We start from the raw sequence: 576,716 nt of genomic DNA, 5'->3' as shown, positions 1-576,716 counted from the left end.
TACGGGTGAGCAACATGGGCGACCACCTAGGGCACCATGGTTGGTGGGGGAAAAGGGTGCCATGACTGAGAGGCAAGGAGCAGGGTGAGCCTGGGGTGTGAGGCTGTGGAAGGAAGCTCGGAGCAGTGTTGGGGAGACAAGGGAGGCAGCCGGGCCAGGGACACCAAAATACAAGTTCGCCCAGCGCGCCATTTTCTTTAAGCAAACTAGCCCACTGGGCTACAAAAGCCATAGAACAACCCTTAAAACAAATTATGACATTGGTCTAGTCAGGCTAAGGATTAAGGTGAGTCTTTGTAAGTTAGTGTCTGCGGTGTCCCCTTCCTTTCCATCTTCAGGCAGACCATCTGCTTCAACAAACATTTATGCTATTGCAAAAGAAATTAATCTAAAAAAATTAATCCAGCTCTGAACTAGATTAACCAAGAGACAGTTCCTTCTGATCACAGTTGGGTGGCTGAATCCAGCTGGCAAAAATCAATGTAATTCTGTTTAATCATGATTAATGCTTCATTTTATTTATACTTTTGCATGTAATTTCCTTTTTAAGGCTCTCCCAGAATAATCCAGAAATTGCTGTTAATAAGGCTGAGATAGCCTGGTTCCCCATCAACCAATACAGATGCCATTTGACTTACTGAACAACAGTTAGCCAGTAAGAAGTGTGTGGGAAGATGGGAAATGCTACCAAAAGTCAAAGGGTTTGAGTTCCCTGGTACTAGTGCCACAAGAGTTTGGAAGCTAGAATCATCATCATTATTATGTTATGAATTATTTATTTACTGAGTACCTGATTCTGTCATCCTGACTTATGTACCTTGAGTAGTAACTTACTGTGCAGTCAAAATCAGTGGAACTACTTGCCAAATAAAGTTCCAGTTCTTCAATGGCATTCATGTGGGCACAGGTGTTCACCCATGCGGATGTCATTGTAGGTTCAGGGTCTAGGTTGTTAATTGGTTTAAGTAAGGGTAGCAGAATTGGATCCTGAGCACCCAACAGTGTGCTACTTCCCATCCAGAAGAATAAGATACATGTGGCCCCTGCACCAAAGAGCTTACAATGTAAGTAGAGCTACCACAAGATGAAAAAAGAGAAGATAGAGAGAGTAAAGAGTGGAAATGAACACTGAAGTTTACAAATGCAAGATCATGAATCAATTTAGTGGCACTGCACTAATCTTGATAGTTCTCTCTTTATATACATCTGTGTTACAATAATTTGTTGATTATTGTGCTCATATCTTGGTTCAATTTGTGTGTGTATGAACATCTGTCTATTTGTACACAAATTACATACATTTAAAGAATGTTAGGTTGCAAAGTTAAACCCTCTAAAGTTAGGAAATGCCAGAATTAAAGTTATCTGTGCAACATTAGTTCGTCCCTGCTGTGTCCATGCATGATGATACAGTCTTTGATTTCACTGATCCCATACATTCTTACACAGTACCCCTCCCTCATTCAGTGTACAGGAAACATAATGAGCATCTGATCAATATTTTGTTTTCAGTGTGTGGCCTCATTCCTTATTTACTACACACTATTTAAACCCTGCTCTGAAGACAGAATTATTACTTTCTGCATGGGCAAATGTTACTAAATTTATTTTCACAGTACCCCGGTGAGGTGAGGTGGTATTGTTATTCTCATGTTGCATGTGCGGGACTGAGGCATAGGGAGATCAAGGTCAGATGTCCACTAATTTTGGTGCCCAATTTGATATGCTTCAAATCAATATAAATATTTTTATGAATAGTTTGCCAAATGCCCATATCATGATGCCTCCAAGAACATTTCAGAAGTATCCTATGTGATTGCAATAATACATGCTGTGATGGGGTGCTAATGAGGCTCAGGAGGGCTAATGAGGCTCAGCAGGGGCCAATTAACCTGAGAGGCCAGACCTGAGGGAGGCTTAGGCATGATAAGCAGGGAGGGTAGAAGAAGGCTGCAGGTAGTCTCTGGGTACAGAGAGGTGGGTAGGAATAAATCCTGTGGGAATCAAAAGCCCTGGGATCCTATCCCCGCTAGAAAGGGCCACCCAGAGGAGTTGTGGGGAAAGAAAGCCTGAGGAAACTGTGTAGACCTTGGTTGCTTGTTATAGAGTCCCTGGGCTGGAACCCAGCATAGTGGGTGGGTCTGGGTTTCCCTGGCAGCCAAAATGAAGTGGCACAGGATTGCTGGAGACACCAACTGGACTGCTGGTCCAGAGGGACCTGACTGCCCTTGAAGGGGAAAAGTACAGTGAGCTGGCCTGAGGGCCAAGCCACGAAGAGGGAGCACCCTGACTTCCAAAGAGGAAGCACCGCAACTCCTGGAGCATGAGAGGGGCTGCAGCATGAGCAAGGGACATAAGGAGGTATCAGACCAGGTGCAGTTATTCCCCCAGACGTAGCCCGAAGGGGTCCTCAGCAGTCAGTGTACCCCATTGCATATGCTTTTGAAAAAGAACTTCTCAGGTTTTTTTAATTTCCTCTCCAGACCCATAAAAGCCACTACTCACCTGGAACAACATATTCCCCTAGCTCATGCCACCAAGACTCAGATTGTTTTCTTCAGAACAAAAGCACCATTCCAACAAATTGGAACAGCAGCTCACAGAGAAAAGCTGATGGGGAAAATAAAGAAAAAAGTACCGCAAACATGCAATTCATTAGGGCGCATGCATGCTATTTCTCCCCTAAGCTTGCTTCACTGAAGGCTGTAACAAAGCCTCCTCAGATTGAAACTGCAAATATATACTATGTGTGCAACTGCACTTATTGAATTTATAGCCTGCCGTTTCTTTCCCTATATCTAATATCAGATGAAAAATGAGTTGAAAGCACATTTTAAAATGTAAGGAACCATTATTTATAGATTATTTATAGATTGGCTGTTAATTCATTACACTGGGAGCAGCAGTGATTACAATACTATAGTTAAAGCAGATTGAGTTAGATTATGCAGTCCGCTATCTAGCTAGGTACTTGCAGATAGCGCCCTTGCTATCGCATCTGTGGTGTTTCCATTGTACTCCTCTTTCAATCACCCATATCTTTCTAAACGTTTCCCCTTTGGAGCTGAAATTTTCCCTTCAGTCTCTGCCCAAAAGTTTTTTTTTTTTTAAAGTCTGAAGGGGAAAAAAGTTCAGTCATTTTTGAGTATAAGGGAGATGGTTGCATTGTTAGCTCCTTTGGGCGGGGATCATCTTATTAACAGGTGTGTATAGCGCCTACACAATAAGACATGTTCTTATTGCATCTTTGGGCACTGCTACAGTACAAATAATAATCCTCATTCTAAAGAAAAAATTAAAATCCAGACTTTTTTTTAAACAGGTCTAATATTGAAACAGTGAAAAGCACAAAGTTGAAGTTTGGTGCAGAAATAGCCCTTGTTGAGGAGATATGCCTTTGAATGTTCCAAAGAAAATTGGTTTTGACTTGCTCAAGTTATGAGTCTTTGACAATCACGTTTTAAATGTAGAATAGATTTTGCGTGTGTATTTGTGATTAAATTTGTGAAGTGCACAGCTATTGAAAGGCACATTAATTGTATGTCATTATATGATTAAAGATTTCATCATAAATGGATGCAGATAATGAGACAGAGATAAGGTTGCACTTGTAACCTTTAATTTTGGTATTTCTTGAATTTTGAGTCTCAAATGTGGAAACTTAGGGCTTAGTTGTGTTGTTTTGGCACTGCTCCTAGGGAAACCTGGAAGAAATTTTACACCTGAAGAAAAGTTCCCTTTTGTACAAACAGAATATGCCCACTGCTACATACTTGTATGCAGAAGCAGCTTATCGCCTCACAGCATCCTGCTTTTCCCTTCCCTCTCCCTTTGGAGCATTTCCAGAGGGAGCTGTCCATGGGCTCTGCCAACCACAGGTCCTTAATGGAGGGGGAAGTCTCCTTTCATCTTCTCCCCCAGTGCATGAATGCATGAGGACCAGGCACAATCTGCTGCTGTTTCACTTTAAGTCATTTGTTGTATGTATTGTAAGGCATATACTGAAAAACCACTCACTCTAACTAACTTTATTCTTGTCCGTCTAAGCTGATTTTTTTTGGAAAGTCCAAAGTCAATGTCCTTTTGGCTGTCTTCCTAATTTCTTTTTTACCCAAATCCTTCCTAAAATGTGTAAAGATCTATTGAATACACTTTCCATCTTTCTCAGTCAAAATCAGGAAAGGAGACTCTTCATCTTTAAGGGTTATGGGCACTTACAGGGTGAAATCCTGCCTTTACTAAAGTCAGTGAAGGGGAGGGAGGTCAAAGAATTTCACCCGCCCCATAATCGGTGCATTAGTAAAGAAAATGTCCATAAATATGCAACATAGTTTCTTTCATCTGTCTCTTTTGACTTGATGCTTTGCTATTTGTTGTATATGCCCACAGGGTTGTTAATGTGTTTGTAATTATACTCACCAGTTGGAGGTGTACTTGACTCAAGTGACCCAAATCTTAGATAAGTAATTCTGATAATTATCCCGCACGTTGAAAATGAGACCTTAACTATAAATATTTATAGCAGGCATACTGCAAAAAGTGTTTGTATGGTGTTAGATAAGGCAGATCACCAGCATGATATGTTTTTAATGTCCATACTAAGTGCTAGGTCTTTTAAGATGCTAATATAGATGTGCCTGTTAATATGTCTGAGGAAGAAAAATCTTGAACAGAAAACATACCCCATACCTATACTTTGGCAGTAATCAAGCATTTGTCTTTATCTGGCCATTTACCCAAGAGTAGCAGTCCATCTCAGCAATATAGTAAAAATGTTCTTTAAGTCCCTTTATAGTTTTGAGGGGACTCCAAGGGGAACAGCAGATAGTCAACACCTATAAAGCAGGACCCCAAGGGGAACAGCAGATAGCACCTATAAAAGCATTTTAAAGAGCTGCAGATATGTCTTGGTGTCAATTATGTTAATGACGCTGCAAAGGGACTGCACATTTAGAAATCCCCATAATGCCCAGCACTGATTTAGCAATGCAGAAGTCCCTTAACAGCACATTAAATCAGACTCTTTAATCTATCTAATTAGTGCCTTTTCATCTTAGAAGAAAACGTAACCCCTGCTGTGGACCTTGGGATCCAAAAGCAGCAGATCAAGTATCTGAGCTAAAGGAATACCTTCCAGTAGCTGGCCTGGGAGTAATACTAGAAAAGATACACCTGTAGACTTGCAGACTTCTGTTCGTAACATAAGTCTAAGTCTATGTCTACACCACGTACCTTATAGCAGCACAGCTGTGTTGCTCTAAGGTCTCCCGTTTAGCCGCTGTCTTCTTGGCAAAATAAAACCACCCGCAACAAGCAGTGATAGCTTTGTTGGTGGGAGAGCGTCTCCTGCTGACAAAGTGCTGTCCAGACTGGCGCTTTCTGTCGGTAAAACTTTTTTCACACTCTGACCGACAAAAGTTTTACCGACAAAAGTGCAGTGTAGCCATCACCTAAGCAACACAATATAAGTCCACTAAAATTTGCTTTGCTTTGCTTTGCTATTAAGAACAGCCCAGCAGCAGCTCTTCACCAAGCCCAGAGCTGATCGTGTTCTGACAGCAATTTAGCAAGTCGTTGTCAGCTTCTTCGTGGTCCAACATATTTAAATCAGGCCCACGGAAGTCCTAGGAACTGGCAGATTTTGCTGAACCTTTGAAGTTACCATTACAAGAAAGGAAGGAGGCTGTTTTTATTTCCTTAGCAGTTTTTTTTTCTTAAATAGCAGGACACTTCAGGGCAGCACAGACTTGTTTTGAGTAAAATATGGATCTGACAATGTCTTAAATGAAAAAGGTTTTGAATGGAATTCTTACGGAAGAGTTTAGATTTTTCTCTATTCACGTGACTTTTGTATTTTAAAAGAGAGAATTGTCATATGAATCAGCCCAAACATTTAGGGCTTTCTTTTGTATTTGGGACACAATCCTGTGCTGAAGACCATGCAGAGCAGCAGCAGCACACAATTCAGGGGAGATATTATCTCCCATTAACTTATAATGTTGTGCTTTCAGGAGGCGCAGCATGGGTTCTTACCTGTGTCCAGCCAGCCTTGCTGGACAGCATGGAGAAGGAGGGTTATGGACTTGCCTCCTCTTTATCTTTTCTACCCCATTTGGTTTTAATCCCTGGGGGTGATAGAAACGAGCAATCCTGATGGCCAAGAAGGTACAATGAGTGCAACGGTGGCTGTCTCCAGGCTGGTGCCTCACTGATGCAGACCACTATGTTATTTCCCAGCCTGAGGGGGTAGTTGAAAACCAGCAGCAGTGAGAGGTGGAGCACAGTGGGAGAGCAAGATGAATGAAGAAAGTAGGACAGTCATGACACTAGTATAGGCAAGTTCTGGTTCTACTAAAACCCTTCTCACTAATCTCAGCAAAGCACACACCAACTGACATTTTGAGAACCTTCTAATTTTAACCAACAAAACTTACCTTGTAATGCAGAAACTTTGGGCCAGATCCTTTGCCCCTCCTAAGTTGCCTTTACACTGCTCCAGGGGTACAAGGAGACTTAAAGCTGCCTTATGGCAGTAGCTGGGGAATCCTCAGCTGGTATAGGGTGGTGTAGCCACCCTTACACCAACTGTTCTGGATGCATGCATGTCACAGGTGCAAGGGTCATGAGCAGAGAACTATGTTCTCTGAAGATCATGGCTGGAGAAGCAGCTCCCAGGGAGCCATTGGCACAAATTAGAACAGTTCTGAGGCTCTAACTTGCACCGGGGCCAGTTTGGTCCCCAAGGAGTCAGAAAAGTGGTGGCTGAGCAATGATCTGGCACAAATTCATAAGCAAATCATAACAGGAGCTGAAACAGAAACTGTGCCAAAACGAGTAAGTGGGGCAGCCCATTAAAGCTGTTATTGGGGGATGGGGATTAATTCTGCCAACTCCCCAAAATAAATTTAAACCATATTTTATGAACTATTTGGTGAATGAGGCATTCATAACATTGAAACCTTCATAAAATTGAACATCTCAAAATTACAGTAGGTACAGTATAGCATACACTGCAGTATGGTGCACTGCATCACTTTCCTGAATTTCAACCAGCTGCAAAGCAATTTCCAGTGCACTGAAGGCATCTGATATGAAAGACTGTAGATTCATCCTAGTTATTTGTAAGATCAGTGTTTATAAAATCAGAGTTCTACTGTACTCTAAAATAACACCTTTGTGTTTCAGTGTTCACTGACTACACTGCCTGCCCCTTTCTGGAATTAGGAAGTGCTCTTGTGACTTGCTCGGGCCATAGCAAGTACTCTGAGTTGCAACTGTGCAGTTGGAAATGAGAAACACGAGAGAACACATTATAATCTTAGAAAGAGACAGGCTAAGGAGCCCTTCCAAATACAGTATGTTTTTGAAAAGTACACTAATTTCTACCAGACTCTGACTAGATCCCCAGTGATACCAGAGTTTCAAGCCACTTTTTCACCCCCAAAACTGGCCACAGCACATATCAGAGCAGCCTCACACCTCCAGACCAGGACAAGTATGTGCCCAGCCCACCCTGCAATGTCCCCTATGCTTGTAAGGGAAAGAGGTGTGTGGTGTAGGGCTGACAGTCCTGCGCCTGCTGAGCCTTCCCCTATGACAGAGAGAAGTAGTCACTTATTTCCCCCTCAGGATAACCCCAGTAGGGGGACACAATTTGTGTGAGGCAGGACTCTATCCCTCGCACCTCCCAGAAGCTGGGGTTATGTCCAGCTGGAGCCAGGAGCATCATGTGGAGTCTGGGGAAGCCAGGTGGGAGCAGAGTATAGCACTGAGTTGGGGAAGACTGCGGAGGAAGGCGAATGAGAGCTTGTTTACAGAGAAGGGTAAGAGAGCTTTGTGGGGGTTTGTTGGGGACCGGGCAAAGCCTGAAGCAGCTTTCACCATCCTAGTCCTTCTTCCCAGTAATCACTCCTATGTCTTCCCCAGTCCAGTTGCACAGCCTGTTCCCCTTCTCCTCCTAACCCCTAGTCTTCCCTCAGCTTCTAAGCCTCCATCCTGCCCCTGAATTGCAGCCATCCCACTTCTGCTCCCAAGCCCCCTTCACCGCCACCAATGAATCACTAATTAGTGCAAGTGGCTGTGCTAGGTATACTTAGTGCAGGGGGGTGGACTAGATGATCTCTCAAGGTCCCTGTTTGTTGGCTGTGTGAGTGTCACCTTCCGCGGTGCAATCCAGACCAGTGAGGGGCTGTGTCACCTTCTCCTGCAACCTTGATTGCCCCACAATGCTGCTGTAACTCCCAACCTGGTCCACTCACAAACAGCCAAATAATATGCAGTTCACATCCTGCGTGTCTGTGTATAGCTACAGCCCAGTAACTCTGGGCTTGGCTACACTTGAGAGTTGCAGCGCTGGTGGAGGCTTTCCAGCGCTGCAACTTAGTAACTGTCCACACCTGCAAGGCACATCCAGCGCTGCAACTCCCTGGCTGCAGCGCTGGCTGTACACCTGGTCTGCTTGAGGTGTAACGAGTGCAGCGCTGGTGATGCAGCGCTGCTCGTCAGGTGTGGCCACACACCACCGCTGTTATTGGCCTCCAGGGTATTAGGAGATATCCCAGAATGCTTTTAACTAAATTACTCTCTTTGTTTTGTTATGCAGCCTCTCTTTGTTTTGTTGTGAACTGGGGGCTCCGGGAGCTGCTTATCTAAAAAACAAACACAGCTCCTGTTTGCTGTGATCAATCTGTAACTGACTGTGAACAATCAAATGAGATAACCCCTGTGAATGAGGCAGGCAGGGGGATGAGTGTTTGCTTTTGACGAGAGAAACAGTGGGGGCGGGGCGGAGAAAGGGAGTCCGTTGGAGCAGCTGCTTATCTGGTCTGCAGGCTGTTTGCAGTAAGGGGTCGGGAAAATTTTCTGATTTTGCAAGGCAGGGAGCTGATACACAGTGTCGGCTCCAAAAATCCACTCTCTCTCTCTTCCCCGCTCCCTGTCACACTACACCCACCCCCCTCTTTTGAAAAGCACATTGCTGCCACTTGAACGCTGGGATAGCTGCCCATAATGCATCACTCCCAACAGCGCTGCAAATGCTGCAAATGTGGCCACACTGCAGCGCTGGTAGCTGTGAGTGTGGCCAAACACCAGCGCTTTCCCTACACAGCTGTACAACCAGCGCTGTAACTTCCAGCGCTGCCACTCTCAAGTGTAGCCAAGCCCTCTGACATCAGCAGCCTGTCAGCAACACACCAGCCACACTCTGGCTTCCAGCTGCCGGGGTTACTACCTGCAAGGTAACCCTGACACCCTCCCACTCCCAATTTTACCTTCAAAACACATGTTCTGCACTGTCCAGCCCTCTCTGGGCAGTTCAGATGATATAGGTCCATTACCCCTGTAAGGGCTTGACATCCAACAGCCTGCTAAATGGGGTTACCAAACTGCTCAATTTAAACACAACACTGGATTCGTTATGATTAAAAATATAAAACAAGTTTATTTAGTTACAAAGAGAGATGTAAAGTGAGTACAAGTATAAGGCATTAAAGTCAGAAATGGTTATAAGACAAATAAAGATAAAATGCTTTCTGGCAGCGAAACTTAAATTAGATTTGGTTCATGGTAAAATCCTTACGGCATGTTCCCAGCAACAGGGCTGACCAAATTCTCAGGTCAGAACCCCTCCTGAACTCCAAAGGCTGATTCCTTTGTCTTTTTGGGTGGAAGAGAGAGAGAGAAAGAGAGAGAGAGAATACTGGAGTGTTTTTACCCCGCTTTTATAGCCCAGTCACCCTTTAAAATGCATTTTCCTGAGGGTTACCCCTAGATAGAGTTCCTTCCCCTTGTGAAGATAGAAACATGAAGTCTTCTGGTGAAAGAGGTTCCATGTTTGCAAAAATGCAGTTCTACCTGTTCCTGCCCCACCCCTTCATTGCCAAAGAATGGCCACTTGACAGGTGATTGCCAATCAACTTTGATGACACCTGGCTAGAGTATTAGCTTGTCCTTAGTCTTTGAGGAACAGGTTCGTCCCCTTCCCAGGCTTGTCTGGTAAACACATTTCAGTCATAATTTCATCAGTCATAATTTCATCTTATGTTCATAACCTTACACATAATGTTCATCAATATCACCATGATATTATTGACCAGTGAGTTGTTAGTTTTCAGCTGATACCTCACAAGGCATATTTTGTAAAAAGACTATTACAATAATCTGTAGGATGTGAATACAGGGGTGAATTTAGTCACCGAGGGTACATCCAGACTACCCGCCGGATCGGCGGGTAGCAATCGATTTATCGGGGATCGATATATCGCGTCTCATCTAAACGCGATATATTGATCCCCGAACGCACTCCCGTCAGCTCTGGAACTCCACCAGAGCGAGTGGCGGTAGCGTAGTTGACGGGGGAACTGCGGCCGTTGATCCCATGCCATGAGGACGGGAGGTAAGTTGAAATAAGATGTTGACTTCAGCTACGGTATTCCCGTAGCTGAAGTTGCGTATCTTACATCGAACCCCCCAGCGTAGACCAGGCCCAAGAAATCGCAGCAGGCCTGCCAAATGTGTGATTATTTTGCCCAATGCATTGTGTGACATGGCACAGTTCCTACAGGACTCATGCTACAACATTGCCAACCCGAAATATTCAAAAATCACAAGTCAGACCTCCCCAAAAGCATGAGGTTAGCTTAAAAACCATGAGATTTTCAAAAGTGATATATTTTAGGTCATTTTCATTTATCTTCTGGTCTTTGAGTCTTTAGGATACTTTGGGAGTCATGTTTTCAAATTTTTCACTGCACCATGACTCCAGGAGCTGGAACTTTAAAGAAAACAAGTTATCATGACAGCTGTGAAATCAGAAGAGCTGGAGCAATAGTGGGAGAATTTCAGTAAGTACTCGGTGGTAGCAAATCCCCACTCACTGCTAGCAATAACTTGACTCCATCTCCTGTCCTGCTCCTTCTTGTGCACTGCTTAAGCAGTTGGTGAAGGAGAGTACAGGTGGGTCATTTGCAACAGCTCCCACCATCACACAGCAAGAGTTGGAACACTCAGGTTGGCTGAAAATGTGAAGTAGCAGAGATGACCAGCATTTTGGGGTAGGTTACTAAACATTTTTCCCTCCTTTTCTCCCCTAATGTAACCAAGATTCTGCCCAAGTAATCACACAGGGTTGTTTTAAGGATTTTGAGGAAGTTTGTGAGACTTTGGGAGATATGCAAGCTTAATGGACTTATCTGACATACAAAAGTAGAATGTGTGTGTTTGTGTGAGCAACTTTGATCTTCTCTCCCATCATTCTCTTGCTGCAGAATTGGAGCCCAGCTTCTTGTTCCTTTTAGTCTTAGCAATTGGGTTTGGTTTATATTGGTTTACAATTGCCAGAATACCTTTCATAAGCTTACATAAGCCATGTCCAGCTCATCAGTGTTTACCAGTCTCTTGCTGTAAACCTGTCTCTTGTTATTTGAGTACTGTTTTTACTGTTTTATAACAATTCCCTGAAAAAAAGAACAAACCTTCATTGTGCTCTGATTCTGCAAAACACTGAAGCAAATGCTTAATTTTAAGCACCTGCTTATGTCCAATTTATTGCTGTAGAATTACTCACATGCTTAAATTTACACATGCGTATGTACTTTGCTGAACAGGGATGGGATTTCACATATGCTTAAAATTAAGCACGTGGATAAGTGCTGTGCTGAATCAGGGCATCAACCGTTCCTGTTCCATAAAAAAACAAACAAATTAGACCCTTCCAAATAGCCTAGAGAAATCTTAACTATCGCCTTCTACAGAGAGTGCCATAAAATGGAGAGACTCACAAAAAAAGAAATTACATTTTAAAATTACTATAATTACAATACAGTAGAATTTCACCTAAATAGAATGTACCAACCTCTTGCCCTTTTCTTCAGTCATAGCCAAAAATACTCTGATTAGATAGCAATTCAGTCAATCCAGCTGCAGAGGAAAAACATTTTTTCTTCCATCTCTTCTGAACTTTCCTCTGTTGCTGCACTCACACCAGCTCCAATCACAAGAAATGCCTCTCTGCCTACCATCCCATGAGAATGGAGACAAACCCTAAAACACAATGTAACCCATCTGCTTCCCAAATTAATTCAATGAGGTCCAAACCTAGCATGTTTACAAATTAAAGTATTTTAAAGGGTATTACCATATTTGACTCAATTCACTTAAACTATTATAATACTGCTGAACATACCAGGCTTCTGATACTTCACCTTTGAAGTGCTGGTATTCCAGAGAATGCTGCCACCTTACACACAAAGGTCTAGCAAGAATCAGTCGTAGAAGTGCTAAAGTCTTTTCTCTTTAGCCTGATGTTCAAAACATTCATCATCCACGCTGTATGAATGGTAATACTCTGCTCCTCTTACTCCCTCATATTTTTTGGATGTTAAGAACTGTTGCTCTCTTGCTAGTTTCACTTTGTTCTGGGTAAGATTTTCTTTATTTTGTTTACTTTTATTCATTGAAATTGGTGAGGTTTTTGAAAAGTGACCCACGTTTCTGGATTTTTGTATGAATGAAGTTGCCCCATTGTCTCATTCTGCAATAGTTTAGAATATTGGAATTGCTATGGGAAAATACAAATAAACCCTATGAGATTTGCAGTGAATGCTTTAGAATTGGCCTGGTTTATACTTCTGTTGTCAGAATATTCATCAGTCACTTTGATGACTGTTCATAACATTCTCTTTATTTAAATGAGGGGGAGAATGAATGCGTACAACAAAGGTCATTCAGAACTACTGTGTAAAGCTATGTATGCACATACATAGAGATTGGTACAGATGAATCAGAATAAGAGCAAAGCTTGAGTGATTTGTGATCAGAAACTCTGAGATTTTTTTTTACAGCCTTACTCAGTTTTCTTGTGTTTTGTACATTTTGAACAGTAATGTGCATCTTTAAGAAAACATGTTTCTAAACACCATATTAAAAATGCCCTCTGTTGTTCAACATACTTATATTTTATAAGATTCTTTTTTGTGACAAAACATAGGAAATAGGAGAAACATTTTCATCTGGGAAAAAAATGTAGTCTGATTTCAAACCAGCCAAGACTAGACTTTCTCCAACTGTTAGACATGAAATACCCTTCTCCAGCTGTCTCAGTGAGATAGACACTTCTCACCACTTGCTATTCTTTAAGGGCCAGATCTACAGGCTGTTGAAGTCAATGAGAGACTTTCCATTGACTTCTGTGAGCTTTGAATCAGGCCCTAGAAGAACTGTGAGGATCTGCAAATCCTGTAGAATTATACACAGATTAGTATCAATGGTATCTTCCCCAGAATTATATACATTCTTTAGGTTTCAGAGTAGCAGCCGCGTTAGTCTGTATCCACAAAAAGAACAGGAGTACTTGTGGGACCTTAGGCCTTGTCTACACTACAAGACTATTTCGAATCAACTTAGTTCGAATTTGTGGATTCGACCTTATGAAGTCGAATTTGTGTATCCATACTAAATACACTAATTCGAATTTCTGAGTCCACATTCACGGGGCCAGCGTCGACTTTGGAAGCGGTGCACTGTGGGAAGTTATCCCACAGTTCCCGCAGTCCCCGCTGCCCATTGGAATGCTGGGTAGAGCCCCCAATGCCTGCTGGGGGGAGAAATGTGTCGAGGGTGGTTTTGGGTAAGTGTCGTCATTGAACCGTCAATCACAACCTCCCTCCCTCCCTCCGTGAAAGTGCCTGCGGGCAATCTGTTTGTGCACTTTTCTGGTCAGTGACAGCGCGGACGCCACAGCACTGCAAGCACGGAGCCCGCTGCGATCATCGCCGTTTTCTCCTCCTCGCACTTTATCGTCCACCTCTTCCACAGTCAGCTGCTGAGAAATTGGGCTACTTTTCAATGGTGCTGCAAGCACTGGGGGACCATAGGGGACGTTTTACAAACATCAACGTCGGGTGGCCGGGCAAGGTTCATGATGCGTGTGTTTTCAGGAACTGTGGGCTGCTCAGACGCCTGCAGGAAGGTAGTTTCTTCCCGGACCACGAAATAACTGTTGTGGATGTGCAGATGCCTATAGTCATCCTCGGGGACCCAGCCTGCCCGCTAATGCACTTGCTCATGAAGCCCTATACAGGCGCCTGGGACAGCGACAAGGAACTCTTCAAATACCAGCAAGCAGCAAGCAGCGTGACCTGTGACTGTTCAGTTTCTTTACAGAGAAGCTGAACCTGCCCCTGTTTCTTTACCCAGTTACTGTTGACTCTCCTCTTCGGTTACATACCCCGTTCACCCCGTTACCCCCACTTCCAGCACACGTGTAAAAATAAAATACATGTCCCATTATTACTTAACAAAGGTTTCTTTATTCATGACTTTTCATGAAAGGGTTGAAACTGGGACGCAGGCTGTGCTGGCTAGGGTGTGCGGTGATATAAAGACCGCCTCTAAACTCAAGGAATGACAGGCTCCTGCTCCTAGAGCGGTCCGCAGTGCCGGAAGGCTTCTTTCAACGGAGCCTGCCATCCCTCTTTATGGAATTCTGTGTGCGGGCGGATATGTGACCTTGTGGTGGAGGAGGACGGATACAGATTCCTCAGCTGCGTGACTCAGCGGTCCAGGACAAGGACCGCTGTATAAGATCTGTAACCGCCCTCCCCCGCTGCAAAGTCACATCTCCCCCGCCCACACAGATCCTGGAAACCACCTCCTAAAACCGACCAGGTTGCCTACTGACTGCACCGTGTGTGTGACCCGCTGCTGATCCTGCCCCCGTGTCTGTACCCTGGGAAAGGTGACTGTCCTATGCAATTAACCACCACCTTCCCCACGCCCCCCATTCGAACACAGTCTTCTTTGAAAAAACATAACGGAAACAGTAATTAACAGCAAAGCATTTTTATTAATTAAGTAGACAGTTAGGGGATGGGACTGGGATTGGGACTACTGTGAGTCTGGAAGTGAAGGACTTCGGCAACTGTAGGGTATGAGAGCTTTTGGGTACTTGAGCACTGTGCTGTGGTGCAGTGACAGTATTCACGTCCCCGGCCGCCCCTCCTCCTGATTATTTTCGGTGAGGGGGGTATGGGACTTTGTGGCGGGGGAGGGCGGTTGCAGATACACTGCAGGGGGGCTCTGTCCTCCTGCGGTCCTGCAGAACATCCACCAGGCGCCTGAGCGTGTCCGTTTGCTCCCTCACTAGTCCAAGCATTGTTTCAGTCGCCTGCTTGTCTTCCTCACGCCACCTCTCCTCCCGTTCGCTGTGTGAGCGCTGGCACAGAGAGACGGTCTCCCTCCACTGGCTCTGCTGGTCCGCCTCTGCTAGGTAGCAGCCCATACGTTCCTCGAACATCTTGTCCCTTGTCTTTTTCTTTCGCCGCCTAATCTTCGCCAGCCTCTGCGAGGGGGATGCTGTGGCAGGTCTGGAGACAGTGGAAGCTGTGAGATGGGAAACAGGGAGTGAATTCCTTGCAAAGATACATTTTTGTGAACAATTAACTGAGTCTAGGCTGTCTCTGTGAATTCTGGGTTGAGACCCCTGTGCCTGCTGGGGCAGAAATCATTTTCGCGGTGGATTCTGGGTAAATGTCGCCAGTCATTCCTTCCTCCGGGAAAGCAACGGCAGACAATCATTTCAAGCCCGTTTTCCCAGAATTGCCCTGGCATACGCCATAGCGTGGCAACCATGGACACTGTTTTGCCTTTTGTGTATGTCACCGTATGTGTACTAGATGCCGCTGACAGAGGCGGGCCAGCAGCGCTACACAGCAGCATGCTTTTGCTTTTGCATGACAGCAGAGATGGTTACCAGCCATATTGTACCATCTACCATACCATAAATTGGTAATAAGATGGTAATAAGATGGGCATGGTTACCTGTCCTTTTGCACTGCCCCATTTGGTGCTGTCATAAGTGCCCCTGGCCGAGCAGCCAGGGGCGCAAAAGCAAAAATTGGGAATGACTCCCTGAGTCAATCCCTCCTTTTTGGTATCTAAAAATAGAATCAGTCCTGCCTAGATTATGGGCAAGTGTACTAGAGAACCACTGTATCATAGAACCAGAGAGCACAGCTGCTCTGTGTCAGATCCTGCAGAAATTATGATCTGTATGCTATTCACAGGGGGTGCTCCTGCAACAACACCACCTGTTCATTCCGTTCTTACCCCAGCCTTCCTGGGCTACCATACCATTGTCCCAACACTTGTGTGATGAAGTAATAAAGAATGCAGGAATAAGACACAGTGACTTGTTTGTGAGAAATGAGTGGAAGGAAGCCTCCAGCTGCAATGATAGTCCAGGCAGGACATTAAGGAGTGTGGATGAAGGAGCCCATCATCCCTCTGCTAGTCCAGGAGCAATTGAATCTTTTATTTACAATGAAGGGTGGGGGCTGATGGAGCTCAGCCCCCTGTTGCAATGATGAGGACGGTTACCAGCCATATTGCACCATCTGCCATCAAAAATTAGGGACAGGCGCCCTTGATCGACCTTACTGATGCTAGTCGGCATGGTTACCAGCCCTTTTGCACTGCCCCATGTGCCAATAGGCTGATGATGAGGATGGATTTCCATCATTTTGTACCATCAGCCATCCATAGCGTGGGGGGAGCAAGGATGTTGGTGTTGAGTGCTGCACCATCGCGTCTATCTGCAGCATTCAGTAAAGATAGGGTGACATGTAAAAGAGTCAACAGAGGATTGTTTTCACTTCTGGTGATGGGTGGGGTGTGTGCGCAAATTGCCGAACTATGCCCTGACCCACCGCAGACACTGTGTTTGACCCTGGAAGCATTTGGAGCTCATCCAAGAATGCAAATACTTTTCGGAGACAGCAGGAACTGTGGGATACCTTGCGTCCTCATTCCCCCCTCCCTCCATGAGCTTCCATTATATTCTTTGGCTTTCCGTTACGCTCGTCACGCAGCTGCGTGCTGAGTCTGTGCTATGCCGTCTGTCCGTAGATTTTTTAAAAATACTTTGGACCAGGCGTAAAATTACAGTAATTAACCTAATTAGATGCAGGATTCTCCGAGCGAAATCACCCTGAGGAGGGTCACTGAAGGAGATAGAGAGCGCATGCTGCGTGAAAGCTAGCACGAACCAGGGCCCGATGCAGCCGTGCTCGGGGAGGCAGTGCTCCCTGAGTACCTCATGAAAGCCTCGCGCGGAAAACTGTGCTACCACGGAGCACCCAATAAGGCAGCTCTCCTCAGGAACCTCCTGCTGATGCTTTTCAATTAACGCAAGGAGAGCTTCGTGGAGATCTCCAAGGATGATTTCTGTTCTATCCCCATATATAGAGTCCTCCTTTTCACACAGTTAAGATTCCTGTTATATTAAGAATAAAAGTTAACATGGTTAAAGCACTTACCGACTGCTCCTTCCCCTGATTCAGGGTCCGGGTTAATGGCCGGGGAGGGTTGTTGGGGGATCTCCGTGACGGTGATGAATAGATCCTGGCTGTCGGGGAAACCAGCGTTGTAAGCGCTCTCGCCTGCCTCGTCCTCCACAAACCCTTCCTCATCTTCCCCGTCCGCGAACATCACCGAGGAACTGGCCGTCGACACTGTCCCATCGTCAGAGTCCACGGTCACTGGTGGGGCAGTGGTGGCAGGCTCCGTAGAGTCCGTTTGCCACTTTGATTTTTTGGTAGCCTTGTCTGGGGTCCTTGGTTTTCACGCGGCGATGCGTTGCATGACGGCTGTATCCTCTGTCTCTCATGGCTTTGGAGACCTTCTCGTAGGTCTTTGCATTCCGTTTGTTGGAGCGCAGCTCCGAAAGCACAGACTCCTCGCCCCACACACCGATCAGATCCAAGAGTTCCCGGTCAGTCTATGCCGGGTCCCTCTTTCTATTCAGAGATTACATGAACTCCTCTGCTGGAGAGCTCTGCATTGCTGCCGGTGCTGCTGAGCTCGCCCCGATGTCCAACCACGAAATGAGATTCTAACTGTCCAGACAGGAAAAGGAATTCAAATTTTCCCGGGTCGTTTCCTGTGTGGCTGCTCAGAGCATCGAAGCTCGGACTGCTGTCCAGAGCGTCAACAGAGTGGTGCAGTGTGGGATAGCTCCCGGAGCTACTAAGTTCGATTTGCATCCACACCTAGCCTAATTCGAGCTAGCCATGTCGAATTTAGCGTTACTCCACCTGTCGGGGTGGAGTACCAAATTTGAACTAAAGAGCCCTCTAGTTCGAATTAAATGGCTTCCTAGTGTAGACGGTTGAGCGGTTAGTTCGAATTAACGCTGCTAAATTCGAATTAAAGTCCTAGTGTAGACCAGGCCTTAGAGACTAACAAATTTATTTGAGCATAAGCTTTCGTGGGCCACATCCCACTTCACTGGATGCATGTAGTAGAAAATACAGTAGGAAGATTATATATATATATATATATATATATATATATATATATATATATATATATATATATATACACACACACACACAGAGAACATGAAACATTGGGTGTTACCATACACAGTATAAGGAGAGGTATCCTGCTGACGATAGCTCATCTCAATTGATTAGACTCTGCCTGTTGGTATGCATACTTCCACCTTTTCATGTTCTCTGTATGTATAAATATCCCCTGTCTGTGTGTTCCATTCTATGCATCCGAAGAAGTGAGCTGCAGCTCACGAAAGCTCATGCTAAAATAAATTTGTTAGTCTTTAAGGTGCCACAAGTACTCCTGTTCTTTTTAGTATAAGGAGAGTGGTCAGTTAAGGTGGGCTATTATCAGCAGGAGAGAAAAAGAACTGTTTGTAGTGGTAATGAAAATGGTGCATTTCCAGCAATTGACAAGGAGATGTAAGAAACTGTGTGTGTGTGTGTTGGGGGTAGGGGGGAAAATAAGCACAGGGAAATAGTTTTACTATAGAATCTGTTTCTACAATCAGTCCAAGATGGTGTAGCCAGATGGAAGGTACTGATTTTTTTTTCTGTGGGGAAGGGTTATCTCCCTTAAATTGATCATAACTCCCATAATCATTTATCTTTCAGTGTGATTCTTCTTTAGATCTCAGAAACCATCTTCAAGTTCTTTGATCAAGTATTTAAAAATTTGTTGTGAGATAGGAAAAAGTCAAGAATAACTTTATTGAAACTGCAGACACATGTCACCAAGGGAGGAAATGCTGATTGCTAACTCTATATCAAACTAGACCTTCCTATTGATGAAATAATGAATAGGATAAAAGTGAACGCTCTTGAGGGAGCACCTGCAAATCCAAAATCTATCCTGACCACTTCAGTAACCAATACATCTAAGGACAGCCCAACAATCCATACAATTTGAATGACAGGAACGGAGGAAACCTGTGTCCTTCTCTTTCCTTTCCCCCAGCCCGACCTCCCTTTCTGCTCTTTTCCACATTCCTTTCTCAAATCAGAACCTTCCCTTCTTCTTTCAGGCTAAAATAAACCCTGGATGAATCTTTCTCTATTCCCAGGAGATATAAGACTCATGCTCCATGCCAGATAGTTCTTCGCATGGAACCAGTTTTGCTTTCATGACAGGAAAATCCCATCCCAGGTACTGCTGTTAGTCAGAGAATCCTTCTCCTTTTTACTTCATTTCCTGAAGTGGGGAATGAAACCTGGTAGCTGTTGGAGGCAGAGCAGGAGGTCTGGCCAGGGGAGTAGGTGTTTCCACACAGAAAGTGTTTCAGAACCAAGTTTAACTTCTCAGCAGCCACAGAATCTCTCCTCCACCAAGCAGAGTGTTCCCTACTGGCTCCTCCTTAACTCAGGAAATTAGCCAGTCCTGAAACTGTAAAACATCTCAGGAGCGGCCAGCCTCTTAAGAGTTAATGGCAATTTGGGAGAAGACATCTAAGCTCATGCAGACAGTTTTCCCTGGTTCTCCCAAGGGAAGAGTTTTCCCTGGTTCTCTCTCAAATGTATGAGTTTTATGAGTGATCGTTATTTCAAAACACTCAAAACCAGCTCCTCAGCTGGTATAAATCAATGTTGCTCCACTAGAGCTAATGGAGTTATAATGCTTTTTACCAGCTCAGGACCTGGTCATTTAATTAAAAGAAAACATTTAATTAAAGTAAACATTTAATTTAAAGAAAATGTGTAATGCACACGACCACATCTTGCAGCCCCATCTCACATTTCTGTAGCTTCTATGTGCAGGACAGGAGAGCTCCCACATGCAAATTCATTCACATGATTTCAGCACATATTCCAAAAAACAGACACTTATTCACTGAGTTTCAGCCTCATTTGTCTCTGATTACTCATGCTTCAAGCTCTTGGACAAAGTCTCAGAGAGCTCTTAGTCCCAGCTTCATTTCCTCCCATCACTTACATTCTTTTGCAATTATTGACTAGCTACCACTATTACCTCTCTACTTTCTGAAGCATGTTTGCTATGGCGACCCATATGATTTGCATAAGGACAGCACAATGCTAGAAGTAGACATTTGGTCTGGCTTTGGCCCTGGTACTATGTGATTTACAATAGCCCTTCTCTTTCTCACTTTATTTCTCTTACAACAGGAATGGACTATCCCTGGGGTCCGTATCCTTTCTTCAACCTTGTTATGCTCTTTAAGTCTTCTCTTCCTGTAAGTTAATTTCCTAGTTAGAGGAAAAGCTTATTTTTCTTTTGAACTTTTGTTGTTACTTCATAAGATACTTTTCTGACAGAAATATTAACTTTTCAGTGAAAGTAAACTGGTTGCACAGGTATATATTGACATACCCTGAGCCCCCTGTCCTGACCCCTGCACTCCCCTCACACTTCCCCAGCCCTGGCCCCCTCTACCTCCACCTCCCCAGCCCCCAGCCCTGACTCCTGCATCCTCCTCACACCCCCCCAACCCCTGCCCTGAAACCTGCACCCCCCTCACACACACCCTACCCTGACTCTTGCACACACACACCCACATCCCCACCCCCATCCTGAGAACCAAATAGGAGCTGCCCCACATAAGCGTTCCACACTCCAACCTCCTCCCCCAACCCTGAGCCCCCTCCCTCGCCCTAGCTCCTGGCCAGACCCCGCACCTGAACATTTTTTTTACAACATTTGGAAAGATCATTAAGTGGTCCATCGAGACCCTCCGTGATTTTCAAGTGGTATGTGGAAAAATAAGTTAGACTACAAGAACAATCAAGGTACCTCACTTTATTTTCATTTACTTGCTATTACTTACAGGAGGAGGATGAAAGAAAAAAAATGAAAAACAGGGGCAGGGGAGATAAGAGAGAATGGTCTTTTTCTTGGCTGGGTCCCAAGGAGGAGCCCCAAAAATGAAGCTGAGCACAGGGCTGGGGGGGCCCACTAACTGTAAATCCAACACTGGCTGTCACATCACCTGGGCTGGGGATACTGTCAGGGCCAGTGTAACCACTAGGCGACTGCCTAGGGCGCCAAGATTTGGGGGTGCCAAAAAGCGGTGGCCAAAAATTTTTTTTTACACTACAGTGGAGTCACCTCTTACATGGGGGTTAGGTTCTAAAGTCACCGCGTAAGAAGAAAATCTCATATAGTGAAAATTACCATAAAGTACAGTATACACAGTATACACTAGAACAGGGGTCCTCAACCTACGGCACACATGCCAAAGGTGGCATGCAAGCCGATTATTTTTAATGGCAGGCTGCGGGTCCCGGCCACCGCTGAGCCTGCTGCCAGCCTGGGGTTGTGTTCACTCAGCCAGCAGCGGGCTGATCAGGGACAGCAGTGGGCCGGCTCCTGCCAGCCGGGGTCCTGGCAGCCGGCCCTGCTCAGCCCACTGACGATCTGGGGTTCCGGCTGCCGGCCCCTTGCCAGCCAGGGTCTCGGCCACCGGCCCCGCTCAGCCTCCTGCCGGCCTGGGTGAACGGCAGGAGGCTGAGCGGAGTCGCCAGCTGGGACCCCGGCTGGCAGCCGAGTGAACGGAACCCCAGGTTGGCAGCAGGCTCAGCGGCGGCCGGGACCCATGGCCTGACATTCAAAAAAAAAATTAGCTTGCGTGCCACCTTTGGCACGCGTGCCGTAGGTTGAGGACCCCTGTTCTAGTGTATACAGTGTATACTGTAGTTTATGGTAATTTTCACTATACGCGATTTTCCTCTTACCTTAGAACCTAACCCCCACGTCAGATGTGACTCCACTGTATTCATTTTTGAAAATTTATAACAAGCGATGCTCGGGGGGGGGGGGGGGGAGAGGGAGGAGCAAGGTGGAAGTTTCGCCTAGGGTGCAAAATATCCTTGCACCGGCCCTGGATACTGTGTCAGCTGATCCCCACCGTCTCCAACCTACCTGGGCAGTACAGCAGACATGGCCCTGCCCACTAGCTCCTCTCCACTCCCTAGCCCACCCATCACTTCCCCCCACCCCCAAGGCATAGCCCTCTTACTTTTAAAAATGATTGCTTGCCCCTCTTCCCCCCTCAGGCGTTTCTGGCAGCCCTGTTGCCAGGTATCCAGTTTTAGACTGGAAACTCCAGTAGAAAATGGGACCTGAGTGTCTGGTTAGCAGTGCTGACTGGAAACTAAATGTCCGGTTATAGGAGGAACCAAATTAGCCTCCACTCCTCCCACTCCCAACACCCACCTCAGAGGGCTGGGAGAGAACCTGTCCTGCTGCTGTGGGAGGAGGGGCAGCTCAGTGCAGAGAGAGACAAAGAGAATGGGCTAGAACCAGGTAGGTACCCGCTCTACGTGGGCAGGGGCGAGGGGGGGATCCTGTTTACCCCCTCCCGAGCCCTGCTGCGCTTGCAGTTTACCCCTGACACCTCCCTTGCTCCAGAGACCAACCCTAGCTCCTGCCCCAATGTGCTTTTACCCCCGCCCCTTTTACAATCATTCCCCAGGGGCCCCACAAATATGTTTGGCGCTGGGCGCACAAAAAGTTAATCCAGCCCTGCAAACAACTGAACTTGACCCTCTAATCCCCCCCGCTCCTCTCAGGACTCCAAGGGTTGTCTTTCCCCTATTGGTCTGATCAAACATTGCCCCCTGAGACAGGGGACCTTTCAGGAAAGTGTATTTAAATTGTTTGTACAAAATCATTAGTTTTGCAGAAGACAAATTTACAAATATTTTACTTTTTATAGTTTACCATAATCACAACAGAATTTAAAAATATTCTGCTAAAGGCATTTGAAAATTTGACATGGCTAAATCCTCATTCAGTTTTTTCTCAAGCAAACTTTAATGAAATTGACTCTACAAGAGTTTGCCTGAGTAGAAACTGAGTTAGAAACTCAGGAGATGGCCCACAAGTAGTAAAAGTGTATTGAGAAGATTTTGGGAATAGGAGAAATAAACAAACTGCATGGCTTATATATTCTCTCCCATGGAAAAACATCTGGAAGGTGAAAATTTACTTGGAAAGAGCTGTGAAAAGACGTGCACTGGGCTGCCTGTTGAAGAGCAGTAGATATGACCTAAAATCTTTGTAGTCTGAGATTCTGTAATGTCTGAAGCCACCTTCTAAATCACAGGGTGTCCTAGGGTGACCAGATGTCCTGATTTTATAGGGACAGTCCCGATTTTTGGGTTTTTTTCTTATATAGGCTCCTATTACCACCCGCCCCCTGTCCCGATTTTTCACATTTGCTGTCTGGTCACCCTAGGGTGTCCACAGCAGCTCCATGCTTCCCACCTCTAGAGGAAATCCAGGCTCCATTGAAGTCAATGAGAGTTTTGCCATTGACTTGAATGGAACCAGGATTTCAACTCAGATGTATGGCTTGCTCCCTTACTGTGTTGCCTATAGTTCCCTATCAGTGGTTTGGCACTTCAACATGGTCCACAGGCTACTTCCATCCATCAAAGTTCTTATAAGGCCACCTGTCACCATAGTACCTGCCTTTCATGCAGCAATCTAATTACACTTGAAAAGGATTTCTCACATTTCATGAGCATAGTTTGAGGTAGTGAAAGACATATATGATATACAACTTTGGATGGGAGACTCCTCCAACCTACATACAATCACAGCCCCATGTTTGGGCAATGTACTGTACTCCTGGAGATATCCTGTGCCGCTACTCCTGCAGGATAGTTTCGTGGTGGGAGTATGCTGCTTAAACATTTGTAATTATTGCAGGAAACTGGCTACTTGTTCTACTTGTAAATTACTCCAAGTGGTCCCCACTATTGCATAGCAGAGGGGAATGTGTGGATCAGTGCTTGTAGAAATAGATAGTTTTGAACACTGTATTTGGGTTTCCCTACACAGAGATTTTTGCACATTCACTGTGACAAATATCTTCCTAAACTAAAATGATTACAGTCTGAATATTTCACAATTGTTTTAGAAAAAGTAGATGTAAAAAATAGTCAAAAGATAGATTTTATAAAGTGCTTTTTTATTATGCATTGTCAACAGTTAAATGATGTGTTGCTGTTTCATGCAAGCTAGAATGATGTTAAGATAGCAAAAACATACTATGCCATAAAAGTGTTAAGGATAAAAAGTGCTAAATCTGAATAAGATTGTACAATTTTAAATCTAAAACTGAGAAGCTGGTTTATCTAAAATTATTTTTGAAAAAAAAAATAGTAAAATAACCTCTGTTTTACTCCTGTTTTCCTGCATCTTGAATATTGTCCCAATTCTACATGTGTTGTTCATCTTCATGTCATTTCCTACATTTTTACACACCGTACTCTTTGCTGTCATGCACAGTAAACATCTCAGTGCTCCAAAGGGACATGATAATTTCAGAGAGACAGCAAAATGATATAATATCCGTTATTATTTGCTCACTGGTTGTAGCCCCTATTTTATTATTATTCCATTTCAAACCAAGTATTTCATGATGTTGCTAGAAAAATACTTTTCTAATAAAAGCTAACAAGAAAAATTTACATAATTTATCATGGAGAAACAGCTTATTTACCTATTGAAATAACAATACATGAAAAAAAATTGTAGAAATATTTTTCCTTATTCTTCTGCACACCAGGTGCATTACTTCTTAGTTCATTACAAATGATAAAGAACAATGTTGAATTAATGCATGTATCAGCAGGATAGTCATATTTTAAAATATTGCCTGCAGCATAAAGAATTGTAGAAATACAAATCATTTGCATCCTGAACTGAAAAAAAACACATCATATTTTTGCCTCTCCATTGACTGAAAGATAATGTAAGCAAAAATAAAATATGAATAATTGGTGATATATAATACAAATACACATTCATATATAATCTCTGTATATTAAGTTCCTTAAGAAGTGCCATAGAATAACTGGATTACATAAATGCCTAACCCACTAATTGTAGACATAATATTTTATTTGTGACAATTTTAGCTGATCATTTGTGTTATTCATAATCATCATAGCATCTATTTCTTTTGATTTGCTCTTCAACAGTGAGATAATCAGACTTGACTTTATCTCCTTGAGATGATGGAACAGCTATATATCTTGAGCTCAGTAAATCTAAACTTGTGCTTGTGCCATTTGCTGACACTTCCGTTATTTCACCTTCTTGACAGATATTGATATCATGTAGTTCCATATCAGAATTCCCATGTTCTTTTGAATATGGACTGGAAGCATTTTTAGTTATGTCTACAGAATCTAACAGACCTAAATCTAAGAACATGTCATCTTTTTCAGGAAAGGAAGGTGTTTTCACATTATCACCTAAAGTAGTATTTAAGCTATTGTCATTTTTTGATTTTTCCTCAACGCTTAGCAACTTGGTATCAAAAGGAAAAGCTGTATTAGTGGTTTCCTTTAAAACTAATATGTTGCTGGTACAAGATTTTTGACAAGTGGCATTTGTATTAATCTGAACAAGACTATATGAGGTAACTTTATCTTTGGAGTTTTGTTTTTCAAGTGTAATGTTTACAACATCTCTAGAAGAGCTCTCTTGAAATTCAGGTATACCAAGTAGTTCTGCATTTCTTGGTTGATTTTCTAGCTTTTCAAAAGCATATTCAAACATGGTGTGATTTGCATGGCTTAATTTTGTTACTGGATTAGGTATAACTGAGAGAGAGGTTTCCTGTCTACAAATGTTCAAGTGTGAAAAAGTTGTATAATTATTATTATTATTGTTATTCATATTAAACTCTTTATGATTATCTAGTACTGTCTCCTTATCAATGTTAGTAACCTGTAAAACTTCTACACCATCTGATTCATTAATTTTTTCATCTCGCTCCTTCTCAGCACTCTGCACAACTACATTATGTTCCTTTCCACTATCCTCTCTATTCTCTGATCCTTCTGTTTCATTCATCTTATCTTCCACATTCTCATTTTTTTCATCCATTTCCTTACTGCCTACTTCAGTTATCTTTGCTACATTGAAATTTATAACTTCTTCTCTCTTAGACACAGAACTAAAAGATGACTGTTGATTTTGTTGTGAGTCAACAATGTCATCTTTCTTTTGTTCTTCTTTCTCTCTGAGATCACTATGGGTATTTTCTAGCTGAGGTTCATTTTTATTGCCCAGAGGTGTATTTGTGTATGTTCTGGAGGCTTCTTGTGCAAAACCTTCCGGGGGCCACTTTGGCTTATTCATTTTAACCTCCTCTTCAACAGAAAATGTTTTTTGGGGTATAACATGATCTGTAGAAGGAGGCCATGTAATCTTTAATTTGCCTCTTTCTGTAGATCTTTTCAAATTGTCATCCAGAGTTTCAGAATGCACATATTGAATATCTGAATGCAAGTCTGGTTCAATTTCTGTATTAAGCTTAGATTCGATAGGTGTCTCGTAACTTGGATTTACCTCTTCAGCATGAACATTGCCAACTGAGCTTGTTTGGTCTTTGGAACTCCATAATTCTTTGTGTTGCTTGTGTCCAAAACCTTCATCATAATTTCCTTTAGACTTGAAAAGTTGCTTAAAATGGGGTTTACAGTATGATTGTCCATGGAGAGAGGCATAATTTCCCAAGCTGTCAAATGGAAGAAAATTTGTTTGATAGCATCTATAGATCTACCAAGAATAAATACACCAAGAATATTCAATTTTAGTTGACCGGATAAGTACTCAAAAATTGCAGTATCTATAGATATCTTTATGTATATTTTAGCAAAGAAACGATAACATTTATTTTTAATTTTAATGCATGGGTCTCATCAAAAAAAGGATCTTTAGTATTTGAAACCTTATGTATTGTAAATTCCTATAAAATCTAAAAATGTTGGTAACAACAACCTCACTTTTATATAATAAAAATAATAATTAAACTATATAAATGGATGATTATTTCCTACAGCTATAGAAACACTTTACAGTAAATGGACTAAACTTAATGAAAGTATAGGCTGCCAAGAGGAATAATCCCTCGCACTTTGTTTATGCTTTTTTAAAGTTCATGACAGTTGCTAGTGTATATGACAACCACTGAAGTCCTCTTTATTTTCCTACAGAAGAAGTGGAAAACATGCAGTACCGTCCAAGCTTCTCTACACTTCTCTATTAGCACACCTCAGTCCTTTTCTTGGACGACAGGATTTATTCATATGCATGTTTACTTAGGCCTGACTCCTGCTCCCAGTGAAGTAAAGGGAAAAATTCCTATTGACTTTAGAAGTACAGGGTCAGATCTATAATCCTTGCCTGGAAGAGCTCCCAGGTCTTTTGACCTGTGATCCAAAGCTCTATCTGCTGGTTAGCGTTGATAGGAACACGGTTGCCAGTTACAGCAGTACTTGCACCTGAGAAGCAGATTTTCTGTGAATGAATTGGTAGTTCCTCCTTACCTTAACTTACTGCCGCAGTGGTGACATCGGAAACATGATTTATGAAAGATTTGCTTGTCGACAACTAGACATTCCATTGGATAAACTTTCTTTTGACAAAGTATGCATGTTTCCTTTTCCTGAAGTTGCAGTTTCTAGAAACAATATTTTATAAAGGTCATATATCGGTCCTCAGCCATGTGTTAGAATTTATTTCTAAAAGATGTCACTTTATCAGTCCATGCACAAAATGAATGGTTTATATGGAAAGCTGCAATGCTGATTTTTGTCAGTTGATCCACGAATTGATAAGTAATCTACAAATTTTAGGGATAAACTATAATTCAACTAATTGTAATACTTTGAAAGCAAAAACCTGTTCACTTTTTCAGGTGAGTAGTTTCATGAATTTTAATAGGACTTCACTTCAGGAAGCCAAGCAGAATTTTGCCCTTTGCATGTAATAAACATTTTTTTCTTAAAGTGAGATGGTACCATAAAAAGAAATGTTAAATTGGATTGAGTATGTTTATATAGAACCCACCTCTTTGAATCGGCAATGTCATTTAAAGATATATACACAGAGGATGAATGTTTGAAACTGTGATTTGAAAGCTCTGCTTAATTATGCCAGAAGCAAATCAAGGAACTCCATTACTGCATTAACCTGAAAACTACATGCACATATGTTGCAAATATGATAGGATATAATTATTTGAGCTTTTTACAGTTTTCATTTTCATGGCTGGTATTTTGTTCAGTTAATTTGCAAGAGAGAATTAGCTACAATACTGATATTAGCTAATTATAACAAATCCCTTCTTTTATGAAGCATAATTGATTGTAAAGGAAACTAGCTATACTTCAAAGTACAAAACACCAGTAGAAAGTTTATTTCAGGAAGGTGAGGGGCAGGAAGAGAGGAAGATAACAGACAAGCTGCTGGGCTTGAGAAAGCTACAGTGCTATTCTGTCTTGATTTATGAATTGCTATAGCATGCATGAAATCCATCTTAACAGGCAAATACAAATAATACAGCATTAGAATGGGCTAAATTCTCTGCTGATGTAAATGGTGCTGCTCCATTATCATCCGAGTTCTGCATCCATTTACACCAGCAGAGAATGTGGCCCGCTCTAATGTTATATTATTTGTATTTGCCTGCTAGTACTGATTTTATAGCAATTCATAAATCAAGACAGAACAGCAGTGTAGACTATACAACTGTGCCTGTATCGCCTAGAGCTGTGCAAAACATCCAAGGAGAAATTAAAAATCTTCAAAATTTGCTTAGAAATTACCTGAATGCAAAATTTTCCCCATAAGTGAATAGACTAATCAAAGTTGATTGTGAAGTTATCTTTGTACTCAAGTCCCTGAAAATTTCAAGGCACTCTTTGTAGTACAGTCTGGATTTCGTTTCCTGTTGTTAGCCTGAGGGGAAGGCAGGTGGTTGAACTCACACAGTATTTTGATAGGTTCCCTGACTGTCTGAGGGATGTACACACCTGGATCTGGGGTGTGCAATTCCCAGCTCAGGAGACATTTCCATGCTAGCTGTGAGCTAGCAGGTTAAAAATAGAGCTTAGCCATGGCAGCATGAGTGGTGGGAGGGGATAGCTGCCCCAAGCATGTACTGGTCCAAGATGCCCCTCCCACCACTCACACTGCTGTAGCTATACTCTGTTTTCAGCACACTAGCTCAATCAGAGCTAGCCTGGGTATGCCTCCTCGAGCTGGGAATCACACCAAGTGTAGATATACCCTATGCCTTAGAAATATATACCTAAGCTAGAGACAGTGAGTGTACTAAGGCTATGTCTTCATTGTGCAGTTAACCCAGGAGGCAGGTATCCTGTCTGAGCACCATGGGTAGCCTTGCGTGGGTGTGAGCAACTACACTGCAATATAATATAATTAACTTAAAGCAGCTCCAAATTTGGGTCAGTGGTTTTTCTGTGTGGGTGGTAGAGAAGGTTGGGCTAAAATACAAGTAAGACCCAAATTAACTGTGCAGTGAAGACATTTTTTATTCATTTTCCCAGGCCTGGATGGAGCACTGAAGCCATGGGGACCCAGGCCTCTGTGAGAGAAGGAAGTGTCTCTCAGTGGCAGGGTCCTTAGAGAGGAGAGAGGAAGGGGATATTTCCCTCAGAACAATGGACAGTAGCGTGAAAGTGACATTTTGCATTTTTGTATATTTCAATGCAAGATAAAATTTCAGGGTATGAATTCATCCAACATGAAATGGCAAAAGTTTTCACATTAAATTTTGTAAACAACTTCTTTACTTTTGCACACATTTAATTAAAACCTACCCTAAACAAAACTCATTTTGTTCAAATTCAAGTTTTGTGATTTAGCAAACTTAGAACAGATGCATATAAAACATGCAGATTGTTATACCATTATTGCTATGTTGGATTGCATGCAAACACAGCAGTCACTTAACTATTTATCTCAGTTAAAAGCACAATGCCAGCTATTTGCTGCTGTAAGTAATGAAATGCATTCTATACGTATTTTTGTTCCAATACTAATTCAAATGCAATATTTACCTTGGCAAGAAAGTCCACAAAACTCAACATATCAGTATTTGTTAGTCACACACTCAGCACATCACTTAAAGCGTTTGGAAAGGGAAAATGATTAAAGATTGCTGAGAGAAAAAGAGAGAGAGCAAAAGTGAGGAAAAGTTTGTTAGTTTTATGTTACTTTGTTCTTTGATTATAAACACACTTTTCATTAATTGCACAATACTGAGGTTGAATCTTTTTTTTTTAACAGTTGTTAAGGTTTCTTCACCCTTCGCATGCTTATTTACCACTGATAAATGCTGATTCCTGGTGGACGCTACTTCTCACTTCAGCTTCAGAAGTATCTGAGACTGTGTAGCCAAGACTATTAAACACTCTTTCACTTTCCTGCCACGTGTTCTGAAAATTCCTTAGTAGTTCTTCTGGTGAATCAGCAGCAGAAATATCCAAAATGTGTCCTGAGATTACATCTTCATATGTTGGAGGTGCACGCTTGAAGCCAAATCCTGACTGCCTCCCATCAGCACTTTGTAATGTGGAGGTGGCAATCCCTGATTCAGTGACTGTGTTGGCAAATCTATCCAGACCAGAAGCATGGTCGCTATGATACTTTGCTTCCAAGCAAACCAGGGGTTCAAATGAGTGCTCTTTATCTTCACATTGCTTTTGTTTATAAGATATACCTTCCTTTGGGTCTCCTGGCTGCCTATAAGGAGATTTTCGGAAGGTATCTTTTCCCTTTTGATTCTCCAGAGATGTCAGTCCAAATTCATCCTTGCTAAATGTGTGTCTGTCTTGTTTTATTTTGCTATTCATTCCACCTCTTTCAAAAACTCTTTTCTTTGATTTCACATCAAATCCTGGATTGTCCTCTGATTTCCCTAATAACAAATCCATTTCATCTACACTCTCATAGTCTACTCTTTCAACTACTGTGACTGGTTCCTTTTTTGTATGTCTTATTTGCTCAGATGCTTCAAATCTACAAGTAAGCCCTGACTGGTCAATCTTAGGGACCCTAAAACTTACTGTATGTGGCTTTAAGCGTTCTGGAATGTTTACTGGATCTTGGTGCGCTTTGTTGTTATTTTTCTCTGCTCTTCTATTTTCTTCACGTGTTTCTTTTATGTCCTTTACTGTACCAGCAGTTACTTGAGATTCATTTATAGTTGCTGAGGATGAAGGCTCCATCATAGCATGTGTTTCAATTTTAATTTGTCTACGAAGAGTTGCAGGAGATTTAACAACCTCTGATCTTTTTTCTACAACTGGAACTGATGTTACTGACCAGTGTTGTGTTACTCCTTGAGATAGCTTTGCTGTCGTGCCTTTCAATTTGGCCAGTTGTTCAGAACGGCTCCTTGGAGGAGAGGGGGAAGAGGCTGGCCTTCGAATTGTAGATGTTGGTGTTGCAGATCTGCGTGGTGGGGGAGGAATAGGAGTACTTTTTCTTTGGATGGCAGGTGAAGAGAGTGCTTCCTTCAGAGGAGATTCTGTCCGTTTAGATTCAATTGTTATATAAGTAGGTGATGGCGATCGCATTCTTAATGCTGGAGAAGAAGTTCTGAATTCTGTTTGTTTGATTCCACTGGACTGCTGTATAATTTCACGGTGCACTGATTCTTCTTTTATAACCTCTTTCGTTTGGTGTGAATCTCTGCTGATTTTTGATATTTTCTGTGACAAGCCTCTAGAACTAACAGAGTCATTTCTGGATTTCACTGTTTTTGTGGACATCATAGCTGTCTGGATCATGTCTTCACATGAGGCTAGTATTTTGACTGCTTGATCTTTAATATCTGATAGCTCTTCTTTCATCCTTTCTAAATTATTTTCTGTTGCAATATGAACTATATTTTTCTTTCTTTCTTGGTCTACAAGCCATACCGGGATATTATTTAAAAATGTCTGAAATGCTTTCATACCATTTTTATTTGGCTCAGCTTCAAACTGTTTCACTCTAGACAAAACTTGCTGCAGTTCCTCCCGTTTCCTTAAGAATTCTAATATATCGACTGCAAATTTTTCATCATTCAGCTGTGATCCTTTTGATGGAGGAGAAAATAAAGGTTTGTTCTGTGTAATCTCTTGTTTTGGATCTGTTTTCTTTGGAAGGACTTGTTTTAGTTGTATGCCCTTGTCTGTGGCACATTTGCTTTCTTGCAAACTATTATATTGCTGGGATAACTTTTTATTTTGAACTTTATTTTCAGAAACACACACATTCTTTTGCTCAACAATTTGAGTCTGTGAGTCATGACGTGTATCAATTACCTTTTGCTTGACTACTTTCTCTGTTGATTTATTCTTAAACTGATCTTGTTTTTCTGGAATTGTTACTTTTGCTTCTTTTGGACAAACTAATACCAGGCCCTCATTTACTACTTTAGCCACTGAGACTTTCTCATGCTTGAATTCTCCTTTTTCTGTTTCTTTCTCATTAACTAATTTTTGTTTCACTTGACTGGCATCTTTTTGGCTTACTTCTTGCATATTCTCTATGTGTTCTAAAGGTGGTTTTTCCCTCAGCACCTTTCTATCAACATGCTTCTGGTGATATTCTTTTGCAACACTTTGTTTTTTCCTAGTGTTAGTACTTATATCTTCTCTCTGTTTTTCCTGATTTTGTTGTTTGACAACATTTTGAACATTAGTTCCCTGTTGTTTTTTGTGTGTCTCAGAATCTTTGTGTGTTTCATGTAAGCTTTGATCTACAATTGGAAGCTTGATAGTTTTAACTTTGAAATGAGGGGAGATAATTTTATTTTTGGACACGTGCAACTGCTCCACAGTCTTCAGCTGCTCTGCCTTATGCAAAGTATGTTCTTGATGGATTTGTTCCATTTGACAAGTTAAATTATGTTTTGGAAGATCCTTTGAACCTTCCAGTAATTTTTTTCTAATGTGATCTTCTGCTGAGGTTTCTAAAATGTTCTGAAGCTGCTCAGTAGCTGATGATACTACTAATGATGCAGACAGTTGTTTACCTCGAGATCCTGTTGCTTGTAAACTGACTTGAAAGTCAGAATCAGAGGGTGTCATTTTTTGTGGAGTTACAGAGGGAACTGAACCTTGTAAAGGAGTTTGATCCTGCTTGCTTGATTTTTTAAATGGTACACAATTTTCTGACTCTGTTTGAACTGGACTTCCCCGAGTCTCGCTGTTTATTCTGACAGTCTCGTGACAAAAACTTTTGACTTGCACTTTCTCCATCTCCTCCCTTTGCTGTCTGTATTTTTCTTCAGCAATCATTAAAGGGGTTTTAAATTTTCTGACATAAGGTTTAGGTTTTATTTGTGTTGGCTCTGCTGGAAGGGAAGGAGATCTTGTAAGAGGAAAGACCACTCTTTTCTTGGCCAGTGGTGTCTCTTGCAGAGCTTTGGGTGGAGGATTAATCACTTCTGAAACAGAGGATGGCCTTTTTATCCCTTCTATTTTTGTATGAGTTGTCTCCTGTTTCTGTTCATGGCTAACCACATTCACTAGAGCTGTGGAATTTTTGCTTTCTCCCGCTGCTGTGGTAATATCCATTTCTCTGTGTGTCTGAAGAACAGTTGGTTCAATTTTTGGAGGTGTTTTAGACTTGTTAATGTCTAGCCCCTTAGAAGGATCCATTTTGAGGAATTTCTTTGAAGATGGAACTCCAGCTGGTTTACGTGATGATGTTTTAGCCCTGGCATTAAATTGCAGTGGCTCAGGCACAAACTGTTCTGGATATTTTGGAAAATGTTCTTTCTTTTGCTTTGGCTGAGAAACAGGAAAAATCACCAGGGGAGGGGGTGGGGGTGGTAGAGGGAGAGCAGGCAGAAACTCACTTTCAGATTTGTCATCTATTGGTGGTGGGGGAGGAGGAAAAAAATCAAACTCAGCTTTGGTCTTGTCGATAGGTGATGGAGGTGAAGGAAACATATGTCTATCAGATGGCATCATTAATGGAGGTGGAGGAGGCGGCAGAGGAAATTCAATTTCAGATGATGCTACTGATGGTGGTGGTGGTGGAGAAGGAGGGGGTGATGGTGGTGGAGTAGATGAGGAATCTATTTCTGACTTAGCTTTCCCCACAGCATTCTTGGCTGGATTTAGAGGATTTTTCACTGCAAATTGGAAGTCTGACTTAGCAGGTTCCACTTTAGTCTTTTCTATAAACTGTCCTACAGATTTCTTATTTTGCTGATGAACATCTCTCTTTTGCTTCCTTTCAGTTTCTTTAAATTTATTGAGTGCTTCCTGTGCGACTTTTACTTCTTGTTTGTTGTTTATATTCTGTTCTGCTGTCATGGAAACTACAGCTTGCCCCAGCTGAACGTTTATTTCATTCTCTGCAATAACCTCTCTAGAATGCTGCGCTTGTTTTGTTTCTTGCTTTATCACTTGCTTTTGAAAATGGCCAGTCACCTTAGAAATCCCACTAGACGGCATTTTAACTGGTTGTCGTGTAGTTCTGGATTTGGAGCTATCAACATCAGTTGACATTTTTGCCTTTTGTCTTGTCTCCTTCTGACAGCGTAGGTTGGAATATTCATTGTCTTTATGCTCATGAAGTAGATTCTGCCTCTTTTCAGCTATTTTTTCTATGGACTGCACACTACTGGTGGTGCTATCCTTTTTCAGAGCTCTACATGTCTCTGATTTCTCTGTTCTCACATCTCTCTTAACTTTACCACGGAGAGAAGACTGGCTGGTCACATGTTTTGCTTCTTTTTTTACATTGCCTTGGACTCTGCTTTTATCCATTGATTCATCCACTTTTTTGATGACCATGTGTTGAGAATTAGATAAGCTCTTTATATGTTTTTTATCTACATCAAGAGACTCAGTGCTCTGTTCTTGTTCTAAATGGATCTTTCTGGTACCTTGTCCACCTTCTTTGAGGAAAGTCTCATTTTCAGCATGTGTTTCCTCATGATGTTCATGGACAGATTTAACATTCTTTTGCAGATTATGTGACCTGTTATTTTGGTGCTGGGCTATATGCTGTGTCTGGTTGGTGCTTTTTATATCTTCATGACCATTTACTTGATGTTGTACAATTTTCTTTTCCGCAGAGGCTTCTAGGATGTTTTGTCCAGCAGTCTGAATATCTCCTCTGATTACATCTTCTGTGTCTACATTCTTGAAAGACTGCAGAGCTTCTTTTAAAGATCTTAATGTTGACTCAAGGTCACCTCGAACAACCTCTTGTTTCAGGACTTCAATTTTTGTGGTTATTTCTTTTTCAAGGGACTCAATGGCCTGCTTAATATCACCAGGTATGACATCAGGCTTCTCTGTTTCTTTCAGTTGATGGGCTGATTCTTTAAGAGACTTCAGTATTGTGAGAATGTCGGCTTTTATAATTTCTTCCTTTTCTATAAATGTTCTCTGATTTATGGCCTGACTGAGGGAATTTAAAGTTGCTTTCAAATCACCTTTTATAATATCTTGTTTGTTTACATTACAAGATGTATTTTGTGGTTCTGTCATAAAAATTTTAACTGCATTAGCCACATCTCCAGGGATGATGTCAGTTTCATTAACTGTACGTTGAGTCTGAAACTTCTGTTTCTTTAGTAACAGTTTTGTGCCTTCTACATCACCACCAATTATTTCCTCCTCCTCCTCCTCTTGTTTCCTTGTTGTAATTGTTTCAGTTGACCCTGTCTGGAGTAGTTTCAGATAATCCAAAGCTCCAGATTCTATGCATGTTGTGAAAAACTGAACGTTTCCCCTCTCTGAATCATCTATTTTAGCTCTTTGGGATAGTTCATTATTCATTGTGGAAGACAGAAGGTTGTGAATAGTATGTTTCACATCACCACCTATCACTTCATCACGCTGGATTTTATTGTCAGCTCTTTTGTGAAGGAGAGAATAGAGTGTCATGTTAATATCACCTCTCTCATTTTCCTGAATTAAAATTCCTCGTTTTACAGAACTATCCTGACTAAACAGGTTTTTTATAGCTTGCTGTATATCACCTCTCACTATCTCTTCTTTTTCAACATGAACATCTGTTGATTTGTTCAATAATTGAGCTTTGGTCAAATCGACATTGCCCTTTTCATCTTCATTTACTGTAATTTCTCTTTTGGTAATGCTTCTTTTGGACAACAGGTTCCTCATTATGTTTCCTAGATCCCCTCTAATAATCTCTTCCTTTTGTATTTCAGGAGTCTCTTGATTCATTAGTTTATATTTTGCCATTCTGACATCTCCAATTTCATTTGCCTCAAGGATAATTCCATGATACTCAATGACTTTGTGAGAGTAAAGTTCTTTTAAAGTTTCTTTGATACTTTTCCCTATAATTTCTTGCTTTTCAACCTTATTTTCATTAAATTCATGGAAAGGTGTCGTTTCAAAAAGCCAGGTTGTTGTCTTTACATCTGACTGAGGAATTTTTTCCCTGGTTATTTTGATTTCACTTTCATCAGTTTCCTTAATGGAATCTAAAGGCTGGTTTTCAAAAAGCCACACAGCATGCTGAACATCACCTTCTTGCACATCTTCCTTTGTGACTGTCTTGACATCTTTATACTCTGACCCCTCTCCTCTAATCTCATCTAGAGTGTGTGTTTCAAATAACCAAGTGGAAGTTTTAACATTGCCCCATTGGATTTCACTGACACTTACTGTTCTTACATACATGCCTTTATTGAATCCCTCAGACTCAAATAATTGTTTGTTGGCCTTCACATCACCACCCTGGACACTGTCAATAGTTGGCACAATTAATTTTTCATCATCTGAAATTCTGTCCAGTGGTCGTGTTTCAAATCTGTATCTGACAGAACTCACATCTCCTTTCTGAATATCTTCCTGGGTGACAGCTCTAATAACATACACATTATCTGATTCATTAATAGATCCTAAAGGTTTTGTTTCAAACAACCACCTAGTCCCACGTACATCTCCATGAATCACTTCTTTCTTCTTAACTGTTGTCACTTCATGATAATACCCTTCTTTGTCTTGAATTGCATAAAGTGGCTGGGTTTCAAACAGCATTCTGTAGTTTTTCACATTTCCCTTTGTTATTTCTTCACTAACAGTTTTCTTGGTGGTGGTATCTGCAGATCCATCTTTAATCTGGTCTAAAGAAAATGTCTCAAATATAAACCAGCCTTTTTTTACATTCCCACCGTATATATCTGTAACAGTTCTGACTAATGTAGCATCTTCTTGGTTTTCTTTTATTGCATCAATAGAGTGGTTTTCAAAAAGCCATCGACAATGTAGAACATTTCCTTTCTGTATATCTTCACTTTGCACAGTTTTAATTTTTTCCAAAACGTCCTCTGAACTGAAATGTATGGAATCTAGTGACTGATTTTCAAATTTATATTTCATGGTGGAAACATCCCCAGGCTGGATATCAATTTCCACTACTCGTTTGAATTCCTTTTCTTCTTCTCCTTGTATATTTTCTAGATTTTCTGTCTCAAAAAGGAAACATGCTGTGCGGACATCACTTCCTTGAATATCCTCCTGATTCACAGTGCGTAATTTCACTCTTGTTTCCGATTCATCTTTTATTGTATCAAGCGGCTGGGTTTCAAAGAGCCAAGTACAGGTTTTGACATCTCCTTTATGTACTTCTTCACTGTCAGTCACTATCTCAACCTTGTCATACAGTGATTCCATTGGCTGAGTTTCAAACAGCCATCTACACATTTTGACATCTCCTTTAATGATGTCTGTAGTCTGTTCTGTTTTACTTTCTTCACTTTCCATATTGCTAAAATGTTTAATAGAATCAAGAGGCTGAGTTTCAAACAACCATTTAGCTGTTTTCACGTCACCTGATTCTACTTCTTGTGAAGATATTCCTTTGATAATCTGGATTTTTTTAATGCTCTCATCAAATTGGTCAACAGGCCTTGTTTCAAACAGCCACCTGCAGCTTCTTACATCACCTCTTAAAACTTCTTCTTGTCGGATTGTTTTAACTTCATGATATTTCCCAAGACTATCTTGAATTGCATATAATGGAGTTGTTTCAAAAAGAGCTTTATTCAACTCTACAGTTCCTCTCCTTATTTCTTCCACATGGATTTTATGTGATTCATCATATTTACTTAAATTGCTTGATTCAAATATATGTTTGCAGCTACTCACATCTCCTCTGTCAACTTCTTCAAGTTTCACTGTTGTTATAAATTCCTTTCTTTCTTCTCTAATCTGTTCAAGAGGTTTAGTCTCAAAAATCCATTTTTGATGTCTCACATCACCTTTTTCTTCCTCAGTGGCAACCACCTTTTGAAGCTTACCAACATCTGGGCTATCTTTTAAAGCATCTATTGGTAGTGTTTCAAATAAATGTTTAGTAGTGCTTACATCACCTCCTATTATTTCTTCAGGTGGCAGATGAGTTGTGTCATCATTATCTTTTAGGGTATCAAGAGGCTGAGTCTCAAAAATCCAGCATTTTCTGCAGACATCAGCCCCTAGAATAGCTTCCTTCTCAATGACAGATACTTCTGAATCCTCCTTGATAGTATCCAAAGGTTGCGTTTCAAACACCCACTTTGCCTTGTGCACACCACCTTTGATGCTTTCCTCCACAGAGATTCCACGAACAACATTAATTTCCACAGAATCTTTGTTAATCATATCTAGGGGCCGTGTTTCAAACATCCAACGTGCTGTTCTAACATCTCCTTTTTCAATGTCTTCTCGGTGAACAGTTTTAATCTCCAATATTTGACCTAAGCTGTCTTTAATAACATACATTGGTTGAGTTTCAAAATGCTTTATGCTTCTCTTCACATCTCCTTTAATCTCTTTAAGCTCAGATTTGAGCTGCAGCAAGTTAACTTCATCCACTGAGTATAGCTGCCCAAGTTTATCCAGATGCTGGGTTTCAAACATGTACCTCACAGTTTTGACATCACCTCCAGTAATTTCTTTAATGAAAGTTTCATCTTGTTCATTGTCATGATGAATTTTATTCATTGAATCTAATGGCTGTGTTTCAAACATCCACGTGGCTGTGCGGACATCTCCTCTAGCTAAATCTGGAATTTTGTCTGTATTTTCTGCAGAGTTTGAAGAATGTGTACCCAGTGCATTGATAGGTTGTGTTTCAAACATCCAGGTAGTATATTTTACGTCTCCACCTGTAATGATTTCTTGATCTGCAATACTTTTAATGTTGCTCAGTTCAGGAGATTCATCTTTGATTGAATCCAAAGGCTGGTTCTCAAAGACCCATCTCATAGACTGAACCTCTCCTTTTAGGATTTCGTCCCATTCTAAGTATTCTCTCTCAGGGCTCATACACTTCTGAGAGCTATTATCAGTGTTTTCAAAGACATATCTAGTTTGCTGTACATCTCCTAACACAGAGCTGCCTATTTCAACCTTACTAGATACAATATCAGAAACTTCATTAAAATATTCTTTTTCTAAATTCTTTCTTAATTCTGGGTGAATATGTTTGTATAAACGTTTTAATTCATATAAATTTCTTTGCTTTGAATATAAATCTTTGGGGACTATGGGCTTTGCTGGAGAGGTGGATGGTTCAGGGGACTGGGAAAACTCTTTCATTTCTGATGGCGCTTGTAGTATGTTTGGTGGTGGAGGAGGGGAAAACTCTTCTGTGCTTCCATATTTAGGGGAGTTGGTGTAAGCTGTAACAGCAGCAGCAGTTCCATATTCTGTTTTTCGTGTTACAGAAGTTTCATGTACTCTACTTTCTGAAGCAGTGGCAGCAGAAGAGAAGCTCACTGCAGAAGGCCATACAATGTCTTGGAACTCATTTTCAATCTTTAGGGGACAAAATTAGTAGTTTAAAAAAATCATTTCTAAGATCCCAGCTTTTATTCATTCTATTCAAAGGGCTTAGTCCTGCAAGATGCTGAGCAATGGGATTGCAATGGGAGTTGAAGAGCCCAGCACCTCCAGAAGTTGCTCAGAGCCTTGTAGAATTGAGCGTAAAGGGAACATGCTATTTTAACACAGCCTACATAAGGAAGGTAATGTACTTCTTTCAAAGAGGTGCACAGTGATTTTGCAGCTTTGCTTTCTCTGCTGCAACCAATGCACATTGTATCATTTATCAGCAGTTTATATTTGTTCCATTCATTGATTAAATTGATATTCTCTGCATTTACCTCTGATGAACCAAGGTGTCTACCAAACATTTTGAAGAAAAATAATAATTTTTTTTTACATGAGTCAAAGGAGAGAGAGAGAAGATTGCATGCAGCAGAGGAAGACAATGGAAAAAACAAAGATTTTTTGTAAAAGCTTTACTTTATAATATAATATAAATATATTTGTTAGATTTACTTAATATAATTTTCATTACTTCTTACTTAATCTGTAAACAGTTTCCAAACCCACCCATGTTCCCACCATTTCCACAATGTAGTATTTATTTTAAAAATCAACTAAACAATCAAAATATGAATATGCTGAGATTTGAGCAATTGCACAAAGGGCAATGTTTCAACATTCTGGCTAACCTGAACACTGCTAGTCTACATATACAGAAATTCCACTTATTAAAAGCACAGACCTTAGTATGCTTTGCAGGTATTGCAATCTCCCTGTCTGAGAGAAGAGCCTTTTCCTGGGCTGTCTGTTCAAAGTGCTGTTTTAAAAACTGTGTTGAAATCTTTGGGATCTCTTCATTCATAGTTTCATTGACTACTGCAATAAGAAAAGAAGAACAAAAGGGTTTTTCTAAGCCTGGTATTTTATTATAATTGTCTAACAGTGAGTTATTAAAAAAAAAGAGTTATTAAACCAATTGTACTCAACCTTGCAGAACTGTAGAGTCACTCGGATGAAGACACAGAAAACCATAGAATAATTGCAAAGTGACATATCACATATTGTTTTGCAATGTGTAACTTGTGTTAATGTCAGGACTAGAGCTGGTTGAATACTGAAAAATCAGCTTTCATGAACATTATTCATATTGTGCAGAGCTGTTATTTCAACCATAATTTTACCCATTATTATTATTAAATGGGTTTTTGTTTTAACAAATGTTAGGAGAATGGATTTTCTTCATGGCCCCAAGTTAATAGATCTTTTAACATGTGCTTAAAGTCCAGCTCATTTACAAAGCGCTTCAGCAGGTACTTAAATTAGCATGTGCTCCTTAAATCCCATCAAAGTCAATGGGTGTGTTTTGCTGAATAGAAATGGATTACTGGGCCCATATATTCACCTGTGAACAATGGTATTTTTGTGCGAACAAGTGTATATGCTGTTTGTCATTTCTTAGTCTTTATTCTCCTGCTTAAAATCTTCCTGATTTTCTTACCTGTTTCATCAATATGTTGAGTGAAATTAGAAGCCTTGCTTGTCTGATGGGTAGATTGTTCAACATGAGAAACCTGTGGACAAAATTTTTATTTTAATATAGGATTTAGTGTAATATGTCTAAGTTTTCTATTTGCATGCAGACACACAGAACAAATGCTTTATGAAGGTAAAGTCTGAATGAAAACCCAACTAATTAACACATTGAAGCAACACTTATAAAACACCTATTTTAAAATGATTGCCTACCACAAAATCAGGGAAGTTTCCACTAGCACATCAAAATCTTGTTATACTAAGTGGTAACAGAGTTAAAAAGCAAAGCAAATAAGCAGTCTCAATATCAGCATCTCTGTACAGTGGCCTGGTGACATAATTATTAATTGATACACTTAACCTCTTCTGTTTGAAAGGCTTCCAACTGAGTTCCTTTGGAGGTCACTTTCTTCTGTTCAGCTTCTCTGCTGCTGCTTGATACCGTGAGCTGACTACTACTTGTCACCTCCTAAAGACAAAGTAATTACACATTAACAGTTTAAGGTTAAATTGAAAAACTTAATGTTTGCCTATGAATGTCTTTTCACTAACGTTATCACTTAAACAGCATGGTTTGAGAAATATATTTTTAGCAGGTTACATTATTAATGTAGTTTGTATGGATAAGAACTATAAACAACCAAAGACAGGCCTTGTTATATAATAGAACATATGTTGTCATTTCATTACTGCAGTCTGAGTTTGAGATGCAGGTACTGAAGTTCCATGGATAAGCATAAGGTGCAAAGTGATAAGCACATGACGTTTGTATGTGCACAAATGGAGGGTGCATAGACACATTCAAACTCATACTGCCTTCTGTCTTAACAGAAGATCCAATGTAATATATGTGCTGCTTTTATATTTGAAAAGAAAGGCAATTGTGGTCTAATAGACTGAGCAAAGGGCTAAAAGTTTTGAGATATAGTTTTATATCTGTGTAAACTAAATTAATGTATATGATGCCTATCATGGTGACAGTTGCATTCAGTTTCATTCCAGATTCTGCCACTGACTTGCTTTCTGACCTAGTGCAAGTCAATTAACTGTGCCTCATTTACCTATCTGGTAAACATTCTTTCCATTTTACAATCTTCATAAAGTGCTTTGAGACTCCCTGATGAAAAGCATTCTATAAGTACAAACTATTATTATTTATATCCATTTGCACAAGTTTTTTGAATATTTTGCAATCTATGCTTGACAAGTCCACTCACCTATTTGTCTATATCGATTAGGAAACTCCTTTGTAAAAGAGGGACTCACCCATTAGTTTCTGCTGAATCTAAGCTCCCAATTTAAAGAAAAAAAAGGTGTCTAGTCCTTCTTCAGAAGAAATTCCCAAATGCTTGTGAGAAAACAAATCGAGGCTGTGATGTGTAACTGAGGCTGCAGATATGCAATCTGAAGAATAGAGAGCTATTGACTTCCTAAATCTCCAACCTTGGCACCTGCTTTCAGCCAAATAAGCCATGAATGTAACAATTCCCTCCCCCGCCCCATGCACTCAGTCACTTTATGGCAATAGAGTCATTCCATGGCTATTACTCCTGCCTTGGGACCAAGGCACCTCCATGGAGCTTGCACCTACATGAGGGAATGTTGGGGGAATCTATGTAGTGGAAAATCCATTGATTGGCCCCCAAATCCCTGCTGCACAGTGGGCTGCCAGGAAACTTAGGCTTCATGGATCCTCATGGTAGGCTTTATGACCTCCATCCACCAGGCAGTAACATTCTCTGATTAGGCTACAAGAGGAATTAAAATATTGGTACAGGTAGAATAAATCTTCTGGCTAGTGACCCACTGGATGATTTAGTGGGTCACTAATCTCGTTTTCTTAGTCACTGCCATGCTTGCATTGTAAAACTGCATTTAGGGTTTGGGGTGGGCAAGATGGAGACATGATTGACATTACAGACTGTAGTGGGGCAGCTCCCCCACTCCAGCGGAAAAAGGGTTAAAGTCAGCCCTGGGAGAAGGTTGTGGCTGAGAGCTGCTAAGCTGGGCTGCTTGGGGAAGCAGCTGCAGCTGGGCCACGCCCCATTCAGGCCACAGCTGGCCTGTATAAAAAGCTGTGAGCCAGAGGCCCAAGTGAAGTCACTCTCCAGGCTGGGAGAGAGCAGGGCCTGGCTGCCTGCAGAAAGGGTACTGGGAGTGAAGCAGGGCTGGGGAGAGCCAGGGGAGCTCCAGGCTGGCAACTCCCCGGACTGCAAGACCTGGTCCAAGGCTCATAGAGGTACTGGGAGGCAAAGGAAGGCAGCAGGTCCGAACCCCCTTGCCTCAGTCTGGGCTACTGCCAGTCATCACTATGCCCCCACTCCCTGGGGCAGACTGCAGTGTAAAAGCCACTCATCATAGGCAAGGGGGTTCAGACCTGCTGCCTTCCTTTGCCTCTCAGCCACAACCTTCTCCCAGGGCTGACTTTAACCCTTTTTCCGCTGGAGTGGGGGAGCCGCCCCACTACACAGACATGCAGCAGTTCTGAGAGTTAGCTCCCCAGAAAGACAAAAAGGCTTCAGTGTTAACTCCCCACAAAGCTGAAGGGAGGCAACTTGCAAAGATTTAGGGATCAATCCTACCCTCCACTCAAAGTTATATTTTACATATATGTATGTATTCGCACTTAGACATGGGTGTTTTAGATCTGTAAGTCAAGATCTCATTATTGAAAAAACTCATCATAAGTTGCAAAATATATTGATGTTTGTCATTATATGTTGTTTGAATTGTATAAAGGTATTAAAAAGGAATATAATTAAGCTTAATGTAGTCAGAAACCAAACCTAATCACAGCATCATTGCTGCAACTTTTATATCTGCTTATGAAGTAGCTACTATGTTGCTAAAAGCCACAATGGCATAAAATAATAGCCATAGCTATCTAAAGCTATAATTAACAGTACCTGAGGCAGCCTAAACATTAAGGACCAAATTTTGACCCTGAACTTATATGGCTATGGGTGGTGGAAGACGAGGAGGGGCCTTCCTACCTTTATATGGCTTGCTTAAAAGCTGGTTGAAATTCCACTTGGGGAAGCATATGGGCTGCTACAGACATGCTGCTCCTCAGAACAATCAGTCAAAAGGAGCAGGGAATAGATAGAGCCCTGGTTCCACCCATCCCTCTGTATTGGCCACCAATATGTTGTCAGGGAGAGTATAATTCACCCCAAAGAGGCTGTGCTACACACACACACACACACACACACACACACACACACACACTCTCTCTCTCTCTCTCTCTCTCTCTCTCTCTCCAGAATGCCATTCTGTGCTCCCCACTGTCCCCAGCGTACAGCTGCAGCTAAATCTAGTCCTAATATTAACACTGTCCCATTAGCCTGATTAGAGTTATGCCTGCAAAGAGAAGATGACTTCTTTGTCTGTCTTTCTGTGATGTACATTATTAATTTTTTAAATTTCATTCACAGTGGCTAAATCAGGGGTGGGCAAACTACGGCCTGTGGGCCAGATTTGGCCTGTCAGGGCTTTGGATCCCGCCCGCGGGATTGCCCCCCGTGGTGCTGTGGGCCCCACACCGCTCTCAGAAGAGGACGGCATCATGTCCCTGCGGCCCCCAGGCGGGGAGGCCGAGGGCTCCATGCATTGCCCTTGCCTCCAGGCCCCGCTCCCCACAGCTCCCATTGGCTGGGAACAGGGAACCGCGGCCAATGGGAGCTTCGGGGGCAGTACCTGGAGGCGTGGCAAGGGCAGCGCACACGGAGCCCTCCGCCCCTTCCCTCCAGGGGCTGCAGCGCTTCCTAGAGCGGTGCGGGGCTGGGGCCAGGGCAGGTAGGCAGGGAGCCTGCCCTGGCCCCGGTGCGCGCCGCTGCCACCCTGGAGCCGCTTTAGATAAGCGGCACTGGGCTGGAGCCCAAACCCCTCCTGCATCCCACCCCCCAACTCCCTGCCCTAAGCCCCCTGCCTCCACCTCACACCCCTTTTGCACTCCAACCCCCTGCCCTGAGCCCCCTCGTACACCTCACACCCTCCTGCACCCCAACCTCCTGCCCTGAGCCCCCTCCCGCAGTCCACACCCCTCCTGCACCCTTGCTCTAAGCCACCTGCCTGCACCTCGCACCCCTCCTGCACTCCAACTCCCTGCCCTGAGCCCTCTCATACACCTCACACCCCTGTGCACCCCAACCCCCTGCCCTGAGCCCCCCTGCACCCCGCACCCCTCCTCTTTCCTAATCTCTTGCCCTGAGCCCCTTCCTGCACACCACATCCCCTCCCACACCCCAACCCCCTGCCCCGGCCCCGCATACAATTTCCCCACCCAGATGTGGACTTCAGCCCAAAAAGTTTGCCCACCCCTGGGCTAAATACTTCTTAATTTCAAGGATGCAATAATTTGAATTGCATAGCACAGGATCAATAGTTTGTGTATGTAAACAATTCATGATTGTGGGATGTTCACAAGTCATTACGACTTTGGGAACTCACACCTGGTGAATGGTGTGCAGATCTCCGTGATTCTTTATGCATGAATGTGCTATGTGCACTTAACTTCCAAAATCCAAGTTTCAGCCAGGCCTACACTGCTGATCAGAGGTAAAACTTGTGGCATGAGTAAAATTAGAGTAGATGAGAAAATGGTTATCTTTTTCTTTGCCTTATGGGATACAATAATATTGTCTAAAATATATAACTGACATGACATCTAAGAACACCTAAAGAAGCTGAAAAGCGCTAGAGATCAATAATATGCATTGAAAGTAGCTGGTAGAGAAAGGCATAGAACGTTAATGACATTATGATACCAAATTCATCCAATATTGAGACAAAGGAATAACACAAGTAACTGTGATTCACCCATACACATCTCCACAAGAATATTAGAACTCTTTACGGATTTGTGAAATGGGGCACTACAGCAAGAGGAAGAATGCTGTGGCCAAGATGCTGAAAGTTTTACAAAGATGGCGGGTGAATTTGTATAATTCTATCAGGAGAGAACAGTTGCAGGAATCCATCTGTGCAGGGATACAGAAGACAACAGTAGAGAAAAATGTCAGTATTTTTTGAGCTAGGTGTGAAGACACCTTCTACTATGATGATTTTCCTTGTGATCTGGGGCCCTCTTTAACACACTGCCAACTAGACAATGGTTAGTCATGTGGCAAGTTGGGACAGCTGTTCATTATGCACAATGTTCACTTCACTGTTACTTCATCCTCTTATTCTCCTCCACCCTTCTCTTTTGTTGGTTCCTTCCACCTGTCAAGTCTTATTATTATCGTAGACTGTGGGCTGTATGGGGCAGATACTGTGTTATTTAAGTGTATGTACAACATCTACCACAATGCAACCTAGATCAGGATCTCTAGAGGCTCCTGTTGTATAAATATTAAAAATTGTTTAAAAAATTAAAATAATCTTTAGAAAGGAGAAAGCAAACATGGGCATAAGTCTGTTTATATGTGCAGTAGGGGACTGAATTTTTATTCGGGCATTCAGATGCTATTACTGAATAGAACTGTAATTGCTATACTAGTTTTATATGTTAGTGGCGAATGCATCAATTTTAGAGCCCCCGGGCTGCCATAACTTACACAGAATCTTGTTGTAAAAAGTTCCAAAATTTGTTTTTCAGTAATTGTCTGTGTTATACACTTTGGACCTAGGTTTGCATTTTCCTTTTATCTGACATTTTTTGGAGTTTCTCATCTCTGTGTTGTAGCAAAAAAGGAAAGAGGATTACTTTATAGAGTAAAATTATTTGTATGGAAAAACAGAAAATCTGTCAAAAGAAAATAGGACTGGATAGCTTGATGATCCACACTAGGAAATATAGCCTTTCACCAATTCCTATTTGAATCATGTTGGTATTTATCTTAATTTGTATGTTGTGCCCACCACTCGGTCTCTGTTCAGGTACCTAAATCAACATTTTATACATATCTTATTAAAATAAAAATGTATTCCAGGATACAGCTCTGTACAAATCTATTGCCCCGTACAGGTAAAAGCATAAGTAAATTCATGAGACTTAAGATTTAGTTACCTAAATTTGTAACCATATGATGGCTGCTCAGTAGCCTATTTGGAATGGGTCTCAATCTGATATAAAGAAAGATAAACTGAAAGATCATAACACATCCAGTGGACCTTTCACAGTATTTATCTAAGTGCCAAATACAGAAGATTTACACAGAGATTTCCTAGTGGACTCCACAGTATATTCTTCTCTTCACCTCTCCTAGATTTGGTTGTTTTGCTTATATTGTTAGTCTGTCTGTGTGTGCACGTGTGCGTGCATGTGTGTGTTTTCATTGCCTTCAGTCATTGTGTGGAAGACTTTTACAAAAAGGCGAGTCTTGGACCATTCTTTGAAATATGTCAAGTTAGGGCTCATGCTTATCTTCTCTGATAGCTCATTCCTCAATTGGCAGTCATTTATCCAAGAATCTTATCCTGATCAAGGCATCTGTTGCTACCTTTTTGTTCAGGGTTGATGATGAGTCCTGTAAGATCCTGAAAATCCATTTTACTTTGTTGAATGGAGGGCAGATGCCTTCAATGGAAGATGAGATAATGCTTTGGCTACCCCTTTGAAGTGATTTCTTCTTTCCACCAACATTATGTCAATTTGAGCAAGATTCTCCTTATCTTGGGTCTGCTCTCATTCAGGCACTGGAATATTTTCGCAACTAAGTTCATGTCTGCTGAGTAGAAGATATACTGCTTTGCAGCTTCTAAGGCACAATCGAAGAGGTTCTCTTCATTTCCAGCATGGCAATAGTGTATTCCTGAAGAAGTCTTTGTGTCTTTGTTGAATGGATTCTGATTAGATTTCCTGTCACCAGTGAGTTAGTGTTCTGCTTTCACTGTTCATATAATGTGGTTTGTCAATGAAAGAAAGTGATCTATGGGGTTGATGTAGGGGATTTAAGGACAAAAACATGAATGGTTGTGGCTACCGTACAGTTATATTGTTCTACCTACTCATCAGCACTTTGGTCATTCAGTTGGAAAGCTAGAGTTTCTAGAGCATTTTTAGAGTACACTGTGTACAAGAACCTTTAAGATAAAATCACTGTGGCTGGTTCAACTACTCAAGTGGGAGTAGTGGGGAAAGCAAGATCTCTTATTGGATTAGTTGGTGGATGGACCAGGAAAGCACTGTGTTTATTATGTTCCCAAAGTCCACTCCCAGGCTAAAGATAAGGTTCCACGTGTGACTGACAGAGTGTGTAGCCATATCACATGACCACCACCAAACCTTGCACCATCTCAGCCATTTCAGCAGAAAAGGGAAAGAATGACTAGCCACATAGAGTGAAAAGTAGTGTTACCCCATGAAGGTCTCCCCAAAACAGGAATGAAGATGTACGGGCAGTGTGGGGCACAGGCACCGCTGTTCCCCATTTTGTAGGTAAAACACAGATTTTAGTTTTCAGTGTCATTAATATGGCAACTTTCACAAGCACTAAATTAATTGTGACAGAGTGCAAGGTATGAAAGCCTGAGTCAGCACTCTGGTCGCAGCAACTCCAGTCAGGCAAAGCAGATTGAAGCTGACTAAGCAGAGCTGTGCCTAATTTGTGGGTGGGACAGGGCAGGGCAGAAAGGCTAATTCAGGGGTAGGCAACCTATGGCATGTGTGCCGAAGGTGCCGCGTGAGCTGATTTTCAGTGGCACTCACACTGCTCGGGTCCTGGCCACTGGTCCGGGGGGCTCTGCATTTTAATTTAATTTTAAATGAAGCTTCTTAAACATTTTAAAAACCTTCTTTATTTTACATACAACAATAGTTTAGTTATATATTATAGACTTATAGAAAGAGACCATCTAAAATGTTAAAATGCATTACTGGCACGCAGAACCTTAAATTAGAGTGAATAAATGAAGACTTGGCACACCACTTCTGAAAGGTTGCCGATCCCTGGGCTAATTAATCCATTAGCCAAAGCCCACAAATAGGCACAAGAAGGAAGTGAAAAGAGAGAAGCAGGCAGGAAGAAGGGGAGAGAGATTGTTATCCCTTGCTTGATAAAGGAGCTATATATGTTATGAAAGTGATGGGACTCCTTTATAAATAAACTGCTGTTGGACCAGCACAAGGGTCTCTGTGTAGTTTGTCAACTGAGACAGAAGCAGGACCAAGGAGGCCCTTTTACACTCACATTAAAAAAGAGAACCAGGAGGATACTTGTAGCACAAGAAAAAAAAGACAACTATTTGACTATTATTTGGATATTTCACTTACATATTTTGAATAAAAAGCCACACCGTTTATCATAACAATATTTTAATATCTATATGTAATAGTACCTTCAGTACAACTGTTTAAATAAGTGAAATGGGTTGTTTTCCATCTTGGATAAAAATTTTGGATTCATCTATACTTTGAGATCTGTATCCAAATTGAAAAATTTTGTCCCAAGTTTGAGTCAATGATCTTGAGTAAATTTTCCGCTACTAAAGTATATAATCACGTTTTCCATGAAAGTGCAGTTCCATTACGAATAAATAGGATTTAATGGTCTTGCACTAGCTATTTAATCTAAATTTAAAGACTATTCCACATAGTCCGAGTGATTTTATTTCCTGTGACTTTGACTATTTCTGCTGATTATTTGAGAGAGAATCCTCAACAGGGTATAAAGGGCAAAAATGCTGAGGCTGATATGCTAAGAAATGCCACCTTTATCAAAGATAAAAGGGAGCCATCTGAGTGGCTTGGTAGAGAACTAGATTTTAAAATTACTCAACCTTAGGCCAGACAAAACCAGACTTATCATAGAAACATCATTGTTCAACTCTGGAGGAGAGAACCAATCACATTACAGTAACTCCTCATTTAAAGTTGTCCCGGTTAACGCTGTATCGTTGCTGATCAATTAGGGAACATACTTGTTTAAAGTTGTGCAATGCTCTCTTATAACGTTGTATGGCAGCCGCCTGCTTTGTCTACTTCTTGCAGAAAGAGCAGCCCATTGGAGCTAGCTCGGGGGGAGGGGCTTGGAACCTGGGTGGACTGACAGCCCCACTATCAACTCCCCTAAATTCCCTGTGTGGCAGCCGCCCAGCAGGCTATCAATTGTTGGGCAGTGCAGCTGTCTCTCCCCCCACTGCCATGTGCTGCTCCTGCCCTCTGCCTTGGAGCTGCTCCCGGGAGCCTCCTGCTTGCTGTGCAAGGAGGTGGGGGGCAAGGAGTGCTAATGTCAGGGTGTCCCCCTCCCTTCCTGCTCCTTTACCCCATCCACAGAGTGGGGGAAGGGGGGACACGATAGGGCTCAGGACGGAGGGAGCTTGCTGGCAGCAAGTGCTGTTTCAACTTGCTGATCTACTTAACAAGGCAGTGTACTTAGAGTGGGGTCAGCCTACTTAAAGGGGCAATGAATGTCTCTCTCTCACACACACAAAATGTGTGTCTCTGTCTCTCTCTGCCATGCTGTCTCCCCTCCCTTCATTCATGCTGCCCTGTAGAGTATGAGGCTACCATAACAACGTGTTAACCCTTGAGAGCTCAGCTGAGTACCAGTTCATCATTTAGCAGTAAGGCATTCCCCGAGAAATATCCCACCCTTTTCCACCCTCTGACTCCACCACCTCAACCAAGCATCATGATCATCATTAAATTGTTTAAAACTTATACTGTGTATATGTGTGTATATATATAATATAGTCTTTTGTCTGGTGAACATTTTTTCCCTGGAACTTAACCCCCGTATTTATATTACTTTGTATGGGGAAATTGAATTCGCTTAACATCGTTTCGCTTAAAGTAGCATTTTTCAGGAACATAACTACAACGTTAAGCGAGGAGTTACTGTATTTCTTGGCATAGCCTACCTCATTGCCCCTTGCAGATAAATGGCAGTAAAAGATAGCCCTTGTCAGTCTAAAAATGGGGGCAAGAGCTGACCTTATGTGACATGAGTAAAACAGCTGCAGAGGGAAAAGGCAGAGTGAAACACCGAATTCACAAAAAATGAAGCCTCACTTTTCATATATATTTTTCTAATCTGGATCCAGATCCTCCCTGGCTCCTTATTCAGTGAAGTCAATGAATAAGTTAGGCAGATTTTTGCCCTATTCAATGGTAATATAGAGCTCCTATATTGTATAGCGCTTTTGATCTGTAGATCTGACAGCAATTCACAAAAGAAGGAAAGTATCATTAGCCCCATATTAAAGATAAGGAAACTGGCCTAACTCTAGGCACTCAAGTTTGAAAATGTTGTCCTAACGTTTTGCATTAGCTCTAAATCATTTCTCTATTCAATCCATAAAACTTGAACTAGATTATCTGGTTTCTCCCTTTTCCCAAAAAGGATCTCATTGTCCTGAGGATCATCTAGGTTCCATATGGTCCCTAGCTCACCTCCCTTAGGCCCTCTGATCTTCAATGCCCTGTTGGTACTAAGCTTCCTGACTATTCATCACAGATCTCATTGTCTTGTGGAGCTGCTAAGTTTTCTAACTTATCTTCCCCCTCTCCCACCCCAGCTGTCATTGCTCTGTGAAGGACTTTTGGGTTCATTGACTCATCCTTTATAGTGCTGGGCAGAGCTCCTAGCCTCTGGCTTTGCTAGACTCTTGCCTTCTTAGGTATTACCAGCACTGTAATCTACTTATAGTGAAAAAATATGAGTTTATTAACAAAGGTTAAAATTTAAGAGCTAGTGAGCAAATACAATAAGAACTGGTTACAAGTAAAACAAAAGGTATAACACACTTCTTATAGCCTAAACTTAACTTTAACAGGCTAAGGCCTTGTCTAAGGACGTCTCTTACCCAGATGTCCTTTACAGTGCTTTTCAACCAAGCCCTGGTTGAGATCCCACTTTAATTAATGTAATCACATTGCCCTCTGTGCAGGATCAAACAGGGGCCCTTTTGTTTTCCTCTTATACCCCAAAGTTCATAATCTTTCCACTCCTCCCTCCCCCAAAGACAGGACAACACTGTGGGTTTTAGTTTCCAGTGTCTTCCCATGTTGACTTCACATCCCCACACTGACTTGGAATGCAAACATAGCTCTCATTGTGTTTGCCTTACAATGCGTAATTTACATCAGAGACTGGGATAGGTGAATAGACATGCTTTGTCTGACAGAAACTCTGTTTGTCACCAATAACTGGTGACATAGTTTAAAACATATTTTTAGCATGTACATATCTGCATCACAAACAGGAACGAGGAGAAATATTGAGATGAGAACGATGGGGAAAATATTGGCAGGCTGGTCAACATACAACTCTCACACCACTTTAGTTCCAAATAAAGACGCAAATGCACCTTGTCCAGGCAGGATTTATTGTATGGTGAATCAAATGTGAAAGCATGGAATTTATCTGACAATCCGAGTGAGTGCACACCACGTAAGATGCAATCTTCAGTGTAATAAGAAACTTGAGCTTGCAAAATCTAAAGGCTTTCATCCAATTAGTAATATCTCAAGAATTATACCTCTTAATTGGATTTTCAAATACATCATATCCCTAATAAAGACTAAGCAGAAATCAGCTTACCTTCTACAGGTTTGTGAAAAGCTGAAAACACAGTTAAGAAGACATTTAGGCATCTATTCTCTCATCTTTGTGTGTGGAGCTTACACAATAAATCCTATTAACACTAATGTAAGTTACAGGCATAAATCCTCTGTACATCAGTGGGGAGAATAGATCCCTTGCTGTTAAAAAAGATCAGACTCTGATCAACAGAGAAGACATTCAAGCAGTTTTTATGTGAGGTAGGTGAAAGTATCTGTTTGGTACTGGATTTATGGCACAATAGTCAGATGGCCTAACTAAAACTTTTAATAGCCTATCTGTAAACTTTGGTAGCCAGCATAATTATCAGTAAAAAATGTTTGTGGGAAGGCATTGATAGATTCACTGCACCATCCCTTCCCAATTGTTCCTCCACACACGGCTCTTTCCTTCCTTGTTTTTCTGTACATTTGTGTCTCCTCTTTCTATCTCTCCTCTAGTCTATCTCATCATTGTGTTTGTCTTATTGCTTTCTCTTCCTTTATGGAAGCATCTCCAAAATTTTGAAAGCTCAGCCCCACCACTTCAGGAAAAATGAATCCAACAGTGTCACATTAAAGGCATAGCCATATTTTAGAATTTCAACTTAATACAATTAAATAGTATTTTAAAATGCTTCCTTTGTAGGCCTTCATAATGTGACACTTCCACTTCCTTCTTATAAGCTTTGAAGAGCAGTGAAATAGTTAATAATTACACTTGATAAGATTATTTAAATTTCTTATTTGTTGGAACCAAAACTCTTTTTTTTAAATAGGGCTGTTTTTGGCAAATCTCCTGACTCAAAAAAGTTTTGGAAACAAATTAACAAATGAAAAGGAAAGTTTGTTTTTTGAGTTGAAATGACTTTGTTTTAAAATTTTAGTAAATTTAGACAAAGGTTTTAATTAAAAATTAAAATTCTGACTTTTTGTGTCAATTTGAGATGGGGAAAATTTTTTGGTATCTCAATTTTTTACGGGACAGGAAAAAATCACTTCCCACCCAGCTCTATTAATGATGTTGACATTTAGCATATCACATTGACATCTGAGTTAGCATCCTTCTGAAATAAAGGGAATGGTTCACATTTGAGATTAATAGCTTGAGGTTCTCTGAAACTCAGGTAGACACCACTGCATACATTACACTTGATTCATATTTGGTATTCTTCACAACCATAATATTTGTTTAAAGTGAAAACCAGTATCCAAGGTATAGCTATCACCACATAGCATAACAGTCCCTACGGTGGTGTTATAAACCAGTACAACTTGAAGGAACCTAGAAGTTGTTCTAAATTATGTTAAGGACTGAACTGGCCTTGGCCAGACCCAGGATCAGGGAGAAGCAAAAAAGGAGATGTAAATCTCTAGTTTGGTGCACTTAGGGACTCAACCCAGTATCAATAAAAATGTTTAAAGCTCTATAAAACTGTGGTATAAAGATTTTATTGGTTGGGATGACTTCCATAATTCACTCTCAGCTTTGCCACTCATGAGTAATGTGGCCATCCTAAACTCATTCTGATAAAACCTTTGTACCACACCTTTTTGTATTTTCTACATAGTATATCATGTCATTTGTGGTGATTTCTTTTGTGATATTAGAGAGCTGTTTTCAGAGGAAAATGCTGATAGCTTCCCTTTAAATACATTCCACAAATATTTCCTTTAAAAATTATTTACATAGATTTTTAAATGCTGAAGGCTCCAAATAGCAAGGGTGAGATGACAATTCACCTAATAATTTACTTATTAATTTTCTGTATTAGCCCTTAGATTCTAACAATAGCTAGGAAAAATCTAGGATAGATGGATCATTCCTAATATTGGTGTGTATGGAACTGTACTTGAAGGAGGAAGACGACAAGGATTTCCCCGAGGATTTTCCAATCTAGGGATTGCTCCTTCTAGACTAAGTGCATAGTAAGCACTGTGCCCTTCCAGGCCCAGCCATAGTATGTCATAGTTCAGCTTTTTGTTCCAGTGCAACCAGCTAGCTCTGCTGGCTTATGTGTTGGTGCATCCCTCTCTGCCCTTTCAGGGCACTGTGCTCCTGGAGAAGTAGGGACAGAATAACCCCAGCATCCCCCACATAGCAGGAGCTGCAAACCTCCCTGAAGCTTATGCAGGCAGTGCTAAAGTGGGGAAAGTCTTCTTATTACTTACCCTATGACACACCCATGCACCTACATCAAGGGCCAGGCAGAGTTCAGCCCTTTATATGATTGACAACATTATGAGAAATGACAACATTCTATGAGTGGGAAAGGTTGAGGGATATATGAGAATGAAAGGAAAACTGCCCTTTCAAGTCCATCACATTGTCTGCTGGCACTACAACCACCCCATAAGAGGGTGCACATCATGCTGTACTAAGGAATCCAAGTGAAGGTGGACCATAGGGAGTTATATATGTGGCAATTATTTTAGTATAATAGGATTTATTTCAACATTTTCTATCAATACATTTTTTTAAATAAAAAAAATAACTATGAAAACCCTTTACAGTACTCCACTGATCTGATTCTATATGGTTCAGCTCCATGCTCTGGGAGGATGTGGGGGGAGGTTGGTAGCTTTGATGTCAATAGCATGGTGCATGCAGAGATGTCTCAGTGGAATGAGAGCCACCAATCTGCAATTTCAGGGAACTAAAATGAAAAAATCATAATTATCCCTCTTATCCTTGTTATTTGGGGCATTCAGCTCATAAAATACATATTTTAGTTCCTTTTTCAAAATAAGTCTTTGAAAAGAATGAACACATTGGAGCCAGATTATATCTGTCAGAAGCGATCAAAATAATTTTTTTATTGTACCAAATCCACATAATCTTCCTGAGTGCTACCATTTGCATTGGGATCTTTATGGAAGTAGATATATGTATTAAAAACAAGTACTGCCAGAGTTCCCTATTGGCTCCACATCTGAGATGACTGCAGAAAGTTATTCTAACAAAGGTCAGGAACAACTAATGCTTCTGACACAAAAATCAGTTAAGCAATTTATCATGTGATACAGATTGAAAAAGTGGGGAATTCTACAGACAATTCCCCCTTTTCCAAACCTCTCTCTCTTGTAGCTCCATCTATCATTTTATATATTTCCCACTCAGTTTTTATTCTCTTCTTTAAAAATAAATAACTAAAAAGTAATTCTGCTCTAAATATAGGAAAGCATGTGAAGGCCTTGTTAGGATGGAAAGTAACTCAGGGAAAAAGCTAATTTTTTAAAAAGTGTGAACCCCTGAGCGTCAAACAACTGTGATGATGAGATTGTAAGAGCTGTGATGAGTTGTTGTGTCCCAATACTACAGGGATTCCAAAGGTGTACTCTTTTCCCTCCCACTTGTAATCTTTAAGAGCAGGATTATTTCTCTTCCCAAATACACACAGAATAGTAAAGGAATTTCAGTCCCCTCTTTACTCCCAGTGCAAGCTCCCTGCATCGTGGGTCACAGTACGGTGGGGAGAGCAGCCTCCACAGGGCCACTACTCTCCATCCCATGCAGCTGGGTGAGGAGTGGGGCAGAGGGGGAATAATCAGAACTCAGCAACATGCTGACATGACCCTTAGTGGGGAAGAAACCTGTAACTGGCATGGATGTTGAGCAAATTCCTTTCCCTCTGGAGCAGGAGGGAAGGAAAGCATTAAATAAACTGTGATTCTCAGTGTGACTCCCCTGGTACAAAATATAGCTCCCCCTCAGTACAGCTATGTTCTCCCCTTATTTAGGGCAGGTCTTTCTGTTACAGTCTAGCCCTAAGAGAGTGGAACTGATGATCGTTGACTCAGTAAGGGCCATGTTTTGATACCCTTGTTCAGGAATAGTTTCTTACTCCAAAAGCAGTAGGGTATCAAAACATGGCCTTAAGTCTGGACCAATTAGATTGGCAGAATAAGAATAGGCCTGACCCTCCCCCTGACTTGAATTTAACCCAGCACTTAATTTTATTTTACTTTTAAAGGTTCAGTTCACTTTCAAAGTGTGCATAAGATTTTCTCTTGCCTTGGCACTTCTCGTTTCATACTGAAACTAGAAGTGGAAATAGTGAGATACTGTGAGAGACTTTTTGTGGTATTTCTGGGCTGACTGGAAACAAAAATGTTCATTCTCTTGAGATTTCTAGCCCTGTTTTTCAGACTCAGGAGGTTGGATAGTTCAGATAATCCAGACTTTTGGGATCTCGTGTGAACTGAACTGTATTTCTAAATCTGTTGAAGCTGATAGAGAAAATAGTAAAAGTGGGACCTGCTCAGAGCGAGGCAAGCCCCCAGCCCCACTCCCTGGCTGGAGCACCAAAGCGGGGCAAACCCCCAACCCCGCTCCCAGCCTGGAGCCCCCTCCTGCACCCCAGAGCCCCCACCCTCCCTCATCCCAACCCGGAGTCCCCTCTCACACCCTGAACTCCTAATTTCTGGCCCCATCCCAGAGCCCGCACCTCCAACCAGAGCCCTCACCCCCTCCTGCATCCATACCCCCAATTTCATGAGCATTCATGGCCCGTCATACAATTTCCATACCCCGATGTGGCTCTCAGGCCAAAAAGTTTGCCCACCGATGATGTAGACTGCCTATGCATACTTAATTCTGCCCCCTTTTGCATGAGCATTATATAAGTAAATTTAGGAGCCTAAATCTCACTGAAAGTCAGTGGGATTTAGGTTCTGAAGTCAGGTAATTTGGAAATTTTAATCACAATTCAGTTCTATGATCACATACTAGTTTTGCCATAGGACCCTGCCTCATTCAGTGGAGAGGATGCACAGTGCTTAAGGAATGAGACAGATGTTCAATATTTTTATCTTCTTCATTCAGCTAGTGATCCCTGCCTTATTTACTGAGTACTGTGGAATGAATGCAGAATTATTCATGTCCTCATAGTGTTTTCCAGGGAGATCCTCACTATAATATCTCCATGCCTCAAAATTAATGAATTTATCTTGTACTGAAAGATGAGAGATTTATTATTCTAATTTTACAGGTGGGGAAACTGAAACAAAAAGACGTGCCTGAGGCCACACAGTAAAAAAGTGACAAAGCTGGGATTAGAATTCAGGAATACCTGACTCCTAACCCAGTGTTCATTCCTCCAGACCACTGCTAGAGAAGATGATAGCAGCTACAGTTCCCATGAGACAGGGGTTCTGTGGGGAAAAAATATTATCTGATTGTATAAATAAAGGCTGTATCATAATGTTTACACACAAGGGGGCTGAATTAAGATCTCACAGGCAATTGTAGAGCTGGCATTTCCTAACTTTTGAGTGCTTGACCGTCCAACCTTAACATTATTTTAACATTTTTTTAAATGTAATGTCCTTGATTTTTTTTTATTTTAATGGAAAAAGGTACAAACAAACAAATTCTATCATGGTTAACTGTAACTCCCCCCGCATCAGGTTTGGCTGCATTCTAAACTTTTGAAATTCCTTCCAGACGTATGATTTCCATTTCTATGATCATGTATCGTCAACACGGTTTGAGCCCTGACCCTTCAGCAGTGCAGTAGTGCTTGAGCTAACTACATTGGTTATCAGCATGATAAGACTGATACTCAGGGGCAGGGAGCGAGTGATTGTGTGGACTGCTCGGGTTATTTTGCTGGGTCTGGGAGGCTGTCTGTTTCCAGAGTTTCCACTGCATTGTGGGCTGCTGCTGCTGCTGCTTTGGTGGTGATATGGATGCAGCCTTTTAGAATGTTTATGTTCAGTTATTATTTTGGCAGGCTGCCAAAATTTACCTGAGGAACACAAGTAAGAGATGGGAAATAACAATTTAAGAATTTTATAACTCAGCAAAACCTAGAGAGAATGTCATGGGACAAAGAAAAGGCATGTCTAAGGTCTTATGGATTTCTCTTTGCTGACTTGAGAAGCCCTGCTGCAAATATTAGAAATGCTGGAGCACCTAAAAAAAGTTGCAAGAATCTGTAATGGGAAGTGTTAAGCAATTGAAATATAGGGGTAATTACTAACTCCCTGTAATGGGTCGGACTCACCCCTGCGGCGCCTCCTGCTGGTGATTCCAGGGAATCAGCTCGGTTTCCAGCACGGAGCGCCCTCTGCAGCCCAGTGATCCGCCTGTTCTCTGGCCCCGAGTCCCTCCCTGGACCCCGGTGCCCTTTTACATGGGGTGCTGCCCCCCCCCGGCAGTAACTCCTTTCTCTCAGGATCTCCTCTCTCAGGGAACCCCCATCCTCTATCCCCACCTTGCCTCAGTGTATGGCTACTGCCAGTCATTGTCTAGCTCCACGTCCTGGGGCAGACTGCAGTATCAGCCTATTCACCACTGGCAAGGAGGGTTTGGACCTGCTGCTTTGGCCTACCCCTGGGCTGCCTCTGCAACCCCCAATACCTGTTAGCCCAATGCTAGGCCGCAGCCTGGGGCTTTCCAGGCTGGAGCTCCCCAGCTCCTCAGCCTTTCCCCAGCCCTGCTCCACTCAGGTACCCAGTCTAGCTCCCTGCAGCCAGGCCCTTCTTTCTCTGAAGGCAGAGAGAGAGACTCTCTTGGCTTCTGGCTTCCCTGGCCTTCTTATAAGGCCCTGTTGCTCAGCTTGGGGCATGGCCCCAGCTGCAGCCACTTTCCCAATCAGCCCAGCCTAAAGGCTGCTTTCTCCAGCCACAGCCCCTTCCCAGGGCTGTTTTTAACCCCTTCAGGGCAGGAGCAGGGGACCACTCTGCTACACTCCCCTATAATAAAATGGATTTGGTGCTTTCCTAAAGGTTAAGAAATGTATCTCTTTGCATTCCTCCTCCCTGTTGCTTTTCAATCAGTGTTTTTCAACAGCAGAATGAAGTTTGGAAAGTAGTCTAATGATTGGTCATTGGAAGGTAACTACACATTCAAAACAAACAAACAAACAACAACAAACGAGTCCTTGTGGCACCTTAGAGACTGACCTCACACTTGGTAAGGCAACTCCTGTCTTTTCATGAATTTATACCTGCTCCTGTATTTTCCACTCCATGCATCTGATGAAGTGGGTTCTAGCCCACAAAGGCTTATACTCAAATAAATGTGTTAATCTCTAAGGTGCCACAAGGACTCCTCGTTCTTTTTGCTGATACAGACTAAGATGGCTACCACTCTGAAACCTGTCCACATTCAAAGTTATTCTAGTTTTCAAAACTTGCTGAGCCAATCTGATCTTAAAATGGTGATGTAACTCATCTGAAACATCTATTTCAATATATTAGAAATGAAAGCTAATTGTTACTGTAATTATTGCTAACTGTATTTAAATATTATCAGATATCTAATATTTCTCTTGCTTTTACGTCTCGTTAAACTGACTAGCTAATATTAGTTATTATTGGGCCAGAATGTCACTTGGTGTAAACTGGCATATTCCACTGACTGGAAACTACATCAATTTACATCAACCAGGGATCTGCTCCTTTATGTCAATAAAAAGTTAATGTAGGTCTGATTTCCCTCTCCACTACACCGATTTCCAACAGTGTACTTTTGTTAAAATTAATGGTGTGAGACTGGTGTAACAGAATATTGAATCAGGCCATATTTCCTACTGCTGCTATTGCAAAAGAAATGGGTCCCAATTCTGCACCTGGAATTATTCACATGCAGGAGTGGCTCTTACTGATATAGAAAGTCCAAATTCTGACATTGCATTTAGATATGAAGAAAAGTTGTATTAGTCACAGAATGCACAAAAGTCAGACTGGATTACTTCAAGGGGAGAAATGACTCTGACTTTAAAAAAGTCAGGCCTCAGAAGAAATACAAAGAAATGTGAGTGAGAACATATCCTCTAACCACCTCTATCGGAAGGAGGTCCTTTCACTGGACAGCGGGGAATAAGCAGCAAAAACATGTGTTGCAGGGAAGGGAGCTGCCCCCCCATCTGTTCTCTCCTTAGCCATTGAGTGGGCAAAGAGGGTGAGGCCAGCATATTTAAGCTAAGTCCAGACTTTTCAAGAGAATCTCGCTCTCTGGCTAGCTGCCCCAGCCTCCCAGCTCTTAATGCTTAGATTAGGAACTGTGCCGTTTCTGATGCCATGGGTCTGACTGATCACCTGTTTTTAGGAATCAGGCAGGATTTTTTCCCATGGGCTTGTGGTCTTGTAGGGTTTTCACCTGCCTTGCAGACTCCCAGAGGCACATTTGGGTTAGAAATAAATAGGATCTGAGGTTTATATAATGTTGCTAAGATTACCGACTTGTCGCAGCTTACAACTGGTGTCCAGTGCAGGTAAAGGCTAAAAGGGCCAGCTCCCAGAAGTAAATGAATCCTGGCATTGTGCAGTTGGATTATGTGCTTATGGCGGGAGGAGCCTGAAGTCTTTGTGGACTGAGGTTCTCCTGCCATCCCAGCTTTGTGGCCTTTTTTACTCCACCCCCACTTACTCAGGAAGGGAAGAGGTTTCACAACTGACCTGAGTCTGTGGGGTAGCTCAGAGAGGCCCTACCCCAAATTACTGTTTGGTTTGTGGTTAAATCTCTGTAACCTGGACTGGAACCAGTCAAATGCCTGGCATGTGAGAGCAGAGGGCAGGCAGCATACTGCTCCTCCCCAAGGAATAATTAATAAAACTGCGGTCTGCCATGGAAACTCATCCCGGGAGCATCAATAAGAGTGTCTGTGTGGGAAGGGAGAAAATGGGTGAGTTATCTAGGTAGGTCTAGTTGTTGGTGACAGGTTCACATATGTGCCAGCAACAACAGCCTATTTCATAGGATGCCATCCTCAGACATCACAGAAACACAAAGAAAAGAAAAAGTAATAGCTCTCCCTAAACCTTATGCAAACACATTCAAATGCATTTTACAGCATTAAATAGGCCATACAAGAAGACTACAAATAAGAAAAGCCTCAGTAGACACCTAGATAATCATAGTGTCCCATAAGATATTTTAATTATTTTTAAAGAATCACAATTTCAATTTAAAGACATCTGAGATAATAAATTCTTTATTTTACCACATTCTCCCCATAAAAAATGTAAATGCCTTTTCATATTTCTGCATTTGCAAATCCATGATTTCCACTGAAATGTACCCCCAGCCTTAGACATAACCCACCATTTACTCTTACTTATATTTCATTTATTTAATCTTCAGATTCTGCCTTTGAATACACAAGTTTCCCATTGACTTCAATGGGAACTGCACAAACATACCCCCAAGGTAGAATCTGGCTTACAGTGTGTAAATGCTGTGGGTTCTAACGTTCATGAGTAATAAAATGAAAAACAGTGGCCTTGTGTAAAGTTGCCCTAATTTAACACACTAAGTATGAGTATGTTCAAACTGTAGCTTTATCTTGCGGTACAAAGTTTTACACTTACATTATTTGAATATCTCTCAAACAAATTCAGTTAATGCTGCTGTTCACTATCCATTGTTATTTTTCAGAGTGCACAGTATAGATGTGTAATAAAATTCATTGCACTAAGCCTTCATATATTCCAAAATCATTATCTTCAGCAACCATTTTTCATGATATATGATAATGAAGTAATAAAATGCAAAAACCCTTTATCTAAAACACTTGGAATATGGTTTTATGTAGCATCTGGGTTCTTCCATGCAATTTTTGATCTGTTTAGAGAAGCTGATTAAATTTAAACACGAAGGAAATAGCAAACTCCTTCTCAAGTAAAATGGCTTAACAATGCTTCAAGTAAAATATATGCAAAGTAATAGCAGATACTTTTATAATGAATTACAACCCCAAAGACAAGGTTCTTACAATACTTATCTGTTTTCCTGTAGATCAGCTATAAGTCTAGATCTCTTTTCCACATTGAGGGTTTATCTACCTAAAGAGTATATGATTACAGTAGCAAATATCAAAGAGAAAGTTACACTCTCTATGTACATTACAAAAACACTGTCTGTCAGTCATCATGAAATTAATCAGCACATTCAGCATGCCAAGTAACAGTATTTCTGCTCAAAGTTATATAGTAGGTCATCTCTCTTATACTATTATTATTACCTGTACAGATTTGTGCTCGTACTGGTGTTGACCAGTTTCCCATTTCTCAAATTGTTTCTTCACACTTGCTAAGCCACCAGGTACTGTACAGGTCTCTGATTCCTCCATAGCCTAGTGTAATAGATAAAATAAGTGTTATTTACCTGATACAGTAAGAACAGATGTTCATGGAAATAATTTTTTTCATTAGAGAATAGAAATAATTTGTATTTACCACTTAAATAACTATTGATTTCCAAAATTTATGTAGCCACTTAGTGATACCTTCCATCAGCATATTCTACAAGCTCTGCTATCTCATTGTACAGTAGATTCTATATTTAACTAGTTCATACAGAATTTTGAATTTTTTTCTTGCTTCTCTGTAAGATACATTTTGATATCGCATATCTCCCTATTGTTAGAACATATTGCAACTGTAGCTAGCACACAGAACCCATGAATATTAGTATATGTCATAATAATAATAATCAATAATAGTATATGTCATAATAAAACAAACCCAAAATAAGGCGGTCAAAAATACTAAATATATAAACATTTAAGACTAGTTGTTAAAACATCACTGAGTCCCTGTGGAATTACTATCTCATTGATTTATAGAGAATAAAAACACACAAATAATAGACGGTCTATGGAATTCCCTTAACCAGAGCTTCTTCAACACCATTAACTGGTGGTGTACAAGAGGTGCTGAGAGACAAGCAATAGATCCTGTTATATCTATAAATCCTCTCTTCCAAAACTGATATCCAAGGTCCCAAAGGCCTCCTGCATAATGCTAAGGATTAGTCATGTGTATCCAGCAATGTATAATATTGTTTGTATTTGCAAGGACTACTCAGGCATCAACACAGACAGGCTCAAACCTGCAGGAGGTGATAAACTTGGAGAACGGAGCAGTCATAAATTGAGATGCTGGTAGAACTAGAGGGCTAGTTATTAAAAACCAAACAGTTTGGCTTGCCCTGGAACAGTGCAGACAATGGGTTCCATCTCCTCACTCACTCTGACCGATGGGATGATGACCAATTACCATCCAGGTTTTTCCAGCTGTCCAGGGGGAATGTAAGCCTAGGGTTCAAACTACGGGTCAAGCCTAACTCCCCCTTCAGTCTACATGCAAATCATGCTACCCCTAGGGTTGGTCCCATGATCCCATGGGGATAGGGGGTCCAAGCCAGAATCAAGCGGGGACCCAGGGTTCAAGCCCTATTACTTTGCAGTGTAGCCCAGCCCTACTGGACTTTTGCACTTTGAGAGTCCACCAGAAGTATTCCACAATTCCATGGACCTACTTTCTTTGCCCTCTGGATAGTCAAGTTTTCCCACCCTGAACTATGTAGTGCTAGAGCAGCCACATTTTGGGAGGGCACTAGGAAGTCTGGGATGTGTGTGGTTGGACTTGGGCCCCCTTAATGCAGTGTAAATACTGGAGCCCCAGGTGAGGACCCAGGGTTCAACACCTCCTAACCTGGGTTACAAATGAGTGTAGACACTCAAGCCCTAGGTTAACAAACCCAGGATCTGCTAACTCGAGGTCCACTAACCCTGGGCTTACACTGCAGCATAAGCATTCTAGAAGTTGGAGACCATAATTCCCTACTTTCAGCTGCAAGAAGGGAGTGCACTTGGAAGCTGTATGATGGTGCCATGCCACTGAACCATTCATTTCCTTGCTGTGCCACATACACCCTCTGATCTTGAACAAATTACTCAGGCCTTGCCTACGCTGGGGGGAAGGAGGGAATGTGTTTTAACATGTGTTAACAAGGCAGTTGTTTTCACATGTGGTCAGAGGGTGGAGTCTACGGTTTTCTTTGACCAGCTACCACATGTGAAAACTACAACTGCCTTTTCCACAAGGATTTTAACTCCTGTTAAAAATACATCTTTCTTTCCTAGTGTAGGCAGGGTCTTGTCTCTTGGTACCTGAGTTCCCCATCCGTAAGATAGAAATATTTCCCTATCTCACAGGGATTTTGTGAGATGCAGTAATGGGAGGGGTGTACATAAGTATCTTAGAGTGAGCGGTGCAAAGTTACTTCTGTGTTCTCTAAGGATCTGGACACGCTCTCAACTCTTTTTGTTTGTGTTTTTAGGAACTGTTTCATATTGTGAATTTTGTGATTTGTATATTATCTCATTAATGTTTCATTTTGGACCATATTGTTTCCACACACACAAGGTATTTCTAATCACATATTCCATTCATTTTAAGGAAAAATATTTTTCACCTCTCACCATGGTTATCACTTCAATGCTAAACCTGTTATTTATATAGGGTCACTCTATAGCTGGTACTACTGATAGACTATCATGACCTTTTATGAAAATCATGCAAGAGTTTATCTTAACTATATATCAGAAAAGAACAAATCCAGTAGTAAGACAGTTTCTCAAATTAAAATGTGAGTGGATGTTGTACTCAAAGAGCCCGTTGCTTAAAAATTCATAAATGATGTGTTATTTTCTATTATGCATAATCTAGGGTTCCTGTATGTTTTACTTCTCATTTCTTACTACAATCAAGCAAGTGCTGTTTGTTACATGTTGATCTAAAATATTTTCTTCTGAAGAGTCCAGAAAGTAATAGCTACCTTTTCCCTACATATTATCTTTCTCTAAACCATGTCTGAGCTTTGCTCTTTCTAAGCTATACTCAAAGGTATTTTAATAGCTATCGTGATAGACTGTATAATAGCTACAGGTATTTCTAGTTTGGGGAAACAATTTTTTCCACAAAAATTTCAAGGCCAGAAGGAACCATTGTCATCCTTTAGTCTGACCTCCTGTATAACACAGGCCATAGAAATTCCCCAAAATAATTTCTAGAGCAGATCTTTTAGAAAAACATCCAAGCTTGATTTAAAAATTGTCACTGATGGAGAACCCACCATAACCCTTCATAAATTATTCCAATGATTAATTTTCTCACCATTATAAGTGTATGCCTTAGTTTGTAGCAATGGGATTCACTCATCCAAAGTTCTCCCTCAATTTCACAAGGTGCTGAGATAACTGTGTGACACTGTATATACAGATTAGTGCTGTGACATTACAGCTCAGCAGAACATAGGACACATTTATGTCTAGACTAGTTTGTGACACCACTGTAATTTGGGTTACATGACTGCCAATTAACTTGAGTTAACTCACACCTTTTTCAATGCTCATCTAGACACTCCACAAGCATTTGTACTAGGACTCCATGAACCTTGTATAAACCACAAATATTTGTGTCCTATCAATTCTTTTAATGTTAGCATATTCTTCTGGGTCTGGTTGTTACATCAGTGAGACCTCTGTAAAGTGTTTAAGTGACCTTCTCAGGAAGCCTGGCAAGATAAAAATGGTAAAAAGTAGTTTGCCATTTTCTCTGGTTTTTAGTAGGAGGAAATAATTTAGTAAATTTAAAAAAAATACTCAGAGCTGTTAATTCCTTCCAGATATTTTTAAGGATCATGCAAATAGAGTGCAATATTTAGCATCTCAAGCCCAAAGTATCACAATTCACTTCTATTAAGTAATTTTTGATCATCTTTCTGTCTGTGCCCTTCTGCAAGGTTTCTGAGCTATTAATGATAAAGAAACAGGCCACTGAACCAAACATCATATGCCTGAGCTCCCACCAGCCTCATGTTTCAATTCTGTTGTTTCTCTTTCTGCTGTCCAGCATTTTACTACATTTTATAAATATATATAAATTGATGTGTGTGTATGCACTAGTTCTCCTGTTCATTATTCCGGGATCTAGGCTTTTTAACACTATTCCTTTTTAGTCTCCTACCTTACATGCTGAAGAGAACTCTGGGTGTATTCTACAGTACTTAATTGAATAAAAAAATAATACAGTGGCTCTTCATTGTTGAAATAATGTTCCTTCAGTCACTTCAATGGTCTGTCCTTCCCTTCATACCAACAGAAAACTTCTACTGATGTCAAAAAGAGTAACACACTGAAATCAACAGGAGACTAGACTCATTAATGGATTCCTATACTTACCTCTCACGTTTCTGTTTTTACAATAATTTCTAACTTCATCTCTTTCTTAAAAGAGAAATTCTAAGTATCTATTTTCTGGTCCATTAAAGAATGCTGTGTTTTACTACCCTTACATTTTCTAATATAATCTAGAAGAAAACCACATAACAGAAATACTGTTTCTAAGTATGTTTTCTATTGTCAGCATGTGCTTAAGATAAATCTTTAGGTCCATGCTGCACTCCTTTAGTTTTGAAGTTGTTAGAGTACCTTAATTATTTACTGTATACATGCTACTGTCACCTGATAAGGGGTGTTCCCTAAACGTGGTAACCAAGTTCAAGCCTACTGTCATTTCATTCATGGTTTTAGGAGACCCTGGTACAATTATTACTTAATTATTTCAGTTCCATAAATGTTTTTTTCAGAAATTACTGATAATGTACAGTGTTTTGGTACGCTGTACACGGAGCTGCAGTTTATTTTTTTAGCAACAAATGTGAATGATATTTAAAAATATAAACCACATTTTTAAGTACATTAGACTGTTAGGCATGTACTGTATTAATAATTTTTCGCATCTATATTAAGTATTTCTGTAAAATAAATTCCTATTGAATAGAGAGGCACACAATAGTAAAACAAAATTAGTCATCGAATTTTTTTTATTATTACATAATAGATGACTAGTTGTTTTGATAATCTTATTATTAAACAATGCTCTTTCATTTTTCATTATATGGGAGGTTTTTAAGAACTGGTTAGATGAACATCTGTCAAGGACAGGCTAGGCATACTTGGTCCTGCCTCAGCGCAAGGGGCTGGACTAGATGACGTCTCATGGTCTCTCCCAGTCCTACTTTTTATGATTTTGTATCATTGTCCAGTTTAACACTGCAGTCATTTCAAATTCCATAGTTTGAGCAGCCAGAGTTAGGCATTGTTTTGAATACAATTTCATTACTTGCTGACTATAAAAATTGATAATAGTACAGAAACCTGTATTCTTCTATAATCATAATTGGTTTAGCAGAGTGGCTATGTTGCTAATCTCTCATTTCTATGTTGATTTAAATATTCCTAATAGATTTAGTGCATACAAAAGGAAAAAGAAAAACTGTACAACCAGTGAATTAAAATGAGCCTTCCAAAAGATCAGTGGTATGCAAACTCATAAGAGACTGAAATGAATTGGTAACTTTGCTGTGTAGGTGTTTGTAATTCAGGTTTTTAATTTTGTTCTACATAAAGATAATGTGGGCAAAACGGTGCGACCACTTTTGTGATTAAGCGAGCAGAATATGGCCCTGTGTAAACAGAAATAGCAAATTATGAAGACAATTGTGATGTTAAATAGAAGGCAATATCTTACATTAGCAGAGGAGCTGCTGCGCTCTACTTTGGACACAGCTGCTTGATACATAGCCATTCTTTCCTTCAGTGAGACAGAATCTTGGAAATCCAATGGCACACTATCACTCCAGTTCGTGTTTTCTTCTGAAAATCCACTTACAGGCTTGTGACAGCCAGCAATAGCTAAAAGCAAACATAATATTTTATATTAGAGGTTTATTTTTATTACTGAATACCTGCTTTTTAAGGCTGAAAGAAAAGAAAAATTGTCTTCAAAAACAGATTGCAAGAGTTAACAATGTTATCCAATATCTATAGCAATATTACATCAATTCCAACTTATAATGTACAAACTGCAGATAGTAAATTAGATCTCTGAATCAGGTCCAAAGTGCCCAAGCCTTCTCCCAGTGAAGTCAACAGGCATTTCAATGGAAACAATGATATTTCTTATTGAAATAAATATCACTTTTTAAAAAACTCTACTAAAATAAAGACTTTTCAACAAAAAAACATTTTTCTTGATAACCTAGCAAAAATATACGGTCACCAGAAAACTTGAATATATATCCTTTTACACTATAAGCAAAACCACTATAAATCAATGTATAAGTTATAATGGGGCAAATTCTATTCTAATCAATTGGGTTGCAAGGGAGTAACTCAGAGCAGAATTTGTCTCCAGTTTATTCATTTACTATTAATTATTTTGTCTGCACTAGAGTATTAAAACCTCACTGATAATTAACTACTTTGACCTCACTCATACCAAGTGAGTGTACAGCAGCTGAGCACTGTAGAGGTTTTCACTTAGACTATTACTTTTACTCTGAAAAACTGCATATAAAATGCAACACCTAAATTGCTGTGACTTCCTCAGTTTACATTGCACCCACAAAGTTGACTCATTTCCATTAAAAATGTGAATTGTCTCATCATAGCCTACTTATTAGCTCTTTCAAGATCTTCACTTGATATTTCGTCCATATTATCTAAATCTCTACATTAGGTGAAGAAGATACATTCCCTTCAGTAGAAGACAGCTTACTTTGAAATTTTCACCTTCATAATTTTGCAGCTGACCAAAAAAGTTACTTTGAGATGTTCATATATTAGAACACCCTACAGTAACTGGTTCTTCAAAATGATGTCATCAGTGGCCTCATCTTCACTGGTTAAAAAAGGTGCATTCTTTACCTTAGGGGTAACTAACATGCCTGAGCTATTCTGAGGTAAAAACAGAGTAAAGATAAGGCACTTTCATTTTACCATGAGGTAAACTAGGCAAAGTCAGCACTATATGTACACCTTCACCTGGGTTGACCTCACCTAGTTTCTCTTGCAGTAAAACTAAAGTGCCTTGTCTTAACTGTGTACTTTTACCTTGGGGTAGCTCACACTTGTTAGTTACCCTAAGATAAAGACTGCTCCTTTTTCAGTAGTGAAGACAAGGCAAGTGTGGATCACACTGTAGATAAGTGAGCAGTGAGTCATTTGCGTGATAGAATGACACTGATCAAAACTAAAAGCTAAAAACAATAAGGGCCTGTGCCTGTTGGAAGTTTCTACTTTCTGTATATTCAGTATGCGCCTCTTAGTATTTAAAATGGTTGGATATAGACTAAGGTTTTACAGCTTCTCTTCAACTTTATTAGGAATTTGTGCCTGCAGTATCTTACTGACTCTCATTTCTTCCTGTAGTATATCACCAGGGAAGATCTCCTGTTCAAAGGAAAATTCCAGGATGTAGAGAATACTGCTTGATAGTACATAGTGCTGCTTTGCTATTGCTTCTGTGAACACACTGCAACCTGACTGCATAAAATAAGCCCAATGGTTCATGTTTCATTTCTCTGGCACGTGTAAAGTAGTAATATTTTTCTCAGTGTAAAATCATTGCAATCCTACCCTAGAAACTGTCATGTCATATTGGCAGGTGAAATGTAGAGAACAATTAATTTAATTCAAGAGCAAGTACCAGTACATCTATCTCTTTTATTATTTCTAATTCCACATTTCCATTATACAAAAACTGCTTTTTGAGAGTCTGTACAAATTAATAGTAAGAGACTCATTTTAATAATAAATAGACTTCTTAACATGCTAGCTGAAAATGGCAGTACCTTTGTGCAAGCCAGCACATTAAAATCCAAAATTTTAACTAGTTTAAAAACTATAGTTAAATTAATCCATGCACATTTCTGCTCATGTTCTGAAATTTCAAAACCCCATGAGGGTCAAATTTGGTATCGGATACATTACCATAGATTAGTGGGAACTGCATGTGTGAATATTAGGGCCGAATTTGCCCTTGAGTTTAAGATAATTTTTAAGCAAAAATATTGAAGAAGAGTAGCCTCTAAGCTTGTGAAATATCCAACCTAAATGTAGGTGAAATAAATGATTAAAGGAGCTTAGTGAGTCAAGTCAATTTTTTCCAAAATAAATAAATAAATGAATTGTTTTTAAATACAAAACCACCCATTTGAAAACTAGACATAGTATCTAGATTTGGTTATGACACAATACCTTAATGAAGGCAGAATATTCCTGTAAATGGCAAATAAAACTGAAAGTTGCTGTGGAACAAAGTTTTGCTTTTACTATGCAGCTCAGGTACTGAATGTCAAGTCAGAGACAGATAATATAATTAACTGAAGTGACATTTGCACTCATAATGAAATTTAGGAAATCTAGCCACAGCAGCAGCAAAACAGCTGCAGAAATGGGCTTACAGTAAAGAAAGCGAGCGAACATATGGCTTTGTTTACTTTTATCTGGATGAAGGTGCAGTTCAAGGAAAATCTGGGAAGGTGAAGACCTTCATATATGAACATGGAGCATGTATGATACATTCTAGAGCGAGAAAAGAGGATAAAGGACTTGTAGGAAGCTTTGCTTTGCCACTTAATACTCTCATTTCACTTCCTGCAATGATTTTCATTTAATAAAATCATTTGATGTGCTGTTTATAGGATTTTTTTACAGTCTGAATGTGATAATGGTTTTGTTTTTTCTAAATGATATTAGAACACTAAAACCCAGGTGCCAATCACAGAGATAATCCACAAATTAGTGCTATATAGTCATGGTGATTTCCCTATTTGTCATCCCATTTACCTAGTAGTAGGGCAGAACCCTAAACAAACAAGCCCTGTGACATGTATAGTTGCTTTGGAGATGCTCACTGTAAAGGAAAATATTTCACATTTTCATATTCTGCAAAAGATGAAAATAGCGTTAGGGCATACAATTCTAAAGAAAGAACCTAGTCCTTCAAATGCAAGTAATCAGCAGTTTTGAGCGGGACAAGAAGTCTCCCTGTAACAAAGGATTTGTCCTTGGTTTTTCAAAAGGTGTATGAATGCAATCTATTCCCTTAATTGTTGAAGGAGAAGCAATTTTATGTTATATATAGAAGAAATGTGTATATCTGAATAGCTTATTTTGTATGGCACACAATAGGAAACATGTCCTCCTTCTGAGTGAAGTCTTGGGAAAACACACCAGCATGGGGAGACTTTTCTATACCTATCAGAGCAAGATTCTGTGTAAATGGCCGATAAGGACATTTCATATTCAATTACATTTTCTGGGATTTCCTTTTATTAATTGAAAGTTACTGACACACTTCTTCAGTTATTAAGGAGAGAGAGGGATTCTTTTCTGCTAGTCTTTTTAGTATTTATCAGAATATAGAAGAAGAAACACACCTGAGATACACATTTACACAAAGGGCCTTCATCTTAAAATTAAATCATTGTTTCAGTCCACAAAAGCAAGAACATCTGCTGGACATGGTTATTTTTATTATGATTATTTAAGCCCTATGTTATCTCACTGGCAGCTAGGCATGGTCACAATTATTTTTTTTAAATGCATACAAATACAGAAAGCCATCCTCAAAGGTCACCTAAAAGCTACTGCTACTACTGTGGCAAGGGATGCACCTGAAACTGGAATGTGTAATCCAGGGCCAAGAAAGTTAAACCAAAAACTTAAACAAAATAAATATCTTATATTGTACCCTGAAGACCAGAAAAGCCAGGGGCTGGTGGGACCTCTTTAGGGGTAGAGTCTTAAAAAGACCCTTCACTTAGAAAGTTCTGACACTATTTCTACAACATTCACTCCTAGGAACTGACAAGACAGATAATGTTAAAGACCATGGGCTGAATCCTGAAGTCCTTACTCTGTTCTGACTCAGGCAAAATTCCCATTGAAGTTAGTGGAAGTTTTACCTCAATAATAACTTAAGAATTGGGCCATATGTTCTTAAGCAAAACCAATTATTCTGTATAGCGCTAGTGTTTGAATTTGTACTTCTGCAAATAAAGCAGACATGAATACACAACAGGCAAGGAAAAGTCATACTTACCACATATATAGCACTTTACAATTTCAAAGCGCTGTACAAACATTAATCTAATATATGACAAAAGTAGTATATTGTCATGTGTTAGCCATAACAATATGGTTGTAGTATGAGTTTAGTGCTCACATAATGCTGACTGTGTCAGTTTCTGCATGGGTTGTCCGCTATCACTCAAGTGAAAGCATCTGTCTTTTTCAAAATGCAGGACCTAGTAATCTTCCTCATTTGTTCTATTTCTGCATGTTTTACATCTTCCTTCCAGATTTTCCATCTGACCTTCACTGAATAGCTGAGTTACATGAACACCAATTTTATGTGAGAAATTAAAAAATGGGACGTAGAGCAATTTGTGTAATTTTCATGAAGTCTGGCCTTGCATTGGTTATCATTCTGTGTGGATACCGCTCTTAATGTGGTAGCTCATGTTAACTACCTCCCACCTATGCTCAGGAATTCATAAGTCATCCATAGGGATGTGCTGGGGGTGGGATTTAGCCCCAAACGTATTTCACTCGAGTTGGCATATGAAGCGAATGCATGTTCCTTGCTCCATTGCCCGCATATATGTAGCTCAGTAACAGAGAGCGTGGAAGCATGAATTTGGAGCACCTCAGAAAAAGCAGCATAAGCGTATTAGCACCAAAAATACTTTTGTTGACGTTTTTCCTGTTCCCATCAGTTCTTTAAAGGAATTGCATATACCTGACAAGATGCCTTAAAAATGCATCTTCATGACAGTTTTCCTTCTTGTAGATAAAGATAAAGAAAATATGATCTGAGCACCTATATTTAACAGTTCAGATCTAATACAATCTCAGTGCCTGGACATTTCACTTGTTCTGCTAGGGTTTTTCTGCACTGCACTGGAAAATTTGATTGAATAATGTTGAGTCCCTGTAAATAGGGCACTCCATTCCTTCAGGAAAGGGGGAATTGTAAGGGTTCAAGAAAAAATATATATATATTTTATATATATTTATAAATACTGAGCTAGCTAGGGAATTTCTATGCAAGCTGTAATCACACCAAGTAAATGCATAGAGACATACCTTGAGTGACTTGCCTACGGTCACATAGAAGCCTGTGGCAGATCAGTGAACTCAACCCATGTCTCCCAAGTCCCAGGCAAATGCCCTAACCACTGGACCAACCTTCCATCATCTCCGTACATGTATGTACACTCATAATCACATTTTCAGTAAAAGTCCCTGGAATCTAGCTATCAATCCCGATACTTGTACTGCACATAATATCAGAGCATCCCTGAATCCTTCCACGTCTCCTTTTTGCTGTACATCAAACCTGCCTTACTTTAAGAAATGCATTGTCTGAGGTTACAGAAACAGGTTTCATATGAGATAAATTTGGGTTCAAAGTGATGCTCAGTGGCCGGAGACAACAAGTTGTGTTTTTAAAATTCCCTTGTATTTCTTTTGAACTTCTCAAAGATGGCGAGGTAATTGACTTGACCAAATCTCTTTCCCTTTTCTGGGTCTCTGCTGAATTTACTTAGAAAACTTTAGTAGAGTACAAGAAAAGTTTGTCCCTGAGAAAAATGTAAATATACACATAAGTTACCTCAGAAAAGATTACAGTGGCACAAAAGCCTTTAGAACAGATTCCCATAACAATACACTGTCTGAAATGGTACAAAGCTTCCTTTTCACTGATTTGAACTATTATGGACTTGTTTAGGGTTTCGGTTACTATATCTCAAGGATGTGAAAGGATGTGAAAAGGTGATACTGTAAATGTTTAGAGTCTTCACCATTAATGTATAACCAATATGCTTATAATCTTCACCGAAAGAAACTGAGTATGTTGAGTGTGATGGTGGTAAGTCAAGCAGGCGCTAAAATGATTTTAGTACTTCTCATCCTTATCCCCAGTAGTTTGACCAAAATACCTCTTCATCGGAAACATACTGCACCTTTACATAGCTAAGAGAAATGATAATCATAACAATACATTGAAATTAGGAGCAGAATACACAGATTATTCTCTCCTGTAACAATCAGCCAACTTTATCTAGGGTTGATCTAGTTTTCTTAAAGTTGGTGTTATAATTTCCTCCTTTTCTTTCACTCACATAAATTAACCCTGCAAAAGTAACATAATCAGATAGAGGAACTGCAGGGTAAGGATTTATACTGGTTGAAGCACTCACATGACAAATAGAGAGGGGACAGATTGAAGTATTCAACCCAGGATTAATCCAATCCGAAAGGTATCAGAACCTAATGCCATAAAATGCAATACAAGGTGGGGGAGAGAGAAAAGAAGGGGCAGTGTGTGTTCTGCTAGCTATTAAAGCTTACTAGTCCAGTCATATACTCTTACACTGCTCACATCCTGTCTTACTCATTGTGAACATGCTTTGTCGCTCAACTTTGTTGTATCAGAACATTTTCTCGCTATTTCGCCTTCTAAGGGCTTAAGAGAGAAGACAGCCTTGCATAAATCTCAGGAAGTACAAATAACAATACATAAGAACTTTCCATGTACTTTGGGATGGATGAAATTAGGTGATATATCATTCCATCAATTTTTAAGCAAAGCTGCCTATTCATTTCTATTTACCTCAGAACTGTTGGAATGACACAGTCCATGAAATTACTATAACTTAGGGTACTTATATGGCTCTCTTTACCATATTATATGAGCACCTGAAGATTTTTTACAGTATTTATCCTCATAACACCCCTGTCAGGTAGGGAAGTATTTTTATCCCCATTTCTACAGCTGAGGAATTGAGGCACAGAGACGGGGAGTGATTACAGTTCATGCAGACATACCCAAGCTAGCTTTAATCTAGCAAGCTAACTACCAGAACAATGAAGCTGTGGTATCACAAGCTGTACAAGTCAGCCCCGAACCAGGGGTAATTACACAGGTGTTAGCCCATGTTGAAGCTCATGCTACCAAGGCTTCACTGCTCTCGTATCTGAGCTAGCTAGATTAAAGCTAGCTTGGGTATTTCTATGCAAGCTGTAATCACACCAAGTAAATGCATAGAGACATACCTTGAATGACTTGCCTACAGTCACATAGCAGCCTATGGCAGATCAGTGAACTCAACCCATGTCTCCCAAGTCCCAGGCAAATGCCCTAACCACTGGACCAACCTTCCATCATCTCCATACATGTGTGTACACTCATAATCACATTTTCTATCTCCTCCTGTGATGTGCAAATAGAGGAGAGACTTTTACATTCAGATTTTCAAATCTTATCATGCAACCTTGGTAAAACAAGTCCCAGTTAGTGGGGCAGTATTATCAGATACTGAAAGACCAAGAAACCTACAGCCAGGTCATCCTTCCATGCCAGCCCAACATGTTTACAGTATACAAACACAGCACATATGTGGGAGTGCAAATGTGATGATCTTCGAACATTTATTCTGACTATTGTTGGAATTACAGAACATATTACTGTGCCCATTTACATATCAAATGCATACATGCCACTTGTTTCTGTGTTTGTATTTAGCATATTTAAAAATAGGAGAAACCAAGTTTCAAAGACGTGACTCAAGTAATTATAACAGCAGTAGTCAGAAAGACTTGGAATAAAACTCCCATAACAGAATAAAAATAGAAGACAAGCTTTGAACCTGTGAGCCTCCCACAATGCAACCAAGTGCATTGCCAAAAGCCTCAGAAAGACACCACGTGAGCAGGTGAAAATTAAAACTGCGAAACTGTTTGCATGAAAAGCAAAACAAGCACATTTTGGGCTTTTGGCCAGTTCTGATTTCTGCCAGAAATGGTGCCATTACTGCAGAGCACTGAAAAGCAGTATTTGTGGATGAAAACCAAATTTTCCCAACTGTAAATAGTGTTTTCTGCCTGGAGACAAACCATACAACACTTGCGCCTTGTAGGCCTCAAAATAAAGTAAAATCCTCACCAATGGAGCTCTGTGGAACACCTCCTCAGATTCTACTTTGCGGTTCACAGCTTCCCAATGGGATTGTTGATTATCCGCTGGACTCCAGAAGTGGAATTGGATCATATTATGCTACTACATCTTCAGCCACCAGCACAACAATCTCAGCCTCTTTATTTAATAAGTTAAACCCTTACAACTCTTCTGAGGTAAGAGTGCTCTTCTCTGTTATACAGATGGCGAAGAGATGGCAGAGGTGATGAGTGATTGTTCAAAGCCACATAGCCTTCTCTGAGCACTGAAGCTGACTCTAAGTTGGGGCCACTAGACATATATTTCATCTTAGGTCCCTGATTCCTTTGTGAGCTGGTGGCTTGTCCAGCAATGTGTTCTCAGCCAATGAGCTTAACAGCAGTGATTACTACAGCCATGAGCTACTATTGCTACGTACTTAGTAAACTTGTAATTCTGATGATAGTTATAATGCACTACAATTGTGTCTCAGGCAACACAGTGGCTGGCAAGCAATGTTGCCAACTCTCATGATATTTGGTGTTTTCCTGATAGCTCCTGTTCCTTCTTCTTCTCCTCCTCCTTGTGTTTCTTCCACCACAATCATAGGTTTTTCAAGCGTTGGGCACATGATATGGCCAGTCTGTAGCCCTGGAAAGATCTTCCTTGGTTCATGGCTCCCCTACGAGCCAGCAGACCGACAGATTTTCCATGGTTTGTGTTTCACCATAGTCACATGTATCTGGGTTGCTGCAATAGCTCCACTTCTGCATATTGACTTTTGATCTGCCAACCCTTGTTCAGAGAGGATTTAAACTTCTCCAGCTGGACCAATCCTGTTCTGCGCCTATGGGAAGGCATTCTTCAATGTCAATGTGCATTTTGATGTCCTTGTCAAGTATTTTGAGCCATGTGCATCACATTTACAGTCATGTACCCATTGATGACACAGTTGCCAATGTTCACATGGTAAATAAGCATCCCGACTTTCACAATAAGCCAAAAATCAAGCTAATCCCATTTCAAAACAAACCAATCCCTAAGAACCCCAACACTCTATGTGACTAGATCCCCCCGGCATGCAGTCTGGGACTGTGGTGGGCCCCCTGTGCATCCCTGACTCTCTTACCCCTTTGCCTCTGCTTGCCAGGAGCTGATCAAAAAAAGAAGCAACAAGCTACAAGCCAAAAAACTAGCCAACAAGCTACTCACAAGACAATTAAGCCAAAAACAAGCCCAATTTCTGCATTTGTTCAATGGATTTGGCATGTCTGGTGATTTTTTTAAGTGGCTCTGTTGAGTTAGGAAGCTTTTCTGCAATTTCAAGAGGCCAACTTTCACTGTGTGGCCATGTAGCAGATGTGTGGTATCTTCACCCTGTCATAATTAAGGCAACGATTTAGTTACAGGTATTTTTAGTAAAAGTCAAGGACAGGTCCTGGGCAATAAACAAAAATTCATGGCCCAGGACCTGCCCATGACATATTAAAAATACCTGTAATTAAATGTTGGAGGGGGGCCCACCTGGGATGTTGCTGGGGGGGTCACCTGAGGGGCTGCTGGGGGGAGGGGCACCCGTGGCCAGCGGCACCAGCTGCCCAGGGCTGCCAGAGCAGGGGCTGCTCCAGCCGGCCGGGGGCCGCTGCACAGAGCCCAGCCGGCTGGGGACCACTACCGGGGGCTGCTGGAGAAGTGGTTGGTGTGGCTTTCCCCCGAGCTGCTCCAGCAGTGGTTGGTGTGGCTGTCCTGGGGGCCACCTGAGCAGCTGTCCCCGGAGATCAGCCCCTGCAGAAGTCATGGAAGTCGCGGAATGTCATGGAATCCGTGACTTCTGCGACCTCCGTGACGGACATGGAGCCCTACTCAATTATTCCACTTTGCTTGAGACCGCCCTCCTGACAGCCAGTGGAGCCAGTCCAGCAAGCACATCAAGGCTGTTCATGTTTGTTGGTTTTAGACATCCTGCGATCAGTGGCAGCTGTTACTCAGCACCGGGTCCAGCTTTTTTGCATGAGCCAAACTTTCCCACATCAGACATGCCTATTTGGCCATCGAAGTGCTTGTGTGGGGGCTCTTAGTATTGCTGGGATGGTTTCCCCGTTTTGAATTTGCAAGCTTCCTAAGCATGTTGCTCTGGGTGCTACCTTTGCGTCTTGTCTTCTCCACGTGTGCTCTGAAGGAGAGTGTGTGGCTAGGATTACAGCAGTGGGCAAGTGATACTCCATTCCAAATTATGTTAAGTTGTCTATTGGCCTCACAATTCTGAAGATGGAAGAGACTCACTTGTGTTTTGACAGGGTTAGGGCACAACTGGTTCTTGATGTAACCAACTGAGAGCCCAGACAGCACCAATGTTACTGTAGCTTCAATCTAGGCTATATCCTTGGCTTGGGCAGAAATGCATGGGTCATTGAAATAGACCAAACTTCTTGAGCTGAGATGGATCAGTTGATCATTCATGTAGACCTTGAAGAATACTGCCAAGAGTACATTCTCCTGTGGTAGGCCATTTTTCTGTTGCTGCCATCAGCTCCGCCTCCCACTACAATATAGCCCCAGTTCCTTCAGTTATGTGACTAAGTGAAAAGGTCCAGGTTGGGAGCAGTGGAGAGGGAAGTAGGCAGCTGCATGGCATAGGAGTTGCTTTGGGAGGCATTGTGTGATTTACAGCATCTCCTGGATCTCCCCAACACACAGATTTGTGTGATTTACTGCATCTCTTAGTAGGGGGCAGCAACACCTCATTCCTGCCTCCCCAGTTTGCACCCTATAACAGGGGATGCTAGCAGAGATTGGTCCTTGCACTCAGATAAGGCCAGGCACCAGGACTGCAGCTGGTCCCTGCACAGGAGAGTGTGAGTAGGCAAATGGTTCCATCTACCTTCCTCCCATTTTATTAGCAGAGATCTTTAAGCAAGTGAACCTTTATAATTTATATGCTGTACGGAGGTAACTACAGTGACACAAGAGGTGTGTTGAAGTGCACCAATTATAGGCCAAATCCAGCTCACCTAATACATGATTCAACCCACTCACTCATTCAATGGAATGAAACTCATGAGTCAGATGAGCAGGATAAGGCCAGTAAAGCTAATGTAGTGAGAGACAGAAGAGGCACATAAATAGATTGGAAAGGGATTTTTAAACATTAGTAGTAGCCTCATCCTCTAGTCTTCACTTAGGATCTGTGGGCTCATTTCCTAGGCTACATCTACACTGCATCTGGGAGTAAGCTTCCCAACCCAGGTCCGCTGAATTGTATTAACAGAGGTTGAGCTAATGCACTAAAATAGCTGTGTAGACATAGAATCATAGAATTCAAGATCAGAAGGGACCATTATGATCATCTAGTCTGACCTCCTGCAAGATGCAGGCCACATAAGCTGATCCCCCCCACTCCTTTAGCAAGCGACCCCTGCCCCATGCTTCGGAGGAAGGCGAAAAACCTCCAGGGCCACAGCCAATCTACCCTGGAGGAAAATTCCTTCCCGACCCCAAATATGGCAGTCAGCTGAACCCCGAGCATGCGGGCAAGACTCTCCAGCCATACCCTCTGGAAAAAGGTTAAGAATATCATATCATTGACCCATTGTACTATTTACCAGTGTGGCACTTAATTAACCTATTGACTAAGCCCGGTATCCTATCATACCATCTCCTCCATAAACTTATCTAGCTTAATCTTAAAGTCATGGAGGTCCTTCGCCCCCACTGTTTCCCTCGGTAGGCTGTTCCAGTATTGCACTCCCCTGATAGTTAGAAGGCTCAGGCTTTCACACCTAGAGTGGTAGGGTGGGTTTGAGAGCCCAAACTGCAGTGTCTACTACCAGTTACTTTTAGTGCACTAGCATGAGTAGGGCCCTGCCAAATTCACAGTCCATTTTGGTCAATTTCACGGTCATAAGATTTAAAAAACCATAAATTCCATGATTTCAGCTATTTAAATGTGAAATTTCCCAGTTTTGTAATTGTAGGGGTGCTGACCCAAAATGGAGTTGTGGGAGGGATTGCAAGGTTATTGTGTGTGTGGTGGGGGGGTTGTGGTACTGCTATCCTTACTTTTGCGCAGTGCTGCCTTCAGAGCAGGTCAGCTGGAGAGTGGCAGCTGCTGGCTGGGAGCCCAGCTCTGAAGGCAGCGTCACCACCAGCAGCAGCGCAGAAGGAAGGGTGGCATGTCATGGTATTGCCACCTTTCCTTCTGTGCTGCTGCTGGCAGTGGCGCTGCCTTCAGAGCTGGGCACCTAGCCAATATCCGCTCCTCTCTGACCACCCAGCTCTGAAGGCAGCGCAGAAGTAAAGGGGGCAATACCGCGGCTCACCTAAAACAACACTGTGACCCCCTGCAACTTCCTTTTGGGTCAGGACCCGCAATTTGAGAAACTCTGGTCTCCCCCGTGAAATCTGTATAGACTAGGGAAAAATCACAAAAAAGACCAGACTTCACCGGGGAAGAGGGGGGACCAGGAGCAGATTTCATGGTGTGTGACGCATTTTTCATGGCCATGAATTTGGTAGGGCCCTAAGCATGAGCTCTTCCCCTACAAGTGTGTGGCCCCAGCCTGGGGGGCTCACTACCAGATGCACAGTAAACACTGCCCTAGAGGCTTACTGATGAGAAGGGCTGAGCACTCACAAGTGCATCTGCAGTCAATGGGAATTGCTGGTGCTCGACAACTCCCAGAATCAAACTCATTTCCCCACTTTATGTCCCACCCCATTTTGTCTTGTTGGATTTGTGTGCATGAGGGTTAAAAAGCAATCTCAACAATACAGTGACATGTAGAACAGGATGATCCCCTACATTTGGAGGCAACTGAACTTTCCTTAGTCAGTTTGGTCTATCTCCAATTACAACATCTGTATTTAAAGCTAGGACTTCCATGCTGTTTATCCTTCTTAAACTTGTAACCACCAATTTTAGATCAATCCTCACAGACAGCCTGAACATGTGCATAATCCTATCATGGTGATGCCACCACGTCTGTGACTAGCACAGCAATCTCCAAAAATAGCCCCTTTAAGGATTATTTTTATTGCAGGTCACATTTTCATCTTGAGCAATTTGGTAATTGTTTTTATGTTCGAGCAATTTGACATATCTGAGCTTGCAATTCAACAGGCAATTGCAATAGTTCCTGCATAAAATTAGCAAAAAAAACTTGTCACCAAGAGTCCTTTAAGCTACTTCCAAAAACATTGCATTTAAAATTATATCTATCCAGTGACAAGACATTGTAAAAGAAGAACTTGTGTAATATGGAAGATGAACAGATAGCAGTGCATAGCAGAATTAAAAAATAAGTCCCCCCTTTTATTTCGAGATTTAATTATTTCCTTTTCTCTGAACAGTTATATTTTTAAAAGCTGTGAGAAACAAAATTTAAAAAGGGTTTTTTTGGGAGGGGGGAAGGTTAGAGGGGAGAAGTTATTTCTGTAGGGATAAACAACGGCCTGTATGAAGGTGACTCAGTGAAAGCCCTGCAGTAATATTTGGTTGTTCTATTCCAGTGGTTATCAACTTGCGGTCCGTGGATCCCTAGGGGTCCACACCTCCATTTGAAATTTTTTAGGGGTCGGTAAATGAAAAAAAAAGTTTGAGTACCACTATTGTATTCCAAATGTAAAGATAAGAACAAAATTAAGTGTTTTTTCTATACTGTATTTAGTGGAGTGCAGTTACTGACATCACCAGACTCAGAGCATGTGACCTCTGACAGTGAGACTGCTTCAGGCTGCATATTCTTATTCTAACAAGTAATCCTTACTCTAACACCAATCCATAGTTTTCCCACTAGGTACTGAAATAAAGCAATATTTTTCTTTGTCGTCTTATTTTTGTTTCCTCCAAATTTCTGGAAGTTCTTCAATCGAATTTACTGACCAGTCTTAGCTTTTTCAGAGGTGTATTCATATAGCATCTCGATTTACATTTAATTTAATTGGCGGTGAAGAGGTTATTAGGAAAGCAAATTGCATAAATTATAAACCAATTCAGTGTCAGATGTTACATGCAGATGGGTTAAATGGCACCACTGATTTGGAAGAAATGTGAAAACATACAGGCTTAAACATTCTGACCTGGATGCCTAAAGTTAGGCTCCCCAGCCCAGGTTTAAACAGCTGAATAAGTGACCTGATTTTTATAGGTGCTGAGCACCCAGCTCCCATTGATGTAAGCAACCAAGTTTGTAAAATTTTGGTCCCAGTGTAGAGGCATTCAGTACATCTTGAGGGCATTGAAGGAGTTAAGTGAGTATTAAAAATAAATTCCTGGATTAGGTATAAGGGCAAAATGCAATTATTTACTCTGGAATTCTGCGGAGAAATTATTTGCTTTGGGTCTAGGAGAAGACAAATTACAATTTAATTAAACTTCAAAGTACAACTTGAATGCTCTCATGAGGAAAAGAAAAAACAAAAAAGAAAAGCAACACAGTCACAATTAAGTTCTGTTCCCCTGCAGATTGTTCAGTCTTAAATCACAGCATAATACTATTAATAAATATCCTCCTAGACTATATAAATTATATCTGAACATACGTCTTAACTATCAGCATGTCTATTTTTACACACAGACAGCCATGGTAATGCTCTTTAAATACTTGATGTAGTAAAGCACCTGCATGTGTGCATGTCACTTCTGAATGCCCCTGCGGAGTCTATTACTAAATGCAGCACGATTCGGGGCAATGATCTAACTGAAATAGCAAGTCCTGACTAATATGAACAGCTCTTCACCTTAGAATGGTGTAAATAAACTGTTAGAAGAAAACAGCTACTTAATATGAAAGACTAAGGGAAAATATAAACCTAGATATGCCACAGTGAAAAAGGGATTAGTTTCAATATTTGATATCAATGATATTGAAACAATGTTTCAAAAAGTTGTTATAATTATGATGCACAAAGTATTACACGTGCTATTTAAGCACTGATATTAATCCTAACTAAATCACATTGGCCCTCTGAAAAGTATTAAGCAATACTTGGAAAAGTTATTGATTTTATATTCAAATTTGCATGCCAAAACCCACTGTAATGTTTCGATTGTCTCATGCTTGGGGATGGTTTCAAACACATATATTGTATGTACACTTTGTCACTTAGCAAAAGCAATACTAGCAAAGAAAATATTTTTTTCATTCAACCTTGCAAAATAAATTGTGTGTTCCCATTGTGTGATTTTAAAGTAATGAATCATGACTCATTTTTTGTTTGCAATGTTGGTCCCAGGAATATTAGAGAGACAAGGTGACTTGAAGAAGAGCTCTATGTAGCATGAAAACTTGCTTCTTTCACCAACAGAAGTTGGTCCAATATAAAATATTACTTCACTCACCTTGTTTCTCTCACTTTACATTTGTGACTTAAGCATTCCAGTTATAAATCTTAAAACATTCTAACCTCCAATATCTAAATACCCAGATCATAGTGTCCTTAATTAAATCATATGCCAACATCTCAGAAGATTTGTTTTACAAATGTATGTATAAAATAGTAAATTATATCTATAAATGTAAATCTATTCTTTTAGATAAAAGAATATGTCCCCATTGTTAAGGTTATTACAGTTGCTATAGTTAGACCTAACATAGCCAACTGACAACAATTATCTTAGAGTGTTAAACATATATCTTTAAGCAACTTGGAGATCCCACCACATTTTAGCTATTTATTCAAGATATAGCTATTCTTTATGTGCTTCTAGCTATGAAATCTAATTTTATTTGTTATATAAGTAATACAATACATGTACATGCAAAATACATGAAGTCCAGGTCCCGAAACACATTTTTGCTTGTCCCCATAGGGACGTACCATACACTCTAACACAAGTGTTAGGACCTGAATTGCTTTCATTGTGCTGTGCATTTCTCATTCAAAATAAACTTTATTTATAAGTTATAGACTTACTATATTTTAGGTACGTGTTAGAGAGCAGCAATGAATCAGATCACATTTTGCATGCAATTCATTTGTGCTTTTTCATCCTTTGCTAATGAAATATACCCAGTTTGCCATCATTATCCTGAGAAATTAGCTCTTTCTTTTCACTGGTTACATGGGGTTGAAGTTATATCACACTATACATATAATACTATCTACATACTAGACTGCACTTACCTTTGCCACCATCCAGAGTGCATCAACACGATTTACAGAGCTGCAGTTCTCTTTATAAAGGAAGTCTTTACGTCTCTCCTAGACAATTTTTTTCTTGATTTTTGTAAGACAAAATTCCCAGTCCCCTGAAATATAAAGTCTAGTGGAGACCAGCTCCACTGAAGCACACACCTCTCTCTTCTGTCAAACAAGTAGGTGGGGACAGCTGATTTTATTTTAGCCCCACATGTAAAAGATGGAACTTGGTGCCTATTTTTAGGGGCTGAGGCCTGTATAGCCTGTGCCTGAGTCAACTACTTGTTGTAGAAACCTGTTTGTAAAGGCACTATTACAGTGTGCTTTTGTCATACGTATGGATAGCGTAAACACTTGTTCAATCAATCAAGCTTTCTCCTACCTAAGTTACCATCACAGGCTAACTTCTGATTCTTGAGTTGTTTTCAATAAGACACGGGATGCGTTTGGTAGCTTTAGACTGCAAGTGCTGTTTATAAGCTCTTTGTATAGCATAACTTGAAACTCTTGGTGTTATTTTAAGACCTTAAATGCTCTAACTTTGTTTGTCCCTTTCTTTCAATCACAAACTGTAGAGAAAAGAAACATTGCTCGCCGGATAGTAGCTGCTGATTCTTTCTGGATTAATTGTATATTTCTTCAGCAATATTTTGTCAGAAAAGCCTAGACATGTATCAACTGAAGCGTGCTACTTCTGCCAGGAAGAAGCTGTGAAATCTTTGCTCTTTCCAGTGCGATTTACATGGGGCTCACCTCACATAATGAAATACTGCATATGTTTTATGCATCTTATTTTTACATAGGCCTTAGTGGCCCTCTCAGAGAATTCATTATTTTCTTGTTAATCAGAACTATATACTGTAAATTGTACAGAATAGACAAACAGAGGTTGGCAAAGTGTATCACACATAAAAGGGGAGTGGAGACAGGGGCGGCTCTAGGTATTTTACCGCCCCAAGCACGGCAGGCAGGCTGCCTTCGGTGGCTTGCCTGCGGGAGGTCCCCGGTCCCACGGATTCGGCGGCATGCCTGCGGGAGGTCGGACGAAGCTGCGGGACCAGCGGACCCTCCACAGGCATGCCGCCAAAGGCAACCTGCCCGCCACCCTCGCGGCAACTGGCAGAATGCCCCCTGTGGCTTGCCGCCCCAGGCACACGCTTGGCGTGCTGGTGCCTGGAGCCGCCCCTGAGTGGAGAATTCTGGCTTTCTCCCATTTTTCCAAAGAACTAACTAAATTAGTTACTGCTGATTTAGAGCCACATGTTTTCATTACAGGCCACATGAGCATCAGTTCAACTGCTGCTCACTGACAACGACAGCTGAAAATGCCCAGCTATCGATTGTTTGTAAATGTTTACCAACACTTTTTTCTCTTAGGGGGAAATTTTTTTTTCAAATATGAAGTGCAGAAAATTTACAATGGAATCTGAAGACATCAGGGAAAAAAAATCCATGGCTGGCAGGAGTAAGAAAAAAAGAGTTTCATTGTTTTTTCCCCGAGTGCATTAGGAACAAAAGAAATCCTAGCAACAGCATAAACTCATTATTAGATGGAAAAGGTAAAATTGTTCATAATGACGCAGAAGTGTAGTGTTCAATCAATATTTTTGTTCTGTATTTGGAAAGAAGTAGGATGATGTACTAATTTCATGAGGATGATGAAGTACTTACAGTCTATTATTAATTAAGGAGTATGTTAGACAACTTATATGAGGGATAAACATTTTAAAATAAGCTGCACCCAAGAGTCCTAAGAGAGTTGGTTAAGGATATCTTGGTCTCAACCATCTGTTACAGTGCACACTCACCATTCGATAACACCCTTTCATCAGAGCATGACAGACCTTGCAGAGGTCTCCAGCATCCCCTGTAAACTTTCTGCCTCTGTTCACAATTCAGCCCTCTGGCTGAGAAGTGTCTGGCTCAGGTCCCTATTAGTATAACTAACGGTCAAACTAATATTCAAAGCATTTAAACAAATCAGTTCTTCCTCTAAGCTGTCTTCAATCTTCTTTCTCAGCTACTCTGGACTCTTCTTCCTCAGCTTACCTCAGACTGAAACATCTGTTCTCCTACAGACTCTCAGTCAGGTCCCTTCACAGGAATCTCTCTGCTCCCTGTGGTTCCTCTGTTCAGGATGAGCTCTCTCCCTTTTATGAGGCCAATGGTTTCATTAAGTTACCACCTGATGCCTCTTAGCCCTGCTCCTCTGAGAAGCAGCTAATTATGACACAGGTGTAATGGATGTAAGAAAATGACTCTTAAAACTTTCTATCCTGTGATGGGGTCTCATTCAATCTCACCATCCTGAAAGAATTGCCAAAACTGATTTATGGCATGCTGATGTTAATTTTTAATAAATCTTGCAATATCAAGGAAATTCCAGAACACTGGAGGAGTGCCAATAATGCACCAATGGTCAAAAAGGGCAAGCAATTATAGGCCAGTTAGTCTATATCCATCCCAGGAAAAATAATGAAAAACTGATTAAATTAATAAAAAATTATAGAATAGGAATATGATTAATCACATGGTTTTATGGAAATAGGTTTTATCGAACAACCATGATTTCACTCTTTGAGATAAAGGCAATTGTGTAGATGTAATTAACTTAGATTTTTATAATGCATGTGGCTTAATACCACACAACATTCTGCTTAAAAAACAGCATTATACAATATCAATAAAGCACTCATTAAACGGATTAAGAACTGACTAAATGACAGATCTGAAAAACAGTTGTTAATGGGGACTCATTGAATGGGGGGTGTTTTCTAGTGGGGTTCTATAGGTATTGGTACTATTCCTAATCAACATTTTCATTAGAGATCTGGAAGCAAATATAAATTCACTGCTAATAAAATTTGTAGAGGACACAAAGATTGGCAGAGTGATAAATAATTATGAGGACAGGGCAGTAGTATAGAGCTTAGTAAGCTGGGCCCATTCAAACAAAATACATTTTGTCATTTTACTAAGCTGGTCCAATTAAAAAATACAAACATTTTAATTCAGCCAAATGCAAAGCTATACAGCTAAAAATAAGGAATGAAGGCCATACCCCCAGAATGGGGAACTGTGTCCTGGAAAGCAGTGACTCTGAAAAGGATTTAGGGGTTATGGTGGAAAAGTAACTGAACATGAGCTCCCAGTGCGATGCTGTGGCAAAAAGAGCCAAAGAGATGCTTGCATATATAAACAGGGAAGTAATGAGTAGAAGTAAGGAGATGATTTACTACATCCAATTCTGATGTCCACCTTTTAAAAAGGATGTTGAAACATTGGAGAGGGTTTGAGAAAATTCCAGGGCTAGAGAAAATGATTTACACGAGAGACTTCAACAGCTCAATCTGTTTATCTTATTGAAAAGAAGATGGGAACTCTGGGACTTGGAGTCAAACTAAAAAACTTCCCATAATTCCTCTCCTTTATCCCATCATTCATTTCACTTTTGCAATCTAGCACCATTTTGAAAGCACTCTCAGGCCACATGGAGGAAACTGGGAAAGGCTGTGATCCTCACGGTGATGAATATAAACAGACTGCTGCAAGCATATCTAAAGTCATGCAGTGACTTCAGAACCAGAGTAATAAAAGCACCTGAGAAAGAGGAGGCTGAAACGTCTAGATCTTTTCCTGAAGCAGCTTTACCAAGGGGATTGCCATTTTGGGGCTCAGTCAACTAGCAGTGACAGTTGGGACAGGATAGTGCTGCAGACCTGGATTTCAGCACAGGGCCATGCTGAAGCACAAGGCATGTCTGCTTAATAATGAGGAGTATCACACAGGTATATGAACTTCCCAGGAATCGCAAAGAACAACACCTGACTGCACACCAGCATTTAAACAAGGAGGTATCATCCAGACAGGATAATCCTGAAGAAGTAGAGGGAACACAAGTAAACAAACAGGCTGACTCTGGTACAAACAAAATAGTGTGAATAAGAGGATTTGGCAGGCGTGCAACAGTATTTTGAGATGGGGATGCACCCTCACCTATTTTGATGCAGGTAAACGTATCCCGTATCTCAGTAAACCCACTTCTGTGTGTTTAATAAATGTGTGTTTAATAAATGTTAAAGTGTCAGATGATTCACAACAAAAAGTTTTCTTTGTACATGCAAGGTACCTTATAGTGACATAACTGATGTTAACTCACAACAAATTTCAAGAGTCTCTAGATTTGAAGGGTTTATCTGTGCTGAACATACAAATCTTTGGAGGCCCACTCATCATTGGAAATGAGACTGCCACATTTCCAAAGGAACTTCTGAATCGTTCCTGCAAAATTTGCAAGTGCAACTGATTTCACACATGGGGTGCTAATTTTCATGTATAAATGTGTGTACAAATTAGCACTTGTACATTTTGTGTGTGCAATATAAACTAATTAATTTCACATGAACAGTTCAGGAAGATCTCAAAAAGCAAGAAAAGATGACATCTACATGAGTCTGAGAGGAAGAGATAAAGATATTGAGTAAAGTCAGCAAATTACAGATTATCATAGATCTCTGATAAGGGATAGACCACAGGCCTCAGCCTAACATCATTTTTCTCAAGAAAGCTCACACCAAGCAGTAGACTGCAGCACAGTATGGAGAAACAGAACAAAGTCAGACAAACAGAAGAAGCTTTAGTGATAAATTTGACAAATGTAGAATTTAAGCTTGGCAAGATAAAAGTACTAAAGGATACAAACAGGATTAATTTAAATATAATTCAGAGTTTACTTGCAAACATGACAACAAGCAAGTACTGACTCCATTCTGACATCAACTCTCCAAATGCTTGGCAGATTAAAATACAGACAGTTTAGAATGTATCCCTATGTACTGAACTCAAATATCCCAAATACAGATATTAAGCCTGATTCTTCTCTCACTTACACCTGTATAAATCAGGAACAACTCCACTGAAATTAAATGGTGTGAAACCAGCGTAAGTGAGATGAGAATCCGGCCCACTGACAATAAAACTACATTCACCAAATTATTTTAATCCAAAAGATTACAACATTGTAAACAAATCTGTCAGACAAAGGATCACATTCTTTATTAAAGAGCAAAACTTAGCCCTATCTCTTCCTTTCTTGCAGACCATCAGGCTATTTTGCTTACCATTTTAAGTCATTTTAAGGTTCTGAATCAGTTTGCTATTTATCCTGTTGCAAAACAAGTCCCCCTCACACAGATACAGCCCACTGGTTAACAATTAACCAAGTTTGTTTCAACTAATTAACAAATCTCAGTAACATTTAAGTTGTCTGAATCAGTGTGTATTATGAGCCATTTGAAATGCAAATCACTAATGCAAAATCCTGGAAACCTGGAGACTGTCCAGAATACCTGCAAGGAAAGTGAGCATTCCTTTCCAAGCTTTTCAGGGCCAGATTTTCAAACAAGCTAGTTTTAATACATGTGCAACTGTGTACACCTCTTTTAAATAATCAAAAAACATTGTTGCACTCACAGATCAAAAAGAAAACTTACATTACTATGAACTTCATAAATATGGTTCACTAACAAGCTGCAACATAATTACAGGTTGCATTCTTATGCCATCTCCTTATGTTCAAGGCTCATCTAACGTTTGGGAGTAGCAGAAATGTAAACTCTGAATCTTGTTTAGCATTGTTTTGTCATACCAACTGGTTTAGTATACATGCTTTAAGATCTACAGTGACACCCAATAAAAACAGTGTTCTTACCAAGCACTGCAGTGGTGGCATGACAACCTACTTTAATTAATTTAATGTATTCTACTTCTAATTACTTAAGGAAAACACTTAGTGTTATTTTACTTGTTTCTTTTATTAATTTTCCTTAATGCAAAAACCCACTTAAATTCACATTGTACTAAATGTTTTCCATTTTCTGTGAGGTAGAAAATAAATGGAACACGTAGGTTTCTTTCAGTGACATAGTAAGAAAACAACGTTTTGCTGTGGGTTCTGCAGAGTATTGCTGTATTATCTGATATACAACCTGATCCTGAAGTCTTTACACAGTCAAAACTAATCCCTAGAGTTAGTTCAATGGGAGTCTGGGCTGCATTTAGACTGAACAATCAGACCCTAAGTATAAGGTAGTATATGATGCTACATTTATTCTGTTAATAACTGGTCAAATCTTATCGCACTGTTAAACAACAGAATTTATTAACCAATTTAAATTTATTAACTATTTTTTGATGTTTTTCTACATTTTTAAATATAGTGATTTCAATTACAACACAGTCTACAAAGTGTACAGTGCTCGCTTTATGTTTATTTTTATTACAAATATTTGCACTGTAAAAAACAAAAGAAATACTATTTTTCAATTCACCAAATACAAGTACTGTAGTGCAATCTCTTTATCATGAAAGTTGAACTTACAAATATAGATTTATGTACAAAAAAACCTTCATTAAAAAATAAAACAATGTAAAATTTTAGAGGCTGCCAGTCCACTCAGTCCTACTTCTTGCTCAGACAGACAAACAAGTTTGTTTACATTTGCAGAAAATAATGCTGCCTGCTTCTTGTTTACACTTTGTTCACACCTTCAACCACCATTCCAGAGCACGTGTTCATGCTGATGACAGGTTCTGCTCAATAACAACCCAAAGCAGAGCAGACTGAGGCATGTTCATTTTCATCATCTGAGTCAGAAGCCACCAGCAGAAGGTGGATTTTCTTTTTCAGTGGTTTGGGTTCTGTAGTTTCTGCATCAGAGTGTTGCTCTTTTAAGACTTCAGAAAGCATGTTCCTCACCTTGTCCCTCTCAGATTTTGGAAGGCACTTCAGATTCTTAAATTCTGGGTCTTTACAAATTTCACATTGGTATCATCTTTGCATTTTGTCAAATTTGCAGTGAAAGTGTTCTTAAAACGAACATGTGCTGGGTCATCATCCGAGACTGTGATAACATGAAACATATGGCAAATGCGGGTAAAACACAGAGCAGAAGACATACAATTCTCTCACAAGGAGTTCAGTCACAAATTTAATTAATGCATTATTTTCTTAACAAGTGTCATCAGCATGAAAGCATGTCCTCAGCACTGATGGCTGAAGCATGAAGAGGCATATGAATCTTTAGCGCATCTGGCTAACTGGCACTGGCATCTGGCACATAAATATCTTGCAATACCAGCTACTACTACAGTGCCATGCAAATGCCTGTTCTCAGTTTCAGGTGCCACTGTAATTAAGAAATGGGCAGCATTATCTCCCATAAATATAAACAAACTTGTTTCTCTTAGCGATTGACTGAACAAGAAGTAGGACTGAGCAGATTAATTTTTTTAATCATGCGATTAATCATGATTTTTTTAAATCACTTGACAGCTATAATTATAAGTAATGATGGCCAACAAAGAAAAAAATCTTGACACTCAACCCAGGCTAAATTTGCAAGACTTACCACTTAAAGAAAATAGTTTCCATTTGTTAAACAAACTACAAATGGAGCAAACTTGTTTTGGAATCACTGAGAGACAGTAAATATGGAATTTCACTATACTGTGTTTACAGTGCCATTTTTCAGAATCAACCTCACTTTAAGGTATTGGCTTTACCTTATAAAGCTGTAAATGGCTTGAATCCTGATTATCAGAGGGTATGTCTTCACTACCAACATTAAACTACTAAACGTTTAATGTAGCTGTGTAGTCATGGCACCAACTCACCCCCACGAGGGGAGTAGCCCACGAGAGGAGTAACTCTCAGCGCTGGTGCACTGTCTACACTGCCAGTTTAGGGCACACTAGGAGGCTCATCTGGGGATTTTGGGAAGGGAGTGGGTTTAATGCTAGAGAGCTGTGAAAAATATCATGGTTTTAATTGTGATGGTTGGCAAGTATTTTTATGCTGTTCAATGGCTAGCCAATTCATTATATATGCAAGGTGAAATTCTGGGTCCACTGAAGTCAAATAGGAGCTTTGCCACAGACTTCAGTGGACCCAGAATTTCATCCCTTCTGTCTTGTCTGAATTCTGTTTTCATGTTCTACAATCTAAATTTGTGAAAGCACCTGGAAGACTGACAAACTGAGTCAAAAGAAAGAAATAGGTCCACAGTGAGGATTTAATACATCAAAGGTGTCATTAAAAAAAATCAATCCTTTCTTACTATAATGTGGAGAACAAAACTATATGAAACTAAGTAAATGGATTCTTTTGAGTCACTAAAACTAAAAAAGTCAATTATTTTTTTAACAGAAAAAAAGTTTTAGCTTTATGATATAATGGCTGGGTAATAAATTCCTGAAATATAGGCATATAATGTCATAACACTCTTAACGATATGATTTAAATGTTCAAGTCCATCTAAGACCAAGTGAAAGAATTGATTTTTAGCAGATAGCGTCTCATTTTTTATATTATCCTATGATGTCATTTTATTTAATAATCTGCATTACAACTTAACTGGGCTCAAACTGGGTTAACAAACTAACCATTATAAATGTTAGAGTACTGCTTACATCATTCTAGGGTGCAGACTTATGAGCTGTCTTGGGGAAAACATAATGAGTAACTCTTTAATAGCATATTTCTCAGAATAGTAATCTTCCGTCAGCTAGAGATTCCAGCTAGCCTCCAAATACAGCTTTGGAATCTGTTCTGACTCAGTGACTATAATGGTTAGTTGATGTGCACATAGGCTCAAGTTCACACAAGTATCAGATTTTGTTCCTTTTGTTCTTAATTCAAGATGCTTCGTTTCATCATGATTTGCTTAAATATAGTTCTTCTCTTAAGGGAAATTGATCAAAATTGATCTCACCACTGGATATTTAATTGAGGGGGATACATAGAACCAGCCACATGAACTCCAGTTCATCTGTTCTTTTGTATTTTCAGTACTACTGACAATGCTTTTGGTAGAATTCTTCTTTCATTCCTGAGGCTGGTTCCAGTTGTTTGTTTAAACATCACATTCAACCGCAGTATTAGAGTTCTACAATAATAATACAAAGCACTCAAACAGTACTATTCACCCACAGTGTCACTGGTCAGGGCAACTGCAACTATATTTCCTGTTTATGGTCCACCAAGGGCATTTATTCTTATGTCTCCAGCTCTCCAGCTATCATCTCTTTTGGACAGAGACAAATGTCTCTCTCCCTCCTTACCTGAATTTTTCCAGGCTGCACAGCTCCCTGTCTACTCTGTGAATTTCCCAGCAAAGTCAGACTGCTTGAGCAGGCCTACTTTTTCTCCTCAGTGTAACTGCTACAGTGAAGTTATCACACAGATCTTTCTCAGCAAGCACATTTATACTCCAGGTGAAAGCATTACTGAGAAAACATATTAAAACAATAAAAGAACCTACACACATGCTAATAAGCTTACCAGACATCACCCCAACTCCACTAAGGGCTCTGGCTGGTTAACAGTCCTTCACACCCCCAACAAGGGGTTTTTCTCTGGTTACCAGTTCAGAACTGCTTCGACTCCGAACAAGCACCCTCATGAATCTGAGAGTCACTCCTTTATCCAGCTTGGGTCGTTGAAGACACGGTAAATAGGTAATCAGCCAGAAAATGGGTCTCTCTCTGAGGATGGATCCAGAGATGGGTAATTTGCATTCTCCTCCTCCCAAGTATTTCTAGGAATCCCACTTAATTTTCTTTGTCTGGCACATTGTCTCAAAGAGTCCTTTAAAGCTCATAACTCATGCCGGGGTTTACATTAGCTATGCCTTCTCCTTAAAAAAGTTATATACCATTCCACAATAATACATAAACATTTGCAATCTTTGTACAATCAACTCCTCAAATACATAAACTTAATTCAGTATGGTTTATTGCAGAAAATTGCCATATCTGTCACACAAAGATCACAGTATTTTAGGTTGAATATGGATTCCTATTCCCACTTTACTGAAGTGGAAACTGAGGAAGTGAGGTTAAGGGACTTGCCCAAGATCACACAGCAAGTCAATGGCAAATGTCCTAATTCACTGAACCACAGTGCAGGTTGTATTTAGGAAAATCAGATTGACAACGATGTTAGGGCATTAGTTAATTGACAGAACAGAGGAAAATGATATGGCCACACTACAGTGTCCAAATATCTCTAGCGTGGATTAACAAGAACAAGCTGAGAGATAAAAAGGTGTTGACACAACCTCCACTTATTTAACAACTCTTAACATTCCCTTCTTCTTTACAGAAGCTGAATCTAATTTTATTTATGCTGACATTTAAGGTGCTTTGTTCTTCATCCACCCACATGCATTATAACGTAGGTAGTTGCTCAGGGTGACACTGGCTTAAATGCTTCAGTGTTTCTGTAAGTGGAGATGGCCCCCAGTTGTCTGATTATCAAAAGGAACAAATACTGTTCAAAAAGATTCAGACCAAGTTTTCACCAGCCTTTGCCTCTGTACGTTTTGTGTACACAGGCCTCTAGTGGCAGAAAACCTACCAGTAGTAGGTTTTCCGAACCAAGATCCTGGATTTGACCCGCCTCAAGAACCAAGCTTCCCAGCTCTGGTTTATCTCTATCATGAACCCAAACCAAAATCTGAGTATGAATTACCCTGAATTTGGGAAAAGTTTGAATACAAATCTTGATCTCAATCCAAATTTAACACCTCAGGCCCATCTCCATTTTCAATTATATAGATGTATTTTATGCTCCTGATAGTATGGAATTAATAGCAGCAGTGTAATATAACTATGACCTGCAAGTCAAAACCACTTTGCTGTTCTAGTACTGGACCTCTCTCTTTAGCAAACATGTGGCCAAATTGTGTAGTATTGTCATGATATCATGTGAAAATCTGGGGATGAGGTTGAGACTATCAAAGTAATTTTAAGATGCGTTCTGAACCAGGATTTGCTTTGGACTCTCCAGAACTGATGCATTAACATACTTTATCATCTAATTCCTGATCCAAAGGTTCTTATCCCATTTGATAATCGCTCTGATTGTCTCATTACTATTGTAAGTGTGGAACAGAGAGCTGAATTTGGTTCCTGGGTGTCATGTGGAATTGGTCTCTTCTGTACTGAATACGCATTACACTAAACTGTGGTTAAAGATGTATCATTGCAGGGAGCGAGGAGATGAGATTGTTTTTCTTCATTTCTAATTTTTTAAAAAATTTCTTTATTGTTAGGGTCAACTTGAGTAGCAAGCTGAAGGTGTGGGCAATTTACACACAGAGAGAAGTGCAATGGGGCTTAATTATTATTATCATTATTAAGTATTATTTTTAACAAACACATTGCTAACTCCAAATTACCACAATGTACAATCCAGTTATTGCCTCTTCAGAAATGATTAACTAAGTCTATATTTTTAACAAAGTACTGTATTTTGTGGCGCTATCATTATTGAAAATTATGGTAACAGTGCAATCTCAGGCATATGAGCTATTAACATTTGAATGACATTTACAAAACATTAATAAATCAAAATTATATAACATATTCCTAAAAACTGACACACGATTCTGTCATATTTTATCCTAAAATCATTAAACACATTTAGGGTAATCATCTGAAAAAGAAAAGATGGAAAGCTTTTTTTTTTTTTTTTTGCAGTTGATAAAAACAGCTAATTCTTTTCTTATGTGCAGCTTTGATTATACAACTATGATTCTCCTTTGTCACTTTGATGATAAAGTGCATTGTTCTAAAAATGTCTGTACTTTTTGTATGAAGAAATGAATGCACTGTTTTTTCTGTTGTAACAGCACTATCTTTGGGGGGAAAACAGAGATAGTTATGTGTGTTGAGGTCTTTTTTGCAATAGTGCCAATAACCTCATATTGCGCACAGCTACTTTACAAATAAAATCCCAACTTGAAAAATTTAGATGTCAACTAAATTTATGTTTTAGTGCACCCCATGCCGTTTTTTTTAAAAAACAGAACCATATACTGTATCATCAGTTTTGTTTTACTTTTAAAACACACACACACACACACACACACACATTCACTCTTTATCTTACTTGTTCTGTACAAGGTACAAAAGCAAGAAATCAGATCAAAGTGTTATGCTAACCTTCAGAGCTGTTGTTCTGACCATTTTCAGATGACATCTTGTCAGAAAATGTTTTCCCACCTTTCGCATCTGAATCTTTCACAGAAATGATGGAATGGCTCCCAGGCTGATTCTTAAATGTTGGTGAATGCAAACTTCTCTCAATTTCTACTTCCTGTTAGAAGACATTATGGGGATGTGTGTTAAAAGCTATCAGTAGGAAACAGATGTGGGTTTCTGGGGGAGGAGGGTGTGAGGAGGCGGAGTGTGGGGGGTGGGGGCAAAGGGATTCCATTACATGAGTGATGTTTTCCAATATGCTACAGGGTAAATCTCTTATAACTTTGCAGAGAGCTACAAATGCATGGCTGCTGCTTAGTTTACATTTCAACGATGATGCCTGGCAATAGCTTGCCGTTCTCATTTGGCATTTCTTTCATGGTTCCCCCACACCCCCTCCTCCCCAAGAAAGAGAAACTGCGGTTATAAGTGTCACAATAAAAGACATCACTTGCTCACATAAGATGTATATTTGTTCAAAGTAAAGTGGACAAAGAGAATTTCATTAACTGGTATATAACTTATATAAACATTAAAAGATGATTCAGAGCAGACTTACAGAGTGTGTGTATTAGTCAACAATTTGATTTTTAATATAATATTAACCGTTATGATATTTCAATTGGATTTTATTAATCACAATGGACCACGGTTCCATCTTTTTAGTTAATACAGTTATCACCACAAAAAAAGTCTACAGTACTTTGAAACAAAATGAGTAAATAGTTTCTAAACCAAAACTACAGTGTCACCAGTTTGGATGCTTTGGCATACTGTTTGTTCCCCCACGTGATGTGCCATTTAGTACAAACCCGTTCCCTATCTTGGACACAGTGGATCTAAAGCTTTGGACAAAGCCTTTAAATTAAATGAGTAAAAATTTACTTCATATTTCAAGGGAATCGGCTGAAAGATCCCTGTAAACTGAGAGCATTTTCCTAGTCTGTGTATAAAGAGGGTACATTTTCCAAACAACTATAAAGCAGAGACATGACAAACAAGTCACTTGTGACATTTATTGCTTTTTAAATATACTGTAACTCGAGCTATGTGAAAATGGAATATAACAGCTCATATCTTTTCAAACACACTTACGATAGTATATAACTTTTCCATATTATATTTTCTCATATCTGTCATCTTAAAAGACAAAGCTCTTTTGATAAATGGCTATTTGGCAAATTTTGTGACAAGAATGTAAATTAGAGCAAGAATTACTCAACATTTTTTCAGTGTTGTGAAATATTTGAATATATTTAATCACAACATATACAGAAATAAAATTTGTTTCTGGTACCTTCTACTCTTTGCAGTATTACTTTATTATCCAAGAATGTTTACAGAACAATAAATGACAAATTATAGGGTGAAACATATACACATATAAAACCTTGTATATTGCAAAGCGGGGTTCAAAAGATGTGGTGCCTGATTTTCAGACAGAGCCTCCATTTTTGTATCCGGAACGAACTCTAGGTACAAAATTATGGACACAGTTGTCAACAGAAACAAAATTGCTCCTCTGAAAATGCAGGCCTGGTTGAGACCTATCTTAGAACCAACCCATTAAGACCTAATAAAGTGGAAATGTTGGAGGAGGGGAGGAGTAAGGTGGCCAGATGTCCCGATTTTATAGGGACAGTCCCAATATTCGGGGATTTGTCTTATATTGGCGCCTATTACCCCCCATCCCGATTTTTCACACTTGCTGTCTGGTCATGCTGGGGGATGAGAAGCACTTAACAATCATATGAATTTTGGCATCTATGAGGGTCATGCTAACTAATCTGCTAGGAGGGTGGGTAGCAATGGAGCAGGAACTCTACTAACCAAGTTCACATAAGAATTTTGAGCTTACCCATACAATTATTTTCTTAAGCAAAAAGCCAAGTTCGTGAAGAATCCATCCACTGGTGGTATTTAGGTCCTTAGCAAACTCCTGTTGGTAGCTTTGGAAGTCCTAGTGGTTTTATCAAGTCAGGTTAGTCTATCAATATGCCTTGCTGTCCCTTGTTCTTTTAGGGCCTGATTCTCAAGTATGCCAAGATTGCTTCACAACCCTTCAGCAATGCAAAGGAGACTTAAAATGGGTGTAAATTACATTTATACACACACCTTAAGGACCCTTTAATTGCCAAAGTGAGGTACTGTGGCTTTAGTGTAAATGAGAATCAGGCCCTTAGACTCTATTTTCATTTGATTCACCTTTGAACCTAAAAGAGAACTGGAGTTGATTGATCTGAAAACCTGCAATGTAATCCCTGATGAGATGAAGGTATTTACTGCTACTGTATGTCGTACATTTGCACAGTTGATTTTCCTTATTTGGAAAGAAAATACTGTACATCTTTCAAGAACAGAATAAGATCCTGTAATTTGCTAAAGACTTGTTCATTTTCTTCAACAGGGCCCTGAAGTATTTCATTGTTATATTATTAGTAGCAGACTAAATCCACTCTTAAAACAATTGTAATGAAAAGAAGACTTGTATTAAAATATTTCAACCAGTTTGAACTGACCCTATAAGTAGCAATGGAGAATCCCTAATGGCCATACCTTTTAAACTTCATTAACTTATAAAGTAGCTTGTTTCCAAGAATTTGTTCCAATTTTCATCTGTGTGCCACCTAATTTTGTTTTGTTGTTCCTAGATGTTCAGAAAAGCACCTTTGTCAAATAAGGCTGAAAATCCGAGGTTTCTACCTAGAATCCATTTATCCTATTGTAACATTTCCTTGTCCCCATGTGTAAGCTTCTTTGAATCTCAGACTTTGCTTTGCAGTGAGCTTCAGTCTTTATTTTTCAAGATTGCAATATTCTTGGATTCAGTGTTTTTTACTTTTAAAGACTTCAATAACTAGTCCCCTGTATTAATAGTTTTAGTTCTTTTCCTATTTTATACCATGACAGGAATTTGCTATCCTAGCTCCACAGAGTATTTAGTTATGGCAGATTGAATGCAATTTAGTACAATTTCAACCTAAGTAGTTTGAGACCTGTGTTTACTGTTGCAAATTGTTTTGTTAATTTCAATCTTGTGATTTGTGTGTGTGTGTGTAGGGAGCAGGGAATGTTGCCGAATAAATGCAGATATGTTTTCTCTACTGTTGCACAGACATTTTGGGGGATTATTAATGGAACCGTTTGTAAAATATAATTAAACTGTGGTGCAGTATTATTTCTCCATCAGATGTTCAAACTGACTTCTCCTCATCTTCATAGTTGATTTTATATTTTGTCATTACATTGCACAATTAATTATCCACAGCCATATTTTCTGTAAGGCCCCTACCAGGCAAACCAAGTTCCCACCTCTTCCTCAATGGAGGGACACTGTGCAGTGAAATTGGTATGATTCCAGTGTACAGTGAGGACCAGATTTCAGGCAGAGGAAGTGCTTTAGAGAAGCCTCTTATGTAGCAGTATGCCAGTTATCTGACAATGCCCAGCTCCTCTTATTCCCTCTACCTTCCACAGAGAGGCCACATAAGGGCACTCTCTTAAGTCCAATTTCGCAAGTTGCCTCTGTAAAACAGCTGCAGTGCCGCTTCTTAGCTGGGGAGGATTCCTCCCTCTTCCCCATTGCACATTTCTCCAGAAAGTAGCTGAGGTGCTGGAACCTGGCTATGACCCTGAGAGAACACATTATTTACTGTTGTGTGGAAAGTTACTGAAATATATTACAGTTACCATAAACTCCTTTTAATCGGGACAATCTTAACCAGGAGGGCTGCTTTATTGGGATGTCTCCCCAGATAACTCATTAGTCTAATGACAGTGACTAGTAAAGACAGCTGCTTAATTAGGATAGAATTAGCATAAATTCCCCTTAATGAGAGAGCACTGGGCTAGTGCCAAGTGGTGCTTAATTAAGTGCTAAATAGGTATGTAATTCTTACAAAAGTTCCCAAGTAAAAATTAAAAGTGAAAGAAATAAAGATAAAATTCAGGGAGTATCATTTTTTATTCTTTGTTATTTAGTGTGTTGCTTTATTTTATGTTAAGCTAATTGTAATTCTGTGTATGTGTCTGTGCAAAATGTTATCTTTTAATGGGGCAGCTGCTTACGTGGAACAATGACTGTGCAAATAAGCTGACTCTGTTCCACTTTTTGGACCACAATTTGTTGAGAGCTAGCTCGCTAGCTAGGACAGAACACCGAGGTGCAGATGTACAGAGCAGCCATGATATCACAGTTACTTTCTGATAACTAGACTTGGCAGAATTTGATTTTTTTAAAAATAATTTTGATGGATAATATCAATGTTTATTTTTAAGCATTTTTTTCAATTTTCACTGATTTAGATTTTCACAGTTGTGGGAAATTATGTCTGACCCTCTCCAAAAATTATTTAATGACAGTAGATATTGAGAACAAAAAGTTAAAAGTACCTCAATGGAGCTCCTGCTCCAGCTCCACTAACACCAGCATTACAAACTGTAGCGGGCCGGTGTGGCTCCCCTCCTCCCCGGGGAGGGTTGAGCCCCGGACACAGGAAGGGGCGGGGCTACGGAGTAGTAAGCCCGCCCCTCAGCGGGTCAGGCGGCGACCCGGAAGAATAAAAGCCAGCCCAGCCAGCTCAGTCAGGCCCCAACCACCCCAGGGAGCAGACCTGCCTGAGGGAGCTCCTGACGGGGAAGTCGCTGGAGCCTCGGGCCCTTGCCTGGACTGGCCGGAGACACCCCAGACCCGCTACTGGGAAGACCCGCCGGAGCTTCCCCGTGCTACCTATGATGAGGAGCCGCTAGGAAACTCCCCATCGCCGTGCTGCTATCCGGAGGAACCCCCGGATCCGAGTTGGCCAGCTTTCCCCGAGGACCTACCCGATCTACCCCCCAGCCCGGGGGTTGAGCAACCAATGCAGTGGGACTTCCCGGAACCCGACGCCGTGGGTCAGGTAGGACCAGAGGGGGATAGTGGAAGTGGCCCGGGGGCAGCCGACCTCAGTCAGGCTGCTGACCAGACCGAGCCTATGTCAGTGTGTTGCGGTCAGGATCCCCACTGACCGTCAGCGGTGACGACCGCTGTCTAGGGCCCCGGGCTGGGACACAGTGGAGTGGGTGGGCCTGTGTCCCCCCTGCCACCCCACTCACGGGTGGCAGCCGTCCCCCTCTACCTACTGGCTCGGCCTGCTACAAGAGGCCTGAGCCCCTGTACTGTTTGCTACTGGCTCAGCCTGCCACAAGAGGCCTGAGCCCTTATACTGTTTGCTACTAGCTCAGCCTGCTACAAGAGGCCTGAGCCCCTGTACTGTTTGCTACTAGTTCGGCCTGCTACAAGAGGCCTGAGCCCTTATACTGTTTGCTACTAGCTCAGCCTGCTACAAGAGGCCTGAGCCCCTGTACTGTTTGCTACTGGCTCGGCCTGCTACAAGAGGCCTGAGCCCTTATACTGTTTGCTACTAGCTCAGCCTGCTACAAGAGGCCTGAGCCCCTATACTGTTTGCTACTGGCTCAGCCTGCCACAAGAGGCCTGAGCCCTTATACTGTTTGCTACTAGCTCAGCCTGCTACAAGAGGCCTGAGCCCCTGTGCTGTTTGCTACTGGCTCGGCCTGCTACAAGAGGCCTGAGCCCTTATACTGTTTGCTACTAGCTCAGCCTGCTACAAGAGGCCTGAGCCCCTATACTGTTTGCTACTGGCTCAGCCTGCTACAAGAGGCCTGAACCCCTGTATTGTTTGCTACTGGCAGCCTGCCACAAGAGGCCTGCCCTTATACTGTTTGTCGCCCAGCCCCTGATCCAGAGGGCCTGGGCCTTTGCCAGACCGTTAGTACTGCTTATAGCTCAGCCTGACAGCAAAAGGACTGAGCCCCAACTGACTCTGTCTTCATTTACCTCGCCTTAAAGGGACAGGACAGAGCACCCCCTGTGAGACCAGCGGGCCGGTGTGGCTCCCCTCCTCCCCTCAGAGGGTTGAGCCCCGGACCCGCCTGTTACAAGTGGCACCTGACCAGGGACCTTTAGATCCCTTGCCCCTGTGAGAAGGGGCCGGTGAGAGGGCGGCGGACCGCCCCTCTTAGCCAGGAAGATGGAGACTGACCGGCTGTTCCAGCTGCTGGTGGAAAGCCAGGAGCGGCAACAGGCAGCTCAGCTCCTGCAGCAGCAGCAGCAGCATGCCGCCCAGCTGGAACAGCAGCGGGAGCGAGACGCGGCCCAGCTGCAGCAGCAGCAACAGCAACAGGTAGCTCAGCTAGAGCAGCAACAGCAGCTGGTGCAGCAGCTTGGGACCCAGCTGCAGCACCTCCTCGGGCCCGCCCCCCGCCCCGCTGAATGGCCCGCGGGGGAGGGCACGGGGGGGGGTCCGCGTCTGGCGACCCCCCTGCGTCTGACCAAGATGGGCCCAGAGGACGACCCGGAGGCCTTCTTGGTCACTTTTGAGCGGGTGGCCCTCGTGGCGGGATGGGCAAGAGACCAGTGGGCCACCTTGCTGGCCCCCTATTTGACCGGGACGGCCCAAGCAGCCTACCGGGGGCTGGCGACCGAAGAAGCCCGCGACTACGACCGCGTGAAGGCTGCAGTCCTCGACGCTTTGGACATTAGCCCGGAGACGTTTAGGCAGCGGTTCAGGCGACATACCTACCCGGCGGGAGCCCGTCCCCGGATGGTGGCCCAGACCCTGAAGGAGGCCTGCCGTAGGTGGCTGCAGCCAGACGTCAGGACGGCAGAGGAGGTCACCGAGCAGGTGGTGTTGGAGCAGTTTGTTCACACCCTGCCGGCCAAAGGCCGGGCCTGGGTACTCCGCCACCGACCGACGACCTTAGCAGACGCCGTCGCGCTCATGGAGGGTTTCCTGGCGGCTGAAGCCTCGATAGGGCCCACCTTCCGGCCACCTACCTCGGGTCCCGAACGACCCCGGGATGAGAAAAGGGCGTCGAACATGCCCCACCCACGAGGCCCAGACCACGGGCCGGGACCCCGACAGGAAACCCCGACTCCACGCTGGGAAGCAGCTCCCCGGCTGACTACCCCAGCCTTCCCCAGGGAGTGCCCAAGGTCCGGCGGAGCCCCCCCCGAAGTACCAGAACAAGCCTTCCCCGGAGTGGACGCCCTGAGCTCGGTCCATGCTTTAGATGTGGGAAAGCAGGCCACGTACAACGAGACTGTCCCGAGATGGATTGCAGTTTCGGGCAGGTTTACGTAGGGGCCGGCCGGGCCCGCCGGGCGGAGGCCCCCAAGCTGATAATCCCGGTGACGGTTGAGAACCAGACCACACAGGCCCTGATCGATTCAGGGTGCGGCCAGACCTTGGTCCGCCAAACTCTGGGACCACCGGCCGACCCCCGTCTGACGCCGATACAATTGCAGTGCATCCATGGGGATGTCCGACCTTACCCGAGTGCCTGGGCCCAGCTAACGGTGGGAGGCATTACCCGGCGGGTAGTCGTCGGCCTGGCACCCGGCCTGGCCTATCCGGTGATTCTGGGGCGAGATTGGCCCTCATTTGAAGAGGTCCTCCGGGCAACGCCGGGGTTGGCTGCTGAACCCCGGGGACCTCCGCCTGAGGCGGGGCAGACTGATGAGGAGAGTGAGGGAGAAGACCAAGAAGGTCAGGGGCCGCCGGGGCCAGCTCCCACAGAACCTCGCTTCGATACGGACTTTTGCCGCGACCAACGGTCGGACCCGACACTTAGCCGGGCCTACGACCAACTTGCGGCCGTCGACGGCTCCATAGTGGACTCTCGTCGGGCCACGCAGTGGCCCCATTTCGAGTTGCGACGGGATCGGCTCTACCGCATCGACCGAGACCCGCGCACCCGGGAACCTGTGACGCAATTGCTGGTACCCCGTTGTCACCGCAGGGCCGTGATGCAGTTGGCCCACGATGTGCCCGCTGCCGGGCATCTGGGGCAAGAAAAGACCCTTGCCCGAATCCTGGCACGGTTTTTTTGGCCCGGTATCCATCAAGAGGTGAAGCAATATTGTACCTCCTGCCCCGAGTGTCAGCTGGCCGCACCGCCTCGGGTACCCAAGGCCCCCTTAGTCCCTATGCCAGTCGTTGAGACCCCCTTTGAGCGGGTCGCCATGGACCTGATAGGTCCGCTTCCCCGAAGCACGGCCGGCTTCCAGTATGTCCTCGTCCTCGTGGACTACGCTTCCCGCTTCCCCGAGGCCGTTCCCCTGCGGAGCATCACTGCCCGGACCATTGCGGGGGAACTGATGAAGATATTTTCCCGGGTAGGGTTGCCTAGGGAGATCCTAACGGATCAGGGCACTAACTTCACGTCCCGGCTGCTCCAACAGGTCTGCAAACTCCTGGGGGTGAAACAGCTGCATACGTCTGTATACCACCCGCAGACCGACGGGTTGGTAGAGCGGTTTAACCGCACCCTTAAGGACATGCTAAAAAAATTCCCCCCCGGGGAACTGCGACACTGGGACCAGTTCCTACCGCCCCTGCTGTTGGCCATCCGGGAGGTGCCGCAAGCGTCGACCAAGTTCTCCCCTTTTGAATTGTTGTACGGGCGGAGGCCCCGCGGACTGCTGGATTTGATGCGGGAAACATGGGAGGAGTCGGCCTCCCCAACTCAGGGCCTCCTCCAGTACGTCCTCCAGTTACGGGGGTACTTAACGCAGGCCGGGACGTTAGCACGGGAGAATTTGCGGGCAGCCCAGGCGAAACAGGAGAGGAACTATAACCAAGAGACACGGGCCCGGAGGTTCGCTCCTGGGGACCGGGTCCTACTGCTTCTACCCTCCAGCGAGTCGAAGCTGTTGGCCCGCTGGCAGGGGCCCTATGAGGTGGTGCGGCAAGTGGGACCCGTGACATACGAAATCCGCCAACCCGACCGACGGAAGAAGCTCCAGGTCTACCACATCAACCTGCTGAAGCCATGGTGTGACCGAGAGGGCCTACTGATCGACCCTTGCCCGCCTGAGCCCGAACTGGGCCCCGACACGGCCGAGACAAGGGGTGTGGAGGAACCCCCGATAGGCCCCTCGCTCACGGCAGAGCAGCGTAAGCAGGCTACATGTCTCCTGCAGGCTTTCCAAAAAACCTTCACGGCAGTCCCGGGGTATACAACCCAGGCCTGTCACACGATTCTGACCGAGCCAGGGAAAACGATCAGGGAACCCACCCGGCCTTTGCCATACCGGATGCGGCAGGAGGTAGAAGAAGAGGTCCAAACCATGTTGGCCTTGGGGGTCATCGAGCCTTCCTGCAGTGAATGGCGCAGTCCGGTGGTGCTGGTCCCCAAACCGGACGGTACGCGCCGATTTTGTATAGACTTCCGTCGGGTAAACGCCATCTCGCGGTTTGACGCCTATCCGATGCCCAGGGTGGACGAACTCCTGGGCCGCCTGGGGGAAGCCCAATTTATTACCACCCTGGACCTGAGCAAAGGATATTGGCAGATCCCACTCGACGAAGCGTCCAAAGAGAAAACGGCCTTTGCTACCCCCTCAGGCCTTTATCAATTTAATCGAATGCCGTTCGGCCTCCATGGGGCCCCTGCTACCTTCCAGCGGTTGATGGACCACCTCTTGCGGCCCCACCAGGAGTATGCGGCCGCCTACTTGGATGACGTGGTAATCTACAGCCGCCACTGGGAAGATCACCTCAACCGGGTCGCCACGGTCCTACGGACCTTGCGAGAGGCAGGGTTGACCGCCAACCCTAAGAAATGTAGGATCGCATGGCAGGAGACCACCTATCTTGGCTACACGGTGGGAGGAGGTCGAATCAGACCCCTGGTAGGCAAGGTACAGGCCCTTGCGGACTGTCCCACACCCACGACGAAACGCCAAGTGCGGCAGTTCCTGGGGCTCGCCGGGTATTATCGGAGGTTTATTCCGCAATTCGCATCAATTGCCGCACCCCTAACTGAGCTCCTCACGAAAAATAGCCCCCGACAGGTGCGCTGGACGGCCGAGTGTGAGGTGGCCTTCCAGACCCTGAAGGACCGCCTTTGCCAGGAACCAGTCCTGTACAGCCCGGACTTCGACAAGCCGTTTATTTTACAGACAGACGCGTCTAAGACCGGCGTAGGGGCGGTCCTGTCGCAAGAAGCGGAGGGGGGGGGACCATCCAGTAATATACCTCAGCCGGAAACTATTCCCCCGCGAGCGAAACTATTCCGTGATCGAGAAAGAAGCCCTAGCGGTGAAGTGGGCCTGTGATGCCCTCCGATTCTTCCTCCTAGGTGCCCCCTTCACCCTCGTCACGGACCATGCACCCCTCCAATGGTTGATGAGGATGAAGGATAACAACCCCCGGATCATGCGGTGGTACCTAGCCCTACAGCCCTATGCCTTTACCATCCGGCATCGGGCGGGCAAGGACCACGCGAATGCTGACTTCCTGTCCCGCCTTGAGGAGATGGAAGGACCTGGCCCCAAGGTATGGGAGCCAGGCTTGAGGGGGGGGGAATGTAGCGGGCCGGTGTGGCTCCCCTCCTCCCCGGGGAGGGTTGAGCCCCGGACACAGGAAGGGGCGGGGCTACGGAGTAGTAAGCCCGCCCCTCAGCGGGTCAGGCGGCGACCCGGAAGAATAAAAGCCAGCCCAGCCAGCTCAGTCAGGCCCCAACCACCCCAGGGAGCAGACCTGCCTGAGGGAGCTCCTGACGGGGAAGTCGCTGGAGCCTCGGGCCCTTGCCTGGACTGGCCGGAGACACCCCAGACCCGCTACTGGGAAGACCCGCCGGAGCTTCCCCGTGCTACCTATGATGAGGAGCCGCTAGGAAACTCCCCATCGCCGTGCTGCTATCCGGAGGAACCCCCGGATCCGAGTTGGCCAGCTTTCCCCGAGGACCTACCCGATCTACCCCCCAGCCCGGGGGTTGAGCAACCAATGCAGTGGGACTTCCCGGAACCCGACGCCGTGGGTCAGGTAGGACCAGAGGGGGATAGTGGAAGTGGCCCGGGGGCAGCCGACCTCAGTCAGGCTGCTGACCAGACCGAGCCTATGTCAGTGTGTTGCGGTCAGGATCCCCACTGACCGTCAGCGGTGACGACCGCTGTCTAGGGCCCCGGGCTGGGACACAGTGGAGTGGGTGGGCCTGTGTCCCCCCTGCCACCCCACTCACGGGTGGCAGCCGTCCCCCTCTACCTACTGGCTCGGCCTGCTACAAGAGGCCTGAGCCCCTGTACTGTTTGCTACTGGCTCAGCCTGCCACAAGAGGCCTGAGCCCTTATACTGTTTGCTACTAGCTCAGCCTGCTACAAGAGGCCTGAGCCCCTGTACTGTTTGCTACTAGCTCGGCCTGCCACAAGAGGCCTGAGCCCTTATACTGTTTGCTACTAGCTCAGCCTGCTACAAGAGGCCTGAGCCCCTGTACTGTTTGCTACTAGCTCGGCCTGCTACAAGAGGCCTGAGCCCTTATACTGTTTGCTACTAGCTCAGCCTGCTACAAGAGGCCTGAGCCCCTGTACTGTTTGCTACTGGCTCGGCCTGCTACAAGAGGCCTGAGCCCTTATACTGTTTGCTACTAGCTCAGCCTGCTACAAGAGGCCTGAGCCCCTATACTGTTTGCTACTGGCTCAGCCTGCCACAAGAGGCCTGAGCCCTTATACTGTTTGCTACTAGCTCAGCCTGCTACAAGAGGCCTGAGCCCCTGTGCTGTTTGCTACTGGCTCGGCCTGCTACAAGAGGCCTGAGCCCTTATACTGTTTGCTACTAGCTCAGCCTGCTACAAGAGGCCTGAGCCCCTGTACTGTTTGCTACTGGCTCGGCCTGCTACAAGAGGCCTGAGCCCCTATACTGTTTGCTACTAGCTCAGCCTGCTACAAGAGGCCTGAGCCCCTATACTGTTTGCTACTGGCTCAGCCTGCTACAAGAGGCCTGAACCCCTGTATTGTTTGCTACTGGCAGCCTGCCACAAGAGGCCTGCCCTTATACTGTTTGTCGCCCAGCCCCTGATCCAGAGGGCCTGGGCCTTTGCCAGACCCTTAGTACTGCTTATAGCTCAGCCTGACAGCAAAAGGACTGAGCCCCAACTGACTCTGTCTTCATTTACCTCGCCTTAAAGGGACAGGACAGAGCACCCCCTGTGAGACCAGCGGGCCGGTGTGGCTCCCCTCCTCCCCTCAGAGGGTTGAGCCCCGGACCCGCCTGTTACACAAACCCTTTCATATACATTATGGTGGGACGCTAATAAGTTCTCAAGCAGCATTTTTCTTACTTTGCCTATCTGTAAATTTTGGATTATTATTGATGGAACTACTTTTCATCAGTTAGTGCATGTACAGTGAAATAAATGTTCACCAGCATTTACCAATTAATAATCTAATCCTTCCAAGGCTACTGCTAACATATATTCAGTATCCTCTGACTGCTTTAAAGAATAAAGCATCTGAATGCCAAATTTCAAAGATATATAGTCATCATATTCAGAATATTTAAAAGATAACGTTTCCCATTTTATTAGCCTACTCAGTGACTACATTTTCATTTATATAGTGGATTTTTTGTTGACTATCTAGTCTTGTGCTAATCTAAAGGTCAGTAAACCAGAATACAAGAAGCTTTAAATAGAACAGAACTATTTACCAAATTACTACTGTCTTTCCTGAATACACTGAATTATCTTAGATCAGGAGAGAAGGGAAGATGTGATGTCACCATATTGATTAGACTGTAAGGTACAGTTCTTAATGTACAAAACATTTAATCTTTTTAATTGACTTTGAAGATACTGTTGAAGATACTTCTGAAAAAGTCTACAGACCTGCCCTACTGCCCTCAGGATTTAGAGCTTAAACCAAAAAGACATCTCCAGAGATGACCATCAGCAGTGACACTAATAAATAGAAGCATTAGAGGCCTTTCCAGCACAAATAAATATGTAAATTTTAAAAAAATCCTAGTTAGATATGCCTTATCCTGTTTGATATCCTAGTTAGATATGCCTTATCCTATGCATTCTGTTCTGTATAGGAAGACCATTATTTTGAGTTGCATTGTAGCACTGGAGTGGTTACAAGCTCACAAAAGGGTTTCTGTAAAACTTTGGAAATGCAAAATGTGGGGATTTCATTCTAAATACAATTAAGAAAGCCTACGGTAGTTTATATAATGCTCAAAGCACACAACTGTGTCATGGTACCCTTCATTTACAGCTACAAAATCCAAGAACTTTTCGCTCTGTAGCTTCTTCACTGTAACAATAAAGAACCTCACTCCCCTGACACCCTTGTGCAGGGACAATGAACAACTATAACGCTTTTACTCCCTGAGTGTTAATAATTGCTCCTGCCTAACACATTGGTAATACTAGGATCCTGTGGTGGGAGGACCATGGCACACCCCACCATGCTGCACCCTTTCCAAAAGTGATACATTGGGATATATAATTGGCTGTCCCCAGTATTGCCCACCCCAAGCATTCAAAAATCAGGAGTCTGGCCCCCCAAAATCATGACACTGACTTGAAAATCATGGGATTTAAAAATAATAAATGTGGTGGTCTTTTTATTTGTTTTCTGGTATTGGAATTTTTAGGGTTCACATTTTCAGGCTTTTCTCCATAGTCACAAGGCTAGAAACTTTTTTTTTTTTAAAGAAAGGTGAGATTCTCAGGTACTAAATGGATTCCAGCAGCTGGTGTTATAAGAAAAACACCAAATGTCCACAAAGTTTGCAACACTGTCTCCCTGCCCTGCAGGAGTTCTTGTGCTTGCATGAAACTTAATAGCTTCTGGAGTTCCCATTCTGGAGATTGGACTGCTTCCACTCCCACAGTGAGGTGTGGCTTAATGTGTCAATAAGAGTATGTATGAGCATATATTCAATGAGAGAGCAAAAAAGACTAATCAAAAAGGGGGAATAATAGATGGATAAATGAGGAAGGAAGGAGATGCAAAAACAAGAAGGAGACAGTATGGTTGAATGTTTGAAAATCTGATTGGTTGCTTAAACAAATATGCAAGGCCTTGATCCAGCAAGCTCTTAATTGTGTGTGTAATTTTAAGCACACAAGGAGTATTACTGAAGTGAATGTGATGTGAACATACTTAAAGTTATGTACATGCTTAAAGTACTTTTCTGGACTGTTACCTCCTAAATTCACTAATATCACACATGTTAAGTCCATTTTAAGAAATCTAGATTAGAAATCCCTACACTAATTAAGTGTATACATTGAACTATATAATAGGCTTTCAAATATCCCTGGGGGTAGAAATAGGACCATAACATAGAGTGAAAGTTTTCCTGGTCGTAACATTTCACTGCCTCACTCTTTATTTACAAGATATTTTCAGTACATTCTTAACCTTACTTCAGTTATGACACTGCCTCTTCTTGTCCTTCTGTCATCCTTCTGGATGTTTAAATAAGGATTGATGGGTCTCAATATATTTGGGGCATGTCAGGTTAAGAGTTGGGTTTATGTCATACCTTTAGGTTTTGCTGATAGAAAGCATTCTGCAGTCATTTCATTTTTGAGTAAGGAGGCTTTCTACAACCACCACTGATCAGGCTGGCTCTGGCACTTCACATTTTAATTCAAAGCAACAGAATGCTGAATTGAAGAATGTATAAGAGTGATTTGAAGTTAACTCTGGAGCTGGACAACCTGAAAATACCACCAACCTTAGTGAAATGTGTAAAAACAAAACAAAAAACCAGCAGAAAGACATTAACACTGGCCTGTTTGAAAAAACATACCTGAAGCCTGGAAATGTCAACATGATAAAAGCCAGCTTCTGATGTGTTTCACGTTCGTTAATAAAAATATGATGGAAATTCATCCCAGTGCAATTTATAAAGCAGTGACTGCACAGAATCATGTCAACCATCTGCTGGAATGCTGAGGGCATTATTAAGACTGACTGCAAGCCCCCTAAACGGTCTATTACAGAGGAGTGCTAATAACACCTGCTGCATAAACTCTGAATCTAATAAGGAAAAACAGAGGCAAACCCCAGCATTTGCAGTTGATTTTCTGCAATGCACCATTTCATTGAGCCAAAATTGCTCAGGAGGCTTTTTTAAAACACAGTGGCTTCTTGGAGCTTGTCCTCAGACCTGGTTCCCAGAGACATCTACCTTTTCAGCAATTAATGATTGCCTATATGGTAATTTAGAGGTTGTGAGAAGTTGATGGATGCAGACAGCAACAGTCTGGGGCCCCTGAAAAATACCATCCAAATTAGTCTAGAGAGTCACTTTGAGAAAAATGAGAGCAATTGCCAAGTCAGAATGGGGCTGTTCATTGTAAAGACACATTGGGGCCAAATTCTGCCTTCAAACACACACTAAACCTATTGATTTCAATGTAACTCAGGTAGGTACCTGCCCTTAATTGGCAAAACTCCCATTTATTTACCATACCCCACTGCCATATGGAACTTCACTGTGACATTAAGGATGGGCCCCAGGTCTTGCTGTTTCAAATGCAAAGACCCCAACTACCTGAGCTAAAGGAGAATTCTCCTTTGTTAGCAGTATGGGGCCAATGACATAGTTTGACAATTTAGATTCCATTCAGTATAAATGCATAACCTCTGTAGCCAGCTGATTACAACATGCTAATCTCCAACAGCACAGCAGTTAGATGCTGTTGGATAATGAGTTTTGTGCTGCTGCTGGATCAACAACTTTGGACAGTGCATTCCTCTTTTTATACACAAAACATGTAGCACGTGCAGCATCAGTGCAAACTCCCTCACACTATATGGAAATGAGCCTAAACCATGACCTGGAGGGATCATCTCTAGAGATAAATTTTGATGGGCAAAAAGAATGTGTTGTTCAATCATATTGGAGAGAAGCCAAGCAACAATACAGCTAAGGCCTTGTCTACACTATGAAGTTTTGTCAACAAAAGTTATGTTGAGACTCAAAAGCGCTATAATAAAAATCGGTATTGCGTGTTCACACTCACTCCCTCTGTCAGCAATGTGTGTCCACACTTGGAGCACTTGCATCGACAGTGTGAGCAGTGCACTGTGGGTACCTATTGCACAGTCCAGCTTGACACCTTCTGACGCTAGGTTTTGTGGGAAGGCGGAGCAGATCACGGCGCATCTTGGGACAGGATTCAATGTTCCATGATGCATTGATTTCTGTCCCAGCATTCCATGGGCTTCCAGCTTTCTTTCGTGGCATTTTTCAACATCCCTTGTTTGCTGTGCACCCCAGCATCTTCGTTAGAAGGGATGGATCCTGCACTGCTCTCCTATGCTCTGATAACTGTCATCATGGATGGCAGTGCAGTTAATTGCAAAGTTCCTAACTGAAGAAACCTCCCAGTTGCTTGACATGCTGTATGATATGGATAGGAGCAACTTTAGATTGCTTTTGGCATTCACAGAACAGCTGCCGAGGGTGGGACCATCGCTTTTTGGCTCAGGAAACAAGCACTGAATGGTAGGATCATATTGTCATGGAGGCGTGATGAGCAGTGGCTACAGAACTTTTGGATGCGGAAAGCCAGCTTCCTGGAACTGTGTGCGGAGCTCGCCCCAGCACTGTGGCACAAGGATAGCAGAATGAGAGCTGCCCTATCAGTAGTGTGGAAGCTGGTGACTCCGGACTGCTACTGGTCGTTCGGGAATCAATTTGGAGTCAGGAAGTCGACCACTGTGGCTGCATTAATGCAAGCGTGCAGGGCAGTTAATCACATCCTGCTACGAAGGACCGTGACTCTGGGAAATGTGCGTGAAGTAGTGGATGACTTTGCAGAAAGAGTTTCCCTAACTGTGGAGGGGTGATAGATGGCACACGTGTTCCAATGTTGGCACTGGACCCCCTTGATGGAGTACATCAATAGGAAGGGGTACTTCTCCATGGTGTTGCAGGCGCTTGTGGATCACCATGGGCATTTCACGCACATCAACGCGAGGTGGTCTGGGAAGGTGCATGACACATGCATCTTCAGGTACATCAGCTTGTATAGAAAGCTACAAGTGGGGACTTTCTTTCCAGACCAGAAGATTACAGTGGGGGATGTTGAAATGCCCATAGTGATCCTAGGAGACCCGGTTTACCCCTTACCTTACACAGGACACTTGGACAGCAGTAAGGAGCGATTCAACAGGCTGAGCAGGTGCCAGATGACAGTGGAATGTGCCTTTGGCAGATTAAAGGTGCGCTGGTGATGCCTTTATTGCAGGTTAGACCTCAGTGAGGATAATATTCCCATTATGTACATTGCATAATCTTTGTGAAGCTAAGGGTGAAAGATTTGCTCAAGGCTGGAGTGTTGAGGCAGACCGCTTGGCTGCTGATTTTGAGCAGCCAGATACCAGAGCTATCAGAGGGGCTCAGAGGGGGGCAATTCAAATCAGGGAGGCTTTGAGGCAACACTTTGAAAATGAGAACCAGTAACGTATATTTCTGTGATTGGTGCTGCAATGTTACATTAAATGTAGTTTTCCAAGGAAGCAATGGCCACATTTGGGGCCTTACATTCCAGTAAGCAAATGATTAAACTGCCTGTATATGTCCTGGTAGTTCCTGCTATCTCAATTTGTAGGAAACAAATAAAGATGAGTTACTATTCAAAAACGTTGCTTTTATTGCACAAGAAACAACATACACACAAAGATGTTTGGTGGGAAAGGTGGTACCAGGAAGGGCAGACTTTCAAAGCTGTGCGTAGGTCCAGCTATCATTCTGAAAGTTGTCTGAGGGGGTGGAGTGAACGGGAAACAGAGAAATCCCAGAAAGTGGAAAGGACAGTGCAGGTAGAGTTTGGGGGCATGGAAAAGAGTTCTGAATGTGCTGCAGGGGAAGGCGTGCACTGATCTGCTCAGTCTGCAGCATTAATAAGGACTTCAGCATCTGCGTTTGCTTCTCCATGACTTTAATCATCCACTCAGTAGCGTCCTTAACAAACTCCTGATTTTCTTTTCTGTCCTGCCTTTCGGCTTCCATCTACTCCTTACGTTCCCTTTTCTCCGCATTGGAGAAGTGCATTACCTCCCGGAACCTGTCTTCTTTGCTCCATCTTGGGCACTTTCTTATTTGGCACAGACACTTGGCCAGTGTGTGGCGGGTGTTCCTGAAGGCCACATCTGTCGAAGCAGAAGGAACCATACATGATTGTTAAGTTCATGCACAGCATTGAAACATTTCAGTCAAATACAGCTTTTGTAACATAACCATTACTTTTTCATTGATCATTGGCAAGCACACATCTCTGCGAACACCCAGAGTATGATGAGTGTTGGCATCTCCTCTCCTGCTTCTTGATCGCCAGAAAGCAACTGCTGAGACTGGCTCAACACCTCCAGAGTGCTGAACAGTTCCTGGCTGCCTGCCCCTCATGCGACCCCGCCAGGAGCTCCACATCATCATTTAACTGCACCTCTTCATCAATGACTTTGTCCTCTGGGTTAGGTCCTCTTTCCTAAGTATCCACAGGGCTCTTGGCAGTAGGTGGGGTCACTACTGAGGGTAGCATCCAGCTCCTTATAGAACCAGCAGATCTTAGGTGCAGCACTGGAGCAACAGTTTGCCTCCTTTGCCTTATGGTATGATCATGTCCTGATCATAGCTCTTTTCGCACAAGCCTCGAGAAATCTGCCCGTAGGTATCAAAATGCCTATGGCTGAAGTGCAGCTGGGACTGCACAGCCTCTTCTCCCCCATATACTGAGCAGCTCCAACAGCTCCACGGTGGTCCAAGCAGGAAAGCGTTTGCTGTGATAACCTGCCCTGGTCACCTGGGAAGATGTGATGAGACCTCTCCATGCCTAGCAAACTGGAAATGGAATTTTAAAAATTCCCTGGGCTTCTCAGGGGGAGGGGCGGATGGTTGTTTACCTGGCTGCAGGGCAGTGGAGTTCAAAGTGCTGACCAGAAGGGTCAGGGTGGGCATTGTGGGACACCTCCTGGAGGCCAATTAAAGCGATAAAATCAAGCATGGTGTCTACACTGGACTTTGTTGACAAAAAATTTTGCACAAAGAACCTTCTCTCTCTCACTGGGGTTGTTTTATTTTGTTGCCAAAACAGGGCATTTTTGCCACCAAAAGTTGCAACACAGTGTGTATGCATCCACTGTTTTGTTGACAAAATCTGCCTTTTGTCGAGAAAACTTTGCAGTGTAGACAAAGCCTAACTCACCCAGCTTCAGAGGTGTTAGCATGCGTCTTAACAAGGTTTTTCAATCACGTGAAGCTAACTCGAGTGAGCTAACATAATTGAAAAACAGGGCCCAGGGATGGGAAAGTTGCTCTTTTTTTTTTAATTGAACCACCTCATCAACTATAATGCCCAGTTAAGATAAAATTTAAATGGCATCCCAAAATGGAAGAATCTCTAGAAGTAAATACTACTCCACTGTTTTAAATCAAATATAAACCAAACAATATATAATTCTAACAAAATTCATACTAAGTCAGTATTAAAAGTCCAAATAAAAGCTCTGCCAGTATGTAACAGCAGAAACTTTCAAAAAAAGTCCAAAGTAGAAACAGCTATACTCTCAGCTCTGGTCTATACTACAAACTTACATTGGTATAACTGTGTCACTCAGGGGTGTGGAAAATGCACACCCAAGCAATGTAATTACACCAACCTAACACTCAGTGTAGACAGTGCTATGTCAAAGGAAGGAGCAGCTCTCCCATCAGCACAGCTAGTGTCTTCACTAAGCACTACAGCAGCACCGGTGTACCCAATGCAGCACTATAACAAAAAAAGGTGTATTTGAACTTTCGGGATCAGTTCCAGAAGTAGTAGAAATGGTAGAAACCAGTGCGTCTGGTAGTGCAGAATGATGTCAGAGACGCTCTTTCCAAAATTACAGCCTAAGGCAGTGTGACAAGCATTGAAAGCCAGAATAAAGGCTTTGAAATATGATGACAATCACCAGGAATATCAGTGACTATTTTCTTTTTTTCTTTTTCTTTTATTCATAGATAATATGCCTGACATTTCAACCAAACAAGTTTTGTCATCTTTTCTTTTTACATTTTAATGTTAATAAATTAATAAACATTTTCACTACAAAGATTTAAACAGCACTATTGCAAATATATTGCCCTGTTCTAGCACTATGCAGTGTTGTTGTAGCCATGTTGGTTCCAGGATATTAGAGAGACATTTTAAGGATATAATTTTACAATCCACACTTTCACCTTTACAGTAGAAATTTAAGGACTGTTATTTTACTGTCTGTGCTGCTTACAAATAACAGTGGTATTGTTAATTGCTGGTACTGGGTTGAAAAAAGTTGCTAGCTTGTATTTTGTTGGTTTTCTTTTTTTTTTAAAAAACTGTAAATTCACAGACATTTCTAACAGCATATGTATTTCTCTGCACACTCTGGCTGAAATTCTTTTCAATGCAGAGGCCCTCTGAACCACTTAAGGCCCTTTTAAGACCTTAAAATGTATTGGCCTCTTCCTCCTGTTATTTTTCCAATGTCGTCCACTGTCTAGTTCCATAATTATGGAGTTTTTTGAAGGCATTTGCATTCTTGCTTTTTTGTTGTATTATAACATTTTTATCATCTCTAAAATATGTTTTGGAGTAAAGTTACCCAAGCACATTGGCAGAGAATGGGTGGGACAGATTGTTAAGCATGTAGAAGACCTCTTAAAATGAGGCAGGATATGAACACCTCTGCAGTCTTAGGACAGTGGAGGTTAGTAGTCCTACCACTGCAGAGGTGTTAACTGCCCACTGCATTTTAATGGTCACCTACAACTTGTGTTGAATCCCTCATACAAGTTTGTCCAATAAAATATATTACCTCACTCCCCTGTGTCTTCCATATCTTGGGACCAAGATGGCTACAACACTCCAAACAATCATTTTCCAATATCCTTTTACTCTTTTTCTCTTTCTTTACTTTTTCTCTCTCAGAAGATGTTAGGGTAGGATCTGACCCACAAACAACAGTTTCGCATTCTCTTAGATCCGATCTTAATATACAGTTTATCTGGGCTAGGCCAGTTCTTTCAGGCATGCTATTTCTTTATCTATCCATCATCATGCAAACAATGACCTGTTCTATGAAAGCTTTTTTTAAAGAAGCTCATTTTACAGTATTGCTAACTGTGAAAACTAATACAACTGCATGTCATCACATTTTTTCTCATTTTAAAACTATAAGCTTTTGCTTAACTAAAAAAATATGACCTGTACTTCCAAAAAGAATAACAGAGACATTCTGCAACAGATTATTATTAATGAGAATTTTTAAAAAGATGAGCATTATGGATTTAAGTGTACACATACAGGGAAGATGGGAAATGTGTAGGATGAGCTAAAACACATACTAAATTATGGAAAACAAGAGTCAGTGGGCGTATCTGGGATGATTCTCAAAACTGAAATTAATAGGATGAAAAGTCAGTAATGGTGTATAACATCTGTTTAGAGCTCCATGTAAATAGCAGCACACAGGAACCATTTGAATTGCACAAATTTTATTAGTCTCACAAAACCCTGGAACTGTGCTACATAATCCTGAGCATCATATCCATTAACTAACTACTATTATCTATAGACACAGAGCATTCCTGTAACAAGATCCATACTAGAGAGAGAGACGGAGAGTGGTTGAAGGTGTCACAGTTGTTTTTATTTAAGTGCCAACCGTACACTCAGCTCTTTATAAGACATAATAAGCTATGATTTTTTATCCATAAGGTATTATAAACTAAACATAAAACACAGAGAAAGTGGTGCCTCTTTAGAACATTTGCTTTCTGAATGGCTGGGTGTCAACATTAACACTGGCTAATTTTTGAGGGCTTAGCAGAAGACACAAGTTTTGAAATTTTGTGAAGAAGGACTCGGAAGGATAAAGCAACTCCCTAGCCGTGCAGTGCAGCTATGAGCCGGAATGATGGGGAGGATTTGTGATCATGTCAATAACAGGAAGAGGAGAGGAATTAGGGGGAAAGGTGAGGAGACAGTTTTTCTGAGTGACGTTTGAGGCAATGATGGGATCTCCATGATGGCCATTAATTACTGTAAGAGGTTTGTTTGTTTGTTTTCCAAATGGAGTGGAACCTCCAAAGGGAGCAGTGGAAGGGAAGGATAAAATGAGGAAGCCAGAGGATATAGAGATCAAGAGAATGAGAATGGAGGGGAGGGTCAGCATGGGTTGAGAGCTATGTTGCCAGAGATAAAGAGGAGTCAGCAGAGGAAAAGGCCAAGTTGAGGTAAGTATGTATGTAGGTAGGTAGAAGTGGGACCAAAGGGGATAGCAAGAAACGTGTTTCTGCTAGAGCTCATGCTTGCAGAAGGGAGTATGGCGTCATAGCATGAGTAGCAACATCAAGGTGAAAAACAGAGGGAAGAGTGGAGAAGATAAAATGTAAGAAGTTAGAGGTGCTAAGAATGAGGGGGAAACGGGAGTTTGAAGAAGGACTGATTGATAGTAAGGAAGGCAAGTGCAGAACAGCAAATTGGTATAATGGCAAATAACCACTTAATGCTGAAAATCAATATGGTGGTAACTAACCAGTCAAAAATAACAAGCTGTGTGGCTATGATGGGGTGTATATCCCCTGCCCATTCTCAACTGAACTATGAAAGGGCAAACCCCTTCGCTGAATGGAGAACAAGCCATCCCATTGTCACTACTTCTGGTGTCAGGCCTGGAGAGAAGGGCTGACAGCTGTGGCCCATTAAGCAGCTGAAGTGTGGAGCTGACAGCTAAGACTCATGAAAAAGTTAGCCATAAAAAGGTAGGGCTTACAATGAGATGAGGAGGAGCTCTTTGGACGGAGGAGTGGTGCAGAATGGAAAAGAGTCTTTATTCCTTCTATCCCTCAACAGCAAGGACTGAGATTATTTGGCCACCTTGCCAAGAGGGAAATCTTTCTTTTTTGGTTGGTTGTTGTAGCTAGGCCAAGCTAGTCAAAAGGGATTTATGAAAGACTAATTGTCTTCTAGAAAGAAGGAAGGGCATAGTTTGCTTTTCTACTCTTCTTTTAAAGGCTTGGTGACCTAAATCCAGCTTGGGCAGAGACCCTAATTTCGCTCTATGTTGTGATATATACAAATGCATAGTATTTACTGGTGACAGTAAATGAAGAAAGTTATAGCAAAATATTTTGGGTAAGGCTCCAAGTAATGAAAACCAAAGGAGAGACTATAAGGGGTACTTGCCAAGAAACCAATGTCTACAGACCGGGTGACAGTGAGAATGAAAAGTTTGTGAGTTAACTATTCAGAAATATAAAACCGATGGATATTGTATTCCAAAAAAGTTTTAACTACCCAGACAACTGCTGGATACAGCAAAACAAAGATCACCCAAGTGATTCTTAAGTTTTGTAGGAAAGAAAGTCCTGATGTATACAGGACAGAATGAAATGAGAGAATCCATCTTGATAGACTTCTGATCAGTGAGGAGGAATTGATTTAAAACATGCAAACACTGTGAAACAAATTCTTAGACTTTGGAAGTAACCTAATGACACCCAAGGGCCCACTTCTCTTCCTGCATGTTATAAGTAACTCCTATCATATGTTACCAATAACAAGCAGAAGGAAAATAGGGCCTCTGTAGTGTGCATCTATAACCAGAACATCCTTACAATGGGTTCTTATAACTTATGCCAGCCATGCCAATCTCCTGCTCCATAAATTCCTTCCAAAGAAGACTTGTTCAGGAAACATAAGTAGTTTATACTTATTAAAATATTCAATGTATCATTTAACTAATATAATGTGCATTTGAAAGGTTGAAATACGTAAATAAAAGACAAACAATGATCTAAAGTGTATTTCTTATAAAATGTGTGATGTAAAGAATATATTGACAAATGATAAATAATTTAGTTCTGCCCTAATCTTGTGTTGATGCATTTTCCTAGGAATTTACAAAATGTAATGCCAATTTTGGTAATGACAAAACCTTCCAATAATCCACTTCTGCAGAGACTGTCTAGTTCTACAGTGTACATGAAACCATGTAGTATTTCTACATGCAGTATTCTTAGAATATTGTAGGAGGGAAATAGAGTGTCAATGAAAAGAAGTCACAGATTTTCTTTGTTCGTATCATTTGCATTCCAAAAAAAGAAAAAACCCACTAGTAAGCAAAATTATTCAAGTTTTTTTAAGATTGTGATTGTAAGATTTGTTGGCCAAAAAGTCTAAATCGGTTTCAGAACTTGGATTTCTGGGCTACTTTTAGCTTACCACCATACAAGAAATAAGAAGTTTGAACTTTTTATCATTGTGCTACAAATAGAAGCACTCAGACTTACTGTGAAAATGACTGCTATAACACATATCTGTGTTTTTAATGCATTAATAAAATGTGGTATTCTTTATAGATGCAGAGCAAGTAATATACTTTAGAAATTCACAGTCTATGAAATATGTAACTCATTTCCAGATATTTTTGTCCTGTGTGTCATTAAGAACTCTTGAGGTTATGAACATCTTTATATAGCTTAACTCTTTTTCTACCAATGGAAAATCCCTTACTTTCTTTATATATGAACAAAAACGTATAAGAATGGGTTAGAATTTGAAATGAATTGTAACCCTCATGAACTAATTCTGAAAATATAACAACATTCTTTCTATCCATGTCATGTTATGAGATCTTAGTTGCTGAAACCCCATGACCAAATTCAAGTCATCTAACAATTCATGAGAAAATCATGCAAATTAGAGAAAGTACTGTCTCAAATCTATTTATATTTTAAGTGCTTGCCACTTTTACTCATGATGACCATATTTCAGCAGCACTTGTGCCCCCTGACAGACCACTGGTTAACTCTTTCATGTTATCATCTAGTATGAAGTAAATGCTCAGTGGACTAAATGTCTCAAAGCACTCGTACTCGACACCTATTTATGGAGATATAATAGTCTCTCCATAGTTACTGTAAAGATGAAATGAAGGTCCATTGTAATCCTTTATGTTAACCCTCCTGCTCCCATATCACTGAAGTGTTAACAACTCCCATGATTTGAGCCTCATGTTTGGTGTGGAATCCTGGCCCCATTGAAGTCTCTGGGGTTGTGTGCAGGGGCGGCTCTACGAATTCCGCCGCCCCAAGCAGGGTGGCGCGCTGCGCCGCTCGCGCAGCGGGCGCCGGTACCGCACCTTCGGGGGACCTCCTGCAGACGTGCCACTGGTCCCGCGCCTACGGTGGAGCTTCCGCAGTCATGCCTGCGGGAGGTCCACACGAGCCGTGGGACCAGCGTCCAGCGGCTCCGTTGGACCTCCCGCAGGCATGACTGCGGAAGGTCCGCCGGACCTGCCTGCCGCCCTCCAGTTAAAATGCCGCCCCACACACGCGCTTGGCGCGCTGGGGTCTGGAGCCGGTCCTGGTTGTGTGATAACATGAGATTCTTGGCTCTCTCTTTCTTGTCTTGGCGCCGGTGGTTATGGAAGAAAGCTTAAAAATGTGAAAACAACAGACTCAAAAACAAAAGAATCAAATAAAAGAACACAAAACACATATTTTTAAAATCACACATTTTTAAGCCAATCCCATGATTTTTTGAACACTTCGGATTGGCAATACCATCTTTGGCTAGCAAAACTAAGTCGATCTGAAGTCTAAAGAGGCTTTTTCTGCCAAGTTTGGATTAAATGGTTTTTGAGTTCCATTTTATTAAAATGTTACTCTGATATTAAATTTGACGTGTCTAATTTTTTTTGTCCCTCTACCTCAAAATCTGGTTGTTACTATCCCATCCAACTTTTCACACAATTTACTCCCCTTGAAAACTCATGCAGGAGCTATATTTGAAGAAAAAAGATTTAAATAAAGCAAAATTATCAGTGATCATGATAGCTAATCAAAATGGTTACAAAATGTGTATGAGCAATTTGCATACAGATAGTTGGTTGTAACTGAGATGTAACATTAAGAGCCCTTCTGTACTTTAGCCCGAGTTCAGGAAAGTAACCCTATTCAGGGCAGTGCTAAGACTGTGCTTAAGATCTAGTGGATGGACTTAAGCACATGTATAAATGCTTTTCTAAATTGGAACCTTTATCATTATAAGAGGTTTTCCTATAGATCTAGGACTAGAGCCCTGTCTCTGCAGGAAGATGTGTTGTTTACACGTAATTATATTGCTTGTTTTTGTTGAAGAATGCCATGCAAATAGGGTTGCCAACTTTCTAATTGCACAAAACCGAACACCCTTGCCCTACCCCCTGCCTCGCCCATTCCCTGAGGCCTGGCCCCTGCCCCGCCCCTTCTCTGAGGCCCCGCTCTCTCCCACTCTCACTCACTTTCACTGGGGTGGGGCAGGAGGTTGAGGTGCAGGAGGGAGTGAGGGCTCCAGGAGAGGGCGGGCTCCAGGCTGAGGCAGGGAGTTGGGGTGTGGGAGAGGGTGCAGGCTCTGGGGTGGAGCTGGGGATGAGGGGGTTGGAGTGCAGGAGGGGGCTCTGAGCTGGAGCCAAGGGGTTAAGAGTGGGCTAAGGGCTGAGGCAGGGGGCTGGGGGCTCTGGGAGGGAGTTTGGGTGCAGGAAGACATTCCAACCTGCAGCAGCAGGTTGGGGTGCGGGTCAAGGTGCAGAGTCTAGGAGGGAGTTTGGGTACAGGAGGAGGTTCTGACATGGGGCAGTGGGTTGGGGTGCAGGTGGGGGTCTGGAGGGAGTTAGAGTGTAGGAGGGGTTCCAACCTGTGGCAGGAGGTTCGGGGTGTGGGCTCTGGCTGGACAGCGCTTACCTCAGGTGGCTCCCAGTCGGAGGTGCAACATGGCTCGACGCCACTCCTGGAAGCAACCGGCAGGTCCAGCCCCTAGGGAGAGGTGCAGCCAGGTGGGTCTGTGCAGTGCGCGCTGCCCGCACCCTCAGGCACCACCTCCACAGCTCCCATTGGCCACAGTTCCTGGCCAATGGGAGCTGCAAAGCCAGCGGTCAGGGTGGGGGCAGCATGCAGAGCTTCCTGGGCCACAGGGACATGTTGGCTGCTTCTGGGGAGCCAACCGGACTTTTAATGGCTTGGTCAGCAGTGCTGAATGGAGCCGCCAATGTCCCTGTTTACCTGGGTGATCCAGTCGAAAACTGGATGCCTGGCGACCCTACACCCAAAAGTTACCTTTTTCTGCAAAATTAGCCAATTGATCAAGCTGTTAAGTTAGTTTATATATGGAATTATTCAGCTGAAAGACAATAGTTAAGATTACAACCAGTTTCACAAGCAGTCCTGTATTTGTAACTTTGCACAGGAAAAGGATTTTTCTTTGTTTTATTGGGATTTTTATGACTTTCAGAGTATCTAGAATCTTTTTTTTGAAGGTGTGAAAGTAAATGGTGAAATCATTTTTAATATGTGAATGCTTGAAAATGACTTTGCAATGTTACTATAGGAGCTGTACTATGGCTTTTACCTACAGCCCTGTGTTGCAGACAGCATGGAGGCCATCAGTCAAGTGAAAGCACCTGGAGGCATTGTGCAATCTCTACAGTGCAAAAGGAGCTAGCAGGAGCACTGTGGATCTCCTAAGCTCCACATAGCTGGGAGAGACAATTTTATGAAGTATGAATGGTTTTGAATATTTATGTTCTTCCCCTCAATGCTTATTTCCAAACTTATAAATACCTAGGTGTTTTCTTTAAGTGTAGTGTTCCTCAGTATGTTTACATACCAGCAATCTTAAATTAAAGTTCATGGGCAAATTCTCAGCATTTTCAGCTCTGCAGAGACACTGATTTACACCAGCTGAGCATCTGGCCTAAAGATATAGATCAGTTAGATGCTATGTACAAGGTGTACGTTGCAGTGAATGCATTATACACAATTAAGTACCTTGAAGTGAATGCATTATACACAATTAATTGTAATCACATTTTATTAAACTGAGCAGGCCCTCTACATTTGATTATGGAAAGGAAAAACAATTTGAATGGAGTCATTACACGGGAGATCAAAATTAAAATTCTCAACTAAAATAAAATGGGCTGCAGTTAAGGTTGAGAATGCATATCAGTATAAGGGTAAAGTAAACTTTCAAGGGTTTTATAGTTAATTTTTTAAAAACCCAAGACAATCACATTAAGTTTAAAAGAAAGACAAACATTTGAAAATCTGGGCCTGATTCTCTTCTCACACCTATGTTTATCATGCAAAAACATCATTGACACTAACAGAGCTAAACTGGTGCAAAAGTAATTTTATAGTACAATCAGGCCCACGGACTTCAACGGAGTACTTCTGATTTATACCAGTATTACTGAGATTTAGAGTTGGGTCCTTTGTTCAAAAAAAGTAAGAGAGATTCCTGTGCTACCATAAAAAAAAAATCACATGCTATTACACAATTTCCACTATATCTTCCCAAGTAACATCCTGTATTCAGCTATTTACAGAGAAGCAGCAAACACTTTATCTGTGAATCCTGCTTTCTTTGAACACCCTAAGGACTTTGCATCTTCCACTTCTGCTCTGAATAATACAACACCGTTTACCTTTTTATGAGGAAATGCCTTTCCAGCTACTCTGCACAACGCCACCATTCAATAAAAAAGCAATATAACTCATACACATAAGTGACATTAATGTAATAAAGAGAAGAGGTCTTCAGAAACACATTTCTTCTCATCATTAGCTTGGTAGGTAATTTACTCATATTTGTTTTAATAAAACAAAACTAGTGGGGGTGCAGGAGAAAGGGAAGATCTTCAAGAAGTGATGCATCCTCCTAATTATAATACCATTTTAGGGGTTCTTTCAATATTATGCCTGCTTCCCACAGAAAAGTCCTTTCAGTATGATTACTCATATTCCAGAGTAAGTTGTTTCCCCTATGAAATTATTATTGCTACTATCTATTTATGTGGCAGTGCCCACGGTATGCTAGGCCCTTTTCACTCACAATGCAAAACATGGTCTCTGCCCTAAAGAGTGCAGATTATGGGCTGTATCCTGCACTCGTCTTTCATTACTTGTGCACATTTTTGCCTCCTGAATTATGATATTTCAGCTGCAAGTACTGCTACGCATTAATGTGGGGGGGGGGGGGGAGAACAGCTATCCATGCTTTCTCACATAAAAAGTAATATTCTATTATTTAAATACAGTTGATTACAAGTAAAAGATATTATTTTATTTTTAAATAAAATAGCTGGGTGATTGAGATCAGCACATATTCCTCCTGAATGTTTCAATATGAGTACAATGATAAAGTCAAAAAGTTAAATTGAATAATAACTAACATTCCAAGTACTCCATGAAGCATGCAATGTACCCATTATCTCATTTGCCATCCTTGTTCATTATAGGTACCTTAGGAGAATTCTGAGGGATTTAAGTGGATGACATTAGTGAGACACTCACACGCGTGTCTAAAAGGAGGTAGAGCAAGACAGACATGCAGTGTAAATGGATTTCTGACAATTCAAAAACTAGTTACATTTTTGTTGCAGAGCTTTGTACAATTCACAAAGTACTGCTGGCCATTTTTACTTAATGTGGTTTTTCTTTTTCAAGCCCTAAGTTCTATAAATAAAACAAGCGGCAGTATTTCTGATCCGCCAGACCCCATTTTCTTGCAGTATTTGGTTGATGCAAAAGGTTAAAAGCCAACAGTCTAATGAGCTTAGTTCAATTACAATTCTATTTTTTTTTTGGGCCTCTGATCAATTCAAGTAGTTGCTGAACCGACGAGGGGGGATACCATTTTAGACTTGGTTTTGGTGAGTAGTGAGGACCTTGTTGAGGAAATGGTTGTAGGGGACAACCTTGGCTCGAGTGATCATGAGCTAATCCGGTTCAAAATAAATGGAAGGATAAACAAAATTGCATCTGAGACTAAGGTTTATGATTTCAAAAGGGCTAACTTTACTAAATTAAGGCGACTAGTTAGGGAAGTGGATTGGACTAACATATTTAGGGATCTAAAGGCGGAAGACGCCTGGGATTATTTCAGGTTGAAGTTGCAGGAGCTGTCAGAGGTCAGTATCCCGAGAAAGAGAAAACGGTTCGTAGGTAGCAGTTTTAGACCGAGCTGGATGAGCAAGAGTCTCAGAGGGGTGATTAAGAAAAAACAGAAAGCGTAAAGGAGTGGAAGATGGGAGGGATCAGCAAAGAAACCTACCTTATTGAGGTCAGAGGGTGTAGGGATGCAGTGAGAAAGGCCAAAAGCCGGGTAGAGATGGACCTTGCGAAGGGAATTAAAAGCAATAGTAAAAGGTTTTTTAGCCATATAAATAGGAAGAAAACCAAGAAAGAAGAAGTGGGACCGCTTAAAACTGTAAACGGAGTGGAGATTAAGGATAATCTAGGCATGGCACAATATCTAAATGAATATTTTGCCTCGGTCTTTAATGAGGCTAAGGAAGGGCTTAGGAATAGTGGCAGAGTGACTGCTGGGAATGAAGGTGCGGGGGTAGACATTACAGTATCCGAGGTAGAAGCCAAACTTGAACAGCTTAACGGTAGTAAATCAGGAGGCCCGGATAATCTTCACCCTAGAATATTAAAGGAATAGGCGAGTGAAATTGCAAGCCCGTTAGCGATGATTTTTAATGAATCTCTAAACTCGGGGGTTGTACCGTTTGACTGGAGATTAGCTAATATAGTTCCTATTTTCAAGAAGGGGAAAAAAAGTGATCCGGGTAACTACAGGCCTGTTAGTTTAACATCTGTAGTATGCAAAGTCATGGAAAAAATATTAAAGGAGAGAGTAGTTACGGACCTTGAGGTCAATGGCAATTGGGACAAATTACAACATGGTTTTACGAAAGGTAGATCGTGTCAAACCAACCTGATCTCCTTCTTTGAGAAAGTAACAGATTTTTTAGACAAGGGAAATGGGGTGGATCTAATATATCTTGATTTCAGTAAGGCGTTTGATACGGTACCGCATGAAGAATTACTGGTTAAATTGGAAAAGATGGGGATCGAAATGAAAATCCAGAGGTGGATAAGGAACTGGTTAAAGGGGAGACTGCAGCGGGTTGTATTGAAAGGTGATCTGTCGGGTTGGAGGGAGGTTACCAGTGGAGTTCCTCAAGGTTCGGTTTTGGGTCCGATTTTATTCAATCTATTTATCACTGACCTTGGAACCAAAAGTAGGAGTGGGCTGATAAAGTTTGCGGATGACACAAAGTTGGGAGGTATTGCCAATTCGGAGAAGGATCGGGATATCCTCCAGGGAGATTTGGATGACCTTGTAAACTGGAGTATTAGTAATAGGATGAAATTCAATAGTGAGAAGTGCAAGGTTATGCATTTAGGGATGACTAACAGGAATTTTAGTTATAAGCTGGGGACGCACCAGTTGGAAGTAACGGAAGAGGAGAAGGACCTCGGAGTCCTGGTTGATCGCAGGATGACTATGAGTCGGCATTGTGATGTGGCCGTTAAAAAAGCTAATGCAGTCTTGGGATGCATTAGGCGAGGTATTTCTAGTAGAGATAAGGAGGTGCTAGTCCCGTTATACAAGGCGTTGGTGAGACCTCATTTGGAGTACTGTGTGCAGTTTTGGTCTCCCATGTTTAAGAAGGACGAATTCAAACTGGAACGGGTACAAAGAAGGGCCACTAGAATGATCCGAGGAATGGAAAGCCTGTCGTATGAAAGGAGACTTGAGGAGCTCGGTTTGTTTTCCTTAACCAAAAGAAGGTTGAGAGGAGATATGATTGCATTCTTTAAATATATCAGAGGGATAAATACCAGGGAGGGAGAGGAATTATTTCAGCTCAGTACTAGTGTGGACACGAGAACAAATGGATATAAATTGGCACTCAGGAAGTTTAGGCTTGAAATTAGACAAAGGTTTCTAACCATCAGCGGAGTGAAATTCTGGAACAGCCTACCGAGGGAAACAGTGGGGGCGAAGGACCTCTCTGGCTTTAAGATTAAGCTTGATAAGTTTATGGAGGGAATGGTTTGATAGGATAACGTGATTTAGTCAATAGGTCAATAAGATGCCACCACTGGTAATTAGTACCGAGGGTCAATGCTGGGATATTGAGAGTCTTTTTCCTGAGTGTCTGGCTGGAGAGTCTTGCCCGCATGCTCGGGGTTCAGTTGATCGCCATATTTGGGGCCGGGAAGGAATTTTCCTCCAGGGTAGATTGGCAGTGGCCCTGGGGGTTTTTCGCCTTCCTCCGCAGCATGGGGCAGGGGTCACTTGCTGGAGAATTATCTGCTACTTGAAGTCTTTAAATCAGGATTTGGGGACTTCAACAGCTCAGTCAAGGGAGAGAATTATTTCAGGAGTGGGTGGGTCAGCTTTTGTGGCCTGCATCTTGCGGGAGGTCAGACTAGATGATCATAATGGTCCCTTCTGATCTTAAGTTCTATGAATTCACGTATTTACTGAAATTCGCTACATTTCTTATGAATCACTGACTTTATGAGATTCATTAGAAATATGGGGTCAAATTCATCTCTGGTGTAACTCTATTAATTTAATACTAGGGGTGGATTGTGACTGAGTAATGACTGATTGACTCTAGCCTAATGGTTCACCTACTACATGAATGCAGATCTCCAGGGATTGTTTTTTTAAACTGTCAGTCACACCTGACATCTAAGCCATGCTGAGAGGGAGTTCAGAAGCAAGATGAGAAGAACTGGGGATGGAATGTGAAGGCTTTTGTAATAAGACAATTCTTAAATCAGCATTGACTCATATGTTTAAATACTGCATGTGTCTTTAAAAACTCTTTATATCCCTCTGGGAGTGTAACATGGCACTCCGTATGCGTCATGGACTGAACTGTCCCTGTTATCTGTAAAGGAAGTTCCAACCCTCTCCCCTCAACCAAGATTGAGGGCTTGTCTACACTTATAGCACTGCAGCGGCTCAACTGCACCAGAGTAGCTGTGGCACTGCCAACAGGAGAGCTTCTTCCATCGGCATAGATACTCCACTACCCCAAGAGGCAGTAGCTATGTTGACAGCAGAAGCCCACCTATCAACATAGCACTGTCTGCACTGGGGTATAACTACGTCGCTCGGGGTGAACTTTCCACACCCCAAGGGACGTAGTTATACCAACATAAGTTGGTAGGATAGACCAAGCCTAAGATATACAGACAGGGCCCCGTGTTTTGGGAAGCTTGCCCTGCCACTGTCCTTTAGATAACCAGAAAATTTCAATCAGCAGGACTGTCAGGCCAATACATTTCACAAGCACTAAATCCTCACAGTTTTTTTTTAAACTGAAGTATATGGTTATATGCAAATTATCTACATATATGTAAATCAGGTTATTAAATAATTAAATATCTTCCTTGACAGTAACAAAACATCTCTAATTTTTCTTTTTCAAAATTTTACCAGTGATTGAAGAGGGACCAGGGAAAATGTGACTGACTTTAGAATAAGAGTGTTTGAGAGCTTATCGAATAGCAAAAAAGAAAAAAAGCTCTTTAATGCAAATACCTAAAAACTCTTCCCATAGTTTTTTTTTGGGGTGGGGGGGTGGGGGGGGGAGGTTTTTTGTGTGTCTTTGTTTGTGAAAATAAATAGTATGTTCTGTGCTTCTCTCCTGTGCCTGAGAAATGAGTTCATGCCATTGTAGTTGTCATTCCTGATAGGTGTTATTGCCATTCATACAGTACAGAAGCACTAGAAAATAAACTGTAAAGTACAGTGCTACACTGGAAAGAGGTGTTATAGATGACCCCAATAGGTCACTTCTATCTCCAACTTCTGTGGAGCCTGACTACACCTCTGTCCTACAATAGTAATTGCTTTCAGTATGAATTACTCTGATCCTTAACACACTTTAGTCCCTCCAGATCTTGGCTATTGGTGGAATATATAATTCTGCTACAGGTTGTGTGCTTCTTGGCAGAGTGCACCCTTCAAGCATCCCATTCCAAATACTAGTTAAAAGTATTTAGTGATCTTTCACATCGCACCTATTGTGCTGTGAAATTGGGTGAGGAGGAATGCAGACTGCTGGCCTCATGATGCTGAGTAGAGGCAAGAACAGCAGCAACATGATACTATGGTAATTTTTTGGTCATCATTCTGAATTTGAACACTGGCTGTAAAATTGCTCTGACACATTGGCTAAATATTAGCCATGTGTCACAACATGTATTTGCATAAAACAGGATTTGTTTCAGGTTTGGGTCTGCTTTAAAAGTTAACCACAGGTACATAATTCATTTATTTTATGAGAGGAGCCCTCAAAATTGAGATCATGAATGCATGCTGTATGTGAATACAACAGCATAGAAAGAGCAAATTTACACCTTTAATAGGAGTCTTTGGTCAGATATTTCTGTACAACTGCAGTACAACCGTGGCCCAATAGACAAATGTTAATAATAATTGTTTTGCACAGACATGTTCTTTAACAGGCCTGTGGGGGACGGGAGTGGGTGTACTAAAGATAGTTCCTCATTATGGAAGTTCTAGAACAATAGATTTTGGCCGTATAGTGAGATGCTATGCCCATCACTGCAGAAGCTAGCAGCAGCAATAGGCATCATATGAAGTATTCTCACAAGTTCTTCACACTGTTACAATGATATTTACCAAAAAAAAAAAAAAGAGCAAAGGAATAAAAAGCACTTTCACTTTTTAGAGACCAAAGTGAGAAGCTTCCTGATATTCTTTTCTTCTGCCCCTCATTCTTGATTCTTTTTGCATCAGTATAAAAATAAAGTACATCCAATGGACCATCAGATATTTATTTTACTAAATGTGGGTTATACTTTAATTCTGTAATATCTAATACTACTGTGACCCAAACTGGCATAAAACACGGAGAGGGTGTGTGTATCCTGTTTATGAATAAAGACAAATTATTGAACTGATATAACTTGGAGTGCAATGAGACACACTGAATTCTTCACCTAGGAGGCAAACTGACAGCATGCACATCTCATGAAGGAAGAGTCACAGACTGCCTGGCTGTAAAGCTCTGTAGGGATTTTGGGTGAGCAAATACTTGGTTTAACATGAGAGTATCTTCTTAACTCCAGGCTCTAGAATGCATGTTGTGATTTTATTTTATATGTAACCATTTATTTCCAATATTTCTATGTGGTACTTCTTAAATCTCTATGATTTGTTAACTAAACCTACGTGCTGTGGGTTGAATGGAGTAGTGATCTGAGGTGCAACAGGTAACCTGGAGTGCACCGCTTCTTTGGAAGAAGTGGACTGGTGAATACTGAGTTTGGACACTTCAGGAAGACACTAGGTGGGCCCAACGGTTGGAGTTTGCCTATTGCCAACCTGTAGAGTGATAATGGGGCCTGGTGGCCTAGAGCAGAGTGCTAGTGTTGCCTGTGGCTGGTGGAGTTGGGGAGTTGACCCAAGGCAGGCACACACACTACTTCCTCATGCTAACAGAAGGTGGTAGTGAGGGGCCTCAAAACCCTAGGTATCCTCTGGAAGCATCACACTTAGCACTTAACTAGCACTTTTCTTTGGTAGATTTCAAAGCATGTTAATGATAATGATAGTGATAATTTCAGAAATTTAGATTTTTTTATAAGTGTTCTGTAATTTATTTGAGAGAATTTACCAGTCTATTTAGTGTAGTGGTCCCCAAACTTTTCACAGTCATGCCCCTCCCGCACTGGAGCCAGGACCAGGGCTGCGCTCGCATGGGGCGGGGGTGTGTGGGGTGGCAGGACATGGACAGGGGTAAGGGAGCTAGGGCTGAGGCTGGGGGCAGGTCTGGGGCCAGGAACTGAGGCTAGGGGCAGGGCTGTATAAAAAGGGGCCAAGGCTGGGGTCAGGGCTGGGGTCAGGAGCCAGGGATGTGGCTGGAGGCAGGCCTGGAGCAGAAGTATTCACAAGAGTTCAAGCCAGACCCATTTTAAGGATCTATCTACATCAGTGTTTCTCCAAGTGGGGTCGCCGCTTGTTTAGGGAAAGCCCCTGGCGAGCCAGGCCAGTTTGTTTACCTGCCCCGTCCACAGGTCCAGCCGATTGCAGCTCCCACTGGCCGCGGTTCGCTGCTCCAGGCCAATGGGAGCTGCTGGAAGCAGTGTGGGCCGAGGGACTTACTGGACGCCGCTTCCAGCAGCTCCCATTGGCCTGCAGCAGAGAACTGCGGCCAGTGGGAGCCACAATCGGCCAGACCTGTGAACGGGGCAGGTAAACAAACTGGCCCGGCCCGCCAGCGGCTTTCCCTACACAAGCGGCGACCCCAGTTTGAGAAACACTGATCTACATAGAGTATGTGGTTTCAGTGATATACAGACTGAAGAACTCATAAAGAACAACTCACTATAGTGGATAATTAATACAGCATAACTCAAATTTTAGTGTGTTAATGAGTTTTCGCTTATACTCCATAACTCATTATTTGCAAAAGAGCGAATGCAACAAACTGGTTAGGATAATAGAAAGACGACTTTAGTGAAGGGACACTGTCAAGGCTGTTGGCAGCTTTACTTGTTAAATAGCTCAGTAGTTTGGAAAGCACAGTCATCCTCTGAAGTGAGGGTTATAATTGTGACTAAAAGAACTCTCACCTAGGAATCTGAATTTCTAATACACATAATACAACCCTTGATTTTAGATAACTGGAGACATTATCCCTTTAATCTTTTTACTCGATTACATATTCACTCACCAAAATTTCAAATAGTAACTTTAATATATGTTAATCCTCCCTTCTCTATTTACTTATTTATTGGTCAAGGACTGAGATTTTAAAGATGCACTCAACAATTTCAGAGCTATGTACAATATAATTTAGCAAGCTGCAGTGTTTACATTAACAACACTATGGGCAACTCCTGATGGTCTAAAGCACATGAATATCTGAATAGTGAAAGAATTATTAGGCCAAACACTGTGTTTAAATGTCATCCTCTAATTTGTCCTCATTAGCAAGCAGGGACTTGACAAAGACAGGCAAAAGGTACCTTGTATCAAATCCAAAACCAACTTCACACTTTAGTTTCCAACCATACCGAGCTAAGAAGTTTGGTTTCCAGAGGAGTCCAGACCAGGACTACCCTATCCCTGAGTTCACACCATATTAAATATGTACCTTTCAACAACTATCAAGGGAAAGAGGTGCCAGTACTTGGGGCTAAAATGGAGGGCAGGGAGTTGAACTGTTGGTTTGTTGCATAAGTTAGATTGCTCTAGATTGGCATTGTGTTTAACACCATAATAATTTTCTGCTATTGGCCATCTTTCTACAAGCATATATGAGGACTCCTTCAGTGGTTAACTATAAGTATGTGGCATACGTAACTATCGTTCAGTATTCTCTTCACTGCCTGCCTAACTACTGGGGGCTAGAGCTATGAGAAAAATTCAGGTTGGATACTCTTTCAGAGAGAGAAAAAGAGAGAGAACCTGTTTTCTATCTCCTGAAATTTGTTTTTTGTTTCCCTTAAACTAAAATAAATAAACTACCCTGAAATTATGTGTTTTGCCCTTCTTGCACAGAAAACATACATAACCTCCCAACTTGTCATCATGTACCTGTCCTTTGCAGTACTAGTGTATTTCACCCCTCACTAGAACCAGCCAGCAGGAGGGTTGTTCTTGCCCCCAAAGCATTTAGAAAACAGATCAGACTTAATGGGCTATTTGGAACTCGTGCTGTGTAACACATTTAAGAGGGACATTGTGCTATCCACACAGTGATGGAATCACTTATTACCTATAGCAACTAAGTGTAGCGTGTCTCTGGTTCTCTTGGGAAACTGAAGTGCTCTTTTCAAATAGCTTTCCCAGTCCCTACGTGGTTGACAACAGAAATGTGAAATTCCTGAGGGAAGTGATTCTGATCTAGTGAGTTTCATGCTCGTGCCAGCTACAGAAGGAATAGTGATCTGAGTCTTTCCTTTTGCAACTATTGGTGTCAAAAAATAACTCGGAAAGCAGGGAAGACAATGGGAGAGAAGCAAGAGAAAAAGGATGGAGAGCAACGCTGGTCAAAACTTTTTAAAACTTTGACTAGCTTTGATAGTCTGTATGACTGTGTGTTCAGTTTTATTTTATTTATTTATTTCCCAATTATGCTCACTGGCAGCTTGCAAGTGTGTCAGGCAGTAGTTTTATCCTTATATTCTGTTTCTTTGAAAGGAAGCATTTTTACATCTCCCACTCCTGTGCTTGCCTCTGCCCACAGTAACTTTAAAAAAAAACTGTTCTGGCTTTGTGTCAACAACTTTAAAATATTTCAGAAGTGCTGAGCACCCACAACTCCCATTAGGAGTGTCCTGCCAAAAATTCTCTCTCACTCTAGCTCATGTTTCCTTTGAAAGTGAGAGCAAATCATTACACTTTTTTTTTAAGCCACTATCTAATTTAAGTTGTAGGCCTTTCAAATACTTCTCTTTCACTTTACTAAAATACCTGACAGACTAGGCCCAAGACTTTCTTAAATGACTGGTGATTTTGAGAACCCAACTTAAGACACTTTAAATGATCCAATTTTCAAAGAATGGGTGCTGAGTATTTTCTGAAAAAATTAAGCTATTTCAAGGTGGGTATCCCAAAATCACCAGTCAGGTGAGGAACCCAAAATCACTTTTAAAAATCTTGTCCTGAAGCAACATAATGATAATGTGAAAGTAAAAAATGTAAAGGAGCTACAACTGATCAAGTGTACAAATTCTATTAGGATAAATTCTGCAGGATAACTAAAAACAACAGAGGAAAAAAGAATAGGAATAGACATTTTGTGCAGTTTATTTTCCCTGGTGATTTGTAGCCTGATGGCAAGGCTTGAAAGTAGTATCAATCAGTAAAGGTGGGTAGATGCTGGAGCAGGCACATGAAATTTTGATCATTAGACTGAGTGTGCCCACCTAATTTATTTCCCTCTGCCTTCCATTGTTAGCTGTTTTGCCTCTTTCACCCCTGTTAAGTCCATGGATTTGCCCTGCCCCCTACAATTCTAGCGCTTTCAAATCACAGACCTATTTCCTTCCTATTCAACTTTCCTTTGCTTCATACAAGTATATATTTCCATTTCACTGCTGATTTCACACTCTCGCCTGAGTAATGGACCTCTTTACCTCCTGCCTCCTTCCCACTTCACTACCCTGCTCTGCAAGAATTGCATCTAGGTCTCCTGGACTGGTCAATTGTTCCAGACACCAGCCCTGCAAACACTTGTGGAGAGACAAGACAATGCCTATTTTCCACCTACCAATTAAATGGCTTTATTTAAAATTGCCAGAAAAACTTGTCAACCAATTACATGATCTTGTTAAATTTACCAATTACATTCATGCAAAATCACAAACTTCCTCCCAATACCCCCAACACAAACAAGATGAAAACAGCATGAAAGAGAAAGTATTTGGAAAATAATGCTTTTATTTCTCTCAGTCACAAGTGCCAAAATATCCTAGAAAGAAATACTTCAGATGTAGAATACGCTGAAAATTAAAGTTAAATTAACTGGACACTTGTATTAAAGCTGTCTATGTTACAAGTAAAAGCTTAGAATATTTTCAAAATCTAATTTACTTGACACTGAGCTTAGACAATGAAAATTACATGATTTTTTAATAACCACTTTGTAGTCAGTTTCACATACAGGTCATCATGCCCTAGTGCAGTGGTACAATGGGTTGGAAACACTACTGGGGGGATGCTAAACAATAGGCTCCACTAAAACAGGACATGTAGTTCCACACAGTAAATAATGGGGAAGGGTGAAAGGAACTCTCAGGATCCATGGTTCCTTCTATGGGGAGGTAACCCTGCCCCTGTGATGGAATAATATTGTGGAAATGCCTCTAAAAGGACCTCAGTGAGAATTCTTCCCACTTAGTTCCCTCCCATGAGAGAGGATGTTACTCTGACCCAGTTTTTAGTACTACTGATCACATAGTTTAAAATCTAAATATGCTGGATTTTTTTTACATTACTTATATCAGTCTTAGATTTTGCAGAAATAAGCTTTTACAAAGACTAACTTCTCAGCCGTCTCTGACTGGCAATGGCATTTCATGTTCTGAAAGGAGAGGAGCTAGGTGATTAGGAACCCGACTCAGAATCACTGAGAGACATCTACTTTCTTAGCTCTGCATTATCTTAAACCAGTTTGATAGCACACAGTCTGATTGCAGAATGCCACAGCATCAGCTTCAGATCTCAGTCAGGAAGACAAAAGCCCCTGCCTTCCTCATATCCAGAAGCCCCTCTGGAAGGTCATGCAAAAGAGTTAGTACAATAGAGGTCAGCCTGTTACAACTGTGGATTCTCAAGAAGAGAATTTCTGCTGGATCAGATCCTAAATCAAGTACTAAAAATATCTCTGACAGGAATAAAATTAATTATTTTAAAAAAGAGAAAAAATGTCAGCTTCCTGGAAAAGCCTGTCTCCTTCTGCAACCACAGCAGCTTCCAACACTCTGTCAGCAGTAAAAACACAACAGCAAAAAGAGAAACAAAATCATATTTTCCTCATATATTTGTGTGTCTTTTGTGGAGGTATGGATATGGTTAAGCAGCTTAAAACTATGCAGCCATGAAGAGTTATAGGCATGGCCCAGAAACTGCCATCAATAAATTCAGTCACTTTCTTAGTCTATAGCATCACACAGCTGCGGGGGGGAGTGGGAAGGGGGTGTTATTTCCCTCAATACATTATTCTAAAGTACAGGAATATTTATAGTAAAAACTGGATTACTGGAGGGGGGTTCATTGCTCCTTTAACAATTTATTTTTAGATTGTTCTATATTTTCTCTCTTCGTCACAGCATTGCCTTCCATTTCCTGAAAAGGTCAAGGGTCCAGTGAGAGTCAATCCGCTGGGAATTTGGGTACCAGAAGCAGAGAATATAGGTGGTGCCCCATTTGCTGGGCAGAGGCTCTGCAGCAAGGCAGGGGAAGGAGAAGGGAGGGACAAAAGCCATCTAATTTTGGATAGGTGTTTAGGTACTGAGTGGGATTCTTGAATGTGCACTGGGAGAGCAGTGGGGCCACATTTCAAAACTAGTAGGGAGCTAGGGAAAGCTTTTAAGTTTCTGGCCTGGGACAGCTGCCAAAAGCTGGTGACTATCCACAGAGGCAGATGGAACATGCTCCCTGGCTTGCTCTTGTTTTATAGCTGCCAAGAGACTTGTATTGAGGACAGGGAAGTCATCAGTGGAAAAGGAAGGTGAGAAAAAATAATATATGGAGACAGTTCCCAACTCACAATGGTGCTGTTGTCATTTACAGTCCAAACGGAAATAGGGCTGTAGTGTTTTGTGGGCACAAAAGTTTCCTGTGCATTTTTGTGGGAAAACCTATTGTATCCTGCTTTGAAAATAGAAGTTTTTGTTAGCAGATTACTCTGCTTCTGGACATGCTTCTATCTCTAGTGTTGGAAGTTTCACACAATTTTTCAAATAGTCTGCTATTATTTTATTAGCCAGTTGCTTTTTTTTTTTTTTTAAGGTCTGATGTTTTCCATCACTTCCCCTTTCCTGTGGCAATATCAGCCACATCAACCCTCCCACCCCAAGTTATGGTGAAAAAAGTGCAGATGGAGAAATACTTGATGACGTCTGAGTGGCGCAGAATACAATGATAATTCAGATCAGCTCAACTTATGACTTTTGAAAGAGCTACTGGAAAAACATAAGTAAAATGTTCAGTGAAACAGATGAGCTGTGTTACCACCATTCAAAAGATGATTAGTAAGTTTAAAAAAAATGCAGATATAGTCCGCTTTCTTGAGCAGCCGGCACACATTAGTAAACTGTTTTCTCTAGCCATGTGATTTTCTCACTTGACCTTGACAATACCATGAAACTGGTATTTGGATATTCCCTGTCCAATGACACTTCATGCACAATTTATCAGGGATAGAAGGGGAAAGAGAGAGATCATGCTGAGATGTTTGGGGACCCAAACAACAAAAACAGAGATTAACAAAAAAAAGATCATTTAAGATTTTAGATAAACCCACAAAATCAAGTATTTTCATAGTTAAGAATTAATCCTCTAATACTCACAATGAGGATTTGTACTGGGTTATGGGGTTTTTTTAATGTTCTTCCAGCTTTTTCCTTGCAACCTTAATATTCCTTGAATGTAGTTCTTGTGTGTGAGTTATACCTTGGTGATAGGAAGGGGATGATGATTGGTTATTTTATTGTTGTGGGGCTGCGTATTTACTTAATTATTATAAGTGCTGGAGGTTTTGTAGTTCCTTAATTAAAGCATAAATCTGCAGCATGTAATGAATGGGACAGTTTTCATGTGCAATAGGATCACGGACCCCCATGCTTAACCTTGTGAAGTGAATTCACTGTCTAAGCCACTGCAACACGTTACAAGCAGTTGGTGGTGGTGTTCCAAAGCACCAAAGGTCATTATTCCACATTATGATCTAATAGTCTGAAATGTCTTGCTTTAAAAAACAGAAGTTTTGTAGTAGAACTGTGAAAAATAATAACAGTTTTTCTCCTGCAATTCTGTCCCTCAGAAAAAGTTTATCGATTTTTAATTTTCTGGAAACATTAGTTTACAAATATACTCCATATTCTACCCTGATTGCACGCATGGATCTGCCACTGATATCAAAGAGTTTTGCCAAATGATTGAAGGTGTAGTATGGCACAACTGAGACATTATGGACTATATTAAAACAAAGAAACGGTCACACATAATGTACAAGCAACTGCATGCACAGATCAAGTAACCGTATGTGTATATGGCCAATTCTGGTTATTTTCCTATACTCAGCTAGTATATTTGCACACAAAGTTGTGCCAAATAGGCATGAAATTTTGCACACATTTTGCATGAGAAATTGTATAACCAAAGCTTTAATAAAATTGGTCCTATGATATTAATTATTTTCAAAGTTACATGCATGCCCCCTCTGACTTGCAAACTCATTGTTGAGTGTAAAGTGGTCCAGTTCTTCCCTGAGATACACAGACACTACTGTATGGCGACTAGCAACTGTGTATATGGAGGGAGAACAAGACTAAGTTAAATTTTAAAAGGTGATCCTTTTTGTGCACACACAACCATTTATGCATGCAAAAATCTCTGTTTCATTGTGTAGAGCAGGTACTTTTGCATGGAATAACTGAGTTTACAAATACAAATCATCTGCATGTGCAAATGACAGAACTTGCATACTTAAGCAAGCATCAGTGCTCAAACGAATATCCCTTTAAAACTGTGACCTTCACTATATGCAAAATTTATCCCAGGGAAATGTTTACCGTAACATGCTCATATATACACATCCTTAACTATTAGGTCACTAATATTCACTATAATATGAGGCTTTAAGAGAAGTACTTAGGTTACTGTTGTGTTACAACCATGACACAGATATGATATAGCAGGAACTGGTTCAGATGGTGAGCAACATATTCAGAATAATGCTTAACACCAATTTTGGTTGGATGTATTCCTGGAGATTTCATCACATGACATAATCTTTAATTAAAGATTAATCTTTAATTCCTGGAGACTACAGGCAAATTCTGGAGGGCGGGCAACCCTAAAATGGGGAGGGCTGATGTTGGCAACAGTAGAAGATGTGTGTGGGAGTGAGAAAATATGCTAACAAACTGACTCACTCAGGAGGGAAAACAAAGCTGACGTAAGTAACAGGAAATTAGGGAACATTCGGAAGCTGAAGGTGATTTAGTTGATATGTTGACATTTCAATGGAGAAAGCTTCTTTGACAGGAGATGGCAATTACAGTCTTGTCCATTTTTGCTAGATTAATGTAACCACATTTTCAAAATGCAGTATGTTACTTGTACGTGTGCATATGATGTGCATTCTTGTTTACCATTATATATTTTCAGACAGGAGCGGCGCCAGGGTTTTTGGCGCCCTAGGCGGGGGCCCTTCCACGCTCCCGGTCATTGGCGGCAATTCTGCGGCGGGGGGGGGTCCTTCCGTGCTCCCAGTCTTCGGGGCACTTCGGCGGCGGGTCCCGAAGTGAGTGAAAGACCCGCCGCAGAATTACCGCCGAAGACCTGGAGCGCGGAAGGACCCCCCCGCAGCCGAATTGCCGCCCCCCCCAAATCCTGGTGTCCTAGACGACCGCCTAGGTTGCCTAAATGGAAGCGCCGGCCTATATTCAGACAAGACATTTTGCACATTTGAAGGCACAGCTTACTCTACCATATACAGGTAGGCCTCCGTTACGAGTGGGACCTCTGAACTTAATTGGGAATGTTCAAGTTGGGAAGATCCTGAGCGGTGCAATCTAGCCTTAGAGACTGCAACTCCCATGATGTCTTGGGGAAAGAGGAGAGACTACCTCTTCCAGGGAGAACAGACGGTGGATCCATTTTGGGAGAGGAATAAGATTGCTGTATATTATATTTGTTAATTGATTTTTTTCAACAGCTCCCTGTGGATTTAAATTACTAGTGACATTTAATCTTGGTCTGTTATATCTTGTTTAAGTGGTTAAGTAAAGGTGTGTTAATGCTAATTTAAGTAGATTGGATGTATATTAATTATAATTGGTATTTTTGAGTTAGACCCGTGGCCGCCACAGGTTATTATTAGAATAGGTTTATTCCTGGAGGTTCCCAAAGCACACCATTGAGTGTGTACAAGGGCCAGCCAGATAGAAGCACCACCAATTATAGTTTACTTTAGGAGAAAAGGGACTACAGCAGAGGTGGATAAAGGATTCCCACCTATCCAATATCATCACTGGGATACTCAGGATCTCCTTTAATGTAAACAACATTAGGCATCCAGGCACACAGGTGAGTGTTGCCTGCCCCTGAGTAACCCAGGGAGGACGGGGGGGTTACATACAGAACCAGAGACATACAACATTTTAAAGTGAGGTGCAAAAACATGCATTCATGCTTAATTAATGACCTGTTTTGTACCATCCAAATTAGTTTAAAAAGTGACACACATTGTCACACAAATATAACTTTCACAGAGAAATAGTATATACAAGTATACTAGCCCAGAGAAGGTCACATAAATGAAAACCTCAGATAAGAACAGTTAGATTTCATTAAAGCCTATTTATTACAGTAGGAATGACTCTAATCACTCATTCTTACTTAAATATTGCCTCTAGGACAGGGATAGCAAATGTCCTGCCCCTGAGCCAAACACATATCTTACCACAATTTTACCCATCTCAAACACAGCAGCACTGATGCTTAGGAAAGTGGACAATTCAAAAGCGGCTGTGGGGACTCAGCTTTTTTAAAGTTTGATGAGGTCACTAGTGACACTGGAACAATGGAGAGGGAGGGCCTGTGCTGCTGAGAAGAGAGTTGGGTCTGGGAATCTTGTATATTGTGAGTACCACCATTTTCCACTTCCCTTTGTCAGGAACTACCCACTCTCCTTTAGGTAGGCTTGTCAGTGATATCTGCTGTTCATTCCGCCCAGGAAGTAGCAGGGGTGTGAACCATGTGTCTAGCAGAGATTAGAGTGGTGATGGGAACATGCTTTTGCAGAGTCTATGGTAGAAGCAACTGTTGACAACACTTAAAAGACAACCTCTTGAAACTGCCATAGCAGGAGCTAAGAAAACAGAGGACAGTTCACGTCAAAAAGAGAAGGGAGAGGGAACTGTGGTAGGACATGGAGACAGACAACATGTTGGGAGAAACTGGAACTAAAGGCAGCCATTTTAACTGTACCTGACCTCAGTGCAATTTATTGAGGACAAATACAGCAATCCCAAGGACAAGCCACCTCATCTGAAGACACATACACTCAGTGAATCTTGAAGTGCAGTAGGGGAAATCTGGAGAGTCAGCAGGAGCCAGATAAAGTTTTAAGCAGTAGGCTTAACTGAACAAAGTATCAGTTTAAAGGTGACATCCTAAAGAGAGCTTAGTTGATCTTGTATGATTATTTTCCTGTTGCTATCTATCTTCATAATAATAATATAAAATAAGGGTAAAAACAAATTTCACTTTTCATAAATAGTGAGTGACACAAAAAAATTTCATTTTTTCAGACTGATTTGCAGTTATTTTCACTAAACAAGCAAACTTCCGTCATTGTCATAATAATCTGGACAACAGATGCTCCCTCTCTGAGAGGTACAAATCTGTTTTTTAATGAGCACGGATAACTTGGACTCCATTCTTTTAAAACATAAGGCAGGGGTGGCCAACCTGAGCCTGAGAAGGAGCCAGACTTTACCAATGTACATTGTCAAAGAGCCACAGTAATACATCAGCAGCCCTCCATCAACTCCATCCCCACACTCCCAGCGCCTCATGCCCCCTGGCAACCCTGCCAATCAGCATCTCCCCCTCCCTCCCTGTACCTCCTGATCAGCTGTTTCATGGCGTGCAGGAGGCTCGGGGTGGGGGGGGGAGAGGAGCAAGGGCATGGCAGGCTCAGAGGAGGGGGTGGGAAGGGGTGTAGTTGAGGGCAGGGCCTGTGGCAGAGCCAGGGGTTGAGCAGTGAGCACCCCCAGGCACCTGTAGCTCCAGCCCCGGAGTCGGTTCCTATACAAGGAGCCGCATATTAACTTCTGAAGAGCCGCATGTGGCTCCAGAGCCACAGGTTGGCCACCTCTGACATAAGGTGAGATTTTATTGAAACTTATTCCCTCTGCCATATGCATCTCCAAATCAGGAAAGCAGAAAATAACATATATGAATTGTATGATCATTTTGAGTGGAATAATAAAGTTGTCTCTGTTATATTAAAAGTAATTAAACAATACAAAACTAAACAAACTCCAAATTATTTGGAAAACGTTCACATATTTTGAATGAACAGAGCTCCTTACAGTATTATGGGAAGGAATGAGGAAATTGAATTAGGGAGGCCATAATGAGGAGTAATATTGGAAATGATGAGTTGTCATTACATTTGTATCATTTGTGGCAAGTTCACATTAAGTTCTGCAGAACATTGTGATGGACTGGTACAGTTATTGGTGAAAAGTATAATCTCTATTTATAAACATATATGAATGTTTCAAAAATAACAGCATAAACTATTAAAACAAACAAGACATGGGAAGTAGACATTACAGAATAACCATTGAGTACAACTGATATATTTGTGTTACTCAATAAAAATTGGTAAAAGAGGTGAGAGGAAAAGAAGATTAATTGTTGACAGTAATTGATGTATAAGAAAAATAAATATGCAAGTTGTATTGCCATGGAAAGTGTGAAGATCTGGCACAGCTTGTGAGTGAAGGAATTTTGAAAAATCTCCAATAGACAGAAGGAGATTTCAGACAGACGGGGGAAAAATAAAGATTATGGGGCAGACTTCAATGAAACTATGACAATATGCAACAAATGACAATCTGTCCCTTCACTTTTTAAAGAGAATGAAAGGCTGTAGAAGTCAGACAATAAACTAGCAAATCATTTCTGGATGTCTGGCGTCCAATAGCTCAGCTATTTAGTGCACCATGCTACATTTTGACAGGGCAGAACACTACAAAGATGAATTAAATAAGAATAAGCAAAACAGACCTGTGTTTCTTTAGGTGATTTCTGTTATTTCAAGTTATATGTAATTATCCAGTACATTTACCATGAAGTTACAAGCACAGAACAGAAGTACTCCCATTAAGTGAAAAATTAACACCAAATTTAATAAAAGCTACTCTTCAGAAGCTAAAACTGAAGTAACATAGATAATTGGGCATTTCCTTGTAAAGGGCCCTTTCAGCGTCAGGAAAAAAATTATGGAAACCAAAGGAAGACAATGAAAAGCCTTGCAATATAAATTGCACACAGAGACAATGAATGTTTATACCAAAATCCAAAGTTAGGCTGTACGGAGTCCCCTCGAGATCAGACTTTGTGCTGGGGTAATCATTTTGTTTGGGTTATATGTGTACAGTGCCCACACACTTTATTGTTCAATAATTATGTACCCTTTATTCGTCCTTAACAGAAATACAAAGAATAAATGATGCAAGTGCTAAAGGGCTATGAAACTAACTTACAGTGATGGTGGGCTTTCCCCCCTCCCCCTCTGCTAACACGCCTTTGTTAAATTAATATAAGCATTTCACAGAAGTGTTAGGGGAGAAAAGTTGATGGTTGTTTAAACAATTTTAATGAAGGTCTAACCTTTTTACATTAAACATCTGTTCCCTTCATTTACTTTCTGGCAGCAGTTCATAAATTTTCTGCAGCGGACACAGCTTAATGAATATATACCAGATTATTTAAATGAATGGTGGTGTTAATGTGTTCTTTGAATAGATTTCTCTAAAAAGCAAGCATAAAATTACTTTCCCAATTGGGATGCTTTAACATATTTTAAGAAAAACATACATAATCGCTGTCTCACAAGCACAAGCCTTAGTTGCCTTAAAATTCCAACATTTTTAAACGCTAGTATAATTTATAGTAATTATAATTTAAATAGTTGTCATTTTGTAGGAATGTAATGTCAGCACAGTGGATTGATTTCTCCTCCCCCTCCCCCCAACTGAATGTATTATCGGTTTATCACAAGTAGTTCTTCTTCATACAGGAAAGGGTCAATTGTTCTGCTTCTCAGCCTTATTGTAGGGAGGAAGGAAGGGATATAAATAATAATACAAGATATTCAAATAGCCTTTTATAACACCTTTTTTTCCCAAAGGATCCCAAAGGGCTTATCAAACATGTAATTAACCCACTTATTCCCCTTTGAGGTAGGAATTTAAATCCATTTTACAACTGGGTAAAACAAGACAGGATAAGTGACTTGCCTAATATGATTCAGTACCAAAAGCTGGCTATAGGATTATGAATCTTTCATCATAGTCCTCTGTTCTAACCACTCAATTATACATATAATTTTATTTCTAACTGTGATAAGGATGCTGATTCTATTCAAAGAGGTAAACTTGCTACAGGAATGTTATGCTTTAGAAGTCAGTCTATATTTTATTTAATGGCTCTTATTTGTCTTCATGTATTGGTTCCAATATAGATAATAGCACACTCTGGACTTGTCAATACAAATCCTATGTGAAGTATTATTATTTTAGAACTTATATTCAGTTTATTCTCCAGCACTGAATATCTTACTTATTAAAGTAAAAAAAAAAATCCTTCAGTTGTTGTATGTTTTAAATCTAAACATAAGCCCCAATTCTGCAAACACTTATGCATGTGCTTAACTTTAAGCTCATGAACAGATATTTGCAGGATCAGGGGCTCAAAAACCAGCTATCTTATTTAATATTTTTAAAAACTGCCACTGGCATTTCTATGGTCTTTGTTATTTGTAACCGTTTTAACTTTATGTTCTTTGCAAAATCTCTTCTGTTGCTTTGTCTGAAGGCACTTCAGAGATGCAAGATAGTATTGAATTGCACTGTAGTATTAGCAGGCTGTAATATCAGTGATTATTTCTGTTTTAATATATAAATTACCAATCAAAATACAGCTCTGATCCAAAAACGTTATTTCTGGTGTACAAACTAAGTATAAGATTCCAAATTATGTGTCTCTTCCTCAACCACATTCAGACTGATTTGCCTGAGTAAAGATATGGTTTAATTAAATGTGGTTTACCACAACTGGCAGTCTCGTTTTGAGGGAAAAGGCTAAGGCCATAATAATATGTGTATTCACTTATATGAGGAAATTCAGCAACACGCTGAAATGGGTTTTCCAAGGCTTACAAGAGTCTCTTGATAAAAATCTGGCTCTAAAGTGAAGGATGAGTTCAGATGATCTCCCTTGCTCTGTTGGTGCTTCCCCCTCACTCCTGAATGCTGCTAAATCATCCCTAATGGAAATGACTTACTCCTGCAGCTCTTAAAATTACTTCTGCTGTTTCATGTACCACATGCTGGTTAATAAGATGACAGAACTCCATGTTTGGAAAACTAACCTGGCTCTTTATTAAAAGAATTATTTACAGGGAACTGCCGCCAGCATTCTAGTCATGTGCACACAGACTGAATTCCTGGTGGCTCCTCCAAATTTTTCCCTATGCTCCTTCCTCTGAGTTCCATGCAGGTTGCTACATGTTTCCTTTTAACAATTTTTGTTGTCGTGGCTTTTGTACAAGCAGTTGCTTACTTGGTCGGGCCAGAGATTAATAGCACATACCCCATCCAAGGGAAATGTCATTTACTGCCACACTATTGTGGGCTATTAGACCTCAAAGTCCTTCAAGTGTGCTGGTCTTCAAAGCAGTCTCCCAATTCTTGTTATTCTTGTTAGTGGGGACTTGTTTCCACGCTGTCACTGCCTTCATTCTGTTGTGTGGCATCTTGTTGGTGCTCTGTACTGCTCATATACTCACATGATTCTCCTATGTCAGGTCACCTGATAACTAAGATTCTTTTTATGTCTTCCTGGCCTGAGCCCTGTCCCTCTGGGCATGCCTGCTGTCTGCCACTACACCACAGCTGTCTTTGTTTTTGTCTACACTGCTGTCCTGAGTCTGTAGCTACCTCACATGACCTGTGTCCCACTGAAGCTTGGACTGTTGCCTTTTGCCATTGCTTTGTGTGGCTATTTGTTGACTGAACCCAGACCTTCTCACCTGTGTGTAGCGGCTTCATGTCCCTGCCCTCTTTCTTATAGTGAGCTGCCTGCTTAGTTTGACGTCTTTTAACTGTTTCTGTATCCTCTGCTGGACTACAGCAGACTACCTTTCATGGGAAGCTAAGTCTTGGTTCTCCAACCTATCAGTCCCTGTGCTGGGCTATTATCTAGTCCCGGGGCTGGCAACCTTTCAGCAGTGGTGTGCCGAGTCTTCATTTATTCACTCTAATTTAAGGTTTCGCGTGCCGGTAATACATTTTAACATTTTTAGAAGGTCTCTTTCTATAAGTCTATAATATATAACTAAACTATTGTTGTATGTAAAGTAAATAAGGTTTTTAAAATGTTTAAGGAACTTCATTTAAAATTAAATTAAAATGCAGAGCCCCCGGACCAGTGGCCAGGACCCAGGCAGTGTGAGTGCCACTGAAAATCAGCTCGCATGCCGCCTTCGGAACCCATGCCATAGGTTGCCTACCCCTGATCTAGTCCCTGGAAGGCTGTATAGTGATGGTCTAACATTGCTATGTAAGGATCCCTTCCTGTCTGATTTGCCTTTGGCATCGGTCTCGACTGTCTTTACTGACAACTCCACCATCCCATTGTTTTGCGGTTACATGGGGAAGACATCCATTGCTCAAATTCCCATTTGGTTCTGAATCATTTGAATTCCACTGCAGTGTACTGTGAATCATTGTCTGAGCACAGAGTGTCAGGTATTCCAGACCTTGCAAAATTTTCTGTCAGTTTACTGATCACAGTTCTTGTCTGAGCGTACTCCAGATAGTTGCCTCTCCCAGAAATTTGAGTAGTAATCTACTGTGACCATTTAGTTCCTATCACTAAAAGTAAATCCAACTGTTTTTTTTACCTTTTCCCAGGGTTGGGTTGTGATTTCATAATGCCATAGAGTCTCCTGTTGTTGATTACTATATTCTTTGCACATCTCACACTGTTCTATGAACATTCTCAATTGGGTCTGGTCAGTATATATGGCCCCAGCTTGTCTCAGCCTTATAAATCACTGGACTCTCTTCACATCCTTTGCTCTGTGCATTTCCTTAAAAGCTCTGTTTCCAGAGTTCGGGCCAGAGTCCTTCAGAAGTCAACACACATTTGATGAAGGGGACCTCAGTTCTCCTCAGCTTCAGCTAGTTTGCATTCAGCCTAATATTCCACTCCTGTCATGTGTTTAGGAGTTACGACAGCTTAGTATCATGGTACTAGATTTCCTCTTTCTTGACATCTCCTCCTGCAATAAGAATGTCATCAGGTACAATCTTGATCCCTTGGTGTCGCTCTAGTGCCTGGTTTACACTGGAGCATCTCTGATGCCATCTATAGATATTTGTGACAGAGTGGGGGTAACCTAGAGCTATCTCACCACTCTGTGCACCTTGTAAGCATCCCCATATGGGACAAATTGATAGAGAACTGAATATGACTGGGTGATTAACCAGTTAACAAAAGGATTCAGCTCATCAGCTGGGAACTGTTTTATGGGAGACAGGAAGGGAGGTGAGAAGGCTGAAAGGAAAGGCAAAGAAGCTCAGGATCTTAGGGAGGTGAGACCTCTCTCCCCACCTCTCACCCTGTGCCAAGGGGATATGCTGAAGCTTGGGAAAAGCCGTATGGTGATGGGACAGAGCGTTGCATAAGACATTGTAAATAAAGTAGGTGAACTTATGTAAGAGTGTGAGGACTGCTTGCAAAGAGAAATCCAGGGTGGGGAGCATGCCCTGTGATGTATTCATACCCAAGAGTACCTGCCAAAAGGTGTGGCAAAAGTTGTCAGATGGCAGGATGGCTTATTTAGCTCAATATGCCACAACCCATTCTTGACGTCATAAACTGTGAATACTTTTGCCCTGGATAAACTGGATAGGCTGTCCTCAGACTCTGCTAATGAATAGTGACTTGCTTTCAATGCCTTAAATGGTTTTGAGTCAATGCAGGTCCTCAGTCTACTTGTAGGTTGTCTCTCCACTATTAGGCTGCTGATACATTCTGGGTAGTTTCAATTGGATGTAATAATGCCTCCTCTTTGCAGGTTTGCCATTTCCTCCTTCAGTGGCTCCATCAGGGCTAATGGAACTCTACATTTCTGTAGTCTCACAGGCTGCATGTGGAAATCCATTTATACCTTAAAGTTGCCCTTCAGGTGTCCTTCTCCTTGAAATATGTCTTTATATTCAGGGGCGGCTCTAGGAATTCCGCCGCCCCAAGCAGGGCGGCACGCCGCGGGGCACGCTCTGGCGGTCGCCGGTCCCGCAGCTCTGGGGGACCTCCTGCAGACGTGCCTGCGGAGGGTCCGCTGGTCCCAAGGCATGACTGCGGAAGGTCCGCCAGAGCCGCCTGCCGCCCTGCCGGCAAAATGCCGCCCCAAGCGCACGCTTGGCGCGCTGGGGTCTAGAGCCGGCCCTGTTTATATTCTATTGGGATGCTGGACAGGTCAAAAAATACTGGTATCACGTCACACAGAATGTGGAATGGAGGAAACTTTCCCTGAAGGTCAGAATGGAATCTATGATGTTGCAGAATGGGATCTGATTGTATTTTGGGTGGCTTCACCTCACCTCATACTTTCCTCAAATTGAAAAGTCATAACAAAATTAGTCTGCTACTTTACATGCATAATTAGCCAATACCTACTCTATTAATTAGTTTTATGATTATGTTTGAACAGATACCAAAACAAAATCTGTAAAAGAGTGTCAAATATGATCAAATGTATCCATTTTAGCCTATCTAATGAATGCTACTAATTCAGATTTTGCTATTTCCAAAAATCATTGTTCCCATGGTCACTACTAGATGCTTTACATCTCGGATTCTCTTTGTAAAGTATGTTACATACTACGCCTTTCCTTTCAACTACTTGTTTTAGGAGAATTTGAAGCTTTGTCTATACTACCCAGCTTTTAGTGACAGGCCGTGTCGACACAGCCATGTCACCAAAAGTCGGGCACTGTAGCCGCTGTTTGTCAACTCTTTTGTCGTCAAAATACTTCCATCCCCAACAAGCGGCATTTGCGTTGTTGTCAAGAGAGGGCTCCTGCCAACAATGTGGTGTTCAGACTGGCACTTGCTGTGGCGAAACTTTTTTGTCTTTCAGGGTTTTGGTTTTTTTAAACACCTCTGAATGACAAAAGTTTTATCGTTTAATTGCCAGTGTAGACATAGACTTTGATTGGCCTGTGAGTAAAGAAGAAAGAAAAAGACAATAGTCTTGAGGATGGTGTTCTTTAAACTGTTCATCTGACATAATACTACATGCAGCTAAAATCCTCATTAATGACAATGGAAGTAAACATTGAAACAGGATCATAATAATTAGCTATTATATAGCCCACAGTCAGAAAATCAGACAGCTCTTAGAAAACTCATAAGATTAACTCATTGCAACTTATTTTCCATTTAAGTTTTTAGAAATGTGGGTACTATATATTAGATTATATGGATAAGAGAACTGACAGCAAACTCTACATTCTGAAATCTTTTGGAACTTAATCTTAAAGTTACTAGTGCTCCAGAAGTGTTTGGGGGGCTTTGTTTGGCAAAATTTAAGTTTTTTTCATGGAATAAAGTAAGAAACTGTGTATCGTATATTGTTCTACTTTGCTTTTATGCTGGAGGTTACCTTATTTATCAAAATAAGACCAAATACAACTCCTTCCTGATGAAAAATAAACATAAAAGTTATTTATTTTTCTTTTATCCAATTATGTTTTTGACATTAGTAAACTCTCCCCACAATTTACTCCCATTTTCCTAAGTGAAATCATGTTTTCTCAGCTTGATTAGCTCTTTTTTTTTAAATGGACTCTCTTGGCATTGCAAAGAAAATTACAGGAACATGTCCTTTCCAGTAGATGTTTAACCCCTTAGTCTGATGCTCTTTAATCCTCTAATGTATATTTCAGACTCTGAGAGGGTTTCAAAACCTCTGCTATCTATGCTCAGCAAGATAAAGGGGGAGGTTAGAGAAAACACTTCAAGGATTTATTTTCATAGCAGTAAAATTTTTCTATCCAAAGCATATATTTTGTTTTTTTAAAAGGGATTTGTTTCCAGACTCCCAAACAACTTTTAGACTACTTCTCATTTCCCATCTAAAACAAGGGAAACATTTCAAGGGTGCACCTCTGGCAGATCTCTCTCTCTCACTTCTCCCTCCATGCCACAAACGCACACATGTTCGCTGCTGTTTGAAAAGGAATCTCGGTCAGTGGGATTGCAAATCTTGCCAGACTACCACTCTTCGCTCAAAGACATTTTAAGGTATGGGACAATTCTGTAATGGAATAGCTCATAGCTATGAACACATTATGCTACCTTGGCTCCTTTTTTCAAAATTTCCAAAGGAGGCAACCATGGTAGCTCAGAGAACACCCCAGAAATCATATATTTTGTATAAAAGTTGTCAGGATAAATTGCCTATAATTATCTCTATTGAGCTAGAGAGTGCAGAACTGCTGCAGATCCACTCTGCAGATAAGGGCATGTTGCAGCGATTTCATCAGACCCTGTCTGATTCTTGGGTTGGCTGTGGAGGCATAGTCAATTGGTGCATACCTATACAGATCTACTAGCCACATAAAACAGATGATTTAAGCCTATGAATTTGAGAGTTATTTAAGCAACTGATTTGACTTGCAGAACTTCAGTTAAGTGAGATAAAGATCTGGGTCTTTGTTCTGCTGTTACAATGGTGTAAATCTGCACTAACACCATTTGCACCAGAAGAAAAGTCAGCTCATTTTCTCTGTGATGCCAATACGAATATTTATTTGAATTCTCAAGTTAAACAGGCAATGGTTAGGGCTAACGAGATCCCACATCAAAGTGAAGATTACCTAAATTATTGGGGGACCAAAATTATCCTAAATACATCTTTTAATCTGACCTTTAAACAGCTAATCCTTATATCAGTGGTTCTCAACCAGGGGTACGCTTATCCCTGGGGGTACACAGAGGTTGATATTTGCCTACTTTTACAACAGGCAACATAAAAAGCACTAGCGAAGTCAGTACAAACCAAAATTTCATACAATGACTTGTTTATACTGCTCTATATACTATATATTGAAATTTAAGTACAATATTCATATTCAAATTATTTTATTTTATAATTATATGGTAAAAATGAGAATGTCAGCAATTTTTCAGTAACAGTGTGCTGTGACACTTTTGTATTTTTATGTCTGATTTTGTAAGCAAGTAGTTTTTAAGTGGAGTGAAACTTGAGATACATGAGAGAAATCAGACTCCTGAAAGGGTTACAGCAGTCTGGAAAGGTTGAGAGCCACTGTAGCCCACGAAAGCTTATGGTCAAATAAATTTGTTAATCTCTAACGTTCCACAAGTACTCCTGTTCTTTTTGCGGATACAGACTAACATGGCTGCTACTCTGAAACCTGTCATTATGCAAGGCACTGCATTTAGCCGTATAGAGTGGAAATGCATCAACTTCATGAAAAAACTTGTACAGATACAGACAGACATCATCTTCCTTTCCAAATGCAAACAGATGGACATCATACCAAAATGACTAAAGGTAAAAAAATCCATTACAATCTACATATCACACAGACTGTGCTGAGAGATTGTGACACACACTCTCAAAGAAACTGCGAAACTACCTGATCAACATCCTATAGAGCAAACAGGGAAAGATTAAGACTAAGTTCTCAAAACTGGATACTCTCATGAAAAACCAACCTTCCACACAAACTTCCTCATGGACACTTTACAAAAACTAGACGCGCCATTTACAACACAAACTTTGCTTCTCTAAAAAGAAAAAGGACACTAAACTGTCTAAACTGCTACATCCTTGAGGGGGCCATTTGGGGAACTGGGGTAAAAATCTGGGGATTGGTCCTGCTTTGAGCAGGGGGTTGGACTAGATGACCGCCTGAGGTCCCTTCCAATCCTAATATTCTATGATTCTATATCACAAGGAGCCACAACAGTAGCTCCCTTAACCCACCCAACAATATTTTTAATCTTTCCAGCTATCCTCTTAGCCCAGCAGAAGAATCTGTCCTATCTCGGGGCTTCTCCTTTTGTCCCCCCAGGCCCACGAACATGATACAGTTCTGTAGTCACCTAGAATCCTACTTTCGCCGTCTCCGACTCAAAGAATATTTCCAACACACCTCTGAACAACATACTAACCCACAGATTCCTTCCTACCAACACTACAAAAAGAAGGATCCTGCGTGGTCTCCTCCTGAAGGTCGAAATAACAGACTGGACTTCTACATAGATTGCTTCCGTCGACATGCACGGGCTGAAATTGTGGAAAAGCAGCATCACGTGCCCCATAACCTCAGCTGGGCTGAACACAATGCCATAAACAGCCTCAGGAACAACTCTGACATCATAATAAAAAAGGCTGACAAAGGAGGTGCTGTCGTCATCATGAATAAGTTGGAATATGAACAAGAGGCTGCTAGGCAGCTCTCTAACTCCACATTCTACAGGCCATTATCCTCTGATCCCACTGAGGAGTACCAAAAGAAACTACACTATCTGCTCAAGAAACTCCCTGAAAAAGCACAGGAACAGATCTGTACAGACACATGCCTAGAACCCCGACCAAGGGTATTCTATTTGCTACCCAAGATCCATAAACCTGGAAATCCTGGACACCCCATCATCTCAAGCATTGGCACCCTAACAGCAGGATTGTCTGGCTATGTGGACTCCCTCCTCAGGCCCTACACTACCAGCTCTCCCAGCTATCTTCAAAACACCACTGACTCCCTGAGGAAACTACAATCCATTGGTGATCTTCCAGAAAACACCATCCTGGCCACCATGGATGCAGAAGCCCTCTACATCAACATTCCACACAAAGATGGACTATGAGGCGTCAGGAATAGTATCCCCAATAATGTCACGGCAAACCTGGTGGCTGAACTTTGTGACTTTGTCCTCACCCATAACTATTTCACATTTGGGGACAATATATACCTTCAAGTCAGCGCACTGCTATGGGTACCCGCATGGCCCCACAGTGTGCCAACGTTTTTATGGCTGACTTAGAACAACGCTTCCTTAGCTCTCGTCCCCTAATACCCCTACTCTACTTGCGCTACACTGATGACATCTTCATCATCTGGACTCATGGAAAAGAAGCCCTCGAAGAATTCCACCATGATTTTAACAATTTCCATTCCACCATCAACCTCAGCCTAGACCAATCCACACAAGCAGTCCATTTCCTAGACACTACTGTGCTAATAAGCGATGGTCACATAAACACCACCCTATTTCAGAAACCTACTGAAACTGCCACTGAAAGCAAGAAAAATGGTAACAACAAATAATGCATACAGGTTTTTAATTTGATATTACATTTTAATTTAGGAATTTTTCAAGGACTAGCAGTAATATAGCGAAAATTGCTTATAGCATAAAACACTTATTTTCAAACTTACTAATCAGTTGAAAAATGTTTTAATACAATTTAGCCTTTATTAATCAGTAGTTCCCTGTAATTATGCTTCCACTAATTAAGGCTTTCATAGTTTTGGTTTCCTATCAAGCTCAACCTATTCTCCATCAATATATTTAACCGTGAGCTGTCGGAACTAACAACTCTACCCTCAGCCTTATATAAAAGGGCATCAACTACTCCTCAGATCTCACTACAATTAAATATAGTAATGGGAAAGCTAGATATTATAATGTGAAGCAAATTAGTTTTTGCTTTAGTGACAACATGTACTTGTGAATTCTGTACAGATTTTTCAAACTGCAAAACACAATTTCAAGTCTGAAGCATTTGGAGTTTACCAATGGTGTTTTATCTGTATCTCCAATAAGGTCAATCAATGAGAATAAAATATTATTATTTAAAGGAATTGTTAATAGTTTTATTAGTGTGCATATAATTAAGTGTGCATATAATTAAGCATCACTTCACTCTGATGGAACTTCCTTTAATTCCTAGATATGGCAGCTGTTATTCCCCTTCTGCATTTAATAAGATAGCAAGTTCAAAAGGGTGAAAAGGACAGTCTGGAGATGTAATCATCAGGGATTTTTGTATGTGCTTATTTTTGAAATCCAAATTTCAATCCAGAAAAAGCAATTTTATTACTATTAAGTTAACAAAGGAGCTATAGACAGAAATCTCAGTCATATCACAAATTAGCTTTAAGAATAAATGTGGCACAAAGCAAAGAAAAGCAGCAGCATTTCTAGAGGAGTTGAAAGGAGTCATGCTGTCCTTATATATATTGTACGCAGTATACATAATTCTTTAACTTGACATGCTGAAATGTAATTTATTTTTTGACTAAGGACTTATCCATTCTAGTGAAAAGAGCATTTCTAGTTATACAATATTTCATGTGCTGAATTATTCTTATTATGTTTTCAGTACACCAACAGTATATAACTAGTTTCAAAAACACTCTGTATTCTAAAGGCAGAATATTATTGACCCAGTTCTGCTTTCAGAAGACAACAGTTTAGTCTAAGAGCTTATTATTCTATTTTGATCTTTTTGGTATTATCTGAGTATATGAGAATCTTGAACAGGCCACATACCTATTCCCCTGCTCAAACAGGAAGCTCTATAAAAGATGACTATTTCCCATCTTTCTCAGATAAACAAAGTAATACCGTGCGTCACTCTAAGGCTCATCTATACTTGGAGTGGGGGAGTGATTTGCAGCTTGAGTAGACATAGTCACGCTAGCTTTCATCGAGCTAGCACACTAAAAAAGTAATGTAACGACAGTAGCACAGGCAGTGGCAAGTGGCACAGGCTAGTCACCCTGCATATGTATATAGAGGATCCAGGAGGGTTTGTACGCATGGCGGCTAGCCCCTGTTACCCCTCAATGCTGCCTGTGCTACCATGGCTACACTACTATTTTTATCAAGCTAGCTCAGTGAGAGCTAGCGCGAGAATGTCTACTCCAGCTGGGAATCATACCTGCTATCATAGATGTAGCTTAGGAGGCTATGACACAAATTTTTCCATGCTTCTCCCCAATCCTACAGCTGCAGAAGGCTCTGGATAAAGAGGAATTGGTGTGGTTTTGCTGCATACGGGGGAAGGATTTAGGGAGTTTGGGAAGTCCGCACCCCCCCCCCCCCCCAACAAACATCCCATTTACAATAGACCTGTGGTCTTCAAGGGTTCCTTCCCTCAACCCCAGTATACGGATTTGGGCAAGAGATAGTTTGTGGACGGACAAGGAATCCAGCTCAAGATCTGTAACTCTTTAGATCTGTTGGCCATTCCCACACTCCAGGTGAGTAAAGCATCACAAACATAAGGGCAACAGATGTAGTAATGTAGTAGCCTCGCTTCCGCTCCTCTGGTTCTCCTCAGCACAGAGCTGGTTTACTCAGGCTGTATGCTAGAAGAGTTTGGCCTCGGTGCTCTAGAAATTCATTACATACCAATATATGAAAATAAGTAACAATTGCTACTAAAAGGGATGACTTAAACCTGGTCACAAGTCAGCCTGCGGTTGCTTACATCCACTCTGACCACTGGAGCCAAAAATCTGGAGAAATGTAGGAAAAACTCTTAAGTGAGGGGCATTGTGGGGAGAACAGGATGGACTCAGTGCTAATCAGATCCTCACAAAGAAATAAGATAGTTTTGTATATGCAGGAATGTGTATCTATTATCATGCAAATATGTGTTATCAAGGACTGTAGGATCTAATAAAGTTTAATGTTCACATTATTAAAACTAGCTACACCCTAAGAGCTACAGTTAATCTGGTGGGGACTTACAGGTATTACCTGCCCAGAGATCCCCAAAGCAGCATAACAGCAAGACAAAATGAAAGACTCTGCCAAATGTTTGTTAAAAAGACAATGCCTGGTATTTTCTTAGCCCTGTTTTATAAAAAGGCATGAGAGAATTTCATAGCTTAAGCCAATGAAACAGATTCAACATGGGAAAAGTCTGAGATAGCACAGCTAGAGGCACAGGATTTCATAGAAATAGGCTGCAAGAAAAGTCATCCAAGAATGACAAGAGAAAGAGTGGAAGGACTCAGAATGTGCACGCAGGAGTGACTGGAAAAGATTGGGTAGCAGAAGTGCAACAGGAAAATCCCTCTCTCTCTGCTTCAGCTCTCTAGGGGCTGAAGATATCCTGTTTCAATTAGTAAGACCTAACCAGGAGGGTATTTCCAAAATGAGAGAGATTCTAAACCTCTAGGGAGAATATTTAGGAGGGAAATGAGGTCATGAGAATAGGGGGTAAAATTACTATGTTAATTAAAAAAATAGAAATGTAACTAGAATGGGGTTAGTTAAAGTTGGAACAGGCAACAGAAGGCAACTTTCATGACCTCCAGGTTTGATGATTGCAACTCATTATATCTGGGAGTAAAGCCAAACAGACTCAGAGAGCTCCAACAGGAAGCAAAATGCACCAGTCCACTTGCTCAATAATACAGTCTCCTGAGAACTCCACTCTCTCCACTGCCTCCCTCCCCTTTTGAACACAGGTTCCAGTTCGTGGTCTGTCCAGAAATACAAAACTCTCAATGGGATTGGTCCTAGCTGCCTGAGAGATTCTCTGTGTCTTAGGGTACGTCTACACTACAAGACTATTTCGAATCTACTTAATTCGAATTTGTGGAATCGACCTTATGAAGTCGAAGTTGTGTATCCACACTAAATACACTAGTTCGACTGTGTGAGTCCACAGTAACGGGGCCAGTGTCGACTTTGGAAGCGGTGCACTGTGGGAACCTATCCCACAGTTCCCGCACTCCCCGCTGCCCATTGGAATCCTGGGAATCCCAGGAATCCCAATGCCTGCTGGGGGAAAAAATGTGTCGAGGGTGGTTTTGGGTAACTGTCATCATTGAACCGTCAATCACGCCCTCCCTCCCTCCCTCCCTCCCTGAAAGCGCCTGCGGGCAATCTGTTCGTGCACTTTTCTGCTCAGTGACAGCGCGGGCGCCACAGCACTTTGAGCACGGATCCCGCTGCAGTTATGGCCGTTATCAACTCCTCACACCTTATCGTCCACCTCTTCCACAGTCAGCTGCTGAGAAATCGGGCTACTTTTCAATGGTGCTGCGAGCACTGGTTGGACCATGGGGGACGTTTTACCAACAATAACGTCGGGTGGCCAGGCAAAGTTCATGACGTGTGTGTTTTCAGGAACTCTGGTCTGTTTAGACGCCTGCAGGAAGGTAGTTTCTTCCCGGACCACAAAATAAGTCTTGGGGATGTACAGATGCCTATAGTGATCGTCGGGGACCCAGCCTACCCGCTAATGCCCTGGCTCGTGAAGCTCTGTGCAGGCGCCTTGCACAGCGACAAGGAACTCTTCAAGTCCCAGCGAGCAGTGACTGTTGACTAGCATCTGCAGTTACATACTCCGCCCACCCCGCTTCCCCAACTTCCAACACACATTTAAAAATAAAATACATGTTCCACTTAACTTTACAAAGGTTTCTTTATTGATGACTTTGCGTTACAGGGTTGAAACTGGGACACGGACTGTGCTGGGTAGGGTGTGCGGTGATGTAAAGACCGCCTGTAAACTCGAGGAATGACAGGCTCCTGCTCCCAGAGCGGTCTGCAGTGCCGGACTGGATGTTTCAACGGAGCCTGCCATCCCTCCTTTTTGGCACTCTGTGTGCGGGGGCTATGTGGCCTTTTGGCGGGGAAGGACGGATACAGATTCCTCTGCTGCGTGGCTCTGTGGTCCAGGACAGGGACCGTTGCATGAGGTCTGTAACTCCCCTCCCCCGCTACAAAGTCACGTACCCCCCCACCCACACAGAACCTGCAAACCACCTCCCATACCGACCAGGGTGCGTACTGACTGCAGTGTGTGTGTGACCTGCTGCTGATCCTGCCCCCATGTCTGTACCCTGGTAAAGGTGATTGTCCTGTCAAATTACCAACCCCCTTCCCCCCCTTCAAACACAGTCTCCCCTAAAAGAACATGACGGAAAAAGTAATTAACAGAAAAGTATTTTTTATTATCAACTAGACAGTTAGGGGATGAAACTGGGATGGGGGCTTGGGTGAGGCGGGAAGGAAAGGACTTCTCAAAATTTAGGCTATGAGAGCTTTTCGGTACTTGAGCACTCTGCTGGGGTGCAGTGACAGTTTACATGGCCTCTGGCGCCCCTCCTTCTGGTTATTTTGGGTGAGGGGGGTATGGGACTTTGTGGCGGGGGAGGGCGGTTGCAGATACACTGCAGGGGGGCTCTGTCCTCCTGCCTGAGGTCCTGCAGAACATGCACAAGGCGCAGGAGCATGTCCGTTTGCTCCCTCAGTAGTCCAAGCAGCGTTTGAGTCGACTGCTTGTCTTCCTCACGCCACCTCTACTCCCGTTCGCTGTGTGAGTGCTGGTACAGAGAGAGGGTCTCCCTCCACTGGCTCTGCTGGTCCGCCTCGTCTCGGGAGCACCCCATAACTTCAGCGAACATCTCGTCCCGTCTTTTTCTTTCGCCGCCTAATCTTTGCCAGCCTCTGTGAGGGGGATGCTGTGGCAGGTCTGGAGACAGTCGAAGCTGTGTGATGTGAAAAAGGGAGTGAATTCCTTGCAAAGATAAATTTTTGCGAAGAATGAACACAGTGTAGTCTGTCTCTGTGAATTCTGGGTTGAGATCCCAGTGCCCGATGGGGCAAAAACCATTTTCGCGGGTGGTTCTGGGTAAATGTCGTCAGTCATCCCTTCCTCCGGGAAAGCTACAGCAGACAATCATTTCAAGCCCGTTTTCCCTGGATTGCCCTGGCAGACGCCACAGCGTGGAAACCATGGAGCCTATTTTGCCTTTTGTGCCTGTCACCGTATGTGTACTAGATGCCGCTGACAGAGGCGGTCCAGCAGCGCTACACAGCAGCATGCTTTTGCTTTTGCATGACAGCAGAGATGGTTACCAGCCATACTGTACCATCTACCATACCATAAATTGCTAATAAGATGGGCATGGTTACCAGTCCTTTTGCACTGCACCATTTGCTGCTGTCATAAGTGCCCCTGGCTGCTCTTAGCCAGGGGCGCAAAAGCCAAAATTGGGAATGACTCCCTGAGTCAATCCCTCCTTTTTGGTATCTAAAAATAGAATCAGTCCTGCCTAGAATATGGGCAAGTGTACTAGAGAACCACTGTATCAGAGAACCAAGCTGCTCTGTGTCAGATCCTGCATAGATTATGAGCTGTATGCTATTCACAGGGGGTGCTCCTGCAACAACCCCACCAGTTCATTCCATTCTTCCCCAGCCTTCCTGGGCTACCATAGCATTGTCCCTCCACTTCTGTGATGAAGTAATAAAGAATGCAGGAATAAGACACAGTGACTTGTTAGTGAGAAATGAGTGGAAGGCAGCCTCCAGTTGCTATGATAGTCCAGATAGGACATTAAGGAGCGTGGAGGAGAGGAGCACAGCATCCTGCTGCTAGTCCAGGGGCAATTGAATCTTTTCTTTACACATGAAGGGTGGGGGCTGATGAAGCTCAGCCCCCTGTTGCTATGATGAGGACGGTTACCAGCCATACTGCACCATCTACCAGGAAAAATTAGGGCCAGGCGCCCTTGATCAACCTCACAGATGCTAGTACGCATGGTTACCAGTCCTTTTGCACTGCCCCATGTGCCAATAGGCTGATGATGACGATGGGTATCAGTCTTACTGCACCATCAGCCACCCATGGCGGGGGGGGACGGAGCAAGGATGTCGGTGTTCAGTGCTGCACCATCGCGTCTATCTGCAGCATTCAGTAAAGATAGGGTGACATGTAAAAGAGTCAAGAGAGGATTGTTTTCCCTTTCACTTCTGGGGGTGGTTGGGGGGCTGCGTAAATTGGCGAGCTATGCCCTGACCCACCGCGGACACTGTTTTTGACCCTAGAAGCATTTGGAGCTCAGCCAAGAATGCAAATGCTTTTCGGAGACAGCAGGAACTGTGGGATACCTTGCGTCCTCAGTCCCCCCTCCCTCCATGAGCGTCCATTTGATTCTTTGGCTTTCCGTTACGCTCGTCACGCAGCAGCGTGCTGAGTCTGTGCTATGCCGTCTGTCCGGAGATTTTTTAAAAATACTTTGGACCAGGCGTAACATTACAGTAATTCCCCTAATTACATGCAGGAGTCTCCGAGCGAGATCGCCCTGAGGAGGGTCACTGAAGGAGATAGAGAGTGTATGCTGCGTGAAAGCCAGCACAAACCAGGGCCCTACGCAGCCGTGCTCGGGGAGGCAATGCTCCCTGAGTACCTCATGAAAGCCTGGCGCGGAAAAGTGTGCTACCACGGAGCACCCAATAAGGCAGCTCTCCCCAGGAACCTCCTGTGGAGGCTTTTCGATTCCCTCCAGGAGAGGTTCGTGGAGATCTCCCAGGAGGATTTCTGTTCTATCCCCATATATAGAGAGACCTCCTTTTCACATACTTCAGATTCCTGTTATATTAAGAATAAAAGTTTACATGGTTAAAGCACTTACCGACTGCTCCTTCCCCTGATTCAGGATCCGGGTTAATGGCCGGGGAGGGTTGGTAGGGGATCTCCGTGACGGTAATGAAGAGATCCTGGCTGTCGGGGAAACCAGCATTGTAAGCGCTGTCGCCTGCCTTGTCCTCCAGAAACCCTTCCTCATCTTCCCCGTCCGCGAACATCGCTGAGGAACTGTCCGTCGACACTGTCCCATCGTCAGAGTCCATGGTCACTTGTGGGGCAGTGGTGGCAGGCTCCGTAGCGTCCGTTTGCCGCTTTGATTTTTTGGTAGCCTTGTCTGGGGTCCTTGATTTTCACGCGGCGCTGCATTGCATCCCGGCTGTATCCTCTGTCTCTCATGGCTATGGAGACCTTCTCGTAGGTCTTTGCATTCCGTTATTTGGAGCGCAGCTCCGAAAGCACAGACTCCTCGCCCCTCACTCCGATCAGATCCAAGAGTTCCCGGTCAGTCTATGCTGGGTCCCTCTTTCTATTCAGAGATTACATGAACTCCTCTGCTGGAGAGCTCTGCATCGCTGCCGGTGCTGCTGAGCTCGCCCCGATGTCCAACCACGAAATGAGATTCTAACTGTCCAGACAGGAAAAGGAATTCAAATTTTCCCGGGACTTTTCCTGTGTGGCTGGTCAGAGCATCCGAGCTCAGACTGCTGTCCAGAGCGTCAACAGAGTGGTGCAGTGTGGGATAGCTCCCGGAGCTAGTAAGTTCGATTTGCATCCACACCTAGCCTAATTCGACATAGCCATGTCGAATTTAGCGCTACTCCCCTCGTCGGGGTGGAGTACCGAATTCGAACTAAAGAGCCCTCTAGGTCGAACTAAATGGCTTCCTGGTGTGGACGGGTGCACGGTTAATTCGAATTAACGCTGCTAAATTCGAATTAAAGTCCTAGTGTAGACCAGGCCTTAGTGACTTTAATCTCCCAAGGCAGCTACGTTCAACGAGGAGTTCAGGAGACAGAACCTCTAGAAGAGCTGCACATACACTAGGGAACGTACTCTTGCAGGAGTTAAGGATGACCAAGGCCCTCACAGCTTTTAGAATTTCATTCCAACAATTCTCTTTGATCTACCCTTACCATACTAGCTCTGTTCATAGTTTGCACACACATAGGAGGGGCTTGGGGACAGAAAGGGCAAAAATCTGCCACCTTTCAGGTCACTCCTGTAGAAGGGAGAAGAGTTTTCTTTGTTGGTGTTGTTTTATTAATTTGGAGGGTGCTCAGATGGTACAAATACAAGGGCTACATAAGTAGATAAACAAATGAACTCCTATCTAATTAGATCCAATTAGATCATTTTAAATGTGATCTAATTGTGTTCTTAAATGGCCCAATCCTGCAGTACATAGCAAGTCCCAGGCTGTCTTAGGCAATGCTTCTATTGGTGTCAATGGGAGTGCAAGTGTTGCCTGACAAACAGGTACAGACTAGTGATATGACAGGTGGCAGAGGCCCAACTCTATCCTGGTGAGCAACTCAGGCTCACACAGGTGCTATAGGTACAGCCCATAAAAGCAGGTCCTCCAGGGAAAAAAGGGGGAGAGACTGCCTTGAGGAGGACTGTTCTCTGAGTTAGGTTGTGAGTCTCAGTAAGAAACCCCAAACTGAGAATATTATTACGTTACATTTTTGTATTTCTTTTTTGTTTCTCTGTGATTAACAGAAACTCTTTTTCCTGGGAAAGTGGCTTGCTCTGTTGTGTTTTTTGGTATTTTATGTCCTATTTTATTACAAATGAATACTGGCTACTTTAAGCATTTAACAGGTTTGTCCTTCTCATATTTTACATGTGCTTGTGGTGTTTTAGCCAAAGTTGGAGCTTTTTAGACAAGGTTAAAGAACTTTGACAAGTCTAAATGGTTTACATGGACATTAAAGTACTTTATGGATGAATAATCCTATTTGCTAAAAAGATTACAAAAGGTTATTATTACCAACTATTGCATATGTGGCCTGCTTGTTTATTTGTGAGAGTTCACACTCTCAATGTACAGGTTAAAAGATTTTAATTATAGAGGCTGATGTGAACTGAAGCAGCTTCTTGCAGAAATATGCTAGAGTGGATGATATTAATGGCATTTATCATAATACTGTGGGGTTTTTTGTCGTAATAATATGTCAATTGAATAAAAATACACAATAAATATCTGTTGTTTAAATATGTGAGTGGAGTTTTGGGGGTATAATTCCTATAGCTAACATGCATTCAACCTGCTTTTATTACAAGAACAATGCAAATGCTCCCGTGATGGGCCTGTTTCATAGGATTGCTGAATCAAGTCTTGCGTAATTTGTCTACCTTGGTTATAGTCACTGGTCCACCAATATACCCCTCTACCCCGATATACTGCGGTCCTCAGGAGACAAAAAATCTCACCGCATAATATCGAACTTGCTTTGCCCCCCCTGTTCCTTGTTCCCTGACCGCCCCCTCCAGAGACCCCTGTACCTAATCACCCCCAGGACTCCACCCCCTATCCAACCCCCTGCTCCCTGTCCGCTGACTGCTCCGACCCCTATCCACACACCCCGCCCCTGACAGGCACTCACCAGCAGCAGGGAAAAGCGGAGCAATGTGGCCCCAGCCCGCTCCACTCCGCCACCTCCCAGCCGCGGCACTTCGCTTCCCGCCGCCAGTGAGTGCGGGGAGGTTGGGGAAAGGACTCCCCCCGTGCTCACCTGCAGCGGGAAGTGGAGCGCCATGGCTGGGAGCTGGCAGAGTGGAGCTGGCTGGGGCCAGGCCGCTTCGCTTCCCACCGTCGATGAGTGCAAGGAGGTTGGGGAAAGGACGCTCTCCGCACTCACCGGTGGCAGGAAGTGGAGCTGTGTGGCCCCAGCCCGCTCCGCTTTCCTTGCCCCAGCCCCAGCCGTGTCGCTGGGTGGGGAGGGGCATTGGGGAAAGGTCCCGCACTCACCTGCGGTGGGAAGCGGAGCACCGCAGCTGGGAGCTGGTAAAGTGGAGTGGAGTGGGCTGGGGCTGGGCTGCTCCACTTCCGCCGCTGCCGGTGAGTGTGGGGGGGAATCCCTTCCCCCAAGCCCCCTCCCCCGAATGACATGCCTGGGGTTGGGGCGAGGGAAGCAGAGCGGGCTACTCCCAGCCCCCCGCTAATCCCCTGGGCCACTCTGGGACTGCGGGACCCACAAAATTCCCCCCCCCACAGCTCCTGCCTTCTAGACCCTGGGGGGGGATCCCCTGACCACCCCTGAGACCCTCTGCCCCTTATCCAATCCCTCGGTCCCGGCCCAGCCCCCTTAACACGCTGCTCAGAACAGCGTGTCGGAGCTTTACCGCATTGTATGTGAATCCGTGTTATATTGGGGTAGATGTATAGCTGCTCTGGCATTGTACTGATGCAAATCCCTACTGTAGACCCATTTCGTCACAGTACAAAGTGACTTGCATCACTGCCACTTACCCAAATTTGAAACCAGAGCAAGCAGCACCAGGAAAAGTTACTTTTTATAATGCCACCTCAGTAAGAATACAAGTCATAAGCCCAAAGCCTGGCTAGCTAACTTTTTCAGTGACTAAACTAACTATGTTTATTCTGTGTTGTTTCTCTTTAATTTATAAAATAGCTAAATACTTTAACTTTACATAACATGAAATTTGATGTGATAGCCACAGACTTCCCGCTATTGAATGCCTGGGAGAAAAGGAAAATGAACCCTGACCTCAGTTCAGCTTAAATCACAAGTACAGGTAGTAGCTAAAGACAAAAGAGGTTGGAATCCCCTCTCTAAATAGTGCTGTCAGGAAGCTGGGCCCATTTGAAATGAGTCCCTCTGGATGTGAGGAGTTTTATGCAGCATATGTTTTTTAACTACCAAAATACTAATTGTACATTTTCAATAGCTGGATGACACTTTGCAGGCAATTTTCAAATTAAAATGTTGCCATCTATTACATTTGGTGCTGCTATCATTGCTGATTGATGGACAACTGGGTAGACTGCCCAGTTTTAAATAATGCAGTGTTGTTGTATCCATGTTGGTCCCAGGATATTAGAGAGACAAAATGAGTGAGGTAGTATTTTCTGTTGGACCAATTTCTGTTGGTGAGAGAGGCACAATTCTGTGTAAACTCAAAAGCGTGTCTCTCTTACCAACAGAAGTTGGTCCAATAAAAGATATTACCTCACCCACCTTGTCTCAGTTTTGAATACTTTTAATAATATATTAGATTAATATTTTGCATAGAATCCAGGTTACATGTAAAGCCTGAAAATGTCATGGATCAAACTCAGCTTATGTACTTTTTTTTAGTTTTTCCATGTATTCTTGCTTTTCCCAAAGGTAGAATTTGTAATGTGCTGTGTGGCTTTGGTTGGTGTGTTATGTTTCAGTTTGGCTTGGTTTTTTGGATTTGAACAAGGTCTAGCCTTTCACTGAAAAAGATCTTCCCCAACAAAATGGAAATTCCCTGAGACACAAGGGATTTTTTGATGACACACTGTCAATATCAGGTACATTATGAGTCCACTGTTGGTTAAGATCTTTATTGAAAGAGCAGGGTACCATCATCCCTCTAAGAGGTAGATTTTAGATCCTTGCTTTAGATGTTGACAGTAATGCTTGCAGCACAGGTATCACTCTGCCTCTCACAATCTTGTTTTGGGTGATATTACTTAGAAAATTGTTTTGAGACAGCTGTGGTGTCATTTGGAGTCTATAGACTTTCTGGAGCCTTTGCGGTCTGGCTTTTGTCATATGTATGGCTCAGAGATTATGCTAGTTTTGTGGGTGGATGAGCTCATTCTGATAATGGACACAATTTAAGAGTCCATGCTGACTTTTTCTGCATTAGCAGAAGAAGCCTTTGATACTGTTGGCTGTAAGTTTTTGTTGACTCACTTGCTGACATGTCTTGTTCTTTCCTAACTGAAATCCAAGAAGGGGCATTGGACAATTGCTCATATATCCCAATGATTCTCTTATGGAGGATTCCATTCTGCCACTCTTTCTGTTCCATGTGCATGTGAGGGCTCTAGCTCTTTCAGAACCCTGGGGAAGTAAATTCCAGAGTGTCACTTCAAGGCTACAACATAAGCCTATTTTCTAAGACATTTGCCAGGGTGGGATAATTGTGGATAGAATATTTCAGCCAAATGCTGGAAGAGTCCTCTTTGAAATGGAAGTAAATGTCAGGTCCGCATGGACAATTAGACTGTGGCAGGCTAGTGTGGGAGATTCACACCCCAGCTTGCCACAGACTAAACATTTGTATGGACCAGGGGTCGGCAACCTTTCAGAAGTGGTGTGCCGAATATTCATTTATTCACTCTAATGTAAGGTTTCACGTGCCAATAATACATTTTAACATTTTTAGAAGGTCTCCTTCTATAAGTCTATAATATATAACTAAACTATTGTTGTATGTAAAGTAAATAAGGCTTTTAAAATGTTTAAGAAGCTTCATTTAAAATTAAATTAAAATGCAGAGTTCCCCGGACAGATGGCCAGGACCCGGGCAGTGTGAGTGCCACTGAAAATCAGCTCGCATGCCGCCTTCGGCACCAGTGCCATAGGTTGCCTACCCCTGGTATAGACAAACCCTAAGCAGTGTGGTGGGTGGTAAAGCAACTTAATACCACTTTTTTTCTGAATTTTTTTTTATTTTCTATAACAATTTCACTTTCACTTTTTGCATAAAATGACTGACTGCATTATTTGGTGCTTTGGTGCTGTACCAAGGCTATAATTTAAACAAAATCTACAGAAATAAAAGTGGTTTTAAAAAGGTGGGGGCATAAACTAATGGTGTTATTTGACATTTTTTATGAAAGAGCAATCTTTCATGGGAGCTCTGCCTATTTTCCATTATTTTTTATATCCACTGATTCCATGGCACAGGTTGAGAAACATAAAAGAGACCAATCCTCCAAACAGGGCTGGCTCCAGCTTTTCTGCCACCCCAAGCATAAAAAAAAATAAAAAGAAAAAAAAAAGACAAGCAGCGGCACTTCGGTGGCAGCTCAGTCATGCCACTTCTTCGACAGCAGTTCGGCAATGGGTTCTCCCTCTCTTCCTCTTCAGTGGCAATTCCGCGGCAGCTCAAAGAGGAAAAGAGGGAAAGAGGGACCCGCCACTGAATTGCCACCGAAGACCCGGACATACTGCCCCGGTACCGGACGCAGTGCTGCCCCTTTGAATCGGCCGCCCCAAGCACCTGCTCTCTACGCTGGTGCCTGGAGCCGGCCCTGCCTCCAAAGCAACAAAAGAGAGTTTGGGGGCTCAATCTTACCCACATTGAGGTCACAGTTTTTTTGATGTCCACTTCAGTGACTCAATGCTGGAAGTCCCAGCTTGCATGTTAAAAATAAATATAATTACTGAAAAGAAGGGGGGCTTATTCTGTGGGATCTATGGCTCTGGAATGGCATGCTCCAAACTTTGTGTTACAGGTTAATGGAGAGAGTTGCAGAACAGGCAATGGACATGCCCTAGCTATCATACAGTCACTGAGGATCTGTGTGAAGAACAGGGGCATTTCCTGCATATCTTGTCATCTGCAAAACTGCTATTTCCCACGCTGACTTTTGCCATTTTTCAATTCTTGTGCACTCTTTGCCTTCTACTAGTCTGTGCAAGCTGCAGAAGGCAAGTGATTACTGCTGGGCAGTCTCCTTGCAGTTATTAAATGAGTTTCATTGGTTCAGCAAAGGGCTGTGTAGAGAATATGCTCTCCACCTTACATTGTCCAGACAAAGAGATTCTTTTGGCTATCAAGCAGGGCTTACATGGAGTTAGTGTGGAGGGGCTGCTGGAAAACAAACAGCAGGGGATGGGGAGGGGTTGTGCAGTGGAGCATCCTACATAGTTGTGTTTCTCCTCTACAATGCCTCCCCAGCTCTGTTTTCACAACTTTGCTATGCTTTTGCTCCCATCTGTACCATACTACAGAGGATGAGATACTCAATTCTGAGAACATCTAGCACAGAGGCATACACCCACAGTGTGAAATCATAACACTTAGGGCCAGATTCTACAGGCTCCAAGTGAAGTCAGTGCATTAGCAGGCAGTGACTAGAACTAACAAAATTTGGCACTAGAACTAACAAAATTCACTATATATTTTTACTGACGCAGCAAAGGAGACCAACTCACCCCCTCCACCACCACCACCAAAAAAAAAAAAAAAAGGCATGAGACTAGGAGTCAGGAGACCTGAGTTCTATTCCCATCCTTGAAAATGACTTGCAGTGTGACCTTGGTAATCATGCTTTGAGTAAAGTGCTTTGAGATCTATGGAAGAGGAGTGCTATATAAAGTGCTGAGAATTATTATTTCCCACTTAAAAAGAAGCTCTCCATTCCAATTAGATGTTAAAAGTAAAAAGAAACTGTTTACTCCTGCAAGAATTGTAGAACTTGCAATACTGAGTTTTACTGTCTTACAGCAAAGCAAACCTTTTCCTGTTCCTACTAAAAGTGACGCTGCTAGGGCTACTACTGATAACCAAAAAACCTCCACCTTAAAATAACTTGAGAATCCGAGTTAAACATAGTCTGTGGGATATTTTATGTGTTCTTTAAAGTGCTAAATAACACCATCAAGTTTTACATCTTATTTTACTGATACTTGCTACTTAATGTATCGAGTATCTAGTGCCAATGAAGGAGCTTTATTCAGATGGATTTTCACTTTAGTATGCAGATAAAAAGGCTTTCTAGCATTTTTGATTATAAGGAACTGGTATATGAATTATATGGGGATCAGCATACATTATTTTGAACTCTAGTTTCTGGGCCAGAAAACTCAGTTTAAGTCACTCTGGATGCTGCACATTAGACATGTCATCTCAAATAAGATATCAAACTGGCATCTCTTCTGTCCTCCTCAAGAGAATACTGAGGTATAAACTAAAGTTCCTGTGTCACTTTTTAAAAAATGTCCGGCTAGTAAGCAGCACACTATAGCACACTTACCTTTAACTATCAGAAAGGGAGCCAAGTCAAAGCTGACCCCAAATCCAAATGCTACCGAAGCGTGAGGGCTCTCAAGTTTGAGGCAAAAGATTCTAACTGCTCCAGGTATTTTTGAATCCAACCCTGATTCAATCTTTTGGGGAAGGTGAGCATTTCCCCTTTCAGGTTGCTCTTCCCTCTAGGATGGATGGTAACAACAGCCAATGCCAGTAGGCCCCCTGACCCACTGCATAAACCTTTCCTCAGAACAGCTACCCCTTTCTGCCCCATCTCTTCCATTGGCTGTTCTTTAGTGCCTCCTTCATTCTTCCCCTAGGCTCTAGGAATAGAAGATGGGCTAATGGGGGGAAGTGCATGGATGCATTGGTGGGTGAAACAAAATGACCACATGTCCTGGTTTTGCGTATGATGGTACAGTGCACCAGGAACTTCTTTCAGAATGCCTGAAATGTCCTGGTTTTTCATTTCAACAATCCAAATTTGAGGGAGGAGGGATTAAAATACAAATGTTGGTTCAAGACATGTGGCTACATCAAGTAAATTTGCTCTTTATTTATCAAAAACAAACAGTGCAGTGGAAAGAGTGTTCAGTGTGCTGAATGATATTTGGAGTAAAGAGAAAAGTTAGGTGAGCTGTAAACGCTATCAAAGCTGTTCTTTTGCTCAAACCTGATGTTAGCCCTTGTTCAGCATTTCCTGATAAACTCATTCAGAACACTAAGTACTGGGAAAAAATCCTCCACCCTGAGAAATATGCACATGTCACTGTTGAGTCAGTAACTGGCAGTAATGAGACAAGCATATGTTTGCTCAGAAAAAAATGGTATGAGTATTGCACAACTCTAAAAAATGCTGCCATAAAATTGTCCACGTTCTTGGCTTTGAAAATACAATGAGTGAGTGAGTGTGGGAGTGGGGGGTGGATGTGTAGACTGAGGGGTCTCTTGTGGTAGCCAATACATAACAGATGTGTGCAGGCAGTAGATACAGGCAATACTGAAGAAAACAGAAGCAATGAAAGGGAAAAAAGAGAGGGAGGAGTACTTTAGAAAAGAGAAAAAGTGAGAAATTGGGGATGAGGAAAGAGAGAGAAGAGGAAGAGGGGAGAAACTTATAGGGATGGGTAAGGTGAGAAAGAAGAAAGCAAAGACTGACAGCGGGACTCTTGTGAAAGAACTTGGCACAAGGGCGGGAGAACACAACACAAGCAAAAAAGGGGGAGACAGGAAGAGGAAAAATTGGACTGAATGTAAATGCACTGGAAGAGATGGAGGGGAGAAAGAGGAGTCTAGAGAGTGAAAGGAAAAAAAGGAAAGAGAAGAAACGAAACCAAAGGTGTAAAAGTCGGTTATGTTTTTATTTGTAATAATTATTAATATTTTAACATTTATAATAAATGTGCATGCATATTTGATTGTATATGCAATATCTCCATGAAATTCAACCATAAATCCCCTCAATTTAAAATATACTTGAGCACAGTATATGAATAAAGAATACTGGTGAACTGAGAGGACCTTAGGTCAAATGTTCTTGTCCCTGGCAATCTTACCACATGCTTCTACATGCATGAAGTCATGGTAATGCTAGCAGCTGGCTAAACGCATGCTCCTATATAAATCGTAACTATGCTGAAAGCTAGAGTTATTGCACACTCCTAAATAGCTTATCAACTTGTTAAAGTTGGCATTTCTTCATCTCATATTCCTAAAGGGAGGGCAAAAAACATTCAAAGAGGAAAATGAGATGTATTTTTTTAACTTGATAATGTCAGAAATGAGCAGTAATGATGTGGAATGAGTAAAACACGCCATATTCCTATAAGCCTTGAATCTGCAACCAAAACCAAAAGGAAGTTTTTGTTATGTCACTGGAAAGGCAAAATATAATGAATTATTCTTTCCCAAAACATGGCTGCCCAAACCCATCTCTAGAAATCGTTGTCTCAGTATCCTCTACCTTTCTTTTTGGAAAGCATTTTTATATGAATAGTAAAGTGAAAGTCCATCTGATTAAAGCTCTCTCACTGCCATTAAATAGTTTGTATTAAGTAGTAGATACTAATAAAAGAAGGCCGTTGGGAAACTAACTCAAAGACTCTTGACAATAAAAATGGATAATCTCCATGTAAGAGTGATCATAAAATGCAGGTGCTGTTTGCCTACCATGTGTCTGGATTACCAAGATGTAATTTTGTTACTTTACTGGATCACATAGTAATTTAGTCTACTGGAGAACTGGATTTGAGAATGATTTTGGTGCTTTCCTTTCCAGTTAGGTGCATTACATTGGGAAGGCAGAGAGGCCAGTGGCCTGATTTCCAGAAATGGTGCCAACACATGGGGTAGGAGGAAGAAATCAGAGTAAGATACTTCGAGATGTGTACAGCTATGCTCTATCCATGACTACTTGCCCACTGCCATGCAAGTGTAGAGCACAACTATGAGGGGCTTACCCCTCTGTCTCTCTCCCACCACTTGTACAGCATAATCACCCTGGTTCTGCTGCCAGGGGGACCTCCTTGGACCCAAAGGTGGGGTTTGGGTTTGTTCGTAAGTGCAGACAGGTCATTATCTCTGTGAATCATGTAGTTTCGTGTAGAACAACATTCTAAACCAAAAATGGATAAATCTATAAATTTAGGAATAAATAAAACACACACTTAGTGCAAAACAACCACCAGACAAAAACAACCACCATCCAAACACTGAGAGAAAAATGTTAGTTTTCATTATCCACAACAATTCAGACAGAAATCTCCATTACAATATAAGAGAATCCTCCTCTCTCTCTTTATTGCCTTTATATACACCACAAATAAGAACCTTCAAATTGTTAAAGAAAAACCTTTGGTGGGTGTGGACCCTAAGAGCATCCCAAGTGCCAGAGGGAGAGGGGCTCATCGAAGTTTCAGCTGCCCTGACCAGTTCAGTGTATCCCAATTCACTTATGTTATAATCTGTATCTAATAGGTGTTTTGTAAAGTATGGCAAGGTGTACAAACCACACCCTGGAACTGAAGGGGTTAAGGAGCAATTCTGGGCCCAAGCAACCCTGCTCCGCCACATCTGCAGAGCATGAGGTAGAGCAGGAGTGAATGTTCCGGGAGAGAGTTGGACATTTCAGGGCAGATGGTTTGGGGACATTCAGGACTGGAAGTGTGTTGGGTTCACTTGACTAGTAGTAACCATGGCTGGTGCAGACCACAGTGTGGATGTGATATAACAAGCAGGCTGCTGGAGTCAGAGTTGCTGAATCAGGGTGCTCAACACACAGACACTCAGTCCATGCCAGTATGCTAGCTGGGAGCACCCAGAAAGGGAGCTAGAGCAGCAGAGCATGTTAAGGTAGTCAGGATCACTGGACAAGCAGTGACACAGCCTCTCACTTGTCTGGATTGCACCCCCAAAATGTGACAATAGGACTGTGACAGCTGCATTTTAGTTTATTAGTAGCATTTCTGTGACTGCTCCATTCCTGGTATTATGAGGCAGAACAATAGACAGTTGCTGTTACCCCAATACCTGAAACTAGAGTCATAGCTCCAGTTAATTCAATTTATACCAGCTGAGACTTTGGCCCTTGGTCCTTTCTGACTCCTTACAAGAATGGAGCAGACATGTAGCAGGAGTACTGTGCTGCATTCAGTTACAAAAATGTATGTAGTGGCTGTGTTTTAAATCTAATAATCTTCCACTGATACACTAAATACTTAATTAAGAAACAGACACTATTTGATCTTCATTTGATTTGAACCGTAGTGTAACCTAGCAACAATATAGTCCATAGTATGATAGAGAAGTTTCTAAATGTTCAGGCTTATTAACATGTAAAAAAAAAGATCTAAATTCTTTTTATCGAAATAAATCTTTCAATATGTAAACTGAGCTTTACTGTGTTTGTTTGGTTACCTTTAGCTTGGAAATAGATCTGCTTTTTAAAAACCAGTGCAATCTCAGGAATATTTTGTGAGTATTTTTACACTGGAATTGTTCATTTCTGATGTAAGTGTATCTATTGTTAAAAATTTAGTTTATTTCAAAACAGTTGCATGGGTTGGGACTCTAGAAGTGTTCCTCTGAAATCCATGCAGCATTGGTAATTAGTCTCTCACGCTGCTCAACTGAGAAATCCAGGTGGGATACAAGGTTATGGCAAATGACTTGCAGTAAGTAGTCTTTAATCATATAGTTCTCATTTCCTTTAAACCTCTTGGGTGCCTCTTGGAAAACTTTGAAAAGCATTCTATCTGAAAGCCAGTCTCCTTAGATACCATATTTTCTACACCAGTCTCCCCTCATTCTTTATTATTAATAGTATCTTTTTGGTGTCTTTTTTTCTTAAATGTTTATCTGATCTGCTTATTCCTCACTTGAAGACGACAGTCTTAAAAATATCAAAAAACTTAGGGCTTGTCTACACTTACATTTTATAGCACTCTAACTTGCTGGCTTGGGGGGTTAAAAATCACCACCACCACCCCTGAGCGCAGCAAGTCTGAGCGCTTTAAAGTGCTAGTGTAGATTGGCTCCGAATGCTGGGAGCCGCGCTCCCAGCACTCGGAGCTAATCCCCTCATGGAGGTGGATTGCCAGGAGCACTGGCTCTCTCCCAGCACTTGCGCATGACCACACTCGCACTTCAAAGTGTTCACGCGGCAGTGCTTTGAAGTTTCCAGTGTAGACATACCCTTATTGTGATGTCACAAACAGAATTAAGACTACAGGTGGAAAGTAACGGGCCGATAAACAAAGAATGCAGTCTCGTACAAATTTTACTGCTGGGGGAATTCTGTGCCAAAAAATTGAAAATTCTGCGCACAGCATTCTAAAATTCTGCAAAATTCTATGTATTTTATTTGTCAAAATAACATAATATAATCACACTGGTTTCAATTATTTTGGTAATTTATTTAAACTATAATATAGTGGATGAAGAATGGGAGTGGGATGCATTGGAAGAAATCTCCAAACCCCCTTGCCTAAAAGTAATGTAGCCAGGTTTGACCCTTTATTTCTAATTATTAGTCAACAAATATATGCAGCCATATGCTCAGTATTACATCGTAGGTAAGGCTACATTTTAGTCACAGGTATTTTTAGTAAAAGTCATAGACAGGACACGGGCAGTAAACAAAAATTCACGGCCCATGACCTGTCTATGACTTTTACTATATACCCCTGACTAAAACTTGGTGGGGAGCGGCTCGGGGGGTGGCCAGGAGGATACTGCAGATGCTTGGGGGGGGTGGCAGGGCTGGGGCAGACTCCGGCTCCTGGGAAGCAGTGACCTACAGCTCCTAGCTCCAGGTGCTGCCTCCGCTCCACCCCAATCCCTGGTTTCACCATCCACACAGGCTGCTGCAGAAGTCATGGAGGTGACGGAACATCACGGAATCCATGACTTCAGGGACCTCTGTGACAAACACGGAGCCTTAATCATAGGCAACTGAAAAGCAAGTGAAGGCTGGGGAATCAAATTCACAATTTATATTGGCTACTGACCATCTCTAGAAAGGTCAGGCACAAACAGTTCATGGAGCACATTTTGATAGGAATTTTTTTCAGTTAAAAAATTTACATCAGTTCTAATCACTAAATCAATGTAAAGGACCAATAAAACTTTTATACCTGTTTTATACTCCTGGGGGAATTCACAAAAACAATGGGAACAATTCATTAAGCAGACAGGCTGCTACACTCTGCTCTGCCTGAGGGGACAGAGCCTGCCCCATGCTTATCTCCTCAGAAACACCCCGAAGCTCTGCCCCTCCACGCCAAGTATGCTGCAGAGTGAGAGGGACAGAGTGTCTCTCTCTTTCTCTCACACATTCATGACTACCCATTCCCTCTCCTCCCCCCAAGTGGTGATTTACGTCTCTACAGGCTGCTCCAGGCACCTGAACCGATCTGCTTGCACTGCCAGGGAGCATGCATGACGGCTCATGCAGCTTCCCTTTGCTTCCCCATCAGAAGTCATTTTTCTGCACGGAAGCAAAGAAATTTGCAGGGGACATGAATTCTGCGCCTGTGCAGTGACGCAGAATTCCCCCAGGAATAAAATTTCCTTGGTAAGAAAGAATGAAGGAAGTTAGAGAATTACAAAAATGACATGATATGTCAGCATAAATTCTTCTGAAAATGTTGTCCATGGGGCATAGATAGTCTATTAATGTAAAGAGTAATTGTCAACTCCCTGAAGGTGTCTTTTGTTACCTGTATCAAATACTAAAAGAAGTCTCCAAAAGTAATTTGAGAGTAGTTTATTGCTACCTGTTCAAATCCTGCCTGCCTGATGATTGTTGTAAATATTCAGGAAAAAATAAGAACATCCACAATATAGTGATCACTTCTAAAGAGCAGATTCGGGTTTAAATATATAAGCTGGGGAAAAGTTGGGGGAATTACAGTGAATTTTCTTTTTGGACCAACCCATGAATAACATGTAGCAGGGTGGTTACCCCGCTCCTGCCCTGACGGGCTTAAAACTTCCCTGGGGAAAGGTTGTGGCTGGGAGCTACTAAGCTGGGCTGATTGGGAAGTGGCTACTGCTGAGCCATGCCCCAATCAGGCCCCAGCTGGCCTGTATAAAAAGGCTGTGAGCCAGGAGCCCAAACAGTCTCTCACTGTTTGTAGAGGGAGAAGGGCCTGGCTGCAGGGAGCTGGAGATAGGGTACCTGAGTGGAGCAGGGCTGGGGACAGGCTGAGTTGCTGGGGAGCTCCAGCCTAGAAAGCCCCAGATTGTGGCCTAGCAGAAGGCCAACAGGTACTGGGAGGTTGCAGAGGGCAGCCCAGGGGTAGGCCAAGGCAGCAGATCCAAACCCAACCTTGCCAGTGATGAGTAGGCTGATACTGAAGTCTGCCCCAGGGTGTGGGGGCTAGACAATGACTGGCAGTAGCCTGATATTGAGGTGAGGTGGGGATAGTGGGTTGGGGGTTACCCTGAGCGGGAGACCCAGAACTGTCCAGGGAGGGAAATGGGGGCTAGAGGACAGGTGGATCACCAGCCTGCAGAGGGTGCTCCTGGCTGGTAAAAGAGCTAATTCCCTGAGAGACCAGCAGGAGGCGCTGCAGGGGTGAGTCCGCACCCCTACAAACATGAACTATAAAAACCTGAAAATATTTAAATGGAATGTCACACAGCCTTAATTATGCAGCTTGTTGTATGAGTTGTTTTTTCTTCTTATTGCCTTTGCCGGTATGAAAGTGCTCATACATACCTAGGTTTAGTGCAGAGTAGGCATTTGATTAAATTACACTCAAACTTGCATTCTTAAACTGTTTTCTACCTCCTAAAAAATATGCATGATGCATTGCCACACTTCACAGCAATTGATCTCATGACATACCCTAAATGACTTACATTGACATAAAACAAGTTAGCACACTATTAAGTGTCATAAATCATTGATATTCAGTAACTTCCAGAGAGAAGAAACATTAATGGAGCTTGAATGAGTTTCAGGTGTCTGAAACCCAGTGAGTTCTATCCATTAAACATGAAGAAAGGACTACATAGGAGAATCCTTTTTGGTTTAAGTAGAAAAATGTATCAGTCATTTACATATTTTAAAGGTATTGCATTAGGACAAACAAATATCAATAGGGCCATAATAACAAAGTTAAGACTAGATGTTCATAAAGGTTCATTCTGCCCTTAAAATCATGAATCACTACTGCACAAATATTTAGGCATATATTTTCCCTTTGATGCAAGTACCTAACTATGATGGGTGTTCATTGAAAGGTGATAGATCCACTTTTTTTGTTTGTTTGTTTTTAAATTTAGGATGTGACACTTCAGATCTGTGCACAAATGGAGTGACAGCATTTGATATTTTCTGAAGAAACTTGCGTCTTCATAAAGCATTTAAAATTAATCCTAACTTCTTTCTCAATATGTTCACACCTAGTCCATGAATGGAAATGGGGAGGAAATGTGCTTGCAAAGAAAGTTTGATTTGTTCCAGCCTGCCTTGTTATGTCAGTGAAAGCCAATGCCTGGAATGACAGCAGCTTTCTCAGGTGAAAGAGAGTCAGTATTGCTTTATATCTTTGTCTGGTGGCTGGCATTTCATTTCAAATTCTTGTACATCAATGTGACATGCCTAAATGAGATGGGATTGCAGTTGCCTTTCAAAGTTTTAAAGAGTATGTAAATATTTTTGCTTGGGAATTCTGCCATCAGTCCATAATGTCTTGTCCAACAAAAATAAAGCACTAGACAGAAACTCTTGCAAACTATATAACAGAGTTGTCAGGCTGGCAAATGGTGCCACTTATTCGCCATTCAACTTAGCAGTCTGCTCAGGCCTAATTAAAGCCCGATCTGGACACAAATCTAACCTCAGCACAGGTAACCCAAGAATGTCTAGACCTTTTCAGACCTGATCCAGACATGATGCTTCCCCCTAAACCTCTGTGAGTGACACTGCCACCATCTCATCATTGGGGCTCAACCTAGTAGAGGCTTCCCACGCTCGGTGCCTTCAGGATTGGTGCAGTGGTGGCTGTGTGCCCCGCTTCTGCCAGCCACAAGCACCTCTCTTCACTGTGTGTGCTGCAGAACGAAAGGTGCTGTAACTTGTTGGCACAATCCCTATGCAACACACACACTGCACAGCAAGGTAGGTGCAACCAGCACAAGTGGGGCACACAGCCATACCCATTTGAACCACATGGGCAGGAGGAGGAGGAGCTACAACTACTTGACCTGAGCCCAAGAGGGTCAGATTGTTTTCTGACTCAACCAAAGCAGCCACTTATAGTTTGGGTCCCACTGAGTTCAGGTCAGGTTGCAAGGCTCTAATTCAAAATGGTCCAAACCCAAATAACTCCAATGGAAAAAATTAAAGTATATGAAATATATCTTGAAGATATTGGTCAAAATTTTCAGGCATGGGGATCTATCTGCCTCAGTGCACCATTTAAGCACTTCCCAAGTCAATTAGGTCTGCTTGGTGAGGTACCTAGTGGACTTCATGAGTCTTCTGTTCTTCTCTCTTCCCTGGTAGATCACTATATTTTTAGGCCCTACACATATGTGGGTCTTTTTTCTCTTTTGCCCTTCCCCCATTATTTTGACTATGGTAGAAAAGTTTTGTCAAAGAGGGAGAGTTTTGCAGTATTCCTAGAAAGTGGTCAGACTCCAGATTAGTCTGACGTCCTCTGGAAGTATGTTTCAAAGACTAACCCCACCCAAGCCAAAAACAACTCGTCTCCAGCTCCTACGTGCTTTGCCCTGACTTTTGATGGCTGGCTGTATTGTCCTAGAGAAGCATAGCATCTTGCTGGCTCATGAATGGAGATGTGGTTGCTGATGTCACTGAGTGCTGACCCAATGATGACCTTGAAAAGTATGATGCCCAAAGTTAGTCACCTAGATCCAGATTTAGGTACCTAATTTGATGTGGCCTGATTTTCAGACATTCTAATTACTTGCCACTCCTACTGAAATCAGTAAGAGTTGTGGGTGGTCATTACTTTGAAAAACAGACCGATCTGGTCTATGTGCCAAAATATTGATCTAGGTTCCTAACTTCAAGCAACCACGTCTGAAAATTTGTCCATTACTTATATTAATGTGCCTAAAACTCCCTCTTTTACCAGATCAGTTCCTTCGTTCTTCCTTAACATTGTGACTGCTGCTTTTTGTAACTCTTTACCTGCAATAATGCCTCAACTTTTATTTTTTATTATTTTAGAAAATCGAGAATATCAAATACTCACCCCAGCTTTTTCAAGATACTCTGACTAAACCACTGTCACTATGCAAGTGGTTTGAGCCAACACCTTTCACTTTCCTGGATATTTTTGCTGGTTTTCTTTACATGTAGATTTCACAGTGCTTTTATATTTCCTTTAAGTGACTGACGTTTAGATGACCATTCAAACAGTATAAAATCTGTACATGGATTTGTTCTAAGTGGCATTGGTGTCTCCTACTCCCTTTTTATGTAAGCCATTTAGACCTGTTGCTTGTATAAAAGGAAATAAATGAACTTTGTACAGTAAACTCCTATCTGCTGGTTTAAGGACCCTAACTAGAAACAGATTTGTATTAGAGCCAAATCCTACAGCCATTAACCGGGGTCACATGCTTCCTATTCACAAACAAAAGAGTACATAAGGGAAACACATGCCTTCTAAGATGCACAGTGCATCAAGAACTACTAATTTATGATATCTTCCCATCATGAATGGCTTGACATCAGATAGGCTCTCTGGTATCAGCCTGCAATCAGGGAAACAGGGAAGACCAGAGCAAATCTCAAACCAAACAAATACTCTCTCTAACCCTACATACCTCTGCACCCTCCAGCCCACCCTCTTTCCTCAGCAATAGGAGCACAATATATAGCGTATATTCCCACTGGCATAACAGCCCTGTACCACTCATCTCTCCATGGTCTCTGAAAACTATAAGGTAGTTATTGCTGTTTGGGACAGCACTGTAAGAAGAAGAGCATGCTATCGGCAGAGATTTTGAACATCTTCCCCTTTGAACATGCCTTCCTCTGCCAAGTGAAGCAGAATATCACATTCTTGCAGCAGAGGGAACGGGGAACATATATTAGCCATTTTTCTCCTCCTTGATTGTCCAACAGTGGGATAAGGGCCTTTCTGATCCTTTCTACTCTGTGATAATTGAAGGAAGCATATGTTTCACAGACAAAACTTCCACTGACTTCAGCAATAACAGAAGTATTCCCTATTCTGATAAATTATTAAATACAAGTAAACATAACTATTTGGAAAATCTAGTTTTTATCCCTAATTACAGAGGATGGCTTATAATATGTCTTCTACATTATGCTGACTGTATAGATTTATTCTTCCTTTGGGTGAAACTCACCACAGAAGAGCAACATAAGAGTTTCTGCACTAGTCTAGGCACAATCTGATTAAAAAAAAAAGGTATCACTGGAGTACAAGCAGGGATGGATCTCAGACCAGTCATCATGTGGCTTTAGTAAACCTAACACCCCAGGGACTGCAGCATATACTTCACCTAAGATCCATATAGGCAGAGGTAGTAGTGATGGGGTGGATTTTAGCCCCCAGCCCCAAACATCTGCACACTTAATCTCCACAAAGCCTGGTTGCTCAGACTTGATGTTTAAGTAGCATACACACATCAAGAAGGCAACTAGCCAGGATGGGCAGGGATGGTGTCCCTAGCCTCTGTTTGCCAGAAACTGGGAATGAGCGACAGGGGATGGATCACTTGATGATTATCTGTTCTGTTTATTCCCTCTGGGGCACCTGCACTGGCCACTGTCTGTAGACAGGATACTGGGCTAGATGGACCTTTGGTCTGGCCCAGTAGGGCCGTTCTTAACTAAACATATTAGTTTTTAATTTTTTTTTATTTTAAAACTGATATATGAAACCTCTATGGGAGGGAAACTGTGATTCATGTTTGCCATATGCTTGGACAATTTCCATTAATAGTTCTGTTAAGTTACCTTTATTTCATGTCTGTAGTGATGGTAACCACAAATATATGGCACATACTTTCTCCAACTTTCCAAACACAGACCCAACCTTCTCTCCCCCTTAACCTTAAGTCTCTTTTAATTCAACTTTATTAAAACACATTCACTCTATCACCGAGTGACTTTATTTTCTGTTCTTGTTGGAAAAGCTGAAATTCTTTTTCTGATTCCAGAAATTTGTCCATAACCTTGGGAAAGGCACTTCACTTCTCTGTTAAATGGGACTAATGATACCAACTTTTGTAAAGCACTTTGAGATCTACGGATGAGAGCCAGGTATTACTAAAAAGAATTCATTGGGTCCAGGTGGGAAATAAAGATCTCATGGAACTACTTGGGGGGAAAAAAAACCCTCTCAAACAGCCCATATTCTTTCTTTCAGTAAAAGTCTTTAAAGCAAGGTAGTGTGTGAACTATTGTTGAATGCACAGTGCCTACCTCATTTGCTACACAGTCCCCGTACTGCCTATCTAACTTATTATTGTAAAGCACCAAGGGACACCTAGAGTAGCAAAGGAGCTAATTAAGACAAATTCTATTCTATAAATAAAATTGCCAAGCTAACAATGTAACTGAGCATCCTTAGTAACTTTTCCCCATAACTTTTCATACTGTAGACGACAGAGCATTAACATTGCTTCACACAATGAATTCACATAATACATCAGAAATCCTAACCATGTACTCTATCAATGCTTTAGTGTACTCATTGATCTTACCTCCATTTCATAAAATGCTTCGTGTTCTAGCACCTCATTTTCCCCCCTTTCCCTTGCTGAGTTTTTGGCCACCGCTCCATCTCCCTCTGACACACAGACAATACTAATGTTCAGGTTTGGACTTAACATGGCAGAATCAATTAGAGTCAGAGCTGGAGCTCTTCCTCCATCCCTGTGCTATGCATAGAGGCAAGGCAGAGGTCTGAGACCTTAGGTACCTACAGCCACAAGGGGGAAAGGTCACATAAAAGACGGAAGAGGAACCGCCTCTGTGATTTCCTTTACCCTAGTCCCTGGGGCCCAGGTCCACAAAGGTGTTCAGTCAGTGCCCGGCTCCTTCCATTACTTGGACCGTGGGGCCGATCAAGCAGCTGGGAAGAAGCAGGCTTGGACTAGCGTGTGCAGCCCTCGCTTGAGTTCAGCGGCAGGCGCTGGTCTGGCCCAGGGGAAGTTTCCCGGGGGCTGCCGATGGCTGGGGGAGACGCGTGTCTGGCACCTGCCCGCGGCTCTTACCTGCCCGCTGGGGGCCTCGAACTTGCTCCTCAGCTCCTCCCAGGGGATGGGGAAGCGCTCCAGCCTGCGGCGGCCGTCCCGGGGCTCCTCCTTGGCCACTTCAGCCCCCACGCTGGCCCGCGGCGCTTTCTCCATGGTGCTGCCGCCGCCGCCGCCGCGGCTCTTATCCGGCGGCCGGCTCTGAACTCGCCCCTCTTGGCCGCCAGCGGCAGCTGCTCGGGTCTCCTCCTCCCGCAGGGCGGCGGCCGCTGCTGCTGCTGGCGCGGGACACGCTCTCCTCCCCTCCGGGGTTTGCGAGCGCCTGCGGCGGCGGCCTCCCGCGGAGCCCCCCCCGGGACCGGCTCTCAGCGCATCGCCCGACTCCCACTGCTGCTTGAGGCGCTCCAGGGAGCCCTTCTGGATCGGGAACTTCGCCAGCTCCAGGGCGCCCTGCAAAAGCACCACGCGGCGGGGTCAAAACACGTGGCACCCACGCGCGAAGGACCCAGCCGCCCGCCCCAGGTCCGCGCCTAGCCCGGGAGCCCACAGGCGCAGCCAGACATGGCCCAGCCCAGGCTGCTCTGCGCCCCGAAGGTCAGGTCAGCCCAGCCCAGAACGCACTGGGACCTCTTATTTGCAGGAGGGCAGGCGCTGGAAGCGCAGCGTCAGATTGTCAATGACATAAGCAACTTCCCAAGGGAAAGAAAGGTTCCCCAGCCTGCAGGAAACAGGCGCAGGAAAAGCCTATTGCCCCTCATTTCCTTAGATGCAGCACAGAGCCACCGAAGAACTGTTATGTGGAAACTCCTTATTGTTAAGTGCTGGGAAAAGCATCACTAATAACCTCAACTCTAAAAACAAACATTGCTCAAGTTCATGGTCTGGAGCACTTCCAAGATTTCCTGGTCTAGAACAAAGCCCTATCATAAACACATCACTTGAAATTAAGTAACATTTCTCACTTTCACTATTTTTCACTGTGGTGCAACCATTCTGAATGGAGCCCATCCGCAAACAAGTCTTTCAGAGTCAGACCCACATCCACAAAGGTATCGAGGGTCCTCACTTCCATTAACCAAAGCCACCTGTGCTTTCATAAATACCCTAGATGCAGAGATATCAGCCATTAAATATTAGAAAGCAGTTATTGCGCATTGGATTTGGATAACTATTCAGGACTGTTTAAGATACAGTAAATTAAAATCTCAAATGTATATAGCTGAACTAGCTAGAAGAATGGGGTGCGCACAAGTGCCTGGAGATGACTGGACACCAGTAGTGGGGGTTTTGCAATCAAACAGATCTAGTGCCTTAAAAGTCTCCCTCTCCTGTGGAGGATTTCCTACCCAGCACTGTGAATTCCACTGAATAACAGGCAGTTCCTTTAAAAAAAGGCATTACTTTCACACAGAACAGAAGGAATTGTCCAGCTCCAATGGATTTGGGAAAAGAAGGACCATTTATGTTCATGCAAGGCCTGACTCGTCAGTTGCTGGAATTTAGCTTGAACACAAGAAGTACAAAGTCTTTGTACACAACTTCATTAAAAATGTAGCACTAGAGACCTGCTAAAATAACTGCAGTCCTCAATATTTTAATGAGTAAGAGAGCTACTCTGGGCTTCTGCACAATCCAGGCTGAAAAACTGCAATAGTAAATTCATCTGGAGCTGTCTCTCTCTTTGGCAGACATCACTGGCAAGACTTGGATAGAGTCCTACTACACACTTTAAAAGAGGGCCTTCTGCTCTTTGGAACATCTGCCCCTATAGCCATAGTTGCATGCAAGGTGCATTAATTTGGACCCATAAAGGTGAAGATGTGCCTTTTATATTTCAGTAGTTTTGTTATGGTGTAGGAGGGATGTAAAAGGTGTCTTATTAACTGTCACAACTGATGATTGGTGATCTCATCAGGATGGTTAATAAGAGATTTGATTCAAGGCCACACACTGGCCATGTTAATATAGGATGCATCTGCACTAATGACACAGTTGCATTGTTATATCTTTATTCTAGAGAACTTTTACTTTTCACTGTATGTACAGTTAGAACTTCCAGAGACACAGACCACTAAGAACTTTCAATTTGCCGGTTACTGCATCTGTGACTGGGAGGGTGTTACTTGAACAGAGAAAGGTAGTTGAAAAAATATGTACAACTTCATGTCTGCTCTGCAGATTGAAAGGAGGAAAGGAGAAATTTAAAAGATTATACCTATCTGTTCCATCTGTCTAATAATTTCCTGTTGAACTCATTGCTGTTGGAATATCTGAAGTTCTATAAGTTTACTTATAGGGGTGGGCAAGCAGTGTGTAATTAAATATATCTCAGATAGTGATACTGTTACTACAAACTTAGCTCAAAGACCCTATGAGAAATGGACATGAGTCACTAAACACTATCTTTCTAAATTAGTGCAACCAATGAATGATCAACACATACATTTTACTAAATATATCAACGAATTCATATTCAGCCATGAAGTCACTATGTACTATAAATAAATAAAAAGAAAGTTATATCTTTTCTTTTTAAAGAGTAAAGATCAAAAGATCAAGTAAAGATAAAAAAGGGACTGTCCTATATTTTAGAGGATTGAGTTAAGAGGAGCAAGTGACAACTGACAGTATAAAACAGCTGAGTCTAAGAGAGCAGCATCTCCTTCATGAGAGCAGTAATGCAGTATTGTCAATTTAATCATCTTTCCTGTGCATCTAAGCTGATAGGATAGCATACTAGATCTTTACAGGACACTGAGTATTGCTGTTACATTTTAACATCTTTTTGTCTATTTGGAAAAGATTAAAGTGGTGGAGGTAGTTATTTAATTTTGGAAAATACTGTCTGAGGTTTTCTAAAAAAGTATTAGCTAGTCCTGCTGGACACAGGCGGAAGTAGTTTGAGGATTAGCCTGATTCCTAGTCATGGCTAGGACAAGGGCTATGGTTTCTGTTCCAAATAGATATGTCTAAGAAACATGTGGGTGAAGTGTGGGCAAGGACCGGGCAAAGGTTGGGCCTGCTCCTGCACCAATCAAAGTCAATGTCAACATGCCTGTGACCTTTAATGGGCTCAGTATTTGGCCTCATGGCAAGTTCCATCACAGTAGTAATGTTTGGAGAGGTTATTTTTATGCATTGCTTACAGAGATGTAGTATGTATTAAATGCAGTGGAATTATTTGTGATTTTTTTAAAATAAAACTGCAAGTTTTTCAGACCCAGAAGAAAAATAGTTTTGTTTTATTTTGTTTTTTTGTTTTGTTGTGGGAAACCAGGTAGGTGGTAAAGTCATGTTACAAAATGTATGTTCCTCCATATGCAAGAGAAGAATTGGGAAAGCAGCTCATAACTTTTCATGGATCAGATTCTAAAGTATGATTCCAGCCAAAATTAGTTTATCTTTAATGCAGTGATGGCCAGCAGGTGTATTATGGGCTACAAGGTGGGCCTGATTCAAAGTCCATAGAAGTTAATGGAAAGACTTCTATTGATTTCATGGGTCTATATAGTTTTCTGTGGTCTGTGATAGGTTCTTGGATCTGCGGTAGCCCCACTTCCAAACCCTCTTCCATGCAGTATCTTAAGTTTAGTTAAACTGTGATTTTTTTTTACAGCCTAAGTATTGCGGGGAGGGGGGAACTATTCTCACTCATGGTTCCATCAGTATTTTAGTTTCCCATATCCATTAAGAAAATCAGGGATCAGATTTACCATTGTATAACTCCAACTTTATACCAGTGTAATTCCATTGAGATTAATGAAGTTACGAATGGCATAAAAATGGAATAATGCAATGGTGACTCAGATACCCAGGGTGCTTTCATTATCCTTGCATCTTGGTAGGGAATTTATTGCCACACAGCAGAATATCAGTTGACTATACGAAGAGAAAGGCAATGGGGGTGAGAAAGCTAGGAGGGCAGAAATAGTTAATTTCAACACAGATGGGCTTGTGTAAATCCACCTCCATGCATAAAAAGAAAATAAATTAAACAGGAGGTGGATTGGGGAACAGATTTACTTAAAAACATATGCACCAAATTCTACTTTTGATAATGCCTGTGTAAATCTGGACCACTGGTCTGACTGATAACAGATTTTGGCACATCTGTTTAAAGGTAAAGCAATGTTTAATTAGGTATCTTGTTCTTGGACCACTGCTGATACCAGACAACTGAACACTGGCGGTCCCATCTGTGAAAGTGATTTATAGATTCCTTCTCTGTAGCTCACTATGTTTGGCTCCTTGTAACCGCCTTGTAAAAATAGAAGGAGGACATTATTTTGCCATTTGTTTCCCACAGCTATAAACATCATTTAACAAAAACCACTGCATTTTTACACTACATTGTCTGTGATATATAGGATCATAGCAATTAGAGACAGAAAAGGCCCATTAGATCATAGAGTCCTCCTCCACCTCCAGCAAGAGCAACAATAATCCCCTGGAGAGGAAGTATCTGACATTAAGCTGATATTACAGTAGAGAGAAAAGACTTATTAAATCTTAGCTAAAAGGCCAAGAAGAAGTGATGCAGTTTTTCAAAGCCCTAAAAATATAAACCTTTAAATGCAACATATACATGCTGAACTTTTTAAACCAGATCCATTATAATATAGCTAATGGAGTCAGTGAAAGGCTCAATGTGTTGATACTGTATAAATATGTTAATTGGCTAGTGAGTTAAGTGTGTTATTCAGATATTTTATTTTTGATATTGCCAGCAGCATTGCTGTCTATCATGAATGCAAGTGCACAATTAGGGAGAATTTCCAAATAGGGTGGGGGCTAATGAATGAATGCTGGATAATCAGTGTGTGCTGCAATGAAGGTTGTTATGACAGGTGCATGCTGTGTTTTCTCAGATTTGATACAACTGTCAGTACTGTAGGGAAAGATACTGCATTTTAATGCAAATATGAGTTACAGGTCATGTATGGCTGTGACAAAAAAACCTGCTTGCTTCTTCATATAGCCAGAGAGCACATGCCAGTCAACATATTACCTATGGCTAATTCTTCCACCACGAAAAATATTAAGGCCGGATCAACAAAGGAGCTTAGGCAGTGCAATGCTCAGTATTATGGCACATCACTTTTAGGTGCCTAGAAAATCAGAGGAACAACACTGCAACCAACAAAGCCGCAGGGCATGTCTACACTTAATTTAAAATGACATCCAGCCACTGCAGAAATTAAGTCAGTCGGGCACATCCACACCACACTCATTGTGTTGGTGGAGTGCATCCTCATTAGCAGCACTTGCATCGATGCACAGAGCAGTGCATCATGGGTATGTATCCCACAGTGCAACTAGCTGTAGGCGTTTTTGGGAAGGGCTTGCAATGCCTCATGGAACTAAAACATTGTTGCGGGAGGAATGGGAATATGGCTTCGACCTTCCATGATGCAGTTTTCTCCCTCCCTCCCTCCTCTGGTATCAATGGCAAACAACCCATGCTTTTTCGTGCCTTTTTTCAAAAGCCTGGCTTAGCCACGCGTATGCCATAGCCCAAGAAGCATGGACCCCATTTAGCTGTGCACTCTTGTTGTGAGTTTTACAAACACCTCACGCCTTATCCTGCAGTATTTCCAGAGCCGAGACAGGAGCTACCACGTGGAACATTGCTATGCCATTCAAGCAGCCAGGCTGCAAGTCATAGAATGAAACAATTCACAGTTGCTGCTGGCAGTTGCACAGCAGCTGAACACAGCGTAGCACCGTTTCTGGTCCTGGGAAACAAGCAGGAGCGGCGCCAGAGTTTCTGGCACCCTAGGCAGAATTCGGGGGGCGGCATTTTGTGCGCTCCCCACGGGGCGCGCAGGAGCTTCCGGTTCCACTCCCATCACGCCGCCGAAGAAGGACCCTCTGCCAAAATGCCGCAGGCGACAGCAGCAGTCATTGAGCTGCTCAATTGCCTGCCGCTGCTTTCCGCGGCACATCAGCAGAAGGTCCTTCTTCAGCAGCGCGACGGGAGCGGAACCGGAAGCTCCCGTGCACCCCGTGGGGAGCGCACAAAATGCCGCCCCCCGAATCCTGGCGCCTTAGGTGACCACCTAGGGTCGCCTAATGGAAGCGCCGGCCCTGGAAACAAGCACTGACTAATGGGATTGCATCATTAGCCAGCTATGGGATGACGAGCAGAGGCTGCAGAACCTTCAAATGCAGAAGGCCATTTTCCACTTTTTGTGAAGAGCTTTCCCAAGGTCTGAAGCACAGCAACACTAAAATAAGACCTACTCTGACAGTGGAGAAGCAAGTGGCAATTGCTCTGTGGAATCCTGCAACACCAGACTGCTACTGGTCAGTGGGGTATCAATTTGGGGTTGGTAAATCTACTGTGGGAGTTCTTGTGATCCAAGTTTCCAGGGCCATTAATCAACTTCTGCTAAGAAGAGTAGTGACTCTGGGCAATGTGCAGGACATAGTGGATGGTTTTGCCGCAATGGGGTTTCCTAACTGCGGTGGGGCGATAGACAGAACACATATGCTATCTCGGCACTGGATCACCTTGCCAAAGAATACATAGACTGAAAGGTTTCAGAGTAGCAGCCGTGTGAGTCTGTATCCGCAAAAAGAACAGGAGTACTTGTGGCACCTTAGAGACTAACAAATTTATTTCAGCATAAGCTTTTGTGAACTACAGCTCACTTCTTCGGATGCATAGAATGGAACACACAGACAGGAGATATTTATACATACAGAGAACATGAAAAGGTGGAAGTATGCATACCAACAGGAAGAGTCTAATCAATTGAGATGAGCTATCATCAGCAGGAGAAAAAAAAAAGACTGAAAGGGATACTTTTCAGTGGTGTTGCAAGCACTGGTGGATCACAGGGGACATTTCACCGACATCAACATGGGATGGTCAGGAAAGGTGCATGACACATGCATCTTTAGGAACACAGGTCTATTCAGAAAGTTACAATCAGGGACTTTCTTTCCAGATCACAAAATAACCACTGATAATGTTGAAATGCCATTATTGATCCTGGGAAACCCAGCCTACCTCTTGCTCCCATGGCTCATGAAGCCATAAACCGGCCATCTGGATAGCAGTAGGAGCAGTTCAACAATAGGCTGAGCCAGTGCAGAATGGTGGAGGAATGTGCCTTTGGATGTTTAAAAAGTCACTGGCGCAATTTGCTTACTAAATTAGACCTTAGTGAGAGCAATATTCCCATTGCTATTGCTGCCTGAGGCGTGCTCCATAATATCTGTGAGGAAAAGGGAGAGATGTTTCTGCAGGGGCGGGCTGTGGAGGCAGATAGGCTGGCAGCTAATATTGAGCAGCCTGATACCAGGGCTATAAGAAGAGCCAGTGAGGAGCTCTGCATCTCTCGGAGGCTTTGAAAAGCCATTACCGTAATGAGCAACAGTAATGTGTGCTGCTTATCTGCTTTGTGGCTTCCCATACCATCCCCTCTGTTGCATCAGTTTCTCTGTACCTCCCCTTCCCCTCCCCAAGACCCCATGCTTGGAATAAATAAAGAGTATTGCATTCTTGAAATGTTGACTTTTATTGCACAAACAAAAAGAAAAGGAAAATAATTTAACCTCAGGCAAACGGTGTGAAAAAATTGGAAGGGGAAAATCTAAGTTAGCTTGTCCATGAAAGCACAGAAGTCTTGCCCATCAAAGGTCTTCAAATGGCCGCCTTTTCTTCTTAGTAACCTCCCCCGGTATTGAGTGGAAGAGATACTTCACCTCCCACCCCCCAACCACACACACACACACCTCCTGGAATGTTTGGGGGAGGGGGATTGGGAACAAGGCAATGTTTGCAGGTCCTTGTGCAGGGGCTGCAGAGGGAGTCTAACCTCAAGCTGTTTTTCTTGAAGCTCAACCAGACACCTCAACATGTCTGATTGGTCCTTAATAATCTGCAGCACCTCATCCTGCGTGGCACATTCATATTCCTGGGATGCCCTCCTGCTCTCCATGTACATGTTCAGTTTTTCAGACAATTAAATCCTCCAGGCTCTGAGCTTTGTGTCAGCTGTTCCAGAGGTGTTCATTATCTCATTGAACATGTCATCACACGTTCTTTCCATCTTCCAATCTGTGAAAGACTCTCCGCTGGTGTGGAGGATGTGCTGAAGGCCAAGCTTTCCACTGTAGGGCATGCATAGCACCAGACAACCATTGTCATTGCATTACCTGGGTCCAGGGGTGAAAGTAACTTAAAGGACTTACCAGTATGCCAGAGTCCTGACCAGGGGGGCAGAGCCTCAGCCAGAAGGGGCGGGGCCTCAATCAGAAGAGGCAGGGCCTTTAAATCCCCGGGCCCTTTAAATCCAGATTTAAAGGGTCCGGGGCTCCGGCTGCGGTAGCAGTGGCTGGGAGCCCCTGGCCCTTTAAATCACCATCAGAGCCCCATGGTAGCAGTAGCTGCGGCCACTGCCAGGAGCCCCAGAGCATTTAAATTACCATCTGAGCCCCGAGGCTCCCAGACACCACTGTGACACTGGGACTATGGCAGCAGGGCTCTGGCGGCGATTTAAAGGGCCTGGGGCTCCAGCCGCCGCAGGGCTCTGGCAGCGGGGCCTTGTCAATGATTTAAAGGGCCCCAGGCTCTGGCCACTGTAGGGAGCCCCGGGCCCTTTAAATCACCGCCAGAGCCCCAGGGCTCTCAGCTGCTCTCGCTACCCCAGGGCTCCAGCAGCAGGGCTCTGGCAGTGATTTAAAGGGCCCCAGGCTCCGGCTGCTGCCAGGATCCCCAGGCCCCTTAAATCGGTGGCCAGGGAAGCTGCCCCCCTGCCAGTATGATTGGCGGTGTACCGGCTCTTGCCGGTACACCATACCATACCTTACCAGCTTACTTTCACCTCTGCCTGGGTCTGGTACAAGGTTGCTATTTAAAAGTCACTCCCCTTATTATACTTTAATGCAAGCCAGAACGTAATCTCTAGCTATTCAATGAACCGGTTTACTATTCCACCCATGGTGAGTATGGTCCAGCGGCATGGTGATGGGTCTTGTGCTGCAACTTATGGGAAACCCATGTCGGGAGCACAGGTGGGCAGGTAGACATTGCCCTCTCCCCTTAGCAACATGGATGTTGCTTTGAGACCAGGGACCAGCATTAAGCCTCCCAAATTGCAGTCTTTGTCCAAGGCAGCTCTGGGGGGAGGGAGGGGTTTGTGGCCATGAGAGAACACTGGAAGCCCTCCCCCATTCCCTTAATGCTGCTGGTAGCAGTCGCCCTGGGCTTACAGATTCTGAAGTCAACGCCAATCCCTGCCACTCAAACTATGATTGAGGGACCCAGAAATCACCATGGGTGGGGGATCACATGCTTTATTGTTTGTGGTATGAGCACTTGTAATGAAAACTTCCACCGTCTCCCCTAGGTGACCCTATGTGATATCAGTCCTCCTGAAGGTAACATAGGTGGCACGGGAGCAGATGCTGCAAGCATCTTGGTACAGACCTGGTCCTTTTGCTGGTATGCTGTGTACCACAGTGATGCCAGCAGAGTTAGTACTGGAGTGGCATGAGAAAGTGTCCTATCATGGCGGAAAAAATAAGGCAGCCCTCCCCAGAAACCTTCTGCAATGTACGAAAGTTTCCTGGAGATCTCCATGGAGGATTCCCAGGCCATCCCTGTGGACATAACCAATCTTTTCCAGTGGGCACCCTTTGTACAGCTGGAGAGGCCAGTGGGAAGCAGACATCCACTTCACCTCACTTTTTCTTCATATTAAACATAAAATATAAGATCATGCAACCCCTACAGTTTGACTGAAATTGCTTACTCACCAGAGGTGCCTTCCCCAGCCTCATGCTCAGCCACGATGCTGTCCTGCTGGACTGCTTTAGGATTAAAAATAGCTCCTGGCTATTAGGGAGAATGGATCCCCCCGCTCACCTGTCTCCCATTCTTCTCTTCCTCATCCAGAATGTTCTCCTTGTTGTTGCCTGAGGTAGCCTGGAATTCAGACTCCTGGGAGGTATCGACACTGTGTTTGGGGGTAGCCACCAAGAATCACATCCAGCTCATTGTAGAAGTGGCATGTCTATGGTGCAGAACCAGAATGACTTTTCGCCTCCCTTGTCTTCTGGTATGCCTGCCAAAATTCTTTGATTTTCACGCAGCACTGCTGAGTGTCCCTGGTGTAGCCATTCTCCCCCATGCCTCACACAATCTTTTCGTAGGTGTCTATGTTTCTTTGGCTGGATCGGAGCTGTGCCTGCATTTCCTTTTCTCCTCACAGACCAATAAGGCCCACCATCTCCTCTGTACTCCAGGCTGGAGCGCATTTGGGGCATTGAGTCACCATAGTCATCTGGGCAGGCGAGCTCTCCACATTGATCAAACAGGAAACGAGAATGCAAAAGATCCCAGGGCTTGTTCAAAACAATCTTCAGAGTGGTCACAGCGGAGCACTGTGGGACACCTCCTGGAGGCCAATTCAGTCAACTTACACAACGCCGCATCTACACTGCCTCTCTGTCGACCCATCAACATCGAATTAAGCGCTACGCCTCTTGTGGAGGTGGAGTAATTAAGTCAACGTTTCAGGCAAGTCAGGTCGGTGGAAGGGACCTGGGAGTGTAGACGCATACATTATTAGGTCGACGTATGGCGGCTTCCCTCAACCTAAGTTTGTAGTGTAGACCAGGCCTGAGTTAGCTGCCTAGGCTCCCTATACAATGAATGGGGGAGAGATAAATGCCTTGGAATGCAATCCAAAGGCCAGTATGCTAGGCAGGAAACCACCTAAGCTATCCAATGGGAGATGGCAATGAGAGACGTGTGTTAAGTCCCACCCCTTCATGGAGATAGGTGCGTACGTTGAAGCTACAAGGAGGCAACTATCTCCACTAGCAATCCACGAATGGGACCATGTGTCCTGGAATCAGGTCGGGTTAAGCACCTAAGCTGTTTCTTTCAGCACTGAGTTAGGTGCCTGCTTCTCACCACACAAAAACAGCTGGAGGAGGAGCTGCTGCCCACTTTATAATTTTAACCCAGTGGTTAGAGCACTCACCTAAGTTGACTAGCATGTGGGAGACCCATGTTCAATACCCCCCTCCCTGCCAGCAGGGGAGAATGGATTTGAACAGGAGTCTTCCACTGCTCAGATGAGTTCTCTAATCACTGAATTCTGGGACATTCTGATGTGGGCTTTCCTCAGTCTCCCCTGTTGAAGCTGTTCCATTGCAGATAAATAATGAAGAACTGATTAGAACAGGGGGACTAGACCCTGAGTCTCCACCTAACTTCCCTGTAAGCTCTGTGGCCACACAGCAGCCTATTTAGCACTGTGCAGGCACTCAGGGAACCCCACCCCGGGGACCTGCTGTGGCCCAGTCCCCACCTAACCTGGCCCCAACTCAGCCTGTGGCCCGGACCTGCTGCAGCCAGGGCAGCACAGCTGGATTGGACTCAGGCACAGCCGGGGTGGTGCGGTCCGAACCCGGAGTGACCTGGACCCAAGCACAGCTGGGGTGGTGTGGCCCAATCCTGGAGTGGCCCGGATGAGGCGCAGCCGGGGCAGCTCTCCCCTGGCACGAACCTGCTGGGGCTGGGGGAGGGGCACCTATCCTGCAGTCCCACCCCCAGAGCTCCTGCGGCAGGGAGAGAGGTCTCTCCCTTCCAGCCCAGGTGCTGCGGCAGGGAGAGAGCACTGGGGGGAGTCCTCTCTCCTTCCATAGCCCCAGAGCATCCCCCTGCACTCCAAACCCCTCATCCCCGGCCCCACATCAGAGTCCACACCCCCAGCTGGAGCCCTCACCCTCTGCACCCAAACCTCAGCCCCAAGCCCCCTCCCAAATTCCAAACCCCTCAGCCCCACCCTCACCACATGAATTTTATGTGCACCAATATTATATTATATATTATTATTATTATTATTTATTTATTATTTAATATAAAGGTGATGTGTCACACATCAGCTCCGTATTGGTGCACATAACAAAATTAATTCCGCACATGGGTGGGAAAATTTACAGGGAACACTGGTCTCCACTGCCCAGGTGGGTGGGTGCCTTAACCACTCACTGGACTACAGACTCCTTCTCTCACTCTCTCTGGCCCAAAGACCGTTCTACTGTGGATAGCTTCTTAAATAGCCTGCTCTGGGGCTTAGGTGGGAGATAGGGCACCTGACACCTACAAAGAGGCATCAGTGCACATGCCCAGAGGCAGAAATGTAGGTGCTAATAGAACTTTTCTGAAAACTTAGAAGCACACAGGGTTTGACAGGAGTTTTCTGGATCACTGTGGAGCCTAAAATGAGGACTTAGATGCCTAAGTACCTTTGTGGATCCTACCCTAAGAACCCAGACCCAAGCCAATAATCCCTAAAATCAAGTGACCTTCTCTGTAATTGCATTGTTTGGAGAGGAGAATCACAGCCCCCTCACTTTTGAGCAGGTGCTGAAATCTGTTACCATACTCCTGAATCAGTCTCCCCTAAGTTTTGAATTCATGTTCCTTCTGTGTAAAGTGATTCAACAATGAATATTTCAACTCAACAGAATTCATATACAATTTAAATTACTCTAAATAAAAGGGAAATGTAGTTGGCAGAGAATGAGGTAGTGTGATCTGATAGATAGAGCACTGGCCTGGGACTCAGAAGGCCAGGGTTCTATGCCCTGTTTTGCCATTGGCCTACTAGTTTCCTCATCTGTAAAATGCTTCCTTTGTACTTTGAGATCCACTGATGAAAAGCACTATCTAAGAGGTAGGTTTTAGTAGTAGAAAATCACAAACAAATGTTGATCAGAATTCAAACATAACTAGTGTCTAACCATTGTGAAAATGATAGGCAGCTGAGCTTCTTGTTAGGCCCTGATTCAGCAGTCCATTCCTATTCAGCAAAGCACTTAAGCACATGATCAGCTTTAGGTACAAGCTTGAATGTGATTGACTTCACTGAATAGGGATGGACTTAAGCATATGCTTAAATGCTTTGCTAAATTGGGATCTTTAGTACAGAAAACATTAGGCAAGCAAGGTAGAAAGCATGTTGCTATCCCTTTTTGACCCAAGAGCTTTGATAAAATTCAGGATCCTGTGGGTTGTTTCAGTTAGGAGGAGAATTTGATGATGGAGGCTGGGTATCTGATGCAGTCCTATTTATTTATTTACCAATCCTATTTATGTGCACAGTCTTGTTTCCCTGAACACAGCAGGAATCAAACAGCAGGAGACAGATTCTTCTTACTTACAGCTACAAGTACCTTTTTAGCCAGCACTCAGCCCGAAAGCTCTGTCTCAGGGCTTGTTCTCGTGGCAATGCTACAGGTCACTTGGGATGACGTGATCATAGGCAGTATATTATAGATGCCCAGGAAATCCTCTTTTGTCATGACAAGGAGGTATTTTTTTCCGAGGTTGATAAACAGCTGGTATCTTCCCAATACTTAATGAATATCCATATCACTACTTTTTTTAATAGAAAAGCATTGAAAAGAGCTAGTAGAGAAAGAAGTTTCCAATCCAATCAGGAAGAAAAAGATTAGAACAAAATCAATGGTTTGCTGTGTTTTGACATTCATATAATGTCAATCTGCTGCAGGGCAGGGAAACTTGTCTGAAAAAATAGATCTTTTAAACATGAAGAGCCACACGTTGGCTCTTCTGAATTGAGCTTAAAGTTCCATGTGGAAAAGGGCGAGAAAGCTCAGAACCCTCAGCACGTTATGACCTGAAGCTGTAACTATGACAGAAAACAAAATGTTTTCTTAGCTTAGCCAAACTTCTCTTGAGTCATTTGGCTAGGTGTGAAGCCAAGAAGATTCACAATCCCATGGGCAGGTGCAACAATCAAATTTTAGCAGAGTGAGCATATGAGGGAGTAACATTATTTAGCTTGTATGAGACATAAGCCCACATATTGGGCCAGATTTCCACCTCTCATGGTAAAACCTGTGGAGAACATGAATTGAGGGGAGAAATCTCTGTTAGATTCCCCACACTGTTCCCTCAAGGGGATGGAGTTTTCTTATGTGAAATAGGCTATCAGGTCCCACCTCCTATACCCACACATCCTGGGACATCAGTATCAGGCCAGGGCCACCCACACAGAGGCCTTGTAGCAGCTTTTGCCCTCAGCAGCAATATCCCTGTCCCTCCCTGAGAGCATATTTCCAATGGAACTGTACTGTCATAGACTCCTCTGGCCACAGCTGCCATTAAAGACCCTCTCCGCACCATTGAGCAGGTTTTGTGAGAAGATAATACAGTCCCAATCCCAATATGCACCGTCCACCCTACCCCCCCCAAACACCCCAAATCCTCCCCCAACCCATCCAGTTACCGCCTCTTTCCCAATATGGATATTCAGGCCAGGGAACAACCATCCACAAGGTCCACAAGGAGCCATGAGGACACAGAGGCAGCTGATCTCTTTCTTCATAGTGGAGATTTTCAGCTGCTGCTGTGTCATCATGGAGTCTTCTCTTGGACCCCACATAGGGTTCTTCACTGAGCAATGTATTTTCTTTTTTGTCTATACACACTCTTCTGAGGTGCCTCTGAGCTTTTGGTTTGAAAAGCTGCAGTTCTTTAGCAGGTAAATAAACCTTCAAGTATTTATAACCTTTCTCCACTTAAAATTCAGATATTTCTTACCTGAAGGAGATTAAACAAGTGTCTGAAATGAGCAAAAAAAAAAAAGATTTTCTAATTTAAAAACAAAAGATTAAATAATCATAGCCATATGTTGAGACAATAGATTAATTTGAGCTCACATTTTATATGCTAAACCGTAGGCTGATGCAAATATAGGTGGCTAAATTATAAACCTTGAAAAAACAGAATTTAAAATGAACATGGCAAGTGACTTAACTGCAGCAGTGCTCACAGGTGCCACTATTCTGATGTAATTCACACAGGAGCACTAATTCTCAATTAACGGTCTGCACATTTCGTATCCAAAATTGGCGTATTGTTTCATTTAATAGGAAAGGAGTAGAAACCATGCATTATTAATATTTATGAAGAGTAAACCAAAGGCAATGCATTTGTTTTATTTTTCTTCCTTTTATCTCCTCATTCTCATGTATTACATGAACGTTACCAGGCACCACACGAGATAACCTATTTTAAACAATCCATTAAGTTGCATATTTGTAATGAGCTTATCTTACCCTAGTATTTTTTTCAGTCAAGTTTCCTTCTTGTGAGTCTGCTACAGCAGTCATGTACCTGTTAAAGGAAAAGACAAATGTAAAATTTCTTTAACTTGCTGATCTCATCTAACTAATGACCATCAGGCATGATAGAAATACATCTGATAGCAGTTACAAGACACCATATCTCTTATATGTGCCTCTTGCCAATGTATTATTTAGTGAGCCAGGGAAGAAAGCAGCATACTTTCAGCCATACCTATGACTGTATTGTGTGCTCACCTTTCACTGCTTAGCAGTGGTAAAAGCTGGAAGCGACAGCTTTTGTTTCAAAACTCTATAGATGAGAACAAAGCATACACTGTAGTAATGAACATTTGTTCTTAAGGACATAGAAAAGGTTTGGAGGGGACTTATACTTGGTATCATACAAGAGATATAAATAAGGAAGAATTAAGTACTTTAATAATTATTCAGCCCAGGTTATGGTACTGTATTTAAGCAATGTTGGTGTTAAATAGACATTGCTACTTCTAAGTCGTTTCATTTTTATCAAAGGGTTGCTTCCTAAGTCAGAATCTACGTGGATAAGGAATGTGAATGTTTTCAAAGAGATCCCCATCCCTTTCATTTTATTTTCTTCTTTCCTGTACTGGGGTAGTTGCTTCCTATTTATTGGCATTCCCTTTGTCATAAACTTTAGATTATCCATGTGAAGCTTATTTGACCTCTCTGACCCATTTTTTCCAGCCAAGTGAGTCTCCAAGCACTGATGTTCTAATGATGTACCATTCCAAATGATGTTACTTGTTGCCTGTGACAAATGAATTCAAAAGAGGCAATACATTTTAATTTACTGTTCTAAATCTTAAAATGTGAAATGGATGAAATGTATCCACTGAAGAAGATGTAATACTGCTAATAGAAAGCACTGGGAAAATCTGAAGGGCTAGTCATCCTACTTACCAAATATGATTTCCATAAATTTAATTCTGTTTTGTAATGGGGAGGGGACAATAACTGACTATCCAAAAAGTGTTGAGAAGCATCACTTTCCTATCACTAATTTCCTCTGACAAATAAGCAGTAGACTGTAAATTTGCTTAAGCTTTTATGTATTTGCATAAATTCAAGCACAAACCATTGGAAATACATGACTTCCCATTTTAAAGTTATATTGTCACAAATCCTCTATGCAGGGAAATAATGGCATATATTTTGGGGATGTCTAGTATGTTTATGATAGACACCAACATATAAGACAAATACATTAAAATATGTTTCCAATATAAGGCCAGATTCTAGGCCTCTCCTAAGTCACCTTTGCAACTTAAAGCAACATCCAAGGATTCCCCTAGGATAGGCAAATCTTCAGCTGGAGTAGGGCTGGCTATGCCAGCTACTCCTGGCCCTCTCCCCAATGCACTGGTGATAGTCTATGGCAGGCTGAGGGCAGAGAGGGGGAGTATGAGAGGTGGGAGGGACCTGTCCCCAGGGGCGGCTCTAGGAATCCGGCCGCCCCAAGCACACCGGCATGCCGCAGGGGGCGCGCTGCCGGGGGACTCTTGCAGACGTGCCTGCGGAGGGTCCGCTGGTCCCGCAGCTCCGGTGGAGCTTCCGCAGGCATGCCTGCGGGAGGTCCACCCGAGCCATGGGACCAGCGGACCCTCTGCAGTCATGCCTGCGGGAGGTCCACCCGAGCCATGGGACCAGCGGACCCTCCGCAGTCATGCCTGCGGGAGGTCCGCTGATCCTGCGGCTCCGGTGAACCTCCCGCAGGCATGACTGCGGAAGGTCCGCCGGAGCCGCCTGCTGCCCTGCCGGCAAAATGCCGCCCCAAGCGTGCGCTTGGCACGCTGGGGTCTGGAGCCGGCCCTGCCTGTCCCTGGCCAGCAGTATAGTTCCTTGAGGACTGCTTCAGCCAGCATAATTTAGAGCAACTTTTAGATGCCGTGGCCATTTTGTACTGAGGCCAGGGCCATTTTATATAAAATATACCAGGGCCATTTTGTACTGAGGCTGAGTGCAGGATCAGGGAAGTGGAAAGTTGGTACAGTTTTTCTCGTCAGAGTTCATGTGTCAAGCCTAGAGTCAGAGTTCATGTGTCAAGCCTAGATTGTCCAGATCCTACTAGTTGACCTACTGTACTCAGTTGTCCTTGCAGATCAGCAAAGAGTCCTGTGGCACCTTATAGACTAACAGACGTATTGGAGCATGAGCTTTCATGGGTGAATACCCACTTCTTCGGATGCATCCAGACTAACACGGCTACCCCTCTGATAATTGCAGATCAGTTTCCCATTGGAGGTGAAATCAGGATATATACTTAGTGCACTGCTCACATGCTGAGAAAAATAACTTCTCAGACTATGTGTAACAGTTCCATTTACTGATTCCTATAATAACACAATATATTGTTTCATACATCACAACACTCCACAAGATCTGATCCATTCATACTACTAATGAGGGAGGCTCAGTATAATAACATCTTAAAAATTAATGATTTAGGCCCAAATTCAGGAAAGCATCCCTATTCAGGACAGTTTTTAAGCACATTCATATAGTTAAGTATGTGCTAAGTAAGTAAATCCATTTATTAATTTTGAGTACTGGTGACATCATAGTGGAATTTTCAGAGGTCTTCGCGATCCATCTCTAACGCGGATCACTCAGCATCTGATCTTTCAGTGATCTGCCACACACCATCCATCAATCTTCTCGCTGGTCCTCTCCTACTATGATGATCCTCCACCATTCCTTCCATAATAACTTTCTTAAGGTTATTTCCATCTTTACACCTAATGTAACCAAAGTACAAAAGTTTGTGTGGCAAATTGTCTTTAAGACAGTAGGTGTTTTGCTCATTTGGGGGAAAAAAATCAGTCACACTGTCTGCTTCTACTCTTCATTTCATCACCCACTCCTTTCTGTGCTCTTCCTCTCAACTGGGAACAATTAGATCCAGAACCATGTGACCAGCCAGCTCTCATTGAAACATCAGTGAGTGATTTCTGGACTACAGTTTGGGACCCTCTGCAGTATTAATGGAGTTGTGTATCCTAATCTAGTCCAGACTACAATGTAATTTGAAATTAACATAAGAAGCATGTCAAGACCACTTGGATGTCTTTGATTGCAAAGTTAGGAGAGCAGCATAAACATCTTTTTATAATTATCTTGATCTTTCTCCAGTATTATATATGCTTTGTATTTGGACCCTTAATTTTGCTATTTTTACTCTTGTCAAAATATTAACATAATGAGAAGACATGAAAAACCATTATGACTTAGCCAAAAACTGGGAAAAATAAGTGACTTGTATGTGAAAGGAAGAATGGAAAAGAAAAATACACAGATTTAAGAGTCTAAATGTAATGTGAACATATATACCATAGGGAGTGAGTAAAGCAGTCAATATATAACCGGTATCAAAGTTGGAAGAATTCTCTTCTGATGTGTGATAGGAAAACATACAAGAGCAGTATATCAAACTTTGACTAAAATATATGTGAGCAGAGTCAGAACGGGCTCTATCCTGACATCTGGTGGTAAACTGTGGAAAAGGACTTCAGGGGCTGATCTTGTTTGCACGGGCACAACCACCCTGCCTAGCATAATGGGACTGCTGGCCCAAATGGTCACTTTGGCTGCTGTGGGATCCCCAGTCTCTTCATTATTGGGGCAGGAGTAATAAAGGGTTGTTATCCTGGTTATGTGAATCAAGGACAGTAGAACTGTACTTGGCATTTTATGTCAGAGAGACTCACCCTCAACTAAGTGGCACTCACTAGGCAAGGGACATGGGTTCCAAAAAATCCAGTGAATTGAGAGAGAGAGAGAGGTGTTGTGGATAAGTATTTGTACCTGGTAGTGTGGGTACCTTCTGAGAGCCCTAAATGCTATTTTGAGTTCTCTCTCCACTATGTAATATCAGAACTAAGTTTGACTCTATTAGGAGTCTTGTTATATGCTGCAGAGCTGAAATCACAATACCCAGGTCTAAGCATTAAACCTACTTTGGGCTAGTGGTGCACCAGCACTGAGGTTCCCCTATTACCAGCTGCAATCACTAAAGACCTAAAGTTACCAAGAGCTGAAATCACTGAGAGCTGTGTTAAGTAGCGGGGGAGCCTGAAGATATATTGGTGAGCGGTTAGCAGGACGGCTGGTGGAGAGGGGCGGCTGGCGGAGAGGAGCGGCTAGTGGGATGGCTGGCAATGAGGACTGGCAAGTGGGAGGGCTGGCGGAGAGGGGCAGCTGGCAGTGAGGAGTGGCTAACGGGATGGCTGGCGGAGAGAAACGGCTAGCGGGACGGCTGGTGGAGAGGAGTGGCTAGCGGGACGGCTGGCAGAGAGGGGCGGCTGGCAGAGAGGGGTGGCTAGCAGGATGGCTGGCGGTGAGGAGTCAACTTGGCCTGGCAGAAGTGTTACATATTGAACAGAGATATATTCTCAATGACTGAAAATGTTCTAATGACTGTAATGTTTTAATAAGGATTTTGTCTGACTATACTTAATGGGCCTGATCTTGAATCCATTGAATTTGATGGGAGTTTTACTATTAACTTCAGTGGGAGCAGGTCTAACCTAATATAAGAACAGTCACTTTAAAAATTCTTTCTTAAGCTCCAAACGTACTTCTTTCATTTTAATAATTTATTAGTATCACAGTTTTTACATAAATACAGCTGGTTGTTCACCTGAGAGATTGACATCTGAAATCTGTTTGAAGCAGGCTTTATCAATCATTAGGAAAACCTACTTATTCTTCCACTGCCAATTTATTTAAGGGTTTTAGTGTTTTGTATCTGAGCGTCTTAAAGCTTTTGAGCAACTACAATTACAACTTTTTAAAGTTCAGTTTCTTTCTTTACATCTATTCCTTTTCATTCTACAGTCCAGGCATCCATGCCTGGATTCCTGTAGCTATTATGAGTCATTTGTTGTCAGAGACCCTGTTTCAATTGTAGCTCCATTCTGGAGTCATCTTATGTTGTGTTTTGTGATGCTCTTGAGGTTTAACTTTAAAAAGATACAAGCAGGGAATGGGAAATAAACGTGACATTATTATCAGTACAGATCAGTACAAGGACGTAGCTTTCTGTTGTACACTTGTTTTCAAAGAGGAATAACATGTACTCCATACATCCACATAGACAGAGTACTATATCTGCCAAAATAGCACGTTGCTAAAACATGTCTCTTCAGTCCTAACTTGGAGGTGTCAGTTTTATAAGGTGGATCTAAGGAACTACAGTAGCTGTTAATTTTGAGTGTACAGTATTGGGACAATGGTTCACACCCAGTTCACTTCACTCACATTAGTACTGTTGTGGTCACTGGGAGTTTTGCCTGAAGTTTCTGTAGGTATGGACTGCACGAGCTTGGCTTTTAGTCATAAATGTGGACCAACGCACTATTTTAAAAAGACAACATATTTAAATTTGCAAATTAGCAAGTGGGCCTGTACAGCAGATCATTTTCATATTTTTATTGTATTTTGGAATTTAATTATACATTAAAACTATTTTCCATTTTTAATTATACCTGTGCTCCTAAGTGCCACTATAGTTAAGTTTGTCTGTGTGTTTTCTTTATAATTACCATCCTTGAGAGCTAATATCTTTAGGCCAAATTCTGTCGCCCTTAATTGAGTAAAACTCCTATTGGAGTCAGAGAGTTTTGCTTTACTAACACTGAAGATTTTGGGCCTTTGCAGACCTGAACTTCTTCCTATTGAAGTAAATGGGAGTTTTTCCATTATTTGATTGGTGACATAGGCTAGAGCTAATGGTGTGAAATCTCTGCAAGATTCTATTCATGTAGATTTGTCCCTGGTTGTTCAATCTATATTTGTCTCTCCCTGCCCACCCAGGAAAAAAGGTTACGTGGCTGATCCCAGGCTATTGGTGGCAGGCCATGGGCCATCTATGCAACCCTTGTCCCCACCCATACCTCTGCATCCGCTCTGTGTGCCTGGCACCTCACCCACCTGCTCTCCAGCAGCATGACTCTGCACAGTCCAGGGAGAGAAGGGGAAGCTGCAAAATAGGCAGCCATTTCCCCAGTGCCTTCTACCCAGTAGTGGTATGCTCAGCACAGAGAGGGTTGCTTTCATGCATATAGATCAGGGGTATGATTAAAATTTGGTATGTAGCTTACAAGCTGTCAGGAGGAAAATGGTTTATTTTTAAACATAATTTTTCAAGCCATAAGCCTCTTTTGAGGTACAGCTCAGCATAAAGTACTTGGAGTTAGTGATTTAAGGAAGGAACAGGTGGCCCTGTTCTATTACACCTGTGAGATATCAGAATTTCAAGGAAGAGATTAAGAGGGAGAAACCCAGCGCATTTGATGGCTGAACAGAGAGGAGAGTAGATTTTTAGTTCTCTGATCCTGAAGTGAGGACTGCCTGAAGTCAGGAGCTTCTGGGACAACTGAAGTAAAGTAAAAGAGGGCCTGATCCTGACTTGTGTCGAGAGGGGACTATTCCTATCTATTGTTGTAAGTCAGGTAGGGGCTACAGCCCAATGAGTGCTCTCTGAAGGAAGTGAACATTAAGCCAGTGTTGGGATGATTCCTTTGTGTAATCTTCCTCCTTTCTGTGCTTTGACTGCTTTGGAAGGGGTCTGGACTATCTGGGAGTCAGCTGAGGGCTGAGCCTCTTAGGCCTGGAACTGGAGTGGGAAGCTCTCCTGGCCCTTGGAGAGCTGTGGCCTAGGTGAGTGCCAGGACTCTGCCGGAAGCCTCTGGGGCACCCTGGGGAAGGAGTTTTGTTGACAATACTGTATACTCTTATCGTAACTTCAGTATCTCCTTTATTTGTCAAACTCTTAAAAATGGCTTTGTTAAAATCATGAAATTCTATAGATTTATTTTTACTTTGAAAAAGTCTCAATTGTTTAAAAGTTACTGACTGCATTTGCAATACATCTGATGCAAAGAGCAGTATAGCTGCTGAATCTGTGAAATAAGCACACAGCATGTCTCTGACCTTCCAAATTTCCAGTTAATTGAAGGGCATTTCTGTTCCTTTGACAGCAATGTGCATTATGCATTATTGTCTTGCTTGTATCCATAGGTTTTAGGTACATTTGAAGCCTTTAAAAGCTGGTGTTAGGGGTGTGTTTGAACCAGTGTGTAGTAAGAATAAAGTACTTGTTGATCTTCCTTGAAATCAGACAGTGTTCTTTGCACAGACACTATAGGGATGGGGATCACAGAAGTAGCTAGTGGAACAGCTCTCTGTTTCACTAAGCATTAGCTTTATTATATATTTGTGTGTGCATACACCTCCCCCCCCATTTATATCATGCCTAATGATTTAGGATCTATCAAAGTCCTACTGAAGTCAGTGAAATCTTTCCATTGAAGTCACTGGAATCAGGTTCTTAACTTTAACTGTTGGATTCCTTTATTCATTTTAAACTGACAGCAAAGTGAAATGAAGTCATGAGTAGGTAAAACAACCAGACCAAAGGTGTGGGAATCCTTCTAATTCCTAGAAGCTTATATTGTGGCCTTGGTATTTGATGTCCCTAGCCTCTGTTTGTCAGAGGGTGGAGATGGATGGCAGGAGAGAGATCACTAGATCATTACCTGTTAGGGTCACACCCTGTGCGGCACCTGGCATTGGTCACTGTTGGTAGACAGGATACTGGGCTGGATGGACCTTTGGTCTGATCCAGTATGGCCGTTCTTATGTATGTGCTGTTTTTGTTTTAAACACACCCTATTCAGTAACTAGTCAGATAGGTGTCTGCCTTTTACTTGTTTAGTTTAATCATTAAATTACTTTTTAAGGTGTTATTGTGCATCTAAAGCTTAAGGAAAATCACAGAACTGCTTCCCCACACAACCAAATGATACAACAGGAACAAGTAGGCCAGGATTCAGAAACTCTGTGTTTCATTGTCTACCTCTGGCAGAAAGCCAGGATTCCCAATATACTGGCTTTGCAGAGGCTCTCAGATTTGTTTGAATTAGTCTTGGTGTGTGGATTTCAGACTCTAATTCTGGACCTGGAACTGAATTTTGCTGTTAGCCCCACACGCTGTACTGGTCTAAATAAAAATCAAAACACTGCAACCCTTATTATAAAGCACGGTACTAAAAGACAAGTGCTAAAACAACAAATATGCTTTCTGGTCTTAATGTGATATGTATCCTAGTTCACAGTCCATAAAGCTGGATTCCACTAGCCGGTGATAGCGTTTATAGTACAATAGATTGGAAGGTGGTACAAGCTGGGGGCTGGTTTCTGTGCTGGGGTAGAACTAGACCTTTTGTTATCTTTGCAGGCTTGAAATAGTTGTTGTTGTTTGTAACCTCTAAATCCGTTAATACAATTGTGATTACAAATACGGATAAACATCCTAATTCTCAGGTTGCGGGAGAGCAGAGCATGATCTCATTAAATGTGTGGGAAAACAAATCCCAGAGACTGTGCAGCTGAAATTAAGTGATGTGCCTCATTGCACGAGCCCACTCCCGAAGGACAGACTTCACTTCGAGTACAAAAAGAAGGCAGTGTTTCCAATCCATTTAATATCTGAGATGCCAAATTAGCAGAGGGGTCTACTGAGGGAGGGTGTAACGGTTTTTGCCATCCAAGAGGCTGGATGCTTGAAGGAAGATGTCAGTAGTTCTACTAATGACAATGAATAGGCTACTTTAGTTCAAGTGCTACCATTCATAGGAAGCTAGACATGTTCTGTCCTCTCTGTGCTTTTGCACTTATTATAAATGTGAGTTTATTCCTATAGCTGCACTGTTTTGCTAGGAATAAAAAGTATATGGTAAATAGATATTCTGTAAGCAGAACTGAACATAACCCTGCAGCAGGCTCATGACTCCCCTCCTGCAGATGAGGTCTGAGGGTGGGGGAGAGGGGATCTCACAAGGTCTCTAAGTTCTTCAGTAGGTTGTGGAAGGTGGGAGAAGAGATTAGCTCTAGTCTTCTCTCCCACTCCCCGTTCCCCACCCCCGAGTAGTAAAAGGTTTGATTCCCTCATCTGCCAATTTTCATGACTTTATTGTGAATGATGCAAACTGTGCCCCTGTGCCGAAGTAAAGGGATTACTTGAAAATCTCGGCTTTCCTTTAAAAAATGAAGTTTCTAGCCTCATGGCCATGTAGTAAAAGCTCGAAAATGTGACCCAAGTGCACCCTAGCAACTTAAATCTGAAGGCAAATAAACTAATACTTTTAAAAATATAGGATTTAAAGCCAATATCTTGACTTTTGAGGGCCTGACTGACAAAATGCCGGGGGCTGGCAGTACTGCATCTGGGCAGATCTCCTTGAAGAGGCCCTAGGACCGCACAAACCAGGGACTTGTGGTGCTGCTCTTGACTCCCTTAGAGAGGACTGAGGTTCTGCAGGAAAACTTATATAGGCTTAAATTTTAACAACTTTCCTGTGGATTCCCTACAGGGTTGTTGAGGACTGATGTCTACACTCCTCCTGGTTCCCTTTCCCCAGGTAATTCACAGAAGTTCTATAGCTTGTCACGCAGGAGGTCGGACTACAAAATCGTAGTGGTCCCTTCCAGCCTTATCTATTAATCAAGTAACATGGATGCCTGGACTAATTAAAGGGTCTCCACAGGACCTTGGGTGTGCTGAAGGTGCCACACAAGTATTTAAATTCCCCCAGCTCTAGTTCAGACAGAACCCACATGTAGTCCATCCTTCCACACATGAATCAACAGGGCACAAGCTGGTCCTAGCTATCCACTGTACTGATAGCTTATAAATTCATGATAAACCAAGCACTCATTCAAATAATCTGAATATACACATTCTGTCCCCGCAAGCAGTAGGAGAGCCAGAAATGTGTTAGCTGTGAGCATTGCACTTTAGCCTTTCCTTATGTATGGGAAAGTATAGTTATTAATCTAAAAGTATTAATGCAACAGAGCACATTGTAGTGACCAGAGGTGTATGAATATTACTGTGTGTTTTGTTATTGCAGTCCTGTTGTATTTGTTAGCCTGCTTGTGCTAGATGGTGGCTTTTATGGCACATGCTGGTCAGGGGGGTTGGTTCAGAGCTGCACTGCATCATGACAAGCACCAGTGAGTTTGTGTCTCAGGCAAGTATGTTATCTCTCCAGGGCTGCTCTGTGTGCATGGGGGTAAGTGGCAGCAAATGGTGCACCAGGGTTTAAGTGGGTGGGACAAGGCCTTGAATTCTTCTGTCATTCCTGGCATCCTTCTCTATCTTCTGCTCCCCAGAGCTCAGGGACTGTCATTGTGGGAAGTCTTGCACAACTACACAGGGTAAGGAGGCTTCTTGCTTGTCCTTTGGCCCCTGTGCATCTGAGTAAGCCTTAACAAAATTCGTAAAAGCACTTTTCTTTACAGAAGGCAGCATTAGTGCTTGGGGGTTGGAAGACACCGGCTTTGGTAACAAGGTGCCTTGTAAGGAAGTGAACTGAAGAAATATCACATTTAAAAAAAAAAATCCTTCATTTGACACTTACTCCATTATCTTGCTGAACTGTACCGTCCTGTGCTACTCTGGCTTATTACATCCATTCTCTGTATGATTACAGCACAACTCCCACTTCCCGTTACCTTAGTGTATTTTTAATATAGCTTTCAGATTTGTGAATGGCTGACAAGATGACCAGCCTGGGATGTTGGTTTGGAACCAGGGTGTGTGAGGAGACACATTTTTCTTCCCACAGTGCTATGTAGCATGTTTTGCACTGGTTACACCCGATAGGCAGCCACCTCAAAGGTGAGGGTTGCCAATCAGTGGTGAGTGAAATTCTCCTCTACCTAAAGAGGAACAAATCCTGGGCAAGGGTTGCATGGTAATATGTGCAGAGTAAGCCCAGCCAGGCTGTGTAATTTGCCTGGGTGCTGGGTGGACTGACCCTGACGTTTTTTAGGCTTATTATGTAAGGCGGTGACAGAAGACGCTCCCGGAGTGGACAGCAAGTTCACATAGATGGACTTCCTGCCTTCCCTCTGCATGCGTCACAGCAGTCCTGTGTTGATCTCTCTTCCCAACCTATGTGCCTGCTAAAGCTTTGGATGTTACTGCACCCCTTGTGCATTTCTTTATTCTTTAGATTTTTATAACCTCAGGTTGGTGGAATTCTGTTCAGACCATGGAGGTAACATGATCCATCCCCAAGGAGCTTGCACAAGACAAGGATTCAGATGTGTTCAAGACTAGGAGTTGGAAATATCCCCTTGCAGCACTGCCGGTGCTGGTGGGGAGTCAGTGATGGTTGCTTTTTTGGGCTGCACAGGTTTTTTGTGGGGGCAGTTAAATGGGAAAATTTAACTTCTTCAGGTGGTGGAGAGGCTGCACAGAAGAAATGTGTCTTAAATGGATTTGAAATAGTAGAGATTGTCTTATTGCAGCACCAGAACAGGGGGCAATTCCTGGCATAAAAGCCAGTAGAGGGGAAAGCAAAGTAATGGTCATGGGAGACAGATATAAAGAGAATGGTTAGGAATGAGTGGCAGGTGGGGAGAAGTTAGCATGGGAAGAGTGGAGTGCACTGGTAAGTTGGAGCAGAGCTGTCCACAGCCATGAAGTAGGAAATTGAAGCCTTTTGTCCCCTATGGATGTGGGGAGAGAGCCAGTGAATGGATTTGGGGAGAGAAGTGACATTATCAGAGTGGTAGAAAAGAAAGATGAACATAGTGGCTTTATGTTGGGTTGGGTTGACTGGACTGGTGAATCTAAAGAGGCGATCTTGCCATTTATTTATGTATTTGTCTAAGGTGTTGATGAGCGCCTCATCTTAATTTAAGGAAGTATTTGCATTTCATGTGGGGAAACTGAGGCATACAGAGGCAAAAGACAAACATTTTAAAAATAATCTATTCTGGGTACCCAACCTGAGATAACTAGGGGCTGTATCTCTCAGGTACTGAGTACCCAAAAGTCCACTTGAAGCCAGTGGGCGCTGTGGATGTTCAGCACCTCCTGAAAATCAAATTCTATATGTCTCAAGTTGGGTATGTAAATAGCAAGGCACCCAAAAGGTTGGCCCAGGTGACTTGTCCACAGTCAGACAGGAAATCCATGGCACAGCCAGGAATAGAATGCAAGTCTCTTGTGTGTCAGTTCTGTGCCTTACCCCTTTATCCACAAGATCATCCCTTTTCTCTCTTGCTTCCTCAGATTGTACAAGTTACATGTTGCAATGGCCAAGGCATAGAATCTTGGTGGTGGATCTGAATAGGAAAAGACAAACTTCTAAAGATGCTGGAGTGAAACTACTTGGAGCAGTTTTGTCTGGTCAGTCTACCTGACAACATTCCACTTGCCCCACATTCTGCCTTTGCTGTAGTATATTAGTAATGATGGAGGCAGGTTTTAAGTTCTTGTAGTTAAATAAGTTAAGAAGCAAGCACAGTGCTGCTGCTGATGTAATCTACCCTGTGTTGCTCTCTCTTGGTCTGTACAACTGGTTCCTGTCCCTGTATGTGAGTGTGTAAGAGCTCTGCAGGTTGTATTGTAATTTAAAACTTCCTGATGCTTATCCTCTTGCCATATGGCTTTTAGGGGTGGAGTAACTTTTTCCATACCTCTCATGTATTCAGCTTTAGCATACCTGACTGAATAAAATCTGAGACACAAATAATTCAGAAATAGTCATTTTAGGCTTTAAAAAAGTGGTGGTGGTCCTGTGTACATTTTCATGGCATTTCTTGGGGATGACTCTCAAAGGAAAAACACATTCTGATACCCAAACATTTTTATTCTCCATCTTTACCACTAGCTCACATCACTTTCTTTTTTATAGCTAACTTGGCAGATTCTGCTCCACCAACTGACTTACAATTTTTTGAGTCTAGAAGAAGCCATAGTGTCAAGTGATTTAGCCTCACTAGTATTTGCACCCTTTTTTAGTACCATGGAGACTTTTCGAACCTTCAAGCTGAGCCTCTTGTCCAACCAATGGTTTAAAGGATCTTGTAGCTAGGTATGGACAGCTACATCTCAATTATTGTGTTTCATACTACAACTCCCCGAGCATCTGCCTTGACTGCTTTTGTAATTGTCAGCAGAAATGCTTGTGTTTTTTTTTTTTAAGTACATATTTAATTCTGTACTGATTGCTCAGTAACTCATAAATGCAGCAGAAGTCTTGTCTTGGAAAATGCCCTTTTAAAAAAAGAAATGCACATCATACAAATCTACAAAATAAAACAATCCCTTTGAGTATTTCTAAAATGGTATCTCTTACTGTATACTTTTTTTTTGGTAGTACTTAATTTAAAATTGTAACAAGGCTTATTATGGTGCAAGATGATTATGATGGATACATTTGTGTCTGTGTGTTCTTGCCTAGACATAAGGAAGCAATGCAAGTCCACATCTGTGGCTGAAATAAGTGCACAAAATGCTACTTAAGGCCTGTTCTCCGCTGACTTGCACTCATGTGGTCACTTAACACTTGTACAACAGGAATGCCAAGGTATAAAATATTGCCATATCACAATGGTATAGTTTTAGACCCTCTTTGTGATTGCTTTGCCCGTGTGTAACTGACTACAAAAGAGGCAAGGCAATGGAGAATTAGGCCCTCTACCTCAGAGTATTTTTCTAAGTGTTCGGAGACCTCATGAAGAATATTGCTGAGAATTAAATCCCTATCCTGGAGCTCATACATCTCATTTCTATACTTCCATAATTCTTCTCACTAACTTCCATAGTCTCTCTCCCCATGCACTAGTATAATGCTTAACGAAGCTCATGTACTATTTCTTTTATAACTAAACAGTCTGACTGATATAACTACAGATACATTTATTGGATTTAGTTTTTTGGTTTAGAAAATCCACTTTTGTCTCCTCTAAAAAAAGTTTTCATTAAAGGATGTCTGTTTAAAAAGGAAATGCACTGGATCACTATTTGATAGAGTTATTGGCAATGACAGCAAATTTAAAGCACAGTCGTTAAGGCTATTTGGCATAAAGTGCAATCCTTTGAAAGTAGCTTTTTCCTAACCTTTTTCCCTTCTGAAATAGGAAATTCAGAGGAGAGAACCAAAACCCTGTTCAGGCTTCTTTGTACTTACAGAGAGAGAATCAGCAAGAAGAGTTAGAAATTGACAATTATGCTGACATTACTTGAATTAATAAAGCAATTCAATGCTCTGGGATATGTTAAAAGGTGATCTAGAGTCATGCACCACCTGTCCACATTAGGGTACCATCTGCTCTATATTTGTCTGCTACTAACACTTAATAAATGTCTATGGGAATATATTGCAGGAAAAAACAGGTCTCCTTGTAGAGTTTAAACGAAAGTCCTGCTGATTGGTTTTAAATAATTATGACTGTCACTATAATGATGCATTTAAAATATAGGATGCAAATATTTTCTACACAACTGGAGAAGCAAATGCAACTGAATTTTTTTTTTAGAAATGTGCCATTTTATCCAATGTTCTGGAGATATGAATTGCAGCCATATATAGCCATTAATTCTCTGTTTTGGCAGGATTATATTAATTGGAAGAGAAAGCAATATCATCATTTTGTGAATGTGTGAATAGAGTAATCAGCAGCAATACCTATTAAATATCTGGGTGAAATTTTCAGGATTGAGCCATGATTCACACAGACTCGTTAATTGGCCAGTTATTTGCAAATGGAAAAATTGCAGCTGGCTGGCTTATGAGTAAGAATGTGTTACAAGTATGTTAATTGTGTTGTAATTTAAAATGTTCCTTTATCACCTAAAGTAACCCTGATTTGATTTCAGGGGACAGTGCTGTGCCCATTAAAAACACAGCTGTTGGTAAGGGTTAGTCACTTCTCTAACTCCAGAGAGCAAAGATAGCTGTGCTTAATCAGTCACACTCTGTTATTGAGGCAAACATTTAGGATGCTGAAATCCTTGTTCTTTGTCTCTCAAAAATGACTGGTGAAATGTTCTGACATCCCTTCAGCATGATGGATTTTTCCAAAATACTGCTGTATCTAACCCATGAAGAGCTTTACCATGCAGGATAATGAAACACACATGTTTCAGTAGGGTCCATTTTCTTGACCCTAGTGTGAAGAGTGCTTCTAGGAGAGTTTATCTCCTACAAGGCAGTGTTACAGTGATTCCTGCTATTTTTCTTATACCCAATAATTGTATTTGCAGTATGAACTGTAGAAATAGCTTGGGACTCAGTGGGGAACACTTGTGTATTCTTTACTTCTCTTAAATTCTCTGTGAGCTTACCTGCCTTTTTATTCAGGTCTTTGCCTGCTTCAGGGGAACACCCTATCTATTCTATCTGCTCTTGAGCCAGGATCTTCCCTACCCTCCACAGGCAGGAGTGGGGCTAATGGTCATTCTGCTCTTCACTCTAGGGAAATATAACTCCCTTTCCCTGTGCCCTCTCTAAGTTTGTGTGACAGCGTGTATACTGGGACAGGCAACTGTAACACATAGGGAAAGAAGCACATTAAAGGAGTTGAATCCATAGAGTCCTGGAATGCTGCAATCAGTTCCAAGGTAGCTGACCCAACAAACATGGGTGTGATATTGTAGCAGGGTGCGAAGATGCTGAGCTGACTTCATTCCTGCTTCATGCCATACTTGCAATGAAGGGGAGGGGGGAGTACCACCATGTCAAGGGAAGCACAAAGACAAATCGACGGCTGAGACAGGCAGTGAACTGAGTTAAGCAAGTGAGCCACAAGGTGCCTCGGCTCAGGCATTGGTACACCAAGAACATTATGGGAATCGGAAAAACTTGTCAAAATACTGCAACAACTGAGATGCTGGCTAGCCCCAGGTGTATGGTGGAGGGGGCAGCCAGTATCATAAAAGACAGAACAGAGGCACAAAAGACTAGTAGTGCTGGAATGCCAGGGCACATCTTAGAGCCCTGGGGGAAAGCAACCCTTGAGACAAGAGCTCAAGAAATGCCCTGTGCAAAGAGCTAAAAAGTAAACAAAAGTTGTGGACCTTAGTGAGAGACAGCATCTATAGGAAAAGGTTGCCCAATAACTAGGGCCCAGCTCTACCAAATTCACGGTCATGAAAAACATGTCAGACTATAAAATCTCATCTCCTCCTGTGAAATCTGGGGTCTTGTCCTTTTACCCTATACTATACAGATTTTACAGGGGAGACCAACATTTCTCAAATTGGGGGTCCTGACCCAAAAGGGAGTTGCAGGGGGGTCACAAGGTTATTTTAGGGGGGTTGTAGAATTGCCACCCTTACTTCTGTGCTGTCTTCAGAGCTTGGGTGGGGGCGGGGGGGTGGAAAGCAGCATCTGTTAGCCAGCCACCCAGCTCTGCAGGCAGCAGCACAGAAAGCAAGGATGGTATGGTATTGCCACCCTACTTCTCTGTTACTGCTGGCGGCAGCAGCTCTGCCTTCAGAGCTGGGCAGCTGAAGAGCAGTGGCTGATGGCTGGGAGCCCAGCTCTGAAGGCAGTGCCACCGCCAGCAGCGGCACTGCAACTCCCCCCTAAATAACCATGAGACCCTCCCCCTAGCTCCTTTTTGAGTCAGGACCCTTACAATTACAACATAACATTTCAGATTTAAATAGCTGAAATCATGAGATCTATATGGCTTTTAAAATCTTATAACCATGACATTGACTGAAATGGACTGTGAATTTGGTAGGGCCCTATCAATAAGCCATGGTCCCGATCCTGTGAAGACCTGGATCAACAATTTCAAGGCAGTCTCCTAGTGGGGGGCTGCACTGTCAGTCTAGCTATGATTACAATGTTGTAGCACATTATTTCTATGTGAGAGTGGATGCTGCAGGACAATTAGTAAGGCTCTGACTCATGATCTCCTCTGCTGCTGCCCCCAAGGGTAAAAATCCTTAAGAATAGGGGGGGAGAGAAAGGGTATTGCCAGTCTTGTGCTGGGAAACTAAAATGCTGGAGTGAGAATCCTGCAACATCGTCTTCAGAGAAGCAGAATTTCAAGGCAATTTTCTCTTCAGATAGTGTCAGATTTCAATAATCCATCCATCAGAATAGCAACAGCAGATGATAGTTAACCCTCACATAAATGCATTTAGCAGGGGCATGGGGATGCATAAGGAGTTTTCCTTTGCTCCTGCACCCGTGTGCAAAGATTGGCCACAGTTGCAGTCCCTGAATTATTTTAAGTACAGGATTGTTCCTTGGGACACACCTGAACCCAAAAGGAGTGAGAAAGAGAGGGAGAGTGGGTAGGGCCTTTTCCTGCAAGCCCGTGGAACTGGGTGGCCATGTAGGATGCACTCCCTCGAGCTCCTAAGAGGGTTTTATGGCTCAGTTGTTTCAGTGCAGGCCCATCCCTCATATGCACAAGCTAGTTCTCTAACATTGTGACAAGGTGGACAACCCTATGCAAAATTTAAGAAATATAGGGCCTGCACCTGCTGTGTTTGAAGTCAGCAGTAAAATTTCTATAGGTGTACAGTAGGGCTTTGTTGAAGGCACTGCTCTACTCATTTCCCAAGCAGTCTGAAAAGCATGAGGAGGGAAGGGAGTTGATGAAGATCAAGATAACAGAAGTTCCCTTTTTCCTGGAAGTGTGTTTCTTGTACCCTTCAACCCTTTCCTGTTCATCCACCACAGAGAGAGCTAGACAATAGTAACAATTTAAAATATAGGCCCCCAAGATTTACTAACTTTACTAATCTATTAAATCTACACTGCAAATGCATCTCTGTGGGGTGAGATCTTCTTAGGCTGTGCCATAAACCTGTGGTTATGTACACAGAGATGACTTGTCTCTGGACTGGTGCCCTCAGCCCACTCTGGCCAATAAATCTTCAGTCTTCATGTTGATTGAACCTATGACTTGGAGTATTGTGTGAGCTAGTAAACTCTTTCACCCATCTAATCAAAGCAGCATGAAAAGGATCCATATTCTTGTTCTATGGGTTCAAAATAAACAGTTTATTAGAGTTGAAAACATTGTTTGTTCCATATAAATTGAAGACAGTCTAGGCAATATCTGAGATACAGAGACAATTTCTTCTGGAACTGCTAGTTTAGGGGGAAAAGAACAGTTGTGAACAGTATAAAAACCTTGCACTCCTTACTCAGGTAAAACTCCCAACAAAAATTGGTGTTCTGCCTTTAGTAAGGGCCAAGAACTGCAGGATTTCTTTTCCCTTTGCAAGGTGTTATAGAACTGCTATCTTTTCCACCCTGCACTCTTAAAAATTGATGAAAAAAGGAAAAGGAAGCAGGCTCTGAAATAAAAGGAGCCAGCTCTTATACAGGCTCCTGAACACAGCAACTTCTTCATTTCTTGCCCACTCGAATCTCCCATCAACATCAGTGAGCATTTAGGGTGTGCAAGGAATTCAGAATCAGACCCAACTGAGGGTGTGTGTGTGTTGCATCATCAAGGAAAATGAGATACACCCAACTGCTATGATCAGAGAGAAATATGCCAGAGGGTGCTGGGGGAAGGTAAGAACACTGAAAAATATGTTGATCTTTTAACTTTTGCACACAAGGCCCAAATGAGGTGTGATAAGTACCATCTTACTCCCTTCCCTCTGCTAGTACAGATGGCCTATACACACATATGCACTGGACTTTTAGAATAGGCTATATTTAATGAGAATGACCCTGTAAGCCATACACCAGGGTGCTGGTTTTTTTAATTAGCAGTGGATTTTTATGTGAAATTGATATTAAAAGATTATATTAAGGAGCATCTGGAAACAGTAAACAATACTGACCAAGTGCAGGTAACTCTTCCCCCTCATTTGACAGGTCTGTCGGTTCAGCACACAGCCATTCCTCCTCTCTCCTACCTGGAGGAGGGAGCTGGAGCAATCTACAAAACTAATAGGCTTGTGAAAGGAGTGGTGTGGGTTGCAAGCTTATAAGAGATACTCAGATTGAAAACTGAGATACAGGACAAATAGCCTGACCCTGCACCACTACCATTATTTAAAGAAACAGTGCTGAAACCTGAAAATCTTTGATACTTTAACTAGGTTGGGGAACAGTCAAGCCTAAATCAAGCTCTGTCCTTCAATCCCTTCTCCTCCAAATGAATGAACTGCTCTGCACCAGACTGTACTGCGGCAACTGTTATATCCACTCCCTGGGGGCTGCATGCTCACAGCAGGCAGGTTCTGCAGAGAACAGCAACCTCTGCTCTGTGAGTATGTTTGCTTGGAGAGGCAGGGTGTGAGTCCCAGCTCATGTAGACACACTCGTACTAGCTCTTATTGCACGAGCACGCTGAAAATAGTAGTGTGGGGTAGGAGGAGCTAGCCACACCCAGTACAAACAGTTGGAGCCTGTGGGTACTACTCAAGTGGCTAGTATGAGGGGTTGCAAGTGCACCTATGCTATGCTACCATCTTCAGTGTTTTAGCTCAATGAGAGCTAGGGTACGTCTCCTTGAGCTGGGAATCACCCTCCCAGCTGCAAGTGTAGACATGTCCTTTGTTCCCAGCAGCTCTCCCACTGCTACAAGATATTAAACACCTTCAACTCCCAATGGAGTTATGAGTATGCAAAGTCAATGTGAAGGCATTTAGTAGCTCATGAGTCTGGGCCACTTTCCTTTGTCTCATAGAACTGGTCTTATCTCCAGCTTCCACCCCAGACTTATTTATTTTGTCAAACTTCTCATCTCCAACAGGGAGAGAGGTTTTTTTACTTTTAGAAGAGAAGTTGTTTCTTTACTATCAGGGGCACTGAGAACTAGAATATGGTCTTCCAAAGAAAAGCAATGGTGCCTTCTAGTACAACAAATAGCATGACAACACCTGTGGTCACACTTCCGTCTGCCCTCTTTGAAGATACCCGCCTCACTTCTCTCTGCTCTCATGCAGAGCACTCAGTTCCGTGAATGAATTCTTTACAGACTGCATGGTGCATACCTGTTTGGTGAGGATAACTCCACGTTGCAGCTCAGGAGATGGTGTGATTCCTTAAGGTTTATCTCAAAATTGTATATGATCTGGTGGAATTTGAACAAAGAGAGGAGTCAATGTTTGCTCTTTATATTTAGGAATGAAATCCCATCCCCTGATAAAACTCCAACTGATACAAAATGCAGCAACCGTCAGCTTAAGAACACAGGTTGCTGTGTGTACATCATCCTATTTCTGTATTGTACGCTGGCTCCCCATTGAATACAGAGTTCAGCTGAAGACTTCCTGATATTCAAAATCCTCTATAGGATTAGGCACTGATACTGCTCCATCTATGATCATGACCGCACAACTTCTCCATTCCACTGGGAACATGACACTGTTGATCAATGTAAGGAAGGAAACTAATAGGCAGAAGATACAAAACTTTCACAGGGACTGGACCTAGAGTGTAGTCTAAATTGGAAGATGTCTACTCCACAGCTATATAGATAAACTCTACACTAGTGCTTCCTTTGTGTCTGCAGTTTATGTCCCCTCCCACCACACATACATATACTGATAAAAAAATCAAAATGCAACTCTCACTAAATATTAAATATAAAATCAGTAAGGCATTGATTCAAACAGCTCCAACAATCCATTGTAATAAGAGCAAAAGCAAAACTGTGATTGTGGTTGATGCTTACAATTAAATGTACACACCACATCAGAGCAAACGGATTAATGTACAGATGGCAACAACTTTGTATAATGCTATTGAAGCTTAATAGAAATCTGTCAAAATGCACAGTGCCATCTGAGGACCTGATATGTTTGGAGAATTACCAGTAGCTTTCCTAGTTGTCCATTGCTGTGGGTAAAATGTGTGCAGGGAGATTTTTTTTCCCCCTAAAGCTTCTCTCACACACACCAGAATACATTCCATGCCCCCACTCAGGGGAGCCCCCCTCACCCCCTGAGAATCTCTGCTCTATGTTGAATGCCTGAATACCACAGAATATTTGTCACATGCCTTAATATCCTAAAGAGAATAGTGATCCTGACTTGCAATAGACTTGTACTTGTGACAATGCATTTAACGTACGTAGATACAGGGCCGCCCAGAGGGGGGGGCAAAGGGGGCAATTTGCCCCGGGCCCCAGGCTCCGCAGGGGCCCCCAAGAGAACACCTGAGGCTCCCGCCTCCGCCCCTCTCCTGAAGCCCTAGCGCATCAAGCGCTGTCCTCAGACAGCGCTGCAGCGTGTCTCCGCCGGGGCCCCTGAGCCCCGCCCCGCCCCGCTCGCCGCGTGGTGAGGGGACGGGGTTGGGAGCTCCGGGCTGAGCTCAGCTCCCTCCGCTAGGCGTGGAGCTCGCAGCCCCGCCCCCTCACCACGCGGCTCGGAGCGGGACGGAGCTCAGGCCCTGCCGGAGACACGCTGCGGCTGTCGGGCGAGGCGCTGAGGCTCCGGGTGAGGAGGGAGCCGGGGGTAAGAGGCTGGGGCCAGGGGGTTGGCTAAGGGGCAGGGAGTCCTGGGGACGGTCAGGGCACAGGGAGGGGGCAGAGGTTGGGGGAGCGGTCAGGGGGCAGGGAATGGGGGGGGTTGGATTGTGGGTGTTCTGGGGGGGGAGATAGGGTCAGGGCCGCCCAGAGGGGGCGGGGCAAGAGGGCGCAGGAGCTTCTTCGCTCCCGGTCTTCGCCGGCGGAGCGGAAGGACCACCCAGTGGCGAATTACCGCCGAAGCGGGAGCCGCGCCGACGTGCAGCCCGGTCTTCGGCGGTAATTCAGTGGCGGGGGGGCCCTTTCTTTCCGGGACTCGCCGCCAAAGTGCCCCGAAGACCCGCGGCGGGGACCCCCCCCCCGCCGCCGAATTACCACCGAAGACCGGGCTGCACTTTGGCGGCGGGTCCCGCTTTGGCGGTAATTCGGCGGCGGGGGGCTCACGCCGCGGGTCTTTGGGGCACTTCGGCGGTGGGTCCCGGAACGGAAGGGTCCCCCACCACCGAAGACCCTGGGCCCCGGAATCCTCTGGGCGGCCCTGCGTAGATATACTCTTTATACTCACATCAAACACTAGATTGCCCCCCCCCCGTATGCGGCAAATATATAAATTATGCTTAGATTATTCCTGTTTGTGTGTAACCAATCTTAATGAATTGTTAAACTTTAAAAAATAATTAAATGGTGAATAAGAAAACCCAGAGAAAGGAGTGAATTTGCCTACTCATTCTGTGGAAGAGCTAGCGAGAAGGAACAAAACTTCCAAATTAGAACCTCAGAGAACATTGAGATAGTGATACAAACAAGGGGCTTTAAAAAATATTGCAAACTAAAGATGTTAAACTAAGAAAATGTCTCCAGTTTTGGAAGCTACACAAAAAGGGATCATCCTGACTGTCTGAGATCTTACTAGAAGAAAAGTCAACCTAGCCTCTTGTAGCAGACAGTGCAGAGGCTGGAATTCTCAAGGAAGAGATAACAAAACATTTCTTGTTACTTTGCAATTTCTTTGAGGAAGTAAGTAAAAAACCAATAGGAGACATCAACTTCCCTGGCAGAATATTTATGAAATGCCTAAAGTCAAAATTAGGCTAGAAATATATACAATGACAACTTCATAGGATACTCAGATGCCTCCTGACTGGACTATTCAGTTTTCAATCATGTGCAGAGAGAACCAGGTAGGCTGTGGGAAAATTAGTGCACTACGTGAAAGAAATTTGAGGACGCTGTCAGGGAAAGATCATCAAAAGTTTCACAAGATCAGAGTAACAAGGATATGGAGCTGCAAAAAGAAATAAAAAAACCCTCACCACAACACTAAACTCAGACTTTTGGAGAAGGGGCCCTCAGGAGAGGGGGAGAAGGAAAGAGGACTTGGCATAATGTAAATAACAGTCCATCACTAGCCAACTTCTGAACAATTTTTGGTAAGGCAGAACGCTAGAGACCCCATAATAAACAGCTGGGGACACAGTTCAAACCTTTAATTTCAGAAGAGGTGAAAAGCACACACCAAATAACACTAAAGAAATCACATATATACTGAAAAGTATCATTAATCATGTGACTTATTAGCTAGCTCTCCTCTTCCCTCACCACAGAAGCAATCCATTTAAGCTTGTTTTGGTGAAATACTAGTTTAAGCTTTGGAGAGTAGCTGCTGAAGATAAAGTATAGCTTACACTCTTATTTATATTGCTTGTTTCAGGTACATTGTGACCAGAAAGCATAAACTTACACTGCTTAAATACAGACAGGAAATAAAAAACCATCAGCCCTTCTTGGATCTATTTATAATGCTTTTGTAACTGTTCCCTTTGCTGCTCTTTTATTATTATTGGGATCACATGAGGTCGTTACCCCTCCCCCCAATGGGCATTGAATTTGTTTCTGAGAATGGGGAGCTACTGATTTGAGGGGCTGTCTTTTGCATTGGCTTATGCTGGTTGTTAAATGCAACTATTGGACTGGCAGTACCAATAAACTGCATTCATTTTATATTTGTTCTGGAACAAACTATGGCTTGTTTTATTTAGACCTTGTACAGTTTGTCACCCTACTGTGGCTTGGGAAGCACTGGCTGTAGACTCAGGCTGATTCAATGTGAAGAAACAACGTGGTTACTAGCCAAGATGCTATTTTATATGATTTAATGCCTTTTGTTTAAAGTTCCCTAAAAAGCAGACTGAATCTTCATACACAGCTTTGGGTATTAATATGAGCAATAACCCTTTAACAAGAAAGCTGGTTTTGTTTGAAAACTCTGCCCCTGTTGATTCTGAAACTAGATCTTGAAGACCCAATTTATGGCCACTGATGATTCCTCCCTTGGGCTTCAGCCCTCCTTCATTCTATGCTATTTTTCCTATAGCTATCCCCCCTCCTTATCCCATTAAAACAATGTGATTTTACATTTCTGAGGCCAGCAGGAACCAAAGAAATACCAACACCCTCCAGCTCTAGCGAAAAGAAAAATAAATAGGAAAAAACCTTAATATGGTATTTCCAGATTCCCATTCTCACTGGAAGAGTGCAATGCTGCTTTCCTGCCACCATGTGGCGCTGTGTGAGACTATATGTTAGCCACACTATCAACCCTACCTGTGAGATTCAAGATGGCATCTCACAGCAATGAGTATATACAGCTGCTGGTTTTTCCTGTGCCCCAGAACCAGAAGCACAAGAAGGTTAGTCATTCCCATTTTAGGGGAATATTTCCTAAGGCATGTGTGTTTAGTCTAAATTTGCTAGTTTAGTGAGTTGTTTGAATGGAGGGGACAAGCTTTGCAGTGTGTACCCTGCAACTGGTACCTCCTTTAGCTCTGCCCTAGATTTCCATGTTAGATTTCTTTAAGGCAGGAGACTGATATAATTAGGATGCCATTGTAGATTCACTCCCTCTGTGGCTTCCTTCCACCCCATGGCTCTGCTCCCTCGGTGGTGGACTGCTTCATCACAGTATATTTGTGCAGTGATGGTGCTATTTATTAAGCCATGTCTATGCTAATAGTCAACAGCAGTTAATGTGGTTGGACAATAATGGGGAACTGTGTCAATGATCAGTCATTTTTTCTGGGGTGGGCAGGGATGATATGTGTTGCTGTGAGACGTGTTTCTGAAAGGGTTTTAGTTAAGCCCACAACCGCTCCTCATACTCCACTCTCTCAATTAAGCTTGCCTTTTCAGTAAGTCTGTGACATGCTTTCCTTATTATTAAGTGGGAGGACTAGAGGTAAACAAAACTTCTGAGATTTTCAGCACAGAAACATTGAGATTTCTATCCCAAGGTTTAAAATGAAAAATTCTATCATGATTAGTAATGTAGACAATAGCATATCTGTTTAGTATTAACACACTGAACAAACATACATAAATTCGAACAAAGAAATAGAAGATTAAAAGTATCCTGCTAAGAGTTATGAAATATTACTAGATGTTAAGGAAGGTACTATGAAGAGGAAGAGAGGCTCCACATATACAGTATGTGCCCTCAGAACCTGTCCCAACAAACTGGTCTCCCCAATCACTATAGCAGATAATAGCCTCTTGAGACAAAGAGGGATATAGATTCAGAGTTACTTTGTGCCTTGGGTTTTATCATGTAAGTTCCTGCCCTGCAGTAGAAAATGCACCATACTCTCCATGGCGTGTTCTTGAGGGGTTTGTCCAGTCTAGTTGTTAGTCGTGCTAGCAACAGGTTTTTTACCACTTGAGACTGTCCCTTTGACTTTCAGCTTACTGTTTTGAAAGATTTCCTGATACCCAATTTAAGTTGTAATTTCTTTAATTGTATTTCATTACTACTCTTTATAGTCTATAAATAAACCTACTCCTTCCTTGGTGTTTATATCTTTCCAGTGCTTGTAGACAGTTATGTCCCTTCATACATCCTTTAGTCAAACTATATATAGTTAGAAATTTTACACTTTCCTCCTAAATCAATCCCTCTAAGCTTTTAATCACGTTTCTTGTTCTTTTGAATTCCCTCCAACTTGTGTCTTCTGGCAACCACAATTGTGGCTGACATGCTAGATGCTCTTAACTTTTCTATGCAATACTGATCTATCTGGTACATGACTTGTGCCACTGCCTATTTAGCCCTAAATCATATAGAGGCTACAATGTGAACCCTTAGGCATGTTGGTGAACATAAGAATGGCCATACTGGGTCAGATCAATGGTCTGTTGAGCCCGGTATTTTGCCTTCCAACAGCAGTCAGTACCAGGTGCTTCAGAGGGAATGAAGAGAACAGGCAATCATTTACTTATCCATCCCCTGTCATCCACTCCCAGCTTCTGGCAGTCAGAGGCTAGGAACATCCAGAGCATGGGGCTGCATCCCTGACCACCTTGGCTAATTGCCATTGCTGACCTATCATTCATGAATTTATCTAGCTGTTTTTTGAACTCCATTGTAGTTTTGGCCTGCATAACATCCCCTGACAATGAGTTCCACAAGTTGACTGTGTGTTGTGTGAAGTAGTACTTCCTTTTGTTTGTTTTAAACCTGCTGCTTATTAATTTCATTGGGTGACCTCTAGTTCTTGTGTTATGTCAAGGGATAAATAACACTTTTTTCCATGCCATTTATGATTTTATAGACCTTTATCATATCCCCCTTAGTCAATTCTTTTCCAAGCTGAACAGTCTCTGTCTTTATAATCTCTCCTTATTTGGAAGCTGTTTCTTTAATAATTTTTCTTGCCCTTCTCTGTACCTTTTCCATTTCTAATGTATGTTTTTTGAGATGGGGTGACCAGAACTGAACACAGTATTCAAACTGTGGGCGTACCATGGATTACTTACATAATGGCATTATGATAGTTACTCTCTTACTATCTATCCCTTTCCTAATGATTCCTAACATTGTTAGCTTTTTTTTTTTTTGACTGCTGGTGCACATTGAGTGGATGTTTTCAGAGAACTATTCACAATGAGTCAAAGATCTCTTTCCTGAGTGGTAACATCTAATTTAGATACCATTTTGTATGTATAGTTGGGATTATGTTTTCCAGTGTGCATTACTTTGCATTTATCAACATTGAATTTCGTCTGCCATTTTGTTGCCCAGTCACTCAGTTTTGTGAGATCCCTTTGTAACTTTTTGTAGCATGCCTTGGACTTAACTATCTTGAGTAATTTTGTATCATTTGCAAATGTCCACCCCTTTTCCCAGATCATTTGAGTGTGTTGAACATCACTGATACCAATACAGATCCCTAGGGGACACCACTATTTATCTCTCTCCATTTTGAAAACTCACCACTGATTTCTACCTTTTGTTTTCTGTCTTTTAACCACTTACTGATCCATGAGAGAACCTTCCCTCTTATCCCATGACTGCCTACTTTTGCTTAAGAGTCATTGGTGAGGAATCTTGTCAAAGGCTTTCTGAAAGTCCAAGTACACTATATCCACTGGATCACCCTGGTCCACAATTGTTGTCCTCAAAGAATTCTAATAGATTGGCAAGGCACGATTTCCCTTTACAGAAGCCATGTTGACTCTTCCCCAATAAATTATGTTCATCTATGTGTCTGATAATTTGGTTCTTTACTATAGTTTCAAACCAATTTGCCTGGTACTGAAGTTAGATTTACCATCCTGTAATTGCCACAATTGCCTCTAGAGCCTTCTTAAAAAAATTGGTATCACATAAGCTATCCTCCAGTCAACTGACAGAGAAGGAGATTTAAGTGATTGGTTACACACTACAGTTAGTAGTTCTGCAATTTCATGTTTGAGTTCCTTCAGAACTTTTGGGTGAACACCATCTGGTCTTGGAGACTCATTACTGTTATATTTATCAAACATGAGCAGGGTTTTGCAATCTGACCTATTGTCATTTTTTCCCTGGCATATTGCACTGCAAGTTCATTTCTAATTTTCTCTCCACTATCATTTCTAGGTATTTCTGCTTCTAAAGTCCTTTCCTGGATTTTCTATTTCAGAATATTGCATTTGAAGGGGCAAAAAGAAAATGACAAGTACCTTTTGAAATTCGTTATGTACATTTTATCATGAAAGATTCGCAACCCAAAATAGACCCAGTAGTTCTACGAGTCATAAATTCTCAATAAAATTCTAGGGTTGTTAATCAGTGTGTTGCTGTATTTGCATATGTGATGCAAATATGAGTCACCAATGCTGCCTGTAATGAGGGGGAATCCCACAGGGGCTGGATCAGGGTTTCCTATGAATCTCTGAGCTATTTATTACAAGGCCCTTGCTCCTGGCCCTTCCATATGTTCAACAGCCCTGCATGCAAAAACTGCTGGGTTTATTTTGCAGTGTGAGCTTTTAAAAATCAAAATGATGTGGTGGTGATATTGCTCTGCAAAAGCCACGTGGCTAGCATATCTGATGCACCTGTTGACAACTTTTGTGGACAATTACACCTCTCTGCTACTTTTCTGTTGAAAATTAAAAATGTTGTTGAGATTCATGAAGTTATTGTAGGCTTATTATGAGTGGCTTTTTTGGTTTCTGTATGTTTATGTTCAAGCTGCCATTATATTTCTGCAAAATGTAATGGAAGCCTTCATAATAATCCGGCCAGTCTCTCCTAATTTAAAAGAACCCAAGATTGTGAAAGCACTGTTTTAGAAGTGGAGTTCAGTGACTTCTCAATAACTTGTACACATCAGACAAGGTTCTTCCCCCCAAGTCCTCTGATTTTGTCTCAGAACATTGTTCTGATTAATGCTTGTAATGGACTCTTTACTTGCAGATAAGAGAAAACATTTCTTACTTTATCTATTCCTTCCCTCCCCCCCCCCCCCAAAATAGATTTACCTAATCACTGATATTTGGCTTGATTTTTCTTGAGACTTTCTTCTGCTATCTCTCTCCGTGGTGGAGATTAAATCTTTTCCTGATTTACTAGCTGCTCTATGGCCATCTTGCCTTCATTTTTAGAGACTGTTCACTGTTTGGCAGTGTTCTCACTACCCTTACCTTTTGCATATGAAATTGCACATGTAAAATTGTCAGGAAAAAAACTTTCATATTTGCAATACATTTCAACTTTTTTTAAAAAGGCATAATGTATAGCTTCTCACACTTCTGGAAGCAGAATTAAATAACACATGATTTAAACTGTTTCCGAAACTACAGAGTGATATTTTGTATCAACTAAATTATGTATCTCAATTACTTTCTTGGCAATGATAATTGCTAACATAAACCCCAGTGCAAATCAGAAGGTACTGGGAGAAATCAACAGATCCTAGTGTCAGGGGTTACCTTTTGGAAATATACAAATTAAAAATCATTTTTGTGTGGAAATAACTATGAATGGGAAATGTATCACTAGTTTTGCCCTTAATTTACAATTTTTCATCCATAAAGTCTCTAGTCTCAATTGCAGTCATATAATATTATTTCCACTGACTGCACTACTTAAGAAATTAATTAAAAATGCTAGTGGTGTTTTCATATCATCTTATGTATGTTTGTAATGTAGTCAGATGTTTCACTCTTATCTCAATCTAAGCTTCACAGGAAAGATCAAAATGAGTGTATTATGAGGTGGTAGGCAATGCAATGAAACTTTAAATATGTGATATAAACCAGTGCTAGAAGCAATGGAAAATGGTTACTCTGGTATCAAGATCATACAAGCAAGGTAAATTATTAGATAATATCTCTAATACAGAAATCTTTGGGATATGACCTTGGCTTACACTGTGTGATTCTGAGAATCACAAAAAGATATTTTCCTCTTATTTGTAATGTTAAAAAGTACTCCCCTCAAGCCAAGCAGGCCCACTGATACACTGACAAAGTATTCATGGGATTTAACACATCTTTACTTGAGGCCTATTCCAGTGCCCACTGAAGTCAACAAAAGACTCCCATGGACTTTAATGTGCATTGCATTGGACCCCCAAACAACTGGTCTTCAGCTTGTGCTGACAACGCTGCATTGTGTAAGGGTCTATCTGCATGCTTCTTTCAGGGTCGTGGAGTGTACATACTCACGTAGCGCTCCACCATGGGTATAAATAGCAGTGTATACTAGGGTGACCAGACAGCAAATGTGAAAAATCAGAACAGGGGGTGAGGGGTAATAGGAGCCTCTATAAGAAAAAGACCCAAAAATCAGGACTATCCCTATAAAATTGGAACGTCTGGTCACCCTAGTGTATACTGTGAGAGACAGCTTGGGTGAAAAGACCTGCCTGAAGGGTATGTATGGGAGTACACACCCTACACAGATTTCTACTCACCCAAGCCATGCCTCCCCATCTACTCTGATGTTTTTAGCTGTGTAATGTCCTGCTACTGGAGCCTTTAATCACGCAGGAAAGGACTCTAGGACCTGGGAAAGGCTTTGGCAGGGGGGTGATCTACAGAAGCCTTCCCCTGCTGCCTCCCTTCTGCCAGAGCTTTTCACTGGCACATGTAGATGTGGGCTGCATCCATATAGGGTGTTTTCATTATGGCATGTAGCTACATTCACTGCATGCCAGTGGTGTGTAGTGTAGATGTAGCCTCCTACTGATGACAAAATAAAATAAACTGCTTATCTAAACACAGGATTTTTTTCTTTCTTTCTTCTTTAATAGAAGTTCTCAAACTATGGTTCAAGCACCACCAGTGATCCATAGCACCCAACCTGGTGGTTCACACAATGAAACATTTAGATGTCTGAGAATTATGGGATGGGAAGAGGAGCAAATGTATTACAGAATCTCTTTCTGCAAGGTCTACAGAATGGAGAAAAAGCTGACCTGTTGAGAGGTTGAAAAGGGCTGTAGGAAGGCCAGAGCTTGATGTACAGAGGTTCTAGAGGAATTTATGTTTTGAAGTCTGAATGCTCTATCTGTGGGGCCCAACTTGCCTTTGGGGTAAAGATGGGGATAAGGCTAATTGAAAATCAGTGGGACTTAGGCTCTTGAATGCCTGCATCACTTTTGAAAATGGGATCTAGGCTCTTAAGTCACTTAAGTACTTCTGAAAATTTTATCTTTTGTCTATTCCATTAGTTATCACGTTGGTTTTGGAGTCACTTCCTCTAAAATTCTCAGGGGGCCCATGAGTTCAAAGGCTGCAGAGGAGCAGGTCTTAATACCACTGCCTCCAACAGCAGGGCTCCATGCTTGGCAATATTGAATTTTAAAGAAGGAACAATTTTGTTTTGATTACTTCCCCAGTCCCTCAGGCTTCACCTTTTCTCTTCCTTCCCAGCAGGTCTTCTCATCTTGCGCCCTGTGGAAGATCCTGCTGGTATGGCCACTGCCCAGCTGATACTGCCCCTCTTGAGAGGTTAAGTCAGGCCCCTGCCCAGTTAACTTTAGGCAAAAAGAAATTTATAATAAAGAGTTAGTGCTGTCCAAATGTAAATGGTGGTAAGACCAAAGGGCTCACTTCTTTCAACCAAGGCCACGCTAGATCCATTTACTGTCAGGGAACTCATCTCCTTTGGCAGGCAGCAAGACTGGGAAACTGCTCCAAAGGCCTGCCTGACTGCTCAGGTCAGTGCGCTTTCTCGCAAGAAGAATATCATTCCCTCAGCTGGGCATCTCCCAACTCAGCTCCACCTAGGGCAAGTCCTGCTTCCAAGTGCCTGCTTCAACACCTTCCTTTTTTGTCTTGGGTGCATAAACTCAGTCACAGTCCCCAGTATCTCTTCCACTCATCCTTCTGGCTGTCTTGTATAGTGCCTATCACAGTATAGCTAAGACTTCTTCTCCACTCCTAGTAGGCCCCATTCCTGTTTCCCTCCTCTACGGGAACATACACATTACTATTTTCTTCTTATGCTTCTCCTCATCTGTTTTGCTTCCACTCTGTTTGAAACTGGAGCAAACTGGGAACAAAGTGTGATTGTCACTCCCCCGAGACATCAGGGCTGCTGGGCAATCTACATGTCCCCAAGCCAGGCTGTGTCGTCTTAATGCAAGAAACAGTGCTCGATCTAATGAACATCTTATACTGTTTCCAGGGAGGAATGAGGACGTATGATTTAGCGGTTAAACCACAGGACTGGACCTAAGGGTACTCTTCCTGGACCTGTTAAAGACTCCCTATGTTACCTCAAACAAATCACTTAATTTCTTTGTCTGAGATTCCTTTTCCAGAAATACTAACTTAGTTCATAAGAGTATTGTGCACTAATGCGTGAAATGTCACTAATAGCTGAAAAGTGATCTCAGACCCTTGAATGGAAGGTGTCATAGAAGTTCAAAGTAGCATAGTATTCTTTCCCACTTCCCTTGCCTGCTGCACCCCTATACACAGTACGTGCTGTATGCATTAATATTTTGGGCAGTTCAGAAACATACCTCTTAATCATCCACATTTTAACCTTTATTCCACACAGACATGGTATTCTCTCATTTTTTTTATTATATATTATTTAAATGAGGGCAGATGAAGCATGGAAATAAGATGATAGGAAAACCTTATTTATGACAAACAAAAGAATCTCACATCATGTTAAGCTTCTCTGCTTGTGTGTGCGTGGGTGATTCTTGGGCCTTGGCAGGCTGACAGGTATGTATGACAATCTTTTTTATTTATTCATTTGTTTTCTGAAACTTTCAGTAATACAACAAACAGAGAAAAGAGGATGTTTTATACACTGCAATAACTAAGTGAGAGAAGTAGTGTTACAACGGGGTAAAATGGTTAATGGGAAATTGCAAACAAATTGTATAATTGTGCTGTATGAAGAATTATTAATACATGCAGCATTTTAATATTTTATATGGGTCAAAGTTATCCTTGTAATTTTGATAAGGGCAATAGAAATCAGAGTTAACCATCAAAGATGGTACTTCTTTAGTATGAAAGATGTATGTGAATTGTATTCCATAACTTCAACAATGTACTGTCAGACTCCTATAAACTGAACATTATTCTCTTTAGATGTGTAATCGGCTCTTTTTAGAGGAATTATGTTTTTGACATACTTGGTCCAATCAGACTTAGAAGGAGACTGATTTGACATTTGGCTAAGAGTTTTGGTACGAATGATATCTTGTGTTATCTGTGAGGGTATGAAATATGCAGGCTTTGTGAGCAAATCAAATATTCAGTCTCATACTTCTGTATGCATGATTCACTATCTTGTGCCAAAAGTGTATTACTGAGCAGTCCCAAAACATATGTATCTGTGAAGCTATTGTTACTTGGCACTAGTAATAATACAAGACCCCTTTGCTCTCATATGCAAATAATTTGGATGGTTTAAGCAAATATATTTTACATTTGTATGTTCTCCCTTTGCAGTTGAACGAGTCCTTTGTTTGCCAAACATGACATCAACAGGACTACTCGCACTGTATAAAAATCATGCTTAAGTCTTTACAGGAGTAGAGTCTTTGATTATAAGCTCTTTGGAATCGGGACTATGTTTTGGTTCATGTTTGTAAGGAGTCTGTTGCAATAGCACTTCGATCCTTACTGGAGCCCTTGGGAACGACCATGAGAAAAACATTAAATAGTTATCATGAAAAAATTGGTAATTACTTGGCGCACAGCCTTTGTGCAGAGTAGGTTACTCACCCTATTTCTCAATATAGAAACAGCCACTGTTATATGTGATCGATAATCAAAAAGAATGTGCTAAGTGTCACAAAGGAAATACCTTGATAAAATAGTGAATCTGTGCCTGCAGTATATCATATATTTGCCACTTTAGAAGAACACAGATCTCACCCACCTAACAGTAAATAGTGTTGTGCAGAATTGTACTCATGCTACACAATTTCACTCTTCTGACAAAGCAGAATTCTGAATTCCATACTCCACAACCAGCCCCATTTCCCCGATTCGTCTGGAATAGCACAGGGGGAATGGTATCGAAAGTGGAAAGTTATACTGTCATTGAATTTAACATAAACCATATATTTTAAAGGAAAGCATACCGAGAAAAAGAGAAGCCTGATGTTAAATAAAATAACTAGGAGAATAAATTCCAGGTTAGTGATAGCACATTATCACAAAAAACGGCCAATGTTATTGAAATTAGCAATTGCCATGCAATGGACACTGGAAATTATACCCTTGTCGTGTAATCTGGTTGTGGAAATTATACCTTTTGCACTGTATGTGATCCCAGTTCCCTTTTCTATCTGCAGAGTCTCATGGCCCTTGAGTGTATACAGGACTAGTCCCCAAGTAGCATCTGTAGACAGCTGATTTAAGTTACACAGAAGAGGTATATCAAGTGTTTTCTCCAGTAAAACTATATGAAGCAGAGTTCTACACATTACAGTATTGTTTCCTGCCCTGCAGGGAGATATTTCACTTTTCAGAGATTTTGGGAGTTCTCTGAAATAACTCAGCTATGGCTTTGAAGCGCTAAGTGTAGTCAAAGCGCCAGCGCTGGGAGAGAGCTCTCCCAGCGCTGTCCGTACTCCACCTCCCTGTGGGGAATAACGTACAGCGCTTTGACCACACTGGCGCTTTGCAGCGCCGCAATTTGCAGCGCTGGAGAGGGTGTGTTTTCACACCCTGCTGCAGCGCTGCAAATTTGCAAGTGTATAGGCAATAATATTGGAATGCCGATTTACTGCAGAGTCCCTCAGCTATGCAAGAACAGCAGAACACTTAAGTTGTCAATGACATCTATGTCTTTTGTGCATGAGGCTCCAAACTATCAGCACTGTTGGGATCCCAAGTACTCAGAACTTGACCTCATTAGTGAAGTGTTGACCCAACTAGAGACGCCAGCAAGGGAACCACAATCCTGAGACACTAACAGTCTCTACAGCACACTGTGCCGGTGGCATACTCCATTTCAGACTTAGCAGTGCGATACAGACTTCCTTGCTAAAGAACACCATTGTTTCAATTTGATTAAAATGTTTAAAATACTTAACTTTTCATGGAAGAGCTCCAAAAATGTTGCTGACACAGTTTTTAGAAGAACTAAGTGCACTGAGGCACAGACTTGAATTGCATGTGACTGTTGTGGTAGAAAAAAGCCACCTGGAGACTTTCTTTTTCTGGGCTCAAAGACAACTTTTATGTCCATCTGCACTTCAATCCTACAAGAGCATAAATATCAAACTATGTTAAGTTGCACCCAGCTGGAAAATATATACTTTACGAGGAGGATGACATTATTTAACAGTACTGTATTCACATGGTTATGAATCTCATGTGGATAATGAACTTGAACCCTACACCACATCCAGCATTACATTATTGCGAAACTTGTCTTCTAAGAAAGTTTTGAAACTGTATCTTTGATTTATGAAGAACTCAATAAGAGATCACCATTAAAAATCAATTCAGCTCAGAAATTGCAGGTTTACAATGACTATTTAAAAATAGTTTGATTATGTAACTAAGGATATCAACAAAGAGTGTGATTTAACTTCAGAGGGGCAGATCTTCAATTGGTGTAAATGATTCTACCTCCCTTGGAGCCCCTGAAGGAATAAGGAAAAAGTTTCTTTGTAAAACAGAAATGAGTACGAATGACCTTTATTGTGAACCATCCAGTTTAACAAATGTAATCTTGGTTGGGGGAAAATCAGCCACCAAAGAAAATAGACATTACTTTAAAAAGAAAGTGATGGCAATTAATGTATAACAGAGGTGGGCAAACTATGGCCCGCAGGCCACATCTGGCCCGCAGCCACACTGCTGCACAGGCAGTGCTCTGGGCCGCGGGGTTGCGCGCTTCTGCCGAGCAGCATGGTGGCGTGGCTGGCTCCAGCCGGGCGGCACAGCTGCCAGACATGCTGCTCTGAGCGGCATGGTAAGGGGGCCAGGCCTGGGGGTTGGATAAGGGGTGAGGTGTCCCGGGGGGCAGTTGGGACAGGGAGCAGGGGGCGGTTGGATGGGGCGGTCAGGGGATGGGGGGGCTGTCAAGGGGTGTGGGTGTGGATAGAGGTCAGAGCAGTCAGGGGACTGGGAACACGGGGGCTTGAATGGGGGTGGGGTCCCGGAGGCAGTTAGGGGCGGGCGGTCCTGGGAGGGGGCGGTTAGGGGACAAGGAGCAGAGGGGGTTGGATGGGTCAGGAGTTCTGAGGGGGGCGGGAAGTGGGAGGGGTCGGATAGGGGTCGGGGGCCAGGCTGTTTGGGGAGGCACAATCTTCCCTACTTGGCCCTCCATACAGTTTTGCAACCCCAATGTGGCCCTCGGGTAATCACACTTTTCCTAACTCCTTATTATGCTTTATTTTTCTGAAATCAGTAGAAGGCGGCCAAGCTGTCAGCAATCTTTGAAGTGCCGTTCTGTTCTAAAAAGTGACTATGTAAAAATAGTACTTTCTTACTCAACAGATTGCTCCCTGTGTGTATTCAGAGTCATAGCTGTTTACTATAAATAAGTTATTACTGCTGTTTACTCGCATTAGCACTGCAGAACCATTACAGCTAAGACAGAATAAGCTGTAGATTCCTTTCCATTTTGTGTATCATCAAGATAATTTTGTTTACTAAATTCCTGTCAGTTATACCTGTGCAAGCCCAGTGAAGGGACAGGGAATTAAGGAACTAGGCAGAGAGGGTGCTGGAGCTACCCTAGGAACAGCCGAGCTCAGAGAGGAAGTTGGGCTGAAGTCTGTTGTGGTGGTGGTCTGGAGTTACCAATAAAAAGCCCCAAGGGTGAATTTAGACACTAACTCGGGATCTGTGTATTCAGTTGAACACTGAGAGAATTGTTGGTGTTCAGCAATGCAACAAAATACAGAAAATGTCTGTCTTTCTCATAGCATATGCAATTCTATGATGCTGAGTAGCATTTGGTGAAGTGAGCAGGGTGTCTTCATAATGACATTTATTACGCTATTCTTTTAAATCTAAAAATGAAAGAATAAATAGATGATCACTGGGGGCCAAGAGGAGACACCGTTAATTAGCTACAGATTAACATATAGGCAGATTTTAGTGCTGCAGGTGGTCCCATGGCTTTTAATGAAATCTGTTAGTTTGCCTTTTGGCAGCAAAGAACAGTAGGAAAATAAAGCATGAAAAGTTGTTGCAAGCTGAATACATTTTAATACAGTTATAGAATCAAAGGTCATTTCTTAGTTTGTCTCACCAAAGCAAAGCAGCCAGTGAGTTTCATAGATGTCTCTGGCTCTTACTGTGAACATTCTTGTCCTCTCTGGTCTGCTCTGTACAACACCTACTCCTGCTCTAGCCAACGGTCATACTTCCTACCTAACACAGCCTGCCGGTTCCTTCTCTCTTGTGTAAGGGCTTGTCTACACTGGCAAGTTTTTTTGTTATGAAACTAATGTTGCCAAGGAAAAATCAACAAAAACAAAGTTGCCAAAGCGTGTCTACATTTGCTCCCTCTGTCAACAGATCATGTCCACATTTCAGGGCACCTTTTGTTGACAGCGAGAGCAATGGATTGTGGGTATGTATCCCACAGTGCCTGGTGACACCATCTGTCACTAGGTGTTGTGGGAATGTGGAAACGGGGCGTGGCACATCCTGGGATATGCAAAATGTACTGTCATGCACCACTTTGTGTCCCACCCCTCCAAAGGTCTCTGGCTTCCTTTCACACCGCTTTTCCAACTGTCATTCTTTTGTAGTGCGTGCCAGCATCTGTAGTGATCTAGGATGGATCCCACATTTCTCTCTTATGAGCTGTTAGCTGTAGTGAGGACATCGCAAATGGCAGCACAATTATTCGCAAAGTTAGCAGAGAATGAATCGCAGGCACTCTAGTGTGATATGGATGGCAGCAACTTATCAGTGCTTTGTGCATTCACAGAGCAGCTGCATATGGGAGACCATCGCTTTTTGCTAGGGAAACGAGCACTGATTGGTGGGATTGCATTGTCATGCAGGTGTGGGATGATGACCAGTGGGTACAGAACTTTAGGATGCATAAAGCAACTGTCCTGGAGCTATGTGCTGAGCTATCCCCCAAACTGTGGCACAAGGACACCAGATTGAGAGCTGCCCTTCCAGTAGAGAAGTGTGTTGCAATCTCTGTGTGGAAGACGGTGAATCCAGACTGCTACCGGTCAGTCGCAAATCAATTTGGAGTAGGAAAGTCCACTATTGGGGCTGTATTACTCCAAGTGTGCAGGGCAATAAATCACATCCTGCTGCATAGGACCGCGACTCTGGGAAATGTGCATGAAATAGTGGATGGCATTGCAGAGATGGGTTTCCCTAACTGTGGCAGGGCGATTGATGGCACACACATTCCAATTTTAGCACCAGACCACCTTGCCTCTGAATACATCAATAGGAAGGGATACTTCTCCGTGGTGTTGCAGACACTTGTGGATCACTGGGGGCATTTCACAGACATCAATGCAGGCTGGTCTGGAAAGGTGCATGACACATGCATCTTCAGGAACGGTGGCCTGTACAGAAAGCTGCAGGCGGGGACTTTCTTTCCAGACCACAAGTTCACAGTGGGGGATGTGGAAATGCCCATAGTAATCCTGGGAGACCCGGTGTACCCCTTACAGCCCTGGCTCATGAAACCTTACACAGGGCACCTGGACAGCAGCAAGGAGCATTTTAACAACAGGCTGAGCAAGTGCCACATGGTAGTCAAATGTGCCTTTGGCCATTTGAAAGCTCTCTGGAAGTGTTTAAATGTCAGGCTAGACATTACCGAGGATAATATTCCCCTGGTCATATCCACGTGCTGCACTTTGCATAATCTGTGTGAATCTAAGGGTGAAATATTTTGCTCAGATGTAGAGCACTGAGGCAGAGCACTTGGTTGCACAGTTTGAACAGCCGGATGCTAGGGCTGTCAGAGGAGCCCAGAGGGCTGCTATTAACATCAGAGAGGCTTTGAGGAACCACTTTGACAATGAGGGGCAGCAACACATCTTCTTTGGAGTTGCTTCCCTGTTTCATCTATGTACAATTTCGGGGCCCAAGATTCATGCAACACAGTGCGTTAGAAGCCTGTTCCCGAGAGTGAATTGATTGCTATATGCTTTTGTAGAACACAGAATAAAAACGTTGTACCATTAAATAGCTTAGCCTTTATTTATTGTTAAAAAGTGTAAAATCTCACAACTGTGTGTAGCTCCAGCTATCATTGTCCAAGTTGTGAGAAGGGGTGGAGTGATGGGGAAACTCAGAAGTGCTGTGAAGTGAAAAGGAATGTGTGGGCATAGAGTAGGGTGGGACTGGCAAAGAATTGTGCATCTGCATATGCTTCAGTGGTGCTCAACCATGGATCTGCTCAGTCTGCAGCTGTATCAAAGACCTGAGCATCTGTCTGATCCTCCATAACTTTTATCGTTTGCTGTGTTGCTTGCCTAGCAAAAGCAGCATTCCCTTTTCTGTCCTGTCTTTTGGCTTCCCAGCACTCGTTCTATTCCCTGGTCTGTCTCTCATCGCGCTGCAGCACTTCTTGGAACATCTCTTCTTTGCTGCACCTAGGTTTTTTTCTTATCTGCCGAAGCTGGTCTGAGGGGTGCGTGATGTGTTCTTCAAGGTCTGTGCTGAACAGAAGAGGGATTGTTACATTCCAGCAAATGATTGAAACATTTTAGTAAAAAGGGCATTTTGCTAGTAGAAATCACTTTCTCTCTGAGACTTTAGGCAGGCACACAGCTCCACAAGCACCCCAGTCCTGGTGAGTTTCGGGAGTGGGGGAAAGGCGGTTCTGCATACGGACAAAAAGGTCACGGCTTGCAGGGCAGCTTTGCAGGGAACTCATTCTAAAATTATCCCGTCACTTTTTCACAGGCGGCCAACCTGCTGGCTGACATCTCACTGCTACAGGTGACCAGAGAAACCAGGACTCAGATGCTGAATGCTTGTGGCTTTTACCCCAGTCTGTATGCAGCTCAGCTATGTGCTGCTTTGGTCCCAGTTCCAGTGATTGCTAAATGGCATGGTACAGTTTCCTACAATAGGGGAACTAACAAGGCTGCAATCCCTTGGAATCTGCGGCCGAGGGTTAAAAAGTACCTCTTTGAAACTTTCCAGAGCCTGTCTCTGGAGGATTCCCTGCAGGTCTCGATGTCCATCGACACCCTGGTTGGCTATTAGCTACATAGGGCAATATCCAGCTCACAGAAAACGCTACCTGCCTCCCACTTTTCTATTCCCTACACAAGCCACAACAACTTGCCCAGAGTCTCATCTGCTTCCCGCTCCCTGTTGAGCACTTTTGGAGTGAAGAAAAGTTCCTGGCTGCCTGCCACACCGGGTGACCCCACTGGGAGCACCGCATCCTCTTCTAGCTCGACTTCTTCATCCACAATTTCAGCCTCTGGGTTACCCCCTCTTTCTGCTGCATGCGAAGTATCCAGGGGGCAATCGGTGATGGAGGTGGGGTCACCACTGAGGTCAGCTCCTTACAGAAGTGGCAGGTCTTACGTGCACCACCGGAGTGATGGTTCACCTCCCATGCCTTATCTTCGCTCTGCACTGCCGCGTGTCCTGATCGTAGCCCTTTTCACACAAGCCTTGAGAAATTTGCCCATATGTGTCCCAATTCCTATGGGTCACTCGCTGCTGCAACTGAACAGATTCCTCTCCTCATAAACTGATCAGATCCAACAACTCAGCAGTGGTCCAAGCGGGAGCACATTTGGTGCGATAGCCATCCATGCTCACCTGGGAAGCTCCTCTAGGAAGCCAGCAAGCAGGAAATGAGATGTAAAATTCCTGGGGCTTGCAAGAGGCAGGAGCGGATTGGCTGCAGGGCAGCGGCATTCAAACCGCTGACCAGAGCAGCAGCATGGGAATTGTGGGATACTTTCTGGAGGCCAATAAAATTGGGAAAAAAAACCCTCTGCTGTCTACACTGGCTGTTTGTCGACAATAAATGGAGAGGAAAAGACAAAAGTCTCTCGCAGGGGTGGAAGTTTTTTGTCACCAAAATTAGATGTTTTTTTCAAAAAAAGTCTCAGTGCATTGTGTATGCTATCGCTGTTTTGTCACCAAAAGCCAGTTTTTGGCAACAAAACTTGCCAGCATAGACCAGCCCTAAGAAAAACAACCTGACTGCCTGATGCATTGTCTTTTCTCCTTCCATATTTTCCATGTCCCTATGCGTTCAAACTGGGATCCTCCAGGTGTCTGCAAAAGTAAATAAATGCAATGTAAGAAATGCCTGAATCGAACTGTGTGGCTCCTTAGAGCCTTCTCTCCTCTGTAATGACTCCCCTCTCAGAGTTCATGTTGGGTATTAACTTTTCTCCCATTTACACTCTCCATTAGAAACAAAGTTAGAGAATGTAAAAACCTAGCTAAAAAGCTGAATAGCTTCCTCCCAAGCCACGTGCTCTCTTCAAGCTCAGGTCAAGATGTCCTCTTTCAGCCTGATATAAAGTAGATGATGATTAAATGGGTTGGGGAGGTTATTAATGCATGTCCACTGTTAAATTTGAAAAGTGAGGAGATGCAAAAGTTGTGGTTCCTGGAATAACATTAACTTGACTATGTTGCCTGAAGACAGTATTTTATGGCACATCAAATAAATAAATAAATGTCAGAGGAACATTTGAGCATAGAGTGCACTGCTATTACTGACTGACTTTTAACTGTGTAGCCTTGATATATTAATAGAGATTTTTGCATTTGATGTTCCTGACTTTTAATAAGATAGGAAAGGGCTAAAAGCCCTCATTTAGGGCTTATGGCAATATATGTGCCTAAGCATTTATGGAAGATACACACCTCTATCTGTCCTTCTTAGGTATTCATCAATCACTTCAGTATCCAAGTTCCCATATAATTTAGGTAGTGTTAATAATAGCCAAAAGAGAAATCACTTTTCTCCTGCTCTGGGATTTCAGACTTTTCTTCACAACCGTTCTTAATTTTTGAAACCTTTCTGCTACTCCTTTTTCTTCCTTTTGAATTATCCTTTTCTTATTTGCCCCTCATCTGCATCTAAAATGAGCCATATTAGAGGTGATGCTATTGAAGAAAGGCTTTATCCAAAAATGTCTTGCATTTTGATCTGTACACAGTAAGAATGGGGCTCAATCACATCTCTGGTAAGGGGGTTCAAAGATGGGGGTCTCACCATCAAGATGTCTTTATCAGAAGCTTCTTCATCTACAGCATCCCTTTGGAGCATAATTGTCTACATAGGTTTTGGAGCAGTCACTGAAAGAACCTGGTTCTAACCAATTAAGAGTCTCGTACAATAAAGTCTTGAGATTGGTGCAAAAGTGGAGACTGGACTTTGTGGAGAGTGGGTATGGTGTGCACATGTCATTTGCTTGGTATGTGCTCTATGCAGTGTTTGCTTTCATCCCCATGCAGTATGGGTTGCAGTAGTCTGAGCTGAAAGCGGTGATGGCATGGATTACAGTGGCAAAGTCCTTGTCTGAAAGCAACGGGTTGAATTTTCTGGTCAGCTGACAAAGGGAAAGGCTGTTCCCTGTCCTATTGCAATCTGAATATCTGGATGTAGCAATGATTCTAGTGTGACTCCAAAGCTGTGTGCTACATTGACGACTGTAGCTTGGTGCATTTAGTAAATGATGCGGTTGATGTACTAACAAGTTCCTTTTCTGAGACAGTCACTGATTATTACAGTCTCATGATAAGCAGATGTTCTTCACCATCCATGATGGACAGGGGTTTGTCTCACCAGTTGTGGGCCTGATATATTTCAAGGACACTAAGTTGTTTTCTGTTTGTCTGATTGGTCCAAACTCCATAAAAGCAGATGGATCAAGTGATGGTCTTGATTCTGGTTTGGTTCATCAATCCCCATGAAACCCTATCTGATTTTGTTACTCTTTTCTCAGAAATAAGATGAACTTTTTATGTCAGATGACCCTTGGGCCTGAGGGTTAGTGGATGCACTGAGTTGATTATTCAGTTTATCATACACTTTATTCACAATTTTTGCAGTTGTGATTTGGTGGATACAATTTCAGCTAAGAAGGCTATAGTAGCTTCTTTCCCTGGGGTGGTTTGTGTCTTGAAAATCTCCCCCTTAATGTGTAAAAACTCAAGGCCAACAGCTGTCTACGTCCCTAGTCTTTCTAAATTTAGAGTCAACTTGACAGTGTTTTTGTTTTATTTTCTTTCTCTCTCCAAGGAATTTTCCAGCCTGACAAAGCTGCCAACTACTCTCTGATGTATTTCTCCTGCACACATTAATGAACACAAACTCCTCTCTGTGTTGTAGCCTCACTACCAGCCTGGCTTGCAAAGTGATAGAGCCCTGATACATGTGATTTTTGTTAGATGTATTTTTGATTTTCTCTTTCTTTTATGGAGATCCAGTTGTTTGGGTAATTTATTTTGATAAGACATATTGAGATGATGTAGCAGCTCCTCCTGGGCTTGAGCCAATGACAGGGCTCATCTCCCTCTAGCCCCCACTGGGGCAAGGAAAAAGCCAGAGCAGAGGAGAGTTTAATTAGTTGGTGGATTACAAAATGCATGGTATTCAACATTAAAAATGCTGCTCCATACTGGATCTAAAGCAGGGGTTCTCAAACTTGGGGTCGGGACCCCTCGGGGTCACAAGGTTATTGCATGGTGAGTCGCGAGCTGTCAGCCTCCACCCCAAACCCCGCTTTGCCTCCAGCATTTATAATGGTGTTAAATATATTTAAAAGCGTTTTTAATTTATTGGGGGGGAGGGGAGAGTCACACTCAGAGGCTTGCTATGTGAAAGGGGTCACCAGTACAAAAGTTTGAGAACCACTGATCTAAATGAACAAGGATATTGATTCATAGACAAAACCAGAACTTCAGTGTGGAGATAGGAGTTAGTTGTAGTAAATTATTTTCCCCATTGGAACTTGTACACATAAAAGTATTTTTCTTTTCTATCTTGTAATGCCCACACCCAACTAAAGAAGCAGTACCGCACTGAGGCATAGATATAGATGTTTTCAAGATGGGTCTATATCTTACAAGGTAATGACATCATCTTACAGGGACCTTGGATAATGTAACTTCATTCTACTTCTCTATAAACATAGACCTACGCTGCTGGAGTGCATTTCAATGTGTAAACTGCAATTCCAGTTATGGTATCTTATATTTTGGGGGGAAATGACACTGTCATATGAGAATGGTAGCATTTTATATCCACTTTGCACACATGTAAATGACTACAATAGGTGAGAGGCTGTGGAGAATCAGGCCCTGTGCACACATGGTCAGTATGTGTTAGGAGCGCTGATTGCAGGCACATGAGTAGTCTTGTTCTGGATAGGCTAAAGAGCAGATCTGTGTTCTCTATTAACTGGAGCTAAAGTATCTTAGAATGGGTCCGCTTCCTCCGTGAGTCCAAGTGTGAGTCTTTTAAGCTTCAAATATTGTAGCCTATTTTCTAAGAGATCAGTAGAGAGAATCCTGGTGTCAGCTGTAGATCACACTTTCCAGCAAATGAAAGAGGAGATGCATACATATCTTTGCTCTTTCCCCTAGTTTCCTCTGATTGCTGCTATTACCCTACGTACCAGAGGACTCTGAGCTCTCTTTTTGAGGGAATCTGTTGGTGGAAGAGGAGTACTTGGAGCAGCTACACGTGACCTACGTCAGCAGGGGGTTCGACACCTTATGAAGAAGCAGCAGGCAGCCAGGTGTGTTGGCTATATCTTCCATCTTCAATCCATGCTTTAGCAGTGGCAATGGTGCAGAACTAGTATATACCTCCCTAAACACTGTCATTCACGGTTGTATCCCTCTCAACCCATTCCCTTCAGCATATGTCTGCTCTTCATAGCAAACCCAGGCTCAGACTCAGGTTTAAGCCCAAACTACCCGACTACGCACACAGGCTTCTGACTTGCATCACGGGACTGAGGTTCATGGACGTGCCCAGGTATATGGATCTGAGCCCGAGTCCTACTGGGATGTGAGTCCAAGCCCATTCATTCCACAGTGTGGACGTAGCTGAAACCAGCATTGCCAGGCTTTTATCCAGAAATTCTGCCCACACTATCCCACAATCCCCTAGGTCTGTGTGTCCCGGCCTTCCATCCCCATTTTTTCCACTTAGTTCTCAGAAACCCTTCTGGTTAAAGCACAGCTAGCTGGAAACAGTTAACCCTATATCATGTTAGCTATGGCCAGCCCAGCACTAAGAAAAAGGCCTACCTCAAACATTGTTAGTTGGCCAGAGGAACACAGCTGGATTCTGGTAAAACTGTAGTGTGAGAAGAGCAAGAGATTGGACTTGAGCAAGAGTGCAAGAAAAGTGTCACAATTCAACTGCACCTGTATTCCCACTCTCACCTTGTGGGCCACCAGGAGCACCCACTCCAGGTTCTCAGAGCCTAAGCTGTCACCTGTTTTGGGCAGAGATGTCTGTCTGTCTGACACACACACACACACACACTCACTCTCTCTCTCTCTCTCTCTCTCTCTCTCTCTCAGAAAGCTGGGTTAGGGATATTAGACTTGTGGACCTTACACCCCTTTCTTGCAAGTACTGCACAATTAGAAATCAGCCACACTGATGAACCATGGAAAACAGGCAGGTCCTACTCGCAGTATTTTGGTCAATACTGAGCATTTAAAAAGTCTGGAAGAAAAAATTAACTCATATTTTCCTTCAACCTGTATAGAAGATTTTGATTGGGTCTGGGATCCTTGGATCTGAAACTCCAATCCATCTGATTCATGTCTGCATAGAGCAGTGTAGATGCATTGGCATGGGTATGAGGGTCATATGGCAATGCAGTGGGATACTCAAATGTAGGCGTGGATCCCACAGATATGGGTTAATTATGCATAGATATACCCCAGGCCCCGGGCCAAACAGAGAAACAAGGAATGTGGCAGAATGACAGCATCCAGAATCTAGTAAGTTTGTAAATGCACCTAGCACTTGGAAAAAACAGAGCTTTTCCATGGTAACTCTTTCTGGCAGGTGCTATCTCTTCACATATGTTTATAAATTATTTTGTCACATTGGAGTTTTAATCCTGACTGGAGCCTCTGGATGCTATTGCAATACAATATTAAATAATAGTAAGATGAATAAGTACATTCAAAGAGTATGTGGGACTGGGATATCCTTAACTCAACCTCCTGGTCTTTCCCCCCTCTGAAACTGACTTATCTTGTAGCCTTAGGTAAGTCACTTAGGGCAATTATTCAGAAATGGAGAATTCAGTCCATGTGCAAAAAAGTCCAAGCATAATGATTGCATATGTAAACTGCCAGGCAAATAAATAGCTATGTACATCACTCCATTTGCATGTGCAAACATGGTAATTGTGGGTATATTTTTGCTTGCACATTTTTTTAAAACCAGGCATCTTCCTTTTGGTAAACATAGACCTTTCTGCCTCAGTTTCCCCACCTGTGAAATACAATAGTAAAGCTTCCTTGTCTCACAGGGATGCTGTGATGACCAACTAGGCAATGTCTGAAGTGCTTTGAAGCTGAGGTTAATGGAGCGGTATGGTAATTATTTGCACATTGACATTGGGGAAGAAAATATTCTTGTAACGTGTCCTCCAGACACAGGGATTTTTCAAAATCTCATCTCCTAATTTACATAGTTGGCTGACATTTCATTGACAAACTTTTTTGGAACACTGAGAATTTTGAGGAAAAATGAGCTTGGTGCAAGAGAGAATTCTATATGTGAATTATATTGAATTGCTAGCTACTAGTTTCAAAACTGCAGGTTAGAAAACAAAATGACTAATTTGAAGACTGAAATACAGACCACAAACAAGTTTTTAGCAGTCTCCAAGTTACGAATGTTCATTGGGGAGAGCAAGCATGCTTCAGCAGAGACAAGATGTGTTCAAAAAGGGAAGTTGAGACGGAAGAAAGAGCTGGTAAGAGTGTCAGGTGATGAGTAAGTTTGTGAAAGGAAATATTCTCCAAGCTTTCCAGGCTTGATTGATGCTGAGCCTGAATGAAGTCTAAAGTGTTTTTTTTCCCATTGATTTTTAACATGCTGGTTTGTGGACTACTCCCAGCCCCTTCTTTTAACTAGTATGTGTACTGTGGTTAAAGATTATTTAAAAAATCCATAGTGGTAAATAAAATTCTTATTAATCCAGTATTAAATTACTGTACTCTTCCAAAGGTTTGGAGGAGTGTGGAAGTTGAAACCAAAAGAGATGTTCATGACTTAAAAAAACAAAAACAATAGAAGATGAGCAAAAGGTGGAATAGATTATAGTTCATACCAGAGAAACATTTGTAATGATTAAAGAAATGGGCCAAGACTCGGCAAAAAATGAACATTTAAGTCTAGCAGTCTCTGCTAGATGCATCTGATTCTCAAGCCAGTTTTATGCCAGCCTCCGATATAGTTTGGAGCAGTTTTAGGGTTCTAATTGCTGCTAAGCAGCTGTTTGCCAGCTGAGAAGAGATGTAGCATAGTAGTGCTCCCTTCTACCTCCAGTGCTGAGGCTTGAGGAAAAGGATTGAAGGAACCAGCTACCGAAGCTTTATGATTGCTAGACAGGTTCTATAGTGAGGATTCCTGCATGCTGGGGAATTGTCAGCTAGTGAAATCCATCCGGTTTCTGTCCTCTGTCCAAGGTGGCACAAAGGGTTTCAGAGTACACCAGAGAATCTAGGCCTTTGATTCTTGTAGATTTATTTGTGATACATGTTGTACTGTCTTGCTGAAAGTAAATCCAGGCATGTACAGTCCAGAGCAGGTCCAACACTATTTTATTGCCGGAACGCCGGAAGCTTGCTTAGTACTCTGTGTAACAGTTTATGGCTTACTGACTGATTCTACTAGTAATGATGGGGTTCTCCAGTTATAGCCATATGGTTTCCTTTAAAGTGATGTCTTGTTGCACTTGTTTTCATTGGTTAATATATTGTCATTTTAATAGAGCTTTATTAGCCCAGAAGATAGTGCTCATCAGTGTCCTTCATGTGTTGGGGTGATGAGGAAGAGCTTCCCTTGATCAGAATCAAGTTTCAGTCCAGGGAATTAAAATTACAATTATTAGGTGAAACAGCTTTCTTGGGTCACTGCTGTGATCTCGCTTGGCACTCAAATGAAGACATTAGCCAGGGCTGTGTCAGGTTACAATACATTAGAGATACAGTGGCCTGGTTTCAGGTTCCATACAGTTCTCTTTATCATTATATAGTAAGTGTAATGCATGTGATTTATGCAACAAGAGTCAACACGTGCCAGGTTTAGTCTGACTGTTTTGAATGAGACTTCTCTAGTTCCCAGCCACTGGAATCCTGATTGTCTACTTCAGCCCTCATCCTAGGAAAGGAGGGGAAGAGATTGCCCTAGTTAGAATTTCTTTTCTTCCTCTTCTGCACCATAGGCTTGCTTCTCAGTTACTCCATTCTGACACTCAAGCCGTAGGCAGAAAGGGGAGCCAAGGTTACTGTAAGAAATCTTTGCACCCCTCATGCTCTGGGGCCATTTGGAGACCTCCCCATCCCCTGGTGTACGCTAGAGCAGTCCTGAGACTTCTATAACTTACACTTTATCATAGCTCTGTATGAGCCCTGGGAAGCAGAGAAGAGCCATGATGCGGTACACTCTGTACAGCGTATTCTCAGGGGGCCATTTCTGCCCACTGTAAGGCCCCTTTACTGTGTCAGAGCATTGTAAAGGGCCTTAGCATATCCGAGAATCAGGCCTCTTGTCTCTAGCTGGACACTTCTTTTTCTCCTGAGGGACAAGGATTTTCACGAGGTCTATGGCTTTTCAATGAATGACACTACTTTGTAAGCTGATTGTCTTGATACCATCTCAGAAAATGTGAAGACAGTGTTGTAATTTAATTCCTTCACTTCATGGTTGCTCTTGGCTCCAAAGTTACTTGGTATTAAAGTAATGATTTACTTATTATAAGGGACCAAAATGAAAAGGGGAAGGCATAATACAATAGTTTTACAAGATGTATCAGAAGTTATATTGTATGGCTGGAGTATACTAGCACAAAAGGGGTATGAGCAGGGCTTTTGAGGAAATGCTATAATATTGCATTAAAGAACCTAGGCATGAAAATATATTATTTATATAACTCATATACAGCCTAGGTTTGGCAATGCAAAATATCAGTGAACTGCATATTGTGAAGTTATGCTATGTAACTTTCAGGTGAAAATATTTAGAAATCTGCTGAGTTGTTAAAATATTGTCTGCAGCTGCTTACATGAACAATTGCCTACCCTCCCTGAATCCCTAATAATCTTTTGGGAATTAATACTCTATCGTTACTCATGCTAATCAAAGCCTAGTGTAGAAAATATTCTTTCTGCTGCCAGGTTAGCTGTAGCAAGCAAGGAAGAGTGAACGTGATGACCTATCTCTGAATCAGCTGCTCTATGCTATCCTAATATTTTCCTTCTCTCTCTCTCTCCTCTTCTTCCATCTCTTCTCTATATCTGTTGTCTGCACTTCCTTAGCTAAGCTGTCATCTTCTGACTGAAGGAAGAAATAAGCACACACCCCAAATCCTCTTACCAAAAAGGGCAAGAAACACCCTCTCTCTATAACCATTCATCCTAAATTTTGATGCTTTTCCAATTCAGTTATGTTTTTAGAGCCAGATAACAGGCTGCAGTTAATTCTGTGTACATAGACTTCAATGTTAATCCCCAGCTCCACGATGCTGATTATTTAAACCTGAGTACTGCACTTCTAGCATATTTATATTAAGTATATGTACTGTTTATCCCCCAATGAATGTCCAAACTTTGGAGCTGCTTTGGACAATTTAAATCCCTCATGGGTCGCTGGGTCAGGGTGATTAAAAACATACTACTTTTTGAGATTTTTTTTGAAGAATGAGTAGCTCTGTCTCATTGTGAGGAATGTGAACCATTAGTTTTCTCCAGTGGGTTGTCAACACCTCTCTTTACAAGTTGGTGTCCCATGAGAAATAAAAAATCCTTCACACTGAAAAATGTGAATCTGCTCTTCAAATATAAGGGAGTTTTCCTCAACCAATTAGTGATCTTTCAACCAGGCACGTACATAAACAGAAAAGATGAAGGCACTTCTAAGAACTCAAGTGATTTAATTCCCTGGATAAATGAAACAGGCCAATGTGAATTGCAAAAATGTTAAAAATTAACTCCAGTTTCTACTTCAGCAGTAGAAAAATGAAAAAAAAATCTCTTTTCAATAGCACCACCACCACCATGTAAACATGCTTCCCAAGAAAGCTAAAGCTAAAATTAAAGTTTAAAAACCTTCACGTCAGACCCGAAATCTATGGAGGAGAGATCCAGTAAAGAAACTCTCTGTTCTCCTTAGGTTTCTGGCCTGGGAAAATGCCCTTTCTGAAGTAATTCTCTCCCTGCAGGAAAGAAAAAGACAGATGGAAGCTTACCATCTCCTAGGAAAGAACAAAATATATGTGTAAAGAATTGATTGAAAGTAAGTATGTGTGTGTGTGTGTGTGTGTGTGTGAGAGAGAGAGAGAGACGAGAGACAGAGACCTATCTATCCCACACAAACAGAATATCTATATGTAATAAAATAGATAGAATCTTTAGTGTGTGTGCGTTTGTATTTCTGTGTGCACATTTGTATTTATTCCTACATAAATAACGTTGTTAACTTAGAGCTAAGGCTATTAAAGGCATATCCCACCCAAACAAATGGTAAAAAGAAAGGGAATAAACAGTTAAGTCAACATAACCAGTTTTAAGATGGAGCATGAGAAGTTTATGAATGGGATTGTATGATAAAGTTGCCTGCAAAAGCAGCGGACTGGAAGAGTGACCCAGTCTTATGTCCTGTGTTGAACAGCCATACTTATCTTTAAACGTTTATCCTTGCTGATACATATTAACACTGACAGATCTAAGGTTGATGTTTCAAAAACTGAATGTGACAGGGGAGTGAGGAGCACAAACAAAATGTGGTCTGGGAGCATGATGGGGTCTGTGTGGGAAATTCATGCAAGGAGAAGTGGGGTGCCGTGGCAGTCTACTCCAGATGACCTACTAGGTTTCACCAGGGTGTTGCCTGACAAGCTGGATCTGCTCTTTTGAGCTATAGGTTCATTACAATGGAGCTGATCTCCAGGCTGCTTCTCCTCTTCTGAAGCCAGGAGATTTGAAAAGGATTGGAGGCAGGGAAGACTGGGGTGGCAGGAGTGGTAAATGGGAAGAGAAGTGAGGGATGGTGTCCATGACTCCACCTCCCTGTAAGGATTTAACCAGGGCTGGTTCTAGATCAAATTGTGCCCCAGGTGAGGATAGGGTGACCAAACAGCAAGTGTGAAAAATCGGGACAGGGTGTGAGGGGTAATAGGAGCCTATATAAGAAAAAGACCCAAAAATCGGGACTGTCCCTATAAAATCGGGATGGCTGGTCACCCTAGGCGAGGAACATCTTTCGCACCCCTCCCCCTCCATTTGTTAAACTTTTGAATATCTTTTGAAGGTTCCACGAGATTCTACAAAGGTCCAGAACATTCTAGGAGGTTAGGGAAAAATGAATCCGCATATGGAATACCTCAAACATTCTATTTTCCCTTTTGTCGCTGACAACAAAAACAGCACCCCGAGCCCAGTGCCCCCCAAGCCTGGCACCCCAGCCAGTTGCCTGGCTCACTTGCCCCTAAATCTGGCCCTGGACTTAACACTCCTCTGCAGGCGTTCCAGGCTGTGGGGCACAGCTCAGGCTTCAAGTCTCCCTGGTCTATGTTAATGGTAGAGGCTGGGAAGAAGAATCGGGAAATGAGAGACTTGGACCTGACGGTCCCTGAGGAAAGTAGCTTCCTGACTATTCTGTTGTTTCTCATACGCCTGAGAAAATGGAATGTGCAAAACTATTTGCATACACTTTTTCAGCCTAAACCTGTGGTTTCATCTGCAAATGTGCATGCCCACCCTCTCTCTCTCTCTCTGTTTCTCAACCTTAATATATGTTTGTCTAATTTCTTATATTAGATCAGATGTTCATCTAGTTCCTGAGAGCAAACAATGAACATCTATGTATAATTTGTGCTAGGCAGCAGACAAACATATAAGTGTTTGACTCTGTCTTGTGATCACCTTTAATATGATCAAATACATGATTAAATGTATTTAGTTATTTTATTTTTGTTGTTTGAAAAGGGGGCAAACCCTAAACAAGGACTTTGATTTGAACTCTGTAATAATTTGGAGTGATGTCCAGACCAACCTTAGAAATGAGAAGACTATATTTAACTGAAAATCAAAATGTTAGACAGCAGAGAGCCTCTGGACACTTTTTTTATTCTCATAGTTAAGATTTAGGAATAGAATTTGACAATGGAGATAAAAAAGCCAACTATGGAAACCTGTCGTAGTTTCATACTTGTTTCAACTTCGTGTTTATTGAAATAATTAATGTACAGATGTTAAAGTAATTTTTCCCTTTATATTTTGCATCATTCAAGCAGGCAGGTTATTGGTGTCTGGCATGCAGTAAATTTGTCAGGCATGAATACAGGAAAGAGGGCTGAAGGCATTTCTAAACATCACATGTATCAATGACCTATACCTTGAAAGCAGGCTGATTTCTTTAAATGAAGTATTGACAGGCACTCTCATCAGAGTAACTTTGAAAAATAGAAAGCCGAGGGTTATCTATGACCCACATGTCTGACTAAATCTTCTCCTACCAGCAATGCTACTTCAGTGATGTATTTAAGGTACAACAAGCTTACTGTACACTATGACCCAGGGGCCCCTTGATGCCAACTGGCAGAGGGCCCAGGGAATACCTAGGGTTGTACAGTGATCCCAAGTCAGATATCTGCATAATTAGGGTTGCCAACTTTCTACTCACACAAAACCTAACACCCTTGCCCCGCCCCTTCTCCGAGGGTTCACCCCTGCCAGGGACGGCTCTAGACATTTCGCCGCCCCAAGCACGGCGGCATGCCGCGGGGGGCGTTCTGCTGGGCGCCGGTCCCGCGGGACCAGCAGACCCTCCGCAGGCATGCCTGTGTGAGGTCCACTGGAGCCGTGGGACCAGGGGACCCTCCACCCGCAAGCCGCCAAAGGCGGCCTGCCTGCCGCCCTCCCGGCGACCAGCAGAGCGCCCCCCGCGGCATGCCGCCCCAAACACGCACTTGGCGTGCTGGGGCCTGGAGCCGCCCCTGACCCCTGCTCACTCCATTCGCCACTCCCTCTGTTGCTCACTCTCCCCAACGTCAATCACTTGCTTATTGTTACCGGGCTGGGAGGTGGGAGGGGGTGAGGCTCCAGCTGAGGGTGTGGGCTCTGGCCTGGGGCTGAGGAGTTTGGCGTGTGGGAGGGGGCTCTGGGCTAGGGGAAGGGGTTGGGGTGCAGGGCGGTGTGAGGGCTCTGGTTGGAGGTGCAGACTCTGGGGTGGGGCTGGGGATGAGGGTTTTAGGGTGCAGGAGGGTGCTCTGAGCTGGGACTGAGGGGTTCAGAGGATGGGAGGGGGATTGGGGCTGGGGCAGGGGGTTGGGGTTGGGGTACGGGAGGAGATCAGGGGTGCAGGCTCTGGGTGGCGCTTACCTCAAACAGTTCCAGGAAGCAGTGGCATGTCCCCACTCTGGCTCCTACACGGAGGCACAGCCAGGTGGCTCTGTGCACTCCCCCGTCCGCAGGCTCTACCCCCACAGCTCCCATTGTCCGTGGTTCGCTTGGGGTGAGAGAAATGCACACCCTACGCATAGGAGCCGGAGGGGGGGACATGCTGGCTGCTTCCTGGGACCCGCACAGTGCAGAGGCTCGCAGGGAGTCTGCCAGCCCCGCTGCATGGCGCTGCCAACTGGACAGTCAACGGCCCAGTCAGCGGTGCTGACCAGAGCTACCAGATCCTTTTTCAACCGGGTGTTTTGGTTGAAAATCAAACACCTGGTCATCCTATGCATAATAGTTCACCAAAGGGTAGCATATGAGTTTTCTGGTGAGAGCCAGTAACCCATTAATTAGCATAATCATTGCAAAATATATGTTTGAATAATATTTAGGGAGTGTATGTATCTATACAGCGAAATTATGTTCTTAAGGTCTCAGAGTTAAGGCAAGGCTGCAAGAGGGGACATACCTCTGAGATGTTCCTTTCAAGCAGAAGGTAACTAATACTTATCTGGCCATTTATGTACAGTGCCTCACGCTGTATGCCTGTTTGCGGACTGAGCTGGGGCAAATTTAGAGATTGCAAAATCTACAAGGGAGCAAATTGACAGGATGAAACAGACAGCAGGGGTTGTCCTGTTTATGAATAAAGACAAACACTTGGTCTGGTATATCTTGAAGTGAAAAGAGAGACACTGAATTCTTCACCTAGGAGGCAAACTGACAGCGTGCATGTCTCATGAAGGAAGAGTCCCAGGCTGCTTGGTTGTAAAGCACTGTAGGGATTTTGGGTGAGCAAATACTTGGTTCAGCATGAGACTATCATGTTAATTAAGTCTAGACTCTAGAATGCCTGTTGTATTTGAAACAAATGGTTTCTATATATAAAATAAAAACACATCTAGTTCAGTGTTTCTCAAACTTTTGTACTGATAACCCCTTTAACATGGCAAGCCTCTGAGTGTGACCCCTCCTTATCAATTAAAAAACACTTTTTAACGTATTTAACACCATTATTAATGCTGGAAGCAAAGCAGGGTTTGGGATAGAGGCTCATGACCCCCCATGTAATAACCTCGCAACCCCCTGAGGGGTCCTGACCCCCAGTTTGAGAACCCCTGATCTAGTTGCTACTACTTAAATATGCTTTGTTAAATAAACTTAGATTTGTTTATAGTGAAATGAAGTATAAGTGCATGTGTTAAACAGAACAGTGATCTGAGGTGCAATTGGTAAGCTGGATTGTCCTGGTTCTTTGGGAGCAGAGGATCGGTTAATACTGTGAGAGTCCAGTGGACCAGGGGTTAGGCACTTCAGGGAGATGCTTGAAGGGCTTGAGGTTTGCTTGGAGGGCTCACTAACATGTAGGGCGACAGTGGGGCCTGCAAGGCCTAGCGGGGAGTGTTTGTGTGGCTTGTAGATTTGGGGAGCTGACCTCTGGCAGGCACAGACACTGCTTCCTGATGCTAAGGGCAGGTGGTAGCAAGGTGCCTCACAACCCTGGGTACCCTGGGTACCCATGGAAAGTGTCACATACAACATGACCCACACCTTCTCCAAGCTGTCTAAGTTTATTTGCTCTTACAAGAGCGATGGGGGCATATCTTTAGCTGGTATAAATCTAAGCTGATGAACTCAGTGTAGCTATGCCAATTTACAACAGCGAAATATCAGTCTCATAGTTTTTACCAGATATAAAGCACCAGTGCCTGAACTTAGATTTTAACATTTATTTCTAATTAAACATTCCTTCTGAAATATATTATAGTGTAGTTAAATGCTTCATACTGGCTCTATAATACTGTATATATTTTAGTATGTAATATGTTATTTATTTTTATTATTGGAGCACTTAGACGCTATAGTGATGGATCAAAAACATGCCAATATATTACATTTGCTCTTCATAAGTGTGGAAGCATGAAGGAGCTTTGTTTCTACCGAAAGTTTCTGTGAATTGTGTAGTCTGAATTTCTCATGTGGGCAACATTTTGGACAGCTAGGCCTCAGCTATTCCTGTCAAATTAGCTAAGAACTGCAGCATGAGTGTGCCACAGACATGGCACTCAAGGGGCTAAAACGGGTTAGATTGTCAGATTTTATCTAAATCAATTCAGAGACAAACCTCTAGGATTCCAGACGGATTTTTCTCTCTGACACCAGAAAATATGAGAGAAAATAGTCCAGTGTGTTTGCTTATTGCTTTTTAAACTGGTAACCTTAAAAGTAACCACAGCCTTCAGTCATTCAGGAAGCAAATGCCATAAGTTATATAATAAATATTAAAGTCAAATTGTGGAAATTTACAAACCTATGTGCCTGCTCTTAAACAGAGGACAGTAAAATCACATTCATTTACATGCAAGGCCCTAAATAAATTATAAATTCATAACCAGATGTTGTAGGTATTGATGGCATCAGACCCAAAAAAACAAATAACCAGCTAATTAAGAATGGATTCACCTTCTGCTTCCCTAATAGTTATACTGTAAACAAAAAGGAAGATGTATCAAATCCAGGAAGAAGCTGCTTTTGAAAATACTCAAATTATTTTTTAAAAACATACAGGACATATCAGAATGCAAGTCCTTCAGTTCTCTCACTGTGTGCCAGGTTCATCCTAGCTGGTTCAGGGTATACAAGGGGAAGAGAGGGTGCAAGAAGCTCCCATTCCCTGTGTTATGTCCTAGGGGCAGCCGGTGTAGGAAGCAATCACTTGAGGCCAGAGAGCAGACAGCTAACCAAAACCTCCATTTTATTTACAGAAACAGAGAGCTCACTCAGCCGGTTTCAACCGGCTGAGCTATCCCTTAATAGTCTAACTCAGTTGCCATAGTAACAAAACCCATGACAACCAAATACACAACATATTCCTCCCCCCCAATAAGAACATCCCCTAAATAAAACACACACTAAACTAGAGAAGGAGGGTAGACTGCCTCCATTCCCTGCTAAACCCTGGGGATTATTTTGCCCCATAACCGTGGGTTCGCCCTAACTAAAGATCCAGCCGATGAGGAGGCCTTCTGTCTCTAGGTGGATTACGGCGAACTTCTGGTGTTGTTGTACCCGAAAGTATTAGGGGCTCAGGGTCCGCAGCACGAATAGGTGAGGAGGTGGTATCAGCTCATGCTGGGCAAAGGGGTATCTCAGCTGCCGGCAGTAATGGAGGAGAACAGTCAGGAACAGGTGACTCATGATTCGGTGTCTCACCAGGAGGGGTGAAGTCAGACCCCTCAACTGCAGATGGGTCCTGAAGACTGGCATGATGTGGCAACAGCTGATCTACATGTCGCCGCCAGGTAAGATTCTCTGCAGTCCGGACTGTATAGGAAACAGGTCCTGTTTGAGTGATGACTGTGGCCGGGACCCATTTAGCTCTTGAAGTATAATTCCGAGCCAAAACTGGCTGCCCTGGGCTAAAGGTTCGGTCTTTTGCTCTGGGTGCCCGTCTGATTACTTGATATTGCTGCTGATGTTGCACAGTTTGTCTGGGTTCAGAAGGTTTCAGCAGATCAAAGCAAGTGCGCAGCTGTCGTCCCATCATTAGAAAGGCTGGGGAAGCCTGGGTCGTAGCATGAGGTGTGTTTCTATAGGAAAGTAAGAAGGTATCCAGACGCTTTTGAATGGAGTGTTGTCCCTTTGCTGATTTCAAAGCGTTTTTCATTGTCTGCACAAATCTTTCAGCTAATCCGTTGGTGGACGGATGATATGGTGCTGACGTGATGTGGTGTATCCATTTGCCTTCATAAAATTTTGAAACTCCTGAGAGACGAACTGCGGTCCGTTGTCGCTCACAAGTTGTTCTGGCAGACCAAAATGACTAAAGAGTCCTCGTAGTTTTTGGATAGTACTCTCTGCAGTAGTGGACTGCATTATAGAGACTTCTGGCCATTTAGAATGGGCATCTACTGCCACCAAGAACATGCTTCCTTCAAGGGGGCCAGCAAAGTCAACGTGAATACGTTGCCACGGGTTTTCAGGCCAGTCCCATGGGTGTAGGGGTGCCCACTGGGGTGCATTTCTTACACTCTGACATGACATACAAGCTTTTGCCTTCTCTTCAATAGCACTGTCCAATCTAGGCCACCAAAAATAGCTTAGTGCAATTTCCTTCATGCGCACTATTCCACAGTGACCGGAATGTAGCTATTCTAACATCTGTGATCTCAGGGGTGGTGGAATAATGACACGCCTCCCCCACAACAAACAGCCAGATTGGACCGATAACTCCGTCCGCCTGGACATGTAGGGAACAAGGTCGGGTGAGACCGGAGAGGTTTGTCGAGATTTTCCATGCATCACCAGGTCCATAACTTGGGATAATACTGGGTCAACGCGGGTTGCCTTCTTTATCTGAGTAGCAGTGATGGGTGTATTCTCTACCTGTTCAAAGTAGAAGATTTCCTTTTGGGCACTATCTTGATGTTTGACCGGTAAAGGCAACCTTGAGAGGCCATCTGCATTGCCGTGCAGAGTGGATTTCCGATATTTGATTTCATATGTGTGTGCAGAAAGTATCAATGCCCAACGTTGCATACGACTAGCAGCTAATGGGGGAATGCCTGTGTAGGGTCCAAAAATTGATGTCAGAGGTCGATGGTCTGTAAGAAGAGTAAACTTTCGCCCAAACAGGTACTGACGAAACTTCCTAATTCCAAAAACAATTCCTAATGCCTCACGTTCGATTTGGGCGTAGTTAGTTTCTGCTTTGCTTAGAGTGCGTGAAGCAAAAGCAATAGGTCTTTCTTCTCCCGAAGGCATAATGTGTGACACGACCGCTCCCACTCCATAAGGGGAAGCATCGCAGGCCAATTGCAGGGGTAAGGATGGATCAAAGTGCGTTAGAACTTCAGAATTTAACAATGCATCCTTAGCTTTGTTAAATGCAACATCACAGGCTTCAGTCCACTTCCAGGCCTTGTTCTGCCCAAGGAGCTCATGAAGTGGTTTTAGCAGTGTGGCTAACTGTGAGATGAACTTTCCATAATAGTTCAGTAGTCCTAGAAATGAGCGTAGCTGGCTTACATTTCGAGGTGGGGGAGCCTCCACAATAGCTTTAACTTTTGCAGGGGCCTTATGAAGACCTGCAGAATCGATGATGTGTCCCAAATATTCAACAGAGGGCTTGAAGAATTCACACTTGTCTTTGCGAACTCATAGGCCATACTCTTCCAGTCTTTGTAGGGTAGCCTCTAAATTCTTTAAGTGATCCTCTTCATTTCTTCCAGTGACCAGGATATCATCCAGATAGCACTGAACTCCTGACAAGCCACACAAGATCTGGTCCATAGCCCTCTGGAAAAGGGCGGGAGCCGATGTGATTCCGAAGGGTAGGCGACAGTATCGATAAAGCCCCTTATGAGTCACAATAGTCAACAGCTCTTGGGACTTTTCATCGACGTGCATCTGTAAATATGCTTGACTCAGATCAATCTTACTGAACTTTTGTCCCCCAGCCAGGGCTGCGAAGAGGTCATCGATGCGGGGAAGCGGGTATTGCTCTGCACACAACACTGTGTGACTTTAAAATCACCGCAAATCCGGAGAGAGCCATCTTTCTTCACTATTGGAACGATAGGAGTGGCCCATGAGCTATGGGTAACTGGTATTAGGACTCCATTGGTGACCAGGCGCTCCAGGTCTGCTTCAACTTTTGGCCTGATGGCATATGGCACAGTTCGGGCTTTCAGATATTTTGGTGGACTGTCAGGTTTAATGTTCAATGTCACAGTGATTCCCTTCATACTTATCATAGAATCATAGAATCATAGAATTCAAGATCAGAAGGGACCAATATGATCATCTAGTCTGACCTCCTGCAAGATGCAGGCCACATAAGCCGATCCCCCCACTCCTTTAGCAAGCGACCCCTGCCCCATGCTTCGGAGGAAGGCGAAAAACCTCCAGGGCCACAGCCAATCTACCCTGGAGGAAAATTCCTTCCCGACCCCAAATATGGTGGTCAGCTGAACCCCGAGCATGCGGGCAAGACTCTCCAGCCATACCCTCTGGAAGAAGGTTAAGAATATCATATCATTGACCCATGTACTATTTACGAGTGCGGCACTTAATTAACCTATTGACTAAGCCCGGTATCCTATCATACCATCTCCTCCATAAACTTATCTAGCTTAATCTTAAAGTCATGGAGGTCCTTCGCCCCCACTGTTTCCCTCAGTAGGCTGTTCCAGTATTGCACTCCCCTGATAGTTAGAAACCTTTGTCTAATTTCAAGCCTAAATTTCCTGACTGACAATTTATATCCGTTTGTCCTCGTGTCCACATTAGCACTGAGCTGAAATAATTCCTCTCCTTCCCTGGTATTTATCCCTCTGATATATTTAAAGAGTGCAATCATATCTCCTCTTATCCTTCTTTTGGTTAGGGAAAACAAACCGAGCTCCTCAAGTCTCCTTTCATACGACAGGCCTTCCATTCCTCGGACCATTCTAGTGGCCCTTCTTTGTACCCATTCCAGTTTGAATTCATCCTTCTTAAACATGGGAGACCAAAACTGCACACAATACTCCAGATGAGGTCTCACCAACGCCTTATATAACGGGACTAGCACCTCCTTATCCCTACTAGAAATACCTCGCCTAATGCATCCCAAGACCGCATTTGCTTTTTTAACGGCCACATCACATTGCCTGCTCATAGTCATCCTACGATCAACCAGGACTCCTAGGTCCTTCTCCTCCTCCTCCGTTACTTGCAACTGGTGCGTCCCTAGCTTATAACTAAAATTCTTGTTAGTCATCCCTAAATGCATAACCTTACACTTCTCACTATTGAATTTCATCCTGTTACTAATACTCCAGTTTACAAGGTCATCCAAATCTCCCTGGAGGATATCCCGATCCTTTTCCGAATTGGCAATACCTCCCAACTTGGTGTCGTCCGCAAACTTTATCAGCCCACTCCTACTCTTGGTTCCCAGGTCAGCAATAAATAGATTGAATAAAATCGGACCCAAAACCGAACCTTGAGGAACTCCACTGGTAACCCCCCTCCAACCCGACAGTTCCCCCTTCAATACGACCCTCTGCAGTCTCTCCTTTAACCAGCTCCTTATCCACCTCTGGATTTTCATTTCAATCCCCATCTTTTCCAATTTAACCAGTAATTCCTCATGCGGTACCGTATCAAACGCCTTACTGAAATCCAGATATATTAGATCCACCGCATTTCCCTTGTCTAAAAAATCTGTTACTTTCTCAAAGAAGGAGATCAGGTTGGTTTGGCACGATCTACCTTTCGTAAATCCATGCTGTAAACTATCCCAGTTGCCATCGGCCTCCTGCTCCGTAACCACTCTCTCTTTTAAAATTTTTTCCATGACTTTGCATACTACAGATGTTAAACTAACAGGCCTGTAGTTACCTGGGTCACTTTTTTTCCCCTTCTTGAATATAGGAACTACATTAGCTAATCTCCAGTCTAACGGTACAATCCCCGAATTTAGAGATTTATTAAAAATCATCGCTAACGGGCTAGCAATATCACTCGCTAATTCCCTTAATATTCTAGGGTGAAGATTATCCGGACTCCCCGATTTACTTCCGTTAAGCTGTTCAAGTTTGGTTTCCACCTCCGATACCGTAATGTCTACCCCCATATCCTCATTCCCATCGGTCCCTCTATCACTATTCCTTAGCCCTTCATTAGCCTCATTGAAGACCGAGGCAAAATATTCGTTCAGATATTGTGCCATTCCAAGATTATCCCTAATCTCCACTCCGTTCAAAGTTTTAAGCGGTCCCACTTCTTCTTTCTTGGTTTTCTTCCTATTTATATGGCTAAAAAACCTTTTGCTATTGGTTTTAATCCCCTTCACTAGGTCCATCTCCACCCGTCGCTTTGCCTTTCTCACTGCTTCCCTACACCCTCTGACCTCAATAAGGTAGGTTTCTTTGCTGATCCCTCCCATTTTCCACTCCTGGTACGCTTTCTGTTTTTTCTTAATGACCCCTCTGAGACGCTTGCTCATCCAGCTCGGTCTAAAACTGCTACCTACGAGCCGTTTTCCCTTTCTCGGGATACTTCCCAAATCATCTCCAAAAACAGCAGCATGTTTCCTTAGTATAGGGGTTAGACTGGTTTCTTCTTTAGTCATCCGGTGCACTTCTGCCCAGTTCAGCTGAATCTTCCCAAGCCAAGACCTACCCATTAAGGCTGGGTAGTCACCTCTCACCACAAACAGTGGCAATTTAGCCGCCTGTCCATTGAGCTCCACCTTAACATCAATAGTGCCCAACATGGGCACAGCTTCACCTGTATACGTCTTCAGAACAGTTTTTGTTGCCTTAAGCGGAAGATGCTGTAGCTTTTCCTTATACACAGTCTCAGGAACCAGCGAGACAGCTGCACCGGTGTCTAGTTCCATGCGTATAGGTTTGCCCTCCAATAAGGGGGTTACCCAGTATTCATGTGAGCCCGCTGCCAAAGACAAAAAAAGCAGTGGCACTTCCTCTTGTGAGGAGGTGTCACCTTGATCATCCTGGGTCTGCTCTAGGGTATGCAAGGTTCCTCTTTTTGTCGGCCAGACCACAGGCCTCTTTTTCTTTTGTTTACAGGCACACTCAATGTGTCCCTTTTTGCCACAGTGTCGACACACCAGGTCCTTACACCAGCCTTCTGATGCCTGGTGACCCAGCTTACCACAGCGGTAACATTCTTGACTCTGCACCGTTTTGTGGGTCAGTTCTTGTGACACTTTTTGCACCCTAGGGGATGCACCGATGTATTGTGCCTCCCTTGTAGCCAGTTCCATAGAGACAGCAATATCAACAGCCTTCTGTAATGTAAGCTGAGCCTCTGTCAGTAGGCACTTCCGTATAGCTTCACTGCAGAGGCCACACACTAACCTGTCACGCAGGGCATCATTTAACATCTCTTTAAATTCACAGTGTTCTGCTAGCTTTTTTAAAATGGCTACAAATTGTACAACTGTTTCATCTTCCTTTTGGTCTCTTTTGTGGAACCTATATCTTTCAACAATTACCAGTGGTTTTGGGGAGAAATGAGACCCCAGGATTTCCACAATGTCACTGTAAGATTTAGTCTGAGGCTTAACAGGGTGTAGTAAGCTGCGTAGCAGAGAGTAGGTTTTAGCCCCTACAACAGTTAAGAATATTGGCACCTTCTTCGCTTCTGTAATGTCATTTGCAATACCAAAAAGCTCAAAACGCTCAGTATACACATGCCACTGCTCTGTATTCTCATCAAAAGGCTCCAGGGGCCTGGTCAGAGTAGCCATGATTTTTAGTTTCACTTAAACAGTCAGTGCAAACAAGCAGCTTTTTTTCTTTGTTTGGTCTTTACCTTGACTTCTACTTCCTTCTGTTACTGGAGCAGCACCAGGATCCCACCCTCGTCGCCAGTGTTATGTCCTAGGGGCAGCCGGTGTAGGAAGCAATCACTTGAGGCCAGAGAGCAGACAGCTAACCAAAACCTCCATTTTATTTACAGAAACAGAGAGCTCACTCAGCCGGTTGAAACCGGCTGAGCTATCCCTTAATAGTCTAACTCAGTTGCCATAGTAACAAAACCCATGACAACCAAATACACAACACCCTGCATGCTCATTCAACTGCAAGGCATAACTACAGTCCCTGCACTCCCTGGAGCATAGGGATCTCTCCTGCCATGCAAGACATCTAGGACCTAAATGCTGTATGTCCTGGGGGGCCTGGAGGGTGTAGCAGCAGGCATTCTCCCAAGCACACTGGGGAGGTCTGGAAGGAATTCTACCTCTGCGAAGAAGTTCCTCCTAGAGAATTGCAGTCCTGCACTTCCCTCCATACAGACCACTGTCTAAGTGGCTTGCCTGAGGCCTAGATAAGCCAGATGTAGCCATGAAGCTCAAGAAGGACGTACAGTCAGTTTGTCCAATTATATTTTTCAAGTTTGCAGACTCTTGAGAAGATATTGCTCTCTGAAATTTGTTGGTTGTGGTCATCTTCACAGTACCCTGACACCTTTTCAAGGAAATGAGTCCTTAATCTGAAAAATATTGAGTCAGCAATATTTTTGTTCTAGGGGTGGATGTGGATTAATCAAGCCTCCTTTTTCATGGTTTTCATGATCTCTACTACCCTTAGTCACTTTGAATTTCCCTCATTCACCTGAGGTGAAATTCACTCCTCATGTATTGCAAGTCTGCACACAGTAACAAGCTTGGTGCATAAATTCAGTTATCTAACTTGCTCTTTGTTGTCTATTTTAGCATCTCCCTAAATATACGATTGCAGTTTGCCTTCATGCACTCTGGTACAGATACTCCAGTATCTGAAGAGATGGCATTGGTCCTTGAAATTTAAAGAACATGACAACTGCTACTAACCGCAAGCAAAGGAAAATTTCAAAGCAACTCTCAGTATCAGTGACATGATCTTTTTGCTAAAAACTTCAGAGTATGGAGCAACATAAAGATGTTTATTGACTCCTTTAATGCTGTCAGCTGACTTGGTTTGTGGAAGTAGTTGTCTGGGTTTGGATGCCTAACAAATCTGTATGTCAGCTGAAGGAATACTCACTAGAGCAGAATGAATGATACACTATCTGAGCCCTTTCCCATCATCAAGGAAGTCAAATGAATAGTTATTGACACCAAATTGCGCTGGGTTCTATTTTTAGGAACAATACATGAGGGTTTTCCATCATTTAAGCACAAATTGGAAATTCATTGTCTTGATTTATGAGCCCTCACAAACACCATGAAGAAGACGGGTTAGATTTTTATAGTCTAGAGGGGCATACTTATCCTCAGACTCTCAACTAGCTTCTGACTAGTTCACAACTTCATCCAATAACTATTGCCTTACAGTCAGTCTGAAAAAGACAAGTTCACCTCATGGCCACACCCAGAATTAACTACATCCTGTCAGTTATCACCATTGAGATCATTCTAAATTTATTCTCCATTTATCTGTGTGAGCAGGTAATGCACAAGCTGTGAAATACCTCCTAATATCAGGAGTGACATCTCTACAGTAGATTTGTATAACTTTCTACAGTCTAAGGATTTTATAAAGTGCTAAATAACCACTGTTTTGTGGAGAGATTTTTTCTTTCCATCTTTCAGGACAGATGGGAAGGCATGCAGTATATTTTTTAATCTGTTTATTGGTGCCAAAGGCTTTATCATAAACCTTCATTTTACTCCTTAATCTGAACACTGTGCAACTTGGGCTCAGTATGACTTTGTTGTTGTTGTTTTTGCCAAGTAATATGCACCCAGAGTTCCTGGGTGTAGACAGTGCTCTGTCCCAGTGTCTGACAGCTGGAGCCTGGGTCTGTTCAGAAGTCCAGGAGGAATCATAGAAGTGTAAAGTATTCTCTGAAGTAGTTAGACCTTAACCCATTAAGTACCTTATAGTTTAAGTTGGCCCATGTCTTTGAACTCTTATTTGAACAAATGGGAGGCCAGTAACGTTTGTACAACATATGTGGTCTGTGTCTAGAAAGGTGTGCTGCTGCATACTGTACTAGCTTCCACCACCTATTAATGATTGTATCCAATACCTAGCAAAATGAGTTACAGCAGTTCAAATGAAGATTACAAAACCATGATTTAACATAGTTATGTTCTCAACGGATCTTTCTGCCCAACAAAGATGAAAGAAGTTGGCTCTTCCAGATGTGGCAATATGCAGGTCTAGGAGTAGTGAGGCATCCAGCAAAACACCATGGCTTTGATCCACATTGACAGTCTCTGGTTTGATGCCCTTGATTGTCAATGATGTTAGCATATTGGCAAATTCTATAAAATGTTTTATCTTTTCAACCAACATATCTACTTTAAATGGGCTAACATCTTCTGATGCATTTTGTTGATGGTGGGGGCTACTTCCATGGACAAAGAAATAATGCAGGAGTTAAGAGTATTGAACCATGTGGGACTCCATATGGTAGGGATCTGGGTGACAAGGAGTGGGTACTCATAGAAATGAGAAAATCCAGCATTGTGCTTTCCTATTTAAAGATTTTGTACATTTGTCATCAGCACCAGTGGTGTTGAAGGCTGCAGAAAGATCTAGCAGTATCAGAGGTTGGTCAACTTATCCCTACTAGGAGAAGGCTGTCCATGGTGTTGATAGAAGATATATGCTGTTAGTGATAAGGTTGCTGACATTAAGCGCAGATTTCTTCAAGATAAGCTAGACTATTGCATTTTTAAGGATATCTGGTAGCTCACCTTCTTTGAAAAGGGCATCAACGATCTCCCTTATCAAGGAGAGGGATAAGATCCTCATTATACTTAACAGAGCTATGGAGGACAGGGATCATGTTTGCAGGTGGTGAGTCAGACGTCCCTTAGAGTCTCCTGGGCTTTTGATTGTGTGACTAGGCCAAACTCCATCAAATAAGGTGGGCTGGAAGTCATTCCAAGTTTGAGTCTAGTTTCTTTTGTCTCTAAGTCTTGCTCTGATTTTGTGGGAGATTGTAGTGGGAATTTTTTACACAGAACATGACTTGCCTCTTAGGGCAGATGGTGGGATTCTAGATCAATTACTCAGTCTACTGCATAAAATAATTCTTCTGGTCTAGGTTGATCTGATTCAGTTGTGTTGGAGTGGAAGTTTCTTCTGGATTCCTTTATAGCTGCTATGTATGCCTGTAGTTTTTCATGGGTTATGACTGGGAGGGTCTTGCATAGAAGCGTGCTCCATTTGCCTGCCTTCCTGTTTTGTTTTTTGTAAATCAATGAGGGCCATGGTTATTAGGGTTGCCAATTTAGTCTGGATGTATTCCTAGAGGTTTCATCACATAACATAATCTTTAATGAAAGATTAATTTGTTAATTCCTGGAGGCTCCAGGGCAACCCTGGAGGGTTTCCAACCCTCATTGCATGGGTCATGTTAGAGTAGAAATCATTGTGGGGCTCTCTCATCAGTATTTTCAGAATAAAGCTAAAACATGATCTTGTCATCATGAACTGTGTAGATAGATGAGTGATTCCTGAATATTTTATCACATCTATATTCAGCAGATTAGGAAGCTCTGTCTTCAGCAATTTAGATGCTTAATAATTTTATATTTATGCCACCCAAAGTGTGCTACTTGTCTTCCAGAACAGATATTGCCACTGCCCCAAAATGTAATAATCTAATAATAGATGTACATGTAATGAAGCTCATTGCACTGGCCTCCAGCTGAAGAACCAACCCCAGGAAGAATGATAGAATATCACTTTGTGAAAGGGGCATGTCATATGTGAAATATTAGGGTCACATCTAGCTGTAATAGTCACCAAAGTACTAATTAAGTGATAATCTAACATCCTTCTATCCTTGGGCACACAAGGCAGTGATAAAATGTATTTACATGAGCAATTCATTCATCTTTAGTGTCATTAACTGTCCCACACTCATATGTCTTGTTGGTACTTCTCCTACAGATGAGCTGATGCATCATATACTAATATCAATTAAAATAAATTGTTTATTATTAAGGAATAAAATATTACATTGAAATGCTTAGTGTAAAGGCTGCAATTATATATTTAGTGTGTAACATTCAGTATAATATTAAAAATAAGTTTTGTACAATAAAATAGCCAAAAGAGCCAAAGCGTTAAATATATTAATTTGGTAGGTAGTTTAGCCCATTTCTCTGTTGAATAGATTTAACTTAATATGGATCCCATCTTTGTAAAATAAAGAAGAAGAATGATTGATACTACTATAACCTCTCCTTGATGCCATTGGACAATACACTTTTTTCTAGCATAATTTGAGGGGGTATATGGAAGGCTAAAAAGTTTGTAACTTGGTACAATTATGATTTATATAAAAATTACTCTTTTTAATGGATTGGACACTTTTGTGTGTCTTATCGTACTACAAAATAATGGAGACCCTTTGTTAAATGATTTGAAGAATTTTAATTAAACTAACTGGAAAAGAAAATGTGTTTATAATCTGAATTGTCTGGAACCTGAAATCTCAGATCATTACTTAGAAGTAGATTTAAAAAAATATATAACCAGTTTAAGAACTTGGAAAACTATGCTAATAATTTTCCTTTCAGGTTTTATTGTTTATAGATTGGTACCAGCCATCTTTTGAAACACCAGCTATCTAGGCTTTACCTGCATCACTTGACTAGAATTTCCCAGTACAACTGGGTTTCTTGTATCCAAGATGGAGGTTGTTCTCTGATTCCTTATTTTATTACCTCTGACTCGAGAGCTGTAGGTACAAAATGATTTCACTCCACAGTTTATCATTTGAATATGTTTTTACTTAAGTAGAGTGTCATATATCCAGTTTGCAATAGTTTCTTTAGAGATTGACTTCTATATCTTTAAAGATTGTTTCCTCTTTTTCAGGGGACTACACTGGAGTTTCCTGTATTTGTTAATAGTGGGTGAGTAATTTTCTTTTGCACAAGAAGTCACACCACAGCCAAGTGTACTGGTCCCTGGAGAGGTGGTTAGATCTGAAAATCTACTGTCAAATTTTCACCCTGCAATGCATCCTCAAATAAGTATAGCTTGGCTAGAGCTGAGAACTGAGTCCAGAGAGAAGCTAGGAAGGAGCCAGTCAGTTAAGAAAGCATGTAATCATATAATAGCAGACAGACAGAGAGAGAGAGCCCGCTAAGACAGAAATAACTGTACAACACTTGGATTCTTCACAACCTATAGTTAACATATCAAAGAAAAAATAAAGAACTAGAACTAAAAGACCAAATGTGATGCTGTATGATTGAAATATGACCATTTATATCATTGATATTAGATGTTAGACAGTTGCAACAAATCTTGTACAAAGTATGTCATGTCAGGTGTCAATGGTAAAGATATGATTGGCTAAATAAGATTATCCCGTGTAAAGCCATGTATCATCACTGTATCAGAAGTTATAAATATTGCCTTTGTATTTATATCTCAAATGTGTTTGTTCCTGGGGTAACACCCCTGAGGTAGTTTACATTCAGTCTAGCCAGCCTATTGGGAATGGACTATTTAAGCTTGATGGCCTATTAAGGGCACTTTGCTCTAAAAATGGGCCATAGAAAAAACTTGTTCCGCCCAGATAGCCTTTCTGTGGATGCTTCAGCACAGATATGGGCAATGGCTGCCTCTGAGAGTCATCAAAGCATGTAAGGACATGCAATATGCTCATGTGACCCTGTACTCCATCTTAGAGCAGTAGCTTTCCACAAACAGAGGTTGTGAGCTGTGTTTGAGCTAGTAAATTTCCAGGCACCTGGCAAAGAGTATAAAAGACCTCTGAGATATCTCCATTTGGGCTCTTTCCTGCCCTTTCCTGATTCTCTGAACTGTGGATTGACATCTAAAAGGAGCGTATTGAGCTATGGATCTTCCAATCTTTTGGAAGTTACCAGAGAGACTTTACAAGCCAACAGTCTATAACATCACTGCTACAGACCTGATATAAGGACTTTGCAATTATTGTATGTATATGATCTATTAACCATTTTAAACTCTCTTCTTCCTTTCTTTTATTAATAAACCTTTAAATTTTAGTTACTAAAGGATTGGCAGCAACATGATTATTGGGTAAAATCTGAGTTATGTATTGACTGGCTAAGTGGCTGATCTCTTGATTAGCAGGACCATATATGTGATGAAATTTGGTTTTCAATAACTATTCATCATAGAATCCAGTGTCTGGGTGGTGAGATAAGGGCTGGAATGCCAAAGGAGACTGCATCCCTGACTTCTTGTTAACTAGTGAGGCGAGACAGAAGTTTACTTTTGTTACTGACTTGGTATAATTTAATGATTGAATAACCACCAGTTTGTGGTGAGTCTGCCCCATTTCTCAGCAGCTTCTTCTGAATCTGGTACTCTCAGCTGTGACCTACTGAGACATGGTGACACCAAGGAAAAAGTAACAAGGGATTGAGAAGTGGATAGGTTAGAAGTTTATAAGCAAGTGAACCACTGGAGAACAGATTCTGGACTGCGAGATAACCATATTACAGAAAATCCAGCCAATGTCGCAGCTGCACAGGCAGTATCAATGGTATAAAAAATGATGTCATTTTACCCCTGGAAATCCTGCCCTGAACTGTCCAAGAAAGCACACTTTTTTAATTGCTCCCAAAGCCTCCTGCTAAAGTTAGTTCTATAGGAAAAAATCACTTTGAAACACTGAGAGACTCCACTGTTTCAGGCTTTTCTAATGTTAACACAGTGTTTTGGAGACACTGTTCATGCAAATCATTTCTGGGATGCAGTTCCACACAGAAAACAGTGAAGCCTCAAGTAGCGAATAAAGTGGTGGAGTAGCATGGTGGCTCCCTGCACAGTACTTGCTGGTGGGCTGCAGATAGTCGGCTGTTCTCTTACTGCTGATTTTCCCTTTGTTTCTTCCTTCTGCATTACACCTGTGTAGAATTTCATGACATACTGGTAAAAAAAGCCTGAGTTTGTCTAGAGCCGTGGTTCTCAACAAGGGGTACATGTATCTCTAGGGTAGGCAGAGGTCTTCCAGGAGGTACATCAACTTATCTAGATATTTGCCTAGGCTATGGCTACACTTGCACTTCAAAGCACTGCCGCGGCAGCGCTTGAAGCGCTAAGTGTAGTCAAAGCGCCAGCGCTGGGAGAGAGCTCTCCCAGCGCTGTCCGTACTCCACCTCCCTGTGGGGAATAACGTACAGCGCTGCGCTCCCAGCGCTGGGGCTTTGACCACACTGGCGCTTTGCAGCGCTGCGCTTTGCAGCGCTGCAATTTGCAGCGCTGGAGAGGGTGTGTTTTCACACCCTGCTGCAGCGCTGCAAATTTGCAAGTGTAGCCATAGCCCTAGTCTTACAACAGGCTACATAAAAAGCACTAGTGAAATCAGTAGAAAATAAAATTTCATACAGACAATGCTTGTTTATACTGCTCTCTATTCGCCACACTGAAATGTAAGTAGAATATTTATATTCCAATTGATTTATTTTATAATTATATGGTAAAAATAAGAAAATAAGCAATTTTTCAGTCATAGTATGCTGTGACACTTCGTATTTTTATGTCTGATTTTTGTAAGCAAGTAGTTTTTAAGTGAGGTGAAACTTGGGGATATGCAAGACAAATTGGACTCCTGCAAGGGGTCCAGTAGTCTGGAAAGGTTGAGAGCCACTGGCCTACACTAATGGCTCAGCATCGGTGTAAATGCACTGCTATGTAGGCACTAGTTTTTCTAGTGTAGACACATACTAAGTGAATTCATTGCTGTTAGCCCCCGAGGCAGAAGTCGTCATCAACTTATTCATATATAGCAGTAGTACAAGCTTCCTCATATTGCCCCATTACTCTACCACAATCTTTGCCCTGGGATGAATGCCTCAGTAGCTTTCTTACTTATTTAAGCCCCAGTTCTGCAAGGTACTTCAGCACTTGCCTAACTACAAGCATGTAAGTTGTTCCATTGACTTCAGTGATTATTTCTCCCCTGAGAACTCCAACAAAGGAGTCAATATGTTCAATGGTTTGTGATGTAAGACACATGTCCAGTAGGAGCTGGTTTGAGACTAACAAGTTATTTCACATTGATCAGAAATAGCCGTTATATGATAAGTTTTGTCACTAGGAATCTACACTGGATTTTAGCTAACTATAGAGGTGAAAAATTCTATAGCCTTTTGCTTCTACAGCCTGGAGTTCACCATTATAAGATGTCTATAAGATGGTGTATGAAAGTATTTCAGAAGCGGTGCCTATTGATAGGTAATCCAAATTCTGCCATGTTTTTACATCGCTCCTGCAGTTCTATCTAGAAAAGGAAGAAAGTACTTTTCTAACAATAAAATGATGGTGCTTACTCCATCACAATTAAAAATAGATCCCTATGGCTGGGAAAGAATAAGAAATTAAGGAAAATTCCACTGATAGTTAACTAGTCCTGTCCAGGAAGATGGAGAGAAACAAAGGAAAAATAGCTGATGATAACCAGCAACAGCTGCAAACAACCAAATGTTTTTGTGTCTGATTCTTACTTTATTAAGGCCCCTTTTATATCACTTTGGCAGTATAAGAAGCTCTTAAAATAGGGATAAATTACAGTCATGACACTGTCAGTTTGCACTGCCAGAATGGTGTAAAGTGGCATTAGTGTAAATGAGAATCAAGCCCTTTACACACACACTCTCTCTCTCTCTCTCTCTCTCTCACCATCAAGTATAATCCCTGAAATATGTGATATTATCTGCAGAGTTCCATCAGCTGAACTTCTTATACTTCCCTTATTCCCTTTGCTATAACTGGTAAATGAGCACATCCACAGTGCTTCATTTTCTCCCATATGGCATTACCAATTAAGAACTTCTGAGGAATTGCCTATTTAAATTTCAGTCAATACATTGTTACATGGAAACTTTACCTCCTTTTTTTGTGGCTGTGCCTATGCTAGTGATATTTGCCCTAAACTTTCCCCTTTTTCTAGAACTGGTGCAGCTACATCCATGCAGCTGCAACAATGAGATAGATTAGAGGGAAATGTCTATTGTAGATGTAAGCTGTCATCAAAGTACCCAGGAGATGGGGATGGTATGGAACTTACTTCCCCCAACCTACGGCCAAAATATGGTGGCTGCAACGTAACCCCTCCATGCCTGTTACTCCATTTTGAAGGCTGGAGAAGTGACTGTAGTCCCATGCTACTTGCAAGGGGCTTCAGGGGCAGTTTCCTCTACCCTAACCATCTGCACCAGCCTATTCTGGGCTGACAGCATGTTCCTCGGTGTCATGCCAGGGGTGCAGAAACCCCACCTCATGGATTTTCTATTCACACTCCTCAGGAAGTGTGGAGCTTAAGGGGCAGGAAAGGTCTGTTCAGCTCTCTGCTCAAAGGGGAATTTCCAATGTGATTCAGGAATCATTTCTACCCTTCTAGCAAGCAGGTATTAAATACAGGAATATAAACTGTTTCTGAATTAAAATCTATTTACAAGTTTCACTTCATTTAATTCAGCAGATTAATTGATGAAACTATTTATATTCTGATTTGTTCATGTAATGTAATTCTAATGTATTTAATTATTGGGTGCATACTAATTGAATAAAGTTAGCTGATGAAGGTGGATACTTAGGTTCAGTGAATTAAACAGTAGTTCCATGTCTTTGGTTTCAAGACTTTTACAACCATTTTTTTGTGTAATATGAAACAGGCTATCTGCTAAAAATCAATCACTTCAGTGAATAAGAATGGTAGTAATAAATGGTTAGTGTTTGCTTATAATGTAGCTTCCTTATTAAAATGCATGCATCCTTTAATTAAGCCTTTCCCAGTTTATTCTTATTTCTTCTAAATCTGTAAGTATGTACTGTAACAAAAGAAAAAAAACCATGATTTATCAGAATGCCACAGGGATTGTCAGGAGTGGATCCATTTAAAATGTATACACAGAGTTGTACACGGACGATCAAAAATAGTCAACACAAGCAACTGTTGTATACTATAATGATAAAGTGTTATGTGAAGTACAGAAAACATGCTATAAGGTTTCCGCTAAAGGCTGCTGTTAAATATAGAAGACTATCATTCTGTTTGACTTTTCATAAAGCAATGAAAACCAAAATAGCTTAATTGGGCACAATCATGAAAAATTAAATGTTTAAAGCCAGAAATGGTTTGGAGAAGGCTAAATTTTTAAGAGGGAAATACTGTAACTGAGTTATAATAGATAGGTAAACAGTATTTGAAAGTCTAAGCATAAAGATTTATTAGACACAAAAATGGAACGTTTGATTTCCATGTTTATTTATAGACTCATTTGTACTAACCTGCAAACAGCATGCAAATCTGCAAATATTACAGTTTAAAAACTCAAAAAGTGGAATTATAGTAATTGTAAATATTTAAGCAATCTCATTTTCTAATAAAATTTTCTAAGTACACGTTAAATCTTGACATGACAGTAACATTAAATGAAATTCAGAACCAATTTGTGTTGCCATTGCAGAAAGATAAGCTGATTAGATTTTGAAGTGCAGGAGATATGGTTACATATTACATGTGTTTCAGTTAGGGCTGCCAAGCAATTTAAAAAATTAATCATGATTAATCGTGCTGTTAAACAATAATAGAATACCATTTATTTAAATATTTTTGGCTGTTTTCTACATTTTCAAATATATTGATTTCAATTCCAGCACAGAATACAAAGTGTACAGTGCTCACTGTATATTTATTTTTTATTTAAAATATTTGCACTGTAAAAAATAGTATTTCAGTTCACCCAATACAAATACTGCAGTGCAATCTCTATCATGAAAGTTGAACTTACAAATGTAGAATTATGTACAAAAAATAACTGCATTCAAAAATAAAACAATGTAAAACTTCAGAGCCTATAAGTCCACTCAGTCCTACATCAGCCAATCACTCAGACAAACAAGTTTGGTTACAATTTGCAGGAGATAATGCTCCCTGCTTCTTGTTTAAAATGTCACCTGAGAGTGAGAACAGGCATTCGCAAGGCACTGTTGTAGTTATTTACATGCCAGATGCACTGTAGATTCATATGTCCCTTTATGCTTCAACCACTATTCCAGAGGACATGCGTCCATGCTAATGACGGGTTGTGCTTGATAACGATCCAAATCAGAGCAGACCGCTGCATGTTCATTTTCATCATTTGAGTCAGATGCCATCAGCAGGAGGTTGATTTTCTTTTTTGGTGGTTCAGGTTCTGTAGTTTCCGCATTGGAGTGTTGCTCTTTTAAGACTTCTGAAGGCATGTTCCACACTTCATCTCTCTCCAGTTTTGGACTTCAGATTCTTATACCTTCTTATACCGAGTGCTGTAGCTATTTTTAGAAATTTCACATTGGTACCTTCTTTGTGTTTTGTCAAATCTGCTGTGAAAGTGTTTTTAAAACAAATATGTGCTGGGTCATCATCCGAGACTGCTATAACATGAAATATATGGCAGAATGTGGGTAAAACAGAACAGGAGATATTCAAATAAAAAACAACAACAAGCACTGTACACTTTGTATTCTGTGTTGTAATAGAAATCAATATATTTAAAAATGTAGAAAAACATTCAAAATATTTAATAAATTTAAATTGATATTCTATTGTTTAACAGTACGATTAATCACGATTACTCTTTTTGAGTTAATAGTGTGAGTTAACTGCGATTGAAACTAGGGCTGTAGATTAATGTTCTACTAATAAGGAATGAATAGATATTTGTAACTACATTTGGGGTCACTTCTTAGTTAGAGATCCAGTAGAGGAGCATATGCTCTTGATTCAGCTAAAATACTTGGAATGTAATGAAAGTATTTGAAAAGATCAAAATGTAGAATGTTTTTAATTAAGTAATTTATTTCCAATGTCACTTTCAGTTTAAGAACCACCAATGTTCACTTAGCAGAACGGGTGGTCCTTTTTGAATGTCATGAAAATTCAATGGATAATGTTTCTTCTTTGAGAAGATACATCCATGCTAGATGTTAGGTGTCTACTACAATTGGGTCAATTCTGTTTTATCCCACTTGACACTTTTCTTAAGGATCTGTGGTCAGCAGCATTGTATTTATCAAATGGAGGTGGTATTAATGGATTTTAGCAGTCTCTGAGAGAACAGGTTATCCTGTTTAAACTACAGTAACATAAGCCTGCTTTTTTCCCCAAAGAGCAATATCTAAAATGCTTATTTTCTTCAGACATAGCTTTCTAATAATAATATAATATTACAAGAACTGTGCTGAATTCTCATTTATGTCAGTCTTGCACTTTGAAGCTCTGAGGCTGTTTGTAAACAGTGAAAATTTAGTTTCCATTATCATTTGATTTACAACCTTCTTCAGAATGCATATTCCATACAGAAAATGTAATGAAACTACAATTTTACAGCTTTCAAGTCTATATATTTTAGTCCTAGTGCCAGGATTTTTGGAACATACTGCTGATGTGGAATACTGTAAAATAATCACCAATGATTTATAGTGTGGCTTGAATATGTAAATATAAAGCTAACATTGTTTAATTGATTTAAATCAAGTTTTGCAAAATAAAATAACCCCATCCTATAACTCATTGTATTGCTCAACATATTTATGTAAATTAGGAAAAGTGAGGGGAATGAGCAAAGAATTTAGAATACACAACATTTTACATTTTCTTTATTAATATCCTGCAAAATGTATGTATCCCCAAATCTGGATGACATTTGATTGCTAGTTTGTAATTATAAATACACATGAAGCATGGACAGAAGATCATCCAATGTAAATATGAATCACATGTGACTGGTCTTTGCAGCCAAGACTGTGTTTATGCCTTCATATTGATATACCCGGTTCAAATAATGGCATACTTAAAGTCAACTTTATATCAGATAATAAATCTAAATTCTTTACGTGTGTCTTGTGTGAAGCAAAACATTTTGCTTGCCTTCATCTCTTCTATCTACTTGTGGCCTGGGCCAACACCTCCTGAAGTAGTGGAAGAGCTACTTGTAGCTTCAGTGGGCAAGGGATGAGGTCATTATACCTCTTCAAAACACTATGTAAACATTAACTAATTCTCATAATTAATCATAAGGGTGATGACTCCTTTGGTACTGATCCAGCAAAGCACTAAAGCATGTACTTATCTTTCAGCCTATGAGCAGTCCCTTTGTGGCACTACTCATGCTAAGTTAAGCATATGCTGAAATGGTTTGTTAGATTGGAGCTAAACTGCTTGAGCACCTTGCAGGATCAAGTCCCTGATGAGGCAAGACACAACATGCAGATTCCATAGGGAGTTTGGAACCTTTTGGCCAACATGTGGATGTTAATGACTAAAATGATTGTGTACGGTTATACTGGCTACCTGACAACAACTTGCAACCTCAGTGCACGTTCTTCAAGGACTTAAGAGAAAGGAAAATATAATCTGAGAAACCAAAACCTCACATCTAAACAAAAATAACCTTCCTTTAGCAAGAAGAATCAGAAGGCAGAAGATATCCCCATTAGCACAAGATGAACACTAACATAATTTAAATGGCTGCATCACAAATAATGAAATATTATTTACATTTATGGCACAATTAGGGGCAGGATTCATCTTAGAGTACATCCATCATCTACTGTACTGAAATCATGTACATTATAATAAAACCTGCATTAAGTAATTAAATGTTTTAAAGTATAATCAAATATAGTTTGCAGGGTGCAATGCACAAAACTTGATCATAATTGTCTCTGAAGAATTTACAATGTTTTCTAATACAGAAATCATTAAGAATTTTGTCCACATTGAGATGCCTGTAGCTTTCCTTATAATTAAACTAGAAAACAGGAAGGGGGAGCTTTCAAGCTAATTTTTTTAATCAGTATGTGTTGCTTGTACACAGAAATATTGCCTGTGCAGAGTCAGTGGAGGATGCAGTATGCATAGCAAGTTGTGGGCATTCCATAAGAATCTTTGAAAGTCAAGAGATTGTGTGCTCCTAAATCTCCTAGGCACTTTGTACATACTTAACTGTAGTATTTTCAATCATAAATAATATATTCAGTGCACGACAGCTGTATAGAACTGCTCTATTTAGCTTCTATACCTAATCAAGGTATTTGCATTTGGAGATCACTTAGTTCAGCTGGAAAGTGCTAACTCCAAGTGTTAGAACAATTAGGGCTTTAAGCATGCAGAAGCACATCAGCAAAAACTTAAATCATTATTGGCATTTGCATTAGGTGCTTCGGTTGAACCTATGGGAATAATTTAAAGCTTTGCATGCACACTTCTGTATGCCTAGTTCCCTGATTTTGTGCTTATATTGTATTTTGTCCAAATAGATTTCAATAAGTACCCATTCCTGCTTTGTGCATTATTACCAGATTATTTGTTGGGTGTTTCAGTTTGTAATTACATTGAATGACCCCAAATAAAACATTAAAAGCCCCTACTTTGAAACCCCAAATCTGTCCTCCTCTGAGTCTCCAAATGTTGTGAGAGTGATGGTAATGAAATATCACATATTAGAAACATTACATTGAGAAACGTTTTTTTTCCCCACACACATAGTGGGCCTAATTCTCCTCTGCCTTACACTTTATATAGTCACATACACCTGTGCGAAGTGGATTAAATTGTGATTAAATGAAAATGGTAGTGTTCTATACCCACTTTGTACTGATATAATATAGACTTAGAATTAGGTAGGGGGACAATTGAGAATTAGGTTTCAGAGTAGTAGCTGTGTTAGTCTGTATCAACAAAAACATCAAGGAGTCCTTGTGGCACCTTAGAGACTTACAAATTTATTTGGGCATAAGTTTTCGTGGGCTAAAACCCACTTCATCAGATGCATGGAGTGAAAAATACAGTAAGCAGTATATATATATTACAGCACATGAAAAGATAGGAGTTGCCTTACCATGTGAGGGGTCAGTGCTAACAAGGCCAATGCAATCAAGGTGGACGTCGCCCATTCCCAACAGTTGACGAGAAGGTGTGAGTATCAGCAGAGGGAAAATTACTTTTTGTAACAACCCATCCACTCCCAGTCTTTATTGAGGCCTAATTTGATGGTGTCCCGTTTGCAAATTAATTCCAATTCTCCAGTTTCTCATTGAAGTCTGTTTTTGAAGATTTTTGTTGAAGAATTGCCACTTTTAAGTCTGTTATTGAGTGTCCAAGGAGACTGAAGTGCTCTCCTACTGGTTTTTGAATGTTATAATTCTTGATGTCTGATTTGTGTCCATTTATTCTTTTGTGTAGAGACTCTCTGGTTTGGCCAATGTACATGGCAAAGGGGCACTGCTGGCACATGATGGCATATATCACATTGGTAGATGTGCAGGTGAACGAGCTCCAGATGGTGTGGCTGATGCGGTTAGATCCTATGATGGTGTTCCTTGAATAGATATGCAGAGTGGGTTTTAGCCCACGAAAGCTTATGCCCAAATAAATTTGTTAGTCTCTAAGGTGCCACAAGGACCCCTTCTTGTTTTTTTTAAATTGAGAATTAGTGGCGTCATCCAAAAACACAGAAATCAATGGAAAGATTCCTATTGACTTCAGTGGGCTTTGGATCATGTCCTAGGTTGATGATATATGCTAAACCATCTGTGATACACTGAAAATGAAAGCATATTAAAATATAGGTTTCATGGAGGTAACTAAGTGAAGAATTTGCAAACGAAAATGTGCATATTATATCCTAAAAGATACATACTATATTGGAAAGCGAACTCCATTCTGTAATCCCTCTTCCTGAGTAACACCCCATTCTTTCCCATCTGGGTAATATTCTGTAGGAAACCAACTTTCATTTCACTGTAATTTATATTCATAACAAGGTATTCAAGTTTCATTTTCTGTCAGTAAGAGCATCATCATTTTTATTTAAAGTTCTTCATTTTTCATAGAGCTTTGAGACATTATAAAATAGAAATATCTTCTAATGGTGCTGTAATGCCTTGAGGCTTCCAGACTGTGCAAGTCAATGTTTTATTCATAGAGATTTCAATAATTATACTTATTTATTGATCGTCACACAATTCTTTTCAATATTGCTTTGAATTTAAAGATTATGGTATGAAAATGTTTTCTGGAGAGTCAAGATCAGTTTCCAGTCATAAAATGAGATATCCATATGCAGTTCACAGTAAGTATGTTTTTGCAAAGTGTTCAGTTTTATGAATAATTTAACACTTTGCTTCTTTTGTTTTTGTTTGCAAGGATTTTCTTTCCTATCGACACAATAATGACCTTGTTTTGCTTTTCATACATCCTTGATTGAACTTGGAGACTGTTTTTATGGACTGCCTTAAGTAGAATAATAAAATAATTGTGGAATTGCCCTTTGTGGTTTGTCCTGGTCTGCTGTCTTTCATTTCCATTGCTCTTTCCTTTGGCCAAATCAATTAGATTTTTTTTTTAATTCTAGCACGTATAATAAGCCAGTACCATCTCATATCCTAATAAACTCTATTTCTGTTTGTGCAACTGCTTAGTCCTCATATGCTGCTTTTTTCTGTTTTATTCTTTCCAGAAGGGCTCACAAGTCTTAGTCAAGTGAATTATCAAAGTCTCTTGAGTCTGGGGAAATGTCTCTGTTTCTGGTAATGGATCACAACACAAAAATCTGGTCACTGAATTTGACTGCTTAATATACCCCAGCACTATGATGATCTCTGAACACTTTCTCTGATAACTGTCTCCTCTCTGACTGCTGGTGTTAGTCTGTTTCATGTGGATGTTGTGTATATTTCTCCCTGGCTGTAAAATACCCTTTTTGTACTTTATTTTCTACAACTGCTTTTCTTTTCTGCTATGTATCTTATTTTTTGTCCCTGATGTAATTAAGTTCACAGTATGTCCGGGTGTTCCTAAATTATTTGTTGAAAGTTTCAGTTTGTAACTACAATCTGGTAATGCATGAAGCGGGTATGGCTACTTAATGGACAAAGAGCAGGGTTACAGTGAAACACTGAAGTGAGAAGCCTGGTTAAGCTAACGGGGATAAATCTGATTGAGAAACTACATTGCAAACTTAGGGAATGAGTAAAATAAGCTGTCATAGAAATGAAAATATCAGGTTAATGAGTGGAAGATACAGCATAGTGGAAAAGAAAATACCATCATTACCAGGGAGCAGTTCTGTACTGAAGGCCATGGGCCTGATCCTTCACCCATAGAAACCAATAGCAGTGCTCTCACTGACTTCAATGGCTGCAGGTCCAAGCCCCACATAAGTGGGTATCTGGCTAAATTAACAGAGCAACTAAAGATTGTATATTTTAATATGAGAAATTGACATAAAGGGCAAAAAATGAAGTTTTATGCTAGTCACATTAATGTTAATGATGAGGGTGATGCATTGGTGGAAGATGTGAAAATAAGAAACAATTGGCCTTTAGACGTGCGGACTCACCCCTGCGGCACCTCCTGCTGGTGACTCCTGGGAATTAGCTCATTCCAGCTCTGGAGCGCCCTCTGCAGGCCAGTGATCTGCCTGTGCTGTGGCCCCCGTGTCCCTCCCAGGACCTGGTGCCCCTTTATCTGGGGTGCTGCCCCCTGGCAGTAACCCCTTTCTCTTAGGGTCTCCCCTCCCCAGGGACCCCCCACCCATTATTCCCACCTCACCTCAGTATAAGGCTACTGCCAGTCATTGTCTAGCCCCATGCCCCATGGCAGATTGCAGTATCAGCCTACTCATCACTGGCAAGGAGGGTTTGGACCTGCTGCCTTGGCCTACCCCTGGGCTGCCCTCTGCAACCCCCAGTACCTTTTAGCCCAATGCTAGGCTGCAGCCTGGGGCTTTCCAAGCTGGAGCTCCTCAGCCTCTTCCCAGCCCTGCTCCACTCAGGTACTTTGTTTCTAGCGCCCTGTAGTCAGGCCCTTCTCCCTCTATGGGCAGAGGGAGACTCCCTGTCTGTCCCTGGCTTCTCTGCCTTTATAAGGCCAGCTGAGTCTGTTTGGGCCGTGGAAGGAGCTGCAGCCACTTCCCCCAATCAGCCCAGCCTAAAAGTTGCTTTCTCCAGCCACAGCCCGCTCCCAGAGCTGTTTTAAGCCCTTCAGGGCAGGAGCAGGGTAACCACCCTGCTACAGAGCCAGAAATATCTGCTCTCACAGTAATTTTATAGTTCAGCTTTTGGTCCCACTGACTAGGAAGCATCAGGCTACATGATTTTAAAAAAATGTAATTAAACCTTTTAAACCTTAAAAAAGGTTCAGATAAAGTTTGAATTGAGTTTGGGCTCAACTAGCCAAACTGATTTGCTCATTGCAGATTGTACGTGTCTCACTGAAGAGCCGTCAAAGATTTATATAAAAACATCTGTTGACTTTCAAAATTTAAAAAGAACACAAAAATAAATTATTACTGCCAGTTTAAAGAATTAACGGTTATTCTTCAAGACAAACAGTCCTTTATTCTTCTGGTTTTGAGCCTACTGCTAGAACTAGGCTTTTCTCTGCTCTGTTTTCACTCTCAGGCACTACCTGAGCTCTACCACAAGAGGCAGTTTTGGCTGTTCATTTCTGCTCTTCTCATGAGGAAATTACTCCAACTACCACCTCAAGCAAGTTAAAATCTTTCTTTCCATTTAACTCACATAAGCTGCAAACAGACCAGGTAACAAATCCATTCTATTTAACATTCCCTTATGGTCAGATCATGCCAGCCTTATGTTGATGGGAGTAATTGAGTGAGTAACTTCTCACCAATGTGCCTAAGGCCCTTACTGTGACCAACACACACACACACAACATTTCCTAATCCCATACCAAGTAATATAAAGCCCCAGCTTCTGCCCAGGCTTCTAAAACATGGAGCTCCAAACTGCAGGGCAGGGCCGCCTGGGGTGGGGGCAAGTGGGGCAATTTGCCCCAGGCCCCACAGGGGCCCCTGGAGCGGGGTCCTTCATTAGCTCTGGGGGCCCCGGAAAACACTCACGGGGCCCGGGCCCCCGGAGCTTATTGCGCTCCGGGTCTTTGGTGATCATTCGCAGGCGGGGGGGTCCTTCCACTCCAGGACCCACCACCGAAGTGCCCAGAAGACCCGCGGCGGGAGGTCCTTCAGCCCTAGGACCCGCCGCCGAAGAGCTGGATCTTTGGTGGCAGGGGCCCCCCACCGCGGGTCTTCGGGGCACTTCAGCGGCGGGTCCTGGAGTGGAAGGAGCCCCCGCCGCCGAATTACCACCGAAGTGGGGGCCCCCCGCTGCCGAGGACCTCAGACCCCCTGAATCCTCTGGGTGGCCCTGCTGCAGGGAAGGCATCCAGTGTAAGAAGTAGATTACCAGTTCTTATTGTTCCTAAGAAAATCTACCCACTAACTTATTATAAATGCAACATGAGGTACTTTCAAACTAGATAAATCAATATATCATACACTAATCACTTCTGGGTTGAATAATATAATAATTATTTATAACTAGACTCTCTCAATTATTTAATCTTGCCCAGAGAACCCAATCTACTCTTTCTTAAACTCAAAAGTATCCAGCAAGATACAAAACCTTTTGAATAGCCCCATGCCATACTTATGGCTCAGTTTAGATGCATGCATGTCTTGTCAGTTGTGCATTGAGGGCCTGATCCAAAGCCCATTTAAGTCAATGGGAGACATTCAGTTGACTTCAATAGCTTTGATTCAGGCCCCGAGTGAGTAGTTACTCAGTCCTTTAATAATTAGGTAACACATCCAGTCCCATTTCTTTAAAATGTAGAAAACTGTGACTTTACTTACTGAAAAGGAAAAAGAAAAGATGTTAAACAAAACCAAAACTGTGAAATTCCGAAAACAAAAAACAGCTCTGGTTGCTAAGTGACAACAATGTAGTCACCTATCGCATCATTTAATCCAAGTACTTAAAAGCAAGAAAATGAATAGAGACATCATAGAATGTACACCGCCCACATAAACAAACAATTATTCTTATCAAGTATAAATTCATATTTTATCACAACACAACCTACTTAGCTCTTACCCTAAATAAATATATTTTCTTCACATATAACAATTTTCTTCACATATAACAATACAAACAAAATGCCTTTGACTAAGGAAAATAAAGATGATCTCCATATACAGAGGACATACTGGTCAGTTTCAAGGGCAAGTCCACTAAGCTTGTGATCACCCCTGGTCTGACCACTACTAATGTAGAGAGACAAGGTGAGTGAAGTAATACCTTTTATTGGACCACCGTTTGTTGGTGAGAGAGCTGTACCTGAGGAAGAGCTTTGTGTGGCTCGAAAGCTGGTCTCTCTCACCAACAGAAGTTGATCCAATAAAAGATATTACCTCACCCACCTTGTCTCTCTCATATCCTGGGACTGACATGGCTTCAACTGTACTGCCTACTGCTAATGTATGTGAATAGACTCATCTTTACAGGTATCTGTTCTCCAGCCCATCCCCATTTGTCTGTTTATCCATCTGCTGCACCTTGCCTAGCTTAGGGAGACAAGGTGGGTGAGGTAAAATCTTTCATTGGACCAACTTCTGTTGGTGAGAGAGACAAGTTTTCGAGCTTACAAAGAGAAGAGCTCATGTTTTACCTCAAAGAAGAAGAGAAGAGCTCTGTGTAAGTGCAAAAGCTTGTCTCTTTCACCAACAGAACTTGGTCCAATAAAAGATATGATCTCACCCAGTTTGTCTCTCTCTAACATCCTGGGACCAACACGGCTACAACAACACTACAAACAATAAACACAGATTGTGAGCTCAGTGGGGCACTGTCTATCTGTGTTCAACTCAGTTGTACAGTGCCTAGCACACTGGAACCCAGAAACCTGACTGGGATTGGTAAGTGCTCCTGTAAAATAAATAATAACATGCTATAGACAAGAACTTCACACAGTAATTTCTGCATCAAACCCAATAATTTGTGGTTGAATAAAAATATATATTTTAGAAAAACATCTAGTCCTGACTTAAAAACTTCAAGCAATGAGAATTTACAAAATCCCTTGGTAAACTGCTCCAATAGCTAAGTATCCTTGCTAATTTAAAAATTGGCCCCTTACATCCAGTTTAAAATTTTGCAGCTTCAACGTCTAGCCACTGGATTCCTGTTATGCGTTTGTCTACCAAGTTAAAAAGCCCTATGGTGTCAGAAATCTTCTCTCTGTTGTAGGTACTTACAGATTGTGATCAAATCGTTTTTTAACCATTTATTTGATAATCTTAACAGAATGAGCTCCTTAAGTATCGCATTGTAAGCATGTCTTCCAAACCTCAAATGAATCTCATAGCTCTTTTCTGAACCATCTCAAATTTTTCAATGTATTTTAAAACATGGATACCAAATCTGGATACAGATATTCTTTGTTCCTAGAATTATGACTTTCCCTTTGGCTGAATTAAAATGCATGAATCTGATTGTGCTCATTTAGTTCAGACTGAGGTGTGCAAGACATGTCTTCCTCATTACTTACCTCTCCACCAGTCTTTGTCATGTGCAAGTTTTATTGGGAATAATTTTTACATTTGCTTCCAGACCATTGTTAAAAATATGGAGTAGCATTGGGCATAGAACCACTCTATGATGTTGGTTTTCCATTGAGATCTATCCATTTTAATCAATTTAATATTGATTTTTAATTAGAATATCGGGGGTACTAAGTTGAGGGCCAAAATCTTGGCTCCATTTGAGAGTTTTGCCATTGACTTCCATGAGAGCAGGATTTCAGCATAGGTATGTTATACTAACACAATTACCTTTATTAAACAAACATAATATTGTCAAAGAGCTCTATCAAGATCATGTGACAAGAACTATTTTTCATGAAACTGTGATGATTGGCTTTAATTATATTTCCTTCTTTCCTTTATTGATTTTAGTCCTGTAATACCCTTTCCATATTTTGCCTGAGAAAGTGTCAGGCAAACCAGTCCATATTTATTCAGGTCATCCCATTTACCCTGACAAATACAGGCATAGTGCTGGCCAACTTCCCCAGTTTTCAAGATGCTTTAAAAATTAACAGCAAAGGCTCAGAGAACTCTCCAGACAACTCCTTTTAAACTCTTGGGTGACATTTGTCTAGAAAGGCTAATTTATCTGGACCTGATTTAGGGCCCAACTGGAGTGGCCCAAAACAGAATAGTGGGACTGAGGATCTGGCCCAGTTTGTCTATTTGGTATGTCATTCTTCATCTTGTCCATGTGAGTCCTAAAAGTAACATGCGGTTAGGTCGGTTGCACGGCAAAGTCCCTCCATGATATAATGAAATTGCTCCCTGCTGTGGTGTTGGGGCTTCCAAGGCTGAGAGGGTTCAGGGAATTTAACATTCATATAGATGATAATTCCTCTGAGTTGACTCAGAATTTTATGACCATCATGACCTTGGGATTATCCCAAGTGATTGTAGTTCTAACTCATGAAGCTAGCCACACTGTAGATCTGTTTATTTGAGTTTGGATTGGTGAGTTGGATATTGTATCTTTATCATGGACCAATAATAAATGCTGGCCCTTGTAACATGAGGTCAGAACTGTGGGGCAAGGAACTATTTCAGTGATCTGCCTTAAGAGGGAGAAGGCCTGGACAATCTAATGAGCCTTTCCCATGTCTAAATTCTCTTGCAGTACAATAGTAGTCATAAAATCTAGTAGGGTCACAGTCTTACTGTGCAACAAATACACAAGGTGCAAAAATAAACTAAAAACAATCTGTGATCTATTATTTCCACAGGAAAGTAATAATTAATATGTAACACTTACTTCTTGGATTAGACAGTCCTCTGTAATTGACCACTTTTCAAAGTAACTTTAACCACCATGTAATACCAAGCATACGGTAAAAAGATATATTAACCATAACAAAAGTAATTACTGAGAATATAGACTAGCAGATATTTTTAAAATGTAAATAATATGGCAGTCCTAACCAAAACAACAAAATGTATCTTAAAGCATCAACAAAAAGAATTCAGTGAATGCAAAATATCATTTGTTCCACTTTCCCTAGAGTGTCATAAAATGCAAAATGACTTCATTAAAATCCAGCAGATCCAATACAAACTAAATGTGGGGGATAGGGGGAGAATCACTGACAGTTTGTATGTGAAATTTTATCTTAAATCATATTTTAACAGAGTTGTAAACAATTACTAACAGTGACAGGCTCTTCACTTGACTAGCACAACTTCTAAAATGGACCAAACATGGAAAATGTCTTTTACAGTGTATTCCATGGGTCTTTCTACTCCCTTAACCACAAATATATTCAGAAAATGTCACCAAGATTTTTTTCTTGTCTGTATGCTAGCTGACTTTATAGGTTAAAAACACCTTTCTCTCTTCCTCTCACATGTGGATTTGTTTTGTAATTATTTTACATTTTTCAAACTATGATTTTCCAAGTCCTTAAACAAATCTCTTTTCTTTATCAGAATTGCAATTTTTTTACCTGTAAAATTTTAAAACAAAGCAGTGGTAGTTACCCTCAACAGAAAAGTCAGAGGTGGTCTGGGGATGTGTATACTATATGCAATCTAACTCTCTCCTCAGCCTGTGTTCTGTGGGTCTCCCCATTGCTAGCACTAAATTTTTGAAGGATATTTTTGTCACTCTTCTGCTCTTATATTCGTAGTTTACGTGCATTCAGTTTCTATGGGATGTCACGATACAGCATGATTTTTATGGGGGATGGGGAGTTATATCGTACTGTACCTATAATGCAAGATAATCCTTTTATCTTCTCACGCCAGAGATGAACTTTCACTGCCCATTTGAAGCTACTGTTGCCCAGACAGCTTTTTTCAGCAGTCTTGGCAAAAATCAGTAAGATCTCAGAGCTTCAGTAGAAGTGGAGACTGGTAAACACCAGGTGTTCTAACATTCTGGTTGGTTCAAACTCCCAAAACATAACATTTTTCTCAGAATGGATCCCATTCCATATCTTCCAAGATAAACATTTTGCATGTTCTGGGGTGGGTTTAGGGGTTGTATTACAGCTGAGAAAACAAGTACTTTTTGCTGGCTTGTTTCTTGACATTGTTATGTTTGCCTATGCTGGAATAAGTTTGTCTAATTGCTACGCCTCAGGACCATTATGAAAATGAGATGTGTATCATGAAGCAACTAGTGGGCCCTATTTTAAAATGCACAAAAATAAATAGTTGATTGCTTGCAGAATTTTTATAGAGCAAGTTCTATTTAACAGTCTGGATAATAGACTCATTTTAATTGAAGGCTTTTTTCAGTTTAAGTATTCATTCTGTATTGCCCCTTTTTAGGCAGTAATTTGCAATGTACTTCTAACATGCAAATTCTTTGTCTCAAAACACAAATATATATATATTTGGATATTATAAGGATATTATAAGGATATAATATTTTATGTAGACCAGTGTTTCTCAACCTTTTCATGCTGGTCACTCCCTTTGGACTTAAAAATAATAATAATAAAAATAAATCATGACCATCTTCCCCCACCCCAACTAGGAAAAATGGTAAGCCCCTACCTTCAACCCTGCTCAGGTTGCGGGGCTCGGTGTTGGGGCTGAAACATGTAAATTAGCTTCACTGGGCCCCCTGTGATGTGGGGCCCTAGGCAATTGCCCTGTTACCTACCCCCTAACACCAGCCCTTCATTACTGGGAGGCTTTGAAGCCGAATGATCATGGACAATAACCTGCCATATTCATAAGGAACGTGAATAGAATAATAGACTCTGACTGCCTGAGCAGCAGAATTTAAATTAGCCACTTTGGGAAAAAAGATAGATAATCCTGTAACCCTCTTTCTTGATACTTTCCCAAATCTGATTCAATTCTTAATCTTCCCTTTACTTCTGTTACATCTCTCCTAAATCCCTAACTCTATTGCTTTCCTTTGGCAGCAGGAAGGGGAAATAAGGAATCCCATATACTCTTACAGCATCTGTACAGGTTATACAAATAACTTGTTTTGTAGAATCATAGACATGTAGGACTTCAAGGGACCTCGATAGATCATCTAGTCTAGTCCCCTGCATTGAGGCAGAGCAAAGTATTATCTAGACCATTCCTGAAAGGTATTTATCTAACCCGTTCTTATAAAACCTCCAGTGATGGAGATTCCACAGCCTCCCTGGGAAATTTGTTCCAACATTCAACTAGCTTATTGTTAGGAAGTTTTTCCTAATGTCCAGCCTAAATCTCTCTTGCTGCAATTTAAGCCTAGTACTTCGTGTCCTGTCCTCAGTGGATAGGGAGAGCAATTGATCACCCTCCTGTTTATAACAACCTGTTATGTTCTTGCAGACTGTTACCATGTCCCATCTCAGTCTTCTGTTCTCCAGTTTAAACTTTTTTCAATCTTTCCTTGTAGGTCATGTTTTCTAGAACTTTAATCATTTTTGTTGCTCTCCTCTGGACTGTCATCAGTTTGTCCACATCTTTCCTAAGGTCTGGTGCCCAGAACTGTACTAAGTGCTACACCAGAGACCTTATGAGTGCTGAGTAGAGTAGAAAAAGTACTTCTTGTATCCTATTTACATCACTCCTGTTAGTACATCCCAGAATGTTTGCTTGTTTTGCAACAGTATTATATTGTTGACTCATATTTAGTTTGCGATCCACTATAACCCCAGAGTTCCTTTTCTGCTGTACTCCTTCCTAGGCATTCACTTCCCATTTTGTATTTGTGCAATTGATTACTCCTTCCTAAGTGTAGTACTTTGCATTCGGCCTGACTGAATTTCACTTTATTTATTTCGGACCATTTTTCCAGTTTCTCAAGACCATTTTGAATCATAATCCTATCCTCCAAAGGACTTGCAACTCCTGCCAGCTTAGTATTGTCCATAAACTTTATAAGTGTGCTCTCTATACCATTATCTAAATCATTTATGAAGATATTGAATAGAACCAGATGCAAGACAGATCCCTGTGGAACTCCAAACAATATGCTCTTCCAGATTGACTGATAACCATTGATAACTACTTTCTGAATATGTTTTTTCAACCAGTTGTGCACCCACCTTATAGCAGGTTCATCTGGGCTATATTTCCCTAGTTTGTCACATTAGATAGTATCAGAAACCTTACTAAAGTCGAGAAGAATCACTTCTATTTTTACCCTGTCAAAGAAGGATATTAGGTTGATTTTGACATGATTTGTTCTTGACAAATCCACACTGACAGTTATTTATCATGCTGTTATCTTCTAGGTGCTTACAAACTGATTGTTTGATTATTTGCTCCATTATCATTCCAGGTACCCAAGTTAAGCTGGCTGGTCTATAATTCTGTGGGTTGTCCTTATTCCCCTTTTTATAGATGAGAACTATATTTGCCCCTTTCCAGTGATCTGGGATCCCTCCCGTCCTCCACGAGTTCTCAAAGATAATTGCTATTGGTTCAGATGTGATAATCCCATAACTAAAGGGTTATTTAATAGGGTATACACACAAACCTGAAGTCCATGTATGTTGTTTTGATCCTATGGGCTGGCAGTGGTAATGGTCAAAAGGTAAAAGTTATTTATCTAGCTTGCACTTGTGTCTAATTAAGTCTGTTGTAGAGAACTGTTTCTGAGCTAGACAGCTATAGTTGTGTTGCTAAAATAGAGCTAGAAGGAGCTGCTAGTATCTAAACTGGTGAGTTGTCTAAACCCCTTGTAAATTATCCTCTGCATTTAATAAGGGTTAAGGATTTTGTTAAGGAAATCTAAGGATGCTTGTGATTCATTACTACACAACAGATCTTCTCCCTTTTTGTCTCTTTTCATTCAGACATAAAGATCCTAGGATAAATTCTGCTTTCTTTTATAACCACAGCTTAAACCAGATGCTTTAAAAAAAAGAAAAACAAGAGCTCTAAGAGGGACTGGTTGCTGGTGAGGGGGGCAGGGTAGGTCTGAAGCTATGCCTTCCAACTGATAGAGTAAGACAAGTATCATCAGGAGGCTGGGCGGGGGTAGGGGAGTTACTACGTGTTTGCTGCTGTTCTTGAAGATGCAATGAATGGTATTTGCAGTGGTGCTATAATATATGTGCAGTTGCAACAGGGATTATCTGCATTTCAGGCTGGAAATTCTCACTGGTATATTTTGGTTTGGATATTTGAACTTTGGCAGGTAGGAAGATTGCCAGACCCAAGTCAGGGGTAGTGCCATGTCATGCTCTACTGTTCCATCACTTTGGGCCCAGTATTGGGCTGCCTTTGATCAGGCAGATGGTCTCATTGACTGGCAAATTCAAACCTTTTCATCTTTGTATCCATGTGACTTTTCCTATTGATACTGAAGCACCCTTTGAAGAAACTAATAGCATTCTACATGCATTTAAACAGACATCACAAGACCTAAACTTCTGTTGTGAAATTCAATCTTATACAGAAGGCCTCTGCACTACTTAGGTCGTATTTAATACCTCAAGACAGGATTTAAATGGGTCTTAAGTGAAGCAGAAGTTTTGTGCTGGGCTTGTGAACAGGGAATTTCACCTCATCGGTTTGTGAATGAAAATGAGCCAAGAAAGGGGTAATTGGACCCATATAATGTTGAAGCTAGAGTGTAGCATCCAAGGCCAAATGAGGGCTATGATTTCAGTTCAGATTTGATGGCAGCAAAACAGTTGAAATCACATGAGATTTCAGCTCAGCCCAGACTACTGCAGAAAAATATGACCCTTCCAATTTTGGATCCAAGCTGGACCCTAAATAGATGGGGCAGGTTGGATTTGGGGATTCAAACTTGGACACTTATCCTTCATTTATAATCTCTCTTCCCTCTGCTGAAATTCCAAGCATCTCGGATGTGAGTTTGTAGTTTTGTATATAGTTATAGTTTTGGCCAGTCACTAGTATTGACCCAATGAAGTCGCCTTGTCACGTAATGACAGATACAGCGCTTCCATGACACCAAAGACATACAATGCCAGTGATGTCAGTGCAGTGGGTTAGCACAGCTGTAACAGAAAGCAGAATGTAGCCCATTACTTGTTAAGAATAAACGCAACTATGCAGCACCCATCTCATTTCTTCAAGGCAGTATTTGACACTTTCATTCAGTGTAAATCATTGTCCCTGAACCTAAATAAAGACTTGAAATTAGAATATAACTACATTTAAATGTCAAATGGGAAAGCATACCCCCTAAAGCCCCATCAAGATTATATGAAAGGACATACATGGCAGTAGCAATCTGCCAGTTTTCTGTTAAAGGAAACGTTTCCAAGAAACCAAACATCTCACCCCAGATGATGAGCACCCAGCACAGGTTGGGGAGGCAAGAGTTCAGAAGTGGCCTAAAGTTCATCTTTGCACTACCCCAGTTCTGGGCTGGCTGCCTCATTCCAGTCCACAGCATAAAATGAGAGCAACTGTGAAGGTTGCTTTAAATTACACAGGATGCCAACTGAACAAAGGGCCCTAAGTCACAGCTGGAGATCAGCAAGTCTTAATGAAGCCCTAACCACACCCACTTTGCACCAGCAGTGAGGTAGGAAGTCAGTACTACATAGGCTCTACACCACCAAAGGATTACCATTTCACTGGGGTGATCCCCCTAGAATGGAAAACACCTACTCTATGGCCAGATTCCACCTGCAATGAAAACCAAATGGCTGCAATGCTCCTGCAAATCTGGCTCAGATTTTCTCTTAAACAATTTCAGCTATTTAATGAATCGGGCTCATTGATAGGAATCTATATAGGCCTATTAAAGGGTTTAGTAACAATTTTTAAATAGATTCATATATCTTACAAATCTAGGAAACAATAAAAAATTACTAAACTGAGCTGTAAGATTTCACCCAAGAGATAAGTGTTAGAAAACATTTTCTATTACATTTTGCTTGCAAAGAAAGTGCTTTTGAAATCTGACAGATTTGTACTGGATGCTGAGCTGCAGTAATGACTCGAGTATGTATTTGTTTGTCCATGGTTTATCAAATCCATAACATAACTTTAAATGGAAATAAGGATCTCTCATTCATTTCACTAGCAGGTAATACATAATTATCTCTGACAACCCATGTCAGAATAATTATTAAAAATTCAATGTGTTCAGCTTGATACACAACCAAAGATGCACAGTTTGAAAGCTGCTGGGTTGTTCCATTTAAAATTATGGTATAATGCTTGAGGCTGTCTCAAATGCACATTTTTCCATATTTGTGCAAAATACAAATAGTATTTTGTATTTAGGCTTTACAGTGTCAAACTTAATAGTACAATTAATGTCTCTTTCTTCACGATATAACCGGATAGTTGCAATGTAGAAGGCCAAAGCTGCTGTTGCTTTTGAAGTTGTTAAAGCCTCATCCTGGAGTATTTCAACAAACCTGCATTTGACATTCAGCACGATTCTTAATTTAAAAAAAAATAAAACTATATATACCTAAAATACACACTTTTTCAGGTATATATAAATAGAAATATCATTAGAATAATGTGTTGATACAACTGCAGCTGTGAGCATTAATCAGCACTTGCAAAAGGATGATGCTCTGGGGAACCCAGGAGCACAGCTTAGTAAACAGTCTCCATTTCCAAAGGCAAGATATTTTTTAATTTAAGAATGAAGTTAAGACTTCCCCTCTTATTACATAGCACACAGATTAATTATTATGACAGCTGCAGCTTGCATGACAAATAAGTCTGACTGTTCTTTCTTGTTACTTGTTCAAAAGAACTGAACAAGGTAATTAAAAAGCTGTGTTACCTGGTAATTCTTTAGCTAAGAACTTCGTTGTTTGAAAATATGGTGAAAGTGAGGGGTTCCCCCACCCCCCCAGCTTGTGATGGAGGGAGGCAGCCTTCAGACCACATGTGACTTGTTCTCCTTGCTCTGGTAAGCATGAGAAGGAACTGATCTGCATTGTAACTAATCAAGATGCTTTGTTTTGCCTCTCTTTTGCCAGCATACAAAAGCTTATTTCAGCAAAGCTTTCCGAGGTAATCCAGCCAGAACAAAAGATCAGCAGTAGGCAAACAATAAGAATAAACATTAAGCTTGTTGTTTTTAAATATTATCAAAACAAAGTATCCTGTTCTTTTTCCTAATTTATTTTAATTATTTGTTTACTTTTTTTATATACAGAATATGTATGTATTTTAGACTGAGTTATCTGATATATCAACTCAAGGAGTACTATAATGCATACCAGGCCTGCCATTGTCTTCAATGTGCAAGTTAAGTCTGTAGGGACTACAGTTCCCAGAATACAATGCAGCCAGTTCACTTGAATCAAGAGCATTGTATGCTTTTACTTGTTCTCCCTTTGGACCATATCTCTGTGTTAAGGTGGCTGCAGGAAACTGTTCCACATTATTCAAATGTGGCCCCTAGGCTGGGGTAAGATTGGATTCTCCTGGAACGAGCTGAGGTATTACTGTAGAGAACATAACAGAGACATTTGAAACAGTGAGGGTAGGGAGTTCCCATTATTTGTTTTTATATAGATGATGCTCTTAAATCAGGAACAAGTTTCTGGTAGCTTAACAAATGGTAATTTCAATCAGGGACAGCAAGATGGTGAAAAAATGTTGGCTTTTTTAAAAGTCCCAAATGGATGTTTCCTGTGTCCAGTGATGGATTATCATGAGAGAGCTAAATTAATCATAAATTTCCCAGGAAATTAAAAGCAAAATGTCATGCAAGATAAAAGCATGCGAAATGACCTCAAAGCAGCATAATCTTACATGTCAGTAGCAATTCTAGAGTGTTAGGCATTAATGTCTTTGGGACTGTGTCTTGTGTTGGCCAGCTGGCTATGCAATGATAGGGATATCTGATTTGTTCTGAACTGAGTTATTTTTGCTCTCGTGGCTCCGGTGGGGAATATCAGGCACTTACACATGTCCCATATCTTGAGCATTAAACCAAAATTTCTCCAGTTTTTACTATGCTTGTGTTAGTAATCCTTTGGGCATAAGCAGAGCAGCCCTAGTAACTTCTGGATTTTGCACCGTGGATTAGAGATAGGAAGAATCAAGAGCCAACAGCCCCATCCTTTTCACTATGGTGTCAGAACCCCTCAAAGGGTTTCACTGGGGTTAAAGGAAAAGTAAAGCATGACATGATGCACAGGGAGGAAGGAGCATCATAAGGGGTGTATCCTGGCTGGAGAGCTTGGCCCAAAGGTAAATGAAAGCAAAACACCTGAACTACAACTTCCACGAGGCACCAAGAATCATTCTGAACTGAGATATTTCAGTTTTCATCCAAAGTATTTTGGTTTTTGATGTTTTGCCAAAAAGTTGACATTTCCCATGGAAAATTTTGATTTGAAAAACAAATTAGGTTTTTTTTCTGTAGGAAAAATTTGACAATTTTCTTACCAGTTGCACTTACTGTATTTCCCTGGTTGTCATGGGGGTTTACTGAGCAGTTCTTTGCAAGTATTTACATTTAGGGATCTGCTTCCACCAGATACCTTTTTTCACCATTTTTCAGCCTCTTGTAGACTCTGGAGGATTATTATTGAATGACGGGAAGATGATGCTTTTCCTCTCAATTTTCTTCTTTGGGAAAGAAAAAGATTTAATCATTCCAACTTTCTGTCTCCCTGCTCTTTTCTGATTTCTTTTGATCAAGCTTAAACCCTAGGTATAATACTCAGTAACTCTAGACAGGCCAAACATATGTGCAAATTCCTTTGAACTTCAAAAGTGACTCCAACTATACATGTTTAAGAGATGCATAAATTAGAGACAGACAGCTTTTCAGGAGATACATTTCCAGGAATTTTACCTTATTGAGTACCCTCCTGTGGAATTTCTGTTCCCTGGTCAAGTGAGAACAGCTATTATACAGAAGTTCCTTTGGAGACCATTAAAAGTCATTAAAGTAATGAAGAAAAACTCTGTATAAGCTTGTATCTCTCACCAACAGAAGTTTCTTCAATAAAAGATACTCCTCTCCCATCTTATCTCTCTAATGACTTTGAGAGTTTGTTTAACTTCAGCTCTGGTAAAGATACTTCTGATTGAAAGGGGGGAAATGAATACAAATTTTCTACTCTAATTTCACACTCTTCTGTTAATTAGATAGAAGAAATACTAAACGTGACCAAATGGCCTCTTAAGCAGTTCATGCTTCAAATGACAAATCTCATGTATTGGTTACAGTAAGGTAAGATATTGGTAGAAATTTGGTAGAAATGTCTGTGGTAGAAATTTCAAAGCCAACTATTCGAAGCTGTTGAAATTAGTGGACATTTTGTGGTTGAATTCCCTCATTGGCTTTGAAAATCTCTACCTTCCTCCTCTCCCTGCCCCTACCCATTAAGGTTGTTAGCATGGATTTTATTGATAAATCCATGCATTGCGTCAAGACCTGTGATAAGATTTCCCACAGTTCATTAACTAGGACACCAGACAGTTGAAATATTTTCTTTTTCTTTGTTTATTACCTGATTATCAGATACAACATTTTTGTTATAATGTCACCAAAAGAAATACAAATTACCCTATCCTACAATGGAAATACAGTTCTATATTTCAATTGGATGTTGTTTATTCACTATCATATTCCATAAACAAAAAATCCTTATTTCAGCGACCAGTTAAGGTTTCAAAGAGACAACAGTATCCTCAACCATGACACCAATTGAAAAATCCAGCTACTTAATGAAAAGTAATAATAATTTCTGTTACAGAGGTCATACATCTTATTCTATCAAGATAAAAAATAAACACACATTCTTCACAAATATAAAGAAAGAAATGCATATTTCATCACAACACAACAGCTGTAACTCTGATCCAAATATGTACTTTATTTTGGTTACCTTGATTTTTACTATTTCGATACTATGGCTGAAATCCTGACCTTATTATATTCAATGAGAGTTTTGCCACTGGCATCAAGGAGGCCAGGATTTCACCCCTGAAATAATACATAAATTATTCCTATTTTTATGTTATATTTATTCATTTTGAAATTACTGATGAAAGAATAGTACGTACTTTGGGTGACCAAGGAATTACGTTGTGTTTACAGCACTGATATGTGTGCTTATTGTTGAAAACCCTTACCTTTTCTAAATTCTACCTTTTATGTCATGTATTAGATTTTCTTGCTGTTTATATGTTAATGAATGGAGTGGCCTCTACCACCTCATTGTGACCTACTTGTATGTCTTTTAATCCATTTGGGGACTGCTTTCTCCTTCTTGTTGAATGTGCAAAAGCAGTATTTTTATAGTCATTTGTAGAGCTCTTCATTTGTTTTAAGCTCCATTTGACTCAGTCTTCCAGGAGATTATTAAACCTACATCCAGTTCCACAATGTTATATTTTCTGGGCTGATCCCCTTTCAGCTTACTAATTCTGGTTGTATTATTGTTAGTATTGGATTCTAATACTTTGTTTACTGTGAACTGGATGACTTCTTGCATAAAGAAATTAAGGAGCTAGGTACAATTTGAGTCCTTGACAAGGGCATGATTATAGCAACAGTCAACAGATTCTGCTTGAGCAGAAAGCATCAGAGGACACAGCAGATGAAATGAAAGTAAGAGCTGCTTCCACTGAGATGTAGCAATCTAATTACAATATTCATGACTGCCACTTCTCTTCCTAACTCTGTAGTGGTTTACAACAGGTGATAGGTTTTAACAATAGTGTAAATTGAAGAACCAAACTGAAGGACTATTTTGCATTCTGCTTTTAGCATGAATTTTTTTTAAATTATACTGTTTTATGCTGAAGGATCCAAAAGGATAGAAAAATCAGTACTTTTTCTCCCAGAGCTTTTACATGTGAAGTTTCCATCATCTTACCCCTCTTCACAATATGAGACCTTTTGGCATACAATGTAATTTGAGGTGGGCAGTTAAATCTGCGCAGGGTTCCATCAAACCTGGAAATGTGATCTGTGCTTTTCTGATATCTAAGGCAGGTATGGACTTGAATGTGAACAGAATGGTATGAGATTAACGTGGGTATGACAGAAGTGGTATACTGAGAGCTGGAGGGGAATTTGGGGAAATACGTAGAGACTGTGAGTGGACCTTCTCCTGTCAGCCCCAATTCTTCACATTCTTATAGTCCTTCTCATAGTTTCTATGAGACCCTGTGCCTCGATTCTTAGCTGATTCGGTTGCTCGTTGTGTCTGATAGCTGTGACCGTTGCTTTCTGATGTGAATCTTGGCAGTAACCCAGGTCTTTTTAATTTCAAAGCTGGATTGTTCCAGTGAACTCTACTAGATTCAACTGTTGCAGAATATAGTGGCTCATTTCTTGAGTGGGGTGATCCATTTGGAGTATATATCTTGAGTATTCCATAGTTTGTGTTGCCTCCCTGTACTTGCAGGTGTAGCTCAATGTGTTCATTATATGGGCACTCTTCCTGTGTCCTATTGCAGCAGCTAAGATTTGTGGTGCCATGCTTGCCTACCTGTTCTTGTGGTTAAACTTGCAATATGATATTTCCATCTGGAACGCCTCAAGTAGAGTTTGGCAAGATTCAGGATACAGTGTAAGTCCTATCTATATAGTGATGTGGATTTACTTTAAATCATCTAACCAGCAGGAGGCTTGGGACTCTAAGGCATGGTCTACATTACATAGTTAGGTCGATATGAGGCAGCTTATCTCGACCTAATTTATGTCAGTGTACACACTACAGCCTTGTTCCACCGATGTAAGGCTATGTCTACACTACCGTGGTAAGTTGGCCTATGCTACGCAACCCCAGCTACATGAATAATGTAGCTGGAGTCGATGTACCCTAGGTCATGTTACTGCGGGGTCTACACTGCAGGTGCTCGATGGGAGAAAATCTCCTGTTGACTTACCTTACTCTTCTCGGTGGGGGTAGAGTACAGGGGTCAATTGGAGTGCGATCTGCAGTTGGTTTGGTGAGTCTTTACTAGACCTGCTAAATCGACCGCTGGTGGATCGATCACAGAGCATTGATCCTAGCTGTAGTGTAGACCTGCCCTAAGTGCCCTACTACACCGACATAATAACTCCACCTCCACGAGAGGCATAAGGCTTATGTTGGTGTCGTTAGGATGACAGAGTGTTTGTGTAGACATTGCATTGCTTACATGAACTGTTGGCTGTCTTGTCAATTTCCTGGCTGCCCCCAGCTCCCCGCCCCCAGCTCCCCACTCCCAGCTGTGAGCAGGGAGCTGAGAGCCGGGGGGAGGAGGACAGCTGTGCTCCCAGCAGGGAGCTGTGCAGAGCTGAGAGTCCGGATCTCAGTCCCTCACACTGTCCCTCTTCAATCAGTAGAAGCGATCCTGATGAGGACATGCACCACCGACAGAGGAGGGTAGTGTGGACATCAGCCACTGCAGAAATTACTTAGGTTGACTTAGGGCTGTAGTGTACACATGCCCTAGTCTCTTCTGGTGAAGGATTTTTTCAATGGCTGTTTCAGCCAAAGACAGACAACTATGGGCCTAAGCGATGTGCGCTGATAGTAATTTTTAAATGAGTAAATCATAAAATTAAGAAACGACTACAGTCTTAGGGCATGTCTACCCTACTGCCCTAAGTCAACCGGGCTTCTCGCCCCCTAAGTGGGGAGCCTCTGGGTAGCAGCCAGAGCCATGAAATAGACAAGACAGGCACCAGCGGATGTAAGTAATGCAGTGTCTACGCAGACACTGCCTCACCCTAACTACACCAACATAAGCCCTATGCCTACATTGGTGGGACAAAGCTGTAGTGTGTACACTAACATCATGAGGTCACGGTAAGATGCCTTATGTCAACCTAACTTACTAGTGTAGGCCAGGCCACAATTATTCACTCATACAGCTATGGGTGCTGCAACTAGGGGTGCTACCGCACTTCTTGGTTTGAAGTGATTTCAATTATATACAGGGTTTACAGCTTGGTTCAACGGCTCTCAGCACCTCCACTATAAAATTGTTCCAGCACCTCTGCATACGGAAACAAAAATCACAATCTCCATTTTTGTCAATATATTTTTTATCTTAAAATGACAAATGAACCTTATAGCTTTTTCTCGCTGCACATGAATACATTTTTCCTCCAGCAATCAATGTAGAAACCTGAACCGTGAACTAACAATCATGGTTAAGTGATGATATTTATTCTAGTAGCCTTAGGGTATATATCCATATAGAATTCCCCCATTTCCATAACCAGTGGAGGATACCCTTTCAATAAGCCTATGGGTGTACAGCTATGCCTTAAGTCATAATGACTCAGCTTCTGTCAGTAACCGAAACCAATTTGTCCCCATTAGAAAGATGTTGATTTGGCTACTTGATTCAGATGTTAAGGCACAATGTCTGGGTTTAGGAGTTAGAGCAGGGAGCTATTTGAGTCTGGACTCATTATTTATCTTTGGTGTTACAATAGTGCCCAGAGGCCATGACCAAAACTGGAGCCTGCTTCAAAGTCAACTGGAGTTAGGTACCTAACTCACTCAGGTGCTAGTGGGATTTTCAAAAGGGCCTATCTGTTTCTTTAGGTGCCTAAGTAAAGACACCTTTGTAAATTTGGACCAAAGAGATTAGGTGATTTGCCACTTATAAAGTCAGTGGCAGAGCTGGGAACTGAACCAGTATCTTGTAAGTCCCTGTCCAGTGCTTTACCACAAATCATCTTTCCTCCTGAATCCTATCCCAGCTCTGATGTTTCCATGTGCTCAGTTTACTCCTTTCTAAGGTGGAAATAATACTGCCTGCCTCACAGGAATTTTTGAAGCTTAATTTCTTAATATTTATAAATCACTTTGAGATTTTCGTACAAAAGATACTCCATGGCCCTGATGCTGCTCTCACACTGATTTTAAAACCAGTATAATTCTATACATCTCAAATGAGATGCTTCTGATTTACCCTAGTGAGAGAGCAAAAGCATGCCCTACAAGTGTAAAGCATTGGACAAACAGCTCTGTGCTCCATTGACTGTGTTTGTGCACAAGGAAGACAAGATAGTACAACCCTTCAAACAAAATAGATTAACAGTACCTATGCTAACTGTCAACAGCGGCACACTGCGAAGCAATGAACTAGCTTTCGCAAAGGACATCCAAAGCTTTTAAAAATCTGATTGCACCTTTTTTACTAAAGGTAGTTCAAACATGCTTTATCGCTACAGTGACTTTTTCAGAGTTAATTAGAATGCCCGCCAGTAGTCCTTTAAATAGTTCAACTGCATACAAAAAATATAATAGGGTAAAGGAATACACTCCAAATTACTGCTGTGCTCTCAGGAAAGGGTTTCTGTTGAAAGGAAATTAAGCACAATAAGGTGCTTATTGTAAGCAATCTATAATAAATGTTGTTAAAACGGCAATGTGCATTGCAAATTCAGTCATTGTGCTCACTTCAAATTGAAAACAACATACAGAATGGAAACAGTTCTATTGTCAGAGTCAGGAGACAGTCCCTCACTTTTTTCATTAATTATTTTCCTAGATTATTTTCAGCAGGACATTGTAAAAATCTGACTCTCTTCTTGTTTTATTGATATTCACCAGATAGAAAAGTTTTATTAATGAAGTGGGTTCCCTTCCAAATAAACAATTAACAGAAATCAGCATAGCTTTGTCAGTTCAACCCTCCAACTACACTAGGAGGTGAAGCTTTCAGGACCAGAAGCTGGGATTGTTTAAAGTGCTATATCCTCAGCGAGAAGTGTAAATACTTTTTGATAAACCAAATTGTATGATAGCCGTAATTCAAAATGGTATCAACTGAGGAAACATGTTTGAAACCATAGTATGCATCCTAAAGTCCAGTGTGCATGATAAAAATCAAATACTTTAAAAAATCCTTAAAAGCTACATTTAATGATGCTTAAAAACAGTTTTAAAGATTTATGAGATCATTTTATTTCATTAAATTTATTTAATTGGCAGGAAGATGTCAGAAACTGACTTCTCTGTTTTATTAATTTCCATTACATTTAAGAGTAGTGAAAAATAAAAAAGTCTTCATGGAGACAGCGGAAAAGTGGTAAAGGAATAATGTGGAACTGAAAGGAAAACACTGTCTAGAATGTTTTGGAAAAAAATGCACCTTGCACTGTACAGAATCAGAAGGCAATACTTAATCCCATTACAATGCTATGAATTTGGGGATTTACTGTGTCCTCTGATGGTTGTCTGTATTCCATACCAAGGCCCTTGATTCAGCAGGGTATTTAAATATGTCCTTGAGAACATGAGTAATCCCATTGACTCATGCTTAAAATTGGTCATCTGCTTAAAAATCTTGCTGAATTGAGGCAGAGTTCAGATATTCCTACCTATTATGAACTTCTCTTATGAGGACCTCCCTATTATCTCTGTTGAGGCCACCAATCTCAGGCCAAGGATGACTAGGAGAATCCTCAGAATCTGGAAGAGGTGCTATGTACATTTCCAGTAGAGGTTGCCTTTGAGTTATGTGAAGCTCATGCTCAGACCTCTTCCCTTTCCAGCCCAGGTACTGGAAAGCTGAGTCCTACATTCAATTTCCTAGTTTTTGCCACATTCAAAAAGAAGTTCAAACTACAGCAAATTTAAGGCAGACTTATTACAATTCACTGATGTACTATTGGTGTACCATTATACTATTCTGTCCAGAAATCTGCCACACTGATTGAATATTGATTGCAACCACTAGCAACTGATCTGTCTAATATTTAAAGAGGGACTTCAGAATTAGTGTCCCTTTGGCCCAGGCGGTTAGCCAGTAATCAGGGTCTTGCAGGTTTGTTTCCATTGGAAGGAGAAATTGATGATACAAGTCAAGTATATTTTTGGTCAAATTCTGTGTATTTACAACAAATGTACACAAAGTCCTGTTTCCCTGAATACAGAAGAAACAACTGGCAGTTTCCCTGCTCAGAAATCCCCAAGCCTGCCTTTTGCATACCCAAGGAGCAATATCTATATTCTCCCTCTCAGGGCCACACTCACAACTGTGTCTCTTGTTGGCTTTCTTCCCTCTCCTACACCCACAGCTTGCCAAACATTCCCTTAGCCCCTGTATTTGCATTCAGGAAACCCCTCAGTCCACACAGGTTCTGATCAGGCTTTGCCATTGTCTTAGACAGTGGCTTCTATTATTTCTAGCCATTATTACATAAAAGGGGCGTAATTGCTCTTTGCATTTAGCCTGAAAAAAGAGTGCTTAGCACACCCATTGGCTTTATCCAGGTCTGTGATATTCTATTTATCAAAGGACCTGTTGATTAACTCCTTCTAGCATATGGAGCATTCTTTGGCCTTGATGATTCTGTGTCCCTGCAATGATCTGTAGAGATGATTGAACTCTTCTGCAGCTCTCTGCTTCTAGGAAGTTTTCTGTTAAAACAGCTGTCACTGGTTGGCACTCAGCCACATCAGACCAGTTCCTGTGAAGCCATGTATTCAGTGAATTAGAGGCTGAGTTGGGATGACCAGAGGTCACCAGAACCAATGATCCCAGATAAAGTCCACAAGGAGTTGCTTTAAAGTATTCTGTTCCCTCCCATACCCAGAGCCCTGCCTGCGAGTGTTTTCATGATGATCCAGATGAAGTTATATTCCATGTGTTAAGGGAAGCAGATATGGAATTTCAGCATGAACTCAGTATTGGCAGAGGCAGAGATTAGCTAATGTTCAATGAAAATTCCAAGTGCATTGCATCATGATCAAAACAGATCAATTAAAAAATTCCATTAAAAATGCATGCAGAAGTATTGTTGAAGATAATATTCATCTAGACAGCAAATGCCTTACAGCGTAAGCACAGTGATAGCTGAATAGAAAGCTTATGGGTAGAGAGGCAGGTCTAGGCAGGGCCGGCTCCAGGCACCAGCACAAGAAGCAGGTGCTTGGGGCGGCCAATGGAAAGGGGCGGCGTGTACTGGTCTTCAGCAACAATTTGGCGGCGGGTCCCTCAGTCCCTCTTGGAGGGAAGGACCGGCCACTGAATTGCCGCCGAAGAATGAAGCGGCGCGGAAGACCTGCCTCTGAATTGCCGCCAATCGCGGCTTTATCTTTTTTTTTCCCTTCGGCGCTTGGGGCGGCAAAAAAGCTGGAGCCGGCCCTGGGTCTAGGTATACTTGATCCTGCCTCACTGCAGGGAGATGCACTAGAAGACTAGATGACTTACTGAGGTCCCTTCCAGCCTACACTTCTGATTCTATATAGTTCTAAGCAGCCATGGTGTGCATCACAGTGATATCTGTGGAGCCCCAAGACGGTTACATATCTGTTACTATGCTGCCGTGTTTTGCTTCTGTATATCCCCAAGTACATTACAAAAGTGGGTATTATCTCCGTTTTACTGTAAGGCATGGGGATCATAAGAGATTTCCACAAGGTCACCCCACTCTCAGTAGAATAACTGGAATGTATTTTCCTACAAAACAGTCTTTCTTAATGTTGATACCAAGCAGTTCACAGGTGAGAGACAAGTTTAGTATAAAACCATTTAACATGCAAAAAATAAATAATTAGGGTGTCTAATTGCCTGTAACTCTGCAGCTAGTGCCATGTATTTAACTGGAAAAGTGAGCTAAACTAATGGTAATTCTGAGCTGTGTCACTGCTTCCCCTTCTACTTCCCACCTTATACATCCGTTCATGGGGAGGTTTAGTTCAGGTTACATCTTGCTATAATATTTTTTCCAGATACGTAGGGAGCAAGTATTAATGCACATGTACTTCTAGCACTTATTCCGACCCCTCCGGCAGAAGAGATTAGCGCGAACAGGGCAAGAGCAGCACCGATGGCCATGTTTCCCTCACTGCTCTGTACTTCATGTGTTTTGCAGTGTGGATAAGAGGGATCATTTTACACTGAACGGAAGGGCCAATATGAAAGATGAAGTTACACCTGCTATTAATAGGTTTAATTTGCATGGATAATTTTTCTCCTTAAATAGTATATTTGGAGACATATGGTACCCACAATCCTAGAGATCAATGGAAGTTGGATGGCAGATTATGGGTACAATAAAAACTTGCACAAATTCCTACCTGCTTTCCTAAAATCTCTGTCTTTTTCTCATTCTATCTCAAGAGTGGCCAACCTGTGGCTCTGGAGCCACATGCGGCTCTTCAGAAGTTAATATGTGACTCCTTTTATAGGCACCAACTCCAGGGCTGGAGCTACAGGTGCCTGGGGGTGCTCACTGCTCAACCCCTGGCTCTGCCACAGGCCCTGCCCCCACTCCACCCCTTCCCGCTCCCTCCCCTGAGCCTGGAATGCCCTCACTCTTCTCCCCATCCCCCCACATCCTCCTGCACATCACGAAACAGCTGATTGGGAGGCGCAGGGGAGGGATGGGGAGGTGCTGATCAGTGGGACTGCCGGTGAGTTGGAGGTGCTGGGAGCAGGTGGGGGGGCTGACGGTGGGCTGCTGACATATTACTGTGGCTCTTTGGCAATGTACATTGGTAAATTCTGGCTCCTTCTCAGGCTCAGGTTGGCCACCCCGCTCTAGCTAGTCCTTTTTGTTCTCTCCATCTCCCCCTTGTGTTGGATCTGCAGATTTCTTCCCTGTCCATCTCAGTGTGTTCTGACTGGCAGCGTTTATTTAGCTAGGCTTTAATTTTAAGTAAAAGATATTGCTGAACAATTCTCCCTCTGTGAAATTTCTGATTATCTAGAAATACACACACCACGTATGGGGGGGGGGGTTGGGCATGAAGTGTTGAAAGCAGGAGTGCCAAACATATGGCTCACAAACCAGATCTAGTTCACTAGTTGTATTTATGTGGGCCCCATGGTATATTCAGATTGTGCACAATCTGAGCTTTGATTTTTTTTTTTATTTTTTTTTTTAAAGAGGAAGTTTCTGGTTTTCATGGTCAAGGAGAGAGCCGTCGAAATGGGAGCCACGTGCAGTAGATGCAGTGCGGCTGCCTGAGTATGCAGCCTTCTGGAAACAATGATTTTGAACGGTGTGAACCCTCACCCCCTACTCTGTATTAACTTCAATGGAGTGTCAACATCAGCGTCAACACTTACTGTGGCATCACTGATCATTTTCGTAGAAGGAAGACTGTGGAAGCAGGGGAAGTTAGGAATAGCTACAGGGAAGGAAATGGAAATGGAAAAATAGAGGAGACAAATATAGGGAAGAGGGAGAGAAACAGAAAGGAGGATGGGGAAGGAAGAGGAGCAAAGGGCAAAAATAGCAGTGATCCTAAGGGTGGGAATATTTTCTGTCAAAGTGATACTGAATGCAGCAATAAGATACTCAGTAAGTAACAATAATAACTAAAAGGTTACCGCATAAAAGCCATATTTTATCCCTGATCTTTGTGCAATGTCCCCTTCCTCCTGACTCTGATGGTGATTTCCTATGTGGATTAAGGGGTGTATTTAGTCCTCTATTTATACACAGCCCACTGATTTATAATGGAATTTGGCCATCTCCACCCAATGTGTTTGACATCTGATTTAGAGCAAAATTGAATCACAAGAAATTCCACAGAACCCAGTGAGTCATCACCAGGTTTATTTAAACTTACTTAATTAACATAAAATAGCTGTATGTATAATGATGTGACAATCCAAAAGCTTTATTTTCAGATAGGCATCTGAGTGTTTTTCCAGATAGCACAACAGACTTCTTTTTTCAAACACCTGTTTGGTGTAAGTAAAATTAATATAATAGAGATCAAAGAATGACTTAGATTCAGAGATTGAAATAACAATTTAACAGAGGAAAAAACCCTCATAAAGGGGGAGATGTTCTCATGTGGTATTCTGCAATGCTACAGAATTGCTGAGAGAGGACACCTAGTGGTGATTAGTGGTTCAGTATATGCACATGCCTATAAAAAAGAGTTTGTGTAGCTGCTGAAAATATGTAATAAACTTAATAATTGCCCTAAGGGGCTAACTGTTACAGCAGGCAGCTCTTTACCAAAATATTCTGCTTAGAATTTACTAAAATCCAATTGACTTTTTCATGACCACCACTTAATGATTTAAGTAGAAGGTCTAGAAATTAAGGCAAAACTTGTCTTCCTTTTCCCCTTAAGACTTGTTTTGCTAAAGGAACTAGCTTGTCAATAGAGGGTCCTTTAAAATAAGACCCTTGTATGAAAATGCTTTTAATTACCTGTCTGTAAGATCAGGAATTATTTCTTTTAGAGAGAGAGATCATAGGAAAGATTTTGATGATTTTTGTTTGTATTGGTAACTTTGTAATCAGTCATTAAATAAATTAAAATGCAAAATAAAAACAAACCCTCCATTGTTTTTCCTTCCTAGATTCATTTTGTTCAGTTCAGCCAGAGAAATTCTTACTGTTAGGATAGTGACAACTGAAATAGCAAAACTTCTTTCAAGAGATCGACTGATTGGGGCTGCTTAACACTCATATTTATTTTAGATTGGGGAGAGGTCAGTTCTCTAAAAAGATGTCAGATCTCACCATCAGGAATTCTGGGGATTTTAAGATTAAGGAGAGAGTTGTTCCTCTAGACCCAGATAGGATCCAGTAACTCTAAGCCTCTCATAGAACTTTGTGAAGGACCTGAGGCTTGTGTAACCTGAGATTTGAGCTTCATGTATGTTTTTTGGTGGACAGGTGTAAGAATGCCCATTTTATTTGGCTTTATTTTCAGATTCAGCTTGTATGCCCTTCAAATCAAACCCAATAATTCATGGGGAGAATTTATTCCATGTTCAGTTCTATTCATACTCCTTGCCCAAATACACAGCACAGCTGTAGTCTTGACATAATTTATGATGCAGATGTAAGCAAGAAAATCCAGGCAGCAAAGTCATGTTGTCTTGTGTTCCAAAAGAAATACAGGAGAGAGAATCTGTAAAAAAAAAAAAAAAAACCTCACTTAGACTTCTATAAATGTTCCTTTTCTGTCGTTTCACTAACAGCAGAAAATACAAATTTAAGACTGCGTATTATAATAGTATTCTTTTAAGAATTGGCTCATGGTAGGAATGTTTGCTGTGAGGCTGTAAATCATACTCTTACTCATCAGCTTATGAAAAATGATGGTATTAAAAAGCCTAACTGGTTTTTATAGATATGTAAGGCCAGAAAATCAATTTGTGAATCATGATAAGTAATGGTAAGTACCAGCAGCCTGGCACTTTGTTGGAACTTCAGTCTCTTTTTACCTATGTTAATAGCAGTGAGAGTAATCTCAAATTCACTCTTAGAATTCAGAAATTGATTTCCTGAACTTGCATATCTATAAAAGCCAGAAAGTGCACTTAACTTCTGCCCAGCTAGTTCAACTGTGGGGAAAATAATCCAAACAAACAGATTAGTCCTGCACTCTCAGTGCAGTGGCTGCAGTTCATAAATGACAGTAAACTGAATCACTTCTAATCCATTTTTTAAAAATAAAATAATAATTATTAAATAGTGTGCATCACCAATTCTTTTATGGAGCTGACGTCAAATATTATTTAACATAAACTGTAAACAATCTTTTCTTAGAGCGAGGATAAGTGTGAAGGTTTCTGTTTCATTATTCACTCCTGCAAGAAGAGGGTCAACACGAGACCACCCCATTGTTTCATTGCTAGCCAGCAGCCCTTTAGCCCTGGGGAAGTTAGAGTGGAGATGAAACGTGTTAGCTTTTTATCTTTCTGTTCATACTTTTTGCATATAATAGGATTCTGCAAACCTCCTTAGATGTCTCTTGTAAGAGCTATGTCAGGGCTTTAGTGTGTCCCTTTTTCATGTGATATTTCATGTGTTAAACTATATTCATGTGATATTTACATATTATGTCTTCCTATTCCTGATCATTCTTGCTATTTTTAACCCAATCTTGTGAGGTGATTAGTGCCTTTATGTCCTAAAAACATCAACTCCTTAATGGAAATATAGGGCACCCAACACCTGACAGGATCAAGCTCATTGGTGAGAGCCTAACCTTGCTCAGGCCCTTGTATACTGAATAAAAGAGCTGGAGTGGTGTACAGGGCCCTAAATGCCCCAGTTCCTGCTGGGGGAGGGTCCTCCAGCATAGACACACTTGAAGAAAACCATGCCTTCCAATGACTTCATTACAAGCCCTGACATTGGGGTGTATTGTGAGTAGGCAATGTATGTCAGGCACAGGGCCACAGCATACAGCACTGCAGAGATTCTGAGTAGTGCTGCAGCCTACAGGACAGCCCAAGGAGACTGCCGTAGCTTAGATTTGTAATATCCTTAATGCAATGTAAAGTCAAGAGTTTTACAACATGCTATAATTTTGTTATAGATCAGTCAATCCTTTTTCTGTGGGGTGAGGGTCTTACGTGATTGCTTGTATACATTTTTTCCCCCCAGTGATGAAAAACACACCGTAGTATAACATTATGGTTTAGGCCTTACAAATGTACTACATAATGCCTTGCACCTTTAGAATGATACTAACCAGGGCAGGGGTGCTGAAACATTTTTTTATAGTGGGGATGCTGAGAGCTACTGAACCAAACTATAAACCCTGTCTATGATAGTTCCAGCTCTTATGCACCAGTTTCCATCCAAGGATTCTAAATGCTTTACAAACAATGAAGTGAACCTCACAATACCTTTGTAAAGTAGGTATGTATGTACTATCCCCTTTTTACCTACTTCACTCTATACCTTCACCGAGGTACAGAGATGTCAAGTGAATTTTCCAAGGACATATAGGAAGTCAGGGTCAGAGCCAGGAATTGAACTAGTTTCTCTAGATACCTAGTGTTTTTTGATATTGCTGAATATTGTGTTAACTTTCATTCTTTTAGCATGTAAGCAAAATGTAGCTGAATTATGATTATACTATGATTACTAACCATTTCCTGATTTCAGCCACAATCCAGCAATGAGTTACTCAGATCCCACTAAAGTTAGTGGGAGCTTGCATGAGCATGCATATAGAACCCATTACAGGATAGGGGCTTTAGAGCAGCAGTTCTCAAATGTTAGCAACCCAAGAACCCCCATTTTTCATGGACCCCCAAGCTTCCCGCTCAGCCCCAGGCCCCACCCTGACTCCACCCCTGCCCCCAAGGCCCCAACCTGCCCCACCTCTTCCTGCCCCACTGCACCCCTACCCCTCCTCTTCCCTGCCTCTTTCCACCCCCTCCCCTGAGTGCACCCCATCCTTGCTCCTCCCTCTCCCTCCCAGTGCCTCCTGCATGCTGCTGAACAGCTGTTCCATGGCATGCAGGAGGCACTGGGAGGGAGGGGGAGGTGTTGATCAGCGGGGCTGGTGACCCTGGACATGATTCCATGCCCTCCCCCAAGTGCGCCCCATTCCCTCTTCTCCCCCTCCTGCCCAGTTGAGTTGATCAGTGGGGCTTGTGCACCCCCTGGAGTACCCTACCAGACCTCCAGGGGTCTGTGGACCTGAGTTTGAGAAACACTGCTTTAGAGCATTTAAAATGTCAATAGGAATGTTACACTGACTTAGGTTTTGCATTACATCTGCATTACATTACAAACTCCTAGAGTGAACAAGTAAAGGAGTAGAACAGAACTACCAAGTGCAGCTACTCCATTGATCTCCAAGGGCTCCTGACTCTCTAGCCCTGCCCCTCTGATGTACCTGCAGAGGATCTTCCACTGGATCAAAGGAAGGAATATGCTTCAAATCTCTTGCGTACACCCTTTACACCTCTCACCCCCTTTGGACCTAATGTGAGTCTCATTTGCAAGCAGAAGTGGAGAGAATGATTGGGCTCCTAAGAACTTGGATTGTCGTTCTAGCTATTTATAAAATGCTACTCACTCGAGTCTCTAACAGAGCATTTAATAGAATGTACAGTCACAGAATAAATTAAATGTGTTGAAATCTTTAGGTCACAGCATAATTCAATAGAATTCCTTCTCCTATGTCTATGTATTTGAATATGCAATCACTGAAATATACAGCTGTATTTATTTCCTTGTGCCTGCGTCACTGCAGGAAAATTAAATAGCTCAATATGCTGATTTCAAATGGTTGTGACTTTATTTGAAAACCATATTTCTTCATGCATGATAAAGGCATTGGTGTTTAATAAATAAATATAAAGAGAACAGAAGTTGTTTGGGATTTAGCTGCAATAAGTAAAAAATGAAATGTGCATCGTTACATTCTCTTCTCCTCCCTGTTCAAGTATGTGAATAACTAAGACCAAGTTGAACTCAAAGGACAGTGGCTGAAATCTTGGCCCCATTAAAATCAATGGCAATTGCCACAGACTCTAAAGGGTCCAGGATTTCACAGCATATGCTCAGGAAATTATAAGCCCTGTAGTGGAGGGTATGTAGTGGAGGGTAACTACATAGAGTTACGAGAGCACAAAGCTGTATTTTACATTCTGGTATGCAGAGGTATTGTCTACCCTGCACTGGGGCATTCAGTGACAGAACTTGGAATGGTAGCATCTCACTCAAGATGGGGAATGTATGCTGCCTGCAGCAGTCAGAAGTGGTTGTCTTAGCCTTTTCCAAAGAAAATATGATTATATGACTACAGTCTGAGCTTGAGAGTAAAAACATCCTGCTGAAGACAATAAGTTTGCTTCAGAAAACCTATAGCACTTTTATTAGAAACCATTATTCTAAAGGTTAAGACACCCCTGTACAGGAGTTGAAATTTAGCATGAATGTCTCAGACTCTGGAGATTTTTTAAATTGTTCAAAAATATATTAGAACCTTTAAAGTATCAGGAGTACACTTTCAAAAGAGACCTAGAGGATGTGCTCAGTAATTTGAAGGCTTTTGCTACTTATTAACAACATTTTACAAGTAAGTAATAAATGCCTTTGCAAATGATGCAAAATTACTCCAGATAGTTAAGTCCAAAGCTGACAGTGAAAAGTTACAATGGGGTCTCACAAAACTGGGTGACGGGGCAACAAAATGGCAAATGAAATTCAGAGTTGATAAATGCAAAGTAATGCACATTGTAAAACATAATCCTAACTATAGATACAAAAAGATGGGGTGTAAATTAGCTGTTACCACACACACAAAAAAGAGATTTTGGAGTCATCATGGATAGTTCTTTGAAAACATCTGCTCAATGTGCAGCAGCAGTCAAAGAAGCTGACAGAATGTTAGGAACCATTACAAAAGGGTTCGAAAATAAGAGAAAAAAATATAATGCTACTATGTACATGCATAAATGCCCCCACTATGAATACTGCATACAGTTCTGGTTGCCCCATCTCAAAAAAGATGCATTTGAATTGGAAAAAGCACAGAGACAGGTAACAAAAATGATTAGGGGTATGGAACAGCTTCCATATGAAGAGATTAAAAAACGGGAACTGTACAGCTTAGAAAAGAGACTGAGGGGGACATGATAGAGATCTATAAAATTATGAATGGTGTGGAGCAAGTGAATAAGGAAGTGTTATTTACCCCTTCATATAACACAAGAACCAGGAGTCACCCAATGAAATGTATAGGCAGCAGGTTTAAAATAAACACAAGGAAATACTTCTTCATACAGCCAGGGGATGTTATGAAGATCAAAAGTATAAATGGGATCAAAAAAGTTAGATAAATTCAGGGAGAATAGGTCCATCAATGGCTATTAGTCAAGATGATCGGGTTGCAACCCCATGCTCTGGGTGTCTCTGAACCTCTGACTGCCAGATGCTAGGACTGGACAACAAGATGGATCACTCAGTTAATTGCCCTATTCTGTTCATTCTCTCTGAAGTATCTGGTACCAGCCCCTGTGGGAAGACGGAATACATGGACCATTGGTCTGGCCCAATATGGACATTCTTATGCCTTCAGAATTACTGAGTACATTCCCTAGCCACCTATACTTTTTTTTTTTAAAGTACAGGCTCTATGCTTCAAAAATTACATGTAACTACTTTTTACTGGGACATTGACACTAATTGAAAATAGTTTATCTCAGTAAGACTTTTGGGCTTTGAAACTACCAAAATATAAATATCAGAGAAACAGATATCCATTGGAAATTAACTGGAGTCATAGCCTGCCAGTTTTTCAAATGCAAATGATTTGAGTATTATGTTTTTCAAGTGATTAGTCTATACATTGATTTTTACTATTAAATGGATGCTTAGATGCTCTGGTGATGAGGCCTATGTAAGTACTGTACCTAGCTTGATAGATTGCACTTTGAAATATGAGGCTCGTTCATGTTCATGTAGGGTTATTTATTGGCAAACTATCTTCTGACTTTGGTGGGGGTGTTAAATATTTTATTTAAATATTTTGAGATTCAGCTATGGAAATGGGATGGAAAAACTATAAATCAAATAATGGGAAGTGAAAAGAAAATGCCCCTGTACTCTAGTGTAACCATTTAAAAATATTTTATGTACATAGATTTAGTATTTCAATCTTTAATAATGGTATTGACTGAAAGGCATGGAGGAAATTCACAGAAAGAAATTAAATGTGAATTGCAATTTGTCTTGAAAAAGTTCTCAGATCACTTTGGATCATTTCCAGAAATACAAGGAAACTGCATCTAACTACTCCAAGAACACAGCCAAACAGGAAAGTACAAGCCAAGCTGGCTATAAGATACTTTTCAAGTGGATATAAAGTAAAATACTATTGGATATTACAGGTGACTAGTCAGTTAGGGAGAACGGATTCTGCAGTTAGGTTGTCTTCAGATCGATCTACAATCTTCATCACTCAACATCTCCTCACTTAAACATGTTGCAAAAATAGCTTTCAAGTCATCACAGTTGAAAAACCCAAACTTCTTACTGTATTCAAACACTTGGAGCTTAGCAGAAAAAGCCACAGATGCAGTTATACCAATAAATGTGAATGAACTCTAATGTAGGCATCAGAAATTTTTTCTTGTGGATTTTGTTCTAGCAGCACTGGGAATATTTTAAGGGTTTGAGGTTTTTGTTAAAGGGGGGTATCACTTAGTTATAACAGTTAGCTTTACTTCTCCATACGTAACACTCTTTACTCATAACTGAAGTGAAAATCCCTATCAGAGTGTATCACAGAGCAGTAGCAATCAGCAAAGAGGGGCTGGGATGTATCACGGAAGAGCCAGGCATGGCATATATAAAACTCCCCTTTAGTTGAAAAGAGAGAAATGATAGTTTACAAATGGAACTACCAAATTATGGAATTACATACTAACTTGTGTTATGAAGAAGCAGGAGAACTTATAGCCTCAGTCTCACTACTGGAGCCAGACTTAGGTCCCAATGAGCTCCCTGTGACTGGACCTGTTGGAGCCTGAGGTCCTGATCCTACAAACACTTATCACATGATTAACTTTAAACCTGTGAGTGTTTGCAGGGTAAGAGCCTTAGTCTTAGGGCTTGGCTACACTTGTGAGTTACAGCGCAATAAAGGAGCCCCGGGCACACTAGCTCACTCCCCATCCACACTGGCAAGGCACGTAGAGCACTCTGACTCCACAGCTACAGCGCTGCTGGTACTCCACCTCAGCGAGAGGAATAACATTTTCTGTGCCCCGGCTGGAGTGCCGCAGCACCAGTGTGGACGAGGTGTTGCATTACTGCACTCTGATCAGCCTCCAGAAATGTCCCATAATCCCCTTAAGTCAAGCGGCCACTCTTCTCGTTGTTTTGAACTTGCTGTAGGAATGCAGATATGCCGTTTGAAAGCTCCGTTTCTGACAGACGGCTCCTTATCTGCTCCGAGACAGATTAGTGTAGAGTGCTGTGTGTGAGAGAGAGAGGGGTGGGGGAGGTGGGGTCTGTTGCTGTCTGAACTTACAAGACAACATGCTGACATGCTCTCAGCCCCCCAACCCCTCGCTCTCTCTCCCCCCACATATACACAACACACCCCACCCCACCCATTTGAAAAGCACGTTGCAGTCATGTGCATGCTGGGATAGCTGCCCATAATGCACCGCTCCCAATGCCACTGCAAGTGCCGCAAATGTGGCCACCCCAGTGTGCAAGCAGCTGTCAGTGTTGACAGACTGCAGCGCTTTCCCTACTGCGCTCTCCTAAGGCGGGTTTAAGTCACAGCGCTCTACATCTGCAAGTGTAGCCATGCCCTAAGTAAACCCTACAGGGAAGGCTCCCAACAGTTCAATTCAACCTCTTCATAGAAACATTACCTATAATCCTCTATCTTAAAATATGTTTTATTCCCTATCCTTAGTTTAGTAACATGTGATGCAACTAATTAGACAACTCAGCACCATGTTCTAGTTTTAAAATAATTAAGTCCCTCTCTTTTAATTTATATTATCACAAACATCCCAGAACTACAGACCATAAGCCTCAGGGTAAGAGTCCCAACTATAAAGAGCCCTGGCCATGATTCCACTATAGGAAGATCTTACAGCAAGAAGAATATCAAAGGTAAGTAGGAGTGTTTCCTCTCTTGCTGGCCATCCTGTTAGATGACAACACACAATTATCTTAGAACAGCAACAAACAAGACATTTTTAAAGGTTTGATCATTCCTGGTGGGATGTCCAATGGGAGAAAAAGAAAAAAAAATCACAGATAAAATAGAGAGGATTGAAGGAGGCTGGTAGTAGGATTCACCCTGAGAGATCATGGCCACAGATGACAGAGGAAATTTAAGGAAAAAGTAAAATGCAGACTGTCACAGTGATGACTGTAGGGACAAAACCAGACAGAAAGGACTGTTTGAACTTTCATGCATATGGTCCAGCTCCTCTGGGATACAACTCTGTTCTACTCCAGTATGACTAGCTCTTTGTCATGCTCACCAGTCAGCTTGTGCATCCCAGAAGCCTTTGCAGTCATGCCCATCAATCAACACCCACAGCAAAGGCTGCGGAGACATAAAAGCCTGGTGGCTACCATGCAAGGTCAAATTTTGGGACCCGTGAAACCTGCAGCAATAGGACTCTGTGTTATGTTCGTTTGTTATGACGCACGTGCAAAAGTAGTTATTGAAAGGGTTATTTTTAGCCTGTTTCCATGGATAAATATAAGACATTAAGCAAAGCAAGTTTATCATCATTGTTCTGAGATATGGTGTTACCCTTCTAGGAGAATTAGGAGAGCTCTCATGAAAAAGCAGCAGAGTCCTGTGGCACCTTATAGACTAACAGAAGTTTTGGAGCATGAGCTTTCGTGGGTGAATACCCACTTCGTCGGATGCATGTAATGGAAATTTCCAGGGGCAGGTATATATATGACAAAGCATATAGAGGCTGCTTCAGTTTTCAATTCATGTCAGAATTACAGTATGAGAGAATTTTCTTTTGTATTTTTCAATAATATGTTTCAAAATAGTCTCCTGTGAAATGTTCTTTTCTGAGCTCTTGCATCCTAGATGGTTCTGTTTTTGGATTGCTCTCTTAAACACAAAATAGGCATCTGTGCAATTAAAATGAGGACTTAAATGGGGATTAATTTAAATGAGGATTATGAATAGGGATTCTAAATCTAACTACATAAATAAGGATTACAAATGTAACCCACTGCATTCATTATTGTGATTGGCAGAAATAATTTAGCAGCCAGTACAGAAATGCCACTGGAATTCTTATATTATGTGCCTTATAAGATGTCTGCTAAAGAATTCAGCTCTATCTAAAATGTCACCTTGACAAATTCAATCTCCCCATCTCAGAAAAACTACAGTCCTATTCCCCAGTCCTGCAATTACATCTGCTATGCAGGTGGGACCCCCATAATAGGACTCTGTGAAAGTCCTCCCACGTAGATAAAGTTGGAGATCATAACTCTAAACTTGTTTTAGAAAAGAACTTTTCATGACTATCTTCTTCCTATCCCATTTTCATGTTGATATGCTGATAGAAATGGACATTAGCACTACATATGATTAATTTCCATGGTTAAGGCATTTAAGGGGTTCCAGTTAAACTAAAGATCTTATAACACTGGATTTCTTTCTGTCCTGTAACACAATCTTATGACTGCTTGTGCTTAAGCCTTCCATCTGCAACACTGGAGAACAAGGCTAGCTTCCTGGTACCTCTCCACCTCATCTACTTTCCCTCTTTTTCCAAATACAATTCTATAACCCCATTTTGGCTACTTTTCCTATACCTCTTAATTTCTCCCTCAGTCATTGTCTTTGTAAGGGAAAGCGGCTGTTTTAATACCTAACCTATTGTGTCTGTGCAGCACTCACTGTTCTGCAACATATGCTACATGGTCATATTATTTAACCCAGTAAAAAACATTTTGGGGTCAGACTGTAAAGATTAGATGTAGGTGCCTAGCTGCCAATTTAGGTGCCTAAATTCAAATTTTAGATCCTTGACCTGCATAATACTGTAGATGCCTAAATGACCTAAGTGCCTAAAATTATTGCTGCTCAAGTCCTCATGGTGCCTACACTTCTGCCAGTGGGCATGTCCACAGCCATCTAAATCTTGCTGCTACCAACCACCTTGGCACCTAAGCCCCAGCAGCATCTTCAAACTAGGAATTCACCCACCTATCTTGCCTGGTCTGGAATGTAAGCCACCTACCAGATTGGACCCCACACAAAACAGGCATAGTAATGCCCACCCCACCCAATAACCCAGTGGTTAGAGCACTCAGCTGGAATGTGGAAGTCATGGGTTCCAATTCCCACCCTGCTGGATTTGTATGAAATATTTATTGGAGAAGGGACTGGAACCTGGATCTCCCAGGTGAATGCTCTAACCACTAGGCTATAAAGTCATTCTCTCTCTCAGGGCCAATGAACATTTAATTATTTCATAGAAAGTGGGACAGCTTCTACAGGAGAGACTGAGAGAACCCCACTTCCAAATACTCTGTAACAGCCCAGTGATTAGCACAACACCTGGAAGTTGTGGGAAACACATTCAAGTCCTTGCTCCAAATGAAGCAGAGCAGGGATTGAACCAGGGCCTCCTATATTCCAGGTGATTGCACTAAGCTCTGTGCTGTTGAGTATAAGGGGACACTACCTCCTCCTCTGTTTTTGGCAAAAAAGGGATGGCCTGTTTTAGCCCTACCCTTCTCTGCATTTCCTACTGGCTAGCTTAGGTGGCTCCCTGCTCAGCTTGCTGGCTTTTGTGAATCCATTTCTAAGGGTAGGTCTACACTTACCTGCCGGGTCGACGGGCAGCGTTCGACTTCTCGGAGTTCGAACTATCGCGTCTAATCTAGACGCGATAGTTCAAACTCCGGACGCGCTCCCGTCGACTCCGGAACTCCACCGGAGCGAGTGGCGGTGGCGGAGTCGACGGGGGAGCCGCAGACTTCGTTCCCGCGGCGTCTGGACGGGTGAGTAGCCCGAACTAAGGTACTTCGACTTCAGCTACGCTATTCGCGTAGCTGAAGTCGCGTACCTTAGTTCGACCCCCCCCCTTAGTGTAGACCAGGCCTTAGGCATCTAACTCTCCTCATGCATTGTACAGATCTCTTATACGTAAATCAACTGAAGCAGATTTCCTACTTCACACAGTGCCAGCAGTAACTAATTTTTAATACAAAAACATTTTCCCCTACAACCCGCCCCAACCTTTTTAAAGAACAATAATAAATTAATTACCTGAGGTGTGGTGACCATGAGAGAATCATAGCATTCAGAGATTAGTGATTAGATATTTAATCTCTTGCCTCATAACTCCCCATTGATGTGATTATCTGATAGCCCTCACTAAATCTCCAGTTATTTTTTAATACAGATGGACACAGATAACATCAATCCAAGCATTTTGAACATATTGCTGCTAAGGATCAAAAAGCCTACAAATTTAACCTGGAGCCAACCAGAATGAATTAACAGAATTTCCCACCCAACTCATTTTACCATCCATTTCTTCACAATTTGCACGTACTGTAGCCCAAAGTGCATTTCTTTTTAATGGGTATAGGAAGGGATCAAAAGTGCATTGATTTCAGTGGCTTAACTGAATTGTCCGGTTCCAAGCCTGAAATAGGTACAGAGACTGAACTACCTACTCCTTCTAGAAGTGGTCCCTGCAATATAAAGTATGCATAGTAAAGACACGCTAGCTGGGCAGTCTGGAAAATATCGCATTGCTGCCACTAGCGCTCTGTCTACCTTGAAAGAGGATTTCATTTTCCAGCATGGAAAATCCAGCACATTTCATTACTGCTAAATTCACTTGTTTGCTTAAGTTGCACTGTGATGGTTGATTAACCCGCACTCACCTATCCTCTCACCCACCCCCACCTGCAGCTCCAGAGGAGGCAAATGCCAAAAGTGGCAGAGATGAATCAGATTGCTGATTGCGATTCCAACATCTACAAACATTAAATAGGCTAATCTGGTGTCAGACTGTCTTCTAAAATTCTAAGATAGGGCAACGCAAAACACCCTTACCTGTTAATTAAGGGCTGAATCCTGTCCTATTCTTATCTGGTGCATCAGTTCATAGGGACTCCCCTTCCTCATCCTGCTTCTGCAGTACAGAATATCTTCCTCATGCTGAGCTAAAGTAGTGCTAGGACAGACAGACAGCCTGCTAACAAGCCATCAGACCAGGTTCAGAGGAGACATATTTAACTCTCAGGCATACTAGTGCAAAATGCCGTCCCCCTGCCCTGTCATGAGGAACCATATGCTGTACATTAGAGGTCTTTTTGCAGCAAACATGGTATCTTTGTACCATCCAAGGCAGGATTTAATCCTAATTTATATATAGCTGTTGCTATAATTACATTTCTATTAACAGTAACTATGACAGTCACAAGAAGGGAATCAGAACTGCGGGAAGTCAAGAGTAAAGAATATTTTTTGGTGTCTTTCTTTTCTCAGGCTTCCTCTCAATCTCCCATATTGTCCCTTTGTTCCATCTTGCACCATATGTTTGTGTCTGATGTATCACTGATTTACTGAAGTATTGTCCAGGAGTTGATCAGATATCAGTTTTATCTGAGCATGACCTGTTGTTCTGTCTGTTGTTTATACCTGAAATGTGGAAATGGTCTTTGACATAAAAAGGCCAGTGCTAAAAACCAAAAATGATGACAACCTTTCTTCATCCATCTCTCCAGATTCTACCTCTTTAATGTGGTAATAGACGCATGCACTCACCTCTTAAACATCCTAATGGAAATTTTGCTCTTGGTGCCTTTCAGATCTTTTCAGATTTTAGACATGTCTGCAGGTCACTCTTCAGATCACCTCCCTTTCAGCTACCTGCCACTTAGAATTCACTGCACATTCTTCACAATCTAAGGACACATGCACTGTTCCCCAATGACTTGGCTGTAACGAAGGCACATATGTTCTACCTCCCCACTGTCTTTTTCTTTTCAAGAGAGGAAGCCATACTGAGAGAGTGCTGGTTTTTTGGTTGTGATGAAAGTTACCTCTTTTCCTCGCCCGTCTTTCAGGGGCTGGAGTGAAGAAGGGAAATTAGTCACTGGTTTTTAATAATATCATGCACCTTAACTGCTCCATCTTCTGCTATCTTGGTGATAATGAGGCCCTTTTGCTGTAGGACTTTCTTGCAGTCATATACCCATTTTAAAATCTGACTTTGTCAAATTGTCCAGTCTAATTTGTAAAACTATTAACTACGGTGGTAGAGAAATAATGTCAAATGTTTGCTGGACTTCAGAGTTGTAGAAAAGAAGCACAGAACGGCCCCTGTCACCTGTCCTCATTGGAGACAAAGAAACAGCAGATGGAGGTGAAATATTTTCCACTTTATTCCTTGTCCTACCACTCTCCACACACAAACACCTGCAACTACAGAGTTATATAGAGATGGGATCCTCAAACTAGGGTCACAACTTCTAGGAGAGATTGCAAACGAGTGTCAGGGGAGGGCTCACAACCATCCTGCCCTAATCATATTGTTGAACGGGAGGAGGACCTGGCGTGGGAGGTGGCAGCATGGAAAAAGTTGAGAATTATTGATATAGGTGAAACAACTCATTCATGGACTTGCATTATCACAGAAGTTGCATCTGTCTCTGTAACTTGTGGAACATTTTCATACAGTAGCTTGAAATTATATCCCTGGGGATGGAATTCTTCCCCTCTGAACCCGAAAGCCAAATAATCTGTCTCTGTTCAGGGAACTGTCTGGGGCTGAGGAAGGGATGGAATTCATCCCTGTAGTGAGGCAGCGTGGCCTCCCTCTGAGTCTGATGTAGAGAAACCATTCTCCACCCCCTGGTGGGTGGAGCCAGGTAAGCCATGTCCCCATGCTGGAAGCAGTGGGGCAGGACAAGAAGTTTAAAAGGTGGGCCCTGCAGTTCAGTTGTGTGAGAGCCAGGGAAGGAAGTAAACGTCTCTTGCCTGCTACCAAGCCTTGCACACGAGACTGATCTCTACAGCACCAAGGACCCAGAGGAAGTACTGGATCCAGAGGAAGGGATTGCCAACTAACCAATACCCAGTGGAGCTACTGGAACTGCCACTGGCTGGGGAGACAGAAGAACCCCAGGAGACAGCGGTACACTCAAGGGTAGTAGGAAATAGCCCAGGGTCACTGGACATTAGTCTGGTTCTGTTGCCAGAGTCTAGGTCAGCGTATTTTGGTGTGATCTCTGCTGCGCAAGTGGTGGAGCCCTCCTCCACTGTCAGGAACCTGGGCTGGGACCTGGTGGAATAGGGTGGGCCTGGGTCCTCCTACCCCCTGCTGCCAGCCCCACCCCTGGGGTCAGCAGCCTACCCAACTTAAGCTGAACAACCTGCATTGGCTTCGACCCCTGTCCTGATGGCCAGGGCCCTGAGACTGCTAATTCCCCTGTGGAGCATTGTACTTCTAGGCACAATGTAGTGCGAGGTCATGGCCTCCTGCCGAGGCTGATTGGGAGGGACAGCCACAGACTACTACAATCCCCAACCCCTGGACCAACCACAGGACTATACACCGCCTATCCACACCCTCTGCATAGACTTTCGGTCACTGGATATGTGTAGCTGCACTTAGACTCTTAGGGTATGTCTATACTACCTGCCGGATCGACGGGTAGTGTTCGATGGATCGGGGATCGATTTATCACGTCTCGTCTGGACGCGATAAATCGATCTGCTAATTGACGCCCGTAGTCCACCTCAGCAGGAGGAGTAAGCGCAGTCGACGGGGCGCCGCGGCAGTCGACTTGCCACCTTGAGGACAGCCAGGTAAGTCGAACTAAGATACTTCGACTTCAGCTATCCAAATAGTATAGGTGAAGTTGTGTATCTTGGTTCAAACTCCCCCCCGCCCTCTTCCACTAGTGTAGCCCAGGCCATAGATTTTAAGGCCAGATGGGACCATCAAGATCATTGTCTGACCTCCTGCACATTCTAGGGCACAGAACCAGCCCCACGCATTTGTTCTCATCCCCAATACTCCCCCTCCTCCAGTGGTCTATTCAGAACAAGTGCAGAGTACTTCCTTCTTGACCTGAAGGGAATGTGGGCCTCTACCCTCCCCTTCCATCTACCCCCTCCTCCACACATATACACATTGCTGTTTCATCTGAGGAAACCCCACTACAGAGAGCCTTGACTGCCTGATAGCACCAGTATGAGTTTTGCCTCGAGGCAGGTGCTGTCATGATTTCTTCATGCCAGAGGCATAGCATTCCTTAGAAATACTTAGCACTGGATCCTGAATTTTGTTATTTCTGTTTGTGCTATAACATCTAAAATTCAACAGATTCATATCCTGGCCCTCATGTGTATTGAAGTAATTTCTAAACAATGTGTGTTCTTTTGGCATAGTGAAATGCAGTTTTTTTGCCATAAACTATTGTTTCTGCCCATTTGGGAGTTATCATTGGCTTCTGTTGCAAACTCTTTACAAAAATTGTACTGAGGACTGACATTCAGTCTCTTGAAATGTTCCTAAACACAATTGCATATGCCGTATTTATTTGGAACTGCACCAGATAAATGTAATTCTTCCCTCAGATGTATTGCTGCAGCTCCCACTGAAGTCACTGGGAATTGTGCGTGTGTCAGCCCTAATAGATTACAAATAAAAGAAGCCATACGTATGTTAAATCAAACTGAAATAGCAATATGCTAGTGCACATTTGTACCTATTCTGCATAAAGACTTAAAAAACAATATTGTATGCAGTGTTATTGTAGCTGTTTTAGTCCCAGGATATTAGAGGCAAGTTGAGTGAGGTAATATCTTTTATTGGACCAACTTCTGTTGGTGAGAGAGACAAACCTTCAAGTTACGCAGAGATCTGGACCTGAAGAAGAGCTCTTTATAAGGTTGAAAGCTTCTCTCTCACCAACAGAAGTTGGTCCAATAAAAGATATTACCTCACCCACCTTGTCTCTCTAAAAACAATAACCAGAGCGGTGTACTAATTTTTTTATAGAAGATCTTTGTGTCTTATCCTTGCAGTATCCTATGCAGAATGTCTGCTTCCCTCTGGCAAGTTTCTGTGTCATATCTGTGCTCTGTCCTCCACTTTCCTACTCTTTGTACTCTAGAAGGGTTGAAGTAGAGAGATTTTTATTTTTAAGCAGCATATAGGCCATGGAGCCTTGGTGAGATACTCTGTCAAACTCGTACCTAATTCCTGTGTGCCAGTGGGATTCTAGTTCAGAGGGTCAGAGTTTTTAAATCCTACTTCATTTCACAAATGTATGGCCATCTGCTGCCATCTGTTCACTTTGTAGCAGTGAGTCAATAGTGCACCATTAGTTTTGTTTTGTGCACCCAACTGCAGTTGCTTGGTTTCTTCCTGGAAAGCTGCTAAACTTCTGCTTGCACTTTTTACTGCATTTCAAATGTTCAGGTACAATTTTCATAGCCTCCTGACATTACCCTTTGGCTTGTTACTAGGAAATTAGACTGCAAGGGAGAAATGTTTGGCTCTGCACTCATATAAATTCCAGCAACTATAAACAAAGGATTCCAAAATGACAAATCACTATGAACAAAAATACCGTTAGAATGGTTATAGCTTCTAGGATCACAGTTTAATTCTACCTACTGCAAATTACACAGCCCTAATTTATCACTATTCCTCCCTCACCCCCCATTAGCACTATTCCTCCCCCAAACCCCAAACAATAAGGTAATTATTATCCTCTTCATGGCTGTATGTCTGTATTTTTCTCATTCTCACAACAATTTTTGTGAAAATGGAGCCGTATTGTACCATGTACTAAATGAGACCTTCAAACACTAATGTATGCCAGTTTTTGAACTGCTCCTTATTCCATTCTTTCCCTCAAAAGCCTTTGAGATTCTAAATAAGGGAACTGGAAATGACTACCGATCCATGTGTAGAGACTTGTAAAGGTCAGAGTAGTACAGTACACTACTAATACAGCATATTACAAATTCTGATATCTCATTATTGTGACACAGATTATAAGAGGAGGAGGAAATGGCACCATGTTCATTTATTCCTCTCTCTATTTATGAGAGGACAGGTACGGTAAGTGGTATAAGTGCATTCCATTTTCATTACCAATCTTAATAGTTCAGCCTCTATAGGGGTCATACTGTACTTTTCAAGTTATGCACATGACCAACAAAAGATGAATACCAAGTACTTTATATACCTCCCAGCATTTCCATATGACTGCCATAGAAACAACTTTAAATTATAATATAAAAATACTCACTTTAACACTGAGGACTTACTACTGTAGCATGTATATGTGTGCAGAAATGCAGCCTCCGAGACAATTCAATGAAATGAGGACATATATTATGTAAACAAGGACATTATTTTGTGCCAGTGCCAGATTAAGAAGCATTTGTTCATCTCAACCAAGACTTGTTAAAATAATGAATCCATCCCAATCCCCTCCAAAAAGTTGTCCCCACCCACCCACTGCATACCCAGCTACATAGATGCTATCATATAACACCTGCCACTTAAAAGTTAAGTAGAAAATATTAGTTATTGCAACAATTGGACTAAAAATCAGAAACTCTTTGAACTTGGAAAGGTTATAGTCAGGTGAATATTCTTTTTGTAGTCAACAATTCCAGGATACTTAACAAATCGAGAGAATATCTCTCTTTTTAAATAACATTTCATTATTATTTAAAATGTATTGTTATCATCAGAAGCAGTATGCAACCTGTTATCCTGCAAGCACATTTACAAAGATGTATTAGTGACAGGAGGTCATTTATATCGGTGGGAATGTGTTCTGCATAGGCTATGGAAGAGTAGAATAATAAAGAGTGCTAATTTTGAGTCCTCCTTTGGGAAAATGTGCCAATAGTATTAATATACCTAACACACACACTGTGTAGGTAAGCAGCTGAGTAAAATAAACAGCATGAGCTAGGACCTGGAATTTCAGGGCAGGTAAAAGTATTGAGAAATTTGTATTTAAAGATCTCTTATTGTTTTAGAGGCAAGGTATATATCTTTATGCCCTAAACATCTTTTAATTCACATTTCATATAGAAATGCAACATACACAGAAAATCCCATTACTCATACTGTGAATTAAAATCTAAACTCAGATAATAAAACACTACAACAAAGAAAATGAATAGTTACTTAATTCTTAACAACCATCATCTGATCCAATGTGACCTGCCTATGACAACAGGTGAGTTACTGTGGCTATGATCTCTACCACAGTGAGTCACACATAAAAAAAGCTAAGTAATTTTGCAGAAAATTTTCAAAAGAAATTAAATGTTTTTATTTTAGTTTTGTATTAAAAAATTAAAGTATATGATTTGTTTTAATTTTCTTTCATTTTATGGGTAAGAAATACACCTTCTTTTTATTTTTTTCCTCCTTTCTTTAACCTTTTTCCAATGGAAAAAAGTAAAACATGAGACTGCTATTTTCCCCAGCTGAAATTAAGCAAAATTTTACATTTTGAAATTTTAAATTTATTGGAATACCACCAGGGGTGAAAGCAACAGCGAAGACTAACCAGTACGGGGGCCGGCTCTGGCCCCCGGAAAGGGCGGGGCCTCGTGTGGAAGGGGCGGGGCTGGGGGGTGTCAGAATTCCCCAGCCAGCCCATATGCATGCTGCCTGGCCTGCGCCAGCTGGGGCTCCAGCAGTGATTTAAAGGTCTCGGGGCTCCCGCTGCTGCTGCGGTAGCAGCGGCCGGAGCCCCAGGCCCTTTTAAATTGCCGGCCTAGGGCAGCTGCTCCTTTTGCCCCCGCCCGTCCCCATTGGCAGCCGGGGCGGAGGCAAAAAGCGCAACGACATTAAAGCGGCAGTGCTTTAACATCACTGCCCCTTTCGTGCCCCTCCCCCCCATTGGCGGCCCTGCTGGTAGGGACTCGGCAGGGCCGCCGACAGGGGGCGCAAAAGGGGCAAGATCCTTAAAGCTCTGCCATGGCAGCGCTTGAAAGTCAGCTGGGTTTGGGCCAGTACCAGCAGCCTCTTTTTACCAGTACGCCGTACCAGCCTGTACCGCCTTACTTTTACCCCTGAATACTACAGCAGCCCTCCCCCATGATAAGCCCCTAAATCCAGGCTGCAGGAAAGCACCCATCTCTGCTAATGATTCACAAATGGGAATCCCTCTCCTGGAGTCAGATGGCTTAGGCACCTAAGCCATTTCTTGTGAGAATGAGGTAGGCACCTGTCTCAATCCACACAGAATGGCCAGAGGAGGAGGTGCTGCTGCTGGTACCACTGCCCAGCCATAGTAACGTTTAGGTCAGTGGTTAGAGTTCTCTCCTGAGAGTGGAAGACCTCTGTTCAAATCTTTTTTTTTTCCTCTCAGGCAGAAGGGGAAATTGACTCTGGGTCTCTCATATCCCAGGAGAGTGCCCTAACCACACAGCTAAAAGTTATAAGATGGGAACTGGCACCACCACCACTGCCCAAATTTTGAATGGGTCCCAATCCACTAGGCTGTCTCCTAGCCTGCCTACTGGATTTGGTCCCACATATACATTAGGCAGACAACACCTATCTTCTCCCAGTTTGTGGATCGCTTTGGGGCTTAGGTGGGAGATAGGCAGCAGTGCACATGCTCAGGGGCAGAAACTTGGGCACCAGGAGAACTTTTACCCTGAAAATGTAGGCACAGAGCAAGTTTAGGTGCCTACAGGGTTCAGTGGGAGTTTTGTGGATTGCACTGGAGCCTAAAACTGGGATTTAGGTGCCCAAACCCCAGACTTAGGGGCCTAAGTACCTTTGTGGTTCTGGGCCACTGTCACTACGGTAACCCTTATTGTCCTGTAGCCTCTGACCCTACTCTTCATTTATATTTCTAAGCTCCTCTGAGCTGGACTCTGCCATTTATTTCTGAAGCACATGACTAGAGCTGGTCGGAAATTAAAAATGCAATTTTTGTCAAAATATAAATGTTTAGAAAAAATTTGTTTTCATTTAGGAAAAAAACAAAATGAAGCATTTCAATAATAGCAAAAAAGTCCCATTTCTACATATTCAGAATGGAACACTTCAATTTTTGATTTTAAAACAATTTTTGAAACAAAAATGCATGGTTTCTATATAAAATTTTAGAGAAAATTTTTAAAAAGTCAAAACTGGAACAAAATGTTTTGCTCAGTCTGAAATGGGATTTTTCCCCCCTGGTGTTTTATTTCCTGGGAAATTTCTGATTTTGTTTCATTTTGGAATGGAAACATTTTCAGAATTAGAGAATTTCTCCAAATAAGGAAAATCCAGGTCTCAACTAGCTCTAACTGACACCCTATGATGTTGTATAAATAATAATTTAACTTCATTTAGTTTTTTTACATTCTTCTGTTCAATGCTTGTTACAGGTTAAGTAAATGTAAATAAGAAAACCCTCCCCCCACAAAAAAATAACAGAAAAACATTCTGCTCTGGACTAGTCTGTACTCCTAAATAGCCTTTACATCCTCATACTACAATACATGTGAAAAAAGGATTTGCTCTCAGTTCCAATGGAAGAGTAAATTAATATACCTTTAAATCTTACCTTAGTCTGATAGTAGTCTTAATAATAACAAGGGGAGGGAGGAGAAGAGAAAGGAAGATAAACAGAAAAGAACTGATCATGAAAAAACTAAGGAACAAAAAACAAAGCAGATCCTTTCCACAATCAGTGTTTTAAGATGTTACTTACTGATTGAACAAATTAAAAACACTCATAGGTACAAAAACCAGAAAAATCCCCAAAGCATATGATCCAAATTTGCTAGCTTTAATGAGGTTAAATTAATCAAAGGAATCTTTAGAATATCAAGAAATATTTCAGTAACAGTGGGAGCAATTAGATTCTCAAAGGATGAGGTGGGAGCCCCGTTACCTGATTAATTTAAAACTGGCCTGGACAAAGCTTTGGAAAATGTATTATAGAGTATGATTCTGCACTGGCAAGGTGATGGATGACATAGTAGATCTGTTCTATCACAGATTTCTATGCGCCTGTGACTTCTGATCAATATTGTCAGAAGAGGCAACAAGGAATAGAACATTCCTTTTTATGGGTTTCTTATTAGGCAAATTAACAGAATTTTCCTGTACAGTCTAATACGCAAACCTCTGTCTTCAAAATAATGATGCCTCATCCGCAGACTTTAGTTCTCTTTTAAATAAATGACAAACTTGTATAGTAATAAAAGCCATATCCTAAAGGTGCATAGCAACCACAACTCCCTCTGAAATCCATAGGAATTGTGGGTGCTCAGGAACTGGCCCATTGTCGGTTACAAAAGCAAAATTCTGGCAACAGTGTTTTTTCTCTCTGGCAGCTGTTGTAAACAGCACAGTTTTATTTGCATTTTGTTAGGAGTAGTCAACAGTTATAAATGAAAAGAAGATTTTTCTAAGTTTTAAAATGGAACTCTTTGATAGAGAATAAATATGAAAGATTACACCAGGATGTTGTCGTAAAGCCACTCTTCTGAAATATAACCCCATTTTAATGTGTTTATTGTCTGTTATGCTTTTGTCTTGTCACTATCCAATATGTAATATTTATGTGTACAATACTTCTAAAATTATTATAAATATGCAGATGGTGTATTAAATAGGGATAGATATAACTGTCACATTGTGCTGTTTTTGTGTGCTCTGTGGCATAACAGTCCATAGCAAGGGCAAAAAGGGAATATCAAGTTCTTAGCAAAAACTGAAATATACTTGGATATTTTGTGCATTTCCAAGAACAAGAAAGGTCAGGGTCAGAATGGGTGCTATAGGCCCCAATTCAGCAAAGCAGTGAAGCATTTGCTTAATTTCAAGTATCTGAATACTCCTTTGACTTAAAGAGATCTTCCTTCTGCTCTTGACATCAGTGGGACCACTGAAGGTGCTTAAGTGCTTTGCCAGATCTGGGTCGCGGTGTTCAGCACCCTGCAGGATTGAGTCCTTAATGATCAGTAGTTTGTTTGAATGTGACTTTAGAAGCATGAAAACAGAATGCTCTCTAGGTGACTGACTTGGCAAAAACACTTTTAAGTATTATATATATATATACAGGATCTGTGGATATAGCAGAAATTTCTCTAGGCTGTATTCCATAATAATTCTCTTTCCCAGATGTATGGGCTCAGAACCTCAGCTAGTTTAAATCAGCATAAATGAGCTCCACTCATTTCAAGGGAACATTGTTTTCTCCAGCAGAGGTTGGAGGATCTAGTCCATTGTATCTTAGCTGTGGCTAAGTTTCCCATATTTATTAAGAACATTTTAATGTTTACTACTCACTTTGCATCATAAGTTGAAATTAAAATGCATTCTTTCAGTCATCTCAAAATGCCAGTGGTATTGCTGACTTTCCTTAACCTGATTACATAGGATTAACTGAAATACCAGTACTTCTAATTTTACTGCAAACCTTTCACTTCTTTTCAGCTATCAGGCTGAAGTGTTTATTATTTCAACTCCCTGCAGGTTAGGAGAGCCTTATCCATTTCTGGGACTTGATAATGGGATACTAAACTCATCATCACTAGTCAGTCGTTCAAATTTGGCCCAGGTCAATTTTAACTAAAAGTTGTTGGTTGGTTTAGTTTGTGTTTTATTATTCACATTTATTTGACACCCTTTGCTGTAGTATCTCTGTGCCTTATAAGGCATAAATTGAAACATTCAAGATACCATTAAGAGAGAACAGGAGTACTTGTGGCACCTTAGAAACTGCTACTCTGAAACCTGTCATTAAGAGAAACTAATCACTGTGCTAATCTATCCACCCATATGATGACCTATGTGAAATGACTGTGGCTACATCCAGAGTGCAGGCTAGGTCCCTTTGGACAATAACGACATCACAAAAACATCAGTACTATTAGCATTCCTGATATCTGTCTAGCAGCTAAGGAATGACTGAGTGTGGATTGAGGCCCTTTAAAGGTGCTTGAGGTGCTGGAGATAGAGGATTCCAGGCTGTAGGCCTATCAGTTCAGCATTGCCACAAGTGCTAACTGCACATCAGAAATAAAGCAAACAATTGGAGAAGACTGTCAGTTACAAATTATTCAGAAAAGCAAGAAATGGTAACTGTTTCTCTGGCTCTCAATTTTTCTCAGACAAAAACAAAATAAAGATGCCATAACTATTCAAATATAATTTAACAAGTAGTATGGCTTTGTGCTTAAAAAGAAAATGGAAAGCTGGGGAGAAAAAAGCCCAAATCTATACTACAGCATACATCTGCAGAGCAGAAGAATCCTGGTTTTCCTCCTTAAGGCTTCCCAGCTACATCCTGCCACCAGCAATGGGAATTAGTTTTTTTTTAAATGAGCTGTAAAACTGTTGTAATTCCCAGGACTTACATGGTGTATGCTTCAGTAAATAGGCTTATTACTTTTAATATGCTGCTACTGCTATTTTTAAATATAATCTATTGGAGCATTCAGTCAGTTATCAATATTGTAATACTTTTTACTGGCTTATTTTGTTACCTTTACCTTAAAAGAAAATACAAATCATGAAATGCTGGAGTTTGTAAGTAAATACTTCGAGGAGGCCCACGTATCTCAGATATGTCAATCTTCCTCCCACAACCCTAAATATCCTTAAATTACATTTTTTGCATCATAACTGAATATCGTCTAGCTAGTCTCTCCCATCTTCCTTAAAGTTCTTCCATTCTGGATGCTGAAAGGTCTGTCTTAAATCCTAAAAAGCTGCCCTCCACTCCCAAAAATAAAACAATTGATGTGCTTCTTGGTCCAATGAAAACTGTCCTAGAATGTGAAAGAGAAATGAGGGCACCCCGTGTTTGAGGCAGAAAAAGGAAAGGAAGCTGACAGTACTCAACACCAAAAACAAGCAAGCAGACAAAAACCCAAACAAAAAGGTGAGATGGGCAGCTAGAGAAACTATTACTCAGCTCAATACAATTGGGACTTGAAGTCCTGCTTCAGTTGACAGATTTCCTGGCAATAAGTTGCAGCTATTGGAGTTTAGTCCTTGACTAGGATATTACCCAGAATGAAAAATATTTTCCTTAGACTATAACTGCTTTGTATATTTATTAAGTTCAGCAGATACAGCCTGCGTCTTCTGAAAACAAATAGCAAATAGTTGTGGATGCTTTAAAAATTATTATAAAAATACTTTACAATTCAAGGTCAAGTCATCCAGCTTTTTATTTCAATCTGATTAAAAAATAACTTCTGAATCCACTTGCCATTCTATTTACATAAGTCATTTAAAGTTTTATCTCTGGTGAATTATGTCTGTGACCTCAGGCATGGGAAAAACTGTCATTTTCTCATTACATTTTTTCTTTAAACCAGTGTTGTTTTTCCTTTGAAGTGCTGGCTGTTCAGCTAAGAGTCTCCCAATGATTCAGAATAGCTTCTGTTGGCATTTCAATAGTAGGGCTAAAGTGAATCACTTTTTACAAATTAGTTACACCACATAACTTTGGAGTCATGCTGTTGGCTTCAATGGGGTTACCAGTGTAATTGAGATCAGAATATGGCCTAAGTGGAAGAAGCACAAAACGCTAGGGAAGGTAGATGACAGTTAGGAAGAAGAGAGATAACAAGAGGAAAAGAGGATTCAGTGGACAAGGCCTGAAGCTACAGTTTTCCAGAGAAACCTGATTATGAAAAACATTAAAAATACATTGATTAAAATATCACAAATATAAACATCACTAGGAAGCATATTGTTTGAAACTGCCCAATCGGCAATATGTGAGAAGGCAAGATTTGTACTGGTTTGGTAACAAAGGAGAAGTGAAACTTGCCCCTGTCTTCAGCAGTATTTTCAGAAGTGCTGGTAAGCCCTTGCAGTGCATCAATACCTTTCCCCTGTCAGAATAATAATTGGAGACTTACACCCTGGTAATGTACAGAGCCTATTACTTAACCTTCCTCCCTTTCCTCTTTAAGGTTTGCCAACCTCTCTCTCTTTTTCCTGGTGGTTTTTGGCTGAGGTTCTCAAGGTCTTACACTCAGCTCAACAGCATTTCTTTGTGTGCATGTCTGTCTATATATAACATGATACATTTTGAATGCCATAGCTGATCAATTCTGAAATTTCAGGGAATGTTCTAGATGTCAGTGGCCAGAAATCTAATTGATTTGGTGGAAAATCAGAAAACCAAATGGAGTGGAAATGGAGGATATATGAAGCCAGCTCCTGCAATCTGTTTAGCAGAGTCAGGGAGGTTCTGCAAGTGTCTGAAGATCAGATAATGGTTTGATGTGACCCATTAACATAATACCCCTAATTCACCTCTGTCCATACTCCCAACAGTTAACATGTTGACATTCTGAATGACTTGTCACCCAGCTAGAAAGATGAGAAATAATAATGGGGGAGGGGGAATATGCATTAAGGGAAGTATGGGAGGAGCCTAAAGGGAATTGGTGTGTGCAGATAGCCAAATGGGGGATCCTTCTATGGGAGCCAGGGGTAATGAGGGCACACAGATGCCTTAGTGTGAGGGGGATAGTGGGGAGTACACAGCGCTCCTGGTATAGGGGGAAGGAGGGATTCAGTGAAAGGAAGTGCACAAAGAGACCATGGCAGGGAGGAGAGAATGGGAGTCCCTGGTATGGGGAGGCATGGGAGGCACACAGAATGAATGGGGAAGAGATATGGGGAATCCCTGATATGAGGGAAGGAGGTAAGAGGTTCACCAAGCCTGTGGCATGGTGAGAAGGAGGGACTGGTGGGTGGTGATGGAGTAGACTCCCCACACTAACCCTGTAAGAGCTAAATTAGGCCAGTTGGGTCCAATCAGCTAATTAGGCTGCAAGCAGGGGAGATTTAGGCTGGAGGCAGCTAATTAAGGACTGGCTCACCTGTGCAGGAAGAGGCAGGGCCTGTTTAAAGCCAAGTAGCTAGCTCTGGAGAAGGGTGTTGTGGTGAAAGGCTATATTCATTTCCCGAGAAGATGGAGTTGGCAAACCCAGAGAGGGGGAAAGCCAGACATGTAGGAAGAAGCCCAGAGAAACAGTAGCAAGAGGTAGGACTGCACAGGTACTGTGGTTGCTTGTTATAGGGTCCCTGGGCTGGAATGCAGTGTAGAGGGTGGGCCTAGATTCCTATACCAGCCACTATGAAGTGACAAAGATGTTGGAAGTGCTAGCTGGACAGCATGTCTGGAAAGATTGAATTTCCTGGAAGAGGAGGACTTTAGTAACCTGGCCAGAAGACCAAGCCATACAGAGGAAGCTGCAGACCCAGGAGGAACCAAGGCAGAAGTGTGCAGTAAGACTTGAGAAGGCTGCATTGGAGAGAGAGTGCAAGCTGGTAGAGCTAGTCCCCAGAATGGCCGGAAGGCAGTTCTTGTGACAGGGACACACAGAATCCTGCCAAGTGGGAATTATGGAATCATGGTATGGGGGTGGGACACTAGGGGCACAGACTTCCTGGGAGAGGAGACTGAAGGTCTCTGGTTTAGGGTAAGGGAGTAAGGGGCACACAATACCTATCATTGGGGAGGGGGCGGAGAAGGGGGCAATGGATGGGAGTGAGCAAACATGGAACCATTGGCATGATGCAAGAATGACACTCTAGTATGGAAAGTGTGTGTGTGGATTATATCTAAGGCCTGGTCTACACTGTGGGTGGGGGGTGTGTAGTGATCTAAGTTAAGCAACTTAACTTACATGAGTGACATAGCTGAAGTTGATGTACTTAGATCTACTTATCGCGGAGTCTTCACTGCAGTAGGTCAACTGCTGACACTCCCCTGTCAACTCTGCCTACACGTCTCACTCCGGTGGAGTACCAGAGTCAATCGGAGAGTGCTCAGTGCTTGATTTATCGCATCTTCACTAGACGTGATAAATTGACCCCTGCTGGATCGATCGCTCTGGAGGTAAGTGTAGACACGCCCAGAGTAATGCCAAGTTTGTAGGACTGCCCTGCTTTGACACCCCCTCCTCTCCCCCAGCCATCTGGTCTGACTGAAGTGACTACTTCCTTCACTCAGGGCTGCCTGGGGAGAAGCAGGGCAAAAGGGGAAGCTTACCCTGGGCCCCCAGATGAAGTGGCCTTGCAACCTGGCATACAAGGTCATAGTGCCACTCAGGTTGGCCTGCCCACCTACCGCAGTCTCCATCTCCATAGGGGTGGCCAGGCCAAATTTGAGTGGCATTGCAACTCCATGCAGTAGGTTACCATACCAACCAAATTTGGCCTATCCGTCCCTCCATCCCCATTTATGAAGGGGCAGATAGGACACAGCGCCTCTCAGGTTTGGCCTGATTTACCACTGGAAATGTTGGAGGTGTGCATTTTGACAAGGTGAAGGTACATGGGAATATGCCCTTACATTACAGAAACCATTTTGTTGCTTGAAATAGCCTCACCAAATGTGAGAGGGTGGAAAATATTTTTCCTTTAAGGGAACAAAGAACAGCAATCTTGAGACAGGACAAAGTGGGAAACTTCTCCAGCCAAACTTTTCTCTTTTGCATGCTCAGAACAACAGCAACACACCATTTCCTTTTCTCTGATGCGTGCACTGAAATCCACTCACCTCCATTCTGTGTAACAATAGGCTTCAGCACTATCACTTAATCGTACCTTCATGCACAGCGCTATTTGAATAGGGTGTTCAAGTACACTTCATTTTATTGTACTAGCTGTCCTAGGGACAGGTCTCTGTCTTGAGGATCACTGTCTATGCTGCTGTGTTTAGTGCCCCTTCCCAAATATAACTGTCTGTGACAGACTTATTATCAATTCAAATTTTGTTTGCCTACCTAGACTGTGTGATGACTGGAAAACTGGTGAAACAATGAATTGAAGAGTTTGAAAGCTCAGCAGTTCAGAAAGAAAGGGGTTTCTAATCCAACTGTTTAAAACTTTTTTTAATAACACCTGATTAACTTCAATGGCTAGTTGGCACTTCAGATAAAGGGCATCTTTGTTAAAAACTCAGTTCAGCTAACCTTTCGACTGTGAGGTATGAGAGCTCATACTAAACATACTCTAAGACAGTATTTCTCAACTTTTGTTGACCACTTATTTCAGGTCAAAATTTCATGACCTTATATTTCCTATTAAAGTAAGAGTAAAAAATGTGTAAATGAAAACAAGCATGTACCTATATAATGTTTTGTGCCTCTTATGTCTCAAGAGGCCCTAGGATTTCCGCCGTCCCAAGCAGGGAGCTCTGGCGGTCGCCGGTCCCGCGGCTCCAGTGGACCTCCTGCAGACGTGCCTGCGGAGGGCCCGCTGGACCCGTGGCTCCGGTGGACCTCCCGCAGGCATGCCTGCGGATGCTCCACCAGAGCCACGGAACCAGCGGACCCGCCGCAGGCATGCCTGCGGGAGGTCCACCGGAGCCGCCTGCTGCCCTCCCCACGGGACGCCACCCCAAGCGCGCGCTTGGTGCGCTGGGGTCTGGAGCTGGCCCTGGATGGAGAATACTTACCCTTATCCTTCAAGGTCATGTAAAGGTGTGTGGAGGGTGAGATTTTCTTTCTCTTATACTGTAACAAAATTTTCAATGCCTTGCAATCTTCCTGACAGGTCCCACCAGTTGAGAACCACTGCTCTAAGGACTCCAGGAGGTTCTCCAGCAAAACCAGAGAAGAGCAGACTTAGTTTTTCTGATATTTCTAAGTTAAAAAGTAAGCAGGAATAAGTACTTATTTTTCCAATAAAACCTTTCAGACTTTCACTATGCATCATTAAGAAGCAAAAGATGAATAATCCCAATTTAAAAAAAAATTCTCTGTGGTACAACTTATGCTGTTCTGCTTAACCTTACCATGCTAAGCAAATCCAAGCTCAACAACTATTTCAAAAGCAGCTGTAGTTATTAGAGTTTGGATGGGCATTAATACCAGTCATGATGGTCAGAGACTCAGTTTAACTGATATTCTTAATGAATTCTCTGTTTTGCTACCTCTCTAGTATAGCTAACTCAGACAAGAACTTGTTAATAACATGTTAACAGCAAAGCAATTGCATTTTCAATTGATTTTAATAAAACTAATGTTAAAATTACATAATACCCAGGTTAAGGAAAGAGTGTCTGTACATCTGAGTACAATGCTTAAATTATCCAAAAGTATAAAGGTTGGTTTGAAAGTTATAAAATAAAAATAGTACATAATCTGCAGTATCCCAAATTAAGGTTAATAAATTCAGTGATACAATTAAAGTATTGGCATCCAATTATCTGGGTACATCACTCATGAAAAGTGTCCCTCAGTAATTGAGAATTTAGGATAGGCTGTCCCTTAGAAAATACAATCCATCAGGGAAGTATTCCAGTTACTTTCCTGACCTTGCTTCTCATCGGCACTCCAGCTCATCTCTCCTGGTATTGCTGATGTCCGGTGATGTGTTCTAGATGGATGTCCGTCAACCACCTGATGGAATCCAACACCATGATTTGCCGCATCAGCCGAGTGTAGCACTGACCAATTCTGCATTCTCACAACACTCGCTCGAGGGCTCCGACGATCAGTGCGTGACTTTGAACTTCATAACCCCTAGCTCTCAAGGTATCAGACAGAGGGGTGTATTTCTCCAGCCTTCGAGATCAGGTGTTGCGGAAGGCCAGGGTTCTCTTTTCAAAGAGAACTGTGATGTCCACCGTGACTATTTGATGAAATTACTTTAACTTTTAAATCAGGAGAAAATGTTTATGATCTATAGAGTTTTAAGGCAAATTATGATACCCCAGTTTGTGCTGACATTCTCCAACAGACTGACAAGCAGACTTGCTTTATCAGTACTAATATGACTACACTATTTTAACCTCATTTTTTCCCCTAAACCTTTCAGAAAGGTATTTGGGATTTTTGTTTGTTTTTTAAATTCAGCTGTTATGTAAGAGTGCCCTCTTGTGGTGGTTCCTTTGTCACAGTCTCAAGGTAATTTGGTTTGTGTAAGGTTCTATCAGAGGTAAAGTTTTGCTCAGATTTAACTAGGGTTGCCAGTTTTGGTTGGATGTATTCCTGGAGCTTTCATCACATGACATAATCCTTAAAGAATAATCTTTAATTCCTGGAGACTCCAGGACAATCCTGGAGGGTTGGAAACCATAGAGTTAACACAATGGGCTTTTAATATATTTTAGTGTATTTGACAGTAAACACTTAAAAGTTGTTGCTGCTTTAAATTATTTAAATATTCAGTCAATCCTTTAGCGTATTCAGCTGCAATTCTGGCCCCTTTTGAAGTCAATAGCAGTTTTGTCATTGACATAAATGGGGGCAGGATTTCTCCCTTCAGCTCCATCCAGTGCAAACAGGGCAAAGAATGTGGCAGTACAACTGAAAATTGGTTGGAGGCTAAATTTTGTCAAAAGTTCATAAAATAGTATGTTGTTGAAAAATAGGACCTGCTGATGGAAAGATGAGGCCCACACGCCCAAACATTTGAGGCAAGTCTAACTTGGGCTGCATTTATTTCTGCAGCATTATTTAGTATCACTACTTAAGTACTGATTTTTTTTCCAGTCAAACTTCACACTTACACAAGTGCATACAACTGTGGGCTCATAAATCTGAGAGTGAAACTTACACACACACCCTGCTAGATAGGTGCCTGTCTGTAAATGGTTGAGTGTAAAGTAGTTACAAATTTCAATGTATGTAAATCTTTCTTTTTTTCTTACTGAAAAAGATCACTTTTTTTTTCATTCCTGCCTTAAAATTCAGTGAATTTAATGCTTTTGAAAAGTTCAGGTTTGGCAGTCCTCCCTGAAATCTCCCAATTATCTGTAAAACAGATATAAGGTCATGAACTATGGCAATGCGGGCTTCCTTATACTGATCCTACAACATGCCATAATGCTGGGGGAGAAGGCTCCGAAGTTTTTTTGCTTTTTGCTCTGGGATGATGCCATGCCCAAATGTTAATTTGAAACCAGGGCGGCTTGAGTTAAATCAGTGATTTAAATCCTGATTTTAGCAAGAAACTTTGATTTAAATGTTTGATTTTAAATCTTTTTTTGTCATTTGTACTTTTTAATTATTGTCCTAAAGAAAAGTTGATTTTCATTGGTTAGTAACCATTAAAACATGTTGATTTGCAACTAAATATAACTGTTACACAAATTTGGTACTTACTTTTGCTACCAGGAGGATACACTGTCTATGCACATTTAATAAATTATATAGCTTAACATAAATATATTCAGATTAATTTTTATGATAGAAAATGATGCACTGCATTCTCACTTAATAGATTTTTTTTTATATACATTGAATTCGGTCAAGCTCCATTTAGATTTGGTATTGGAGTTCAATTAAAAATTTGAAAAAACAGTACTTTAATGTTTTTATTAAATAAACTACATTAAATATACTGGATATTCAAGAAAAGTTTATCAAAATATGTTATGGTTTTAAAACCATAACCAGTTTATTAAACAAAGATAGTGAATTGGGCTGGTAGCTTCTCGTCAGCAAGTCCTTCCAGATTTTAGCACCTAGTTCTCATTCTCACATCTAGTCTTTATTCTAGACTGGAGAAGGAAAAGAAGCTTTCCTCCTCTTTCAACTGCCAATTGGTTTCTTAACTTTGAATGAACAGATGAATAAACTGAAATAAAGAAAAGATTCCCTCTGAATCTGCGGAACAGGCTACTGGTGTCAAAAGCTGGTTTAGCACTTCAACAAAGTGTGGTTTTAGGTACTTAGCCAGTGATTTTTCACCAATTCAGTGGTTTGACTTTCTTTAAAACTTTAGCAGCAAACACATACTGCTAATATTTTTGTTTGAATTTAAATGATTGTAATAGATTACAACTTATGTTCAGGCCTACATTTCAAATTTAATTTTAAATAGGTTTTAGTTTAAAACAGAAATGTATTAAACTTTTTTTATTTAGATTAATTAAATCATTGATTTTTATCCACTGTGTTTGAAACTGGATTTAAAACCAATCCAGAGGATGGGTGGTGCCTAACAGTTACAGCAGGGGTCTCAAACACGTGGCCCGCCAAGCTCCCCGCCCCACCCCGCCCCTCTGTCTACCTCCAGGCCAGGGGTGGGCAAACTACAGCCCACAGGCCGGATTCAGCCCAGGGGATTGGCCCCCAGGGCACCGCAAGCCCTGTGCCACTCCCTTAAGCAGCTGTCAGCATGTCCGTTTGGGCCAGAGGGGACGAGGGAGGAGGCAGAGGGCTCCTGCGTTACCTCACTTCAAGGTACCGCCCCCCTGCAGCTCCCATTGGCCAGAAACAGGGAACCGCAGCTAATGGGAGCTTCTTGGGAGGTACCTGGAGGAGCAGCAGCGGAGCCCTGTGTCCACCCCTGCTTCCTGGAGTGGCGTGGGGCCAGGAGCCTGCCCTGGCCCTGATGCACGCTGCTGCCACCCCAGAGCCGCTCTAGGTAAGCGGAGCTGGGCTAGAGCTTGCACCCCAACTCCCTGCCCTGTGCCCCCTGCTGCACCCCACACCCCTCCTGCACCCAACTCCCTGCCCTGAGCCCCCTCCTGCACTCCCTGCTCTGAGCTACCTGCTGCACCCTGCACCCCAACCCCCTGCCACACCCCTCTTGCATCCCACAGACCATCTCCCTGCCCTGAGCCCCCTGCCACACCCTGCACCCCTCCTGCACCCCCTGATGACAGGGAAGGGGCAGCGTTGGGGTGGAGACTTTGGGGAAGGGGGTGGAAAGGGGCAGGGAAGGCGTAGGAAGAGGCAGGGCAAGGGTGGGACCTCATGAAAGGGTTGGAGTGGGGGTGGGGTTGGGGGCAGTGAGGGTGGGGGTGACAATGATGCGGCCCTTGGGCCAATGCACTAGACCTCATGTGGCCCTTGCGGTCATTTGAGTTTGAGACCCCTGAGTTACAGCAAAAAATTCTTGTATATCTGTATTCAGACACACTGGGCTTGTGACCTAACACAAGAGAGGAAATGGAGACATTGAGTTCTGAGGGATAGAAATAACTTTGGAGCTAGCCTGAAGGAATGCTCCATAGACAGTATACATGGCTTTCTTCTGTCTCAGCACAAACTTGCCTCAGACTAATAGCGTCAACTATCTTTTTATTATTATGATTTCCCTATTTTTCTTTCAATAGTCTTGCTTCCCCTTCTTTCCTTCCCTCCTTCCCCTCCCAATTCAGGAAAGCTAGAGTGGGCAGTAGTGGAGTCAGCATGGCATAGGGTGACCAGACATCCCGATTAAAATTGGGACTGTCCCAATTTTTTGGCGTTTGTCCCATGTCCCGATCGATGTTTGGTCAGGACACAATTTGTCCCAATATTTTGCACTCCTGGTTTTTTGTTTTGTTTTTTCCTACTGAGAACAAATAGGAGCAAAACTGACAGTAAAGAAAATATTGTGGAAAGAAATAATTAAACATAAAAATGTGAATAATGGAGAATCTTTTATGAATGCTTTCTTAGATACCCAAGAAAATAAAATTCTATAGGCATGAAAGATAGCTTCTTAAGGTTTAAGAAAAACATCCTGGGACTTACAGGTACCTACATGTGAGAGATTTCTAATAAAAGGCCACAATAATTTTTTTAAAAACAAATGGAAAAATGAGGACGCTTATAGCATTGAGTAAAATCAGCAGTTAGGAAATGCAGACAACTGCTGAGGGAAGCTAAGGGTATCAATAAAAACTCTATGGCTGGTAGAGTTAAGGACAATAAGAAATTCTTTATCATGAATAAACAAAATCCTAGTAATGATTGAGGTCTGATAAAAGCCAAAAATGGTAAAATTATCAATTATGATGCAGAAAAGGCAGAAAGTTTACAATTGAACATTGACTTAATACAGATTTGAAACTTTACTATGCAGAAGAAAAATGCTGCTTTCCCTTTTGTTAGTTTACATTTAACACTGTACTGTACTGTATTTGCTTTATTTGTTTGTTTGCTCTCTGCTGCTGCGTGACGGCATACTTCCAGTTCCAAATGAGTGGCTGACTTCGTAACTCTGGTGCTCGTAACTCTGAGGTTCTACTGTAGTTAAATCCAATGGTTACCTTTTAAGAATATATTTTCCTTCCACTTTATCTGTTGAATTCTTCATAATTAAGGGGCAAAAGGAATCATTTGATATAGAAAAGTGATCTTCAACTAGAGCAAATATTAAAAGATCCTTTGTTCTAGTTTTAACTTGATTTTTTTTGTCCGTGACTATGAATTTTTTTAAACTGCCTCACATAGAGACAAGCTGTTGAAATTGTGCTCTAAAGTTATATAATCACTGCATTGTCTCTAAAACGATGTTTCTGTAACATAGTCTGTTTGTGTCAGACAACATGCTTGCTGCACAGAAGTCCCACTGGAATGAAAGACACACCTGTCTGCAGCAGAGGCTGAGCAAAGAACAAGAGATCAGTGTTCCCAGGCTGCAGAGCTGCTCAATGTCCTATCCTGATCCTGTCCCTCTGTACAGCCCAACAGCCCACTGACACCTTGCAGATCACTGAGACCACTTGGACACTGCAGTCCTTGAAACAGAGTAACCCAGTTTGTAGAGGCAACATGTCTTCCAGTAAAAGCTTGAATTGGCTCATTTTTCATACTGCTTCTTGCTTTTTTTTGTTGGATATTTCATTGGTTTTTTTTCTTGTTCATTGTTTGGCAGATAATGGCACCAAATTTTGAAAGGTCTGAATGCTTCAGGGAACTGAACGCAGGTCTGCCATGTTCTAAGCCAGTGCCTTCCTCTTCAGCTGTAATTCATGATGCTGATGAAAAGGAGAATGATGTGTGCACTTTTTGTGGTTACTTAACAATGTTGTTCACTTTCTTATCAGCACAAGTAAAAACATCTCACTGGTCCATGAAGCGAGCACTTGAATCATCTGGCTCTTTTAAATGTATAGAAAAGTTAGTGTTTGGCTTTCACTTTTGGTTCAGGTGCGGGATAGTTAGGCCATTCAACCCTAGGCCTAGGTCCCTCAGGAAGACATGAATCCTGGGGTGAGCTTCACCTGCTCTGATATGGTTGGAGATGTCCTCTAGGGTACATTTGGCACAGGCAGTTAAATTGCCTATCAGTGAGACATGGCAGTATGATTGAGGCAACCAGCAGAATGACAAAACCAAACTCTCTCACTAACATACAGAAAGATTGCACCTTATTGATAATATTTCAGGAACAAAGGAATTTGTCCAAAAATATGATTCATGACATGTTGCATTTGGAAATATGTAGCTAGAATTTCAGAGTATTAATTTAGTACTAATCACTTGCTGAATTTTTTGTGTAACTTTTGCTTTGTTAGTACTGTATCTATTATTGAAAACTACCCAGCATGGCTAGATACACTGAACTTGATGTAACATGCGTGTTTTTTTTTTTTTTTTTAGCAATCAACTTTGCACTGTCCTTGTGAGCCTTTATAGTGCAATGTTAGTAATTGCCACTCCAAAAACTCTCACCTTCAGAGACACTCCTTGTGGGTGCACCTGTACAATGGGGGGATGCATTATCGCTATAGTAAATAGTCAAATCTACATGCACCCTTTGGGTACACCTGCATGGTATATGGTAGGTCTCCTACACCCTTCATATCACAACTCCACAAACCCTTTTTATAGGCCCATACAATGCTTCATTGTATGTATTTGGGGTTTTATAATTTAGTGCTTCCGCTATTTAGTGAAACTGAGATTATGGTTATGTCTTCACTGCAGATTCTTGTTAACTCATTTTTGAGTTAACCTTGCTCAAGTGAGAACAGTCACACTGCAAAATAACATTAGAGCTGCAAAGTGTGGTTGTGTTAGCAACTGAGGATTTAAGGTAACTTGACCTTTAGCCTACCTGCCCTGTCAGGCCAGCCAGCTCAACCTAGAAGCCTCACTACACGCTGTTTGTGTACATGGATGGGGCTCGAGTTACAGGCAAAGCATGAATTAACTTCTGCAATGAAGACAAGCCTTCTATCTTTTCTCCACATATCCTAGTCTGATATAAGGCATGTTTAAAAAATTGGATAGTGTTTTAGAATATGGAACTTCATATTTTTATGCAGCATTTTAAAACAATCTTTAAAATTGGTGGCCATTTTCCTGTGCCCCGCCTCCCTAGGTTTTAATCTGTGGTTTTTGTCTATACTCATATGGGTAAGGACTCGTATGGGCACAGGCAATAAGGGTGAAGTCTTTATGCAGTAGAGAAACTATGTGTTTTACCATTTTTCTCTTCTAAAGTGAGTTCCACTTTGGTTTTTTTTTTTTTTTTAGTCAGTTTGGTCAGACATCCATGCATTACTGTTAGTTTATGTAGACATAAAGGATTTAAATCCCTGCAAACCCTTGTTTAATTTAGTTTTCATGACATTGTATTATTGGTAAGAGTTTTTTAAAATAGTGCATTTTGGTACTAACGTACTACACTTGATGATGCCCCTTTTTAAAAGGCCACTATCAACTCAAATTTACTAGTTTTAGAATCCTTGTAATAGCAGTCTCTTTATTTTATTTTATTTTTTTGCTTCAAAGTGTGCCTTTTCAGCAGGCAAACATGCCAAAATGATGTTCTGAAGGTTGTGGTGAACTCCAGTCTGAGTGTGCATGTAGGTTATGGCCCATGTGAGGGCTCCAGGCCTGGCTTGTTGTCACCTGGATGGCTTCCCCTACAGGACAAGAGGAACCACTCCCAGCTAAACCAAGGAAGAGGAGGAGAACTTCATGGCTGAAGAAACACCTAAATCCTGGTTTTTCTTCACCTCCCCCAAATCCTCAGTTTGAGGAAACTTGGGCAGACTGGTGAAGAGAGAAAACAGTATACCTTTTAAAGGAAGGTGACAGCTGCTGGATGGTGGGGGTGGGGAGAAGATCTGTGGGGTACAAATAATTTAAAAAGCTGAAGAAAAACAGTAGTGCCAGAACTAAACTCCATAAAACGCTGCATATCAGAGGTGTTGGGGAAGATGCCTACCTTGGCTTTTTTGGACCTGTTGGACAGAAATTAGCATAGCTATCTTAATATGTGTCTATCATTTCCTGTGAAAACACATAGGCAGTTCAACAATAACTCCTGATCGACAGTATCAAAGGTGGCTGAAGGATGAAGTAGTATCATTGTGTCACCTCTATGAGGAGGCCATCCATTAGTAAAAGTGATTTCGCCCACAGGCACCACTCCGAATTCCCATTAGCCACAGTTCCCAGCCAATGGGAGTGTGGAGCCAGTGCTTGGTGTGGGGGCAGCCTAAGAGCTCCATAGCCTAAGAGCTGGATGTGCTGGCCACTTCCGGGGCACAGCGCAGTGCCAGGACAGGTGGGAGGGGCTAGCTTGCCTTAGCCCTGCTGCACCCCGACTGGACTTTTAATGCCCTGGTTGGTGGTGCTGACTGGAGTCGCCAGGGTCCCTTTTCGACCAAGAATTCTGGTTGAAAATTGGACACCTGGCAACCCTACTTCTCAAACGTGCACTTCCAGCCCAAGACATCTGTGCTCCAGCCGTAAGATTTCATGTTTCACATATCAGACAGACATTATACCATAATGTAAAGTTCATCACTTTCAAAGTTAATCCTTTGGCTTTGTACTAATGAGGGTGTAAATCGGGGGTGGGCAAACTATGGCCCACGGGCCAGATCTGATCCCTCAGGGCTTTGGATACGGCCCACGGGATTGCTCCCCGCAGCTCCCATTAGCCAGGAATGGGGAACTGCAGCCAATGGGAGCTTTGGGGGAGGTACCTGGAAGTGCAGCAAGGGCAGCGCATGCAGAGCCCTCCGCCCCACCTCTCCCAGGGGCTGCAGCCAGAGCAGGCATGTAGGGAGCCTGCCCTGGCCCCAGTTTGCACTGATGCCACCCCGGAGCCACTTTAGGTAAGTGGCGCCAGGCCGGAGCTCGAGCCCCTCCTGCACCCCAACTCCCTCCCTTGAGCCCCCTGCCTGCACCTTGCATCCCTCCTGCACTCCAACCCCCTGCCCTGAGCCCCCTTGTACACCCTGCACCCCAACCCCCTGCCATGAGCTCCCTGCTGCACTCTGCACCCCTGTGCACCCCAACCCCCTGCCCTGAGCCCCCTTGTACACCCTGCACCCCTCCTGCACCCCAACCCCACCCTGAGCTGCCTGCTACACCCTGCACCCCTGCCCTGAGCACCCTCCTGCACCCCAACCCTCTTCCCTGAGCCCCCTCATACACTCCGCACCTCTCCTCTGCCCCAATCCCTTGTCCTGAGCCCCTTCCTGCACCCCAACCCCCTGCCCCTGCCTACAATTTCCCCACCCAGATATGGCTCTTGGCCCAAAAAGTTTGCCCACCCCTGGTGTAAGTAGTGCAATCATTTGGTGTGACTTCAGATGCCAACATAATTACAAGAATTAAAAATATATCAAGCTATACCAGGTTTGAACACTGAGTGGCACTAGGATAGTACCTTTTGAAATTTACACTATTCCTGTTTTACATTTTTTTACATTGAACCAAGAGATTAATTTTTAGACTGTCTTACTCAAAACTCATCTCTCTTAGCTTGTTCATTAACTATTAAATTATCTGATTTCTTGTATTCATTATCAATGGTTATCAAACTGGCATGATCTCCAAAGGTAATTTATGGAATATGACTAAAGCCTTGTCTTCACACAAGCTGGAACTGAAATAACTAAATTGTAATTCACCCCTTTAGTTATTTCAGTGCAAATCTCTGTGTGGACGCTTACTCCAGAGTAAGTATGTCCCATTTAAATGTAATTTGTTGGAAAAAACAATTTAAATGAAACTGAAATAAGACATTTTTAAAATCTGAAAGAAATGTCCAAAAAGAGACTTTCATTGAAATAACTAAAGGTGTGAATTTTGTGTGCGGACAGCCCTTAAATTTTATAGAGCAAATGAAATTTCTCTCTCTCCTCGTGCCACTCGAGAGAGAGAGAGAGAATAGCAGCAGTAAGTGTGCAATTTGTTACATTAATCCTACATTAATCCTACATTAATCCTACTGAATACTTCCTATACAAAGATAAAGCTATTTAAAAATGTTTATATTTGTGTGTGAGAGATAAAAGAAACAAGTATATAAAAAATCAAGCCATTGCACAGAATTATTTTCTACTATGTAGAAATAGTTTGTAGGGCTGACTAATGCTAACTACCCAACTACGAAAACAAACTCTAATCCAGTCTACTATGATGGCAAACAAAGTTAAAATTTAATAACTTTTCTATCATAGAGAAGTCAGTGCATCATATGATCAATACTTTTTAAAGAACTATCATCATTACTCAAATATCTAATCGCCATTATCTTAAACATTATAAATATGATTGTCTCATTTAACCAGAAAACTTATTCCTGTTTTGCCCAATGTGAATTTGTTGATCTCATTCTTTGTCATTGCTTGGTTGACCCATTACCACAATTCTTTTCCCAGAACAATTATAAACCATGTTTACCCAATTAGAAAAAGAGAATGCACTGCTCTGAAAGTCTCAGAGGATCCTCCAGTAAAATTAACCAGCAACTGTACTACCACATGTGCCAAAAGCTATAGCTAGGTAGAGGTTGTTTAACCAAGATATATATAGTTACCTGATCTTCTGAATGCTGCTAAGTCTAGAGAATTATTTAGAAGTAAAAGTGTACTTCAGTTGCTAGAAAGTATGTTATTGTCTTGTGCCCCAAAACAACCATAATTCACATTTATAGCAGTGGGTTATGAGATACTACAAAGCTGAACACTGCATAAATGCTTGCTTAGCAAGTGTATCTATCAATACTGGCAACCTGAAGAGTTCAAAGAGTTCTGAACTGAAAAAAAATCATGAGACTGGTTTATAAATCCTGATATTTAAAAATGTATGCTTTTGGTCTCTTCTGATAAATATATTGATTTATTTTTTAGGAGTACTCCCAATTTGTGAGTTTTTTTTTTTTTAGGTTGAAAAGTCAACCTTAAATGCATACAGAAAACTGTAGTCCTCCATTGCTGGCTACTCAGGGGGAGATTAGACTTACCATCTCCTAATACCTCGTGGGAAAAGCTGTCATTCTGTCCCTGTTCTCCATCACACCCCATCCTTTTAGTCACTCTCCTCAGTTTTTTGCACACGTCTTTCGGTAAGTCTCTCCCCTTGTCCTGTCTACTCTTCTGCTCCCATCTCTCCTTCCCTCCCCCTGATCTTCACATTTATCCTTCTTTACCTTCAATCTGCTTCATCCCAAAGATGCCCTTCCTGCCCTCCTCTCATTCCTCTTTCCCTACAGTCAAGCTCCCTATCCCCCAGTTTCCCTGCTAGTTCTGTTTCAGTCATATTGTGCTTGAGATGTCAGCTCGACATCTACAAGGAGGTCAGAGACAAGCCAACAGTTTAGTTTAGATGGGAGACAGGTCTGGAGCAGAGAGGTAGATCTGTGAATCATCCACACGGAGACAGCAGTTAAATTTGTGTTTGTAGATGAGATTATCCAGAGGTAAGGTGTAGAAGGAGAAGAGATGGGGCAGTCTCACTTCCACTTGCAAAAAAGGCTGCTGTATCGTCATCATGATTACAAATGATGAGAGGTAATGGCCATCTTTTTATAAAGGCAGGAATTGTAAGGCTGTCTCCTGCCATGAAATATTGCAATCTGGCCTTTTAGGGCTAAGAGAAGCTTCTCAATAGCACTCTTGTTCATGTATTGCAGGGTAGCCAAATTATGGCAACAGAATTCTACACAAATTCGACAGTTAAAGAAATTCAGAATTCTATACATAAAGGGAATTCTATACCTACAGAAGTGTACTCTGTAGGGAGTACTGGTCACAGCATACAGTGCAGGTTTTTTAAATCCATGGGAAGGTTGTTGTGATCTAGAAGCCAGTTTCTGCAGAGTGCAATGCCTTATGTTAAATGAAGAAAGCTGAAATGTGCTGTATTTTGTACAATTTGCATGTGGTCCTAGAGCTCTGGTCAAGCAACTGGTACAACGTAGAGTGCCAAGACATGATATTAATGATGAAAACTATACTAATATACTACTAAGCAGAAAGAGGGAGACTACATTTGAAAAAAGTGAAGGTACACTTTACGCTGTTAGGGCCCATTATTCAAATTATTCTTTAGGTGTGGAATATCCTGATGAGAAAGTTTGAGGTAAATGTCAGCAAGAAAACCTAAAGGAAAGTGGCTCACCCTGAGTTCTGTAGGCTGAACCCCCACTCAGTTTGCAGTTGCTTATGTGGAAATTACCCATGTTTGGGATGTACTACTACTATTGTTCTGAGAAACCACCTTCCACTCCTATATGTACCCTGAAGTCACTTGAGGGCTTGTCCTGGCACTATAAAGGAGATTACTGTACAATATATTAGCATGTCTTACCATGAATATGAATATTGATATTAGCTCCACCAACTCTTAGAAGTATTATTGTAAAAAAATCCAATATGAACAGTGAGTGAGTCCAGGAAGGAAGGCTGTACACACCACTCTGAAATCTGCTTTAGATAGTACTTCCCAGTTATAAGGAAGTATTTTAAATATTCTCTCCCCCCCTACCCCTGACAAAGTGCTGCCTCTATTTTTACTGTATTTTCCAATCCCCACCCACCCACCCACCCGCCACATTTTTTAAAATATCCCCTTGCTTTTTGTGTGTGTTTGCATACTGGGATGCTAATATTTTTATTTACATTTTTATTCCATTGTACCTCACCCCAGATGCTTTGGCAGGAATCCTGTATAAAATATATATGTAAACAAAATATTGATATGTATTCAGTAGCTGTTTATCTGTTCTTGTTCAATGTAGACATTACTGAAATATATCTAGTAACTGCCAAAAATTTACTGGAAGATAAGGCAGCATGGGGTGGTTTTCCTGGACTCACTCACTGTTCATATTGGATTTTTTTACAATAATACTTCTAAGAGTTGGTGGAGCTAATATCAATATTCATATTCATGGTAAGACATGCTAATATATTGTACAGTAATCTCCTTTATAGTGCCAGGACAAGCCCTCAAGTGACTTCAGGGTACATATAGGAGTGGAAGGTGGTTTCTCAGAACAATATAGTAGTACATCCCAAACATGGGTAATTTCCACATAAGCAACTGCAAACTGAGTGGGGGTTCAGCCTACAGAACTCAGGGTGAGCCACTTTCCTTTAGGTTTTCTTGCTGACATTTACCTCAAACTTTCTCATCAGGATATTTCAGAGAACAGAGGGGTAGAGCATGTAAGTAAATGTAGTAAGTGTCTCTATCAATGTATACAATGAATAGCATATAGCCTCAGGGCTGGATTAAGACAGAGGTACTACAGCAGGGGTCGGCAACCTTTCAGAAGTGGTGTGCCGAGTCTTCATTTATTCCCTCTAATTTAAGGTTTCGCGTGCCAGTAATACATTTTAACGTTTTAGAAGGTCTCTTTCTATAAGTCTATAATATATCATTAAACTATTGTTGTATGTAAAGTAAATAAGGTTTTTAAAATGTTTAAGAAGCTTCATTTTAAACTTAAATTAAAATGCAGAGCCCCCCCAGACCAACCAGGACCTGGGCAGTGTGAATGCCACTGAAAATAGGCTGGTGTGCCGCAGGTTGCCTACCCCTGTACTATAGGCCTGTGCCCAGGTGCATAACTGCTGGAGTCATGTGATTATATTAGAATATCAGCTTCTATTTTAAAAAAAAGTAAGTTTCTACTCATCACCATTGCAAAGAAAAGCCTAAAAACCTGAGTAACCAAAGCAGTGAAGTCTGTCTGAGTCTGTAGAAAGCCTGAAACAAAACCTCTGAGGTGCCCAATTTAGCTCTGAGATGTTTACTCCAAGACCCAGTGCTCAGGGGTGACGTAAACCTTTCCCTGGCAGAGGACTCAGTATGTGAGGTAGGAGGAAAAGAGTGCAATGGGCCTAGTCCATTAACCCAAGTTGCTTCAGGTCAGCTCCTTGGGTAACACTACAGAGTCCCTCTACAGCCACCCTGGAAGAATTGGTCCCCATTCCACTGCTGCTCTGTTGAGGAGTGTAGCCCGCATAGGCCCAATTTTATGATCTACCTCGGGTCCCCAGATTGTCTTAATCTGGCTGTATATAACCAATAGAAAGTAGTGATGGAAAAGACCTATTAGGTAACTTAGTCCATCCCTCCAGCAATGCAGGATTGTTTTCTACAGTATATTCTTAATAAGCTCTAAATTACTCTCATGATGTGGCTTTAGCCAATACTCTAAATAGACTGTTCCAAAGTCTAAGAAGCCTCCCTATTGGGAACATTTTCCTGATATTCAACCTATATTTATCCTTACCTGCTTTCATCTTGTTTATATTCTCTTCCACTAAACAAACAGGGTGTGTGTGTGTTTGTTTGTTTGTTTAAGTGCTTGGGGCCACACTGCATTTTTTTAAAGGAAAAATCTGTTACAGGGAAATTGTGAGGTACTGTACTCCTTGCAGAATAGCCCCTAGGCTCATTGTGGGCAGGGGAGGCTATTTGCCGCAGTGGAATTAGCAGTTGGTTCTGCAGATCCTGGAGCATCCACCAGAGGCACAAATCCAACACCACCAGTTCTGCAGCTCCCTCACAGAACCTGCAGAGGTAGGATTCTGCAGTGGAGAAACTAAAGGCTCCATGCTAGTGCAGCTACAGTATTACCGGTGGGGTGGGGTGGGGTGAGGTGACCATTGTCCTGCCTAGCATCCACTGGCATGTCCATTCATGTATATTATCCAAATATATTTTTATATTGAATTGGAAATCTCTCTATATATCATGTGTTATCTACCTGTTTTCTCCTGTTCCATCCTGTCTCGTTGATCTTTACCTCACTGGCCTATCAGGGAGACTAACTGCATAACAGTGAAGCATGAAAATATTTATACATGAAGTACAAATGTATAAAGCAAAACTAAAAGAAGAAATGATCTTTTCCTATTACCTTGCTAATGTAGTAACTTTAAGTGTTATTTGTAACAATAGTATGTAAAATCTTTTTAACAAATTGTTTTAATTTATCTGCTTCAGAAAAAAAATTACAACTTTGTTCCTTGGAACTTTCCCAGTAGCACAGCAGAAAGTATATGCGATATTAGTGTGAAAACGCAGCAGATAACAATGTCTATGGGACTTAATAATGCATTTATGCTACACTGTAGTCCTGTAAACTTAGTTGAAATTTTGTTCTCCACATGCACAAAACTGAATTTTACAATTATTACAGTTTAAAATAATGCTTTTAAATTGAGTTCACAATGATGGTTTTATTCCGTAAAGCACTTAAACTGATGAGTAATTTTAACTTGGGACCACTCACGCTCACAGTTAGGCACATTCCTAAATACTTTGCTGGATTAGGGCCTGAATTACTAGCTACGTGAGGTTTCAGGTTGCAAAGTTAAACATTTTGGAGTTCTATGTGCATGCAAAGTGTCGAGGAAGTTGTTCCCAAGAATGGCACTTTTTACCCCTCACTGGGGTAAGGACTGTATAAAAAAAATTCACCTTCTAAATCAAAATTAGCTAAATTGAAGAGACCAATCTAGAAAAATGAAGTGAAAATACATATTTTATACTTTTAAAAACTGGATGTGAAAACAAGAATATGGGTATTAAGAACCAAAAATGTTAACAAATGTGAGGTTAACAACAGATGAGGGAAGTGGGAGAAGAGGTACAGACCTGGGAGAGGAGAGAAGAATCGGTTGGTTTTATTAAGTCACATTTTGTAATTTACTTGCGGTAGACAGGTGTATAATTTTCTTTAGCCCTTCAACACAGATTCTTTAGTTGTATAAACCACGAAACCAGCTCTATACTTGTAACATTGAGTATAGCTGCTATCTTTTTGTCTTCTAATTAGATCTTTCTCTAGGTTTTAGATGGCTCCGGTTTCTCTCTAGCTGCACTCCATACCCTTTAACTCTGTCTCCACCTCCTGCTTGACTCGCTAGTGCGTTTAACCCCCCATTCCCTGGCACTAGGTTTCCCTTACATCATCCCCTCCCTCCTCGGCAGGGAGACAAAGCCAGAACTCTGCCGTCCTTGCTCGTCCTTTTCTAGTCCTGCCTCCCCAAATCCTAGCAACTCCCCACAGCGATCGGCTGCAAACAGAGGAGTAGCCACCATAATCTCAAAGGCGGATCGTCTGCTCAAGAGTGGAAACTCCCCCGGCTTTGCTGCATGAGTGGCCAACGCCCAGCCAAGGGCGGCTCCCGAATCGCAGCTCCTCGCGCGGCAAGTGCGCCCTCTCCAGAGCCGTACATCCCCCACCCCCGTAACTGGGGGGAGGGGGGGGGTACGAGCGGCTTTTTTTTGCGCCATGGCCCCCTTTGGCCCCATAAACTGCCTGGCGTGACACCCACGTTTCTCCCGCGACTGGTGCAGACTGAACTCCCTGCTCTCTCCTGTGCAGCCTGCACCGTCCTCACCCTCAGCTCCAGCCACACTTCTGGCCTTTCCACGCCATCTGCATCTCCCTTTCCAACGTGCCCGACCCGCGCCCTCCGCTACTCACTCCGGAGCGCCAGCCTTTAGCGGGCTGGCTCAGCATAAGCACTAGGGGCAATTACACAGGCAGGAGGGGGCATTCCCAGCCAGCCCCCCACAGCTCTCGCTCGAAGTACAGCCTGCGGCTTCCCCCCCCCGGGTACCGCCCGAGCACTGCGCCCAGGTGTCCCGCTGCCACCAGCCAGCCCCCCTCTCGGGGGCGCCCCGCCTGGGGACTCTCCTCCCCACGCCACGGGTATCGCTGGACTCCTGCCTCCCCCCTCGCAGGAAAACTGTTCTCGCCACCCGGCCGCCGCTCTCCTCCCCCGTCACCTTCTTTGTCCCCCGCGGCGCGCCTCGCCGAGCCCCTGCCGCGCCGACTCCCCCTCCACCTCCGCAGCCTCCTGTTCCCGGACAGCCCCACCCCGACACCCGCACAAGCGCCGCACCCAGACCCACGTGCCCGAGGGGTGCCGGGGTAGCGGCACAAACTGCTCCCGGCTCCCGGCTGCCGCACCCTTAGCGCTGGGGTCCGGCTCCTGCGCCCGCCGCCCGCCCCAGCGCAGCCTGCGGCACCGCCTTGCCTCGCCCCGGGCACTAGCCCAGCCTGGCGCGCGGCTTTCCCGGTGGCTCGGGCGGGGCCGCGGCTCACGTGGGGGCGCAGCTGGTGCTGCTGAGACGGGCGCGGTTGTTTTCATTCCCTGGAGCCCGCTCTGTCGCGTGTGGCGGGGGCTGGCAGCCCCTGCTCGCAGCAGCGCGGGAGGGAGGAAGAGGGACTCCGAAAAGGGGAAGAGACACCAGCAGCCGGGAGAAGGCGGCGGCACCTGCGCTTCAGTCTGAAACCAGTTCTTGGGCATGGCCGCAAGTAAGTGCTTTTTGCTCTTGGGAGTTTGGGGGGTGGTCGGGGCTTAGCTCTCAGCCGCCCCTCGCGTTTGCCGAGAGAGCGCTCCAGGTAGGAACAAACACGCGCCCTGTATTCTTTTTAGTGCGCCTTCATTTTCGCGTCTGTAGTCGCGCCCATCACCGCGGTGTCTGGCTGCTCTCTACACGCGTAAAGGTTCGACGGTTTTTCCCCCTGCCTCATATCCCATCAGTTTCTCCCACCCCTGCGCCTCAAACCCCCTGTGCAGTTACTTCCCGCACCTGAAACGCCCCATGGCTACTCCTAACGTGTTGCCTAGGAGTTGTTGTGAAATGATAGTTTGCAACCCTGGAGAGGGAACTGGGGTGAGCTTTAGGAGGAGAATTCGCCCCTCTCCCCATCAGTTTCCTCTTATTGCTACCCTGTAATGACCATGTTTATTGGAAGAGCCAGGGCATTGGAGAGAAATGACAGAGAAGTATCTGAGCAAAAGATGGGGAGAAGGAGAGGATATGGTCTCCAGTGGCCTTCTCTGCTAAGGAGTTGCAGGAGTAGCTCTCCTGTAAATAACCTTTATTGTGCAAGGTTCACTTCCTACCTCAGTCTCAAAAGTTTATTTTCTGCCCTATCCTGTGGATTTCAACAGGTTTGACTTATGTACCTAGGTTTGTTTGTAATGATTTCTGCACAAATAAGAAACAAACATGTTTAGTTTGTGCAAACAATCCCTGTGAGATAGACGAGAGGCATCCTGAACAGCTGTAGCAGGAAAGCACGACTGATTTATGAGAAGCCATCCATTGGAAAGCCTTTCATCAGCAGAATACGTTTCATTGCATATTCTTTCATATATATAGGTCCAAAACTAGTTTTTTCGTTTTAGTTTAAGAACTTTCTGCATTACATTTCTTCCCATTAAAATATCTCACTTGAGATGGAATGATTATAAGATGATTTTTAACTGGAGTGGGAGAGAGAAAACCAAGTAGAGAAACTAAGTATGACTATAAGGATTATTTTACCCAAAGCTTTCTTGTGATAGAGTAAAAATATTATAGATAATATGCCCATGAGGTAATGATAAAGGGCTTAGTACTTTATAAAATGAATTACTGTAATAATATGCATTTACCATATAAGGTGCCCATCACTGTACTATCTGGGTGTTCTTCTCTTTCCTGCTTCCTCAGTCACGCGTCACAGGTAAGAAAGGTGAAGTTGATTTTTCTAATCCCAGCTCAGTAAATATTGGAATATCTTCTGTCAGCTAAAGAAGTTGGTGGGAGACAAACCTGAAACACATTATTTTCTGGTCATTAAAGTCCAATAAAATATTTTTCTTGCCCTTTTCAAAAACAAGAGTTGGATAATTTTCCCCAAAGTATTCATCTTTGGCTTTCATTTAAATTTTGGCAAAGTGATTTTCCACCCTGCTTCAAATCCTAGCTGTGTCTGTACCAGTGCAGTTGGGCTCTAGAAGTGCTTCAAGAGGCCCCTTCAAAATCCCTGGCTGAAAAGGTGTGTCAGGGGTGAGAAAGAGACCTCTGTAGCATATATCAGTAGAGAGATTCTGGGAAGCCACAGAAGAAGCAATTGTTGACATAATCACATTTCTCTTTGCCTGGTGTTTGTCAGTGTGTGTGTGTGTGGGGGGGGTTTGACTGCCCGACATTCAGCTACCAGGAGGTTACCGTCCCCCTACAGTGCTGGCAGCTACAACGCATAAGTAGCTGGTATATTTCCATGGTCACCCACTCTGATGGTGCAAAGATAGTTTAAAGCCTCTGGAATGCACCTGTACATGAGTGCATTCAGGAGGACAAACTCACACCTACATTCTTCTTCTTTTGCCTTTGTTCCTGTATCTTTTTTTCCATAAAATTTCCCATTAATTTTCCCCTTTAGATTTTGTAAAAACAAGCTTTTTCTTAAGCTAAGACAAATAGAAATGTGTCCATGAATGTCTTAAAAATACAACAAAAAAGGCTTTAAAAAGATCTAATACTTCTCTTCAGCGTTTGCAGCTGAAATCTTCCAGGGCGGAGTACCGGACAGTGAAATGATCTGCATCGATTTTCATCTGTACAAGCTGAGAGAAATGCAAAAAGTAAATAAACAACATAAGTAGTAAACAGGACACTGGATTTTAAAAAATTCAGTTTTGGTAATCTAAAGTGTTGTTAGCAACAGTGGCCAGGACATTTGGTTTGTTTTAAAATATATTTGTCAGTGCCCTTTGTAAAGGAAGGAGGTGTTGACTGATTTGTCGAGTGGTTATTGATTATTGGTTATTGATTATATTGAATTGTAAGGTTTTCCAGTTAGTCACAGATTAAAATTTCTGAGGGTTTAAAAGGTTCCAGTCCCAGAATCAGGTATAACAGAATTAAGTTCAGTATCTGGTTTGGAACCTCAGTGTGCACAGCAATGACGACACTCACACTGAGGGCAAAGCAAAGCTTTAGTAAAAGTTTTATTAGCTTAATTAATAAAAGCACACGCTTTTCAACCCAAATGAAGGCATAGTATAGTGCAGTATTAAGGTAATAATGGTGACATGCACCATTCCTTACGCATATTCACAGCTTTCTCATGGAGACCTAGTAGTGGGAGACAGGCAGTGTTCCATGGGTCCTACCCTTCCTGTGGTATGTCAAATAAGTCTGATGGTTAAGATCTGAAAGCTTACGTGGTGGTTTGGCCTGTTACAGGGCCTTGCGACTACCATGAATATTCATATAAACACCCAGACTCCTTTGTCCATAACTAACTTCCTCACCCTAATAATGTTGGGGTATCCTTATCCTGTAGGGTTGTTGTATATTAATGATCTCAACTCATTATCATATACATCACATTGTTGCCAAAGCAAGTTTGTGGTTCCTATGCTAAAATATCCACAAGCTGGTACCAGTTCATATTCTTGCAGTTACCCGGTATTGTTTTTTACAAAAATCCCCTAGACAAAATATTCCCAACTCCCTAGTAATTTAGGGTCACTGTTGAGTAACACACTTATGCTGAGGTTCATAGGCCTCGAAGTCTTATGATAACTACTTAAGCTAACTATCTTACAGGATGGAGGTCTGTAGGGTTCTTGCATTAACTCTAAATAAAATACCTTTAAGCAAGCTCTATGGGCTATAGAGGAAAGTCTTCTTGGTAATGTTTAGTAAAAGATGCTCCTTGTATTTGCAAACTGTTTTGTTCATTTTTTTGAATTTGTTCTTCCATTATTCAAGCACTGATAGTAAGCTTGATACTGTAAGACACAGAAGATTGCCCCTTACTCCGCTTCCAAGGAAGCTTACCACCCATGGCCTCAATCCTGCCGACACTTACACAGGTATTTAACTTTACACACGTGAGTAGTCCCTTGGGACTTTATGTGAGTATCTTATATGATAATGCCATTGGGCCTACTTATGTGTGTAAAATTCAGCACATGCATAAGTGTTTGCAGAGTCAGGGACTACAAAATTTCAATTAATTTTTTTAAAAGCTGGGTTAAGTGAGAGTAAACACAGTTTAGGTGAAAGAGGACTCCTTGTTACCTTCTGAAACAAGTTGGTAGACATGGTCCAATTGTGCAGGACAAGGATTCACATATCACAAATAACCACAATACTAATCACTGTCAATAGAGGGTTAAAATCTTTATTTTCTTTCCTGTGGCTCAGAGTTGAGGCAGTTTGGCATAGCAGTATCTGTTGATAGTGTTGTATCTTCCTGGAACTCCACCACCACCATTAACTTACTGATAATACATAAAAAAAATCAAACATGTTTTCCCAAATTTCGGAACTTTGTGTTTTGTGCATTTTCACAGGCTGCTTGATGTGTGAGCAACTTCCTTAAACTTGGAAGAAACCCTCTACAGAAGTGCAATAGAGAAAAAGGAAATGAAAGTAATAGAGATAAAGATAAAACATTAAAAGAAAAAGTATATTCATTTGTATGTAGCTGTGATCACTGCTGTGTATTGGGGGAGAAACAGAAGTTGGAATGGAACTCCAAGTCACCTCACCTAATTTTGATACAGTTACTTTGGTAACACTTCTGGCTAGATCTCTAGCAGAGTTTAATGTTTAAAACCTCCCCATCACATTTTCTGCTCTTGCTCTGGAGGAAGGACACCAGCCTAAATAAAACAACACAAAAGGAAGACTCTACAGTCCCCCTTTTAGTAAATATAGGAAGTCTCACTTTGACATATACTGGATGTCGTTACTCTACATGCAAGTCTTTATTAACTGATTAGTTTGTGGTGATTTTCCTACGAACAAGAGTGTCCAAGTGTAAAACCCAGCAGAGACAAAGAGAACTCAGTTCACAGCTGGATTTATTTTTTAAAAAGTTTGTTCTGTGTATGTCAGTGGTAGTATGAAGCTTGGACGGGTACTGAAGAGTGTGCTGGCATACAGTTTTCTAAACTCTGGGAAAAATATTAGCCTGGCAAGCACAGGAACAGCATAGGGTATGGGTAGGAGGGGATGTAGGCTCTACAGAGGTATTCTGTCCTCATCCTTGCACAGAGGGAAGGAGAAGGTAGAATGGGTTGATAATTGACTTTACTGTTCAACATGCTGGCCAGCATAAACTGTGTGGGCTGTAGACCTGGTGCTGTTTACTCCCTCCCCAGAGCAGCAGAAGAGCCAGGAGGGAGATGTAGCTGAGTCACAGTCTTCCTGCCCGGGTTATTCCTGGGACAGTGCAAATACAGATTGCCCATTACTCTGGATTCCTAGCAAAGGCTTAATTGAGCCCTCCATGCTTTTAGCCACTAGTTGGCTCAGTCCTGGCAAACATCCATTTTACTGTACTTAATGTAACCTGTACCCATCTGTACCCATGTCACTGTAGTGACCACCTGGAAAATATTTTTAAAAACCTGTAATTTAAAAATCAGTTTAAACTAATTTGGAAACACAAACACTAAACTGTATAAATCGTAGTTGTATAGTAAATGCATTACATTGGTACAGGATAAAGTTAATGTTGTTTGGGATACCTTAACTGTACATTTCCTTATCTTATCAGCTTTGGATGACTTATAAGTCGAAACTTAACTCTGAATTTCCTGTGTTTTATAATGCTTCTTTGGGGATATTTACAACATCCTCTGAGTTTTACCCCATGCTATTGATCTATACTCAACTCCAGTTTAACATAGATTTTTTCTGGAATTTCCTTGGATTTTATTAATTATTAAAAAATTCATACAAGCACTAAACTAGAAACTCAGAAAGAAGGCTACCGTACAATCAAAGAAACGTAGGGCAAGAAGGGAGCTGAAGAGGTCATCTACTCCATCCCCTGTGCTGAGTCAAGATTAAGTATATATAGATGATCCCTGAAAGGTGTTTATATAACCTGTTCTTACAAACCTCTAAAGATGGAGATTCCATAACCTCTCTAGACAACCTGTTCCAGTACTTAACTATGCTTATAGTTAGAAAGTTTTCTGATATCTAACAAATCTCCCTTGCTGCAAACTAAGCTGATTGCTTCTTGTCCTACTCTTGGTGGATATGGAGAGCAATTGATCACCAACCTTTTTATAACAATATATCTGAAGATTTTTGTGTCCCTCCTTCTTCAGATTAAACATGCCCAATTTTTTCAAGCTTTCCTGATAAGTCATCTTTTCTAAACCTCTTATCCTTTTTGTTGCTCTCTTCTGAACTGTTTAAGTAGTCCATATCTTTCTCAAAGTTTGGTGCCCAAAGCGGGAACAGTATTCCAGCTGACACCCCACCAGTGGCAGGTAGAGCAGAACAATTACCTCCTATATCTTAAATATGATTGTCTTGTTAATATGTCCCAGAATATTTGCCTTTTTTTGCCTTGGTATTGTATTGTTGACTCTCATTCAGTTTGTGATCCACTATGCCTTCCAGATCCTTTTCTGCAGTACAGCTGCCTAGCTAGTTATTCCTCATTTTGTATTTGTGCATTTGATTTTTTTTCCTAAGTGTAATACTTTGCACTTAGCATTACTGAATTTCAGATTATTGGCATCAGATAAATTTTCCAATTTATCAAGATCAGATCAGGTGGTATGTCTAATGATTTGAAGTTATGTAGTATCAACCTGAAAGGTTTTTTTGTGGGGAGAGGTGGCAGGGGTTAATTAACTTTCAGGGCCAGATTCATGAGTACATTCAGCAGCCCGGAAAAGTAGCCGGAACATCCTGAGCAGTTAAGTGGTTAACAGTTGCTTTGCATCTCTAGAGAAGCATAGAAGGTACTGGTGAATCTGCCTCTTAATTTGCAATTGATTTATTGGTTTAGTGATCTGGGATACAGGATAACTTTATTTATTTGGTATATATTTTCCTTTTTTTTTAAATTACAACAAGTAAACTTCCAGGATATGAAACTGTGCAAGATGATGGTCATAGTTGAAAGAAAACTAATAGATAGATAATATTCACTTTTTAAAATATTGGTTATGAAACCCTGGAGGCCAACTGGATAGCAGGAGCTGAGAGGTAGTGAGTGGGGCTGTGCAGGGTCTATTGACGGGGGTAACTTGGAAGATGGAGGTGGAGAGGAAAGAGGGTTCTGTGATGTAGGGAGGCAGTGGTAATGTTGAGTGGAGTGGGGGAGGAGGAGGATTATATGCAGATGGGTCCTGTGTTGAGGTGACTTGCGCTGTGCCCACTCTCTCTGTGCCAAGGCATCAGTGCTTGAAAGGCTCCTGATGGCACTGTTGCCTCAGCTCCATTCTGTACAAAGGCTGCACTGCCAGGGGGGAGCTGGGGAAGGACCACAACCTTTAAAGATAGAGATATTGGCATTCAGGGACTGGTCTCCTTCACTCCACTTCTTCTCCTATCCTAACTCCAGCCACCACCCTGTTTTCAAATAAGTGGTCTCCCTAACACATCCCAGCTTTCCTTCAGGCCCATATATATACCTGCTTCACACTACCCCGCCCTACATTCTCCCACTCTCCCCCTGCACCCACGCAGCCCCTTCACTGTGTACCCAAGCTGCCTTAACACCAGAAACCCTCACTGTGAGGACCCAAAGGAAGGGAAAACTGACCACATGTGAGGAGGGTGAGGGAATCACAAGTAAATCATGGGGATGTGTCGTGGGATGGGGTGGACAGTATGAAGCAGGAATGTGCATGGGTCTGGGGAGGGAAAAGGGCTGTGTTTGGAATAGGGGGCTGTGTGAGGGAGCCTTAGTCTTCCTCATACCAATGACTCATTTCAGCCAAGAATTGACATGGAAATTAGCTATGGAATAAAGGTCATGGTTGGTGGAGTTACTGCTTATGGCATAATAACTCCACTTAGGTGATCTGAGCTGTTGTTCTGGCCCTGTCTATATAACCATAATAATTGGACACAACAGTTATAAATAATTTAGCTTAATTACAACATAATTTCTTCCAGTGCAGTTTATGCATGAGATTTCGAAGATTTAACTAGTTCAGGGGTCCCCAAATTTGGTTTGCGGCTTGTTCAGGGTAAGCCCCTGGCAGGCTGTGAGACTCTTTGTTTACCTGAGCATCCGCAGGTACGGCTGTTCGCAGCTCCGAGTGCTGCAGTTTGCCTTTCCCGGCCAATGGGAGCTGCGGGAAGCAGTGGCCCAGCCCGCGCCATGGGGAGCTGCGAGTGGCCATATCTGCGGACACTCAGGTAAACAAAGCATCTCGCAGCCCGCCAGGGGCTTACCCTGAATAAGCCGCGAACCAAGTTTGGGAACCACTGAACTAGGTGGAAAGCTTGAGGAGTCTGTGCTACATCATTTCTGAGTTGACTTGGGACATAAGTTCTATGCTGAATAGTACATTTTGTAAAAGACTCATTTTAATTAATGTTAATTGAAAAGGTACTGGATTTAGTTGAAAATTCCCAGAAAAGTCATTCAATACTCAAAGAGTAAGTGATGTAATTTTTGGGAGGATCTGCTCTATTTTTTTTATACATAACAAAAAGGTCTAAACTCTTCTCTAAGCGTAAAAAACTCAACTCAGTCTTAACTGTGGCGCAGCAACAGCACATCCATAATGTCATTTGAAGATTCATAGATTCTAGGACTGGAAAGGACTTCGAGAGGTCATCGAGTCCAGTCCCCTGCCCTCATGGCAGAACCAAATACTGTCTAGACCATCCCAGACACAATACTCCAGTTGAGGCCTAACCAGTGCAGAGTAGAGCGGAAGAATGACTTCTCGTGTCTTGCTTACAACACACCTGGTAATGCATCCCAGAATCACGTTGTTTTTTTTTGCAACAGCATCACACTGTTTACTCATATTTAGCTTGTGGTCCACTATAACCCCTAGATCCCTTTCTGCCGTACTCCTTCCGAGACAGTCTCTTCCCATTTTGTATGTGTGAAACTGATTTTTCCTTCCTGAGCGGAGCACTTTGCATTTGTCTTTGTTAAACTTCATCCTGTTTACCTCAGACCATTTCCCCTCAATCTCACTCTAAATCTGTAGCACCTTTGCTAACGTTTTGGACTCTGTTTGCTTGTTTGTTTAATGAAAAATGCTGGTCTTCTCTGTAGGATGAGAATCCATCATGTTTAATGAAACTTTAGAAAGGCCAAGAGTTATTTGTGGTTTCTGTGATGTAGAGAAGATGATTTTGTTGATTAACCAAACATAATGATTTAACATAAATTAATTTCAGAAAAATGAAACATGATTTGTCTGGAGTATGAAGTATCCATTATTACTTATTTTTCTTTCCTTACATTGCCCAGTCTCTTGAGGTATATTTTCTTCCCTTCTTACTGCTTCCTTTTTTGTCACTAGTCAAGCAGTGTTCTTTCCTTCTCTCTAGTGTTGTTGTTACTGTTAGACATTGAAAAGGAATGCTCTGAAGAGGTTTGCTGCACTGAGTAGACAGACATCATATTTGTGAAGTTCATACATTGTTATATTTTAGCAGAAAAAATGTTTTTTTTTCAGTTAGGAGACTGCATGCAACTAGTTACCTATTTTTATGAAATATAGCAAAGGGCCACCTAGATATGGTGTTAAAGAACTGAAGTGTTGGAGCTTGGGGGTTGATTGAATACTTCAAGCTTCAAGTTGCAGAAATGAAAACATTTCTAGTAGGGCTGTCAATTAATTGCAGTTAATTCAAGCGATTAATGCAAAGCTAAATTAACTGGATTAAAAAATTGTGATTAATCACAGTTTTAATCACAGTTAAACAACAATAGAATACCAAATAGAATACCCTTCTAATTCTAGCCACTTCCAGCACATGCTTTCCAAGGACTTCAATCTTGTATCAAAGCAGAATACACTAACTGTTCCATTCAATTACCGAGAAGGCAAGAGGTAAAATAGGTCTTTGTCTCTTAATACATTTAAAAGGAATTGCTTTGACAGCTTCCTAAAGAAGGTGGATTATAAAAGTCACCTCAGTCTGAACTAGTACTATAAGAAGATACTAAATAGTAATGTATCTAATAATTTCATTCTGAGTCACAGATATAGAAAATATGAAAATCCAGATTTTTACAAAAGAGATACTGCTATAGAGGAATCCCAGTTTTCCAAATCTTATGATTTTATTGCAAGTCTTGAGATTCTTAGTATTTTTCTTAAAGCCCCAGCTTCTGTAACTTTATATTGAATGAGAATTACAGCTTTTATTTGAAATAAAAAATAAGATTATAGTACTCATGGTTGCAGAGAAAAGCCTGAAAATGACAGGCAAGTGCATCCTGAAGGCAAATAATAGTCCAACATTTATTATTTATAAAAAAAACTCATGATTTTTAATTCAGTCTCATGATTTTTGAACATGGGGTTGGCAATACTAAAATCCACTATTTGATGAGGATTTTATTTATTAGTATTTTAAAAATTAAATAAATAAATAAACCCAAACCTGAATTACTAGATATTTGGTGATCCAATCTATTGTTTTAATTGATTACTTGGTTTCTAGTATAACTGTAATGGCAATGAAAGTGATGAGTAAGGAGGACTTGAAAGGCTTTGCCTTAAGTACCTACCATCAGTCAGTCAGGCTAGCAGTTATACTGAATACCCAGCTTTGGAGGAGTAAATTATTTGAAATTAGCCTTGCACATCATAAATAATTTAAAAAATGTAGAAGTTGTGCTTACAGGCAGATGAAATTAGCCACAATGATCATTCCTTATTAATGGCAATACCACCTTTTTGTGATTTTTTTTTTTTAAATCACTGGAGTGTGTGTACATGTGTGTTTTAGAGAGGGCTGGGTGTTTACATTGTGCCCTCAAAAATATCTTGGTGGTTGATTCTATTAAGATTCATACATTTTTGAGTGCCATGCTTTTAGTTTCTTATGCTAAGTAATGTTCCTCATCCTGTTTCCATTTAAAAAAAACAACAACAAAAAACGGCATCCTGTTTCTGCTCTTTATTTAATTTTAATTTGATCTTTTAAGGAGTTGAGTATCCAGGAGAGATGTATTTATTTACTGGTTCCAAGTATGGGCGTGTATAAAGAGCTGATGCTTGCTTTTTCTGTTTTTTTCCTTAAACTGTTATGGTGCTCTATCAGATTGTATGGGAGTTGATATAATTTTCACATCCAGGACAAATTTGTAGGTTAGTGTTAATAAAGCCACAAACAATGTGGATATTTGCATTAGTTTACATTGATGAATTAAGGTGGGTATGGCAGCACTGAGCTGCAGGCTGGCAGGTATTTTTCTTATGTTGGTTTGAACAGAGCTGCCCGGGGGTGGGGGGGCAAATGGGGCAATTTGCCCCGGGCCCTGCAGGGGCCTCCGGCCCCACCTCTGCCTTCCCCCATCCTCCAGTGCCTCAGTGCGCCGCGTCAGGAGTGGCCCTGGACAGCGCTGCAGTGGAGGGACCTGAGCTCCTCCCATTGAGTCAGAGCTGCGTGGTAAGGGGGCAGGGCTGCGAGCTCCGGTCCCGCCAGAACCACACCGCTGCAGCGCTGTCCAGGGGCCAGGGCAGCTCCTGGATGCGGGAGAGGCAGCAGTAACCTGGGAGCGGCCCTGGACAGCGCTGCTGGGGGGCGGTCAGGGGACAGGGAACGGGGGATTGGATCATGGGCGTTTCAGGGGTCTGTCAGGACTCGGCGGGGGGGGTGGATAGGGGTCGGGGCAGTCAGGGGATGGGGGGGCTTGTTGGGGGTGGGGTCCCGGGGGGGGCGGTGAGGGGACAAGGAGCAGGATGGGTTGGGGATTCTGAGGAGGGCAGTCGGGGGGCAAAAGTGGGTGGGAGTCAGATGGGGGCAGGGCCAAGCTGTTTGGGGAGGCACAGCCTTCCCTATCCTAAAGCTCATTCAGCAGTTTGAGGCTTGCAGAAAGCTATTTAACACAAAGAGCCAAGATGTTATCTTTTCCCTTAGGGCTACCATGCCTTTCACTTCTCAAATGCCAAATTATAGTCTACATTTAATTTCAGTGCCATAGGGAGATTCATGTCAGGGGAGGGTAGCTTCATTTAAAATTAGCAACTTTAGATTAACAGTGATAGAGCCAAGAGAGCCATGGGGGTGGGATCACATGAGAAGAGCAATATCAGACATCACCTACCTCCTTCCCAACCCTACCAAGGGAGACGCCACTCCCCTGCATTCCCCGAGGCTCCAGAGGGGTTAATTCAGTGGTTCTCAAACTTTTGTCCTGGTGACCCCTTTCACATAGCAAACCTCTGAGTGCAAACCCCCTTATAAATTAAAAACACTTTTTTTATATATTTAACACTATTATAAATGCTGGAGGCAAAGTGGGGTTTGAGTTGGAGGCTGACAGCTCGCGACCCCCAGTAATAACCTTGTGACCCCCTGAGGGGTCCCCACTTTGAGAACCCCTGGGTTAATTTAATTTTAGCACCCTGTGTCCATTCACATGCATGTGCTATTTTGTGCATTTCAGTTTTCACAACATAGGCTCATCCCAGATTCTGGAACAAGCTCAAATGCTCAGTTCGTGGAGTATGTACATAGTCTATACTAAAGACAAACCTACAGTAACCGTCTCCAGTTTGTGAGGGATCCCATGGAGCCAGTCTCTAGGAAACAGATAAATTCATTCAGGTTAAGTCGATTAATGGCTATTAACTAGGATGGGTAAGGAATGGTGTCCCTAGCCTCTGTTTGTCAGAGCGTGGAGATGGATGGCAGGAGAGGGATCACTTGATCATTACCTGTTAGGTTCGCTCCCTCTGGAGCACTTGGCATTGGCCACTGTCGGTAGACAGGATACTGGGCTGGATGGACCTTTGGTCTGACCTAGTATGGCCATTCTTATGTTCTAACCTAAATGAACCCAAAGTTATGGAGACAGATATGAGTCAAGGAAGCCAGCAGAGTATCAGAAACCTGGAAAAATCTCTGACTAGATGGGCTCAAGTGTTTGGTCACAAGCTGAGGTGGTTCAAAAGTTTTGGATTTTTGTAAGCAGAATTTTTTTGTTGTTTCTTTAAACAATCAAACACAGCAAGTAGCAAATATTTGGCCACACACTTCTGAAACCCCAAACCATGTTCAGGTTTTGGCAGACTAATTTCAACTTTTCAATTAAAAAAACCACAACAAATTTTGAAGGAAAGCAGACGTTGTCCATGATTTTTTCTGCTTTTAAAAAACCCCTAGTTTTCGATCCAAAAAAAGTTTTGACGGAAAATATTTGTCCAACCCCTTTAATGAGCTTTAGTGCCTTTTAGCACTAGCTGATGCTGAGAACCAGTGATACCTTGTAAAGGTGACTTGAAAAGAAGTTTTTTCAAAACTGGGTTTGTGCCGAGACGTGGAAGGTTTTTAAATGTTTATTTTTCCCAGAGCTGCCTGGGGGATGGGGGTGTGGGGCAATTTGCCCCGGGGCGACAGGGGCCCCCACGAGAATATAGTATTCTATAGTATTGTAACTTTTTTTTATGGAAGGGGCCCCCAAAATTGCTTTGCCCCAGGCCCCCTGAATCCTCTGAGCGGCCCTGGTCTTTCTGGTGTGGCCTTTTTCTGTAGGACACAACTAACTACCAATAAGCCTAACTATCAGTGCCTTAGGTTCATTTTAAAATTTAATCTACGGTTTGTCTACAGTAGAGAAATTTGATTTGCTAATCACCAGTTGGTTCCCATAGCACAATTACACACCTCTTATCTACACACACAATTGCTTCCAGTGGTGCACAGGCATTCACACCAGCGTTTGGATTAGGTTGTCTTTCAAGGCTAATGACTGTGTGGTCTTCTAACATGCTAGTTTCCAGCGGGATAGTGCCAGTGAGGATAGATCACAGGCATAATAGCTTTTACAGTGTAAATAGTCCTCTTGCAGCGCATTTAGCAGTGCTTAGAGTGCCTATCTGGTTTCCTCTTGAACTTCACTGCACAGTGATCAAGTTTATGTAATGCCGACAAACCCCCAGTTTGAAAATACTCAGAAGTGTCTGTGCTGTATAATCCCGTGGATCTTCATTTCTCATCGTGCCATGAAATATATATTTAAAAAAAAATAGCCTGAAAGAAATGTTCATGTTGCATTGAGATCCAAAGGACTCAAGCAGGTGAAAGGAGGAGAAGGCAGTGCTTAGGCTAATAGGCTATCTTTCCCTTCCATAATTAGTGTTCCAGTAAATTATTTATTCCTTCTGCATGGATGATAAGTACATGTTTTTTGTGCAGAGTGTTATTCCATAGTGACTGTAGAGTACAGGGAATCTTGGTAGCCCAGTCTGAAACAGCCCTTTATTTTTTAACTAGGGTAAAAAGGCCTTCTGCCATAAGGGAATTTCCCCTTATTAAATTGAGGGCTCGATTTTTGTTTACTCCCTTGGGCTATTTAATTTTCTTTTATAATTGTCTTCAGTTAATGGCTACCCAACATTCTGCCCTTGAATTGTATTGCAGCTGTACAGATTTATAATGCAGCTTTTGTCTAAAACTGTAGCACTTACGGGGCAAGGAATCTCTTGTTTGCCTAGCACAGTGAGTTTTCTTACTGTACAGCACTATTACATAAATAAAAAATAATAATGGGAGGTCAGCGGACAAGTACCTTACTGTGTGTAAAAGATCCAACGTTGTGTTCTGTTTTCATACACTGCATTAATCTTTTAGCAGTATAGCCTTTCTGAAAAAAGAGATGATTTCACTTGTAGAGTCCAGGCACATGTGTCTCATAGGAGGAGTTATGTACATGTATCAAGAGAAAGATAAACTCATTGATATTTGAGGTAATATGGTTCAGTCTCTCCCTAGAACAGTTAGCAGACAATTACAATACAAAAAAAATTGGTAACTCTTGTGTGCGTTCATATTTTAAGGACATTTAGACATGTTTCTTATGGAACTATTTTAGTGTATTTATAAAATATTTGTTGCAAACCAAATTTGTTTCACTACATATATGATGGTTTTGGGTTTTTTTGTTTTTGTAGAGGAAAAATATTACCATAAGAAATGGTCTGAAGTTCTGCCCTCCCCCCCAAACACCTTGCTTGAGTTGGAGAAATTACATCTGAGAATATTAAATCCATGTAGCAGTGATTTTATTTTTCTCCCCTTCAGGGCAATTGGACATTAATCTCAGGAATTACGCAACTGATTTAATATAACATTTTTGTGATATGTATTTTCTTTCCAGTTAGCCACAAAAGTTACATAAACATTTATTAAACTCATCAATAAGATTCAATTGAGCAGTGTTCCTTAATACACCCTTAAAAGTAGAGAAGCATGATGGTAAATGCTAAGTGACTGGAACCATTTGAGATGTGTGTTACTAATCTTGTAAAGCATTTCATGCATGGTTTTTTTTTTATTGCTGCTCATAACACAGACTTATTTTTTAAAAATTTCTTAAATGTTGAAAACATTTTTCTGCAATTTCTAATGGTATATTTCATTTCTGGTTCTAGTCACAAGTTTCTGTGTATACCCAATTCCTGCTATCACCTCTCCAAACTACACTTCATAAAACCTGGGAGACAGTTATTAGGCTGAGGAGGACTCCCTCAGAAACTGTCATTGCAACTGCTTAAATTGGCTGTTGACTGGCATAGCTGTTAAGAAAATAAGGTTCAGCTTCCCACCTGGAGATGTGAACATTGCAGTTCAGAAACTGAGGGGCTGATTTAAGGAATCAAAATCAGTTTCTTCACACTGCAGAGCTTGGCTTATAGGTAGGCCCTTTGGTTTCATTATTTTCACCCCTAAGGATATAGTGGTCCAAATTCTTCCAAGTGGAACTCCACTGAAAATGATGGAATTGCATGACACATGAATTTGGCCCAAAGTGCTTATTTAATTATTTCTACCATGGTGGGATGGCTAATTGAAGTGCTTTCTGTCTCCTTGCCAGTTATTCTTTATGTGGAAGATAATTTTATGTCCCACTATGTGACATAACATTTAAAGGGATGCTGTCTTATAGTTTGTCCTTTGATTCATATGAACCAAGGGGCAAGTTTTTTCTGGTTCTAAACATTTGGTAGTTTGTTTGTTCACCATTGCTGAAGAAATAGACACTATTTTCTTAGGGTCTACACTCAATTCACTGTTTTACTTTCTGCTGTTCTCTGCTACAGCTATTAACTAGCCCATGCTATTTCCGGAGCTGTATACATTCCTAATGACATTACTGCTGATGGTGAGCAAACGCAGAAATAAATGAATCCAGACATTGCTAGCAAAAGAACAGTTCAGATGTTTATTATACTGTCTGATCTACAGAAAATACTAACCTCAGTGGAACTCCATGAGAATGAGGGGGGTTTATGCTAATGGATAGGATGTAAATACTTTAATTCTCATTTAAAAGCAATATAATTTTGTGATTCTCTTTGGGTATTTTAGGTGAAGTAAAAACCATTAAATAGTAGCACTGGCTTGATGTGGTAAACACTCTACCATGTGGATATCTACTGTATGAAACTTTTTGATAGAAGCCCCCTATTCTTATTTTCTAGGCACTATGTCATATGCCATGTTTGGCATGGTATATGTTAAAACTACAAAATATACAGTTGTTTGAGACATAAAAGTAATACTGACTTTACATTGTCACCTGTAATATGAAGGACATTCTGTATTTTAAGTATTTAATGCACTGCAAAAGTCTTCTTTTAGACTAGGTAGCTGTTGCATTAATTAATATGCAGAACTAAGTGTGTCATAATAAACATACAAGCGCCATAAATACTGCCGTGACACACAGTAGTCCACTACAGAGATTGAAAACAAAACAAAGCAAAGTAATTGAGTAGTCCATTGTGGACATGTATTTTTGGCCCAGAGTGGCTTTGTAAGTAAGATGTTCTTAGTGTATTTACCTCCTTAGTATATATTATTTTCCTTTTTAAAAAAATTGGTTCACTGCCACACAGAATTTTGATTGTACTATGTGTCCTCTGCTTTCTGCAGACGTTAATTGTACAAAAGGTTTTAACTCTTAGAATGGTCACTAAGGAATGCCTAGTCCAAAGTCTTCATATTATTTAATGTAGGTTTGTAGAGATAAAAAAACTCAACGTTTCTTTTCTAAAATAATATATTTTGACACTTCATTAAAATGCATAATTTCTTGATTGTCCCAGGCATCTAAAATTCAACTCCCTTCCTCTGCTTGTGTATTGGGCAGCAACTGAACAAAAAACTCAATTTCAGCAAACAACAAACTAAATTACCAACATCTTTGTTCCACATCTAGTTGTTCTCCAAATGTTGTATATGTCTCTCATCTTTCTTGCTAGTCTTGTTTATGCTACAGACAGACATCTCTTCATATGGATACTAATTACTACATGTTTTCCTAGCTTCAGTCATTAACTGATTTTGTTAATCCTCAAATTTAAACAAGGCAGATGAACAATTAAGATATTTCAGAAAGATATTTGTATTTATGGACTGACATATCATTCTCATTTGATCATGAATCAGCCACAGCCCCTGAGAAAAGCAGTGAAAACTATGGCAGATCCATCAATGTGATAAAGAATCAATCTTTTTGTCTAAACTGGAAGAACTGCCATAATTTTTACTGCTTTTTCCCAAGGCAGACTTCCTACTGGCTTCATTTTTGTCACCTCCTGCTGCCAGACAGAAATAGCTCATTTTCTAGATATCCATCTGCTTATTCTTATGCTAATATATCAAGGAACCTTGGGGGGGACATGCAAGGCAAAGGAAGAGTCGTAACATTATTAGATCTCAGCTAATGCCCAGAGTCAGTAGAAATATGTTGCACCTCTCAAACGGCTTTGGTTCATATCAAAGGAAGACGTAAATTACATGCCAGTGCTCTTTTGAGAAATTCTGATGGGTTGGTACCCTCGTATGCAGAAACAGAGTACACTGTTTGCTTTTTACTGAAAGATACGCCAGTTGACTTAGGGTGGACTGCTGGCACCACTCTTCAACATGGTGAACTGTACGAGGTGATACGTGCTGTACAAGCAGGTTGGATGGACTCAGTCCTTAAGAACAGTTCCTCATTCTACAAAATTCGTTCTGAGCTTACAGTGAAGATATGTGTTACTCGGCATATCTTATAGAGAGGAGCCTGGGTGATCGTCCAAGCAGTGTTGCAACAAGCAGCCCTGAATATGGCTCATAAAGGATATTTGGGAGTTACAAAGATGAAACGTAGTTATGCTTGGTGGGACTACGATGGCCAACTTTCTAATTTGTGAAAACTGGACACTTAGTGTAATTGCCCCTGCTCTGCCTCTTCCCCCGAGGGCCCCCCCTTGATCCACCTCATTCCCTTGAGGCCCCACCCCCTGCTCCTCTTCTCCACTCACCCCCACTGTTGCTAGCTGCTTTCTCCACTCTGCATGCCCTGCCAGCTCTAGGGTTGGAGGCATAGGTGCTGACTCTGTGGGTGCTCCAGGGCTGGTGGGTGCTGAGCACTCACCGGCAGCCCCGCTACCAGAACCACCTCCTCCTCCCAGCACCTCCTTCCTGCTGGCAGGCCCCGCCAATCAGCGCCTCCCCCTCCCTCCCAGCGCCTACTGCCTGCTGTTTTGTGGTGACTGGAGGCACTGGGGTGGAAGAGCAAGGGCACAGCATGCTCAGGGGCAGGAAGAGGCGGGGCGGGTGGAGTGGGGTGGGAAGAAGCAGGGTAGGGGTGGGGTCATAGGGGAAAGGGTGGAGTGGGGGCAGGGCCTGGGCAGAGCAGTTGGGGAGCACCCCCCAGCAAATTAGAAACTCGAAGCCTATGGGTGGAGGGGTGATTGGGGCAGGACGGGGCATGGAGAGCCGTGCTCGGGGGACAATGGGGGAGCCGTCAGTACCTCTCTCCACCAGAGCCGCTGCTGAGTGCTCCACTGCTCCTCCAGGCTGCAGCAGCTGCTCTTCCCGCCTCCTGGTGGTGGAGGCCAGTTACTGCAGATCAGACACTGCCAGGTTCCCTTTTCAAATGGACTTTCCGGTCAAAAACTGGACAGCTGGCAACCCTAGGTGGGAGACCTTTTGTATGAAGAGTGAAGATTTTCTGATGAATATTTGTACAGTGCATTTTAAATCTGCTGGATACCATCCCCAAGGAAATGGGATAGTGGGGAGACTGCATAGGATCCTGAAGACGTGTGTAACTTGCATAGAAATGTAGGACTGGAAGGGAACTCATTAGGTCAGCTAGATCAGTCTGCTGCACTGAGGCAGGACCAAGTATTATCTAGACCAGTGTTTCCCAAACTTGGGACGCCGCTTGTTTAGGGAAAGCCCCTGGCGGGCCAGGCCAGTTTGTTTATGTGCTCCGTTGGCAGGTCCGGCCGATCGCAGCTCCCACTGGCCGCAGTTCGCTGCCCCAGGCCAATGGGAGCTGCTGGAAGCGGCATGGGCTGAGGGATGTGCTGGTCGCCCTTCCCACAGCTCCCATTGGCCTGGAGCAGTGAACTGCGGCCAGTGGGAGCCGCGATCGGCTGAACCTGTGGATTCAGCAGGTAAACAAACCAGCACAGCCTGCCAGGGGCTTTCCATGAACAAGCAGCGTCCCAAGTTTGGGAAACACTGACCATCCCTGACATGTGTTTATCTAACCTGCTCTTAAAAATCTCCAGTGATGGAGATTTCACAGCCTCCCTAGGTAATTTGTTCCAGTGCTTAACTACCCTGACAGTTAGGAACTTTATCCTAGTGTCCAATCTAAATCTTCCTTGCTTCAATTTAAGCTCATTACTTTTTGTCCTGTCCTCAGTGGATAAGGAGAACAATTTTATCACCATTCTCTTTATAACAACCTGCTGTGTTCTTGCAGACTGTTATCATGTCCCTCCTCAGTCTTCTCCAGATTAAATAAATCCACCTTTCCCCCATCTTTCCTGGTAGGTCAAGTTTTCTAGACATTTAATCATTTTTTGTTGCTCTCCTTTTGACTTTTTTCCAATTTGTCCACATCTTTCCCAAACTTGAGGCCCAGAACTGGACACAGTATTCCAGCTGAGGTCTTATCAGTAATAAGTAGAGCAGAAGAATTACTTCTTGTGTCTTACTTACAGTGCTATTGTAATACATCCCAGAATGATGTTTGCTTTTTTTTTTTGCAACTATTACACTGTTGACTCATGTTTAGTTTGTGATTCACTATAATGCTCAGATTTTTTTTCTGTAGTATTCCTCCAATGCAGTCATTTCCAATTTTGTATTTGTGCAATTGATTATTCCTTTCGAAGTGCAGTACTTTGCATTTGTCCTATTGAATATTATCCTATTTATTTTAGATGATTTCACCAGTTTGTCAAGATCATTTTGAATTCTAATCCTATCCTCCAAAGTACTGGCAAACCCTTCCAGATTGGTGTCATATGCATACTTTGTAAGTGCACTCTCTATGCCATTATCCAAACCTTTATGAAGATATTGAATAGAACTGGACCCAGAACAGATTCTTGTGGGACCATGCTCGATAAGCTCTTCTGGCTTGACTGTGAACCATTGATAAATGCTCTGGGAGTATGTTTTTTCCAATCTGTGCATCCGCTTACAGCAGGTTCATCTAGGCTACATTTCCCTACGTTGTTTGCGAGATGGTCACGTAAGACAGTATCAAAAGTAACAGACAACATTGATTTCAAAACCTTCTTTCCCAGGGTAACAAGCCTTGTGGATGGGAGGAAAGCAGTAGATGGGAAATTTCTTGACTTTATAAAGGTTACTTACCACCTTATCTTCTAGGAGGTTATAAATTGGTTGATTATTTGCACCACTATCTTTCCAGGTACCAAGTTAAGCTGATTAGTCTGTAATTCCCAGGGTTGTCCTTATTGCGCTTTTTATAGATAGGTGCTATATTTGCACTTTTCCCAGATCCGTGGGATCTGTCCATCCTCCTTGAGTCCTCAAAGATCGTTTCGGCCAGTTCCTTAAGTATTCTAGGGTGTATTTTTGTGAGGCCCTGAAGACATTTAACTTGTCTAAATATTTCTTAATTTGTTCTTTCTCTGTCTATGAAATTGAAGCAGTGACTAGGTGAAATTACATCATGTAAGATGGTAAGGGCTTAAGTGTATTTAATAGATCCATATATTGGCTAGTAATATATAAGTTAATGCATAAGTAATATGTAAGCAATATAAATACTCGCCTATTTTAGTGTGATCAATATGACTTCTGAAAAACTCTTTTGCAAAGGAGTACAAACAAAGCCTTCATGACTTACTAAATATCCTGTTGTTCAATTTTTGGAATGTCCCTGACTTGGGTACTGGACAAAGAGTAAATCATTGTGACCTCCCAAACATAATCAGAGAAAACAAGTGGAAAGTTTGTCTTAAATAAGATTCAGAACGTTGTTATTGTTAATAAGTAGATAAACTTGTTATATAATCTGGTGTTGAATTTTATATATGGTCATAAATACTAATTTTTAAAAAATAATGAATCAGAGAAGGGGCTATTGCTAAAAGTAGGGTGTCATTTTGGGCATAAAAATTGCATACTGATATTTGTCTTTGCCTTTGTGTACCTGCAGCCAATTCATTCACCTGTTACATCACCGCTGATCACTGGGGTATGATATTCTGTACCTATGCTGAAATAAATCTTCTCATTGGATTTGAACTTGAAGTTAGCAGTGATTTTTATCTGCTAGCAGCAATGGCTGTATGCTTTACTAAGTTTGCAAGGTAACCTGTGGGCCTGGCTGGTGGCCCTGAAATATGCTTGTACCCTATTTTAGCCTCAGATCCTACCCCTTTAACACTGATATTCACTATGTTAGTCATCCGATCACTGCTAATGTTTTTGGTGAAAAGTGAAACAACATTTTGGCCATTGCTGCATTCTTTGTTGTTGGCTTTCCCTCCTCATTCAGTAATGAGCCGACTGTGTCCCTGGTCCCTCTTTTGCTTCTAAAGTGTTTTGTAAAATGCTTTATTGTTACCCTTTGTGTCCCTACCTAGTTTGATCTCATTTTGTGCCTTGACCCTTCTAATTTTGTTCCCACATAATTGTGTTTGTTTTTTTATATCCATCCTTTGTAATTCAACCTAGTTTCCACTTTTTGTATGGCTCTCTTTTTTTGAATTTCAGATCTCCTGGTTAAGCCAGGGTGGTTTCTTATACTTCTGATCTTTCCTATGCCTTGAGATAGTTTGCGCTTGTGTCCTCAGTGTCTCTCTAAAAAACTGCCAATTCCCCTGAACTCTTTTTTCCATTAGATTTGTTTCCTAACCTGTTCCTCCCTATTTGTCAGAATCAAATATAGAACAGCCTCTTCCCTAGTCGCTTTCTCCACCTTCACTGTCAAAAAGTTGTCTCTAGTGCATTCCAAGAATATACTGGATAATCTGTGTCCTGCTGTATTATTTTCCAAGCAGATGTCTGGGGTAGTTGGAATCCCCCATCACCATCAAGTCCTGTGCTTTGGATGATTTTGTTGGTGTCTTTTTAACCAAAAAAAAAAAAGCCTCATTCACCTCTTCTTCCTGGTTTGGTGGTCTATGGTGGACCTCTACCATGAAATCACTTTTTTTTACCCCTTTTATCCATACTGGAAGAAGGTCAAGATACCCCTTCCTATTGCATTAAGTTGTGCTTTATATGATATTTTGAATAGACCTAATGGATGTGTTGGAGAAACCCCATTCTATCAGCTCTTCAGTCGACTTATGAGGACCAACTTGTCTATGCTGATGGAAAGGAGTCATCTCACCCCTTCGCTATCCTGAAAGCCGACTGATGTGACCAGGATGTATGCAAATTTCAACAAGCATATCCATGCAAGACTCCATGCCTTCTATCCTGGACAAGCAGTCTATGTTATTCGAAGGTCTGTAAGTGTTTTCAATACTCATGGTATGATCTTTCAGACTGCAAGGTATGGAGCGTAGCAAGTGCATTTACCACAGGGCGAGCATGTTGTTAACCAGCAAAGTATACTGCTTACTGAAAGGGGAACAGATACAGAAGACATGCTCTTGATGCACATGATGAAATTATGTGGTCAACTGGGAAAGTTGCACCACATCAACATTATACCTCTGATTCAGCAATCTTGTGGCAGGGTGGACTAGGCCCCCCTGCTGGAGGTCTCACAGCCCTGCATCACCCTGCCCCAGAATAGAGCAGCAAGAAGTGCTTCAGGCAGCCTAGAGTGACTGCAGAGGAGCAGCCAATCAGAGGGGCTGGTGGAGTGACCAATAAGGGGCCAGAAGGGCCAGATAAAAGGCAAGCAGCAGAGCCATGTGGAGCTTGATGAGAGAGGAACAGGTGCCTGGCTGGCTAGACAAACAGCAGGACCTCAGACAGCTCACCGCAGAGAGCTCACCTGAGAGACCTGAGCCCAGGGAAGGCTTCCAAAGACCAGGTACTCGGCTGGCTGGATAGAAGAGCGGCAGGACCATCGAAAGGTCAGTGCAGGCAGGCTGAGCCCAGGGGACTGAGCACAGAACCTGGCCAGACCAGATGAGGGTACCGAGATGAGCCCTGTTGGTCTGGTTGCAGATGGAGCCCAGGGAGGGCTGCTGAAAAGGACACTAGCTGAGGTACCGAGATGGGCCCCGGCTGCATGGTTGAAGAAGGCAGTGCCGCTGGGAAGAAGCCTAAGAACTACGGCCCCATACCAGCGCTGTGATAATAACTTGGGACCAGTCACTGGAGATCCGCCGAGAGAACCATTGGCTGTGGGGCAGTCATGAGAGGCGGGTGCCACCCTGAGATAAGAACTAAAACCAAAAGCAGGCTCAGACCCAACCAACGAAAGGGGGTGACTGCGAGAGTTGGGTGCTGCCCCGTGAAAAGAAGGCATATCAGCCAGAGAAAGGGGGAGCTCGCTAGAGGTGGGTGCCAACCCCGTTACAAACCTCTGGTCCCAGAATCACTTGGTGCCTCTGGCCTGGTATTAATGAACTTTTTGGGAGAAGGGAAGATTTTTTTTTTCCTGATACCTCCTGGGAGTTCCAGTTCAAGATGGAGGTAGCAGTGCCAAAGTGAAGACACAACACAGTTTTACAGTCAAAACGGTGTACTCAAAACACAATGGGACTTGCAGACCGATTATAGACATATACTATTGTCGGGGACTCGAACCCCAACAGCGAAGTTCGTTGTCTGACCGCAGAGAGACAGGCAACACCAGCAAGGTCCGATCAAAAGTTCTTTATTGACAAGTGCACGTGTCAGTAAAAGAACAGCTCGTATCCGAAGAGAACCAGCCGCCTCTTTACAGCTTAGTATTAGCTTATATAGACAGTTTTATTACGTCATAGATCATTTACTAGAACAATCCACCCCCTTTGTCTAACAACTAGAAATTAGACACCTTTTAATATATACGCATGCCTAGTCTCTACAATATTGAATTGTTAATATCTCAACAAGCGCCAAAGGTTAGGAATGCGAGGGAGTTAAAACACACCGAACACTAAACCAAGGAGTTAGAGTCAGAACTGTGAGATGCTTGTATGTCTTATCAGTTCCTCAGACAGTTTGTTTCTCAATATAACACAGCTGGTCCCAGCCCCTTCGCTGACCTCACTGTTTCCCAGGGCTTTGTGAGACAATGCTGCTTCTCAGTATTTTCCACTCTGAGATTACCCAGAAACCTCTAGATGCTTGACTCCAGTCAGGTTGGCACAACTGGTTTTGTGCTACATCTTTATTCAGGCCTAACACTATCTGTCACACTATCATACTAAATTTGTCAGGCAGGAAGACATAGACCTAACATGAAAATGGCAAGATTGACATGTTTATGTTGATGATATTTTTGTTCATAGTTCATGGTACATTTTGACAGTGGAATTAAACTAGATTTTACTGTTTCTGATCTTTATATGGATGTCTTATAATACTGTAATTGGCTTGCAGATCTGTCCTGGTGCAAATCCCTGGCTGAAAGATATCCGTTCCAATTTCTGTACAATCTGTGAACATCTTTTTCTCTGACTCCGAGAAAAATGGAACAGCGCCTCCATTTTTCTTGTGTTGCTCAGTTACTAACTAGATGCAGTCACTTATGTGAAGAGAGTCACATTTATCTTGAGTTTAATCATCTAAGTACATTGCCCAGGCAAGCAATATTAGTCAAAAATATTCCTTTCAGATACTGCTTATCATTTTCATAATGATGCTGAAACTTTACAGCTGTGTAAGTCTTAAAAGTGAACTAAAAATCTTTGTACTAAAACCAAATAAATATCCATTTTATTAACATGTGTCCATATAGATGTTACTGTATTTAGCACCTTTCATCTGAGGCTCTCAAAGTGTTTTATAAGACTAGAAAAGTGGTAGAATTTCTGTTTTTACAGATGGAAGAACAGAGGCTGGGATTTAAGCAATTTGTCCAAGGCCACAAATAAGTAGGCACACTTGTAACTAGAACCCAGTCAAGGTTGTAGATATACAGACTTCAAAATACCTTTTAAAATCAATGTATTTGACAGATAACAGAACAGAAAATCTGTTCCTCCTTTTATTGGGGCCTAATCCTCTCTTCTAAAATGTAATCAATAGGAGTCTTTCCATTGAGTTCAAAGAGCTTTGGATCAGACCCCTCAACTGCCAACTCCCGAGTTCAGTATTTTTATCTATTTATCAAATAGGAGTAACTATAACTTTCTATTTACCAATAAATATGAAATTGAACAGTATACCTGGGTGCACAAGCCCTTTGGGACCTGACAGGTGAATCTTCTTGTAACAGAGACCCCCCCCCATACCTCTCTGCATGCTGGTGGAACTCCCTCGAGTCAATGCACAAGATCACAGGATGTCTATGTGCTGCCTTTGGTTTGTAAAAGGTATTTAGTCCCATAATCCTAGCCAGGCTTTCCAGATCCTCTCCAGCCTATAAAGATGTGCAGAGAGGCAGCTGAGCCTTGCTAGAAAAATTAGCCAGGCAGAACAAGTAGATTCAGATTACATTAATGAGTCCATTAAGAGGAAGTATAGGGAGCCTATCTGGTGAGTGTGAGGGACAGAAAGCAGTAGCCTTGGCTGCACTAAGAGAGACAAGGTAGTCTGGATTAGTTGTCAAGATGTTTTTTTCTTCTGTATTTCATAGTTTTAAATCTCAGTCAATCTCTGCCAGGCAAAACCTTATACAGCTGTCCAGCCCCGTGGGTCTCAAACCCTGGTATGTGGGGGTCCTGGGAGTCATCGTATGCCAATCCTGCACCCACAGACAACAGCTGGGATTGGGGTCCCTGAAGCCCAACTGGTCCACAAGCCCCTTCCTCTGTGCTCTGATTGGGACAGCTCTAAGGCTCCTCACTGGGCTGCAGCCCCTATTTAAGACAGAAGAGGAAACAGGAAGTAGTCTGTACAGCTGGGTTTCACTTCCTGTAGAATGTTGGTCTGGTGCTGACCTGTTCCTGCCTTCTTATCCTGACTCTTGGTAACTGACTCTTGATCTCGCCTTCCCGTTTGTCTCTTGATTCTGGTTTCCTGGTATTCCAACCAAGCCTGATTCCTGGTAACTAGCTCCTGGACCCTTTGCCAATGCTGGATGTGAACCTGTAGACCAGACCGCCCGCACACCGGCCCTGACAATGGATAATGTTTGCAAGCTGTAACGCTAACTTGATTCCACAAAAGTCTATAAATGAACACCAGCCCTGAGGAAAGTATATGTGTTTATCAAAAACCTTCATGCAGTATGTCTATTCAGGTGTGCCAACTCTTCCTCAGATCTTTTATGTGTTAAATGTTAATGCACTGATAACTGAAATATAACAAGATACTAGTTTTAAAACAGTCTTATTAAATATTGCTAAAAAAACCCTTAGTTCTATTGTAATGTATGTAACAGCAGATAATCTGTGACATTATTTCAGTAAGTGGGGAAAATCTATTTAAATGTAATATTTATAGCAGGGAGAGGTGTTAAATACTTTTGGCTTCTGTCGAAACCAGGAAAGGATATTCCTAAATCCATTAAGCCATGGGTTTGGAGTTGTTGTGAGGAGGTGTACACACAAGTAACTAATTATATTTTGTCAAGTATTTAGTATATTTTTAAGTATTGAATATTTTTTGAGGGTCTAAAAATCCTTTTTATCCAGTCCAAGATTTTAAAAGGGTATTTTGTAGTGGTACAAGGTATTTCATTGTAATCTGCATAGATGGAGAGCATATGCTAGTTTTGGAGAACCACTGGTTTTGCTTCTCAGATATTCTTTGAGATGCTATTGCATTTTAATGATGAGTAATATAGATGATAGCAATTAGTGTTAAGCATGACATCTGAAAATAGTCAAAGACAATGGGACCTGGAAGAGAGACCAGTAACAGTTGGAGGAGGCTGAGAGGGAGAGTTGTAAAATTCTACAGAATAAAGTCAGCAACCTGGAGTAGAAGAGGGCATCGAGCAACAATGGAAGATGTGCAAATGAAGACTCTGTTGGCTAAGGAGTAAGTCAGGACGGGGAGGACTGAAATTTTACTGAGGAGCAGCGTTCCCTCTAATTTTTTCCCACCCACGTGTGGAATGAACTTTATGTGCACCTATATGGAGGTGATGTGTGACACATCACTTCCATTTTGGTGCACATAACAAAATTCATGTGGTGGGGGCGGGGCCGAGAGGTTTGGAGTGTGGGAGGGAGCTCAGGGCTGGGGTTGGGTGTGTGGGGGTGAGGGCTCCGGCTGGAGGTGCGGGCTTGGGGGTGGGGCTGCGGATGATGGGTTTGGGGGTGCAGGCTGCCCCAGGGCTATAGCAGGGAGAGAGGCCTCCCCCCAGCTCTCTTTCCCTGCAGCAGCATGTGGGCTGGAGGGGGAGAGGCACCTCTCCCATGGCCCCGGCAGATCCAGGCTGGGTTGGGGCCAGGAAAGGGGTGCCTCTGCCACAGCCCCAGCCCGTCCTGGCATGGAGCTGCCGTGGCCGTGGGAGAGGCGGCCAGCCCAAATCCGCTGACCTGCTGCGGCCCAGAGTGCGCACATCTCTCGCTCCACATTAGGTGACTCCCAGGCTATTACCTGGGTGAGCCAGGGGCAGGGCCGGCTCCAGAGCTTTTGCCGCCTCAAGCAGCACCCAAAAAAAAAAAAAAAGTCGCGATCAGCTCTACCGACGTTTCAGTCTTCGGCAGCAATTCAGCAGCTGGTCCTTCCCTCCGACAGGGAGTGAGGGACCCGCCACCGAAGAGCCGGACGTTCCGTCCCTCTCTATTGGCCGCCCCAAGCACCTGCATGCTGGGCTGGTGCCTGGAGCTGGCCCTGGCCAGGGAAGCATGCTTAGCTGCCGCATGGGGCACAATGGCAAAGAGCTGCTCCTCCTGTTTCATGCATGGCACATTTGAGTTGCATTGCTGCCGCTGTGCCAGAGCCTTGGGGTGAGCGATGCTTGGAGACGTGCGTTTTGGCTGAATGTGTTCCGCGGCAGATCCGGGCCAGACTGGGTTGGGGCTGCGGGAGAGATGCCTCTCCCCCAGCCGTGGCAGGTCCAGGCCAGGCTGGGTTGGGTCCAGGGAATCTCTCCCCACCAGAGCCCTGAGTGCCTGCGTGGTACTTAATAGTCTTTTGTGTGGCTGTGCAGCTTAGAGGGAACTTAGCTGGGGAGCCTATGAAGAAATGGTGAAAATGGGTGTTCCTGGGGAGACTTGAGCAGATCAATTGCACCTAGCCAACTCTTAGTCTTTAACAAATAGGTGGTACACAGTGATATACATCTTTATTTTTCATAAGGAAAGGGATTTTTTTGTAGACAACATATATAACTGAAAAGAACATTAATTTCGTTGTCTTGCCGTGGCTCATTTAATATGAGTCTATGATACAAGGCATACCAGAATTGTCTCCTAAAACCCCTTCATTGACTGACACTTACATACCACATTTTTACTATAACTTGTATTTCAGGAAATGGGAGGCAGATGATGTTAATTTTATAGAGGATCTTTTAAAATTTAATTATTTTAGATCCTCTCTGCAATTCACAACCATTTCTCTTCCTAATACAAGTTTTCATCAATACAAATACAGTGTTGAATCACTTCCATTCACAGAAATCTGAATACGTCAGCCTTAATTAATGGAACGGAATACTTTTATGTTAAATGCATTCAGAATAACTAAGTTCGTTCATTCTTATAATGTAGTTATTGATGTCACGACTAAAATAAGAGAACCACAAAAAAATCTGGGGTACTTGGACAGATTTGTACCCCATTGAGATCGTAGACAGCCATGCAGAAACTCCTCCTCAGCACCGGGATGCTGCATGCTGACTCTGATTAGGCCAGTGTGTAAGAGTCTGTTGGCGGTGGACCAACGTAGGGGTTACTGGCTGCATGTCTACGAAGATTCATAAGAAAGTAATTTATCTGCAGGACCATTGATTGGAATATCAGTCCTGCCATGCACAAAGCCAATTTACTTGAAGTGAATTTTGTGGTGTTTTGCATGGGGTGTTTTTGTTTTGTGTTTAGTTTATCTCTCTCCCATTAAGTGCTGAACGGGGGCTGGACCAGGCAGGAGTCCATGTAACAGCTCTGGTTTTCATCAGAGGCAACCCCTCTTGAAAAGTGAATGAAGTTTGGGTGATTCTGTTTGTTGGGTTCATCCTCTGAGATTGGATTCATAGTCAAGGGGCTAGGCCTCAGGTGCTGTGATAGCTCCAGTTCTTGGCTGGCACGTAATACGTATTCCCTTCCTGTACAGTGATTAATCGTCATTTTAAAGGGGTTTCTTTTTTTCCCATCTCTGAGTTTCCAAGTGGGTTGGGGCCAGATCTGCAATTGAATGGCAGCTCCTTAGGATCAGGCAAATTTTTTCCCCATATTGGTTATGCCCCATTTTTGTATTACATTATGCAAAGGTTTGTTGTGGCTTATATGTTGTATTTCTAGGTCAGATTCTGAAGAAAGCTATTTTCCTTACTTGCCAGTGGTAGATGGTTTAATGCAAAGATATCTATGTTCTAAAACAGGTGCTTCATCGTTATACTGGTAGGCCCCCAAAGGCTTCCAAGAATCTCATTCTCAAATAACTGTAATGGAAGAATTGGTACTAGTGTGGCCTTTTCATCTAGTTCAACATAAGAATAACCATACTGGGTCAGACCAGTGACCCATCTAGCCCAGTACCCTGTCATCTGGCAGTGGCCAGTGCCTGATGCTTCAGAGGGAGTGAATGGAACAGGACAATTTCGAGAGATCCATCTCTTGTTGTTCAATCCCACCTTCTGGAAGTTGAGGAGGTTAGGAACACCCAGAGCATGGAGTTGCATCTCTGACCGTCTTGGCTAATAGCCACTGATAGACATATCTTCCATGAACCCTGTTCTAGTTTCGGCCTTCACAACATCCCTGGCAATGAGTTCCACAGGTTGACTGTGTGTTGCATGTAGAAGTACTTCCTTATGTTTGTTTTAAACCTGCTGCCTATTAATTTCATTGAGTGACCTCTTGTTCTTGTGTTACGTTAAGAGGTAAGTAAGACTTCCGTGTTCACTTTCTTCATACTACTTGCGATTTTACAGACCTCTATCATATGCCCCCTTAGGCATCTCTTTTTCTAATCTGAACAGTCCCAGTCTTCTTAATCTCTCCTCATTTGAAAGCTGTTCCATACTCCTAATCATTTTTTACCTAATGCCTTTTTGTCTAATAACTGGGAACAATTTGAGATTGCATTCCACGGTCACAATTGGGTCTCTATAGAATTCAGTGTGCTAAAATATTTTAGCAGTACAAACAGGCATAATCTTTATTCTTTTATGCATCTTCCTCATACTGACCTATTAGTACATGTTGGAAAAGACTCATGTTTAGATTTCCATAGCTACCCTCCCCATTTAGAATTTTGAATTGGAGGCTAGTATAGTAGACCTTATCTCACTTTACACGTACCAGTTTATAAAGCGATTTTTAAAGTTTTGTCAAGTGAAATAAGTATTTGAGTTTCTGGCACACTTTTCTCAATGGAGAATCAGTGAATGATACAAAGTTTGCATGTTCAAGCAATACAAAGATCTGTAATACAAAAAAGATTTTTCCAAATTTCTGGGTACCCCATTCTTGTCAGCATGTTAAATTAAGAGAATTTCAGACTGGGTAAATATGTGAAGATGGGGTCAGAGAAACAAATATTTAGCACTGGACTAAACTTTCTCACTGAGATAGCGCAAATATAAATAGTGATGCATCCGAGGTAGCATAGGTAGCAGCAGCGGAGGCATAACTTAGCCTGAAACCAGTGGGTATGTACTCAGCACAGCTAAGTTGTGTCTCCACTACCACTGTCCATGGTTTCACAGCTACAATGCTACTTATATTCATGCTAGCTTGAAGAGAGCTAGAGTGAGTATGTGTTATGTGAGCAGGGGAGTTGCAGCCCTAGCTCACAGTGTAGATATGACCTTAGATACAATTCCTTGGCCAGTGTTTACTTCATCTCAGTACATCATGTATGTGTCAAATGAAACATCTGATTTAGGACTGAATATGGACATTTGATATATAGTAAGATGTTCCCCTTCATATTTCAGCCTTTGTCATGCTATCTTGCAGACATGATGTCATGGTGGTATGACATAACTCGTCTTCCTAACAGGAGTTTACTTAAGGTTCCTTCACAACCAGGATTATAAATCAGTTAGGATTTTATGTATATAATTTAATTTTCAGAGACTCATTCATTATCTGCATATCTTTATGTCAAATATTAAGTGTAGAGTGTTCAGGTTTTTTCAGGGTTTTTTCTCATTGCAGCAAGGCTATTTAAAATTAAAAGAGCAAAAGTAATCTATTTTGGATGACATTATAACCTCCTCTGGGGAAAACAATGTTTCTTTATGAAGCAGTCTTGTAGATGCAGAGATAATTAGCTTTACTTTTTAAAACACTATAGCTTTTTATATGAGAACACACAATTCTCATGTATAGAAACATATTCTGACACTTATTCTAAGTGTAATATTTATTATTCTGAACATAATTTACAATAGCACAATTACTTGATTACAAAGTAATGAAATATCTGAAGGCTTTTTGTTTTAAATATGTCAATTTTTAAATTTCTTTTATAGAAACAATTATATTTTTTAAAAATATATTATTTGATGAGCTATATGTGACATCATATTTTCGAACAATTCATCAATTACCTCAAAACGGAAGTTCCTTGTATCAGTGTAAAACATTCTATTATTGGACTGAAATGTTTCTATTTCAAATGTGCTATGGCTGGAATTTTTTAAAGTGCTCAGCATTGGCCTGACTGCTCCCACTGAAGTCAATAGTAGTTTCATCAGTGAGAGCAGATTAGGCCAGCATTGAGAACGCTTTTGAAAATCCTATCTTGCATGTTGACAGAGGGAGGAAGGGATGGTCTTGTGGATATAGTTTGTGGACATAGTTCAGAGCTGAGATTTTTTGGTTGTATTCAAAGCTGTCCCAGGCTTTGTATGTGAGTAACCTTGACTAAATCATTTAACCATTCTGTGCCATGGTTTGCCCATCTGCAAAAATGAGGATAATGATACTTGGTAATTAAACTTGCTTTCCTCAGGGGGTATAAAGCTTAAATATGTAACTGTCTGTAAAGTGTTTTGAGGTTCTCTGACAGAACAAATTTGAAGTACAGTAACGCCTCACTTAAAGTCGTCCTGTTTAACATTGTTTTGTTGTTACTTTGCTGATCAGTTAGGGAACATGCTCATTTAAAGTTGTGCAATGCTCCCTTCTAGTCATTTAGCAGCCGCCTGCTTTGTCCACCGCTTGCAGGAAGAGCAGCCTATTGCAGCCAGCTGGTGGGGGCTTGTAACAGGGTGGACCCGCAGCCCCCCATCAGCTCTCCGCTCCCTAAGTTCCCTGTGTTACAGCAACCCAGCAGACTATCAATTGCCGGGAGGTCAGCTGTCCCTCCCCACACTGCCATGTGCTGCTCCCAGAGACTCCTGCTTGCTGTGCAGGAGGGAAGGAGAGGACTAGTGTCAGGGTGTCCCCCTCTTCCCTGCTCCTGCACCCTGCTTACCCCTTCTCCATATAGAGGAGGGAGAGAGACAGAAAGAGCTTGGGGCAGCAGCTGCTGTCTTAGGGCTTGGCTACACTTACAAATTTGCAGTGCTGCAGCAGGGTGTGAAAACACACCCTTTCCAGCGCTGCAAATTGCGGCGCTGCAAAGCGCCAGTGTGGTCAAAGCCCCAGCGCTGGGAGCCGCGGAGGTGGAAGTGGAGTACGGACAGCGCTGGGAGAGCTTTCTCCCAGCGCTGGTGCTTTGACTACACTTAACGCTTCAAAGCGCTGCCGCGGCAGCGCTTTGAAGTGCTAAGTGTAGCCACAGCCTCAGTTTCCTGATCCACTTAAAAAGACAATGCATTTAAGAGTGGGTCAGGTTACTTAAAGGGGCAGTGTGCATCTCTCTCTCTCTCCCACACAGACAGTGTGTGCCTGTCTCTGTCTGCTATGCTGTCTCCCCTCCCTCATGTTCGTGCTGCATTGTGTGAGAGGCTACATTAACTACAATGTGTTAACTCTTGAGGGCTCAGCCGAGTGCTAGTTCATCATTTAGCAGCAACGCATTCAGCTCTCTTCCACCCTCTTACTTCACCACCTCAACCAAGCTTCACAATCGTCATAACTATGAACAGTATTAAATTGTTTGTTTAAAACCTATACTGTGTCTATGTGTATATCTATATAATATATAGTTTTTTGACTGGTGAAAAAAATTTCCCTGGAACCTAACCACCCCATTTACAGTAATTCTTATGGTGAAATTGGATTCGCTTAACATTGTTTCGCTTAAAGTCACATTTTTCAGGAACATAACTACAACATTAAGTGAGGAGTTACTGTATTAATAATAGATTCCATATCTCAGTCACATTAGTATATACGTTATCCCATTGATACTAAAGGCTGAGTATTGTAACACATCAGCACTAATGGGACTCTTTATTTCACTTGCTGGTAGGAACTCACAGAAACCATGTACTTAAATAAAAGTAATCTGTGCAAGTCAAATTGCTGGATGGCTGCCAATTGTTCATTGATGCAAGTTACAAAAAATTAAAGCTCCCAACAGAAGCCAGCATTTTCAGTACATTAAATAATTTGTCTTATGACTAAGCTGTTTCTGGCTGGTGTACATCATTGCCCTTATGTGTGTGCCACTTAGAATTCTATTATCAGAGGGGTAGCCATGTTAGTCTGGATCTGTAAAAGCAGCCAAGAGTCCAGTGGCACCTTATAGACTAACAGACGTATTGGAGCATGAGCTTTCGTGGGTGAATACCCACTTCGTGAATGAAAAGCTCATGCTCCAATACGTCTGTTAGTCTATAAAGTGCCACAGGACTCTTGGCTGCTTTTACTTAGAATTCTGTAGATCAGTAATCATTAAAGATGGGTGTCTGTTGTAGGGTTCTTGGATGTCACGTGATTTGCAGTATTCAGATTTTCAAGTTAGAAATAGCTTCCCCTCTCCATCAGTGTTAGACTCTCAAAATTTGCATTGTGCATCAAGTCCCCTGTTGCCAGAAGACTAAATTTGGGAAATCTAACTGGAATGATCTCCCATAATAGAGCCTCAGGCATAATACTGCTAATGTAGCTAACCAATTTTACCTCCATATTCATTAGACAAAATTATAAAACTACATTTTACATTGGGAATTAAATTAATAAATGCATTTCTAATAGAATATTGTCATAAACTTTTATTTTCACATTACTATTTTAAAATGTGGCATTCAGTAATCTGCTCTCTTCATGAATGATGCCTATATTGCCATATATTTTTTTTTAAATAGCTGAACGTGCGTGGGTGGGTGGATGTGTAAGGTGGGCACATGGTGTGTCTATAAAGCTTTTTAAATTTAAACAGTGTACATTAATTAGATGTATCCCAGAAGGCCAGAGTCTCTGAAACTGATGCTTGTTGAGTGGTCCTTTAGCATCAAAAGACCCAATACTTCTGACTGATGTACGTTCTGGTAACTGATGGCTTTCAGTATATATCAAATGTGTTTCTGCTCTGTATTTTTTTCCCAAACAAACCATTCAGATTAAATGAAGATGAAAATCCTGATTATAATTGGCAGGATTTAAATCTGGTCTAAACAAGTCCAAGGTCAAATTAATTATTATTGTCATAAAAGTGTCCTGTGGCATCTTATAGACTAACAGACGTTTTGGAGCATGAGCTTTCGTGGGTGAATACCCACTTCGTCGGATGCTGCTTTTACAGATCCAGACTAACACGGCTACCCCTCTGATACTTGTCATAAAAGTGAGTATGATCTCTAGTTACTGACAGCAACAAAGCATTCTTGAACACACTATATGCTTACAGATAGTTTAAAAACACACATGAGGTACTGACCACAATAGATGTTTTGGGATTACCTACAAAAATACAAAATATAAATGGTTTTTAAAATAAGAGATATGGCAGGGCTTTGTCTTTGCAACAAGATTACTTGTGGCAGAACAAAAGTGTCATACCAATTTTGTCAACATGAAAATGCATCTCCCACATCATTTTACATTCAGAGGTACTTTAAAATTATATTTGCTAGACTATAACCCCTCTTCACCTACTAAAACCTGCTCCAAACAAAATGTTAAAACCCATCACTCCTGGTTGACTGATTAAATATACCTGTGACATGTACCATGATTGCGGACTTTCACAGTTCAGTTTTTGTACAGATTATCATACTTCCATTAATTAAAAGGGAAAATAAAATTCATCACTTTGAGTGACACTTCCTTCCCTAAGGGTAGAGGTGATCTTTATGCACCTTACATTAATATTTAATTACTTGCTACTTGTATTATATACTGTATTGAATAGCCTAACCATTTTTTAAAATGTTGACTTTTCTTTCCATTATCTACTGGTGAAAGACTTAATTGGCTGAGACAAGCCTAGTTTGTAAATGCTCTGAAGCTGCTTAGCAATGATTTTATTCTATATACATTCTTCTACTGCACTCATCATAATACCTCAGCATCTTCCAGTAGTGTATTAAGTGATGATAAACTGCATAGATATTGTTGCTTTGTACCCAGCTCATAACTAGGGCTCTGTGTTTGTCACGGAGGTTGTGGAAGTCACGCACTCCACGACTTTCTGCGACCTCCGTGACTTCAACGGTCAGTTTGGCTGACCCCAGGGCCACCCAAGGAGCTGGCCCCAGAGCCAGCTGCTCAGGCAGGCCTGGGGACAGCCACACTGGCCGCTGCTAGAGCAGCCCTGCAGCCAGCCACTCAGGCAGCCCTGCAGCCAACCGCTGCTCTGGCGGCCCCAGGCAACTGGCCCCAGGGTCCGCCTGAGCAGTGGCTGATGCAGCTGGCCCTGGAGACTGTCTAAGCAGCGGTCCCAGGGGCGGCCAGAGCAGCCGCAATTTGGCAGCTCCTGGCTGCAGTCCCAAGGCAGCTGGAGCAGGGTCTGGCCTCAGGATTTTCCTCCCCTCTGGCGGTGGCTGGAGCAATGTCTGGACCTGGGGCTCCCTTCCCCTCACCCTGGCAGCAGCCGGAGCAGCCGCTGACCCCTTGGGGCTCTCTCTTCCCCACGGCCTGGCGTTAAGGGAGCCTGCCTTAGCCTGCTGCACCGCTGATTGGGAGCCACCTGAGGTGAGCATTGCCTGGCCAGAGCCTGCACCCCAAACCCCCTCCCACATCCCAGCTCTCTTCCAGACCCCACACCTGCACCCCAACTCCCTCCCAGAACCTGCACCCCTGCCCCAGCCCTGAGTCCCCTCCCGGAGCCCACATCCGACACCCCCTTTTGCACCCTTACCCCCGCCCCAGCCTGGAGCCCCTCCCATACCCTGAACCTCTCATTTCTGGCCCCACCTGGGAGCCTGCACCCCCAGCTGGAGCCCTCATCCCTTCCCAACTCCCATGGAAAGGGCGGGGCAAGGGTGTTTGGTTTTGTGCCATTAGAAAATTGGCAACCCTAATTCAGCAGTCTGCTGTTAGTCACCTGACCCTGATGAGTCAGTAGGTGTAGCTTCTGGTGGTGGAGTATTAGCAGCAGTTCCCTCATCAGCCCTTACAGCTCAGTGACACAGAGGATAAGGTTCCTGCTCGGCAGTCCTGCAGGCTAGTGTTCAAGAGCTGTGGCACCTGACAGGTATATGAAGGAATGAGACAAGATCACATTGTGATGTGTTTTTTTGTTTGTTTTTAATGTAGCAAAAGTCCTTGCCCACCAGTGTCTGCCTGCTCTATAGCAGGAGCCAGGCAGCTCCCACCACCCCAAAAACACTTTGTTTGCCCAGTCTTGCTCTTAAACCATACCCACTGGGTGAAGGAGGGGAAACCCATTACAATATACATACTACACTATATAGTACAGCAACTCCTCATTTAACATTGTCCCACTTAATGTTGTTTCAGTGTTACGTCCCTGCTCAATTAGGGAACATGCTCGTTTAAAGTTGTACAGTGCTCCCTTATAATGTCGTTTGGCTGCCTGCTTGTAAGATTCTGTGGAAGAGCAGCGACTTTACAAGGGAGCATTGCCCAAGTTCCGCTTCTCGCCCACCTCCCCCTCCCTCCTAGCACTTCCCCCACCACCAAACAGCTGTTTGGTGGGGCTTAGGACTTTGCGGAGTGGGGGGGAGAGGGGATGTGGTGTGCTCTGGAGAGGAGGCGGAGTGGGGGTGGGAAGAGGTGGAGCAGGGACAGGAAGAGGCAGGCCTGGAGCATTCCCAGCAAAATCTGAGCCTGTTCTCCGGGGAAGCTGCTGCTGCAAAGGTGCTTCCTAGGTACAGCCCGCTGCAGGCAAGGACGCTGTGTGGGGTAAGCCAGGGGCACTTCCCAACCGCAGTACAGTACAGTATATAATACCTTTTGTCTCCCCCCCCCCCCCCAAATTCCTTGGAACCTAACCCCCCTCTGCATTTACATTAAATCTTACGGAACATTGGATTAGTTTAACATTGTTTCACTTAAAGTTGCATTTTTTTGGAACATAACTACAACGTTAAGTGAGGAGTTACTGTATAGATGCTGTCACCAGCTGTCACTGAGTACTTCTCAGTGAGATGGTTCGTCTCATGTATCCATTATCGCAGAACTGGATCATCTACTGGGACTTGAGTACAGCCCAAGTAGTGGCCTTGATCCGACGTTACTCATGAGTTCAGCACTTATATATCTTAGTCACTGTTCAAGCCTTTCACTCCCCAAGTTTTGTAGCACCAGCCTGCAGAAATCTTTAGGCAATGAACTGCTTCTATTGCTAACATGTAGAGATCACATCCTACAGTATCTGCAGAGTGCTAGGACCCTGTATTTAAAGTTGGATCAATTAAACTGGCTCACAAAGTTGCCTGATGTGAATATACAAAGGACGTACTCCTTGCAAGATAATGAATTTGGGCTCTCTTGTCCTTAACCCTAGAAGCCTGAGCAGGGCCTGAATTTTCAAATCAAAAGTAAAGGGGGAACCAGAATAAAGGGCATGATGCTGTCAGGCAGGATATCAGGCTTTGGTACATTTTAAAGGATTTAGTTAACTAAGTGCTGGCATCCATCCAGCTGAATTTTCTTCTACAATAAGTGAGAGACAGCTTTACTTTCCGATCACAGGCCCTTTTGTTACGTATTTTTATATGTGAGGCTGGTGAGTGAATGGATTATGTGACTGCAATGTTGAATAAACAAGACTGATGGTGTTATCATCCACCAGTATGAGACAGACTTGTAGCCAAACTGTGGCTACACAATTTTGTCATACTGATTTTGTATTTGTGATATGAGCTATATGAATACGCATGACAAGTACATGACACTGTCTAAAGCTTAAGGAGTAAGTGCTGAAACTATTGATTTTGTGAGGGTAGAACATTTTTTTTAAAAGTCATCAAATATTCTGTCAAGTATCAGAGAGGTAGCCGTGTTCTTTGCTGCTTTAACAAATATTCTATTCCTCATAATTTCATTTTTAGGATATGTGCCATTTTTTCAGCTTGCATTCATTCAATGAAAATGAAATCTGAGCCCAAAAGCTTTTAAAATTTAATACAAAGGTAGAGTAGTTCTTCATTGTTCTTTTATGTAAGCAATATGTATTGACTTCTTGGAATCACTGCAACAAATCTTTGATGTAGGAAAAATCCCAGGTGGAACAGAGTTTGCCATAGTATTACTGCTAATCTTACTGTGTGCTGTGTGTTAACCACACAACACTCAGTTCAGGTTCTGTAAGAGAAGCCTACATCAGAATAGTTTTTATTTTTTGTTTTAGTATTTTTTTCCCTTGCTTAAGTCCCTTTTTATTCCTTCCCCTAAATCTTCAGCTCCAAAAAACCCTGGAAAACTTTTCTCTATCCCTCAGTCCCCAAAAACTCACCCTCTTCTTTGCCTTCCAGAACTTGATTTTCTTTATGTAATATTACAACACTAATTGCTTCCACCCTACCTTATCACCAGCTGATAATGCTGTGATAACTGTTTTTTAATTAAAATTTACAGGAGGATCAATTTCATGTTCTTTCTGGACCCCTTCACAAAATGAATGAAGGAAATTTGTATTAGGCACCTTTAACTCCTGTGGAGTTCACATAACTAAAGCAAGTATAGTCAGTTCATTATGTTCTGAAATTAAGTAGTCACTACATCATTATTCTACTCTAAGAAAAAAGAAGTTAATGCCATCATATGGTATATGATACTTGCCTGGCCTTCAAACTGTCATACAGCAGCTAATACAAGAATACAAGAAAATAAAGCAGTTTTGTTACAGGAGGCAGACAATATACTAGCCAGTAATTACAAAAACTAAAACTATTCTAAAACACACACGGACAGCAGATTTATCCATAGATTAATCTTCAAATAGCTACAATGTACAATTATCACATACACATGGATATACTTAAACTAACCTTGCTTTGCAAGTTTAAAAAAGATATCACTATATTCTTATTCAAGTGTACTGGCAGAAATGGTACTACTTTACTTTTCTCAAAATGGCAGCTGGCTATCTGCATTTTAAAAATTGCATCTTTATCATGAAGTCACTCAAAAACTTACCCAAAAGTAATGAGGCAGAAGATCAGAAACATAATTATCTTGATGCCATCCTCTTTGGTTTCATAAAAGACAAAAATGTTTTGTTGGGCAACTTTTAGCCTAGACCATTATCATTGTTTTATGTTGAAAATAGTCTCAAATCCTTGTATCCATAAATCATTTTAATGGCCCTTTGTAATTATACAAGCAGACTAAATAGAACGTGGGATAGTTTAGAAAAAACATTAAAATGAATCTTTGAATAGCAGTTATAAGAACCAATGCATACAAAAATGCATCTGACTCATAAAACAGTGTTAGTTAATATACATGAACTGCATATATAGATTTAACTAACTGATGCTACATAAAGCATTTCCAGAAAGTCAATACACCTGGACTATTCTCTAACAAGGAGAAAGCCTGTTTCAAAGCTGAGGGTAAATATAAGATAGGATTCTTGATACAAATGAACAGAATTCTAGTAAAGGAGACAGGTGCCCAGCTGGACTGCAAATTTCCAGATGGCACTTGGAACTGGTGTAAACTGGCCTTTTGCTCTCTGGTATGAGAGGAGATGAAGGTCTCATCGGGAACAAGAAATAGAGCATAGAATAGTACAGAAAAGAGCAACATAAGAGGCACTAAAGGCTTTCAAATAGAGATTGAAAAGACTAGGACTAATTTAGAGAAGGAGCAAGTAAAGTAATATGATTGATAGAGGTCAGGGATTGAAAAACATATTTGATGGCTTCTAGCCTGAAGACAGCCACTAGCCCAGGAGGAAAAATATTTCTGCAGCCATACCGCTGACTGGATTAAAATATTAATTGCATACTGCACTTAATTGTATCGTCGTCATTCTACTTGTCTTTTATAAAAAAAAAATTAAAATGTGCTTTTTCTCCTGCACTTTTGTTGCATCTTTCACCTTACTTCACTGCAATTTTTCTTATTTTCCTTTCTATTACAGATAATGTTTCTTTTTCTGTTATGGTGTTCCCTCTTCTTTGTATTCTTTCCTCTTTTTCCTATACTTTGTGTTTCCTACTTTCTCTCCTGTACTTTTTCCCCCTCCTTTTTGGGTTTCTCTCTTTCCTATATTTATTAGAATATTTATTTCTCAGTCTTTTTCTTTCTCCTTCCTGCACACCTCCATTTCCCCACTCATACACACACATTTTCTCTCTCTGACACACAGACACATGCAGTCTTGATTCCGATCTTCCATCCATTTAAAACAGCAGCAGTGCCAGGGCCACTCTACTTCCTGACTCATTCTTCTATCTTGAAAAAGTAGTGGCACCTAGACATCAACTCTTTTTCCTCCCCTCCTCCTCTTTCTCTTTGAATAAACAATAGTAACACCTGTGCTGTTCTGCTACCTGATCCTCTGCTTTTAACAGAATAGCAATCCCTGGACTGCTTGGCCCTGAGTACTGCCCCTTCCCTCAGAGGCAGGAGCCAGTTATTCTGGGTCCTCTGCTCCTTAATTCCAATCCATTTACCCAATCCAAATTCCCATTTGCCCTGGTGAGCAGGTCACTCATTTTTGCAAATCCTGATACAGGCATATAAAACAAAACATTTTATATAGAGAAGGTGTTTTTATTTCCTGTTTCTCAGTGGGGTGGGGTGGGATGTATAAATTCCACAGTAGAACTAAAGGGGTAAAAGAGTTGTTCTGGGGCCAAGTGACTCCACGGCCTCCCCTGTCCCCATCCCCCGAACCTGCTGAGGGTATTCCAGCTGGAGGAAAGAGCTTAAAAGGGAACCAGACAACTCAGATAGGGGCAGATGGCGGAACAGGTCAGATCTACCTTGAGAGCTCCTAACCAAAGCTGTTGCAGAAGCCTCTCTTGGGGAGGAAGAGACTGCCAGCTGAGCCCAGCTGGGATCACAGTTCAGTTACCCTTTTTGTTTCCCCACCCCGTCATTTACTATCTTAAGTTGGACTTTGAGACTGTGGAAGGGGATGGATGGTGGGAAGTGGCCCAGGGAAGGAAATCTTGAGACACGCCCTAGTGCCTGACACGGTTTGCCTCTCCTAGGGCCCTGGGTTGGAGCCCAGTGGAGTGGGAGGGCCTAGGCTCCCCTATCAAACACACTTTCCATATAGGGACATAAACCTCATTTCCACCCCTCCCAGGAGTAAAGAGAAATGCTGAAAGCCTTGGGGCAAGGATGAACTATCTACAGGGGCCAGGAGAGAGACCGAGGGTCCTTCCCTGTCATAAGGGCGCAGAGCACACTACAGTTCTTTGGACATAGCTAAACGTCCCTTTTGGGCAGCAATATTGGTGACCCAGCCACCCACCAAAAAGTGGGCCATCCCAGTACTGAAGTAGTTGCTGATGGGAGGCACCAGAGACCAAAACGGGGGGAATTGTGGGCCCAATGACCTAATCAGTGGGTAATGCCACCGGTAAGCCTCGCCTCCCGTCTCAGACACCTAATAAAATTAAACCCATTTAAAACTGATGCAAGAGTTTTCTACAGTGTCTAGTTTTTCCATAGACCTCACTGTCACTAGCTTTTATTAAAGGAAAGAGCTTATCCAAAAACTATTAGAAATTCATAGATTCCAAGGCCAGAAGGGACCATTGTGATAATGTTCTGTCTTTCTGTATAACATAGGCTAGAGAACGTCCCCAAAATAATTCCTAGAGGATAACTTTTAGAAAAACATTGCCTTCATTTAAAAATTGATAATGAGGAAGAATACACTATGACCATTGGTAAATTGTTTCAGTGGTTAATTACCCTCACTATTAAAAATTTACACCTTATTTTCCATTGTGAATTTATCTAGCTTCAGCATCCAGACTTTGGCACATGTTATACCTTTCTTTGCTAGATTCATATGAATTATAAGAATATTCTCCATAATTATGTTTATAGGATAAAAATCTATAAATGATATAATCCTTCATGCTGTGTCACAAATTGTTCCTAACCCTAGGCAGTGAATAAACTCTGTCCCTCTCCACCCAGCTAGAATCCTGAGTAGTTGTTCATTACAGTGGTTTTACAGCATCTGCGAGAGAATAACCGACAGGTTGACCATTGGTCTGATTCATAATGGCATTTTGTATGTTCCTAGAATACAACACAAGCATTGGGAATCCAGAAAACATTTACAGTGGTAATAATAATAATAATAAATAATAATAAAAATGGTAAATGAATGATTACTTCAGTCTGTGGAAAGAGGAAGGAAATTAAAATTATTTGCATTAGCTTGATTTGATTAATAAAGGCAATGAAATGTCTTTCTGTTTTCTCTGGACTTTCAGTTTCATGTGTTACATCAGTTTCTAACCCAGATCTGTGCCATGCTAGAATCAGGACCAACAAATAACATTTTCAGACACAATTTAGGTATATTTAAGAGAGACTGGGTGAGCCACATCTACATGAAAGCCAAATCCTAATAGGTGTTTTCCTTTGCAGGGAATGAATGACAAAACAAGGTGACAACTATACTTATACTAGGTACTAAACTGGATCTTTCTGCAAGAATTACTTGCATGAGTATGTTATAGTGAACAGGTGACTCAGTGCATGGCCCACAGCATAGGATTGGTAGTAAGAACTGCTCCCAGCCCTGTCTCTGACACACTGTGTCCTTGGGTAAGTTATTTAAACTGTTTGTTTCTCAGTTTACACATCTGCAAAATAGATATACTGTTGCAGGATTGTAAAGCTTAATTGTGTTTTCAAAACTCTTTGCAATTCTAGAATGTAAGTTGACATAACAAAGGCACAACATTATTTTGTTTATTATTATTATTATTACTACTAATAAAAACTCACAGGTATGCATACTACAATATGTATTATCTCTGTTCAGGTTTTCCTCAATTTGACATGTCAGTGATTGGTTTGCGGGTTTGGTCAGGACTGGACTTCCTGGATTAGTACTCACCTATTAGATTTGCTAACATTAAGGAAACAGACAGAGCCGTCAGCCTTGGTTAGTCACAGTTTCTTTTCCCAAAAATGGAGTATGTAAAAGGAGTCTATTAATTTTAAGATAGATATAATTAGAAAGTGATTTAAATATAGTATCACATCCCTAAGCTTTTTAACATCTTTCTGTCCTGCAACATAGGAGTACAGGGGGCAACCTTCATAAATAATTTAAACAATCTTACCACAAGTTGAAATTTTTTTACTCTGAAACACCAAATATTTTGTCACAATGTTGAATTACCCAGTCAATTCAGGAGAGTCCATGTATGGGGGAGTTACATGGCTGGAATAGATTTGCAATGTGGGGAAGCTTTTCTTCTCTCTGTCAGGGAGTACTAAACGGGTCTAGCAAGTCTTCATAAGAATTTACAAAAATGACTCAAACTATAAAGAAAAGAACCACTAGTAAGCAAATAGGCAGACAAAATCCTTCACTTTAAAACAATTGATCTAGTTAATCCCTGTGCATCACTACTCGCTTCTGTGGAGATGCACCAAGGGTGAAGTGTGCCCATAATGTCTAATTTATGTTCTGGTTAATTAATAATTCAGAAATGTTTTAGTTCTTATTGATGTGTAGGATTATATCTAGGCAAATACTGTACATGATATAAGCATCTATAAAGGAAATACATAAAAAAATTAGAGTACCATATATACTCATTCATAAGCTGATTTTTTTTTTTAGTAAAAAAGAGAAGCACCAGAGAAGGGGGTCGGCTTATGAACGGGTATAGAGAGGGAGAGGTGGGTCTCAGCCCATCCCTCCAACAGAGGGAGCAAGGAGAGGCAGCAGAGCCAGAAGGGAAGAGGCAGGGCCAGAGCGTCTCTGCTTCTGGCCACGCTGCTCTCCCCCCAGCCTCTGAAGCAGTTGCAGGGGCTGGCAGGCTGCAGACGTGCTGCTCAGCCCTGCCCCGCAGAGCAGGCTGTGGCCACACTGCCTGGCCTGCCGGAGCAGGCTGCAGCTGTGTCACCCGGCCAAGCCCGCTGGAACATGCTGCGGCCACGCTGCCCGGTCTGGCCCACTGGAGCAGGCTGCGGCTGCACTGCCCGGCCTGCCGGAGCAGCTCCAACCAGGCCAGAGAGATGCTCCCTGGCCCTCCCCAGATAAGGTGGAAAGGGCTGGGATGGGGAGAGTGTGGGGGTCCCGGGCTAGGGGCAGGGTCATGTGGGGGGTGGTCTGACTCTCAGCTTCTCCCTCACCCTTCCCTTCCCCCACAAATTTCCCCACCAGTTGCTGTCCCAGCCCATCAGGGTAAGCAGCTGGTGCGCCGGGACACTTTGTTTACTTAGCTTTACCTCCGTGCTTGTGAACGCTCGAGGTAAACAAAACATCTCGACCCACCAGCGGCTTATCCTGATGGCCCAGAAGCCAAAGTTTGCTGACCCCTGAATTATAGGTTCAGCTTATGAATGGGTCATAAAAATTTTCAATTTTTACTTATCCATCTTGGGAGGGGGGTCGGCTTATAAACGAACGGCTTATGATTGAGTATATATGGTACTATATTTTTTATTATTGATCATCAACAAATGTTTTCTGTGTCAGCCTAATTTATTAAACTGTTCCTTGATTTATGTTAAGTATCAGAGGGGTAGCCGTGTTAGTCTGGATCTGTAAAAGCAGCAAAGAGTCCTGTGGCACCTTATAGACTAACAGACATACTGGAGCATGAGCTTTTGTGGGTGAATACCCACTTTGTCGGATGTAAGCGACGTTGCACCCGACAAAGTGGGTATTCACCCACGAAAACTCATGCTCCAGTATGTCTGTTGATTTATGTTGAAGCTTCTCTTGTGCTGTGAGTATTCATAGCTTAATGATATACCTTCTTTTCAGTCAGAAGCTTTGATTGCGTAAATATTGCAAGATTGGGTCCCAATGAACAGTAAACAACATATGTTTTCAAGTATAAATATTGCCAGACAAAACTTCTTATATTTTTTTTAACAAAGGGCCATATTCCGACACTGTCTCATGCTTAGTGCCTTACTCAAACTTTTACTAATTTTAGTGGACCTACTTGTGTTACAAGGTGCTGCTCAGTGTGAATAAGAATGGCAGAAACTGACATAACATTTATGGATGAAAGGAGCACAGTAGATAAAAGTATATTTGAGTTTTAGTAAAGCATTTGATACTGTTTCATGAGTTTGCTGCTAATTCACCAAACTTGACCATCTGTTTGTAAATAAGTTAAAATTTCATAATGCAGCTTGGAATAAACGAGAGAGCATAGACACAGAGGGGTCAGAGAATTTCTAATTGCTTAAAATGGTTATTTGTAAAATATAATTTACCACAGATTTGAATTTCTGAACCTTCTTCAAACTGAATTTCAGGTCTTAACCTATATCATCTGTCTGACAAGATAACGGCTTTGTTTTCTTTTAATTAATTTTGCATATTTGACAAGCCTTACTTTTTCTTCTTGCTGTTTGAATGTTCTAATTTAGCTTTTATTTGTCTGTTTTTCATTAATTCAGAACTATTAGATGTAGCTCTAACAGCAAAATGCATTATAATAGAGCAAATTCATCTTTCTATTAAAGAACCTTGAGTACTAGGAGCATATAATCTGTTCCTAACCTTTGAAAAGTTATAATGTAAATAAAATGACAAAAAACATAAAATAGACATTTGCATTTGGACCTATTGAGCTTGAGGCCTGCTTTGCTGATGCAGTTTAGTACAGACTGCAGGTTATTGTCATGCTCCTCAGTAGTATTTCCAAACACGATAGTATCATCCAAATAGCACTGAACTCCATGTTGATTCTTCAGAATCAATTACATCATTTTTTGGAAGGCACTTGGGACTGATGCAAGACTGTATGGAACACGTTTAAAATGAAATAGTCCCTCATGTGTAATAAATGCTGTGAGGTCTCTGCTGTCTTCATGCAACATAACCTGGTGGTATGCGCTCTGCAAATCAAGAGTAGAAAACATCTTTGCTCCAGGGAGTTCTGCAAATACTTCTTCTATGTGAGGAAGAGGATGGCTGTCAATCACAATAGCTTTATTTGGCTCCCTTAAGTCCACACAAAGGCGAATGTCTCCACCCTTCTTCTGCATCGCTACTATAGGTGAAACCCATTCCGAGGAGTTAATCTCTTCAATAATGTCATTTTGAACAAGTTTTCTAAGTTCCTCTGAAACAGCTTTCTGACTGAAAATGGTAAGCGCTGTAATTTCTGTTGTACAGGCATCACATTATTCCGCATTTTAACTTTATGCAGAAACCCATAAGCACAGCCAAGTTTCTCCTCAACCTGGTGTTGGGTCCGAGCTGAAACTGGTGTGTGTACCGCAAGCGTGCTTTGCTGAGGAAGATCAATTTGTCCATTAACTACCCTGAGATTTAAAGCAGCCAATAAATCTCTGCCAAGGATAGGAGTGCCTTTGTGGACAATGTAGAACTCTGCAGTTACACAGCAATCACCAAAATTAACTGTTGCTGGCAGGCAGCCATGTACTGGAATATGTTTTTTCAAATTGCACACCAACTGAAGTTTGGGTTCAGTAAGAGGCACATCTTTAAAGTAATGCAAATAGATGGTATCAGGTAGTATAGATACTACTGAGCCAGTGTCCAACATTAGCTGACTAGAGTGTGATTTGCCTGAGGTTATGGCGGAAATGTTTACAGTGCACTTTATCTGTTCTGGGATATGTGCAGTAGTGATTTTATCCACACTCAGCACAGTAACATCTGGTATTGTAACTGCAAGCACCTGTTGATTGAACTGGCTACTGCGACATACTTTAGCAAAATGCCCAATCTTTTTGCAATGATTGCACTGAGCTACTTTTGCTGGACATCCTGTGTAGCTTGCAAAACGTTGTGGGGATCCACAGTGAAAGCATGCTTTTACTGTATTTTGAATTTGCTGATTCAGTGGCTTTTTATTAGTTTTCCTCCTGCAATTGTTTGTCTGCAGCGATAGTGAACTTTTCTGCAAAGGAGTCACAGCCTGGACCATGCCGTCTGTATGGGCTTGGCTACACTTGAGAGTTGCAGCGCTGGTGGAGGCTTTCCAGCGCTGCAACTTAGTAACTGTCCGCACCTGCAAGGCACATCCAGCGCTGCAACTCCCTGGCTGCAGCGCTGGCTGAACACCTGGTCTGCTTGGGGTGTAGCGAGTGCAGCGCTGGTGATTCAGCGCTGCTCATCAAGTATGTGTTGCCGGCACAGAGGGCTGAGGACAGCAACAGGGGTTCGTTGCCCGGTGTGCTTCGCTCCAATAAACACACCAAGGTGGAGAAGCAGACAAAGTTTATTTGAGCCCAAATAAGGTGCAAGGGAGACATAGCAATCTCAAATCCTGCACACAGATACAAGCCGTTTTTCCCTTCTTATACATGATTTCAGCTAACCATTCCCATTACCCCCCACACTCCCCCTTACCGCCCCTTCTTCCCCCTCCCGTCTATTTTTCTATAGCAAATACATCATGCAAATAGCAATTACACTAAGCAGGTTAAATCATACTTGGCAAAAACCACTTTAGCTCGTTAGTAACTCTTCTGTGAACAGTTATCTTGTCTCACTGTTATTCTGCCCCCCATCCCCCCAGCCAGGTGCAAGCAGGCCTCATTATTTCCTCCTGGTATCAATGTTGCACTGATAACTAGCTGCTATACATTCCATTCTCGGTTACTGGCCTGCTAGATCGATTAGAGTTTAACATGGCGGCACTTGGGTCAGATATGGAGTGACTTTAGTTCATTCAGGCCTAAAACAGATGCCTGATGACACCAACATGTAGACACACACCAGCGCTGTTATTGGCCTCCAGGGTATTAGCAGATATCCCAGAATGCTTTTAACTAAATTACTCTCTTTGTTTTGTTATGCAGCCTCTCTTTGTTTTGTTGTGAACTCGGAGCTCCGGTGCTCCGGGAGCTGCTTATCTAAAAAACAAACACAGCTCCTGTTTGCTGTGATCAATCTGTACCTGACTGTGAACAATCAAATGAGATAACCCCTGTGAATGAGGCAGGCAGGGAGTGAGTGTTTGCTTGACAGACAGCAGGGGCAGAGGGGAGAAAGGGAGTCCGTTGGATGCAGGCTGTTTGCAGTTAAGAGTAAGGGGTCGGGAACATTTTCTGATTTTGCAAGGGAGGAAGCTAACACACAGTGTTGGCTCCAAAAATCCACTCTCTCTCTCTCCCCCACTCCCTGTCACACTACACCCCACCCCACCCCCCTCTTTTAAAAAGCACATTGCTGCCACTTGAACGCTGGGATAGCTGCCCATAATGCATCACTCCCAACAGCGCTGCAAATGCGGCCACACACCAGCGCGCTGGTAGCTGTGAGTGTGGCCACACACCAGCGCTGTTCCTACACAGCTGGATGACCAGCGCTGTAAACTCCCAGCACTGCAACTCTCAAGTGTAGCCAAGCCCTATCTTAGTTCATTATTTTGGCTTCAGCTGTAGCTGACTCAATCTGAGTAGCAATGGTTATTGCTTTTTCTAGTGTAAGTTGTGGTTCTAGAAGTAAGTGTTTTCTTACACGAAGCATAGTTGTTTTCTCAACGAGCTGGTCTCTAATCATCTCATCTGCCATATTCCCAAAGTCACAAGTTACAATCAGACTCCTCAGAGAAGGAATATACTGCATTATAGTCTCTCCTGGTTTCTGCTCATGCTGGCAAAATCTGTAGCGATTAGCTACTACATTCACTTCTGGCACAAAAAAGTTCTTTAATGCAGTGAGTGCAGTCTCATATTTATCATCTGCAAGGGGAAAAGTGTAAAATATACGCTGCCCTTCTGCTTCAAGGCAGTGGATTAGCAGAGCACACTTTCTTCAGAAATCTCTGTAGCACTGATTGCAAGCAGGTAAGTCTCACACATGTGGATCTAGACAGTAAAAGCAATTGGAGGCTCACCTGGGCTTTGCAGAAAGGGTGCAGGTGGGTTCAGAGACAGAAGATCCATCCTCATCGCCAAAATGTTGTATCAAGCAGGAAAGGTACTAACAAGCTTCAACAGGACTTTATTTTTACAGTGGAAACCTCTTTACCAAGCTGCAACTTCATCCTCTGTAACTCTCACTCAGCCTCCTCAACTCCTCCCCTCCCCTTCCTGTTTCCTGTCCTTTCAGATTCCCACAGACAGTGCTCTCAGTTCTAATAATACAAGCAGCATCTAAACACCACATCTCCCCACAGGCCTTAGCTGATTAATGGAATTGACACTTGATGAGCAAGGGTGGCATCCCTCTCTGAGGAGCTGAGAGCTCTCCCTTTTGGCTGGAGTAGGTCTTCGGTTGTTTCAAGCCCTCACTCCCAATGCAGGGACATGGTACTGTGTACAGCTTGCAGTCAGTCTTCACAACACGAAGCAGTCTCTGTTTCTCCTGTGTGGAGCTGAGGGCTTCAGGTCAGTCACCAGCCCTCTGGCCAAGAGAGACAAAATGTCACCTTCCCTTCTGTTGCAGGGAGCAATTCCTGGGCTGTTGCCCCTCTGGCTGCAGTAACCTTGAGACTCCCTGTAGCCAGCTGTCTCCCAAAACACTGTCCCTGACTGGAGTCAGCACATACACACAAGCTTTTTAGTGCCTGCAATTGGTTGCCCAGGCATATTAATCTGGGCCTTTAACTCTTTCTCCTCTCAAACATAGTGCCTGTCCAGGCTCAGTTCGTGTGTCTGAGCAATCTCAACCCTGGGCAGGCTCTTTGGAGTCTGCAATTGGTTGTGCAGCTCGTCAGTCAGCCTCCTGGTCCATGCTGCACAAGTTGTTTGTGTGTCTGAAGCACAGGCAAGACAGAGAGCCTCCGTTTCAATTCCAGTCTCTCCCTCTATATTGCTATCTGTGGGAATTTCTGGGAGCTCTTCTTGCGAGCCCCCGAAGTGGCAAGGGTTTTTTCTTTTTCTGTGTTTTTACTTCATCTAGCACCATGATCCGTGACTAGGGCTCTTAGGTGTACATAGTAGAAATATATAATAAAGTTGTAGAGACCTGTAGCAATAGCTTTAGTGCAAGTTCCATAGGGAAAAATATGTGATGTGTTTAATAATTGTCTTTTTCTTGCAGCACATAGACTTTTTAGAGACTGGCATTCATTTGTTGAATTTGAACTTCTGTACATATTAGATGCTCAAGATCAGCTTTGTCTACAACAAGGGCGCATACACTGGATTTGCGTATGTGATGATCGCTGTATAGTAGCTGACTCACAAAGAGGATATGGGACTTAATACTACTCACCCTTATAGAATCATAGAAATGTAGGGCTGGAAGGGGCCTCGAGAGTCTAGATGCCTGTGCAGGATCAAATAAATTTAGACCATCTCTGACAGGTGTTTGGCTAACACACTCTTAAAAACCTCCAATGATGGGGATTCTGCAACTTCCCTTGGTAATCTCTTCTAGGACTTAATTGTCCTTTAGAGTTGGAAAGCCCTGAGATTTCCTAATATCTAACCTAAATCTCTTTTGTTGCAGATTATGCCCATTACTTCTTGTCCTATCTTCAGTGGACATAGAGAACAATTGATCACCATCCTCTGAATGACAGCCTTTAGCATATTTGAAGACAGTTGTCAGGTGCCCCCTCAGACTTCTTTTATCAAGACTAAACATGACCAGGTTATTTTTAATCTTTCCTCATAAGTCAGGTTTTCTAACCCATTTATTGTTTTTGTTGTTCTCCTCAGGTCTCTCTCCAGTTAATCCACATCTTTTCTAAAGTGTGGCACTCAGTTGTCCTGTGGTACTTGGCCCTATCTCCCATGTTTTACATTCGAGACTCCTGTAATACATCCCAGAATATTAACCTTTTTTGCAACTGCATCATGTTGTTGACTCGCATTCAATTTGTGATCCACTATAACCCCCAGATACCTTTGGAGGGCTTTACTTTTAGTTCAAGTGATAGAGGCCTTTATTTATAAAACTGAAGGCTCTAGGTTCTAATCACTATGAATTATCTCGTAACTGTGTCTGTAGCACAAGGGTTTGTTACAACTGTCCTTTTCACTTCACTGGAACTGAGCTTTTCACTTGTAATTCTCTAGAATGCTGCGATACCAAACTTTGCCTTGATACCACAGATGCTTCAACTACTAGGGCTTTAACACCCAATGCTATTTCCCAACTACCTTCAAAAGCTGTACTCCACCCAGGGTTCCAAACATCCCATCTCTTTAATGCACTCCCCCTAAGTGCCATGCAATCTGACCCTGCCAAAGGAAAACAGCAGCGGCAGAATGACCATAAGCAGATGGATCACACTGCACTCTGTTGATCCATCATAGTTCAGCTGATTCATCACATTGTTAATATCTCCCCAAAAGAGAGAACGTGCTGTTGATTCCTCACAGTAAACGACATTAAGATTTGGAGTAACTATTGTCTATATGTAGGATTTTTAACAGAAGGAGCTCCCTGGCCCCTATATGGATTATAAAGCATTTCTAATCCTAGGTAGTTGGTCTCTGAGGATACTATGTTGATGCCTCAGTCAGAATGGAATACGTAAAATTCTCATCTTTTAAAAGGGTTGTTGCACCTTTAAGAAATGAGAGCTGCATCCTAGTTCTGCTTGCTTGTTGCTCAGCAACAGATTTTCAGAGGCTTGAACAGAGCTTGTGGTGTTTGGGAGAAAAGATTACAAGAGAAAGCACAGAGAGAGTGAAGGGAAGATGCTCAGAGGGAGACACGAGCCAGAGTTAAAATGATTAGGACATTACCACTGGGAACTGAAGTAAAAATCAGGGCGCGTCTTGATGAAAAAGAGTTTTGAGTGGAAGTCTGGCAAATAAGAAGCCTAAAATAACAGGCAAACAGTGAGTAGGAGAATACATTTTATTGTATGGACTTGTAATTGGGAACAGGTGTGAGGGAGGAAATTTTATTTAATTATATTAATTTCTGATGTATTAAGACACTTGGAAAATAATTTATAAAATTAGAATATTTGTAAAATTATTTTTAGAAAAGTAGAATAAGACTTTAGGCTCAGATTCAGGCTTTTGATGTAAGCAGGTGTTAATCCACTTCACTTTCTTGCACCTATCCTTTATGATTTGTAGTAAGGGGAACAAATCACTTCCTCTTATTGTGTAAACATGATTGCCACGTGTTACTGTTTCTACTGCACTGGATCCATGTTGAGTACAGGAAAGCCAAGAAAAATGTGCAAAGAGCAACTGGGAGTTGAGACAGCTTTAGTGCAGCTCCTACTAGATTTGCTAGTGGAATGTCCCTTTAGGATTATCTAGAAGAGCTGTGCCTTTCTGCAGCGGTAATGTGCAGGGCACACCCACAATAGATTCAGACACTGGAGGGAGTATCCCATTATTTGAGTCTGCGCTAGTGTTTACCACCAGTTGGCAGACATGACATAAGCTGCATTTGCAGACTTGCCACACTTTTTCCTCTCATTAAAGGACTGATTCTGTAAGGTACTGAACTCTTTCAACTCCCATCGAAGTGACTGTGAGAGCTTTCAGCAGGCATTCAGCTCCAGACAGTGTTGGACCATGTGAGCATTAGAGAACTGCATGTGGCTCGGTGCTACATTTTTTGTCACTGAAACAGAAAAGAATCAGATTTCTTCATGTTGGTTTGTAGGGTCTGTTTAGGAAAAAAAGAGAAAAGTTTGAATGTAATAGTGTGTACTGTGTAACTTATTGAAGTTAAATGGAGTGCTGATTCTTCTGTGCATATTATACGAATGTGAGGTTACTTGGTTCAGTCCTAGGTTTTAACATAAGAAACTCAAGGATAAAGTGGTCCTGTCTTCAAGTCTGGATTAGAAATACAATGGCATTATGTATTAGATCGAGGACTTTAAAAAACGAGATGCATTACATTCAGTTTTGATGTTGCACTACTGTGGCGTGCTTGGTATGGGGCAACACCTTAAGACAACTCAGAAATGTAAGGCAGTGCAGAATTTGGCTTCTGGTTGGCAGGGCCAGCTCCAGGCACCAGCAAAGAAGCAGGTGCTTGGGGCAGCCAATGGAAAGGGGTGGAACGTCCAGGTCTCTGGCAGCAATTCAGCGGCAGGTCCCTCTCTTCCTCTTTGAGTGGCCACTGAAGAGGAAGAGAGGGAGTGAAGGACCCGCCACCGAAGTGCTGCCGATTGGCTTTATCTTCTTACTTTTTTTTTTCTTCCCCCTACTGGAGCTGGCCCTGCCAGTTGATTAAACAATGTTTTGCACTTGAAGGTACATGATATTCTATAATTTTGCATTGCCTGCCTGTCAGCTTCTAAATGGAATTTTAAGCTGCAGTTTTTCACATATAAAGCCCTGTAACACTGCCATGCCTGTGATCAGCAGAGGCACTTGAGGTATCATTCCCCTGAATTAAAAAGGGATGATGGTGGCAGGACCCTTCCTTTGAACAGTTACTGACTTTGGAATTTAGTCATTCCGCCCACCCGTTAGGTCAGAAATAGCTTAAGTTTCTTCACCTACAAGGACATGTGGTAAGATCCTTTTTTTTAAAATTGGATTATAGTGAGAGTTGAAAGCAGGAACTTTTATGAGAGGGTAAGATGAATATAGGCATAGTTTTTGTTGATTTGTTAATGTGGATTGGTTCAATCTAGTTCAGCCTACCACTGAGAGAATCTTATTTTTTAATTTTTAATATTTTTATATCATTTTAAATTATGTAAAACTACCCAGGATTAGGGGTGTTTTGCTATAAATTAAAACCAGGAATAATACTGATGTCACTTATAAACATTCATGACTAGAGTGAAATCATGCATTTAGCAGATAACTGAGCTAACCACTAATTAAATCAATACAGATGATTACAGTGATATTTTGGCACTTGCATACAATGCCTAAATGTTACTTAATACATCCAGTTCAGATGGATGAATCTGCAGTACTTAAGAGTAATATTTATTCACTGCCAAAGGGAAAATGTTACTTCACTCACCAATGTAAATAATAGCTGTTTAAGTGAGATTAATTAAATGTAATACTCAGATTTTGAAATATATGAATGTATATTATGTAATTGTAAAATTATTTTGAGAATCAGCCCTGTTTTATGATTTAAGATTATAAAAATTAATGCCAGTATCAAATCAATTGGAAAATCCAACTAGGGTTCTAAAGGGAAACACACAAGAACACATGAATGTGGCTGCAAACTCTTCATTCTCATGGCCAGTAGGTGATACTCACAAATAAACAAATGCCTGTTTTGACAGTTTGATGTTTTGTATTAGCTATCTGTCCGTGAAGCAGATACTGCACAGAGTCAGAGAATATTCCACGGTAAGCACTTGGGCCGGGGGGTGGGCAAGTGGGGCAATTTGCCCTGGGCCCCACAGGGGCCCCCACGAGAATATAGTATTCTATAGTATTGCAACTTTTTTTTATGAAAGGGGCCCCCAAAATTGCTTTGCCCCAGGCCCCCTGAATCCTTTGGTCGGCCCTGCATTTGGGGTGAGGACAAGGGGATGGGTTTTAGGTTTGACCTTTTCAGGACAGGTAGCTGAGGACTAGAAAAATTGACAGTGACTCATAATCTTTTATAAAGAGAAATATTGAACACTTGATCTGGAAGGATATTATCAGGTAATTCTTTTTAGATATTGATCATCATGGCATGATTTGTGATTCTTTTAAATGTTTGGAAAATCAGTTTCTCTTGTGGAAATAGGAATAGGGTTGCCAACTTTCTGATTGCAGAAAACTGAATACCCTGACCCTGCCCTCTGCTCCGAGGACCCACCTCTGTCCCGCCCCTTATCAAAGCCCTCCCCCACGCCATCCTCCCCCCTCCATCGTTCACTCTCCCGCACCCTCACTTACTTGATCATTTTCTCCAGGCTGGGGCAGAGGGTTGGGGTGCAGAGGGAGTGAGGGCTCCAGCTGGAGGTGTGGGCTCTGGGGTGGGTCCAGGGATGAGGGGTTTGGAGTGCAGGAGGGTGGGGCTGAGGAGTTTGGAGTGTGGGAGAGGGCTCCAGGGGTGCGAGAGAGAGAGTGAGAGCTCCAGCTCAGGGTATGGGCTCTGGGCTGGGGATGAAGGGTATAGGGTAAAGGAGGGGGTTCCGGTCTGAGGCTGAGGGGTTTGGAATCTAGGAGGGGGCTCTGGGCTGGAGTGGGGGTTGAGGAGGGGAAGGGGGTCAGGGCTCTGGCTGGGCATACAGGTTCCGGGGTGAGGCCAGAAATGAGAGGTTCAGGATGCGGGAGGGGGCTCCAAGCTGGGGCAGGGGCTAGATTGTGGGAGGGGGTGAGGGCTCCAGCTGGGGATATGGGGCCAGGGATGAAGGGTTTGGGGTGCTGGAGGGGGCTTAGGCTGGAGCAGAGGAGTGGGATGTGGGGAGCAAGCTCTGGGAGGGAACTTGGGTGCGGGAGGGGATTCGGGGTGTGGGCTCTGGGCATTGCTTACCTCAGGCAACTCCCGGGATGTGGCGACATGTCCCTCTGGCTACTAGGCAGAGGTGTGGCCAGGTAACTCCGCACACTGCCCTTGCCAGCAGGCACACTGCCCCCATAGCTCTCATTGGTTGCAGTTTCCGGCCAATGGGAGCTGCAGAGCTGGCGCACGGGGTGGGGGCAGCACACGGCGTCTCCCTGGCCACCCGTGCACCTAGGGACTGGAGGGACATGCTGGCAGCTTCTGCGAGCTGCATGGAGACAGGTAGGGAACCTGCCTTAACCCCGCTATGCCACCAACCAGACTTCTAATGGCCTGGTCAGCTTTAGAGGTTTATATTGAATAATGTTGTATTTTGGAGATCTGGAGATTAACAGCTATTATCATCACACCTGTACAAACCACAGCATTACACATCACTGGGAGGGAGGGTAAGATTGCCACGAGGGAGGTGAAAGTGTTGCCATAGCAAACCAAGGCAAATCCAAACTGTGCCCTAGGCTCCTCTCTTTAAACTCCTTTGTTTGTCAAACAATTACATAAAATTGAAAAGAATGAAAATTTAATAATTATGTAACAATCATTCAGCGTAACAAGACCATAGAGAACTATAAGAGTCCAAAAAGGTGTTAGATTTATTGTTACTACACAAATTACCTTTAAAACCAAAGCAAATTATTAGGTTATTAGTATAATACATGACATATGAAGTATAAGTACTGCAGATTAATACCATATTATGAAAATCTGCATATTGGTAGGTTTTTTGAGACTGTTTAATATTGCACATTATATAGAACAGTGTGGAAATACAATACCTCTGTTATAGTGAACACTTTTAATTTGTAGACCCTGCTGGAGTTAGAAAGCATGCTTATTAAGCTATTGTCTTGATTAGCAGAGACTCAAAGAAATACATTGTACTGGGAGAGAATCACATTCATTTATTTAATTCTTTATAATATGCTTATTTTAAAAACAATCCAACTATTTAAACTACTATAATAATGTCAGACTGACTTCCTGGGCAAAGAAGCAGAGAAGTAGTGTGCAGTGAACAAAGGTTTACACCATACCTTCCATCCTTTTTCTAGCCTCAGAAATGAGGAAGCTTTGGCGCTTTAAGGTTTGCGCACGCGCACACACACGCGCACCCTCCCCCCTTGTCCCCATGGGCCTGAGGGCGGGATCTTTGTGACTGATTGATTGGCTGTACAGGAGGTGTAGCATAAGTTTGTTGGTTCCCGTGCATCCCAGGGGAAGGCTTTCTTTGCTAGGAAGAAAAGCCGCCTCCTCCCTATGACATTAGGGTAGGACTGGTTTGGCGGGCCTTGCTTGCTTGCTTCTGCTAGCCATTTGTTTGGAGCTGGGAAGGAAATTTTCCCTCACAGGGTGGGGTTATTTCACTTCCCCACAGCAGCCCAAGTTTGCCAGGTGCCCAGGGCAGTTGCTCGTTCCATAGAAAGAACTTGGGGAATGGGGACGGGGCTCCTATGTCTGGCTTAGTGAGGAGAAAAATCTCTGTTCCCCATGGCCTTAACGCTGGTAAAAGAGGAGAGCAATGGGGTCCCAGGAACAGTGCTGGAACAGGTTGACCAGGTTGGCTGGCTGGCAGTGGCCCTCCACCAGGTGGAACAGATTACAAAGAAAGGATGAATTATTTCTGGATAGTTGCAAGGTGTGTTAAACCACATTTCTGGTGTCTTGTATTTCTTTCTGTGGTGTCTTAAGTCAATAGGAAATTTACATTAGCAAGCACAGTTCACACCAGTGTATTACTGTTGATAGGCTTGCAGAAAACATCAAGTGTGCCACTTGAGTGGATTAGGGCCATGTCTACATTTACTGGGGATCGATGCTGCTGCGATCGATGCAGTAGGGGTTGTTTTAGCGGGTCTAGTGAAGACCCTCTAAATCGACTGCAGAGCACTCTCTGGTCGACTCCGGTACTCCACCGGAACGAGAGGCGTAAGATATGTCGACGGGAGAGCATTACCCATCGACGCAGCGCGGTATAGACACCGCAGTAAGTCAGTCTAATCTACATCGACTAGTAGTGTAACTTAGGTCGACTTAACCCAATAGTGTAGACAACGTGTGCATTTTATCTGATCTTAGTTACTGAAATATATGACACTGTTTCTGTTTTCTGACAGTTGTACAAGTTCAGCATTTGTAGTGTTGCATTTGAGGAGTGCAGCATTCATCATGGTGATGATTAACAAAAGAGAGTACAGTAACTCTCGCATAAGTTGTTTCGATCTTACGTCCCTGCTCCATTACAGAACACGCTTGTTTGAAGTTGCGCAATGCTCCGCTATAATGTCGTTTTCCTGCCTGCTCCCACAGCTGGGAGCCCCCCATAAGCTTCCCATGCCCCCCACAGTGCTTCCCACCCGCCGACGGACCCTGTGGATCAGCACCTTCCCCCAGCTCCCCCCACCTCCTGCCCGCGGCAATTAGCTGGTTTGCAGCATTCAGGAGGCTGGGGGGAGAGGGGAGGAGCGAGGACATGGCATGCAGGCTCCCTCTCCCTCCTCTGCCTCCTGAACGCCGCAAACCAGCTGATTGCCACGGGCAGGAGGCGGGGGGAGGGAAGGCACTGATCCATGGGGTCCACGGGGGGAGGGCAGGGGAGTTGCCAGCCTGTTTAATACCTGTATTATATTGCTTGTTTAAAATTGTTTAAAACTGTTTAAAATGCATATAATGCCTTTTGTCTGGCAAAAAGTTTTTTCCCTGGAACCTAACCCCCCCCATTTACATTAATTCTTATGGGGAAATTAGATTTGCTTAACACTGTTTCGCTTAAAGTCTCATTTTTCAGGAACATAACTACAACATTAAGTGAGGAGTTACTGTACTGTTTTCATTTTATCAAGAAGTATGAAAGATTAAGAAGTACCTCACATGATGAATAGTTAAATATATTTGAATATTAGGGCTTAACTACACAGACAATTAGTTTGCAGCGGAGTGGGGTGAATCTAAGACACTAATCTGCCACAGTTTAAATGTTCGTGTGGACCCTGCGTATGTGCATTAACAATTTGTTAATGGTCTTTATTCTAATCCTCTAGATTGGACTAGATCAACTGAACTGTTTAATGTGCATCAGCAAGGTCTGTATCAGGGTGGGCAAACTTTTTGGCCTAAAGGCCACATGGGGGTTGCGAAACTGTATGGAGGGCCAGGTAGGGAAGACTGTGCCTCCCCAAACAGCCTGGCCCTTGCCCCCTTCCACTTCTTGCCCCTTCAACCCCCCACCCATCCAACCTCCCTGCTCCTTGTCCCCTAACCACCACCCCCAGGACCCCACCCCCTATCTGACCCCCCCTGCTCCTTGTCCCCTGACCGCCCCCTCCCGGGACTCCCTGCCCCATCCAACCCCCCCTTCTCCCTGTCCCCTGATTTCCTTGACCCCTATCCACACCCTGCCCCCTGACAGGCCCCCCAGGACTCCCACAGCTATCTAACCCCCCCATCCCACCACCCCCTGCTCCATGTTCCCTGACTGCCTCTCCAGGACCTTCTGCTCCTTATCCAACCCGCCCGCTACCTGCCCCCTTACTATGCCAGTCAGAGCAGCAGGAGCTCGCAGCCCCACCACCCAGAGTGCTGGCGGCATGGCGCGCTGAGACCGGGAGGGAGAGGGGAAAGCAGGGGAGTTGTTGGGGGCTAGCCTCCCTGTCCGGGAGCTCAAGGGCCGAGCAGGACGGTCTTGCGGGCCGGATGCGGCCCGCAGTCCGTAGTTTGCCCACCTCTGGTCTATATGGACAGTTAGGGCGCTGCAGGGTAGATTCACACCCCAGCTTGCCGTGAACTTAATGTTCATGTAGACAAGCCTTTAGTATTGGTTCAACATATATTTGATATTTTTAAAGCAGAGTGGAAAGTAATCAGTATAACTATTAGTTATAGTGGATGTCCAGTGTCTCAGATAAAATAACTTTGCAGAAACTCAACTTGAGCACTACAGGTAGGCTCAAATATACCAGTGATAATGATCAAATTAATTTGCAGTTATATTTTGCATTTATTTCTAGTAATGTGATTTTATCTATCATACTTTCAGGTTCAGGGAAATGTGAACCTTTTTCCTTTAATTTGATTCTGCTATATTGTTACTGAACTATGTGACAATCCCAGAAGATATAATCTCATCCATATTGTGCTCATTGGTTTATCTGGATTTTGCATTAAGTCGGTGTTCCTGTTGCTTAGAGGTCAGATTGTGTTGTGACTTTCTGCTTTAGACAAATGTCAGCTAGGACTGCAGTTGAAACCAGGGAATTTATTAACCCCCTGTTTCCTGACTATTGATAAGTTACAAGGCTGAATAGTTCTTGCATATTTTGGCTATATTTGAAATTAGTTCAGTCCAAACTCTTATTCTTATAAATGGTGTAGCTTTGAATACATTTATTATATATGGTGCACTGAATAATGTTACACTGGAAAATGAGATCCCTTCTAAACCCCGTTTTTTCATATGCTCACAACTTTTCAAAATGTTCATCTTTTGGGCTGAAATGTTCAGTGTGTAGTTGATCTTGGAAAAAACAAATGCCTATTGCTGAACCTGCTCAGGAGCATTTTGGTTTTTTTTCTTTTAGTGAATTATAACTTTCATTTTTAATTCTCTCTGCCTTTCTATGTAAACAAAGGCATGAGTCCTCATTGAAAATTCTATCCATGCCCAGTTTCAGATTTGTGCCAGTTTTGCTGTAACCCTGTTTATAAAAGGTGCAGTTAGAATTTCATGGGGAAAGTGAGGGTTTTTTTATTTATTTATTTTGTTTTTCTGAGTGTTCTGCTCAAAAATGGCTGAAGGAAATTTGGTCAAGTTTTCAGAAAAAAATTTTTTGGGTTGAGATTAAACCATGGAAAAGTTCAGCCCTAATGGTGAATATTCTGGAAAGTTCCCAGGGCATAAAAACAGGGCTGTATTGGAAACTGTTTTCCAACCATTAGACCTTAACTATGTGTTTAGCTTTATGCACTGTGAGTAATACCATTGATGTCAATGGAACAACTCGATGTGTACAGTTAAATACAGACACAAGTCTTTGTAGAATTGGGGTCTCACCAATGGCAACTGTAATAAATTATTTTTCTTAACAGAATTATTGGGTCACTTCAGGAAACAAATGGTATTAGCTTTTATTACTTGCAGCATTTGAAACTTCAAAAGTAAAGCTGATTGTCAAGTTATGACCGTTTCTCATTATCTCAGTGTATCTTTGTTTATGAAGTTGACTTGATCATCAGAAGAATTCAGTACCCATAGGTTCTGGGGAAGCCAATGAGAACTGCAGGTAGTTAATACCTGTGAAAATCAGGCCAGGTATATGCAGAGGGCACGGCACAGTTTATAGTGACCTATAAGGCTGCCTGTCTGTACAGAAAGATCAAGGGGTTGTGAAACTAGCAATGGAGATTGTATGTGTAGTCTGATTCAGTTTTCCAGACTTTTTAAAATTGTATTTGTATTGTCTTGGGTTTTCCTCAGGCAAGAGAAGTGATAAATTTCATGCAAATTTGGCCACAGTCTCTTGTTAATTTCAGTGGCTTCAGCTGTGAAGTCCCTATTGCTTCCCCTCCAGCTTTGCCAAAAAGAATCAGTATCACTATGCTAAAGATATAATTTGAATGGAATGGAAAAGCTTAAGTGGTTAGCTTTTTATTAGATAGCTGTGAAATAATTCAAGTCCTTTACTGTACAATGCTTTAGGAGAGGGTAGGAGTCAGATAACAGTAATTGTAAAGATTTTAGTCGTTATTTGTAGCTGTCAATTCATATTTTAAGTAGGTAACTTAAATACATACCAGAAACTAGTACAGTCGAACCCATTTATGTCGACCTCGGTTAACTTGCCAATCCTGTTAAGTCGACGGTTTACAAGTGGAACCGCCAGACTCCCTCTTTGGCTTATGAGTTTCTCATCCGTTATGTCGATTTGCCGAACCCTAATATCTCGAGCCCGTCCCCGACCCACCGTGTCCCCAGCCGCCGGCTCCCCGGCTCTCCAGCCGCGCGGTTCCCCAGCCGCCCGCTTCCCGCGTCCCCAGCCGCCGGCTCCCCGGCTCTCCAGCCGCGCGGTTCCCCAGCCGCCCGCTTCCCGCGTCCCCAGCCGCCCGGCTCCCCGCGTCCCCGACCCACCGTGTCCCCAGCCGCCCGCTCCCCGGCTCCCCAGCCCCGCGGTTCCCCGCTTCGCCGCCCGGCCGTCCGCCCGGCTCCGCTTCCCCGCCCGCCCCCGTATACCCGGTCCCTGCCTGTCCCCGCCCGCCTGGCCCCGCATACCTGGTCCCTGCCCGTCCCCGCCCCACATACCTGGTCCCGGCTTCTCCTGCCGCCCGCCCGCCGGCTCCGCTTCCCCGCCCGCCGGTCCCCGCTTCCCCGCCCCCGCATACCCGGTCCCTGCCTGTCCCCGCCGCCCGCGAGGCCCGCATACCGGCTCCCTGCCCGTCCCCGCCCGTCCCCGCCCCACATACCTGGTCCCGGCTTCTCCTGCCGCCCGCCCGCCGGCTCCGCTTCCCCGCCCGCCGGTCCCCGCCCCCGCATACCCGGTCCCTGCCTGTCCCCGCCCGGCCCGCATACCTGGTCCCTGCCCGTCCCCGCCCGTCCCCGCCCCACATACCTGGTCCCGGCTTCTCCTGCCGCCCGCCCGCCGGCTCCGCTTCCCCGCCCGCCGGTCCCCGCTTCCCCGCCCCCGCATACCTGGTCCCTGCCCGTCCCCGCCCGCCCGCCCGGCCCGCATACCTGGTCCCTGCCCGTCCCCGCCCCACATACCTGGTCCCGGATTCTCCTGCCGCCCGCCCGCCGGCTCCGCTTCCCCGCCCGCCGGTCCCCGCCCCCGCATACCCGGTCCCTGCCTGTGCCCGCCCGCCCGCCCGGCCCGCATACCTGGTCCCTGCCCGTCCCCGCCCGTCCCCGCCCCACATACCTGGTCCCGGCTTCTCCTGCCGCCCGCCCGCCGGCTCCGCTTCCCCGCCCACCGGTCCCCGCCCCCGCATACCCGGTCCCTGCCTGTCCCCGCCCACCCGCCCGGCCCGCATACCTGGTCCCTGCCCGTCCCCGCCCCACATACCTGGTCCCGGCTTCGCCTGCCGCCCGCCCGCCGGCTCCGCTTCCCCGCCCGCCCGTCCGTCCGTCCGCCCGGCTCCGCTTTGCCGGATCCAGCCACGTGCAGGCAGCGCGGTAAGGGGGCAGGGAGGGGGTGGGGGGGTGGATAGGGGTTTATCTCGATCATTGGTTATCTCGATGGCTTTTGGCAAACCCCTAGGCCGTCGAGATAACAGGGTTTAACTGTAGTATGTATTGATGGCATAAACTTTATTATTTTCAAGAGTTTGATTTCTGCTTTAGGTCTGATCCTGCAGCTCCTGGTACTCAGGAGATAAATCCCATTGATATTGTGGCAGAAGTGGATCCTTATGCAGTGATCTTCAAAGGAGCCTATTGGAGTTAGGCACCCAGTTTCCTCAGGTGTCTTTGAAAAATCTCAACCTTAATGTTTTAGACAGTTTGAGTTTTCAGTTGCTGGTAGGTAAAACCAGATAAGACATTAAATAAACCCCAGGGAGTGTTTTGATTTTTGTTCCTGTTGAATGCTTGTTTTCCTAACTTTTTTTCCTTCTGTTTCTCTAGAACTTTCTTATACAAGAGGCTAAACATTAATTAAAATTTGCAGAATGAAAAGATGGCGCAGGCACTGCTGGTACCACCGGGACCTGACAGCTTCTTCTACTTCACTAGAGAGTCTCTTGCAGCTATTGAACAACGTGTCACTGAAGAAAAGGCTAATTGTCTCAAAGAAGACCATAAAGATGATGATGTCAGTGAAGAAAATGGCCCAAAGCCAAACAGTGGCCTGGAGGCAGGAAAGACACTGCCATTTATTTATGGCGACATACCTCCGGGAATGGTGTCCGAGCCCTTGGAGGACCTGGACCCATATTACATCAATAAAAAGGTAGCTGTTTACTAAGCCTATTCTTATGCCGTACCTGTTGAATTTAATGCACTATTAGACTTTAAAACCCGTAGCATGGGAGTGGCCAACTTGGCAGCCTCAATGAAAATTGTGTACGCCCTGTGATGTCACAGACACAAACTGATTTTTGTGGCCACAGTATGAATTTATTTGTAAATGTTCCGGTTTTGGTAGGATACACTGCTTTTCAGTGGTTGCCATATATTCCTCAGAGTTCTTGCCATCTGAGTTGGGAACAGGGAGTGGTTTGCCTTCTTGCTTATTGCTTCCTGCTCCCTGTTCCTGTGTGTTTCCTGGACTCAGTGTTCCAGTTAGCGTGTGCACACATAGTGTTGGGTATATGCAGCCACTCAGGGCCTGCTGCTACATACCTAGCATTTGGACAGTTATACTGTTTGTTGTTCAGGCTGTTGCTGACTTATCTGGTTCATGGTAAATACCATCGGCGTGGACTCCATGGATGCTCTGGGGCTTGAGCACCCACGGGAAAAAATTGGTGGGTGCACCCACCGGCAGCCAAGCTCTCTTCCCCACCCCAGCTCACCTCTGCCTCCTCCCCTGAGCACACTGCATCCCCACTTCTCTTCCCAACACTTGCCGCCATGAAACAGCTGTTTCGTGGCATAACAAGCTGTGGGAGGGAGGGGAAGGAGCGGGAGCATAGCATGCTCAGAGGAGAAGGCAGGGAAGAGGTGGGGCCGGGACGGGGATTTGGGGAAGGGGTCCAATAGGGGCAGGGAGGGGATGGAGTTGGGGCGGGAACTTTGGGGAAGGGGTTGGAATGGGGATGGGGCAGGAATGGAATCGGGCGGGGAGCAGGGGGGATCGAGCACCCACCGGCACCAGAAGAAGTTGGCGCCTAATTACATGTTTTGATTGACCACCTACCTGCATGTTTTCCTTCAATTTCCTTGTGTTTTGGGATGGCTGTTCTGGGGTGCACCAGCGTGTAATTTTATGGCAACTAATGCTTCTATTCTGCACCCTATGCTGCCTATACATTGTTTGGCTGTTGACTGGAGATACTTAATTTGGAACATTTCCAAATAATGTGCAGATCCTGCAATTTTCCACTGCTTAGGCTGTGATGACATTGATATTTATGATGGGTTCCTAGTTCGCAAGTCCTTCTTTGATATGGCTGTGCAGAGTCTCAACACATATTTTGAGACTGGAGATTCTGTTCTGCTAAAGAGGAAAATGTTTTTTGATGGTCGACAGCAGCCCAACAAAACTGTATGTGAGTTTGCATGTTTGCAGTGGTTGACCTAGGTCTGTGAATTTGCAGATGGTATGATGATCATGCTCAGGGATATTTTTGTGATTGGTGTAGCAAATGACCAGTTGGGCAAATGGTTACTGGCTGAAGATGCTAGAATTCTAATTTTTGATCCCACGGTTGTTAAGAGTGAGGCATTTGAGAGGGCTCAAGATGAAAGGGGTTCTGTGTCTCAGACTGCTGCTACCTTTTTGTCTACTCTTAAACCATCAGCCACTCCTACTTCTGTCTTCCAGAATCATATGACACACGTACTTCTGCCCTACAGCTTCGACAACGAAAGTTGACAGCTCCTCATTGTTTCCACTATAGTAGTATGGATCACTTGGCCAATTTCCTTGCCTGTCTAGGTAGAACTGCTATGTGCTGGTCTTGTGGGAAGGAAGGACCCTTAACATTAGTGTGATGTTGTACATTGTTTCAGAGTGATCTGAGACCTCAAGTGCATACTGTGAATGTGAAGTCACATTAAATCACCTTTACCAGGGACTCTGATATTTTCTCTATGATCTTCTCATATGGCAAGGTGCTAGAGCTGATATCCTGTATTGTCGAGATTAATGGTACACTGCTGAAGTTCATGGTGGATAAAGGTGTTGAGTTTATGAACTAACCCAGAGGGGAGAACACTTATCTGGACATTAGCCTGACTACAATTATTCTAAAAGCTTGGAAATGTGTGTGTTTTACAGACAGTGGGTGAAGATGTAAGCTCTGGGCTCTACAAAGGCCTAGCCTTGACTTCAAAATTTTACATTGTTAAAGGCAGGGCTACAGATGCTGTACCATTACTGTCCTGTGATCTCTGCTTGCAGCTTGGTGTTATGCATAAATTAACACAGGACACCTAACCTGTGGTTATGTCAGCCAGAATAGGATACCCAGCCGACCCAATGATTTATTTAATGGTAATAAGTATCAGAGGGCTAGCTGTGTTAGTCTGGATCTGTAAAAAGCAACAAAGAGTCCGGTGGTTTACCTTGTAGACTAACAGATGTATTGGAGCATAAGCTTGTGGGTGAATACCCACTTCGTCAGACGCATGTTTCCTGGTTCCTGATCCCTGGACTCAGTGTTCCAGTTAGTGTGTGTGTACACATAGTGTTGGGTATATGCAGCTACTCAGGGCCTGCTGCTACATACCTAGCATGCATCTGACAAAGTGGGTATTCACCCACGAAAGCTCATGCTCCAAAACGTCTGTTAGTCTATAAGGTGCCACAGGACTCTTTGCTGCTCATACCTAGCATTGGAGCATAAGCTTTTGTGGGTGAATACCCACTTCGTCAGACACATGGTAATAGTGTTTTGTCCATGGGATATGTGTATTCTCTGCAGTTGGATTCAAACACCAAGCCCTTTGCACTGCCTGCATGTTGTGTATCTCCTACACTTGTGGACAAGATGTGAGCAGAACTGCAGCTCATGAAAGATAATGGTATCATTTGGGAGATGAAAGGGCTCACAGACTGTAGCTTACCCACGTGATCATATACAAAAAAAATGGTAACACTTGAAGTGCACAGATTTTAGGGTACTTAATAAGTATATGAAACATGAATAGTTTCAATTGCTAGCCATCAAAGAGATGACATGCTGGTTTTTTGTTGTGTTGGATTACCGATCCGATTATTGGCAGATATCTGTGGCTGAAAGTTCGCAGTGGTTATTGACTTTCAGCATGCCATTTGGGAGGTATCAACGACTCCTTTTTGGCTTAGTCTCTGCCCCTAAGGTATTTCAGAGAGTGGTTTCTCAACTCCTTGATAATATCCAGGGTGCATATTGATATTTGAATGACACTGTTGTCTTTCCAAAGACCTTTCCTGAGCATAACGCTATTCTGGATCAGGTGCTAACTCAACTCCAGTAAGCTGGCAAAAAGCTGAATGTGGTCTAGTGCAGTTTTGCAAAAGATCCTGTAGCGTTTCTAAGCATTCTCTGTCAGCCAATAGTATGAAACTGACACCTGAAAGGCTACAAATCGTTGTTTCGCTACCATTACTCACTGATCATAGCAGTTTATTCCTTGCCCTGGGAGACCTCCTCTCCTCCATTTTAGTATCTTTGCGAAGCTGCTGTGGAATTTAACAGGGCCAGGGACAATTCTTTTGGACTAAAGAAGCAAAGCCAAGTTTTGAAACCCTGCATCAAGCCTTCTGTGGGATCCAATCCCGTGCTTATTTTGATTCATGGAAATCCGTAATGATTCAGACTAATGCATGTAATTGGTGTCTGGTGCAGTTGTGCTCTAGGAGGCATGGCTGGTTATATTTGCATCCTATACTCTCATCCCGATGGAAACAAAGTATTCCCAGATTGATCTAAAATTCTTGGCTATGGCTTTTGCTATTGTATGCTTCAAAGTCAACTTAGTGGGAAGACATTTCACTGTGTGCCTATTTTGGGCCTCTGTTATAAAACCATTGACCTGTTGAGTGTAAGACAGCTGCCATGGTTTATTCAGTTGCAGCGGTATGACTTTGATTTGGTACACGTCAAATACAGGTATAACTTACATGCCTACGCTCTTGGAAGAAATTCTCCTGGCTTGGCACCCTCATATGCAGAAACAGCAGAGTACACTATATGCTTTTTACTGAAAGATATGCCAATTGACTTAAGGCAGACTACTTGACCCCACTCTTCAAGATGCTGAACTGTGCAAGGTACAAGTGGACTGGATGGATCCAGTCCTTAAGAAAATTTTGTCTATATTCTATAAAATTTGTTCTGAGCCCTTGTTAAAGACGTGCTGCTTGACATGCAGAGGTAGCCTCAGAGATCATCCCAGCAGCATTGCAACAAACTGGCCTGGATGTGGCTTGTTAAGGACACTTGGGAGTTACAAAGATGAAGGAACTTCTGCATAGTTATGCTTGGTGGGCAAGGCTGCATTCATATATAGATTGTTGTGTGAAGGCATGCTTAGCTTGCACAATGCATAGAACTACTGGCTCCTTTGTAACTGATAGTCATAGACAGACCATGGGAGAGAACTGAAGCTGCTCAATTGGACTGTGTGGCACTGTTGATCATTATAGGCTATTACTCACGTTACCCCTTTGCAGTCATAATTTCACAAGATGCCTCAAAGGAGCTCATTTCTTTCCTAACCACTTTATTTACGATGTTTCAGATAAGGGGCACACCTTTTGTATCAAGAGAATTTGAAGGTTTTTCTGACAGGTATTGGTACAGTGCATTATAAATCTGCTGTGTACTATTCTTAAGGAAGTGAGATAGTGGAGAGACTGCATGGGACTCTGAAGTAGCATGTAGATGGCATACTGGAAGAACATCAAGATACATCCTTCCCGGTTGCACTGTGTCATGGTTTAGAGCATGTTCAGAGTACGCCTCATGAAAGTATTGGAGAAACCCCATTCTATTGGCTCTTCAGTTGACCTGTGACAACCAAGTTGTCTATGCTGATGAAAGAGGTTCATCCCATCCCTTCGCCATTCTCAAAGCTGATTCATGTAATTAGGAAATATGCAAGTCTCAGAGAGCCTATCCATGCAAGACTCCATGCATTCTATCCTGGAGAAGAAGTGTCTCTTAGGCGAGGATCTGGAAGTGTTTTAGATACTTATGATGTGATCTTGTGGGCTGCAGGGTATAGAGCATGGTGAGTGTATTTACCATAGGGAGAACATATTCTTAACCAGCAAGATATTAAATTAAGGGGAGGGGAGGCAGCATTATATTCCTGCTTATTGCTTCCTGGTCCCTGTTCTTGTTTGTTTCCTAGTTCCTGCTCCCTGAACTTAGTGTTCCTGTTCCTGTGCATGTGTGTTCATGCATAGAATTGGGGTGTGTGGCAATATATGTGAAAGAAAATGTAGACTCAAATGAAGTAAAAATCTTAAGTGAATCCACATGTTCTATAGAATCTCTATGGATAATAATTTCATGCTCTAATAAGAATATAACATTAGGGATCTGTTATCGACCACCTGACCAGGATAGTGATAGTGACGATGAAATGCTAAGGGAAATTAGAGAGGCTATCAAAATAAAGAACTCAATAATAGTGGGAGATTTCAATTATCCCCATATTAACTGGGAACATGTCCCCTCAGGAAGAAATGCAGAGACAAAATTTCTCGATGCTTTAAATGACTGCTTCTTGGAGCAGCTGGTACAGGAATCCACAAGGGGAGAGGCAACTCTTGATTTAGTCCTGAGTGGAGCACAGGAGCTGGTCCAGGAGGTAACTATAACAGGACCACTTGGAAATAGTGACCATAATATAATAACATTTAACATCCCTGTGGTGAGAAGAACACCTCAACAGCCCAACACTGTGGTATTTAATTTCAGAAAGGGGAACTATGCAAAAATGAGGGGGTTAGTTAAACAGAAATTAAAAGGTACACTGACTAAAGTGAAATCCCTGCAAGCTGCATGGGCACTTTTTAAAGACCCCATAATAGAGGCCCAACTTAATGTATACCCCAAATTAAAAAACACAGTAAAAGAACTAAAAAAGAGCTACCATGGCTTAACAACCATTTAAAAGAAGCAGTGAGAGATAAAAACGCATCTTTTAAAAAGAGAAAGTCAAATCCTAGTGAGGTAAATAGAAAGGAACATAAACACTGCCTAATTAAATGTAAAAATGTAATAAGAAAAGCCGAAGAGGAGTTTGAAGAAAGGCGAGCCAGAAACTCAAAAGATAATGACAAAATGTTTTTTAAGTACATCAGAAGCAGGAAGCCTGCTAAACAACCAGTGGGGCCCCTGGACGATTAAGATACAAAAGGAGCACTTAAAGACGATAAAGTCATTGTGGAGAAACTAAATGGATTCTTTGCTTCAGTCTTCATGGCTGAGGATGTTAGGGAGATTCCCAAACCTGAGGTGGCTTTTGTAGGTGAGTGGTTTGAGCATTGGCCTGCTAAACCCAGGGTTGTGAGTTCAATCCTTGAGGGGGCCACTTAGGGATCTGGGGCAAAAATTGGTCCTGCTAGTGAAGGCAGGGGGCTGGACTCGATGACCTTGGTTCCTTCCAGTTCTAGGAGATTGGTATATCTCCAATTATTACCTTTTATTACCTTTTAAATCTGAGGAACTGTCACAGATTGAGGTGTCACTAGTGGAGATTTTGGAATTAATTGATAAACTTAACAGTAACAAGTCACCAGGACCAGATGTCATTCACCCAAGAGTTCTGAAAGAACTCAAATGTGAAGTTGTGGAACTATTAACTATGATTTGTAACCTGTCCTTTAAATTGGCTTCTGTACCCAATGACTGGAAGATAGCTAATGTAACACCAATATTTAGAAAGGGCTCTAGAGGTGATCCCAGGAATTACAGACTGTTAAATCTAACGTCACTACCAGGCAAATTACTCGAAACAATAGTAAAGAATAAAATTGTTAGACACATAGAAGAAGATAAAAGCAGCAAAGAATCCTGTGGCACCTTATAGACTAACAGACGTATTGGAGCATGAGCTTTCGTGGGTGAATGTCCACTTCGTCGGATGCATGTGTCATTCACCCACGAAAACTCATGCTCTAATACGTCTGTTAGTCTGTAAGGTGCCACAGGACTCTCTTTGCTGCTTTTACAGATCCAGACTAACACGGCTACCCCTCTGATAATAGAAGAACATACATTTGTTGGGCAAAAGTCAACATGGTTTCTGTAAAGGGAAATCGTGTCTTACTAATCTATTAGAGTTCTTTGAAGGGGTCAACAAACATATGGACAAGGGGATCCAGTGGACATAGTGTACTTAGATTTCCAGAAAGCCTTTGACAAAGTCCCTCACCAAAGGCTCTTACGTAAATTAAATTGTCATGGGATAAGAGGAAGATCCTTTCATGGACTGAGAACTGGTTAAAAGACAGGGAACAAAGGGTAGGAATAAATGGTAAATTCTCAGAATGGAGAGGGGTAACTAGTGGTGTCCCCCAAGGGTCAGTCCTAGGACCAATCCTGTTCAACCTATTCATAAATGATCTGAAGAAAGGGGTAAAAAGTGAGGTGGCAAAGTTTGCAGATGATACTAAACTGCTCAAGATAGTTAAGACCAAAGCAGACTGTAAAGAACTTCAAAAAGATCTCACAAAATTAAGTGATTGGGCAACAAAATGGCAAATTAAATTTTATGTGGATAAATGTAAATAATGCACACTGGAAAAAATAACCCCAACTATACATACAATATGATGGGGGCTAATTTAGCTACGACAAATCAGGAAAAAGATCTTGGAGTCATCTTGGATAGTTCTCTGAAGATGTTCATGCAGTGTGCAGCGATGGTCAGAAAAACAAACAGGATGTTAGGAATCATTAAAAAGGGGGTAGAAAATAAGATGGAGAATATCTTATTGCCCTTATATAAATCAGTGGTACGCCCACATCTTGAATACTGCATACAGATGTGGTCTCCTTATCTCAAAAAAGATACACTGGCATTCCGAGAATGGCAACTAAAACGATTAGGGGTTTGGAATGGGTGCCATATGAGGAGAGATTAACGAGGCTAGGACTTTTCAGCTCGGAAAAGAGGAGACTAAAATAAAATCATGAGTGATGTAGAGAAAGTAAATAAGGAAAAGTTATTTATTTGTTCCCATAATACAAGAACTAGGGGCACCAAATGAAATTAATGGGCAGCGGGTTTAAAACAAATAAAAGGAAGTTCTTCACACAGCACACAGTCAACTCCTTGTGGAGTGGAACTCCTTGCCTCAGGAGGTTGTGAAGGCTAGGACTATAACAGTGTTTAAAAGAGAACTGGATACATTCATGGAGGTTAAGTCCGTTAATGGATATTAGCTAGGATGGGTAAGGAAGGGTGTCCCTAGCCTCTGTTTGTCAGAGGGTGAAGATGGATGGCAGGAGAGAGTTTATTCAACTCAATGTAATTTTGACTATACACGGTTTTCGCTTTACGCGCTAACCGCAGAACGGAACCCCCACGTAAGATAAGACTCGCCTGTAGTAGCAGGCAGAATTCTAGAAATATGAACAAGGAATATAGTCTCACAATATGCTACAGTTTGTCTATGACTCTGTTTGACTCTGTCTCCCAAGTATCTGCCAGTTCAAAAATGTTTATATGAACAGTCCTAATGGTAGTCACATCGTGCCACTGAGAAGACAATAAATCTATAAAACACCAGGATGTGTCTGCTACACAATTCTAAAGTGCTGCAATGATTAAGTAAGATAAACCTAATATCAGAAAGTGATTGATTTGTGCAAATGGCCATTCAGGTGCAAGGTTCCTTCCCCACTCTGAGCTCTAGGGTACAGATGTGGAGACCTGCATGAGAACCTCTAAGCTTAACTACCAGCTTAGATCTGGTTTTGCTGCCACCACCCAAATTATTTATGAGTTATTTGGGAAACTCTGTCTATCTCCCCCACAGAATATCTCCCTCCCAAGTACTATAACCCTTCTCTGGGTAGCTTTGAGAGACTTCTCCACCAAGTTCCTTGTGAAAAACCAATTCAAACCCTTGGATCTTAATCAAGGAGAAATTAACTATTCCTCTTCCTTTCCTCCTCCTCCTCCCCCATCAGTTCCTGGTGAGTCCAGATCCAACCCCCTTGGATCTTAAAACAAGGAAAAATGAATTAGGTTCTTAAAAAGAAGGCTTTTAATTAAAGAAAGAATGGTAAAAATCATCTCTGTAAAATCAGGATGGAAAATAACTTTACAGGGTAATCAGATTCATAGAGCCCAGAGGAACCCCCTCTAGCCTTAGGTTTAAAGTTACAGCAAACAGAGGTAAAACCTTTAGCAAAAGGGAACATTTACAAGTTGAGAAAACAAAGATGAAACTAACACGTTGCCTGGCTGTTACTTACAAGTTTGAAAGATGAGAGACTTGTTCAGAAAGATTTGGAGAGCATGGATTGATGTCTGGTCCCTCTTAGTCCCAAGAGCGAACAACCCCCAAAACAAAGAGCACACAAACAAAAGCCTCCACCTACCAAGATTTGAAAGTATCTTGTCCTCTTATTGGTCCTTTGGGTCAGGTGTCAGCCAGGTTACTTGAGCTTCTTAACCCTTTACAAGTAAAAGGATTTTGGTGTCTCTGGCCAGGAGGGATTTTATAGTATTGTACACAGGAGGGCTGTTACGCTTCCCTTTATAGTTATGACATGGCCATTCAGGTGCTCAAAACAGGTATTATTTGAGAGCTGAAATTCCTTGTTGGACATTCAAATTGGACCCTTAGTGTCACTAATATCATTGGGGTCAAATTTCACCTTTAAAGAGAGAGGTTAAAATCATGCTACTGTTTGATTAGTGTAATCTTCTGAATTATATTCCTCAGAGAGGGAGGGAGAGTCCGTCTGTCTAATACTTTGCCCCCAGTTTGGATTATTCTATCATATATCAGGTAAATGTAGAAATAAAGATTTCTTTTAAAAGAGAGAGTGAGACCATGAATGTCTTTTTTATTATTACTATTCCTGCTAAAATTTATGACCTGATACTTGTTTGTGTGAGTAGTTCCATTAAACCATGAAAAGTAAATGGGACGATTAATGTGAATAACAGCAGCAGACTCAAACTATGTGTTTACAGCAAAGCTGTATATCAGGCAACATAAACATAACTAAGAGTAAAAATTGCTTAATTGAGATTGAAAATGTTTGTTCATACTTTCCAAGTGTATGTTTTCCTTTTTCCAGACTTTTATAGTATTGAATAGAGGGAAGGCAATCTTCCGATTCAGTGCCACACCTGCCTTGTACATTTTATCTCCTTTCCATCCTCTTAGAAAAGCAGCTATCAAGATTTTAGTTCATTCATATCCTTTTCATGTGGTTTGTTTAGAATTGGTCTGTTTTTAGTATTTAGTAACATTGGGTTGTTTTAATATTTAAATATGTTTCTGTCCTTAATTCCTCCTCTTACAGTGAATCTGAATTAAATTAATCATATTTATTGAACCACCAATTAAATTCAGTGGAAGAAAAAGATACTGTATACTCCTAGAATACAAAATTAGCATTAGCAGCCACTGTTTTAACATTTTTCTTATAACTTTAATTGATAGTTACTTTTATGAAATTCCTTAATTTGTATCATATACATTTATTAACAGTCTATATCCTGGGAAACTGCTTACATTTCATGGGATATAGTTTCTTGCATTTAACTTGTCATTCTATGTTCCTTGACTAAAATCTACATCATTCAGCATACTTATTATGTGCACTATTCTGACTAACTGTGTATTTATGACAATGAATAACCCTCCAGATTGGACAAAGAATGTAGAGTAAGTAAAAATGATGTTATAAAGAATATATATGCTTCACAGAGATGTTGAGAATTAACTAACTAATGTTTGTACAGTGCTTTGAAAATGTAACATGATGTATCAAGAGCTGAACCTTTATTTATTTATTTATTTGTTTCTAAGATTAGATATTTGCTTTGTCACCCAGCTCTCTTTAGCTCGAATCACCACATTTTATGCATGGCAGACGCTGGTGGAAGAAAGGCTGTGACATTGCTATAATTTTAGAAATACAAAGTTCTCTTCGCTGTTTGCATAAACCACTTATCTACTTAGATATGTTCCTTTTTTACTTAGAAGGAAGATATCTATTCAAAAGAAAAATAATACTATTAGTCTCCCAAAGAGGCTTTTCTTGGCCGTCGTGAACCACCTACTTTTCTTTAAATGTAAAAATTTAAAATGGGTCACTGACTTGAATTCAAGCAAATGGCAAGTACATGCTTTACCATTTTTCCCTGATGGGTCTTGCCAATGTATCTAATTCCTGACCCCTTAAAAGTCTTCCACAAAGGGAAAATAAAATATTCCTCCAAGACACTTACATGAAAGGGCAACTCCTCCCAGGACCGTTTTCTAAAAACCTAATTTTTGACTTACCAGCACCCCTCATTCCCCAACATGGGGTATAACAAAGCTTTTACTTTATATTGTTTTTTATCACCTTCTGAGCCCTGTCCATTTGGACTTATGCTAACTAAGGATGTTGAATTTATAGACAGATATAGATGAAAAATAGCAATATGAAAAATAATTTAAACGTTCTTTACAGAAAAAATATTTTAGAAATGGTAATATATTTAGTCATACACAAGATACGTTTCTGTAGGGAGGTATAAAGAGACAACCTGCATAACTCTAACTTGAGGATTTTCCATTTGTGAGTAATGCCCCCAACTCTTGTTGAGAAAACTTGCTATCATGCAAGTTTATATATAATATATATATATAATATATATATTTTTTGTCCTTCTGCATTGTGTGAACAACTTTCTTTGGCTGGAACTGTCTTTGCAATCCATCAGTAAGTGCTGTTCCTTGCTTGGCTACAGAGATAACTGAAGAGCCCTCTTCATAAAGTGCTAAATGTGCTGCCTATATATTGCTTCAAGTCCATGCCAACTCATGCAGTGCAGATGCAGCAGTTTAGTCAGGATGTCTCCTGGACAGCCATGAAATAACTGTAGCAAGGGTTGTATCTCATTGACAGAGTGATGCATGCAGACTTATACTGCAGATTTCCATGGTGTAACTTTTCTTTAGTTAAACAGATTTTCTGTACCCTGACATTCTTTGGGACATTTTAAAAATAAATAAAAGTGACAGACAAAAAAGTGATGTATGTTAGAATGCACTGGAATCTTGTAGTGTAAGTTTAATGAACTGTCTGCTAAACTTGATTCAGTAGCAGCAAAGGCAGTGAATTTAAAAATTAATATTTTTGCATGACTCTCCTTGTGATTATACTGACACATTATTGATTGATTAGGGCCATTAACTCTTGCTTGGATTTTTTTCTCAGGTACACTTTTACTGGAATTTATACATTTGAATCCCTTATAAAAATTCTTGCAAGAGGCTTCTGCATAGGTCATTTTACTTTTCTTCGAGACCCCTGGAACTGGCTTGATTTTACTGTTATTGCATTTGCGTAAGTAAAGTAACAATTAAAAAAAAACGGACTGTGTAATGTCAGTTAGCTTTTTTGAAGTATGTTTTCGCTGTGTTTTGAGTGATTTGTAGCCAAATCTTGTTACATCTTTTACACACTTATATAATGTACAGTAGCAATGACATTCACCCACTAGTATAAAGTCATCCTTCTATCTTCACTCCATAATGAAGCCAACCTAGTCCACATTAATTAGGTTTTCAAAAACAAAATCAGGGTTGTCCACTTCATTTGAAATTTACATTTAACTGGTAGTTACTAGAGCTTATTAATGTAGGGCAAACTCCAGTGAAAGGAGAATATATTAATGTAATTCATTGGTTTTAAGATCACCAAAAAGGTCTAGATAAAAGATCCAGGTAAGTAACATAAGCTCTTGGAATACCAATGGACTACGGTCTTCAGCAGATGGGATCAAACCTGGGACCTCTGGAGCTTAGTGCATGAGCCTCTACTGCATGAGCTAAAAGCCAACTGACTGTTAGCTAAGGCTGTGGGGCAGACTCATTTTACCTCTCAAAGTGGTCTTGGTGCCACTAGATGGGACAGAACACCATACCCAGGAGGTGTGTGGGTTACACACTGTCTAAATTCTGAATAACTTTGATTTAATCCTACAGGCATGTAACAGAATTTGTAAACCTAGGCAATGTTTCAGCTCTTTGAACTTTCAGAGTATTGAGAGCTTTGAAAACTATTTCTGTAATCCCAGATAAGAAGTACCTGGGGAGTTAATAAATTGCCTAGGGAGGTTGTTGAATCTCTGTCATTGGAGATTTTTAAGAGGAGGTTAGATAAACACATGTCAAGGATGGTCTAGATAATACTTAGTCCTGCCATGAGTGCAGGGGACTGGACTAAATGACCTCTCAAGGCCGCTCCCAGTGCTACAATTTTATTATTCTAACTATTAGGTGTTAGGCCCCGGGTATCTCGAACTGTTTAATTTTGTGTGTACTGTTATTGTTTTTGTGTGAATTCCCCTATTACAGATATCTGACAGAGTTTGTGGACCTGGGCAATGTCTCAGCATTGAGAACATTCAGAGTTCTCCGAGCATTGAAAACAATATCTGTCATTCCAGGTGAGAGCTAGGTTAAACACTGAGGCTGACTTTAAGGGTATTATGGGCTTTTCTATTTCACTTGATCCACTAGCAGTAAAGACAGTTCTTTTAAAAATTACTGTTATTGAGTGGCTCTCCTTGTGAATTCTCATGTTTTTTAACATAAGTATTCTTGCTTCCCAGCCTTTAGACTTTTATACGCACACAAAAGAGGAATCCAGATTTTTAAATTTCACTTAAAGATTCCTTGCCTTTCTAACATTTTCTTTTAAAAATCAGCCTTTAAGTTTAACGAATTCTTGCATGAGAAAACTGCAGTATGCAGCCTGTGTAATTTGCATCTTATGTCGTCGAATTTCTCTCCTCCATTAGAATCCAAATTAATTATTTTTTACTTACTACTATGAAATTTACCATTTATTGTGGGGATACTTGGGATTGAAAATGTCAGGTTTTTTTTTTAAAGTTGAATCACTAATAAAGAGAACGGAATAAAATAATAAATAGCAGCATGGGTATTACATGAGGTATTTATTATCTTAAGATGCCTCTCTTTACCAAACCATCTCCAGTTTCATAGGGTACACTATAATACAATAGATAACATTTACAACATAACAAGATCTTTACTTTTGCTATACCCATGTATTGTATCACTGAAAAAACACTAACAAAGGTTTAGAGCAAGAGGCATCAGCAAAAAATTTTAAATTAGAAATATTTTTCTTTACATGGAATTAATGTAAAGCACAAATAACGGTCACTTGACTGTTATTTGTGCTTTACATTAATTCTGTGAAATTAATTTCTGTGAAAACAAGTGCTTTGGAATACATGCCATTAATTTCCGTTCATACTTTCAAATTAACCGTGTTCGGCTAATCATTTTTTTCACCAATTATGAGACTTATTGTGTAAAATTTTAATTTTAAAAACATTGCAACCATTTATGTAGAGCAATACATGAAATCTTTAATAGTGTTGGAAAAACTCATTAATTTATGTGTAAAATAAATGTTTATGGTCACAGTAAAAATCCCTTTCTGCTTGCAGGCTTGAAGACTATTGTAGGAGCCCTAATTCAGTCTGTGAAGAAGCTCTCAGATGTAATGATCCTGACTGTGTTTTGTCTGAGTGTATTTGCACTAATAGGGCTGCAGCTGTTCATGGGCAACTTGAGGCATAAATGTTTGCTGTGGCCCTTAAATGTATCTTCTTCTGAAAATAGATTTGCTTCATTCTTCATTAATGACACAGTGTTTGACTGGAAGGCATACATTGAAAATGAAAGTAAGAATTACTGCTATAAGTTGTTAAAATGTTTATGGTTGAAGTCTCCCGTCGACTTACCTTACTCTTCTCAGGGAGCTGGAGTACTGGAGTTGACCAGAAAATGCTCTGCCATAGATTTAGCGGGTCTTCACTAGACCCTCTAAATCAGGGGTAGGCAACCTATGGCACTCGAGCTGATTTTCAGTGGCACTCACACTGCCTGGCCACTAGTCCAGGAGACTCTGCATTTTAATTTAATTTTAAATGAAGCTTCTTAAACATTTTAAAAACCTTTACTTTACATACAACAATAGTTTAGTTGTATGTTATAGACTTATAGAAAGAGACCTTCTAAAAACATTAAAATGTATTACTGGCATGCAAAACCTTCAATTACAGTGAATAACTGAAGACTCGGCACACCACTTCTGAAAGGTTGCCGACCCCTGCTCTAAATCAATACCCGCTGCATTGATTGCAGCAGCATCAATCTCCCCAGTAGTGAAGACAAGCCCACAAAGTATTGTGATTTCAAGTATGTTTATTTCTAGGCATACTGGTACATCTGTTCCTATTGCTTAAAGATCAGATTCCCTGAAAAGCTGTCATGAAACTCAGAATTCTTTCTAAATAAAACTTTTATATTTTTCACAATGTATGGTAACTTAAATTATAACTTTACTATCTCTTTGATATAAGCCCCCTTTGGACTTTTCTATCCAATAAGCCCCTTTAAAGTAGCTCTCTTGCACTGCTAGTGACTATAGTATTCATTTGCAGAGACCTTTCCTTTAAGGAAAAGGCCTTTGTGTTGTCTAACTTCTGAGCAAAGACTGACTATACATGTTGCATGAAGATTTTATGAAACGTAGTGTACTAAAATCAGTCAACACACAAGTATGTTTTATATGTGAATATATTTGTGTACCCTTCTATCATGCATGCCTTTTGGTAGTTCGAAATGAATGATAAATTAATATTAACTATTATATTAACAGTAAATTATATTTACAGTTGTAGAAATGTTTGTCTTATTTTCTTGCTGATTGATTAAAGTGCACTACTTTAAATTCTTGTCTTGAAAGTAATGTTTATGTTTAAATTACTAAATTCCATACATCCATTTTCTTCTTAGCAAAATGTGTTTTACAGCTACTGATGTTTATCGTACAGCACTGTAACTAAATGCAGAATTCCTTTAGTTCAATATTATAACATTTTAAAATTCTTTTCTTTATAGATAATTTTTATAGTTTAGAGGGACAAAAAGATGCCTTGCTTTGTGGTAATAGCTCCGATGCAGGGTAAGAAATGTTGTATGTTATACTGTGGCTTTGTATGAAAAAGATGTAACATTTTGGCAGTACAGCCTAAATAATTCATTTAGCTAGCTAACTGCACTGTCAATCAACCTATATTCTTTCATATTAGAAAAAATTACAAATAAAAATATTTTGTAATATCAGTTTGCTTTCTAGAAACCTGTATTGGACTTGAAAATTCAGTTTCAGGTGACAGCAGTTGTACTATGAATGACTTAAAATATTTGTCTCCATCTCTTCCTTGTTAGACAGTCTTCGTAGTTGGCATTCCCCATCTCCACAGCAGCTAGAGGGAGATCAGATCTTTGTTCTGAGCCTGGGCTTAAGAAGTGCTCTGTAGAATTCTCAGCTTCCAAACTGCACACATGGCAGCCTCTAGGTCTCCTGTTGTAGCAGAGCTTTCAGGATTTCTTAAAGATTTGTAACTAAATGTCTCCCAGTCTATTCACTGGCTTCAAGGTTTTTCTCCTCAAAACTGTCAAAACAACAAAATATGTCCTTTTGGCATTCTGAGGAGGGTTTGAAGGACAGCACCTCTGCTCCCCCTCAGAAATGGCAGACAGACAACACAGGGAACCAAAAGGATAAGAAATGTTTCCCCATTATGCATCCTCACATACACAAGGCAGCTGCCAGAACAAAGATGAAGATCCCTGCTGGCAAGGCCTATGCTGAAGCATTTGAGCAGTCTCCAAGGAAACTCAGCTAGCACATTGGCAAGATCTGCACTGAAATGGCTAGCAGTCTTCAAGTACGTAAAAGGTTGTTATAAAGAGGAGAGCGATCAGTTATTCCGCTTATCCACTGAGGACAGGACAAGAAGTAATGGACTTAAATTGCAGCAAGCGAGATTTAGGTTAGACAGGAGAAACTTCCTAACTGTAAGGGTGATTAAGCATTGGAACAACTTACGTAGGTTATGGAATATCCATCACTGGAGGTTTTTAACAACAGCTGTCAGGGATGGTCTAGATAATACTTGGTCCTGCCTCAGTGCAGGGGACTGGACTAGGTGACCTCTCGAGGTCCATTACTGTCCTACATTCCTATGAATTTATGGTTCAGCAGGCTATAAGGAAGTTTCCACTGACTAGACCAGGCCAGAATTACCAGTGTGGAAGTGGGGGGTAAATTCCAGTTTTGTTTCTCAAAGTAATTTATAAAGCCCTCAATGGGAGTCAACCAATTCCAAGAAATGGGTACTTGAGATTATCAGAGGAGGACACTGTAGAATTGATTCACTGTCCCAGGGACAAGTTTATCCTTCCCCAAAGTTAAAATAAACCAACACTATCAACAACAAATATATTTTGTAACATCAGAAGATGAAAGATGCAATAGTTTATCCCTAACATATTAGATCAATACCTAGAGAGACAGATACTTTGGAAAGCGCACAAGATTTTTTGTAATACAAAAAGAAATGATTGTTTTTCTAGATTTCTGGTCTCTCAGTAAATTCACAAAGGAATTATTCCAGATGGAAATTCTGAAATCCATTCTACAGCATTATTCCTGTAAGACTTCAGAAAGTGAAGGTATGCCTCCTGGAGGTCTGCTGAAGATAATATGATTAAGAAGTCATCAGGGATAACTTAGCTTCTGTTACAACAGAAAGCATTTTTCAGTGCACAGCACTACTTTATCAGACTTTTATAAGTATTCATAGAGATCATGTCATCCCTCCATTCAAATAAAAGTGTACATTTCTTATGAGGTCCCCTTCATGGCTCAGTGCAACTTACAGCCTAGCAGCCATCAGTACATGCCTTTGGGAGCAGGTATTTGAGCGAATAGGAAAGAACCAGTCAGACCCCTTACAAAACTTCAAACCATCTTTGGATGGTTCTGGTCACTTCCAGCCTCCCACTTCAGTAAATCAGTGCATAAAAGATCTTGTTCCAGAGCTGTATCAACCTCTTTGCAAATTCATCTGTATTATTCAGCAGCAGCTATCTGATTTTGGGTCCAGAGAAGCTGGTTGTTTGCAAGGATTCCAGCGCCCATGTAAGGGAGATACTGCAGAGCTCCTATGTGACTCAAGGGATGTGATCGAAAAAGGAGACATGCGTTGAAATCCTGGCTCCATTGAAGTCAATGGCAAAACTCCATAATGACTTCAGTAGAACCAGGATTTCCCGATGGAGTATAACCTGTCTAATGCTGTGATCCATCATTGTCACTCTTCCTCCTCCAGTGGAGGATTCTTTATAAACATGATGTGTGTAAACTGCTAGGAAGGCAGAAAAACTCAGGAAAGGTAGATCTGGTTATGGTCTGGGCAGAAGCTCTCATTCTATGTGTAAAAGGAAAAGTAAAGTCAGAGTCTACTGGCTAAGGATAATGCATTAGATCTAAGGGAATGTCATCTGGACCAGCCTCCCTTTCAGAACGTCACAAGTCAGGTTGTGATTAACCTATTTTCATCCAGGTCCAGTTGGAAAATCAAAAATGGAAGAGTTATGTCAAGAGTCATGTCATTGGGCTAGACAGCAGATGCTTCAATCTGATTAATATGGGACAGCGAAGTTAACCCCCTCAGTCTCATTGTTTCTGGCTCTCTGCAGATTCAGGCATACTTTATACATCAGTTTACACTCTGTTTCTGTTGGAAGATTATTTCTGTAGCCATGACAAGTAGAAACATATTCATAGTTTAAATTAAACCTGAGTTTCTGCACATTCTGATTGTCATGCTGGCCATGTAACTACACCATTTGGTCTGGATTTGGACCACAGGCCGTATGTTTAATACCCCAATTGTAAAATTTAGTAATCCACAAAGAGTCTCCTATTCATTAGTGAAAGTTATTCAACTGAAGGACAATTTTTACTCTTTACCATTGTTAAAAAAAACAAACTAATTTAAATTAATTCTTTTTTTTAAGTCAATGTCCAGAAGGATATACTTGTATAAAAGCTGGTAGAAACCCCAACTATGGCTACACGAGTTTTGACACGTTCAGCTGGGCATTCTTGTCACTGTTTCGACTGATGACTCAGGATTACTGGGAAAACCTTTATCAACTGGTGAGAATGTAGTGAAAACTATGTTTTGATATGTTCATGGTCTAAAATCAGTTATGACAGAAAGAAATGGTCTTTACATTTCCTATTACATAATGGTGTATTAAAAATTAAGATGCACAGTCATAAAATGTTATTGGGAAACATTGTAGTCTAATAGGATTTTCAAAAGTGGGACCTTTATCCCAAACTTGCTGGATCATACAGAATTGTGAAAAACATGCTACAAGATTTGTCATGCTTTGTATAAGTCTATACAGAAGCTTTTTAGAACCCATTTTCATGTCTGTATCATGTTTCATTTGATACAACATTGTTATTTGTTACCTTCAGAACAGCAATACCGTGCTAAAGCAATGAACAGTTGTTATCATTTCAAAAGGTGGTAGTCCTGTCTTAAATGCCGTGAGTCCTGTTTTGATAGCCATGAATTCATGGCTTTATTCTTACAATAAGCTAGGCTCTATTGTTTAGTTGATATTACCGATGGTGCTACTTTTAGGTATTCTGGCCAGTCAAAGGGGAAGATACAACTAATACTTTTTCAGTGCAATTTTACAATTTTACAATTTTTTTTAATTATTTACTTTGAATTTTCTCCTCTTTGAGATAATTATTAAAATCTCATACCCTTCCCCACCCTCCCATAAGTAAAACAGGATTCCTAAATCACACCACCTTTCTCTCTTTCTCTCATACACACACTCACATTTTGCATTTATTTTCATTTTGGTTTATAAAATAAATATTGTCATATTCAATATGAACAACTGTCTTTGATATAGACACACAACCATTTTCCTAATTCTCAAATTCTGTATAATTCTCAAATTAATCAGCTGTATCATTTTCCCCCCAGACTCTACGTGCTGCTGGCAAAACATACATGATATTTTTTCTTCTGGTGATTTTCCTGGGCTCTTTCTACCTAATTAACTTGATCCTGGCTGTTGTTGCCATGGCCTATGAAGAACAGAATCAAGCAACCCTAGAAGAGGCAAAGCAGAAGGAGACAGAATTTCAGCAGATGCTTGAACAGCTGAAAAAGCAACAAGAAGCAGCTCAGGTATCCGTATCCATACATTTTTATTCTTTTACCTAAATATATAACATTGCACACACACATTAGTAAAAGATAGTATATAATTTAGTGGAAACTAGGAAAACAACAAAGCTTCCTCTTTTTTTTTTACCTATGTCAGATTTGTTGTGATAGTACTGGTGAGGTACACCAAAGAATGGGTCTATCATTAAAAAATTTCTATACTCTTAAGTGTTAATGGAGATTTAAAATGAGCCAAAAATGAGTTGGGGTTGTTTGGGTGCCTTAAGTCTACATTTCCTATCTTACTGTGATTGGATTTCTTTTTACAGTAACCTTAATTCTGGATTTCCTGAGTTTATAATTCTTCATTTGGGGATAATTACAACATCACTGTAATTTTTTTTTGCTTTTAAATTACTGACATTTACTCTCAGCCTAATTAATTATGTTTTTTTGGTCCAGGAATTTACTTTTAAAAAGTAATCTAAAATGTCATAGATGAACATATTAAACAAGAAACTTTAAAGTATTATACCATCCTATATGTCCATTAATATGAATTAAATATATTAAAAAATATTGCAAGGACATCCACCAGTACACCAGAGCGTGAAAAGAAGCCAGAAAGCGACAACCAGTTAAATTGTTTTTACAGTTGCTTTGCATTTGAAGTGTACTGGTGATTGTCTGGCTATGGCAAAAGAATGACAGGAGACATTAGATATGACTTTAATAGGGTGACCAGATGTCCCTGTTTTATAGGGACCGTCCCAATTTTGGGGTCTTTTTCTTATATAGGATCCTATTACCCCCACCTCCAATCCCTGTCCCAGTTTTTCACATTTGCTATTTGGTCCCCTAGGGTTTAATCAGGCCACAACTTTATTATTAGACGTCTGGGACTAACCTGGCAGATGCAGGTGAAACCCCCCACAATTCACCGTAGGATAGGGTGATCAGATGTCCTGATAAAATCGGGACTGTCCCAATATTTAGGCATTTGTCCCATGTCCTGACTGATGTTTGGTCAGGACGCAATTTGTCCCAATATTTCGCACTCCGTTTTTTTTCTCCGCCGGCAACCTCTCCCATGGGTCCCGATATTTTCTTCCTCTCATCTGGTCACCCTACCGGGGAGCAGGGGCAGTAAGTGCTTTTTCCAGCCTCTCCCCCCACTGTTCTATTTATGTGCCTCCAGCAGATCCATAAGAACATAAGAATGGCCGTACTGGGTCAGACCAAAGGTCCATCTAGCCCAGTATCTGTCTACCGACAGTGGCCAATACCAGGTGCCCCAGAGGGAGTGAACCTAACAGGCAATGATCAAGTGATCTCTCTCCTGCCATCCATCTCTATCCTCTGACGAACAGAGGCTAGGGACACCATTCTTACCCATCCTGGCTAATAGCCATTTATGGACTTAGCCACCATGAATTTATCCAGTTCCCTTTTAAACATTGTTATAGTCCTAGCCTTCACAACCTCAGGTAAGGAGTTCCACAAGTTGACTGTGCGCTGCGTGAAGAAGAACTTCCTTTTATTTGTTTTAAACCTGCTGCCAGGACCCTCCAATTCCAGCCAATTTTGGGTTGTTGTGGGGCTTCCACCAGCTTCCCCCCATTTTCATCAAGATCCCTCCAGCAATTCCCTTGCTGGGACCTTACTGACCACCCCTGCTCAAGGGAAGGGTTAAGGTGGACTATAATGATGTGGTGTTGGCTCCCTGCTGTACCAATCAGAGGAGTCCCCAACTGCCCCCAGCTTGCTCAGTTACCAAGCACCTCTCCATTTGTCTGTTCTTTTGTGCCTTAATTTATGGAGTACCTGCACTGAACATCCACCACAAGGAGGCGCCAGCCATTAGCTTGGCTGCCTCCTCCCCACACCCAGCTGGGTTCCCAGACATCTCCCAATGCCCTCTTTTATATCAGCCAAAAATATGGCAGCATCTTGGGTGTACCCCATTCTCCCAAAATAACTCCAGTGCCCCATAGAATATGCCAGGATGTGAAATTACTGTGCCCCCACCCCAAGGGCAACAAGAATTTGGCCACTTTCTTGTTCACATACTTCACGGTTTTGTCCACCCTTGCAGGGTTCATGGCTCCCTGCCAGACCTTGTGCTAAAGTATATCTGACCAGACAATGTTAATGCCCGGAAAAATTGCCAGGATCTGCATCAGGTCCCTCCTAATTCAAAGCATTAACTCCACCCCTATAAGTGTTCCCAGATCATTTTCTCCCATGTGTATCACCAGTATATCCGCTGACACACCCACACAGCATACAACAGCGGTACCAGTTGATCCCATAACATGCCCCTCCGTGTGCCAACTGAGTAATGCTTCGCCACCGAATCTCAATTGGGAGCCCTTGGACAACCTGGATGTGTGCCTATGCACCCAAAACACAATACCGTGCCCACAGATCCACACCCTCGTGTGTATAGCCGGCTGTCCCCTATCTGAAATGAGAACACAACCGATTAATGTTGATTTTCCACCTGCGGTCTTACATATGATCATATGGTATTAGAGTGCCAGTGCCCGATTGCCTGAATAGCTTCTGCTTCCATACCATTCCACTGCTGCCGTAGCCACCCCTATTCTGAATGAGTGGGAACCAAATTCATGGGCTGGCAGCCCCAACCTCGTTAGCCCCTGTCTCAACATGATAATCAATTGATATGCCATGAGGGGACTCCCGTCTCTGTGTACAAAAAGGGGGCCTTCTCCCTTCCACCGTATTGCCATGTAGGCCCTCAACACCTGAACGAGGCAGACCCCAGGCTTGCCACCCTTCCATAGAGTAACAAATGCACCCCAGCCAACTTGATCAGTCTTGGACCTTCGCAAGTGTAATATCCCTGCATGCTTGTGCCAGCTTATGTCACAAAATTCCAAAACCTTTCCCATAGAATCCTGATGGACCCAGGCACTAGATCACTGACTCTGAAAGCACCAAAAAATACTGTCAAAAATGCTGCCCTGAATAGGGATACCTCCTGTGCACTATTATATATGACACTGGGGATGTGAAGGAGGTCCCTGAATATGGAAACCCTGATGGGATGATGGGAATCCTCCCTGGGTCCACCGCTGTATGACCATCCTATCAAAAACCTTCGAACTAAGAAACCCCATCCAAGGATCTGGCTAGCCATTTAACCTACTGACAAATGTAATGGCCGAAAGGCGATTCGAAATTTTGGAGGATGCCGGTTGATGAGTTGCCAATGACAGCATGTAGCACAGCACCTGTTCCTCTTTAATGGACCACATTGCCAACTGGCCTTCCTGCTCCGTGAACAGCATTTGTCTGGGTTCATGGATGGCGATCCCCACCCTGTGCGTCTACCATTGCCCCTGAAATCACTTGAGTGGGATGTCCTGGATCTGTGTGACCTGTTCCGCTTTGTACAGCCTGTAGTGATGTGGAAACTACTTCATACAGAATACATTTAATTAGTCATATCAGCTCCATGCTAACTGGCCCCCCATCAGACGGTGCTAGCTCAGTTGGGTGAGCGAGAGTTGCACCTGGAGACCCCACTTCCCCAAGCCCAATAGGTCATCTGTGACAATCCAATGCACTCAGGTGAGCAAATACTGCAGCTGGTGCCCCCATTTCCCCAAGCCTGATAGGCTGACTTTGAAACTCCGGGGCACCCCAGGCTCCCCCAGCCACTTGCCCTTGCTGTATGGACTCTGCCCCTGGCTTGCCCTGGGGCCAACCAACTGCACTGGGTCTGCCCTGTGTGTGATTTGATTGCTTTCTGGGTTCCTGTGGTAACAAAACTAACTGTGGGGGAGGGGTGATGCAAATTCCCCCCCCCCCATCCCGTTGTGTTCTGGCTACAGCAGGGAAAAACCGCACCATGATTCCCTAAACATTCATGTACACTGCAACTGCTATGGGAGGGGCCCGCCCCCCCTTTCCTCCTTGTACCTATATGCCCCTCTAATGAACTTTATCTCCCTTTGTGAATCTGTTCTCCTATTGCTACCCCGCTCCACTGGTGCCAGAGGAAAAGGAGAATTAAGCCTTCCCTTTTGTGCACCCTTCCTTTCCCCTTTGTGTCCCCCTGGAGCCATGCCGAGACTGCTTACCAGCTCCTGCCCCTCCTGCCTCCCTTGACTGAAACAGGGAATGGCTTGTAGCCTCCTATCCACTTCCTATTCCCCAGTCCAGCCCAACCACTGCTTTCCCAGAGAATGGGAGGTTTCTTCCCCCTTCTCCCCCCCCCCACCATTGTATGGGCTATATGCGAAATTGGGTTGGTTCCAGTGCCCTCTTTCTCCCTCCTGTAGCAATTTTGGGCGGGGCGGATCTTGCCTTTCCCTACCTGACACTGTCTGGCTCTATGTGGGAGTGGATTGAGCACTATTTTTGCCCCCTCCCTGCTGCCTCACATGGAGTTTCTGCTGTCCCTTGTCACCGTGTCCCAACTCCACCCTGTTTCTATGGCCTGAATTGGGGAAGGTGCTGCTCCCCCCTCGCTGTTCCTGCTCACCGTCTGGACTGATTCCAGGTGGGGAGTTCTATGGAGCAGGGACTCAGTGCCTGCTCCCCCCCCTGCTGCCATCTCCCAAACTGCTGCCTGCTTTAATGCCCTGCAATGGGGGAAGGTGTTGTTCCCTCCCCCCACCCCCACTAATTGTCTGGACTGCTTCCATATGGGGGTTCTATGGAGCAGGGAACCTGTGCCCATTCCCCCCTGCACCGTGTGCAATTCCTCCCTGTTTTTTATGCCCTGAAAAGGGGAAGGGGTGTCCCCCGCTGTTTCCCGCTCACCGTTTGACTGCATGTGGTCCTGCAGCAAGCCACGCACCGGAGCCTCTCTGCTACCCAGCCTGTTAAGAGTGAATGACAGAAGGGGTCAGGCCCAAACTGACCTTTTTAAACCCCTCGTTCCTAGGTGGTGAATCATCCACCAGGCTGACTGCTCTTCCAGCAGTTTTACGTCTCCCCTCCTCCCCCCCAGTCTCAGTTCCTCCAGCAGTGTTGCCTGAATGGAGAGTGGAAATAAGAAAGCAGTGTCCTGGGGACTCAAGTTAGTATGCAGCTTCAGAAAGAGAGACAGTGGGACTACTTAATCGACCAGTGAGAATTCTTGACATGTATGCAGTCTTCCTTTTACTTCCTGATTCATTGTAACAGATAAAATTGATTTAATCAAAATTAGCTGTAGAGGAATGATGGTGATTAGTCGAGTTTCCTCTGATATCTCAAAGTGCCCACCTAAGAGTTACATGAACGTGTTTGTGTTATTTATAATCATAAAAATTATATACAATGATATATACAGCTAGATACAAAGCTACAAATGTAGCTTAATTACAAGCTGATTTCTTCAAATATAGTCTATGCATAAGATTTTGATTAGTTTTAACTGTATGGGGAACTTTACTTTCTGTATTTTTCCCATTGTTAATGTCATTCAGGACAAAGAAAATACCAAGACAGATACTAAATTTCTTAAAGGACACAAGTTTGAATTAATATTAACTAATTTTCAGAAAATACTCTTTAAATACAGCATTCAAATACTGGTGTGGGGCGGAGATGCTGTATTTATCATACAGAACAAAGAGATTGAGTCAATGCTTTAAGTGCAAAACAGAATTCAACCTTACCTATAAAGTTGTGACCAGCACTTCCATAATACATTATCGACTTTATCCTGTTCTCCTCATTTACTTTGCATTTACTAATTATTTCAAGTGACATTTTTGCAGAAATTAGTAGGATTTGCCCATATACATAAAAGCCACTTGGAGTAAATTTGGGAAAATAAGGATGGACTGTTTTAAAAAAGCAGTGCTTTTTATAGTAAGTAGTAAAGGATTTGGTAGTTAAATGCATATTTGATATTTTAGTGTTTTAATAAGTAGTCAACCTTTTGGTATGCCAGGCAATAGCAGAAGCGGCAGCTGAATTAAGAGATTTTGGTGGCGAAGATAGGATTTGTGGGCTCTCGGAGAGTTCTTCAGAAGCATCAAAGTTGAGCTCAAAGAGTGCTAAAGAAAGGAGAAACAGAAGGAAGAAAAGAAGACAGAGAGAGCTTTCTGGAGGAGAGGACAAGTTGGATGATGAAAAGTTTCCCAAATCTGATTCAGAAGGCAATATCAGAAGAAAAGGTTTCCGTTTCTCTTTGGAAGGGAATAGACTGACATATGAAAAGCATTTCACTTCCCCCCACCAGGTACTGTTATAACTAATGCAATTGTAATTTTTTAGCACAGTGATCTGTTTGACATGGAGGTTGTAGTAATATATAAGGCACAGCATTGTGACTAAACTGCATGATTGTAAAAGAGAGGGATAATTAAGGGAAAGCTTTTGTGTTACTTGAGTAAACCCTGAAAACTTTCCCCAAAATAATATTAATAAAATAGCTGTTCAGTATCTTGATGTTATGATAATATAAACACATGCACTACTTTCCACTGAAATCTACATTTACTCACAGCTAAAATCTCCTAACCTATGCTTTTATATACCTTAAAAGGTAGTCCAGGAATTGTTCATTCTTGCTGTTCTAGTGTCCTTGTGGTCTAGGATGATGTAGTAGTATTTAATGCTAGTACTCGATAACCACTGTCAGTTCTTCTTTTGTTTTTATTTTAATGAGTCCATATTCATTATACACAAATTTATAATACTCTAAACGTTCACGAAATGATGGAAAAGTATGCGTTTTTCATATTGAAGTAATTCACTGCATTATACCTAGATAGGTGATTTGTTTTCTCTTTTTTCAGCATTCAGTTACCACTTTACTGTAATGCTGAATGCATCATTTCATTTCCACAGAATCAACAGCTATTTCAGCTAACAACCTTTTATGTACTTGAGAACAATTATCATGTCCCCCACTAAGTTTTTTTTCCCCCAGACTAAACAAGCCTATTTTTTAAAATCTTTCCTCATAAGTCATGTTTTCTATCATTTTTCTTGCTCTTCTCTGAACTGTCTCCAATTTGTCTACATCTTTCCTGAAATGTGGCGCCCAGAACCGGACACACTATTCCAGCTGAGGCCTTATCAGCTTGGAGTAAAGTGGAAGAATCACTTTGTGTGTCTTATTTACAACACTCCTGCTAATATATCCCAGAATGATGTTCAGTTTTTTGCAGCAGTGTTACACTGTTGACTCATATTTAGCTTGTGATCCACTATAACTCCGAGATCCTTTTCCTCAGTACTCCTTCCTAGGCAGTCACTTCCTATTTTGTATGTGTGCAATTGATTGTTTCTTCCTAAGTGGAGTACTTTGCATGTATCCTTTTTGAATTTCATCCTGTTTACTTCACACCATTTATCCAGTTTGTCCAGATCATTTTGAACTTTAATCCTATCCTCCAAAGTACTTGCAATCTCTCCAAGCTTGATATCATCTGCAAACTTTATAAGTGTACTCCCTATGCCATTATCTAAATCATTCATGAAGATATTGAACAGAACCAGACTCAGGACCAATCCCTGAGGGACCATAATTGATATGCCCTTCCAACTTCACTATGAACCACTGATGATTACTCTCTGGGAATGGTTTTCCAAGCAGTTATGCATCCACCTTATAGTAGCTCAATTTAGGCTGTATTTCCCATTTGTTTATGAGAATGTCTTGCAAGACAGTATCAAAAACCTTACTAAAGTCAAGATATACCATATCTACCACTTCCCCTGCCCCCATCCACAAGGCTTGTTACTCTGTCAGAGAAAGCTATTAGGTTGGTTTGACATGATTTGTTCTTGGCAAATCCATGTTGACTGTTACTTATCACCTTATTATCTTTTCCGTGTTGGCAAATTGATTGCTTATTTCTTTCATTATCAAAAAAGTCATTTAGCATTTCTGCCATTTCCATGTTTTCTGTTACTATCTTCCCCTCTCATTAAGTAATGGGTCTACCCTGTCTTCGGTCTTCCTTTTGTTCTAATGTATTTGTAGAATGTTTTCCTATTACCCTTCATGTTTCTAGCCAGTTTAATCTCATTTTGTGTTTTGGTTTTTCTGATTTTGTCCCTACATGATTGTGTTGTTTATAGCCATTCTTTGTAATTTGACCTAGTTTCCACTTTTTGTAGGACTCCTTTTTTGAGTTTCAGATCCTTGAAGATCTCCTGGTTGAGCCAGGATGGTCTCTTACCATACTTCCTATATTTCCTACACAGTCGGATAGTTTGCTCTTGTGTCTTTAATAATGTCACTTTGAAAAACTTCCCATTCTCTCAAACTGTTTTTCCTCTTAGACTTGCTTCCTATGGGAACTTACTTACCAACTCCCTGAGTTTGCTAAAGTCTGCTTTCTTGAAATCCATTATCTTTATTTTGCAGTTTTCCCTCCTACCATTCCTTAGAATCATGAACTCCACCATTTCATGATGACTTTCAACCAAGCTGCCTTCCACTTTCAAATTCTCAACTAGTTCCTCTCTATTTGTCAAAAACAAATCTAGAACAGCCTCTCCCCTAGTAGCTTTCTCCACCTTCTGAAATAAAAAAATTGTCTCCAACTTGCTGGATAATCTGTGTCCTGCTGTATTATTTTCCAACAGATGTTTGGGTAGTTGAAGTTCCCCATCACCACCTAGTTCTGTGCTGTGGATGATTTTGTTAGTTGTTTAAAAAAGCCTCATTCACCTCTTTTCCTGGTTAGGTGATCTACAGTGGACCCCTACCATGACATCACCCTTGTTTTTTACCCCCTTTATCCTTACCCAGAGACTTTGAACAAGTCTGTTCTCCTATTTCTGTCTCAACCTCAGTTCAAGTGTATACATCTTGATATATAAAGCAACACTTCTTTTTTTCCCTGCTTGCCCTTCCTGATAAAGTTGTGCCTTTCAATACCAATAATCCAGTCGTGTATTATCCCACCAAGTCTCTGTGATACCATATTCATCAGTATTTCTAGTTCTTCTTGTTTATTCCCCATACTTTTTTCATTAATATACAGATATCTAAGATACTGATTTGATTTCCCCTCTATGTTCCCTCTTGTCTCTTCCTTGTCTCTGCTATAACAGTCCATGCTCCCCCCAGATTCTGACCCTCCTAAGGCTTCATGCCTTGGACTTACCTGTTGGCTTTTGTCTCCATCCCCTGATGAACCTAGTTTAAAACCCTCCCTCACTAGGTTAGCCAGTCTGTATCTAGAGATACTCTTCCCCTTCCTCAATAGGTGGACCCCATCACCACTCAGCAGTTCTTTTCAGAACATCACCCTATGGTCAAGGAAGCGGAAGCCCTCTTGATGACACCATCTGCCCAGCCATACATTCACCTCCTGGATGCATAATACAAATAGGTCTCTAGAATTTCCAGAAAGTTTACCAGATACTCAGAATAGTGTGAAAGGTAACATAGCCTAATGCAGATTTTTTCAAATAATTACTTTTTGGTTTAAATTTAAAAACTCAGATGAACAGTGATCTCTTGTGGTTATGTCTGTACTCTTTCTCTGTTTCAACCCCAGAAATGCGTTTTGGTTTTTTTTAAAATCTGGTTTGAGAAGACTTTTTAGGGCATATTAACTGGTTTTACCTTGAAATGTGTTTTTATATATTTAACATTTTAAAATAATAAATTTAATTTTGTTTTCCTACAGTCTTTGCTGAGCATTCATGACTCCCTGTTTTCTCCAAGGCGCAACAGCAGAACGAGTCTTTTCAGCTTTAGAGGTCGAGTAAAGGATGTAGGATCAGAAAATGACTTTGCAGATGATGAACATAGCACTTTTGAAGATGATAGCAGAAGAGGTTCTCTTTTTGTGCCACTCAGACATGAACGGCACAATAGTAACATTAGTCAGGGCAGTAGGTCATCAAGGAGGCTTCCAGTGAACGGGAAGATGCATAGTAGTGTGGACTGCAATGGAGTGGTTTCCTTGGTTGGTGGACAAACATCACTCTTGTCGCCTACTGGACAGCTTCTGCCAGAGGTGATAATAGATAAACCAACTACTGATGACAATGTAAGGAAGTTTTAAATAGTTCAGGCATGATGGCCTTTTGTTACTGCATCAGCCTGTGTTTCTACAGAATGGAATCCTTAGGAATGATCCCTGGTTGGCCAAGCTATGAATGTTACTGCATCTGCAATAACTTTTAGTATAAGAAAATCGGTCTAAAATGATTTTATATAGTCATCTGGAACTTAATACATGTACTTGCAAACACACTCTGAACTAATAGGCTGAAGTATCAAATTTACTGAACATTTAGTGTCTATGTATGCAGTAAGGATGTGTACAGAACTAAATGCTGAATAGCATACATAATGGGCTATTTTTAGTTGTTTCAGGACCCAAAATTGAGACTTTGGCTTCGTAAACATTTAGTGTATCCCCTCCTTCCCTTTTTCTCTTTACATCCAATTATTTCCTTTACTCTCAAACTCCCTCTGTCTCTGTTTCCTGACAGGCTTCTTACTAGCCCCTGACTTTCCTCTCTCTTCCCATGTCTGTGTACAAATGTGTGTGCACATGGTCTCAGAAATGCTTTGATTAAATTTCTCACACTAAGGTTACACTGCCTAGAAGCATGCCAGATTTTAATGGGGAGGGAAGGATGAACAAAGGGATCTAGTGTGCAATGTGTTCTGGAGAACCTTATCCTGGGATTTCTCTAGTCAAAGGAAATCTTTACAGGTAGCAACAGCACCAAGGTCCAGCAGGATCCCATAGCACCAGGACCCTCTCACAGGATCCTGAAACCAGGGAGGAGAGCTTTTAGGCCATCAGAGCCCATAGGAGGGGGAGATGTGTGGACTGTGCATGTGTGAGGTGGAGGGACAGGATCATAATTAGTTAGAAGACAGTAACCATGAAATCCAACGTGCAACGGCCCAATCCCAAATGCCAGAATCTGTGCATATCTTTTGAAAGCACATATGCGGCATGCTATAGCAGGTAAAATTGGGAAAATCTGTCCACCCTATTAGCTATCATTTCAAACAATACAGAACAATAAACTGCTCCTTGTATCCACAGACATAGGCGCCGACTTCCTCACTTTTCCCTGGATGCTCGACCCCTCCTCTGCCCCCAGCCCCTCCCTCACTCCACCCCTTCCATGAGACCCTGCCCCGCCTCTTCTCATCCCTGCCCTGCCCCCATTCCAACCCCTTCCCCAAAGTCCACGCCCCAACTCTGCCTCCTCCCTGCCCCTCTTCCAACTCCTTCCCCAAATCCCCGCCCCACCCCTTCCCCGCCTCCTCCCCTGAGTGTGCCACATTCCCACTCCTTCCCCCCTCCCTCCCAGATCTTGTTAATGCCGCCAAACAGCTGTTTGGCAGCGGCTGGGAGGTAGGCAGAGGAGCGGGGACACGGCATGCTCGGGGGGGAGGAGGAGGAGGTGGGGCTGGGGGGTGAGGGGAGCTTGGCTGCCAGTGGGTGCAGCGCACCCACTAATTTTTCCTTGTGGTTGCTCCAGCCCCAGAGCACTCAGGGAGTCGGTGCCTATGTCCAGAGTTTTTGTGAATGTGACATGGCCGTGGAATGAAATATTTTGTTCCAGAACTCTTACTCATTCAGAAAATCAGACCATTAGACAATTATATCAATTTAAAGTGAGACTTATCATGCACTCCATGTGTTATCATTTTATTTTCTTAGAAATATTTATTTATTTTAGTATAGAAATTTTCAAAACGCTGGCACACACAATGTCTCTTTATATGTATATGCAGGGTGTGACTGCAAGTACGGGTATATCTTCAGTGTGTTAATTTCAAGATTCATCCTCCCTACTCATCCTTACTTAAAAATAAATTGGCATGCTTGGGTTCAGTCCAGTCAGACTTTTATTGGTAATTGAATTTGAGTTGATAAAAAGTAGATACAGTATTAGATACCCTTTACAGTGATATCTCATAAGAAGAATCAGGCATGTGTAAGGCTACAATTTAGTCATGGGTATTGTGACAAAGTTCCTCCTCTGCCTTGGTGGGTCCTGTGCTTTTTGGCAGAATTGCTCACCTCAGAGGTTCATGGCAGCCTTCAATTTGGCCACTTCTGATAGAGGCTCAAACCTGCCGTTCTCTCAGCTAACCTCATCACTGGACAGCATGGGGGAAATGGAGAACAATCCCCACAGTCTCTGTGTCAGGGACAGGCCAGATCCCTTTCCAAATTAGACCTTCCCTTCTGGTGTTTTTCACAGACCAGGTCAACTCTTCCTGTGTCCGATCAGGAGTTGGGAGGGTAGGGGGAGGAATCCAGGTCCACTCTCTACGCTGGGTTCCAGCCCATGGCCCTGTGGATAGCCGCTGTCTACAATGTCCCCTGTATCAGCTGCATGACAGCTACAACTCCCTGGTCTACTTCCCCATGGCCTTCCCCCAGCACCTTCTTTATTCTTACTGCAGGATCTTCCTCCTGGTGTCTGATCATGCTTGTACTCTTCAGTCCTCCAGCAGCCCCCCTTCTCACTCCCTGCTCCTTGTGTGCTCCCCCACTAACGGATGGGAGGTCCCCTTTCAACCAGGTGTCCTGATTAGCCTGCCTGCCATAACTGATTCTAGTAAGTTCTCAATTGGCTCCAGGTGTCCTGATTAGCCTGCCTGTCTTAACTGGTTCTTGCTCTAGGGCAGCCCCTGCTCTGGTCACTCAGGGAACAGAAAACTATTCATCCAGTGGCCAGTATATTTGCCTTCTACCAGACTCTTGTACCCCACTGGTCTGGGTCTGTCACAGTGTTTTTAATAAAAATCATGGACAGATCATGGGCAATAAACAAAAATCCATGGCCCGTGACCTGTCAATGACTTGCACTATATACCCCTGACTAAATCTTAGCTGGAGGGGAGGGGCGCTATTTGGGGTGGGGGACCAGTGGCACCAGCTGCCAGGGGCCACCAAGCAGCAGCTGCTCTGGCTGCCTCTGGGCACTGGCCAGTGCAACTGGCCCCAGGGCCACACCAGCAGTACCAGTGCAGCTGGCTGTGGACCCACTCCAGCAGCAGCCAGTATGGCTGTCCCCAGGGCCAGCTGCTTGGGCAGCCCTCAGGTCAGCTGCACCAGTCACTGCAGAAGTCATGGAAGTTGTGGAAAGTCACGGAACCCATGACTTCCGCAACCTCTGTAACAGACATGGAGCCCTAGTCATGAGTGCAATAATTAACTGACAGAAAAATGTTACAAATTTCAGTTGAGAGAAAAATAATTATTACATAAAGTTAGCTTACATGAGATTTTAGATTCCATGTGTCTCTTGCATTTTGATCCAGTCTGGAAATAGAGGATAAAATGAGACAGTTTAATCTAGTGCACTAAGCCTGGAACTGGGAGCCAGAAACCTCCAGACTTCTGATTTCAGCTCTGCCATTGACTTGCTGTGTTACCTTGGCCACATTGCTTAACTTCTTTCTTTTACAATTTTCCCAACTGCAAGATGGGGTTAATAATACTGATTTCAGAATTAATTAGTAATAGTAGTGTCCAGAAATACACTTTGGAAATAACTGAACAATACTTTTTGAATATGGTAGGTTAATATTACAAATAAAAGTCTGACATAATACATTGCATAAATATGAAGGTGCATGTAGCATGAATTTCTTGGCGCTCAGATTCATTATAGAAATGTTTGATGTCTGCTTACAATATTTCTGAATTTAATTTAATTAATCTATATCTAATTTGCAGAGCACCACTTCAGAAATAGAAATAAAGAAGAGAAGGTCAAGTTCTTATAAAATATCAACGGATTTGCTGGAAGATCCAACTATAAGGCAAAGAGCAATGAGTATAGCCAGTATACTCACAAACACAATGGAAGGTGTGTTTAAAAAAAACACAAACAAAACCACAAATGGATGAATTTACTTTCAATTGAGTCTGAAATTAAGTAAAAGTGTTAAATTTATGGTTGCATTAGAGAGACTAAAAAGAGGGGCAGAGAAGAAATCCTATTAAAAACAAATGAACATAGTGAAAATTGGATACAGTGAAAATGATAGAAGGAATAGAGGGGAAGAAAAAAGTATTCAAAATTGATTAAAGCATATCTTCTTTATATTGGTCAGTCACTTCTGTTAGCCTAGTTATTGGCATGGGATGGTGTCTGCTTCTAATAATTAGAATTCCTGTTAACTAGAAAATGTTTGTTTTTACTAATTAAATATATTCTTGAAAGTAAAAAAAAACATGGATTAAACTAATAGGAAGAAAATATTAATGAAATTAAACTAGTTTTGCAACTCCCCAAAATAGTTTGAAAGGCTTACAAAACCTCAGTGAAGTTAATCCAGCCCTATTTTCCTGTTTGTTTTGTTTTGTATTGTTTTTTTCATGCAAGTGGGTAATTTAGATTTCTGAATTGATTGAAGTATTGAGACTGGTCTTGAAACATTTTGATCTAAGAATGGAAGAAACTTTTAAATTAAATAAGTAAAATAACAAAAAGAGAAAAGAGAAACACAAAAGAAAACAGAAGTTTCTTCAATTATGATAAATTTAAGTCTATTTCCTCCAGGTCCCTTTTCTGTTTTTTTTGGGAGGGGTTGTTTTTGTTTTTTCTATTCTGACACTGCCTACACCTGCAACATTAATACCATACTGAAAACGTAACAATGCTGCTCCAACCTACCTCTTGAACCCATCACCATATTCTTGTTTCAAGCATTGCAGCATCCCCCACATGTAGTATTACTACTTGTACCATTGTTTTCCTGATTCATATATTTTCATTGACTGATTAGAATGACTCAATTCCTCATTCACACATCTCATGCCAAGCCCTAAAAGATAAGCCTCAAAGTATGCAAGACTTAAAAATATGAATGTAGTTTGCAAATTTCAACCTATAGTTTTCATTGGCCTTTTCCCCACTTTTAAACCTTAAATTGAGATATAAAAATAAAAAGTAGAATCAGTAGATATTTGTCTGCACTTTGTTTTTACACATTTCTCTTCCTCTAGAACTTGAAGAATCCAGGCAAAAATGCCCACCATGCTGGTATAAATTTGCCAACACTTTCTTGATCTGGGACTGTTGGGCTCCTTGGTTAAAAGTAAAACATATTGTTAGTTTGATTGTGATGGATCCATTTGTTGATCTTGCTATTACCATCTGCATTGTTTTAAACACACTGTTTATGGCCATGGAATATTATCCAATGACTGAACACTTCCACAATGTGCTCTCAGTAGGAAACCAGGTAAGTCTGTCAAAATGTATTGTGATATGTGAATACAACTTCTAATTAAAGTAGAATTAATTTCTGATTTATTTTTATCTTACAAAACAGATTTTAAATTATGATTATACTGTGAAAAGTGGCTCTAAAAAGCGTTTTGAGGTGTACTATATGATTTCCATATGTTTGCATAGGTTACAAGTATTAGCTGTTTGGTAGGATTTACATAAACTTTTCACTTTAGGTGACCCTTGTACTCCTAAGTCAATTAGTCATTTTTGAAAATCCCACATGCAAGGGTGCATGTGTGTGTTTGTCCATCCATCCATCCATCTGCCAGTCTGTAACAATGAGACAGTTTGTCTGTATCCCTTTAAGGGCTAGAGCTTTGGGGCCAGCCAGCACTAGTTACTAAGCAGGCACACCTCCGAGGGATCAGGTGATTCCATTATAAAAGAGCAACAGACAGCTCCAGAGAGAGGGAGAGGACTACAGATCTGTTGTAGGCAGAGGGAGCACTGAAAGAGACTGAAAAGGCAGGCAAAATACTTCAAAACTCTCCTGGCAGGGAAGTTTGAGAGAGACCCTGAGCAAGCCTGAGGCCTTACAGAAGGGACTGTTGCTGAAACCAGAGACTTTTTGTTTTAGGACTTTTAAGTTTTGGCTGGGTTCTGAGGTAAGAACCTGTAAACTGTACTTTTCCAGAAGGCTCCATTAAAGAGCAGAGCGCTGATGTAAAGCAAAGTGTTTGGCTTTTCTTTGTGGGCTACCAAAGGGAACTCAATGTTATCTCATTGACAAGGAAACAGAGGTGGGTGCTTCAGAACAATGTCAGGCCACAGGGGGGCACTCAGGAGGCAACCTCCTGGCTACACCACCCTATAAACTCAACCAGGGATCTGAAAGTCAGTTTGTGTTGTTTCTAGCTCTGACGTGAATAAAAGTTCTGCAACTGGAAATTAGTTAGTGATTCCATGAATGATGCACATGGCAGAAGAGAACCTTAATTCATTCTCTCATAGTGCTAACAGGAGTGAAAAGAAGTAAAATTTGCTTTGCCTGTTAAAATAAGTAGATTTTACTGATTACCCACAAGAGGCAGATCTGTTAAACAAAAAGGTGTCAATTTTACATAGTCCCTTCAAGAACATTTCCTGATATACCTTGAAGCATTTATTTGACTTTGTCTTCTAGAAGAGGAAGAACCCATGGGTAAGTCTGGTCTTATGTGCTATTCTGGTGGTTTTTGTTGGTTTTCTAGAACTACCCACCTGTATTTGATTTTTAGAGGAAATACCTGTTTTGTGTTCTAACTCTTCTCGCTGTGAGAAGCAAATTGGGGCAGCAAACCATGATTTAGAGCACACACAGATGCTCTAATTTGTATTATTTGAATCTCGAATAGTTTTTTGTAAATTGTCACCTTGTGTTGGCACCGTGTCTAGAGCTGCTGAGCATGAACTGAATGTCAAGCCCTTGAACCAAACCAGACAAAGTACAGCTGTCTTGTCTGCACTGAAATAACAAATAAGTTTGTCAGAGGTAGTCAGATTGATCCAAAAATACAAGATAAAGATTACATTTGAGGAAAAGGAAAACATTGAGGGCTAACAGCTGTCACAGGTTTTCTGTGATTGTGTGGCTGCCCCAAATCTAGGGAAACTGAATCCAAGATATCAGTAATTCATTGAACAGACCCACTAAAAGTAACAACTAAGTATGAATTATCTAATTGTGAGATGTGCAAAAATAGGTATTTCTTCATACTGTCTGGGTTCCATGTTTACCCATGCACTTAGCTAAAACACAGCCATTGCAGGTTTGCTTTGTGAGTTGTATGATGCTTATTGCAAATAAATAAATAAATTAATCCTATAGCCAATAAATATTCTAGCTTTCTTCTGCCCAACTACTTTTTTAAAAGGTTTTTTTTTCATCCCTTGGTGCTAAAACAATGAATAATTAATATCTTGCTTTGCACTTGTACATGCCATATATTCTGTGACTTCCTTTTGACTGAGCCTGTTGCAATTACTTCCACTATATTTTAAAAGATAGGGCTTGATGTTCTGAAATGCTGATCATCCCCAACTTAGTTGAAGTGGAGTTGCAGATTCAGCACTTCTTAAAATTAGAACCCATAACTGGGAGCAGGTTGTTGCTTGTTTCTATACTACTCTGGAGATGTTAAACTGACAGGTTAGACTTCCTTCAGAATTTTAGTACTTTTACCTGTAGTTGGTCTCCTTTCTTATGTTTCTTATGGATTTCATTGACTTTTTATTTTTAAGAATATCTTCTTCTCCGAGTGATTGTCCACACAGAATCCATTCTTTGTGGACATGCACCTCAGGTGCATGAGATCAGCTTATTTTTGACTAATAGGTGCAACCCCAATAGACACTATGTCCTAGTCACCCTTACATCCCCCATCTGCGGATATAAAGGGTGGAGTGGGCTCAGTACCTTCCAACTACCCATGGCTTCAAGACAATCCTTCGTAGGGTCTGTTTCACTTGTGCACTGAGCAATTTATCTTTTATTATTAGGATTTAGTATAGTTAGCAGTTGTTTAGTTTAATGGCATATAAACATATCTACCTAGCTTACATTTTATTTATCTTAGGACCCTCTTATCCCATCCCCACCAGACAAGGGTACTAAAATCATAGCAGAAGCAAGGTCATCGGGATTTATGACCTGTCCATGTGTGATGCTGCAGTGCTTATCAAGAATGGACACTCTCAATGCCTGATGTATTGTTCTTTCCATGTGTCATTCTTTCTGCAAGCACACCCAGAGAGCCAGGGAGGCAAGAAGTCTTGCTATGGGAGAAACTGATGCAGTCCTCCTCAGACTCAGACAGGAGGACATGTCCATATAGTGTCTACTGGGTACATATACTGATTTAAACCACAAAGATCATCCAAGTGGGTCTCCAGCAGCATAATAACTTGTTGTTAGCTAGTCATACAGGATTCATTCAGTCATATTAGAGCTCATTCCACGATGGTAGAGGCAGCATGTCTTGTTGAGGAATGTTTCCATACCTGAAATATGTAGAGCACTGTGTGGAAATCATATATCCATTTACCACTCACTATTACTTTGTACATGTTTTCAGATTGAGTGTCATATTGGATGAAATAGGATTTCTTATACCCACTTCTGAGACAATAGACAACTGTTTGTTACTAAGAGTGGAATCCACATGGACAATCCCTCAAAGAAGATTGGATGGTTACTTATCATAGTAACTGGTTCTTTGAAATGTATTGTCCACAAAGATTCTAACATGCCCCTCCTTCTCTGCTACTACAGAGTCCTACTTCTCTGGAATTCTGGATGATGAAGGAACTGGGGCGGGGTTGGGGGGAGGTGGGGTAGGAAGGCATAGGTGTGACCCCAGCAAACACTACTGGTCAGAAAGAATACAGTCTTGTGCTCATGGGACACATGCAGGTCATGAATGGAATCTGTGTAGACAACACATCTAAAGAACCACAGTTCTTTCTCAAGGGCTCTACAGATTATGGGTACTGCATCACCTTGTGGTGCCTTGCAGTAGAACCCTCTTCTAGTGGTATCAGCTAGAGTGCTTTCATACCCCCACCCGTTCTCTGAACATTCTGATATATGGAGGGCAAAGCCATATAGTGGGTGGAGCGCCCTCCCCACCTCAATTTTTTCCAGCCATCTGGCAGGACAGATGCAAACCCCTCTTGTCTCTTTGAAGCCAGAGTCTTGTTTCTTCCAAGATAGTTGGAGATAGCTTATAGCAGCGGTTCTTAACCCATTGGGCCGCATGTGGCCCAGCTGTGTGCTAAATGCTGCTCAGGGTGGGGTCTGGGTTCCTGGCTGCCCAGAGCGGGGGTCTGGGCTCCGCGCCTGGCATGTCGGGGTCGCCGGCCAACCCACGGCTCCCAGCCAGCCATGCAGGGTCCAGGGTTGGGGCTGCCAACCAGCTCTGCGGGGCCAGGGTCTAGGCTGCCACCTGGCCCCACACAGCAGGGTCCAGAGTCCCTGCCTCCCGACCCCACCGCCCAGGGCTCCAATCCTGGCCCCACTTTGTGGAGGGGTCTTTGGGCAGGAGGCACAGGGCATAGGAGTCTGTGGGGAAGGGATTTGTGGAGGGGCATGCTGTGGTTCTCAATCTGTGGCCCAGGTAACACATTGTGGGCCATACATATGGCCCACAATGATAAATAGGTTGAGAACCACTGGCTTATAGTAAGTCAATAAATAGTTAGGGTGTCGTTACGATTTCAGGGTATGGTGAAAATGAAAAAGCTAAAAAGCCAAGGTTTAAGATGTGTGCTTCCTGCCTGTCTGTGTTCTTGATATCAAATGACTACATGCAGTGCCTGAAATGTCTGGGAGAAGGCCGCTTGCCTTCTGAATGTTCAGTCTGCCAGACTTTCATCCCGCAGAGACCATAAGGACAGGAAGACTCATCTGCAACTCTTTCTGCTTAAGGAAGCCCTCAAGATTGGGCCCTCTGGACCTATTCAGACTTCGACCCCTAAAGAGTCAGCCTTGCCTATGGTGCCCTCCATTGTTTTCTGGTTAACTGAAGGGTTCCAAGCAGCCATAGCACCTATTGGGCCTGGACTCAGTTCCTGTGCTCCCTCAGTCAATCCTTCTGAGCCAATACATGTCTAAACCGAGGGTAGCATGGTTGGATCCAACCATCCTGGTTCCAGAAGAAAAGTCAAGGACCAGTTCAGCCACCCTCTCCAGTGTTGTACCTCATGCCTCAGAGCAATCTGATCCTGACATAATCCCTGTGGCTGTAGGACCAGCGTCATTTCTGGATCCTGGAGGATGGATGTAAGTAGTGCCTCTGAACTAGGGCCATCAGCACCTTCAGTCTTAGATCCTGCGGCACCAAGGAAAAAGTATAGAAGCAAAACCGCCAACGTTAGCAATGTCACTTCATGCTCATAAGAGCTATCTGATCTGTTTGATTTTGATAGGGCAACCAGGATTCTGAAGCAGAGATCTATTCCACCTTCAGCTTCAGTAACTAAGGAGATGAGCCCACGGATCAGATGATGTCCAAATCTTTAGCTCCACTGTTATTTCTTGACCTGGTCTCTGTTTTGTTTCCAGCTACTTCCTCGGTTCCAGAAAGTTCTGTCACTGTGGCAGTCCAAGTTCACCTTTCAACTCCAGTGCATGCCTCAGATTCAGACATAAAGCACACAGTACCTAAGAGGAGAGGTTTCCTTGGTTCCAGGATCATCATCTTTGTTTCCTGTTAGGAAGAAGAAACCAGTTGCTGATTCTTCCCCAGAACACTTCCTGATCCATCCTCTTAGGACGCCTACAGGGTCTCCTCAAAAAGCTGGATCCCTCCCTCCTGGTTTGTTACTATTTTCTCACATCTTGACATGGAACCTTCCAGGAGGAGGAGAGAGAGGAAGAACGCAGAGACCTGTAGCGAAGTTTGGACCACCCTTTGGTGCACGCCCTGTCAGCATGTTCCCAACCTCCAGTTGTTGGAGATACTGGAAATTCAAGGCCTGTGGCCTTATTGGGAGCCTCCTCAGGACCTCTTCATTTATCTTCCACTTGGATAGAAAGGTGACATTTTCTCAACAAAGAATCTGAAAACGTAAAGATCCTCCGATCCAACTCATCTGGTTCAGTTGACACTACGGATAGTGATTCCTGATACTCTGCCTCAGGAGACTGACAAAGAGAGAGTTTAGAAACAGACTTTGAGCCTGACCTATCACTGGATGAACTTGTGGAAGGTGGCTCCTACCTCCTCTCCTTCCAAGAATGCTGTGCACTTTCACGATTTGGTGGATCATATGGTTTCCACTTTGTCTCCAAGTGGTACTGATGGAAGAGACTTCCCATCCAGTATCTGATATCCTCAGTGCTATTGCCAAGAATAAGATATCACTCACCATCCTGGATGGGTTGTTACAGCTGGCCAAATCTGTATGATCCAATCCTGTCTCTTGTCAACTCATCTCTAAGAAGGAGGACAAACTATACCAGATACTTTCTGAAGGATTCTCTTATTTCTATACCTACCCAATCCACTGGTAGTGGCTGCTGCCAGAAATAGGGCAGGATCAGGAAAACCACACTTCACTCCAGATGACAGAGGGGAAAACGACTGATTCACTGAAGAGGGGGGTGTTCTCCTCATCCCTTTGTATCAATGTGATCAATTATCAGGCAGTCATGGCACATTATCAATTCCATCTATGGGGAAAATGTTGGCCAACAACATCTTATTGGAGGATCAGAATATAGCCAAACTTTCCCTCAGAGCCTCCTTTGATGCTTTGGACTCTGCTGCCAGAGCATTGGCATCAGCCATGACTATCAGGAGGCTTCAGTCCTCCTCTCTAGCTATGGACACTAGAAGTAAGCTGGAAGATCACCTTTGTGAAGGGGAGAGTCTCTTTAGTGAAAAAACTGACAATTTATTAGAAAAACTAAGACTTGAGATCAACAGCTCAGTCTCTGGGGTTGAACCTAGCTACTCAAATGAGGCCCTCCACGGCTTCTTCCAATAACAGAGGCAGCACTACTCCTGACCTTTAGTGTCCTACTCTTTGTCCAATCACCAGACAACAGTATCAACAAACTGCAGACTCAGAGCCATTATAGAAACAAGGATCCAAATCCAAACAATCCACTGCTTTGTCAGCGCCCTCATCCCAAAATGCCAAGTCTCAGTTTTGACAAGACGATCGAGAGTCTAGAAGCAACCCTTTTCTACCCCTTCCTTTGGAGATTTGTCTTCTAGAGCAGATGCTAGATTTGGCAAGGCAGTGCTTCCTTCTGTCTTTATTCTGTTCCCACCTCCAGGTTAGTCCCAGCATGACTTATCAATATTTCCCATGAGTGCGAATATGCAGAGCCAGTTGAAGATGAAATGAATGCCGCTTACCTGTAACTGGAGTTCTTCAAGAGGGCTCTGCATATTCAGACCTCTTCTTGGGCCTGGTCTACACTAAGGGGGTAATAGCGTAGCTGAAGTCGAAGTACCTTAGTTCGGGCTACTCACCCGTCCAGACGCCGCGGGATCGAAGTCCACGGCTCCAAGGTCAACTCCGCCACCTCCGTTCGCGGTGGTGGAGTTCCGGAGTCGACCGGAGCACGTGGGGAGTTCGAACTATTGCGTCTTGATTAGACGCAATAGTTTGAACTCCGAGAAGTCGAACTCTCCGCGTCGACCCGCGCGGTAAGTATAGACCTACCCTTGAAGTGATGTCCACAGGGTGCTCCACTGCACTGTAGGTGCAGCAGCGCGTCTGTATCTGGACTCGGAGATCTTCAGTAGCAGTGCCAGTTGGACCACACATGCACACCTTCCATCCCCCGCGCTGTGCGGTCCGACCACCCTCAGTTCCTTCTCTACCACATGCGGTCTGGAACAGAACAGTTAGCAGCAACGCATACATGGTGCGAAGCTCTCAGCTCTGAGAGAGAATCCGGCTGGGTTGCAAACTCCTGCCAAAGCTATGGCTCTGAAAAGAGCTCCGCCGCCATCTGCTGACTCTTTTCCATATCACACCTCGGCTGCAATTACCGAATTCTACTGCCCTGTTGAGGGATATTCAGTATTTGCACACACTCTTGTCAAACGTTTTTTTAAGGGTATTCGAAACCTGTACCCTGTCATATGTTCCCCCACCCCATCCTGGGACCTCAGCCTAGTTCTTTGCTCTCTGACAAGACCTCCATTTGACCCAATGGCACTCCTTCATCTTGTCACCGTTACATCGGTGTGACACATGGGAGCAATATCAGCCCTAATGGCATACCCGCCATATATAATGTTTTATAGGGACAAAGTGGCCCTCTGTCCCCACCCAAAATTCCTGCTAAAGGTTATAATGTCTTTCCATCTAAACAAGCTTATATACCTTCCCTCCTTCTTTCCCAAACCACACAATTACCAAGAATCAGCTCTCCACACCTTAGATGTGAGACGTACATTGTTGTTCTACTTGGATAGAGCCAAGCCGTTCAGGAACTTGCCACGCTTGTTCATATCCATTGCCAAATGCTCTAAAGGCTCCGCTGTATCTCTAAACGCCTCTCTAAATGGATTTCACAGTGCATACCTCTGTCTTACGAACTTCACAGTAAGCAACCACCTCTATCCGGGGACACTCCACATGAGTACTCTCAACCTCCATTGCATTCCTCAATAATGTTCCAATAATAGATATATGCAGGGCTGCCACATGGGCATCCTCTGATACATTTGCCCAACATTATGCCATCTTGTAGGATTCCTTGACGGACACCATTCTCAGACATATGGTCCTATCCTCAGTGATACCAGTCACTCCAAAGCCCCAACTTTCCAGCTAGGGGCACTGCTTTATAGTCACCTACATTGGAGCACCCATGTATAAGAAGAGTGGGTTACTCACCTTATGCAGTAACTGAGGTTCTTCGAGATGTGTGTCCCAATGGGCGCTCCACTACCCGCCCTCCTCCCCTCTGCTTTGGAGCATAATGTTTGGGCTCTATGGTGAAGGAACTGAGGGTGGTTGGACTGCACAGCGCTATTTATACTACTCATGCACAGCATGGGGGAGGGAAAGTGCGCATGTCTGGTCCAACGGCACTGCTATTGAAGATCTCTAACTCCAGATGCAAAAGTACTGCGACACCTACAGTGGAGCACCCCTGGGGGGGACACATCTCAAAGAACCGTTTCTGTCAGAGTCCTTGTTGTTTTGCTCCTGCCAGGGGTTAGCAACATGTCTGTACATAGACACAAGTGTCTGTGGTAAAAATTTTGAGGTCTGTGGTAACTTTTTTCAAAAAATTGAATGACATAATCCCCCCCCACACACACACACAGTGTCCGTTACCAAGTACGGTAATTTTGTCAAGTGTCCGTCACGCAACATGGTGGTGCCGACACCGGTTTCTGGCTTTGCAGTGGAAGGTACTGAGTTGGGGAGGGCACTCTGTCCCTTATGTAGCCTCGCCTTCACTACATCGTGATGCTAAAGAGAGGAGTGGGGGTGCAAGAACACTTTAGTTGATACTGATAAGATAGGTGCAGTACCCATTAGTAGGAATATGCAGAGCCATCTCAAAGCACTCCAGTTACAGGTAAGTACCCTTCATTTACTGTATGGTAAGTATCTCTTCTCTATAAATTTATGTTAGATGTGGCTTTGCAGAACATTACTACATCTGGCACTGTGCAAGGTAGCCCACAATCCGTAATTAAGAATTGTTGGGGTGAATTGGAGGATAACCAAACAGATCTGTATCAAAATTTGGCCTCAAATAAATATTCAACCAAATTTTGGTCAGAATTCTCATTGTCTGCTTTGACTGAATAATTTTTCAAACGTACCTACTTAGGCCAGATATTTGAATCCCAGCTCCCTCTTATGTCCAGTTCCTATAGTGTTCCAGCCTCCATTGGAAAGAAGGTGAAAGGTTGGCTCTACTGCCTTTGAGTCTGCCCATTTAACTTCAGCTATTGCTTCTCTTCTCCTAGCCTCATAATTGCCAATTCATGTCAGGCGCTCTCCATTTCTGCTCCTCAACTATCCAATATCAGACTCTCTCTCAAGTGAACTCAAAAACTCTGAAAAAGTGAAAGTTTAAGTTGTTCCTGTGGACTATAATGAAAGTTATTTGTTAAAATTTTATGTTGCAGTAGCACATCTCAAATCCTTACTTTTGCAATCAATATTTTAAAATTATACTTTAGTCACTATCAACAAATATTAGAAAAAAGGGAGATATCAATGTAATGCCTGACTTGTATTAATTCACTGGGGCCAGAATATAAGAAAAAGAATATTTGTATTAAGGTCTTTAACCTTCTTCCTAGTTTGTACTAGTCAACGCCAGTTATTAAAAACAAAAACAAAAACTTTTTCTATTCAAAATTGATTAATACTTTCATGAATAGGTTTATATAGATTTTCTTTATAAAGAGTGAGGACAATCTCTTTAACTAATTAGGGGTTTACTATAATTCCTCTATACCTTTGTAATGGAAACAATGAATATTCTCTGTTTTTTGTAACAGGTTAACTTCAGCCCTTGTGTAACCACTGACGTTAATGGAGTTACACCAGGGATTAGTTTGATCCAGGATATTCTTGTATTTTCTGCAAGTCTTTTTTATTACTGACACCTTGCTATAATAAAGATATCACTTATTGCTCAATCTTTGTTTCTAATTTTACTTGTTTTACAGCTATGTAACACTAACAAATTACATTTTCATCTAGGTTTTTACCGGGATCTTCACAGCAGAAATGGTTCTCAAGTTAATTGCCATGGATCCTTATTATTATTTCCAAGTAGGCTGGAATATTTTTGATGCGTTTATTGTTTCCCTTAGTTTGCTGGAGCTTTTTCTTTCAAAAGTGGATGGACTATCCGTTCTCCGATCATTCAGATTGGTAAATATATTAGTAAACAATGTACAGTTACAGTTAATACATGAATTTTATAATTACAAAATTTTATATTTACATAAATTTATCAACATTTTCACTGCACATGTAATTTCTCTTAAGTGCCAAAAGATACACCTCATTAGGAACAGGTCTACCAAAAGTTACTTACATAATTATTGCAAAAATGTATGTAATTTTATGGATCAGAAATAGTTAAACAGTAATTCAAATGGAGGCAATGGTAATTACAACATAATTTGCATTAACATGGCTGCATAATAACGTCATTACTGTGCTGTGCAATTCACTATTGTCACCATTATAGCTCACTGATAGAAAATTTATATATTTAGTGTGTGTTGGGCAAAGATGTAAATAAGAAAAGTTATAGGAGAAATTACTTACAATCCTTATTTATCTTTATGTCATACTGTTATATCAAAGGAATAGAACTCTTCTTTTCAAGTATTGGATTTATGTCCAATGACTAAAATTTCAAAAAGTTACTATTAAATATTTAAGAAACTGACTTTCTTCTGTAGTGAAGTTCAGCTGTGTATTTTAAGGAAGAAATATTTCATTTTTAGAATAGCAATTGAGTAGCTGAGGCATTACTATCGTAGGCTCTTTTTTCTGTGTGACTTAACATGATTTTTTGTAGTTGAGAATAAAAATGGATTTAATCAAATATTTTATTAAGTTTTTGCTGGATCGGGGATTAGATATTAAGAGTCTCTTATTTATGGTTTTTCCTCAAATCTACAAATATTGTCTGTCTTGTATTTAGCTTTTAATTCCAGATTTATGCCCAGGAAGATCTTTTCTACATTGTTTGAAGAATATTCTTCTAATCAACATTTTTTTATCTTAAGTGTTTTGGGGAAATTTACATTAAAAGGTCTCTGTCTTGCATTCTGTTTCATCTCCACCCTTTTCCTTGTATGATGCTAATAGCCTGTCATGCTCAATATTCACTAGCCTACAGGTTATATTAGTGGGGCATTCCACTGGCTATGTCAAGGTGGGCAGTGGAAGGATGCATGACTTCAGTTTCTGCCACAGACATGGTGATGAAGGGTCAGCTGTAAATCTGTAGAATTTTTGGTCTTCCGTAAGACCTGATTATGGGTGAATTATGGAACTTGAAGGATCATCCTTAGGTGGTGCAGTAATTTAATGGTAAATTAATAGAATCCACAAAAATAAAACATTAAGATTTTTTGCATTAAGGACTACTCATAGTCTATGATCTGAAGTACATTTCTACAGCTCTGTTGTAATTAGTACTAATGATGCTTCTTCATTGTTTTCCAGTTGCGAATTTTCAAGTTGGCAAAATCTTGGCCCACACTAAACAAGCTGATAAAGATTATTGGTAACTCAGTGGGGGCTTTGGGAAATTTGACGTTGGTGCTGGCCATCATTGTCTTCATTTTTGCTGTGGTTGGTATGCAGCTGTTTGGTAAAAGCTACAAGGAATGTGTCTGCAAGATATCCAAGGAATGTGTACTTCCACGCTGGCACATGCAAGACTTCTTCCACTCTTTCTTGATTGTATTCCGAGTGTTGTGTGGAGAATGGATAGATACTATGTGGGACTGTATGGAGGTTGCCGGCCAAGCCATGTGCCTTATCGTTTTCATGATGGTCATGGTGATTGGAAATCTAGTGGTATGTAACCAAATCATTTCAAGGGATGGAACACCTATTATAGTTACAGGATCCTTATTGTATATTTTTTGTTGATAGTTATTCTGTTCTGTATTGATTCCTATACTGTGCTTATCACCATAGTATCTGAGCTCCTTCCAGTAGTGCATTCCAGTAGTGCATTAGTGCATGTGACTAACATGTGTCATGTGTGTGTTCTCTCATCCTGTTTCCAATGGAGAAATGTGTGCAGTGAAATGTGGGGAGCGGGGCTGTTTGTTTATTTTGGATTTTTTTATATAGTATAACATTCATTTTATATATGTTTTGTGTGTGCGTGTTTGTATATATATGCATACACACATTGCTATGTGTTTGTTAGAGAAGGCAAGGTCAAAAAATGTGCCTTGTGCTTAAAGCTGAAGGTGGAAGGTTTGTGATGGTTCTTAGTTCCTGTTCCCAGGGTTATTTTGTGTTCTATTTTTTTCTTCTTCATGACATCTACAGTCTTGGGCCAGTCCTCAGAATAGCTCTGTGCCCTGCATTAATGAGCGTTAGCCTTCTTGTAGAAAGTTCCATTGTGCTAGAGGAACAACTGGCTTTGATCTGTTCCATTGGCCTTCACTCCCCTCTTCCCATCAAAACATCAGTTCTAGGAGACAGGGGCAAGTGGGGCAATTTGCCCCGGGCCCCACAGGGCCCTCCACGAGAGTTTTTTGGGGCCCCTGGAGCGGGATCCTTCACTCGCTCTGGGGCCCCAGAAAACTCTCGCAGGTCCCGGGCCCCCAGAGCTTCTTCCACTCCGGGTCTTCGGCGGCAATTCGGCGGTGGGGGGTCCTTCCACCCCGGGACCCGCTGCTGAAGTGCCCTGCCGCCGAAGACCCCAGGCCTCCTGAATCCTCTGGGCGGTCTTGCTAGGAGAAATCTTGTTCAGGTTCTGCCAGTCATACACAGGTGAGGACATATTTTTAAAAAATTAAAAATATGAGGTTACAAAACCACAAAAGTTTCCCTTAAGCTCTTGCTGTCAGGTGTAACACTCAAAACATTTTTTTGCCTGCAAATTATCTTGGGCTCAGTCCCAGCAGCCAGCCAGGAGCTCGCTCTTGTTCACCCAGTCCCTGCCAGCACTGAGCTGTCCATGGTCCTGCTGATTTTTCAACCAGCCAGAAACATGCTCCTCTCTCCTCTAGCTTCACGCAGCAGCTGACTGCTCTAGCTCTGTACCTCCTTTTATATGAGCCTGCTGGGCCCTGATTGACTGCTCCCTCATTGGCTGCAGGGAGCAGCCTGGAGGACTTCTCCACTGCTCCTTTCTGGAACGGAGAGTTATAGGACTACAAGGCCTCCAGCAGGGGGCGTCTGGGCCTAATACATCCTGTCACACCTCAATATAGAACTCAGTTTAAAATATATGCAGACAATTCTGAGTTACTGTGATGGCTGACATGAAAAAAATCTCCAAAAAGTGAGGGTTTTTTTTTTACAATTAGGTATGCATAATACATACATAGACACATGTGCCTGCATGTAATCATGCAATTGCAAATACTTCGTTTTTCTGGCAAAAAATGGAATTCTGAACTATAAAAATTCTTCGAACAAAGAAAGTTTTTTTCCTTGTTCAGATAGCACATTGCTTTGTTAAACCCCAAAGAAGATAAAAAATTCTCTGTCATCAAAATCAAAGAAAAGATGCTTTCGGTTTTTAAAATGCATTTTTTAGCAGAAAAGCAGAGTGTATGGCTGATCCAAAGCCCGCTGAAGTCATTCTATTGATTTCAGTGGATTTTGGATGTACTTATGTCTTGGAGATGTTAGGGTAGGATAAACCTTCCTAGGTCTTTGGACGTGCATCTGTGGACTTGCCTAGTGTGCTTTTTTTTTGTTTGTTTCCGTCTTCTTGGCTCAAAAATGCACAAAATTATTTAATCAAAACCAAACTGCTTTCCTACTTTAAATAAACCAGGAAAAGCCAAAGAATGCCAGTTAAAATTTGTATAAAATCATTCTCCTATAGTTCTATTGAAGATTTCATAGTCTTATATATTTGTTCTTCATTAACAGAACTGAAGTTAACCAGCACAATATTTGCAATTACAGATTTCCTTCCCTTTGTGTACATCATTTATATTATTTAGAATAGTCACATTCTATATTCATATTATTTACCACCATTTCATTTTATGATGGTCTTATTTTTTTAATATATGAAGTTTAATGCATTTTGTGGTATAAGGAAGATGGCATAATAGAATTAAGAAAGTACCAATACTATTAGTGTATGGAAACAAAATAAAAAAACAAAAAATAAAAAGTATTTACATTAGTGTTGAAAACCAGAAGCTGAAAAGGAGCATTTTTTTTTATTTATGTATACATGACCATGTATATGCTCAAGAAATCCTGAGTTCTAAATCCATCTCTACCACAGATTTACTGTATGACTTTGAGAAAGTTGCTTATCCTGTCTGTATCTAAGTTTCCATTTGTAAAATGAAGATTATACTACTTTACTTACCTTTTGAGGAATGTTGTGAGGATTAATTACAGTATTTAATGTTAGTACAACTCTTTGAAGATATAAAGCGCTCTATAAGTCTTAAGTATTTAAATAATAAAATATAATTTCAAAGTGGTTTGCAGAGATTTAGCCACACAACTGTTCTGTTTTTGGAAAATCCCTGCACATACTAAAATTTTATCAGAAGTACAGTAATATGAAAGGATTATGTTTAAAATAAATTTTTATTAATAAGAAAAAGAAGAGAAAGATCTAGCAGTGTCTCTTTGTTTTTAGGTACTGAACCTGTTTTTGGCCTTGCTGCTGAGCTCATTTAGTTCAGACAACCTTGCTGCTATAGAGGATGATAATGAAACGAACAATCTGCAGATCGCTGTGGCAAGGATTCAGAGGGGAATAGACTATGTGAAAAGAAAAGCATGTTTATGTGCCCAAAAAACCTTTGTTAGAGGACAAAAAGATGTAGATGAAGTAAGATCAACCAGTCAGCTAAACAACAAGGAAGTCAACTACACTACCAACCATACTGTAGCTGAAATGAATAGACATCTGAATAATCACAAAGATAATAATGGAACCACTGGTGTTGTAGGCAACCGTGATTATGCATCATTCATACACAACCCAAGCCTTACTGTGACTGTACCAATTGCTATTGGGGAATCGGATTTTGAACATTTAAATACAGAAGAGTTTAGCAGTGAGTCAGAGCTGGAGGAAAGCAAAGAGGTATGACTTGAAAATATTTATGCTGTATAAGTATGTGTGTGTGTTATATAGCCAGTTGTGGTTGCCCTCAATTTTGGCATCAATTATATTCTTTCATATTATGTCTTACATTGTTGTTTGGAGGCCACAAGCTCAGGGGTTTTAAATGTAATTCTCAAGGAACATATATGACAAGTTAGTATTTAAACATAGAAATGTCAGGCTGATGGAACTTAGTCCTTCCTCCTGCAAGACCAAGTACACCTAGACCATCCTTGACAGATGTTTGTCTAACCCATTCTTAAAAATCTCCAATGATTCCGCAACCTCCCTTGGTAACCTCTTCCAGGTCTTAACTATCCTTATAGTTGGAAAGTTTTCCTAATATTTAACCTAGATTTATCTAGCTACAGATTAGGATGATTAATTCTTGTCCTACCTTTAGTGGACATGGATCACCTTCTTCTTTATCGAAGGCTGTTATCAGGTCCCGCTTTGGTTTTCTTTTCTCAAAACTAAATATGCCCAGTTTTTTTAAAAACCTTTCCTCACAAGCCAAATCATATATCATTTTTTGTTGTTCTGCTCTGGACTCTTTTCAGTTTGTCCACATCTTTCCTAAAGGTTGGCACCCAAAACTGGGTACAATACTTCAGCTCAGTGCCGAGTAGAGCAAAACGGTTCACTCTATGTCTTGTGTACAACATGCCCCAAAATTACATTTTGCCTTTTTCACACTGTGGCACATGGCTGGCTTTCATTCAGTTTGTGATCCATTATAACTCCCAGATCCTTTTTAGCAGTATTGCCAGCTAGCCAGTTATATACCTCATTTTGTATTTGTGCATTTGATTTTTTCCTTCCTAAATATTGTACTTTGAAATTACCTGTATTGACTTTCATCTTGTTGCCTTCAGAACAGTTCTCCAATTTATCAAGGTCATTTTGAATTCTAATCCTGACCTTACAGAATACTTGCTACCCTTCCCAGCGTGGTGTCATCTGCAGATTTTCCTCTCCACTGTTCAAGTAATTAATAGAATATTAAATAGTACTGGACCCAGGACTAATCCCTGCAGGATTCTACTAGATATGTCCTCCTAGTTTGACAGTGAGCCATTGATTAAACACTCTGAGTATGGTCTTTCAACTAGTTTTGTACCCACCTTATAGAAATTTCATCTAGATGACATTCCCTTAAACTAACTAGGGAAATATTATGTGGGACTCTATCAAAAACCTTATTAAAATAGGGGTATATCATAGCTACTGCTTCCACGTGTCGACTAGGCCAAAGACAGTGGTTTGGCATGACTTGTTCTTGACAAATACATGTTGACTATTCCTTATCACCTTATTATCCTCTAGATGCTTTCAAATTGTTTAATAATTTATTCCAGTGTCTTTCTGGGTATCACAGGTAGGCGGACTGCTCTGTAATTTCCTGAGTCCTCTTTGTTCCCCTTTTTAAAGATAGGTACTATATTTGCCCTTCTTCAGTCTCTGGGACTTCACCTATCCTCCATATGTTCTTGAAAATAATTGCTAATGGTTCTGAGATCTCTTCAGTTAGTTCCTTAAGTACCCTAAAATGGATTTCATTAGGCTCTGCTGACTTGAGTACATTTAATCTACTGAAGTATTCTTTAACCTGTTGTTTCCCTACTCTGGCTTGTATTCCTTCCTTTTTGTTGTTAATATTAATTGTGTTAAGCAGCTGGTCACAATTAACCTTTTTAGTGAAGATTGAAGCAAAATAGGCATTAGACACCTCAGCCTTCTTGAGTCCATTAGTTATTCTCTCTCCTTCCCAGCTAAGTAGTGGATTTTCCTTTTCCTTCATCTTTCTCTTGCTCCTAGTGTATTTTATATCCCTTCTCATTTTGTGCTTCAGCCTGTCTGATTTTTGTCCCCACGTGCTTGTGCTATTCTTTTGTACTCCGCCTTAGGAATTTGTCTCTGTTTGCACTTTTTGTAGGATTCCTTTTTGATTTGCAGGGGATTAAAGAGTTCCTGATGCAGCCATATTGGCCGCTCCCTATGGTGATTTTTTTCAAGTCATATTGGTTATGAGGAGCAGTAAAATACTTCCTTCTTTTTCCCACAGTACATAAGGACTGGACTATCAGATACAAAGTCCTTTCTCCAGCCCGTAGAATAGGACCCAATCTTGTGTATTATTGCCTGCCAATTTCCAATGAAGTCATCAGGGGTATCACTTTAAAAAAATAATTTTAACATATTTAAAACATCTGAAAATTTTTAGAACTTCTGCTATTTGGCTCTGATTTGAAGCCCTTTGATCTAGTGGCAGCATTAATGGTATACAATGAACGATAGCTGCTTTTTTTTTTGTAGTATTTGATGATCAGTTTTCCCATACTTAGTGTTAAAACTGAAAAAAATATCTTAAATGAAACAATATGTGTTATAATTGGAACATCGCCAATAAAATTTTACATAAGAATAACCTAATAGCAAATCTAAAGTATTAAACTGTTTTCTTGCCTGTTATTTGTAGCAGCTCGGAACTGATAAACACAATGGTCCAAATTCATCCCTGGTACTGTAACTTCTTTGACTTCAAGTATTTGTGCATCACACATTAATTTAATATACTGAATTTTTATGTGAAAATAGTTTGTGTGTGCTATTTTAAAACAAATTATTGAAATAAATTTTCTGTATCAAGGTGTAGTTAGAAATAGACTTTAATTTGAAAGACTAAATAATAGGTTTTATACATGTTTCTATTATTGTGGTTTAATATACAGTGGTGAACATTATTCTATTAATTTGCTGTAGAAACAACCCAATTACCAAATTCGACTTGTTATAAGTATTTTATGGGGCATCTGACAACCTCTCTATCATCTTCACCTCTCAAATTAAAGGAAAATGTGTGTTTTTAATTTATGGTTATATAGAATTAGAAGGGCCTGTAATTTTGCCCCTTCCATCTCTACCCTCTAGGACAGTGCTTCTCAAAGCCGGTCCGCTGCTTGTTCAGGGAAAGCCCCTGGTGGTCCGGGCCAGTTTGTTTACCTGCCGCATCCTCAGGTTCGGCCGATCACAACTCCCACTGGCCACGGTTCTCCGCTCCAGGCTAATGTGGGCTGCGGGAAGTGGTGCGGGCCGAGGGATGTGCTGGCTGCCCTTCCCGCATCCCCCATTGGCCTGGAGCGGCAAACCGCAGCCAGTGGGAGCCGTGATTGGCCAAACCTGCGGATGTGACAGGTAAACAAACTGCCTCAGACCGCCAGAGGCTTTCCCTGAACAAGCAGCGGACCAGCTTTGAGAAGCACTGCTCTAGGATACAGTACTCCTCCATGAAAAGTGTCAAGTTATTACCCCCTTTAAAAGTTATGAAAGACTTTTTATTTTTAAAATATTTATAACACATTTTAATGTTTTAACGGCACTGTATTTTTGTAAGGTATCTAAAATGTTTTGATCAATAGGTGCTATATAAACTAAACTATATTGTTTATTACTAACCTTAATAATGGACACTGGATTTTGGTAGATATTGGTTAGGTTTTTCTTTGAGGGAGTGTTGGATGTTTCCAGATATCATTAAATTGTTCTGATGTCACTTTATTAAATTTGATGACTGCACTGTAGAAATTGTCACCCCAAGCTATCGAAGAGGTCATTGTTACCCACCTTTTATATTTTGGGTTTCAAATTCCAGAGCTGCTCACCACTAATATTCAAGTTTTTAAACATATATGTTAGCTATTCTTAAGTGCTGTTATCTGCTTTTCTTTTAATTTAGTTAATTTGGGGAAAGTGGCTCAGATAATCAGAGTGGCCAATGAGACAAATCAATTAGCAGAATTATATCTTCTATATGCAATATGTTTGCAATCAATAGGGAAGTTGGTTGTCTTTTTGCTAGAGAGTTTACGGAGATATGTCATGTCACATCCAGAATCTGGTCTTTTGGCACACAGTCCTAACTGGGCACACTGCAGCCAGGGATTGCTAGAGTGTAGAGATGCCCAGCCCACACTGCTTTTTTCTCATCACACTCCATATTCAGATGGCTGGGAGTAGGTTGCACTGGTAGCTCCATGCCATCTGAGGTTTCCTCTATGCTGGAGAAAACCTGGTAGGGGAGGGTTTTTGCCTGGTTTTTAATCTGATTTGCACCAGAAAACTGATGTGAAGGAGACTTAACATACTAGAGGATCACAGATTTATCTCTAGGTTTAGACTTCCATTTTAACAATGTTTTATATCTGTTATAATATAGAATTAAATTCTATATTTAAATGTATTTCTATCAATTACATAATTCAAAAATGCTAAAATAAATGCAATCGCATATTGAATATGATGATAATAGGCAAAATTGATACCTGAGAATCTGAATTTGGCCTGTTGTGACTGATTGTTCTGTGATCATTTTCAGAAACTGTATACTAAATACATTTTTAGTGGATAGAATATAATGAAGAGAGAGGAGTGGACGAATAAAATTATTTTCTGCTTTTTAAAAATATCTAGTTATTAACACTTGATGATGTTCTAAAACTATTTGAAGACATAATGTGGATGTAGGTGTGTCATAATTTTTAAAACCGCCAATTCCAAGTGTAATGTACATTTATCAGTGTCAGTCTGCTTCTATTATTTCTTATATATGTCTGCAGAAGTCACTAATCAACCAATATATACTTTTTATGTTTTGGAAATTTGTAATGTAGCTAGATAATATATTTTTTAATATTTTGGAAGCCATATTTGAACTGTTTCCAGCACACAAAAAATCACAGGTATTGTATTGTGTACTTCATTTCCTACCATTCTTACTTCTCACAGGAGTAAATTCAACCTGGATCAGTCAAGAATTCAGCTCTGGTGCTTTTTAACCAGGCAAAGCTACGGGTCAGCACTCTTACACAGGTTACCTAAACAAGTCATACATATAATCACTTTTTAAATAAATATTGAATGCATGCTACTTAGCTATAATATATTCCTTCTCCATCCATTGCAATGCAGTAGAAACATGCACAGCTGCTCTGTAAGCTGAGTCATGTGACTCGCATCACAGCATGGTCGGGGGCAACCCCAACATTTTTTTATGATTCTCTCTCTCGTTACATCATCTTGGTATTTTATGTATCATACTTCAGTGATATTAAAAGTATATGCTCTGTTGATACTTTTAAAAAAAATTGGATTATAAAGTGCCAACACTACATTTTAAGAGATTATCATTTTTTTAAAAAATACAAAAATATTTTATTTGAAACTTGTTTATAACTTTATTGTTGTATTAAAACAGACTTTTAGATCTCTTGTAATTACAAACATTCTGATCACATTCATTCCTATAATGTATATTTAAGTAAATATTTTTTATTACTTGATTATTTGATTGCTAAAAAGTATTTATATTGGTAGCATATGTTGAATTTTTTGTAGTTGCTTTTAACTTTTAAGTTAAAATATAGTTTTCTCCTCTAAGAAAAATTAAAACTTTCAAAATTTTAGGAATAAGGCCCCAATCCTGCAAACATTCACATGCCTGCTTAACTTTATGCATGTGGATAGTCCCGTTGAACTCAGTGGTAATGTACAGTGCACCAAGTTGGGCATGTGTAAAAGTTAGGGCTCTCAAGCAATTAAAAAATTAATCGCACGATTAAAAGTGCAATTAATCACGCTTTTAAAGAATAACAGAAATCAAAAAATATTTAAATAAATGGTAGTTTGCTACATTTTCAAATACATTGATTTCAATTACCACACAGAATACAAAGTATACAGTGCTCACTTTATATTATTGTTTTTATTACAAATATTTGCACAGTAAAAAACAAAAGAAATAGTACAATTCACCTAGTACAAATAATTTAGTGCAATCTCTTTATCATGAAAATTGAACTTACAAATGTAAAATTATGTACAAAAAGGCAACTGCATTCAAAAATAAAACAATGTAAAACTTTAGAGCCAACAAGTCCACTCAGTCCTACTTGTTCAGCCAATCACCCTTGTAAAGGTGACTGTCCTATGCAATTACCAACCCCCTTCCCCACCCCACCCCCCTTCAAACACAGTCTTCTGTACAAAAACATGACGGAAACAGTAATTAACAGCAAAGTATTTTTAATAATCAACTAGACAGTTAGGGGATGAAACTGGGATTGCAGCTTGGGTGAGTCTGGAAGGGAAGGACTTCTCAAAATTTAGGGAATGGGAGCTTTTGGGTACTTGAGCACTCTGCTGGGGTGCGGTGACAGTTTTCACGGCCCCTGGCGCCCCTCCTTCTTGTTATTTTGGGTGAGGGGAGTATGGGACTTTATGGCGGGGGAGGGCGGTTGCAGATACACTGCAGGGGGGCTCTGTCCTCCTGCCTGCGGTCCTGCAGAACATCCACAAGGCGCCGGAGCGTGTCCGTTTGCTCCCTCATTAGTCCAAGCAGCGTTTGAGTTGCCTGCTTGTCTTCCTCATGCCACCTCTCCTCCCGTTCGCTGTGTGAGCGCTGGTACTGAGAGAGGTTCTCCCTCCACTGGCTTTGCTGGGCCGCCTCGGCTCGGGAGCAGCCCGTAAGTTCAGCGAACATCTCGTCCCGTGTCTTTTTCTTTCGCCGCCTAATCTTTGCCAGCCTCTGTGAGGGGGATGCTGGGGCAGGTCTGGAGACAGTCGAAGCTGTGTGATGGGAAAAAGGGAGTGCATTCCTTCCAAAGATACATTTTTGTGAACAATGAACACAGTCTAGTCTGTCTCTGTGAACAAGACCATGCACAGCACCTATCTCGTGTGCACTCCTGCTGCAGGCAATCCAGGAAGCACAAACTCTGCCCCTGTTCCACCCCCTCGCAGTCTCCCCCGCCCCTTGGAATTCAGGGTTGAGATCCCAGTACCTGATGGGGCAAAAATCATTGTCGCGGGTGGTTCTGGGTAACTGTCGTCAGTCGTTCCTTCCTCCGGGAAAGCAACGACAGACAATCATTTTGTGCCCTTTTTCCCTGGATTGCCCTGGCAGACGCCATAGTGTGGCAACCATGGAGCCTGTTTTGCCTTTTGTCACTGTCACCGTATGTGTACTAGATGCCGCGGACAGAGGCGATTCAGCAGCGCTACACAGCAGCATTCATTTGCTTTTGCGTGACAGCAGAGATGGTTAGCAGCCGTTCTGTACCGTCAACCATGCCATTGTAAATTGGCGATGAGATGACGGTTACCAGTCCTATTGCACTATACCTTCTGCTGCTGTCATAGGTGCCCCTGGCTGAGATCAGCCGGGGGCGCAAAAGACAAAACTGGGAATGACTCCCCGAGTCAATCCCTCCTTTATGGTATCTAAAAATAGAATCAGTCCTGCCTAGAATATGGGGCAAGTGTACTAGAGATCCAGTGTATCAGAGAACCAGAGAGCACAGCCGCTCCGTGTCAGATCATGCAGAAATGATGAGCTGCATGCCATTCACAGGGGGTGCTCCTGCAACAACCCCACCTGTTGCTTCCCTCCTCCCCCAGGCTTCCTGGGCTACCGTTGCAGTGTCCCCCCATTTGTGTGCTGAAGTAATAAAGAATGCAGGAATAAGAAACAGTGACTTGTTAGTGAAATGAAATGAGGGGAAAGCAGCCTCCAGCTGCTATGATAGTCCAGACAGGACATTAAGCAGTGTGGGGGAGAGGAGACCAGCATCCTGCTGCTATGATAGTCCAGGCAGTACAGAATCTTTTCTTTACACATGAAGGGCGGGGGCTGATGGAGATCAGCCCCCTGTTGCTATGATGAAGACGGTTACCAGCCGTTCTGTACCGTCTACTGGGAAGCAGTAGCACTCATGGGCTGATGATGAGGACGGATAGCAGTCGTATTGCACTACACCATCTTCAGCAAGGCTGATGATGACGACGGATATCAGTCATATTGTACCGTCAGCCACCCATGAGGCGGGGGGCGGGAGGATGCTACAGTACAGTGCCGCAGCATCGCGTCTACCAGCAGCATTCAGTACACATAGGGTGACATTTAAAAGAGTCAAGAGATGATTTTTTTCCCTTTTCCTTCTGGGGGTGGGGGGTGGGGGTACATTGACGAGCTATGCCCTGAACCACCGCAGACAATGTGTTTGATCCTACAGGTATTGGGAGCTCAGCCAAGAATGCAAATGCTTTTCGGAGACTGCAGGAACTGTGGGATAGCTTGCGTCCTCAGTCCCCCCTCCCTCCCTCCATGAGCGTCCATTTGATTCTTTGGCTTTCTGTTACGCTTGTCACGCAGCAGCGTGCTGAGTCTCTGCTATGCCGTTTGTCTGGAGATTTTTAAAAAATACGTTGGACCAGGCGTAACATTACAGTAATTTCCCTAATTAGATGCAGGAGTCGCCGAGCGAGATCACCCTAAACAGGGTCACTGAAGGAGATAGAGAGCGCATGCTGCGTGAAAGCCAGCACAAACCAGGGGCCTATGCTGCCATGCTCGTGGAGGCAATGCTCCCAGAGTACCTGAAGATAGCCTGGCGCGGAAAAGTGTGCTACCACGGAGCACCCAATAAGGCAGCTCTTCCCTGGAACCTCATGCGGAGGTTTTTCGATTACCTCCAGGAGAGCTTCGTGGAGATCTCCCAGGAGGATTTCTGTTCTAGCCCCATATATATAGATCTCCTTTTCACATAGTTCAGATTCCTGTTACATTAATAATAAAAGTTTACATGTTTAAAGCACTTACCGACTGATCCTTCCCCTGATTCAGGGTCCGGGGTAACTGCTGGGGAGGGTTGGTAGGGGATCTCCGTGAGGGTGATGAAGAGATCCTGGCTGTCGGGGAAACCAGCGTTGTAAGCACTGTCGACTGCCGCCTCCTCCTCATCTCCTTCCTCATCTTCCCCGTCCGCGAACATCGCCGAGGAACTGGCCGTCGACACTATCCCATCGTCGGAGTCCACGGTCACTGGTGGGGCAGTTGTGGCAGATCCACCGAGAATGGCATGCAGTGCCTCGTAGAAGCGGCATGTCTGGAGCTGGGCTCCGGAGCGTCCGTTTGCCGCTTTGATTTTTTGGTAGCCTTGTCTGGGGTCCTTGATTTTCACGCGGCACTGCGTTGTATCCTGGCTGTATCCTCTGAGTGCCATGGCTTTGGAGACCTTCTCGTAGGTCTTTGCATTCAGTTTTTTGGAGCTCAGCTCTGAAAGCACAGACTCATCACCCCACACAGCGATCAGATCCAAGACTTCCCGGTCAGTCCATGCTGGGGCCCTCTTTCTATTCTGAGATTGCCTGGACTCCTCTGCTGGAGAGCTCTGCATCGTTGCCAGTGCTGCTGAGTTCGCCTCGATGTCCAACCAGGAAATGAGATTCAAACTGGCCAGACAGGAAAAGGAATTCAAATTTTCCCGGGGCTTTTCCTGTGTGGCTGGTCAGAACATCCAAGCTCGGACTGCTGTCCAGAGCGTCAGAGTGGTGCACTGTGGGATAGCTCCCGGAGCTACTAAGGTCGATTTCCGTCCACATCTAGCCTAATTCGACATAGCCATGTCGAATTTGGTGCTACTCCCCTCGTCGGGGAGGAGTACAGAATTCAAACTAAAGAGCCCTCTAGGTCGAACTAATTATCTTCCTGGTGTGGACGGGTGCACGGTTAAGTCGAATTAACGCTGCTAAATTCGATATAAACTCCTAGTGTAGACCAGACCTTATAGAAAGAGACCTTCTAAAAGGGTTAAAATGTATTACTGGCATGCAAAACCTTAAATCAGAGTGAATAAATGAAGACTTGGCACACCACTGCTGAAAGGTTGCCGACCCCTGTGATAAATGATAGATTTCTAATTCTTTGGCTGGACAAACATTTTGGATTTTTAATTTTAACTCCAAATTACCTGCCATCTTTCTTTTGATAATGTTCTAAGTATGTTTGTTGCAGTTACATTTGTAAATAGATATACCTCTTAACAACACTTTTTTGTCTGTAGTTTGCATAGTTTTTGAGAGAGGTTTTTTGTGAATACTTGTAAATGGGTTGGCTGTGTCTATGGAAGTCTTTATACCTGATTCTATTAGCATGGGAAATGTCTTACAACCTGTCTTATAGAGACAATGCTCGAGCTGTTTAATCAAGAGGTGCAAGAAATATATTAATTGAATGTTTCTGTCTGAAGGTCCAATTCTTCGAGTGCTTGTTCATGTCCATTCCAGTCAGGTGTGTGTGCGCACGCACGTCCAGGGTGTCTGGAAGATTTTTCCCCTAGCAGTGTCAGGTCGGCCTGGGCACCCCCTGGAGTTGCGACTTCATGGCGCTCAAGATAGAGCCCCACCAACCCGCCACCCCTTCAGTTCCTTCTTACTGCCAGTGACGGTTGGCTGGAACTTCCCTTAGCCATTGCTTAGCAAGCACATTCTATAGTTATTGTATATAGTTACCTTAGTGTCTTCTTAGCATTAGAGTTCTTAGTATAGAGTTGTTGGGGTTTGCGTCCCCGGAGCTGTGATATGCCGCAGTCCCCTGGGTTTAAAAACTGTGTGGCCTGCGCAAAGCGCATGACAAAGAGTGATCCACACTTTACTTGTTTATGGTGCCCAGGAGAGGGCCACCAAAAGGATCGCTGTAAGATCTGCCACACTTTCCGCACTAGAACGCTCAAAAAAAGGGAACAGTGGCTTAAGGTGATCCTCACAGAGGCAGCCCTATGCTCCCACTCCGACTTGGGCTCGGGACCCGACCCGTAACACTTCGTCTTCGATGCGGAGCTCCCCGGCACCATCATCAAGCTCGACGCCAAGAAAGGACTTGTCCCAAGGCGTTCAGCACCGACACAGCAACTCATGAGGACTAGCTGATAGCAGGCACTGATCCCACTTGCCGGTGCCTCAGAAGAAAAAGATGGACAGCTGCTGTCCTCCGGCTAATTCCAGAGAAGTGAGACCAGGCGGGCCATAGCTCCGGATCCCGTACTGGGGCCACGTCGACTCCTGCCCAGGTGAGGCAGTTGAGTCTGGGTCCCCCTCGGTCCCCAGTCGCTATACAGCCAGCCATGATATCAAGGTGCTCCCCCCTTTCCTTGTCTCTCAGCTCCGGCCCACTCAGACAGAGAGCATACCCACTCCCCAAGCTCTTGACACTCAAGGCACTGAGGCTCAGCTTCTCCATGGTCTTCAGTCTCAGAGACCTCGGAGTCAGATTCTGACTCCTATCACTCCAGGAGAAGCGGGAGCCACAATCAAGGTCCGGGAGAGACAGGAGGGAGCCCCAGGTATGGCCTCCGCAGTGGCAGAACCCACCTCAGTGGCCCTTCTGGACCCCCTCGGCTTTTCGCCAAGGACAGGGAGGAACCCAAGGTCACCGCTCCATGACATCTTCTGTGGCCTCAACCACCTTTATCCCACCATTGCCTACGCATCTGCCTTAGGCACCTGCCCACACACCAGTGCCTCCAACAGCAGCACCGTCATCGACTCTGGCACTGTATTCGGCACTGACCCTGACAACTCCTTCGGCAATGTCCTTGTGCCCATCTTCCTTGCCAGAAACATTGTCAACGTCGACTATGACGCAGGTACCGATGGCACTGATGCCGACGATGGGCCCTCCATCTTCGTTGGAGCCTATGAGTGGATTGGTACCGGCTCCACCTATGGTTCCTCTTGTCGTACCGATCGCGGCATCAACACTTGGTCCAGCGCACCACTAGCACCAATGCTGCCCCAAGAGTCTAGGGAGTCCCTGGGGATGGATAGCAGGGAGCATCCGCTCCTAATAAATGCTTCCACTTTATCACCTGATGAAGCTTTGGCTGCTGCTTCCTTGCCACCCACTGCGAAGTGCAATGAGAGGCATTATTTTGTGCCCTCCAAAGGGTTCGAACATTTATACTTTCATCCACTCCCTAACTCTCTTGTTGTGGACACTGATAACTAGGGTGAGAGACCGGGCTTCCAAGGGCACTCCCCAAAAAACAGGGAAGCTAAGCGTCTAGACCTTCTTGGGAGAAAAGTCTATTCTACAGGGCATCTGCAGCTCCGTATCTCGAACCAACAGGCCATCTCCAGCAGGTACTCATATAACACCGGTGCGGCGATGGCCAAATTTATGGAGCTTCTCCTGTCGGACTCCCAAACAGAGTTCTCAGCCTTGGTGGAGGAGGGGAAGCTAGTCTCCCAGGCTTCCCTCCAGGCAACATTGGACGCTGCAGATGCCATGACTAGGGTCATGGCGACTGGGGTAGCCATGAGAACGGGATCCTGGCTCCAAGTCTCGGGTCTCCCTCACGAGGTTCAGCAGACTATTCAAGACCTCCCATTTGAGGGCAAGACTCTGTTTTCTGAAAAGACAGACAAGAGGCTTCACAGTCTGAAATACTCATGAGCCACCCTCAAGTTGTTGGGCCTGCACACTTTCGCCACACAGTGGAGACACTTCCGACTGCAACCTCCTCTGAGATTCCATCAGCAGAACCGACAGGACAGTTCTCGGAGGAGGAACAGGGGTGGCAGGAAGAGGCAACACCCATCCTCAGGCCAGGACTCTGTCCAGCCCAAGCCGCCCTCTGACCCTAAACCGGCCTTTTGAAGGTAAAGTTGAGGACAGCGCACCAGATCACAGACTGGATCTTACCCCGCCTTACCTTTTCCTCCTGACTAGCTCCTTTCTACCATGCATGGTCCCATATCACTTCAGACTGCTGGGTGCTCCACATGGTAGAGAGGGGATATTCCATCCAATTCTGTGGCCTCCCACTCTTCCATCCCCCTTCCCCATCCCTCTTCAGGGACCCTTCTCATGAGCATCTACTCATCCAGGAGGTGCAGTTGCTCCTATTGCTAGGGGCAGTGGAGAAGGTTTCTCAGGAGCACATGGGTGAGGGCTTCTATTCCAGGTATTTCCTAAAACCGAAAGCCAAAGGCAGCCTCAGGCCTATCCTGGACTTGCGAGAACTCAACAAGTTCGTAAAGAAACTCAAGTTCCACATGGTCTCCTTGGCCTCCATCATCCCCTCACTAGATCCAGCAGATTGGTATGCCGCTCTTGATTTGAAAGATGTGTACTTTCATATCACAATCACTCAGCCCCACAGGAAGTACCTCGGGTTTGTGGTCAATGGTACCCACCACCAATTTACTGTCCTCCCATTTGGCCTGTCAGCAGCACATTGAGTATTCCCGAAGTGCATGGCAGTCGTTGCCACGTTTTTGCGGAGGCACCAGGAACAGGTGTTTCTGTACCTCGATGACTGGTTGATCAAAGGCAGCTCCAGGACCCAAGTGGAAACTCAGGTCACATTTATCAGAGCTACCGTCGAGAGCCTGGGTCTACTCCTAAACGAAGCAAAATTGACTCTGTCTCCTGTCCAGAGGATAAAGTTCATAGGGGCAGTGCTGGACTCGACCCAAGTCAGGGCATACCTGCCACAGGCGAGGTTTCAGCCCCTCAGTGACATAATCTGAGGCGTCATGCAGTTCCCCAACACTTCAGTGAGAAACTGCCTGAAACTTCTCGGTCACATGGCGGCCTGTACCTACATGGTTCAGCACGCCAGACTCAGGCTTCAACCGCTCCAGGCATGACTTGCGTCAGTGTATCTCCCAGCCTGGGACAGTTTGGACAGGCTCATGACTTTGCCTCACCCGGTCCTCGACTCCCTCTGGTGGTGGATGGACGCTCAGGAGGTGTGCTCAGGGGTCCCCTTTGCTGCCCCACAGCATTGGTGATGGACGCATCAGACTTGGTCTGGGGAGCTCATCTGGGAGACCACAGGACTCCAGACCTCTGGTCGCAAGCAGATCTATGTCTTCACGTCAGTGTCAGAGAGTGGAGAGCAGTGCACCTGGCATGTCAGACTTTCTGTCCTTACCTAACCGGACAATGTGTATCAGTCGTGACGGACAATACGACAGCAGTGTTCTATATCAGCAAATGGAGGTGCATACTCCTCTCCCCTGTGCCAAGAAGTTCTCATGCTGTGGGACTTCTGTGTAGAACATTTAATTCACCTGCAGGCGTTGTACCTCCCTGGGATTCAGAACGAGCTGGCAGACCACTTCAGCAGGTTGTTCCACAGCCACAGGTGTGGCCAGACATCGCAATTTCAGTGTTCCAGTGGTGGGGGTTTCCCCCATAGACAACTTCATAATGTGATGCAACAGGAAGTGCTAGCAGTTCTGCTCCTTCCAAAATCACAGCCTGGGCTCCAGCATGGATGCGATCCTCTTCCATTGGGGCAGTTCTCTCCTATACGCCTTTCCACCGATAGCGCTCATTCACAAGGTGTGCTGCTCAATATCCGCAGGGATCGAGCTCAGGTCATACTGATAGCACCGGCCTGGCCCCATCAGCACTGGTACACATCCCTCCTAGACGTGTCCGTGGGAGCCCCGATTACCTTGCTGCTCTCCCCGGCCCTTCTCACGCAAAATCACAGACGTCTCCAGCACCCGACCCTTCAGTTGCTCCACCTCACTGTGTGGAAGCTACATGGTTAAATCTGTTGGAGCTTTCCTGCTCAGAACAGGTTAGACAGGTCCTCCTTGGCAGTAGGAAACCCTCTATGAGAGCCTTCTATGAGGAAATCTTGCCAAGTGGAAGAGATTTTCAATCTGGTCGACGCAGCATCATTCACCCCCGAAGCTAGGTTCAGTGCCGGACATTCTGGACTACCTCCTCCATCTGAAGCAGGAGGGTCTCTCATTGTCTTTTATACTAGTGCATTTACCCACCATCTCAGCCTTCCACCAGGGCATGCAGAGCCGCTTGGTATTTGCTAATCCTATGGTCAGCCGATTCCTAAAGGGGCTCAACAGGTTATATCCTCATGTCCATCAGCTGGTCACTGCCTGGGACCTCAACTTGGTCCTTTCTAGGCTCATGGGGCCTCCCTTTGAGCCTTTGGCAACATGATCCCTGCTCTACTCTCTGGATGTTCACAGGGCACTGGCCTTTAAATCGAGAGAATTAAACCATTCAGAAAATTGAAAATCAGTCAGTTTGTGGCAGTGGTGGACAGGATGAAAGGTCAGCCAGTTTCATCCCAGTGCATCTCATCACAGATAGTATCCTGTATCCGTGTGTGCTATGACCTGCCAAGTGTACCCGCACCTTCGATTGCTATGCACTCTACCAGGGCGCAGGCTTCATTTACAATGTTCCTGACACAGGTGCCCACCCAGGAAATCTGCATAAAGCACATACACACTTTCACTGTGCTTTATGCAATTACCCAGCAGGCCAGAGTTGATATGGCCTTCAGATGAGCAGTACTCCAATCAGTGGACAACTCCGACCCCACCTCCTGAACCTTGGGAGTCACCTGATTGAAATGGACACAAACAAGTACTTGACAAAAAAATGGTTACTCACTTCTCGTAACGGTTGTTCTTTGAGACTATAGAATATCAGGGTTGGAAAGGACCTCAGGAAGTTATCTAGTCCAACCCCCTACTCAAAGCAGGACCAATCCCCAGACAGATTTTTACACCAGATCCCTAAATGGCCCCCTCAAGGATTGAACTCACAACCCTGAGTTTAGCGGGCCAATGCTCAAACCACTGAGCTATCTGTCCCCCAGAGATGTGGTGTTCATGTCCATTCCAATACCCACCCTCCTACTCCTCAGTCGGAGTAGCCGGCAAGAAGGAACTGAAGGGTTGGCAGGTCGGTAGGGCTCTATATTGAGCACCATGAAGGTGCAACTCCAGGGGGTGCCCAGGCCAACATGACGCTGCTAGGGGAAAAATCTTCCGGCCACCATGCACGTATGCGTGCACACATACCTGATTGGAATGGACATGAACAACACATCTCAAAGAACAACAGTTACGAGATATGAGTAACTATTTTGTTCTGCCACCTTTACTTATGTTGATTAGTACCTTATTTAGCTATTAGGCTAGTTGATGAAGTAATGTGCTGCTCAGTTTCAGTCAGGATGGCAGATTCTGGATATAAGTAAATAAATGATACACTTCTGTCATGTCTTTCCATTTGGTCTCATCAGTTAGAAAGAGCCTGTGATGACAGCTCAGTTTTTTAAGTAGAAGCAGCATTTTCCTCTGAAATGAGAGAGAGCTGAATAAGTAAGAAAATATTCCAAGGATGAAAGATCAAAAGAGGAGATAATAAGAGAGGCATTCTAAGTGTTCCATTTCTGTCTCCACTTTGTAATAGAGTATAACCAGATACTTTTTTCTCCTAAGAGGTCCTTAGCATCTCTTATGGAACCTGGAGCATATGTCTGTTTCCCATTTTAAGTAATTTCCTTTCCCCCCTACTCCAGTCACCATCCTCCAGATTAAGGAGGACTAGATCCAGCTCACTTGGAGCCAATTAGAAAAGCAGTTTCCCAAGTGACTACAACAGCGTCAAATGAAAGAACCAAGGCACTCACCCGGATTAAGCATGTGTCTTTGGCAGCATTCCCAATCCATATTTGCCTGAAGAGTGAGAGTCCTGCATGAATAATTGTGAGCTGCTGCTTCACTCTGACTCCTTTTGAGAGCATCATGGTGACTAATTTGCTCATTTTTCTCCAAGCTGTTACATATGTTCTTCAGCTTGACGATTGGCAATTGTGTAGGGAATTTGCTTTTCTGAATATTAAAATGTGAACTATTCATGTTCTAAAACCTAAATCACAGTAGATTGTACCACTTGAATCATTATTTAAAGATTAAATATTTAATAGCTTCTAAGACAAACATTTATAAATCCATAGATCTTCAGTATTTCACACATTTTCTCATTTGCTGTTGCATCTAAAGTGATCATCACTAACAGGTCTCCATTTAATAACAACTACCACACTCCAGTTGCTTCCCAGGGTGGATAAAATCATAATTTTTTTAGTATTTAAATCTATTTAACTTAAATCAGATTTCTATTTACACCATTTTTTTTATTTTTTTACTTCTTTTTATGTAGTCTTAATTGCCAAATTGGATATTTTGTAATTTTTTAAATTGTGTCTGAATTATTGGAATTTCAGATTTTTACAGATTTTTTTTTTCCTATGAAGAATTTTCACACTTAAAATGCACATGTGTGCTGAAGAAAACATGTCCAGGGCTGTATTGACATCCTTACTCTGAGAACACCACAAACTCAAGCACAAATTGATAAGCAAATAGCCCATTCTTTGTTTACACCCACACTCTTTTGATATATCAAACAAGTCAAGACAGCTGAAATCCTTCAGTTAAGTTACACACCTCCATGGGGCTGTGCTCCTATCACTTAAGATTAAATCCAATAGGGACTTAATCGCTGCCTCACTCAGCATTGCAGTGCTTATCTTTCACGCACCTAGCCACCCAGTGGAATCTACAAGTTATGCACGTAGGCTCCCGGTACAATGCATGGGGAGGAATGGGTGCTTAAGAATGGATCCACAAAAGCCAGCAAACTTAGCAGGGAGCTCTCTAAATGAGTCAATTGCAGATGCTGAGGAGAGGGTTGAGGCCTAAGCCTTGCCACTGTCAAGGAGTTAGGCAAGTCTGGGCTGGAGGGAAGTGCCAGTCTCCATTTGGGATTCACAGCCATGAATCCTCTGCTGAAATTGGCCACCTAAGTTGTTTCTTGGAAGAAAGGTGGTGGTGCAAAATGGCATGAGGGGGGCGGTGCTAGGAGGAAGAGGAGGTAAGGAAAGGGACATAGCCTCCCTTATAGGCTTTATAGTTAGTGGGAGACTGGTGTTGATATCCCAACCCCATGCCTGATGTGGTGAAGGTATTTGAACTTGGGGTTCTTACCTCTCAGGTGAGTACCCTACCCACTAGACTATAGAGTTAGTCTCACTCTCTGTGGCCTAATGCATATTTAACTAATTATTTATATACAGTGGAACAGCATCAGCAGAGACAGAGTTGTGGGCCTTAGGCCCTGATCCTGCAAATACTTACACACATTAATTTTGATGCTACCGTCAGTAGCATCAAATGATACCAAAAGGACTGCCCACACTAGTAAAATTAAGCATGTGCATAAGTGTTTGCAGGGATAGGGGCTTAGGTGCTTTTGAAATATACATTTTAAAATCCTAACTTTAAGCTCTTATATTTGCAAATATTGGACTGTATATATATTACAGAATTCACAGTCACTTTGTTTTATTGAAAGTCTAAGTAAATTTTCATTGTTAACCATGAAGCAGTTTTGTTTTGATGTGACAAAGATTTTTATGCCACAAAGATTTTTTTTTTAGCAAAAATACAATTTTACACCTGGCTTTGCAAACCCTGATGCACATAATTACCGGTAACTTTGACTTCAGCATATCTACTCATGTTGTTAATGGGACTATTCATGTGAGGAAAATGATATCTCTGTTTTAATGTTTGTAGGATCAGGGTCTTAATTTTCAGTATTTTGAGTTTTCATATAGCAGTTGTGTAAATTCAAATAAGGGATTCTACCAGCAGTTGCACTGCCTTTAAAAAAATAAAATAAAATAAACCCTGCAATTTTTATGTCATTGTAAATTTTAATCTAAATTTGTAATGCCACAGATTTTCAAATTAATTTTGCAAGGGCGCAACCTGATTTAAATCAATGATTAAAAATAAAATCAAGTGATTTAAATCGCCTTGATTTAAACTGCTCCACCCTGTTGCTCCCTATTCTGAGGTAAGGGTAGAATTTCTAGTCTCTGGGAAACCATAGAATGATAACTATTAGTAAGTGCTGACACTAATGGCAACAGTTGTGTGAATAAACTTATAAAAATAAAGGATTCTTTAAAGCTTTTGATGTAAGAATATTAATCTGATTATTTAATCAGAAATCAGTTAAAGCCTTTAATGAAGGTTAGATTCTGTATGGGTTAACCACTGTCTTCTGTAAAAAATAGAATTCCTTCCAGAAAACAAGAAAATTATACACAGATTTTCCTGACCCTTCTAATGTCTAGGCAAATATTTAAGAATTAACTGTGCTAAAGTAGAGGACAGAGCCAATGTGTGAAATGTTCAGAATACTTGCCTTTATGGAATGGGAATATTAACAAGAAGTTGTGGAAATTGAGACTATGAATGTACGATTTCTCATCATATAAGCTGTTTCTCTCTGCTAGGAACACCAGGCAAGGTTAAAGGGGCAAGAAAAGTGGGGGTATATTTCAGTACATGAAGGCTTTGCATGGTGTAATTTTGAGTAAGAGCATGGGAAGTAAAAAGACAAGAATTTTTTTTTCCCTTCCTCCATTTTATGAACTAGAGAGAGCACATTGCTATTAAGCAGGATAACATCCTGGTAATTTCTAGTGGTATCATGTATCTATAAACTTCTATATGGGCGGCAATATACTTCCTAGACTTCCTGGTTGCAGCCACGTTCTGCAGAACCAGTGAGTCCTGTGCAAAATCTGTAGATGGTAAGGCAGTTTAGTTCAATTATCAATCAGTACCAAAAGCTGGTTCTGTTTCCCCACACACTATAAGAATGCTGTGCTCTATTTTACTTTATGTTGTTAGTGATTACAGTAGAACCTCAGAGTTATGAATGCCTCAGAAATGGAGGTTATTCATAACTCTGAAATGTTCTTACCTCTGAACAAACATTATGGTGGCTGTTTCAAAAGTTTACAACTGAACATTGACTTAATGCAACTTTGAAACTTTACTATACAGAACTAAAATGCTGCTTTAACCATCTTAATTTAAATGAAACAAACAGAACCAGTTTCCTTACCTTTTCAAATTTTTTAAACTTTCCCTTTATTTTTTAGTACTTGACATTTAACACAGTACCGTACTTTGGTGAGTGGTGGTTTGTGGTTTTATTTATTTATTTTTTATTTATTTATTTTTGGTCTTTGCTGCTGCCTCATTGGGTACTTCAGGTTCCAAATGAGGTGTGTGGTTGACTGGTCAGTTTGTAACGACTGCAGTGGTTGTATCTCTGAGAAATGCAGGCATAACATAAGAGATTTCATTATTAATTAGATACATCATATTTTATTGCTTTTACTTCTTTGTAACAAACACAGTAATCAGACAGGATTATCCTGCCCTCCCCGCAGAAAGGAAAGCAAACCATAAAACCCTCTGTGGTGCAAAAACAGGTTATACCAATACCTATTACATAGAAATACAGTACTTTGAATATAATGTAAATCAAGAAACATTCCAGATTTAAGTAGTAACAACTAGGATTAATTTATCGTAAATTAAATTCAAATACCTTATACACAGATTTTTTTTGTAATTATGATTATTTGTCTTGTCCTGTGTTGATGCTTGAGATCCTGAATTATCTGTTTTGAATTCAACATTATCCTATTAAAGTAGCTAATTGAGCAACTCACAGTTCCAGTGACAGGAAACTGTTTTATGTTATAATTATTTTCTACTAAATGGTACGAATAGGTAATATACTATGACAACACAATATCATGTCTCATTTTTGTTTTACTTTTTACTTTTTTAAAATAATAAAGCAGTACTTTTGAAGACTTTTAATTTGTTTTATAATCCCATTCATAATTTTAGTTTTCCCTTTCATTGCTGCAGCATTTTGCTATATAAATGCTATCCATGATGGAATGATGAAAGCAAAAGCTTAATGTAATACTGCAGTATAAGAAACAGTATTTTCTTCAGTTTCAGAAATGTTGTGGGCAAAAAGTTTATGGTGATGCTGCTTGCTTGCAATTTTTAAATTAATTATTTTTACAAAAATTTGAAATAGGCACCTATACCACATTATATATAAATATTAATAGCTTAGAGGCAATATTCCAGATACTCAGATTGTATATAAATAGTAAATTAGGAAATAACTGGTTCAGTTATGTTGTTAAAAGTTATCATAGTAGCTTGCCTTACACCCTGTCGTTAAGTTCTTTATATCTTCTCTCAAATACAGCAAAGTTACTTTTCCCAGCTATAGAAAAACAATATATTTATATAGGTTTTGGGTATCCCTTACATCTTCATAAAATTCAAGATTCTACTGAACATACCCTAGACACAGAATTAAAATAACATTCTACTCTCTGAGCAACTCACACTTTTATGTGAATCCAGATGTTGACAATTAAATAGTCTAATATTGTAACTTAATTGCATCTGTTAAAAACATAACTATCCTTCAATACCTGGAGATTATACTGTCACCATAGTTTGTCTGAATATAATTTGCTTGCTACTTCTGCTTTCACACATGCAATTTTTTAAAAATTGCCTTTAATTGGAATAATGCCTCTAACTCTTCTGTTGGCAGAAGAGGTATAGAAAGCTTCTCTTAATGATACAAGTCCACATACATTCATTAATATTAGTTCCATACAACTGACTTTTTGTTGTACTACATGTGCTTACATCATTCCCTACATACATTTATCTATGTATCAGTGCAGCCATTACTGATGTTGTATACTACAGGGTAATAACATTGTAATAAACCAGAGAATGATGTGATGAAAACTACTTTGATTTAGTTTGATACTCAGACTTGTCTCAGGTTAACTATACAGTACATCTCCATGCTTTTTTAAAATTATCAGGATGCAGACTTTGATTAGTTTGGACAATTTATCTTGCAATAATGGGGAACACCAAATTCAGACATTTCTTTATATTACAGTTTCATTTCGTACTACTGTAATTGTGTTAGCTGTTCTAAATATATATATATATATTTATTTTTTTATATATCTATATAAGAAATAAATTTATACATATATATCTGTATGTTGACAGGGCATATACGAGCACCAGAGTAACAAGTAGTTTCAAAATGCACAGGAAAATTTAGTAACACAGAATGTAAAATAATGACTATTGAAATTATATTAACATGCTTTTTTTTTTCTTTCTGAAATTTCAGAAATCTGAAAGGTATTGTTGAAAAAGTGTAATATATGTTTACGTGTCAATGATTGCAGGATATGAAAAAAATTTAAATTAAGAATTGTCAATTCATATTTTTCTATTTGTGCAAATCTTTCTGTGTGGCTTCTTTTGGTTTGGTCATAGTGCTGGAAAAAACAGATGTTCCATTCACAATATAATCTGTATTATAGTCAGAGTGGGAGAATAATTTAAATAATTAAAACACTCTTTTAATATTATTGAAGCTTAATTTCAGTTTTCTACATTGTTTATCTTAGTGGCCAAATTACATGTGTGCATGCCCAATATAAAGTGTTTCCACTGGGGGAAATTGTGCTGTTTCTAATTTTCTGACCTCATTTACAGTATTAAGGCAAATTGACATAGTGTCGTCTATAAAATAGAGAGGCCAGTGGTAATTCTAATCCATTATAAATCTTTTGTCACATAAATCAGAACTATTTAGCTGCATCAGCCTGATGTTCAAGAAATAGCAGAAAACCTAAAGTAAAAAATTATATATTTAATTTTTTCCTTTTATATTATAAAAACTTTTTTTTAATGGCTCCTCCCAGAAAAAAAACCCAAAACAATAACAACAAAAACTTTTTTAAAATACCAGATTTTTCTGGAGAACAATTTTATCCTGATGGTTGGCAACCTGAAAGAATCTACCATCAGGATCTTCAGTGTTATGGTTAAAGAGGCTGGCATGATGAAAGCTGCTATCATCTTTTGGTTCCTAAATGATCCTGAAGCGCACAGTATAATTTGTACTGATACAAAATGTAATAGGAGAAAAATATAGTAAGAAAACAATAACAAATGATCAATCTCAAATGGACTTCATATCAGAAAGGCCACTCAGTAAAAATCCAGAGTTTGGTTTAAAAAAAAATTCCTTACTATTTTTACTCCAAACATTTTATAATTCCGTGTGATAACTCAAATAGCATGCCCTATGGTTTACAGATATAAAGATGCATCATTTGTACACTTGTGGAGTGCTGCCTGTGTTCGGGGGAGGGGGATGTATCTTTGGCCACATATACCAATGTTTGTTATTCCTTGCACATAGTGTTGCATGCTTAATATTAATTACAATTCAAAATAAATATACTGATAAAAATAAAATCTATATTCTGGCCTTTCATTTGCAGAAATTAAATATTTACAGCTCATCTGAAGGTAGTACAATTGGTGTAAATTACCTTGGAGAAGAAAAAGCAGATTTTGAATCTGACGATGCACTGGAACCAAAGGCCTGTTTTACAGAAGGTATGGAAAGAAACATTTTGGTTTATCAATTCCCATTAGTTCAGGCTGCTATAGTTATATAGTCCAGGCTTAAATTAGGCTAGATGACAAGGGGTTGTAGACCCGAACCCCAAAATAAAGAGGGTTCTGTGGTGGGCTGTCTGCTGGTAATAGGATATTCTAAAAGCATAAGCAACCTAAGGCCCTGACCCTACAATAACTTATACCTATACTTAAATTTACCCATTGTTATCAGTCACATTGAACTCAATGGGAGTGTTCCTGGTATATAAAGTTAAGCATATGCACAGTCTTTCCAGGATCAAGGCCTAAGACTTTAAATTTTGTAATGAATAAGAGATCCAATCCTGCAAACTCTCAGTCACGTAAGTAGTGCCTTTGATGTCAACTGGAGTACTCTCATGAGTAAAAACTGCAGGATTAAGCCTCTCAGCCTGCTTTCCTGCAAAGAAGCCTGGCCACACACTCATCTCCTGCACTGAGTCCCATTGACTCTAATGGAACTCTGCATGGGTGTATCCTTTTGCAGGATTGGGCCCTAATGAAATCTCACAATGCATAATAATGTTGTATGTTATCTTACAATATTTTACCATCTTTTTTATTTCTGATTAGTATATTTTGGTACTAAATTTTAATTTTTAATTTATGACTAAAAGCTTTTTTAGCACTCTTTAGACATATTTTCATTCATGTTGGGTCAATATGAAACTTGTTAAAAGTCCTGCCCGGTTGTCTCAAGCCATTAATAACATTTCAAAAATAAAATAAAAGGAAATGTTTAAAATGGCACTGGTTATTCTTTTATGACATGCTAATTACAGTTTTCTAAATTATGCCCATTTTATAAAAAACTAGTTTTACCAAAAAATGTAGATTTAAAATATCAGAGAGGGGGGAGTGATTGAGGCAAAGGAAGTTAAGTCCATAAACTTTAAAGGACCGAATTAGGAAAATCTGAACATTCAGAAATTTTGAGATGTCAAAAAGTGATATTTTGGAATTTCATTTGTATAGCACCATAAATGTACACACTGCTTAACAATGTGCAAAATCTGATGATAAAAATATGGAGTTCTTATATAGAGCTTTTATCATTAGAGCTCAAAGGACTTTATAAAAGTTACAATCATTATCCTCATTTTTACAAACCCAAAGGGCAAAATCCATACACCCTCGTCCTAGTTTTCCAAAAAGTTTGAAAGTTCGATGTAAGTTTTCACCATTTCACTTTGGACAATTTTTGCACTTCTATTTTTCTATAAAATTCAAATGTTTCATAACAACTTTGAAGCTTTTAAATTAGAACTTCAAATCCACATTTGGCTCCGATTACGTCCCTTGTGACTTAGAAATGTTCTCACTTTCGTGTGAAAATGAACCCATTTTCAAGAAGAAAAAATTACAAACAAATATTTTTGCAACTCAGGACCATTTTCAAATTCTTAATGAAATGCAAAAAAAACCTAAATTTTTGAGTATTTCACATTTTATTACAAATACATTTTATCTAAATGCATGATGTGCATTGCTGTCAAGGATGTGACCAACTTTTAGTTAACTAGGCATTTTGAATAACTCAAGATGAGATTATTGGAGCTATAAAGTATATGTGCTTGGTCATTTCAGTAAAAGTTGTGGGAGTATGTAGTATTTTTATGTGAACTGATGAAATACAATATAGTCTGTGTAGGGCCCTACCAAATTTACAGCCATGAAAAATGCGTCATGGACAGGGCCGCTTGTGGGGGAGGGGCAAGTGGGGCAATTCGCCCGGGCCCCGCAGGGGCCCCACGAGTGGCTCCAGGTTTTTGGCTGCACTTCGGCAGCGGACCCTTCACTCGCTCCGGGTCTTCAGCGGCGGGTCCTTCAGTGCAGCGGAAGACTCGGAGCAAGTGAAGGATCCGCCCCTGAAGTGCTGCTGAAGCCTCGGAGCACTGCCCGGTGACTCCAAGTGCTGCAAGCAGCGGGGGGAGCCGCGATCAGCGGCACTTAGGCTGCTCTACCACCGCCGCTTCATTCTTAGATGGCAATTCAGCAGCGGGTCCTTCCCTCTGAGAGGTACCTGCTACTGAATTGCCGCCAAAGAACTGACCCTGCCCCAGGCCCTTTGAATCCGCTGGGCAGCCCTGGTCATGGATTGTGAAATCTGGTCTTTTGTGTGCTTTTCCTCTATACTATACATATTTCATGGGAGAGACCAGCATTTCTCTCACTGGGGGTTCTCACCCAAAAGGGAGTTGCAGGAAGGTTTCAAAGTTATTGTAGTATAGGTTGTGGTATTTGCATCCTTACTACTTTGCTGCCTTCAGAGCTGGGTGGCCAGAGAGTCGCGGTTGTTAGCTGAGAGCCAGGCCTTCTCAGAGGTCCAGAGAGGCCCAGACCACTTCCGGCTTTGGAGGCCCAGCGATAATAAAATTAAAAAATGATGACACATGAAAACAAAATTAAGGCACCAAAAAAAGAGACACATAATTTGAATTTTTTTTTATTTAACAAATGCTTTTCTAGCCTTTTTCTGTGGAAATGCACTAATTATTGAGAAAAAATCTAGCTTTCGTGCAATGTCACAGTTGATATTAAGCATGGTGAGCCCATTCAAACGCTCTTGTCCCATAGTTGAATAGTAATAGTTCTTTACCTGCTTCAACACGTTGAAGGTGCGTTCATCTGAAGCCACTGATGCAGGAATACTGACAAAAATATGCAATTCAAGTGTCTAAATGTGAGGTCCCCTTTGAGTTTGAGGCCCAGGCCAAATGGTCCTCCTGCCCTTCCCTCCCCCCGCCTGATTGGCCCTGCTGTGCCTAGCTCTGAAGGCAGCAAGACCATATTATACCATGCCACCCTTACTTCTGCGCTGCTGTCTTCAGAGCTGGGCAGCTAGAGAGGGTCAGCTGCTGACTTAGGGCCCTGCTCTGAAGGCAGCAGTGCCAAAGAAAGGGTGGCAATACCCTACCATGCCATCCTTACCTCAGCACTGTTGCTGGCAGTGGTTCTGCCTTCAGAGCTGGGTTCCCGGCCAGCAGCCACCTGTCTCTGGCCATTCAGCTCTGAAGGCAGCGCCGCCATCAGCAGCAGTGCAGAAGTAAAGATAACAATACTGCAACCCACCCCATAATAACCTTGTGACCCCCACCACACATATACACAACTCCTTTTAGGACCAGGATCCCTACAATTACTACACCATGAAATTTCAGATTTAAATATCTAAAATCATGAAATTTATGATTTTTAAAATCATATGACCATGAAATTGATCAAAATGGACTGTGAATTTGGTAGGGCTCTATCTCTGTGTAACAGATCATCATGGGAACTAATGACACTCCAGGGAGAGCTAGGATTTTACCTCTGGGGTCATTAAAATGGTTTAAGATACTTTGTTTGACTAATCTCTTAAAAAGAATGGGAAGAGCGCTAGTGGGCATGAAAGCTCTTGTGCAAATTTCATATTCTAGCAGAGCCCAACTAAATCCTTTAGGCCTAATAATGAAAACAGAGCTTTCCCAGGTGGAAGTGGACTTGTAGACGGGTCGGACTCACCGCTGCGGCGCCTCCTGTTGGTGACTCCGGGAATTAGCTCTGTTCCAGCACTGGAGTGCCCTCTGCAGGCTGGTGATCCACCTGTCCTCAGGCCCCCGTATCCCTCCCTGGACCCGGTGCCCTTTTACATGGGGTGCTGCCCCCTAGCAGCAACCCCTTTCTCTTAGGGTCTCCCCTTCTCAGGGAACCCTCACCCTCTATCCCCACCTTGCCTCAGTATATGGCTACTGCCAGTCATTGCCTAGCCCCACGTCCTGGGGCAGACTGCAGTATCAGCCTACTCATCACTGGCAAGATTGGGTTTGGGAGGCTGGAGCTCCCCAGCTCCTCAGCCTTTCCCCAGCCCTGCTTCCCTCAGGTATCTTGTCTCGGTTCCCTGCAGCCAGGCCCAGCTCCCTCTAGAAACTAGAGAGAGACTGTCTGTTTCTGGCTTCCCTGGCCTTTTATAGGGGCCAGCTGTGGCTCAGTTTGGGGCGTGGCTTCACCTGTAGCCACTTTCTCACTCAGCCCAGCCTTGAGAGCAGCAGCTCTCAAGCCCTGCCAGGCCACTTTTAAACCCCTCAGGGCAGGAGCAGAGGTTCACCCTGCTACAGGACTATACAGATCAGTGGTTCCCAAACTTTTTATTAAGGTAACCCACCAACTGTGTTTTGTCGTCTTTTGCAACCCATTCAGGGTCCAAACTGGGTAGGCAAAAATCATAGGCGTTGTGACCCCATGCAGGGACCCTAAGCTCAGAGCAGGAAGCTGGCCCACTATCCAACTCCACACACACACTCACTCACTCCGCGGCCTCCTGTCCACACCAGCCCTATGATCTAGAACCTTTCTGCAACCTCGTCAGGAGCACCACCTGGGAAATAATACTATAGATGGTTCTTACAAACCTATATTTCATGAAAAGTTTACTTTTGTTCTAATCAGAGTATTTATTGTTTTTCATCATATTTATTAGGGAAATTAGTATATTTTCCCAAACTGGTCTTGTGTAGAACCAGTAAGACAATATAAATCAATAAAAACTATATACAGATTAAATAATTATCATAGTTGTAAATTGTACCTTTAATACACCCTATTTGTTAAATCCAATGTTTGAAAGGCCCCCTGAGTTACTGAGTAAAGCCCTGAGTGGTACTAGGTTGCATCTGCAGTACTTACTTGGGTGCTTGCCAGCCTGGGGGACCAGGTAGGAAAACTTTTAGGCTCCTCGGGACATCTAGCAAGCTACTTCCACAACTGAAGTATTTTTCCCCTACCCTGCTGTGGTGGTATGGTTCCCAGGCCAGGATGAATAACATGCTATCTCCCCTCTGCGTAAACAGCCAGAGGAACTACCACACGTGCACCATTAGGACAGAAGGAAAGGGAGAGAAGGAACTGCAGGACTTTCCCAGGACAGGGTGCCAGTGGCTTACAAGGAACTTACTAATATTAGTTAAATGCCTTTCCTTTCAAGCAATATTAAATACATAGTTTCTGGCAGATGCATTCTAAAGGACATCTGATTAAAACCAAGTGTTAAACTAACGTGATATGCAAACAAAGAAATTTCATAAGATTTGGGAGCCTACGTTTGATGCAGGAGTAGCTTCACCAGTGAAACATCTCAGAAGGAAAATTCCTCATAGATGCAGCAGAATGCTTGAGTGTGCCCAAAAGACTCAGAAACCAGAAGACACAAAATGAACCCCAAAAGTATTATTTTTTAAATCTCATGATATTTAATCCACTCTCATTATGTTTGAGGCCTGACTCATGATTTTGGAACACTTGAGATTGGCAATACTGTATCTGGTCAACATTTCAGATACCCTTCTTTACCCCCCTCCCCCCATCAGAGGGGGGAGGAAAGTAAGAGATGTTTTATTGGACTAAAAAGAATGATACCCTAACTCCCTGATGATGTGTAGAGGAGAGAGTCAGAGTGGGCCTTTCCTTATATGCAAATGAATGAAGGAATGTGCGAAAGGGAGAGGAGTTTCTCTCAAATTCACTAAATTATAATTTTCTGACATGTAATAAACAGATTTCCAGTTTTCAGAAATGCTCTTCCTATATAAATTCAGAGGCTGATTCCTATTGTATTACATTTGATTAGAAAACTGGAATGCCTTTTACTATCTCAATTATTTTTTCATCCTCAGTCACTTGGTGGTTACACTTTGTAAGTATGAACTCATACCCTTTCCCCTAGATTTATTCAAAAAACACAGCAAAACCCTTCTCCCTCCAAAAAGATACAATATTATCTTACACGAGCAACAAAATATGTTGATGACTGGGAGATATGGAAAGGCCGGTGCACCAAAATGTGGTTTCAGTGCTGTGTCTGCATAAAATTAGTGAATAGCATTCTCAGAGCACATTTAGGCTGACACCACTGGTGATGATTTACAATCAGGCAAGTAAAATAGCCCAATCTTATTAATTTTTATTTCAGTAGGAGAAAAAGGGAAACATAATAGTGTTTTCCAAATTGGGAGGAAAAAACAGCAATAAAGGAACAAAATCAATGGGACTACTTGCATAAGCAAAAAAGTGAGCAGAAATATAACTCCAAATCACCAAGGAAGGGCATCAAAAGTTTCAAAGTTGGTGTCAAAAGTAATAGGATTTAAAAAAGAAAAAGAACAATGCCAAAAAAGATAGCGATGGTGCTGATATTTCACACAGTCAGCATTTAACTTTGATGTCTGCAACAAGGTGTATTATGCAGAAGTTTGTTAAATATTTCTGACAGGAACTGAATATTTTAATCATCCAGCTTGCTGAGATTTCCTGATGTGGAGAAACCATAATTAGCGTGTGTGTATAAATTCTATTTTTCCCCCCACTAAAAAACATATTATTGAATGTGACTATTATTTTGTGTGTGTGCATGCGCATGTGCGCGTGTGTACAACAAAATTTTTATTTACAAATTGTAGCATTCAAGTAAACTTCTTAGTTCCCCTTTCAATTTCTAAGAACTTTTTTCTATCAAGGTAAAATCATTTTTTAAATAAAACAGTTTGTTATTAATTAAAAGTCAAATCCTGCAGCGACTTGTGCCATACATAACTTCACTCTATCTAGTGGGATTACTTATGTGAATAAATATTTGCAGAATTGGGTTCGATGGGATAAATGGTGCAAAACACTTACTACACTATTTGCTGCTGTTGAGTAATCTGCCTATGGAACTAGTCACAGTAGTAAGCACTACAACTGGTAAGTTTTTGTAGGATCTAGTTCTTAAACTTAGTAGATATCATTAAAACAGCATTTTTTAAATATGTAATTTATTTCCTCCTCTAATTTTTCAGTAGAGAAAATATTTCCACAAAAGGAACCTTATTTTCATATTAGGCTATACAGAAACTTGATTCTCCCTCCCCCCAAAAAGGCTACATTATGAGTCCAAATTACTAGACAGTGACCATTTTACAATATCCTAGTACATAATTACACTGTTCTAATGAAAAATACTGTTATGTTTTCTTAGTGACCAATCCTACAAAAACACACACGTGGAACATATTCATATGAGTGAAGTTACTCATGTATAAATGTCTACAGGATCAGTTCTTAGTCTCTGCCTTCTGGTAGCTACAATTTGTTTTCTGGTTCTGTATGTACATTTTATAAAAAAGTTGTAAATGAAAGTGAGCTCAACTATATCATTGCCTCTGATTCCCAGTTTGAGGTAGAGTCAGGAGGTTAGCAGAAACTTAGTATCAAAATTTAACTTGTCAGTGTTGATTTACTATTTCAGAATAATATCACAAATTGATTTCTCATAATTTATTGTCCTGATTATTAGGCTGTGTACGGAAATTCAAGTTCTGTCAAGTCAGCCTAGAAGATAAGAAAGGAAAAATCTGGTGGAATCTTCGAAAAACTTGCTATAAGATAGTAGAACACAACTGGTTTGAAACCTTCATTGTCTTCATGATTCTCCTCAGCAGTGGTGCTCTGGTAAGTGAAATGTGTAACAGGCATGTCATTTCTGAGAGAAAACACCCGTTAGAAGAATGATTAATCAAAGAGAGATGTATACACTGTTTTTTTTTCCACTAGGAAAAAAATATTTTAATAAAAAATGTCACATATCTGGAATGCCATATGGGGACACCCAGAATTCCTTTATCCTACCATTAGTAGAGATTCGTTCTTCACACTGTTCTGGCCAGAGCTTGTATTGGGATCAGGTTGTGAGTGTGTGGATATTCTCTTTCAACAGTCTGGCTGGCTCAGACATATCCCCTTTGGAGTCTGTCAGCCCTGTCCTGGGTTGCTGAGAATACAGTAGCAGAGATGGCGCTGCCCTATGTATGTAACTCTCTTTCCCTCCTTGTGCACCTCTGCGGGGCCAGCCACAATCTAGCTCTTATTATTTATGGGGAAATGGAAGTGGTGATCAAAGCCAGATTTTATAAAGGTTTGATCATATGAAAAAGAAAACCAATATAAAATGACATGTAAAAACTCTTATCAAGGTTCTTGGACCATACTCCTGTATAGATTCCTCCAGCCAAAATCCTCTCTCCCCCCACGCCTTCTGGGTGTTTTTTATTGCATAGAGAAAGCTCATTGATTTTAACATGTTCTTTATATTTGCTGCCTTTTAATTTGTCATATTACCTTCAGCTCTGTCTACCCCCTGTCACTGCACACACAAAATTCTGGGGTAATGTTGTAGTAGCAAAAACATCAGCAGTTGAGGACATTGTGACAAATTGGTAGATAGCAGGTGGTAGGAACAGCTGGACTGCAAGATGAAGGAAAGGAAGGGGAGGCGAGTTTTTGGTATAAGAAACTGCAGGTGAGTGCATGGATGGGGAGCTGGTTTTAGAGAATAGGACTAATGGGGTCCAGGCTGTCTGTTTCCATTTAGGAGCAGGAGTCCAGGGGTAGACATGGGAGGGTGACAGGTGAACCACTTGATTTTGGTGGTTGACTAGACAGCAACAAGAAGACTTCTTTTGTTTGTTTTTAAGGAACAATGCTTGCAAACACTTTTAAAAAATCCCACAATGATGTAGCAACCCTAGACATGGAATCCCTGTGAACTTTCAGTGCCTATGATACAGATTACACAGATATGTATTTCTTATAATCCCAACCTTTCCCTTAGGACGTGACTCTTGAATTTAAAATGAATATTTCTGATGAGTCATCTCTAGGCTTCATGACTGCTTGCTAGGCATCCAGTAACAGGGTATAGAGCATTGACTTGCTTCTCACCAAATTAATAAATCTTCTGGGCCACTTAATTTCTATCAAATTAAATTTCTTGTATGAAAAGTTCTATTTATCTAAGTAGTAACTTTGATTAGTAGAGGGTACTTTTTATTCACATATTAGAAACAGATCTTCGTATCCATGCTTTATAAGGGCAAACCACTGTCACATAATTGTCCTAATTTCTTTGACCGGGTAACATATGACTTTTACTTTAATTAGCCATTTACCCTCCCATTATTTTTTACCCAGCTACATACCCAGTCTAGTCTGGCAAAATTCTCCAGATTACATTTTTTAAAAGTTCTCTAGGTTTGTAGCCAAAATCTCACAAAAATCCATTAAGCTATTCATTTATTTTGACACTCTATCACAGAGGTGGGCAAACTATGGCCCGCGGGCCACATCCGGCCTGCGGGACTGTCCTGTCCAGCCCCCGAGCTCCTGGCCCGGGAGTCTAGCCCCCGGCCCCTCTCCTGCTGTCCACCCCTCGCCCCGCAGCCTCAGCTCACTGCGCCGCCGGCACAATGCTCTGGGTGGCGGAGCAGCGAACTCATGGGGCAGTGCAGCTGCAGAGCCATGGCATGACCCAGTGCTCTGTGCTGCGTGATGGCGTGGCTGCCTGTCCTGTTGCAGCCACGTCGTCAGCCACCAGTGCTCCAGGCAGCGCGGTAAGAGGGCAGGGAGTAGTGGGGGTTGGATAGAGTGCAGGGGAGTTTGGGGTGTGATCAGGAGCTGGGGGTGTGGATAGGGGTTGGGGTGGTCAGAGGGTGGGGAACAGGGGGGTTGAATGGGAGGAGGGGTTCTCGGGGGGTTGGATGGAGCAGCAAGGGGAAGTTAGGGGCAGGGTGTCTGGGGGTGGTCAGGGAGAAGGGGTGGTTGATTAGGGCGCGGGTCCTGGGGGGGCAGTCAGGGGACAGAGAGCAGGGGGTGGATGGGGCAGGGGTCCCTGAGGGGCCATCAGGGAATGGGGGGTTGGATGGGGCAGGAGTCCTGGGGGGGGTGTCAGGAGGCGAGAAGCGGGGGGGGTGGATAGAGATTTGGGGGTCGGGCCATGGCTAGCTGTTTGAGGAGGCACCGCCTCCCCTAACCAGCCCTCCATACAATTTCAGAAACCCGATGCGGCCCTCAGGCCAACAAGTTTGCCTGCCCCTGCACTATCATGTATCCTGCTTGTGTTTTAAAAAGAGACACCTGGAAACAAGTGTCTGTTTATATTTTCTATAGTTATTCACTGCATGAGATGTCATTTGAGGGTTAGGGATGTGTCAGTTACAGTATACAGCATTGGGTCACTGTGCCTCATTTCTTCTTGCCACATACTTATTACATACTTTTGTGAGCTGCAAGTATTAACGTCTAATACTGCCTTGAATTGAGATTTGGTTTGTCTGAGTCACAGGGTCTGTGTCTGGGATGACAGTAGACAGTTTTCTAAAAACCTTTGGAGGATTGCTGTAGATCACTCCCATCACCATGTACCAAACACTTAAATCTCAAAAATAAATTTTGTTATCAGTGATAAATACTACCTTCAGAAAACCTCCTTTATTGGAAAGTGATTTACCTTTTCCTTTTCATCTTCAGCCAGTGCAGCCTAAACTGTAACTTGCAAAGCCTTATGAATACTGAACTTGAATACTATTTGTTTGTTCACAGGCTTTTGAAGATATATATATTGAAAAGCGTAAGACTATCAAGATCGTGCTAGAATACGCTGATAAGATCTTCACTTACATATTCATTCTGGAAATGGTGCTAAAATGGGTGGCCTATGGTTTTCAAACCTATTTCACTAATGCCTGGTGCTGGCTGGACTTCCTGATTGTTGATGTATGTACTGTATTTTCTAAATAACCTATTTTTACTCTTCTGTAGGTTGGCCATCCTACTTAACTCATTGTTAGTCATATGTATAATGAGGACAGTACTCTGGGTTAAAAATGACCAAAAAATCACAACTGGTGAACATTTCCCTGATGCCTTGTGGTTATTTGATGACTCATTAAAACTGCATTTGTATGTTCCATTTCATTCTGCATCTTCTGTTTGTTTTCAGCAGTAATCCAGTAATCCTCATGTTGATTTTATAGCATTCCTGCTTGATGAGGTGGCAAGACAACTTTAAATATAACCCTACCATTTTTCAGCCGCTTCTGACCATCTAAAGCAGTGATGGGCAACCAGTGGCCCATGGGCCATGAGGGTAATCTGGTGGTGGGCCGCCAGACAGTTTGTTTACATTTGCATGGCTGCCCGCAGCTCCCAGTGGCCACGGTTCACCGTTCCCGGCCAATGGGAGCTGCGGAAAGTGTCGCGGGCCACAGGGACATGCTGGCTGCCGCTTCCCACAGCTCCCATTGGCTGGGAATGGCAAACTGCAGCCACTGGGAGATGCAGGCGGCCATGCAAAGGTAAACAAACTGTCTGGTGGCCTGCCAGCGGATTACCCTGCCAGGCCGCAGGTTGCCCACCACTGTTCTAAAGCTTATATTGGGAACTAAATCTTTCTTTCTTTTGGCTTGGCTTGGCTTTTCTCCTCAGTCTCAGTTTTGGCTTGGCTTCTGTCTGTATTGTCTCTCTGAATACTATATCTTTAAAACAGAAGTAATTATTTTTATGGGTAATAGAATTACTGTTCACTGCTAGCTATGATAAAAAATAGATTGGTATCTTCATAAGCACCTGTATGAGTTAGGAGCACTAATCACTGGGATTTGCACTCCAAAGTCATTTAGGTACTTTAAAACTCCCATGCATATATTTTATTTTATGACATCTACATGAGTTCATTCTCATGAGTTCTTTCTGTCTTTGCAGACATTGGGAAAAATTCAAACAAACTGACAAGGCCACACAAATTCTTGAATCCTGCCAAAAGTTTTAAATCTGCAACCAGCAGCAGTTCAAGCTGATCCCTTCCTTTCCTATAAATACTTCGGTTTTTAGTTGTTGGGTCTCTCTTTTTTATGTTTATGTTCTTTGCTTCCGCAGACAAAGCAAGTTAGTAATTCAGCTTCTCCCAACCTATTTGTTTTAGAAGTTTAATTTGTGTTCATTTTTGCATAATAATTATCTCATTTCAAATTCTAACTCCTCTCTCCCTCTCCTCAGCTGAGAAGACATTAGAGCATTGAAACTCTAACCTTCTCTTGTGGGTTTCCTTTGCCCACATATCTAGGTAAAGTCCCTCCCTCACCACTGCAAAAAAAAAGCATAGAATTAACTCCCCCTTCTGAGACAGGAACAGTGGCTCATAAGAAATTTAAAACAGGTGCTGTGACTCTTTCCCCTCTTTCCTGTTCCAACAGCTCCGTTCTTTAGGAGAGGAAACTATCAGTTTGTGCCATGACCACAATCTCTGGACAGTCAGGAGCATGCTGCAACACTTAGGCCCACACGATAGTGCCTTTAGCCACATAAAAGTAGAGGAAAGAGGTCTGAAAATAAGGGAAACAACCTGTTTCTAATTTTGTTTGAAGAAGATATTCTCCTCTAAAGACTGCATAGGATCCAAATGGGGACTGCTGATTAAAACTAAAATGTTAAATGAAAACATTGGATAATTTCATAAGTAATGGGAAGCTAGTGGTTTCCCAGCTATACTCATCCATGGGTCAGCTGCTAGGATTGCTGTGCCATGGTAGAATTCCGCACACTGTATCTCCAGAAACGCATGATCTTTAATTTTCCATTTCTGTTTGTCCATCAAGGCTTGCTTTTTAATAGATACTACCCCCGCCCCCAATACAGATTTTGGGATTAGTATCTCTATTTAAAAAAAAAAACTGCGCCCTGCATCTCATGAAGATAAACTACCTTTCCAGAGACATCCTTTGGTAGTAAGGTGATACATGGACTGCCCCTACCCTTGCTTTTTAAGACATTATCTTTGAGACTAGGAAAACCAAGACAAAGGGAAGAGAGCCAATTGTCAGAAAATGCAGTGTCATATAATTTAAATTCTGAAAAACTAATGAAGCAGTAGCTTCCTTTGTGAAAGACATGGCTTCTCAGAAACCCTGTAGGCAAAATGCATTAGAGATAATCTGAGGCTTCTAAGCTGCTTTTCCCAACACAGCAACAATATGGTATGATCCTGGAGGATAGGTCCATCAATGGCTATTAGCCAGTCTGGATAGGGATCCCACCTGCTCTGATTGTCCCTAACCTCAGTTTCCCAGAAGCTGGGAATGGATGAAAGGGGATGGATCACTCAATGATTGCCTGTTCTGTTCATTCCCTCTGAAGCACCTGGCATTGGCCACTGTCAGAAGACAGGATACTGGGCTAGTTGGACCTTTGATCTGACCCAATATGGCCCTTCTTAGATTCTTATGATAACCATAAAGTTGTATTGTTCCCTTTAAATATGAGGAAATCATCACAGTGCTTCATAATATTTCACTCTCCACTTCTTGAATAGTTGATTCCTAAGTGTTTTGCTATGAGAACTTTGCAGCCAACTCAGTTGCCAGGCACCAGTTTAGTTAAGATGGAACTGGTTTGTTTGTTTGTTTGTTTTTTTGGGGGGTTTGGGTGTTTTGTTTTTTGTTTTTTGTTTTTTCCTCCATAGTTGATAAGGTCTAAAGTCTTCAGGAAAAGTTGGAAGAAATAGCTGCAGAAAATACAAAGAAGCATAAGCATTCTCTCCAAGCTTCTGAACAGCTCAGGAGCTGGTAGTCCTCTCGTACTGTATGCAGCATAAATATTCCGTTGGTATTCTGACTCTACAAGAAGTAGATATCGGAACAGAAACTTCAGGAGAAGTCCCAGGCAAAATTCAGCTGAAATTTCTTCCATCAAAACATCAGCATGACTATGCCCTTGCACATCTCAGGCCCATTCTAAGTTTGAAAGAGCTACTTTTACACTACTCCAAATGCACAATAAAGCTATGCATTCAACTGGACCTGAGGGTTTCATGCATTGAGGTCCCACCATAGACTTAACGGCACATAAGAAAGTTACCAGTGTAAACACTAAAATCACTCAGTAGTTGATATGCTCCCAAATAAACTTTACCAGCAGTACTATACTTCTCACTGTTGAACCAAAAGGATTCTTGTTATAATGGATTCTTCAGCTGCAACTGGACCAGAATTCTCAATAGTTATACTTGTTCTTTTTGTGGATAACCAAGACCCTTAACTTATCTGGTTTTCTAGGTGTACTTCCCATCCTACAAGGCTAGCATCTATCTGATAACAATGCTAGCTGTTAAATTTTTGAAAAGCATTGCCAGCTCCAATGTCTCATGCTTTTACATGTTTTTATTTTACTCTTGGCTATGGGATGTTTTCTTCTGCTGTTCTTTACTGCTGGATACTTCTTGTTGCTGCAAATGTCATGAGATAGAATGGAGACTTTGTTACTTGGCATTCATTGTCTGACATCTTCCCTACACTTACCACTAGAGTTTAGCTCTTTGGAGGTATAATCTTTTTTTGTGATTGTAGTGTAAAACATTTTAGACTTCTGTTTTGAAATTTTCCTATAAATAGCTGTCTGTTTAATAATATTTAAGTTTCTACACTTTTTGGTAGTATCCAGAGTTGGTGTGTCCTCTAAGACAAACTGATTTCATTTGAACTGCACCTAATCTCTGCAAATATAAAAAGAATGCACTGGAATGTTTGGTGTAGATGCCAATTTTAGAAAGGAAAGGTATTAGGTGAATAATTTTACATTAAATAAAATATAACTCTTAAGAAATTAAGTGGGAACCTCTCTGCAATGACTGCTTCCAAGAGTATTGGTGACTCTGGGTCAGCATATTCAGCTAGGTCATCAAGAAACAGTATACCTGACTCCTGAGGCTGGAAGGCTGGTGGACCCAGATCCACCACTCACCACTACAGTCAACAAGATGGGGCATAATAAGACAGCAGGACGACTCCACCTGTTGATTCAGAGGATTTATATTCCTCAGGTGAGTTCGAGACCTGGATGGCAACGCTACTGACTGTACTGAGACAGAAAGTTATTCCCGATATAGATTCTAGAGCTTCTTGGGCATGTTCCCACTCCAACAGAGCACAACACACTGCTGAGAATCAGTGGTTCTCCCCACAAGGGGACCCAAACCTCTTACCAATGTAATCCCACACACTGGTTCTAATGTGGCCCCTTGGATCCTATCCTAGTCCTGTCATCACTAATGAAGGGTCCATTTGAGCCCTTACCCTCATGTTCCTTTGCTCACCTATCTATGAAGGTTGTATTCCTGGTTGCAATTACCTCAGCCAGAAGAACAGGTAAGTTGGGGGCCCTTCTGGCTGACCCGCCTTAGACAGTCTTCCACATTGAAAAGGTTCCCTGAGGTTGCACTCCAAAAATAACCTCTGAATTTCATCAAAACCAGGTCATCCACTTACCTGTCTTCTGTCCAAAGCCACATGCCACCAGAGAGGACAGGTAACTACACTCTCTGGATGTCTGTAGAGCCTTGGCTTTGTATCTGCAGAGGACAAAGCCCTTCAGGAAATTGCCTAAGTTGTTTGACTCTTTTGGCAAATGTATGAGACAAGACGCCTACTCAAAGAGACTGAGCAAATGGTTTCAGCTGCATCCTGCTTTGGTTACGAGTTAGTGGCAACATTCCCAACACAAGATGGGAGGACTCACTAGACCAGAGCCCCATCCCATCAGTGGCTTCACTTAGAAATGTCCCTCATCTGTAGAGTGGCAATGGTGGGGCTCTGTACAGACTTCTGCAAAACATATATGCATCCTTTGGCAGAGCAGCCCTTTAATCTGTGGTACAGCATGGTTTCTTGCACCCCTGTCCTCGATGAATACTGCTCATGAATCACCTTGAGTGGAATACACATTGGGACTATCACTCAAAGAAAGAAAGGTTACTTACCTGTATAGTAACTGGAAGTCTTCAAGTGTGGTCACTATCTGTATTCCACTACCCACCCTCCTTCCCTTCTACTGCGGGGCCTTATCCTAGGACTATTCCTAGTAGAAAGGTAACTGAAGAGGCAGTTGGTCTGCACCGCCCCTTATGCCCTCAGTTTGGTGCACAAAGAAGTAAAGGGTGTATATGTGGTCTAACAAACACAGCCAACAAAAAAATCTTCCAGTCTCAGGTAAGTGGAGTACATAGGGACTGCACATCTTGAGGAACTCCAGTTACTGTAAGGTAAGTAACCACATTTTATACCTTTTGTCTGCTAGACTGAAGAGCTGTTTATTATCAAATTTCTGTTCTCCATGTGTGTATTTACATAGGCTGATCAAATCACCACTTAATCTCCTCTGATAGACTCAAGAAGCTCGATCAATTTAGTTTTTCACCAAAGGCATGTTTTCCAATCTTTTAATCATTCTTGTGGCTCTTCTTTGAAGAGCTGAATTAATAATTGCACCAGATCTATGCTGTAATGTAGATTATTATTTCCCAGAAAAGAGAGTAACAAAAATGAATGGCTGTATGCTGCAAATACAATAATTTTGTAGTAATATAATAAAATACTTCATGAAGGATTTAGGCTGCAAACAGATCATTTTTAATCTGCCTTGTAATGACAAATAATGATAGTCTATTTTATTACTGAACATGCAGCAGTAAGATTTAGTTCCTACAGTAATATGCTTAAGTGTAAATTCCTTAACAATCTTATCCATTACACCAGTAAAGAAGCTTTTTATTTTCTGGAACAAAGTGATTTCAGACTCAGTACCTTCCACGTGGATTATGTTGCCTACTGAACTAACTGAAAAAATACTCTCAATCCAACTAACGAAAACTAAGTGGAAAAATCTTTTGATTAAATGGATGTTATCTTAGATTCTTCAAGTTTCCTGATTTTCTAATACTTTTCATATTCATTTAATGTCAAATTTTGAGAAAATTACAGCTCATATTGCATTTGGGAGAAACGTACAGGTGCTTGACAACTTCTGTGGATTGTTTTCTGAGTTTGGTGAAGAGTTGAGCCAACCTAGAGCCTTTCATCCAAATCCTCATCCGTTACAAACCTGGATGGCACTGATAAAAATGCAAGTCAGTACCAAACCACCTCTGGTTGTGGTCTGACCAAGATTTTGCAAAACCAAACATGGGCTCCTTGCCCCAGCTATTCAGAATAATTTGTAACGAAGTTTTAGCATAGTTTGATAAGAGACACTCCTGTCAGAAGATATATCGTGCAAGAATTTTCTTGTTGTATTGGCAATTAGGAGGGGGTAAGTATTTCCTAATACGAATAAATTAAGTAATACTCAGATCTGTGAATCATCATTCCAAGCAGCCTTACTTCGAACAGTCCTCTGTATAGGTAGGGGAGGTAAGCCATAGCAGGAAGACTTCTATGGAGCTGAGGGACCTTCACAGAGAAAGAGAAACACTTTTTCTTGCACAAACTGAGTAGCCTACAACTGATTACTTTTTAGTGTACCTTGATACTTGTGAAAGATGCTACAGAATTCAATAAATAACTTTTTGGCACAAGCTTCTTCATGCAACACTGAATATAAAGCCTTTAATAAAACACAAGATTGATCACACAAACTAATTACTGAGTTACATATTGACACATCAACTCTTGATTAATAGTATCCTGAATTCTCAACAGACTTTGTTTTTTTTCTTCATTGTGGTGTTTGGACCCTGGAGAATAGGACTACTATAAGTTTCTAAGGACTTTAAGCATAATCCTTTTCCCAGTGAAGCTGATGTCAAAATTCCCATTGATTCCAGATCAGGCACCTGATTGACAGTAATAAGGCTCTTGTAAGATTTTAAGGCAAATTGGTTAAAATATAAACACATTGACAAACTCTGTAGATTTATCTGTATTTCTTTTCAATAGGTTCTTTCTACTTGGTGTAGCTTCTCCTCAGCTAAATTTATAGCAAAATAAATCAAAAGGGTTTCTTACACTAACAGGATTTCATTAGCTTGACAAACTTTATGTATGAGAAATTTTGTGCCACCAGGATTTCACTATGATGCCCTTTATGAAACATTTTTTAATAAGGTAGTAACACTGTCACAGTCAAAATATTGTGTTAGTAAGAATCGTGGAGAAAGTCATTCCAACCTTTTACTATTTTTCCTGAGAATGTTATGATTCATCCATACTATGATTTCTCAATGTCAGTAATGTCAGAAAAAGACTATTTGTGTTTTTTAGTCCAGCCCACAACCTGTATTTTGCAAAGGTACTTCCTTTATCTAACCTGTTCATGCATATATGTAATGATAGTATCATAGATCAAGAGACTAAGAACTTCAGAAATTCTCTAACAACTTGATGTCTCTTCTTTTCCAGTTTTTTTGCTACCCAGTTGCTCTTGCTGTTAGAAGCACAGGGCATCTAGGAACATTTTCCTAATATCCAGGCTGAACTTTTCCACCTTTAGCCATTATATCTTGCATCCTTCAAAGGGCTATAAAAGATACATACAAATAATTTTTCTTTGTTTTTTTGTGTGTAGGTTTCCTTGATTAGCTTAACAGCTAATGCCTTGGGCTACTCTGAACTTGGCCCAATTAAATCACTTCGAACGCTACGAGCTTTGAGACCTTTGAGAGCCTTGTCGCGATTTGAAGGAATGAGGGTAAGATAAAATAAAAGAACCTGAACTCTTTATTTCATAAAAAGTGACTATTCATACAAACATGCACAAGAATTTTTTTTAAAAAGGAATGCTGTACTCACCTTTATTGCACCTCTGTTACTGCGTTCTACAGAACTGTTTCATTGTGTTGTTTCTAAACATATGCAATTATATGCATTAGCTGTGCTCATTTGAGTTACTTAATCTCTAATTAATCTTCAGAAGTTTTTTTAGTTGTCAGTTCCCAGCAGACTTAGCTGTAACAAGTTTAAAAGTAAATTGATTCTATTTATATTTTTTCTCATAGTTAGCATATTTTTAAAGTAATCTTTATATAGTGGAATCTTTATATAGCTTTATATTCTTTATATATTTTGCATACTTTATATACAGTATGCAGAATGGCTTCATGTAGGTATAGAAAAAAACAGGACGAGAAGTGTTTAAATCTATTTTTATTATTCTGTTGGCTGTCAGATGAAGTTTATAGGGAATAAAGGACAGAATGATCCCTTTCTTTATTAGAAAGTTAATCACAATAACTAAAATATCCTGATTGCAGTAAGAGCCATTTATCAAATATGCATACCTACATATTATATATTTGGTTCTCTTTTCTACAGAAACTGAATTATTGCACAATATCTGGTTTCAGAGTAGCAGCCGTGTTAGTCTGTATCCGCAAAAAGAACAGGAGTACTTGTGGCACCTTAAAGACTAACAAATTTATTTTAGCATGAGCTTTCGTGAGCTTAGTTAGTCTTTAAGGTGCCACAAGTACTCCTGTTCTTTTTGCACAATATCTGTATCACACAGAAAAATATAGATTTGATTAGTATTTTTCTTCTGTTGATGTTTTTCTCTCTTGTAAGGTACCATGAAGACACCCCATCTAATGTTATGTGAAACACATATTCAGTGTGCTTTTATGATTTCTGCAATAACTACTGTCAACATGTTTGTGACCCAGCATTGTGGGAGATATAAACCTTGTTTCATTCTTTGCTGCTTGGATGTATTTATGTATTGACACAGATGAACATATGTAGCACTCTGCCTCAGTGACAAGAGTTCTTCTTCGAGTGCTTGTTCATGTCGATTCCAATCAGGTGTGCACATGCATGATGGCCAGAAGATTTTTTCCCTTAGCAGCATCTATCGGGTCAGCTTGGGCGCCCCCTGGAGTTGCAGCCTCATGGCATCTAATATATAGCCCTGCCAACCCACCACACCTTCAGTTCCTTCTTACCGCCAGTGATGGTGGCTGGAACTTCCCTTGGCTCTGGCTCAGCAAGTTTCTTCATTATTCCATGTATATAGTTGGTTAGTTGTTAGTAGTACTCCAGTTAAAGTTGAGTATAGTATAGTAGTAGAGGGTTCCCCCCTACCCACTCTGGCCCCGGCGTCATGGCATGCCATGGTACCCAGGATTTAAGAACTGTGTGGCTTGCGCCAAGCACATGCCTAAGAGTGATCCACACTCATCATGTCTTAGGTGCCTGAGGGAGACCCATCAGAAAGATTGTTGCAAGATCTGCTGCAAGTTCTGCCTGAGAACACTTAAAAAATTGGAACAGCGGCTGAAGATCCTCACAAAGGCAGCCTTGCACCCCCATTCTGAACCGGACATGAGAAACCTGACCCCTACAGCGGAGTCCTCGATGTGGAGTGCTCCAGCGCTGTTGGCGACTTCGGCTCCGAGGAAGGACTCCTCCAGGGATGCTCTGCACCTCCATGGCTCCTCATGGGGCCCATCTGATAGTAGGCACTGCTCCCATTCGCCAGCACCTCAAAAGAAGAAAAAGCCAGATGACCATTCTCCTCCAGCTAAGCCTCGAGAAGTGTGACCCCAGGTGGGCCACTCCCCGGAGTCTCCCTCCAGGGCCGGGTCGACTCCTGTCCAGGTGCAGCAGTCGAGTCCAGCCCCACCTTAGTCAAGAAGCATTCCAGGCTGCCAGCGATCTCCTCCACCTGTTGGCACCATTCTTACCTGCCAGGGAGGAACCCTCAGCGCGGACGGAGTCCCATTCTCCAGTGCATTCTAAAGGAAAGCCGGCTATGATGTCGAGGTGCTCCCCTTCGCCTTGTCCATCGGCACCTACACATTCTGACAGAGAGCCTTCCTGTTCCCTGAGCTCTCGACTTTCAAGGCACAGATGATCGGCTCCTCCGTGGTCTTCAGTGTCTGAGACCTCAGAGTCAGAGTCTGACTCCTATCACTTGAGTAGGAGCAGAAACTGTAGAGCGAGGTCGGGCAGAGACAGAAGGGAGCATCATGTGTGGCCTCCACAGTGGCAGAACCCACCTCAGTGGTCCTTCTGGACCCCCTGGGCTTATCACCAGGGTCAGGGAGGAACCCAGGGCCCACGCTCAGCGATGTCTTCAGTTGCCTCCACCACTTTCATGCCACCTTCCACTGTGTATACGCACCCAGCCCCTATGGTCCCGATGCCTTTCCCTCTGGCACCATACTTGGCTCCGACTTTGGCACTGGCCTTCGCGACGGCGACACACCCGTCTCCTACGCCTGCACCGTTGTCGACATCAACCTCAATGCAGGCGCCTATGGCCCAGGTGCTAATGTTGGCACCTGACCCCCCGCCTGGCGGCTCCTGTGAGCATGCCGATGCAGCTCCCTCCTGTGAGACTGATGCCGATGCCAACATTGGCTACGATGCCTACAGCCCCAGCACCATCATCGGCGGCACCACCTCCTCCAATGCTGCCCCAGGAGTCATGTGACCCATCCGGGGCAGATGGCAGGGAGCTTCTCACCACCGGCACACGGCTTCCTCCTCGTCGATGGACAAAGTGTTGGCAGGGACGTCCATAGCTCCTGCATTAGAGGACAACAGAGTTCTACTGCAGTTGCTCCGCAGGGCTGCCCAAGATTTGGGCATCAAGGCTGAGTAGGTAGTTGAGGACACAGATCCCATGGTGGATATCCTAGCACACTCAGGGCCTTCACGGGTAGCATTACCCCTCATAAAGACAGTAGTGGACACCAACAAGACTCTGTGGCAGACACCAGCATCCTGCCACCAACTGCCAAATACAATGAGTGCCGGTATTTCATCCCCTCCAGAGACTTTGAACATCTCTACTCCCATCCACTTCTGGACTTGCTGGTCGTCAATGCATCTAACCAGTGGGAGAGACAAGGTTTCCAAGGTCCTTCTCCAAAGGATAGGGATGCTAAACGTCTGGACCTCATGGGTAGAAAAATCTATTCCACTGGTGGTTTACAACTCCGTATTGCTAACCAGCAGGCCATTGTGAGCAGGTACTCTTATAACACCTGTGCGTCCATGGCTAAGTTCACAGAGCTTGTCCCTTCAGACTCCCGGTCAGAGTTACTGCCTTGGTGGAAGAAGGGAAATTAGTCCCCCGTGCTTCACTGCAGGCAGCCTTAGATGCTGCCACAAGAGTCATGGCGACAGGGATGGCTATGCAGCGGGGGGGCTGGTTTCAAGACTCAGGATTACTCTACGAAGTCCAACGAACAACCTCCCATTTGAGGGTGAGACTCTGTTTTCAGAGAAGACAGACAAACAGCTCCACAGCCTAAAAGATTTGCGAGCCACCCTCAAATCCTTGGGCTTATATACTCCTGCCACACAGCAAAGACACTTCCACCCACAACCTCCTCAAAGGTTCCAGCAGCAGAACTGCCAGAACAATTCTAGGAGAAGGAACTGGAGTGATAGAAGAAGGCAACTTCCCTCAGCTAATCAAGGCCCTAAGACATATCCTGGACCTGTGCGACCTCAACAAGTTTGTGAGGAAACTCAGGTTCTGCATGGTCTCTCTGACCTCCATTATCCCTTTGCTGGATCCAGCAGACTGGTATGCCGCCCTCGACTTGAAGGACACTCATTTTCACATAGCAATCGTGCACAACCACAGAAAGTTCCTTAGGTTTGTGGTCAATGGTTCCCATTACCAATTTCCTATCCTCCCTTTCAGCCTGTCAACGACAGCTCGAGTCTTCAAGTGCATGGCAGTCACCGCCGTCTTTTTGCGAAAACTTCAGATACAGGTATTCCCATACCTTGATGACTGACTGATCAAAGGCCAATGCAGGGCTCAGGTGGCATTCATCAGAGCCACCTTTGAGAATCTGTGCCTCCTACTGAATGAGACAAAATCAACATTGTCCCTGGTCCAAAGGATAAAGTTCATGGGGCAGTTCTGGACTTAACCCTAGCCAGAGCATTCCTCCCACAGGCAAGATTCCAGGCCCTAAACACCATGATCCAGGGACTCAGGCAGTTCCCCACTACCACCACGAGAATTTGTATCAAACTTCTCAGCTACTTGGCGGCTTGTAGCTACATGGTTCAGCACACCAGACTTGGGCTTCAGCCAATTCAGTCATGGCTTACGTCAGTGTACAGACCTGCCAGGGACAGCTTGGACAGGATTTTGACCCTGCCTCACTCTGTCCTCAACTCGCTCCTGTGGTAGACAGACGCTCAGCAGGTGTGCTCAGGAGTCCCCTTCGCTACCCCACAACCATCCCTGATGCTAGTGACAGACACATCAGACTTGGGATGGGGAGCTCATCTGGGGGACCACAGGACGCAGGGCTTCTGGTCATAGACAGATCTCCGTCTTCGTATCAATGTCAGGGATCTCAGGGCAGTATGCCTAGCGTGTCAGTCATTCCGCCCTTATCTAGCAGGTCGATATGTATCAGTCATGACAGACAATACAACTGTGATGTTCTATATCAAGAAACAGTGGGGTGCACACTCCTCTCCCCTGTGCCAGGAAGCCCTCGGGTTATGGGACTTTTGTATAGAGCCAGGGCTGGCTCCAGGCACCAGCAAAGGAAGCAGGTGCCCTGGGCGGCCAATAGAAAGGTGCGGCACTCCGTCCATTGTCAGGACGGCACGTCCGGGGCGGTGGTGGCAGTTCAATCGGTCCACCACAGTCTTCTGTGGCAATTCGGTGGCAGGTCCTCCACTTCCTGTCTTCCTCTTCGGCAGTACTTTGGCAGCAGCTCAATCGGGTTTTTCTTCTTCTTTTTCTTTTTTTTTCGCCGCTTGGGGTGGCAAAAAAGCTGGAGCCTGCCCTATATAAAGTACTCAGTTGATCTACAGGCGTTGTACCTTCCAGGGGTCCAGAATGAGTTGGTGGACTGCCTTAGAAGCTCTTTTCATAGCCACAAGTGGCTGCATCTTCGCTCTTCCGGAGGTGGGGCTGTCCCCTGATCGACCTCTTTGCCATTCGACACACAGGAAGTGTCAGCAGTTCAGCTCCTTCCAGAATCACAGTTTGGGCTCCACAGCGGATGTGTTCCTCCTCCATTGGGGGGGGACCGCTTCTATACACCTTCCCACCCATACCGCTCATCCACAAGGTCCTGCTCAAGATCCGCAGAGACTGGGCTCAGGTCATTCTCATAGCACCAGCCTGGCCCCGCCAACATTGGTACACATCTCTCCTAGACATGTCAGTCGGAGCCCCGATTACCCTGCCGCTCTTCCCGGACCTTCTCACACAGGATCACAGGTGGCTCCAGCACCCGAACTTGCAGTCGCTGCATCTCACAGCCTGGAGGCTCCATGGCTGAATCCGTTCAAGCTCTTCTGTTCAGAACAAGTCAGACAGGTTCTCTTGGGCAGTAGGAAACCCTCCACTAGGGCCACATACCTGGCCAAGTGGAAGAGATTTTCAGTCTGGTCAGCTTAACGTGACTTTCCCCCAGGACTAGCCTCAGTGCCCCAGATTTTAGATTACCTTTTCCATCTAAAGCAGGAAGGTCTCTCCTTGTCTTCTATAAGAGTATATCTGGCTGCCATCTTGGCTTTCCACCCCGGGGGTACAGAGCCGCTTGGTTTTCACTAACCCCCTGGTTAGTTGCTTCCTGAAGGGCCTTGACAGGTTTTACCTGCACATCCACCAACCAGTTCCTGCTTGGGACCTTAACTTAGTCCTTTCTAAGTCATGGGGCATCCCTTTGAGCCTCTAGGAACATGCTCCCTGCTCTGGCTCTCCTACCAGGTTGCATTCCTGGTGGGTTCTAATGTCCGAGCCGCCCTACACCGTGTTTTTTAAGGACAAGGTTCAGCTCAGACCCCATCCGGCCTTCCTCCTGAAGGTGGTATCACAGTTCCACATCAACCAGGACATTTCCTCCTAGTTTTCTACCTCAAGCCTCATGCGAGTAGCAGGGAGCAGAGGCTCCACACTCTCTCAACATCCGCAGAGTGCTGGCCTTTTATATCAAAAGGGTGAAATCGTTCACGAAGTCGGTACAGCTCTTTTTCACAGTAGCGGACAGGATGAAGGGTCAGCTTGTTTTGACACAGCGCATTTCATCATGAATTGTGGTCTGCGTTACCAAGTGCTACAATCTAGCAGGAATCCCAGTGCCCCCGATAACGGCGCACTCTACAAGGGCCCAAGCTTCATCAACAGCTTTCCTGGCTCAAGTCCCCACCCAGGAAATCTGCAGGGAGCCGACGTGGTCATCAATATACACTTTTGCCGCACACTATGCAATTACTAGGCAGTCCAGAGATGATGCAGCCTATGATAGAGCAGTACTCCAGTCAGTGGACAGCTCCGACTCCACCTTCTAAATTTGCTTGGGAGTCACTCGATTTGAATCGACATGAACAAGCACTCGAAGAAGAAAAAAACAGTTACTCACCTTCTCGTAACTGTTGTTCTTCAAGATATGTTCTTCATGTCCATTCCAATATCCACCCTCCTACCCCTCTGTCGGAATAGCCGGCAAGAAGGAACTGAAGGGGTGGTGGGTCGGCAGGGCTATATATTAGGCGCCATGAGGGCACGACTCCAGGGAGCACCCAGGCCAACCCGACAGATGCTGCTATGGGAAAAATCTTCCAGCCATCGTGCACATGCACACGTGCGCACACCTGATTGGAATGGACTTGAACAACACATCTTGAAGAACAACAGTTATGAGAAGGTGAGTAACCGTTTTTTCAGAGAGGAAGCATATTTTTTCATGTGCACCAGAAAAAGAGTATGAAATAACTTACGAATAGGTGGTAAATATTAGCTGCTTTAGACTGGTTGCTTTTTTATTTTTTAAAAAAAATGGCAGCTCAGGTTTCACATTCAGAAGCAGATTAAAAACCAAGTCCCCCATTTGCACCAGCTCTTCTCTTCTCTTCAGAACTCTGAGAGCACCTGGTAGCCCACCACCTCATCACCAAAGCCTAGACTCTCAGCAGAAACACCAGGTTCTGGGTGAGCGTAAAACAATCAAAATACTCTCAGTGCTCCTTCCAGGATTCTCTGAGGAATCTCTCTTGTATTGTAGGAGAGGGAAGAGAATGTTTCTCTTCATGAGATGAGCTGTCAGTAATCGCAGGGGGGGGGCGAGCAGGAAACCAAGGTGAACCAGGTGAGACTGTGCAGGAAAATGTGAGGAGTTTGATAGTGTGGGGGAGGAGGGAGGGAAAGTTGGAATACTGTTGTTAGGAAGAAGGATTTCTGTAGTGTTCATCATATGAGTGTGACTGTGTGTTTCCCTGGGAAACCTTCCCTCTTTTTCATCTTTATAAGCTCTTTCCGGGTGCCTTGTCCTTAGTAGCGGAGGACTAGATGTGTACACTTTCTACAGTGGTGAGGTCCACAGAGGTAGAGTTAGAAGCTGTATGATAGAAAAGTGACCTACTTTAGTTGAGGCTTTGATGAGGGTGAGCAACCTTTATTGGATTTAAGTTAAGTGACCTTGTTTTGATCCCTTGTGCCAATGAAAACACCTAACCTGTATTATAATAGAATTGGATATTCTTCATTGGATTCTTCTTGATTGTCCTTGTTGTGACCCACTAGCCTGTACTTAGTAGAAAGAAAGTATGTTCATATAGTTGCTCTTACAGAGGTCCATTGAGTTTGCTTAGGTCCATGATATACTGTAATTAGTATTTCCCAAGAGGTTGTGATCTGGGCTCTCTGTTTACAGGAGCAAATTCCTTTTTGGGATTTCAGATGCAGCCTGCCTCCAAAGTCTGTAATGAGGTGCATCTGTTACAGTCCTCTGATAGCTACTATAAAGTGACTGAGCGCTGTTTTCTGGGGATATGGTGGCCAAGGAAGGACCACTATCCATGTTATGATAATCATGGGAACACAAGGTCTTATTTTCAGATGCAGAGCAGATGTCAGAATTCTCATTCTTAACAGTTTCAGAATCATAGGGCATTTGTTGGCAGGAGCCCTCTTCCGTTATTAATGCTTTCCATTGCAAGGTCAGTGCACACCTTAGAACATCAATAAATTAATAAATGTTCTTTGTTTTCCAGGGTGAGGAAAGAGAAATTGTGTGGAAGATGGGTGGCAGGGGAGAGGTTGTTAAATAGACCAAAAAAAAAAAAAGAGAGAGAGAGTGTAAAAAATCCCCGGGCAGGATGATTCTAATGCCACATGATCCTGTAATAGAAAGTGGAAAATGAAAAACCTATTGAACATGTCTGCAAGCTATGTTTCCTTTTATTTATTATTAATAAAGCAAAAAACATCTTAGGTAAGACCTGATCTTTAGCCGATGGATAAGGCAGAAAAAAGTAGTGTTGCCTACAGTTAGGATTGCCCAATGCTTTCTTTTATAAGCCTCAGTTTTCAGTTGCTTATAACTTTGTCAAAATGTAACTGTGTAAACTGAAATACTCCATTCTAGGGGTCTGCCTCAGGGTGGATTTTTAGTAAAGTTTATGAAAAAGTAGTGTGTGATTATTAAACCAACCCTGTATCGTAATGCACATGCACAATGGGATGAAATTAAGATTGCACAGACAGCCTTAATTCTGGCATTTCCTAATATTTGAATACTTGACTTTACAACCTTAGCATTTGACCAAGGACTGTACATACTAAATAATAAGTTAAAAGGCCCCTTTTAAAAGTAAGATTGTGAGGCAAACTCAGGCTTGGATTGAAAATCTGCTTACAATCTTAACTATGGACTAACATCTCTCCATAATCCTTTTAGTTGTGAACCATTCGTATAGGTTGCTGTAAGTCTCCTCCCTCGAATCCTTCATCAAAACCTTGTGTGAAGCCTTCCAGCTTCAATGATGGCACATCATTCCGTGTTTGCCTATATGGTACCTGTATGTATTTTTAAATATTATGTTGTAATCCCATGCGTCTTTTTAGATTGTAAGATCTTTGGGACAGAGCATCCTCTTTGTTTAGTACAAGCTATGTATTGTCAAGCACAAATTGCACTTAGTGGTATATATCCATATTAGGACTTTTGTAGCAGGAAATCAATGTAAACACCCAAATCTTTCTGACAATAACCATTTGGTCCATTGCTCATGCTCAAAGTTTCTGCTAACACACTTGTCATTTCCTGTAGTTTTCTGGGCAATACCGTAGAAAACACAATTTTACATCACTTTTTCTCCTATGTTTGGAAAACATGCCTTACCCAACTTTTTAGTAGACACAAGTAACTAAGGCGTAACATTTTGTTATGAGGACAGTAGATTTTAACAAATCCGATTATTACTAGAAATATTTTCATGTTTTGGGTTATTTTTGTTTTTGTTTTTAATTTAATCCCTGATCTGTAGATACAGAATATGAAATTGACTAAACAAATGTGAAATTAGGCAGTCTATTATCATTGTCCACTGAGTAAAATATATGCAGAATATAAATGTTGAAAAGTAAATTTGATTTTTTAAATATTTTTAGTTTTAATTACTTAAGGAAATTGGTTTATTTAAAATAGGTCTCGTAAACTGACAATATCCATTTGAATATTTCTGATTGTCATTCATATAATGTACTCTAGAATGCAGAAGAACAATAGCTTAATCTTTAATTCCTTTCATTAAAATACCAATTCCCTTAATTTTATTGTTGATCTTTGTTCTTGGCACATTAATTGATATCCATGTACCCTTTTTCCTTCCAAAAGAAATTTATTTACAAAGTGTACTGTATCACTGAATCACCACCAGTGACATTGGCAACATTCTCTAGCATCCCACAGATTCTTTAGGATCCCACAATAGCTAGTTCCTGCCACCTACTGTATACAGAGCAGAATGGCATGGAATATAAATGTATGCAGTGTGGTTGTAGCCATATTGGTCCATGGATATTAGAGAGACAAGGAGGGGTGAGAGAATATCTTTTATTGGACCAACTTCTGTTGTGAGAGACACAAGTTTTTGCACTTACACATCCCCTTAGGCTTGCAATCCTGATCTCCAGCCAGAGCTGCAACGTCCACACTGCCATTTTTGGTGCATTAGCTCAAGACCTGCTTGCACAAGTCTCTCTTCCCTGGGCTGCGAGGCTCGTTCCCAGCTGCAGCAGACATATGCTATGAGTCTCAAAAGATACACTACTCAAAATTGCCCCTGTTTTTTTCCCTCTGGTCACCAGGCTTTCCCTGGGTTTCTTGCCAACTGCAGTTTGTGTTTTGGCAGACCTCTCGGGCACACATATTTTACAGCCTTGTATCACTGACGCCTCAGATCAGGCACCTTTTAGGTACTCTTGGCTCTTAGCAGACGTCAGAAATATGATTTCTAAGCAATAAAATTTGCCTATAGTCCTATCTCTGCTGCATTGTGACACCAAGAATTCAAACAGTTCAACAAATGAATGAAGAAAGTCAAATTCATTATGAAAAACCTGACTTCAACAATGACTGCAACATCTCCAGGAAATTATTTGATATTGATAAAACTTGTGGAGACTTGCTTTCTGTCTCTATCCATTGTCACCAGAGTTTTCTTAAGGACCCACCATTTTCATTACAGAACCCTTTTCTTCAGTCTCTCAGTCCTTAGGGCATGTTCAAAGATCCGGGCACTGGTGGTCTCTGGTCCACATTCTAATAGAAGCAATCTCATTTCAAGACTTTATGGACACATCCTCTCTACAGGAAGATGACTCTGCAGTTAGCTTGTATAGCAAATCCAACACCAGGGCCGCCCAGATTGGGGGGGCAAGTGGGGCAATTTGCCCCGGGCCCCACAGGGGCCCCCACGAGAGTTTTTGGGGCCCCTGGAGTGGGGTCCTTCACTCGCTCCGGGGGCCCCGGAAAACTCTCGCGGGGCCGGGCCCCCGGAGCTTCTTCTGCTCCCGGTCTTCGCCAGCGGGGGGTCCTTTTGCCCCAGGACGGAAAGCGGGACCCGCCGCTGAAGTGCAGCCAGGTCTTCGGTGGTAATTCAGCAGCGGGGGGGCCCTTCTGTTCCGGGACCCGCCACCAAAGTGCCCCGAAGACCCGGCTGCACTTCGGCGGCGGGTCCCATTTCAGCGGTAATTCGGCGGCGGGGGGCCCCCACTGTGGGTCTTCGGGGCACTTCGGCAGCGGGTCCCAGAGTGGAAGGACCCCCTGCTGCCAACTTACCGCCGAAGGGGTGGCCCCCCGCCGCCGAAGACCCCAGAATCCTCTGGGCAGCCCTGTCCAACACCTGGGGATGGATAATGACATGCTATAGGGAAGGCTTTTCCCAACATAGGAGAGGTTCCTGAAATCCATATATGTAACTCAAATCAAAGAGAAGCGGAAGCCATCAATACAGCTCTGTCTTTAGTTGCTGAGAAACTATGGTCTCAGGAATATGGACTACCTCTGGAGAGTTAAGACATAAACCCTGTAAGTCACAGATATTGACCAGAATGGATTACTTTCAGGAAGACATGGAGGTAGGTCTGAAACCAACTTCACTTTATGAACATTAGTGCTATTTATGTTGGTTCAAAATCAGCAATTGCTCAAATCTAGGATCAGGCTCGTTTTCTTCAATAAGAGACCTTAGCTTAATCTTTTTCAAGCATTTTTTCTTCCACATGCCATCTATTTATGTAAAATTATTTATTTGTAGCTGTCACTTTTGTAGAAGAGCAGCGGCATCTCAAAGCTCTATCTATTTAGAATGCGTATAATTGATGATGACACAATTGTTGTGCAGATTGCTTTGTACTTCATCACTAAAGAAAATTCCACTTTTCATATGTCTTGAGAGTTCATTTGTCATTTTGCCTCAAACTATTTCAAAAGGATTAGCTAAGGTACAAGTTGGAAGCATAAAACAGAGATCTAACATATCTGAAATGAAGCTGGGTCTAGGACAATCACCATGCATCTTTCTAAGTTTTCACTAGAAAGGCAGATAACTTCAAGTATCAGTATATTCGTTTGCAAGATGAATTTAAGGTATTGCGTGAGAGGAATTTCAAGTGCTCTCCAACCAGCTACAGCCAGTAGATATCACAGTACACCAGCAGATCCACACCCATGTTCTGGACAGAAAGATCCCTGAGGGCTGAGACATGGTGAAAAAATTCCAGTTTCATTAAACAGTCTAAATTGGCTCTTCAGTTCTCTGTGGACTCTTCCTCAAAGGAGCAATAACCCCAAAGGTTAGAACTAATGGAGAAATTTTTGTAGAAATTAAATTATCAGGTATGAAGAGTCAAAGCTGTTCTCCCATGGAATACCACACTTAAGTTCCTTATTCAACCAGCAGGAGGCACTCTTCTTTCTGCCACCTTAATTACCTATGTTATAATGGCAAAAATATTGATCATAATATAAGCTGAAACTTTACATGCTTTTATATACACTGAAATAAAATCATATTTTAATTTGAAAGACCTAACAAGATTATTATAAGTGGTGCTTGAAAGGTACTCTAATAATCCAAATGAACATATAATACAAAGTGGTCTATTTCTGTGACAGGGTTGTCTTCAGTAAGTAAAATAGTAATGTATGAATAAATATACTGTAAAGGTATTATGTGTTTTACAATTCTTGAAGTCCTAATTTTGTCAACCTCTGTACTGTTTGCAAAGATCTATAGATCAATCAGTCCTTATCATCAGTCATTGTTTATATTCATCAGTAATGATTTGTCAGATTTATTAATTTGAATGTTGTATTTCTTTAACATGTATTTCTTTTTTCCCTTAGCGTACGCATTTTATGATTACATCTTTCCACTTTTTAAAAAAAATAATTCTTATTTTTCATCTTGACATTTTAATCTTCACCTTTTTTTATGTCGATTCATTGTGTGCTTTGTAATAAGTATTTGAAAAATAAGATAATTTGTAACTACATTTTGGAATAAAATATTTTTGCCGTTAGCCTTTTTAGAAGAATGCCTAATTACTTTGCTGCTATAAATTTTTTTACAAGCTTTTCTCCCCTGTATTTCTTTATTAGGTGGTTGTGAATGCCCTTTTAGGAGCAATACCATCTATTATGAATGTTCTTCTGGTTTGTCTTATATTCTGGCTAATTTTCAGCATAATGGGAGTAAATTTGTTTGCTGGCAAGTTCTTCTCCTGTGTTAACACTACAAGTGGTAACCTTTTTCCAAAAGAAAAGATTGAGAATAAAACTGAATGTGAGGATTTTATGAAAAGCCATGAAGATGTCCTGTGGAAAAATGTGAAAGTAAACTTTGATAATGTTGGAGCTGGCTATCTTTCTCTGCTTCAAGTAGTAAGTGACAATTCTGTATATATTTATATTGTTTAATTCCCTGTCTATAGTTTATAGAAGCAAAGTTAGATTCCTTAATTTTCATTCTCGCCCTAAAGTCATGAATAATCTATTGGTGAAAATTGTTAGTGCATTAAATATATGAAAATTTGCGAGTCTTGGAGAAGGAAACTGTTTTTATGATTACCATGGAGATTACAAAAATGTAGTTCCAAAGCAGACATTCTGGACCTTTATCAGGGATTAATAGGTGGCTTGCTTAATTATCTTTTTGATGCTCTTCCATGCAAGCAGATTAATATTGGTATTTGGTATCAATTTGGCAAGCTCATGTGTAAACTTTGGAAGAGGAGAGGTGTTTACTATCAGCCAGAATATATAGAATGAAAAAGAGAGGACTGTTGCAAGTTCATCCCAAATCTCTGCAGATTTCACTAAAATATTCCAATGCCACAGAGTAAAGGTAAAATAAAAATATACCTGAGGTTTTGTTGTTTTGTTTTTTACTTACCCTATCTAACTGTGCAGGGCATAGACAAATGTGATTTTTACCATGCTAGCCCAGTGAGCAAACTAAAAGACCTTGCCCATTTTTCAGAGGAAGAAAATGAGGAGGAGGATAAATTCAGTGATTTAAAAGTAGAGATCAAGTAAGAGGGTTTTAAACCACCTTCCTCTTTCTCCATGTTGTATGCTGTCTCCTAGTTTTTCTTCAGTTCAGTTGCTTTCCAACCATTACCCATGTTTTGGGGGGATTTTGTTTAACTCTAGGCCAGCAGGTTCAGAAGAACTAATTAGTGTCATGATTCTGAGCACAAGTATTTTCCTAGCAGACCATCTATAGAATGAAACCAATTAGGACAGGAACATGCATTTCTAATCAGGGTTCACTTGGCAAGCTGCTTCTGGGAAAACATTTGTGCGCATAAACACACTCTAATTATTCTCTTTCAAACTCTGGTAGGCTGGTAGTCCTCTGATGGCAGGCTACCTTTGTGATTGCTCTTGGGAGAAACAAGCACTTAATGTTAAAGAGGGTTAGGCAATTGCATAAATTATCTATTCCGGATTATATGGGTGTGCCTGCCTCTGTTATATGCACTGTGGTTCAAATGTGTATTTGAATATGAATTCCACATATATTCACCATGTCAACATACTACATGTTGTTTCTAGTAAAGTTAAAGAAATTACAGATTTTGTATGGTTTGTTTTTACCCAATATTGTTATTTATGTAGTAGAGATTACAGTATTTTGGGGGGGACAGTTTCATTGATTTCATGTTTCTGTTTCTTTTTTCTTAAAGTACCATTTTAACATATCTAATAAGTAATTATTAACAGAAGAGATGGGCAAATGCCAGACAATAATTTCTCATGAATATTTATTTGAATTAACTCAACTTGCATCAGCCCTGGTCACACCTTGATTGTCTTTGACCATTTGAGTAATGTTTTTTCATATTTATGTTAACTGAAAATGACTTCACGTCACAGAATCACTTCAACTAAATAGAGGCTAAACTAAATGCAATAAGAAGGTGCCAGTGAAGAACCCAGGAGGAAGGGAGGAGCTCATCAACAGCTCTCTTCTGACAAGCCCATTTCTCCACCCAGGCATGGTGGCCGTATACTGACACATGCCACAGTTGCTTCTAAGACAGAGGCAATTTGTGCTAATAGGGATATGATTAGTGGTTTATTAACTGAGCCAAAAGCCTGTGCTCGGGTGGACCTCTCTTGCCATTGTAGCTCCAAAGGGCATGCTATACTGAAGCATTCACTGCTTCATAGAACTCTGCCACATCCTTTTTCATTGGAAAATTGCATATCATTTGCTTTTGAAAGACTTCTTTTTTAAGGAAAGTAGAGGGAACAAGTCAAATCCCAACATCTTTGCACAGTATACACTCAACAAAAGGGCTTTGGATTGCAGTATATCATGCCCCTCTTAAATTATCTCAGTACTTGGTTTTTGTGTCCAGTGTGCAAGATAATACACATCAGAAAGAATTATTTGAATTGCTTGCACACATTGCTAGATATAAAATAACTGTGACTGCCCAGGAAGAAAACCTGGGCATCACTGTGGCTGAATGGAAAAAAACTGTTCATTTCCCAGTGGTGATCTTAAAAATGAAATATTAAGATGCATAAAGAAAGGGATAGAAAATGATGTGTTGCCCAGCCTTAGTTGGAATGCTCAGTTCCAATGTTCCATCCTGGTGACCCCATCTGACCAAAGAAGCAGCATCGGGGGTTGGGGGGTTGAAAATGACTAGAACAGGGGTCAGCAACCTTTCAGAAGCGGTGTGCTGAGTCTTCATTTATTCACTTTAATTTAAGGTTCCGCATGCCAGTAATACATTTTAACATTTTTTAGGTTTCTCTCTATAAGTCGATATATAATATAACTAAACTACTGTTGTAGGTAAAGTAAACAAGGTTTTCAAAATGTTTAAGAAGCTTCATTTAAAATTAAACTAAAATGCTGATCTCAAGCCACTGGCCTGCTCAGCCTGCTCCCAGCCTGGGGTTCCGTTCACCTAAGCCAACAGTGGGCTGAGCAGGGCCTGCGGCCGGAACCCCAGGTTGGCAACGGGCTGAGCGGGGCCGGCGGCTGGGACCCCAGCTGGCAAGGGGCTGGCAGCCAGAACCCCAGACCGGTGGCGGCTGAGCGGGGCCAGCACCTCACACCAGCAGCAGGCGAGCTGTTCATCCTGCTGCCGGTCTGGGGTTCCATCCGCTGGCTCCTGCTAGCCAGGGTCCCAGCTGCCGGCCCCGCTCAGCCTGCTGCCAGTCTGGGGTTCTGGCTGCCGGCCCCTTGCCAGTCTGGGGTCCCAGCCCTGCCCACATACAGTGGGTACCTACCTTCTCCCTGGTTCTGGCCCATTCTCTTCCTCTCTCTGCACTGAGCTACGGGTGGGGGTGCACTGAGCACAGGGCTGGGGGTGAAGGAGCAGGCTGGGGATTGGGGTACAGGGTCTGGCCAGGAGCTAGAATGAGGGAGAGGGCTCAGGGTTGGGGCAGGAGGTTTGGGTGTGGAGTGCGTACCTGGGCAGCTCCCATTTGGTGCAAAGGGTGCAGGTAGGAATGTGGTGGGGGGGTGCAGGAGCTCCCATTTGGTGCTCTGGGTGGGGGGGGATGTGGGGGTGCAAGAGTCAGGGCATGGGGTGTGAGGGGGGGCTGGGTATGTGTGGGGTGTCAGGGCAGGGGGTGTGGGGAGTGCAGGAGTCAGGGCAGGAGATGTGAGAGGGCTGGGTATGTGTGGAGGGTGCAGGAGTCAGGGCAGAGGGCTGGGGACATGAGAGGGGGGTCCAGGAGTCAGGACATGGGGTGGGGGGGCTGGGTATGTGTGGAAGGTGCAGGAGTCAGGGATGGCGTCGTGGGGGGATGCAGGGGGCTGGGGTGCAAGGGGGTTGCTGGAGTCAGGGCAGAGGGCTGTGGGAGGTAGGCTGGGATCAGAGGGGTTCTCCCAGCCCCCTGGCCTGAGTGGCTCACAGCAGGGGGCTGGAGAGATACACCCTGCTCCTACTCCTCTTCCCCAAGTCCATGCTCTTGCCTCCCTTCTCCGCCTCCTTACCAGTCTGAGCAGAAAGGGCGATGAGGCTGCTCTTCTCCCCTCCCCTCCCTTGCAAAGGCCATCGGCGGCAGGGAGGGAGAGGAGGTGGGGCTCGACAAAGCACGCTGGGAGGAGAGGGGGAAGCTTGGCTGCCGGCAGAGCCTGCCCTACAGCAGCAGCCGGCAGGACCAAGCTTGCTTCTGCCCCCTGCCCCCGCCAGAGAGAGCAGTAGGCGGGGGGCGGAGAAGAGCAGGCTGGGTCAGGCAACGTTTTTAATGGCACGCTGCTGCCTGCCGGGGTTTGGCTCAGCCCGCTGCTGGGGTTCAGCAGCGGGCTGAGCCGGACCCCGGCACGCAGCAGCGTGCCATTACAAATCGGCTTGCATGCTGTCTTTGGCATGCGTGCCATAGATTGCCGACCCCTGGACTAGAAGCATGGAAATACTTTAATGTGAGGAGAAGGAGAAAAATTGGGACTGTTTAGTTTAGGGAGGAGGGGACTAGGATAAAAATATACAGAATAATTAATGATATAGAGAAGTTATTTGAGGCTTCTATTTATCTTTTCTTAGAGTACAAAACCAATTCAGTGCAATATAGCTCATTTAGTCATTTTCATAAATAATCAGTGGAACTCATTACTGCAAGATAATATTAAGGCCAAGAGCTTGATAGGAATAAAAGGATTATATATATATATGGATAAGTGGGTTACAGAATATAACAGATATAAACCTGGTTGTTCAGAGCACAAGACAACCACTAGCTGATGGGATTAGAAAGAAATTTGTCCTAGGTTATTCCATAATTGTTCATCAGTTTCTCATGCCTTCCCTTGAAGCACGTAGTGCTAGCTGCTGTCAGAGACAGAACAATGGTCCATCTTGTCCAGTGTTCTGAGGCAGTTCCTCATGTGAAGACACTGTACCTGCTGAGGTTGAGCTGTTCTTTCTGGCACTGTGGCTACTCTGCTGCCTCTTAAGTGGAGGCACTTGTCCTTACCCACTGCATGGCTATTAGTTCAGGTGGAGGGAAGCCTTCCTATGTTGCTGTGCACTGTGGCTTTTCTGACTAGCATATATATTGCAGCAATTGTGCTTTGTGTTGTTTGCATGACACAGAAATGTTGCACTGGTTGGACAGCTGATGTCGGTGGAAAAATAGTTCCACAACCATGGTTTCTTCCTTTGTTGTTTATCAGATGCTGTACTTTGTACTTCTGATTGCCTACGTGAAGTAATGGAAACAGTGGTACCCTGGGAGGCTCCATAATCTCTTCTGGTCCCTGTGGCCTATCCTATTTCATTCTAATGCATTTCTCACTGAGCACCATATTCCATCTCTTGAATATTTTCTTTTTGGACACTGTGGAAGTAAAATGTTAGCATCATACTATGTCAATCTCTTTCCTGCTCGTTATTACAATTTGTCCTATGATAAATTGGATGGGGATTCCACGACCGCCGCTCCCAAGAGAAGGAGGAGGGTGGTGGTGGTTGGGGATTCCCGCCTCAGGGGGACTGAGTCATCTATCTGCCACCCCAAGCAAGAAAACCGAGAGGTCTGCTGCTTGCCAGGAGCTAGGATTCACGATGTGACGGAGAGACTGCTAAGACTCATCAAACCCTTGGATCGCTACCCCTTCCTGCTTCTACATGTGGGTACCAATGATACTGCCAAGAATGACCTTGAGCGGATCACTGCAGACTACGTGGCTCTGGGAAGAAGGATAAAGGAGTTTGAAGCACAGGTGGTGTTCTCGTCCATCCTCCTTGTGCAGGGAAAAGCCCTGGGTAGAGATCGTCGAATTGTGGAAGTCAACGAATGGCTACGCAGGTGGTGTCGGAGAGAAGGCTTTGGATTCTTCGACCATGGGATGGTGTTCCAAGAAGGAAGAGTGCTAAGCAGAGATGGGCTCCACCTAATGAAGAGAAGGAAGAGCATCTTTGCAAGCAGGCTGGCTAACCTGGTGAGGAGGGCTTTAAACTAGGTTCACCAGAGGATGGAGACCAAAGCCCTGAGGTAAGTGAGGAAATGGGATACCGGGAGGAAGCACGAGCAGGAGGGTGCACGAGGGGAGGACTCCTGTCTCAGACTGAGAAAGTGGGACAATCAGTGAGTTATCTTAAGTGCCTATACACAAATGCAAGAAGCATGAGAAACAAGCAGGGAGAACTGGAAGTCCTGGCACAGTCAAGGAACTATGATATGATTGGAATAACAGAGACTTGGTGGGATAACTCACATGACTGGAGTACTGTCATGGATGGATATAAATTGTTCAGGAAGGACAGGCAGGGCAGAAAAGGTGGGGGAGTTGCATTGTATGTAAGAGCAGTATGAGTGCTCAGAGCTCCGGTATGAAACAGCAGTAAAACCTGAGAGTCTCTGGATTAAGTTTAGAAGTGTGAGCAACAAGGGAGATGTCGTGGTGGGAGTCTGCTATAGACCACCAGACCATGGGGATGAGATGGACAAGGCTTTATTCTGGCAATTAGCAGAAGTTACTAGATCGCAGGCCCTGGTTCTCAAGGGAGACTTTAATCACCCTCATATCTGCTGGGAAAGCAATACAGCGGTGCACAGACAATCCAGGAAGTTTTTGGAAAGTGTGGGAGACAATTTCCTGGTCCAAGTGCTGGAGGAACCAACTTGGGGCAGAGCTCTTCTTGACCTGATGCTTACAAACAGAGAAGAATTAGTAGGAGAAGCAAAAGTGGATGGGAACCTGGGAGGCAGTGACCATGAGATGATCAAGTTCAGGATCTTGACACAAGGAAGAAAGGAGAGCAGCAGAATACGGACCAGCTTGGCTTAACAATGAAATCCTTGCTGATCTTAAACGCAAAAAAGAAGCCTACAAGAAGTGGAAGATTGGACAAATGACCAGGGAGGAGTATAAAAATATTGCTCAGGCATGCAGGAGTGAAATCAGGAAGGCCAAATCACACTTGGAGTTGCAGCTAGCAAGAGATGTTAAGAGTAACAAGAAGGGTTTCTTCAGGTATGTTGGCAACAAGAAAGTCAAGGAAAGTGTGGGCCCCTTACTGAATGAGGGAGGCAACCTAGTGACAGAGGATGTGGAAAAAGTTAATGTACTCAATGATTTTTTTGCTTCTGTCTTCACAAACAAGATCAGCTCCCAGACTGCTGCACTGGGCAACACAGTATGGGGAGAAGGTGACCAGCCCTCTGTGGAGAAAGAAGTGGTTCGGGACTATTTAGAAAAATTGGACGAGCACAAGTCCATGGTGCCGGATGCGCTGCATCTGAGGGTGCTAAAGGAGTTGGTGGATGTGATTGCAGAACCATTGGCCATTATCTTTGAAAACCCATGGCGAACGGGGGAGATCCCAGATGACTGGAAAAAGGCTAACGTAGTGCCCATCTTTAAAAAAGGGAAGGAGGAAGATCTGGGGAACTACAGGCCAGTCAGCTTCACCTCAATCCCTGGAAGAATAATGGAGCAGGTCCTCAAGGAATCAATTCTGAAGCACTTAGAGGAGAGGAAAGTGATCAGGAACAGTCAGCATGGATTCACCAAGGGCAAGTCATGCCTGACTAACCTAATTGCCTTCTGTGAGGAGATAACTGGGTCTGTGGATGAGGGGAAAGCAGTGGATGTGTTATTTCTTGACTTTAGCAAAGCTTTTGATACGGTCTCCCACAGTATTCTTGCTGGCAAGTTAAAGAAGTATGGATTGGATGAATGGACTATAAGGTGGATAGAAAGCTGGCTAGATCGTCGGGCTCAGTGGGTAGTGATCAATGGCTCCATGTCTAGTTGGCAGCCGGTTTCAAGCGGAGTGCTCCAAGGGTCAGTCCTGTGGCTGGTTTTGTTCAATATCTTCATTAATGATCTGGAAGATGGCATGGAGTGCACTCTCAGCAAGTTTGCAGATGACACTAAACTCGGAGGAGTAGTAGATACCCTGGAGGGTAGGGATAGACAAAGGGACCTAGACAAATTAGAGGACTGGGCGAAAAGAAACCTGATGAGTTTCAACAAGGACAAGTGCAGAGTCCTGCACTTAGGACAGAAGAATCCCATTCACTGTTACAGACTAGGAACTGAATGGCTAGGAAGCAGTTCTGCAGAAAAGGACTTGGGGGTTACAGTGGACGAGAAGCTGGATATGAGCAGGGCCGGCTCCAGACCCCAGCGCGCCAAGCGTGCGCTTGGGGCGGCATTTTGCCGGGAGGGCGGCAGGCGGCTCCGGCGGACCTCCCGCAGACGTGCCTGCGGAGGGGCCACTGGTCCCGCGGTTTCGGTGGAGCATCCGCAGGCATGCCTGCGGGAGGTCCACCAGAGCCGCGGGACCAGCGGACCCTCCGCAGGCACATCTGCAAGAGGTCCCCCGGAGCTGCGGGACCGGCAACCGCCAGAGCGCCCCGCACGGTGCGCCGCCCTGCTTGGGGCGGCGGAATTCCTAGAGCCGCCCCTGGATATGAGTCAACAGTGTGCCCTTGTTGCCAAGAAGGCTAATGGCATTTTGGGCTGTATAAGTAGGGGCATTTGCCAGCAGATCGAGGGACGTGATCATTCCCCTCTATTCGACATTGGTGAGGCCTCGTCTGGAGTAATGTGTCCAGTTTTGGGTCCTACACTACAAGAAGGATGTGGAAAAATTGGAAAGAGTCCAGCGGAGGGCAACAAAAATGATTGGGGGCTGGAGCACATGACCTATGAGGAGAGGCTGAGGGAACTAGGATTGTTTAGTTTGCAGAAGAGAAGAATGAGGCGGGATTTGATAGCTGCTTTCAACTACCTGAAAGGGGGTTCCAAAGAGGATGGATCTAGACTGTTCTCAGTGGTACCTGATGACAGAACAAGAAGTAATGGTCTCAAGTTGCAGTGGGGGAGGTTTAGGTTGGATATTAGGAAAAACTTTTTCACTAGGAGGTGAAGCATTGGAATGTGTTACCTAGGGAGGTGGTGGAATCTCCTTCCTTAGAGGTTTTTAAGGTCAGGCTTGACAAAGCCCTGGCTGGTATGATTTAGTTGGGAATTGGTCCTGCTTTGAGCAGGAGGTTGGACCAGATGACTTCCTGAGGTCCTTCCAACCCTGATATTCTATGATTCTATGATCCTATGACTCACCACAGGATTACCCTTATGTTCCCTTTCCTCCAATCCTAGAGAATAAGATTGGAGGAACATCATTTTTATCTCAGAAGAAGAACCATGAAATGTATTCTCTCTATATAAATCCAACTCCTTTTTCACATATACTGTCAACCTGTGCACCATTCTGTGACTGGGCAACAACTTGCATCAGATCATCTGTAAAACTCCCTGCCTGACTGTTTTTGCCAGATTTTTTGCCCCTTCCACCCCGCAAAAAACCAAACTTTTCTCTATGGTGACATCATACTGTGTGTCCATGTTAGGATGATTCCCTTGCATTTATATGGTGCCTAAATCATGGGTTATGGGATTTTTCCCCTTCACTGTTCGTGTAACTATTTGCCTTATTTACTGTGAATGCTGATGACCAGAAAAAGGAAGTTAGTTATTGGATGCTGTTGCAACATTAACACACCTAAAGGAAACAACCTGTCATTCCCAACACCACTGTCCTGAACCCTGGCAGAGTGGCTACTATAGGAATCTCAAAATGCCCATCATGAGGCACATACATATACAAAACTTTTGTTTGCTAGACAGAAAATTACAGACATCAGTAAATGCAGTTCAGTTATTTTATCCAGGATAAGAGGACCATGTCTGCACAATTACAGAGTGATAAATTTGTTTCCAGAGCAGAGGCAGAAGGAGCTATTACAGGAATCTGACTACAGCCTCTCAAAATAGGAATTTCTTTGTATGAATGTGATAAGAGAAAATTAAATTAAAATTTGTCTGTCTTTAGCCAATAAATGTTAGATTTTTCCCCCTAGGAACAATGCCTAGAACAAAGCCCGTGTGCCCCCAAAATGAAAAGTTTTAAATACATAACATTTCCCAGGCCAGCTTATTTTCTGCTTTTTCTTTGTAAGCTGTTCCAGTCCTCTCCCTGAGAAATTCAAAGCCACAGTGGTCTGTGAAATCCTTTCTGATGTTTGTAACAGTCAGAAAATGGAAACAGAAACGTTACCATGTCAGTTAGCTGTATTACTGATTAGCTCAGATGTTGACCAGAACTCAGCCCATCTATGGACTTTTGAAGAGTTTGCATAATAATTCAAATAATTAACACATCCAGGAAAATCAGAATTTGTTCAGGGGTATTCTGTGGTCAAAAAAAAGGCAGCTGAATTAATTTGTGAATTATATACTCATCTCTTTCCAAGATACTAAGTAGAACCGTGCAAGTAAGTGATTCGTTGGTTCACTGGCAAGTCTGAATTTCTTTTTAAAAAAGTAAAGTGGGGTCAAATCAAATTTTTTTTATTATTATTTTTGGAGAATCAAAAATTTTGAAGAAAAAATCATTTGTGTTGAACAAAACATTTCATTTTGATTTTGAGATTTTAAAAACATTTTTGTGTGAAATAAAATTAAAGGAGATTTTAAAATGAAAAGTTGTTTCAGATGGAAAAATTGAAACATTTCATTTAGAAAATGTCAAAATGTAACATTTTGATTTTTTTAAAAAATTTCTTTGAAATAATTTGTCAAAACTGACATGAATTTGTAAAATGTTTCAGTGTTGCCATAGCTGCATTTTTAAAAAAAAATTTTTGCTCAAAGAATTTGTGGCAAAAAAAATTCTCACTGTTATACTTTAAGTACTTTTATTCTATGAATATGCAAATACATGGTGTGGGAAATTGGGGCCTTTCTTTCATAAGAATATGATTATAAAATATTTCACATTTTCTTTGACCTGAAGCTTGACACAGAATTTTAACACATTGCCTTTTCATAGGCTACATTTAAAGGATGGACAGATATCATGTATGCAGCTGTTGATTCCACGGATGTAAGTACAGTACATATTCTAAGTTTATTTGTTTAGAGTGGGTAGACTCTAAGGTATACATAACGCTTCTTTAATATCTAACTTGACTGGCAGTGAAAAGGAAAGCTTAAAACATGGCAAATGTTGTATACAAATTAAATTTATAAAGTAATTAAGTGCACATTTCAGATGGAGCAACTTGCTTTCTTACAGTAGTTATTTACAATAAGTATTACTAACTAAATAAAAATAGATTAACAAAGGCTAACAAAGAATGCTTAAATACTGCTCCAGAATGACCAAATTTCCTGGCTTTCTTTCTTTTTTGTTAATGAAGTTTGACACTCTGCATCCAGTTTTCAAAGATGACTTTGCAAGTGTGCACAGACAACCTACATTTTAATGTACCAACTGTCACGTATGCATTTACCTGCTTTGTGTACCTGGTGTCCACTGAAACACACAAATAATTGCAGAATTTTAGGAGGCATTAGAAACATCCTCTTCAGACAATTGGTCTCTTATTATTTAGTGCTGACGTTTTGCTATTTCTCCTTGTTTGGTAGGTAGGCAAGCAGCCCAAGTATGAAGAAAGCCTGTATATGTATTTTTACTTTGTCATCTTTATCATCTTTGGGTCATTCTTCACTTTGAACCTTTTCATTGGTGTCATCATAGACAACTTCAACCAACAAAAAAAGAAGATAAGTATTCTAGCATTTCATCACTATATCAGAAAGAGCTGAATGTAAAAGAAATGATTTAAACATCAAGTGATTAACTTTTATAAGGGATGAAAATAATTATCTGAACTCTCTCATAATAGTTGTAGGGAACATGGGCCATATTTGAATCGGGGCCTGGATAACTTTATTTGATCAATTATTAAATAAAGTTTAATATTGATAAGAAATGTTAAAGCAGCTTTTGACTCTAGGTGAAAGGGCACTAGAGCAGACCATGTACTTGCCCTGGTCACCCCTCCCCCACCCAAAGTTATTCTGACTAATTGTCATAAGGAGTGAGTGAAAATGTATGAAAGAGTAATTGCTGATGAACAGTTAATCGTATTTAGCAAAGTTAGAATGGACCTTGTATCATTAGACTGACATCTGGTACCAGCTCCTTCTCACATGGGTCTCTTAGGGTATGTCTACACTGCAATGAGAAACCCACGGTTAGGCCATTTCAGCTAACTTGGGCTCAGGAGCTCAGGCTGTGAGGCTGTTTAATTGCATTGTAGACTTCCGGGCTCAGGCTGTAGCCCAAGCTCTGGGACCCTCCCACCTTATAGGGCCTTAGAGCATGTGGGCCGGCCCAAGCAAGTTTTTAAGTGCCATGTAGACATACCCTCAGTGTCCCCTAAATAAAGGAACATCTGCTTGTTGTCACTAATAGATTTTGCAAGAAAACATTCTCTTCAGACTGGAATCTTCTGTTGCAACCTCAGATTGAGAAACCAAATGATTGGTCCATGTTGAACCATGGTCAACATGTTGGATCCCCTAATTAGCCTTTGAAGAGTTCCCCAAGGATTGGTCTTGGGACCAATTTATTCAATATTTTTATTCCTGATCTTAGCACTAAAAGCAGGAGTGCGCTAATGAAATTTGCTGTTGATACAAAGCTGAATATTTTCTCTCTCAGATGTTTGGCTGGCTGTTTCTTGCTCACATGCTCAGGATCACTATATGTCAGGTCAGGAAGGAATTTCCCCCAGGTCAGATTGGCAGTGATGCTTGGGGATTTTTTGCCTTCCTCTGTAGCATGTGGGTGCAGGTCATTTGCCAGGATTATCTGGGCATATCTGATTTAATCATTTCCCTGCCACTGTGAGGGCCTCAGGCATTGGTGCATGTCAGTCCCTTCTAGTATCTGTGTTGTAGTCTTCTTTGGGTTGTAATATTTTGGTCTCATTTCAGTTGTTGGGTTAGTGTGCAGATGCTGGAGGCATTGCCAGCCTGTGCCAAAGTGGCAAGCTGCAAAGAAATCATTCTAAGAGTTGTACTTTTTTAAAGCAAAGGCAAGAATTAGCTTCTGCTTTTGCAGATTCTTGGCCCAACCAATTATATTAAAGGAACAGTTTTCCTTCTTAACATTCCTTTGAAGTATTAAAGTAATTCTTCCTTGTGTTAACCTTACAAGCTGATTTAATTACTGAGGGCATGTCTATAATAGAAAATCTATAGTGACACCAGCTGCAGCACTGTACTGTATACACTACAGCAGGGGTCAGCAACCTTTCAGAAGTGGTGTGCCGAGTCTTCATTTATTCACACTAATTTAAGATTTCGCATGCAGGTAATACATTTTAAAGTTTTTAGAAGGTCTCTCTCTATAAGTCTATAAACTATTGTTGTATGTAAAGTAAACAAGTTTTTTAAAACGTTTAAGAAGCTTCATTTAAAATTAAATTAAAATGCTGATCTTATCAGTTTAGTGCAGAGGTTCTTAACTTGGGGTGCACGCACGCCCGGGGCAGGGCCGGTGCAAGGATATTTTGCGCCCTAGGCGAAACTTCCACCTTGCGCCCCCCCCTTGCACATCAGTTCATTGAGGGGCAAATCCCAATGAGCCTTTATAGATCCCAGGGGCCAGCCATGCCCAGGGGCTGCTCCCCAGACCAGGTTCTCCCCTCCCCACCCTCTGAACTTCCCTGGACGGTGCACAGCCCCCCCACGAGCCCTTCCCACCGCACCCAGGTGGCCCCCGCCCTGAGTCCACTCACTGGCTTTGCAGGGCTTGGGCCGCTGCAGCAGCTCGGCAGGGAGGAGCTGCCTACCGGAGGCACTGGAGAGCCAGAGCATCCCAATTGCGGCAGCAGTGAGCCCCAGCCATGGAGAAGTCGGCACGGTGCAGGGGGGCAGCTGCCCTGCAAAGGCGGCAGCGTCACTAGCGGGGAGCAGCTGCACCCCTCCCTCCTGCCCAGGCTGGGACCACCCCCCCAGGGGCTCCTGCAGGCTAGAGTGGATGTATGCGGGCACCAGCCCCCATGTGCCCTCTGGCTTCCCCTTTGCCTAGGGTTACCATATTTCAACAATCAAAAAGAAGGCGAGAGCCCTTCCCTAGCCCCGCCCCCATCCACTCCCTCCCACTTCCCACCCTGATTGCCCCGGTCAGATCCCCCAATCCCCCCACCCTGCTCCTTGTCCCCTGACTGCCTCCTCCTGAGAACCCCCCACCCTAACTGCCCCCCTAGGACCCTACCCCCTACCTGTCCCCTGACTGCCCCAACCCTTATCCACACCCCTGCCCCAGACAGACCCCTGGGGACTCCCACGCCCCATCCAACCACTCCCCATCCCCTGACAGGACCCCCAGAACTCCCGACCCATCCAACCCTCCTCCTCCTCCTCCCTGACTGCCCCCCCGGACTCCCCTTACCAGGCCCATCCCGGTCAGACACTGGCTCCAGGTAGAGGCAAAACTCCATGTGGAGTGCTGAGGCAGCGGGAGGGGGGAGCTGCAAGAGGGGCAGTGGTGGCAGTGGCTCACACTTCCGGGAGCTGCAGAACCCAAGCACGGTGAGGAGGGAGATGGGGGGACACGCCTACCTGGTGCCCCCACCCCCGGGGGGGGCTCCTGCAGTGGATGCATGCGGGAGGCAGTCCCCATGTGCCCCCCTGGCTCACCCCTCGCCGTGCTTGGGCTCTGCGGCTCCCAGGAATGTGAGCTGCAGCCCCTCCTGCAGCAGGCTGAGAGCCCCACGACCAGCAGCTCACACTCCTGGGAGCCGCAGAACCCGAGCGTGGTGAGGGTGGAGCCGGGGGACGCGCTTGCCACTGGTCTGGGGTCCTGGCCGCTGGCCCCGCTTAGCCTCTGCTGCCCTGGGGTTCTATTCACTCAGCCGGCCGCGCGCTGAGTGGGGCCAGCGGCCGGGACCCTGCCTGGCAGCCACGTGCCAGGCAATCGGCTCATGTGCCAAAGGTGGCACGCATGCTGTAGGTTGCCGACCCCTGCACTACAGCAACAGAAGGGGTTTCGTCCATCGCGGTAGTAAATCCAGCTCTCTGAAAGGTGGTAGCTAGGTCAATAGAAGAATTCTTCCATCAGCCTAGAACTGTCTACACCAAGGGTTAAGTCAGCTTAATTACATTGCACACTGCATGAAATTTTTCACAGCCCTAAGCGATGTTGTTTTATCTCCCTAACTGTGTCATGTAGACTCACTCTTATTGTTGTAATTGGCAAGCCAGATAAATGAATCCATTTATCCTTAGGTTAAAATTCAGTTATAACCTTTTTTTTTTATTGTGTTGTGTTATTGTTAATTAGTTTAGATAAACTAGAAGTGAATCAGTGACTTATGTTTAGCTTCACATTTGTTTGCTTATTCTTTTAATAAAATCTATAAAAGTATATTAGACTAGTTTGTCTATCAAAACTTTAGTGTGGAAAAACAACCATACCAGAGGTAAAGGCAAATCCAGTGAATAGTCCTGAACCCACATTTCAATCATTCGATTAAAATCCAATTACCATTACACAACAAAGAGGTAAAAAAGAGCAGAGAAAGAAACAACTAAAACACTTCCCTTATATTTTGTTCCAAATAAAGAGATGATGGTCTTTTATTTTTGAAGTTTTTAAAGAATTTCAATCTACAGTGATATCTGAATATTATCAGTAGCACTTTTTCCAACTACAAACTGTAGCTCAAAAAGTTGCATGTGGTTTCCTTTTTTGCTTTAGTATGGAGTTGCCATACCACAACTTCATTTTTATTGATGCCAAATATCTCTAAATTGTCTGCTCTTTTAATGAATGCTGCTAGCTAAAAGCTCAGTTTTTTCACCCATTCTCCCCAACATTAAACAGCCTCATTTTTCTAGCAAGACTTCATATGCTCTTAAAGAATTCAGTTCTATGTAATCTATTTTGATCCCTGAATTTTTTCTTTTGAAAAAATGAATACCTGTATAGTAAATTCTATGTTCATATATAGAAATAATATCTCTAATGGCATGGTTGTAACCAATTATTTCATTTCTTTACCTTGGAGGTCAAGACATCTTCATGACAGAAGAACAGAAGAAATATTACAATGCAATGAAAAAGCTGGGATCCAAGAAACCACAAAAACCTATACCTAGGCCAGCGGTAAGAATGCACATTAACTTACATTAATCTGAATTTGGGAGCAAATCACAATTGCAAGCTAAGTGTCAAACATTTCTGGATGTTATAGTTGGAAATGGAAATGTATGCATATTTCTGTTTCAGAGTGGTAGCCGTGTTAGTCTGTATCAGTAAAAACAACGAGGAGTCCTTGTAGCACCTTAGGGACTTACAAATTTATTTGGGCATAAGCTTTTGTGGGCTAAAACCCACTTCATCAGATGCATGGAGTGGAAAATACAGAGGCAGGTATAAATACACAGCACTTGAAAAGATGGGAGTTGCCTTACCAAGTGGGGATTTAATAAAATCCGACTTACTTTTTCACTTTTTTTCAGAACAAATTCCAAGGTTTGATGTTTGATATTGTAACAAAACAAGCATTTGATATCAGCATCATGATTCTTATCTGCCTCAACATGGTCACAATGATGATAGAAACTGATGACCAGAGTGATGAGATGAAACATATTTTATACTGGATTAACATGGTCTTTATTGTCCTTTTCACTGGAGAATGTGTCCTCAAACTAATGTCACTCCGTTATTACTACTTCACCATAGGCTGGAACATTTTTGATTTTGTGGTTGTCATTCTCTCCATAGTAGGTAAGAAATAATTACATTTAAAAGGAATCTAATGAATGGAAGGGCAACATTTGTTATAAAAATTTGTTTTAACAATGGAAGAGTTACAAGATCAGATAGACCGTTACTTAGCTTTCACTTCCCCTGATTCTACAGTAAACAGGAAAAATGCATTAGAGCATTCATAGTAATCTGTACATTACCATTCTCAACCTCAGAAACAGCAAATGGGCTTTCTTAGTACTTTAGTATTAATTTTAATATCAATTTTTTTCATAACCCACCATAAAAAGTGCCAGAACAAATATGGTACCTGTGCAATGCCTTTTAATAGATGCTATTATGCAAAACTCTCTCCCTATTCAGAATCTCTACTAAGGCTAGATATGGAAAATTTAAATTGTTATAAAACAGACTATTGTTTTGTTTTGTTTACAGGTATGTTTTTAGACAAGGTGATTGAAGAGTATTTTGTGTCCCCCACCTTATTCAGAGTTGTCCGACTCGCCAGAATAGGTCGAATCCTGCGTCTCATTAAGGGCGCTAAAGGGATCCGCACTCTGCTTTTTGCTTTGATGATGTCTCTTCCTGCTTTGTTTAACATTGGTCTCCTGCTTTTCCTGGTCATGTTTATCTACGCTATATTTGGAATGTCCAACTTTGCTTATGTTAAGAAGGAAGGTGGGATTGATGACATGTTCAACTTTGAAACTTTTGGCAACAGCATGCTCTGCCTATTTGAAATTACCACATCAGCTGGTTGGGATGGTTTGCTGTCACCAATTCTTAACAGTGGAGAACCGGACTGTGATCCCAATAAACCTCACCCAGGAAGCTCTGTTAAAGGAGACTGTGGTAACCCTCCAGTTGGGATTTTCTTTTTTGTCAGTTATATTATCATCTCATTTCTAGTTGTAGTAAACATGTATATTGCTGTTATTTTGGAGAACTTCAGTGTTGCTACGGAAGAAAGTGCCGAGCCCTTGAGTGAGGATGACTTTGAGATGTTCTATGAGGTTTGGGAAAAGTATGATCCAGATGCAACCCAGTTTATAGAATACAGTAAACTATCTGATTTTGCAGCCTCTTTGGATCCTCCTCTTCTTATAGCAAAACCAAACACTCTTCAGCTTATTGCAATGGATCTGCCCATGGTAAGTGGTGACAGAATTCACTGCCTTGACATCTTGTTTGCTTTTACAAAGCGTGTTTTGGGGGAAAGTGATGAGATGGATGCACTTCGAATACAAATGGAAGATCGTTTTATGGCGGCCAATCCTTCTAAAGTCTCCTATGAACCAATTACCACCACATTAAAACGAAAACAAGAGGAAGTGTCCGCTACTGTTATTCAGCGAGCTTACAGACATTACCTTTTAAAGCAAATGGTGAAAAAAGTTTCATTTATGTATCACAAAGAAAAGCATGGTCTGCCTATCAAAGAAGATATGACTCTGGATAAGCTAAGTGAAAACTCAGCTGCAGAAAAAACAGATAAGACCCCCTCCACAACTTCTCCACCTTCCTACGATAGTGTAACAAAGCCAGACAAAGACAAATATGAAAAAGACAATTCAGAAAAAGAAGACAAAAGTAAGGACACTAGGGAAAGTAAAAAGTAAAAGGAAACAAAGAATTCCATTCATCACCAATCATTTACAGCTTGAGAAAGTGACATTTCTGTCAATAGGGCTCCTGTAGGAGGTCTACGCCAAAGTGACAGCTTTTACACATACACGCGCACACACACACACACACCCTTTAAGGTCAGTGCCTATATCAAGACAGTGACCCCTTGTCATCGAACTATGACTCTGTAGGGTAACAGCCTTGCCAAGAGATTATTATTACCGGCTGGTACTGATGAAGAGGAGACACAACATTGCTACTCAGACTGTTACGAACATTAAAGGATGCAAATCTATAATTCTTAAAATGCGTGTGTGTTAACAACAAATACTTCAGCGGCGTAATTATATCCATTCTCTGCATTTCAACGGCCATGTTTGTCCTACTTTTAAAATTTCTGTTGGTGCAGTCATTTGTTTTAGTTCAAAGATTTTTATATGTGGTTCTTTTATGTTGGGAAAAGGAGATAAGTGCTCTTTCACAAGTATTCAAGTGTCAGATACTATTTATGTGGCATGGTTCTTAACAAGCTAATTAAAAAGTGAGCTCACTGCCCCTGTGACCTTAAACCTAAATCCGATCATCACAAAAAGATGACAAGACCATGGGGGATATAAACAAGACATCAATAAATACCAGTAGAGGAGTCTGCCCTTGGAAGAGGGTAGTTATTCTCACAGAGAGCTGATTCGTTTATTAGTTCCACTTTTTTCTTTTTGGTTACTTAGTTTTTGGTTTTCTTAAAAAACATTTTTTTACCTATTATTTTAAAGTCTATATCTGGTGACTCTGATTCTCCCTCATGTTCAGATTGAAGTGATTTGCATGAAGGCATTCTGTACTTATAGTTCATGCATGGAAACATATGACCTCACAAAGAGCAGCAGAGTTCTAACTACTTCCAGATTTCAGGCTGGCTCTTAATTTTGAAGTATTTTAACTATCATGAACTAAAACATCCAGAAAAATAATAAATATAAAGTCAAAAAGAATACCCAAAAATGGAACAGTCATTTTTTTGGTTTGGTTGGGTTGGTTTTTGCCTTTTAATATAGACTATTACATTTCAACAGTGCAGTCCATATTTTACTCTAAGGTCTGGAGCTACATTCTGTCTCTACTTCTCTTATTCACGTGAGTAAAACCCCTTTAAGATAAAGGGAGTAACATGTGCAGATCAATGGTAATGTTAAGCACCCTTGGGACAAATACTGCCTTGCTTTATACCTTATGCCAAGAACCCAACCCTGTTAGAGTTGCAAAGGGGAGACGCGGCAGGGAAGGTGTAAATCAGGGAAGAATTTGGTCCCCATATGTTTTTGTCAAGTGTTCTGCAATATGAAATGAATCTTCCTTAAACACTGAAATGTTCAAATAGGTGTAGTTATTCTGCTTTATCCTGCAGTATTTTTTAAATGTCATCTGTTCTCAGCAAGGCTGACATTGTAATTTGTCAGTTAAATGGCTTTTGATATTTAAATCGTTTGACACAGTGGTACATGTTTGAGCAAGCAAATAATGACCTGACCACAGTATTTATTACATTAAATATGTACCTTAATAAGTCGAGTGTGCAAACTTTCAACAGGTAATATGATATATTCTGTACTATTATAAATAATTTGAAGGTTGTCACTGATGCATGTTTATCTGTATCTTACGCCTTGTTGCTGTATCTTACACCTTCCAAAGTTCGGAAGTCTAATATGGGAAGCCATGTGTCAGTGGAAAAGTGAAACAAATTGTTCAACCAGACATTATTCTTCATGTCAGTAAGCAATAGTTTGCTGCTATTTAAGAGCTTATTTTTATTTAATTTTTAAAAAATATATCATGCAGTGTATAATTGGACTATACAGGGCATGTAAACTGTTTAACTTGTTGAAAATGTGGGGTTAGAAAACAGTTTTATAAAAAAACTATATTATTTTTAAAAATCACTTTATTTTTCAGCATTTTGTACCTATAAGCAGCTACAGTTATCCTCAAGTTGTTGTCAGTCATTTTTTTGGTCATTTCTATTCCTACTTCTTTTTCATTAAGAAATTTAAGATATGAAGAAGTGAACAGGTAGTTGAACGCTTCTGCTTATTATTATACTTGCACATATTTTAATATGAAATAATTTTAAATAAAATGGGGACCAGAGTTCATTTGCTTCTGAGTAGGTTGTTCCTTGTATGTGGAAAAAGAATGGAGAAATTGGTTGAATTTCTAGCGCTGCCTGCATCTGAAGTTTCGAGGTAGTCTTATTCATGGAATCCTTGATCTTTCACAGTGTCTGTTTATATAGACTGTTATTCTTGTTGATTCATGATGCACTAGTACTGTTCAAAGTATAATATGGGATCCACAATCTTTTTTTCACCAGAACCAAGTAGTGAATAATGCATCACATCAGGATGTTTTTGTTTCTTACACAAGGTGGAGTTAAACATAGACTCCTTCTTTTACTAAAACTATCGACGTGTAGTGTATTGATGAACTGCATGCCAGAAAATGTTTTCCCATAAATACATTACTAACCAGACAAAAAATAAAGATTACATTTTTATCATATGTACTTGTTCAATCTGTGTTTTATTATGTAAAATTAATACACAATAATAAATGGGTTGCTATTAAAATTAAAGGGGAATGGCTTTAGTGATGGGGCAAAGGGGTCTTTTGACCCTTAAAACACAAGTTACAATATGGCTTAAGTCAGTATTGATAGAAACTTGTTACCATCTGATTATTTTTTAAATTATGGGAAAGAATTAGTGGTCTCAATTCAATTTTTAGTAAACAGCATCACAACACAATAATAAGAGGAACTTGTTCAGGGTGTTGTAGCAGGTGGTCCAAGAATTAAATGGGCATGGTAACTTTAATTACCATTTTATCCTCACAGGTCCCTCTAGATTAAGCCTGAGGTAGTGGTGCAATGTGGGGACTTTTGTACTGCTGATGCCCAGGCTTGACACATTCTGTGAACTTAAAGAGGATTCCAGCCTCCAACACTATCTATATATAAATGATCAGTTTTCAAAATGGAGAGCGGTAAATAGTGGTGTCCCCCAGGGGTCTGTACTGGGACCAGTCCTATTTAACATATTCATAAATGAGCTGGAAAAAGGGATAAACAGTGAGGTGGGGAAATTTGCAGATGATACAAAATTGCTCAAGATAGTTAAGTCCCAGGCAGACCGCAAAGAGCTACTAAAGGATCTCTCAGAACTGGGTGAGTGGGCAACAAAATGGCAGATGAAATTCAATGTTGATAAGAGCAAAGTCATGTACATTAGAAAATATAATCCCAACTGTGCATACAAAATGATGGGGTCTAAATTAACTGTTACCAATCAAGAAAGAGATCTTGGAGTCATTCTGCATAGTACTCTGAAAACATCCACTCAAAAAAGTGGCAGTCAAAAAAAGCAAACAGAATGTTGGGAATCATTAAGACAGGAATAGATGAGGGGTAGGCAACCTATGGCACCATGCTGATTTTTAGTGGTCCTGGCCACCGGTCCAGGGGGCCTCTACATTTTAATTTAATTTTAAATGAAGCTTCTTAAACATTTTAAAAACCTTTTTTACTTTACATACAACAATAGTTTAGTTATATATTATAGATTTGTATGTTAAAAACATTAAAATGTGTTACTGGCACACAAAACCTTAAATTAGAGTGAATAAATGAAGGCTCGGCACACCACTTCTAAAAGGTTGCCGACCCCTGGGATAGATAATAAGACAGAAAATATCACATTGCCTCTATAAATTCATGGTACACCCGCATCTTGAATACTGTGTGTGGATGTGGTTGCCCCATCTCAAAAAAGATGTATTGAAATTGGAAAAGGTTCAGAAAAGGGCAACAAAAATGATTAGGGGTATGGAATGGCTGCCAGATCAGGAGAGATTAATAAGACTGGGGCTTTTCTGCTTGGAAAAGAGATGACTAAGGGGGGATATAATAGAGGTCTATAAAATCATGACTAGTGTGGAGAAAGTAAATAAGAAAGTGTTATGTATACCTTCTCATAACACAAGAACTAGGGGTCACCAAATGAAATTAATAGGTAGTAGGTTTAAAACAAACAAAGGCAGCATTTTTTCACACAACAGACAGTCAACCTGTGAAACTCCTTGCCAGAGGATATTGTGAAAACCAAATCTACAACTGGATTAAAAAAGGAACTAAATAAGTTCATAGAGGATAGGTCCATCAATGGCTATTAGCCAGGATGGACAGGGATGGTGTCCCTAGCCTCTGTTTGCCAGAAGCTGGGAATGGGCAACAGGGGGTGGATCACTTGATGATTACCTGTTCTGTTCATTCCCTCTGGAGCACCTGGCATTGGCCACTGTCGGAAGACAGGATACTAGGCTTGATGGACCTTTGATCTGACCCCATATGGCCATTCTTATTCTTATATTTTCCACAGAAACATTAGATTCACTGTTAAGGAAAAACAAGAAAAAATAATTATGAAAATAAAGTATTCAATTGCCATAGAAATAACAAATGTCAAATTATATTTGTTCTTTGCATAATTATTTTAGATATTTACCACTTTCATAGAGCCCAAGGCTGCTCTGAAACCATCAGTAATTTTTATTGACCGTGTACTTGGGTACTGTGCAAGACACAGAAGCTCATGGTGTCTAAATACATGGACAGAAACACAATACCTTGAGAGAGGGAAGATTCAATCTTATTTTTTTTAATCTACTCTTTCTCTCTTCTTTAACATAATGGGATGGAGGTTTATAACTTGTTGACCTTGCAGAGAAGTGAGTTTCAAATAATTAGAGCTAAGATTTAAGTTCCTTGATTAACATCTTCAAAATGTTTTTTGTTTTTGTTGTTCTTGTTCACTCATTAGCTTAAATTAACTAAAAGTACAACTGCTTAAATGCTCAGTACCTAAAAGGACTTTCAGTTTTCCACCCCCATGTTTAATTTGCTTTAAAATTCCTGTATCATAGTAAGAATAGATACTTATTCCACTATGAAGATTTTTTTAAATATACATTCCAACTATAAATAACTAAAAACCTCAGCTATGCAGTGCATTGATTGCAGGTTACAAACTAAACTGTGTACAGTTTTTGGTTACTGTGTTGGATGCACTCTTTGTTCAATGTCTATGACCTACACTATGTTGTTTTCTTAAGACAACACTGGAATGATAGTTCCCTTTTTTACAGTGTATTTCCTACTGTAACATGCTAGCGTACACTTGCATTTATTTGTGGTCATTAGTAACATCATCATTAATCTTGTGGTGTTGTGATGTTTATTGAAATTATAATCAGACTTAAATTACTCATTACTTTTGTTATAACCCAAATTCTAAACATCTGGGTCCTTTATTCCAGTGAAATGTCTGTGAGGAGAGTGGATTTCTGCTGTGTAATTCCTATTAGAAGTAATGTAAGTATGTATGCAAATACTTGTGTGTATTCCATTATCTTTCTTAGAAGTAACTCTGGCACACCTAGAAGGTATTTGCCGTTATGGCAGACAAAAGAGATCTCAATTGCTACTCCTTAGAACATAACTATCCAGTTCTTTCAAAAAGTTAATGTAGTAAGGAGGATGCACCAGCATAATGGGGCAATTACACTATATGAAAGAGCAAGATTCCAGAAATTCCTACAGTATTCTCTTCTTGTTAGTATAAAGTGAAAGTAGGGTGAACTGAAAAGTCCTCCTTAATTCCAAAAGGGAAAGACCCACTCTGGTTCTATACCAGCCCAAATTACAGTTTCTGCTCACCACTCTGGCAAAGTAACTGGATTCTCTTATCCCACCCACTCATTGATATTGAAGAGTTCATCAAACCTCTAGAAAACAAGTATCCCCTTGCTAGGATAAAAAGGGGGAGAATAAGTTCTTGGGTGAAATCTTGGTCTCATTGAAGTCCATGGCAAAACTGACTTCAATGGAGCCAGATTTCACCCCTTATTATTTTCAGCCCAGGGTTCTGAGGACTTACTACTGTTTCCCCTGCCATTGTTGAACATCACAGACATTACAACAATCACTGTATTTTGGTAAAGCTACATGCACACATCTAGCATAAATCAAGTTCATCTATATTTTAAAAAGGGATGGGATATAAGAGGATTTTAGTTCTATCTATTCATCCCCGAGATCTATGATTTTAAAAAGAACCTAGTAGTGACCAAGTGCATTCACATCAGATGCTAGATTTGGGAGCAAAACTACTGGACCAGGGTAAGAAGAGCCACCATTTTAATTATACCTCTCCCACAACTCCCTTTGGGCTGGAAAGACCCTTTACTCTTCAAAGAAACACATGTAACAGTTAAGGAACTCATAATTTTGATGTCCTGAATTTATCCACAATTATAAAATGGAGAGAGCCTGCTGTGTTACTTCCCTCTACTAATTTTAATCCAAAAGATCCACCTTCTTGTGTGAACATTTTTGCTCTGTCAGTTTAGGGCTTTGCTTTAATAAAAATGTGTTTTACTGTGATCAGAACAATGTGCAATTCTAAAGGCTAAGTTAATCAGCTAACTCGGATGGAATTCCAGTTCTTTGACTCAATTTAACCTGCTTGCACTCCTGAAAGAAAACTGTTACGAAGAGAATTACAAATGTATAATGAAAATATCCATCAAATGAATCAGATTTAAACTGATATTTACAGCAAAATCTAAAAAGATCAAGACTATTTACATCAATATATTTAATTCATGTTGTCAGCCACCATATTCTAACAAATCCTTGGACACCTAGGACTTTGTAGATATTACTGCACCTCATCTACTCAGAATTCATACTGCAAGTCTGGACAGTACTCAAACTCTTTTGCTGCAAAAAGCACAGGCACCCTATGCTTGTGCTAAAGAAGGACCTTCAGTCGCTGTTACCAGTGCAGAGCCTGTGACAAATAGTTCAGTAATTATGATTCCATCCAATAGAGGGCAGAAACTCAGGGCCATTCATTACAATATTATGGCTGCTCTTTAAGATTTAGCAACTAAGGACTTAGTACATGAAATAAATGATAAAAAATAATAATGGGAAATATTTTATAGATTTCTGTATAATTTATAGTTTCCCTAGTTTGTGTTTCCAGTGAAGTAATTTCAGATGATGCCAGAATGTGACAACTATATTGCTTGATATGTCAGTGCAGCTTTGTTGTTAGCACTTTTGCCTCTGGGCCAGCAATTTATGGGCTTAGGTTCTACAACAGCATGTGCTCTCATGCTGTGCTGACACTGCAATGGTAAGAAGCTGCCAGACTCATTTGAGATTTCAAAAATACAGCTTTAGGAGGTCAATTAAAATGAGCTAGGGAATTGCAAACATAACTTCTGTTTGTATTACCAGGAGTTAGCTACACTGTGCATCAGTACAAGAATAGAACCCCAACTTCTAAAATAACAGTACACAAGTACCTGCTGTCCTAGATTAGATATCAGCAAGGCAAAAATAACATAACATACCATTAAAAACTGCCTAGCAAAGATGGTAGTTTATTGGTTGTTGTGGGCCTAGAAAATTGCTAAATTGCTGTCCCAAAATGCACCCAGAAAGGATTCTCTAGCTTTACAGTATATTAGGAGAAGCCTGCTGACATAGCTACAGTGCAGGAATGTCTAATGGCTGGCAAACCTCTGCATTATTAACATAATTTTCAGTGGGGGGATGGTGCAAATGTGTTGATCTATTTCCTTCTCAGACATAGCTAAGTTTTATCACTGTGATCCATTGTGCAGTCGTCTTTGCTTATTTCATATTTCTGTCTCTCTCCGCTATCAAGTAAGAGCTGTTGCACCATGAAACGCAGACCTATCAGACTGCCTGCATAAGAAAACAGATCATACTGCAGTGTAACCTGAGAAAAGTAGACTGCGGCACATTCTCCTCTCTCAGGAGAGAGGGGAAATCACATGCAGGAGCCCACATGATCTCTGCTGCAAGAACAATATTGGATGAAAATAGTGAAAGACACTTCATAAACAATTTATACCAGCCAAGCACTTTCTGCACTTAAATTTTCTATTGTCTGTCATACAAACAATTGTCTTTCTACATAATTAATCTATATATCAAAATGTTTTTATCTACCTAATTAAGAAAACACATAGATTTAGAATAGTTTGTCATCTGACTGGCTTCTATTCGTTTAAAAAAAACCTGTATACTGTTTTAATTGTATTCTTATAAATCTGGTAGTAAAAAGGACAAATTGTTTTAATGCAAAGAATGTTCTTTTGAGACTGTGAATGAAATATGTACTTTCAATTTTTAAAAGTAGTGAACATCTGTAATATGCACATCCATAAGTGACACAGGAATTACATGCCTTTTTTCTATACTATTCTATAAAAATGTCATGCTTATAAGTACTATGGCAACCCCTGTCACATGGTACTCATTTGATTTCTAAGATACAGGAGCTGCTTACCTAGATCAATATTTGTGGAGTGCTGTGCTGTAGCAGCATCTGCATTACTCTGTTCACAGAAGTACATACAGAGGTGTAAGAAGTCCTACATGTCCATCTATAAAAAATGGGCAGACAATTAAAAGGGAAAATCGTGAGTGTGCTGTATCCTGGGTATGTAAAGAGTTAAAGTGCTCCCTTCCCAGTATGCGCACACTTCATGAATTGTCCTATCACTTCCACTGTTTGATTGCTGCAGAATGGGCCAAATTCTGTTTAAAGGTGGAATGTGCCTGTTATACTGCTGAAATGTACCAGGTAGGTTTAGGCAAAATTCATCTGTGGTACTGCAGAATGAAGGTGGGAATTGGCAGAAGGGAGGTGGATCATATGGGGAGGCAATTGCAGGTGGTTGGGAGCATGATTTTAGAGTGCTGTGGATCCAAAATGAAAGCTTTTTGATACTGGAGTTGAGATCATTGTTAAACCTATCCATAGCACCACCTTTGTTTGTATGTAAAATCTGGTATGTCCTGAACTACTTTTAGAATTCTGTTTCCTATTTTTTATCAAAACATAATCAAAATTACAAGGAAATATGAAATGTGATCACTCATAAACTTCTCCTTGTTCAAAGGATAGTGGACAACAACAGTTTTGGGAAGGACAAATAGTTAAGTGTTGGAATTTTTTTCTGCTTGTGTTCTTGAGACTGTCAGACTCATCCCGTACTTGACTTTAATCCCCAAAGTGAGAAGTTCAAATTCAGCAAAGTGCAAAAGGTAAAAACCAGAAACGGTGAAAAGTAAGAGTATTACAATAATATAGGCATTAGCAGTAAGTTGCTGCTAGTAACACCAGAAAATCAAGTTGTCTCTAACCCTATGAGTTTTTACTTAAGTCTAACTGGCTACCCTTAATTGCCAAGAATTTCTCCTAGTTGCCAAGTCTTCTGCAATTTAAAAAAAATTGTCCTATGACTTCTTGCAAAAATTTTATATTAGTTAATGGGGGGAGGGCAGTGTTTCTTTAGAGCTTTTTTATGGCTGTGTCATTTATTATAAAAGAACGCTCCGGAGAGCGAATATGGCAATGAAGAGAATATAAAGCATGGTGGAAGCAGAAATGACAGACTCAGCACAATTGAGCTTTGTCTCCCAAATGATCATGCAGCAAAACAAAATAGCTATTGAAATACTAAAGTCAAAGAGCACAGAAAGATTTCACAGAAAGCCTTTGAATGCCAAATATTACATAATATAAATATTAGCACACTCTTAATATAGCCATTTTTTTCATATACATTTTAAATGGTGGCAAGAATGAAAATGTGCGGCAGGCTTCCTGCCTTTGTTGTTGTTTTATAGGGAGTGGGGGAGGAAGGGTGAAAAGCAGAATTAGCAAGTAACTCTTACTTCTTTACATTCTTTCCTACTTTTTATTTTTTTCATAAATGGACAGTACTTCTCCTGGGGGTTGTCTCACTAGTGGTCTGTCAGAGGTTGGCCCACCGCCCCCACTTTCAAAGATGGCAGAGGAAGAACAAGGAAAATAAAAGGCAAAGACAAAGATGTACTCCATCTGGGAGGTTCCTCTGTACCTTTCCTCAGAGGCAGAGTTCTGTTTAAGCTGTTGTCAGTCTGCTGACCCATGACTTCCTTCATGGAAGACTCAAGGAAGAGCCATATATTAGCCATTATGTTGGGTTTCGTATACAGTATAGAAAAGAAACAATCCCTGTCCTGCAAGACTTACAGTCCAAATGCTTAATTTTATCTTTTAATTTTTACAAATTAAATAAACTAATAAAATAAAAAACTCTAAATGATAAACTTCCTTCATATTCATGTAATCAACTTTAATATAAAAAGTGAAAGTCTACATGCTAATATTCAGAGCTGGTTGGAAAACTTTTTGATTTAACTTTTTTCTGTAGAAAATGCCTTTTCAAACGTTTCTACCAAAAAAATTGTGAAACTGTTCCAGTGAAAAATTTGCAAATTAAAAATTAATTTTAATTTGTTTCATTTTAGAAAGAAAAAGCACTTTCTCTCACTTTTTAATTTTTCCCCTCTTTGCAGGAAAAAGTGTTTGCTTTTTAAAGGGTTTTTTTCCAACCAAAATGATTCTTTAATTTAAAAAAATGGAAATATTTAATGAAATGGAAAGAAATTAATTTGAAATTTTTCAAGAAATATACTTAGGTTTTCTCAACAAGCTCTACCAATAATATTTTGGGCAACAGATTGATTTCCTTTGGTATAAATATTGTATGTCCAGAGTCTACAGCAGTATTCTGTTGGCAGTTAAGTCCGAGGATACTTTATATATACATTCAGAATATATACAACCTTTATTCATTACTATTAATTGTTTTGTTTTTAAGTTAAAATAAGTTCAGATTTCATGTAGCCACATCCATAATATGGACTTTGGTTACACTCATTAGATTTGGGATAAGATTATTGCCAGCCATCGACATCATATTCAGTACTCTGTGTCAGAGATTTGGTCCCATGTTCCAGAATGTATTACAAAAGAGTAAATAATAAATCAGTTGCCAACTTGGAATGTATGAAATGGTATACCAGTGCCCAAAATCAGATGATGTAATGGTATCTCCATAAACAGTGTATTGAGTGAGGCTGATTGATAATCACATTCCAAGCTAAATCTGAGTGAAAAAAATATTTAATTTCAAAGAATAAAAGAGGGGGGAATTCACAAATCTTCATGAAAATGTTTCCCGGTTTCCAACAAGCTCTATTTGGAGCCTCATAGGTATAGATCTGAATTAATTTTGGTCAGAGTTGAAAGACAATAGAAGTCTATAAAAAGAATAGGAGTACTTGTGGCACCTTAGAGACTAACACATTTATTGTAGCATAAGCTTTCGTGGGCTACAGCTCACTGAAAGTACTGCATCCCTTTGTGAATGTTGTAAATTGAGGCTTCAGAGGAGTGCTTTCTGCCAATGATTATACCAAAGAGGAATTTTAAGTTCTCAAGTCCAGGGTCTGTCTGGAGCGGGAAAAATTATACAGTGGAGAAAAGAACTTAGTTTGGTTAGATCACCTTCTCAATGTTTCCTCAAATCAGTTCTGCTCCAGTTGTGGAGGTTTCCTCTCAGTAATCTAATCTAGAAAATGGCAAATTATAGTTATACATTAAAATCCTAACAACGTTCAATAGCCTTGTGCTCTGGAAAAAGTGTCCAATGTTCAACAGTATTCTGGCATATTCTGCATATCTGGGAAGTCAGTGAATATTTTGGCACTGCTCTAAGGTATTTGATTGATATTCTTCCTTCTCCCGCTCCCACACTATTCGCAAAGTGTGTCCCTGACATAGGAAGTTGACTGATTTCCTGAAGGGAATAAAATATCTTCACTACACATCAAGCTTGAAAATGTAAAAGGAGAGTAATATGACACATTGTCACAGGGGGCTGTTGTTTTGAATTTCTATACAATGTAACCAGTTCTAAACATAGGGGTCTGATCTAAAAGCCATTGAAGTCCATGGGAACTTTTGCACTAATTTTAGTGGTTCTAGCTTAAGGTCATATTGAATTACAACTTCCCAGTTACAGATTTTCCAATTGGAGAGACTCATACCTACTTTTGGTTTTTATCATTGGAGCCTGAATAAGATGATTCTTGGTCTTTTACCATGCTATATCAAGTTGCTGCATAATCTATCTAGTTCTCTTTTTAAACCATATAGATAGAAGTACTAGGAGGGACTTGTAGAAAATACACTTGTGGAAGGACATTGATTTTTGTCAAGCTGGCTCTCCCAAACATAAATAATGGTAAACTGTGAGATCACTGCAGGCCTTTGATGTAGGGGATATAAAAGGGTTTACAGATTTAGCATTATTAGTTTTTTGAAATTGGGTGAAATTTGTACTCCTAAATATCTAAATCCCTCTGGAGATTGTCAGCATGGAAAATAATTAGAGAGAGACACTCACTGAATGTGTCTAAGAGCAAAGCCTCTGATATGGTCTATTTACCATTATAATAATATAGTATTGTATGCTTCTAAGACTTTGAGGCATTGAATAGAGGCTATTTGAATAAAAGGAAAGCATGTGGAGAATTGTTGAACAGTTTGACCACTGTTTCAATAGAAGTCCAAAGTTAAATGTCTCTAATAACTACAAAAAAAGAGACCTTGTCAAATATCCTCTGCATCTGAGGCTAGAAGTAGGCAACTTTCATTTGTTCATTTAATATGATGAATGATGTTTGCAAAATATTATGATTTGTAGTTTTGTTTGGCATAAAGCCAGATAGTTGGGAATAACATTACTCTAAAGAAATAAATGGATATTGATAAAACTCAGGGAGTGAATCTACATGAAAAGAATATAAACAGGCCCCCTCAATTAGTCTATAGACTATCTAGAAAGCAGAGACTATGCTCAGCTTGGATCATCAAGGTTAGGTTGTGATAAAATTGTTACAGGAGATGGTTCTGATGAACTAACATTGAAGCAAAGCATATTCCATATGAAATAATGAGGAAAAAAAGACTTACTTAAATATCTTTCATGTAATTGCCATTTTAATACATACCAGCATTAATATAACCCAAACGTGGGCCTTAAAGCTTATTTTGCGTTAAGGTTTTCTGCTCCTGAATTTACAAATTTCAGAGTTTCTTCTTCAGGATTATTAAACATCAAAGTTGGTGTCCCTTTAAGGAGCCATAGGTTCACTGTGTATAAGAGGTCTATGTAGTTTCTTTATTGGTTTTAATGCAGTTGTCTACCACTGCAAAAGCAGAAATGGTAGCTTTTCCTTATTTAAGAAAGAGTTCTTTTTCCGTGGCAGCATTGTAAAATTGCTGTCCTTTAAAATTATGTATGCAAATAATTATGGGTCAGAGTAAAAGCTGTCTCTTGCAGCCCTCTGTCCAATGGGCTATATCTTTTTTTAACTTATTCCCTTTTCTCTCTAGATCCAGTAGTCTGGGGATTCATTTAAAACAAACAGTGGATGTGTGATTTCTGCTACTTGGATCAATAGCTTCTGTATTCAAAATCTTCAGTTTTACTCTCTCAGAAGGTAATGTTGCATTCCTAGGGTCTGCAGAGAGGGGTCCATTGCTGTTAGAGGTGATTCAAGTGGTGCTTTCCGAAAGTGTACTTTCTGTGATAGTGGTCAAGTTTAAAGATAGTCAAACCTCGCAACAATGCGCCCCGCTATAATGCGAAATCGCATATCACGTGATCAGAGGTTGGCTCCCCTTTAAGGTATAATACAGTACGGTACTGTACCAATGATCCCCAACACCATGGCAGGGGGGAGAAGCTGCAGCCCCGCACCTGTCAGGGACAGAGAACTCCGAGGCTGCGGGGGCCGGTGCTCTCTGTCCCCGGCAGGTGAGGGGGCCACAGCTTCTCTCCGGCTTCAAGAGGAGCCGCGGCTCCCCGCCTGCTGGGGACAGAGAACTCTGGGGCTGCGGGGGCCGGTGCTCTCTATCCCCGGCAGGTGCGGGGCCACAGCTTCTCTCCGGCTTCAAGAGGAACCGCGGCCCCGCCCCTGCCGGGCACAGAGAACTCCAAGGCTACAGGCGCTGGTGCTCTCTGTCCCCGGCAGATGCAGGGCCACGGCTTCTCTCCCGCTTCAAGAGGAGCCACGGCTCCTCACCTGACGGGGACAGAGAGCACCGGCTTCCGCAGCCCTGGAGTTCTCTGTCCCCGGCAGGCGGGGAGCTGCGGCTCCTCTCCCCTGCTGGGCACTAGGGGCACTGGGTGGCGCACATCAATGCACCGCGTTGGGGACCACTGACAAACCCCGCTATACCGCAACCCCGCATTTAGCACGATGGAAGTTTTTGGAGCCCAAACATTGCGTTATAGCGGGGTTTCACTGTACCTTCTTGATTTTGATGGCAAGATCACTGAGTTTTGCAGACTACATGGCTCTACCATCTTGACTGTCTTCCTGATCTGATTCTACTTTTATAATTCACAGTTTTGATGTCAGACATATTGGACTTGTCTTAATATTCCAAAAGGATTTCATACAAGTCCTAGAAAGCTATTTATGGAGTGTGATTGGCTGGGGAGCCACAAATTAGCATTTCTATTCGGAATTATAGAAGAATTCATTTGGGAGCTCAGACAATCTCTCTTGGCTGCTGTGATGTATCATGTGACCCTGGAATGAGAGTTTGTGATAATCCTTCTGTAGTTTTTCACTGAGCTATGTATAAACTTTTTCTACTATAAAAGTTAAAAATAGAAAAAAAATGGCTCAAATACAAAAATTTCGATGTCACCCCATTAAGAAGTTACCTGTCAATTTAGACTCACTTTTGCTACTCTTATCTCCACATGAGTAAAGACTGTGGAAGTGGGTCCTAGAGCACAAACTAATTTTAAAACTTTGGTGCCTGACTCTGCCCATGCGAAGTGGGTGTAAAATATTACCAAGCCCTAATTCTGTCCTCACACTAGTGGAAGCATTTTAGTCTCCTAGAAGCAGAAAAGACAACTCAGTATGGTAATGATTCAGAAGACTTTCAGAGGTGTTGTAAGATTATAGTATAGAAAATGTGTGCAAATATACAAACAGCAGAAAAATAATAATTAATAGTACCTATCATACAACTTTGAGAGGCCCTGATCCAGAGCGCATTGAAATTAGTAAGTCTTTTCATTGATTTCAGTAGGCTTTAAACACCCAAAGTGTCCAGGTCACTAATGCTTTTAATTCACTGAGCTCTGCTTCCTGCATGTCAAACAATCCTGCTCCCATTGAAGCCAATGGTAAAACTCCAAAGCAGGGGCACCATTTCAGAACAATTCTGGGGTGAAGTAGGGGTCAAAGTTGTGTCAGCATCCCTGCTTCCACCTCCCTGCTGAGGTCATGGCTGGCCATGGGATTAGGGAGCTAGTCCCATCCCTGGGACAGCAGAGGGGCAGGGAGGTGGTGTGCCAGAGTTATCCCGGAAGGCAGGCAGGAACCAGAGGCAGGGGTGAGTCAAGGGGCCATTGTTCCCCCACTTTTTAAATAGGCCCCTCCAGAGGAGCCCCTTCCAAGCTGGCTTGATGGATGGGGTTCCGGGCCAAATGTGAGTGGTGCTGCAGCCCACATTCCAGGGTGCAATTTGAGCCTGGCTCATTTTGAGTGGTGTCTCACTGATGGCCAGCCCGGGACAGGGATTGGGGCCTGGTTTGCTCTGTGCTCAGCTCCAGGCAGCCTGCCACTGCTGCTTTCTGTCCAGCTGGCGGGCAGAGGAGAGCAGCGCTGACAGTGCATTAACTGGGTGCCAACACCTGGCCCACCCCATTATGATCCCCACAGGCATGGGGAAGACACCACATTGCTAGCTGGCGAGGAGCCATAAAAAGTGTTAGGGGGGAACTGTCCCCCCACCCTCTAGCAAATGTCGCCCCTGCTCCAAAGGGAGCAGGATTGGGTGCCAAGTCCAATAACAGTTTGGAAATATCAGATGAACAGAGCTGTAACTAAGCTGAAAAGATTATTTAAATTTTCTAGTGGGTCTTTTTCATCTTCCATGATTCTGATTCTAACCATATTCACGGGGATGGGGCTATTGAAATTTTGAGATGTATTTTTAACAAATGATTTGAAAATTAATTGTAATGCCCACCCTATTAGTCACTACAGTTTTCCTTTTTCAATATGTCTAAGGATTCAATTCTGCTCTTACTGAAATCATACTTTTGTCATTGACTTCAATACAAGATGTGTTTGGCCCTTGATGTATTAATTATAGGCTCACTAAAATAGAACACAACATCCTTCCTTTTCTTTCTCCTGCACCCGAGCAGTGAAAGCAAAAGATCTGCCTTTTAAATATCAATCAAGAAGACCAAGAATCAGTGTATTGCAGCAGATTTTATAGACAATGGAGCTAAATAGTAATTGGATCAACAGTAGCAATTACATTTCTCATGTGATAGCACCAGTGAATGAGGTACAGGTAACCTCATTAGCCAATAGACTTCACTGCAATTAGAAAAATTGTTAGAGGATGAAGAAAGAAGATACTCTTCTTAAAATTAAAAGTAAAATTATCTTAGGAACATGAAATCTTTTGGTAATAGTAGATAACCAGTTATAAGTATTTCCCATAAAAACGGTTGTTTTGTGAAGAGAAGATATGGTTTGATGAGATTTACAGTACTCTGTCTCCCATAGGGGTGACAGAATGCACTTTGGTAGTGGCTATAATGTGTGCAAAGGCTTATGCATGAAGGAGTATAATCAGGGCCAAGATCTAAAACCTTTGGCTGAAACCAGGTAAATATTCATACAGATGGCTAGATAGACACCCAACTGCTTGCTTGTGCTTTACTGGCATTTGTAAGGTGAATAAGTGGGCCTCTAACCTTTTAATGTGGTCCTGTGAGATGCAGAGAATGGAAAGGAATAGTTTTATTCCTACTCCCATAAGACTTTTTCAGGGTTTGATTACATTTTTGTTAATAATCTTAGGAGTGTAGTTAAGGCAGCATCAAGTCATTTAAGTTTCAAGCTTCATACAGTTTAAAAACTGTGTTGTGGGAGCAGACTCCATTCTGAGATTACAGTCATTACTTTATTGATCCCTATTGTTAGTGGGCCTAACAAGTTATTTGGTCTTCCATTGTATTATTTGGTCCAACTGGTGGCATTGGTCAATAAAGCCTGAAGTGACTTGAATCCTGGCTCACTTCAGGAACTGTCAGTCTTCTGTAGACACCCTGCTAGTGGAAATGCACAAGTTGAGGTGCTTGAGGTGGCAACCACAGGGTCTAATTGTGAGGAAGCTGAAAGCAGGGCATTTTCAGAAAGGGGTTTTGACTGGGCCCATTAATACAGGGAGATAACAGAGGATGTTGCTCCCCAACTTCCTCCGAGTTGGGATTATAAACTCTGCACTCCCTACTTCTCCAAGAGGGAGCTGCGTAGCTGCCTCCTCCTGCAAGAAGCCAGCTGAAGACCCCACTCTGTAGCTGCCCATGTCTTCTCTGACGATCTTCCTGTGGGGACCAGGGGGAGGGGAAGAAGTGGAGACCAAGAAGCAGCCACTTCCCACAGTCAGGATCCTCCAGGAGGGCAGTGGGACTACTCCAGCTCCCTCCAAGGATCCTAACATCTGTGAGTTCTGTTTCTGGGGGAGGGGAGGAGGGAGAGAAGCGGGAGGAGAGTGAACCCCAGAAATGGGAAAGGAAATTGTTGGGGAAGGGGAGAACTAGCCTAGGGGCCTGTGAGGGAGAGACCCTCATTTGGGAGGGAATGGAAGAGATGAGGAGAGGAAAGATAGTTGCAGATAGTGTGGTGGGCAGGGGCGGCTCCAGGCATCAGCACGCCAAGTGCGTGCTTGGGGTGGCAAGCCACGGGGGACGCTCTGCCGGTCGCCGCGAGGGCAGCAGGCAGGATGCTTTCGGGGGCATGCCTGCGGGAGGTCCGCCAAAGCCGCGGGACCAGTGGACCCTCCGCAGGCAAGCCACCGAAGGTAGCCTGCCTGCACTGCTTGGGGCAGCAAAATACCTAAAGCCGCCCCTGGTGATGGGAGGAGGAGAAACGAGGGGAAGAAAAGATTCTGGTGGGTTGAAGGAGGAGGAAAGCAAGAGCTGCCTGGGAGATGAGAGGAAGAGCAAGAAGAAACAGGAGTGGGGAGCAAAGGACCCAGGGCAGGAAGACTTCAGAAGGGAGGCTATAGTGGGAGGAGAGGCAAAGAGGAGGGAATGGAATAGAATGGGACAGAGAGGTTTGGAGCTAGTGCAAGATAGGAAACGATAGGGATGGAGGGAGGGATTAGAAGCAGGAGGGTAGAACAGAAAAGTTAATTAGAGGGGAAAGAAAGGGATAAAAGAGAAGTGAGTTTCAGAACTGAAGAGATGGTAAACAGCCGCAACACATAGGGTGGCCATTGTTCGTATAGCCTCATCTTCATGAAAAAAAAAATCTTAAATCTGTTGCAGCATCTCTGTCACCCTGGTTCCCAATGTACTAGGACAGAAGAATAAGTCCTACAAGAAATCTCTAAGGCAAATTTCAGAAATGAGTGGTATCAGTATCCTTGCACAAAGGGATATAATAAAAAACAAGAAGTTATCTTCCCACCCATCAGCCCCATATTTGCCATTAAGTCCATGGTCCTAAATGCTGGTCCTAAATGAAGGGTAGCATACATATCTCACTTAGGGGGAGTTTAATTCCAGAAATGGTATTTCCAGGTAAAACAACTTCAATAAGTTATTTAAGGGTGCCATAGTAAAGTAAGTAATATAACTATTAGAAGATTACAAACCAAATACTTTAGAGTTAATAAATCATGAGCATTGAAAAGAATGAGAATGATTACTTCAAACATTCGTACTGCGTACTCTTACCATCATCTTTCTGATAGTAATATTCTTGAAGAGATGCAGAGGGAGAAGCTGTATTTCAGGAAGCCAAGCCATAACACATGGAGATCTTTGAAGATGAGAACTAGGATCCTGAATTGGATCCAGTACTCAGTGAGAGGCAAAGTAGCATGTGGAATGCTAATGTGGTGTGGTCCTGTCCACTTGGTTGTCTTAGGAAATGAGCCACTAAGCTTTAGACAAGTTGCCGCTTCTATGTGGTTTCTGCATTATGTAGTAGACCAACCTTGAAGTAATCAAAGTGTGGCTCACTGTGGCCAGCTCCTTACTGGGAGGAGCATATGAAAATGTGTTGCCTGCTGGAGATCTAGAATGTGTTTCTGGCCACTGCTGCATCTGGACAGCTAGCCATAGAGTTAAATCAGGTTTTAGCACCACCTACTGGTAAACAGAATGAATAGTTTGCAGCCTGCAGTCTTCAGATGCTTTTCAGTTTGAAATATGCTTTTAAAAAGCTGGATATATCAGTATGACTCATATCTGAACTATAACCACAATACTCCAGAGGAGAATGTAAAGACAATGATTCCACTCCCATTATTGAATCTTCCCATGCTGCCCTATATTCCTGGAACCTCCTTTTAGATACAATCTGTCATGGCTCCACTTTCTCCTCCTTCAAGCTTCTCTTCAAAAGGCATCTCTCCAAGGATATCTCCTCAAGCATTCCCTATGCCCCAGTGGATGTTTACTTTTAAAAATAAAACGTTCAAATCATGGCACTTTGGTGTAAATGCTTGTGATCCATTGCACAGTCACTGTCCTATCCTCTCCCTTGCCTGTTATATATTTAGGCTGTACCCTGGTTACATTGCGGGCTTGTCTTTTATCAGTTTGAAAAAATCTCCTTGCAGACTGTGGTTGCTACATAAATAATCATGAAACAGCTAACACTGACATTGATTTTTAGAAAATGTTTTGAAGCAAGTTGCATTTTTAATGTTAATGCTTACTATGGTAATTTTATACAAATTTCCAAATAAAAATAATTTCAAGAGGCAGTCAAGATTGCACTGCAAGCAACTGGGAGCACAAGGGTACAGAGGATGCCAGACAATATTTTCCTGAGCTGACAAATTTGTGGCCAGAAGAGATAGGTGACCACTTAGTCTGGCAAGTCTCCCCCATCACATTTCTTAGGCTTCTAGTGACTCGAACCCAGTATAATACAAAAGAAATAAGTAATTTTGTTTTAATTATTTAAATTGTATTATTGAAGGATGGCAGAGAATGAAACATTAGAATAAAATAAGTGGTGCGTTCATGTTGACAAGATTTCTGAGATGATACAGGTGTCACCGACCTAGCAATACAGTACCATATTAGTGATACACTACCAATTACACTACCAAAGTGGAGAGACTAGAGAACCAGGATGATTAAACCCCCATAAGTGTGCTTTTTTTTCTCTCTCTCAATCCCAAGAAGCATGAGGAATAACCGGACCTTTGAAGAATACAGTTGTGGCAAGATGTGAGTATGTCTCATCCCTGAGACGGTGTATCTGTCATAACTTTGATTTACATAGCAAAAACCACGTGGGTTTGGTTGGTCGTCTTTTTTTTTTTAAGGTTTTATTAAATAAAAATTCATGGTCTTTATAGCCAATTTTCTACCAAGCAAGACTTCTCCATAATTTAATTTGTGTTTAAAAAAAAAAAAAAGCCCTCAGATGACGACTTTTTTCACATGTTGTGGACATTTTAAGCCAGGGGTTGGCAACCTTTCAGAAGTGGTGTGACGAGTCTTCATTTATTCACCCTGATTTAAGGTTTTGCGTGCCAGTAATACATTTTAACATTTTTAGAAGGTCTCTTTCTATAAGTCTATAATATATAACTAAACTATTGTTGTATGTCAAGTAAATAAGGGTTTTAAAATGTTTAAGAAACTTCATTTAAAATTCAATTAAAATGCAGAGCCCCCCGGACCGGTGGCCAGGACCTGAGCCGTGTGAGTGCCACTGAAAACCAGCTCGTATGCCGCCTTCAGCACCCATGCCATAGGTTGCCTACCCCTGTTTTAAGCCATCAACCTTAATCATGCCATCTGTAAAGCATCTATCTGCTCCTATCTGGGATTTCACCAAGAGCCTCACTCATTCTCCTTCGAGTGATTGTGCACATACACATTCCACTGTAGGTGTACGTGCACCTGATGCATTCAAATCAGAGACTTTTGCCAGCAATACCAGCAGGCAGCCCATGTGACTTCACTATCCATGTGTGCTGAGCCAAGGGTATAAAGGGACATGGCTTTACCTCCCTCTCAGTCCCTTTTTACCTCCTGTGGCGAGAGCTGGAGCTCTCTGGTGCTCTTCAGCTTTGGTTAGCCAGCCTTTAGAAATGAGCATTTCTCTCATTTGTATACAGTTGTCATTAGTTTTATTGTTAGTATAGTTTAGTTAGGTAGGTAGTTCTCTGATTCTGGGGTTTTACTATGTAAAAGTCTCCAGGATTCAAACCGTGTGCCATGAGCAGGGCTGATACCTGTTAGTGATAGGCACAAAAGCTGCCTAATTTGCTTAGGCAAGAGACATGTGAGGGACAAAGATCCTATTTGTACCTCCTTTCCAATGAGGATGAAGAAGCAAGGTGTATTCCCTGGAAAAAGGCAATATGTTGCTCTTCAGAGCCTGCCCCTGACCACAAGAGAACAGACAAGGAGTACCCCTCCAGCTGTCCTGGCTTCTAACCCCACACTGGGTGAGAAACACTGTTCATCCTCTCCCACAGCCTCCTCTGAGACTGACAGAACCTCAAAGTCTCAGTCATCTAAGAAATCTTCTGAAAAGTCCTCGAGTGCCCCGTCAAGGTCTGGTTGCAAACACTGGCACTCGATGGCACTGTCCACTTTTGCTCCAGCAGGGCTATCGAGACCATTGCCTTCACAGGCAGATCCCTAGCCCTGGCACAGTCAAGTCCAGTACCACTGTCATTGGGAACAAACAGTTGCCTGCAATTTTCATGCTGTTGACGCTGTAAGTAGTCTTTGCAATGGCAGGACCTTTTGTCTCCCCCTCTTCTGGACTCTCCTTTACTACATCATCCAGCTTCAATCACATTAGCCTCAATCACACTGGTACTGTCAAAGTCACATGGTGCCATGTCACTGGCAGTTCCACCTGCATTGTCCATACAGCCTTCAACATCAGCTCTGCTGGCACTGTTGACATCAACTCACCTTTCTGCCTTTTGATCCCTCACCTGCTTCCAGCAGCTCTGTCCAATACATCGTCAATGTTGGTATCTTTAGGGCAGCACATTTTAATACTGGCATCAAGACCTCCAGTAGGTCTATTGGAACTGCACCTCCATTTACTGAGGAGATCTATATGACACCCTGGCACCCCCTTATTCACCACTGTCATGTAATTAGGATATGTTTTGTACAAAGTATGTCTTGTGAGGTATCATTCTAAAAGTCTTGATCTACTAGACATTAATAACTGATTGGATTGTATATCCTATCATCGTATGTGAAGTTATGAAGTTTGGCTATATACGTGTTTCTGGAACATGTGAGGTTGAAAACACCCACAAGCAGCTATTCAGGTACGACAGTAAAAAGGCCAAACAATGTTAATGGCTTATTGAGGAAATGCACACAAGCACAATGATTACCCCAGGAACGGTGTTCAATAGAAACCTCTCAGCGGTAGCACTACACAATGGGAACTGTTTGACCCAGGTCACAGAAAAAGAACTTTCCAGCAAGTGGGAAGAAGACATAAAAGGGGAAATGACATCATTACGGTACCTCACTCTTCCTACAACAAACACCTGAGAAACAAAGACTGAACTGGGGAAAGTGATGGTCCTAGGCTAACAGGATTTCTAGCCTGTGTGAAAACCTGGGAAACCCAAGCTGCAAAGCAAAGGCAGCTTGTGCCTAAAGAATCTGCCAGCCTGTTTATCACTCAGGGTGAGAATTTGTTAATTTATATCCTACCTATCTAGTATGTTAAACTCAGTTTGCATTTTTGTATATTTACTAGGTAATCTGCTTTGATCTGTTTGCTATCACCTATAATCACCTAAAATCTACTTTTTGTAGTTAATAAACTTATTTTATGTTTTAATCCAAACCAGTGTACATTTGACTAAGGTGTTGAGGGGAAATCTCAGATTGGCTACCACAAGTGTGCATGGTCCTCTTCACATTGAGGGAGAGGCGGACCGGGCATTAATCCCAAATACTGGCCAGATTTTGACCAGGGCAGGACGGTACTGCTCTGGTATTCTAGACTGGGAGGCTGGTGGTTAGAGAACCTGCATGTAACTGCAGCTGGGTGTGTCCCTACTTGTGTGAATGCTGGTGAAAGTGCAAACTTGGAGAGCTTTGCAGCTTTTCACAGCAGCACAGTGAGAGAGGGAGCTCAGGCTGGTGGGTCAGAGGGCTAGGTGGCACCCCAGAGGGAACCCATCACAACCTGTAGCTCCTCCTCTTCAGACTTTGACCATGATACACTTTTATATCTCCTCCAAGATCTTTCAGGGCTCCGTACCGGTCACACTCTAGGAACACACGGACCATAAATCAAGAATAGTATTTTTAGAAAGATACCCAGTATGGTGCCCACCACCGTGGGCAGTACAAAAACTACCCTCTATGGCCTTATTGGGCATCTTGGATTGCTTCAAGAGCATCTAGGTCCCCATCACAGACACAATGTAGGAGGAGGCTGCCTTCTCCAGTACCAGTGACTACTAGGGTAGATTGTCCTGCAGTCTCCTCCTCCTTTGTTGGAGCCCACAGGAGAGGAGTTGTCCAGGAAGGAACCCTTAGATGTTCCCCCACCCAATATTTCTTCCTCTTCTCTAGATAAAGGTCATCATTCCAGAGCTGGCATCAACGCTCCATGAGGACTTAAAGTATTTCAGAAACTGCTGTAGAGGGTGGTCATATGTCTAGGGGTGCAGGCAGAACTTGTGTAAGACACACTAAACAAAGTATTAGATATCTTGCAAACTCCTGCTTGGGAAGGATTACCCTCCAATTAATTAAGCCCTGCTGGAACCTGCAAAGACGCATTGGCAGACATGGTCTCCATTCCACCCATGGCCAAATGGGTGGTCAGATGTTACCAGATCACCCAGCAGGAATTTGATTATTTATTTACTAACTCCTTCCAAGACTCTCCAGTGGTCACAGTGGCCAATGAGCGTTCAAGGCAGTCTCACCTTAAGGCTACCCTGAAAGACGAGGGGTATAAAAGACTATACTTACACATCAGAAAGGCCTATATCACTATGAATATTCAAATTATCAGGCATTGTTGTCCAAATATAACTTTATTAACAAATTGTTCAGATATATTGCCCAAAGAATACAAGGAGCAGTTCTTGGAGGCAGTTACGACATGGCCAACATCACTTCATGTTCCATGGCTACAGCCCTCTTGTTGAGATGTTTCTCTTGGTTGTAGCTCTGGCATCCCAAGGGAGCTACAAAACACAATGCAAGGCCTACCACTTGAAGGATCCAAACCATTTTCTCAAAAAAAAGATGATTCCATACACGTTAGAGAGTCCTGTGTGACTCTCCAATTACTGGGGCTCTACACCCCAGTAACAGAGGAAACAGTTCAAGTATCAAATGCAAAAGAAATAATTTTACTAGCAAAGACCTTGGAATGTCTCTAGAAGGAGATCTAAGCCTTTTAGACATTACCAGTTGGCATCGGCTAGAGCATGCCCTTCACCAGACCTACATCGGGCCTCATTGGCCCCATTTTTCCACCTGCGTGGCTTTGTGCCCTGGGTGGCTGCTCTGCTCATCTCCCTCCCCCCCCCTCGGTTATGACCCTGCCTACACCTATTGGGACACTTAGGCCCATCCATGTATATGACTCAGCATGCAACACTTCACCTCAGCTGTCTGGAAACCTGACTTCAATCAGTGTGTCTTCCATGCTGATTTGTGTCTCCAGACTAATGATTCAGTCTCTGGATTGGTTGTTGGACCCTTGAACATATGCAGAGGGGTTCCTTTCCTACCAGGGGTTGGGGGACTCAGTTGGGTCAATTTCGGGCTCAAGCACGTTGAACACCTTGGGAGATTGGACATATGCTAGATTACCTGCTGCATCTGAAAGCTCCTGCTTTCTCTATCAGTTCAGTGAGACTTGAGAAAGAGCTCCGTGTAAGCTTGAAAGCTTCTCTCTCTCACCAACAGAAATTGGTCCAATAAAACATATTACCTCACCTGTCTTGTCTCTTTAGTTTAGTGACAGTCCATCTAACATCCATCTCTGCAGTACATGCACCAGTAGATGGGTTTTCTATCTTCTTGCTTCTCTTTTGTATCCAGATTTTTAAAGGGACTTATTCATATGTACCCTCCTGTGTCTCATCCACTACCTTTATGGGACCTGAATTTAATAGGGCTGTCTTGATGGGTTCCTCCTTTGAACCTTTGACAACAACATCCCTGATGCTGCTGGCAATTAAAACAGTGGGGGGAGGGGTTGTTAGCGATTACATCTGCAAGGAGAAAAGTCTGTGATTTACCTGTATAGTAGTTGTTGTTCTTTAAGATGTGTTGTGCACATACACATTCCATGACCCTCCCACTTAGTCCACTATTTTGGGCATTAGTTCCCAGAAGTGTGAAGGAATAGATGGGGAGGTACCCCTTCATACTCTCGGCTTACTGCACGAGGACAACGGATGCATAAACCCCTTACTGGTACTGCTGGCATTGGGCACCTATACTCCTACAGTGGAACATATATGTGCACAACACATCTCAAAGACAACATTTAGTGTACATGTAAATAAACCTTTTTCATCACATAAAAGCAACTAAATCCATTAGTACATGCATACACTAATGTTGTGTGTCACTAAGTGATTTGTGGTAGAGTGTGCTCTACTTGACTTGGCAATCATAAAGAAAGAAATATTAAGGGAGAGGGTTGAATGGGGGCCTGCGGAGTCATCTGGTTTCTTCCTGTTGCTGAACGCCTTTTTTTCCCTTTTTCCTTTTTCTTTCTGTTTTCTTTTTCTTTTTTAGGTAAGGAAGAGAGTTGCCTATCAAGTAACCTCATCCTTAAAATCCTGATTGAGAGCATGTGACATATACTACCTGTCACACACATACAAGACCTGAAATCCCTTCTCCTCCAAAATCTCAGTTTAACTACTCAAGTATAGAAATACAGATTTTTAAGAGAATATAAATCCACTTGGTCTCAAAGGTATTCACATCTGAGAAGGAGCATTTGTAAACCTGTTTCTTTGCATAACCTCTAAGTGTTTCCAATGTAAATATCCTCCAAAAGGGGGGGGGGGACAGCTTTCTGAGTGTCTGAAAATAATTTAAGAACCTAATGCATGCCTATATCTATATATTATCTATGTATCTTAATTTCATAAAGCCATAAAAATCCCTCTCCCAATCTTTAAAGGGTTAAGTCAAACCAGTAGTTTCCTGTGAGTGGATAGAGACACCCTGCATTATCTTTTGGCTCCCTGCCCAGTTTCCAATGTGTGGCAAAGAATTAGATTGCAGGATTTAAAATTAGATCTTACCCGTCTCTCCACAAATGCTAGCAAAATGGAAACAGCTAATTTTCCTCGGCTCATTCAGTAAATTATATCCAGGTTTGGCCATCAGAACAGGAGACAGAGCGGATTAGCTGTGCACCATGCCTGAGAAGCAATGGTTTAAAACTTTGTATCAGGCAGCCAGAATACTCTGCAGCAGCTGCGGGTACTGTACAAGGCAACAGCCTTTTGGGGATCAAGGTCTCAGTAATCCACTGATTTCTGCTGAAGCCTCTTAAAAGAATACTGAGAAACTCAATAAACTCATCTGCTGCCTGATTCCTCAGAGGGCAGATGGACATACACCAGCAACATGAAGTCAAGAGGCCTCAGGAGACAAAGATGGGTGTGTTCCATATCTTCTTCATATATATCTGCCCAAGGAAGCTCTCTGTCTTACTGTAACAATAAACATTGGTAGTGCCATCAGATGTGTTGGTAAGAACAGAAAACTGCAGTGATTTGTTTTTAGGCAAATGTAGAAATTGCTAGTACTACATTTTAGTGGGCAAAAAAACTTCAACAAAGCATTGTTAGCTGGCATAATGTTACATAAGGGTATAATGGGGAACATAACACCAGTTATTTTATTACTGTTAATTATTTCAGGTTAAATGTTGAAAATATGTAATTCTGTGCTAGGCATTCTAGACTATGTTTTGAATGGCACTCGAGGGAAAAGCACAGGAGCGCCACACACTGAGTGTAACATTAATCATTTGAGGGATAGGTTACTTTTGCGGCAAAGGTGTGCTAGTGCCTCAGACTGGTGGCTGCTTATCACAGGTATAGCCACTCTTATTGTCGATAAGGTTATTTAATTTCTATTTTAGCCGTATTTAATTACTCAGTCCCTTCTGGAACTGTCATCAATTAGTCTGGAGTTTTTTAGTCTTGCTGAAGGTGAACAATGGTTCAGCTAGAGCTAAGAGTTATATGCTTTTTTACATAAATACATATTTGCAAGATTTTTTGAACCAATCTAATCCTAAATAGCTGGAGGTTTGAAAGTTGAAATTTGGTATGGACATAGTCCTTTATGGAAGAGAAATATCTTTTAGTGTTCAGTGAAATCTGGTTTTGATTTGACCAAATGATGGCTGAAAATAGAAGTTGTGCATGCACAATAGATTTTGCAGTTTTTCTGTAGAAAGCCAAATGACATGCGCATAGTGGAAGATATACTGCAGCCCATTTCTGTGGGGGACAGGAAATTCTGTGCACATAATGTTAATTTCTGCAAAATTCTGCATTGTGCAGTGGCGCAGAAATCCCCCAGGAGTAACAGTATATATTCCAGCTGCTTGTTTGTGGTGTTTGCTATAAGATTGTTAGGGGGTTAATTCAGGCATGAGAGGACCTGCACATAGACAGGAAAGCAGACAAATCTTTCCATTGCCCCCCTGTAGTGAGTCGCCCAGCAGAGGGAGCGCCCTTGCAGACACCCAACTGGGCGGAGCCACCGCCTCCTGTCCCCGCCCCCCGGAAGTCAAGGGGCGGGACAGGAAGTAGAAAAGCCGGCCGCCAGAGCTCAGTCAGAGCCCAGCCGCCGCAGGGAGCAGATGTGCTGTCGGGAGCTCGCGACTGGGAACCCTCCAGGACCCAAGGCAGCTGTCCGGACTGGCCGGAGCTCCCCCGCGCCCGCTACGAGGAGGAGCCGTCGGAGCCTCCCCGTCCCTGCTGTTACCTGGAGGAGCCGCCTGAGCACGCCTGGCCGGACTTCCCCGAGGAGCTGCCGGACCTGCCACCAAGCCCTGGTCGAGAGGAGCCCATGCTCATTGACTGGCCTGGAACCGCTGTCACAGACGAGGTAGGTCCTGAGGGGGAAACTGGAAGTAGCCCGGGGGTAGCCGACCCCAGTCAGGCTGCAGACACAGACGTGCCGATGTCAGTATGTTGCGGTCAGGACCCCACTGACCTGCAGCGGTGATAGCCGCTGCTAGGGCCCCGGGCTGGGACACAGTGGAGTGGGTGGGCCTGCGTCCCCCCTGCCACCCGACTCACGGATGGCAGTTTTCCCCCTCACCCAATGCTCAGGTGTAAGGACCTGGGCCTATATACCAACCCATTTGTTGCTGCTCAGCCCCTGCACCAGAGGGCCTGAGCCCTGATTGTTTGCTGCCCCACCCTGATCCAGGGCCTGGGCCTATACTCAAACTGTTTGCTGCTCAGCCCCTGCATCAGAGGGCCTGAGCTCCTTGTACTGTTTGCTGCTCAGCCCCTGCACCAAAGGGCCTGAGTTCCCTGAACTGTCTGTTGCTCAGCCCCTGCACCAAAGGGCCTGAGCCTCTGTGAACTGTGTGCTGTTGCTCAGCCCCTTGTAACAGAGGACGTAGTGAGTCGGTGTGGCTCCCCTCCTGCCCCAGGAGGGTCGAGCCCCGGCGCGATCGATTACACCCCCATTTACTGATAATTAAAGGTCAGTGCAGACAATCAACTTTTTGGAAGTCTATCCCCGATCCCCTCTGCTGGGGTGCATAAACCAGTTTAAACAGGTTCAAGAGAAACAAAGGATTTGGGGAATTAATAAAGAGATGCACTGCACAGAGGGGATAGGCAAGGAGGGCGGCAGAAGCTGCAGGGGTACAGACTATCCCCCCAGACTGAAACGTGGGGGATGTCTGAATAAGCAAGGCTTACTTACATTTTGGGTAAGACGGTTAAGCAAGTTGACTGGTAGTTGTGTTAAAAACCCTTTTCTTGTTATGCTTTGTTCCTTCTGATGAGATTAAACAATACTTTGTTGTGAAAAAGCTGTGTTATGTCACTGTATTCAGGTACTGGCAGAGGTGAAAGTAAGCCGGTACGCCCCAGTAGGGCGTACCGGCAAGAGTCAGTGTGCCGTACCGGGGCGGCCCGGCTTCCCCAGGCAGCAATTTAAAGGCCTGGGGCCCCCAGCAGTGGCTGGAGCCCCAGGCCCTTTAAATTGCAGCTGGAGCCCTGGGGTAGCAGCAGCGGGACTCCGGGGGTTATTTAAAGGGCCAAGGCTCCCACTGCCTCTACTGCCCTGGGCCCTTTAAATAGCCACCAGAGCCCCACCACCACTACCCCAGGGCTCCGGCAGCTATTTAAAGGGCCCGGGGCCGTAGAGGCAGGGGAGCCCCGGGCCCTTTAAATAGCTCTCAGAGCCCTGCTGCCGGAGCCCCCGGATGCCGCTGCTACCCTGGTGGGGGCGGGGGCAGGGGTGGGCACTTACGGGTACAGGCTGGGGTTGGGGCTGGCTCTGACCCCCCCCCCATCCCCGCCCCTTCCACTCGAGGCCTCGCCCCTTCCGGGGGCCAGAGCCAGCCCCAACCCAGCCCTGTACCAGTAAGTCTCTACTTCTACTTTCACCCCTGGGTACTGGTTGCAAGTCCCAAAGGAAGTCTTGCAGGGTATCTGAATCCAGCTGGGCCTGCTAAATAATCGCAGTTGGTAAACAGTGTGCTACACACTGACGACCCAATCTAGAGAGTGAGAGAATTGCAAGATTCCACAAGAGAGGTGAAGGCAAGAGGCCCATCACCTGGAGGTGTTACACTGAAAGGACTGCAGGGTGTAGCTAGCCCTAAACTATGACACACATAATTAAAGATTGTATCATACTGTGTCTGTTCAAGAGGCCAGAGTTATGGTTGCATGTGGAATCTTATCAGTAATTGGGGCCGCTACTGACTATGGAGTGCTCAGTAATACAAACTTAATGTTCTCTTGATGTAAGCAGAGTCAGGATGAGCTCTACCCTGACATCTGGTGGTAAATTATGGGGAGTGCAGAAAGAAGTTTCGAGTATTCGCATTAGCATTTCAATTATTTGCATTGGCACTCCCACCCCACTTAGCATACCTCACAGCAGCCTGGGATGGTTATTTTCACAGCTGTGAGAGCCCCAATTTCGTTGTTATTGGGGCAGGAGCAATAAAATGTTGTCACCCCGATTAAGTAAATGAGGAACTACAAAACTGTCTTATGATAGAAGGTTTCATTGTCAGCTGGATAGCGCTTGCTAGACAGGGGACATGGGTTCCAAAACCCATTGAAAAGAGAGAGGCTGGGGACAAATATCTGTACTTGGTGGTGCAGGCTCCTTGTGTGAGCCAGAAGCACCAGTTCCACCTGTGCCTCTCTCCACTGTGGAATGTCAGAGTTAATGTTTGATTCCCTTAAGAATCTAGATACAGGTTACTGAGCTGAATGCACTGGGGCTCCCCCACTATGAGCTGGAATCACTAAGAGCTGAAATCACTGAAGAGCTGGACTTGCTGAGCTGAGAGCACTGAGTACTGTGCTAATGAGTGGGGGAGCCTGAAGCAATACCGCAGAGCAGCTGGCAGAGCGGAGTGGAGCAGTTTGTGCAGCCACTGGGTGAGTGGAGCCAAGCAGCTCGCGAGGACGGCTGGAGTTGCTCGCAGGACAGCTGGTGGACCAGAGCAGCTGGCAGAGCGGAGCAGCCCACAGAGCGTGCGGAGCTGTTTGCGGGGACAACTAGTGGAAGCAGAACCCCACGAAGAGGCAGGGCAGTTGGCCCCGAAACCACGTAAGGTGCCCCTTTCTACCCAGGCTGAGGAGGGGACCTCTGCAGAGAGACTCTTGAACTCTGGGGCTGCACTGACCCGGGACAGAGACTTTTGGATTGTGGGACTTTTGGGACTGTGGGTGATTTGGGGGTTGCTGGACTCAAGGGCCCCGAGAGAAGGACACAGCCCAATTTGCTGGGGTGGGTCTTTGCTCACGGTTTGACCTGTGAACTCTAGCTGAGGTATTTTCCCATTTTAATGCTTGTTGTTTATCATGTAATTAAACCTTTTCTGTTACACCAAGACTCTGTGCTTGCCAGAGGGGAAGTATTGCCTCCTCGAGGTGCCCAGGGGTGTGTATAAGATTTTCCCAGGTCACTGGGTGGGGGCTCGAGCTGGTTTTGCATTATGTTGTGGGGAAGGGACCCCTATGTATTGAACCCGGCCCTTGCTGCTATCGTTTCGGCCTGGCAGAAGGGTTACATTAATATTGCTTTTAGTATGGAATCTTTTTTTTTTAAAGTTTGAGAGAAAAAAGGATTTGTTGTTAATGCTGCTGCCTTGAAATCCTAGATGGGGCTAATAGTTGCGTGCTTTCTGATTTTATTTTGCTCGCATTTGGACTATAAAAAAAATAATCTCTAACCATTGTTACAAAAGACTGATCTTAAACTGTGGGGACTTTGGAAGTGTCATATGGTTCTGGTAACTGCAGAAGTTACCTTGTTGCTGCAGTTACCGTTGGTACCTACAAGCCTCGTTGTAGTAGCTAAAGCAAATTGGAGTTTTCTGTTTTGATTCTGACTGGAGTAAACCCAAGTATTTTATTTGGGATGAAATCCCATTGGCAAGCTCCTTTTTCCTGGCATTAAGGTCACCACCCATCACAATCATCCTATCGCTGCCAATTCTGCTACAACAAGAATCAATGATAACATGTAAGGAACTCAGCTGAGGAAGGTGTCCCCTGCTTTCCACACTATTTCTTACAAGCACACTTTAAAAGGAGGCTTTTTGAACTGAGCACTCTGAAAAGAGAATAAGTTGTCCTCTAAAATGGCCACTGCCGCAGTCACTTACAATAGGACAAATGTACCTTAATATCTCAGAAAACAATTTTTCATGTAAACTAGAAAACAAAGATGACAATTATTGGGCTAAAATTCACACAAATTACTGTAATTCAAAGGGTAAGGAAAATGTATAAGGGAGCATAAAGCAAACAGATGTATCTGTTATTGGTAAAATATTATAAACCAGGATGGTCACCCAATTGTTAGAGAAAACTACTGTGATCAGAGTATACTATTTAAAAAAAATCCAATCAAATTAATAAGAGGAGCCAAATACATAATGCTGGCTGGCTCAGGTGATTTGATAAAGAGCTACAAAAAGGCTTTGCAGCTTGAGGCCACAGGTTCAACTCTTTCCCAAGATTTTAGTGACTAAGAGTTGTTACCATCTGACAGTTGTTCGGTGGCCCATTTAAAATGCATGATTAATAGGTGGGGCAGAGTAGGCAAGCCTGTACTGATGCTGCACCCATTCTGTATATAAATAGACAGCATTGTTCTCTATCAGTGCCAATCTGGCACCTCTCACAAGCATTACATTTATTTATTATTTAGTATTAATCCTTAAGTGCTCACAGTACACTTGGTGTGGTAGAAGACACAAAGACACATTCCCTGTCCTGAGGCGCTTACTTGAGAAGATAAACAAAACCAACATAAATAAAGCTGTTCTTGGATTTTGTTCAAATTCTCTAAAAACTAGCGTAATATGGATTTCAATGTATGTAACATTATATTTCTTTGCTGATTTTACATTGCCCTGTTCAGAGTGAGAGAACTGTCAGATCAAAGATGGCTATAGACAATGTGACAGATCTCACTATTCTGAGCAGCTGGTTCCAACTGCTCTTATTTCTTATTCAAGGTTCCCCAGGATTCTTGAAAGCTATCAAATTTTGTACTAAGCTCCTGAAGACCAGAGAGAAGAAACCACTTTGATGGACACTCTAGCCAGATTTACTGCAATTGCTCACAATTAGAGAGATTATATTGGAAAGGATTTACTGAGAATTCTTAAATGTTAATGATGACAGCAGTAATAAAGATAGGTGAGTGTTTGTAGCAAAAAACTGGGTGAACTGAAAACCACCATCACCATTAAACCACCCCTACAATGTTAGAGAGTTGTCCACTGGTTGATTCATATGTGTTGTATGGAACCATACATTTTCAAATTTCTGAAGTGCTATAATTAATATTTTTACACATTGTGCCATCACTGCTCAACCTCACTTGTTTCCATTTTTGATGTATAATAGCAAACTGGACTCCATGCCTGATGTGTCAAGACCCTCTTTCAAAACACCAAAGAACAAATGTTATAGCTTTCTTTCTCCTTTTTATTAAGGATTTGATGTTTCAGTCAATCATGTGTGGTTGCAGTGAAACTGAATCTTCCTTAAATGTGCCTACACAGTAGAGGCAGTGCTATCCCTGATAGGTAGGTAATAAAACCCACATTTTGAACATCCAGAAATTCTAATTCAGTGGTCTCAAACTTTTACGTAGTGTGGACTACAGACTGTCTCATGGGTTCCCTTTCCTTCTTAGTCAGTGATTGTACTGGCCCCCTTTCCTCCCATTCACGATTGTATGAATTCTGTGGGGTAACTACAGCAATTGCTTTCATTTAAATGTAAAATTAGGAAAGTCTTTTGTGTATTTCTACCAATCTTTTAATGAAAAGTTGAAGCTGGAAACAAGCCAGCTCTCTGCAAATGCATTGTGGCACACACTCAATCTACCAACCACAGTTTGAGAACCTCTGTCTATCTTGGGGGGTTGTGCTAATGTCCATCACAATAGTATCTGAGCACTTTCCATATAAACTTTGTGGATTCTCTGCCTCAGAATGTTTTTGGGGTTTAAAAACATCTGTGCTAATGTTTCACAGATCTTTGAAAATCTAAATCACCATATGTGTTACTAAAGATATTTATCATTATTATGGCCTACATTTACAAAAGTGACTAGTGATTTTGATTTCTCCAGAGCTTGGATTATTTATGGGAGGCACTTTAAAAGGACTTGATTTTCAGAAGAGCCAGAATAGAATCCATCTCATTCCCCCATAGTTGTCTTGATTGAATGATATTTACAAAAATGGTAAAGCGTTCATCTCAGTTTTAAGAGAAAGCATTTAGATAATTTATTTTGTTACCCACAACCAGTGGGCTGGTTAGATTAAGTGGGTTCAAAAGTGCTAAAGCTTCTGGCCTATCAGAAGCCCTTGAGCATGTAGCCAGTTTTAAAATTAAATGTTCTGGAAAACACTGTCATAATAAGCAGTAGGTGGTAACACTGAACTGAAGGAAATACTAGCTTCATACATGTAAATTAATTCAGAAGGAAGTTCAGGATTTTTTGGAGCCTAAGAATTTTAGCAAGTCAGGAATTATAGTACTTTTGGATCACCTACAGTACAGTAGAAAACCAGAGGGTGAGGTAAAATTTTAATAAAAAATTCCAGACAAACTATTCTAGGCAAGTATGGCTGTTCAGAGGTATGAAGTAGCTCCCCTTTCTCCAAACTGCACATAACTACCAAGTACAAATTCTATAACGCTTCAGAACATTTACTTTGACTCAAGTACCTCAAGCAGTGATACAATGCACTCTGAGTATTGTAGATCATCCAACAGGAGTCTAAAATCATAGAATGATAGTTTTCCTGGTCTAGTCCAAGGTCCAGTGTGCTTCAACAGCAGTGCTGGAACTACAAGTTGTGGACTACAAACTGCAGCATCTTGGGAGAACTTCTTGGTTCCTGGCAGAATGTACCCTCTACCTGTCCCGTGCCTCTCTCCCCCCCTCCCCCCTCTGGAGGTCTCAGTGCTGACTGGGAGCTGGGAGCATGTAGCTGGCAGGCAGAGAGGAAGCTGCTGAACTATAATCCTGTTCTATGTTCTTTACAGATAGGACCTAAAAGAGCTTAAAGGGCACCCTGAGAGGGAGCTTAAATGACACAAAAGGAGAACGTGGGCTTGTTTGGGGGTTTAGTTATTGTGGGAGTTCGAACATGTCTGTAAGGGGGGTTGTGTTGTACAATGTACCCTCTGCTCTCCCAGGAAGAGGTCTTGGCACTAACTGAGCTGGGATCACATAGCAGGCAGGCGGAGAGGAGGCTACTGAAATGTAATCTTGTTCTATGTTCTTTACAGACTGACGCCTTGCTCCTGGAGGTTTGTCTGAGTGGGTCTGGTCTGAAGTGAACACTCACAATGCAGGGCACACAAAGGAGCCTCAGGCCCAGTTTCCCAAAGTTGTGTAAAAAGTCGCAAGGCAGGCTTCCCCTATCTTGAACAACCTCATACTGGGCCAGTGAACAGGAGAGGGAGCTACACTTCTCTAACAGCAAAAAAGAGGCATAGCTGTGAGTCAAAATGAACTAAGCCTATAGAATGTTGTCAAAAGACTCCCTCATCATGATTTAGGGGAGCATCTCTACGTTTCCCCGCCCCTCCCCATACCATTGCATTCTGTCATGTTAGTCATATATAGCAATTAGGCAAGGAGGATCCATAGATTGTGGATGCCTGGTGGGTAATGGAAAACGTAATGCAGTCTTCTGTGGTTGCTCTGAATTTACAGTTTGGATTCTTGATTCAGTGGCAGCTTCTTAGCTGCAGAGGCAGGGAGCTCTGCAGAGCTATTGTGGGCCAGTAGCTATTGAGCTTAGATTTTTATTGAACAGAGCCAAGAGGGAATTGAAATGATCACAAAGATACAATGTGACTGTCACCCAGAGGACATTGTGCTTTCAATAATAATGAGTGAAATAATTACCAAAGATATTTTAGATGATTTTTCAACCAAAATTCTCCAAGGAAAGTACAAAACAAATGATTAATTTCACAAAGGTGAAGAGAATGATTTTGAAAAATATAAAATCTTTTTAGCCTGAAAGGTTATCATGGCCCATTCAAACACTTTCAGTGGGGGTGGGAAAGAGTTACATTCCAAAAATACATCAGTTCTCTGGTAAACAGTCTGTGTAGATTAATAAATAATATTTAAGAAAAATATTTGTTTTATGGTCTCATTAATATTAACTATTCAAATTTCATAGTTCCATCTTAGTTGTCTAATTTTTTTCAAGAAATCAAAAATCTCAAAATTTGATATCAAATGTTCTGGAGCAGAATGCTGCATACTAATTACATATACCCATGGTGTGATATACTATCTCTTTAAGGAACAGTCTGGAGGGCACAATCCAGGAGCACCCTTCCCTGCCCCTGGGGCTGGGCTATATAAACAGGAAAAGGAAGCTGAGTAAGAGAGAGGGGACTAGAAGCCTTGCTGGTGGTGCTACAGGTTGCAGGACCCAAATAACTAGCCTGACCTGAGCCCTAGAGACTTTATTTTTCTGTCTATAAGTTTGGTGGCTCTGACTTGACACAAACCTCTGAAGTAAGGGCCTTTATGAACAGGCTTCAGCAGCTCCCTTCCCCGCTGTCCTCCCCCCATAGCTGATGCCTAAAGGGGAGGAGCCTGCCTGCCTGTGAGGACTAGGCCTTCGTAAAAGGAACATGGATTTTTTATCTTAGTGTGGTTTTAGCTTCCCCCTTCTTGGATTCCATACATCATCTGTGTCCAAGCTTGTATTACCAAAGCATGTGTGCATTATAGGTGGAACTGGTAGCACTGCCTGTATGTAAAGTTGCCCAGTACTTCCCATCATAAGACCTTGTTTTCAGTAGCTTCTAATGTACTTAACGTCATCCATTCAGGTTCCATGCTGTCAGTCTCATGGTGAAGTTTGTTTGTTTTGTTTGTTTCTGAACTGGTTCAGCAGTTTCCGATAACAAAGGTAGGGGAAAATAAATTGTTTTGCCCAGGCTAAAACAGCTGTTTTGTTGAGACATTCTAGCACCTCTATATTCGGGAACAGGGACTTGAAATTTGGTAGGGAGATTCTTTGTGTCAAGGATGTGCCTTTTTTTTCTTCCAATGAAAAACTGCCCAAATTTGGCCAAGGAATGAGCCTTTGAAAAATCTTGTTTGTACATGCTCAGTACAAACGTTAGAGTTTGGCAGCTAAATTCTCTGAAGATTCCATCTGCACTGAGCATGTTGTAGCCTGGAGTTGGCTTCTCTGAAGTGACTTCCCGCACATTGCTGCTCCTGGCTACTGCAGAGTGCATGCGGCACCAGATATAGGAGGGGAGACTCTTTTCCTTTGCTCTCAGTGCTCCATCTGCTGGTGCTCAGGCAGCATGCTATTGAGGAAGAAGCAGCCTGACTCAAATATAGGAGGAGGTGGGGGTGGAGTGTTGGCAGCAAAGGGATTAAGTTGGGACAATGAGCCGGAGTGGAAAGACTGGGTCTTGGAGCTGGTTTGGGGGAAGGATACTGGATCTGGGAAAAGAGGAGATGGGCAGTGGGAGCAAGGGCAGGGGGACGTGGACATTGAGATCAAGTTAGGAACCTGTGGTGTGAAATTAGGATCTGGCAAGGAGATTGGAGCAAGAAACCCAGGTTGAGATTGTGATGAGGAGACCTGGGGAGTGAGAAAGAAACTTGGACAGATAACCCCAAGTAGGAGACTAGGACTGGAATGGAGGTGCTCAAGAGGTGGACTAGCTAGGCAAGTAGCCAGGGGCGGGGATTAGACAGGACTGAAACAAGAACAGGCTAGAAGGGACAGGACAGAAGTGGGGGCAGGTTTGGGAGGAACAGAGGCAGAAGAGCACACTCCCCTCCTCAACCTGGAATTGAAACCAAGGCTCCTGCATTTCACCATTCCTGTGCTGTCAGCAAATATCTGTGAAAACTGCTGTCAAATGAGTCATCCCCCTATAGTGCTGTTCTACACAGAGGATGGCAATTTACTGTTGCTATTAGTTACTCAGCTCAAGTGGCAGAAGTCTGTAGAGTAGATCTATAGGTTCCAACCCTGCTTATGAACCATGTGGGTATCAGTACAATTACACATGATGGAATTTCTGCTTTTTCAGCTTGCTTTTCTAAAAACATAGGGGGTTTTGTGTGTAATTTCCTATGTTAAAAGAATACTAACATTGCAAAGTCAAGCACTGAGAAGTTAGGGTACGCCAAATTAAGCTTCTCTGTGCAACCTAAATTTTGGCCCCCTTATGCACGTGCATTATGATACAGTTATTAATTACATGATCACATACTATTTTTTTCAACAGGTCCTCTAGGTCATTTGGTTAGCGCTCTGGGTTATGTAGTGAGAGAAACTGTGTGCAGGACCTCTGTCTCATTTGTTGCAGAAGATGGAAGGTGTTTAGCAAATGAGGCAGGGGCTGTAGGAAGAGAGAGGATAATCTCATGGATAAGGCAGTTACTACCCTGGAAAACTGGTGTCCATCCCTGCCTCTGCCACAGAATTCCACAGAATATGATGATGGGCAAATTACTTAAACTTTTCACAGGTGGTGATTAGCAGTGTGTTTGGTATTTTCTGGTGTCCAAGTTCAGACCCTGGCATCTGATTTGCAGAAGTCCTGAGCACTCGCAGCTGCAACTGAAGTCAATGACATCTGTGCTTTGAACATATAAAATGCTATATAATGGTAAGTATTCTGAAAGATAAGGTCCTACTCGTCTCATATTACCGACCCAAAATTAGTGGCTACTTGTGAACATAATCTCTTTGTGGCTTGGTTTCCCATCTGAAAAATGGGGATAATGCCACCTCACCTCACAGGGTGTAAAAATAAATTCATTAATGTTTATGAAACACTCTGATATTAAAATAATGAATGTCATAGAAAAGTCCATGAGGAAATTAATAATTCTGTGTTAGAGCTGGGTTTGAATTGTGTGCAGGAAATAAGCATGAAACCATACATTGAGCAATCAGGATAAAACAAAATATTGAATAATTGCTCATTCATTAAAAGCAGCAAAGAGTCCTGTGGCACCTTATAGACTAACAGACGTTTTGGAGCATGAGCTTTTGTGCGTGAATACCCACTTCATCGGATGCATGTAGTGGAAATTTCCAGGGGCAGGTGTGTATATATATATGCAAGCAAGAAGCAGGCTAGAGATAACGAGGTTAGTTCAATCAGGGAGGATGAGGCCCTCTTCTAGCAGTTGAAGTGTGAAAACCAAGGGAGGAGAAACTGGTTTTGTAGTTGGCAAGCCATTCACAGTCTTTGTTTAATCCTGAGCTGATAGTGTCAAATTTGCAGATGAACTGAAGCTCAGCTGTTTCTCTTTGAAGTCTAGTCCTGAAGTTTTTTTGCTGCAGGATTGCTACCTTCAGATCTGCTATTGTGTGGCCAGGGAGGTTGAAGTGTTCTCCTACAGGTTTTTGTATATTACCATTCCTAATATCTGATTTGTGTCCATTTATTCTTTTTCATAGACACTGTCCAGTTTGGCCAATGTACATAGCAGAGGGGCATTGCTGGCATATGATGGCGTATATTACATTGGTGGATGTGCAGGTGAATGAACCAGTGATGGTGTGGCTGATCTGGTTAGGTCCTGTGATGGTGTCGCTGGTATAGATATGTGGGCAGAGTTGGCATCGAGGTTTGTTGCATGGATTGGTTCCTGAGATAGAGTTACTATGGTGCGGTGTGCAGTTACTGGTGAGAATATGCTTCAGGTTGGCAGGTTGTCTGTGGGCGAGGACTGGCCTGCCACCCAAGGCCTGTGAAAGTGTGGGATCATTGTCCAGGATGGGTTGTAGATCCCTGATGATGCATTGGAGGGGTTTTAGCTGGGGACTGTATGTGATGGCCAGTGGAGTCCTGTTGGTTTCTTTCTTGGGTTTGTCTTGCAGTAGGGTATTGTAGTTTTGAGAATGCTTGGTGGAGATTTTGTAGGTGTTGGTCTCTGTCTGAGGGGTTGGAGCAGATGCGGTTGTACCTTGGTGCTTGGCTGTAGACAATGGATCGTGTGGTGTGCCCGGGATGGAAGCTGGAGGCATGCAGGTAGGCATAGCGGTCGGTAGGTTTTCAGTATAGGGTGGTGTTAATGTGACCATCACTTATTTGTGCCGTGGTGTCTAGGAAGTGGACCTCCCGTGTAGATTGGTCCAGGCTGAGGTTGATGGGGTGGAAGCTGTTGAAATTGTGGTGGAATTTTTCCAGAGTCTCCTTCCCATGGGTCCAGATGACAAAGATGTCATCAATGTAGCATAGGTAGAGAAGGGGCGTGAGTGGACGAGAGCTGAGGAAGCATTGTTCCAGGTCAGCCATAAAAATGTTGGCATATTGTGGGGCCATGCGGGTACCCATAGCGGTGCCACTAATCTGGAGATATATATTGTCATCAAATTTGAAATAGTTGTGTGTGAGGATAAAGGCACAGAGCTCAGCAACCAACTGTGCTGTGGCATCATCAGGGATACTGTTCCAGACAGCTTGTATTCCATCTGTGTGTGGGATGTTTGTGTAGAGAGCCTTTACAGCCATGGTGGCTAGGATGGTGTTTTCTGGAAGGTCACCAATGCATTGTATTTTTCTCAAGAAAAAAGTGGTGTCACGGAGATAGCTGGGAGTGCTGGTGGCATAGGGTCTGAGCAGAGAGTCCACATATCCAGACAGTCCTTCAGTGAGAGTGCCAATGCCCGAGATGATGGGGCGTACAGGATTTCCGGGTTTGTGGATCTTGGGTAGTAGATAGAATAACCCTGGTCGGGCTCTAAGGGTATGTTGATTTGTTCCGGTGTTAGTGTAGGGAGTGTCCTGAGTAGATCGTGCAGTTTCTTAGTGTATTCCTCAGTAGAATTTGGTATTGGAGAGTTGTCTGGCGGCCTCCTTTTGGTAGTCAGACCTGTTCATAATGACAACAGCACCTCCTTTATCAGCCTCTTTCATTGAGCACCTATGCACTGAATGAGGCAGGGCTTGTGGAAAAAATACGTGATCATGTAATTAAAGACATCGTGCATATGCACAAGGGGGCCGAATTATGGTTGCATAGACAACCTTAATTGTGGCATATCCTAATTTTTGAGTGACTTTGCAACCTTAATGGTCTTTTTGTGTAATAAGTGTGTGTGTGTGTATATGTATATGTATATATGTGTGTGTGTATACTTATATACACACACATACACACACAATGGGTATGTATATATAATATCTACAATAACTACTTAGTCTATCAAATGTGTTTCATTCTCTGCATGCTTAATTACATAAAGATTGAAACATTATATATTCAAATAATTTGAAAGTTCAAGCACTGGATGTTTCTGAAGATCTTAGCCTACTGTTATGTACAATCTTCGTAGGCAAACAGAATTTAATCAGTTGATAGAGCATGCTGCCTGAAGTTATTTTCTCCAAGCCATTTGTTGCATAAATATCACTGGATTTTTAAAAATTTCTGTCTATATATTCGGGCTATGCCTAGGCTTAATTTTACAAATTATTACCTTTTTAAAAAATCTGAACTGTTATTTCAGCACTGAATCTACTAAATGTGGCCCTAACCTTATAGTGCTTCAG

The 576,716-nt window shown here is 42.1% G+C and overlaps 2 protein-coding genes and 1 long non-coding RNA gene across 6 annotated transcripts; 2 read left to right on the top strand and 1 right to left on the bottom strand.

The window, feature by feature from the left end:
• Window positions 1–26,693: 26,693 nt before the first annotated feature.
• XIRP2 (xin actin binding repeat containing 2) lies at window positions 26,694–182,587 on the bottom strand. Its single transcript, XM_045033069.1, has 10 exons — window positions 182,048–182,587; window positions 96,664–96,817; window positions 68,260–68,423; window positions 62,904–63,014; window positions 41,809–41,916; window positions 41,413–41,485; window positions 40,657–40,790; window positions 30,440–39,902; window positions 27,636–27,769; window positions 26,694–26,824 (listed from the first exon to the last, which is right to left on the bottom strand). Exons 1-9 carry the CDS (start codon window positions 182,180–182,182, stop codon window positions 27,675–27,677), a joined length of 10,437 nt encoding a protein of 3,478 aa, XP_044889004.1. The 5' UTR covers window positions 182,183–182,587; the 3' UTR covers window positions 26,694–26,824; window positions 27,636–27,674.
• A 20,848-nt stretch (window positions 182,588–203,435) lies between these two features.
• LOC123378852 lies at window positions 203,436–336,780 on the top strand. 4 transcript variants are annotated; one of them, XR_006582762.1, is made up of 6 exons: window positions 203,436–203,842; window positions 240,761–240,915; window positions 246,598–246,671; window positions 264,163–264,200; window positions 330,834–330,934; window positions 336,531–336,780. It is a non-coding gene; the product is annotated as an uncharacterized LOC123378852 (long non-coding RNA). The 4 variants fall into 4 exon arrangements; XR_006582761.1 differs by lacking the exons at window positions 330,834–330,934; window positions 336,531–336,780 and adding an exon at window positions 300,940–302,258; XR_006582763.1 differs by lacking the exons at window positions 246,598–246,671; window positions 330,834–330,934.
• Window positions 336,781–348,397: 11,617 nt separating this feature from the next.
• Window positions 348,398–537,864, top strand: LOC123378511 (sodium channel protein type 2 subunit alpha-like). The gene is made up of 27 exons (XM_045032407.1): window positions 348,398–348,539; window positions 411,897–412,221; window positions 422,192–422,310; window positions 422,695–422,784; window positions 424,328–424,456; window positions 425,470–425,561; window positions 426,597–426,833; window positions 428,056–428,119; window positions 431,026–431,167; window positions 432,024–432,230; window positions 438,124–438,414; window positions 441,827–442,192; window positions 445,865–445,997; window positions 447,140–447,378; window positions 457,605–457,778; window positions 459,090–459,446; window positions 462,226–462,678; window positions 485,604–485,721; window positions 493,076–493,230; window positions 496,156–496,329; window positions 503,947–504,069; window positions 517,256–517,537; window positions 527,971–528,024; window positions 528,570–528,707; window positions 532,999–533,103; window positions 533,460–533,730; window positions 534,148–537,864. Exons 2-27 carry the CDS (start codon window positions 411,949–411,951, stop codon window positions 535,329–535,331), a joined length of 5,970 nt encoding a protein of 1,989 aa, XP_044888342.1. The 5' UTR covers window positions 348,398–348,539; window positions 411,897–411,948; the 3' UTR covers window positions 535,332–537,864.
• Window positions 537,865–576,716: the final 38,852 nt, after the last annotated feature.

This window comes from Mauremys mutica, chromosome 10 (assembly GCF_020497125.1).
Source record: "Mauremys mutica isolate MM-2020 ecotype Southern chromosome 10, ASM2049712v1, whole genome shotgun sequence".
NCBI lineage: Eukaryota > Metazoa > Chordata > Testudines > Geoemydidae > Mauremys > Mauremys mutica.
This window is presented reverse-complemented; position numbering and strand designations above follow the sequence as displayed.

Bases quoted from the DNA above. Each gene is read 5' to 3' on its own strand.
- XIRP2 (XM_045033069.1), bottom strand. From the start codon at position 182,182: ATGGAGAAAGCGCCGCGGGCCAGCGTGGGGGCTGAAGTGGCCAAGGAG. The intron at 41,486-41,808 runs GTTAAGTGTATC...TTTTGTCCACAG, and splicing joins AAGCCTTTCAAACAGAAGAG to GTTTCTCATGTTGAACAATC. The intron at 27,770-30,439 runs GTAAATAAGCAT...TATTGTTTCTAG, and splicing joins GGAATCAGCATTTATCAGTG to AAACTGCAACTTCAGGAAAA.
- LOC123378511 (XM_045032407.1), top strand. From the start codon at position 411,949: ATGGCGCAGGCACTGCTGGTACCACCGGGACCTGACAGCTTCTTCTAC. The intron at 493,231-496,155 runs GTAAGTGAAATG...GTTTGTTCACAG, and splicing joins TCCTCAGCAGTGGTGCTCTG to GCTTTTGAAGATATATATAT. The intron at 504,070-517,255 runs GTAAGATAAAAT...TTTCTTTATTAG, and splicing joins CGCGATTTGAAGGAATGAGG to GTGGTTGTGAATGCCCTTTT.